This window comes from Canis lupus, chromosome 7 (genome assembly GCF_003254725.2).
Source record: "Canis lupus dingo isolate Sandy chromosome 7, ASM325472v2, whole genome shotgun sequence".
NCBI lineage: Eukaryota > Metazoa > Chordata > Mammalia > Carnivora > Canidae > Canis > Canis lupus.
Genome location: NC_064249.1, coordinates 28,740,320 through 29,317,035, shown reverse-complemented (window position 1 = coordinate 29,317,035; position 576,716 = coordinate 28,740,320). Strand labels below are relative to the sequence as shown.

Here is a 576,716-nt window from a genome sequence, read left to right as displayed (position 1 = left end):
ATAAATAAATAAATCTTTAAAAAAAGAAATCTTAGAATCATGTGGCATCAAGTCAAGTCATATGGAGAAGAATAAAACATAAAAACAACTCAAAGCAGAAATTCTCTGATTAAAGAAGATAGATGGCTTGGGACTCTGAGTGCATCTTCCCTCATCTTCCTTTATAGCCTCTGAGGCACCTCCAAAGCAACCCTGATGCTCCAGGAGGCACAAAATGAAAACCATGATTTTTTTTAAACCATGACTTATTATGGAAATTTTTTAGTCATGGAAATTTTTATAGTCATGGAAAGAACACAATTGAGAAGAAACCAAAGAAGATATAACTAAGTGGTAAAATACATAAAATATGTAAACTTCAAGGATATTTATTTTAGATTTGAGCTTGATATAATGGAAGCAATGAACATTAAATTGGTAAATTCTCTTACCATTATCTGATCCAGAGAGTGTGTTTTCTGTTATCCTGCCAGAGACTCCAAAGTCAACTGTAATAGTCACAGTGAGGCAGAAGATGAGATGTTCCATGAGGTTTCTCCCTTTTCAGGCCCATCAATCTAGGCTGACAAAAGCATTAGGATACTTATAATTTATTGAACACATCTGGAAGGAAGGGCTATTATGCATCGGGCACTATTTTAGGCACATGGACTGCATCATTAGACAAGACAGACAAGTTCATAGTCTCCTTTCTGAGGAAGACAGAAAAGCATGAACTAAACAAGTAAAAACCAATTTCAGAGGGATCTATACTATGAAAAAAATCAAATTGGGTAGCAGGATAGAGAGCAATGATTACATCATCCAGGTATATTATTTTAAGCCTCTTTTCTGTACTAGTACCCATACACTAATATCCTTCTCTAAATTGTTTTTCTCTTTCTGTACTAAATGTAAAATTGGCCTGGGGTCACCTCTCTTTCAGAACAGAATCGATCACATTCTCTGAGAAGGTCAAGAGGGGAGGTGTTAAGGTGGTTATCCTCCTTCCTGAATTTTCTGTCTTGCTTCTCTGCAACAAAGTGGTGAGATATCCAGGGTCAAGATTAGGAACTGGGTCTAGGAAAAGCTGATGAGTGAGGCCATCTGCTCTATCTCTAACATATTCTTCTGGAAAAGGATAAAATGTTTCCAATCTACCTCTCTGGAGTGAGTCATAATTTTGCAATTTTTCACTGATTGACTCTCTGTAAACCTCATATGTGAACATATAAAATCCACCAGCTCCCAGTGGAGACCTTTAGAGCTCTGAATCCCCAAACCTTTCTCTTTATATGGTGAAGATAAATGAATATTGTTGCTACTTTTGCTAGAGGGTTACCAGTGGCAGTATGAAACAAGTTTCAGGTGCCACGTTACATAGATCCTTCCCAAGCCTTGAGAAAGGTCCTCATGATGAGTTTACATAGTCAAAAATTATAAAAATTGCAAAAGATAGTATATTTTTCTATCATTTCCTCACATTTTGTTTCAGGCTCCAAGACTCATGTCTGCCCCTGAGCATTATTCTGCATAGAGCTTACCCATCTGTAAGGCCAAGTAGGCTACAAACGCTTTACTTGTTTTACTAAAAATAACACTTAACTTTTACTTTACTAAACTTAAATAGAAACTTTACTCAAAAGAATGTTTTGACTATTGAATTGTTACACAGATGTAAGTAAAGGTGTAGTGAGCGCTTGTGCTTGATATTCAAATGTTTGAACAATATTTATTAATAATGAGTTCCGTCCATTTCCTTCCCAAGTTGTCTTTTCTTTCAAGGGTAAGGGCCACCAAAACAATAGTGTGAAGAAGTAAACCACAAATCACAAAACATGAGGACTCTCCATGTCATGGACTTCATTATATGGTACATATCTTATAAATAAGATGTGGTCTATGTGCCATGAATGTGCTAGGAAACATAGATCAGACCAGCTTCTGGGGACTTCAGGATTTCAGAAGGCTTCTTAGAATTATAAGGAATACAAATGATTTTACTGTATTCCTAAGACAGTGATAAACTTTTTGTTCAAATTCATTCACAATACAATGACAATTTACCACTAGATGATCCCCCCAAAGTTGCCCTTTGAGGCTCTGTACTTAACTTCTGCAGTAATGAATGGAGTGACTGCAACAGTGTAAATCTAGATATGAGTAAGGAATTTCTATTTGTGTGGTGTGATTCAAAGAGCAACTAAAATATCATCAATCTCAGCATATTTGAAACTCCTCAAAGATTCAGATTCCTTACCTTCAGCCTAGGGTTGTTTTCTTATCCTTAAATGTTCCCTCATGGAAAAAAAAAATTCATCAACCACATTAAGCTGTTGTATATAATTGTCCTAGATGGGAGCAATTCAACAGTATCATAAATATAAATAAATAACTGGCTTATAAAGCAATAGAGTTACATGAATTCCCAGTGCAGTGACGGAAACCAAGAAGAGAAAGATCTAAAGACTGAGTCTGGGAAGATATGAAGAACCTTTATATTCAAGGTAATATAGTTTATTGGATATCTAATAATAAATTTATAATAAACCATCTCTGTACATATCATTTTGATAGAACTTTATTTTAAGGGAGGAGGAAAAGAATAACTTGTTTTTTAATGTGCTATTTGGATTTTTCAAAGTACATACCTATCTGGTAAAGAACTACAAATATGTATCATATTCACATATTCATGCATCTATAAATATGAAAATACATGTCATTATTAGTCTATTTTGTCTCTCTCCAAAAATCATACTTTTTCAGCTAAAAGTCAGATTTGAGTAAGTCCAATTCTCCTTTTAGATCATAAGCATCTCATCTGGTAAGAGAACCATGCTTTTTTTCTTGTGATATTCTCAGCATCTAGCACACAGACTGGCACAAAAATTACATGGAGTAAATGAGATCTGAAAAACATAAAAGTGTTGAATAAGTTGATAACCAAGCATATTTTAGTAGTCTAAAGGGACAAAAAGCAAAGAAAAATATTTTCAAGACTCACAGGCCCCATTTATGAAAATGACAATGTTCTATCAGATAAACTACCTAACATCAAATTATGAAAAGTAAATACACAGCAGTATCATAAAGAAGTATTTTATTCATGAAAATGGACTTTGAGAATTATATCAATTTCTAGAGTAAAATTTCTCTTTTTTAGGAAAAAATTTGGTAAGGCAGTGATGTATGATGACATCCAGTTATATATTATTGGTTAAGAGGATCAAATAATTCCTCTTTCAACATTCACCTATTTTGTACAACTATCTTCTAGTTTGCCCTTTCCTTATTAGCCATATTTCTTATCCCTAAATCAGAAGTTACAAATTGCTAGTCCCAGACTGGATTTAGACTTTTGCAATACCCTATTTGGTCTTCAAAGAGTTAGTTAGATTTCTTTTTTCATATTAAAAAATCCAAATGTCCTAATTTGTCTTTTCTTGAGAAAAAATAGTAGAAACATGAATATTTGACCTATGTGTTCATTGTTAGCAAGAGCCTAGAGGTGAAAAGAAGCTTCTCTTCAAATAGAGTACTATAGGGTCTGCGGGTAATCAATCACATCCTTACTCAATCCTTGTCACTCACTTAACCACATGGCCCTCCTATGATCTGTGTATAACCTCTAAACAGATTAATAGTTTTCACTTAAAATAAATTTTTAAATTTTAAGTCTCTATATAGTCCAATTGGCTATTCCCAACCAGGTATTTAATAACTAAAGTATGCTAGTACACAAAAGATCTGCATGCTATCCTTTTCAAGAAAATATTCTAATGCATGTTTGCTTACTGCAAGGGTTCCAAATGTAGCTTGAAGACTTGGGTAAGAAATTGAACTAAGTTTTTGTTGAGCTGAAATTCTATTCTTGCTCTCTCTTCCATCCTTTGTTGAAGGAGATTTTTCTGAAGTTAACATGATTTAATAGGTTAGCGTTAGGGTAAAGGAAATTGATTGAGCATGTTCAATAAAAAAGGTAGAACATTCCGAGATCACACAGGTGGAGGGATGCCATCAACATGTTGCTTTTTGCCCTGCAGTCTACAAGATCAGAATGTCCAATTTGTTAACTACTATGATCAACTGTAAGTACTCAGTATGGCACCATGCGCCATTTGGCTAACTGGTAGCAAGTTGATTACATTGGATATCATTTTTCATGGAGGGAGAAACAATTTAAACTCACTAGAATAGAGTTATTATTTATTTGGATTTGTTTTCCCTATCCACCACTCTTCTGCCAGGACCAGTAGAGACCTACTGACTGTTAATAGAAAATTACAATAATCAGGACACCTGGGTGCTCAGCAGTGAAGCATCTGTCTTCAGCTCAGGTCGTGATCCTGAGGTCCCGGGATCAGGTCCCACATCGGGCTCCCTGCATGGAGCCTACTTCTCCCTCTGCCTATGTCTCTACCTCTGTGTGTGTGTGTGTGTGTGTGTGTGTGTGTGTCATAAATAAATAAATAAGATCTAAAAAAAAAAGAAAGGAAAATTACAATAATCACATGTAGACAGTATGACAAGGGAATAAAAGTTAAATTCACCCTGCCTGTTGAATCCCTATCAGACCCACAGGTCTGCTCAAGGCAAAAGAAAGTGAAATGGGTAGTCTAGAACAGAAATCATAAATAAATAGTACTAATTTACTCTTGTCCATGAAAGTCACTAAAACATAAATGACATAGTCTTGTGTAAGTCTTGCCAACCAAAAGGATTTTATTGGGCTTTTCTCTTTAAGTTTTTGTTACAAAAATAATAGTGTTCCATATCAATTAAAAATGACATTTTAGGGATACCTGAGTGACTCAGTGGTTGAGTGTCTGCCTTCGGTTCAGCGCGTTCAAGTCCCACATCAGGCTCACCACAGGGAGCCTTCTTCTTCCTCTGCCTGTCTCCTCCTCTCTGTGTCTCTTATAAATAAATAAATAAAATCTTTCTAAAAAATTACATTTAAGTAGTGATTATACTTTTTCAAACTATATGTATTGCTCTGAAGAGTTTGTATGCTGCAGGTCAATGCATGGGACTTTACAGTCAAGATGAAATTAGTTCTCTGTGGACTATCAGAAGTAGAACACTTGTAGTAAAGAGACTACATTCAAATTAGTGAGTCCACTGTGTAGCACTCCATAGGCAAGAGTTTCCTGAGTGCTCTCAAAACCATTACTATACACTCTAAGCATTTGTTTCTATATTTAAGGACAGTTGCTTATGAAAAGAGATCTTCAAGATAGAACAGTCATGGTAAGAAAATATACAGATTCCCACAAGGCAAATTAATATCATTTTAAGAAACAAAACACTACTGTGCCATTTGATATCTAATTTAAGACTTTATTATGTTAACAATTACATGAGTGGAGTCTTTTCCAGTAATTTTTCCATTTGATAATCCTAACCATTTAGTTCAAAATGATCTTCATGCAAAGATGTATATCATGAGCTCATGAAGAGAGACAATTCTGAGTAGTAAGGGCAGGAATGAGTCATAGGCATCCTTCATAAAGTAATTATGCACCTGCTGGGAAGTGTTTTTCACCTCCAGTAAATATTGACATGCCCTTCTTCTCCATCATAAGAGGAGGATTTATTGGAGTGTGTGTTTTACCAGAGTTTTCACAAAAGTCTTGATCTGGGGCTATTTTATTTACTGGTATCAAACAAATACAAGCCACTGGGATTTATAGTCAAACCTGAGCTGCAAGTGGACAATAGAATTAAGTATAGCATCAGATTCAGGGAAAGGAAGAAGTCAGAAACCAAAATGTCATTGCTTTAAACACAAGAGCCAGAAAGGAACATATATCAATTTACTGACCAGAATCTAGGGCAAAGGGAAGCATCTATTCCCACAACAGAGGCCAGACACAGAGCGTCTGGCTCTAAGGCTCTAAGGCTCTAAGTCAATCAACATTAGCACAATCGTTTGCAGGGAGGGTGAGGTGAAGGGAGAGTGTCATTGAAAATATCCAGATTTTTTTCTCTAAACATCCAGTTGACTCTTGACCTGTGAATCCTTCTAGATTCATCTGCTACCCTCTCCTGTGGCCCTTGCACCCTATAGTAATGTTCTTTTAAGAGTTCTTAATTAGTTAACTCTCTTTTTATCATGCTGCAGTACTTCCATTCTTCAGAATGACTTTTGAGTCCACATAGTCAAGGACTTCAAATCATTTCTTGGCCTCCCCATCTCCAGGGCCTCTCCCTCCACCCACTTCAGCTGCCCCTCCCACAGCCATATCCTGGACTCATCACTCCACTCTTGAAATCTTTAGTTAAGGCACACAACTGTCCAAACACAGTCTCTGTCCTGGTTCTCTCATTAATTTCTCCCACTTCACCTGCTCTGGATCCTCAAAAGCCCTCCAATCCTTTCTCCTTTTCAAAGATTTCTCTTGTCTACACATCTTTCTTTCTACAGCCTGGATCCCACATCCAGACACTTGGATCACTATCTTGCCACAACTTTTACTACCTAACCTCATTATCTTTTCATTGTTTTCATAGGGTAAAAGCCCACTATTGAATTAACCCAAATCCATTGTTTTTTAACCTCTGGTAGTCTACATCAAAACATCCTCCTCCCCTCCATTCTTCTTCATTATTGCCTGATGACCTTACCTTTTTCTTAATGAAGGATATAAAAGCCATGAAGTGGAAATGCCCTCAACTCTTTGCCATGCCCCCTATATGTTTACCTACATCAATCACTACCCATTCTTGTTACCTCACTGCCTTTCTAATGCAGTCGTCTTTCTCTAGACATTTGAGTACTTCTTCACCCATGCTCTGGTTCTCATACCTTCCAGCTCCCATTTAAATCTGTTTTCATAATTTAGGCAAAAGAAACAAAAGCAAAAATGAACTCTTGGGACTTCATCAAGATAAGAAGCTTTTGCACAGCAAAGGATACAGTCAACAAAACTCAAAGACATCCTACAGAATGGGAGAAGATATTTGCAAATGACATATCAGATAAAGGGCTAGTTTCCAAGATCTATAAAGAACTTATTAAACTCAACACCAAAGAAACAAACAACCCAATCATGAAATGGGCAAAAGACATGAACAGAAATCTCACAGAGGAAGACATAGACATGGCCAACATGCATATGAGAAAATGCTCTGCATCACTGGCCATCAGGGAAATACAAATCAAAACCACAATGAGATACCACCTCACACCAGTGAGAATGGGGAAAATTAACAAGGCAGGAAACAACAAATGTTGGAGAGGATGCGGAGAAAAGGGAACCCTCTTACACTGTTGGTGGGAATGTGAACTGGTGCAGCCACTCTGGAAAACTGTGTGGAGGTTCCTCAAACAGTTAAAAATATACCTGCCCTACGACCCAGCAATTGCACTGTTGGGGATTTACCCCAAAGAGACAAATGCAATGAAACGCCGGGACACCTGCACCCCGATGTTTATAGCAGCAATGGCCACGATAGCCAAACTGTGGAAGGAGCCTCGGTGTCCAACGAAAGATGAATGGATAAAGAAGATGTGGTTTATGTATACAATGGAATATTATTCAGCCTTTAGAAATGACAAATACCCTCCATTTGCTTCGACTTGGATGGAACTGGAGGGTATTATGCTGAGTGAAGTAAGTCAGTCGGTGAAGGACAAACATTATATGTTCTCATTCATTTGGGGAATATAAATAATAGTGAAAGGGAATATAAGGGAAGGGAGAAGAAATGTGTGGGAAATATCAGAAAGGGAGACAGAACGTAAAGACTGCTAACTCTGGGAAACGAACTAGGGGTGGTGGAAGGGGAGAAGGGCGGGGGGTGGGAGTGAATGGGTGACAGGCACTGGGGGTTATTCTGTATGTTAGTAAATTGAACACCAATAAAAAATAAATTAAAAAAATAAAATAAAAAAATAAATCTGTTTTCATAATTTAAAAAATTTAATAATTTTTAAAATAAATTCATTTAATTATATATACCATATTGCTCTTCCGTGTGCTCACAATCAACATGGCCCCTTAAAAAATGTCCTTTCTTTTGGCCAATTTCTCCAAAGTACCCTTGAACAACAGTAAGTTTTTGAACACCTATACCAGGAATTTTACATTAATTAGTAACTACCACATGAGGAAGCTATTATTCCCATTCTACCAATTAGGAAACTGGGTCTCAGAGTCAAGTAAATATCTTAACATTCCACAGTGACTGTGGCAAAATTGGGATTGAAATCTAGGTCTGTCTGTGCTGATCCTTGTCTCTTTCCTTTTTGCTATTTTGCCTTGATCACCCTCCTGCTGACCTACAATGCATTGTTTTCCTGTTCCTATCTCTCTGCATCTGGAAAAAGTCAAATTAAGGCACTGCTAATAATAGTGGGAAGAACCACTTAGAGACAAAGAGCTTGTTCAGCACTCGAAACAGAAGGAAGCAGTAATAACCAAACTAACCTCATCCTGTTTTCTCCTTAAGGGATCCAAGGTAAGTGAATAGTGCCCTGTAGTGGAGATGTTACCTCTCACATCTCATGACACTCTTGTTACATGCTTTCAGAGGTGGAATAAAAGGGAGCAGGACTACAAGTGACCTGAAATCTCTCAGATTAGCTTCAGATCTTACAGCAAGTGGAACTCAAAGATCCCAAGACAAATACCAGCTGTCCTCAGAGCTACACTACTCACAATCAGGTGTCCTGGTGAGGATGCACACATTCAATGACTGCTTATTGAGGATCTTTTATGTGGAGAAAACTGTACTACAAAGGGATACCAGATATAAAGTATATCCTCAACCATTTTACAAAACAGTGGGACAGATATAGTGAACTATAATTCAAGATAGAAAAAGATAAGTTCCCAATGAGAGGTACAGATAAAGCATAAAATGTGTCCAAAGGAGTGTATGTATAATCTAAAGAGATACCTAAATGTGGGGTACTTATGGTAAAGAGTTGATAGTTTAAGCTGTCCATACATTGAGAAAAGGCTGGCTAGAAGCAGGACACATTGTTGGAAAAGCCTTCTGATTTCTCCCTTACTAAGACCACTTCTGTCTCCACATCTTGTATTCATCCTACATAGGGTCCAGCTCATGATGACTCTTGAATGTTAGCCTAAGAAATGTGATCCTGTTAATTAGGACATGGGATAAAAAACTCAAAGCTTTCCTTTAGAAGGGCTCATCTATAGCATTATTTGAAAAGATTGGAGGACTAGGGAGCCAGAGAATCAGGCTCAAAATTATGAACACTACTATGGTTTCCTCTCCTTAAAATTGTGAAGTTTTTCAATGAACCATAATATCAAAGAGAATTTGTTGAAAATCCATGTTAGCATACTACTCTCTGTACAGTTTGTACAGTGGTATTTCAAAGGTACATTATTCTTATCATCAGCTTTTGTAAATCTTATAAAATTAAGACGTAACCCTTACAAAATAAGATGTAAAAGGGCACATAAAGATAAAAGGCTGAAACGATATATGAATAATAAAATATAGATTACAGTAATATACAGATTCCCAGGCTCAGAAGAGCAAGAGTCAGTAAGCTTTTCATATAAAGTCATATAGTAAATGATTTAAGACTTGTGGCAGTATTTGATCTCTGTCACAAATACTCAACTCTTTGATTTTGTAGCAGAGGAGCAGCAACACAAATTACAGAAAAGAATAAGCCTGGTTGTGTTCCAATAAGTCTGTTTATAAAAACAGAAAAAAAAAAAAAAACAGTGGGCATTCAATAGAAGCTAAAACTAGTGGCTAAAATTTTGATGAGAAACAAGATATTTACATAATCTCAAAGTATACTCCCACAAAATCCATAATAGAACTTAAAATATATTTGTTAACTTCACAATGGAGAAGCTTGAAGATGCAATGTCAACCAAGTAGTTAAATTGGTATCACCAGCAATTGTGTGCCACCTGAAATGATGAATTGAGATAAACACAGCAGCATTTCTGAGATATTCCAGTCAAGGATGCAAAATCTGAATCTAATCATGAGAATGAGACAAACTCAAAATGAAAGATATTCTCCAGAGTATGTGTTTGGACACATCAAACATGTCAAGTTCATGAAAGAGAGGGAAAACCTGAAGAACCGGTCCAGGTCAGAAGACTAAAGAGACATGGCAAGTAAATACAATGTGCCATCCTCAATTGGATCCTAGACCTTAGAAAGGACATTCTAGGGACTATTAACAAAATTCGAATGGATTACATGGTAGCATTGTATAATTTCCTGGTTTTCATGGTTCCACAGTGCTTATATGGAGAGTGTTCTTGATTTTAGGAAATAAATAGTGAAGCATTGAGGTACAATAGGACATCATGTCTTTCATTTACTCTTGAATGGTTGAGAAAAATAATATGTCTAAATATAGGGGGATGGAGAAAGATAACTCAATGTGGTAAACATTGAGGTATCTGGGGAAGAGTTCTTCACACCATTTTTGCCACTTTTCTATAAGCTCAGAATTATTAAAAAAAAAAAGTTAAAGGATGGGCTATCATATATCAACTAAAGGCAGAAAATATGCCCAAATCTCTGGGAGTGCATGAAAAGGATTTTTAAGCAATGAGAGGTTAGTGTAATCAATTCATGCCCTGGGCAGAACAATTCATTAGAAATTTCCAGCTGACTTTGAAGAGAAGCTTTTTAACTTCCAATAACATTTTCAATTTAAGGAAGAAAACAAAACTGAGCATAGTCAAATAGAAAATGCTAATGAAATCATGGTATACTTCAACATGCCTCAAAATAATTACATCAATGCTAAAGATGCTACACGAATCAAAATTATAAGCACGGGTCATAAAAAGGATCATTATCACTGTGATGCTGTTGGTATAACAAATGGTCAAGAGCTGCCACCAGATTTAAGTTTAAACCAAAAACTTTTTAAAAAAATAAAAAATAGGGCAGCCTGGGTGGCTCCGCGGTTTAGTGCCGCCTTCAGCCCAAGGCGTGGTCCTGGAGACCTGGGATCAAGTCCCATGTCAGGCCTCATGCATGGAGCCTGGCTTCTCCCTCTGCCTGTGTCTCTGCCTCTTTCTCTCTCTCTGTGTTTCTCATTAATAAATAAATAAAATCTTTTTAAAAATAAAAATAAAAAAAATAAATAAACCAAAAAATTGTAACTAAGAATAAAGGCAAATACAGATATTATTGGTCCCTGCATTTATATAACTTGGAGACTCCTCTCTAGGAAAAACAATATAAATTTGTGAATACAATAGTGAATGGTTATTAAGAAAGACAAAATAAATCATAACAAATAAACTTTTAAGAACTGACGAATATAACAATCCAAAAAATAATGTAATGTTTGTATTAATTAGATGCCTGATTTTTTCAAATGTTTCCCTAGATTTTGTGGCTACTCCTCCTTTGATCACATTTTCATATGACAAAATTCTGTGATTTCATAGTCTATACAGAAAATAGAAGGGGATCTTATTAGTGAGGATCTGGGAATCCTAAGCTTCATTAGCTACAAATAAATCTACTCTGCCTGTAAATAGTAGTCAGAGATGTTGCCATGCATGCAGAGAACATCAAAAGGATGATGTCTGAGCTGATGCAGTCCTAGATAAAAGATGTCTGGAAGTTCTACCCAACCCACCAAGTGTGTTGACTCTTGTACCATTTTTGAGTATATAAGGTAAACAATTAAAGAATAAGCTTTTGAAACATGATGGAATTGGTTTTAATTTATTATGAGTGACATGGGATTGAATGTCTATTAATAAAAAGTCTAAAAGCGTTCCTTCAAAAAGCATAAATAAAAACTCTAAATGATACAAAATCATGGTGGCATGGTTTACGTGACTGCCCTTTGAGTGTGAGTGTGCACGCGATATGTAAAATATTGGTGCCTGTTATAATCCAGGGCATCTCACTTTCACCAACATAGGGACATTTCACTTGCTTCCGTGCCTGTTATGAAGATGTCTAGCTCAGGGACCAAGGAGTTTAGGGCAACTAAAACAAAGCATTTACAACAAAGGAAAACTTAACAGTGATTTAAAAACCACTAAGTTAAAAAAAAATAAAATAAAATAAAAAAAAATAAAAAAAATAAAAAAAATAAAAATAAATAAAAACCACTAAGTTGTGGGCTGGGTTGGGCCCAATTAGGTCAGTTAGGGTAAGTCTGAGTAGGGTGCTAGGGGCAGAATGGAAGAAAAGCAACCAGGAGCTGATGGAGCTAGAGAGTTGGCTTAAACTAAAGTCCTAGTAGAGCTATGAAGTGCAGAAGCTAATTCCACAGCAGGAGCAAGAAGGTCAAAAGTGAAGGCAGGTAGAGCTTGACAGACTTCCAGAAACAGGATGGGAGTCCCCAGCACTGTCTTGGTGAAAGTCCACCCGTGGCTCACTCCTTGCTGACGTGACTCCTGAAGGGGCTCCAGGAATGCAGCTGGCAATCATCTACCACATCAGGAGCAGCTGAAAGAGTTGCATCCGTTTAATCATAAAAGCCAAAACTAAGGCATTAGAACCATTTTCACATTAAAGGACTGCAGACACGCAGAAAAGGGAACAAATTTATTCCATACAGTTCATGTGACAAAACTAGAGCTGACATGGAGAATTTACAAGGGGACAGATTCTGAGCACTAAAAACATGGACTCTGCTAGAATTATTTCCTTTGTTCACCTGGAACAATACCTGGATCATCCTAAATTAACAATAATATTTATTAAATTAGTTAATAAAAATAAGAAAGAACTGCTCAGCAGTTAATGTAGTTCTATTGTGGATTGGAAGCTAACACATCCCTCTGGGTTTAGGGATTGTATCAGAGGCTTGACCATAATGGAATCTTATACATAAAACTGAGTATGTGCCAGACACTATCCAAATTATCTTCTGCATATTGTTACATTTAACTCTCACAACCACCCTAGAAAGTAAGTTATATTATTAATTCTATTTTTTGGTTTATTTGTTTTTATATTTTTTTATTGGAGTTTGATTTGCCAACATATAACACCCAGTGCTCATCCCGTCAAGTGCCCCCTCAGTACCTGTCACCCAGTCACCCCATCCCCCTGCCCACCTCCCCTTCTACTACCCCTTGTTCATTTCCCAGATCTAGGAGTCTCTCATGATCTGTCACCCTCTCTGATATTTGCCACTCATTTTCTCTCTTTCCCCTTTATTCCCTTTCACTAGTTTTTATATTCCCCAAATGAATGAGACCATATAATATTTGTCCTTCTCCGACTGACTTACTTCAGTCAGCATAATACCCTCCAGTTCTGTCCACGTTGAAGCAAATATTAATTCTATTTGACACATAAGGCAACTGAGACACAGAGACATTCCATTATTTACCCAAAGTCATAGAACAGATAAGTGGTCAAAATAGGATTTGAACTCAGTAAGGCTGGTAATAGAAACTCCGTCTTAACCACCACATTGAACCATTTGGCAGAGAGGAGTTAGACTCAAGTCCAACCACCAGGTATTACAGATCATGTCAGACATTTTAACTTTATTATTTAATTTAATCCTCCCAAAGCCAAAGATCACTAAAGAGTAAGCGGGAGTATTACAATTTGAACTCAGTTCCTCGTGATTCCAAATCATGGTTTTTCTACTATATTAAGCCACTTGATATATTGAGCAATACTTGTATGTGGACAAACTTGCCTTTAATAACACATTCTGAGTTTTCTTCCCAGATCCTAATGCTAGAAGTTACACAGCCAAACTGGTCTGTGGAACTGTTCAAGGGTAAGCATTTAAATGGGACTGGCAGCAATTGCCTGGTGGTGCTAGAGCTGTGAGTGTTATGAACTTTTCAAAATGAAAGCTGTGGGCAACTGACATTCTCAGTCTGGAAATGGTAGAGGCAGCCCTTGGAGCTCACAGATTCTAGTGCAGTGCCAACCTTGCAGACTGGCATGTGGGCCTTGCCTATGCCATCACAGGCTGAAACCTACATATGTACACACACACATACATGTCTTAAGTGATGAAGGAGCCAAGCAAGGAAATGCAACTGCAGCAGAGAACCTGGGACAGACATAAAGACAGAACTAAAGGACCTAGGACTGCTCTAGAAGGCCACTTTTGGGTAAATGTAACTTCTGGTGGTGAAGGATTTGGATATTAAACCATTAAGGGGGATGGAAATCGCGAATGAAGAAAAGAGATTACCACGTTGCATACCAGCTGTCCTCAAAGTCAGACACTCCAGGTTCTAGCTTCTATAGTCCTGGAAATAAAATAAGGATCAATGATTAGATGCTATAGATATCTGTATTTTAGCTCATAGAAGAAAATACTTTCTAAAAATCGGATCCAGGGGTGCCTGGGTGACTCAGTCTAAGCATCTGCCTTTGGCTCAGGTCATGATCTCAGGGTCCTGGGATTAGGCCTGGCATCAGGCTCCCTGCTCAGTGGGAAGTCTGCTTCTCCCTCTCCCTCTGCTCCTCCCCTCTGCTTGTGCTCTCTCTCTTTCAAATAAATAAACAAAATATTTTAAAAATAATAAAAATAAAAATTAGATTCAACTGAAAAGGAGTTGAATGTGGGGAGGTAGGAAGATCCTCATTAATGGAAATGTCATTCCACTCAGTAAACAGAAACACACACACTCACACACACACACACACACACACACACATGCTCACTTGCACTTACCAGTGAAATTGCCATTGCCAAGGGTTCTGTGAAGATAATCATGCAATTTTTGTGTTCTGTGATGCTCCCTTAGTGCATCCCATCTTTCTTTATAGGAAGAAATCTACAGTATTTGCTCCACATTCTAAAAATTATCCTTCGTAACCTTTCTCTGCTTAGTAGATGCCTCCTTACTATTTATGGTTGCTTCCCCAATTGGAATCTAATCATGCTTTTTTCCAATTATCCTAATGTAGATGTGCTATTGCTCATATTGTGGCATTTTACCCTTTACCAGTATGTCAGTGGCTTGCCTTCAAACATGAGATTTGTTGGTTTCCTTAACAGTGGAGGGAGAGTAAAGTACAGAGATCAAAAGCTGGAAGAAAAAAAAAAGCTGAAAGAGGTTAAGATGAAATATACACTTTACCAATTATATATTGTTCTATTCGAATCAGTATCTCCTCCATGCCTTGATTTACCCATTCTCAGCTTCCGGAGAACTGCCTTTGCTTTTCACATCCATTATAAGTTCACTGCATTAGTATTCTCAGGCTAGCTCCTCTGGCCTTCATTGTTGTTCCTGGCAGTTGATTTTTGTTGCATTACCACCTTTGTATTCAAGGAACCCTAGAATTTCAGAGCTGGAAAATATCCTAGAAGTCATTTACACCAAATGCTTCATTTTATAGACGGAAAACCAAAGCTTCTAGAAATGATATGATTTGCTCAAGGTCATAAAATTAGCAAAACTGGAACCACTCTTTCAATGGTATCAGCTGGATTTCCCTGTCTGTCATAGGGAAGTTGTCTGTTTTGAAGTAATGATCACTGATGACAGCTGACCTACACTGCCACCTGCCACCTAACCATCCTCTTACTGGGGGTCCAAGCAGTCAGGCTCTGGCTAGTTAATCCTCAAAATGTGGTAGAAAAAAATATACAGGTTTTTCTTCATCAAAGACTATCACTCCTTTTGGCTTAGAGATCATTGTATGGAGGCATCAGTTTAATAAGAAAGCTAGTCACTTTTGCTTCTGGTGATATGTGTGTGTGTGTGTGAGAGAGAGAGAGAGAGAGAGAGAGAGAGAGAGAGAATGAGAGAGAATGAGAAAGAGAATGAGAGCACACATGAGGGAAAGGAAGGAGAGATTTAAACAAAAGCTCCATATGAACCAAAAATCAAGTGAATTAAAGCAATACAAATTCTAAAAATAAGGCATTTTTCTTGTCCTATGCCACCACCTAAATTAAAGATTTGGGGATTTCATTCATTTAAAAAGTAGTATAGATTTAAACAAAACATTTTTTTTTTCTAAATCTGAAACAGAATGAAATTGGGATGTCAAAAATCCCAAACCAAATTTGTGCCATACATTTGTATCTTTCATTTTGTTTGAGTGCTTAATCAGTATTAAATTAGTACAAATGGCACAGATATTGCCATCCTATAAACATCAAGTCATCTAAAGACTAGCAGGCCCACAGCCCATCTGGTAGAAGAAAAGAAACCAATACTTACTGAGCACCAACTATGTGTTAAATTCTGATATTCATGACCTGTGTCGATGCTCACAACAATCCTGAGAGGTGTTATTATTCCATTTGGTTTTAATAGGTGAGGGAACTGGGATCATGTACCTACTTACCAATGGTAGAGCCAGAATTTAGCTGCAGATCTGGTTGATCTGTTTGTGTATACTGCGCCACCTGTTCTCAAAGAGACTCTGGCACACCACCAATAACCACAGGGCATTCACTGGGCGGGAGGGCTTCAACCACTAGAAAGTGAGACACAAGAAGGAAAGGACTCTGTGGAAACTGAGAAGAATGTCCCAGTGGTTCACCAGAGGAAGTATTTCCATGGCATGGAGGAGAGGAGCCAGGCAGTCTGCTCAGGCAAGTGGAGGCTGAGCCAGGGTCCACCTGTCAGTCCTCACCTTGTACCTTCTTTAGGAATTGTCCAGGAGCAATCCAGGCCAGAGGCAGTTTGAGAAAAGGGACAGTAGTATCCATCAAATCCCTGGATCCACTGCATCAGTGCAAGGGGCATAGCCAGGGCTTACAAAACTTACAAGCTAGAAATATTATCTATGACAGCACAAATCTTACACTATTCCAATCCAAATGTCCCTGTGCACCTGGTGTGCTACAGCATATGGGTCTCAGGAAATGTTATTTTTTTAATGCAAATTATTTTCTAGAGACTATAGCCTATAGAGTTGTAGAAACAATGAGAGCCAGCCTTCTTCTTCCCACCAAATCTACCCAGATCCATAAATACAGAATTGGAAGGGATTTTACATTTTTCGCTTATTTTTCCCCCCTTTACATTTTTAATTTCCTTATTACTTCTTTTCCTCAATTTTAAATAACTTCTTGAAATACTTACTCTGTGGTAGATCATGAATGAACTCAAAAGAAGATAGGGAATCCACCGGGAAGATGCCAGTGAAATGGGACATAATTATATAAATAACTAATATTTGTATGGTGACTCCTACTATGTACATGTTAGGTCTTTTTTTTTTTTTTGCCTCTCTTCAATATTTGTCACTTTCTCTCAAATCCAATTTATATCTCCATTTCTTTTTGGTTTTTAAATATGTCTACCTTTTTGCCTTCTAATTGTCTAATGACATTATACATGGTGTGTAGTCACTCTTGTGTTTCTTCTAGTTGGTCTTCATTTCTAAATGATGTTTCTTTTATTTCAAGTTGTTCCCTAATTCTGTAGCCACACTTCTGTGTATCTAATTCTGATTTAATCTATGAAAATATAAATCAGAATAGTGGTTGCCTTTGGTGAGTAGTATTCACTGAAAAGGGACACAAAGGAATTTTCTGGGATGGTAGGAATATTCTATATCTTGATCTTGGTGATATTACATGGTGTGGCCATTTGTCAAAATTTACTGAACTTTAATTATTTGAGAGTTGAGTGTTTTATTATATATATTTACCTCAATAAATATGTGTGTATAACCACCAATAGTCTAAGCTGCTTCTTATCTTGATAACAACCAATTCTAGAGAAGCTATTAGACATGCTTGGGTAGAGAGATAGGTAGTGACGTTAGGGTGACCATCTTATCCTGGTATACCCAGGACTTTCCCAGTTTTCACACTGAAAGTCTTGTGTCCCCCAAGTCCCCTCAGTCCCAGGCAAACCAAAATGATTAGTCACCATATGTGGCATACTTGGGGTTCCTGATGCCCTCAGAATTGGGGTTACCCTTGATAAGTTTAGTTCTCTCATTACCCATAGTACCTTAAAATGATTATTGATCTTTTTGTCTGACTATAAAAGTAATGCAAATTTACAGTAGAAAATTTATAAAGAAGAAAAATCACCCATAATATCTTCCATTATGCTGTATAAACAGCTCTGCACTATGCTTTTTCACTTAGCAATATATGATGAAAATTGCTCTTATTACTAAAAATACTTCAAAATATTGTCTTTAGTAACCACATGAATAATAAATGTACCATAATTTTAACCATTCCTCTGGCTGAATTTGGTTTCATCTTTTTCCCCCACCTTATTCCTACCTTAAGTACAATGATTGACATTCTTGTATAAAAATCTCTGTAATACATCGAGCATTGTCTTTTGACCTCCACCTTGGATCTGCCTTCTCCTCTTAGAGGCTGTCTTGCCTGGCTCTGGGGAGTTTCCTAAGATGCAGGACATTCAGTGCCCAAATGAGAAGAGCCCTAGGAGCACCAGGACAGTTGATCACTTATCTTTGAGGTCACTGGCATCTTTGTAGACATAGCATTAAGGCATATTACTGACTTCTCATTCTGAGTTTAATGTCAGGGACTGCATGTTATCTAGAGCAATGGCCCTTTCACTGCTCAGATAAGTAATGCGGTGTCAGAGCTCCAGGCAAGCCCAACCTGGAGTGCTGTTATGAAAGAGGAAAGTATATGAGGGCTAAACAGACAGAATTCTAGGATTGCAACTTTTGCTTCAGGTTTGGCAGCTCTACTTTTAATCATTTTACACATACATTATCTCTAGTCCTCCCAAGGGTTTTACAAAATGAATATTCTCAGTTTTAATTTAAAAAATTTAGGCTCAGAAAGGTCAAGTGACCACACAAACCCACAAAGGAAAGCTTCTAGGATTCAAGACTATGTTTCCTGGGTTCCAAAGCTAGAGGGTTTTCTGATATCTGGCGCTGCCTTGATGGAGCAACATGCAGCCCTTCTACATCCTGCATTGGAGATGGGGAGTTCCAGTGTTTCAGGACCTCTATGGTTCTCTAGCATATCTCTGGGCAGAAGAGCAAATGACAAAGCACAGCTCTTCAGGAGTCTGGATAACTTACTATGGCATCCTGCAGCTTGGGGCAGTAGAGGCTGGCCTCATGACAAGTGACTATGGGAAAAGCAATAGGAGGTCTGGGCACAGGGCACAAAGGAGACACAGTAACATCATTTATTGAATTCCAGAAACTAACCACACCCAACTCCTCCAGGTTGCAGGCAAGGTAGAGTTTCAGCAAGAGATCAGGCCAGACAGTAGCTCTCTTCTATGTAGGTATGTCCACACCTAGAGGCCAGCCTCAAGTTGGAGCTATGGTAGAGCCATCCAACTACAAATAATAGACTGGTATGAACAAGACTTAATGTACATCTCTAGAAATCAGGCTGGTTTTAAGAGACAAGGAAGGGGATATCCACAAAAACCCAGGTTTGTGGATGAGGCTAATGCACCAGACCATAGGCAATGGCTGTGTAAGGGACCACATTCCTGCCCTTACTCACCACACAAAGCCAGGGACTGGGTATCAAGGAAGTAGATTTGTGAAGACAAACAACAGCAGTGCCCAGAAATTTTGGCTGGGACACTTGATTATGAGCCTTGGAGTAAGACTTCATTTACTAGACAATGCATGAGGAGACAGGAAGCAAAGGAAAGGGGGTCTGGGGTTAAAAGTTTATTAAAAATAAGTACTCAACTCTGCAAGTATTGGCCCAGATGCCAAAGAGGGGAATGTGACAAGAAGAGCCTGTGCATGGTGGTCAACAAGGATACAGCTCCAGTTCTGGATATGGAGACACCTTTGTCCACTTAGGACCCATACCTCAGGCTAACTCCTTAACCTGTTAATATTTAGATTACAAAAGAAATATATGCTTATTGCAAAAACTTCCAATGAAACTTCCTAAAGTCAAAAAATAAAAGTTTGTCTTCACCTTTCCCCATCCCACTCCACATATGTAATCAATATAATCAATTTTGTGTGTATTCTTCTATTTTTTCACACATCTTAACAAAATATAATAATTCTATGTACATTGTGTTCTGCAATTTGATTTTCTCATTTAATGTACTAGAGACACCTTTTCTATATCAGTGCATATAAACTAGTTTATACACAGATTTAGCTGATGCACTAATTTGTATCGTATAGATATAATTTGCATAACCATTTCCCCAATTAATAAATATTTTTATTTTAAAAGTTTAAAAAAATTCTACCAACACCAGCATTATTTCTAGTTATCATTTTGCATCGGTTTGCATGGCCACTCTAAGACAGTAAGATATCTGATTGCCCAGCTACCTGAGTTTAAAAATGATGGTGGACTTGATTAGTTAACAATGTGGTCTAAGCAGAGAGAAAAGGCTGGAGGGAAGGAAGGAGGAAGAGACATAGTACAGGTGCTCTGAATATTTTCACAGACATATTTATTGCACTTGGAAGTGGTTTATTACAGTGGAAAGCACATGGGTCTAAGGGCAATCAGGAGACCCAGGGCTTGGGTTTCTTGCTATCACTAACTGGTATCTCTGTTGGCCACAAATCTCATTTCAATTGTTGTTGAAGGGAACTAACTGTGATTATTCTATGGCTTATTTAATGTAAGTACATTAAAATTCAGAAGTGTGTGCATGCATACACATCCATGCAGATATAAGCATATAAGTACCTGCCTGTGTCTATAAAAAGAAAGAGAGAAGAAGGAGAATATAAGAATATTAAAAAGAAAGAGATATTAACAGGGAAAAAGTACTAAAAAGTCCATCTTTCATATTCTGAACTTGAGACCCTGGTTCTGATATGATCCATGTCATTAATGCTGAGAGAAAATGTGTTGTAGCTATTTTCATATTATAATTCAAGCCAATAAAAAATAATTCAAGCCAATAAATATATCCATCTTTTTTTTAATGTTAGCTGGACTGTTGAGAAGCAGGTAACTTAACACTTTTATGTGAATATTGTCAGACTTGGAGATCTTGTCTCTCATTTTATGGGAACTAAGAGGATTTAAGAATTAGCAATGAGGAATCTACTTTTAACATCATGTTTAAAGTTCTCCAATAGAAGGATAAGATTAATGAAGACAGTCTAAATGAAAAAGATATTATCACTTGATCCTTCAGAGTATATGTTCTGAATGATGTTTCACTGGTGCAAAAAGTTGAGATGTCAGGAAAAAACACATTTCTTTCCAATCCATTGTCCACAAAACCATTGTTCTTAAGCACTGCTCCTCCACTCCCCTTTGACTATCATCCTCAGGATTGTGTTTCTATCTGGTTATTCTTTTCGGTGTAATAATATATGAGAAATAATGAGGTGAGAAATGCAGAGCCAGTGATGATACTGGTGAGAAACTTGCAAGGATTTTACTGTATATTGGGTTTCCAGAACAGGTTGCACAGTTCATTGAAGTGCTAGCCTTAGCATAAATGTATTCTAGAGCCTTCAGTCCAGCTGTTTGCTCACCCTGTACTTCTCTTATGGCACCACTCAGCTCTACACATGTTTATCTCATTTCCTCACTTTCTTCTTCCCTCTATTCATTTTCTTACTCTATCACTTCCTTCACCCCTTAATTCATTCTATTGACTCAACAATATTTGGAGGGAGTACCTGATGTATCCCAGAACCTTCTGTGACACTGGGGGTGCCAAGGTGGGTGAGTGTGATCCCCACCTTCCAGGAATTCCCATTCTCATCCTCTACCTCTGCTCTATCTCTTTTTTGGTCTTGGCTTTCCCCCCTTTCTTTCCACTTTGTTTTCTATATTCAGTGGGCTCCTGTTCTCTTCTGAAAATCCTCCAAACCTATTCTCAAATCACCCATAAATGTGTAACAGAAGCAGGTACTGATGTATTGCTTTATGTATTAGGTTCCTATTGCTGCTGTAACAAATCACCACAAATGAAATTGCTTAAAACAATACAAATGTATTATCTTATAGTTCTGTATTTCAGAAGTTTGATGCAGGTCTCACCAGGCTAAAATTAAGGTATCAGAAGGGATTTGTTCCTCTCTTGATGCTCTAGGAGAGCACCTTGTCCAGCTTCTAGAGGCTGCTCACATCCCTTGTCTTATGACCCTTTCCTCCATCTTCAATGCCAACAATGGCACATCCAGTTCTCACATAAGATCATTCATCTGACTCTCCTGCCTTCCTCTTTCCATCAATTAATGATCCTTGTGATTATATTGAGCACACCCAGATAATCCAGGGTAATCTCTTTCTTTCTTTTTTTTTTTTTTTAAGTGTGCTATTTGGCAGCTTTAATCCTATCTGGACCTTTAACTGCCCTAAACCATGTAACCTACCTAACATAGTCACACGTTCTGGGATTAAGATATGTCATTTTAGGAGTAGGGATCATTATTATTATTTAGGGGTGGGGGCCTACCACACTTCACCTTAGGAGTATTTTCAATTTAACAGGTATCAAAGTTTCAAGTTACCAGGATAAAATTGCCAGAATTTCTGATCTTGGCCAAAGGCAAATGGAAGATGTTGGGGACATTAACACTTCATCTCAAAAAAACATAAACTTTGGGATCAGACAAGTCTAAGAGTAAATCCCAGCTTCTGCTGCTTATGAGTTCTGTGGCCTTGAGAAACCTACTTTAATTTCCTTACCCTTAATTTAAGACTATCTATTGCAGTGTTTTTAAACAGTTATATTGAGATAATCTAATCTGATAAAAAGGGCTTGGGTTATTGGTACTCAATGTATGTTTCCTTTCTCTAAATCTTTGGATCCCACATCACTTTAGTGGTAGACCACCTTAGCTGACAGCCACTTGCATTAACACCTAATCAATCAACCAATCAACACTCACTGACAGCATTATGAGGGGCCTTAGGGTGGTATACAGCACCATGCCTTCTTCAAGGAGGTGACAATCTGGTTAGCAAATCTGTATGTGAGCACATGAAAAACTAAACAACAATAGAAGACACTGGTCATCAATACTAAAGTCCTAAGACTCACCGTGTGACTAATACTGCTGTTCAGGAGGTAGAGAGTTCTGCAGAGTGGAGTTAAATGGATGGTTTCACAAGAGGGAAAGGATTTGAGGAGGGTTTTTTTTTTAAAAAAAGGGGTGGATTTAGGTAGCCTGTGGGGATAGGGAGTGGTGGTTTATTCTGGGCAAGCCTTTGGATTCTACCCCCAACGACCTTCACAGATCTTGTTTTCTCTCAGCTCAAAACATAGTAAGCCAGGCACAAGAATACCACCAGTAAACACTGCCATTTCCCACCTCTTCCCCTCTGACAGCCAACCTCCTTGCCAGGCCCCTCCTTCCTCCTTCCCATATCCCAGCATTATACAAAACAGCCTTTCTTTTTTTCTGAAGATTATTTAGAAGCAGTCCCCCATAATTACAGTAATCTTATCCTTTGAATTCACCAAAATTACCCCCTTTTTTTATATTAGCACCGTTGCTACATGACAGGCATTATTGGTAAGCTTTGTGTAATGGTGCAATGTTGTTTTTTTTAAGTGACATCTGCTCAAATAGACTAATGTTCCTATCTGACTCACTCATTTGGTAGGAACATGTCCACATGCCAATGTGAACGGATGGGGGTGGAGGATTCAGGAAGAGGAAAGCATTTAGAAGGATATTTTTCAGTTTTTCATTTTTTATTTTTTAATTTAGACAATTTTTTAAGATTGTATTTTTAAGTAATCTCTACCACCCAATGTGGGGCTCAAACTCAAAACCCTGAGATCAAGGGTCTCATGTTATGCTCTACCAACTGAGCTAGCCAGGCACCCCGTTTTTCATTTTTTTAGATTAAGGATATGACAATTTCACTTCCTACAAAAGAGGAGTGAACATTAGTCGTAATAGTGTAAGCCCCAAAATGTACCATGTTTTAGGACAGGGGAAAATGATCATGCTTCAAACACATTTTAATTGCCTTGGTGATTATCATCCATCTTCCTCTGTTTCCCAGAGGTGCCTCAGTTCAGCTCCCTTCCAGCTCTGCTCCCCTCAAGTGAATCTCTGACTCAGCTCTGAGAGTCCATCTGTGTACCTTTCTGCATTCAAAATCTGTGATCTCATATGTCCAGTGGCCTTCCTATCCTTAGAATCCATTTTCAAATGGCACTGAGGAGTCAGGATCACATGGTGCTCTATCAGGGTCCATTTACTCATTACTCAGGCCATTTGCTGAGAACCTCCTGTGTGCTAGACTGAAGCAACAGGATTGGGTAATTCAGAACTCTGTCTTCAAAGAGCTCACAGTCTTGTAGGGCCTTGACTATTCAAGGGAAGCTCCAGGATACTATAAGGCTGACATTGAATGCTGAACATCAGGGGGAATTAGGTAAGGCTTTTCTGAAGAAGTGACTCAGTAGAATGCAAAATGTTCATCTCTGCTTACAAACTTCCAACATCTCTCAATGGCTGTTTCTTACTCTCCTAATTCCTCTGCCTGGATCTCAAGGCCCTCCATAATCTGATCCCACTAGACATACCCATCCTATCTTCCTCCCTATCATTATGAAGCATCTGCTCCTGGGGCTAGCCTAGTTCCTTGCTCCCCCTGTCCACCCTCTTATTCTTGACTCTGGGTTTCCTGTCTAAAATAAACCCTCTACTACCACCTCTAGCAGTAACTCCAACATCTCTCAGACCTTTGTCATCTTCAGGGACCAGCCCATTGCCTAATTTTGAAATTTCCTCCAGCCACACTAAAAATTCTATAGCTTCTCCCATAGTATGTAAGCTATAAGTACAATATAGATAATGTATGTAAAAAATAATAAGATTTGGAAATAAGATTTGGAAAATATAATGCAGACATAAGATATTACTATTATCTTTAATTGACAGGAGAACTTTTGATTCCTTCACCAACACTAGGTGCATTTCTGTAGGCAAGTTGATTCTTTAGCTATAAAACAGAAAAGACCATATAGGCATTGCAAGGTTGTTACAAAGATTAATAAAGTATATTGACATGCATATAAAATGTCTGTCTTGTAGTGGGAATGTTGGTAGTAATAGGGGTGTTGTTTTTTTTTTTCAGAGAGCATTTGTATTTTAATTTGTTCTTTCACTATTCAGTAGACCATGATAGGTGTGAGTTTTAGGATGGGAAAATACCATTTAGGAGGGCAGAAAATGTGCCTTATGGAGGAAATGTTGATCATGACAGATAAAATTAAACACTCTTCAGAGCTCTGCAACTTTCATCTCAAAAATCAGAGAAGAATTATAATATTGTAATGGGTTGATGACTCCCCATTTCCTGTGTCACCACTTCTTGGCAAGAAGACAATGGCTTGGCCCTGACACTCCCTTAGAGACTAAGGGATTATTGTTCTCTGGACAATATTTATTAGAAATAAAGGCACTCACTGGCTGAGGGAAATAGAGATGAAAGAGAAGGGTGGGAAGGCAGCTGCCCTTTCTGAAAGGTAGTGACTTTCTGACCTTTAGAATTTAAAGGTTCTCCAGTATAGTGCTTGCATACTGAACCATCAACACAGAATAGTGGTTGTAAAGTGGGGTGATTTTACCCACAACCCCCACTGTCACTCAATCAATGGCATTTGACAGTGTCTGGAGACATTTTGGGTTATCATCACTTCAGCAAGACTGAGGAGGGGTTCTAATCTTACAACTCACAACACAGGCCTAAGAATTATCTGGCACCATGTCAATAGTGTTGAGACTGAGAAACATGCATTAGAAGCAGTTGTAACTAATAGCCTTGAGCTCCACTATTCCTGTGCTGAGAAATCTGCAACCCAAACAACTTCTTCCTTTGTGTCTCCCCTAGACCCAGGATACAGGAAGATCAAATTGGAGTTAATTAATTGAAATTGGGAAACCCTGTCACTTCCTTTACGAATTCTTCTTTAGATAGAGTGGTACCCCCTCCTATACTGGCCAGGGTTTGACCACTTTACCTACAACTGGGGGGTTTTAACACAAGGATAATGGAGGGCTAAAAACCAAAAAGGGTGGTGAAGCAACCCAGAGATTAACAATAGCAAGAAGCTACTCCCACCTGAATATTGGAAAGATGAAGAAGGCAGCATTATTAAAGCCCAGGGATCAGTGGAGGCTACAGCCTCAGACAGACACAGTCATTCTTGGAGTCACTGCATGAAACAGAAGCAGGTGGGAAGAAATACTTCAGTTCTCCCTTTCTCCTGCCCACCAGTGTTTCCCATTGAGTGAATCCAGGTGAAAGCTGACAGAGGAACCTGGGAGATGCAGCCTGCAAGGATCACCCCTTTGACAAAAGAGACAAGGGCAGGAAAAAGAGGAGGAATGGACCTAAGGTCAAGGTCACTCAAGACCAGCACAGCACCTAGTCTCCTTTGGATCTGCATCTCCTGAGGCTCTGATGACAGTGTTGTATAGTTACTAATTTAAGTATTATCCCCTTCCCTTTTCTCTCTTTCTATGGGATGGAATGCAAATGTGATGGTAGGAGCTGGAGCACCTACATTCAATCATAAAATGAATGATACAGTATAAGGATGGCAAAGCAACCAGGGAGAAAAAGCCTAGATTCAAAAGGGCTATAGAAGTACGACGCTGCCCATCTCAACTTCTACATGAGAGAGAGATAAACTTTTACTATGATTAATCCATGTCCATTATTACTTTGAATCTCTATTATAGCAGCTGAAGCAAAATTCTAAATAATACAATCCCCTTTCCTACTGGGTCTAATGTCTAAAGCAGATCAGAGATTCTCTTTCATTCTTTCCTTCTCAATCTGGAAACTAACAAGAACAGAGGCAATGCCATGGCAACATGATGTTTCAGGGATATCTTTTGGGCATGTAAAATGTTGTGCCACCTCTCAAATCACCCTGCTTCAGCAGATATTTGATTTTTTATTCCTATATTTAAAAATAAAATTCCAATCAGTAATAAACAGTATCAGTAGAGGGGAAAAAGATGCGAAGTGACAAATGGAACCCCTTCAAGAAACAGAATACTGTTTCTTGAACTTTAGGATGGCAACAAAATTGCCTGGTGAACTTGTTAAAACACAGATTCCTGGACCCTAGACTCAGAGATTGTGATTCAGTATATTCCAGATGAGGCCTGAGGTTCTGCTTTTCTGACAAGCTCCCAAATGATGCTGCGGGTACCTACAAGTGACTCCACGTCTAGTAGCCTTAACTCTAGGACAAGATGCCTGAGGATGGAGCCAGTCCATGAAAACTGCCCATTGTCTTAGACACAGCATAACTGTGGGGCCTTTTAAACTCACCTAAGTGAAATGTGTAAAAAAGCTGAGGTTATCCATATTCCTACAGTGAAAAGATTGCTAAAAAAAAAAAAAAAAAAAAAACCCAGAGGAAACCAGAAATTAAGTGGGTAGCTTGAATCAAGGACCCTAGTGACTAGATGAAAGGGCAATGTTCAAACCTACAAAGATCCTGGGAGTGCCAGGGGATGGCTTCTAGTCTGTGGTCAGTTTATCCACTGTCTTGTCAGCCAGTTTGGCCAAGGACACAGAGAGCCACTCTCTCCACTTGGCAATGGCAGAGGTCCATTCTGAGAGGTGCCATGCATGGGGAGGGGAGATTTGAGAGACTTGGGGAGACTATAGATCTCTTTCCAACCCATCACAAATAAGCATACAGTACAAATTTAAAAAAAAAAAAAGTTTCCAGATTTAAGTGCAGCTTCAGTGCAAGCCTCCTAGCCTACCACCCCTTCCCGACTAAATTACTATGCCGAGTACTTCCTACACAGAGAGACTAGCGCGCCTTTGCCAGGGAGCGTGGGTTAGCCACCCCCTCCCTTCCAACCCCTCAGCAATCTAATCCGCTTCTCTGCAGTGTGTATGAGATTCACATAGACAGCAGGGCAAAATAAGTGATTTTGCCGGCCTGGAAATAAATTATTGGCTGTCTAAACAGACACCAAATTTAGATATTGACAGACCTTAACATAAAACTTCCTTCCTTCTTTTTCCCTTTCCTGTTTCTTCTTCCCCTTTTATTTCTCCTCCTCCTGCACATCTCCAGCTGTCACCCCCCACCCTCACCTCCTCCCCTTTGAACAATCAGTGAGCTTTATATGGTATTTTACTTCATCCTGAGTGGTTTCTTGCTCTTCTTTACTAAGATGTGTACATAACTGAATCTCTGCTAGGCTTTCCCATAATTAGCCTGATTGCCTGTGAGGATTGTGTCATCTGGGGCTCAGGGGCTGAATGACCCATTCTGACTAGGAACTGGCTTCCCTGCCTGTGTGCTAGTTGCTGGATCATTCTATAAGTTCAGAGATTGAGTCTGAACAGGGACAAAATATCACACATTAAGATCGATCATCTCTCCCCAGCTGCCCCAGAATAAGCCTTCGTAAACTGTTTATTTCAAGAGTTTACATGCCTTATCTTTACTCCTCTCAAAACCTAAACCCATCATGGAAAATATTATCATCCCTAACTTGGAATTTTGGAATTCTGAGGTCAGGTTTCTGAAATTTCTTTTTTTGTTTTACAATCTGCCAAACATGTCATGCTTCTGGGCTCAGAGCTCTGTCTCAATTATGTGTTTGGCCTTCGTCCTATCAACACCATCCTCCATGGGAGTGACACTGCTCCAGGAACACAAGGATGTCATGTCAGGAGCAGATACAATTCTTCCCTGAAAGCGGTATTTAAAATTGCCCACATGTAATAAGCAGGGACAAAAGCCAGTGTTTTCATGTCCTGCCACTTACCAGTCACATAATGAGTGTCTTGGATGAACTGGAGAGGAAAGTCCATGAGTGTGTTCTAGAATATACTCTGTCTCTCTGCATGGGGCAGAAGAAAGCCTTCTGGAGCCAATGTTAATATTTTAGAAACTTACCAATGAAGAGCAGGTCCTAAAGCTCCCATAGTGGGTTAAGGTAGCCAGCATGGACCTCCCAGCCAAGGTCACTTCGTTGGTCCTGATTCTTTAAACTCAGTTGAAGGGATGCTAAAGAGCTAGGAAATGTCTTATCAGGTATAGCTGCTTCTCAGATCTGAATGAAGAAGCTGCTCCTTCATTTCCCTGAATGAATTAGGTACCTCGTGAGACAGAAAACAGAAATAAAGGCATGGCATGCAAACTGGGGATTCTAAAATTTTATTTTAGCTTCAAGCTCCTGGTGTTTGAGGTCCTCAAAAATAACTGTCAAAATAATTTAGGTGTCTCTGAAAGTGGGGTTTTATGCACATGCACACACAAAAAGATAATTTGCAGTTACTCTGAGGTGTTAAATTACTATTTGATTTACTGAAAAACAAATTTTAAAACCTACTGTTCCTTAAGTGTGTTACTTCTATGTACAAATTTTATTATTCCAGTTATAAATCTAGAAAACTCTAGCATCACTTTTAAGGATACTTTTACAAGTTAGTTGATTAAATATCTGAAAACATATTTAAAATGCACCAATCAATTTCATATATTTTACTTGCTTTGTAAGTACCTTAAGTATCTGATTAACAGGCTTGCCAAATATTTAGATCGCTTTTATAAATATAATAAATACTACTGTGGTGAATTTTATGTTCTCGTAACACTTCAATACTGTTTATATATACAGTAAATTTTCCTTCTACCTTACATATTAAAACACACATACACACATACACATATCTATTATTCAATTACACAGTTTAAATTAGAATCATCAGTTTTACCTGCTAGGGGTTCAATGATATGGCTACGTGATAAACCACCCTAAAATGTAGCAGCTTACAACAATAGCCATTTGTTTCCTCTCACAGGTCCTTAGCCAACTGGGCTCATGGGGTAGTTTTCATCCAGTTGTAGTCCTAATAGCAGCAAGGTTAGTATCACCTGGAGCCTTGACTGGGATTGCTAGGACAGCTGGATCTCTCTCACTTTCCCTCAGATCCAAATCTCTTCTTTATGTGACCTCTCCAGAGGAAAGCCAGGATTCTTACATGATGCCACATGGCTTCCAAAAGTGAGGGTTCCAGCAGACAAGAAGCAGAAGCTACCAGTCTTCTTAAAGTTTAGGCTTAGAGCTAGAACAGAGTCAACTCTGCCTCCTTCTGTTAATTAACACAAGTCCAGGCCAGCCCAATATAACGTGGGGCATAAGTACTCCGAGGGGTGGTTCACTGGGGACCATTCTTAGAGACTAGCTATTAGAGTTCGATCCCCCAATATGCCAACATCTCCTAATTCTATAAATACCAGACATCTACAAAAACTGCTAGTGCTTATCAATGTCGTGTTCTCCCTGTTTTCCCCTCCCTGTTCTCTCTATTTCCCAGCAAAAATACATCTTCCAGCCTGCCTTGAAATCAGCGTAGCACGTTAATGAGTTTTGTCTAATGGAATATATGTGGAAGTGCCAGGCCCCACATCCAGGCCTGATGTATCCAAATATCCCACTAGATTTACTATCTATTGTTAATTCTTGCCTAAACCAGTTCTTATGAGGATGGGTCCAAAATGATGGATTTTCAACTCCAGCACTCTCTCCAGTCAGTGCTCAGCATTACTGTAGGCAAGAGCCCTCCCTTCTCACTATTAATCTATTTATTATCAATGTGAACACATTAGTGCCCTTAATTATTTTGGTGTGCAGTCGTCCCTGATTTGGTCAGTGAAAGCCACTTAAACGTGGATACTATATCTTTTTTTGTGTGTAACTTCCTTACTTTCTATTCTAACAAAATATTCCAAGCTTGTTTTCCACCTACCTATCCCAGCCCTGGGATTTACTGTTTCTCTAAGGAGCCCTGATTCCTTTTTTTTTTTAAAAGATTTATTTATTTATTTATTTATTTACTTATTTATTTATTTATTTATTTATGATAGACATAGAGAGAGACACAGGAGGAGGGAGAAGCAGGCTCCATGCCGGGATCCCGACGTGGGACTCGATCCAGGGATTCCAGGATCGCGCCCTGGGCCAAAGGCAGGCGCTAAACCACTGAGCCACCCAGGGATCCCCTGCCCCGATTCCTTTTGTTGGAAAATGGCAATTAGAAACCAACCAAGGTGAGTTCATTGCCATGAGTGTTATTGATGTGGCTTTGCTTCTAGATCCTTGCTGCAGCAAAAGCTAGAAAAGATATGAATATTTATATATACATATGTAAACAAACATATACATCAATGTGTGTGTATTTATACTTATATTTACATAGTTTAGAAATCATGAGTTTACAAAGATAACATTAAATATTAAATACAATCCATCTCCACATTTTTTTTTTTTGTTGCTTACTCCCATTTCATTCATTTCATTTACATCCTTTCTCCACAATGAGATATCTGGATCCCCAAAAAAATATATACATTTACTTTTTCACTCAATCCTATAATACATCTAAAGTAGTTTTGGTATTCTGTGTCCATAAATATAAAAGGAACTCTACTGAAAAAAAGTGCAAGGTGTGTTGGCTATTCTCTCCCACCCAAGACCGAGGATACTTAATCAAATACCATGTTCATAACATAATTAAATCAGTGTACTTGCTGGATCTTTTTCCCATTCTGTGCAGCTATGCAATTTACTTGAAATACCTGAAGGTTTATATGTTTCCATTTGCTTTCAGTGTTAGATTCTTTTCCCTTTCCCATCTTTGTTGATTTAATTACATACATTTTATACATTTTTTAAAAGTATGTGGCTGGGGCACCTTGAGTGACTCAGTCAGTTGAGTATCTGCCTTCAGGTCAGGCTGCAATCCTTGGGTCCTGGGATTGAGCCCCTGCATTGGCCTCTGCTCAGCGGGAAATCTGCTTCTTCCTCTCCCTCTCTCCATGCTTGTTCTCTCATGCTCTCACATACTCTCTCTCAAATAAATAAATAAAATGTAAAAAAATATATGGCACTTAGAAATAATTTTCCAAAAGGCAAAAATATACAGAAAGGTATTCTCTAAGAATAATTCTGTGTCCCTCTCTCTCATTTCCCTTCTAGCACCCCTACAGGTTGCCAGCTTTATTGTTTTCTACTTTATTCTTCCTGTGTTTCTTTTTATAAAGATAAACAACTATACACATATAGTTTTTAATTTCCTTTTCTTTCTTATACAAAGGGTAGCATACTATATTTGTATGCTTTTTGGCACTTTTCTTTTTTTCACTTAACATTATATCTTGGTAGTCACTCAATACCAGTTCATAGAGACCTTTTTTACTTTTTTTTTTTTTTTTACAGCTACACTGCATTCCAGGAAGATGAGTGTCCCGTGGTTTATCCAACCAATCTCCTATCCTTGGGCATTTAAGTAGTTTCAAAATTCTGCAGTATAAACAATGTTGTAATAAGTGACCACTTGCATATAAATGTTTTTTAATTGCTAGAGGTGTATCTTCAAGGTAAACCCTAGGGTCAAAAACTGAACGCTCAGGGATGCCTGAGAGGTGGCTCAGTGGTTGAGCATCTGCTTTCAGTTCAGGGTGTGATCTTGGGTCCGGGAATCGAATTCTGCATCAGGCTCACTGCGAGGAGCCTGATTCTCCCTCTGTGTCTCTGCCTCTCTCTGTGTCTCTCATGAGTCTCTCATGACTAAATAAATAAAGTCTTTTAAAAAAGTGAATGCTCACATTGACAAAGTCACCCTACAGAGTCTGTAACATTTTACATTTTCACTAGCAACATATCAAGGTGCCTACTTCCCCAGCTTCACTAATATATTGTCAAGCTTATGAATTTTTGCGAATCTCAATGGGCAGAAAATAGCATCTCACCTATACATATTGTATGATTTTTCTCAAAGTAAAAAGACACAACTCACAAAAGGAACATAAATGCTATACAAGTGAACTGGAGTTTATAAGCAAACTAGAAAATTTTCAGCTCAAAAGAGGTTGGTTATCAACCAATGATTCTGGCTGGGGTGTGAGTTCTGGAACTGCCCATAGCCAGAGCCATACTTCTCCAAAAGCCTCGCTGAGTCCTATTTGCAACGTGCTCTGCCAGCTGGAGACCCAATTCATTTGCCTCAAATTGGGTTGTTTTCACAATTGCACGGTCAAATTTCTAATTGTATTTAATTATTTAATAATATATTTTGACTTTGTTGCCTAATTAAGTTTGAAAAAATAACCCTATGCCAATCCAGGTTGATTTGCTATCAATTGGTTCAATTAATACATTGGCCACTTGACTCCACAGAATTCTTTGTGTGTTGCTTCTCTCTGGAAGGATCATATTTTGTATAGGTATTTAAGTCTCTGTATTGTGCATCTACTTTCCATATATACCTGGTTCTACAGTCAGTTTCTCAGACTGTTTTGTGATATATAAGACCTCAGCCTTCAAATCTTCTCCCACTTTTCTGACAGCTGATATACTAGATCAGGGATTTTCAAGTGCTTTTATCAATCAATTTTAGGAATCACCGGCAATATCTAACAATAATAGGAACTTCTTACTGTGACTATAAATGTCAAACAAGTCTAACATAAAATATGCAATGAAAGTATAAATTATAACATGTGATCACAAGGCGATATGTTGCCTATTGGCCTGTATTTGAACTGTTGGCTATGCTTCTTTGACAAGATCATGTGATAAATATGGCTGTGCCTGAGACTTGTCTGGCAGTTAACTGAGCAGAGCACTTAGAGACTGCAGTGGATGACTTCCACAGGCAGCAATAAACTAGTCTGAATTCCAAAATTTACTAATGATGTAGAGATATAACTAGCATTCCTAATTAACCAACACTTAGAATAAGTAAAACGTATGTACAAGGTGCTGAGAGAACAGTTTGTTCATAGATTTGCCCCAACAAGAGTTATAATTAGTGCATTCAAGTGTGCCAAATTTGCCACCCAACACAACTGGTTGAGCATGGGCTTTTTACATTCATTATTTAATAATTTAATAAATATATATTTAAAGATTCTAATTATTTATTTACTTATTAACTAATTAATTAATTTATAGAGCACACAAGTGGGGAGAGGGGAGGAGGAAGAATTAGAGAGACTCCCAAGCAGACTCTGAGCTGAGCACAGAGCCATACATGGGGCTCAGTTCCACAACCCTGAGATCACGACCTGAGTCAAAATCAAGAGTTGGACACTCAACAGACTGAGCCAACCAGAGTACCTTAATAAATATATTTTTAATGAAGATAGATAGAGGTTAGTTAGATAACTTTGTTTTTTTGGCTATCTCAACAGTGTTCCAGGCCAAAGGCTAAATGCTTTACATGTATTCTATTAATAAGTCTTATAACAATCCAATGAGATAAAGAACATTATTAGCCCCATGAAGCTTAAGGATGTTTAATAACACCGGAAGGCATTCAGTTCCTATAGATGGAACTCAAGCCCATGACTCCCACCCTTTATTGCTAAGTTACCCAGAATTTTCCATTCTCTGTGTCATGTCTAGCCCCTTCCTAATGCTCTGAGGAACCCTAAAAAGTTGGGGAATAGTGACAATTATATAGGAATGTTATTTATTAACAATTATTAAAAATACTGATTTAATAATAAATTTAGGGATATCCATTTTTCTGCAAAAAAAAATAATAAAGCTCAAAATAATGTTTCTATATATAGTAAACTCTTTGGATACATTTAAAATATCACTCAGTTGACCAGAAATCAAATCACACAATTCTTCGAGCTTTAAAAAAACCCCTCATCTTTATGATATAATTAACTGTATTTCAGTATGGGCCCATCTTATATCTGAGATATGAGTCCAAATAGTATAATTTTAGGGTCTAGGGCAGTCGGCTTCCAAGATGGCCCTCAATAACCCCAGATTCCTGGTGTTTACACTTTTGTGTAGTCCCCTCTCACATTGGTCTGTGTAACCAATAAAACTATGGCAAAAGTAACATGTTTCTTCTGAGACTAGATTATAACATACTTTTCAGCTTTTATGTTGGTTGCTCTTTCTTCTCTGAGCCAGTCATTTTGATGGAAACCAGCTTCTGTGTTCAACAATCCCATGGAGTGGTCCACTTGGTGAGGAATTGAGTTCTCCAGCCAGTAGGATGCTAAGAGGCCATCTTGGAAGTGAATCCCCCAGTCAAACCTTAGGATGACTGTAGCTCTAATTGACGAGTTGACCACCATCACTATGAGAGGCTCTGAACCAGGACCACACGGCTCAGCCACTTGCAGATTCCTAATCTGCTGAGTTTGGGAGTTGTTTCACAGAAATAGATAACTAGTACTAAACTTCTACATTTATACAATTCCCTCAAAGCCCCTGCAGATACACAGTTGATGCTTGAACAACACGGGGTTAGTGGCACTGATCCTATCAAAAATTCACATGTAACTTTTGAGTCCCTCAAATCTTTACTAATACCCACTATGGACTGGAAGCCTTATGGATAACATAAATAGTTGACACATATTTTGTATGTTGTATGTATTATATACTGTATTCTTGTAGCAAAGTAAGCTAGCAAAAATAAAATATTATTAAGAATATCATAAAAGAAAATACATTTATAGTACCATTCTATATTTATTTATTGATACCATGTATTTATTGAAAAAGTTTGCATATAAGTGGACCCATGCAGTTCAAACCCATGTTGTTTAAGGGTCAAATATACCTTTTCAACAATAATTTATTGTTGAATAATTCAACAATTATTTATTGTCTATTATGTATGTGCCAATTTGAAATGAGTTGTCAAGAACCCAAGAATATTGCCATGAATAAGATTAGTAAAGCTCCTGCTTTCATAAAGTTCTTATTATAATGAAGAGTTATGTATAGCTATTTGTATATTTGTCTTATCTTTCTGGCAAGATCACAAAATTCTTAGGGAAAGAAACACTTAATTTTATATCTATATAGAATTTTGCCTGGTAAATCCAGTTGTTTTGTATTATCCTGTGTTATCATATATCTGAGATTGTATCCACAGAAAATTTCAGGAGTCTCAAATGTAGAAATTCTGTGTTTGTGTGCATGTGTGTGCACGTGTGCATGTTATGTGCATGAGTGTGAGAGAAAGAGATGAAATAGTGACATAATTCCCAAACAGATATCTATCCTAGGCTGAGCCACATTGGCTCACCTTCTACTACCAGCATGCTGCAAACCTATAGGTTTATGGTGAGAATCCTACTGGAATATTCTTAGGATCACAGCTCTGTCCCTCTTCTTATTTTTCCCAACAAGATAAATAGCCCTAACCTTTCTAGGGTAGCTCTGCTTCCCTATCTGGTCAAGTGCTCAGCTAATCTCTGCTGAAAAGAGCAGGACTCCTGAGCTATACACTACAGATAGATAAGAAAAAGAAGTCAGGCAAATGACATTAGACATATTATTTAACCTCATTTGTCAAGCTGGGGTAACTCATTCCAGATGGTTGTTTTAATCACTAAATATGCTATTATATATAAAATGCTTGAGTAGTGCTTGGTGAATAGAAAGCTGAGAATATGCCAGCTATCATTAATATGTATAAAATGCCTACAACGTGCTCAGTGGTTTCCTAGGCACTTCCATATGTTATCTGATTGAACTAAAGTGTATCCCATGGTTACTTAGATTCTCCTAGGTGAGCAAAACTGAAACAGATGCTTAATTTAGATTTAATGAACAAATGAGTGAGTGAATGAAGAAGGAAGTTTTCTTTCTAGACCTTCTTCTTCCTCTTTAAGTCCTACACTTTATATCTGAGTGAAGTAAAGGACAGGCCAAGGTTTATTTCTGCTTCTCTAACTGAAAGGTCTTGGAAGTCTTGCCCGTGTGTTCTGTGTCACGGTCAAATTCAGCCAGTCCTGGTGATGTTTGTTTCTAATACAGCACCCATGCCCTGCATGTGATACTTACCCTCCTAAAGCAGCATCCTGAAACATGGAAACACATGTGCTGCATGTAGCCTTACCTAACTAATGGTATGGTTTCAGCTTCCAGATTCATAATGAAATAAAAGTATGCACAAGGTTGGTAGGTGGGAGTAAGGCAGAGAGGGGGAAGGAGAGAGAGGCAGGGAGAAAGAAGAATTCTAGCCTTGCTCTGAGGAGACAGGGGGCTTTACAAGAGCTCACCAACACAAAGAATTTAACAGAATGTTGCCCAAATGAGGCTGCCTGCAAATGCCAAATAATAAGACTCCTTTATCAGGCACACTAGGAACCCTTTCAGGAGAGAAGCATAAAGAATTCCAGGAAGCACATATTCAAAATCTGTTTCCTAGGCAGCTGAAAGCCACCCACCTTCCCTTGAACAAATGGAGCCAAATTCAGTTCTCAAATGTGCCATTCGCCTTGCCTTTCAAAACAATCCTGAGAGTTGGGCTGGTATCTTTTGCTTTCTGAAAGCAGCATGTAAGAGGAGGGTTTCATGCTCTCTCAACCTGGCCACTGGAAATCCTTTGATCCCAAACATACCCTGCCTCCCACCCACCCTGCCTCTGTTTCTGTCCCACCTCTGTAGTGGCCTAAGGCTGAGGTGTCTACTTCAGTGGCCATGGAAATAGAATATGACAGCTGCTCTCTTTTGCAGTCCTTGGGAAGGAGTGGAGTAAACCATCTATCACTGGCTTCTGCGGTCCTTGGGTAGCTTTGAAATTCTGGCTTTAGTCAGACAAGGAGGCAGATCTTGAGGAGTAAATGAGAGTTTGCTTAAATAAATTATAACACATCAATGTGACAAAATATTATATAGCCATTAAGAAGCATGTTATATGAGAGTACTTAATGCAGGGAAAAGTTCAAGGATAAAGCATTAAATGGAAAAAAAAAGCTAGTTTTGAAATAGAATTTTCCCAGTAAAGTAAAAATATGTATCTAGAAGGAAAAAAAATACCAAAATGCTAATTGTGGCTATATCTGGGTAGGAGGATTATGCATAGCTTTAAATTTTGTTTCAAATTTTCTATGATGAACAAAAATGAAATTTTAACCATGAAAAGGATATTAATGTAAAATAAAATGGAAATAAAAGAAGTATAATGTATAAAATGTGTGACAGCAGAGCTGGGCTACAACCATAGACCTTTCCCAATCTCATGTCCTTCTCTTACCTATCTTCTCTCCACCTCCAGCACTTACATATGGTCTCAGCTTTACAAGTTAACGTTCATTATAGTGGTCCTAGGTCTCTGATAGCTTTTTGAATGCATGTTCTTCCCGTTTCCCCCCGGACAGTGTCTCATTTTTCTCATGTATGCAAACCCTCACCTAGAACCACTCAGCATAGAGCAGGTAAAGGTTGAATGATCAGTCTAGCAGGGCCATGCTAAATGCTCATTGTGAGGACAGGATATGTGAAGAGGTGCTAGGAATTGGGTGAGTCAAATGACCCGTAATGAGGACAGATAGATACATAAGCAACTTTGATTTATTTCTGACTTTGTATTCCCTCCTAGAGAAGAGAGGGGATCTTCTGAATCAGATTTTAATCTGAAAGAAACTCTCTCTCTGTCACTGTCTGTCTCTCACACATACAGTGTCTGCTTCTCATTAGGATTCCTAGCAATTAGTGTGGAACTTGGTTGTGCTTCATAAATACTCCTTGAGTAAACAAAACACAAATCCCACTCTCATCATGTAGTGTCACCTCAGACCCTAGTCCAGACTAGAGAACACAGTAAGCAGAGCAAAGCACCCACGCAGTCATAAGTTCATGGCCCTCACAAGGGGGAGGAGTTCACCAGAAGTTGCTGAGGCCAGGGTAGAGAGGACAGACCACCCGGTAAAACTCACTCCAAGATCTCCTAGCTTCTAGGAAGCCCAGCAGGGAGCACTCCTCAGCAAGCATGCAGCCAAATGCAGTCCTTTCTTGCTGGGACTAGGGTGCATGGAGGATGGGGACTGTGAGGAAGATTCAGAACAAGTCATGAGAAACTGGCAATCCACCGGCCAGATGTGTTTTTTGTTTTGGTTTGGTTTGGTTTGACTTTAAGTGCACAGTGTTTTGTAAACACTTGATTTTGATGGCACAGGTGTGCCCAGTTGACTCATCCCACCTCTTCCTAGTCTTCTCCCCTTTCTTTCTCTAATCTACATTACCCAAAAGCATTTGGGCCCATAAGCTCTGCTTGGAAAACTGTGGGAATAGTTACTCTAATACTATGGAGAAGGTAATAAAAATATTAATTATAGTAGCAAACATCCAATACATGCTCACTCTGTGCAGATTTTATCCTAAGGGCTTTATATGCATGCATCTAACTTTCAAAGTGGATGAAAGCTGACACTCTGAGGGGTCTGCTCAAGCCCCCTTAAGCCCCTTTTACTAGTTCTTGGTTTTCCTTCCCAGCTTATATGTGCACTGGAGTCTAAATTAGGTGCTTACAGCTCTCTTTCAGGGGATGACAACAGGAGACTGGAGTCTGGTAATTTCCATTCTCACACCTCTTCCTGGCAATGTCAATGGGCTTAGGATTACTTGTCCCCTAGAGCTCCCCTCAGGATCAGTCTGGGGCTTCACTTGGAAACTCTCCTTGCTTGGCCCCTTCCCTTTCCTTGCACACTTGGGGATTCTCATCCTACATATGAAGAAATCATAGGCCAGGCTTACTTGCCCTAGTATGTCGGTACCTTGCACAACTTAGATCTGCCCAAACTTCAGAGAGCTTCCCAACATCATGTTAAAATATGACAGAAAAAAAAAAAAAAAAAACATTGGTAAAGGCCCAAATGCATCCTTTTAATAAATAATGTGCAGATCATTTGTAGGGTAGTAGTGATGTCTTATCCAGCTATGTCAGCCTCTCTTTTCTTCTCTTTCTTTCCCCTCCTCCCATCTAAAGACCCTTTACTTAGGAAAATTGTGGACACAGAAAAAAGTTAGTTGAGAAACAGGACATTTTCCTTTTGTAAAGAGGCTGGCCTTCATGTTGATGGAAGTCTATGACAGTGGATGTACCATTCTCTGCAACCAACTGAGCCGATCAGCCATGTCACCATATTGACAAAGCACTTTGTAGCTTAGCTAGCTGTTTTGCTACTATTTCCATATATTTGAACCAAATAATTACATAAAAGCTGAGTCATGTATAATGTATTCAACAAGTATTTATTGAGACCTCTCTATGCCAAGCACTGCAATAGAGTTCAGGGATATTGTTATGAACAAGACAGGTTTTTGCAAGGTTATGCCATGGGGAAATGATTCCTTGAGGCAGTGGTGATGAAGATAACAGTCACCACTTCCCCAAGTACATGTGAAGTAGGAGCTGTCACCTCTGCCATGCTCTATGATGATAGCAAGATGGGGTTCTCTGCAGGATCTATGGCACATTTGCCCTTTGAGTTCCATCAGTTTCCATGCTTTAATGTCATTCTCTAAATGGCATGCAAGAGCACAGGCACATCCACTGAGGTCAGAGTCCAGCCATCATCCCCTTCATCTCCCTTAAGTTAATTTTTTGTTTTCTACATTTACACCTAGACCCTGATCATCAGGATAGACACAAATATGAGGCAAATGGTTTGCCAAAATCCCCAAAGACAAAGATTCCATCAGAAAATCACAACAAAACTGAAAAAAAATAGCCTGGTTCCTTCTACCTGTACAATTTGCTGCAGGTACTTTGGGTGGCTATTGTTTTCTCTAAGAACAATAAAAAATCTTGGGTCCTGTACGGTTACCTTTTTTACTGATGTTTTAAACAAAAATGTAATACAGTGTTAACAATAGTACTACTTTAAAAATATACTACTGTTTTCAAGGTATTTTGCTATGACATATGAATTCTTATTTAAATAGTATTCACTTACAAATGCACACAATATAATTTAATTTTAAAAAATTTGTTCTTAAAAAAAAACAGTAAGGCCAATATTATTGTCATGATTTTACAGATAAGAAAATTGAAGCTCAGAATTTTTAAGTAGCTTGTCTAAAGTCATACAGTTCTGTTTGTTTTCATTATGCAAAGGTAGTGATTGATGATTTTATTTGAATGGATATTATCATTTACTGTCACTTTTCTTACTTTATTTTTTTTTAATTTTTATTTATTTATTTATTCATGATAGAGAGAGAGAGGCAGAGACACAGGAGGAGGGAGACGCAGGCTCCATGCCGGGACTCCAGGATCGCACCCTGGGCCAAAGGCAGGTGCCAAACCGCTGAGCCACCCAGGGATCCCCTCTTACTTTCATATATATCTCAGAGGGTATTTTCTACCATTGTTGATTTTCCATTTTATTCTGCCTCAATTAAAGGATAATTCAAAGAAAATCTACTTTGTTTTTATTCTCCTAGTATGTAATATTATCTCAAATTTGGTTATAAGGATCATAACGTTTTAATATTTTCTACCCTGCTTCCATAATTGAACAATTATAGAAAATGGCCCTCTATTTCTGTCTCATTGATCAGTAGATTATTTTAATAATTAATTCTTTATTTTCTTCAGCTGGATTGGTTAAAACATGATGTCGAATCAATATTATGGTTGGAATCTCTGGTTAGCAATTTAGATCAATCTCTTTATTATCAATAATAATAAAACAAATACTTGTATATTGTCAGTTTAATATTCAGTTTCAAATAACATTTTTTGAAACATTAGCTTATAAGCTCTATGAAGGCAGAAAATATGTCTATTTGGTTCCATGAATTTAAGTGCAGTGCTTTGCACAAAGTAGATATGACCTTGAGGGTATCAAAATCTGGGGTAGAGAAAGACAGGTAAACCATGGATGAAGTGCAAAAGGCTGGCACAGAAAACTAAAGAAACACCAGAGAAAATTAGCTAAAAAGGCCTGGTTGAGATGAAGTTAAAATTACTGACCCTTGAGAGGGAAATTTTACACTCTAATTTCACAGCTCTACAGCCTTCCCTTTTCTTATGCCTCCCTTCTTTGTCAAAGTATCTTCAGTGTTCCAGTGTTTATGAATACTTATGGATGACAATGATAGAGAAGCCCTAGGTGAGATGCTAATATCTAATCATTTTTCCAACAATCTTTAAATAACTCCTTCCCTATAGGATTACATTGCTGTCAATAAATGGAATTAGGATAGGAATTAAAAGTTGCCAATGGATTATAAGGAGAAGATCCGTGAAAGGGGTCTCCCAAGCCCAAGTCTACGCGTTAGATTTTCACAACTACAACCACTAGGTTGTTGGTAATGTTTAAAGAAATTCAATGAATGAAACATGGGATTGGTGCTTCTTAATACTTTTTGTGTAGGAGCCCACTGTGGTTCTTATGACAACAATGACTCCTGTCTCAAAACAAAACAAAAAACAAAAAAGGCATGCTTTTACATATGCCCATCCTTGTTTTGAATTTCTCTTGGCTCTCCCATTCACTGATGGACCTATGGACTCCAAACCAGTAGACCCAGGGTAAGAATTTCTGGTCTAGATCATTTTTCTTTTTCTTTTTTTCTTTTTAATGTCACTCAAACAATTCTATTTATTTCTATTTGTGTTCATTTTTTATTAAGTTTTTTTTATTTTAATTCCAGTATAGTTAACATATAGTGTTATACTAGTTTCAGGTGTATAATAGAGTGTTTCAACAATTCTATATATCATTACTCAGTACTCATCATAAGTGTATTCTTAATCCCCTTCACCTATTCCACCCATTCTCCAGTCCTCTCTTCTCTGGTACACTTTATTTGACTTTATTTTTAAATATTTTATTTTTAAGTGATCTCTACACCCAACATGGGGATTGAATTCACAATCTCCAGATCAAGAGTCTCATGCTTACCGACTGAGCCAGCCAGGTGCCCCTGGTATGCTTTATTTTAAATGAGTACTCTAAATCAAAGCTATTTTTTTTTCAACAAGAACATTTTTTTACTTGAAGTAAACTTCAGAATACATGGTTCTAAAACATATATATATATATATAATTTTCCATCAAAGAAAAATAGAATACACATTTTCTTCAAGTACACACAGAAGAATCCCCTGGTTAAATCATATAAAAAGAGACATAACAAATATACAAACTTAAGAAGACTTAAATCATATCAAGTATATTTTCCAACCATAATGGTACAAAACTAAAGACCAAAAGTAAAACAAAACTGGAAAATCTACAATGTAATTATTAAATATGTAGTATGTAAATATTAAACACATGCTACTGCACAAGCAATCAGCCAAACAAAAAATCAAATGGCAAATCAAAATATGTCCCAAAACAAAAGAAAACACAATATTCCAAAACCTTTGGGATGCAGCAAAAGTAGATGTTAGAGTGAAATTTATGTGATAAATGCTTGTATTAAGAAAAAAAGTTCAAATTAACAACTTAATGTCATACCACAAGGAACTAGAAAACGAAGAAACTTAGCTGAAATTTAGTGGAGGGAGGAAATAACAAAGAAAAATCAGAAATAGGAGCACCTGGATGGCTTAGTGCTTGAGCGTTTGCCTTTTGCTCAGGTCGTGATCCTCAGGGTCCTGGGATGGAGTTCCATATTGGGTTCCTCCCAGGGAGCCTGCTTCTCCCTCTGCCTCTCTCTGTATGTCTCTCACGATTAAATAAATAAAATCTTTTTTAAAAATTTTAGAAATAAATAAAATAAAGACCAGAACAAGCAACAAGATAACATCGAAAGTAATAACCAGTTTTTAAAAAATAAATAAATAAACAAAATTGGCACTGCCTCAACTACATTAACTAAGAAAAAATAAGTTAAGACTCAAAAACCAAAATGAGAAATGGAAGAGAAAACAATACAACAGATAACCACAGAAATACATAGTGTGAAACAGATTACTAAAAACAGTTATATACTAACAAATTAGATAATTCAGAGAAAAAAAGATAATTCCTAAAAATGCACAAGTTTCCACAATTAAATCATGAATCTTGAATTCAAGAACAAGGAGATCTTAGACCATAAACAAGAATAAGAGTCGGACTAGCAATCAAAAATCTCCCAGCAGAAAAACGAACAAGGAGGGGGGGTGGAAAGGGAGGTGGGCAAGGGAGTGGGGGTGACTGGGTGACAGGCACTGAGGGGGGCACTTGATGGGATGAGCACTGGGTGTTATGCTATATGTTGGCAATTTGAACTCCAATAAAATATAACTTAACAAAAAAAATCTCCCAGCACAGAAAAGCCCAAGACCACATGGTTTCATTGGCAAATTCTACCAAACATTAAAAAGATAATGACAATTTTTACCAAAATTTTAACAAATGATAAAATAAAGGGGAAACATTCAAAACCATTCCACAAGGCCATTACTACTGTGATAACAAAGTGGGATAAAAACAACACAAGAACAAAAATCTAATTTGTCCAGTGTGAGTATTGCTACTCTGACTTTCTTTTGACATTCATTTGCATGATAAATATTTCTCTACCCCCTTGCTTTCAATCTGCAGGCCTCTTTAGATCTAAAATTACTCTCTTACAGGCAGTATATTCTTGGATCTTGTTTTTGTTTTTTAATCCATTCTGATATCCTATGTCTTTTGATAGGAGCATTTAGTCCATTTACAAAGTAATTATTGATAGATATGTATTTATTGCCATTTTATTACTTGTTTTCTCATTGTTTCTAGAGATTTTCTCTGATCCTTTTTTGTCTTTGTCACATCTAGTCTCTCCTTTGCATTCAGAGTCCCCTTCAATATTTCTGGCAGGGCTGGTTTAGTGGTCATGAACTCCTTTTGTGTTTGTCTAGGAAACCATCTCTCCTTCTATTCCAAATGATAGCATTGCTGTATAGAGTATTTTATCTGCAGATCTTTCTCATTCAGCAATTTGAATATATCATGCCACCCTCTTCCGGCCTGCCAAATTTCTGTTGAGAAATCTGCAGCTAGGCTTATTGGTCTTTCCTTTTAAGTTACTGACTTCTTGTGTCTTGTCATTTTTAAGATTTTTCCCTTATCAGTATATTTGGCAAATATATAATTACAATATGTCTTTGTGTTGGCCTGATTTTGTTTATTTTGATAGGAGCTCTCTGTGCCTCCTGGATTTGGATGTCGGTTTCTTTCTCTAGATTAGGGAAGTTTTCTGCTATTATTTCTTGTAAAAAAAAATTTTTCTGCTCCCTTTTCTCTTTTTTCATCTTCTGGGATTCCTATAATAAGAATTTCTATAATATGAGTCATCTTCTGGGACTCCATCATATGAAGTCACTGAGTTACCTCTGTCTATTCTTGTGTTGCATAATTCTCTCTTTTGTTCAGCTTCACTACTTTTCATTACTTTGTCTTCCAGGTTACTAATTCATTCCTCTGCTTCTTCCAGTCTGCTGTTCATTGCATCAAGCCTGTTTTCAATATTGTTTATTGCATTATTCATCTCGATGGATTATTTTTTAACTCTTTTATCTCTGTGGTAAGGGTCTTTCTAATGCCTTCCATTCTTTTCTCAAGCCCAGTGAGTATCCTTATGATTGTTGCTTTAAATTCTCTATCAAACATATTACTTATATCTATTTTGCTTAGATCTCTGGCTATGGCCTTATCTTGTTCTTTCATTTGGGATAAATCCCACTGTCTTAGCATTTTATCTAAGTCCCTGCCTTCTTCTATATGTTAGAAAAGCCAATTATGTCTCCTGCTTCTGAAAATAAAGATCTTATGAAGAAGAGATCATGTAGTGCCCATGACCTGGGGCTTCAGGGAGTGTCTCTAGTGTGTGCTGCATGTGCTCTGCTGTTGTGTTTCAGCTGCTCTATCATTCAGGCCAGTCACCTATGGAGGTTCTCCTTGCTTGCATTGGGCAGTGTTTGTTCCCTGGACTGAATGTGGCAGGTTCTAACAGGTGTGCTCTTGTCTGCTTATGAAATGAGACCTGTCACCAACGCCACCAGAACTGAGGCCCTGCAAAGGTCTCTGGTCAGGAGATGTGGTGCGGGCAGGGTTTTGTGCTGGTCTTCTAGGGGAGGGGCCCACTGTGCTGGGACTAAGGTGAACTTGACCTAGAAGGGTAGTTCTGCCAGAGCCCAGGGGGTTGGAGCTTAGTGTAAGCAAGTTAGGCAGCCAGTGTCCAAGCTGAGCTGTTTCCCTCAAGTGACTCTGCTTATGCTGAGAGGCAAGGGAGGGAAATGGCACCAGCCAGCCCCTTTATCCTGGAGAGGTATCTTCCTGGATGCCACCTCTCAGGGAAGCACTCCTAGAATAGGGAATAATCTCTCCACTGTGTACTCCAGACATTTTTCAGATTGCTATTTCCATGTTGTCTGCCCCTGGATTGTCTATCTCCTCTCCAGGAGCAGCACAGTGATCTACCCCAGCCAAGCCTGCTGATCCTTGAAGTTCCAGGCTTTAGAGATATGGTGTGGGCAGGGACCTAGGCTGGTTTTCTTGAGGAAGGGACCCACGGTGCTGGTACTGAGGTAAGTTTAACCAAGAAAGGCAGTCCTGTCAGAGCACAGCAGGGTTGGGGGCAGAACTTGGTGTAAATAAGTGGGGCAGCTGGTATCGGCTCTGTGCTGCCTCACACCGTGGCCCTGTGTTTATGCTGAGGGGAAAGAAAGGAAATGGTGCCAGCCAGTTCCCCTCTTCCTGGAGAGGTGTTTCTGCGAACATTGCCTCTCAGCAATGCTCTCCCAGATGAGCAAATAATCTCCCCCACGTGTGCCCCAGGTGTTCTTCACTTTATTTCACACTGCATCCAGGTTGTTTACCTGCCTTCTCCGCAGGATCAGAGCAGTGCACTCAGGGGTCTATCCCAGCCAGGCCCACTGACCTTTAAAACTCCAGGCTTTAAGGCCCACTGGTTGTAAGAAAATCACAAAATTCAACCTCACTTATTTTCCAAGCCAATGGCTTTGGGGAAACATTCTTTGGGCAGTCCCCTGTGCACTCCTCTCTCTTGCTTTTCTCTGCAACCACTGCTCCCCACTCCATAGCACCCATGATCCATTTCTCCCCAAGCCACATCTCTGCATTTCCTCTCTTCCTCAGTGTGGCTTCTTCTCTCCCTTTAGTTGTGAAATTTGATCTATCAGCCTTCAAGTCAATTTCTAGGGTGTTTAGGATGATTTGATAGTTATCTAGATTTGTTTGTGGGAGGAGAGGAGCCTCAGGTTCTCCTATTCTGCCACCATCTTTGATTTCTCTGGTCTAGATCATTTCTAAGGCCCTTTAGGTCTAACATTCTACTTATCTATGAGTTGACATTGTTGTATTCATAATTCAGTGCTGCTGAGGTTTAGCCATATTACCTGAGTTAAATTTTTAACATCTCTGAGTTTCTAGTGCTTCTTTATAATTGCAAGGATTATATGAAAAAATACCTTTAAAACCTGTTATTTTGCCCTTCACCTCTATGGTAGACCAAATAATGGCTTCCTTCTCAACGATGCCCACACTCTACTCCCTGGGTCCTATAAATATTTGAAATCATAAGGCAAAAAGGCTTTGCAGATATAGGTAAGTTTACAGACTTTAAGACAAGGAAATCATCCTGATTTATGTGATGGGTTCAATTAAATCACTTGAGCCTAAAAACAGAAAAATTTCTGCAGCTGAAGTCAGAGAGATGTGGTAGACTAAGAAAGAGGAATGAGGCAGAGGAGAAGAAATAGAGATATGTATCATGAAAAGAACTCAACCAGCATTGTTGGCTCTGAAGATGGAGAAAGGCAGGTGATGCAGGCAGCTTCTTGAAGCTGCAAAAAAACCTTTGGCCAATAATCAATAAGGAAACTGGAACCTCCATCCTACAACTGAGAAAACTAGACTCTGCCAACAACCTGAGACATCTAGAGGTGGGTTCTCCCTTAGAGCTTCCAGTAGGGAATGCAGTTCTGCCAACACCTTGACCTTGACCTTGTGAAACTCTGAGCAGAGTATAGCCACACGACACAGACTTTTGATCTACAGAACTGTAAGACAATAAATGAGTGTTGTTTTAAGCCACTAAGTTTAGGGTAATTTATAGTAGCAAGAGAAAATGGATACTACTCACTCTCCTACTCCCATGACAGCCTCCTCTCGGAAGAATCAATTGCACCCTAAAGTGAATTTACACTGCACTGTAGCTGTTCCTAGATTTGGAGAGTTTTTGTTTTGTTTTGTTTTTTATTTTATCTCAAATTATATTGACTACTCTGCTTACAAGTAAATGTTAGGAGTTTTAGGCCACAACAATCAAGAGGGAGAAGGTGTTTTGAAAGCATGATTTTTTTTCTAGGCATTCCTGAAATTACACCAGTCAGGCTTTCATAGACAAGACTCCATGTATGTTGGTCAGCGTCTATCAAGACAGGTTCTTCAGCAGCACCCAGACTTCCCTACCAAAATGGCACTTCTCTTTTCCCTGGACATCCAACTCTTGTTTAGCTAATCTCATTAGCCTGGCATTGCCATCCACATTTGTGCTGGTTAGAGGATCCCAGGGACATGCTCTCAGAATTCCACTTGGTTTCTATATATGAAGGATGGCTATCAGGAAGCCAGATGGATGGATGGATGGATGGATGGATGGATGGATGGATGATAGCAGGGTGAGGACATACAGAACCTCCAGCAATAATCTGTTCTGATGTCATTCCTGAGCTACCTTGGAATTTCTTAAAGCACTATAATTGTTGAGAGCTAATGCTACAATAAGATTTTATTAAGTTGCTCCTTTGAAGGGAGTGAGAGTTGTCTTCTAAATATTCAATGTCCTGCAGGGGTCAATTAGCTACATACCATTCATTTGTTTTTATGTGACACCAGGTGAAATGGCTTGGATCTAGAGGGGGCCAAACTTAGGGTGCAGGTATCTGACATGAAGGATGCACCTGATGTGAATGGTACCACATAACACAGAAGTAAAAACATGAATGAGTAATTGCCAAGTGAAATGAGCTCCTGAGAGCATGTACCAGGACTCATCAGAAAATATGATTATAGGGACAGTGCTTTTTGTATGGCATGATATGACTGGCCAACCATATGTGCTAGAATTTTGAAGTAACATGAGAAAGAGAGTTTGAGTCTTTCAGATTCTGTAGCCATTGTAAAAGAGACTTGAACCAAAGCATAGGACAACATTTTCATTTTGTGCATTTCAGAAGATTTTCTAGATAACAGGTACAGAACATCGCTGTCCCATCCTAAGGGAATTGGCCTGGCTTTTCATGCTGGCTGCATTTCCACTGGCCTCTTTGATCTCCGGTTGTTCAATATGCCCTTGTGTTCCGCATTTCCAAGACTTGCAGCCACAGCTTCCTCTCTTCTGCCTTTCTTCCTCTGGTTAAAGACAAAGCATTAGATTGTCTAGATTACAAATCCCAACTCAATAAATGCAACATCTTATAATGTAATTTGCCTCTCATTACAATGCCCAATATGAATTTCTACTTAATGTTAACTTTCTAGAAATGTGCATCAAGATTTATAAACTAGCTATAAACTAGCTAGTTGTGAACTTAGCTATTTGTCTAAAACTTCTACTCAGGGCTGCAGGAACAGAAAGATCTCTGGATAGAGAGGAAAGAGTATAGAAAGCAAGGTTTGAAATCAGAAACTCTGGATTTAAGCCCCTGATCACCTAGGTAGTCTTGAATACATATGAAACTTCTCTGTGTGTGTCTTTTTAACTTTAAAAAACAAGTAATTAGGCTTACTTATAAAAATTCACTAGAAACCCATGTTAGACAATGGCCTCTAAGCCCTCTGGACCTCTCCCCCATGCTTCTTCCCTATCTTATCTTCTATCTTCTTCCCTTGCTCTTCCTGCTCCAGCCATGGGGTGCTACACGATGATCCTCACACCCAGCACTGTCTCTCAAGGACGTTCAAGCTCTGTTCTTTCTCCTTAAAAAGTTCCATCCTCAGATAACCATATGGTTTACTCCCCCATGTCCTTGAGTGAGCAGCTCAAGTCAGAGACCTTCCCAAACATACACCAACAGCAGTGTCACACGGTCACCCCTACATCAGCCTCCCTCCTGAGGACTTTATGTATATCCACAGCTCCTACCATCCCCTCACATATTTATTATTTATTTGTTTATTTTGTGTATTCTCTGTCCTCTACTCACCTCACGGAGGGTTGAAGTTGACTATTTTGTTCACTACTGTATCTACAGCAATTAGAAGGATGTCTGAAACATTTCAGGTACTTGAAAAACAAATACTTAAAGAGTGACTGAGGGAACCTATATTAAAGTGCTAGTGTCTAGCACAGGAAGGGACAATAAATCATAGCTAACTATGGTATATCTAAGAGTAGTTGTCTAAAGGAAACTTTTTCTAATGCTCTTCTTGGTGATTTAGAATTTAAAGTTATTTTACTTTGAAGCTTTGAGAGGAAGAACTATTTTGGATCTGGAGGACCAGACTTAAACCATCTTAGAAGTAACTGTCTACTGCACTGGTGAGTGACTGTAGGTTGGTTGTTTCTGTGATCCAAAGTGCTGATTCCTCACTGAAGAGATCAGGAGTCATTCTTTAATGAACTGTTCATAAAAAGACAGGAAGCTAGAGAGGAGAGGGCTTTTGGCTCTCCAAGGAAGTGGTCTCAGGTAGATGGCTTGGATTTTGGCACCACAAGATCTGGATTCAGTTGCTGATTCTACCCCTTAGCAGCTGAAGGAACTTGAGTAAAATTTATTCTCCATAAGTCTTAGGTTCTCTTTATTTTTTCCCTTTATTTTAAATGATGGTAAGAATAGATATTATCTTACAGCGTTTCTGTTTCATGTACATGTCTCATTTATGATAAATGAGATCATGTATATGACACTGCTTTGCAAACTATTAATCATTGCAGAGGGACCAGTTTTTCTTACTGTTGCTCTGGGGAACCTGTAGAGTCTACAGGTTTTCTTGACCTCAAAAAAATGCCACTTACTCATTTGTACAAGATTTTGACTTTGAGGTGTGAAGTTATATTTTGCAAGTTTTTTCCCCGTCTGGGACTTTCTTTGCTTTGAGCTTTGATAGCTGTCTAGCACATTCACTTTTATATTCGGATGGTACTTTTCTTCAAAAGTCAAGAGGTTTATAGACAATTATTCATTCTTTCTTGCATCCTAAGAGAGAAGGAAGTAGAAAACTCTTTTGAGGCTAGCAAAATGAAGAGAAGAAGGATCAGGAAAGCCAGGCTGATTGGCCCTGGCAGCTCATCCACATCACTGCAACACATTACCTCAAAGTAAGGCTATTGGCTTAGGCCCTTGGATAACATAAGGCCCACTCTAGGCTCCAAGAGACTTACAGTCAGACCTAAGATTATAAAAGTAGAAGAGATTCTTTGAGAAGCGCTTTATGAGACTGAATTCAATAAGCACTTCATTATTTCTTGTGTTGTGCAGATTTAGGTGGGTTCCTATTTGGATACTCAATAAATCGCCCAATCTTTCTTAAATTACAAAAGTATCCCACCTCCATTACGCTTTTGACTGTGCCCTTCCACTGGGCATGGAGGTGACTGGAAGACACTATAAAAATATGGACGCTTTGGCTCCAGCTTCAAGATTTCTGATTGGTGGTGAGGCCCAGAAACAGATTGGTGTTTCCTGAAAAAGGTTTAGCAAAATCTGGCCCGTGTCTTTGTGTGTGTGTGTTTTGCAAAAATAGAACAGTTTCCTTTAGGGAAACCCAAAATTCAGAAAGGGCAAGATACAGGAGGAAGCGAATACTTCCTATAAATGCTAGATTGTGTTTTTCCATAAACACTTACTTTTGTTCTTTGGTTCCTTTTTAATTTTCTTTGACCTTGGCTCTCATCCACCAAGTAACTAGAAGTACAAGCTTCCTCTAGGACCCCAGTGGCCAAAGGAACAACAGGGGTTCTATCCCTGCCAATGTGAGGGCCTTTGGATGTCATATATGCTCTTTTAGCTGCTCTTGCTGGTCTCTGAAATGAACACATTACTTGACTTTATGTAATTATAGATTAATGGTAAGACAGAGCAAGATGATTTGTAACCTACATGTAAGCAGAAGCCACACTGTCCTTAAACTGTTAAATGAAATTACCTTAAAATCCCTATTACTTGTGATAAGAAACTTGTTATCTAACCTGGCCTTCCTTAGGACTCTTATATTTCCTGAAGAAAGGTTCTCCTAATTGACCTGGCTTTGAATTTCTGCTTTCACCAAACCACCTAATTTTATAGATCATCTGACCACCCCGTCATGTAATGCTTTCCTGTACTATCTCATGCTTTGTAAGATAGCACCCCCATTACTTTCAGAAAAGCACCAACCAAAGTCTGTGTGCCTATATAAGACTTTCATTGAAGTTTTGGGGGGAAATGGAAGGTTTTAACGTGATAGCATTTCAAAAAATAAGATAAGAAAAAGTAGATATCAGAGTTCTTAAAAGTAGTCAGGCTAATCCTTTTCCAGAAATTCCTCACTGGTCTTCACAGTTATGTTTCTCTGCCTCTATCTTATCCTTCCCAAACATTCCTTCTGTCTCCCCAGTGGCATCAAGCACAGATTACTGCTAACTTCTTGTGAACAGATGTTCAGCTATCACTCCTGACCTCATTTTCCTCCCCAATATGGCTATCTACTTCAGAGAAATGTTATACCACTTGCCTGGAGGTAAAAGTGGCCACCACCAGTTACAGTTTCTAGCAACACTGTTCCATATTCTATTGCACCATATTTGAAAACTGTATTTTTAGCAAGAAAATATTCTTCAATGAATTCTTATTAGAATAACACCTGACATCTAACACTTGCTTCTTCAAAAATTTTTATCAGTTGCTACTCTACACATCTAAACCTCATTGATAACTAACTTTCAAAAGAATAATTGCAAAGCTTTGCAAGACCCTGAAATGCCTCTTCTTGGCTGGTTTATGGAGTCCATCATAGTACATGTTGACAGAAGGAAGGCAGGCATGGGAGAAACTTTTGGAGAAGGCCATTGTAATAACTTCCTAAACAGTCTCCCTTCCTCATTTTTTTCTTGTAATCTATTCTCCACAGAGCAGCTGGAATGGTCTTTAATAAAAACACAAATCAAACCATGTCAAAGTGGTTCCCATGTACTTATGTGTCTATCTCCAGTCTTACTACTCTCCAGCTATGCTGGCTCCCCCATTTCCAAACACACCAGGATCTCACGTGCAGCAGTCCCTTTGCCGTCACCCACCCCATCTCCACTGCCTGGAGCAGAGCTGCCCCTGCTCTTGGCATAGCTGGATCCTGCTCACTCTGTCCAGCTCAGCTTCATGTTGCTTCTACCTGAAGGCCTTCTCTGACCACCCTTTCCACGCTATGCTCTTCATTTTGAGCCTCCATTTGGCCTCATTTCCCCCTTCATATCACTTGCCACAAGTTATTATTTTACTTATTATTTGATTACTTGGTACCTTTCTATTGATCCCACTATTTCAAGAATCTGCAGACTTTTCCTGCAAACAGTCAGATAGCAAATATTTCAAATATTTCATCTTAGAAACTATTACAATTTCTGCTGCAATTTCTGCTCTTCAACTCTGCTGCTATGGCCCAGAAGCTGCCATAGGTAAAACACAAGTTAGCATTGTACATGCCAATGAAACTTTCTTAATGGACACCAACACTTGAGTTTTGTTTGATTTGCAAGTGTCATAAGATATTCTTTTGATTTCTATTGTATTTTAAAATATAAAAACTTTCTAGCTTGCAGGTTGAGCAAATATAGATGGCAGGCTGGATTTGGAACCATGAGCAGTAATTTGCTGACCCCTGCAAGAAAGAGACTGAAAGCTCTATGAGGGCAAGAATGAAGTCGACTTTGTTCCCCATCACTAACCCCAGCACAATTTCTGGCATATAACAGATGTTCGATAAATATGTATTAAATGAATGAGACAATGATGCCAAGATCAAGGCAAAAGACTTATGGACTGGCAGATAGGTCGAAGGAAAAATAGACAATAGTAAAAATATGAACAAAAAACCTCATCTGGGCAAAATTGAATATTGGCCACTAATATTGTACCAAAATCCTTATGCCAAATGTATTAACCAGGGTTCTTCCAGAGAAACAGAAGCAATATTTATATTATATATTAATATATGTATATATTTGTATATAATTTACATATAATTTATACAATATGCATATATTCATATATAATTTACATGTGATTATATAATTGCACACATATAATTAATATATAAATATATATATTCTAATAACATACAACATATACATAGATTTATTACAAGAATTGGCTCATGTGGTTTTGGAAGCTGAGAAGTCCCACAGTCTGCTCTCTGCTGGCTATAGAACCAGGAAAGCCAGTGGTATTACTCAATATGAGCCCAAAGGCCTGAGACTCGGGAAAATGATGTGTGGGTCCCCATCTGTCTAAAAGCCTGAGAACTAGGAGTACCAATGTCTGAGGGCGGAAAAGACTGATGTCTCAGCTCGAGCAGAGAAAGTGAATTTACCCTTCCTCTGCCTTTTTGTTCTAGTCAGGCCGTGAGTGTATCAAATGATGCCCACCCGCATTGGTGAAAACGATCTTCTTTTATTCATTCTACCAATGACTAATTCCAAAACTAATCTCTTCCAGAGCCACCCCCATAGATGCACCCAGAAATAATGTTTCGCCTGCTATCTGGGCATCTCTTAGCCCAGTCAAGGTGACACATAAAAGTAGCCACCACACCCAAATACCACTCTCCTAGGCAACTTGCCATTCCTCCAGCAATACTCAGAGTTTGGCAGATTTAAAGATTCACAGTAAGATCCTATGAAGATTAGGCATACATAATGGGATGCAGTGGGTTTTATTATGTTTATAACTTTGGGACTGGAAAATATTTGGTTGGCTAGCAGTGAAAAGAGCGGTTGGGATACGTGACCTGGGAGGTCCTTTAAAATTTGAGTAGTCTGAGTTATGTGAGAAAAATCTTAGTGCATAGCCATTAAAAGAAAATAATGTAAGTTTGTTTAATAAATTAAGTTGATTCCAAAACTGTGAATAATTTAGGATTTATTTTCCAAAACAACTGTACCAATCTTTAATTCAAACACTGTAATTCAAAATTACAGTGGTTATTAGATCACTAATATCACTAATATCACTAGATCATGATATTTAGTGGGCTAATTAAGAAGGATGTTTTTTATATACCACAAACATTTTTAAATATTTCTTATGACTGAATTTCAGCACAGTTGGTTTCCTTTGTCATTCTATGTATTTTATGGAATCCATTTTAAAACATTATTCTAAAAAGGGAATCCAAAGCCCTCATCAGACTGCCAATGTGGCCCATGGCACCAAAACTCCTGTCCTAGAGTAACGGTCATGGCTTCTTTGACCTCTTGATTCATGTGACTCAGGAGTTAGAAACTCAGAGGAGGAACAGAATATTTTCAACTCATCCTCTGCTCTGATCTCTCCTGATATGCCTCTTGGTCTCTCACTATTTCTCTCTCTCTGATCAGCCCACCCTCTGCCATAGAAGAAACTGACCGAGGGAAGCTCTGCCCCTCAAGGAAGTCTGCAGCCATCCTGTTCTGCCTGTGACAAGGCAGGTAGCTTTATTTCTGGGATAAAGTATTAGGAAACCTGTTATAGCCTCAAATCTTAACCACAGACTCTATTTTTTTATCACCAATAAGGTGACATTTTGAACTCCTGGTCTAATATCTTTGCTCCTAAAATAGTTCCAAACTTGAAAGGGAGAGAAAGACATTAGTTATGTGTCCCCTAAAGCCTCAACAATATTTTTTCAAATACTATTTCAAATTTACCTCTCATTCTTCTTTTTCATTTTTCTTTTTAATAGAGAAGTTTTAATTAGTTTAATTAATTAATCTTTTCTTCTGTAATTCCATCCACTGCCTTAAGCTTAGAAAATCCTTCTTCATGTCAAATAAACATATTCTATGGTGTTTTCTAACCTTTCTAAGATTTTTTTACTTTAAAATTTTAATTAACCTGCAATTAATTTTACTGAATACTATGAGGCCATGGCTCTATAAATGAATTCTCAAATTTTAGGTAGCTAAAATAAATTATCAAGTGAGTATTTGTTGAGTAACCCTTCATTCTTCCCTCCTTGCAGAATAAATATTTGTTGCACCTCTACTCTGTACAAGTACCAGTGCTTTGCATTAGCAACTCAATGGAGAAAAAGACCCAATTCCTACTGTCCTGATTTTCAGTACCTCCCTTTTTATATATGAAGCTCTTATGTAGTTCAGGGTCTCATGGTTGGGAGTGGGGAGCATTACCTTGCCAAGATGGTCCACAAACCCAAGGAGACTGAGACCAGAAGGCTTTGATGAAAGATAGTTCAATTATCTTCTGCTCTTCTCAACTGCAGTGACCAGGGCTGACCACTTTCCTAGGCAGGGATGCATAAGAAAGCAAGATGAATGGTCAGATGGCACTAGTTCAGGGTCAAAAAAAAATCACTGGTGGGCAAGAAAGAAAACTGATGCTGGAGAACCTGACATCCACCCTAGATGATTACTTGACTTGAGGTACAATCAGACTGATCTGGCATACAGAGGCTGCCGGGCTTGTTAGTTGGATACACACTGCACACACAAAAAAGTTTGTTCATGGTGTGATGGGTAGGAGAGACAAAGAGTGATCCACACAGAACTGGAGACAGAGAAGATGTAAAAACACCTGCTAAGGTCTTCGTGGCTCTGAGCACACCCCTTACCAGCAGGAGCCTGCTGTCGGCTCTGGTCCTTTGAGTAAGACACCCACAGAGCTCATGTTGAAGGCCAGTGGAGGCAGTCACTTAGTTGGCTGTGGTCCTTCTTGCAGCTTGGGCCCTTCTTGTGAGGAGCCCAGTGTAATGGTAACATCTGCATCATCTGTCAGGTGTCTGAGGAGAAACCAGAGCCTGCTGCTACCTGCTTAGCATCACAACCTCACCATCCTGATACTATGCTTTCCTGCAGATGCAGGCCTGCTCAGAGTCCACACGAGCCATCACATGGGCCTCTGCCTTCAAGTGTCACACACACTGAGAACAACCACAGTATCTGCCACCACAGCTTCTGTCAGAGTCCCCGCCTAGTCTTCTCCCTCTGCCTTCCTCTGCTAGTGTCCTCCAGCCCCCGGCCTATTCTTCTCTGGGCATCCAGCCAGCCCCAGGCATTGAAACTCATGACTCCTTTGTGCTCTGTATTAATCAAATGACCTCCATTCAGCATAGTCAGCTTCCTTTCATCTACTTCTTACTTCTTAGGTTTGCATTTTGTTTCTGTCACCCCATTTCACTTTCTAAGGTCCTCATCGGGCTTCAAGCTGAGAATTACCTGTAAGTCTGGGAAATATATTGCCAGCTACAGAACATTCTGGAAAATAAGTGCAGGGCAGCCACCTAGGATCTTATAGGAGGAAGCTCAGAGGAAGACATATGTGGTCCTCTCTCAGTTTGGCAGGTAGATCTCACCTGGAGGTTGGGAAGAAAGGAAGGCCTTTCTGAAAGAATTTCTTGATTGTGTCAGTATTTGTCCAGCATGTGCAACTCTTGGAGTGTTTGCACATCTACTATAGATATTAAGGAGTGGAGAAGGGCAGTGAAGCCCCCTCTTCTCTTCTCCCACACACTTCTCAATGCTTAATACCTAGCACCTACTCTGCACTGTTTGTGTGCCTCCCTACCTTTGCAAGTGGACACCTGCAGGTAACACCACAGACTATACAGCTAATGACACATACAACTGGAGTTATCTTTTTTCAAAGTGAAGAATACCCAACCTCAGCACTCAATAAATTCCAGAAATCAACACAATGCTGTGCCAAACTCTCCTATCCCCCAGAGATCCCCTGGCTTTGATACTCAGCCACAGCCCTTGACACACAGCTTCCTCAAACCCTGCCAGTGAAAGCTAGGCCTACATGTCATCATCCTTCGCCCACTCTGGGTAGTCTCATTCATTCCAGCTCACTCAGTTAAAAAAAAGACTGAAAAGAGAAAGATACTCCTTTATCCAAGCCAGGATTTTGAGAGAAGTACCTTGTCCCTGCCATGGAAATATGCATCAGACAGAGTCTCAGAGCAGAATTTCAGTGTGAAATATGTCTTCCCTTCCAGATGCCTTCTGAGGGCAATCCCTGCCATCTCTGTGTGCTCAGTCCCTAGCACCACCCTGGCATTCAGAAGACCCAAAAATGTGAACAGGGATCACACCTATGACTTTGACCTTCTTGGTACCATAGAACCTGTCTGAGTCCTAGGTTGTAGAAGTCACATTGACTAACTAGAAGTCAAAATAGAAGGACTAGGAAAAGGAATGGCCTAGAAACCATGTGATATGATGAGCTATTGAAGTCTGCTTTAGTATAGAATGGTCCAGTTTTGAAAAAGAAAATATTAAGTGGAACATGACAGTTGGTTTCAAATACTTGAGGATAGTCAAATTGAGGAAGACAAATCTTATTTTAGACAATTCTCAGTGTGGAATTGGGGGAGAAATAGGATCAATAGGTAAAATTTACAGAAAGGCAACTTTCAGTTCATATTTAAAAATAAAAACAACTTTGCTCACAATTTGATTGATCCAAAATGGGTCATACCATATTATGAAATAGTGAGCATCCCATCACATGAGATGTGCAAATAGACAATAAAACTCCTTCTATAGAAGATTTCTACATTGATTAGTAGAATTGAACAGAGCATCACTCAAGTTCCCACTAAATTTAATGTCTTAAGATCATCATCTCAGAAAGAAGAGATGAAAATGGAAGGTGAAGTTCATTATTGTTGCACATGTATTGGGCTTCCATGATATGATGCTATTGTATTTATTTATTGGGTCATATATTGTGCAGATTTCTGGAGCTACCAAAAGTATAAGATTTCTGGATTCTTTCATTCATTCAACCATCCATGCAATAATAAGTGGAATTGTATGCAAACAAAACAAAACAGAAACAAAAACATAGCCACGGAGGCAGTGCCAGCAATCCTATCTGAGTAGGTTGGCAACGTTCTTGATTGGGTCAGTTCTTGTCCAGAGAACTCAACCTCAGAGTTGAGAGGACACCACATAGCAGGACTTTTAGAAGGAGAAGCATTCACCAGCCATTCTGGAGAGAGAGGGGTTCCCCATGCAAGGCACCAAGAGAGAATGTAAAAGTCTGGTTCTATGTGCAGACATACCCTCCCACATATACAGAAAATGCCAGCCTGACAAAAACACACCAATTACTGGCAAGTTGGGTCAAGAAGCAAAATGAAAAAAAGAAAAAAAAAAGAAGAAGCAAAATGATTCAAGCAGCAAAAATATGCAATAGTGGCATGAAGAGATGTGACCCTAGAAATAATAAAGAAGAGGATTTTCCAAATGAGTCCCTGTCAAAGAGACCCCAGGACCTCTGGGAAAGCCTATATTTCTTCTTAACTTCAGCAGTCTTGCTGCAGGTTCTCTAATGACTGAGTCTTCATTCTCCTCTGGTATCACTCACTCTCCTTGGTAAGACTTGGAGAGAATAAAAATCTTTGGCTTTTCCACGTGAACCACCCTATAATGGGTGAGGGGAGGAGAGTGGGGTAGAGGCATCTGAAAGGAGATCCTATGCTGGAAGCAGAACTTAAAATGCTTCCATGAGGTGAAGCATATCTGGCTTTCACCATCTCTTTATTAACCTGTTCAAGGCTTTTTGTTGTTGTACTTGTTGTTGTTATTTTTACTCTATTCTGTGCCTTAGTGAGGCCTCTAAGTAAACTGTCTATTCCATTCAATCTCACGTATAATCATTGAGTACCCATTACACAGATTTTCCTTCATGCTTTACCTTTACTTCTCCATCACTCATTCATTCATTCACTCATTCATTCAACAAGTCTTCACTGAACACATGGAATGGGCCAATCAATGCTTAAGAAAAAGCAATAGAACACTTAACAAAACAAGACAAAACTCCCATCCCTCCAGAAATCTCTTCTGTGTCACCTCCCCACCTTTCCCAGCCCAAGCCCTGAGTACCATACAGGACAGCCAGAGAATGATGATCCTTCTTTGGAAACAGCATTCTCTAAGTGGATCTGCTTCTTGATTTGCCCACCCTGAATAAGACTTTGACTGTAATTCTCAGTCTGAGCCCAACAGACTCACAAAGCTATTTATAACTACATCTGAAGGGTATTTTAGCTGAAGACTTTATGGAAATAGCAATTGAGGATGGTTGAACATCTTGGTATCACATTACAATTTATAGAAAATTAAAGAAAACTCTTAGTCTCTGCTACCAAACTGCTCTAATTTCCTAGTTTAAGTGTCCTTATCAGTCGATTTCTAAAGATACTTCTCTTCCCTCCACTCTATTCAAGGCCAGCCTCTGCTTACTGGCTGGCAGAAAAGATTTTGACAACTTCCTGTTTCTTTCTGGGATGCTGGCAACTCTCTTAACCTCTCTGTGTCTCAGTTTCATATCTATAAAATGACCTAATAATAGTAACTCCTTCATAGGATTATAGTGATGCTCAAATGAATAGATTTGCAAAGTGCTTTAAAGAGGAAATAACTTTAATAAGTGTCTTAGCTAACATGTACTGCTGCTGCTGCCCCTTGCCCCCTCCTTGCTCCAAGGTTTTACTATTTCAAATCCAAAGGCTACAAGCATAGTGCCTTAACAATAGTAGACAGCCAATAAATAATACATAGAATTAATTAACAAATTGGTACAGGAAACATGAATCCTGTCCAAGAAATTCACAATCAGTAGAAGAAGCAGAGACAGACACAACCCAGGCAGTAAGAGTCAGTCTGTAGAAGATGACAGAACAACAGTACGAAGCACTAAGTCAAGTGATTAATTCTTCCTGGAAAGATTAAAGAAGGTGCCACCAGAAGAGCTGACAGTGAGATCAGACAATATGACTGAGATAGACTGAGTTCCAAGTGTTGAGGAATCATTTAGAGATAAAATTGCTCATGAGGAAAAAGGAGACACAGACTTGGAGCTCAGTGGAGTTAGTGAGAGCTACGACACAGATGCCAGAGCCATCACAGAAAGGTGATCAGTTAAGCCTGAGGGTCCTGAGACCGAGAATGGGAACAGACAATACTCATAAAACAATCTGGAGGGAAAGTACTTAAAAACTGTTAAAAGGCCTGAAATGGGAATTGGCGCCTGGTGATGATGACGGCTTTAACTGTAACACTAACAAGAAGTCATGGGGCTTGTTGTTCAAGAATACTTAGTGATCTCTGAAAGAATTATTTCCATACACAATCAGGACAGAGAACAGAGATGAGTTGGGGGAAAATGTATGTGAGTGGGTGGAGGAAACTGGTGAAGACTACTTGCTCTACAGTGGAGCAGTGCTGGGAGAGAGGCCAATAGAACATGGAGAACACAAGCAAGCACTCTGTAAGGAACAGTCATGACCCACTTAGGATGACATCAGTCATAAAACAGAAGTAAGAAGGTTGGGAAGAAGGAAGCTAATCAAGCCTAGGTCTGATTTCCAGGTTATAGAAAATACAAGATATTGAGCACCTTCATTAAACATCACCAAGAAGCAGCAATCAGAAAAATTCAGATTATGGGACATTTGACAGAACTGACCTGCTTTCATCAAGTCACTAGCATAACAGGAAATAAAAGGGGGCTGGGAAAATGTTCTTGATTAGATAAAAATGCAGTGACGTAGCAATCCAGTATAATATGTAAGCCCTACATGAATCCTAATTTAAACTAATTATAAAAAGACATTTTTGAGACAATGACGGAATTTGCATAAAGTGTGGCAAAATAATACAATCTTGAATCTGGGTGAAGGGTGCATAGAGGAATCACATTGTATTGTCTCCACTTCTATGTTTGAAAACAGTTATAATAAAAGTTTGAAAGAAAAAATATGAAAAGAGATAAATGACAGAGGGAACACAGTCCCAGGAAAGAAGCACAGAGAATGGCTTTGGGGCACAGGAAGGGATTTTGTCTGTTGGAACAGGAAAAAATCAACAAAGGACATGTGCCAAGACTGCTGCAGAGTAGAGGAAGGGCAGTAAGGGAAGATGAGGAAGGGCTTGTTTGGTGACCTCCGAATTCTTAGCAAAGGAAGGGACAAACTTGTCTCCCTATGATGGAAGAAACAGGGCATTGGGATTGGAGCTTGAGGAAGGAGAGAACATATGACGCAGTCATTCATCACGCCAGAGAGAACAAACCATGGAGGCAAATCACTATATAATCAGTACAGAGGGCCCAGGGGAAGCTCAGCTGCGTAGTATTATAGAAGACCTGGTCAGAAATCCCGAGATCTTGACAAAGAGGAGACAGTCATATTGTTTCTGGGGATTTCAGTGCCTTACACAAAGAAGTGAATTATTTGGGGACTTTGGAACTCTGTCTGGACCAGTTAGCGGTGGCTTTCTTATTGTTTGTTCATATATTTGTTTTTAGAATAAAGATATTTTTATTATCTCTTGGATGAGATCATAGAGGTGGTTTTCCCTTTTACCAGTGCCTAAGAGAGGTGCTGCCCTCCCCTGCCACAAGCCCCCAGAATTTAGAGAGACGATGCCCCCAATAGTAGATGTGAATTTCTTCAGAGCTTTGAGTGATTGCAGTTGTGTAAGAAGCACTTACTCTAGAGTGGCCTTTACTACTCAGATAAATTAGCAAGTCAGTCTCAGTTATGCTTAAGAATGACTTTGTGTAGGGGAGTGGAGAGAGACACATAGACTTTTCTCCTCAGGGAAGAAGACGCAGAACAGCAAATTAAAAAGCCCTGGCATACAGCCATCCAGAGAAATTGCCACTTCCCTGCTTCTGTTGATGGGCTCCAAAGCCTTTCCATCATGGAAATTTTCTGCACTTGTGGAAAATCTCCAGGCGCACAGAATGGCAAGAGTCCTACCTATGTTGGGTTGAAGGATCCTTTTCTGGCTCTCTGGGAAGGAAGGACTTGCTAATTAAATGACTGGTGTCAATTAGATTCCCAGAGAGTAATTTAACACACACACACAAGAGAGGAAAATAAAAGCTCTCCTCACGACGTTGGATGTGTAAAGACTTTACATTGAGCCTGGCACATAGGCAGTGCTCCAAAATACTGTCCCCTTGTAAGTGACTTTGGTGGGAAAAAGTGGGCATGAATGAAGCTTCTGGAGTTCTAATAACATTCTGTTTCTTGATTTAGGTTCGGGTTATGCAGGTATATTCAACTTATAAAAAAATTCATTGAGATACAAATAATCTCTATACTTTTCCCTACATTGGTTATACTTGAATTAAAAGCCACTGATTTTCTTTAACTTTTGTTTGTTACCAGTCAGTAATTATTCATTAAACTAGGGTCACCTCTACTTGAGTTAATTAAAGAACTTACTTGAAAGATTTAGATTGTATATCTTTTCAAATATTCAGTGATTTAAAACTCCCCTTCAATATTTTTCATGGGCATCTTTCAGAAGTAAATGTAGGAAGAAGGGCAAGAGAGAAGGAATCCTGTAACAATACTCTATATTCAATCTCTATAATACATAATTTTAATTATATAACTGTTTGTGAAGTTTGTGTGACTGTTTGCTTAACATTCATCTCTGCTGCTGGATAGCGTGAGGGCCAGGAGCATACTCTCCCTTTCATCATTATATTATCAGCGTCTAGCAAGATGCCTAGCACATAGTAGATGCTCAATAAACATTGGTTGAATGAGCGGATATATGAATTTGAAATCCAGCCTTAGTCTTAGTTGGGTAGAAAGCTAGGAAATTCTTTGAACAAACCCTAAGACATAAATCTGTGCCCTACTACTGTAAAAAATAAAAAAGAATACAGGCAAAAAGTTCTTTTAAGGAGGCTCTAGAGTTCAATATTTATTGTGAAAATTTTTGAAAATAAAATGTTAAATTGCTTTGTCCTTATTTTTATCACATCCAATTTTTCATCTTAGTAGCACTTGGTACACTGGCTTCCCTCATTTTAAGTGTACTAGTGAATCTTCACATTTATATGTAATAATGCTTTAAGATAAGGTCACAAAGAACCCAAGGGAAGAATAAATGAAATATAAAAGTCAAAGATGACTTTTTAATAACAAGAAGCAGCCTATGCCAAGGAGAAAGTACCTGGTAAGCACAAAAAAAAAAAAAAAAAGAGGAGAAAGACATTATGTGAAAAGATGCAGAAGCTAGGGAAGAAGACATGTTAACAAGAATTAAAAAGAACTGAGAAAAATTATGCCCTTAGCTGCCTGGATATGGGTATGGGGGTTGAGGGTTGAGGGCACTCATTTAGGAAAACATACCCAAGTACAAATCTGGCCAGAGGCAAAGCTTCTAATAGAGAAGCTCTGCTTTAGGATCTGCTCAGTGCTCTCAACCAGTTCTCCTTTTTCCATTGTGGGGCATCCCACCAGCATCCTCACCCACCACCAAATACCCACTCCCTTGTGCTGCTGGCTGGCTGCCCTGTCCTCCCCACAGAGTCATATTTCCATTCCCCCCTCCTCCCTAGGTACTATCTCTGACTCCTGGCTTTTTTCTCCTTTCAATTATCTGTCCTACGTCTATGCCAAGATCTAAGCTCTTTTCTTCACTTAAAATTCCTTTCATAACTTTAAAAAATAATAACTTTATTGAGATAACTTACATACCATGCAATATGCCTATCTAAACTGTACAATCCAATAGTTTTTAGTATATTCAGAGTTGTGCAATCATCGCCACAGTCAATTTTAGAATATTTTAGGAAAACCTGTACCCATTAGCAGTCATTCCATTTCTCCCAACTCCCAGGTGAGACAACCACTAATATCCTTCCTGTCACTATAAATTTGCCTCTTATGGACATTTCATAGGTATGCAATCATATGATATGTGGTCCTTTTTGTCTGGCTTCTTTCATTTTGTCTCATGTGTTCAGGATTCATCCATGTTGTGGCATATGTCAATACTCCATTCCTTTTTTGTTTTTTTTAATATTTTATTTATTTATTCATGAGAGACACACAGAGAGAGGCAGAGACATAGGCAGAGAGAGAAGCAGGCTCCCTGCAGGGAACCTGATGTGTGACTGGATCCAGGACCCTGGGATCACGACCTGAGCCAAAGGCAGATGCTCAACCACTGAGCCACCCAGGTGCCCTCCATTCCCTTTTTTTTTTTTAAGATTTTGTTTATTTATTCATGAGACACAAAGAGACAGAAAGGCACAGACACAGGCAGAGCGAGAAGCAGGCTCCATGCAGGGAGCCCAACACGGGACTTGATCCCAGGTCTCCAGGATCACACCCTTGGCTGAAGATGGTGCTAAACCACTGAGCCTCTCAGGCTGCCCCATTCCTTTTTTATTGCAAATAATATTCCATTGAAGAACTATGCTACCTGTATCCATCATCAGTTGATGGAAATTCCATCTATTTCTACTTTTTGGCTATCATGAACAATGCTGCCTCTGCAACAGTATCATCAAAAGCAACTCTTCTTTGATCACTTAGTGAACTCAGTCATGTGCCATCACTACTACTTCAGTTCTAAATGGCTTCTTGCTTCACCTTCTATAGAAGCCGTTGTCAAACCTCACTAAAACCAATGATTTTCTTCTGGTATTGCTAGTATCTCTAGAAGCAGACTACTTCTGCAAGCTTCCTCAGACTCCAATGCACTCATTCAAATCCAGCATATAAAAAAAAGAAAAATGCCTTTCTACCCTTAATTACAAGTGCTGCTGGTATTGCTCCTTTAATCAATCTGATGTTCTTCTCTGTCCCCCCCCCCCCTTTTTTTTTTGCATTTTTGTGCAGTTATGCATTGCCTTATGCTGCTAACATGAGAAACTATTTTTTCTCCACCTTGGGATATTCAAGACTTCATTGATGTCAGCTGGTCTTTGGATACTGTGTTAATCTGTACCAGTCCAAGTTTTCCCTGTTTTACACTACTCTGTTGGCTGGTATAATTCTGAGATTCTTTCTTACCTTTTCAGGTAAAAAATAAATAAAAAATTTAAAAAAAAGCTTATTCTTAAACCTAAACTTTCTCCAAGGTCCCTTACCCAGTGGATAGTTTGGGATCCCTGATTCTCTAAGATTTCAAATTGGAGTATGCATTCACATACATAAAATGTTTCTAGGAAGTATATATTAGTGTATAGTTTCAACAGAATCAATTTCCAGATCCTCAACTTCTGTCTGAACACTTTCCTAATTGTTATGGGTGAGAGCATGGCTGCTCATGCTGTTTTCCCTGACCACTAATCAGGCTTGTCCAATTTAATGAAAGAAAAACTTACCCTTGCCCATCCTAAACTTACTTCAATGTTTTACCCAAGGATGTAAAAAAAGAAAAGAAACCGAGGACATCAGACAATGTGACAATATTAAATTTGTACATGTGATACAAAAGTGAGTGTCTCTAATGATATAGGAAAAAGAATCTACAAATCAAGTGGTTTCCAATTCTTTGCTTTGTGCAGAACTGAAAACATTAGTTGATGGGTCATTAAGAATCATTCTTAGTAACAGTTATTGGCTGCTACCCCTATAATCCCTCTTTCAGTTCCATTTACTTATGTGAATGAAGTTTCTCAGTATTTATACCTATAAAAGTAGGAATATTAGCTAACATTGGCAGTAAGTAATGTCCATCCAAGAATAAATACATAAACAAATTGAAAAGGTATCATTTCATCTGTTTCAAGATATACATTTATAATAAAATTTTACTCTTGTCTGTTCTACTCATATGCAGTTCATAAGTGAATGAGAGATGTGGGTATGTAGCATTTGGGGGTCCCCTCTGGTTCTTTCCCTTCTAAAAAAGAGTGGTTCTCACCACTCTCTTTGGTATTTAGTTTCCTGATGTTTTTCTTATTCTCTAGGCCTAAAAAATTGCAAGTTTTGTCATATGTGCTGCTGCCACATGCAGACTGTTCTTAGCCTCAAGCAAAAAGCCCCAGACAGGAACTTGTTTGTATAATCTAGTCTTCCCTCTCCAGGCAAGTATGAACTTCCCACTGAGTCCATACACTTCTGTTTACTCTCTTGTACCTTCACATAGTGAATTTTTTAAAAACTAGATTCAGATTTTTCAGTTGTTTTCCATCTGAACGGAGAAAGTCTTAGTTCATCATATCATATTGGCATCCAATTTTGTTTTAAATGTCAATCAATATTTAGGATAATCTGGGAATGATATCCTTTGCCATTATTTAGACTAATGTTGAAAAAATTTAGATATCAACTTTACCATATAAAAGGATATTTTTTCTTTCAAAATTACATTAAGGGGGTGAGATAAGAAACTTCTGAGCCACTTCAGGCCTGCCAGTCTTACCTCATTCTTGCCAGAGCCAGTGTAGCCACCAGTGCTGCCTGGGTTCTGATTTTGTGCAGGTAAAATCTGACAGCGCCTTAATTCATGCCTGTACCAAGTGCCTCTTGCTTCCCACCCTGTTGACCGTGAGGCACAGGATACTGTAGGACCAAACATGGAGCCCATATTTCCATGACCCAGATTTGAAGATGTTAAGACTCTCTGGGTAGACCTCTAACAGATGGCAGATGGAAACCAGTGGTAAGTTCTTTTTCTCCCTCAAGAATAACTGTCCTATATCCCCAGCTTTGCAGGGTCAGTCCAGCAGAATCAAGAGAGTAGCTGTATTTAGTAGAAGCCAACTCAATAATGCATTGTTGGTTTGACTTTTCCACCACCTCTGGCTCACACCCCTTTTCCCTCACTCCTTCTTCCCCAAGATGGCACACAATGCAGTAATAGTATAGTAGCTTTGTTTTCTGGGGTAGCCAGTTTAAGAAAGGGGTACATGAACCCTGCCTGTAGGCCTATGGACACAGATTCAACAATTCATTCATCACATCTGATCTCTGGTCTTCTGAGCTCTCCTGCCACTCTGACCTATGCATCTCTAAGCCACCTAGTCCCATCATGTTCTGAAAGCTTGCTGAAGTTTCAGTGGTCCACTTTGCTTATGAGGAGGGATTTTATATCTGACCTGTGACTTTGGAGGAAACAGAATATCTCCAGGACCAGAGCTTCTAGAAAGACTACATCCTAAAGAAACAGTAGACGCTTGAACCCTGATTCCTCAGCCTTTCTTTTTTTCCCTTTTTCAAAAATGTTCCCTTTCTATCTTATTTGTGAGACAAAGAAGAAAGCATCTCTGGTAAATGCACAAAACAGGAAGCTGGCATTCAAACTACCCATGTTCCATCAGGGTTCCTTTTTAATACCTTAGGAATCTCCTGCTCTTGGTTGTGTGTGTTTCATCAGCTACATTCGGCTATCCTGTCAATGAGACAAACGGCAGGACCAAAACCAATGCGTAAACAATGAAGAGAAGCAAATTGTATTCCAATATAAGGAAGAGCTTTCCAATAATTGGTGGAGTTAAACAAGCAGAGCAGATAGAGTGAGTGCCCTGTGGGATTGTAGGAGCTCTGTCTGGAAGTTCCAACACAGAAGTTGTATAATCCCCATTTGGAATGCTTTGGAGAAGAAATACTCAGGCTTGATCCCTGAGGGTCTCTGACTCAATAGTTTGAGTTAGTTTGGAAAACTGCACTTTAGCACATATTGAGGTGATGTAAACAAGTCTGGCCCAAGGACCATACTTTGAGAACTACTGTAGTAAAATTCTGATAAGATAACCCCTAATTTGAGATGTAGGGGAGTGTAGTGATTAGGAGCACAAGCTTTGGAATCATATTAGATCTGGGTTTGAGTCTCAGTTCAGCTATATACTAGCTGTGGATTTAGGCAGCCTACTAAAGCTCACTAAGCCTGTTTCCTCATCTGCATGATTGGAATGCAATAGGACTTACCTTATTGGGTAATTCTGAGTAATAAATATATCAGAAGCAAAGTAGCCATTAACATTAACCTTCATTATTTGCAAGGAGCCATACATAATATGTCCTCCTTTGTGGCTATTATCACTATCTGGCTATCTTCACTATAGGAAGAAGATCCTTTTCCTTTCCAGAAGAACAGCTATTCCCGGAGCAGAAGCAGGGCTGCTCATCTATAGCAATAATCTGTATATACTACATGTCAGGAAACAAAGTGGGGCAACATCATATCAGCATGTAAACATCACATCAAGTAAACCAACTTCCTAAAAAAAGAAAAAAAGGCTTTCCCTGTGCCAACAAATAACCATAATTAAAATAATCACCTGCCTGCTCAGGAAAGTCAATATCGACCACTACAGGGGAAATCACTATAACCAAATGAGGTTTTCTAAAAATAAAGACAAAGTGCTGTTTAGAATACCACATACAATCCAGATTCTCCTTAAAGGAAAGAGTCTAGTGAAATCTTCTCTTTTTTTTACATCAGTAAGCATTCTAGGCCATTCTAGTAGCCTAAAAGCATCTCTGCTGAGTGGAGAGAAAAACCTCAACAAAAGGGATTGTTCAATCATATCCTTCAAATCTGTTTGCCCACTGAGTCTCCATGCCAGTCTTTCCAAGCAGGGGGAGTGAATTTGTGATTTCCTTCACACATAGGCTTCTCATCAACAGAGAGGGCAGTCCCCTGGGGAGCCAAAGTGGCCATCTGACTCACACTCTGGGCTTCGTTAACAAGAGCATTTGGATGGGTAAGGCCTCAAGGGACAAAGAAAACAAAAAATAGAATGTAAAAGCTGGCTCTGAAAGGCACAAGAGCACCAAGAGACTTCAGGCCAGCTGCCCCCAGTTTCTTGCTGGAGTATACACACTGGAATTCCCCTTTGCCATGGACCGCTCCCCAATCCCCTAGGGTTCTGGCAGCTGGGGGCAGCCCTCACCAAGACAATATCTCTATAGAGATGGATAACGTTCTGCAAACAATGAACAACTAAAAGATTCCCAGTACTTTTGGTTTTGTTGTTGTTGTTGTTTAAATTTTGTTTATTATTTTTTTAATTGGAGTTCAATTTACCAACGTATAACATAACACCCAGTGCTCATTCCGCCAAGTGCCCCCCTCAGTGCCTGTCACCCAGACACCCCAACCCCCTGCCCACCTCCCTTTCTACTACCCCTTGTTTGTTTCCCAGAGTTAGCTGTCTCTCATGTTCTGTCACCCTCACTGATATTTTCACTCATTTTCTCTCCTTTCCCCTTTATTCCCTTTCACTATTTTTTATATTCCCCAAATGAATGAGACCATATAATGTTTGTCCTTCTCCGATTGACTTACTTCACCCAGCATAATGCCCTCCAGTTCCATCCACGTCGAAGAAAATGGTGGGTATTGGTCATTTCTAATGGCTGAGTGATATTCCATTGTATACATAGACCACATCTTCTTTATCCATTCATCTTTCGATGGACACCGAGGCTCCTTCCACAGTTTGGCTATTGTGAACATTGCTGCTATAAACATCGGGGTGAAGGTGTCCCGACGTTTCATTGCATCTGTATCTTTGGGGTAAATCCCCAGAAGTGCAATTGCTGGGTACTTTTGAAGGCAGTTTAGTGAGGAACAGGGAAAACCCACCTCTATTTAGCAAACACGGAGCACTAACCATTTGTCAGACATGATGACAAGCACCTGTGATAGGAAGCCAACACCACATCTGGTTCTGCCTTCAGGAAGGCCTAGTCAGTCTGGGAGCTTACATAGCACATTGGGTTCCTAGGGAGTTGGGGTACTCTGTGTGTCTTTGTAAGACAAGAAACAGGAAGGCCTGAGAGGGGGCCTCTAAGGCTCTCACTGATTTCTGCACAATAGGAGTGAAAACCAGAAAAAACATCCACTCCAGTGTCTCCCACAGAGTTCTGGAGAACATCTACCTGGAGCTTCCTCTTTAGGCAGCACCTACAGAGCTGCAAGCCCAGCTCTTCACATCCTAGGGAGCCAGTCATCTAAGAAACAATATGAAAAAGATAAGCAAAACCAGTGGGCATTTCCACTTCACAAAGGGGAGGTCAGAAGTCAGGCTAGCAGGAGGACATAATATCCCATATTTGCTTAGCACTGTATACTTGATCAAAAGTCTCTACACACAATTAAAGAAATATTTATGACCTACCTAACCAAAGTCAAGTATTTTAGAGCCATTGCCTTTTTATAATTTTGATAATTACCCTGTTTGTGAGTTATTGTTGTCAGGAAGTGAATCTGAGAGATTATGAGTACAATATTTTTTATGTCGCTTCCAAGCTATTTGCCCACAGATAACCTCAGAGGGGAACATCTCTCTGGAGGAGATGTCACTAACAGTGTGAGTCTCATACCGTACCCTAGAGCAGTGGCAAGAAACTGACATTAATTGAACATCTGGGTGCTGCGCTCTTTCATACACATACTGTGATGGGCTGATCATGTCCCCCAGATTCATATATCAAAGGCTCAGCTCCCACTACCTCAGAATGTGTCCATATTTGCAGTCAGGATCTTTAAAGAAGTCATTCAGGTAAAACGAGGTCATCCGGGTAGACTGTTAACATGATACAACTGGTGTCCTCATGAGATAACCATCTGTAACTCAAGGAGAGAGGCCCTCAGAAGAAACCAACTCAGCTAACACCTTGATCTCAGACTTCCAGCCTCCAGAACTATGAGGAAAATAGATTTCTGTTGTATAAGCCACCCAGTCTGTGGCATTTTGTTACAGCAGCTCTAGCAAACTGATAATGCACTATCTCGCTTTATTTTTGTAATATCTCTGTAAAAGTAGGTGTAATATCCATTTTTGAGGTGATGAATCAGAAGCTAAGAAGGGTTAAAGTAACTTCATAGAGGTCACATAGCCAGCTAGTGGCAGAGCCAAAATCTGTCTGATTGTAAATCCTCTTCTCTTTACATCCCACCTGGTCTCTTAGGCACACTCAGTTCTGACTCCGAAACGCTTTTGTGCCCTGTTCCAAAACATCAAGCTTAGAAATTCCCATGAGGATGAAAACAGTAACAGAGAACGTCACACAGGAACCTGCACTGAGCATTTCAAAGACACAAGACTGAGTAGAGCTGTTGGAGCCAGAGGAGCTATAAATAATAACCGCAATATTTGTAGAAAAGTAAGGAGACCAGCTTTCCCCTGTGAACCACAAGGCTTTTAAGCTTAAGGAAATTCTCACACTTTTTTCAGCAGAGCAAGATTTACCACATTTTGGGGGTTCAGAAGACCAAAGACCGATAATGGATTTGTAGCTGGAAAATGTCCCAGAGAACTCTGCATATCTGTATGCTACCTCTTCAACAGGAGCAGAGTGGGGTAAATGCTTAGTTTGCAAACTACAGGCTTCCAGCGCATAAAAAATTATAACTTCTTTAACTCAACTTCTATTTCACGCACCATTCCTACCTGTGGACAGAAAATGTGACCTAGTTCCTTGAGATGAAAAGTATAGTCACTTCGAATCTAAACCTGGTCATTTCCATATTCCCCTCCCCCACCTTTATCACCTGGGTGGCAGCTGTCATTCCATCTACATTCATTCCGTTATTGAACACTTGCTGGAAGCCTCAGACTCTATGAGGTTTCCAGCCTTTGGTTCCTTGTGGTCTTTATGTTTCCCTTCATCCTTCAAGGTACATAGGCCATCACTCAGCTCATTCTGAGCCCCTCCTTAACCATGCCAGGGGACATCGGAGTCCTTCCTCCTGCCGAATCCTCCAGGCAGTGTCACATCAGGCCCATCTGTGGTAACCCAGAGTGGTCTTATCTTCCACTCAATGCCCCCTCTAGGGACATGGTAGCCACTCTTACACAAGAGGCCTTGACTCTCAGATTCCCAACTGCTAACACCATCTCAGCCAGAGTGGGAAAGCCAGCTTGAGCCCATTTCTAGGGACACTGACCTTGCCTCAAGGTCCCTTGCTCCCACCTGTTCTCCTCTGGCCTTAGCTCGTTCCAGTGCCAGGGACTGTGGGGGCACAGCTCTGCTCTTCACCGTCTGTTTTTTTTTTTTTTTTTTTTTTGAGCAGATAATGAAAAGTGACTCAACTCTTAGAAATCAAAAACTTAGCTTTTAAAACCATGGTTTCTACTTTCTGCTTTAAGAATTTCTAAGTCCCTGATTTCTCACCTCAAAAATGGACAAGATTATACCTACCTTTGCAGAGAATTATACGAATGAAGTGAGCTTATCTGAACAGAAAAGCCAGGAATTTGACTCTTTGCTGTCTGTATTTTGTGGAATTCCTGCCCAATACGATCATGCTAATAAATGAGAGAGAATAAACCCAAATATAGTATGGGATTACCAAGGGAGAAAATATTCAATTATATTCTAAGTCTTATCACCACATCATACATAAAGATATATTATATATAGCTATACATTAATATAGTATTTATAATATATTAATTTATAACATATAATACGCAATAAGGTAATATGTGATGTTATTAATAATTAATATTATTATAATGCTATCTTACTGTGTATTATATTTATATTAGACTTTTCTGTCACTTATAAAATGGGAGCTTGGTTTTGACTCTGCTCTCCCTGCTAGACCAGACACCTCCTTAGAGTACAACATCCTCCTTTAACAGAGGTCCAGGTTTGCCCTTCTGGAAGTCTCTATCTCTCTCTGGCTTCATTCAGCTTTCTGTTCAAATATCACCTCTTCAAGGAGGCTTCTCTGCCCCTCCGTCAAACGGCACACACCCCACACTCCTCGCACTCTTCCCTTGTCCTGCTTTATTTCTCTTCCTGCTCTCATTACTCCCTGACATTCATCATATGTCTGGTTGTTTCTTCTACATTGTCATCCCCCACACACACACACCTAGGATGTAAGCTTTTTGGGAGCATGACCTCACCGGCGCTGTGCCACACTCCCAGGGGCTGGAACAGTCCATGCACATAACAGATGGTAAGTCTTAGTGGAAGGGAGGGAAGGTGGTAAACAGGTTGGTTATCATACCCCTTGCCTCTCAAAGGCACTCCCAAGGGCTCTAGCCCAAAGTACCCAGAATTGTGAAAAGAAGCACCCTGAAACTTGTTGTCTGCCTTCTTTCAGGAACAAAAGTGTGTGTTCCTCCTCTGCATTTCTCCTGCTGCTGCTGCTGCTGCTGCTCCTGCTGGCTCCGCAGAGTTCTCAAACACTGCTTGGCCCTTCTGTGGGTGGGCTTCCTGGAAGAGGCACCCCATCAGGAGAGCCTGTGCTACCTCCACTGCCCGTCCCAGATGCTGGGAGGTAGGACCCCCACAGCCGCTTTTCTCTTCTCTGCCTCCCGGGAACAAGGGAACAACACAGAAGGGACCCTGTTGGGGAGGAGCAGGGGTCACCAGGGCATGCAGCACTTCACTTTCTTCAGAGGCCCTGCAGCGTCTTGAAGTCTGAGTGTTGGCCTGGAGCTGGAGGAAGTAAAGCCACCCCCGACAGGGACAGCCAGCCGCTCTGCCATGGGGTCAGCCCTTCCACGGGCTTTCCTTGCACACCAGGCTCCAGCTACTTCTGTGCTCCTTCCATCTCCCACTCTCTCCCCACCTTGCTTTGGCACCTGTGCTTCCCTAGAGGGTTATTCCCCAACATCCTTTGCCTGGCAAACTTTTGCTGGCTTTCAGGACTCAACGCAAGTGTTGAACTTCCCTGACCCCCACCTCCTTCCAGGCTGGGTGAGCTCTCTGTCTTCCTAAGAGACCCTATGTTCTACTAAGTCAGAATTTATCACTCTGCACCATGGTAGCATCTGTCTCCCCCACTATGAGCCAGCCTACTGAAAACAAAAGCTCTTTGCTTTGCACCTCCTGTCCCTCCCCCAGAGTCAGACACACAGAGATGGTGAAATGTACTGTGCTCCAGCACTAATTCATTCTATAAATACTAGAGCACTAGAGCAAAGATGGAAGACAAGAGCTCTGTGCTCAAGAAGTTTATATCCTAATCAAGGAGACAGACAATAAACACACAGATAACTAGGTCAGGATTAGGATCGTGAAGGAAATAAACAAGGTATTTTGACCAACATCAGCAGCAGAATCCTGCTTTAAGAGGAGGGGTCAGCGAGGCACAGGAGAATGAATGCATAAATGAATGAATGAATGAATGAATGAATGAATGAAATTGCAAACACAATGAAGCTGAGATCACAAAGCAACCTTGTCACTAAAGGTCCCTCTATCTTAGGACAGTCTCTATCACCTCAGAGTCCGGTGAGCAGTATATGCTTAAGCCTAGTGCTATATGTACCTGATAGGGGACATTAATTCATCCAAAGATCCCTTTCCATCTGCTTATCTTTGGGGTTGGTGAGGGGGATAGTAGCATTGAGATTATGGACCATGGATCGAGATGATGGATTATGGATTATCCCTGTCAGGATAAAAATGCAGCTATTCCCAAGAGACCACTATGCTGAAGTTCCAAGGCTGGCCGTAGGGACACGATTAAGACTGGTGGAGCCGACATTCAGGCCCCAGGGAGGCGCAGGTGTAAACATTTAATGATGACACATAGGGAGAACTATCACAACAGGGGCGTGTGCACAGGGAAGTGGAGGATAGGAGGGGCAGGTTATTTCTGCAGGGGTGCGGAGGGTGATTAGCAGGGGCAGGCAGGGAGTGTTCCTAAGATTTATTTGGAGTGGAACCTAGACGGAAGGTTAACAGAAGGTTGGAAGCAGCAGGAATGCTTTCAGTGGAGAAAAAAGCAAGAAAAAGGGCAGGCCAAGGTGAAGTGCAAAGGGAGCTCAGTGGTGGTGAGTGGTGCAGGGTGGTGGCAGAGGAGGGCAGATCAGTCAAAGGATGCTAAGGCCAAAGTGGATCCTGTAGGGTCATTGTGATTCTAGGAGGCAACTGGCCAAGAGTCTAGAAACTTGCATTAAAATTCAGATATAGCATTAAGGGGGGGGGGGTGTATGTCAACTGATGAGTACTGGGTGTTATACACAAATACACAACTGATGAATTATAGAAAACTACATCTGAAACTACTGATGTACTGTATATTGACTAATTGAATTTTTAAAAAATAAAAACTAATTAATGAATTCAGATACAGCTTCTGAAAAAAAAAACCAGCAAAATTGCCGTGGAAGGTGGAGCAGAGATGGCACTGCAGCCCATATCACCAGGGTTGGGCTAGCCTTGAGGAATACAACCCTCTGTGAAGCATACCTGGTGGGAAGCTAAAGAAAGGAAGGAAGTAGAGTCGATTTCTGGCTTGTCCGGATGGACAAGAGAGGAGAGCTGCCCCCTGAGTTCCTGTTTCAGGTGCAGCTGATGAACCCAGACAGCATTGTTGGGGGAGCTACATTCTGGAAGGTGGGATCCTGGGTAAGGACCTGTCTGTTCCTCCTCCCAAGGTACTGTCCTGCCCCACGGAGTCTCTATAAAACTCTACCTTCCAGCAACAGGTACAGGGAGCACCCCTATGTCAGCAACAGGGGTTCCTAGGGCTCTGAAGAACGCAGCCCACACCTAATGGGGACAGCATCTGTGCTCCCCAGGGGAGGGAGGAATTGCCTGTCACGGTCCCTCCAGGTGTTCTGATGCAAACACCTCCCTGTGAGAGGTCCCACAATGCCAGGCCTAGTGCCTGCCCAGAATGGAAAATAAATGCAGGCACATGGTAAACATAAGATTGTGTCCTAATAATAAGTAATAGCCAGCACGCACAAGTGCTTTACCAGCTTCTTAGGTTATATTGGACAAATAAGACCAACTTCAACTGGTTGTCAGTGCTGGCCGAGGCACAGCACATTAGACTCTGAGTGGGAGCCCCGCCTTATGTGCCTCTGAGAATGAGGGATGTCTCAGGACAGCCTCCTCTCCTGTATGCTTAAGATTCTTCATCTGTAAGGTCTGTTCCCTGATTCCTTTAAAGCCTCAGGTCTGACAGATGAGGACACAAAGCCCTCATGGCAGTAAACACTTGGGAACATGTCTGGTGAAGTGTCCATTCAGAAGCGCAAACCTGATTCACAATCTCTCTTAGCTCCCCCACCCTCTGCCCCCCGACACAGACTTCCAGGAAGACAGGGAACAGGTGTGCACAGGGCTCTCCACCCTGCACTCCTGCACCCTGCCTGCTGCCTGGGGCTCCATGATTTACTTCCTCATGGAATTTCCCGTGTCATAAACCTGCACCTTCACCCCCTGCCTCACCCCTCCCTTGCGGACATACATGTCATCCGAGTTCTGGTCTCCTCAGGTGCATCCTGGCCAGAAGTCGGCTCTCTGTATCTGGATCTTCACTCCCTTGCCATCCGGTCTCTGGCCCCGTCCCCACTGTGGAAAGGGCTGGCCTGGGTCGGGAACAGAGCGGGGTCAGAAGCGAGAGAAAGAGGGAGAGAAAGAGGGAGAGAGAGAGAGAGAAAGAGAGAATACAACAGAGGAAGAAAGAAACAAAATAAGAACCCAGACGAGCACTGGAGAAGGGGAGAGAAGAGGAAGAGGAAGATGCTTTGGCCATGGAAAGATGAAGGGGAGCACGGCATATAAAGAAGGTTGAGGGGGGAGGCCAGACAGCAGTAGGACAAGGAAGTCGGGGCTGTGGACCAGAGGAAAGGTGATTGCCAGTAAGAGGCAATTGCAGAAACCTGCACTTGCCCTGGCCTAGTTCTTTACAAATTTTAGTGTGAATAAAAATCATTTGGGTGGGGTGGCACACCTGGGTGGCTCAGTTGATTAAGTGTGTCTTGATTTTAGCTCAGTTGTGATCTCAGGGTCCTGAGACAAAGCCCCGTGTCAGGCTCTGCACTCAGGTAAAGCCTGCCTAAGATTCTCTCCCTCTGTTCTCTGCTTCCAGCTCTCTCTCTCTCTCTCTCTCTCTAAACAACACCGCCACCCCCATACTTGCATGATCTCGTTCTCTTAAATAGATAAATAAATAAATAATCACTTGGCATGCTTGTTAAAATACAGGTTCCTGGCCCCTATTCCAGACTTCTGATTCCTTATGTCTGAGAGGGTCCTCGAACCTTATTTTTTAGCAAGCGGCCAGGGAGCTTCTGATGAAGGCATTAGCAAACTGTCCTGAGAGCACCTTGTGGCACATCCAACTCTGAGGCAGTCACCCTCAGGATGTGACATTTTAAATGCTTAGTGGCTATACCATGAATGCAAATCTGGGCCCAGTGTTGGGCTGGTTCTGCTCTCCAGCCACCTGACTGAAATCTGGGAGGCTGGCAGGTGCTTCGTGAATACTGGATTCTCATCTGTGGTATGGAAGGTTAAGCTAGACCATCTCTAAGGACCCTTTCGTCTAGAAGGATCCTATTTTCCTGAAAGGTGATGCCTCTCTAGGTCTAGCTACCTGGATTCTGTATTCAGAGACCAAAAACTTGCTCCAAATTCCTTTCTCTTCTAGCAGTAGGTGAGAAACAATAGTTGCCCATTTGAAGACAGATTTTTTTATGATAATCTTTTTTTTTCTTTTAGAGATTTTATTTACTTATTCATGAGAGATACAGAGAGAGAGAGAGAAAGAAAGAAAGAAAGAGAGAGAGGCAGAGAGAGAAGCAGGCTCCATGCCGGGAGCCCCATGTGGGACTCGATCCCAGGTCTCAGGATCGTGCCCTGGGCCAAAGGCAGATGCTGAACCGCTGAGCCACCCGGGCTGCCCTGAAGACAGATTTTAAGAACCAATTTTGTGCTTTACAACCTGCTTTAAAGTTGATACCACTGTGTTAAATTATGTGTGTATTTTTTTTATTCACATCTTTCTATTTGAGTACTTCTATTCTTTGCAAGGGAGATTACTTCGCTTTAAGGAATTTTTGAAGCATAGACATCAAGATCAAGGTGTCAGCAGGTTTGATTTCTTCTAAGGACTCCATCCTCAGCTTGCAGCAGCTGCCTACTTGCTGTGCCCTCTCATGACCTTTCCTCTGTGCTGTATCCCTGGCATTTCCCACTGTGTGTGCAATTTCCCCTTATAAGGACTCTAGCCATATTGGCTATTTACACCTTTAAAGGCCCTACTTCCAAATAAAATCATTTTGAGGTCCTGGGGGGACAATGATAATTACCTAGAAAAAAATCCTATTCCTCCTTGAGAAGCTGAAGTAGAGCACAGAAAGAAAAATGGGCAGCTGGACACAAGAAGAAATGCTGACCTATTGTCATAGGCAGTCTCCTGTGTCCCTTGATGCATGACAATGTTCCATATAAACTCACGGAGTCTGTTTTGGAACAGGACTGACGCTTTTGGCATTGTTAAATTTCCAAGCACTTTTTTCCTTCAGACAATACCTGGCACCCTGCGTCATCTCTTGAACACTCAGTTTCTTGTTTCTGTTTACTAAAAATGAAAGATCTCCCACATCAACTTTTGAAAATGGCTTCTATTTGGAGGCAATGGGAATGACAAGAGTGAGAAACAGGCTAACATAGTCCGTGGTGGGGCGCAAACTCTATTCAATGTTTCTATTACTATTGCTGGGGTTCAAAACCACTCCAAACCTATGACAAAGCAAAACAAAAACATGTATGATGCCCACAGGTTCTGTGGGTCAGGAGTTCAGAGAGGGACAGCTTGTCTCTGTGCTACAATGTCTGGACTCTGCTGGGAAGACTCGAAGCTTCTAGGTTAGTTGACCTTAGGAAACTGGAATCTTCAAAGTCTCACTCCTCACGTGCCTGGTGGTCAATATTGGCTGCTGGCTGGATTCTCACCTGGGGCAGTTGGCTGGAACCCCCACCCATGGCCCTGCTCTGTGGCTGCTTGGCTGTCAGTGCGAGGTGCCTGGGTTTTAAGAGTGAGCCTCACAAGAGAACCAGACAGGATGCTGTACCGGCATTTATGATCTAGCCTCACTTCTGCTATGGGTTATGTATTAGCCCAAACTGAGATCTTCCCCTTCTAAGGGAGAGGTGTTGAGATCACGTTGTAGGAAAGTAGGAAATGTTTTTGTGGCCATCTTTGGAAAAATACAGTCATAGCAGTTCACCCTCAGACCACAATACTTCACGGTCTTCCCATTTACAAAATATCCTCATCCCCTCTCCCAAGACCACCGAGCCCCATCCCATCCTGACCCCAGTTCCAGGCAGTCAAGCCAGGTCTAGGTGTGTAGAGTTGTTCAGGGCAGCAGCTGAGTCCCACTCTCTGGTCTACACCCCAGTGAGCTAAGTGATCAGCCCCCACCCCAAAGGCAGTGGTGGGGCCTAATCCCTGTGGACCTACAGGGGAACAAGAGATACTCCATGTCATGGGGTCCAAAATGGTTCTGAAACCCAGGTGGCCTATGCTGCCAGTTCCTGATTAGGGCTCAGCTCTGCCACTCTGTCCTCTGTTTCTTTATTCTCCTCCCTCTGAGGTCTCATTCCGTGGCCTGAGTTTGGCCTACATCTGCAGCCGAGTGGTTTTCTCCAGTGAGGGGTTCAAAGGTCTTCTTTCATTTTGTGCTGTTTCTTTGCTTTTAGTCCAAGTGATACAACTCTTTCAAAAACTTTGGGAACATTTTGAGTATTGATTTGTAATGTACTCCATTAGACAAAAAGCTGTGGCCACAAATCTCTCACAGATAGGTCTTTCTCAGCCTTTGACACAACATGAGGCTCCTGTGGAACAACACAGATTGGAAACCCCAATAAGATTTTTGAAATTTTTGGAAACCCTAATAGTGCAGAGAGAGAGATTACATTCTAAGAGCCTCTTTGGCACAAGGGTAGCAGATCTTGGAAGGGCAGTGATGTGGGAAAGCAGAGCCCACATTTCCAATCAAAGTCAAAAGCCAGGAGGAGGGCGGGAAGTGGTACCTCTACGGGAGAGACAAAAGCAAATCCTCTCTGGAGGAAGGCTTGGCCGAGGTAGCCCACAGGACTTCTACCATTAAGCTCAGTTAATGAACTAATGAAGATGACCAAGCACACAAGAGGTCACAGCACTAGTGAGGGTGGACTTAGATACCCAAGAATTGCATATACTGGAGTTATCGGATGAAGAAAATAAGCTTATTATGAAAGAGATGGCTCATGAAGTATGGCTGCAATAACAAAGATTAGCAAGAAACCACCAGCAGTGAACGATTTTAAAAATAGCATGCCACAAATTGCTTCTTTACTAAACATGGCAGGGAACCTACCTCTAAATGGAAGAAATCGGGGAGGCTGTCAACACATGGAAATGACCAGCATCGATAATGAGACATTATCATCATCATCTTGTGCCTCCTGATGTGACTGATGCACTACAAAGGATACAGCATCTCACATGCATTATTCCTGCCAAAGAGAAGTTGAATCTAAACCCAGTCATGCGGAGACCATTTGAAAACTCCAAACTGAGGGACACTTTATAAAAAGACCTGGCTTGAACTCCTCAAAAAATGTCAGAATGAGATGAGAACTTTTTTTAAAGGCTTAGAAACTGTTCTAGATTTTAAGTTAATGAGATGAGTAATTCTTGATTCTTTCCTGGATTGGGAAAAAAATGATCAAAACATTTAAAAATATTATTGGACAAATGGGGACATTTGAGTTTGGTCTATATGTTAGGTAATATTATGTTTCAATGCTACATTTCCTGAATGTGATATTTCTACTCTTCTCTCTAGGACAATGCCCTTGTCCTTAGAAGACATGTATTAAGATTAAGGAAAATAATAATTGAATTCTCTATGACAAAGACTGTCAAATAATATTTGTGTGATTGTGCACATTTGTGGACAGAAAAGCATGAAGCAAATTGGCAAAATGGTAACAATTGACAAATGTAGATAAAGAGTAAATGGGTATCCATTGTGCTATTCTTGCAACTTTTCTGTAGCTTTGAGTTTTTTAAAAAGTAAAAGGAAAATATTACCAACTGTAAAGAGTAAGTAGCATGGACTGTGTTAATTATCCGTATTAACACTTGCACATGTGTGTTGGGGCATTCCTCTCTGTAGGCCAAGGCAAAGCTTCTTACTACCCACTTCAGGCCAGGCACAGTGAGATGAGATAACTTTTTCAAGGTCACAAAGAAAAGTGTTTAAGTGTCCAATAAGCAGAAACCAGAAAGCCAGAACCTTCCTGTGTACATAAAAATACCTCCTTTACCTTGACTTAATAGAAAAATTCAAATAGAGGATTATGCTTCTTTTTGTATCAGTGAATAATCTACTGCATAGATAAAAGATGAATTCAGGAAGAGAATATACCAAAACTAAAAATTCTAAAAAATTAGATTAGGTATGCTAGGGTGCTGGGATTCAAGTTGACATTCTTTGGCATTTTCCTTTCATTCCTTTGATGTTTGGCCAGGGGGAGAGCAAGAAAAGAGATTAGCGCTGCTATGAATAACTGCGCTCTACCAACAATTTAAGGAGTCACTGGAGCAGAACACTGCTCAGACTTCAGTATCTTTCAGCTACACATTCTCCTTCCCTTTATTTATCCCCCATGGGTCACCATCTCCTGCAAATGCCAGCCATCTGGCACCACTTGGCCACTGGCTAGCTCAGATCCTTTGGACCCAACCTCAGGCCCACAGCAAGTCAACGTGACATATATTCCACAAGTGTGGAGGAGAGGAGCCCAGGGAGGTGGCTCGGCCAGACCACTTGGAGCCAGAAGAGTGCTCTGTAATTCTGAAGGACCAAACACACTCCCCACTTGGAGTTCCCAGACTCAGGGCTCAAGTGTGAGCTTTTCTCTTGCTTCTTTTAGAGGTGATCGCCTTCAAGTTCTGTTTTTGTAACTAATGACATATGTGTGATTTCACGCATAATACATTAAACAGCAGTTTTAGAAATCTAGTAAATTTTCTGGTTGACCTAAAAAAACGCCTTGTTGTGGAAGAGATACTGACTATCCCAGGAAACGGAGTCTGATGTGTGCTGAGCTTCTGTGACTCCAAAGTCTTGTCAGACACAAGTCATGGACAGCAGAAAGTTGCCTAGGACATTCACAAGACTTCCCATCAATGAAAAGTACATCACAGGGAGGACAGTGGTCCAGTAAGTCCTAATAGAGGACATAAAAAGGTGGATTGATAGAGAAGTCTCTGACTGGAAAGAGGTCATGGGATTTTGTGTGGCCAACATAGAGATGTACACCATAGAGATGGTAGTTCTCTTTCTGCTCTGCCTCAAAGAGAAAAGTTAGGCACAAGAATGACAGAAGAGAAGGGTCTGGCCCACTCACCTCTCCAAACAGCCACCCCATTCCTCAAGCCCACTCACACACACAGACACACACAGATACATGTGCACACACACACACACACACACACACACACGGTCATTTCTCTAGTAGCAACAGGAGCTAAAACCCTGATGGGACTTGAACACTCTGTGACCTGCATAGCCAGGTTCTGCTTAAGGTTAGTTATTATTTCTTCATCAAATCATAATTAAGAAGAAAAATTAAAGGTCGTTGTCTTTATTGGTACATCTTAGCTCTAAAAATAATTTTATCTCCTACAGTGTACTGCTTAGATGTGGAGACATGGAAATAAGTGACATGCAGTCCCTTCTCTCCAAGTGTTTGTGGTGGTGTCAGTATGAAACCAGGGCAATGAACAACCCAGAAGAGAGGTGGACAATCCAGAATGGATAGAGGATGATTCATGAGGCAGCACCCCAGTGAGTATGGGAAGATAGAGGAGCCATACCTAAAAGCTAGATAAGGAATATCTCCTTCACAGAGACAGGAGGGAAGGAGGAGAGAGTAGATAATGATGCAGTGTGTATACAACCAACTCACCAACAGTGGGACTCTCAGTTGGTGATGGAACCACTTTAAACCTTGCTGGATTTGTCATTGGCATAGTCGCAGAAGTTTCCAAAGTGGGTGGCTTACATTAAGACAAAAGAGAGATACAGAGAGAGAGAGAGAGAAATAACTTAGAATCATTAGATTAATGATTTGTAAAGAATGTCCTTAATTATAGTTAGGGGTTATTTCTTCAAGGAAATCATCCTCTGTGGATACATTCTTAAGTGTGGTGATTAACGTCTTTGAAGTTAACATTTTTAATAAAAGTTCCACTGTTTTTTAAGAATATAACTCATTGTTTATATAACAGGATAAGGCAATGAATTACATAAGTGAGTCCTAAAATATAAGGTAGAGATAAATCCTGGAGAATGAACAAAGAAATACAAACATCTAGGTCAAATACTTTCTGTCAGTAATTTACTAGTTTAAGTACAATCCAGTCAGTTGGATCTTCTAAGCCTGAGTTGTGCATTGACTAAATCCAGGCCTGCAGAAGTCCTGCAATCCTGATAGGACACAGAAAGTAGAGGTGGCTTTGCCTTGAGTGTCACAAAGCCTTTGACTAGAGGGTGAAAGGTATATTCACTCTTGAGCTATTTGTTTTAATCAGAGTTAAAAGACTCTGGAACTGTCAGGATCAGGAAAAGTCCCTTGCTGTTCAAGCTTCAGAGGAAAGCAGAGAATGAGGGGTGAGGCAGCACCTGCACCTGGTCATCTCACCAATGAGAATGAGATTACTTATGGTCACAAATACGCATCTGATTGCTCCCTCCATTGGCTTCTTTCCAGTCCCAGACTGCCATCAGTTCAGTAACATCTAGTCCCTTCCAGGTATCTTCCAGGGTCTTTGCTCTTTTTAGTTTGTTAACATCTTAACTCAATTTGAACATCAGCTAGTTTTCAAAAAAGAAAAATTTAGATAGAGGAACAAAATAGATTCCCACACAGACCTAATTCTTTTCTTCCTCAGATTCTCTGAGTATCAGGAGATACTAAGGAATAGAATAATGAGTGCCCCATGGATGATTCTGGCAAAGCAAGTCCCAACTTTGGCATCCCAACAATCAGAGTTGGTAGTCAGCATCGAGCTAGGCAGGAGTTTCTCCACTACTGAGCAGATTAGATTTCAAAAAATGTGAATAAAGCCATTTGTTCATAAGTCTATAGTGAGGCTACATAGTAACCAATGTGCATGTACAATATAGAAGAAAGATATGCAGCTTCCTGGGTTCAAATCCCAGCTCTACCATTTACTACTTGTGACCGGCTGTATAATCCCTCTGTGCCTCAACTTTCTTATCTTTAAGATGCGGGGAAGGAATAGTATCTCCCTGATGTGAGAATTAAATTCATTCATACACTTAGAACAGGACCTGACAGATAAAAAGTGTTCAATAATTGTCAATGCTATCTCTAAAAACTTAAATTTCCCCCAAAAGAACCATAGATATTGCGGGCACCAGTTCCAACTCTTCTGTATTATTTCAAATCTTTTAAAAACATGATTTCTCTTATTTTCACTGCATATAAAGTTTATAAGGGACTAAGTCTTCAACAACTATGGACATTTTCATAAATCTAAGTTAGGATCCTGATATCTGAACAATGAAAGAGACTTTTCAATAAAACTGCATGCCTATAATATCAAAGTGGTATTACATGTTACAGCTTTTTTTTTTAACTCATTCTGATTTGCTTTGCCTTTCAAAAAAAAAAAAAAAAAAAAGCAAAACCCAGAAAACATACCATGAAGCCATGGTATGGCTTAAGCCATAAATGATGGCAAAACTAAAACAGCCACAGGTGAAGGCTAGCAACACCTGTTTGTGGATGGAGCTGATACGCCTTAGTGCTGGTACATAGCTTTGTATCCATGAAAACTAATAAGTTGAAACCCCCAGCTCTCCAGCTCTGAAGGCTTCCTTTCCCACAATGTCATGCAGGAGAGCAGACTAGAACTCATCTGAGATGTCATGTTGAGTACCAGAGATAGACCAAGGCCAGACAGCAAAGGGTACCCGGCTGGAACTCCATTTGAGTGTTAATTCCAGGACTCACCCCCATCAAGAATGAAGCAGAAGCACAGGATACCACATCAGAGCTGGAGTGAGAGAAGAACCCAGTGTGCTGGCGAATCTGACATGAATTGCAGGGACTGATGGGAGGAAAGAGCTACTTACAGAGGTACCAGGAAGACAGAGACTCTTTTGCTTTTCATTGGGTTTCTCTTTCTTAGTTAATGGCTCCCTTATTGTCCTGATGATAAAAGAAAAAGATTTTCATTAAAAATTTTCAGGCAATTAAGAACATGTTTATGTTTTATGTTTAAAAACATAAAAATTTCCTCTAATCCTGCTACATGGGGTTTATATTGGGCTGTATAACCTTCCAGATATGTTTTCTTTGTGTGATCATGTATACTTTTCCAATGCACAAAGCAAGACCCCTTTTGGAAGTCTGAGGCTGCAACCCACAGACCTGACCCCATCTGTCCTACCAAGACAACCAAAGTTCACACTTGCTTTCTGACTCTCCCAGCCTCAATGTCCATTTGTAACATGAGAATAAGATCATTATCACCTATCACTCCACCTTAATATGTTAAGGATTTTTTTAAGATTTTATTTATTTATTCATGAGAGACAAAGACAAAGGCAGAGACATAGGCAGGACTCGATCCCGGGACCCCAGGATCACGACCTGAGCCAAAGGCAGACACTCAACCACTGAGCCGCCCAGGTGCCCCATGTTAGGTATTTTTAAAATAAAATTACCTATGTACTTTGGACTTCGGGGGTTGTTCTCTATCTAAAAATTAAGGTGTATGATTCTTACTATAGTCCTTCCCGTTGATGCGATAGAGAAATGATAGAAAGTGAAGACAAACAATGAATATTTATACTTATTGTAAAATACCTATTTAAATCCTCACCTGAAAACACACAAGCCTGTGACTTGTTAATGGCACACTGCTACAGGCACAGTGTAAAATTTTGGTTGTTGGAGATCCATGTAGGGCTTATCTAGGTTTAGGGCTTTTATAGTATCCAGTACATGTCAAATCAGTCTTTGGATAAATAAAATTGTGGCTTTTGTTTTTCACTCAGCTGAAGTAAATATGCTTGTTGTTTTCCTCTGGCTGTCCTCTTTAATTACAGTGTGTTTGTTGAACCACAACAGGTGGCACTTATAAATGTGGTATCACGCCCAGAGGAGGAATGGTAAAGCCTACTCAAGAAGCTGACCAGGCTTAGCCAGAACGTGCCCTAGGAGCAGGATGTCAGCCCAAAATAAACAAGAGGTGGGCAACCTGCTGTATAGCATCTGATTTCCAAAAGGTAGGATATTTACAATCTCAAGTTCTAATTCAAAACTGCCTAGGTTTCAATCCCAGATTCACTCCTAAGTAGCTTATGCCTTTAAGTTGGTATAAAATAGAAATAGTAATAGCACAGTATGGAGGCAAACAGCAAATAAGTCAAGAACTTAACAGTGGTGGCCAGATGTGGTCAACATTCAGCAGATGATGGGTATGTGGATGATGCCCTGGTTTTCCTCACCTCGTTTTCATTGTCACATGTGCCCAGCATTATAGGGAACACAAAGAGAAAGTTCTGCCATTTATGGAGCATTGTCAGATAGTAGATCAAATCCTTTATTTACATAGTATTATTTAATCCTGACAATAGCTCTGTAAGTATTCTTTTTTTTTCATTTTTTAACCCTTTATTTTTTATTATTTTTTTAAATAATAAATTTATTTTTTATTGGTGTTCAATTTACCAACATACAGTATAACACCCAGTGCTCATCCCGTCAAGTGCCCCCCTCAGTGCCCGTCACCCATTCACCCCCACCCCCCGCCCTCCTCCCCTTCCACCACCCCCAGTTCGTTTCCCAGAGTTAGGAGTCTTTATGTTCTGTCTCCCTTTCTGATATTTCCCACACATTTCTTCTCCCTTCCCTTATATTCCCTTTCACTATTATTTATATTCCCCAAATGAATGAGAACATACAATGTTTGTCCTTCTCCGATTGACTTACTTCACTCAGCTCTGTAAGTATTCTTAAGGTATTCTTAATGCCCTTTTTCAGGTAAAACAAAAAACAAAACAAAACAAAAAAAAAACTCAGACTCAGAGAGATAAACTTGTTTAGCATCAAAATATCTATAAAGTTATTTCTCTAGAGAAAAGAGAAAGGGGACTCTTAAACATTTTTAAGTGCCTCTCATTCTCTATGTACTTACCTCACACATGGAAACCAAATAAATTCTATCGAAATATTTATGGCACCCAGTGTTGGTGAGGGTGTGCAGAAACAGTCACTCTTGTACCATTGCTAAGAGCTATCAAAAACAGGTGATGTCTATGCCCTTTAGTCTAACAGCTGTAATAGAGGGATTTACCACACATTTCCACTGAAACACACTCTCCCGAAATAAAGGTGCCACGATAATCGTGACAACATTGTTTGTAATACCAAAACAAAAGTCTTTCAACATGGAACTAAACAAAGAATGCTATACAAATAATGAGATACCATATAACTTTTAAAGGAATAGGGTAGATAGAAATGGTATCCGAGATAATATGTCATGAGTGTAATTGTAATCATGTATCAACTCTAAGTTCAAAGAACAAAAAATAATCTGTATGGGCAAAGGCCACCAAGGGTCACTTGATTTGATGTGAGTCTAGATTTAAAAAATGCAATTATTTTGGCCAGGATAAAGAAAAGAAGAAAGTCCTTTAGAGTGGAATACCCATTGAGCAGGGAATAATGTTGTGTAGCAAAGAGATCCCCGGTTTTAGAGTTCAAACTCCTGGCTTTGGAGTGGTCAGAGGCAAGGCTCCCCAGAGCCTGTACATGGAAGCACCCAGATTGGCAGGGAAAAAAACTGCATCCCCAAGACATGACAGAGTGACCAACTGGGAGGAGAGATTTCTTTTGAAGTCTCAAGTTACCTACCTCTGAAATTGGATAATGGACACCAAACTGTTTCACTGAGACTGACAAATCAGGAGTGTTGGAGTGAATTGAAGGGAGATGATATAAACAGATCAGGTTCGGTGTACAGATAATTTCTTTTTACTTTCTTATAGACATGGTTTTTCAACGACCTGGGCTCACATAATTATACGGACATAAATAGTGGGAAGTATTAAAAATGAAGAGCTATTTTAAAAGGTAGCTGTCATTGTCAAAACTAATGATTTTTATTAATTTTTACTTGTTTATATTTATTTTTAAAGATTTTATTTATTTATTTGAGAGAGAATGAGAGAGCATGAGCAGCGGGGGGAGAAAAGCATGTTCCCTGCTGAGCAGGGACAACCCCCACCCTCCCGACATGGGGCTTGATCCCAGGACCCTAGGATCTAGCCTGAGCCAAAGGCAGATGCTTAACTGACTAAGCCACCCATGTTCCCCAGATTGATGATATATAAACCTTCCCATTCAAACCACATAAAATTCTAGATCGTAAATAGCAAAGCTCTCAAATCTATAGCTGACTTTGCATGCAAATAAAGGAATTCCCCAGAGAGTGTTGAAAATAAGACTATTTAGGGAGGGTTAACTTTTATTCTCTATGCCCATGGAAAAACCACATGAGAACAGGAGACAATCCCATGAACTACACAAGGTGGAAGGATGAATCCAAGACCCCTGCATAAATCCAGGACACTGAACTTCTATCCTCCATGAAGAACAAGAAAAAAATCTGCCTACCAACAAAGGAGGCATAAAACAATACTTACACATATTCCAAGATTCTTTGGGGAAAAAAGTCTCCTCTGAGAATTCATAACCCCAACCTGCCCTCATATGGATTTGGAATTTACATTGACACTGTCTGTATATTCTCAGAAACTCCAAAAGAAAAAAATGAACAGAAAATGGCCCTACGTAGGTAACAAACTCTAGCTAGTAGCAGACGCCAAAATAAACCATATCTGGAGGGATATTCAACACAGACCTCACAGGAATCCTACAGATAAAGCTAAGCTGAGCATAAGCCCAAAAGTGAAAAAATATAAAGAGTGTGAGTAAATAAGCCAGCATGAGCAGGAGTCAGCAAAAATAAAAAGAGCTCTCAGATGCATTGGAATTGAGATAACACAATCGCTGGTTACAAAATGTACAAATTTATAAAAATAAGTATTTTTAAAATATTAGTAAGTTAAAGATAGAATTTTAACATAAAAAGATAAGATGACTATGAGAAAACAAGCAATTTTCAAAGAAATTTAACTTCTAGAATGGAAAAAGGTGCGATTGAATTTAAAGCTAAGTCAAAGAGTAGATTAAATACATCTGCAGGAAGAATTGAACCAAAGGAACCTAAGTAGATAGATCTGAATAAAGAAAACAGGCTTCAATGCAGAGAAAGAGATTTAAAATATGAATGAGAAGGGAAATAACATAAAACTAGAATGTGAAGTTTTGGCACTTGCCTAATAGGAGAACAGAGAGGATAAGGGAAGACAATGGCTAAGGAAGATAACAGCTAAGGAGTTTTCTAGAATTGGTGAAAAACATGAGTCCTCAGATTTTGGATACACAAAGTATACCAAAGAGGAGAAAAAATTGTTGTGTATGTTTTGCCCAGGTCTTATGTATGTTTTTGGCATGAGAGTACCAGAAGCAGAAGTCAGTTATTATTTAAAAATGGAACTTTAGGTATTTGAGCAGGAAGCAAAATGGAAAAATCTGGGAGGAAAGTCTTTCTTACCATCCTTCAAAGCACTCAGGCAGTTGTCTGTTCTTCCAACCCTGCACACGTGCATGCATTCATTCATTCATTCATTCATTCATTCATGTATTCATTTGTTTGCTCGTCCAATCATACATCTAGCCCACTGAGGTCCTAATAAGTGCCAAGCACAGTTTTAGGAACTAAAAGCCTAGCAGTGAACAAAGCAGACAAAATCCCTGCTCTCATAAAGCTTCTGATCTACTTTTTGAAACAGACAGCAAATACATATAGAAGACAAATTCAGAAAGCAGGAAGTGCTGTAAGGAAACAACACAGGATAAAACACAGAGCGACAGGGTTGAAGAGCTGCTTTAGTGCTGAGGGAAGCTTCTCAAGGGAGCTAACAACTTGTCAGAGGCCTGAAAATGAGGCAGCAGTCAGCATTTCATGAAGAGGGCCCACAAGAGCAAAGGCCTTACAGCAGGAATGAGCCTGGTTCTGTTTAAGGAAGACAACAAAGGCCAGAATGGCTGGAGCATAGTCTGGGATGCGCATCTGGGAGGGATGCGAGGCCAGGGAGAGGCAGGGACAGTTCAAGTGGGCCCCTCACATTTTAAGAGTATCTTAAATCTGTATGCTTTTAAGCAATGAATGATGGGACTGGGTTGAAATTTGTGGAAGATCCTTCAACTGCTATGGAAAGGCTAGATTCCAGATGGGTAAGGTAGGATCCCAGTTTCAACCCTCATCACGGTGATCCACCAGAGATTACCAAACCAGGGCAGATCACCAAACTAGCAGCCATGAAGATGGGAGAAGCAGAAGGACCTGGCACACATCTCACATGGGCCCAGCCCGATTTGCTGATGGACTACATATTGAGAGAGAGGCACCAGGAGGCAGCAAGGCTAATGCCTTTGTCTGCGGCTCATGCCCCTTAGCGTCCCATAGAGACAATGCCTGATGTGGAGGGAACACGGAAAAAGACTAGGTCAGGGAGGCAAAGTGAAGGTCCCTATGAAAAGTTTGGAATATTTATTAAACTGGGTAGATAGGTCAAGAAGGCAGCTGGGTAAACTGCTCTGGAGATCAGTGGTGTGGTCAGGGAGTTAAAAGATGTCATTTGAACTAGAGCTAGGTAAGATCTCCAAGCATGAAGTACTGATAGAGAAGAGGTGGGAGGGGAGAGAGGGGCATGGAGAGAGTGTTGGATCAAAGGATCAGTCCCAGAGTGGCTCCTATTTAGAGATGTAATGGAGGAGGCAGACGAATTCTGGAAAAGTGTTGAAAAGGAGTATTAGCCAATGTTTAGAGAAAGAATTCAGTGAGTAAATTTACAGGAAGCAAAGGAAGAAAGTTTTGTCAAAAAGAGAGATGGCTGTGTAGGAAGCTGTGAAAAGGTAAAATAAAATAAGGACAGATAGTGATCATTGTGCAGGGAGGGATGGAAGGTGCTGGGCAGTTTCAGTGCCCAATGGGGGACAGAAGCCTTAGTGGAACTGGCTAACGAGAGACAAGGAAATGGGGAGATGGACACAGGAATTAAAGTCCATTTTTGTTGGAGTTTTCCCCCAAATGTACAGGAATTTAATGGATGATAGTTCTCATTCTGATGGCCAGGACCCCAGTCAGAGGAGAAAAAGAGTGGTGGGAGAAGCGGGTGTGCAAGGAATCAGAGCAGCAGGGAGCAGGTCACCCTTGACCAGAGGGCAGCTGCACCTGCTGTGAGAAGCATCAGCAGAGGCCCCAGCAGCAGGGGACCGGACTGTGGGTTGTGGGCTGCAGTCAAGGGCAGGGATAGGATGCTCCTGTCTGACTGCTGTGTGGGCGGCCATGGTTCCTGTACCTCTGAGGCCAGCCTTGACAGCTGAACACCACTGGACCAGTTTCTCCTTTTCATTTCCCTGTCTGCCCCCCCACCTTCAACTCTTGGGTTCAGCTATCCACTTAAACCATGGGTGCCTTTTGTGATTGAATCAGATGAAAATTGCTAAAACTGCAAGTAAGATATCCACAAATCAGGTACTGTTCCAGGCGCTTGAGAACAAAACCTACAGACTTGTGACAGATTGGCTTTGGGAAGAGAGGGAATGGGAAGGGTCATGCCTGCATCAATGAAAAGGTCCTCGTCCTCATGAGCTCACATTCTAGTAGGAGGAGGGATGCACCGCAAGCAATAAATGCAATAGTGAGTAAATTATATTGCAAGTCCGACATGACAGATGCTGTGGAGCAAAAAAGCAGAGCTGGACAAGGAGAGCCAGGGCTCCAGTGGAGCGGGGAAGGGGCACGCTATACCATTAAGGATGGAGGTCGGGGGGGCCTCCCCTCCCGGGCCTGCAAGGGCAGTGTGCCCCAAGGGGGCAAGGGGAGCAACCTACCAGGCCAGCAGGGCAGAGCCACACAACACACAAGCAAAGGGAAGTGAGGGTGTGAAACCTCGAAGCCTCACAGAGGAAACTGGGGCGGGGGTGGGTGGGTGGGGGCAGTGCAGACTGCCTGTAGCCCTGCAGGACATTTTAAGGAAATGAAAGCTCTGTAAATGAAAATTATGGCAGTGTTTTAAGCAGAGGAATGATCAGATCTGTTCACTGAGTTGAGGCCCAGAGGGTGACAAGGGGCCCAAGGGGGTGACAGAGGATTTTGAAGTTTAGGAGTCAGTGTGGCACCCAAGTGCCAATGTTCAGGTGCTCTGCACTCCTGGCAGTGTTCCTCAGAGCTGCCAGGGTGACCTTTCTAAATGCAAGGCGACTTTGATCAAGTAACTTCCCTGCTTGAGAACTCTAGTGCTTCCCATTGTGGTCAGTCCCATAGTCCTTTAGTGAGAAGCACAGAGGCCTCCCAGTCTGGCCCGGGCCTGTCTGTGCACAGCCAGCCCCCTGTGCCCTCCCTCACTCTCTGTCCTGCTCCCTGGACCCCCGTCCCGAGTACTCACCGCTCCTGGCCTGCAGTCCGGGTCTAGTCCCTTCTGAGAGACCTCCATGCCTCCTCCCTTCCCGGGTCTCTTCCAGGCAGAACGGACCTCTTCCTCTGCACCAGTCTGCACACAGAAATATAATACAAACTGCAAGTCCGAGAGCTAGGCTCTGTAGTGGAATGACCACGGGCTTCAGAATTAGGATTATTAAAAGCCAAGCACTTATTTGCTGTGCATCACTTTAGGCATGTTAAGATCGGTTTCTTATAAAGGTAGTAACACCTTCTTGATAGAACTGATCAAGATCATTGGTCATGATCAAATGAGACGACATGAGCAAATGAAAATCTAGATCCTGGCACACAGTAGATCTTGAAAAAAATATTCCCCTCCGGACCTGAAGCCTCTGTGGGGCAGATAATATGTCTGTTGTATGTATGTTTTAGATGTCCCGTCCCAGGGATGCCTGGGTGGCTCAGCGGTTTGGCACCTGCATTCGACCCAGGGCGTGATCTCAGAGCCCCGGGATCGAGTCCCACGTCGGGCTCCCTGCATGGAACCTGCTTCTCCCTCTGCCTGTGTCTCTGCCTCTGTGTGTGTGTGTGTGTGTGTGTGTGTGTGTGTCTCATAAATAAATAAAATCTTAAAAAAAAAAAAAAAAAGATGTCCTGTCCCTAGTGGGTCTCTGGCACATTGTATGTGCTTGTTGGATGCTAACCTGGATGACCAGACCCTGTCTTCTCAGAAACATTTGTGCGGCAGCCTGGAAGCACAGCCATTCCCAGGTTAAGACAGTGATTCTAAAGTGGACCGTGGCCACGTGTCAATCCCCGTGCAGCTCACATCAAAGCCGTCACTTCCCCTCAGCAGCAGCAGGGAGCCCTTGCTGTTTGTCTCCTGGGAACATTCATCAGTCCCCCCCACGAATATTTTTCTCATTGCTCTTTAGAACTTCTGTCACTGCGTGCCACCCCTCATTTCCTGCTCAGCTGGTCTCCCACTGCTCAGCCTTGTTTGTTCTGTCTTCCTCCACCATTTTTCACCACACACCATATGGCTCTTCCTCACCCTGAGCTCGGGCTTCACAGCTGTCCACAGGCCTCACCAGGGCAACCCGGGCCCTCTGGGTGGCTCACGGCCCCTCCGCCTAGCAGCCCTGCTCTCAGCCCACTGCGAACCCCACATTGCTCCCCGGAGAACATGGCACCGAGAACCTTCCAGTACAGTCCCTCTGCCAGTTACCTACAGCCTGCCAAGCGTGTGTCGAGCAGGTGGTGATCTTCCAAGCACAATGTGATCATGTGTGTTTAGTCCTAGAATATTGACAGACTTGTAGCACAGACACAGAATAAAACATTTTTACCCATTTTTTCCAACCTCCTGCAGCATCAGATGCGGCGGCTCCCATGCGGAGGATCCAGCACAGACTCTGGAGTCACGGGGACCCACGTTTGTGGCTCAGCTCTGCATCTCCTCGTGGCAACTTACATGCTTCTTAAGTTCTCAAAACCTTAGTGTCACCATTTGTAAGCTGAGATGACAAGGGCCTATTACAGAGTTATTAGTTGATAACATTCGTCTCCAGTATCTCTCAAAGCATAACAAATCAGCCCAAAATTTAGTGGCTTAAGGCAGCAACGGTTATTCATTAGCGCTCATGGGTTTTGTGGGTCAGGAATTGGAGAGCGGGCGTGCTGACTTAGAGTCTCTCAAGAGACTGAGGTCAGTTGGCCTGAGCTAGGCTCATTCTGAAGTCTTCTGGATGCACATGTCTGGTACCTGGGCTGGGCAGACACACAGCAGGAGCTGGAGCAGCTGGGGTGCCCTCAGCCTCTCTCTCCATCCATCCCCAGCGGGGTTGTGGCATATGGCTCTCTGGCATGGCTCCTTCAGGGTCACCAAATTTCTTAGATCAGGGCTCCTGAGGCCCATGTCCTGAGAGAGAGAAACAGGTGCGACTGTGTCACCTTGACTAGCCTGACCCCAAAAATCACACAGCATCAGATCCAGTGCTTTCTATTCCTTATAAGCATGTCACTACTGTCAGCCCATAATGAAGGGGGATGATTAGACTCCTCCCTCTTTTGAAGGCATGTCAAGAATTTGTTGACACTCTTCCAAAACATGCAGCATACATGATGCCTTGTCTTCTATAAGCAGTGACAACTGCTTTTTTTTTTTAATCTGATGACTTAAAAAATAAAACAGAAGAATGTCTCTGCCCTACCATTCTTGTCTTCCCTCCCACAAACACATCCATCCTGTGAGGAAGTAAAGTACTTGTCAATTTCAGCAAGTGTTAAAAGGAAGAATGAAAAGGAGAAGCAGAAATACAAATTGTTGACATTTATTCATCCCTTGCTCCAATGCCAAGCCCCAGGTGAAGTGCTTTATGTACATTATCTATTTGAACCCTCAGGATAACTCCATTGCTTTCTATCATAAGCCTCTTTTATGGAGAAGTCTAAAATCTACAAATGCTGGCTGAATTGTCCAGGGCTAGGCAGCTGGTAAGGCATGAAGTAGTGGGGCCCAGTTGGACTGACCCCAGAACCTGTGCATCCAACACTGTGCTCTCGGCCAAGACAATTTCTGGGGTCATCAGTCAAGAGGTGGTTTTTTTATTTATTTATTTTTTTAATTCACAAGAGACACAGAGAGGCAGAGACATAGGCAGAGGGAGAAGCAGGTTTCCTGAGGGGAGTCTGATCCGGGACTCAATCCCAGGACCCCATGATCATGACCTGAGTCGAAGGCAGACACTCAACCACTGAGCCACCCAGGTGCCCCCCAGCTGAGAGTCTTCCTCCCATGGTTGCTGTACTTTGAGAAGTAAGATATCTGAAGGACCAGATGGAATAGAACCTGAGAATTCAAGGGGTTCCTGAACCCAGAAGGAGAGCGGCCAGATTGTTGCTGATGGAGAGAGGGTGGAGGACAGAGAGGCCCCCCACAGACAGCCAGGTAGCAGGGAGGGGGCTGGCCAGAGGGCCTGCAAACAGTCTCCAACACGATTACCTTCTGCCACCGATGTGCCAGCTTAGCTACCTCCCATTCATGCTGTTCAGCACTTCCTCCCAAACTGTCTCTCACAGAGAATAATTCAGGGACTTTCCTATCTTTCCTCCAGAATGTGGAATTTGCCTCTTTTGAGTTGACAGGTGTCCTGAAAATTAACTGGGTAGTTAAACAGGAAGAGGTCACTGAACAGAGATGGAGGGAAGTCCTGCCATCAGATTCAGTCCTCCTGGCCAGGCCATAGGGGAGGTGCAAAGGAGATGGAGCTCAGTTCCTCCCTGGGCCACAGGAGCGTCACCCAGCCTTGACCCTAGGCCCAGGCCTTCGAAGTTCTCACACAGTCAAGGTGAGCTGTGTTTTCGCTCTGCTCTTAAGGCCTGAGAAGCACCTCCTGCGGCAGGCTACCCTTACAGACACAGGGTGCCTCATCCAGCAGTTCCTCCCCCAACACTTCCTGAGCTCTGCTGCTGGGCTTCCAGGGCCCTGTCTCCACAGGCTCCTCTCCATTGTGTAAACTCCCTATGGTTCAGCTGCCCTCAGAGCACTTTTTGCTCCCTACTATGGTACAGCCCTTAAGGTATGCCCCATGAAGTCTCTCCAAAGTCAGTCATTCAGCAAATATTTGTGAAGCTCATCCTATGTGCCAGACACAGTTCTAGGTGGATCTGGCAAGTAACAGGACAGGCCAAGTCCCTGGCTGCTCTGAGCTGATATTCTAGAGGTTTTCACAAAAAGAGAGTTTAGAGATTACCACAAAGGAAGCTCTCTGGGTGTGGGGCATACAGAAGGATTCACCCAAAATAGCATCAGTAAATTGCCTTCTCACATGCAGTTGCAACTGCTGCCTGCCAGGGTGGATGACACACTCACTGGGAGTTAGGCCCTGTCCCCAGTGTTGAGCAACAGCGTGGGACAGGTCACTTGGGCTCTCGGCTACGATGACTTAACCCTTTCAGGACTCACCTCTGCAGTCTGGGAATTCACCTCCACAGACCTTATCTGAGGCAGGAATGTGGTCTGTGCTGGGTTTCTGTCACCACCACTTGCCTGGGGTTTCCAGGCTGAGGAATAAAGGAAGAGAAAGTTGCTACATCCACTCAAGGCACTTCCTCATGCTTTGACCTCCTCCATGTTTGCAACAATAAAAATAACAATAAACCAGCGAGGCTCTGCGAAGCTCTGCCCACACACCCCCTTCTGGAAGTAGATGTTCTATCCATTGGCATGACATGGACCACATCGTAAGTGGTCAGGGTGGTTATTACTTCACGTCAGAAATGTTCAGGGTGGGGGTAGTTAAATAATGTAACTGCTGAGTAGGTAAAATAGGAGTTTTATGCAAAGAAAAGGATATTTGAGGGAATAGAGTGAAAATTTCACATGAATTTCAAAGTTAAAGATACAGGAAATCAAGTAAATTTCTTCTATTTGGCTGCCAGCTTTAGGCTTTGCCTTGTAATCTGACAGGAGGTTTACTTTTCCTCATCTTGGCCCTGCTTTGGGGGCTAGTTGTAAAAGCTCTGATGTGATACAGACAACGCTCTGTCTTTGATACAGGAAGGGATATGTTGGTGCCAATGAGGCAGCTTCATTCAGCCATGAGCAGGCCAGCCGGAAGTGCCCAGGGACTAAGTATTCTTTCTTGCAGTAAGTGTTTCCAAAGCAGAGAAATTCCAAAGTTGCTTACGTGAGCAGCATAAAAATGTCATCAAGGACCCAGGTTCCTCTTACACTGTTGGTGGGAATGTGAACTGGTGCAGCCACTCTGGAAAACTGTGTGGAGGTTCCTCAAAGAGTTAAAAATAGACCTGCCCTACGACCCAGCAATTGCACTGTTGGGGATTTACCCCAAAGATACAGATGCAATGAAACGCCGGGACACCTGCACCCCGATGTTTATAGCAGCAATGGCCACGATAGCCAAACTGTGGAAGGAGCCTCGGTGTCCATCGAAAGATGAATGGATAAAGAAGATGTGGTTTATGTATACAATGGAATATTACTCAGCCATTAGAAATGACAAATACCCACCATTTGCTTCGACGTGGATGGAACTGGAGGGTATTATGCTGAGTGAAGTAAGTCAATCGGAGAAGGACAAACATTATATGTTCTCATTCATTTAGGGAATATAAATAATAGTGAAAGGGAATAGAAGGGAAGGGAGAAGAAATGTGTGGGAAATATCAGAAAGGGAGACAGAACATAAAGACTCCTAACTCTGGGAAACGAACTAGGGGTGGTGGAACTAGGGGAGGAGGGCGGGGAGTGGAGGTGAATGGGTGACGGGCACTGAGGGGGGCACTTGACGGGATGAGCACTGGGTGTTATTCTGTATGTTGGTAAATTGAACACCAATGAAAAATAAATTTATTTAAAAAAAAAAAGGAACCAGGTTCTTGGGACACCTGGGTGGCTCAGCGGTTGAGTGTCTGCCTTTGGCTCAGGGCGTGATCCTGGAGTCCCGGGATCGAGTCCCACATCGGGCTCCCTGCTTGGAGCCTGCTTCTCCCTCTGCCTGTGTCTCTGCCTCTCTCTCTCTGTGACTCTCATGAATAAACAAATAAAATCTTTAAAAAAAAAAAAAAGGACCCAGGTTCTTTCCATGTTCTCTCTCTACCATCCTCAGCGTGTAGTAGGCACTTGGTCTCAAGCTATCCGGATGGCTGCTATCGTTGCAAGCATTGTATACTTGCACAAGGTCATGGGGAGGCTGAAGACAATGCCTACCTTGTATCTCTTTTAAAGAAGACAAACTTTCCTGGTCAGTTCCCCTACTCTAGCAGATGTGCCCTCACATTGGACAGAAGTGCAGCGCAGAACTGCAGGCGAAAGGAGAAGATGCACTATGATTAGATTTTCCCACTCCCTGGGATGAGGTAGGGCCTGTCTCTCCTTGAGAGGATGGTGACCAATACCCTGATCTAGTCTGTTCTGTCTGCCAGGCAGAGAGTGTGGCTAATGGGAGGCAAGCAGCACAGTGAGTAACTCAGCACTTCCACCTTCCCTCATCCACCAGCATGGATAGCCCTGTGGGAAAAGTGAGATGATTAATTGGGGAAAAATAAATGTCAAGTGGCTTTCTGTTTCCCAGATGAGAGAGTTTCATTACATTCTGTTTTTAATCATGCAATTTATGCCACACTTCATCAGGCAAGTCCATCAGACAGATGGCTTTCCAAACTTGAAAAGTTTTGTCAACTTGGAAAAAAGGAACGAGCCAAGGTCAGCTGAAGCCTGACCTTTTCCACCAAGCAGGTTATGGATGTGTCTATCTATTGAGGGCCTATGTCACACATATGTCCCCCAGAGTGACTTGGAAGTGCAGGCAGAAGCACAGTGCATGAAAGCTGGATCTTATTGCTCATCCACTCTCCTGGATGGTATACAACTCATTGCACAGAGAAGCAAATGTAAGAGCAGACAGAGAAGGGGCTTTACCAAGGTCAGAGAGTGAGTGGCTGAGGCAAGATGGCAGCCTCCCTGGATGTTGTCCACCTGTTTGCACAAAGACTCTTAGCTGCAGCTCAGGCCCACCTGACCAAGGAGCTATCTCACAATTCAATAAATACCTACAAATAACTAGAGTCCCACAGATGCCACAGACCACAAGAATTGAAGAACAAGAAGGGGTGTTGAGAAGGATGAAATGGTAGTTACTTTCCTGAAGCACCAACATTCCTCAAAACATGCAGAAAGTGAGCATACTTCACCTTGGAGTTGAGTAAATCTGGAGCTACTTCATCTTCTGTAGCTTAGATGGATAAGTTGCAGGACGCTAAAGGAAGAAGTGAAAAGAGCATTTAGCAATTCAATTAAAAATAGATATGATGCTAGACTGTAACAGATGAATGTGGGTTTAAACTACATAAAGAGAAAAGGCCTTTGTTCCTGGTTCCCATTCTCCACTGATACAGATAGGGCTGCCTGAATAACTCACAGGCTCCAAGAACATGGCTTTGGAGGTTCTCTCCTTCATCGTGTCAAACATGTGCATCTAGGATCACAACTTCAACTCCATGTTGACAACCAAATCCTGAGTTTTCTACTTCATGACTAGAAGGGAGAGGTACTAGTTATCCCACTTCTCTTAGAAGCAAAGGGCCCTAGCTGCTGTGGGTGGAATAAAATAAATAAAATAGAACCCACCAGAAAGAATCTCAAGTGTCCCATTAACACATATTTCTCTTCAATCTGATTTTCACTAGAATGAGCACTGGAATGGTTGGCATTGTAGGTAACATAAGAACCTGGAAGTAAGTTCTGAGCCCTTTGACTGAGACTGCACCAGAGTGGGAAGCCTAAGGGATACATGTCACACTGCTTGGGATGGCCACAGATCTGCTATGAGATTAGAGAAGATCCCTAATGTAAACCAACAAAAGCACCCTGTTCTAGCTGGTGTTTTCAACATGCCACAATGTGAATGGTTGGAAACACAGCAACTCAACACTTTGACCGAAAACCTGAACTCCAGGAAGAATGAAGCAGTCCGAGAGTGCTGACTAAGAGAGCATTTGAGGTAATCAACCTGTCTTGTGTAATAGCTATGCTAACCCCTAAGAATTTAAGGCCTGTGTCAGAGACAATGCCCTGGCACATAACAACCCTACCAGCACATGCTGTGGAATGAAGCACTGAATCATAGGTGAGGAAAGCAGGGCCTTCTCCCCATCTATCAATCCTACTTCTAAATTTCAATATTACCCACTGATACCCACTGTATCCTGGAACAAACCACTGGATTTTTTTTTAACTAAAGGCAAGGCTAAAGCCTCAAGGGCCTCTAAGAGGACAGTTGGGATCTTTCTGATGGGCTCTGTTTTATTGGACAAAATGGCACTCCACCAGGAGGGGTTAAGGCCCCTTGCTCCCAGAAGTGGGATCAACCTGTCAGAGTGAGGCTGGAATTCATTAGGTCCAAGCTGCTCATTTGAACAGAATAAGATGGAATGTCTTTCTCAAGGTGACAGGCTCAGATTCTGAACTCTAATGTGCCAGCCTATGACCCCACAGACATGTAAGCCTGAGCACCTAAGTTTCATCTACATGAGCTTTGTGCCACCTTGTTCCTCTTCCATGTCTGGTGTTGGAAAAAGGGCAGTATGACATTGGGGAAGGGCCTCCACCCCTATAAGAAAACCGGAAGTTTGGGAAATGGCCATGGCAGCCAAGGTTCCCAATGCGTGCACAAGTGTAATAGTGATAAAAGCATAGAGTGGGCAAGGACAGGGCATCCCGGTTGGCTGCTCTACTCCAGGGGTCTGGAATAAGCCCATGAGAGGAATAACAGCATGCGAGGAGAATCTCCATATTCTTGCTCACCTGTTTCTTGGCCAAGTCTCACAATGATTCACAAACTATTCCTCCATGTCCTCCTCTCTGGGTCAGTTTGAACTCTGTGTGATATGAAAGCCAGTAGGGAGGTTATACGCACTGTGGCTGATTGTTCCAATGTGCCCTTTCTGCCATCTGTACTATCCTATTTCTTAGTCCTTGAGAACAGGGACCACTTAAGATGCTTTTGCAGCCACCACAGCATCTTTCATAGCACCAGGATAGAGTAAATGCTCAATAAATATGTATTTATTTTGACCCTGTGTCAGGCTGACTGATCCACTATAGGCAGTTCAGTGGAAGATGAATCATATCTGAAGATTTCACAATTACTCCAATCAGACCTTCCTTCTGAAACATTCTTTCTCCAAATTCTCCTTTGAAGGCCATTTGATTATATTAATAGTGCTATTTCTGAAATTGTAACTCCCACTCTTGACACAGCATAATTTGTAGCAGACACTGTTCTTTCAAAAGCTCAGAGGTTTCAGAGGAAACCAAATACTCCTCCCTTCTTGCTTTCCACTCACACATTCTTCCCTTCACTCGAGAAGTGATGGTACATAGTTTCTGAGACGAAGAGGAGGAGTTGTCATTACATGTTGCCTTCCTGTGACTTCTCACTGCACTTGGAATAAAATCCAAAATCCTTCCCACGCTCCTGCCCACTTCTCCGATCTCACTTCCTGATTCTCTCCTTCCCTCCCATATTCCACCACAGGACTTATCTTAATTAATTTCTCAAACACACAGGGTTCTTCTTAGAAGTCTTTCCTGCCTAGAAGGTTTTTCCAGGACTGATTCTGCAACCCTCAGGTCTTGCTTTCAATGTGACCTCCGTCCTTGATCACAAAAATACAGTAGGTTTGCCCCTCACCCTTTGTCTCTTTTGCACTTATGCTTTATCCTTGAAGCACTTATTTGGATTCGTAATTGAATTTTTTTTTGCCTCAGTAGCCTGGAAGCCCCTGAGAACACAGGCCACATTAATTTTGTTTCTTCCTGTAATGCCTGCACAGAGCTTAACTCAAGAGAGGGCTTTCATTAACACCTGTTGAACGAATGAATAAATGAATGAATGCTTTAAGAGAAATCTATCCCTTGCTCTCTGGCTCTCCTCCCTGTTTTCCCATCTCAGATCCCTCCTGGAGGCTAAGAAGCATTTTCTTCTAATCCAAGGACTCTAAAACCTCTAGGGTAGAGATAAATTAGGCTGGTGTGGGGAGGGAGTTCATTGGTTCCTATCAGCAGAATAAGGTATGAAATGTACCACAAATGAAGAAAAATGTACCGAATCAGGTCAGAAGTTATGGCGAATTCAAGAGCCCAGCTCCTGGGGCAGAAATATGTCCTTACAGTCTAAAGAAGGTATTCATTTTAGAGCTGCTGATGTCTTAGAATGTGGCAGATTGTAACCCCTATCAAATGTAGGTCATATGCCTCTGAAAGGAAAAACTGTTTCCTTCTGCTCTACTCACTTCTTTACTCCAAATGTATGGGATTTTTTCACCCACCAAGCAATTCTCCAATAGCACCCTGGTGTTCTGCAATTTAACTCAACTCTGACACCGTTTGCCTAGAGATAGCATCAGATCCCACAGGCAAAGGGCTCAGTCCCACAGGATCACTCCCACCTCAGATGCCAGTCCCAGGTCCCAGGTCATCACCTGTACTCTTACAGGCCAGCTATAAATAAGAGATTCCCATTATCTTCAACCCCAAGTTTGATCATTTGTTAGAAAGGCTGACAGAGCTAAAACAATAATAACGACAAAACACAGTTTACTATGACTTGTTACAAAGGATATTGAAAGATACAAATGACCAGCCGTATGAAGAGTACATAGGGCAAGGTCCAGAAGGGTCCCTAGCACAGGAGCTTCTGTCCTCTTGGAGTCTGGGCTATGCCACCCTCCTGGCCTATGGATGCATCCTTCTTCACCAGCCTGGAAGCTCTCTGAATCCTATACTTAGGGAGTTTTCTGGAGGCTTCATTACATAGACAAGATTGATTAAATCATTGGCCATGGTGATTGATTCAACCTCTAGCCACTTTCCTCTCTGCACAGGAGGGGGTGTTGAAAGTTCCATCTCTCTAATCACATGGTTGGTTCTCCAGACAACCAGCTCCCACTGTGTGGCTATCTAGGGGCTTACTAAAACTCACCTCATTAACAAACTCAGATGTGGTTAAAAGGGGTTGTCATGACCAACGGAAGGGTCTTTCCACCTTAATTTCTCCTACACTTAGGAAATTCCAAAGGTTTTAGGAGCTCTGTGCCAGAAAAAGGGACAAAGACCAAATATATATTTCTTATTTTAAATCACAATATCACAGAAACTCCAAGACCAATACAGGGTTGTGTCATTTTTAAAAGATGATTAGCATCTAGCAGAAGGGTTCTGAGCGCCTTAAGAGAGGATGATGTAGACCAGAAACTGCCTTCTCCACATTCCTTGGTCTACCTGCAGGTCTCTGGGAGGCTTAGCCCAAAATAAGAAGCTAGGCAACCCTCTTGGTGTTCATTGGCTATTGTTATGGCCTTAATTAGATTACATAAAAAGGGAGATTTACCTCTGCTTCCAATTTAATTTTCCATGGGATTCGAATTCCAGGTGTTCTGGACCCAAATGTCCTCAATAGACCTCAGGTCAGCTCAGCTCAGCTCAGTACATGTGGACAGAAGAAAGCTGGCTGCTCACCACAGTTTTGTTTTTATTTTTTCCCCTGAGTGCTCTGTATTCAATAGTGTCAGGCACGACTGTCTGCTGCAACATCACTGGGCCTCTGTGGTTCCCAGCAGTGCTGGCAGGATGTGCAGGCAACTTAACCTACTTGTTTGCCTCACAGTTGGCTAGCATTTCATTTGTTACTGTACTTACCTTCTCTGCCTCAAGAGTCTAGTTTTTCCATATGTAGATTTATTACAGTTAAGATTGGTAAATAGTTAGATTCTTCATTAATCTCTTACCTCTCATACTAACCCTATGATCTTGGAAAAGTCAGCCTTTGGATAGCTCAGTCTCCTCATCTGTAAAATGAGGAAATGAGGATCTAACTCATAGAGGTAACTAATAAGTGAGCTATTATATGAAGAGCACACAGAGATGTTTAACAATAATTGGTGCTCCATAGATGTTGATATGACTAATATTGCTGTATCGTTATTTTCAAGTTAGCTTCTGGAAGAGTGGGAATTAACCTCATTCCTTCGTCCCAGGGGCCTGATTCAGTTCAACTTCATTGTTGAACAATGAAGTGTTCAACAAACATATGATGAATTGAGCTCCCCTAGCACGTATTGTCTGCACTATTCAAATGCTGCTTGTCACCTAGTTGCTTGCTCTGATTCTCAGTGTGCAAATCATCCAGCCCCAACTGAGCTGCTGTTTCCTGCAAGTATAGGATATCTCATTTACCTTTGTATGCCTCACACCATCTGGTTCACATTAGGTGCTTGATAACTCTTCACAGACTTAAACTCCTATATTTCTTAATCCTGATAACAAGGAAATCATACGGGATATGTGTAGGAGCACCTGGCATGCAATGATGCCATAATTTAGAAGTGGGAGTATATCAAACCATCAGAGTAAGATTGGGGCTGACAGGCAAGAAGGGACTCAAGATATCTACCTAAAGGCAGGCCTATATATTAGGCTGTATGCTCCTCATGGGCAAGGACCATATTTCCCTCTTTCTCAAGCACCTCACATGGCGCCTGACATGTACCATGTTCTCAATGTCAATTAAATGGTGAATTTATTCACATTTGAAGCTCTAACATAGGAAGCTCCTATTGCTTCATAGTGTTCAGTATATGTTTATTAGCATGCCCTGTGCCTACATACAGAGCTCCTGCCCTACTCTATCCCTACTACCACATATTCTCCATCCTTGGCTAGATCCTCACCTCAGTTTTGACTTGGCAAGATGAGAGTCACACTTTGAAATTATGTTTGTGCAAAAATAGCCACAAACAGTTAACACTTTGCTGGAATCTCTTCTTGGTGTGTAGAAGAAAGGCATCAACAAAGATTTGTGCCTCCTGTTAGATGTGAGAAAACCTTTCTTTGCTACTCCTTGAAAGTATACTCTTTTTGAACCAAGTTAACCTCAGGAAAACCACTAGTTTTCCTACTAATACTAAGTCTTTGAAGAGTATTAGCAGAGAAGACTCCCTAAGAGGCAGGCCTGCCAGAACTACCAATCAAACATGGCTGCTTCCTTTCCCAACATATGTTAGAGAAGAAGGAGCTTTTTGTTTTGACTTCTCCAAACAACATCAACCTCCCCTTTCCAAACAAAGTCTATGTAAGATGCTCTGGATGCAATGGATAGAAGATCTAGCTACCAGGGGCCTAAACAATAAGGATGTTTATTACTTTGTATCATATAAAGCTTGGAGGTAGGACAGTTTCAGAGTGGGTTAATTCACTGACATAGAAATAACATGGAACTAGTTTAGCTATTCTTCAGCTTTCTCCCACAGTCCCAACACCTGCTGTAGGTCAGGCCTCATGTGCTGTAAACAATCTTCAGAAAGATAAAAAGAGAATATCCCCATCTTATGCCCCTCCATCAGATGTCCCCCATGTCTCATTGACCAGAATTAGCACAATCCACCCAGGCTTCAACAATCCCTAGGTAAGGCAAGGCCACCATTGTTGGCCTAGACCAATGAAGATTCACCCTCTGAGGCTGGTGAGTCCAAGTTCCCCTAAAGGACATAACCCCTATGAGAAGGGCAATCAAGTTAGGATTTTGATAGCAAGGTAGAAAGAGGGAAATAGCTCCCTGATAGGCAACCAACAGTGTCTGCAACAGAAAAATTGTCCCATTGATCTTCTAAGGAGAGAATGAGTAAAATTATTATCAGCTTTATTCTTGGGGAAATCCAACTATTTTAAGATAAAGATATTGCTTACTCAGAGCTACAATCTGATTAAAAAGAAAAGGCCTTTCAAAAGCATTAACTCAGAACCATCATTATCCATGAGGGCTGAAACAATAGCAAAACTCCGCCAAAATCTTCTAGTATGCAAAATATTAAAGTAGGCTCACCAGTGCAAAGAAAACAAAATCTTCTTGTAGCGCTGAGTCACCTGACTTGACAGCACACACTTCCTGATTCCAGATAAATGTCAAGACTGGCATGAGGATATGTGGCCCCAATTTCAGTCTGTTACAAAACTAACCAATGTCTCTCACTGGAGAATACAATACTCTTTTTATAAGCAAGAAATACAATTCGCAACTTTACTGGAGACCCTGTTGGGGGCTTTATAAAGGTTCTTTTGGAAAAGCTTGAAATCTTTTAATCCTTATTTTAAAAAATAGTACTTTTTCAAAAAGAGATAGGTTAAGCAACTATTTTATCCTAAAGACATGCCTAAGTTTTCATTCCTAAGATTTGTATTAAGCATAAAATGTGATGGTCAAATTTCTGCTTCATGGATCATTCATTATTCATTCACTTAACTTCAGGTTGGCCGGTCCCTCTCCTGTTCATACTCCCTTGAATCTGGCAGGATCCTGGTGCTGACAGCTCAGGTTTCCATCTTGGTATTCTCAGAAAGGCTAAAAGGGAGCAAAGGGCACAGCGTCTGGGAGCCTTTTCTGGGTTCTCTACCTCCTCCCTCTCTTGGAAGTCCTCCCCATTGAGTCTTGCCTGTCCCCACAGCAGGCCTTCCTCCAGCTGCTGGACCTTCCACCCATGACAAATGCCAACCAACGTTCGGATTCCTCAGCAATGAACAACCTGTACTATCCATTTATGAAATCTCTTCCTTCTCTGACGCTGTTCCTCTCCACAGAGCGCTTGGTGTATTTTGGGCTTAGGCCACAGAAGCAAATTTCCTCTGGAAGAGTTTGAAAAAGAAATGAGCCATGGAGCTGCAAAATTAAGTCACACAGAAAACTTCCCTGAGAAAGTGGGGTAGCCAGTTAACTAAAGGGTAGTCACCTCTGCTGTGCCTTGTGTAAGAGAATGAGTTGGTTAGAAGCAGAGTGACAAGGCAAGTAAAATTTCAGTAGGACTGAGTTTCAAACGTTCCTGCCAGACAGGATTATATGTCCTCAGGCAAGTGTCCCTCTCCTGTGGCCCATGGTATCAGCTGTGTGTGGCTTTTTTTTCAGGAAGAGAAGTGGAAATACCAACCCACAGTTAGGAATTGAGATTAGGATGAGAGAAAAGAGGATGTATCATACAGTGTCTAAAAACTAAGCAGACTACCAAGGTCAAAATTCTTGCTCCACTACTTACTAACTACATGGCTTGAATTCATTACTGTATCTAAGCCACCAGTCACTTAACTGCAGATTCGGAATAATAGTAGCTACCTCACCAAACTGGTTGGGTGAAATTAAACAAGATAAGGTAGTAAAACTAGCAGAATATCAGATATTTAATGACAGCAACACAACAACAACAATAATGTGGGTGGTTATTAATAAAATGGAGAGACCAGCTAAAGAATACAAAGTTGTGAGAGCTATAACACAAGATTTAGCCCTGGATTTCTATATGGTAGAGGGGGAAGTAGAGATAATGGTGAGGAAGCTGAGGGCCAGGTCAGAAGTCCCTCTTCACGGTGGAGGCATGTTGGGTGGAGCCAGCATTGGACAAGATCCAGAGACGGAGTGGATTGTGGTGGAGAAACAACTCCATAGTACTGGAGTTTCCCCTCTTATTTAGCTGAGCTAGGTTCATTAATAGAAGTGAGCTAATGTGTTTCCCCCTAGAAGTAGTCAAGTTACTTCATCTCAGAAGCAATGTTCCCCAGGAACTGTTACACTTGGAATTACAACAACAAAACCACCTCAGACACACCCAGGGCAGCAGCCCAAGGCACACAGCTCTGCTGCAGTGGAAGAGCTTCCCATCATGAAAATTAGGTTGAAAAGTAGGAGCCCCTCTGAGTTAGGTCAACAACCCAGAGTCACAGAGCTCTTCCAGCTAAGAGAGACCCTTCACAAAGATGCTTGCTGGCCAGCCCAGCATCAGTGGTGTGGTTGGTGCTCTTCACACTGAAAAGCTGGACTTCACAAGGGGGTTCTACTCTTATCTTAGGGAGAAGAGTGCTAGTGCTAGGAAAGTCAGGGGTATTTTTCCTCCATTAACAAAACATTCACATAGGCCTTAGTGTCTATAAAAGTTAGCCATTAGTGAAGAGATGGTTATTCCAGAAAAGGTTATAACGAAATCATTTTCTATTAGAAATATTCAAAAACAAATTTTTAAAGATTTATTTATTTTAGAGAGAGAGAGTAGGAGTGAGGGGAGGAGCAGAGGTAGAGAATCTCCAAGCAGGCTCCCTGCTGAGTGGAGCTGACACAGGGTTTGACCCCATAGCCCCAAGACCATGACCAGAGCTGAAACCAAGAGTCAGATGATGCCCAACTGACCTAGCTACCCAGGCACCACAAGAAATATTCAAATTTGAACCTAATTGTAAATTTTACATAAAAACATTTTCTAGGTGGATTAAGGATTTTATGTTTATAGAAAGAAAAAGGAGAAGCAGCAGCAGTAGCATGAACAAGCTAGAAGAAAAGGTAAGTGTGCTTTTAACTTATCTTGGGGTAGAGTGGCAATATTAAAATATGGCCACAGACAATACAATACCTCTCCCATGAAGCCCACTTGAATCTGAGCAGGCTTGAAACTACTTTGACTGCTAGAGCAGCTGACATCCAAGGCTGTCAAAAAAAAGGCCTCATTGCTTTTGCTTTCTTTGCTGGAACACTCACTTTTAGAGTCCTGGGGTGCCATGTACTCCACAGCTACATGTTTAGCAGGCCACATGGAAGCATTCAAGGGACAGTCTCTGCTCAGTCCAGCCTTCAAGCCATTCCACAAGGCCCTAGAAATGTGGGTGATGCCATCTTGGATTCTCTTAATCAGCCAGCAGATGAACACCAAATGACTTCTGTCAATATCAGGTGGAGCAGAAAAATCATCAGCTGATCCTGCCTAATTCCAGGTAACCTACAAAAACTATAAAATGGAAGATGGTTGTTGTTTTAAGCCAGTAAGTGTTGGAGTCATTTGTTATGCGGCAGTAGATAAGTAGAACCAAAAGAGAAGAACTTTCTTAAGCACAAAAAGCCTTGGTAGGAATCAAAATAAAAGAATAACAGACTTGAAATTGTAAACTGCTTTATGTCAATTATCATCAAATACAAATTAAAAGACAATGATGCACTAGAAAAATATCCTTGTAACACATGCAACAAACTATTTAGAAGAAAATTACAGTAGAATAAAATGGCAAATAACAAAAATCAATTATCAGAAAAAAATTTTAAAGGCAAAAAAGAGCTGTTTAACACTATTAGGAATAAAATAAATGCAAATTAAATGACAATAAGAGACTTTTTGCCTTCAAATTTTCAAATATTTTTGAAATGATATTACTCAGTGCCTATAAGACTGTAGTGAGGCAAGAATTTTCTAATCTTGGACATGGAAATATAAATTAGTAGTCTTTTGGTAGAACAAGTCAATGATATAAATCAAAACTCTTAAATACCCTCTGCTCAAGTATTGCCACTTCTAAGAATTAATAGGATGTGTGGCCAAGCATTATCACAGCATTATTTCTAATAGTAAGAAATTATAAACAATAAAACATTAGGCAATGAGAGAAATGTTGCTAAATTTTAAATAACTGAATAAAATTCAGTTATCAAAAGCATGGCTTCCAAATTATTCAGTGACAAGGAAAGACAAAAGGAGTGGCTAAAAGTATACAAAAGGAATATAGATGGATGGATAGACAGATTAAAAGACTAGATGGGAACATACCAAAATATTAAAAGTGGTTTCTGAATTAAGGGTTTGGCAGGGAAATTACTTCCTTCTTTCTCCTTGTCTGAGTTTTCCTGTTTTTTCAACATGAAACTGTATTAATTTTATAATCAGAAAAACATTCTTATTTTAAGTCAGTAATGAAAGGAAAAATTCCAAAGCAGTACCTGTAGCAAACTTAAAGACTGGGACTTTCAAGTACTGAGAGGTCTTCTCATAAGCCAGGAGTTCTCCTCCAGAGATCTGCTGTGGTCTGTTTTTTAGAGCCACTTGACCTCTCAGCCTTCTCTGCCTCCATGAACCTCAAGCTCCAAAGCTACCTTTTTCTCATCCTTCTCTTTGCCCACCACACCTCACCACCACAGGCGCGCACACACACACACACACACACACACACACACACACACACACAAGTAAACATTTCTATTCCTTCAGTTTCCTTCTAAAAATCACAAATGGACAGCTCCGAGCCAAATAGATTGTTTTTCTTTGACATCTCTTCCCCAAAAGTGTTACTTTTATTTTTAACTAGTTATCAACGTTTACAAACTAGGAGAGATTTTCACTTCCAGAAAGCTGGAATAGACTTACTTTGTTCTATTCCTCCCACTAAGTACAACTAAAACCTTGGACATTGTATTTAAAACAAACAGAAGGCTCTAAAAAGCAAAGAGGAGAATCCAGATTAGATAGGAGTCTCAGGACCTGAGAAACAACACAATAGTGAGTTCCATGAATTTTCTTTTTGGTTTATGTATCCCAGGCTGGAACTAAAGAAGCCTGCAATCTAGAAATGCTGATGCTGGTAACAGGTACAGATAACAAAAGCCCCAAGAAAAGTCTGCTTTGTGAAGCCCAAATGACAGAGTAACAGAAAAAGGACAGCCCAACAAAACAAAATGTTTAGACAATAATGGATCTACTACAGCCAAACACCCAGAAAAAGATCTGTGGCCTCACACCCATCTGCTAGTAGGAAGCTTTGATTTCCACTGTTGTGAAGCTAGAACAAGGTGTCCCAACCACCCCACTGGGATGGACAACTAGAGAGCCAGAATTTTCATCCACTATGACTGGTAGGCAGCCCTATCTCCTCCCTTATGGGGGAGGGTGTGGCTATCAAGTAGTAATGAGGCATATCTACTATTCCTTAAAGGGGTGCCTCCTTTCTTTCTACCACTTGAGTGTTATCCCCCACTCCAGGATCACCAAGGAATTTCCCTTCTCCCCACCACTTGTCAATAGAGGCCATGTGGTGAACCTGGCCAAACCTGGCCTTCTATTTTTGCCTGAAAGTAATAAGGTGACAGCCCCACTTCCCTTGCCAGGATGGTGTCAGCAGAGGTCAGGTAAAAGAGTAGGTTTAAATAAAATTCAGAGCCTCATGACATAACACAAAAATGTCCTGTTCCAATCAAAGTTCACTCATCATCTCCCAAACCAGGACGATATCAAAGGAATGAAATAAGACCTTCAACAGAGTCACCTTCAACACAGATGTGATAGAGATGTAAGATTTACTTGACAAAGATCTTAAAGCTGCCCATGATAAAAAATGCTTTAACAAGCAACTGTGAACATGTTTGAAGCAAATTAAAAAATAGAAAGCCTCAGCGAATAAATGGAAGATATAAAAAAGAACCAGATGAACATTTTAGAATCGAAAACTAGAGTACTCAAAATTAAAGCCTCCGTGTATGGTCTTGCAGTAGTTTCTTACTGCCACTGTGGCAAATTATCACAAACTTTAGCACCTTAAAACAAAACAAATTTATTATCTTATAGTTCTGGATGCTGGAAGTCCAGAACAGGTCTCCTTAGGCCAAAATCAAGGAGTGTCACACTGTGTTACTTCATAGAGGCTTCCCAGTGGGAAATCTGTGTCCCTACCTTTTCCAGCTTCTTGAGTCTTCCCTCATTCCTTGGCTTGTGGCCCCTGAGATTCAGCAATGTCTGTGCTGATTCTTCTCATATTACAACACCCTGGCACTGACTCTCCTGCCTCTGTTTCTCACATACAAGGATCCTTGTGGTTGTATTGGGCCCACCAAGGGAACCCAGGATAATATCCCCATCTTGAGATCTTTAATCACTCTGTAAGTCTCTTTTGCCATGTAAGGTAATATATTCATAAGATCTGGAGATTAGGATGTGAACTTTTTTTTAGGGGCCATTGTTATGCCTACTGAGTCTGCCCTCTTTGGCTCCCAAAGATTCATGCTCCTCCCATGTGCAAAATGTACTCACCCCATCCATCCTGAGGTTCTCAAAAGTCTCAATCCATTATAGCATAAACTCAAAGTTCAAATTTTCATCAGCTCAAATTTCCAAATATTACCATCTAAGTCATTTAAACACATATGGGAAGATTTTTATTATGATCCATCCTGGGGTACAATGGCTCTCCATCTATGGACCTGTAAAACTAGAAAACAAGTTATCTGCTTCCAAAGACAATTATAGGACAGGCATAAGACAGCAAATTATTGGCATTCCCACACAAAAAGAAAAATGGAAAGAAGAGAGGAGTTACTAGTCCCAACAGATTTTGAAATCCAGCCTGGCAAATTTCATTAGGTGTCAAGGCCTCTATGGCTTACAGCTCCATTATCTAAGTTCACAGCTCCACTTTGGAGTTGTCATTTCCTTCTCATGGAGTAACTGGGAAAAAATTAGCTCAAACTGGATCACAGACTTAAATGTGAAGCATAAATCTATTAAAAATAAGAAAGCTTTAGGATCTAAGACCTGGCAAAGAGTTCTAAGATTTAATAACAAAAGCATGATCCACTAAAGGAAAACTTGATAAATTGATTAAAATTTTTAAAAATTTCTTTGCTATAGACCCTGGTACGAGGATGAAAAGAGAAGCTACAGAGTGGGAGAAAATATTTTCAAATCACACATCTGACCAAGAACTAGTATCGAGAATAAATAAAGAACTCTCAAAACTCAGGAAAAAATCAAACTTGAAAATGGGCAAAAGACATGAACAGATTTTTCACCAAGGAGGATATACACTTGACAAATAAATGCATGCAAAGATGTTCAACATCATCAGTCAATAGGGAAATGAAATTTGAAACCACAAGGAGATATCACTACAAACCTATTAGAATGATTAAAGTAAAAAATAGTGACAACAACACTATATGTTGGTGAGGATGTGGAAACTGGGTCACTCATACATTGCTAGTGAAAATGTGAAATGCTAAAGCCATTCTAGAAAACAGTTCGGCAGTTCCTTAAAAAACTAAACATGCAATCACCATATGACCCAGCAATTGGATTCTTGGGCATTTATCCCAGAGAAATGAAAATTTATGTTCACACAAAAACCTGTACAAGAATGTTTAAAGTAGTTTTATTCATAAATGTCTCAAACTAGAAACAACCCAGATGTCCTCCAATGGATGAATTGATAAACCATGGTACAGTGACCACCTCTCAGCAATAAAACAGAACAAACTATGGATACATAAAACAATCTGGATAAGTCTCCAGATTATCATGCTGAATGCAAAAAAAAAAAAAAAAAGTGAATCCCCAAATACTATATGTTTCTATTTATATAACATTCTAGAAAAGTTCAAATTATAGAAATGGAGAACAGATTACTGGTTGTCAAGGGTTAAGGAGGTGGGTGGGGGTGGAAGGGAAGTGCATGTGGCTATTGAAGAGGAAACATGAGCAATCCTTATGAGGATGGAAATATTCTGTACCTTGATTGATTATATCAATGCCAATCCTTGTTATAATATTGGAAGATGTTACCATTGGAGGAAACTGGGTAAAGATCCAAGGGAATTCTCTGTAGTACTTCTTACAACTGCATGTGAATCTAAAATTATTTCAAAATAAAAAGTTTAATTTAAAAAATTAATGTAATTTCATACACAAATCTAAATGTTTATCTCCTCTGGAAAAATTGCAAGATCTGGCCACTTCCAATATGGCTGAAATGGGCTAGAGTGGAGTAGCCAGTTGTAACCCCAGTTTGGGCATTCATTTGCCACTTCATCCCAGTCCTCACCACTCCCTCTTGTCTGCCTGTCACCTGGGCTCAAGATTTTCTGCTATTCAATATCCAGCATACCCTGTTAGTTTTCTGACACCCAGCCAAAGACCCCTACCTAGCACCTGTAGATATTTGAATTTTCCACTTTTGTGGACTTAGAATCCTGACACTAGCAAGCAGGGAGGGTGGCAGCAGAACTCAGTTGTGATAAGGTGTTAATTCACAGAAATAGGGCAGTCTGGGATGCTCAGTGGTTTAGCGTCGCCTTTAGTCCAGAGTGTGATCCTGGAGACCCAGGATGGAGTCCCATGCCGGGCTCTCCGCATAGAGCCTGCTTCTCCCTCTGCCTGTGTCTCTGCATCTCTCTCTCTCTCTCTCTCTCTCTCTGTTCTGTCATGAATAAATAAATAATATATTTTTTAAAAATTCACAAAAATATCTTAACTCTTTATACCTCATGTCTGAAAAACGTGTGCCTGAGACCTAAAAATATCATATGGTGGAAACTCTTGAAAGTCAGATAGACTTCAGTTAAAATTATGGTTTTTCCCCTCTAACCTTGAGCAAATTACTTTCATTTTCACATTTCCACTTGTAACCTGGACACAATAATATACAATTCAATCTAATCCAAGCCCAAACCACAGCATAGGTACTCGGTAGTGTTTCCCCCATGACAACAGGTGCATCTCTTTTTGGAAGTCAACAGCTTATGCTAAAGGAGGTTGATTTCCACCCAAGTTTTACATGTATATTTACCATTGACTAGGAAGGCATGGGCCACTTTCCTCGGCATCTTTCCAGCAGAATCTCACCATCCTCACAATAATCCTCACAACAAGGCCTTGTATTAGGCCCATCTTGCAAATGAGGAATCTGAGGCATAGAGTTATTTGATTATTTAAACTTCAACCAGTAACTCCAATTCTAGAATCTGTGCATTTAACTACTTTCCCCACTGCCTTTTTTATGTTTCCAGCTTGGCAGTTTGGTAGAGGTTTTCTTTCCAGACTCTCCCCAGGGACTAGCCCACGGGGAGACTAGTGCATGTCTTCACTTATTACAAACATAAGGCTGACAATGACGACTTTGTGGTCAGCCTCGATTTATGGCCTTGGGGAGACTTTGAGAATCCTATCTCTGTTTCACCTTCTTCCGCTGACGCATTGGGACAAATGTGTGACTCAGGTACCTACAGGCTGCACGGCAAAGATTTTCAGATACTATGCACCAAGCACAGAGTGTTATTATTAAGGGCATTTTCCTATAGCAGCTTTATTGGTATGTCTTTCACAATCTGATGATCTTTCATTGGCACTGATTTATATTGGCAAAGAGAAGGGGACAGAAAACATACAGAACAGGCTGAGTGAAATACCAGCTCTCTCCTGGGGATTGGTTGCTGGCTGAGCTGCTCAGAGCTTGTCACTCACCAGAGAGGAAGGCACTCTAGAACAGAACGCTTCCTGGCTCTTTCCAGAGTGTCCAGGAGCTTCCCAGGATGTGAAACCAGAGAAATGTCTTCATTTTATTCCTCAATGGTTAAGACTCTCCAGTAGGACAAAGCTGGACTTGACTGCTGGTTCCCCCATTGCTTTGCTTTGTGAACTTGCTAAGGTTCTTTTTTTCCATCTTAGTGATATTTATTGTTTTCATTATATCATGAATGTATGTATAGATCTTATTTACTTAGATCTTTTTAAATCTAAATTCAATTAGCCAACATATAGTACATCATTAGTTTCAGATGTAGTTTTCAATAATTTCGCTTGCTAAGGTTCTTCACCTCTCTTACCATGCCTGAGTTTTCTCATTTTCTAAAAATGGAGATAATAATCACAATAATGCCTCCATTACAGGGTCTGTGAAAGAGATAAATGAGGTGAGACAGGAAATGTTTTCATCACAATGCCTCACACACAATGAGCCCTGAATGAATGTTAGTATTATTATATTAATGGTGGAATTTGTGATGAGCGAGAAAAAAATAATATCCATTAATATCATTATAAGCAGTGGGATTTGTAATATGCTCGGAAAAAAAGTGGTGGTGCTGCTCATGGTGATATTTTAGCCATTATCAGAAAAAAATATCATCAACAACAAAACAGCCAGAGGAAAAAAGATCAGACTTCAAAGAGTGTTCCAGGGAAACTCACTTCCTATAAAAGTTGCATTCATAAGAGAGTCTCTGCATTTAATATTTTAAAATTAAGTTGTGTTTCCTATTAGATTATAATTCCAGAAATGTTCTCTGTTTGGTTCTTATAAATTTAATTGTTCTCTTACAATAATGACCTGGCTTCACCTCCTCCTAACTCTATAACCATGGGCAACATTATTTACCTCTCAAAATATCAGTTTTCTCACTTATAAAATTATGTTCTGTAGTCACCTGAGATGATGGCCATTCAAGCGCTTTGTAAAAGTGTAAAACCCCTGCAGGAATGCTAAGTTACAATGGTTCCACACCTTCCCTTAACTGTGCTTTGCAAGACATTCACAAAGTATATGCTCAATTAGGAAACAACAACTTGATTGTCCTATTAGGTTTGAATTTTGTGTAACATATTATCTTAAAGGAAGACAAAACTTTGAAGAAAACCGTGCTAATGAGGTACAAGCATTTAATGTGAAGAATATTTGAACATCTTGATTTCAATCTTTGGAGAGTGATGAAATTCTCTCCATTTCACAGAAAGCATTTCTGAGAGGTTATCACAGAATCAATCTCCTTGACTTCAGTCTCTCCCATTTCCCAGACAGCCTGAATCACCAAACTAATTCCAACACAAAAGTTTTCATCTTATTGCTCTCCTCTCAAGAATCCCCAGAGGTCTCTACATGAAAAGCTCCAGCTCCATAGCCTGGCATTTACCTGTCTTACTTTATAATATGGCTCCCCCCACAATTTGTACCCATCTACTCCATCTCTGCTTCACTGTCTCATGGAAAATGCACACTTAGCTTCTACTGCAGACATTTGCTCATACAATACCCTCACCTGTGCTTGTCCCTTACTATTTCATCTATTTTAATCCTACCTACTCCTGTTGATTTTTTTTTCTTTTTGCCAATCTGTATTTCCTTAATCTTCTGCAATACTTTTTACTTAAGTCCTGAATTCTTCTAGGGCCCCACTTCCACACTTCATTCCACAAAAGTTCTAGCTGGCTCTAATGACCTTTTCTGTGAATACTATCTGGACCCTATTAGAGCTCTTAGCTGTCCTGTGAGTGGCTCTCTCTCCCTAGTCAGACTTTTGTGCTATAGAGCCAGGACCAGGCATTTTCTTTCTTGTGCATTGTGTTCTGTTTGTTTTAGGACTCTTTCCAAAAAGGCTTTGGACAACTTACAACAACAACAACACTACACACACACACACACACACACACACACACATCCATACACATTAATGGCAAAATATACATAGTAACAGGCAGAAGGGGAGGCCATTGAAGATAAATGAGCAGTGTAGACTCCAACTTCCTCCAACTTCTCTCAACCCCAGGTACACTATGTCCTAAGGCCATATTACTACCTCTTGCTGAAACCCTGTCAAGGAAATAACAGAAAGACAACCAAGCACAAGTAAAAACAAGAGAAGTTGTAACAGGAAGAATCCCAGATTCTGAATCCTTCATTTATTCATTTATTTCATCATTCAATAAAATATCTAAACATCATGTCCCATGTACTAGGTATATGACTCATCCCATAATACTTCATCTATTTAGTCTCATTTGTTAGAGAATAAAATAAAAATTGAAAAAAAATTTAAAGCATACTTAAACTTGTGTCCCTTCCTTATTAAACATGAAATGAATTTGAAAGAGGGCATTATTTACATAGATAATTCAACATTAAAAGCCAGGACTGGGCCATGTGTTTGAAGTCCAAAGATAATTTGCAAATTTGACATTGATCTTAAAAGAGAGTAGTGTTTTCTGACTTTTCTTAATATTTCATGTATGCTAGGCTTTCATGGAAATTTGCATTTATGAAGAGAATTGGGTAAATCTAATGGCCAACAAACATAAAAATTAGTCAACCTTACTAGTTATCAAGCCATTGAAAATTGATATAATTTTTTAAAGATTTACTTGTTTTAGAGAGTGCATAGGGTAGGGGGGGTACTGGAGAGGTGAGGGAGAGAGAGTCTTAAGCAGACTCTATGCTGAGCTCAGAGCCTGACATACAGCTTGACCTCAAGACCCTGAGATCATGATCTGAGCTGAAACCAAGAGTCAGATGCTTGGCCAACTGCCCCCACCAACGTGCACCAAATGTGATATCATTTTTAAAGATAATTTAAAACCACAATGATATCCCACCACACACCCAACAGAATGCCTAAAATCTAAAAGATTTAAAATAACAAGTACTGGAAAGGACTTAGAATAAGCAGGACTCTGATAAGTTTGTAAATTGTTAAACCATTTCGGAAAACAGTTTAGCAGTTTCATAGGTAGTTAAAAATGAACATCTACTCTATGCCCTAGCAATTTATCCAAGAAAAATAAATATATTTGACTACAAAAACCTTCTATAAAAATGTGCATAACAGCTTTACTCAAATGAGCAAAGATTGGAAACAAGCCAGATATTCATGAACACAAAAAATGAACTAACACACTGTGATGCATTACACATTGGAAAAATACTCAGCAAAAAAAAAGGTAACAAACTAAAGATACATGAAACAAACTGCATAAGTTTCAAAAATATTATACTTCATTTATATGAAATTCTAGAACCTAAAGTAATGGAAATCAAATCAGTGTTTGCTTTTGGTGGCCCAGCAAGTGGCACAGTGGTTGAGGAGAGTTGATTGGGAAAGCGTACAAGGAAACTTTCTGGGATGGCTGAAATGCTCTGTGTCTTGATATGCAAAGTTGATTGACAGTAGGTATATTTAAAGTGTGGCCACTTCACTGTATTCAATTACACCTCAATAAGGAAAGCGGGGGGAGGGGCAAGATGGGGGAAGAGTAGGGTCCCCAAATCACCTGTCCCCACCAAATTACCTAGAAAACCTTCAAATCATCCTGAAAATCTATGAATTCGGCCTGAGATTTAAAGAGAGACCACCTGGAATGCTACAGTGAGAAGAGTTCGCGCTTCTATCAAGGTAGGAAGTCAGGGAAAAAGAAATAAAGAAACAAAAGGCCTCCAAGGGGGAGGGGCCCCGCGAGGAGCCGGGCTGAGGCCGGGGCGAGTGTCCCCAGGACAGGAGAGCCCCGACCCGGAGGAGCAGGAGCTGCACCGACCTTCCCGGGCGGAAAGGGGCTCGCAGGGAGTTGGAGCAGGACCCAGGAGGGCGGGGATGCCCTCGGGCTCCCGGGGACACTAACAGACACCTGCACCCTGGAGAGTGCGCCGAGCTCCCTAAGGGCTGCAGCGCGCCCGGCGGGACCCGGAGCAGCTCGGAGGGGCTCGGGGGCGGCTCCGCGGAGGGGGCTGCGGGGCGGGAGCAGCTCGGGGGGCTCGGGCAGAGGAAGAGGCTCTGTGCGGAGGGGGCTGTGGGGCGGGAGCGCGAATCCAACAGCGCAGGCCCTGGAGCACAGGGCGCCGGGACACAGCCCAGGATCCGGCCTCCCCTGGGACAAGCAGAGGCCGGGAGGGCCCAGGACAGCGAGGACGCTCCTGCCCCGAGCTGAGCAGATCAGCGGCCCGCCCGGAGCCTCCAGGCCCTGCAGACGGAGAGCTCCGGAGTTCCTGCGGGGGCGGAATCCAGGGCTCCAGAGCTGCCGCAGCCACTGAGGCTGTTCCTCCTGCGACCTCACGGGGTAAACAACCCCCACTGAGCCCTGCACCAGGCGGGGGGGCAGAGAAGCTCCCACAAGTGCTAACACCTGAAAATCAGCACAACAGGGCCCTCCCCCAGAAGACCAGCCAGACGGACCAGTTCCAGGGGAAGTCAGGGGACTTACAGTATACAGAATCAGAAGATACTCCCCTGTGGTTTTTTGTTTTTTGTTTTTTGTTTTTTTGTTTTGTTTTGTTTTGCTTTTTGATTTGTTTGCTTCCCCCACCCTTTTTTTCCCTTTCTTTCTTTTTCTCTTTTTCTTCTTTTTTTTTCTTCCTTTTTTTTTCTCTTTCTCTTTTCTTTCCTTCTTTCTCTCCTCTCTTTTTCTCCTTTTCCCAATACAACTTGCTTCTTGGCCACTCTGCACTGAGCAAAATGACTAGAAGGAAAACCTCACCTCAAAAGAAAGAATCAGAAAGAGTCCTCTCTCCCACAGAGTTACAAAATCTGGATTACAATTCAATGTCAGAAAGCCAACTCAGAGGCACTATTATACAGCTATTGGTGGCTCTAGAAAAAACCATAAAGGACTCAAGAGACTTCATGACTGCAGAATTTAGAGCTAATCAGGCAGAAATTAAAAATCAATTGAATGAGATGCAATCCAAACTAGAAGTCCTAACGACGAGGGTTAACGAGGTGGAAGAACGAGTGAGTGACATAGAAAACAAGTTGATGGCAAAGAGGGAAACTGAGGAAAAAAGAGACAAACAATTAAAAGACCATGAAGATAGATTAAGGGAAATAAACGACAGCCTGAGGAAGAAAAACCTACGTTTAATTGGTGTTCCCGAGGGCGCCGAAAGGGACAGAGGGCAAGAATATGTATTTGAACAAATTCTAGCTGAAAACTTTCCTAATCTGAGAAGGGAAACAGGCATTCAGATCCAAGAAATAGAGAGATTCCCCCCCTAAAATCAATAAAAACCGTTCAACACCTCGACATTTAATAGTGAAGCTTGCAAATTCCAAAGATCAAGAGAAGATCCTTAAAGCAGCAAGAGACAAGAAATCCCTGACTTTTATGGGGAGGAGTATTAGGGTAACAGCAGACCTCTCCACAGAGACCTGGCAGGCCACAAAGGGCTGGCAGGATGTATTCAGGGTCCTAAATGAGAAGAACATGCAACCAAGAATACTTTATCCAGCAAGGCTCTCATTCAAAATGGAAGGAGAGATAAAGAGCTTCCAAGACAGGCAGCGACGGAAAGAATATGTGACCTCCAAACCAGCTCTGCAAGAAATTTGAAGGGGGACTCTTAAAATTCCCCTTTAAAAAGAAGTTCAGTGGAGCAATCCACAAAAACAAGGACTGAATAGATATCATGATGACACTAAACTCCTATCTTTCAATAGTAACTGTGAACATGAACGGGCTTAATGACCCCATCAAAAGGCGCAGGGTTTCAGAATGGATAAAAAAGCAGGACCCAGCTATTTGCTGTCTACAAGAGACTCACTTTAGACAGAAGGACACCTACAGCCTGAAAATAAAAAGCTGGAGAACCATTTACCATTCAAATGGTCCTCGAAAGAAAGCAGGGGTAGCCATCCTTATATCAGATAAACTAAAATTTACCCTGAAGACTGTAGTGAGAGATGAAGAGGGACACTATCTCATACTTAAAGGATCTATTCAACAAGAGGACTTAACAATCCTCAATATATATGCCCCGAATGTGGGAGCTGCCAAATATATCAATCAATTAATAACCAAAGTGAAGAAATACTTAGATAATAATACACTTATACTTGGTGGCTTCAATCTAGCTCTTTCTATACTCGATAGGTCTTCTAAGCACAACATCTCCAAAGAAACGAGACTTTTAAATGATACACTGGACCAGATGGATTTCACAGATATCTACAGAACTTTACATCCAAACTCAACTGAATACACATTCTTCTCAAGTGCACATGGAAGTTTCTCCAAAATAGACCACATACTGGGTCACAAATCGGGTCTGAACCGATACCAAAAGATTGGGATCATCCCCTGCATATTCTCAGACCATAATGCCTTGAAATTTGAACTAAATCACAACAAGAAGTTTGGAAGGACCTCAAACATGTGGAGGTTAAGGACCATCCTGCTAAAAGATGAAAGGGTCAACCAGGAAATTAAGGAAGAATTAAAAAGATTCATGGAAACTAATGAGAATGAAGATACAACCGTTCAAAATCTTTGGGATGCAGCAAAAGCAGTCCTAAGGGGGAAATACATCGCAATACAAGCATCCACTCAAAAACTGGAAAGAACTCAAATACAAAAGCTAACCTTACACCTAAAGGAGCTAGAGAAAAAACAGCAGATAGATCCTACACCCAGGAGAAGAGGAGAGTTAATAAAGATTCGAGCAGAACTCAACGAAATCGAGACCAGAAGAACTGTGGAACAGATCAACAGAACCAAGAGTTGGTTCTTTGAAAGAATTAACAAGATAGATAAACCATTAGCCAGCCTTATTAAAAAGAAGAGAGAGAAGACTCAAATTAATAAAATCATGAATGAGAAAGGAGAGATCACTACCAACACCAAGGAAATACAAATGATTTTAAAAACATATTATGAACAGCTATACGCCAATAAATTAGGCAATCTAGAAGAAATGGACGCATTCCTGGAAAGCCACAAACTACCAAAACTGGAACAGGAAGAAATAGAAAACCTTAACAGGCCAATAACCAGGGAGGAAATTGAAGCAGTCATCAAAAACCTCCCAAGACACAAGAGTCCAGGGCCAGATGGCTTCCCAGGGGAATTCTATCAAACGTTTAAAGAAGAAACCATACCTATTCTCCTAAAGCTGTTTGGAAAGATAGAAAGAGATGGAGTACTTCCAAATTCATTCTATGAGGCCAGCATCACCTTAATTCCAAAACCAGACAAAGACCCAACCAAAAAGGAGAACTACAGACCAATATCCCTGATGAACATGGATGCAAAAATTCTCAACAAGATACTGGCCAATAGGATCCAACAGTACATTAAGAAAATTATTCACCATGACCAAGTAGGATTTATCCCTGGGACACAAGGCTGGTTCAACACCCATAAAACAATCAATGTGATTCATCATATCAGCAAGAGAAAAATCAAGAACCATATGATCCTCTCATTAGATGCAGAGAAAGCATTTGACAAAATACAGCATCCATTTCTGATCAAAACTCTTCAGAGTGTAGGGATAGAGGGAACATTCCTCGACATCTTAAAAGCCATCTATGAAAAGCCCACAGCAAATATCATTCTCAATGGGGAAGCACCGGGAGCCTTTCCCCTAAGATCAGGAACAAGACAGGGATGTCCACTCTCACCACTACTATTCAACATAGTACTGGAAGTCCTAGCCTCAGCAATCAGACAACAAAAAGACATTAAAGGCATTCAAATTTGCAAAGAAGAAGTCAAACTCTCCCTCTTCGCTGATGACATGATACTCTACATAGAAAACCCAAAAGTCTCCACCCCAAGATTGCTAGAACTCATACAGCAATTTGGTAGCGTGGCAGGATACAAAATCAATGCCCAGAAATCAGTGGCATTTCTATACACTAACAATGAGACTGAAGAAAGAGAAATTAAGGAGTCCATCCCATTTACAATTGCACCCAAAAGCATAAGATACCTAGGAATAAACCTAACCAAAGAGGTAAAGGATCTATACCCTCAAAACTATAGAACACTTCTGAAAGAAATTGAGGAAGACACAAAGAGATGGAAAAATATTCCATGCTCATGGATTGGCAGAATTAATATTGTGAAAATGTCAATGTTACCCAGGGCAATTTACACATTTAATGCAATCCCTATCAAAATACCATGGACTTTCTTCAGAGAGTTAGAACAAATTATTTTAAGATTTGTGTGGAATCAGAAAAGACCCCGAATAGCTAGGGGAATTTTAAAAAAGAAAACCATATCTGGGGGCATCACAATGCCAGATTTCAGGTTGTACTACAAAGCTGTGGTCATCAAGACAGTGTGGTACTGGCACAAAAACAGACACATAGATCAATGGAACAGAATAGAGAATCCAGAAGTGGATCCTGAACTTTATGGTCAACTAATATTCGATAAAGGAGGAAAGACTATCCATTGGAAGAAAGACAGTCTCTTCAATAAATGGTGCTGGGAAAATTGGACATCCACATGCAGAAGAATGAAACTAGACCACTCTCTTTCACCATACACAAAGATAAACTCAAAATGGATGAAAGATCTAAACGTGAGACAAGATTCCATCAAAATCCTAGAGAAGAATACAGGCAACACCCTTTTTGAACTCGGCCATAGTAACTTCTTGCAAGATACATCCACGAAGGCAAAAGAAACAAAAGCAAAAATGAACTATTGGGACTTCATCAAGATAAGAAGCTTTTGCACAGCAAAGGATACAGTCAACAGAACTAAAAGACAACCTACAGAATGGGAGAAGATATTTGCAAATGACGTATCAGATAAAGGGCTAGTTTCCAAGATCTATTAAGAACTTATTAAACTCAACACCAAAGAAACAAACAATCCAATCATGAAAGGGGCAAAAGACATGAAGAAATATCTCACAGAGGAAGACATAGACATAGCCAACAAGCACATGAGAAAATGCTCTGCATCACTTGCCATCAGGGAAATACAAATCAAAACCACAATGAGATACCACCTCACACCAGTGAGAATGGGGAAAATTAACAAGGCAGGAAACCACAAATGTTGGAGAGGATGCAAAGAAAAGGGAACCCTCTTACACTGTTGGTGGGAATGTGAACTGGTGCAGCCACTCTGGAAAACTGTGTGGAGGTTCCTCAAAGAGTTAAAAATAGACCTGCCCTACGAACCAGCAATTGCACTGCTGGGGATTTACCCCAAAGATTCAGATGCAATGAAACGCAGGGACACCTGCACCCCGATGTTTATAGCAGCAATGGCCACAATAGCCAAGCTGTGGAAGGAGCCTCGGTGTCCATCGAAGGATGAAAGGATAAAGAAGATGTGGTTTATGTATACAATGGAATATTACTCAGCTATTAGAAATGACAAATACCCACCATTTGCTTCAACATGGATGGAACTGGAGGGTATTATGCTGAGTGAAATAAGTCAATCGGAGAAGGACAAACATTATATGTTCTCATTCATTTGGGGAATATAAATAATAGTGAAAGGGAATATAAGGGAAGGGAGAAGAAATGTGTGGGAAATATCAGAAAGGGAGACAGAAAGTAAAGACTGCTAACTCTGGGAAACGAACTAGGGGTGGTAGAAGGGGGGGAGGCTGAGGGGTGGGAGTGAATGGGTGACGGGCACTGGGGTTATTCTGTATGTTGGTAAATTGAACACCAATAAAAAATAAATTAAAAATAAAAAGAAAAAAAAGAAAAAAAAATAAAGAAAGCAAACTTCCAAAGATAATGCCAAGAGAAATGTGGGGAGATAGAAATGCTCTAAAACTGGGTTGTGGTGGTGGTTGTATAACTGTAGGGATTTACTAAAAAACAATTGAACCATTCACTTACAATGAGTAAATTTTATGTTAATTACATCTCAATAAACTGTTAGTAAAAAAAAATAATAATGCATTCGATATTGTACTGAAGGTACTACCCAATGTAAGAAGACAAAAATAGGAAATGCCTAGGGCACTTGGGTGGCTCAGTGGTTGAGTGTCTGTCTTTGGTCAGAGTCAGGTCAGGTCATGATCTTGAGGTCCTGGGATTGAGTCCTGCATCAGGCTCCCGGGAGGGAGCCTCTTCTCTCTCTGCCTATGTCTCTGCCTCTCTCTGTGTGTCCCCAGTGAATAAATAAATAAAATCTTTAAAAAAAAAAAAGGAAAGGAAATGCCAGGTATACAGATTTGGAAGGAAGAAATAACCCGTCTTTGTTTGCTGATGACACGGTCATCTATATATAGGTAGGTAGAAAATCCAAATGCATCAATGACAACAACCACAAAAACTGAAACCAATAACTGATTACAGCAAGGTCATAGGACACAAGATTAATATACAAAAGTCAATCACTTTCCTGTATGCCAGCAAAGGAAAACGTGAAATTTGAAATTAAAAACACAATACCATTTCCCCTAAGGTCAAGAATAAGACAAAGGTGTTCATTCTCATCACTTTTATTCAACATAGTACTGGAAGTCCTAGACACAGCAATTGGACTAAATAAATAAATAAATAAATAAAGCAATCCAAATTGGTAAGGAAGAAGTAAAACTCTTACCATTTGCAGATGGCATGATACCGTATATGTAAAACCCTAACGACTCCACCAAAAAAAATTTCTAGAACGGATAGATGAATTCAGTAAGGTTGCAGGATACAAAATCAATGTACAGAAATCTTTTGCTTTCGTATATACTAATAATGAAGCAGGAGAAAGAGAAATTACGAAAATGATCCCATTTACAACTGTATCAAAAAAAAAAAAATGTTCCTAAGAATAACCTAACCAAAGAGGTGAAAGATCTGTACTCCGAAAACTATAAAACACTGTTGAAAGGAATTCAAGACAACACAAAGAACTGGAGAGACATTCTGTGCTCATGGGTTAGAAAAACAAATATTATTAAAATATCTATACTACCCAAAGCAATCTATAGATGTAATGCAATCCCCACAAAAATACCAACAGAATTTTCCAAAGAACAAACAATACTAAAATTTGTATGGGACAACAGAAGGCCTCGAATAGTCAACTAATCTTGAAAAAGAAAAACAGAACTAGAGGTATTACAATTCCAGATTTCAAACTGTATTATAAAGTGGTAGTAATTAAAACAATATGATACTGACACAAAAACAGACACATAAATCAATACAACATATTAGGAAATCCACTATTATATGACAAATTAATTTTTGACAAAGGAGGAATGAATACACAATGGGAAAAAGACCCTGAAACAAACGGGAAAACTGGACAGCAACATGCAGCAAAATGAAGTTGGACCACTTTCTTTCACCATACACAAAAATAAACTCAAAATGCTTTAAAGACCTTAATGTGAGACCTAAAACCATAAAAATCCTTAAAGAGAGAACAGGCAGTCATTTCTCTGACATCGGCCATAGGAACTTTTTTCTAGATATGTCTCCTGTGCAAGGGAAACAAAAGAAAAACTATTGGGACCTCATCAAAATAAAAATCTTCTGCACAGTGAAACAACCAACTAAACTAAAAGGCAAACTACTGAATGGGAGAAGATGTTTGCAAATGACATATCTGATCAAGGGTTAGCATTCAAAATACACAAAGAACTGATACAACTCAATAACCCCCCCAAAAGTAATACAATTTAAAAAATGGACAAAAAACAAGAAAAGACATTTCTTCAAAGAAAGTATACAGATGACCAACAAACACATGAAAAGATGCTCAACATCACTTATCATCAGGGAAATGAAAATCAAAACCGCAATGACGTATCACCTCATGCCTGTCAGAATGACTAAAACCAAAAACACAAGAAACAAGCGTTGGCAACAATGTGGAGAAAAAGGAACCCCCGAGCACTATTGGTGGAAATGCAAACTGATGCAGCCACTCTGAAAAACAGAGTGGAGTTTCCTCAAAAAATTAAAAATAGAACTACTCTACATTCCAGGAATCACACTACTGGGTATTTATTCTCCCTCCCCCCCCAAAAAAAACCACCAATTCCAACATGCACCTCTATGTTTTTAGCAGCATTACTTACAATAGCCAAACTATGGAAGCAGCCCAAGTGTCCACAGATAGATGAATGGACAAAGAAGATGTGGTAGAGATAGAATGGACTGTTACTCAGCCATTAAAAAGAATGTAATCTTGCCATTTAAAACAACATGGAGAGAGCTAGAGTATAATTCTAAATGAAATAATTCAGTCAGAGAAAGAAAAATACCATATGATTTCACATATATGTGGAGTTTAATAAACAAAGCAAATGAGCAAAGGGGAAAAAACGAGTGCGAGTGACAAACCAAGAAACACTCTTAACTATGGAGAATAAACTGATGGTCACCAGAGGGGAAAGCAGTGAGGGGGATGGGTGAAGTAGGTTATGGGAATTAAAAAACACACTTATCATGATGAAAAAAATAATAATAAATAAATTTCTTAAGAACCAAAAACAAAATAGTTATTGTAATGGACGGGACTTCAAATGAAAAATAAATATTCTTTCATCCAATAAATACCTGAGTTCTAAACAGGGGGAAAAAACCCCACAATATTATTTATATTACCACAACCCTCTAAAATGAAATACTTAGGTATAAATCTAACAAAATATATACAAGATGTGTATGGAGAAAACCACAGAACTTTAATAAAAGAAGAATGAAACAATTGGAACCAATATCGTCAAAATGTCAATTCTTCCCAACTTTGTCTATAGATTCAATGTAATCAAAATCAAAATCCCAGCAAATTATTTTGTAGACATTGACACTGATTCTAAAGTTTATATAAAAAAGACCATACTAGCCAACACAATATTGAAGAGGAGAAGGAAGTCAGAGGACTGATGCTACCTGACTTCTAGACCTGCTATACTACAATAATCAAGATAATATGGTATTAATAAAAGAATAGAAAATAGATCAATTACTTGAACAAGATAGAAAAAAGATAGATATGATTATAATCAACTGATCTTTAATAAAGGAGTAAAGGCAATACAATGGAACAGAGTCTTTTTTACAAAGGGTACTAGAACTGGACATCCCGCTTGCAAAAAAAAAAAAAAAATCTAGACAGAGGCCTTACACCCTACACAAAAATTGAAAATAGATTGGAGACCTAAACGTAAAACACAAACTATAAATCTCTTAGAAGATCACATAAGAGAAAACCTAGGTGACCATGGCTATCGGCATGACTTTTTAGATACAAGCAAAATCCATGAAAGTAAAAGTTGACGAGCTGAAATGCATTAAAATTAAAAATGTCTGCTCTACAAAAGACACCGTCAAGGGAATGAGATGACAAGCCACAGACTAAAAGAAAATATTTGCAAAAGATACATATGACAAAGAGCTGTTATCCAAAATATACAAAGAACTTCTAAAACTCAACAATAAAAACCCCAAACAACCCAAATACAACAAAGGGCCAAGACCTTAACAGACAACTCACAAAAAAATAGGTATCTGAAAATATACTCCATGTAATCTGTCATCATGGAAATACAAATTAAAGTAACAGTAAGATGCCACTACGTACCTCTCAGAATGGTCAAATTCCAGAACATTGACAACACCAAATGCTGGTGAGGATGTGAAGCAACACAAACTCTCATTCATTGCTGGTGGGAATACAAAGTAGTACAGCTACTGTAGAAGACAGTTTGACAGTTTCTTACAAAAAGAAACATATTCTTACCTCATGATCTGGCAACAGAGCTCCTTGGTATTTACCCAAAGGAACTGAAAACTTATATCCACACAAAAACCTGCACACAGATTTTACAGCAGCTTTATTCATAATTGCCAAAACTTGGAAGCAAACCAAGATGCCCTTCAGTAGGTGAATGAATAAATAAACTGTAGAACATCCAGACAATGGGATACTATTCAAGGCTAAAAAGAAATGAACTATTAAGCCATGAAAAGACATAGAAAAACCTTAAATGCATATTATTAAAAGAAAGAAGCCAATCTGAAAAGGCCTCATACTGTGTGATTTCAATTATATGACATTCTGGAAAAGGGGAAACTGAAAACAGTAAAAAGATCCATGATTGCCAAGATTTGGTGGAGTAAAGGAGGTGAGACAAGGGATTAATAGGCACAGCACAGAGGATTTTTAGGGCAGTCAGAATACTCTGTACAATACTATAATGTTGGAGACAGGGACGCCTGGATGGCTCCGCGGTTAGGCTCTGCTTTCGGCTCAGGGCCTGATCCTGGAGTTCAGGGATCGAGTCCCACCTTGGGCTCCCTACTGGGAGCCCACTTCTCCCTCTGCCTATGTCTCTGCCTCTCTCTCTCTCTCTCTCTCTCTCTGTCCCTCCTCTCTCTCTTTCTCTCTCTGTCTCATGAATAAATAAATAAAATCTTTTAAAAATGTTGGAGACATGTCATTATGTATCTGTCCAAACCCACAGAATGTACAATACCTAATGTAAGCAATGGACTTTGAGTGGTTATGATATATGACTATAGTTTCAGCAGTTGTAACAAATGCAGCACTGGGGGTGGGGGGGTGGTCGTGATGAGAATGGTAGGGGCAGAGAGGATACAAGAAATCTCTGTAGATATATTTTGCTGTAAAACTAAAACTGCTAAACCTAAAACTGCTCTAAAATTAATGTCTTAAAAAATGATGAACATGGGGACATCTGGGTGGCTCGGTCAGTTAAGTACCCAACTCTTGATTTCAGTGTGGGTCCTGATCTCGGGGATCGAGCCCTGAGTGGGGCTCCGGGCTCAGCAGGGAGTCTGCTTGAGATTCTCTTTTTCCCTCTCCCTCGGCCCCCCAACACACATGCACACTGCACTCATATTCTTTTTCTCTCTCAAATAAATAAATTAATTTAAAAAGTAATGGGCTATTGGAGTGTAGGGAAAAAATAACTCACAGATTAGGGGTACCACTTTTCTTCAGGGCAGTTTGAAGATGTCTATCAAGAGCCTTAAAGTAAGAATACCCTCTGACCAAGCAATTCCACTTTAGACATTTACCACAAGTAAATAATGAAGGATATGCACAAAGATGTCATCTTAAAGTTGTATATTGAGCCACATTATCATTTATAAGAGATAAAAATCAGAAGCAACTTAACCCTTAGCGTATCAGTGAAATAAATGTGTATGAACTATAGCCATTATAATAATGTTGCAAATTAATATTTAGCAACATGGAAAGTTATTTGCAACACATTAGTAGAAAAAACCAGGTTGGAGAAAATGTGCAGAAAACAACATAATTAGTATTATTACATAGTACTTTTAGTATTATTAGTAGTAGTATTTAGAGAGTTCTGTGGGGAATACAGCAAGGTGATAAAGGCAGTTATCTCTGGGTGATAGAACTATGGACGTAACTTTCTATTCTTTCATAATAGTTATATGGGCTTTTTTTTACCGAAGATATAGATGTTATTTTTTATTTTCAAAATCTTTAAGATGAGTCAATAATGGGAGAAGACAGAGATTGTTCGGACTGTAGTAAATATGGTAAGTAAGAGGTTCTGAATGAACCTGCATGTTTAGTGTATGCTACTTTATGCAATAGATGTGTACAAATTGAGTTGCATTCTCCATTATGCTAATGGAAGAAAAAGCTGTAAGAAGCAATAACGATTCATTTAATAATGTGAATAACTATTGCTCCCTGTTTCCATTTTAGAAGTTCACATCTTTTTAACTTTTAGATTTGCTTAAAGCAGACAACACCCAAATAATTATTCTTTTGTTATATCCTGGCCAAGTGGTTCATCTCAATCGTGTGAAGAGAGCCCTAGGTGTGTGTTGTGTTTTTACTTTCTCAATTTGCAGGGCGTAATCCCTTTCTCCACCATTCTGCAGACAGCCTAGAAGAACAGAATTCACATGCTAGCAGAATTTGGTTGTCTTCTGGAATAACTGAGACTCACATGCATAAGCCGTCAGTGTGAGTCTGACTCTTACATACTCTGATCAGGAAAGGCAGCCATCTCCAGGTGGAGGAAAACAAAGCAGCCACGTGTGGGTAAAATCGACCACTCGGAACATCCCTTGAAACACATGAAGAAAAATATCTCGAATGCACCCGTCTCCAGAGTGCTGGAGCTGTAGGTGTGGGTCACCTTGGCCTGGCACTGTCCCTGTCTAAAGAAACAGTGAAGCTGAAGCTCAGACAGGGTTACTTGCCCAATGTCATGTCCATACTCACTAGTGAGGATCTGATTAGAATCCTTTGTCTCCCACAAGTGCCAGCGGCTCTTATAAATAAAGCAGACCGTGTGGTATAATGAAAACACTACCAGAGTAGGAGTCGGGAACCCTGGATTTCCAAGCTGGCTTTGTCACTTAAATAGCCAGGTGTCCTCTGGCAGGCACCTACCCCTTTGGGGACTGTGCCTCTTTGCTTACCACATAAGGAGCTTCTACTGGAAAACATTTAAAGACTCTGCAGATCAAATACCTATAGTTTCTAAGTAGCTCATACCTTCCGCTGCCCTGGTCCTTTGGGTTTAGTCCTTGCAGGCATTCTTGCCCTTCTAGACTCCTTCCATCCAGAGTTCCTTTGTACACACCTATCCCGTGATCTCCAAGCTGTGCAAGGTCAGAAGAAAGTCCCATGAGCTGCAAAGCAGGTGCTAAAACATTTCCCATGTTGCTGTGACTATTTTAGCTAAGAGTCATGTTATTTTTTTTCTGCCTAAGTAGATTAACTAGGCACACATATGTTGGTAGACAGAACACCACTGAATACACCCTGCAGAGCAAACAGAAGTTTAATTTCCCTTAAACAGACATCAAGTGCCTGCAGATGTATGAAGCCAGGAAGAGTGATTCCTTAGGTAGCCAGCCTCTCCCAGGAGAAGGGGCTACCCAGGTCCTGACCCAGAGAGGAGGAAGAACTTGGGGATGGGAAGAGTCCTGACACATTCAGCTAAACCAAATGGCAGCCCAAATGAAAGGAGAGACAGGGAGAACTGGGTTGTGTTAGAAATCAATTTTCAACTTCAGTTAACTTTATTGGCATGACAAGGTAGACACATTGCCAAAGTCAATACAGTAGATCTGTGTGCCTAAGGCAGGTTTTGGTGCTAATGGAGGTTTTAATGCCAGACATTATGTCCTCTGAATGTTTCCTAATGTCCTTCTTTGTCTCCAGCTGCCACATGTTGTGGCTATGATCTTGCTACTGAAGGTCACAGAATTAAGTTTTGGGCATTGAAATCAAACTTATGGTAAGGGTCTTCTTTCCTAAAACCCTTTTATACTCTTGGGAAACCTCGTGAACTTATATTTTATTTATTGTATAGTACACAATAATAAACATAAGCAAGTATTTTCAGATAGGATATTTTTAAAATACTTCATTTCCTAGGCAGGTTTTTAAAGTAAAAGATATCAGTAAGAAAACTACTTAAAATTTCCTTATCAAAAATTCTTGCTATAATGTTTACACTTTTGGTAGGCATATAATAAAACTGTTAATATCTAGAATCTTTTTTTAAAAAAAATATTATTTATTAAGAGAGAAGAAGAGTGCACATGGGCAGGGGGGAGGACAGAGGGAGAAGAAGCAGACTCCTTGCTTAACAGGGAGCCCGAATATCCAGGGTCCTTCTTTGAGCAAAGCACCTCCATTCAGAGGAGAAATGGGGAAATGACTTATTTCTGGCTGGGCAATTTTTTTTTTTCTTCATGATCTTAGTGGCATAGATACGCATTACATTATTTCTACCAGGAGCCCAGCCCAAGCTGCCAGGCCAAGAAGCACTTACAGGCAATAGATAAAATCAGATTATGAATAGATCATGATTCTGCCCAGCAAGTATGCAATAATGGATAAGTTTAATGTTTAAACAAATATTTGTTTTAAAGGAGGTAAAAGGTGACAGTACAACATATGTTTCAGATATAATACAGATATGGCATTTTCAGATACAGCACAGGTATTGCATAAACCTATAATTTGGAGCACATAACCTATAGACAAAACATTACCTTCCATTGGTGGCAACAGGCACTAATTATAGGGGTACAATTTCTCATAAGCTTTCTGTATTAAATAATTGAATGAATGAATACACTGCAAAATCTAAATTATTTAAGCTGTAAATAAAGTACACTATTAAATCAGTGTAATTCCTCTCATTTTGCAAAAACTGAGATCGAGATATTTTTGTTTTCATGTTTGCTCAGGTCAACATTTGACAACTGACATGATACTAGAATTCAGGTGTCTCAATTCAGAACAGTGAATGTTCCACTATAGAAGGATCCTATTGCATACTTGGTTTCTGTACTTTGCCCTTGACATATTCATAAAAGTTAAAACTTAAGTCCATAAAGAGGCCAATGTCCACCAACAATAAATAAACCAATACATTTTACCTATTTTCCACTACCAACAATTTAGTTGTTCGTCTGACAGTTCTAAGTAAAGGCGCTGATTGGCTGGTGGGTTGGTTGGGTTGGTTGATTAAAGATACCTTGCAATTTAATTTAGAAACCAAGGAGTAATTGAAGCCTTCTTCATTCTGTAGGTTTAATAAGCATTTGCAAAGGAAGGTCACCATTATCACTAATACAATCACAATATCAGTTATATGAGAAAAAAGATATACATATAGGTATGATAGATATGTATCATATATATGACCAAATAGGATGCATATGCTACATAGATTATATATGTTGTACTATGTGTGTGCATATATACATATACTAAATGTTTAAGTAGTTCTTCAAAAATTGCCTTTATCAAAGTGATTCTGCATGGCTTGTGAGAGTGGAATAGTGGGACAGACTCGTTAAAGAACAAATAACACAAACAACTCAGCTTGAACTTTTCTTTTCCCCCTAGTCAAAGGCCTTTGGGAATTAACAAGTTCCCTGAGTCGGGATCTTAAGTATTTCTATACACTCCAAGTGTTCTTATGTTGAGATCCTCACTAGTTTTAAATGTATCCAAATTAGGAGACTGGGATGATGTTAAGGACTGGGATGAATCAGTTAGAAGCTCTATCCCCAAAGCATTAGGAGCTATTATCCAGAAGTGTAGCACATCATACTTTGATCAGGGAAATTAAAATATTCTCCCAAGATATTCTATTTGTAAAACATTTTCCAAATTGAATTCTAGTTGCAGAAATATTTTTGGCAAGTAAACAGCAGGGGGCTGAGAGCCTGGTCTATGCCAACTTTGCTGACTCCAACAGCCAGGATGGAAAGTCTGGGCAGAGGAGGATATGCAAGCACTGGTGGGACTGAGCCCATGTGAGCAGTGGGCAGCTGGTCTTTCGTCACTGAGCACTTCCTGTCTGCACTCCAGACTCCAAGGATAGAGTGTTGCTCCACTGAGAGGTGCCGGTTAAAGACAGAGAAGGTGAGGGGAGGAGAAAGAGGAACCAGGAATTGATGTCCTGGATAAGCTACACCCTCAGGCCCAGCAAATGTGAAGGAGGAGAGTAGAAGTCAGACACTGGGCCACCTAGAGCTCTCTCAGAGTCCACGCTGGAACCAGCCTGGTACCATTGCTGTACCTTGGTGTTATTATGAGCTGACCCAGCACTCATGGCTAGGTCTTGGTGTTCTGTTGAACAGAAGCAATTTCACATGAGAGCAGAGCAGGCCTCTCTGTGACTATGATGCCGCAAGACCCAAACAAGAGGGTTCTGTGATCATGTCTGAACAGACAAGAACACAAGCATCGTCTCAGCCCCCAAACGAGCCAATATACCCTCTCCTGACTAATAGGAATGACTGCTGTTCCTGTCCTGATTGCATCTTTAGCCTCACTCCAGTGAGCCTCCCCATCATAGAATTATCTCTGCTTCCTGGAAGCATTTGATTCAGAGCAAAGTCTTCTTCTTTAAGAAGAAGACTGACAAATCAACTGACAAGAGCAAGCCCAAGTCCTTCCTAAGTCCTTTCCAACACCTTCTTGCCCAAGCACCCTGCAGTTGCTCATAGTGCACATTCTCTCTCTGTGCAACCAGCAAGAAACACAACTTGTTCAGCTATAGGTGTGCTCCTGCCAGCCTGCAGCTGGAGGACCAGTGACAACAGTGTCTGTTCTGTGCCAAGCAGTGTGCTGACTTCTGGCCTTATAGATCTGAACAAAACAGTCCTATCCTAAGGGACATGCTCACAACCTGGAGGATGCAAGGAGCAGAGGGCAGAATGACCTCAAGAGTCATGACAAATCAAACGAAATTCAACAGGATGTCAAATAAATAACCCTAAGGGTGGTATGATATGGAGACTATGAAAGGATGGAGAACCCCATCAAGATCAAATGTATGTGAGACACTGGGGTGGCTCAGCAGTTGAGCATCTGCCTGGAGTCCCAGAATCAAGTCCCACATGGGGCTCCCTGCGTGGAGCCTGCTTCTCCCTCTGCCTATGTCTCTGCCACTCTCTTTCTGTGTCTTTCATGAATAAATAAATAAAATCTTTTTAAAAAATCAAATGTACTTAATTTTACAAACCTTAAAATTGCATCAAGTTTGAATGACTTGCAAATATATTTACAAATTTTAAGGCACCAAGGAAAGGCAAAATCCAGTCAAGTGATCAAAAACAGGAGCTGCAGACTTCCTTGAGAGAACAAAGGATTAGACAAAGTAGCCTGGGACCTGGGAGAGCCACCTCTGTAGTGTGAAAGCCTACAACTTTATAATCATTCAGAAAGTCCCATCAGGGTCCCTAGCAAGTCCTGGCCAACACTCTGCTGATAAGTTATGTGATAAACATCTTCCTTTAGGTAGGATGTGTGTTTCTTAACACCAGGAAGATTGAGAATTAGGTATAGAAAGACATGAGAGAGCCAAACCATTATATTTATAATGTTAAGGACTTTACATTGTGTATATTTGCCGTTTTGCTTATTTGTAATTTTTAAGAGAACTGGGCCAATTAGAGTGGTAGGTAGCCCCGCCCCTTATAATGCCAATTTATTTTATTTTATTTTTTTTAATAAAATAATTTTTATTGGTGTTCAATTTACCAACATACAGAATAACACCCAGTGCTCATCCTGTCAAGTGTCCCCCTCAGTGCCCGTCACCCACTCACCCCCACCCCCCGCTCTCCTCCCCTTCCACCACCCCCAGTTCGTTTCCCAGAGTTAGGAGTCTTTATGTTCTGTCTCCCTTTCTGATAATGCCAATTTAAAACACAATTGAGTAATTAATGCAAAGTTTTATGATTTTAAGTTGAATTCTTACTAAATTTATTGGAATGTATAGGAAAATCCTGGAACCTTATATTTATAAACTTAAATGTATGTAAGCATTGAAATACTCCAGAAAGCTTTGTTTGTTAATTCAAATATACATGTGTGTGTTGTATGTATGTATATGCATAATGTATCTGTATATAAAACTTATAATTGCAGCTTAATATATTTCTTCTATGGAGATTTTAAGATGTTTGGATAGCCACCAGACCTTCCCACATGGTATTTGCAGGAACAAGAGGTTTAACTCACTTCATTGATAGAACCTTTACAAGTAATTGCTAAGCTCTACCTAAGAAATAATTGTCTGTAGGCTGAACTAAAACAAATGTTTTTCTAGTTTTAGCTTTAAGAAGTGGAATATTGGGCAGCCCGGGTGGTTCAGCAGTTTAGCGCTGACTTCGGCCCAGAGTGTGATCCTGGAGACCCAGGATCCAGTCCCACGTTGGGCTCCCTCCATGGAGCCTGCTTCTCCCTCTGCCTGTGTCTCTGCCTCTCTTTCTCTGTGCCTCTCATGAATAAATAAATAAAATCTTTTTTTAAGTGGAATATTGATTTTTTAATCCAAAAAGTAAAACTTCAAATAATGTTTTCTACATACAAAGGACACCTAGACAAAAGATAGGTATCTAGAAACTCACGTGAATATAAGCAAACACTGTTGTGTGTGGTAAGTGCTGTCATGGGGAAAGAGAAAATGCTACATGGGAACAAGCAGGAGAGGTCATATCTGGTGGAACAAGATCCTTTGGGAGGAGGGATAGGGAGGAGGGACAAGTAAACCAAGAAAAAGGTGTGAGGAGGGAGGGAGAGAGGGTAGAGCCACAGGATGTTCACTCATTTACATATATCATGTGCCTAACTGGCAAAGCTAGGGGCCAGGGAGATTAGCAAACAAAACAAGATCCCTCCCCTCCCGGAGAAACCAGGGAAGAGGGAGCTCAGGGGTCTTGGAATAGAAAGAAATTCAGTGTCTAGACACCTGTCCCTGATGAGTTAGAAGGTGATCCCCCTAAGTTGCAGGGAGAGATGAGACTGCACTGACAGGTGCACACAAAGTCCCTACTTATGGGGTACAGGAAACCAGGAGGTTCTTAGCAAACCACGCCTTCCTTCTTCATTTTTTAACTTCTTTTTGCTTTGGGGATCAGAAGCCTATTTGTAAATCAAACATTTTAAACTTTCCTGAGGCTCAACCCCTGGAGATACGGAAGGAACTACCAACTGCTTAACCCAAAGGCCCCTGAAACCTGATTGGCCTGGCGGCAAATAAGCAGCTCATCTCTGCAGAAGCCTGAGGTCCCAGGCTGCAGAAACTGGCATGATTGTTCACAAAGGACCCCAAAGACCTGCAGGGGATGGACCTTATCTCTCAGGGTTGCTGAGCTTTGGCTGAATCTTCTGCAGATCACAGATCTTTTTAAAAGTGAAAATAGATCCTATTTTCTAAAGACCAAATGGTGAGTGAGGAGGTTGGGGGGCAGGGGTTGGGGACAGAAGGTCTAGGACGGTAGAAAGCAGTTTGCAAACTGATGAAGGAAGAATGAAGACAGTAAAGGCTGAGGATGACAGAGTTGGAGACCCCTGCAACCCACCTTGGAGTTTACACCTCTACAGGGGCTGTGGCTTTACCCATACACAGTATTTTGTAAGAGAATAGTAGATCTGGAATTTACAAAACTCATTTTCAATTTCATAGGCTACAGCCTTCAAATAATTCCACCCCACCTCTCATGTCTAATGGAACAGGTGTGTGTATCGGGGGAAGGATTGAGAAGGATTCCCTCCAAAAGTCCTTGGGATGCTGCAAAATAGATTTAAAGAGCCATCAGCCATAATTTCCTTCAGCGTGTACAGACTCTCTATATGTGTGTGCAACTTTGTCTGAGGTTATCGGGATATCGAAACCTCTCGCTCCTGCAAATACCATGTGGGATGATCTGGTGGCTATCTGAATATTATTTTAAAATCTCCATAGAAGAATTGCCCCTGTGTTTCATGTCAACAATTGTTGTGCCAAACTGCCTTTGACGTCCCTGGAGTTATCTGATCACCCAGATGACACTGAGCAGAGCTAGATGACTGGGAGTCAGCAGCTTAGCCCTCACATCTGCCCAAGGCCAGCAGCAGGAGTTCCAGGAGTTATATGACCTACCAAGTACATCCAGCCTACCATCTGTCATTGGCTTACCATGCCACCTTGGGTTACTGACTTCCCCATTCTGTGCCATCTGTGAAATGTGTATAATAGCACATCATGTCCTTCTGTCCCTCCTCTGTCCTCTCCTGCTCCTCCTCTCCCTCTCTCCCTCCCTTTATTCCTTCCTCCTCCTCCTCTTCCTTCTCTCTCTTTCATTCTCCCTTCCTCCCTCTCTTTGCCCCTCTGCCCTTTTCTCTCTCTCTTACAGAAGAAGATAATATGTCTGTAAAGTGCTTTGAGCTCCTTGGAGATAGAGGGTCTATAAATATAAGCTGTTATCACTGTTACCATGGAAACACAGAGAACTGTGCTCCATTGCTGCGTTTGCTGGGCATAATTCTGGCCTTCTTGCCCTGCTGCCTTCTTGAGGCTGTTAGACAATCAATGATTTTACAAAGCACTACAGCCAGGTAGGGGGCAGGGACCCAGGGCAGCACTTCTTTGCAACTCAGCTCCTCCTCACGTCATTCTTGAAAAATTGTGCTTCTATTTGCTGAAGCAGAGGATTAAGCAAAACTGGCCAGAGTCAGCTACTAATCCATCATGCCAATGACGACAGGTATAGGTACACCACCCAACCAAGGACCCAAAACTCTAACAAGGTTTGAGTTAGTTCCAGGCAAGGTTCAGGCAAGGAAGAATTCCAATGAGCTTCAGAAATAATATTACATCCATTTCCTAAATTTGCTCTGACTCCTGACTCCTCAACTTCAGAACCATGGCTAGCAAAATGTTGTGGTTAATAAGAGGGTGTGCCTTTCTGCCAGTCCATGGGCTTCTGGAAAACAGGAGCTATGTCTTTTTCATTATAGCATTTGCAAGGCCTAGTACAGGACCTGGCACATAGCATATGTGAAAAGAGATGAGTAAGTGGCTACCATTTTCTATTACACAGCTGAAAGTGCTGTTGACTAAGGCATATGCCATCAAATGTTGGCTTGGGTTCAAGTTCCATGTTTGCTTTCTGCCTCCTCACCCCCATCAGTGAGGCAATGATGCACTTCAGTGCTGCTTTCATGATTGGTCCTGGGAAAGTTGCTCTGCAGCTCAAAGTCTGATATGGGAAAGTAATGATCCTAATTGTTAACCAAACAACGGTGAAAGGTCTCATGCCAAAGGTAAGGAGTGGAAGCCTTGGGAAAGGTCATTAATCTTTGGAGGCAATGCTATGATCTCACAGGCAGTTTTCCAGCCTCAGATGAGCAAAGGCAAGGAAATCAGAATGGGATTTTAAGTCCAATAAATCCAAGAATTCAGTGCAAGAGCCTTGCTACTTACCAACTTCCCTGAGCCTCAAGACTTCCACCTGTAAAATTAGAATAATAGCACTTACCACGGGGTTGAGGTGATGGTTAAAGGAACTAAATATGTAAACTCGTAGGTCAGTGGCTGGCACCAGTCAATGATTAACATATGTTCATTCCGTTCCATTAGTTTGTTAATACGCGTGAAGAAAGTGGAATATTTTGAATAATGCATTTACTAGTTGATTCCAAAGGCCAGGCACTGGCCTTTCAGAGCCCACCAAGATGGGGCATGTGACAATCCTGCCTTTGATAGCAGGGGTGCAGAATTTAAGGGAAGAAAGAAAATACCCTGGTGCACACAGGGAGCCCAACAGAACAGCTACATAATTTACAGGGTCCAGTGCAAATTGAAAATGCAGAGCCACTTGCGTAAAAAGTATTAAAAATTTCAAGGGGGCAATAGCAGACCATTAAACCCTGTGTGACTGCACAGGCCCCACCCCACAAAGCCAGCCCCGGAGCCAGGGGCAGATAGAAGCTTCATGATATTACCAAATGCTGCTTTTGTCGTCGCTGTGGGTCTCATGCAGTCCAGAGGGCTGAATGGTTTCCACAAACTCCTTGGATACACTGAATTCATCTTCTGAGCTAAACCTAAGCTGTAGTAAAGGTCATTCCAGAAGGGAAAAGCCCATAAAAACAACAAAACTCTTTGGGAGCCGTTAATGATTGCATACGATGTGTTCCAAGGTTCAGAATGTTCTCATATCCTTATTCACGGGAATATGGAGGGGAGGTCAAATTATAAAGCATATGAAAGACATTCACCATTTATTCAACTGCTATCTAATAAGCCCCTGCTGTATACGACACATGGTGCTTGGCCATGTTAGGGAAACAGGGAGTGATTATCTTTATGAGGTCTAAAGTCCCTTTCAGTTCTAACATTTGAGGATTCCTTGACAAAGACCTGGCACCTACCTTTAAGAAACTTAAGTCTAGTGCAAAAACAAAATGAACTTGAAATTACTCTGTATAGAATGCTTTCAAATGGAGTATTTAAAATCTATCATTTATATTTATATATATATATGTGCTCCTACCTGCTAGGATTTTTATACAGTCATTCACCTAGATTTTCACTGAGCCCTTCAAAGATTGGGAGCACTGTGTTTCCTTTTGTTTTTTAAATCTGGTCATAAAACCAAGTCACAGGGAAGACAATGGATTCTCCAAGAGTCAAATAATAAGATTGTAGCAGAACATACATCCTTGAGATGAATTACTGAGTCCGTTCTGAGTGGTTCCCGTTCTTCTCCACTCTGTCCACCGATAAAGAATGCGATTAAAATGGGCCGTACTCCTTTCCTTGTTGCTGACGTACAACCCTTCATGGAAGACTCTTCACATGAATGCGTTGAAGCCAATTCTGAACACAGGATTTAAAACCCCGACGAATCTTATTCAGATTCTACCTCCACCACTTGTTAGTTATCAGGGATCTTACTTAATCTTCCAACACCTCAGTTTTCTCATAGACTTCAATATTAATTCCTCTCCAGTTTCTTTGAGGACTAAAAGCATCTAGCAGGGCCTGGTACACAATGTCCATTCATCCACTGCTGAGCCCACTCCCAACCCTCCACTCTCCATTCCTTCTCCAGAGCCCACTGTGAACAGAAGGCCAGGGACTGTCATGGTTCCCTTACTTCCCTGAAAAATGTGGCCTCTGGAAGGGTGGAATGGCAAACCACCAGAGGCAGAGCCAAGGGACCCAGGGTGGATAAGACAAAAGACAGGTGTTGAGCTGCTTAAATCTAGCACTAACTGAGTATTCAACTTTACATGTGTGAAATGTCATTGCAAGCTTCCTGTAGTTATGCTGAGTTTATTATAACCCTGCACTGGACACACTGCTGTGCAATCTGTGCAATCACGGTGTTTATTTGCCCCAGGCATGCGAAGAGCAGGGTGGAACAGTCACCTTAAAAGCAGGAAAAGATGGAAACAAGGTGGAGAGAGGAGAGACCCAAAAGTTCTACCTCTTCTTTAGGAAATGGAAGCCCTTAGTTGGTAGACCCATCAGCCATTTTAAATGAGAGATTTACACCAAAGGAAGAGGGGCACCTGGGTAGCTCAGTCAGTTAAGCATCTGCCTACAGCTCAGGTCATGATTCCAGGGTCCTGGGATCGAGCCCATGTCAGGCTCCCAGCTCAGCATGGAACCTGCTTCTCCCTCTCCTCCTCCTTGTTCTCTCTCCTGCTATCTTTCTCAAATAAATACGTAAAATCTTTTCTAAAAATAAATAAAAAAATAAAACTAAAGGAAGAAAAAAAGGCATTTCTCTCCCCAGACTGCTACCCAGAAATTAGGATACAGAGACACTTCTATAAATGCCAGGACCCTGCTTGGGCGTTATGTGCAAAGAGTGACAAAAATCCCTAATAAACCAGGGCTAATAGCCAAATGGGCCTAAAACCTCCTCATTGCTAGAGATTCACAGGTAATGAGAAAGCACTGAGCCCCAAGAGACCCGAGTGCATGTGCACAGCAGAACAGAACTCAGAGGGGAATGGATGCAGGACATGGGAATTCTGATGGCCCAGGTCACACCGGCAAAGATGCGGAAAGAGACTGAATGCTGCCAAAGCCCACTTAGTACATTTCCCGGTTTTGCCTGGGCTCAAGGCTCTCAGTGGCGGCAAGAAAGGCTGTTCAGGACAGCACAGAACTGTCGCACGGGGGAGGAGCTTCCTCTCATCTCACCTTGACAGCCATCCTTGTGGTCACAACCGCTCAACCCTCCTCAATGTCTGTGTTTTGGGCTTCTTCTGAGCCCACCACCTGCAACATAACGTTTATTTCAACCTTCACTAAGGTCTGAGGGATTTTAGGTACACTGCTCCAATGCGGAGCATTTGGTACCAAAGAATATTTTCTCACTCAAGCTAATTCAAAAGAGGGGGCTTTTAATCTGAAGATCCAGAAATTTCCTGGGAATCCAAGGACGGGCTGCATGGGGCCGCTGGCCCCGTGAGAAGCAGAACTGAGAAGCTGTTGAGAGCTCTGGCTGGGGTTATTAACTGCCTCCCAGGGCTCACTCCTCCTTTCTTCTGCTTCTCAGCAATAGAGCCCTCTATGCCGTATGTGAGCACATGGCTGTGCCGCAGCCTGCCTCACAGCTGGGGATGACAACACGAGTAATCGGGTATAAATGGAAGTGAGATGTATAAATTTGGCATCATCTTCTTAAAGTCAAACCACTTGTCCTGGATTTTTCTCCTTGCAGTAAGATGGAATGCAGACATGGTATTGACTCAGCCTCCATCAGGCAAAGAAGGACAACACTGTAGAGAATGCCAAAATGACACAATGGAAGAACAAAGGTTCCCTAGATAACTTCACGCAGCAGAACCACCTTGCCAGCCTGGACCGTTCATCTGCAGGCTGTTACAGAAGCAAGAAATAACTGCTCCTTTTCTGAGCCACTTTATTTTTGGGTGGCTCTGACAGTGGTTTGGCTTGCATCTTTACTAACACAAGGATTGAGCGCTAGCCTATAGGCGGAGCTTCCCAGGGTCCATGCCACCCTGGTCTGCTCTGCCACAGCCAGGTGGGAGCGACACTGTCTTCATCGGTTCGGGCTGCTATCACAAAATACCATAGACTGGGTTACAGAACAGCCATTTATTTGCTTACAGTTCTGAAAGCAGGAAGTCTGAGATCAGGGCACCAGCATGATTGGGTAATTGGAGAGGGCCCTTTTCCTGGCATGCAGTCTTGCTGTGTCTCCAGGTGGCTGAGAGACAATGCTCATCTAATCCTAATCATCTCTCCTGGAGGCCCCATCTCCTAACACTATCACATGGCTGGGGGTGGGGGGGTAGGGGCAGGGCTTCAGCATATGAAGTGGAGGGGTGGTACCCAAACGTGCATCCATGGCGGGCACCATGATCAAAACAGAGCAGTGTAGGCAGTACTCATAGCACACATCTGCCAACCATGCAGTGGGTCCAGTTAGCTGAATAAGTATATGAACTCACAATGTGAAAGTTCTTTCTCTGAGGATTAGGGTCATAATCTAAAATCTCCAATGGATTATGTTTTCTAGGCACAAATCACCTGTTCCTAGACACCAGGTACTGAGGTCATCTGTAGTCACAGCACAGGAGAGTTGTACATGTCCCAGCAGCTCTGGTCCTCAGACTTCAGCACACATCACAATCAGCGAAGGAGCTGTTCACACGAATTACTGACTCGGCAGGTTTGCAGTGGGGCCTGAGTATCTACATGTCTAACGAGTTCCCAGGTGACACTGCTGCTGCTGGATGGGAGATCACACTTTGAGATCTGCTCAGGCACAGTATCTGCCTACTGTTCCACGTGTTGTATAGCAGACACACAACTCACTAGCATATGTCACAAAGTCCTACGGCCAGATGCCAATAGAAACACTAAGCACCCTACTATTTCAGTATATCAAAAGGCAAGGATGCATTTCCACACAGTGACTTGGTAAGTAAACAAATACATTCTTTATTCAACAAATTTTATTAAGTGTCGAAATTTTATTTTGTGTCAGGCCCTGGAGCCAGCAGTGACAAAGCAGACAAAAAAATCCCCAGCTCCTGTGGTGCTTACACACATGTTCTAAGCCCTTAACAATAATTATCTCAAATTCCCACAAAGACAGTAAAACATAGATGTCATTAGTCCCATTTTAAAGATGAGAAAGTGGAGCCACACAGAATTAAGTATGCACCAGCCAGCTGTGTCTCCACAACCCATGGACTTTCCATCACACCACAATGAATATATTTGGCTAATGCTACAAAGGGACTTTTAGCAGAAATACCCTATATTGTGTCAGCAAAGGATTTCTTTTTCATTTACCATGAGCTGGAAAGATCCCTGAAGGTATTAGGAACCTTCCAGGGTCACCAAGGGCTGAGACAGGAGGACTGCAGGCAGACAGTTTTCCTGACTCTTGACCATAGCCTGTGGTCTGCATCACATGGCCTGGTGTGGCCGCAGTACACTTCTCTGGGTTCAGAAGTTTACTTTAAACACCAACATTACACTAAGACTAGCAGGTGCCTGCTTAATACTGGAGACCCTTCTTTCTTCCAATCATTTATTATTTCTCAAAACATCTGTGAGCTGAACACTGTGCCGGGGACTGTGGAGAACTGAGGGAGGACATCCCTGCTCTCAAGGAGCCTGTAAAGCAGGATAGCAACTTCTGCCTAGCCATCCTCTGGCTACTGCATTGGGGTCCTCTTTGGGGACAGTAATTTTTGCCTTATGTTTTACAGTTTGAACTTTTTATCTTTATTCATAATTTCAATTCATACATCAGTTTGTGCTGGGTTTTCATTTGTTCCTTTGTTTTTGTTTCTGGTTAGTAGAGGTATTAATATAAAGGAGTTGAGGGTGTCTGGCTGGCTCAGTCAGTACCAGGTGCATGCAACTCTTGATCTCAGGGTTGGGAGTTCAAGCCCCACAGTGGGTGTAGAAATCACTTGAAAAAAATTTTTTTTAATTTTATTTACTTATTCATGAGAGACACAGAGAGAGAGAGAGAGAGAGAGAGAGAGAGAGAGAGGCAGAGACATAGACAGAGGAGAAGCAGGCTCCACATAGGCAGCCTGATGCGGGACTTGACTCCAGGATCATGCCCTGAGCCAAAGGCAGATGCTCATCCGTTGAACCCCCAGGTGCCCCGAAAATTTATTTAAAAATCTAGAAAATATAAATATAGGAGTTGGATATTTGGTGAGACAATATCATGATGTGTTTTTTAAGAGACAAGACAGTGATCATCCAATATCTTGGGGAAATATTAAAAAGAGGATGTGGGTCCTAAGGCAATGGAAGAAAAAAATCCGTGGAAGGTAAAGAATCTATGATCCTTAAAAAAGCTATAAGCCTACCCTCGAGTAGGGAGGGGAGAAAAGAGAATCTTAAAAGAGGAAGAGGAAATCTGTGAAGCAAAAAGAGCAGCTGAATGGGGAAGAAAGAGCAACAAAAACAGTGAGTAGAGCTCTTGCTGGAAGGGCTTTCCCATCATTAGTCAAACGGCATGTTTAGCCCTCACTGAGTGTGGCTGACCGGCTGCATTGTCAACTTCAGGGCATGGTATTATACTCCAGGGTTTCTTTTAAAGAAGACAAGGATTTAAACAGCTTGAAGGTTTGGACATGTTTAGTAGGTGAATACATGCTGTATTAAGTTTGGGGGCTTGAAATCAGACCCAGGTTGCATGGAGGACTCAGGTCCTGATTTAGAAGGCTTAACCAGAAAGTCAAGTCACCACCCACCTGGGGCTGGAGGGCCACAGGGAGGGAGGAATATAACAATCAAGTCTTTGTGCACTTCTTAAAAGCCCTCTGTGTAAAGGTGCTATTGTGAACACGCATTGTTTTATTTCCACATAACCTTGACTATGTAAGCTCAATGAACAGCTGTCTCCATAAATTTTCTGGGCTCTAGGTTTCTTCTCCAAATTTGAGCATACTGAGATAGTTCTTGAATACAACAGCCTTAACCTAGGGGCATATTCTTGTGGCCGGCATGTGGGTCTTAATAACACTGATGCCCTGCTGTCTCCCCAAACTTCTCACACACCCTATATTGGGGCTTCTCAAACGTTATGGTGCTTAGCAATTACCCAGGAAGCTCATTCACATGCAGATTCTTGGGCCCTACCCAGATCCTGATTCAGTAGGGCTGGGATAGAGCTCAGAAAGTTGTATTTAAAAGGACCTCACCTGATAAGTCTGATGCAGAGGGTTCATGGTCAACATATTGTGAAATTCTATGTAGTCATATTAGGGTTAGAAACAGATGTGCTGGGAGGGGGACACACATTTCACAACTCAGCTAAATTTATTGAGTGTGTACTATGTGCCTCTCACTGTGCTAGGTACAGGGGATACCATGGCAGACAAAGCCTGTTCTCATGAAATTATAATTTAAATAAATAATTGCACAAATCAGTGTAGAGCTACAACTATGAAAAATGACATAAAGAAGGGATATGGGCAGCCCTGGTGGCTCAGCGGTTCAGTGCCGCCTTCAGCCGGGGGCATGATCCTGGAGACCTGGGATTGAGTCCCACGTCAGGCTCCCTGCATGGAGCCTGCTTCTCCCTCTGCCTGTGTCTCTGCCTCTCTCTCTCTCTCTGTGTGTGTCTCTCATGAATAAATAAATAAAATTAAAAAAAAAAGGAGAAGAAGAAGAAGAGATACACAATACCATGAAAACTTGTGACTGAGACATTTTCCCTAACCCCACACATCAGGGAACTCTTCTTCTGAAGGCTCACTAGGTCATCTGGACAAGAGGAGAGAGATGAACATTCCAGACACAGAGGAAATAGCACGGGGTCAGAGAGGGGGCTTACAGAGTATGAGGAACTGCCAGAAGCTACCCAGTGGACTCAGTATGTAGTTGGCCAAGCCCAATCAGACTTCCACACTCTAATGTTGCATCTTTCTGGAAGTCTGATGAAATTGAAGAATTATTGATTTGCAAAAAGTAGCTCTTATTTACAACTAACTGTGAGCTGCTCTAAGATCCATGGTCAGTTAAAACTGGCAGGGCAGCTGGCATGTGGGTCTGGGTAAATCACACACCCTGTGCCACCAGAGCCCATAGGAAGATAAGGCAACAGCTGCCTAAATCCCACAAGCCCCCAGAGAGGCTGACAGAGATTGAGTCCATTGTTGCCACAGGAAGTAGAGAAAGGTGGTGGGCAGACATCAGCAGAACCAGCCCTTGCCGAAAGGGCAGACCAGACTGCTGCCGTGCCACTAGATGCATCTATTTTTTGCAGACTCTTTTCAAGACTTTTTCTAGCTCTGTTCCCTTGCTCCATCCAGAGCCATCTTCTCTGACCCTAGTGGCCTGGATTTTTCTAATGGTTCACTTGTACGGTGACTTCATCTTTGTTAGCACAAAAGAAAGACATTTGATGTTCTCATTGGACAATCAAATGTTAGTTGAGGGGACCCCTCTCAGGATTTGCATTTTGAAAAAGCCCTGGATGACAGTAACTCGAAAGAACAAATCAGTATGTGTCAAATTTCCCTGCATCATTATGGCAGACCGGGACAGACCCTCTAACTTTCAGCTGGGAACATGGTACCCAAAATAAAGGCTCTATTTCTCAGCTCCCCATATAGCTAAGTGTTGCCTTCAGGCCAAGTTCTAACCAATGAAATGGGAGCAGACAGTTCCTACGATGGATGTTTCCATAAAGGACAGTTGGTATTTAGGTGTTTCCTCTTTTTATTTTTCTTCCAGCCTGGCTGGGATGACTGATATTCTAGGCATTACCTTGGGCCATGAGAGCAAGAGCCACAGGGAACAGATGGCCAAATGAGCTGGAAGGGGCCTCAGGATGTGTGGGATAAAGCCATTGTCCCTATCCTAGACACCCTTCCTCCAGACTTGTAAGAGGGAAATAAATCCTATATTGTTGGAGCCATTGTTAATTTTGGGTTTCTGTTATAGCCAAAGCGAAGTTTAACTATAAAACCATCACAGTGATCTTTCTTTCTTGCCTGTTTTTCTTTTTCAATGGAGGATCACAGTGCGATTTCTTCTTGGGGTCCATCAAATATAGGCAACAATATCCTCCATCTTTATGTGAGGCTGCTTCTTCAGGTCAGCCCAGGATGGGTCACAAGATGGGAGATGAACATGGGCTGGAAGCCAGCCCTGCCACAAGTTTGCCAGCCAGTTTCCCTGGCTGGGCTTCTACCTCCTCATCTGGGAAACAGCCTCCAGGGTCTCCTACAACCCTGTAGTTTCTAAGACCAGGCATGTTCAGCTTCACCCGACATTGGGCCCATTCTGCAGGTCAAAATAAATTATTATTGGATGAAGAGTTCTCATCTTACCAACAGGTTGTGTCTTGAAAATCTACACAGTGCTTGTTTGGAACTTGGCAACACATTTCTCCACGGGCCGATAACATGAAGGTCAGGTTCCCCAGCAAATTCCAAAAAAAATAATCAACCTGCAGTTAAGCTATAGTGCTGAGGGACTCCTAGAACAAAACAATATATAAAAGATTGGGGTGTGGGTGGCGGGGAATGTGCTCGATTTCCAATGGGAGACGGGGTCAGAAACACCTTCCTCTCCACCCTTCGCAGAGAAGGGGACATCTCCCTTGGCCCTGCGTTCTGATGGGTAGAATAATCACTTCCACAAAGGGCACTTCCCTTTCATGTCTAAATGCATATGAAAGCTAAAAAAATGAGAGAGACTCAGTAGGTGTCAATTATCCTATGAGACTGTTACCTGGCTTTCTTCAGTTTAAAGCTGATATCATGCAAAAATTTGCCCTGTGGGCACAAGAGAGGCACTTTCTGAATTTGGTCAAATTCTCTTAGGCAAACATTACGCAGAAGGCCTGGGAGAGGTAAAGTGGAGAAGGATGCTCTTTAGGGCAGTGGTGCTTTACAGTTAAGTCTGACTTGTCTTTTTGCTGCAGTGTTGGAGGAGGTCATTAGGAAGATGTGACCATTGGTTGACCTGTGGGCTCAAAGGCTCCTTACCCCCACCCCTGTCCTTAGAATGTGGGTTCCACTTGCCTTTCGTGTTCCCAGAGGCTGCTCTAAAGATACAGCCTTGAGATACTGATGTGCTGTTGAGAAAACCTGCACAGTATATATGCCCGAACTCTACAGAAGTTAAGGCCTCTATAGAAACTTTTAAGATGTGTTGGGTGGGTGTGGGGATCCACCCATCTTGCTGCTGCCCAACATAAGCCTCATATATGAGTTCTCTTGCTTTTTAAAACTGCCACCTACCAACCGGAAGTGGCTGCCTTTTCCTTCCCTGTTCTATGCTTAAGAGGGATGGTCTCAGATTACACCTGGGAGGACCCCAAGGAGCTTGAAACCAACACAGGGCAGCTTAGAGTCTAGGCATCCTGTTCAACCTAGGGAGCCAGTGGTGGAGAAGCAGCTGGGTGCAGAGCAGGTTTTATCTGCTGGGTATGAACGTGGGGGTGTCGGGGATGATGTTATAGCTCTCTGAGGAACTCTGATCTGCTTTAGTCTAGTTCCTCCTTTGGAAGGAGCAGGTTAGAGCCTGTACCTTTCAGATGTATCTTTGCTCTATTAAAACGTCTTTATCACAATCAAAGGTGTTCCCTAAACTGACCCAGACTAATCAGAGCCCACCCTTCTCTGCCTTTGCACCAGCTGCCCCACCTGCCCTACCCCTCCCCTGGCTTTCTGCCCTTGGGCTAACTCCTTCTGTGCAGCTGTCACCACCTGCAGGAAGCCTTCCCCACTCACCACAGGGGTGTGGGGGGAGGGGAGGTCCTGCTCCAAGCACTCTCCTAGCACCCCTGGCAAATATCATGCTGTCCCCACAGGAGAGAAGAAGCTGCTTGGCCACATGGACTCTCTGGTGACCAGCAAAGTGACCCAGTATGCAGTTAGATCCCTCAGTGTTCAGCAAATGAGCAAACAAAGGCGCCTTCCACTTAGCTCCTTCACAAAGTGTTATTGAAATCCTGTTGAGGGCTCACCCCCTCCAGAAGGGCTATCTCTCTTCACTAAATTCTCACAGCATCTCTTGCTTGTGATACCACCTTGCATTGTTGTTCACGCATTCCTGTGGAGCTTGCCTTACCAATTGTCTGCTGCCAAAGGACCCTATGTTCTATGTTTGGAATTCCCTCAGTTCCTAAGGCAACGTTAGACACACAGTAGGCCATCAACGAATGATGGATGGATAAGTACATGGACCCAACAGGCTTCTTTAAATAGTGCCCCAATGAAGACTACTTGCATTATCTTGGGGGAACTTTTAACATATAAAACAAAGAGCCTTACATAATTGCACCTACTAGGTGCCAGGAGCTCTGCTAGGACTTTTTCTGTGTGTACATCTTTTTTTTTTTTTTTAAGATTTTATTTATTTATTCATGAGAGACACACACAGAGAGAGAGAGAGGCAGAGACACAGGCAGAGGGAGAAGCAGGCTCCATGCAGGGAGCCTGACATGGGACTCGATCCCGGGTCTTCAGGATCATACCTCTGGCTGAAGGCGGCGCTAAACCGCTGGGCCACCGGGGCTGCCCTTCTTCTTCTTCTTTTTTTTTTTTTTTTAAGATTTTTATTTATTTATTCATGAGAGACAGAGAGAGAGGCAGACACATAGACAGAGGGAGAAGCAGGCTCCTCATAGGGAGGCTGATGTGGGACTCAATCCCTGGACCCGGGATCATGCCTTGAGTCGAAGGCAGATGCTCAACCACTGAGCTACCCAGGCGTCCCATATACATCTCTCTAAAGAGGAAGTTAGGTCTTGTGGTTCTGAGCCTGGGCTCTGGAGCCAGGCTGCCAGATCTAAATGTGGCTTTCCTTCTTGATAGCCTTAGGGATTTAATCTCTATAATATGTACTTTCCTCACTTGTAAAATGAAGATAATATTAATAGGATTAGTATTAGGCAAGGTTCTTCAGAGAAACAGAACCAATAGGATTAGATAGATAGAAAGATAGAGATATACAGATACAAATGAGGAGATTTATTATAGAAATTATCATACATGGAGACCAAGAAGTCCCATGATCTGCCACCAGCAAGCTGGAGACCCAGGAAAGCCAGTAGTTATAATTTAGACCAAAGCCTGAAAGTTAGGCTTATGGTGTAAATTGTGGTCTAGTCTGAAAGCCTAAGAATCAGGAATGCCAGTGTCTGAGGGGAGAAGATGGATGTCCTAGCTTGGGGGAGGAGGGGGAAGAGGAGAAGGAGGAAGGGAGAGAGAATTTGCCCTTCCTCTGCCTTTTTGTTCTATTCAGTGGATTGTCCCTCAGTGGCCTGGGTGATACCTACACACATTGTTGAGACCTACTCTTTTTATTCAGTCTACAGATTCCAATGCTAATCCGTTGCTGAGATATCCTCACAGGCTTATCCAGAACTATGTTTTACCAAACATCTGGGCACCCTTTAGCCCAATCAAATTGACACATAAAATTAGCCATTACAAGGACTGTTGTTAAAAAGTAATCTAAAGTAGAAAACAAACAAACGAAAGGTAATCCATATTAAATACTTGGTCTGGTGTCTGCCTTGGAGTGTTTGATAAATGCAGTTATTGTGCGTCAGTCAGGGTAGCTTATACCATCATGATGGAAGGTCTCAAGGGAGCAAGAGCTCTTGGGGAAGCCAGGGCTCAGTGACCCTGGTCTCCTTGCCATTCTTCTCATTTGTGTCCTTGGTGACGTCACCGTGAGGAAAGGTACAACCAATGACCTTGAGAACCAGGAAGTTGAGGACCCCCAGTGGGTGGTGCCATTCCACATGACCATACAGGAGGCCACCTTGTACTCTGGATGCATTTCATACATTTCTGGAAAGGGGCCTGGAGGGCAAGCCTTGGCTGCAATGCCATGTAGCCTGTAGATATGAAAGGCTGCTGCCACTTATTAAAACAAGAAAAAATAAAACATACTGTTAGCTAGCTAGGAGACAGTTTGCTTAAAGGAATCGCTCCTTGACAGCATAAAATCTTCTCATTACTCTGTGTAGAGAGAGTATAAATTAAGTTGTGATCCAACTTATGTACTTTTTTCCCTCTTTTTCCTTCTTTCTTTCTTTGCATTTTCCTGCCTCCCAGTTCCTCTTCAAGGTAAAATAACTGCAAAGCAGTCTTTTTTCATTTTTTCCCTTTGGCTTGAATGCTACAAACTAGCCACATTAAAATGCAGTATTTCTAGACTGATGCGAAAAGGTACAGTGCCTCAGAAAAAAAAGTTGGCAATTTTTGTAGGGTGTATAAGGTTCTTTGTTCTATGTGTTTGTTTGCCTACCTGTCTGCCTGCCTGCGTGTGTCTGTCTCTTACCAGCCAACAGCTTGACAGCCATTTTAACTGACATGACACTGTCTTCCGTGTCCCAGCCACACTGAAGGGAGGAATCTGGACCAATATGGTTGATGCTGAGGCTTCCCAACAAACTCTGACCTGTGAACAAGAGACCTGTGCTAACCTGACTCTCTCAGCCTAGATCAAGATGAAAAGCGAAGCAAGCCATTGCCCATGGGCGATGGGATAGGAGCTGAGAGACCAAGACAAATGAGGGACCATGAAAGCCTGAGCCAGCTGACCTGCTCACGGGCCAAAGATGGGCATTAGGGGCAGCTGAGAAAGTCAGGGGTGGCGAGGAGGAAGAAGTGGAACACAGAGGCTGCTGAGTAAGTTGCTGCAACAGGCGAATGCTAGAAGAGAGATCTGCAGACCCAGGAGCCCAGCACCCCCCTTGGCCCCAAGCCCTTCGAGGAAAGTGTCCATGGCACTTTGCCCTGGAGCCCATGGACTGGTGTCCTCCTTCTCTGATTGCTGTATGTGTATCTCTATTCCTTCCTTGAGCTAGACTTTAGGGGGAGGAAGGTGTCCCTGGTTTTTGCAAATGCAGAAGCTTTTTCATTTATCTGGCTTCAGTGTTCAAGAGCCCTTGGTTCAAGAAAACCTTGAAGGCATAGTGTTAAGAGAACTGTAAGTGATAAAAATGATAGTGTCTGGACCACACGCACAAATGATCTCCACTGGACTCTCCTTAGAACCAGGTTCTCCTTAGAACCTTTATAAAAAGGACATTGACAAATGGAAAAATGTTCAGAGGATGGGAGCCACTGCAGTGAGGGGGTTAGAAAAAAAAAAACCACATACAGGGACTAAAGAAACTGGGGGTTTTATGCTTTGAAGGGTATAAATTAAGTAGGCAGTAGGATGTCTCAGTATTTGTAGAGTGGACACACGGAAGATGCACCAGATCTGTACTGTGCTCTCTTCAGGTGAGAACCAGGATTGCACAGATGTTACAAGGAGTTCAATTTTAGCTCAGGGCTTCCCAACAATGCATTGTTCCACTGCAAGAACTAGAGACTAGTCGACTTTGTCCTAGGAGATGGGACTTTAGACTGGAGGACCTCTGACATTATCGGCAGCACGATACACAATGAGTTTATCCACAATGATGACCCATTATCTCCAGACCCTCGACTAAGGCTGCAGAAAGATGTTGAAAATTAAGCAGATTATAAAACAGATACTCCTTTTCATCTCTGGAGGACTTCAAGTTGTCCAGCAAGAAAGGGATGATAAAATGCCCTAGATTCTCATCTCATCTAAATCTGTCCCAAGGCCTGACAGCAGAATGATGTCATGGGAGTTCCCCTCACTGAGCTTAGCCTCTCAGAGGAGTGTCCACTTGTCACCTTTAAAGCAGATGGAAAATTCTGGCACGATATTTTATTTTGTAAAGCCTAGAGCATGTGCTGGTTGGAACTAGACATTTTTCCAAGGATAAAGCAAATTCAACCTCTTACCAGGGAAGTACAAAGGAGCAGACTGGCTGGTTCCAAAGGCTCTGACAAGAGTTTGTGCACCTATTGGCCTTCACTCCTATAACCCCCAAGTTGTGAATACTCACAGAAATCATATACTTCTGTGGTCTTGCTAGAACAATCAAAACAAAAATCATCCTCTGTGCGTCCACTTCTGTCTACTGCAGTCACTTCCATATGCCTTATAACAATGTGGTAAAGGACAGGGGTAGTGGAGAGAAATCCCAGCATGTCTCGCCAAACCATGGATGCTTTCTGGACTCACCAGCTTCCTGACTTACAAGTTAGGAATGGTGTAAGAGATAGCAATTTCTGGAAATCTGCCAGTCAGGACCTGGTGGTCAAGATGACAAACAGGTAACCTGTGACTGTCCCTCTTGGCAGGTAGAGTTCATCTTACCAAGTAGGTCTTGCTTTAAAAAAAAATAAATAAATAAAAAGATCCTTTTTTCCTCATTGTCCTACTGTGTCCTTACGCAGGACAAGAACTCTGTCCCATACCCAGTGAAACAGAAAAGTGACAGAATGACTTTAAATGAAAAAGAGGGCTACTTCTATGTTTCCCCATAGAGGGTCTCTGGTTTCTTTAAGAAACCAGAACCATTCCAGAGAATGATTTTTTTTTTTAAATCACTCAGGGGCCATTGTGAAGCACAGAATGACACCCTGCGGAGCCCTTAGGCTTCTCTGATGGTTGGATGGTTAGGACTCTCAGTCAGCCCAGGCCGAGGTAGGTGCTCCCCTCATCCCCGCCCCCCAGCATCACGCATCCCGCCACCATGAATGGCCCAACGTGATCCCCGGCCCCCACTCCTCTCCCGCTGCCCTCCCTGCCCCCCTTGCAGAGCACTGCATTCCGACCGCTTTCCACCACAAACAGAGCCTGCCATTGAGCCATTTTCCCCAACACTGCACACAGTTTCTGCTGCCAAGATGAGTCACCATGCAACACGTACCCTCAGCCCCCTCCACTCCGTACTTAAAATACTCTGGGGCTGGCCGAACAGAACCCCGCTGGGCGTGAGCGCGTGTGTCAACGTGGGGACCGGCAGTGCAGCCTTCGGAGCCGCTGCAGAGCACAGGGCATTGTGCTTGGCCCCGGGGTTCTGAGAGCCAACTGCCTGGGAGGGGGTCAGTTTTTCAGATCTGCATCTTGCTCACGTAGCCTGCCAAACTGCACCCTCTCTTTCAGGCAGGTGAACCTCCATTTTAGCCTCTCTGATCTCGAGCAGAGGGAGCTGACCACCAGGGGTTGACTTGTCCTGCTTCTTCTCCCAGCCTGGCTTCTACCTGGTGGTCTCGCTACAAACAGGACTGGCCCTATCCTGCATTCACCCTTGGGCCCCTGTCTGGGCTCCAGGGAAGATTCTGCTTCAAACACGACGGCCTCTGGTTGTTTCCTGAGTTAGGACCTGTCATCCTCACTTGGGCAGAGGTCCCTAACCTCCTCTACTCTCTGTTGCCATGCTTCTCTCAGCTTCCTCTCCATCCACCCCAATGCCCAGCACCCACCTTGGGCAGAACCAACCACATTACTCTAGAACCATTCCTCCTCCCTAGAAAAAGAGATTAAAAAATCGTTGTCTTTCAGAGGTGAAGAATTCCCTCCTCCTTCTTTCTGCAGAGAAACGTCAGGCCTCCGTAGGCACGCACTTGAACAGCTTTCTTGGTTCTCTCTGCCCACACCTCCCTCCCCCACCCCCTGCCCAGCCACACGCTCCACCTGCCAGAAATACCCCTCCCTCCAGGGAACTGCATGCTTTCCACTTTCAACCTGCTGCCACAGCACCCTGCACCAAAGGGGCCTCAGAACAAAAGCCCAGCCCAGCACAGCCCAAAGGGACATCCTGTGCTCAAGTTACTCATTACTTGAGTTAGAGGAGGTCACCAAGCAGGAAGTGCATTGGAAAGCAAGGGAAAGGTGGCATAGACGGTAGGGAACTAGTCAAGGTGACCTTCTAAGAGAACTTGGGAGTCCTGGCAGGGGGTAGATATCAGAGGGGGAAGGCGGCAAAGTCATAGCAATAGCTCCAAGGTTAGACAAGGTCAAATGGAAAGAGCTAATTATAACTAAGCAACCTATTTAATAGCTTTTGCTATGCACCAGGCACTGTGCTTAGCATTTTCCCACATCTCCCATGTAATCCTTGCAACTATGTGTCACTCCAATTCTACAACCGAAGGGACAGCCCCAGAGAGGATAAGTGACTGGTCCAAGGTCACACAGCTAGCAAGTCCTGAAGCCCGGGAGGGTGAACGCAGGTCTGTCTTGCTCCTCACTGGGTTGCTCTTTGTGGTGATGTGGTCAGACGGTCTGAGTGGCCAGGCAGGTGGAGTCTCATTCTGGTTCTCACAGGGCTGAGATCGTGTTCTGTAGCCACACTAACAGGTTTGGGTGGAAATATAGAGGCTCCTCGGAAGTCTGGGAAAGGCCGCTTGAGAATGAGAGGCAGAGATGCTGCCTGGACCATGAAGGCACGACCCTCAGGACTTGTCAGAACCTGGGAAGAGTCTACATACAGGGGAGGGAGAAGGCGCAAAGCTGGTTTGAGGACAGAATATCCCCCAGAGGAGCACAATAGGTCAAGGACAACAGAGAAAGCTCATCCTTCCCAGAGACAGAACCAGTCTACTTGGCATTTACTACAGCCCTAGAAAGCTAAAGCAGGGCACTTCTTTTTAAAGGGAAAATTGGGCGGGGGGCTCTAATTAAAAATCTGTCACTGTGAGCCTCTCTCCACATACTTTGTTTTACCACATGCTTCTACTGGAGAAAGAGAGGAAGAGATGGGGCGAGGGGGGCGGGAGGTAAGCCTACGGGTGGGGGATGGGAAGGATGGGGTGGGGGGTATGCTTATTTTCCTTAACCCCCCCATCCCTTCCTGTGCCACCTTTCCCCTCACTCATCCCTTTTCACTGATTCTGCCCAAAGGCTTCCCTCCTTCTTTCTCGTAGTGAGCACTCCATAAACACATGCCCTTCCCAGTGATCTGTCCTGCTGGAAACTCCTCCATGAGGTACCTTCTACTGGGATGGGGACCAGGGGTATCATATCTGCAGGTACAGCCTGTTCCCGCAGATCTCCCACCAACTTGGGGATTTTCCAACACAAACACTGCAGGGGCAAGGCAGTGAGTGGCTTCCTTTCTCAACACACTGTTCTCAGGGTTGCCCTTGACAGAGCACTGCAGTCCCTCTGGGGGCTGGGAGGGATAGGCAGCTGCTTCTCCTACGAATTTCAGGGATTTTCAGGTTTTCACAGGTCTTGTAGGTGGGCCTTGAGAAGGGTTGGTGGGTAAGAGCTCATTCCATAGCAGCTGGAGCTTGTCCTTAGACCTCCAAGGTTGACCTTGGAGACAGAAAGGTGGTCCTGACAAGCATCCCGGTATTGGGTGACATGGGGCTGGAAGTCTCCTTTTCCAGGATGGGCTATGTTGCCCTCTGGGGATGGGGCTTCTCTGCAGTGACTGCAGAGGCACCCCTATGGATTTCTGCTGTGTCACCGATGCCCTGGCAGGGATGTGTGGAGCTGCTCATGGGTTCAGAGGAGACAGATGAAACCAAGGAGTCTGGCTTTTCAGCATCAGGGAATCAGGGATGGGAAGGGGGGACTGCCCCTCAGTGTCTTGCCCTTGGAGCCGGGTCTTCCTAAGTTCTTTTGGCCTCAGGGATTTCACAGCAGAACGAAGTGGCCGGTACTCCCAAGGGGGCAGGCATAAAAGCACGGCAGTGCGAATACTGGCCACCTACTGGGCACCGAGGAGAGTCTGCAGTGGTTGGGTCATGAGCAAATAGTGTCGTCCGGGTGCAGACTGGTGTGAACCCGCCATGAAGCGTGACTGGTTTCCGAGGGAAGACGCACCGGGGACAAGCAGTCGGCCTCCCGTCCCTTCGAACCCCGGGATCCGCCCTGGGTGGGTCTGGCGATTGTCCGGCTTGAGGCGGCTCAGGCCACCCACCAGAAGCGCAGCAGGCAGTCGGGAGCCAGGGCTGGCGGGCTGGGCTGGGCCGGGCCGGGCTGGAAGGAGAGGCACCGGCCGGAACTGCAACCGCAGCGGCGAGGAGCACGCGGGGGGCGGCAGGTGCAGGGGCGGAGAGGCGGGGCGGAGCTAGCCACAGTCCCCGACTCCCAGGCGTCCTCGAGTGACCTTCCCCCACCCTTCCAGGGCCTACGAGGGGTGGACCTGCGGCGGAGGGAGACCGGGAGCGTGCGGCGAGAGCGGGCGGGCAGGAGGGGCTGCATCAGGACAGCGGGACTGGGGTCCCCGGGCGTCTTGCGGGGCTCCCGGCGACGCAGGTGCGGCGCACCTCGCCGGGGAAGAGGAGGGCTTGCGTCCGCCCGCGAGCGAGGAGGGGGCTGCGCGGCGCCGCCTGCGCGCGCGGCGCCGTCCCCTCCTCCCCCGGCGCCCCCGCTCTCAGCCCGCCCCGCTCGCAGCCGCGGCTCCTTTGTGCCGGCCCCGCGCCCGCCCCTTCGGGCCCGAGGCCCCGCCCCCGCGCCCGCCCCTTCGGGCCCGAGGCCCCGCCCCGCGCCCGCGATTGGCCAGTCGGGCGGCTGGTGGGCGGGGCCCCGGGCCGCCCCGGCGCGGTATATAGTAAAGGTAGGGCGCGCGCTCCCAGCCAATTTCTCGGCTCGCGGCGGGCGCGCGAGGGCTGGTCCGCGGTCCGTTTGTCCGTCCTTCTCTGTGACTCTCTCCTCCTGCCCCCTGCCTGTCTTGCAGAGGTCACGGGAGGCGGGGGCCGAGCCCGCGGCCCCAGTGGCAGCCGGAGCGGCAGCTGCGGCTCCGCCGAGCCCCCGAGCCCCCAAGGGCAAGCGGAGCGCGTGGCGGACCGAAGAGAGCCCGCGAGCGGCCGTGCGCCCTCCCATAGGTGCGGGGCTCGGAGCCGCCCCGCCGCGCGGCCCCGCCCCGCCCTCCGCCCTCCGCCCCCCGCCCCCGCCCCCGCCCCCGCCGCCTCCCCTCCCTCCCCGCGCTGCTGCCTCTGCCCCTCCGGCGCGCGTCTGGCACTCGGAGAGCCGCAGCGGCCGCGGCGGGTGCAGCCTGCGGAGAGCGGGGCGCGGGCCGCCGACCAGCAGCCGGGGAGGACGCGAGGGCGCGCGCCGCACTCACCCACCCTCAGCCCCCGCGGCAGCCGCTGACCCGCCACCATGGCCCGCGGAAAAGCCAAGGAGGAGGGCAGCTGGAAGAAATTCATCTGGAACTCGGAGAAGAAGGAGTTTTTGGGCAGGACCGGTGGCAGTTGGTGTAAGTACGGGGGCCGCGGCTCTCCACCCCCCCCGCCCCCCAGCGCCTCGTCTGTCCCGGGAGACGCATCCCTGCGCAGGCTCTGCGGACCGCCCAGGGCGGAGCGGGGTCGGGAGCGGGCGCTGCTCGGGTCGCCCCGGCCTGGGCTTGTCCCCCGCTTCGGAACGCGGAGCCCCCGGGATGGGCGCGAGAGCACGCCGGGCAGGGGGTCCTGTAGATTGCCAAGGTGCCCCCCCCCCCCGCCCGTGTTGGTAATTTGCAGTCCGTCCGAGCATGGCTGGAGCCCTTCCCTCCCGGGAACGGTCAGGCTCTGGGAGACTAGATCTGTTCCTCCCTGTAGTCATGGCCCCAGTCCTAAAAAATGAGATTTGAGGCAGCGAGAGGACCTCACAAAATAATAGGATCGGTTGCACGCGAGACTAGACCTTCCTAGTCTAAGTATGTACCTCAAAAGGCGCAGGTGGGAGGAGGGAGCAGAGCCCATCCACACTGCAGTATTTCTTAGCTATGCCCAGCGTTTCCCCAGTGACCCCCCTTGGAGTCATTACAACCGAGAAGTGGCCCAGGAGGCCCCGGAACGTGGTAAAGTCTGGGTGTTTTTCAATGTCTACACACACAGTTGCAGACTCAGTAGCTTGGGTTGATTACAGTGAAGGGTTAGGCTAAGAAATAAACGGCATAAAGGTAGATGCAGCTCACCTTTACAGGATTTGGGGCAGCCTGTTGCTTGGCTGGCTGGATTTTTTTTTTTCCCCCTCATTGAAAATTAGATACCTTGTTTTCCCCCTCCCTTCACTGGAAGGGTGAGATTTTTTTTAAAGGTCATTTTGAAGGGCATAGTTGTAGGCAAATCTGTAAGAGTCGTGACTGCGGAAAGGAGAGAAGGGAACTCCCCCCTCCTGCATCACTGCCCCCTCCTTCTCCAATATCATCATCATCATCACCATCACCATCATCATCATCATCGTCAATACCACTAGCACCACCGTTGCCGCCATTGAGGGAGTCCTGGCTAGGGGCTGATGCAGTCAGTGCTCCTGATTGGGAGGATCTGTGGCCATCACAGGAGAATGAGTCAGGGAAATAGTGCTTGGCTGACATTTTGAATTGGAAGAAGCTAAAATATATGATTTTTGCAAAGAAAAAAAAATGCAGCCTGTAGTGGGTCTCTTTTGATTGAAAACTAAAGGGTTAATAATGCATCACACTTCAAGGTTAGTCAAGGTGAAACCGCCTTCCAAGGTATTACAGGCAAGGATAGGTATTCCTGAGCCATGTTAAATGTAAGTCTTTAAAGTGATGGCTTTTAGCTTGTGTTTTATATTTTATTTTATTCTGGGGAGACCGTGTTCTTCAGTGGGATTATTGCCATAGTTTCTCATGCATTAAGATAGCTCTCTGTCTCAACGTGGAAAGGAAAACCTGGAAGAACTCGGGGTGTGTGTAGGGTGGACAGCCCCTGGCCAGGGCGATTTAGCAACTCCTGGTAACTTGAGTGAGGCCTGGGGGGAGGGGGTGCGCTGCAGTATGGGCCCCCTTCTCCAGATACACTGGAGGCTCCAGCCCTGGTGGTCTGATCCCAGCCTTGCCATGGGCCAGGGGCTGCCTGGAAACCAGACATATTGTGAAATTTGCCCTCTAGTGTTTCCCCCCTCATAAAATAGATTTCTTTCCTCATTCCAATTCCGGAATAATATTTGCTTTAGAAGGTTAGGCAGTATAGGAAGACTTGTTTCTTAAGCTGGCGTTGAATGGGGGCAGCACTACCTCCTCCATATGTGAGAGAAAGCGGGTGCGTGTGAATTAATATTGGTGTCTCGATACCACATCCAGCAAGGTGCCAGGACCCTGATTTATGAATGCAGACATCAGGATTGGTGTGCTTGTCTCATCTTTGCTCCTCTTTTCCAAGGTACAGGTGCTGGTCTAAAAATTCAGTTTTTGCTTTGAGCTAATTTGTCTCCTCTTCTCTGGCAATATAAGGAATCGACAGACCCTCTCTTAGCAGAGGAAGTGATCGCAATTGCTATCTCCTATGGAGGAAATGCTACCTTTCCAGCACTGGGCCCAACATGGATGCCCTTGGGATGAGGGCAGGTTGCCCTTGGCTCAGTTTTGCTTATAGGTAGATTTTCACCAAGATGGACGCAGGAGCCTTGCCTGTCACCTGCTGGAGAAATGGCAGCATGCAAATCACCTGTGTTTCCACCTTTATATTAAGTTAAAACAGGCATTGGTAGGTTTTTATTATGTTTACTGCTGGGCTAGGATGCCAGTCTTTCCTTTTGCCTGTGACCCTTTGAAGGGTACTCTTCCCCCCCCCCCCCTTACTGGAAAACCTCTATATTATTTGTATTTTTTTTTAAAGGAAGAAAAATTGCCTAAGAGTTAAAAATAAAAAAATGCCTCTGAAATTTACCCTCTGTGCACCCTGCATGTAGTGTTTGTCTAGCTCTTCTTTTTGAGCAGCCCCCAGTAACTGTTGGTGAGTCTGCCGCATAGATCCTGCCAGATGTTCATGCTCTTCTTAACCAGTTGACCTCACAGCTGTAACTGGGGAGATTTTGCTAAGTAACATCTTGAAGTAAAAGAGAAAAATCCCTTACTTCTGTTAGGGTATGGTGTCAGGCAGAAGGGAAAGGCTGTATCTTCTTCAGCGTAATCAGTGTGCTTGCAAAAGGACTGATTTTTCCATTGCTCTATTTGTATTTTCAATTATCACCTCAATTACATACCTTCTTAAGTTGTTAGAATTAGGTATCTGGAGTCCAAGGAATGAATATAAAAATGCTCCAATTGTTGGAAGAGCCAAGTGTGGTTAAGCTGAGAACACCAAGACAAGGTGGGGGGGGGGACCGCAAAAAAAGAGGTTACAACAGTTCCTTCCTGACTGTGTGATACCAACTCTTGCACCCCTTAGGAGCATTCGCTGGAAAAATTTTCCAGATCTCTTGACGTCACAGCCTTACCATTTGCCCACTGCTACTTGGATACAGAATGCAGCAGTTAACCCTTGTCCTGCTGGGAGGCAGTGATTGAGCTGGGCAGCTGTGCTTCAAGATTCTGCAGCCTTTCATGTTTCCTTATCTTTGGCGTGTGTCCTGGCCTTTTTCCTTCTTTTTTGGATAGGGGAGAAAAAGGATTATGATTAAGCATTTTGGTCCTACGTGCCTCTGACTGGTTTTACTAGCACTACAGCATGATTTCCCTGATTTCCCTGAACCGGGTATTTGCTGATTGGAAAGCTGGGCTTTTAAATTGCCTGCCAGAGGCAACCGGGCTACTTCCTGCCACTGTGCGCCCGCTCTGTCCCTCCATCCCTTCACTGTGCACCAATCTGCTTCCTTTCAATGATCTTTTTGTTCTGTACTCCCCCCCACCCCCAGAACCCCAGCATTTTCTGCAGGAGATTTGGAGCTTCTTAAAGAAGTAACCTAAGGCTCCTTCGGGCAATCCTCTGTTTCAGACTTGCTAACCTTCCGGTTCACTTGCTCCTGTTCTTGCGTTCACAGGGAGTTGTTGGCTGGCACGGGGCCGCCAGCCGATGCCTAGTACAGCCTGTTACTATGCAGCTAATCAGGGAGATAATCCTCGTAAACCAGTAACTGATAGCCTCATTCCTGTCCGTGGGCTTCGTGGTGTTTAGCTTTTGGGGTTTTTGCTTTTGCAGCCAGCTCAACCTGCATCCTGCTACCCTTCTGGTGGTGGGAAAAAGAAAATGCAGCTCCTCAAGCCAATCAGTATTCCAGGTCCAGTCAGAAGATGAAGTAAAAATACACTTGTCATTTTTACTATAGGATTTCCGTTTGTTTGCTCCTTTGTTTGGCGCCCCTGATGGAAAACACAGCGTGCTTGGTCCATAATACATGTCAGAGGTAGGGTGACAGCAAGGAGCAGAAGAGCTTCCTGGGGTTTCTCGGCATTTATTGCTCTGGCCCAGTGTAAAAACTTGCAGGCATTCGTGCGGGCATTCGAACATTTGGAGGAGCACTGGGGCTTGGATTGTAGTATTGAAATATCAGGGGATAAACAAGGCAAGAAACCTTACGTCTGTCTCTAAGGGAGTATACTGTTATATTGGAAATGCGTTGCGTAAGCACACAAACATGGCCTTAGATTTTGTTGGTGATCTTCACGAAATTTTAGGCAATAAAATTATTTCCTGTAAATAATCTTAGTTCTAGCCAAATGTTCCTCTTATCCTTACGTACCTTCGACACACACACACACCATACTGGAGGGCCGTGGTCTCTGTTCTCACTCTGTTGTATAGGAGTGTGGTTCATGCTCTGGAGAGCATGTTGGAGAAGGAAGCTCTGAAGACAGGTCGGAGGGGAAGCAAGTGAGGAAGTCCCTTTGTCTCCGAGATTAGCCTTTCCTTCTGAGCATGTGACTCTCTCACAGCCTTCTGTTTCTGTCTGTGCTCCTTGTAGTTAAGATCCTTCTGTTCTACGTGATATTTTACGGCTGCTTGGCTGGGATCTTCATTGGGACCATTCAAGTGATGCTGCTCACCATCAGCGAATTCAAGCCCACATACCAGGACCGTGTGGCCCCACCAGGTAACTTGAATATGAATAAGTTCAGTTCTAACAGGGGTAAAATGGGTGTCACTTTTTCACCAAAATAAAAAATTTTCCTGAAAATTGTTTGTAATGCAGTATCAAACCAAGTGTTGTTTAATAGGAAAAAATGCAAACTGCTTACTGTTAGAGCCAAATCTCCTGCCCACATTGCAGACAGAGCTCCGAGGGTTGCAGATGTCTTAACATTACAGTTCTGCAGTGACGGTGAAGAGCCCTGGCCTCCCATACCCCCCAACCCCCAAGCCTACCAGCTGTGTGACTCCCCATGAGGCCATGGCTGCCTCAACCTCACTGCCTAGTGGGTTGATTAGTGGGGTCCTTACAAGTCTTTTCCAGCTCAGGCACATCTTTCACTTTCTCAAAGTGACTGTGACTCAGAAAAATCCTGTGAAAAACCACTTCAGCTCTCTTTTTTGAGAGATTAAGTTATTTTTAGGGCTGATGAGAAGCTCTGACATGGCCGATTACTCAAGGGAAAGGAGTGCCTTCTCCCACCTGCTGTTGACTTCGCCTGACTTAGTTTGACCTTGAACAACAGCATACTCTCTTCACTTCTCAATGTTTGTACCTGCTTATTTAGTAGGAGTCTTCTTTATCAGTTTTCTAGACCCATTTTGCAGTTTAAGTATCTCCTTTAGTTCTGAAAACTTGGATTAATGGGGAAGGGTCAGTATGGAAGGAAAAAAATGCCAGAAAAGTGCCCTGTTGTGATCCAGGGGCTATCACTGTTGAGTGACCTGTGCCTCGTGCACAGCTGTGCATGTCCATCCCAGTCACTAAACCCTAGGGAAAGCCCAGTGCCCTAAACACCCGATGCTGACGGAAGGACAAGACAGCGGGGCAACCACAGACCTGATCGTGCTCACTGACTCTTCTAAAAGTCATTGTCAAGAGGACCTAGAGACAGGAAAGTTTGCATAAGTTCCGGGTTCTTACATTATAAATGACCTTGAGGCTGCCGCTGGGGGTGGCGATGACGTGTCCCCTCTCCACTTTCCCTGGCGACAGTTTAGTAACAGCTGTATTTAGGTGACAATCTTGAGACAGTCTTCATGGCACTGAGCAGCTTTGATCATGGCACCGAGCAGCCTCAATCAAGTGTGGCTGCTTGTCTCAAACTTCTTGTGTCCTCCTCCTCACTCGGTGTGAAAGACTCGGAAGAAAATCTCCAGAACATGGAGGTGGCAAACATTGTTCACCAGCCTCAAGTCAAGACAGTCCTCCACTGTAAGAAAACCCTAGATATTGGCAGATAAGTTTAGATCTAGAGGATTTTTGGAAGTGGGAAAATAAACATGTAAGTATATAAAACAACTTTAACCTGCTTAATAATCCACAGTTTTCAGCACGTGTTTCCCAAAAGAGGTGGGTCTCTGAAAAGGTTGAAGCAGAAATTGTGGTGTGCAGAGAGCGACCTAGGATCTTAGGTACGCTGGCTTCTGTGACAGTGAAACACAAGGTGTCCTCTTTGTATCTTAATGTTAGTTGTCGTAGTTCATTTGTGTAGGTCTTTATTTTTCTCTTATTTATTTATTTTTTTTAGCCACTGAAAAGCTGTTCTTTAACCATGATGCTGCTTTAAAATAATTCTCAAAGCCGAAGGTGACCAAAGTGTCAAGCATTTGATTTCCTAGATTTAAAACAATGCTTCTTGTCTGTATAAACAGTGAGAAGTCAGCCTTTAATAAACGTAAAAATTGTCTTCGCGTTCTTTGCAGAAAGGGCAATTTCATTTTCAAAGAGAAAAGGCTAAAAAAAAACCAAGAAGACTGCAGAGCCACACCTTTTAAGCGGGGGCTTACCCGTGACCTTGCCCAGAAGATCTGGTGGAGGTGCTCAGCCTTCCCACCCCCTCTCCCGGCCTCCCTCCCCTTCGCTCCAGCCCCTTCCTAAAAGACACATTCTCAGTACCTATATTTAGTGTCCTCAGCAGTTGGACTGACCTGATAAACCGTCGCTTCTCCAGAGGAATGCTGGTGGCTCATTGTGGAAATATGCGTTCCTGTTCTTTGGCCTGAGTCACAGGAAAAGTGCCTCCTCAGCTCTCCCTCGTCCCCGTCCTGCTGCCTGGGTTCTTTGTCTTTGTGATATCTTTTTTCCCTCAGCCCCTTATCCACCACCTTGCAGAGCCCCCTCTGCTCTTGTCCTCCCAAGGGACAATGTGACTTTGATTGGATAACGATGGTGGCCTTGGAGCAGGGAGGGCAGGTGAGCAGAGCACTGGCTGCTAAGAAGTGCAGCCTGGAACTGTCCCTGGGTGCTCGGAGGGACCCTCGCTGCGCCCTCCTGGGTATCTGTCAGAGCAGAGCTCAAGAATTTGTGTTTGGGGTAGGCTGTTCCTTCGGCCTGCAGACTGAACATAGCGTGGAAGAATGTCTCAGTGATTCTTCGGCTTCAACTTTGTATCTCCAAGTTTCCATTTTTGTGAAAGTGAAGGAGGGAAATTTGCAAATTTAAGTCAAATGAAGCTACTGAGTGTGAAAGGCGAGGTACATCATTTCAAGATTGAAAGACTTATTAAAGCTGTTGTTAGCTGAATTTGAGGCATGACAGACCCGGCCTGGCTGGTATTTGCCTTTTGCACACTAGGCACACCTTGTAACTAGATATCTTTTTCTTTTTCTTTTCCTTTTTTCTTTTCTTTTCTTTTCTTTTCTTTTCTTTTCTTTTTTCTTTTCTTTTCCTTTTCTTCTTTCTTGATTTTATATATTTATTAGAGAGAGAGCATAAGCGTAGAGGGGAGCAGAGGGAGAGGGAGAAGCAGACTCCCTGGGGCTTGATCCCAGGACCCTGGCACCATGATCTGACCTGAAGGCAGACGTTTAACTGACTGAGACACTCAGGTGCCCCAAATCTCTCCTAATAACACGGGCAGAGGTACCCAAATTAAACAGTGGCAATTATACAGTACAGTTGGGTCTGTTTGCCTGTAATATTGGAGAAGCTGATAGGCTGAACATGAAAGTCTCAGAGAAAGGACTAGGTTACAGAATGGAAGTGAAATTTAAGAAAAAACAAAACAAAAAAAGGATAAGTGCAGTTCCTGGGCCTGAGTGATGGTGGCTGTCAGGGCCTGTGGTCCTTCTTAATGGAGTCGAATTACTCTGGGACAGTAGAACAGAGCCTCTCCCCGCTCCCCCCTCCGGCCCAGAGGGCACAGGGCCAGCACTTCAGCTATCATATAAGGTTGAAACATCAATTGTTATGTTTCTGGGTCAAGAGTGGTTGATGATAGGCCATTGGAGATTGCTTAACATAAATATGAAAGCAGCCCCGAGTTCACAAGCCGTTATATGTGTGTCTACTGTGAAGTTGACCTGAGAATGAAAAGCAGGAACTGTGCAGTTGGACACAGTCTTCACCATTCCATACATTACTTAACCTCACTCTGCCACCATCCTCTCATCTGTAAAACGGGAATATTCCCCTGTGAGGATTTAATGAGATAATAGACGTGTGTAAAGTGAATAGTACCTGATAGTGGCAAACCTAACAGCATTAAACAAAGGGTAGCTATTAGCAGCCACTTTGGTTCTTCCGACTGGTATTAGCCGTTTCTTTTCCTGTACTGAGTTCAGTATCTCTAGACTGTGAGCTGTGGATGATGGAACAGGGATGCTTTGTACACTTAACATTTTTCACGGAGTGAATAGCATCTTGGCTTTATCACAGAAAGTGGGAGAAATTGGATTAGGAAACACGATTTAAGATTTTTTTTTTAAGATTTATTTGAGAGAGGAGAGAGAGAGAGTGTGTGTGTGTGTGTGTGTGCACGCACGCCCACCTGCACACGTGAGTGGGGGAAGGAGTGGGGAGGGAGAAGCAGACTCCCTGCTAAGCTGGGAGCGTGACGTGGGGCTCGATCCCAGGACTCCAGATCACGACCTGAGCAAACACAGACATTTAACTGACTGAGCTACCCAGGCACCCCAAGATTTTTTGAACTAAATATAAGTGACGCTGTGTCTGTCCCATAGTCCCTTCCTTTAAAATACCCACACTGGCTGGCTTAGCCCTGCCACCCCTTTCTCCCTGGGAGATCTTCTTCAGGAAGTCCCCAGCGGTAGCTGGCAGCATCTGTCCTCATCCTGTCCACCGTTGGATATGGAGAAGGACACTGCCTCACTGGGAGAGGACTGGGGGCACGTGTGCCCACGCTCCCCAGCCCCAGTCCCCAGCGGGAGCCCGCACCCCTTGCTGCCTGCCCAGTGCTGTTGTGGGGGAGTGCCCTCTCCCAGGCTGCACCCCCCTGGCCCCCACTCCCTGAGCCACAGTGGAATGACACGAAGGTCACTGTCAGTCAGTGCAGCCAGTGGAGCTTCTCATCCCCCTTCATCCCCCTTCATCCTGGTGAGGAGGCATGAACGTGTGCTCTAGTTCTTCCTCTTTAGGTTTTGGATTGCTTTTAGTTTTGTTTTGCAGTAAAGATGGCACAGTGCTAGAAGAATTCCTATTAAAAGGTTCATGCTCTTGGGGTGCCTGGGTGCCTCAGTCAGTTGAGCGTCTGACTGTGGGTCTCAGCTCAGATCATGATGTCAGGGTCATTTCGTTGAATCCCCAGTTGGGCTCCATGCTCAGCGGGGAGTCTACTTGAAATTGTCTCTCTCCCTCTCTCTCTGCCCTGCCCTTCCCCTGCTCACTCACTTTCTATAAAATAAATAAATAAATCTTAAAAAAAAAAAGGGATTCATATTCTTGGTGCCATGGTAACCAGATTCAAGGAGGGAGGTTAGGGTGGGCGTAGACCAGCACCAGTAGCAGTTTCAATTTCATCTTGACTGTAAAAGGGAAATATCTTGTCTTGCATTAGGGCACAATGCCTTATAGTTAAAATCTCAGTGTAATTAAGCAAAATTCTTGAGAAATCATTACATCAGTCTTAGTTGCTTATTTTCCCAAACTACCACACAGTCTCACTTAAATTTCAAAGGGAGACTTGGAAACATTTGGCCTCCTTCTATTTTGGAGGAATTGTTACTTCAGAGTGACATAGGATGGTTTCTTTTTTTCTTTGCTGTTTCCATTAGATTCCATTAATTTGTACTGTGTGAGCTGACATGGTAAATACTCAGCACTCCCCAGGCCAGGCTGCCTCTCACATTCTCCCTCCTTCTCTCTTCCCATCCTCAGATGATCCTGCCAACTTATTCCTAGATTTTGTGGCTCTCCATGAGCTAGCATTGGTGGCTGTTGGGATTTCCAGAAGCTACTGACTTGTAGTTTGGTGAAGGGTTTAGGGTGGCAAGCTCCATGGGTTCTTGTTTTTCAGAGTGCCCCAGACTCACTGTTTGGCTCTAACAGCTCACCAACCCATGTTGCTGTTTCTTCATTTGTAAAGACCAAGATCAAACTAATAAGTTAGCTCTTGGGTACACAAGAAGCCTAATGATTAACTTAAAAATGTTCTTGGAGTCACAGAAAGATGAGTCTTACTCTGGGTGCTCATTTTAGGTAAGTGAGCAGAGCAGAGACCTGTGACAAATAGGACCCAGTAACAAATTCCATGAAGGGATAATGGGGAGAAAATGCTGAATCTGAAATTTGACGTCGAGCTTTTTTGCTGTGCATGCTCTGTTGTGGAAGATCTAGTGGAAAGAGTATCAGGCTCATGGCCTCCATTTGCTGTGGTGACATAGGATGGGGCTGGGCTGCCAGATGCCTGTAGCTGCAATTTTCTAGCAATCTCATGGCCAGAGGGCCCATCTGAGAGGGAAGTTGGGCAGATGGAGAATAGGGATGTATGTCTATTATCTAGTGGCTTCCAATCAGAAAAGTATATATTTTCCCACATATGTGTATGAATAGATATTATCAAATATATATGATATGGTGTCTTATTTCATTCAGGTTATATCGGTCACTTAGCAAACATTATGGTTTATGTCTAGACAAGTCAGATCTGTTATATATGTTTGTTCCTCAATTTGACCTTGAACAGAAAAGCTTAATTAATGTAAAAGAGTAGGGTTTGACTATGTGTTTATGTTTTTGTTGTTGTTTATATTTTTTCCCCATTATAAAAGTGGTATCTTTTATCAGGAACAAGCACAATTATGAGCCATACAAAGTATCAAAGATAGGACCCTATGAAATTACTTGTGCTTCCAACATAGATCCTCTGAACCGAATAATGCTGTCTCTGTTCACCTGAAAATGAATATAGAACTCTAGATCAAAGTCTGATGATGAAGCATAATTCCAAAAATGGAGCAAGGCCTTCAACCAAAATGTGGCATTTAGCACAGACAGGAGAAAAGATTTCCCTACTATACCAAGGATTGTTGAACATCCATATAGGCTGTAGAGAAAATCCAGCAATGCATCTTTCAAAGATCCTTCAAAGGGAGCACATTCTATGGTATCTGGAGGGTGGTGTTGTGATTTCACTGATCCCAGGTCACAGTCAAAAGCTGAGCCTCCAGCAGAAGGTGAGGCCAACTGCTATTTTCCAGAAAGCACAGAGGCACCTTTTTTCCTGTGCCCTCCCTATATTTTGTTAGATAAATAGATACTAATCTTGGAGAGGTAAAATAATTAAAAACAAAAACCCCGTTAAATATCTTAGTGGCACTTGAAGGGGGGGAAAACCCGTTAAATATCTTAGTGGCACTTGAAGGGGGGGGAAATGTGTATCTGTGTAACATAGATGTGTATGAGTATATAAAATCATGCCCCCAATTTTTTTAAATTGGAAATTACCTTTCAACATGGATGGTACAGGAGAAGGAGATCCATGGTATGTCTGTACTGTGTGCATGGCTCCATTTGTGTTTCTTTGCCTTGTGCCCTCAGTAGTCATCGTGGGTCCCCTCCTGGAGGTCTCTATGGAAAATGATACCTATTTAGAGTATTTGGTCTGGTGACGTAGAGGGTGTATTAAATGACCGTTGGGGCAGCTGTGCTTTGGGATTCACTGGAGTAACTGTTACAAGGTTACAGTGGCCACCTTCTGGTTTAAATACTTCAAACACACAAGTAGATTGAGGAGTTACACCCTTGTTTCCAATTATAAACCTACTAAGTGAAAATCAGCCTTTCTTTTTTTTCCTTCCCTTCCTCTTGCTAGCTCCCCCTCCAGCTATGAACACATACTAAAGCCAAAAACTCAGTGTTTTCCTCATTTGTTTCTCAGGAGATGGGAGACCAAGGAAAGGCAAATGCAAGTATAAAAAACAACTGCAAGGAGGTGTTTTTTGTTTCTGTTTAACTCCAAATCCTATGTAAAGATGACATATTCATTAAAAAACTAAATACTAAAATTTCGTATATCCAAGTTACTCTTTCAATCCATTTAGGTGACTTCATGAAATAATGAGTGAAATGTAATTTAAGCAAATGGCCCTCTCAAGGCAAAGCTGTACAGGACTCAGCATGGTGAATGTCAGTTCAAGTTCAGAACACTGGCCAGGCAAAAGGTTCTGTTTCCTGGAATATAATTTGAGACCACAAGCCAGTGATTGGGCCTTCTGCTATCTTTGGCCTCTGGGAGTTACCGCTGGAAACAAAGCTCATCCTTGTCTGAAGTTATGACTAATGGCTCCAAGGAGTGGGCAATGTAGAGAGGGACCAGCCGAAAGTATCCAGCCTAGTGTGAACACAGCTAATGAGGATGCCAGGCAGCAAGGTGGGGTGTGTATAGCCCTGGAGAGTGTCCTAGTTGCGGAACCCGTGCGGACGCAGAATAATAATGTTGCCAAATCTGATCCCATTCCTTTCTGTCTTTTCCCATTAGTCTGCTAATGTAAAGTAAATGATTTAGACACCAGGTCAAGGGTCTTTCATTTTCCTTTTGTGTGTATCTAATTGCTTTAGAGAAATTACTTTTGAAGAGAGGAATTTGCCTAATGGTTTGGAGAAGATCTCATCAGAGAACTCTCCTAATTGAGATGATCCAGAACAAAACAGGCAAGGGGTTTGATCTCTGAGAGTTTCCAGGAAGATAACTTCTCAGACCAGAAGGCTCTGGATGAAGAAAATCAGGGGCAGGGCTGGTGGGGGGTGGAGTGTGACCTCAGACCCGGGAAAGGAGAGCAGACATGTGCATGAAGGAGTCTGCCCAGTCTTGACGGTGGGTGGCTCCTGGGTCTGTATGTATATATGCACCTCCTCCACAGGTGAGGTCTTAGAGAGGAGCTGATTCCGAAACATGACCGAAACCCAAACCATGGATGCTGCTTCTCTGGAAGCAATCTTTAGATCAGAAGTTGGGTATCTTGAAGGTTGGTCACTAAGGCTTCTGGTAGTTACACCTTTAAGATCCTTCAGAGACTCCAGAGGGAAACTTCAGACAGTAAACCATGGCTGACCTATCTGGGCTCCCTTTCCCAAGGCTCTGTGTCACTTCAAATGGAAAGACAGGGCAGTGACTTTGGCTCAAAGTCTAATCCAGCTCGGCACGTCATAGGATTCTAAGACCTTGTGCTTAACTGTCTATTTTACCTCTTGGTTTCTCAGTCCTACAGTTTCTGATGCTTCTCTGGGAAGAACACCTCACAATTTTCAGGCATCTTCAAGCTCCTTTCTCCCATATGGTAGCACACAGATTCCATGGCCTTAGATTGTGAGCCATACTTACTGAAGGATTTGGGCTCCTGCGTGGAAATTAGTGTGATTCCATTACTTGGTTTTCATTATTTCTTCTTTGCCCTGTCTAGAGAGATGTGAAACCAATTGTGTACAACTTTCCTGAGCCAGTGGTACCATTGTGTGTGTGATAGGAATGTCTACTATTTCTATAAGTTAGATTCTTAACCACAGGGGTTCTTGCTAATGGGAGTCCCTGGAGGTTGTCTCTGGGTGGCCGTGAACCTAGTTTTGGCCATAGTTCTCAGGCTTCTGAAAGATGCACTCACTAGCAGTGCCCTTCTCCTAGTAAGAGCTCAGCGCACCGTGTCAGGGTTGCTGATGAGGTCTTCCCCGCGTCACCTGGTCTCCTTTAATAGTGGAGAACTTGGACTCGGTAGCTCAAGGGAGTGAAGAACACTCTTCATCATGCCACCTCCTCTCCCTGCTGTCCTTTTTCCTCTGGACGAGTCTGAGAAGTATGTTACCCAGTTCAAGGAGATGGGACCTTGGTCCTTGCCTTGCCCCTGGGGAAGAGATTTCAGAAGGGGCCTGGAAAAGGTGTGACCAGGACCGCTGATGCCTGCCACTCACCTTGAGATTGAGGTCCTACCATGTTTACTCTTAACGTGACCTTCTAGGGTCACCTTCTTCTTTTAAACTCACTGGGTGAGACTCTCCAAATCTCACTTGGGCTTACTGACACTTTGTTAGTATTTGGTTTTTTGCCATGTCACTTGCTCTGAGGAGGGACTGTGGCTGGTGTGCTTGTCACTTACCCTGCTGATGTCCCCTAGGGCAGCTTCTTCCCCAACAGGGGAAGGTGAGGCGAGAGCACTCCTCACTCTCTGACAGTGGATCTCCTCCTCCTCGGCACCCTTCTCTCCACCCCCCCACCCCCCCATCTGTCTCCTGCCTTCTCTGCCCATAGCCTGGAAACGCCCTTTGCCCTGCACAGGGAGATGTTACAAGTTTGTTTGTTTCTTCTCCTGCTCCCGTTGCATGAAGTACCTGAGAGGTGTCAACAAACCTGCATGACAGATTTTGAAGGCATTTGCTTCTGACTTCTCTGGTTGCCGTGTGCAGGCTCTCCCGGTGGGCCCCGGGGTGTGAATGCCCATCAGGCTCCGTTCTCTGCTGGCTCCAGGGTTATCCAAAGAAACCCCCCGCCCCCCCCCCCCCCATCCTGCTAACTTCTCTTAAAGCTCTGGCCCTGGGCCTGCCTCTGCGCTTCCGCAGGTCCAGGTGGGTTACCTTGACTTAAACGTCTAGTTTGTAAGTCAAACCAGGAATGTTCCTCCCTCTGGCCTTCTCTCATTTCAGTGGGCAGTCCCATTCTCCGTACTTTCTCAAGCATGAAATCCCAAATGGAAACTTCTACTCACCTTTGTTTTATTTTCTTTTGGCAGGTAGCTGTCATTTTTATTTTATTGTCTCTGTGCTGTAAATGATCACAATGCCAATTTTTTGACTTATGTAGAAAAAGATTGTTGAGGGTATACTTAAATGGCTTTAGTTGTACAAACAGTTTTCTAGGGTTTGTGAACAAATTAAAAAACATTTTTAATTAGAGTAACCCTTATTTATTTTTAACTGATGATTTTTATAAGAGCAAATCCCATTACTTCCCCTTTCTTTGATTCCTCTCCATCATCATTGACAACTTTTTTCCCTTGGATTCCTTAAGTCCCACATGATCCTTACTGAGGTCATTCTTCATATCACTTGTAAAGTCATTTGTCTAGGGAAGCCCCTCTGTCTGCTTCTAGACTGTCACGTTCCTTGTCTTCCTCCCTATTTTTTCCCTTCTTCTAGGGAACTGCAGGCATGGAAGAACTTGCCCATGAAGCTGCCTAAACTGGGCCTCCCTCATTATTTAGCCACTTTTGAAACTCCAAGCCATCCTTGGTCACTAGAAAAAATAACTGCCATTGGGCAGCCCCTACTGAAGTCTGTCCTCCAGCCTCACAGCTGCTGCCACCAAATAGTCACTTGTTCTCTTGTCATCACTCTAATTATGTCCTGGTCGTCATTGTATCTGCATCACTGTTGCCACTCTCAGCTTCTGACTCCCCAGAGCAGTGGTTTTCAAACCAAGAGTGCTTAAAAGGGATCCCTTTGAGCCTATTAGTTTTGAGATTCCCAAGTCCCATCAATAGAAGTTCTGCTTTTGTAGGTCTAGGTTGGAGCCCATGTGGCTGCAGGTTTAACTCGCCCCTTGGTGGAGGTGAAGGGGAGGGGGTGTTCTGAGGGGCCGTGGAGATGAGCCACCTGTGCCCAATGCAAAGAAGGTCTGGAGTGGGGACTAGAATAGGATTGTTAGATTTAGCAAGTAAAACACGGGACACCAAATTAAATTTGATCATCAGGTAAACCATGAATCAATTTTTATGGGGTATGTCCTAAATATTACACAGGACTTACCCTATAAAAACCTGATTCATGGTTTATCTGAAATTTAAATTTAACAGGCAACTTGCATCTTACCTGGCAATCCAGGACTAGAAAGCAGTTGATCTAGTCTCCACCCATCACCCCTATATAGTACCGTGTGGTGGTCAAGTATCTGTCGAAATCTTGTGATGGCAGAGGCTTTTGAAAATTTAAAGAATCTAAAATGTTGGTTAAACAGTGAAAATCCAGGCTGGTCATACTTTGAATTTTATACTGGCTGGCACCTGACTTGCTTTTGGAATGGAAGGCAGGAATGGTTAACTACATAAATCCCAATTCATCCAGTTTGGGTTAAAGATCCAAAAAAGTATCTCTGTTGAATCATCTTGAGTGTTGTAGAGTTTAGAATGGTCATCATTTCATTACAAAAAGGAGTATAAAAGGCCTCTGTGCCCAGAGGCTTACACATAGCTAGAGAAAGGAAAGCCACCTACATGAAATGCTCGCTAGCTATGCATGTGTGTTTGTTTTTTTAATATGAGCCTGTGGAAGTAGTGGAAAGATAACAGGCTTTGGAGTGAGGCATACATAGGTTGAAATTCTGGTTCCACTACTTCCTCTGTGACCTTGGGCCAAGCACTTAACCTTTCTGTGCAAGAACTGTTTTCATTCATAAAATGGAGATAATGCCTATGGTGAAGTGTTGCTGGGCAAATAAAATGATATATGATAGTAAGACAGCATCATTGACTTAGGTGCTTGATCTAAATGCCAGGGAAGTGATCTCACAAGAGAGACAGGAGTTTAACCCATTCTTTTTAGTAGGTGGGGTTAGTGAAGCGTGTTTGTACCGGGAGAGCCTGCTTTGAATGATCTTGGTTGACTACCCTCCCACTAATGATTTTCTGTGTTTTTCTTTCTATCTGGTTTAGGATTAACACAGATTCCTCAGATCCAAAAGACTGAAATTTCCTTTCGCCCTAACGATCCCAAGAGCTATGAGGAATATGTGCGCAACATAGTCAGGTTCCTGGAGAAGTACAAAGATTCAGCCCAGAAGGATGAAATGATTTTTGAAGATTGTGGCAGTAAGTAGACTCATTTTGAGTGTTCGTGGCTGGTTAATTCTTATTTCCCATTCCTATCTGTTATTTAATGATTGAAAAATGCTATTGTAATAATTAATTGAAGTCTGGCCATTTTGAGAGGACTGTTTTATTTTTTTAAAGCAAAAAGACTTTATGATTTAGGCTAGGATGTGGAAGAAACAAAGTAGCCTCAAGTATTATGAGTATCTGCATTTGAAAAGTGTCTTACTCTCAGTCATCCCTAGACACCTTTGCTTTTTCACCATTCACACTCAAAGACCATACCTATAGTTATGGTTCCCTTACATCCATTGATTTTTGAGAAGCACAGCTGTTTATATTTCCAGATTTCTGCCAACCCCCACCCCCGTGCCCCATTCTCCCCGTGGAAGAGGGTAGAAGGCCTTTTCTTGCATTAGGATGGCTCTTTGGCATTATTAGCTCTAACTATACTGATATGGATAAAGGGTGATCTCTGATCAAAATGGAAACCTTCTAGACACTGGTGGAGATGGATAGTAAATATGTCTCTGGCAGCTCAGCATTTGGATCAGGAATGGTGAAGGAAGGGTGGCTCTTGGATTCATTGAGCCACTGACGGGGGCGCACATCTTCCTCCTTGCTACCTTGCTTCCTCCTTGCGGGGACTGAGCTGTCCAGCCATGTTTGTAGATCTACTTAAATAAGATCTCTGAGTTCCTACCAGTCCCTTGGACTCTGTTCAAGCAGTAACCAATATTAGCTCTTCATGTGGCAGTTTGCTTGATCATAATACAGGGTGAGTTGCCATTTCAAGTCATTCTGAAAAGAGTAATTTGAAAGAAACATTATCACTAGATGTCTCTCATTAGGATGTCAGTGAGGTTTTCATCTTTGCAGTGATTAAAAAGGCCTGTATGGAAGATCATTAGGGTGAATCACTTCCCTGGAGATGGACTGAATGGAGGCCCTTTACCATTTGAAGGGAAAATAGTTATTTTGTGACCTTAGAAATATGTATAAATTATGGTATTTGCCTCAATCTCCTGCAGGGTGCTTTGTATTAATCTTTCTCTGGCTTTGTTAGGAGGTATGAATCAAAAATACTACAATACAATTTTTTTCAGTTGAACAAATGCTTATAAGAAGTCATAGCTTGAAAAGGCAAAAATTCAAACAATTTTTAAACCTTGAACAGTGTCTGAAAAGGAAGAAAGTAACTCTGTCTTTACTGTTGAGCATGCTAATTAGTGGCAGAGACAGTGGCCTAGCAATGGTCAGGCAATTGTTACCAAAAATTATTGTTCTGAAAATTATTGACGAATCTTTTAATTTGTGTTCTAATTGTAATGTCCTTGCTAATGAGCTCAGCTGTGACCTGTGTCAATGAGGCTGCTCATGACAGGCGATCAGGTTTCCTCTCAGCCTCCTAAATAGCTGAGTCATCCATTATTTAAGGGAAGAGAAATATTGCCACAGACTAAAACATCATGTGTCGATCATCAAGTATGATGAAGCCCCGGTGTGGGATCATAGACCAGCTCCTGCTTTGGGTAAAATACCTTTTTAATGTCAGTAAGGGGACCAAAGATGGTTTGCTGGAAATGTTTGCTTAATTCAGACTGTGCACTAAGTGCAGATCAGCACTGGCTTAGCATGGGGCACAGGGACGAGGGACGGGTCCCCCTCCTGTCCCGGTGGTGCTCAGGGAATCGCTGGTACAATGTGAAAATGGTGTCTGCATTTTCAGATATGCCCAGCGAAATCAAAGAACGAGGAGAATTTAACAATGAACGAGGAGAGCGGAAAGTCTGCAGGTTCAAGCTTGAGTGGTTGGGCAATTGCTCCGGAATCAACGATGAGACTTATGGCTACAGAGACGGCAAACCGTGTGTCCTAATAAAGCTCAACCGAGTTCTGGGCTTCAAACCTAAGGCAAGTCAAGGTTTTAAATCCTAGGATCAAAAAAGGCCATTCTCATTTGGGGGAAAGTAGCTAATCAGTGTGAGGAGAGCATGTGAAGAAGTTTTAAATTATACTCAGTGGCAACCTCGACATCGAAAACTTCTGTATCCACCTCGAGATCCTGGAAGTTAGGTCATTTATCTCTTTTTCTAAAGTTAGAGAAGTTCTGGGGGCAGAGCCACATTCTGGAGTAAATCCGGCGGCTCTGTTCTTACCACTTCTATAACATCATTCTATAACATAAACTCTGGAAATAAAAATAGAAAAAGACATTTTTTTCAGTTTAAAAACTGCATGTACAATGTCATTGTGGTTTTGGTACTCTTGGAGTACGAGTATTTTTCAAAAATTATCCAGTAATCTGAAAAAACAGGTATTTGTTTTGTACTGTATGACAGCTTCATTGCATAGCGAGAAGCTGAGCACCATTTAGGTTGAACTCTGATAACCGTGGGGTTGGCTTGAGGTAGCATTACAGCCAAGAGTGTGGGTAAACATCGCTCGAGGTCACTGAACGATGGCAGATTGCCGTCGCTCGCTGTCTACTGAGACGAGAGGAATTGTGCATTGGTGTTACCCCTGCTTTCATAAAACTGGCTATTCCATTTTCTCCTCCAGGTGGTGGGATATAGGGCTGTCGTTTTCCCTGAAGTAAGGCTTCTGCAGCACGGCTCCCTGGGTCGCCCTTGCAGACATAGCCGTTACGAGTGGAGTTTCCAATCCCGATAGGAATTGACTGCACAGTCAGCTGGGTTATATGAACTAACTCACTTTTGGAATCTGGCTCTTGTTCATCATTAATTTTCTGCTGACGCTATAAATTTGTTTCCAGAATGCTTGTTACCCAGGAGTCTATGTAAAACAGAAAATCGATGTAGGGATGAAAAGTTCTAACTTAACTGAAGGGGATACATCAGAACTCCTTTGCTGCCACCCGACGCAGAAGTGGATGGATGTGCAGGCTGGCTGGTGGCCTTGCTGGCCGACATCGTGACGGCCCGCCTACAGCCCCCACAACGTACCTCTCTCTCTGTAGGATTTTAATCTTTTTTCCTCAGAAGTTAGGATTTAAGGGAAGAGAGATGGTGAGAACCACCATGTCACACTTAGAGTTGATACTCATACTGTAGGGAGCTCTCCACCTAGATAAATCAGCTGTTTAGCCATGAAGGGGATTGGTGTGGGTGGTCCGAAGGAAGAGGAGTCCTAACCTCTGCTCTCTGAATCCCTCACTTTTGATGATACCTCTTCACAGATATTGATTGATATTCGTACCCCAGCCCCCGGTGGTCCGTACAGCCTGTTGGGATTCCCATCTCTTCCCACGGCTGTAGAGGTGCCTGCTGAGCGATGAGTTCATCTACTCTTTCTTTTCTTTTTCCTCTTTTGTCTTTCGTCTCCACTTGGTTATCCGGTGTCACTGTCTAATTCATTACTTTACCCTCAATTCCGCCCCCTAGTTGTGTTCTGTGAATGATTTTTGTCAGAGGTTGTGCTACTCTAGCATCTCATCGATGTGTCTGTTTCTTCACCCTCTGAAGATAGATTCTGGCAACTTCTTTATCGATAGGCATTTTCTCTCTGTATCTTTATGGAGATAAATCTGTTGCTGGCAGAAAGTTCCAAGAGAGTCAGATCTAGATGATCATTTTCTTGTATTCTAAAACAGCATCAAAAATATTAGTTCTTTACCAGTACCGAGAAATTTGATCTGACTTCGATTAGACTCTGTGTGAGTTACAGCTCATGTCAAGCCTAACATGCTTTGCTGATCTGAGTAAGCAAGTGAGTAGCTGTCCTTCCGGGGGAAAGAGGATCAAATCCTCTTCTGGGGAGGATTTGAGCCAGGGCTGCAGGACGGAACGCTCTAGATATTTCACCACAACAGTAATTTTCAGAGTGTACTCTGGGTCCCTTCAGTGGACTCACCCTTTCATTTAGGGCACTTGTTACCTTTACCTGTTTTACATATTGGACTTCCTTAGCAGAATTGGAAATGATCCTTACCTGGGAGAGCCTCTACTGGACATCCAGAGGGGGGATAAAGCCTACTTTAAAGAAGTCCTGCTTGAGGGAAAAGGATGGCATTATTTATTCATGGAGGAAAGCCCAGGTTTTGTAAAACAGCAATGTCGAACTAGCTTTTCCATCTAATTACTAGAATATTAGATGAGGACTATAAATACTGGGTCTGCTTTTATTTTTCAGTGTCCTAGAGGGAAGCTTATTATAAAGGGGTCACCACTATAAGTTCCCTGAAGTGTTGGGCTATATCACCATTTACATGTAGCCTCACAGAACTTGGCATTTATTTCTGTTTCACCAGAGTCATGGCGTGGATTGGTTAGGCGAGCCATTCATTCAGTTTTCCTCTAGTGTTTTGTTACTTCAGTTGATTTTCTGTGACCTATGTGCACTTATTTGTGCTATAAAACTAGCTTCATTTTTCAGCAATTTAGAAAATTATTTACAAACTTACTGACCACTGTGGGCTCTTATTTTTAGCCTCCCAAGAATGAGTCCCTGGAGGCTTACCCAGTGATGAAATACAGTCCTTACGTCCTGCCGGTTCAGTGCACTGGCAAGGTAAGGAGATGCTTCTTACTGAGGGGGTGGGGAAGACAGCCGGAGAAGGGGGGTGGGGGGGGAAGCAGGTACGGGTGTGGTTGTTTTCAGTTAGAGGTAAAAACTTTGATATGGGAAAAAAACGTGGCTTCCAGGCAGTAGTCTCCATTGAGCTGTAGCTTGTACAGGGTTTGAACATCTTAAGAGAAAGCTGTAACAAGGCTAAAACCATATGTCAGTTTCTCCACCAGAACAAGAAACTGAATTATTTGAATTTAATTAGCAGGAATATTGGTTTATAAGATGAGAGGTGAACTCTAGCCCACACAGTGTGCTAAAACATTGAAGGCCAGCTTTTTTTTTTTTTTTTTTTTTTACAATTTCACGTTAAAAACTGTTTTTGGCTTTTCTTTAAAAAGTGAAAATAAAAAAATAAGAAATGGTGAAAGATAAGGTAATAGTACATTTTCCCTTTAGATCTAAAAATGATTCCTAATGGATTATTATTCACAGAGAGGGCAAAATAAAGAAAGGTAATCTCTAAACAGTACTATTTTATGCAGGCACCAGGAAATGGATGCAAGAAAATGAGAGGCAAATAGACCTTTGGGAAGACTGTCACAGTATCACCCCCTGGGCCACCACCAGTGGATTTCTGACTTTCAGTGGCAGGTCCCTTTCTAGGTGTTGGCTTTGGAGGAATACTTGGTTGGCCTTTGCTGTGGTTCCTTTATTTGTATAATGAGAACAGTCTCTCTCTCTTTTTTTTTTTTTTTTTTTAAATGTTTATTTATGAGAGACACACAGAGAGAGGCACAGATAGATATATGTGGAAGAAGAAGCAGATTCCCTGTGGGGAGCCTGATGCAGGGCTCAATCCCAGGACCCTGGGATCATGACCTGAGCCAAAAGCAGATGCTCAACCACTGAGCCATCCAGCTGACCTGAGTAGCCTCCTTTTCTGACCACTGCTTGTGACTGCTGGGGATGACGACCGAGGGTGTACCCTTTGCTCTTGTGTCAGACACTACAGCGAGGTCCTCCAGCAGCTTCTGTGGGGACTCTGAGCAAGTCGGGGGTTGGCTGGCCTCCCTGCAGCAGCAGGTTCCAGACCGCTCTGTGGGCTTGAGGTCCTTGTTTGAGGCTATGAAGGGTGACTCAGGCTGTGAGCTGTTAAAAAATCTCCTTTTCCCTCTGATTTTTAGCGAGACGAAGACAAGGATAGAGTTGGGAACGTGGAGTATTTTGGCCTGGGCGGCTACCCGGGCTTTCCTCTGCAATATTACCCCTACTACGGCAAGTTGCTCCAGCCCAAGTATCTGCAGCCCCTGCTCGCCGTGCAGTTCACCAACCTCACCATGGACACTGAAATTCGCATCGAGTGTAAGGCTTACGGGGAGAACATTGGTTACAGTGAGAAAGACCGTTTTCAGGGACGCTTTGATGTAAAAATTGAAGTTAAGAGCTGATCACAAGCACAAATCTTTCCCACTAGCCATTTAAAAAAAGTTAAAAAAAAGATACAAAAAACAAAAACCTACTAGTCTTGAATAAACTGTCATACGTATGGGACCTACACTTAATCTATATGCTTTACACTAGCTTTCTGCATTTAATAGGTTAGAATGTAAATTTAAAGTGTAGCAATAGCAACAAAATATTTATTCTACTGTAAATGACAAAAGAAAATAAAAATTGAGCCTTGGGACGTGCCCATTTTTACTGTAAATTATGATTCCATAACTGACCCGTAGTAAGCAGTGTTTCTGGCCCCTAAGTATTGCTGCCTTGTGTATTTGATTTAGTGTACAGTACTATAGGTGCACAACTCTGGTCATTTTTCAAGCCATGTTTTATCGTATCTGTTTTCTACTTTATGTGAGCAAGGTTTGCTGTCCAAGGTGTAAATATTCAATGGGAATAAAACTGGCATGGTACTTTTTTTTTTTTTTTTTTTTTTGGTTTGGCTCTTTCAAGAATAATGGCCCATCAATGAGCGTTTTTAACACACTCCATAGTCTTTTCCTGTGGTGTTAGGTCTTTACTTTCTTTTTTTTTTTTTTTTTTTTTCCTGGGGCTGTGGGTGGGGGTGGGCTGTCATGGGGGAACTGCCCTTTAAATTTTAAGTGACACTACAGAAAAACACAAAAAGGTGATGGGTTGTGTTGTGCTTTGTATTGAATGCTGTCTTGACATCTCTTCCCTTGTCCTCTGGTACGTTCTGAAGCTGTGTATGAGATCTGGATCGCCTGTCACTTGGGCTGGTGACAGGCCTAATTCATTTGCTTTGTACATTTTCTTTTACTTTCCTTTTTTCCTTTCTCTGGAGGCATCACATGCTGGTGCTGTGTCTTTATGAATGTTTTAACCATTTTCATGGTGGAAGAATTTTATATTTATGCAGTTGTACAATTTTATTTTTTTCTGCAAGAAAAAGTGTAATGTATGAAATAAACCAAAGTCACTTGTTTGAAAATAAATCTTTATTTTGGACTTTATAAAAAGCAATGCAGTACCCCATAGACTGGTGTTAAATGTTGTCTACAGTGCAAAATCCATGTTCTAACATATATAATAATTGCCAGGAGTACAGTGCTCTTGTTGATCTTGTATTCAGTCAGGTTAAAACAATGGACAATAAAAGAATGAACACATCCTCATGTGCGTGATTCACTCTCGTCTGAATGCCGCAGCTTGTGACTTCTTTGCTTTCTGTACTGCTAGTTATCCAAGATCTTGAAGAAATACTGAACCTGAAAACAAACACAAGAATTGAGTTCATTAGTTCACATGGAAATTCAGTCTTTTCTACCCAACAGAGGCCAGTAGCTGAGACTGGACTCTAGACATGAGACATACCTCTCCCAATGAGACCACAGCTAGGCTCATTGGAGGCAGAGGCTCAATGAGGTTTTAGTTCAGAGTTGAAGGTTAAAAGTATTTTGTGGTGGTGACGTCTCTTAGTTCAGAAAACATTAATTTTTGGTTCCTGCTAGTGCTTCACTAGGTTTGTCTGTTTAAAAAAAAGTCTTTAGTTCAGTTAAAAAGTGAGGTTAGGTTTGAGGTTCATACAGGAAGGTTCTGCGTATTTAGCTGTATTTAAAAATCAGCCTTCGTGGGAAGTAAGACAAAAAATGAGCTTTCTGAAAAACATTCTCCAGGTATAACCAAGCCGAAAATTTAGTATCACATAACTTAGTGGGAAATACCCAAACTACAATCCTGGCTTCATATTTCTGGAAATGGAAGCCAGTCACAAACCTTGAGCAGGGCCTTCTGGCCTGCAGGCTGTCCCAAGAGATCCTTTGCTGTGAGACTGGGATTCATCCCTGGTAATGCCTCCCCGCTCACGGAGACATGGACCCAGAGGCCCAGGGTCACGTATGTGACAGCAGAGCTAATTCAGACAGAGCAGTAGCAGTTTATATCCCACCTTACTGCCTCACATTTATAATCCTGCAGATCTGCTTGTCTTGTTCATTCTTGAAAAATATGACCACAGACTTTGCTATTTCTAGACCAGTAAATTGTGTGACAGCAAATGAATACCTGTGGGGCAACAGTTCCATTTAAAAAAACAGCAAAGGGAAAAAAAAAGTACTACAGCTTAGCTGCAAAGGTTTCAGGTGTCCTCATTAACATGTGAGGAAATATAGCAACACCTATTGAACCAGTAACATACCTAAAGAATGCTGGGTTTCTCTAGAATGTCTAGAAATAGAAGTTCCTACAACGGAAGATGGTTTGTCTTGTTGAAACAACTCATTTTCCAAGATGTGCTATCAGTCTGAAAGGTGATGTTTATAGAGAAGCAGGGGGATGGCTTAGGGCTGGGGAAAGGAGTACACAAATAAGGATTGGAAGGTAGTTTGCACTTTTGAGGCGTTCTAAGGTCACAACCTTATTCAACCTTAATCCTCTGCTCTCCTAGGTAATATTCTGAGCCACTGTGTGTGTGTGTGTGTGTGTGTGTGTGTGTGTGCACGCACGCTCCCTGCCTATCATGTCAAGGTTCCCTCCCAATCTTGCATCCCAGTAACCTTTCCACGCTGCACCAGTCCAGTCCCCACCTGTGCGCTGTACAGTTATGCCACCACTGGGAGACTGGAATGGAGTTTGTGCTCTTTGACGCAGATGTTTGTTGACTGCCTCATCGGTGCCAAGCACTCTTCTAACAGCTGGGGAGAGATCCATGAGCAAACATAACACACAGACCTGTCTTTTCTCCTCCGCAGCTGCCTTCTAGTATTAAATACTGCATGTGTTTGGAACTCTTGCTTCTATATGTGTGTCAGTTCTGTCTCTCCCTGTGTTATCAGTTTATTCCATTTCTTCTTAGATGACACGGTTTTGGGTATAGGGACGGTGCCATCCACTGCCTCTGTGATGTTCTCAACACATCCTACAGAGAGGTTTTCCCAAGAGTCCAAAGACTTAATTCCTCACACTAAATACAAAGGAATGAGTTTTTCAAAGGCAGGCTGAGTACCACTTGGAATCAAAAGCATTAGAACAATCACTGAACAGAGGAAAAAGGATTCTCCAATTGTTGATTTTTTCCCCCCAATCTGTCAAAGTCCCTGAAGGCAAATTTTGGTGTGGTGCTAGCATGCCTTCAGCCCAGGTTAATCTGCCTTTCATTTGTTCAAGTATAACAGCAAATGGATTTCAAGCAAAATAGTAAACTTTCAGGTGGTACTCAGATATGGTAAAACTCGAGAAAGTGAAAAAGAGCCAACAAGAATTTAGGGACATTTGGCCAAAAGTACAGCATTAACAGAGGCCAAGTTTTCCCAGTTCTGCACCTCTTTGGGCAAAAATCTAATTTGAACTCTATTTTAGAACAATAACATGCCCTGCCTGCTCAAACTTCACTTATTACCAGAGGGAACAGCTCCAACTCCAAATTAAAAGCATTATCAGTAATCAGAGACGAAAACCCAGTCCTCAGAATCTTTCAAAGGCCAACGATTGCTCCAACTCCTGGCTTCTTAAAGGATCAGTGCCACTTGTATATCAGTGTATGTCTGGCCCATGAAGAACTGAGTGAGGTTACTGTGAAACTTCGGGACCTTATGAATACGGAGGGAAACTATCCAAGGAGCATTTGAGAGTAGTTTTAATGGAGTAAAGTGATCTGGGTTTCAGATTCAACGGGGAAAATACACCTCTCCCTTTTCTTCTTTAAGAGGGAGGCAGCATTAACCTGGCATGTTATCGCCCATCCCTGGGCTCGGCGCTGGGGAAGCCATTAGGAAAGAGTCTTACTCTTGCAGCGGCTGACGGCAATTAGCCCTCCTACCCTCCCACCCAAAGTAAAATGAAGGGGTTAGACCAAGGCAGAAACCTTGGCTCATGAGCCACTCTGCATTTTGTATTTTTCTCTCAGAGACTGTCAGCATCATTCCGTTCTGAGAAATTAAGTATTTCATTAAAAGGTACTGACTCTTACTGACTACAGCATCCAGCTATTTGATTTAGCCACAAATGAATTCCACACCTTAAGAAAAGGCGCATATTGTAATAAAACTGCGACATAGTATCTCCAGCTGACTTCACCACAAAGCCTTTAAGATGCTGGATTTTCATAAAATCAGGACTCCACTAAGCAGTCTGTAAAGGGCTGCCTTTTCCAAGGAAATGCATACCTTCCTCTAGCGTTAGCCCTTTCTAGACCAGGAAGGAGTTGGCACAGGGTGACTGGAAACCCATCTATGTAGCTGGCCACAGTGCCTGACAGCGTCACTGGGTCGGTCCTTTGGTTTAAGTGCTTTGGAATCTAATATTTCATTCCTGTGAAGGGTTGTCCTTTAGTGCCCATAACTTCTCACAGGGATTTGTGGTTATTAAATTAGGAAGTAATGGAGACACATGGAGCAGTCCAGGAATGGGAAGAGGAGCCACTCCTTTGATAGGGAGCAAGGGTCCTAAAATGACCAGTGGGTGAGGATCAGGCCTTGGGGCAGGTTCTGGTGATACTTCACTGGAGCCTCTGGGCAGCAAGGGAATTGATTTAAGGCTAACAGGCACGTCAGGGTTCTACCGAAGAAAAGGGAACATGACCTCAGAAGTCCATACCTACAAAACCTTTGCCTAGAGCTGGCCTCTTCTTTCATTCACAGATTTCCCCAGAGCCACTTCCCCTGTGCCCAGCGCTGACTGTGGCACTGACCGGGACCTCGGGGGAGGGGGGTTCGAGTAGGGGGCATCCACAAAGACAAGGTCCCTGTCCGGTAATTTTGGTCTTTACCTTTCCAAATATTTTGAAAGGTCTCCCCTATTCTCTTTATCTGTACATAATTTCCTTTCCCTCCTTCTGCCAATCAGCCCTGTCACTATCCATCTAGGATATTCTAGGAATGCGTGAGCCCTGGTCCTCAGAAATCTCATATCCTGGGAAGAAGAAAACCCACGCACTCAGATCAAATCGCTATCATGGGCTAAGGTGCAAGTGGAAATAATAAGCTGCCAGTGGGACACAGAATATTTCCTGCAGGGATTCACATTCAACTTGAGTTTTGAGGATGAGCTGCATCTGACGTAGATGAACACCGAACTCTGGCTGAATATAGGACTGCTGTGCCAATGGGTCAGGCTGCTTCCCTAACCTGAAGGTTGGCTCTTTATCTCTCCCGTTAGATTTAAGTAAGGACAACAGCTCACGCTCATCTATTCCTTCACAATGTACAGTCTATATAACCTCTTACAACAGCTCTGTGAAGTCATTCCCCTCACCTGCTTGCAGAGCAGGACCCTGACGCCCACGCTCCACGACTTCCCCGGGCAGTAAGTCAGGGCTCTTGCTAAGTCAGCAGGAGTGGAATTTGAACCTGTAGCTGCAACTCTTGCTCTTAATCTCCTATGGAGTGCATTCTGCATTTGCCCAGAACTGTCTCTACATTATCGACAATGAAATGCAAATAAATGTAAATTTTCTATCATGGCTTCAAGCGTAGACTCAGCAAAAGCATCCAGGGAACCTCTCATTTTTGCTCTGAGTATAGTGTGTAGCAAAAGCAGGTCTCAAGGCTAGTGATTCTAGTCTCGTCCAGCACTAGACTACCCCCCATCCCCGCCCCGCCATGGAACTTCTAGAACATGGAGCTAGCGTGAAACCTCTTTGCACACTTATTACCTCTAGCGTTGTATCAGGGTCCCTAGAGGAGCTCCCTGTTACAGCTGCTTAGGCTCTTCCACAGACACCTGAGTCAGGCACTTTGGAGGCAGAGTGCAGCCACCTATTTTCCAATGGTTCTTAAGGTTGGCTGGGCATCAAAAATACCTGTGAAGTTATTTTTTTTTAAGTATGAGCATAGATGTGTTTGAACATTTACAGAATTCATCTCTCCCACTGTCATGGAGTTTAGGCACCAAATCAGAACACTTGCACCTAGGCCACCCTACTAGATAGGTTTTCAGACAAAATCTAGTCAATCTGAATCTGACCGACGTACAAGTTCGCTAGTGCTCCAATAGTATGATATTGATTTTTAAATATTCCAGCCAATTTGGTAGAAAAGCAACTCTCAACTCATTTGGGCCCCTTCTTGCTTGGGATGGTTTCCTGGGCCACATGCTGGAAGGGCCCTGCCTGGTTTCTTGTTCTTTCCACTGCCTCCCTCTTGAGATTCTTCACAGTTTTTGAGCAAGGGGCCACTCCATTCTGAACCAGTTCTGTTTATAGCCATGGGCCTCTATGCTAGGGCTACTTTTGCGTGGTTTTCCTATTGGCTGGGTGAGACTGTGTTAGAAAGGGCTGCTTTTTTTTTTTTTTTTTTTTTAATTTATTTATGATAGTCACAGAGAGGGGGCGGGGCAGAGACACAGGCAGAGGGAGAAGCAGGCTCCATGCACCGGGAGCCCGACGTGGGACTCGATCCCGGGTCTCCAGGATCACGCCCTGGGCCAAAGGCAGGCACTAAACCGCTGCGCCACCCAGGGATCCCAGGGCTGCTTTTTAAAACCAGCAATCAACAGATCTCTGGTCAGAGCCAGTGGGTAGGGGAAGGTGCAGGGAAGGCAAGCCATGGAAGATGAGAGCTGGAAAGCTCGCCTGGACAGGAAGAGAGGCCAGGACTGCAGGCTGAAGTGTTGGGGCAAGGGTGAAGAGGAATAGGCAATGGAGAAGCCACACTCACTGAACCTGGGCTGGGCTTCATCTCTGTCTTTCCCTTCCAATCACCCCTGTTTTCTGCTCCCCAAATAGAGCCCAGGGAAGTGGGTCATTGTGAGGACAGAGGTGGTAGCTAAAGGAAGAGCTCAGAGAAAAGATCCAGCCTCTACAGAAGGGAGACAAGCTGTCTACCTTTGCCTCCTATGGCAGCCACAGAGCCCAGGAAATCTTTGGGCTCAGATGGACCATTCAACTCGATTTCTAGGCTACGAAAAATAACACAGAACTAACTTATCCATAAGGGTCTCTCCTTCCTTGTATCTTTACCTTCTCCAATGGTTCAGAGGCCATATTTGAAATATGTGAAGACAAAATGAAATTTTCACATTAAAATGACGACATATTTCAGGAATTTTGTAAACCCAGTGTGCTCAGAGTTCTCTTTTAAAGCCCTCTTGAGGGCAGCCTGGGTGGCTCAGCGGTTTAGCGCTGCCTTCAGCCCAGGGCATGATCCTGGAGACCTGGGATCGAGTCCTGTGTCAGGCTCCCTGCATAGAGCCTGCTTCTCCCTCTGCCTGTCTCTCTCTCTGTGTCTCTCATGAATAAATAAAATCTTAAAAAAAAATAATAAAGCCCTCTTGATTTTTATACTGCCTGCCATCCAGTAATGAGAACAATGCTCTTTTTAAAGATGAAAGGTAATTCTTCCTCAACCCAGAATAGAGTGGCACTGACCTTTCCCTTTCCTGGAAATATATATCTTTTTTCCTAATATAACTAAAGATGCAAGAGCCTTTTCTAGAAGTTCGTTCTAATATTGGGTTTCATGGCTCATTATCTGGCCGCTTCTGCCTTGAAGGTAGTTTTGGTTGTGGCTGGTTCCTCCTCAGCCCCTCAAAAACTCTAAAAATAGAGATGTTTGTCCCTCCTGTCCCCTTTTCCTCCCTACTGCTAAGAATTTAAAAAGGACACTTCTGAGAGCTACCATAAGTCAGTGTGAGCTATGGATAGCTGTTCAGTATTTACATTGTAAGTTGCACTTTTTCTTTAAAAATGGAGTCCTTGCGACCTGTGCTTTGATGGATTAACACATGTACTCCTTACAACTAACTTCACAAAGTAGAAGTTACTAGTCCCCTTTTCCAGTTGATGAGCTGGAGTGTCAGCATTTAGAGCTAACTCTTTGCCTGAGGGCACATGACTGTCTGGTGCCTCCAGCTCTGCCTAGGCTGGTTGTGGAGCCTCTGGATCGGACTGCTGACCTTGCCGGTTCCTGGCTGGATGACCTTGAGGAAGCCACATCACTTCTCTGCTCCTCAGATTCCAGATCTATCATATAATGATACTTGTTACATGGGGTTGTTTTGCAAATTAAAGTAAGGAAAGCATTACAGTGCTACCATGTAGTAAATACTCCATAACAAGTACCATTATTACTGTCTCTCCAATATGTCCACAATGCTGTGGTCCATCCTGCTGTATGTCGATGTAACCTTGGGTTTCTGAGCAACTTCACCATACTGTGAGAGCCAGAACTCCTCAGGCCACACATCCCTACTGGAGGAGAGCTGACATAATTAATCAGGTCATGAATAACAAAGGCATTTGCAAAAAAACAGTAAAGATGCATGAGGACCAAATGTAACATGTAGTCCTTAATTGGATCCAGACCAGAAGCATTTTTTTCCTTTGCTGCCCAAGACATTTATGGGTAGAACTGCTGATATTTTAATGTCTGTACGTAGATAGTAGTGCTGTCTTAATTTCCTGGTTTCTAATCATTGTTCTGTGGTGATGGAATCTAGATAATTATTCTGTATCTGTAGGAGATAGACACTGAAGGACTGAGGAGTAAAAGGGAATTATGTCTGTCTCCATCAAACATATATAGAATGATATTAGTAGGCTCACATGTGCACAAGGTGAGAGAGAGAAAAGGGAATGATTGGTACATTGTGACACAGAAAAACACTAACATTTGGGGAATGTGGGGGAAATGCTGAGAGTGCTGAATCTGGACTCAGTGAAAGAACCGAGTTTGATTCTAGTCACCATGTCCTGGTGGCAAGTATGTTAAACTCTCCAAGCTGGTTTCTTAATCTAAAAATTGGGGATAACAAAACCTACATCACTGGGACAAATGTGTATGTATGTTTATGGGTGGATTATTAAAATTGCAGCACATTGTACAAATCATAAATTTTCATGAAGCATCTCAGGCTGGGTTCTGCTGGAAGTCAGGGTAAAGCTAAAAGGTGGGCCATCTCAGCTGGAATATCAGGCAAGCAGGACTGAACACTCAGATGAACCTGACCCTTCACGGTAGACATTCATTTTTGCCAATTCCCCATGGAAGCAAGGAGGTTTTTGACAGAGAACATACCCTATTCTTAATTTTTCTTTAAAAGCCTTCAAATAAGAAATGTAAATATGATGATGCATTCTTGAGATCAGTGACTTTCAATCTGCCTGTACATCAGAATCACCCTTTGAAGCTTTAAAAATAAATACGTGCTTAGACCCTATCTTATAAGAGTCTGATTCATTTGGTCTTGGGAAGATCCTGAACATTCACATCTTCAAATCACTCCACTTCTGAAGAAGCACTTCTGATGTTCAGTAGGGTTGCAAACCACTGCCCTCGACAGAGTTAGTGAAAACCAGTGCCCTAGAAATCAGGGCTGGAACCAAACTCATCTGATGTTATCTAAGTGATCTGAAGGAAAGAATGAAACCTCCCAGTTACCTTGGCTTTTGCTGGTATTTGCAGTCACTGGAGGCCCTTGACATGAATGGTGTGCCATGGAGATGGATAACTGTCCTCCCACAATGAAACGAAGAATGTGTGTAAAATGGAGGCAGTGTTGGGTGTTCACAGGAAAGAAATTGGGCTTGGCTCATGGAATGAGTTCTACAGAAAATACACAGTGACTTAGGAAAGGGACTGTCAAGTGTGTTCTGTGGGTTCCCTAAGGACTTTGGTCTATGGGGCAATTGCTGCTTGGGATGTCATCACTGCTGACTGACCTCATAAAAGATCCTGGAAATGAAACCCAAGGAATCATGGTATCCTTTTAAAAAACCCCACAGGGCATTTGTTTCTTGGAAAGTTCTTGTTGCTATACTTCACACATATTTCTGTCAGAAAAACTCCAAGATGAAAATAACAGAATTAGAAACTAGTGACTAAAATTATTTAGAAGATAGGATATTGCTTGTATAAAGACATATAAGAAAAGTAAAAACGGCTCTCAGATTCTATAAAAGCTGACAGAATGTATAATGGGAATTCATTAGATAATGAGGGGAATAGTAGGAATGGACTTTTTCACTTAAATCTGGAAAGAAGTTGAGAGAGCAAATGTGGAGGTAATTTAAGGTTTAAGGAAAAAATGATTTCCTTATACCCAAAGATTTGAAGGTTCAAAACATTTAGAATCATATTTTGATAATCTCTTGGAAGGGCATGCTGGAGATGTTGAAGAAGTATTCTTAAACTTTGATAGCAATGTTATAAAAGGTAACTGCCATATTTTTCTATAAACATTCTTGACTGTTACTAGCAAAAAAGTATTGGGCTAAATACACTTGCACAAAATTTTAAGCTTCTTATTATGTAAAGAGTCTGTTGCATAGACCCCAGGGAAAGTGAGTTGGGACAGCGGCCCTGAGTGTAGGCAGCCAGTGCTCCTAGTGGGGAGACATGGAGCAGAAGGAGGAAGAGAGGAGTCACCAGCAAACTCTAGGAAGACAGGGAGGCTCTCAGCCTGTCCTGGCCTCCATCCACCACCACTGTCACGTGGCTTTCCTGAGTACTGACTGTTCTCCCATCATAATCTTGGTAGGCTCCCTATTTCCCATAGTATGACATCTAGTACTGGCTTGGCTTTCATAAAGCCCAAGAATACATTCAATAAAAGCAAGTTTCTGGCTGCAGTCACTCTTCCTTTCCTACCACTCAAAAGCAGAGAAGGGACTTGACCACTTGAAATAGCCTTTCTTTGATACCCATAACTCCTACAGGGCAAGGGATATCCCTCTTACTTCTTCCTACACCCCCAAGTTGTTCACATACAGCAGGCCATAAAAACTCACTAAGTGCCAACATCATGTGATTTGTTTCTCTTCTTTTTCACACCCTTCTCACCCACTCTTTATCCACATTGGTCATAGAATACCAAGAGGCTTCTCACATAATCTCCATCATTGTCCTTTGCCAATCGTGCTGATGTAACAATTACAAATGCTGACATTCAGGAACAGAATGGAAAGGGCTCTGCTCCTCGGCTAGCCAAGACCATGGCTGATTTGCAGGGGACAATCTAGGGCAGTAAAGACCTGGAGAAGATTTCAGGAGGTAAAAAGTGAATGGCTGCATTCCTATTAATAAGGGAAAGTGAACAGGGCTTCCAGAAAGAGGCACATATGACAGAGACATGGTTTGGACAAATGCTTTTTCTATCAAAACTTAATCTTCACCTATTTTCAAATAAGAGTACCACTGCCCCATAAATACTACAAAAGTTTTTTGAATTTTTGGAATAACATAAAACAATGAGTTACCTAAAGCCTTATCAGTTTAAAGATTTCGTTTAAAATAGTTTGGCTTTTAGTTTCTAGCCTTATTTTGAGTGGTGTAACTCTGCCGTGGCCCCATCAAAACTCAAGATCATTTAATTCACATTTCATATTCTCTTAAACTACTCAGAACAGAAGAGTAATATCAAAGGCTAAACCAGAGCTCAGTCGATTAAAATATTGGTGCTTCTACTAATTGGCATACTCCTATGGTGCTATTCTCAAGATTCATGCAGACATATTCCAGAAGTGTGGATTCTGTCTTTGGCAACTTCACAGGAGAGAAAGATGGCATTGTTTCAAGGTAATAACCATGATAACAGACATGACAACACTGAAAATACTGTGATAGAGATTGATGCTCATTCTTTCCTTCCCCTTCATAAAGACAATTTTAATCTCACTGGGGAAGCAAAGTGCATAGCCTTCATTACACATGGGTGGAGGGGAGGTCTGTGACTAAGTTCAGACCAACATATGTAAGCAAAGTTGTTGGGTAGGGCTTTCTGGAAAGCTCACTAGAGCAAGCACACTCAGCCTGAATGTCTTTTTGTCCTTTGCCCTTTAGTTCTTTCTTCCCAGAATGAGCCCCAGATACTAGAGCAAAGTAGCTACCATGGACCTAGGAAGCAATCACAGGGAAGGGCCAAGATTACTGCAGGGATCTCAGGCCTGAGTTCTTGAGCTGCTAAACCAAAGCCAGTCATGACCCACCTCCTCACTTCCTGTTTCTCCATAAGAAAACTTTAAATTCGTGCTATTATTTGACATTTCTGTTCCTGGCAGCCAAATTCTTAACAGGTATAAACAACACTAGTAACCATGACGGTAATGGCCACAACAGCAGCACTGTTCTAAATGCTTTGCATACATCATCACATTTCATACTCATGATTCTCACTGAGCTGTGGTTGTTATCTGCACAGGACAGTCAGGACACTGAAGTGTAGGCCCCACAGCTAGCCAGGAAGCAGAATCACATGTGTCGTGCCTTCTCCCGCCCTGCTAAGTAATGGAAGTCAGCAAGGCACTCAGCTGAGGTTCTGGGGTCATGTGTGCTGTTCTCCTTTATGCTAAACACACACTTCCAGTGTAGGCATCTCCAAGAAAGATTCCTAAAACATACAAACCTAATATTTAAAAAGAGAGAAGTCTGATCTAGTAATGGCACAAAGAAAATCTTCCCTCTGTGAGGATTCAGAGCCACCTGTCCTATTCCCATCACACGCCTTACACTTCTTCAGCCAAAGCATCAGGGGGGAAGACTCATCTTCACTGCTTTACTCAGTCCTTACCATTTTAGATGGAATCACTGCCTAGGGAGCCAATTAGTGGTGGCCTCCTTGGTGTTTTCTCAGTGCAGGCACTCCCTGCCTCCTCACCGCCTGGGACCTCTGACTCCCCTAACATGGGTGGAAATGATCTACCTTCACTAGGAGACACTTGGGTTGATTTTGAAAAAACAAAACAAAACAAATTACTCTGAAGCTGCCTGTGATTTTTTAGAGGCCCTTTCCAAGCATGGACTGACCTTTCTGATCAAAGCTGCCTTTTAAATCTATCATACATAATATAACACTAAATTTGAGGGAGATTTCAAAATGCTGGCTTTATAGTTAGGTCAACTGAAAAATAATTGGAATAGTTTGGAAAATCAGAATCACAGTAATTAAGAACTTAAAAAAGACTGAGAAAATTCTGTGCAATCCCCTCATTGATATCACTTCCTCCTTATTACTTGCTGTTTTGAACAACAGCAGAAAACACTAATGTTAACACTTGTGGCACAGAGCTCCAGTTTAGACCTGAGAAATCAGACATGCATATGACAAATCCAGCCAGAAGCAGGCAGTGCCGGTTATCTACTGAGTCTACTCTCCATTCCCCTCTGACCTACTCTCTAGCCTGCTACTGGCATTTTCTTACATTGCTCCAGACTCAGAAAACAACACATAAGCCTTCACAACCTGGGCCCAATCAACTACTCCAAGTTCTAGCATAACCCCTCAGTCCCTCCAGATTTAAAACTAGCGATTCAAATTTCAAGTCATTAACTGTTTCTGGGTCTTTAGACATTCAATTCCTTCTGCCCACAATGTTCTTCCTGGGCCCTCTTCCTCCTGTCCCCATGTTTGTACTCTGTGACCTTAGAATCTCTACTTTAGAACATCAACCAACAGAAGAACTCTTGTGGAACTTAAAAAGCTGGTAGGTAGTCAGACTAATCATCTAAGTCAGGGATCTGAACTTAGTAGACAAAAGATTTACCTAAGGACATATATCATCAAAAAGGAAAGATCACTTCTACACGCAAGGCAGAAAGATAAAGTCCTGTCACTTGGGACTCTCTTTCTTTTGAAAAGTTTTAAAACATCTTATAGCATAAAAGGGAAAATGCTTTGCTATTTCGAGCTTCTTCTTTCACTCTTATAAATGACATCTGTGATGTCAACATTCAATGATAGCCATTCGGGATTTGGTGTTTTTAATTCATGTGAGAATGCCAATTCCGCTGAGTAAAGGAGATATTAGAGTTATATTTAACATAAAATGCAAATATTGCATTGGAGTGGGTTCAGAATAAAAATGTCAATTATATGCAAAAATTAAATACCACCTTCTTGAATCACTTGCCTTGGCATCATGGAAAATTTTTCAGCCTTCTCCAACAAGAGTGTCAGATCTTGGGAACAGTAATTCATAAATGGCCTGATTCCACAATGAGTCAGAGTGACTAAAATACTCTAGATAAATGTTTCACTTATTTATATTGTTGGGTCAAAACTCCAGTTTATTTAATTATCTGTGTTGGTGACATTTTTGAAAGAGTCACATTTACTGCTTTGCACTCTTTCATGTCCCTATGTTGTTGACACACACAACAGACTATATAGACAGGGTTTATGGAGGGTACTGAATGGGGACCTCAAGTCCTTAAAACCTACTAAGGAAGCTTAATAAAATAGGCAGCCACAGTGATTTTATTAAAAATAGAGCTTTTCTCTTGAACAAATGGTCTCTGCACTAAGGCAAGATCTTACTGAATCTTTGACCCTGGGAATTCTAACATATTCTCTTGCAGTGAAAGGGGACATTATATTGAAACCTTAAATTATGGGAGATTATGAAAATGAAGCTTTTTAATTAAAAAAACCAAGCCATAAAATCTCAGGCTTTAATGTAACCTCTTTTACTTCCTTTTAAAATGCAAGTCCTTCAGGTCATATAGAAATGTAATCTCTGGTTTAAAATTTAGTGCTAGATATGAGCCAAAGGATTAAGGACTCTGAAGCTAAGATTAAATACATACTTTTTAAAATATGCACTTTTCCAAATTAGCCTTGATGGCTCTTCCATTCATAAAATATTGGAAGAGGAGCTAGTGATCCATGTCATCTTATACTTTTGACTCAACTGGTGTTTCTCTTATTTGTGGGTTTATAGTGAGCAGTGGAGGGAATCTACTGAGGCTTTCAGTGGACACAGTAGGACTCTACCATGCTTCTATTTTGGAAATTAATACTCAATAGACAAAACATACTGATCTCTATTTGTGCAGTTACTCCCTATTATTTTTGCTTAGATTTATTGATTTCAATGTGAAGCAATGTTTTTAAGTTGGGGCAATGTGAATCTACTCTTTGAATATGTTAGGGGGAAAATGCCTCAGAGGCCAGCATGACAGTTCCTGAATGGCTAACATGTCTTCTACTTGAATGAGGAAAACTAATATATATTCACCTCAGTACGATGTACAAAAAATCATAAAATCTCTAGCTATAAAATGCTTATCATTTGATTTGCTATCATTCCCAAAGGACTAGTGAAAATCCCTATATGTTACTTTGAAATGAAAAAAAATCTTTGCTTCATTTCTTTTTGACTTATAAATCTATTACCTATATCTGTCTTTTAAAAATTGCATCCATAAGAAAGGTTTAAAAAATAAAAATTGTATCCTTGTTTGACTGACAGTGGAAAGGTGTGGGCTAAAAATGAAAATTTCTTAACCTAAGGTTTCATTTTAAATATTATTGACCTGGAATTATAATGCTGGTATTGACACCCAGTGACATTTTGTGGTATAGCCATTAAGTAATGAAGCTAATTTCGATAATCTATTACCCGGTTCCCATTATTATGCCATTAAATACCTCTAGGGTTTTAGTACTGAGACATTCCAGGAACTTATTCGGATGTGGTATGTAGAGAAGTTTGGCTTATAAAGAAAATCTTTGTTTTCATTTAATTCCCAATCAGTAGATATGCTTCATTAGTCCAGCAATTGGCTCACAGAATTCTTGGTGGTGCTTCTAAGATTAAATCACAACAGACAGAATTACTAGCGGAATAAAGGCAGTTCTGCTGAAAGTGGCCAGGTTATAGAGGGCTTGACTTACTATCAGGAAAATGCTAAACAAATCCAGTCTGTGAAAACTTTCACTTTTCTTGTTAAAAGTATATTCATAATTTCTACTGTGTTTCCCATAGTTGTCAGCAACCAGACGGTGCTTTTCTTTTGATGAATGAGATACTGGTTGAGGAATGTTCCTTCCACAAAGGTTCCAAATTTCTCATAATCTTCTGCCATTTAGAGAGGCCAGTTTTGTACTTACCATGCCACTGAACAGAGAAAACTATCTGCCTTAAAAGACTTTGGAGCAGATTATATAAACCTGCATTGAGGTATGCTATATGAAACAAACATTCTCTTTGTGAAATCCCAAACCTTAAGCCCCAAACTAAAGGTTCTCTCTCTTCTAGTGCTTTCTTACTTAAACTCACCACACCTGTTCCCTATTACATGAGCCCTTTCACTCCAGTCCAAAGGGTATCCATGTTTCTTTCAATATGTACATTTCTTTTTCTGTGTTTTTATTCACAATACTCCTCCTGGGCAGCCTGGGTGGCTCAGCGGTTTAGTGCCACCTTTGGCCCAGGGCGTGGTCCTGGAGACCCAGGATCGAGTCCCATGTTGGGCTTCCTGCATGGAGCCTGCTTCTCTCTCTGCCTGTGTCTCTGCCTCTCTGTCTCTCATGAATAAATAGACAAAATCTTAAAAAAAAAAAATACTCCTGCTTTGTAGAATGCTCACTTTTTCTTAATTTCTTTAATGTCTAGCCAAGATTCACCTCCATATAAGACTTGTCCTAAATGTTGTAGCCTCTCAACTCCTTTTCTATCCTGATCTCCTTTTATATTTATACAGAAATATATGGGAAATATATTTTTAAATTGAGAACTTGATATAACTAGTATTATAAAATACTGTTTCATGTATATCTGTGTGTCTCTTATATTGTTGGACCCCTAGCTCAATTGTGTATTTGTGGGTTATAATAACAACAGAAGGAATTTCAGGATGTGAATATTCAGGCCTACATTTGTAAGGAGGCTTAAACTGAACATGTTAATCTGAACTTCTACCTTAGGAAACCAGAAAAAGAAGAGCAAATTAAATCCTAACTAAATGGAAGTAAAATAATAAAAATTAGAGCAGAAATTAATTTAAAACAAGAAATCAATAGAAAAAAAATAAGCAAACCCAGAAGCTGGTTCTTCTTTGAAAAGATCAGTAAATTCAGTAAGCCTCTAGCCAGGCAAGGTAAGAAAAAGAGAACAAAAATTACTAATATCACGAATTACAGAGGGAACATCACTGGAGATCCCATGTGAATTAAAAGCATAAGAGAAATATCATGAAAAACTCTATGCCCACAGATCTGACAACCTAGAGGGCATGGACCAATTCCTTAAAAGACAATCTTCCAAGACTCACATAAGAAAAAATAGGTGATCTAAATAGGCCTATATTAACAATTTTTAAACAATTTTGAATCAATAATGAATAACCTAAAACAGAAAGCATTAGGCTCAGATCTGAGAATTCTACTAAACACTGATAAATTTTACCAAACATTTGAGAAATTATACCAAATTTTTGTAGTCTTTTTCAGAAGATAAAAACAGAGGAAGTACTTCTCAATTCACCATTTTATCAAGCCACATTACTCTTATACCAATACCAGAGAGAATGACAAGAAGCCTACATAGTAATATCTCTCGTGACCATAGACGCAAACATCCTCAACATATGAACAAAGAAATCCAACAATAAATAAAAAGATGGATAAAGAACAAATAGGTGGGATTTATTTCAGGTATGTAAAGCTGGTTCAACATCTGCAAATTATTTAATGAAATCTATTACATCAAAAGGCTAAAAAATATCATGTTTATATCAATAGATACAAAAAAAAGCATTTAATAAAATCCCACACACATTCATGATAAAAAAAAAAAAACCTCTCAGCAAACTAGAAACTAGAGGAGAACTTCTTCAACTTAGTAAAGAATATTTAGGGACACCTTGATGGCTCAGTCAGTAGAGCATGCAGCTCTTGATCTCAGGGGTCATGAGTTTAAGCTCCACACTGGGTGTAGGGTTTACTTAAAAAAAAAAAAAAAAAAAGGAATATCCACCAAGAAACTCTACAGTAAATTAACATCATAGTTAATGGTGACAAACTCAAAGCATTTCCACTAAGATCAGGAAAAAGGCAAGAATATCTTCTCTCACTACTGTTTTGCAACATCATACTGGAATTCCCAGCTAATGCAACAGACAAGAAAAGGAAATAAAGATATATGGATTAGGAAGGAAAAGTAAAAATGGCTTTGTTTGCAAGTGACATAATCCTCTATGTAGAAAACCTGAAAAAATTGGACCGAAAAACTTCTGGAGCTAGTAATAGATTACAGCAAGGTTGCAGGTTATAATTAAGCTACAAAAGTCACTACCCATCTTCACATACCAGCAATAAATAAGTTGAATTTGAAATTAAAAACACAGTACAAGTATACTATACCTAGAAATAGGTATAAATCTAACAAAATATGTTAAACATCTATTTGAGGGCATCTATAAAACTCTGACAAAAGAAATCAAAGGGGAACTAATTCCTTGAAAGAAGGATATACAGAAGCTATACACCAACTATAAAGCTACAGTAACCAAGAGAGTGTGAGATTAATAAAGGAATAGACAGATCAATGGAACACAGCAGAGCCCAGAAACAGACACACATAAATATAGTCCACTGATCTTTGACAAAGGAGCAAAGGAAACACAATGAAGCAGTTAGTCTTGTTAACTGGTGGTGTATATCATGAAAGAAGGTATGTTAGAGAAGGCATCTAAGCATGTGAAGAGGTGCACCACATCATATTTTTGTGGATATCAATAATCTCAAAACTGATTCTAAAGTTTATACTGAGAGGCAAAAGACCCAGAATAGCCAACATGACATTGAAAGAGAAGAACAAAGTTGGAGAACTGACAGTATCTGACTTCAAGGTCTACTATGAAGCTACCGTAACCAAGACAGTGTGCATCGATGAGAGAATAGACAAACAGATAAATGGAACAAAACATGAGCCCAGACACAGGCCTACATAAATACAGCCAACTGTTCTTTGACAAAGAAGCAGAGCCAATACAATGGAGCAAAGACAGTCTTTTCAATAAATGATGCTGGAACTGGACATCCAAATGCAAAAAAAAAAAAAAAAAAAAAAAAAAAAAAAAGAATCTTACATCCTTCACAAAAATTACCTCAAAATGGAGCACAGACCTAAACGCAAAAACACATAACTTAAAAACCCTAGAAGATAATATAGGAGAAAACCTACATGACCTTAGGTGTGGTGATGACTTTTTAGATATACCACCAAAGGCACAATCCATGAAAGAAATAATTGTTAAGATGGACTTCTTTTGCTCTGTGATGACATTGCCGAAAGAATGAGAAAACAGGGCACAGGCTGGGAGAAAATATTTGTGAAAGATACATGACAAAGTACTGTTATCCAAAATATACAAAGAACTTCTAAAACTCAATGATAACAACCCAGTTAAAAAGATAGACCACATCTTCTTTATCCATTCATCTTTCAATGGACACTGAGGCTCCTTCCACAGTTTGGCTATTGTGGACATTGCTGCTATAAACGTTGGGGTGCAGATGTCTCGGTTTTTCATTGCATCTGTATCTTTGAGGTAAAACCCCAGTAGTGCAATTGCTGGGTCGTAGGGTAGCTCTATTTTTAACTCTTTGAGGAACCTCCACACTGTTTTCCAGAGTGGCTGTGGTGTGTGTGTGTGTGTGTGTGTGTGTGTGTGTGTATGTATGTATACAGGTTACACACACAATGGAGTATTACTCAGCCATTAGAAATGATGAATACTCATCATTTGCTTTGATGTGGATGGAACTGGAGGGTATTATGCTGAGTGAAGTAAGTCAGCCGGAGCAGGACAAACCTTATATGGTCTCATTCATTCGGGGAATATAAAAAATAGTGAAAGAGATTATAGGGGAAAGGAGAGAAAATGAGTGGGAAATATCAGTGAGGGTGACAGAACATGAGAGACTCCTAACTCTGGGAAATGAATAAGGGGTAATGGAAGGGGAGTTGGGTGGGGGGTTGGGGTGACTGGGTGACGGGCACTGAGGGGGGCACTCATCCGGGCATGGGATGAGCCCTGGGTGTTATACTATATGTTGGCAAATCAAACTCCAATAAAAAAATACACACACAAAAAAATAGGCCAAAGACCTTAGACGCCTCATCAAAGAAGATACACAGATGGCAAAAAAGCATATGAAAAGATGCCTTATGTTATGTGTCATCAGGGAAGTGCAAATTAAACCAATAGTTAGATGCTACTACCTATTTGGAGGGTCAAAATCCAGAACACTGACAACACTAAATGCTGGTGAGGCTGTAGTGCATACATGCCCTCATTCAGTGCTCATGGGAATGCAAGATGATACAGCCACCTTAGAAGACAGTTGGACAGTGTCTTACCAAAGTAAACATACTCTTAACACATGATCCAGCAATCATACTCCTTTGTTTCTGAAGGAGTTGAAAAATTATGTCCTTATAAAAGCTGGTATGTAGATATTTGTAGCATTTTACTCATTACTTGCCAAACTTTGAAGAAACCAAGATGACCTTGACTAGATAAATGGATAAATAAACTGTGCTACAACCAGATGATGGAATATTATTCAGCACTAAAAAGAAGTGGTCTATCAAGCCATGAAAAGACATGAAGGAAACTTAAATGCATATTCCCTAAGTGAAAGACGCCAATCTGAAAAGGCTGTAGGATTCCAAACTTGTAACATTCTGGAAAAGGCAAAACTATGGAGACAGTAAAAAAAAAAAAAAAAAAAAGAATCAGTGGTTGTCAGAGGTTGTGGAGAAGGAGGGATGAATAGACAGAACCTAGCGAATTTTTAAGACAGTGAAACTGCTCTGTATGATATCATAATTGTGGCTACATGTCATTATATGTTTGTTCAAACCCACAGAATGCACATCAAAGGTGAACTCCAATGTGAATTAGGTTCATTAACTGTAACAAAGGTACTACCTCTGATAAGGAATGTTGGTAATGGGGAGGCTATGCATGTGTAGGCGTGGAGGGTCCTAAGAAATCGATATACCTTCCACTCAATTTTGCTGTGAATCTAAAACCGCTCTAAGAAACAATTACGACAGCACCACCAACACAAAAAGCATAATGTCCATAATGCCAGATCATGAACTCATTATTTAGTACCATGTGATCTATTAAATTATATACAGTCCAATTTTGCCCGTTGTCATTTTATGTGTAATTGTTTCACCTTCTTAGGCTGTTAGCTCCATGAAGTCAGAAACTGAACCTTCTTTCCCCAGGGACAGATCTCAAGCTTTTGGCAAAGAATTTTAGGTCCTTAAAAAAAAATGTGATGCAAAGAAATAATACAATGACGAAAGTTTTCTTTTAAATGTAGTTAAGTAGGTATCCAAGAAATATTTTTTAAATTTTTTTTTTTTTTTTTTTTTTTTATTTATGATAGTCAGAGAGAGAGGCAGAGACACAGGCAGAGGGAGAAGCAGGCTCCATGCACTGGGAGCCTGATGTGGGATTCGATCCCAGGTCTCCAGGATCGCGCCCTGGGCCAAAGGCAGGCGCCAAACCGCTGCGCCACCCAGGGATCCCCCAAGAAATATTTTTAAATAAATACATGAATAAAAGATGTTTTCAATTTTGTTGACCCTAAAGATATAAATTTCAGTTTCTCATACTGACTCTGAAGATACGCATCCTTCTTTTTTATATTTGATTGGTTGGAAAACAAAAAGAGAAAGAAAGAAAAGTCATTTAAGAGGGAAATTTATGCCACCAACTACATGCAAGGGAAAAGCACATTACATGCCGTCTGCTTGACCTTCAAAAGACAAGTCAAACGCCTCAACTAATTACTCTCCTAGGTATGTTCAGTCCATTGCAAAAGTGCTGATATATTCTTATGAGACACCTTGATTAGATCTCCCATACTGTGAGCAAAATTAGAGTACAATCTAAGAACTGTTAGGTGAAAAAGGGCATTTGGAAAACAGGTGTTGTTGAGTCAAAAAAAAAAAAAAAACCCAGGGAACTCTTTAATTGACCTACTATTCTATGGTTTTATTTTCATTCTAAAATGGTAATAGGAAAAAATACACAGACATTATGTTATTGGGGTTTCTGGGTGCCAAAGCCATGTCAGAATACAAGGAAATGAGTGGGGAAAAAAATAAGTGAGAGGAAAAAAATGAAATTAATGGTGGTGAGAGCATGGCACTATTGATACAAATTATTTAATAATTTGGGTTATTTTAGAAAATAATTTCAAAATGATTGGAACATTTACAGTTTATTATAGAAAAGAAGATTTAGTCTGTGTCTAGACACCTAGTAAAATCAGCTAGCTGTTGGTACCCGTGGGTGGCTCAGCAGTTGAGTGTTTGCCTTTGGCTCAGGTCGTGACTCCATGGTCCTGGGATTGAGTCTCAGCATTGGGCTCTCTGCAGGGAGCCTGTTTTTCCCTCTGTCTATGTCTCTGCCTCTCCCTCTGTGTCTCTCATGCGTAAATTAAAAAAAAAGATCAGCTAGCTGTTTACATTTGAATTCTGCAAGTCCTACCATATCCTATCCTATTATTTTAAGTGGATTATTGTGTTAACTGAATTGACAATACCCAGAAATTTGTTTCATTATTTACTACCATCTTCATGGGAAGAAAAAGGGATCTTATAAATAACATCATAGATCTTCACAATATGGATGAAGATCTATATTTAAATGCATCCTTAGTACATACCCTAGGAATAGAATAGAAGCAAATCAACTTTAAGGTTAATAGAAGTTTACATAGTAAATTATGTGATACCTGAATCAAATATATGTACATGATACCTGTACCATGTATACAGGTACCCCTGCTATTAATACACTAACAGTAGCAAAACCAATAATAACTATCATTTACTGGGTGTTTGTTGTATGCCATACCATGGGCTATATACTCGTGGCTGATACTAGACTGGGTCTCTAAAGTTCCATTTCATCCTCCTTCTGCTTGGCAGCTGGAAAGGTACAAAATACATTTCCCAAACTCCCTTGCAGCTAAGGCTCTTTTTACAAACTGGGCTCCACCAATTTAGCTGTGTTTACATGGAATTAGGAGAGGCAAGACAAAGGCCATCCTCATATTGGTGCAAATGCTGGTAGACAGGCAGAGAGGGATGTGGGTGCAGTGTCTGGACTCAGTCTGCCGGTGTCTTGTTATCAGGGTCATGGCTGTGAGAGGCAGTCATGTCAGCAGCTATAGCTGCCTGACCTCTGGATCACAATTATGGTAATGTGGTATAAAGGCACTGGCCTTGTGGCATCCTCTTCCTCCATCCCTCACTGATTTTCCCTGTATTTAACCTCTTTCTTCTTAAAACACCTAGAGTGGTTTCTGTTTTCTATACTGAACTTTAATGATACGGTTCTTCATATATATCATCTCATTTAATGCCTCCTGTGAAATGTCACTATTTCTATTCTGCAAGCAGAGAAAATAAGTCTGAAAAAGGTAATTTTTCCTAAGTTACAAGGTTGGTAGGTGAAGAATTTGGGGATTTGAACTCTGATCACTAGACTCCAAAGCCTGTGCTCAGAACTACGGTATTACCTATGGGCCTGCCTCATACTTAATATTTTAATTAAGGCTAAGGGAAGCCAATTTGGCATGGTAAAGTTCATATTCAACTTTAAACTTTTATTTACCTTTGAACTCAAGTTCAAGTCAAGTGGAAGTTATTGAGAGCTCAGCTAATTTCTCTTTCCACTCATCACTTCTATATGCTTACAGACTTTGAACTGACTTAAGAAACAGAAATGCTGGACTTGCAATATTTTCAGCTTAGAACAAAACAAGAAGTCTTGTTCTCCTGGGAAGTCACTTCTCAGAAGTCTTCAAGCTTCAAGTTTTAGTAAAAAGATATTTAAAATTTTAGAGCAATACATTTCTACTGGTCATTGAAAAAGGATAAAATGCACTTCTGGTCATCAGTAAAGGAAAAGGAAAAGCACCTGCAATTCTGGTAATTATAAAAACCCACCATCTGACTCCTGAGGAGATAAAGATAGTTAGTATGGCATAATTAGAAACCCTAACATTATTGGCTAGGAGACCAACGATCTGAAGACAAAGCCATGCAATCAATCTTAGATGAGCTGCCTTCCTAACTGGCAAAAACAAGGGGCTTAGATATGAATCTGATTTCCTCAAAATGTAGAGCCATGAAATGTTAGGGCAGAAAAAAGGGAGTTCAAGCAGAATATCTCAAGTGTTGTCATCTCATGGCACACACAGAAATGCAAGATATGTGTGGTGTGTCGAGGTCACTCAGGGAGCAGTTAGGACTGGAGGGACAGCCCCTGGATCTCAAAGGACCATTTCTCAGTACCTTGGTGGAAAGTCTACGCTCAGAGAATGCTGAGCACATCAGTTTGCACATGGAGAACTAAAGCAGATTTATAACAACCCATCAACTAAAGTACATAGTATCGATAAGTGTAAAGTTGTTACACTTACATATCATTCTATATCTTTGCCAATTTGTCCTTCTTCAGTCAATTTCTTACACCGCAGCCAGAGAGATCTCTTAAAAAGGACAGACCTGATCATATCATATCATATCAGTCCTGTCTATTAAAAAGGACAGACCATATCATATCATATCTCTTAAAAAGGACAGCCTGTTCCCCCTATCCAATGCCTCTCATCATTGTTCTTAGGACAAAGACCCATACTCTGAAAATGGCGCAACTTCCATTTCTCCAGGGCCACTCTTGCTAGTCTCTCCACTATATTTCATGTCAGAGCTTGGGAGTTTGGAGTCTCTTTTATCTTATTCCCCAGTTGATACTGATTACTTCAGGTTTCAGTTCACATGTCATTTGTTCAAGAAAATCTTCCCTAATCCCTCTTTATGTCAGGTTTCCCTGTTATATCTCATCCTATCTTTTACTCCCGGAATTGATGAGTTTGAACTTGCTTATTTCTTTTTGTGATGATCTGATTAATGTCTGCTTTCCTCATTAGACTCTAAGCTCTGAAGAGGGACGGTATCTTTTTTGGTCACCACTGTCTCCTCAGTATTTACCACAGTGGCACTGGCCATTTATGAATAACTGGTATCAAGATCTGACACTCTTGTTGGAGAGGCTGGAAAAACTTCTATGATTTCAAGGACAAATGATCTAAGAAGATTTGGGTTCAGTTAAACATTTGTTCAATGAATGAATTTATGGTTTTCTTTTGGCTATGTACAGGAATTTCCTGGCAACTATAATCTTTGGACTAACATAGTTCTGTATACCAAATTCTTATGATATGAAATGTGAATGTAGTAATGCTTTTATTCCTCTAATTAATGAGTAATATGGTCATTTACTTAAAATCTTTTGGTGCAAATATTCTGAAGAATTTTTGGATCATGGAACACTTTGAATCTAATATAAGCTCTGAATGCTTTTTTTCTAAGAAAATGAATATATTCACAACATTTTACAAACAATCTCAGGCAATTAGTCCATGGACTAACTCTAAATAAATAAATTTCAAGCTCCTGAATATGGCATAAAACAATCAACTGACTTGATCCTTCGCTACCTTTCCAAGTTCATCTACCATTTTCTAATATTTTAAGCTCTAATAGATGAACCTCCATGTGGCTTCCCAGCACACATACCATTTCCTCTTCATGAAATGTCATTTCTACCTTTTTAAAAAAAATCTATCCTCCAATACTCAGAGCAGAGCTCATATCTTCTAAGATCCTTACCTGACTCTGGTCCTGGGCAATGAGTACCTAATAGGGGCTCCCATGACACCTAGTGAAAATCAGCTTCCTCGCATTATTTCATGATGTGAAAATTATCTAGTCTTTCCTAGAGAATATTAAATTCTTTGAGTGTAAGGCTCACTTCTTAGATACCCCTATTCCTACTGTGTGGAACAGTGAATGGCAGAAACAGGCCTTTAATAAATGTAAATTAACCTAAACTGTCTGCTAAAGGACCAAACTTAATGGTAGAAGAGCTAAGAGAATTCATAGATAATATCCTTCAAATGGGAAGACAGATTGGAATACCTGTAAATAAACTGAATATCTGCAATGTACAATCATCAACAAAGGCTGTTAACACAGAAAACATATAGTTATTTTACCCTAAAAAAAATCCATCCTAAGATATCAATGTCATTATGGGTATCTGTTACAGAAAATCATCATGTAGTCAATAGAACAATGGATTCTTTATTAAAATGGTTTGAAGGAAATAGTCAGAAAATGTGCCATTATGATGTCCTTATATAAAGGTTCAATACCCTGCTGTGTGCTATTGCTGTGCACTATTTTACAATTCTCATTGCATCAGGAATAGTAAGCAGCAGATTTAGTTCTCAGATGGTGACTGTACAGTAACCAAAAAGTTAATGTGTAACAAATGGAGAGAACTTTGCACAGAGAGTTCCGTACACTGATATTTCAAGCAAATAAATTATTTTTGCTGTTTCTAACCTGCAGTTGTCATTTACCCAGCAGATTAAGCTATTTGTAATTCTACAGTTAATGCCAACAGGGACCAGTAATTATCATTGGAAGGATTACCATTCATTACACAACAGACTATAAGCATGATGCATACTGGACTCTTAAAATGGTTGGGAATGATCCAATGAGATAGCCAAGACATATTTCTGTTTTACAAACTCTGGAACTCCTCTCTTATGACAGATTTATTTGCTGTCATATGGCCAGTTATTGCAGCACAGTGTGGGTGGGGTGAGGGTAAGGTGGAGGCAAGGGACAGAAGCTTCCATGGAAGAACCATTTTTAACCCCTCCCCACCCCCTGTGGAGAATCGATATGCTGACATCCTCTCCCGGCCTCATTCCAGTGAACAGTGGAAACAGTTCAGTGAAAACACTGTTGTAAGAGTGTGCTTACAACAAACATGGAAGCCATCATTTTTGTTGTTTGGAATTTAAAAATAAAAAGACTAAATTCTGCAGCACAATTGTTGGCATAGAGTGTATAAGTGATATGAGCTACCATGTGAAATGTGAGGGTATGATCAAGACTGGGAGGAAAGGGGGAGTGGAGAGACAAAGTACTTAATATTATTGGGAGAAAAAAAGTCCAAGACTGTCCATTTGTCTCAAATAACAAAAGAATCTATCATTTTTCAAAGAATCAACCATGATTTCCAGGGAAGTCTTCCTAGCCTCTATCTACACTATGAGACAGAAACTTGGATGCTGTAATGATTTGGGACTACCTGGGTATTCTGTAAAATTTAAACAAAAATGAATGTGATTATCAAGAATTACATGGACTCACCAAGAATACAGCCAAAGCTCTGCAGGCAATATAGTAACCTGCTAGTTGAGAGATTTTTTTTTTTTTTAGAAATAAATAATTTTATATTTTTCATCTAAAACTGAAGGGTAAAAGTTCATGATTAAAAACAGAAGTTCATGGAGATAAAATATTATTTTATCTAGTACTAATTATTTTTGAGAGAGGCTAAATACTCCTCTCAATACTCTGGTGTATATTCCCTCAAGTTTAGTTTTCTGCTCTCACTTACCACTCTATCATCAACTCTCAAGAAGTAATGCTCATTATGTTTAAGATGATAACAAAAAGGTGACAAGGCTAGAATATGTAAATTCTGGATCTAGACTGCCTTGGTTTGATCCCCATTTTGCTATGTTCCATCTGTATGACCGTGGGAAAGTGGCTTAACCTTTCTATTCTTTAGTTACCTATCTGTAAGTGGGGTGGCAGTATTTACTTCATTGAGAGTTATATAAATTCATGCATGGAACACACACTTAGAACAAAGCATGGCAGAGAGCAAGTACCTTCTAAAACTAGTTAATATGGCTACCATACAAATACATGAAAATACAAAATTAATAATCAGATGACACGAAGAAGTTAATGCAAATAAATTTCATAGCATACCTATCTTTTAAACTTAGCCACAAACATGACTAGTACTGGCATAAAAATAGACCTATAGATCAAGAGAACAGAACAGAGAGCCCAGAAATAAACCCATGTTTATATGGTCCATTAGTCTATGACAAGACAAGAATATGCAATAAGGAAGACAGTCTCTTCAATAAATGGAGTTTAGAAAACTGGATAGCATGCAAAAGAACATGCAAAAGAATGATACTGGACCACTTTCTTACATCTTACACAAAAATAATTCAACCTGGATTAAAGACCTACATGTGAAACCCGAAACCATAAAAATCCTAGAATAGAACACAGGCAGTAATTTCTCTGACATCAACTGAGCAACAGTTTTTCTAGATATGTCTCCTCAGGCAAGGAAACAAAAGCAAAAATAAACTATTGGGATTACATTAAAATAAAAAGCTTTTACACAGCAAAGGAAACCAACAGAACAAAAGGTAATCTACTGAATGGAAGATATTTGCAATTATATATTATATATAAAGGGGTTCATACCCAAAATATATAAGCAATTCTACAACTTAACAGCAAAAATCCCCAAATAATCTGATTAAAACAGGCAGAAGACCTGAATAGACATTTTCCCAAAGAAGACATCCAGATGGCCAACAGACACATGAAAAGGTGCTTGATTTCACTAATCATCAGGGAAATATAAGCCAAAACCACAGTGAGCTACCACCTCATACCTGGCAGAATGACTAGTATCAAAAAGACAAGAAATAACAGGTATTGGTGAGGATGTAAGGAAAAGGGAACCCTCCCACATTGTTGATGGGAATGCAAATTGGTGCAGCCACTGTGGAAAACAGTATGGAGGTCCCTCAAAAAATTAAAAATAAAAATACTATATGATCCAATAATGACACTACTGGGCATTTACCCAAAGGAAACAAAAACACTAATTCAAAAAGATAGTACCCCCTATGTTTATTGCAGCATTATTCACAATAGTTCAGATATGGATGCAACCCAAGTGTCCATCAACAGATGAATGTATATATATATTTAAATACTTATTTATATATACTTATATATAAAAATAAATAAAACACAGTAATGGAATATTACAAAGTGATAAAAAAGATAAGATCATGCCATTTACAACAACATGGATGGACCTAGAAGGTATGATGCTAAATGAAGTAAGTCAGACTGAGAAAGACAAATACCACATGATCTTACTCACATGTGGAATCTGAAAAAAAACAAATGAATAAACAAACAAACAGAAAGCAGAATCAGACCTATGAATAGAGGGAACTGATGGCTGTCAGAGGAGAATACCATGGGGGGATGGGCACAATGGGTGAAGAGGAGTGAGAGGCATAAACGTCCAGCTATGGAATGAAGAAATCATGGGAATAAAAGGCACAGCACAGGGAATATAGTCAATGGTACTGTAATAGTGTTGTATGGTGACAGGTGGTAGCTACACTTGTGGTGAGCATAGCATAATGTTTAGAGAAATTGTATCACTATGTTGTACACCTAAATCTAATGTAACACTGTGTGTCAATTATACTCAAATAAAAAGTTTTAAAGGAAGGTACCACACAGAAGGGAGGGTATGAGTGCAGTCAATAAGTTGAAGTTAGTAATATTAGCACACAATAAGGCTAAAAATATTTAAATACAAGAAATATGAATCTCCAGATGGGAGATTTGGAGGATGAGGCAGGAATAAAATTATATCTTGCAAAACCCACCCAAACCCAAACTCCCTATGCACCTCCCCCACCACCACCACCACCCTGGCAATGTCTATAACTGTCTAATGGGCAAAAAATATCTGGTTTAGCAACTTTTACTCTGAAATAAAAATGAGAGTAGCCATCATATTTTATGAATGAAAGAGGATGAATTTAATGTTTTAGATTCTTTTCTATGTTCTAAGGGCTTTTAAATAGTCACTTGAAAGTTACTTATTAATCCAGATCATGCTTAGCCACTGGTTAAAAAAATGAAGCAGTGTGCAGAGCAAAGACAAGAGTTCAGGGCCAAACTGCAGAGAGCAAAGGACAATGAGTGGGTGGTTATACTTTCCTCCTCACTCTTTCAGCATCAGGAAATGAAGTGAGCAAGCAGCCTCTTAAGATAGTAAGGTGAGTGTATTATCAGGTACACCAGGTGAAGGGACCCTGATCTCTCAGATTCAACAGGGCAGTTTGTCTCTCTTGAAATCAGGGTCAAAGCTATGTGCCTCCATGTGTGCTGGTACTTTTTTCCTGTAAAGGATGGCTGTATGTAGAGTAGATACTACACCAATGATACACTGGAAGTTCTTTTAACTCTAGGATTATCAGAAATAAGTGTGCTGGTGAGCATATTTATGAGTTTTAAATAACATTTAACTCAGGTTACTGTTTAAGTTACATATTTCTGCCTGTTGCTAGAAGATTAGACTTGGGTTAAAATTTAATCTTATCGGATCTAGATTATATAGTTCTGGGATGAATCATGTCTTTTAATTTCTTTCTAGTCTGTGACTTTGCGTCCCTCCTTCATGGTTCTGAATCAGCTTCATTCAATCATAAAATATTTATTTTAAGCCCACAACAAATATTTTGAGGTCTGTAAGGAGATGGCTAAGAAAAAAAAAAATTAAGAGCAAAAGAGCAAATCAGTCCACTTAGATACTTATCACCAAAAACGTAACATGTCACTTGGTGAAGAGGTTGCAATTTAATGGAGAAATGGTTGCTGGTCTCTCTCTCTCTGCGTATCAAGGGCACTTGTTAACCTCTTCATTTCTCTGTTATGGTAAACAGTCAAGAACTGACCATATTCACTTAAATTAATATGCCAGCATTATTGAAGATCATCATAGTGAAAGGTTACAAAATAGACCCAAGCATAATTCAGTGCAGATAGAAGAAGTTTTGGCTTTATTTGTTCTTAAGGGAAGTCTTGCTTATCTAAACAAGACATGTGTCACCCTCTTCCTATGGGCTCAATTGAGCTCTTGCCTCTCAAACCTCAGCTGAAAAAGGAATCACCCATGAGTTTCATATTACTGCCAGTGACAGACAATAGAGTTTAATATAATGAATGAGGGTGGGCAAATGAAAGCACAGGTTCAACTACTACAGCATTGAGATTAGCAACTGCATCTCTGGATTTCTTGCCAGGGAATATAAATTGATGTTCAGTCATAAACAGCTACATGAAAAGAAGAAAAGCTCCCTTTATTTTTAAAATCATATTATTTGAAGCCTGGTCTTTGTAATTGGTAAACTCTTTGTATTTGGTAAAAATAGAATTATGTGTTTTCTGACAGTGAAATCATACTTAAGAGTTTTACCTGAACTGGGATATGGTTTGTGAAAGAGTGTGACAGGCCTGACACATAATGGGTATACCATAAAGAACAGCCCTCCCTCTGGCTCTGATGTATTTATTTTCCCACAGGTGAAGTAATGGTAAATATTACTATAATAAAGATAAATATATAGAAATCAATGATATTTGTTGAACATCTCTTATTCTTATTGATTTGCATGTACAGGCATAACTCACTTTATTGTGCTTCACAGATACGTGCAGTTTTACAATTGCAGCCTCCCTGTATCAAACAAGCCTATTGAAGCATTTTTACAACAGCATTTGCTCACTTCATGTCTCTCTGTCAACATCTCAATAAATTCTCACAACATATCAAACTTTTTCATTGTTAGAATATTTGTTATGGTGAGCTGCCATAAGTGATCTTTGATGTTACTATTACAATTGTTTTGGGGTGCAATGAATCATGCCCATATATAAGACAGGGAACTTCATAAATATTTTATGTTCTGCTTGCTCCACCCATTTGGCTGTTCCCCTTCTCTCTCCCCCTTCCTTGGATCTTCCTATTCCATGAGACACAACAATATCAAATTTAGGCCAATTAATACCCTACAGTGGTCTCTAGGTGTTCAAGTAAATAGAAGAGTCATACCTCTCAGTGTAAATCAAAAGGCAGAAATGATTAAGAAAATGGTGGGTATTCGTCCTTTCTGATGGTGGAGTAATATTCCATTGTATATATAGACCACATCTTCTGTATTCATTCGTCCATCAGTGGACATTGAGGCTCCTTCCACAGTTTGGCTATTGTGGACATTGCTACTATGAACATTGGGGTGCAGGTCATATGGGGAATATAAGAAATAATGAAAGGGATTACAGGGGAAAGGAGGGGAAATGAGTGGGAAAAATCAGAGAGGGTGACAGAACATGAGAGACTCCTAACTCTGGGAAATGAACAGGGGTAGTGGAAGGGGAGGTGGGCGGGGGTTTGGGGTGACTGGGTGATGAGCACTGAGTGGGGCACTTGACGGGATGAGCACTGGGTGTTATACTATATGTCGGCAAATCAAACTTCAATAAAAAATTATATTTAAAAAATGATTAAGCTCAGTGAGGAAGACATGTCAAAAGCTGAGACAGGCCAAAAACTAAGCCTCTTGTGCCAAACAGCCACGTTGTGAATGCAAATGAGTTCTTGAGAGAAATCAAAAGTGCTACTCCAGTTCACACATGAATGATAAGAAACTGAAACAGCCTTGTTGCTGATATGGAGGAAGTTTTAGTGATCTGCATAGAAGATCAAACCACCTATAACATTCCCTTAAGACAGAGCCTACTCCAGAGCAAGACTCTAACTCCCTGCAATTCTCTAAAGGCTCAGAGAGGTGAGGAAACTGTTAAAAAAAAAAAAAGTCTGAAGCCAGCAGAGGTTGGTTCACGTGTTTCAAGGAAAAGCCATCTTTATAACATACAAGTGCAAAGTGAAGCAGCAAGTGGTGATTTAGAAACTGTAGCAAGTCATCCAAAAGATCTACCTAAGATAATTAATGAAGGTGGTTATATATATATTTTTAAAGATTTTATTTATTCATGAGAGACACAGAGGGAGAAGCAGGCTCTCTGTGAGGAGCCTGATGCAGGACTCAATTCCAGGATCCCGACCCAAGCCAAAGGCAGATGCTCAACCACTGAGCCACCCAGGTGACCTAGGTGGTTATATTAAACAACAGATTCTCAATGTAGATGAAATAGACATTTTTGGGAGATGCCTTCCAGGACTTTCATAGTTAGAGAAGAGAGGTCAATAATCTGGGCTCTTCAAACTTCAGAGGACACCCGGACTCTCTTGTTAAGGGTTAATGATACTGGTGATGAAGTTGAAGCCAATGCTCAATTACTATTCTAAAAATCCTAGGGCCTTAAGAATTATGCTAAATCTACTCTTTCTGTGCTCTCTGAATGGAACAACAAAGCCTGTATAGCAGCATATCCGTTTACAGCATGGTTTACTAAATATTTTAAGCCCATTGTTAAGACCTACTGTTCAGAAAAAAAAAAAAAAGATTCCTTTCAAAATGTTATTGCTCATTGACAATGCACCTGGTCAGTCAAGAGCTCTGATGGAGATGTACTGCAAGATTAGCGTGGCTTTCAGGGCTAATACAACACCCATTCTGGAGTCCATGGATAAAGGAGTCATTTCAAGTCTTTTTAATTAAGAAATACATTGCACAAGGCTACAGCTGCCACAGATAGGGATGATCTGGACAAATAAAACTGAAAAACTTCTGGAAAGGATTCCTCATGCCATCAAAACATTTGTGATTCATGGGAAGAGGTCAAAATATCAACGTTAACAGGATTTTGGAAGAAGTTGATTTCAATCATCAAGGATGACTTTGAGGGATTTAAGATTTCAGTGGAGGAAGTAACTGCAAATGTGGTGGAAAGAGCAAGAAAACTAGCAGGAGCCTGAAGATGGAACTGAATTGCTGCAATCTCAGGGTCAAACTTGAACAGATGAGGAATTGCTTCTTATGGAGGAGCAAAGAAAATGTTTCCTGAGGTAGAATCTACTCCTGGTGAAGATGCTGTGAAGGTTGTTGAAATGACAACAAAGGATTTAGAATATTATCTAAATTGAACTTATAAGCAGTGGCAGGGTTTGAGAGGACTGAGTGCAATTTTGAAAGAATTTCTACTGTGGGTAAAATGCTATCAAATAGCATCACATGCTAGAGAGAAGTCATTCACAAAAAGAAGAATCTATCCATGTGGCAAACTTCATTGTTGTCTTATTTTAAGAAATTACCATATCCACCTCAAACCTTCAGCAACCATCATGCTGATCTGTCAGCAGCCATCAACATAAAGGGAACATCCTCCACCAGCAAAAGGATTATGACTTGTAGCAAGCTCACATGATGGTTAACAATTATGTATTTTAAAATTCAGGTATGTACATTTTTTAGACAATGCTATTGCACACTAAATAGATATAATGTAGTGTAAAAATAACTTTTATACACACTGGAAAACCAAAATTATTCATTTGACTTGCTTGATTGTGGTGGTCAAGAACCAAAGGTATGCTTGCATCAACTAATTTATTTCTTGGAACTATCCTCTGAAATAAGTACTATTATTATCCTCATCTCATCTTAAAGATGAGAGAATTGAGGCATAAGAGTTTAAGTTACTTGCTTAAATAGCTAATACATAGCAAAATTGGAATTTGAACCCAGATAGTCTGGCTCCAGATGTACTTGCCCTACTGAAAACACTTAGCCCAGTGTCTGGCACAAATTAAGTTCTTATTATTGTTTTAATCATTACTTTTAATATTACTAGATTTATTTAAGGAAAATGTATTGAGCACCTAGGCACCAGGAAATTAAGCAATGAACAAAATATGCAAGGTCACAGTTCTCGCTGAGAATAGATTAGAGGAGGAGATGGATCTCATTTCAAGAATTGTACCTTTTCTAGCAGAAATGGATTTTTTTCCTTTTTTTTAAAGATTTTCTTTCTTTATTCACGAGAGACACACACACACAGAGGCAGAGACTTAGGCAAGGGGAAGCAGGCTCCCTGTGGGAAGCCCAATGTGGGACTTGATCCCAGGACCCCGGAATACAGACCTGTGACAAAGGCAGACACTCAACTACTGAGCCACACAGGTGCCCCAGAAATGGATTTCTTGAAGTAGAAGAATATTTCTAAATATTTTAGGCCACTAGATCCTTGAGATTTCTCATTGGATGACTGGACTATGTGCTTCCATTACTCCTATTGTCTGTTCACTTTAACTCTGCTGCCTGATTCAAGTCTTGGAAACTCCACTTGATCAGATCATTGCCCTACTGAGAAATCTTTAATGACTCTGAGAGCTTATGTAGCCACTGTGTGTCACACTCCTCTCCTCATTTATGGCAGACATCAGTATCCCATCACAGCATACTTTTGTCAGTTTAGTTGTGGTCTTGGAATTTTATCAGTAAGTCAAGAATTGCCACTTGAAACCTTTTTGCCATCCCTAACTTACTTTGCTTGATAGAAGTACGATTTGGGACTTAGACTTAGGTTTGAATTTTAACTTTTCTCACTTATTTGCAGTGTGGTGCTGTACAAGTCATTTCAGAAAACTATGGCAGCCTTACTCTCCTTAAGTGTAAAATGGAGATAATAGGAGCTGCCCTGAAGGATTTGTGGATAGAGCAGGAAAACCATTTAGCACAGTGGCTGGTATATACTACTCAATAAATTGCAGTTACTATTTTTATCATCATTATCCCAATGTTCAATATTGTCATTGGAAAGGCTTTGGATGCCTTCATAATCTAGGCTTAATTTACATTAATTTACATTTCCAAATTTATCTCCCATAGAGTACCAAAAGAACTCTCCACTTTAACTAGATTTGGGCAACTCAATGATTTAGGCAAAACTAGCCTGCCATTTTCTGTTCCTCTCTGTATATAAAAATCTACCTTATTCTTTCAGGCCCTTTTCAAGAAATTCTATTTCATTAATGAGATTCATCTCTTCAGCTAGTCATACTGTTCTTCACTAAACTCTCCTTCACTTGTCATGTTTCTGACATTTCATCATATACTCATTGTCCAGCAACATTCTCTTATGCTAGTGTTTGATTGCATATTACAATTTGACTTTATACGTGCATTTATCTCATTTTCTAGCTAACCTTTCAATTCCTCAATGACTGGGACTATCTAATATTTGTGTCCTGAAAACAACACCTACTGAAATGAGTGCATATTCTTATACTGACTTAATAAAACTGAAATAAAATGTATACACACACATTTCAGTAACTTAAAAATCAGTCATAGATTAAAGAGACAAAATCACTTTTTAATTCTTCATATTATATTGAATTCAGTGTTACAGAAAAATCTCTGGCTTTCTACTTGGAATTAGAATATTCTACCTTTTTAAAAAAATATGTTATTTATTTATTCATGAGAGACACAGAAGAGAGGCAGAGGCAGAAGCAGGCTCCCTGTGGTGAGCCTGATGTGGGACTTGATCCCAGGACCCTGGGATCATGACCTGACCCAAAGGCAGACACTCAACCACTGAGCCACCCAAGTGTCTCTAGAATATTCTACCTTTGTCAGTTAGTCATAGTTAAATAGAGTCATTTACATTCATACCTATGTATCATATCTGAGCCTAGGTGGTACAAGTAATAGAAGATTTTCCTCTCCAGAGAATTGAAAAAAGAATTTTTGACCTCTATATTATTAATGTGTTTTTTTAATTTGTACAATTTTCTTTAACATGGACAAAATCACTTCTCAAGATTAAAGAAATCTCAAATAATTTATACTTTTTTTTGACCTAAGAAACATGATTGTTTTCCATATCAAGTTTCAGTATAATTAAGAATCCAAAGACTCCATAATCACATATAACTTAGCCCAGTGGCTTCTGTCCACCATTCCCCAGGTGATGCTGGTCCAGGATGACATTTTACTATCCTCTGGCAAAATGGGAAAAACTAGGGCAATAAAGCAGTGGTGAACCACAAGCTAGGCAGTAGTGGTCGATCTCAGATAGAGGGCAATATATTCTCACTGTTGTTTGGAACTACCTGGGCATGGTGAAAATATAAAGCAGACAAATTTTTAGTAGATTCTATTATTGATTTAAAATTACCTACAAAATGCAGAAGCCTGGGTAGTTTAGTCAGTTAAGTGTCTTCCTTTGGCTCAGGTCATGATATCAGAGTCCTGGGATCGAGGCCTGTGTCAGGCTCCCTGCTAAGTGGAGAGTCTGCTTCTCCCTCTGCCTCTCCCCACTGCTCATGCTCTCTCTCCCCATCTCTCTCTCTCAAATAAATAAATAAAAATAAATAACCTTAAAAAAATTACCTACAAAGTGCAACCATGTTTTTGCCTGTACCTGCAGCAAATTGCTTTCACTATCATGTCCTTGGCATGGCATAGCAACAAAGTTGAGCTTTGAGTAAAGATGAATTTACCCAGTTGAAGAGACAGTCCATTGTTCTATATTAAAAGACTGGCAAATAAATGTCTTTTCAAAATAAAATGACGGTGATGATGAGAAACAATTGTTTTTAATGTCCTTATTTGGTAGATTTTTAAAAGTTGATTTTTATATATCTCTTCAATGTGGAGTTTGTTACTGTTTTTCATTGCTTGGTTTATTTTTGGAAATGTTCCTAGTCTACGAAATCCAAATCTGAGAACAATTAACCAAGGGAACAAACAATTCAACTTAATAGTATAAGGGTGTACAGTGGCTTTTGGCTTTGGGCAGTAGTTCTCAAAAGTGTGGTACTCTAGACCAATGGAATCAGTGTTAACTGAGACCTTGTTAGAAATGCAGATTAGATCTACTCAATCAAAAACTTTAGGGTTCAGTAATCTGTGGGCTTCAAAAGCCCTCTAGCAGATTCTGCCTCAGCTGAAGTCTGAGAATCACTACTAGGGAATAGGCAGGGAGGATGAGAAAGTGCTAAAACAAAATGCCTAGAGATTCTTAAATGTTCCTTTAAGGTTATTTTTAGTCCAATGATTTTGTATCTATTTATTCTATGTGGATTTTCCATAGTTATTAATTAACCAATCTTTCCAAAATAAAATTTTGATTTATTTCCTAGGTCTACAGTGAATGACTTTATACCCGCCTGTATAAGGTGGGATCAATCAGGGAAAGGAGGATTCTGAGCTCACCTCATCCCACCTACACACCAAGATAATAGCTACATCTATGCAAGTAACTCTAAAAATGACCTGAAGGTCAGCATAATGGACTTTCCACAGTTAATTGTAAAGAGGAAGCCATATTTAAAAGGGTAGGAGGGTTGGGCACACAGTTGGGAACCAAATCCCTGACAAGACTAACCACAAATAGGAAGGATATCACAAGTATGGAGAAGCAGGGGATCAGACCCCTCAGCAGGCTCCACAGACACTAGGTACAGGCATTGGGAGGATGAGTTTCTGTAACATCTGGCTTTCAAAACCACTGGGGCTTAATTTTAGGAGGTTTGAAAATTATCAGGGCTTAACTCAGAATTTTAAAAATCAGTGGACTTAATCCTGGGAGAGTTGAAGGGCAATGAGAAACTGAGTCCTTGTTCTTAGAGAGACAGAATGGAAAACAATCAAGCCCAAAACACAGTACAGAAGCAGTCATTTGAAAAGCACCTGGAGTATGTATGAAGTTACTGACTAATCTTAGAACATGTGCCAGAGGGGCAGGGACCTTCAAGAGAGTTATCCAGGGATGAAAGTGCTGGCAGGCATCATTACCCTTCCTCTCTCCAGTCTACATAGCTGGACACTTGTAGCAGCCAGCACCAACACTTCATTTGCCCTGTTAGCACAATGTACCTATTCCAATGTTCCCCTGTTGACCCACCCCGTCCAATCTTCCCACCTCAACAGGCATCCCTCCAAAGCAGCTCCTGCCCCACCATATCCTTAAGGCAGCCCTGGGATCAGAGCCACTCCAAAGTAACTCCTGCCCTGGGGAGGGAGAGAGAGGTAACTCCATTCACTAGTGTGCCCACAGTTCCAGCAGCCTGGCCTCTTAGCTGGCTGCATAGGGAGCAAGGCTTGCCCTTTGGCATCCTGCAAATGTGTTAGAGAGGCTATCTGCAGATAGCTAGGCTGACTACTGGCCCCATCCACCAACTAGAGACTCAGTTGTCCATACAAGGAGCAAGACCTGCCCTTTGGTATACCCACAATTGCAGCAGAGAGGATAACTGGAGACAGTTTGATTACCAGCTTTGTCCACCAATGAGACCACAGGCCTGCATCAGGCGTCTCAACAGGGCAGAAACCAAATCCTGCCCAAGATGCCTACAGTAGACAAAGTAGATCATTGCAGCTGTCTGGGCTGAAGGCAGTCACAGCTCGGCCCCAACACTAAGGTGCATGCAGCCACACAGAAGACACACCTGGAACACCTGATTCTTGTGACCAGGATGCAGTGTGCTAGAGGGCATCACAGGACCCATTTTACACTAGGATACTAGTTTAAAGACCAAGAGATGCACCTGACCTACCTAATGTAGAAACAAACACAGACAAAATGAGAAGACAGAGGAATGTGTCCCAAAGGAAAGAACATGACAAATCACAGTAAAAGAGATAAATGAAATAGAGATAAGCAACATGTCTCATATAGAATTCAAAGTGATGGTCATAAAGATACTCACTGGACTTGAGAAAACATTGCATGAACTCAGTGAGAACTTCAACAAAGACATAAAAAGTATAAAAAAGAACCAGTTAGAGCTGAAAACTGAATAACTGAAAGTAAAAATAAACTAGAAGGAATCAACAGCAGGTTAAAGAATTCAGAACAGATCAGTGATCTGGAAGACAGAAAAATGGAAAGCAACTGAGTTGAATAGCAAAAAGAAAAAAGATAATAATAAAAAATGAGAATAGGTTAAAGGGAACTCAGTGACATCATTAAGTTTAATCAAATTCACATTAGAGGGATCTCAGAAATGAGAGAGAGAGAGAAGCAGAAAACTGATTTGAAGAAGAGCTGAAAACTTCTCTCACCCGGGGGGAGAAAACAGACATCCAAGTGCAAGAGGCACAAAGAGTCCTAACAAGATGAACCCAAGATGTCCATACCATGACACATAATAATTAAAATGCCAAAAAGTAATGATAAAGAGAGAATTTCTTTTTAATTTTCTTAAATATTTATTTATTTATTTATTTATTTATTTATTTATTTATTTATGATAGTCACACAGAGAGAGAGAGAGAGGCAGAGACACAGGCAGAGGGAGAAGCAGGCTCCATGCACCGGGAGCCCGACGTGGGACTCGATCCCGGGTCTCCAGGATCGTGCCCTGGGCCAAAGGCAGGCACCAAACCACTGCGCCACCCAGGGATCCCCTAAAGAGAGAAGTTTTAAAACAGCAAGAGAAAAATAAAGTTACATACAAGGGAAACCTCATAAGGCTGTCCGCTGATTTTTAAGCAGAAACTTTGCAAGTCAGCAAAGAGCGCTGAAAGGACAAAACCTGCAACCAAGAATACTCTACCCAGCCATATTATCATTAAGAATAGAAGAAAAGAGGGGTGCCTGAGTCACTTGGTTAAGAGTCCAACTCTTGATTTTGGCTCAGGTCATGATCTTGGGGTCATAAGACTGAGCCCTACTCCATGCTCAGTGGAGAGTCTGCTTGAGGTTCTCCCTCTCCTTCCCCTTTGCCCCTCCCCATCACATGTGCTTGCTCTTTTTTCTCTAAAATAATAAATAAATAAATCTTTTAAAAATTTTTAAGAAAGAACAGAAGGAGAGATAATTTCCCAGATGAACAAAAGTTTTAAAAGTTCACCTTCACTAAAGAAGCCTTACAAAAATGTTAAAGGGAATTCTTTAAGTGGAAAGAAAAGCCCATAACTAGAAGTAAAAAAATTATGAAAAAAATTTTTGCAGGTAAAAGCAAACATATAATACAGGTATAGATTAGCCATTATAGAGCCAATGTGAAGATTAAAATGCAAAATTGGTAAAAGCAATTATATCTAAAAAATTAGTCGCAGAAAGATGTAAGATATAACATTATATACATAAAATGGGGACAGGAGACTAACAATTTAGTGTTTTTATAATTTTTTTTATTTTTATTTATTTATGATAGTCACACAGGGGGAGAGAGAGAGAGAGAGAGAGAGAGAGAGAGAGAGAGAGGCAGAGGGAGAAGCAGGCTCCATGCACCGGGAGCCCAACGTGGGATTTGATCCGGGGTCTCCAGGATCGCGCCCTGGGTCAAAGGCAGGCGCCAAACCACTGCGCCACCCAGGGATCCCTATAATGTTTTGAACTTAATATAAAAAGAAAGGAATCCAAGCATAACACTAAAGAAAGCCATCAACACTAAAAAAAGCCATCAAACCACAAGAGAAGAGAGCAAAAGAAGGTAAAATGAAAAGGGCAGAACCACACACACACAAAACCAAAACAACAACAACAAAAACAAAAACCCAGGATGCAACATAATGGCAGTAAGTACATAACTATTAATAATTATTTTCAATAGAAATGGACTAAATGCTCCAATCCCAAAACAGAATTACTAAAGGGATTAAAAACAATAAGACTCATCTATGTGCTGTGTACAAGAAACTCACTTCAGACCTAAGGACACATATAGATTAAAAGTAAAAGGATGTAAAAACATACCATGTAAATGGAAACAAAAAAAGCCAGGTTAGTAATACTTGTATTAGACTAAATAGACTTTAAAACAAAAACTGTAGCAGGAGACAAAGAACTGCAACACATAATTATAAAGGGATCAATCCAACAACAGGATATAATAGTTGTAAATATGTTCCCAACACAGGAGCACCTAAATACATGAAGCAAATTTAACAGATAAAGGAGAGGTGGACAGTAATCCAATAATAGTAGAGAACTTTAACATCCCACTTACATCAATGGATAGATTATCCAGACAGAAAATCAACAAGGAAATTGAGCTTTTGAGCAACACATTAGACCACATGGACCTAATAGATATATAAGAACATTCCATACAAAAACAGAAAACACATTTTTTTCCCCAAGGGCACATGGCACATTTTTCAAGATAGATCACATGTTAGGCCACAGAAAAAGTCTCAACAAATATAAGAAGACTGAAATAGTATCAAGCATCTTTTCCAATCACAACAGTATGACACTAGAAAGCAATTACAAGAAAAAATATGGAAAAAACAGACACGTGGAGGCTAAACAGCATGTTATTAAACAATTAATGGGTCAACCAAGAAATCAAAGAGGAAATAAAAAAATACATGGAAACAAATGAAAACATAAACACAATGATTCAAAAACTTTTGACGAAGGAAAGGTAGTTCTAAGAGGGAAATTTATAGTGACCCAGGCCTATCTCAAGAAAAAAGAAAAATCTCAAATAAACAACCTACCTATACACCAAAGGAGCTAGAGGAAACAAGCCTAAAGCTCATTGAAATAAGGAAATAAAAGGATTAGAGCAGAAACAAATGAAATAGAGACTATAAGATGATAGAAATGATCAATGAAACCAAGAGCTGCTCTTTAAAAAGATAAATAAAACTGATAAACCTTTACCCAGACTATCAACAAAAAAAAAAAAAGAAATGCAAATAAAATCAGAAATGGAGGAGAAATAACAACTGACACCACAAAAATAAAAAAGATTGTAAGAGAATAGTATTAAAAATTATATGCCAACAAATTAGACAACCTAGAAGAAATGGATAAATTCTTAGAAACACATAACCTTTCAAAACTGCATCAGGAAGAAATAGAAAATTTGAACAGACCAATTAATAGCAATTAAATTAAAATCAGTAATCAAAAAACTCCCAACAAAATCCAGGACTACAGGGCCTTACAGATGAATTCTACCAAATATTTATTTATTTTTTATTTTTATTTTTATTTTTATTTTTTTTAAAGATTTATTTATTTATGATAGACATAGAGAGAGAGAGAGGCAGAGACACAGGAGGAGGGAGAAGCAGGCTCCATGCCGGGAGCCTGACGCGGGACTTGATCCTGGGACTCCAGGATCACACCCTGGGCCAAAGGCAGGCGCTAAACCGCTGAGCCACCCAGGGATCCCCAATTCTACCAAATATTTAAAGCAGAGTTAATACCTGTTCTCCAACTATTCTAAAAAAATAGAAGGAAAGACCAAATTTATTCTATGAGGCTAGCATTAATTACCCTGACACTAAAATCTGATAAAGACATCACACACAAAAAATTACAGGCCAATATCTTTGATTAATATAATTGTAAGAATCTTCAACAAAATATGAGCAAACTGAATCCAGCAATACATTAAAAAAAATCATTTACTGCAAACAAGAGGGACTTATTCCCACTTGCAAGGATGGATCAATATTCATAAATCAATCAATGTAGTATATCACATTAAAAGAAATGATAATAAGCACATATTCATCTTAATAGGTGCAGAAAAAACTTTTCACAAAATACAACATCCATTCATGATAAAAACTCAACAAAGTGGGTTTAAAGGGAACATACTTCAACATAATAAAGGTCATATATGACAAACCCACAGTTAATATCATATTCAATGTTGAAAAATTGAAAGCTTTTCCTTTCAAGGTCTACTTTCACCACTTTTATTCAACATAGTACTGGAAGTCCTAGCTGCAGCAATCAGACAATAAAAAGAAATAAAAAATATCCAAATTGGTAAGGAAGAAGTAAAATTCACTGTTTGCAGAACATCAAAAATCCTAAAGACTCCACCACAACACTATTACGACTGATAAATGAATTCAGTAAAGTTATATAATACAAGGTTAATAACTAGAAATCTGTTGTTTCTATCCACTAATAACAAAGTAGCAGTAAGAAAATTAAGAATACAATGTTATTTAAATTGCACCAAAAATAATAAAATACCTAGTAATAAATTTAATCAAAGAGGAGAAAGACCAGTACCCTAAAAACTATAAAATATTGATGAAAGAAACTGAAGATGACACAAATGGAAGGATATACCATGCTCATAGACTGGAAGAGTTAATATCATTAAAATATCCATACTACCAAAAGCAATCGACAGATTCAATACAATCCCTATCAAAATACTCAACATTCTTCATAGAATTAGAACAAATAATCCTAAAAATCTGTATGGAAACACAAAACACTTTGTGTTATGTGTCCTCAGACAAGGGAAACAAACAAAAATAAACCACTGGAATTACATAAAATTAAAAAGTTTTTGCACAGCAAAGGGAACCATCAACAAAACAAAAAGGTAATCTACTGAATGGGAGAAGTTTTTTGCAATAATATATCCAATAAAGGGATTCATACACAAAATATATAAACAACTTCTACATCTCAATACCAAAAGCCACAAACAATCTGATTAAAACAGGCAGAAAACAAAAACAAAAACAAAAACAGGCAGAAGACCTGAATAAACATTTTTCCAAAGAAGACATTCAGATGGCCAATAGACACATGAAAAAAGTGTTCAATATCACTGATCATCAGAGAAATGCAAATCAAAACCACAATGACATATCACCTCATACCTGTCAGAATGGCCAGTATAAAAAAGGCAAGAAATAACAGGTGTTGATGAGCATGTGGATAAAAAAGAGAACCCTCCCACACTGTTGGTGGGAATGCAAATTGGTGGGAATGCAAATGCAAATGCACTGTGGAAAACAGTATGGAGGTCCCTCAAAAAATTAAAAATACAAATATCAATAATCCAATAATCCAATAATCATGCTATTAGGCATTTACCCAAAGGAAACAGAAACACTAAATCAAAAAGATAGATGCACCCCTATGTTTATTGCAGCATTATTTATCATGGATGCATAAATGGATAAAGAGGTGGTATCTTTAAACAGTGAAATACTACTATGTTGTAAGAAAGAATGAGATCTTGTCATTTGTGACAACATGGATGGATCTAGAAGGCATAATACCAAGTGAAATAAGTCAGAGAAAGACAAATACCATATGATTTCACTTATATGTGGAATCTGAAAAACAAAATAAACAAAAAACAAACACAGTCTTAAATCAGAGAATAGGGATCCATGGGTGGTTCAGTGGTTGAGAATCTGCCTTCAGCTCAGGTCATGATCCCGGGGTCCTGGGATCAAGTCTTGCATGGGGCTCCCTGCAGAAAGTCTGCTTCTCCCTCTGCCTATGTCTCTCCCTCTCTCTCTGTTTCTCATGAATAAATAAATAAAATCTTTATAAACAAACAAGTAAACAAATCAGAGAATAGACTGGTGGTTGCCAGAGGGTTGTGGGCTTGAGGAAGGACAAAAAAAGAGTGGGGGGAAGTAAAAAGTATAAGTTTCCAGTTATAAAATAAGTCATGGAGATGAAATGTATAGTGGAGGGAATATAGTCAATAATATTGTAATAAGGTCAAATGGTGAACAGATGGTAACTGATCTTAGTGTGGGGAGCACTGAGCAATATATAGATTGTTAAATCCATATGTGTACATTGAATCTAATATGACATATGGTAATTATACTTCAATAAAAAATAAAATGGGATCAATCATATTAAATATAATCTTTTAATCCTTATCCATAAGGCTTATTACTTTTCAGATTGAAAAGATAACCAAGGCAAAGGAAGCTGGAGCTGAGGCTGTATTTGAGAAAGGGAGGGACCTATAAACCTGAAAATCCCCTGCGTGGAATGTGATTTCAGTCATCATAATGATGGCCTGGATATTATAATATTAATGGATATAAAAATTTCCATGAAGTAAACAGTTATTATGACTGTTGGGAATAAGTTATTCTAGCATTTTATAAATAGAGATCCATTATCACCATGAAAAAAAAAACTAAATTCCTACCTATGCTAAATGAGGGAAATATTAGGATTCCTTTCTTACTGAGATAATGTGCAGACTATCTGGGGTAAAAGTAATCAAAGTAATCTAGCAAGGAACATGATCTCTACACATTATAGGACATAAGAGGGAACATGAAATTTTAGTCCAAGATTCCTTTATCTGAGAAAATACCAATTTTTTACTGGGCCATAAAGAATTAGAATTTTATAGCCTAATGCCTATTATATTTTCAAGATACTTTTAAGGTTAATGTAGAGACCTCTGAAACACTATGTTTGAGAGGATGAAAACTCTCTGCAAACCATCAGCTTTCTGCATACACATAGCTCAGGTTTTAGCAGCATACAGTCGGCAGTGAAAGAAGCAGTAGACTTTTTTGACAACTGGTAAATGGAGGGAGTAGTGGGATGTGACACTTGAAAGTGGGGCTCACCTCATCAGGGTGTGACATTTCAGCCATATGGAAAGAGAAGGGGGATGGAGGTACACTGTCCTCATTCATGATATGCTCCCCCACATGTTTACTTAATAGACATTGACTAAAAGCCCACAGTATACTAGGCAGGGGCTAGAGATTCAAAAGTCCAAGAGGTCCAGACCATCAAGGGAGACTAGAAGGAAAAAAAGATATGGCTTGGACCCCTGCACACCTGTGCATCACAGGCCCATGTTAAGGGGTGAGTGTAAATTTGAAGAATTTGTCTTCAGCTGTAAGAGACCCAAGGCCTCTGTCCTTGTCAGCCCTGGAATGCATTACTTCATTAAAGAGTGTGTGTGCACACACACACATAGACACATACACCCAGGCCTCTAGTCATTCCCTGAAAGGGCATATGGTAGCCTCAACACTGAGACATCCACCAAGAAATCCAGGTAATCAACCAGGTCATGACTGGCTCCTTCCCAAGAGGCCACAGACTTCCCCATTCGGAAGCTTGCTCTCCCTGGAAGTATAATAACACTTGGCTGCAGCTGGACCCATTGAGAGAGGCTTCCAATTCCAAGATCCCTTCCAATTTCAGAGGCTGCTGCTGTTTCCAGTTCTAGGTCCTGGATGCAAATAACCTCTTTGCTGGCCTCCTGACAGGGTCTGTTTTCCTCAAAAGCAGAACCATGGCCAACTTTTCCACAAAAGGTACAAAGGTCAGTAATTTCCAAATGCTAGTTTAATTATTATCTGTATCAGAATCACCTGCAACATAAACTGTCCCCTGCCCCCGCTCCAGAAACAAAAACAAAAACTCCACAGATACAAGAAGCTCATCCCAAACCTACTTAACCAGAATCTTTTGTGATACAACTCCAGGCTTATGTAGTTTTAAAAACTCCGTATTATATACCTAAAACTAATATAACACTGTCAATTTACTGGAATAAAAAACAAAACACAAAACCTCCGTTGGTGATGTTGATGCTTGCTACTGGCTGGGAACCACTGCCTTAGGGGTATCAGATTCACCTGGAGGGCTTTGTAAAGCAGATTCCTGGGGCCAAAGTTTCATTTCCATCGATTTCTCAGGTGATGCAGCTGATGTAGGTGATGGTCAGGGGAGGACTCTTGAGAACTACCATAATGGGGAACAGCAGGGGCCAGTTCTAGTGGAAACCTGGTCCCTAGCTCAATACCTGTTATTCTTGTTGACCATTTGTGGCAGATGCTGCTCTTCCCCGGTGCGCACTCTCCTTCTTTCTTCCAACAGAAGCTTGACTTTGTTGGAGGTAGCCATGTTCTCACTGCTCTCTATATTTACCAGCTCCCATTGAAGAAAGGAGTGGCCACTGGACTAAGTTCTAGCAAATAAATCAGAAGCAGAATTTTCTGGGTAGGGCTCCTGGAATATTTCCTTAAGGTGTGCAGAAAAGAGGATGCTGACTGAGCTGGTGTTTTCCACCTTCTGGCCCTTGCTCTTCCCCATCTTCATGCCTGGATCACAGAAGTGATAAATGTGGCTCCAACAACCACGTGGGAGACCACACAGCAAAAGGCATAGGCTAAGAACATCTGTGAGGAACAAGAAGGTAGAGCCTGGTTTCTAGGTTGTGGAGTTGCTCTACCAGGTTCAGACCACCTACATTCCAGCCTCTAACTACAGAAAAACAACTACTAACTTATAACACCCCATCCACCAAGATGGAGGCCATCTGGTCACCTATTTCCCCCATTTCCGGGGTTCCCCTTTCCTTTCTCTCACTATTCTTGCCCCCTCCAGCCCCTCAGTCTCAAAGTAAACACCCCTCACACTTGAACTTATCTGGACCTCCCAGCCTGAAGTGAAACCTGGATACTCCTGAAGGCATCACTTCTTTGGAGTCTTGGGTGAAGTTTCTCTGACCAGGATTGGAGAAGCAGTGCTTTCCTTTTTCCCTCATGTAGGACCTGGACTCTGAGCCTCTGCCACCTGGCCAGATCCTCTCTTCTCCTCCTTTTGCTGTCATACCTCAGGTTCACCATCTCTACTTTGCTGAAAACTTCAGGCTTTGGATCACCATTTTCTTCTCCACTCTGCCTCCCAGCCAGGATCCCCAGTGACTTTAGCTTCACTCAGTGCTGAAGGCTCCACATCTCTGGTGGCTTCTGCTCCATGCTGGTCTCCTCTTCCATGGCCACACTTTGAACCTCATCATCACTATGAAAAGCTCCTCCTCTGAAATTTTAAATTAAGGCGAGTCTATTCTGACTGCAGCTCCTGCCCTCAAGTGTTCCAGAACCTCTGTCCCTGAAGAATATCTGCCCCTTCTCTGAGGCTCTAGGTCCCTTTTGATCTAGGTCTCCTTTGATTCTAGCACCTCCTCCCATCACATCTTCCCTTATTTATAACTGCAAGCACTTTTGCTAACATCCCCAATGATCCTGCCTCATGCACCTACTGGCAAAAGCCTCATCCCTGTTCATTTCAACTGTACCTAAGAAAAACAATAAATTCATGATACAAATAGTATCTCAAATCAATTGAATCCTAAATATCACCCAGAAATCTATAGGTTGTGATCAGCTCATTCTCCATGGCTGTTTCAAAACTTCTCCACTATCCCTTATTCAAACTCCTGGTGACAGATGTTTTGAAACTTAGAATAGTAATATGTTATATGTGCTACACATTATATAGAAGCCACTGAATATAGATGGTCTACATATTTTATATTATACCAGGAGTCTGGGGAGTTTTCCATATGTAATCTGATACATTAATACTTCTACAGCAGTGTGGACAGTCACACTAAGTGGGTTGTGGAAAAAATATATGTAAGATCCGGTTAGGCTTTGCTACCAAATTTATGAAAGAACTTTGGTTTTCAGAAATTTTGGTATCATAGATAATTATGGTAGTCTCCATTATCTTCACTTTGGAGATAGGAGTTATTCTTGTTTCATTGCCATAGGTTACCCTTTACATCCAATTAATCTCTGAGGCTGTCAGTTCTACCCTCCTAAACATCTTTTGAAGCTTACCGCTTCTGGCTCTTCCTACTGCCACATCCCCTCAGGCTACCTGAATCTTCCCCTAAATTACCTTAACCGCCTTCTACCTGGTCTCCCTCCCTCCAGACGGACCTCCTCCCCCTACCATCCCATGTTTGATCTGTTCTCCATCCTGCAGCCAGAGTGATCCCTGTAACACAAACATGATTGTGCTAATCCCCTCTGTATGATACTTTTATGGATCCCTGTTGCTGTCTGGATGAAGTTCAGATGTTTTAACATAACTTTACAAGGCCCTTGATGACTTTCCTAGCCTTATCTGTTGTCATTTTCCACCTCAAGGTCAAAGTCTCAGCCTTACTAAACTATTTTTAAATCCCTTAGAGAAAGCTACTTGCTCTTGTCTTTGGACAAGCTGTTCCCTCTTTGACAATGTACTAGTAAAAATCACAACTCCTCTTTTGAGATACAAACTAAAACTAAAGATAAATTATGAAAGTCAGTGTGTGCAGAGACCCATTCTAACCACAGCCAAGAAATCCAGGCCTGTCCAATCATCTAACTCCTACACCTATGTTTATTTCTGGTTAATGGTTGATTTTTTTTTCCAGAGTATGCTAGAACAAAAAAAAAAAAAAAAAAACAATCCAGAAATAATTATGTATCTAGTTTCAGATTTGTTTTGACTGGCTATTTATACATACAATGAAATATTTTTAAAAACTTTTAAAAAGATTATTTATTTTAGAGAGAAATAGCATGCACGCTATGCAGAGGGAGAGGGTGAGAGAATCTCAAGGAGCTGAGTGTGAAACCTGATGTGAGGCTTGATCTCATGGTCCTGAGATTCATGACTGGAGCTGAAATCAAAAGTCTAACACTCAGCCAACTGAGCCACACTGGCACCCCTATTTTATAAGCTTTAAAAATTTTTATTTTATAACCACAAATTGATATAACCAATTTGCAGAATATTCGGAAAACAAAAACAGAGGCAAGATCCTTATTTTCATGATTCTAAAAAACAATTACTATCTTCTAAAAGGTAAACTCCACGAGCGAGGGCTGCATGTATCCTGTTTACTGCTGTGTCCACAGTGCTGTTTTTAATTTTTTTAAATAAATATCTGAATGAATGACTGATATATCATTTTGGTGTACAGAATTCAAAATTCAAACACATTTATATTTTCTACTGTATACCTATTTGTCAACTTTGAGAACTTCAATTTCAGCACATGTAAACTGTGGTTGTTCCTGCGAAGATAATCAGAAAACAACAGTTCTGGAAACTGACTACAGAAGTAACATGAGCAGCACAGATGCTTCGGGAAAGATAAAGGATAAAGTAAAACTGAAGAAGAATCATCAGGGATGCTCCTGAGTGGAGTGCCTCAGGCTAAGTGAGCAGAGGGGAGGCATACACAAGGTTGGGTCATAAAATCAAACAGGCATCACACAGCTTCATGGACAATGGGAAGCCAACAAATGACTCCTTGTGTAAGCAACATATGCCGTTTAGCAAAATCGGTGTGTCAGTATCTTGTTAGAAATGTACGCAGAAACCATCAGGAAAGTTTCTGATGAGCAGAGATGAATCTCTGCTGGTTATTGTCAAAAGTGTCAAGGTCTCGAAAGTCCAGGAAAATCTGAAGAAAGCTCTCCGTTGAAAGAAACTAAGCAGAGAACTAAATGCAATGAGTGATTCTGACCTGAATTCTTTTGCTACTAAAACATATTATTGAGACAATGGGACAGATTTGAATGGGGTTTAAAGATTAAATGGTAGCAATGTATCAATGTTAATTTCCTAACTTGGATGCTTTTAATGTAGTTATGTAGGAAAATGCCCTTTTATGTTAAAAAAATGCACACTAAAGTATTCAGAGATATGGGCATTATGTTGGCAGCTTAAACCTAAATGTTCATGAAAAAAATTTTTTTGTACTGCACTTGAACTTTTCTGTAAGTTTGAAATTATTTCAAAAGAAAAATAATTAGAATCTCTAAGGGTAGATCTGGGCATCAGTATTTTAAAAATGGTCTAGGTGATTCTGATGTGCAAGGAAGGTTGGAATCGACTGCTGTAGGTCTCCACCATCATTATTTAGAAAAAAAGTTACATACTTCTGCACAGAGTACATGAACCATAATTTATTTCACCAAACGCTTTTCCCTCTTTTTCTTCAAAATGATTTATGGAAGAGCTTTTATATGCTAGGCAAGACAGATTCTCTTCCCTGTGAGTACTCAGTCTTATGGGGACATATATATAAGCAAACAGACAATGGGCTATAATAATAATAATATAATTGCATCATTTGTCAAGCAATTACTCTGTGCTAGGCACTATGCTATCTGATATGGCAGGTACTGCTATTATCTTCATTTTATGGAATGAGGAAACCTAGCTTGATGAAATGAGTAACTTGCCCCAGGCACAGAGCTATGTCAGCTCCTGACTACACTACTATGTTAGAGGGAAGCAAAATGCTATGAAAACACACATATGAAAGGACCTCTGATGTAGACAACAGGTATTAAGAAAGCCTTCTCAGAGGAGGGACCATCAGATATAGTTTTGGACATGCATGTTATTTCTGATTTTAATTACCACAAATGTTCCTTCAGTGAACATCTGTGCAGATAACTTTCCATTTCATAGTCCTGCTGCCACCTCCTCCTTTGGCCAGCATCAAAGAATTCTGGACAAATGGGAAAAACCTCATGGCTTTCAGTATCTGTTACCATGTAGCTGTCACCAGAATATGAGGGTATGTGTTTAATAGCAGCCTTACCAGCAATGAACAGCAACACTTTAAAAATTCTTTTCACCTAATAAAAAACTAGCATTTCTTTGATTACTAGTTTAGCTATACACTTTGCCATTAATGCTTTCTTTGAAGCTCAAATTTAAGATCTTTAGAGTTACTTCCAATGAAGTGTCAGGAACATTATCAGTGAAATGATATCATAGAATATCTCACACCACAGATGCTGTCATTTATTTCTACAACCACAAAAATGCCTTTGTCACAATTAGAAGAATCCAAATAAATCAGATTCTATATTCATGCTAAGATCCATGACCTCTGAAACTTATTGTGAGTTCAATGAGGACAGGAGAAATGTCTCATTTTATTCTGAAATCCTATCACAATGTCAGCAAGTAATACATACTACAATCGTTTGCTACAAGAATAGTAAGTGCATAAAATAAATGGGGACAAAATATGAATTGAAACCATACCTTCTAAGGTCTACACTTATGACACAAATAAACTTAGCTCAGTAAACATCACATGGGGAAAAGATTAAGCAGAAGTAACATTTTCCCATTTCCCTGGCTCCTATAGGGAGCCTATTATTCCAGTGTGTTAACGACATTTCTGGTTTGTGCCTTTTGTCCTAGATTCTTGCCTGGTGGGATCTGCCTTTCAAAAAGGTCCTGGATTAGACAATACATTCTATGGTCACCCTACATCTAAAGGATGTTCTCTTGATGAATAGCAGCATAAAGTGCTTTCCTGATCACAGAGCTTGTCCATTTCACCCTGAATTTCACTCTGAAGACTTATGAACAGATAATTACTCTGGCTTCTAGGTGTTTTTATAATACTTTACCATTTAAAGCCAAGTAACAATCCACAAACAGTTAATCCCTAACTGGGAGAACATCTCTTGGTTATATTAGCATTCTTTATCCTGTTTTGCTGATAAAAGTGAGGCATGGAAAGAAAAAATGACTTATCCAAGGTCACATCAAGTATGAATCACCAGCCACATGACAGGAGGCTGCTAGAGCTCCAACTTCTGGCTTTTGATTAATTTTCTAAACCACACAGTCATTAACTTACAGTTAAATCTCCTATGCAGTTAGGCTAGAAAATGGGTTTGTAAACTGCAGGCAGTATTAATCCATTTCAAACTGTACAAGCAGCATCATGGGCATACCTTGATAATATTTTTTAAATTTTAAATGGGCATAAATTTCATGATTAATATTTCAGTTTCACTGAACAACAATCTGTATTCAAAGCTAGTCTACAGATCCTAAAATATCAAAAGATAAAGAGAATATTTATAAAACAGATGAAAATTTCCAATAAACATGTAATGCTTTGGGCAATTAATTAAAAAGGAAGTTACATTTTTCCATTTCATAAGTATGTCAAAATTTCATACCAGGGTGCATTGTTCAGATAAGATTACATTAACATGTAATTGCATGTTTATCACATTAACATCCTGTATTATAGCAGAAAATCTTAATGGAGTTAACAAAGTCATTGTCTATAGCAACAAAATCAAACTCTGATGGGAATAAATTTAATATAGTATGTTCAAGACCTCTATGAATAAAGACTCTACTACTTGCATAAAAGAAGAGGCATACTATAAATACAGTTGAAAATTCACAATTATAGATAAGTCAATATGAGATATTAACTTATAAACATATTATAACGTTAGTCAACGTCCCATTTGCATCTTGAGGATAAAGAACTTGGTAAACTCATGCAAAGTTCATGTGGAGGAATAAATTTAAAAGAATAACCAGGAAAATTTTTCAAAGTATAAATAAAGTACAACATTAAAAAAAGTATTTTGCTGGCATAGACCAATGGAATAAAATCAAAAGCTCAGAAACAGGCATAGATGTAGACAAGTATTTAATAAATGAGAAGTAACAATGAAAATACAGAAGGATTTAATGATGTTATGACAGCTGACTGGTCCAGACCTCACACTATATGTCAAATTCTAGGTGGATTGAATGTTTCAATGTAAGAAAATGAAAGTAAAATGTGAGGGAAGGCCTTTCTATGTATAACTTCAAAGGCAGAAAAAAATGACTGATAAATTTGACATAAAACATAGGTAATATTCTCTAAAAACATAGGCAATATTCTCTAAAATAAATAGTACTGAGGATATCAATCATCTTTCTATCATTATGCTACAATCACTTTATCGTGTGTCTTTTCAGTTCAATTCCTTTTGACATACAAAAATTAAAAAACTGTAAAAAGTTAAAAAAAAAAACCACCTCTATTTTTCTTTAAAATCTCACTGCTTTTGGCCTAGAAAGGACTTTTTAAAAACCACACCAGACTGGGGCACCTGGGTGGTTCAGTTGGTTAAGCGTCTGACTCTTGATTTTAGCTCAGGTCTTGATCTCAAGGATGTGCGTTCAAGCCCTACATTGGGCTACAATGATGGGTGTAGAGTCTACTTAAAGATAAAAAGCAGAAAAAATAAAAATAAAAAAATAAAAAAAAAATAAAAAGCAGGGGTAACCCGGGTGGCTCAGCGGTTTAGAACTGCCTTCGGCCCAAGGCAAGGTCCTGGAGACCCGGGATCAAGTCCCACGTCGGGCTCCCTGGATGGGGCCTGCTTCTCCCTCTGCCTGTGTCTCTCATGAATAAATAAAATAAAATCTTTAAAAAATAATAATAATAATAAAGCAAAAAACCAAACAAGAATAATTTTCACTAATATTTTCTTTTTTAAAGATTTTATTTATTTATTCATGAGAGACACACAGAGAGAGAGAGAGAGAGAGAGAGAGAGAAGCAGAGACACAGGCAGAGGGAGAAGCAGGCCCCATGCAGGAAGCCCGACGTGGGACTCGATCACGGGTCTCCAGGATCAGGCCCTGGGCTGAAGGTAGATGCTCAACCGCTGAGACACCCAGGCGTCCCATCACTAATATTTCCTTATAATTTTTTCATTGTTTCCTATAATGTTAATAACACAGATGAGGGTCAAAATATGGCTCTGTCCCATATGAGTGGTTTGAGGAAATTACTTAACCTGAGTTTGAATTTATTTTCCTGAAAAAATGGACATCATAATACCAACCTATCAGAGTTGCTTTGGAGAGTAAAAGAATTACTTTATACAAAGCATTTATCTATCATGCTAGAAACCAGCATACAAAGAGTCAATAAATAGTAACTATTTCTTTTAATGTTATCACACATCATATTGGACTTCTTGATTTCACGGACATATTTTTATGACTAAAAACTTATGGCAATAGTATTTCTACCTGTTTTTTAAAACAAATTTCATATTATTTAATTAATGCTGTAGCTTTTCATTTTCTAAATTATTTTTAAATGTATGCATTAAAATATTTGAATATATATATGCCAATCACAGAAATACCTTAATTCTTTGAAGACTAGTTATATGCAGCATCCTACAATGTGGTCATTTAAAGCTGCAGTCTGAAGTCTTCAGATGGCCAAATAATAGTATAATCCAAGAATATTAAAAGGTTTCTTATACACAGGAACAGCTGAGACTATGAATTTGAAATACAAATAGGATATTGAGCCTTCTTTATCTTACCTCTAAGAGGCCATCATCCGGTAGATCAGTACAGTGAACGGCATTCTGGATCTTAGTTTTACCAAAGATTGCTCTGAGGGTTCCAGGGCGTAAATGCCGGGCAATTTCCTAGAAAATACACATTTACATATAAGGTTGGTCACTCAGTATTAACAAGAAAAACACCAGTTATCTGAAACACTTGAATTACCTGTTTATGAAATCATGTATACATTGATGGCACTGACTTTTTTCTGGAAATATTGTGTATGTATGAAAACTTTGAAGAATGAAACATTTCAGTTCACTCATAAAGCTTTTTCTGTGGCCTGATATAAAGTCCAGAGGGCAACAATAATTATATCTCTTTTTAACAACAGTTTATGGAAATCACATAAAATACGAACCTAGTTCATTACTGTGAAAAACCTGAATCCAAACAACTTAATTTAAAATGAGCTAGTTTGGGATCCCTGGGTGGCGCAGCGGTTTGGCGCCTGCCTTTGGCCCAGGGCACGATCCTGGAGACCCGGGATCGAATCCCACGTCAGGCTCCCAGTGCATGGAGCCTGCTTCTCCCTCTGCCTGTGTCTCTGCCTCTCTCTCTCTCTCTGCGTGACTATCATAAATAAATAAAAAATTAAAAAAAAATTAAAAATAAATTAAAAATAAAAAATAAAATGAGCTAGTTTAATAGCACTGCTTTCAAAAGATTTTTCAAAATGTTCCAGTTGTATCAGCTTAGCACTAGCTCACATTAGGGGAAAGAATGGTTACAAATAACTCAAAACTGAGAGTAAAAGTAACAAGAGGTTAAAAAAATTAAAGATGGGGGAGTATTAATGACTTACTTATTAGTCTTTTTTTTACATTCTTTTTTTTTTAAGATTTTATTTATTTATTTATTCATGAGAGACACAGAGAGAGGCAGAGACACAGGCAGAGGGAAAAGCTGGCTCCATGCAGGGAGCCCAATGTGGGACTCGATCCCAGGACCACAGGATCACACCCTGAGCCAAAGGCAGATGCTAAACTACTGAGCCACCCAGGCATCCCGTTGAGCCACCCAGGAGTCCCCTTTTTTTAAAATTTTAAGTGAAACATTTCCAAAACTTCAAATTTTGACATATACACACAAAAAGGGTATCTAATTTTTATGATTTTTTTTAAAAGGAACAAATAACCTGTGTGCCCACTATTTAGCTGAAAAGTGCCCTGTATAGGACTTCAGCCTGACTTCATGCTATCCCACTCCAACCTCTACCCAGTGGTACCCGTTACTCTCAATTTTATTTAAAAATTCCTTTGTTTCGTTTGGTTTTCAAAACACTGTTTTTCAGATTTGTTCATGTTGTTGTGTAGTTCATTTGTTTTTATTACTATAAAATTCATATTTTATCCATTTTCCTGTTAATGGACATTCAACTAATTTTTTCTCTCCCCTCCTTGCTTTTGACATGCACACACACAATCACACACAACTCTGTGTGTAGTATGGCACTCTTATATGTAGTATGGTGCATGTATGCAAGAGTTTTGTTTGGGTTAGGGCCCAGACATACTCAGTACTGCCAAACCATTTTCTTAAGTGGCTGTAACAATTCGCCTCAATCATTAGTGCACCAAGAATTCCCACCACACACATTAAAAATCAACATTTGATATTGGCTGACTTTTTAATTCTGCTATCGTGGTGGGTGTGGAATGGTGTCTCACTCTGTTCATACTTCCCTGATTACTAAAGATGGCTAGTGTCCTTTCATACACATCCACTTTTGTGAAATGCTTATTCTTATCTTTTCTCCATGTTCCTACTGGCTTTTATTTTCATTCCTTTTGATTATTATTCTTGTATCCTGAATTCTATTTTTTGTCACTTTTTTGTGAGGCAAATATCTTTTCCCTGTCTGAAGCTTGTCTTTGGGTTTTCTTTAGTAGGATTTTTATGAACAAAATTACTAAATTTTAATGAAATTAAATTTATCAATATTCTCATTTATGATTTGTTGTTTCTGAAGGAATCATTCCCTACTCCAATACCATAAGGATACTCTTCTCTATTGTCTTCTAAAATCTTTAAGTTTTGCCTTCCACTTGAAGTTCTTGATCCATCTACAATTGACTCTTGGCTATGATGTGAGGGGGATAACCATTTTCATTTTTTCCACATGGATATTTAATTGCCCAAGCACCATTTATTGAATAGTTTCTCTCCTTCCCCACCAGTCTCCAGTGATTAGCTCTGTTATATTTAATATTTCTGTGTAGGTATGAGTCTGTTTATTGGTTTGCTGTTTGGTTCCACTGGATGTTTTGTCCATTTGTACATTTACCTTATCCTGTCTTAATTATTATAATTTTATAATTAGACTTCATCTGGTAGGGCATCTTCAACTCTAGATTTTGGTTTTGAATGCATGAAGTCTGAGTTGCCTATCAGATATTCAAGGGAAAATTTCAAATACACGGATGGGTGTGAGCCCCAAGTTCAGAGGAGTCTTCCATATTGCAAATTACAATTTGGGGACCCAAAGCATTTTTAAGGTATTTAAAGGTTTCAGTTGGATGAGACTGTGAAGGCAGTGACAGGAGATATGGGGGGTGCCATATCATTGGAAAGTCAAGGAGACAACGAGAGATGAGCAAAGGAGATGAAGAAGGAATGACTAGCTAGGTAAGAAGAAATCCAGGCAAGTGCATTCCTAGAAGACAGTGAAGAAAAATGTCAAGGACAGAGGGTCATCAGCAGTGTCCAATGCTGCTGAAAAGTCAAGTAGGGTAAAGACCAAGAACTGCAAACCTGATGTATCAATATGGTGTCAAGAATATCCTGGACAAGAGTGGTTTCAGAGGCCTGGAGATGAGCAAAACACAGATTAATGTGATTTCAGGAGAGAAAGGGAGTAGAGGAACTGGGAAAAGTGAATACAGTCAACTATTTGAAGAGTTTTGCTGCTAACATTGAGCAGTAAATGGAGAGAAGAGGAATGGGAGAGAGGTTTCTCTGGAGGAGAGTGTTATTTTTAAAATGAGAGAAATAATAGCATGTTTACATGCTGAGAGGAATGATCCAATGAAGACAAACACTGACAAAGCAGGAATAAGAGGGAATTGCTAGAGTGGAGTCACATGTAAGAGTAGGGGAGTTGGCCTTATCCAGGAGCATGGAACATCCATCTTTAGCATCAAGAATACACACGGAGTCTGCTGCAGGGAGTGGATATATACAGAGGTGGGAACTTATGGAAGCTCTCTATTTTTAATTTTTATTGAGATATAACTTACATAGGTAACATGCATTGGTTTTAAGTGCCCCATGAATTTTGTCAAATGTATAAACTCAGTAATCACCATCCTGAACAAAATATGGAACATTTCCAAAGTTCTCTCCAGAAGTTTTCTTATGATTGATTCTATTATGCAGTGAAAGGGGCAGCAGGATTGTCATCAGCTGGAGAGGAAGGCTGGGGAGGAAGTTTTTGGGATGTCAGGAGAGAAAAGAAGGTACAGAACACATTTTAAGAGAGCAAGAGAATGAATTAGAAACTGAAATGTGACTGCTGACAGCACTAAGGGCCCTCCTGTGAGGTCTTTCATTAGTGAAGGTAGTGATCACGAATGCAAAGGGAGATCATACAGGATAGCTGTGTGTTCTCCAGCCACATACAGCTGCATGGGTGCAGGCAGAGATTTGATAGAAAGTTGAATGTAATGAGGGTTAGGGCTTTACCAAAAGAAAACCACAAAACAAGAGAGGGGTAAGGGAGTTGAGAGTGTAAGCAAGGGAATGATAGTAAGGACAGGCAACAAAAATTAAACTGAGTAAGAAACTGAGGGCCTAGGGTAGGGGTGCAGGGGTGAGAGATGCTGAAAAGGTAGATCAATGGATTGGAGCTCCTAGTGGGACAGAATGAGTATTAAAATTGCCATTTGAAGAAGTGAGCTGGAAAGTTAAGGGAAAAGATACCTAAAATTGAAATTACTGGAAGTGAGTGGTGAGGGGGTGTTGGTTAACAACCCTTTTGGGGTTTGCCAGGTGTAATCTGAAACTGGCCCCTGTACTCAGAGGGCGGGAAGAAACTGAAGAAAGTTTAGTAGTGGCAGTTTTCATAAGCAAAAGGAACTTGAGTGGCAGTAAGGTGAGTGGATTCCTGCACTCACTAGCAACATCTTAAGTTCACACAGAGGCCTTAACTGGGTTCCGTCATGCATACTGTGCAGGTGTTCTCAATACCATATCATTATCTCAAGGCTGGGCCCTTGGAGCAGCCACTAGGGGCCAGAAAGGCAAGCAGAACCCACATTCCAAGGACAGGCGAGGGGACAAGGAACCTCTGATCCACTAGGTCAACTGGTGGTCATATCTTTTCAATGACCTTCTCCAACAGAGGGTTACAGTGATTTATAATGATAAATTTTAAGACGTAACCATTGCCCAGGTCACATGGAGGGCAAGCACAGTGAGGAAAGGAGGATCGCAGACTAAAGCCAAAATGCTGAGTGGATCAGCTCTGTAGATATGGCAATCACCAAGAGCTATGGCGGCTGTAGCTTGTGGTGCAAAAACGCTGAGAGGTATTCACACGTGTGATTCAATGACTTTGGCACATTTTAAAGGTGTGCATCTATTTAATTAAGTCTTCCTTTCAAGGTTGTATCAAATGTCAGTTACAAATATATTACTTAAGAAAAACATTTTGATAAATTAGAAAATAAGGGTGGCTGAATATTTTATTTCAAATTCATGACTTTTATTCTGTTCCCCCTAATTTTCCTGAGAATCAAGCACCCAATCTTACACACCTACTCTTCTCACGTGGTGGTAAGCTGCCATTCGGTGAAGATGTACTTTGTAAAATCATGAAGGTGAGTACTTATTTTCCTTTTCCTGTAATTTCAGTTAGGAGGAACATACTTGAAAAGGACTCCATTTGAGAGAACTGTTTCATAAGAACTTATCCTGTACCTACTTTATTTGGCACTCACCATTTTCATTAAAATATTGCTTTCATGTAGGTGACTTTATATGTACAACACTCGAATTCTGAAGAAGGGTGTGTGTGTGTGTATGTGTGTGGTGATGGTGGTGGTGGTAATTGGGGAGGTTGTTGTTAAGGTCTAATCATAATGTGCCATGGTGAAAGAATGTGGTCTCTTTGGTCATCCTTTGAAGGGATTTGTTGGTATTTTCTTTGCATAGTCAATTTTAGTCAGAGTCTCAAGGGTAGCTGTGAATAATGTTGTTACAAGTTGCATTTTCTGGGAAACCAACTCTGAGGCAGATTTGCATGCAGGAAGTTTACTGGGAAGTGGCCTCAGGATCTACACTTGTGGGGAAGTAAGTTACATGGGATTGGGCAGAGGGAGTAGCTGAACTGCAATGAGTAACAACAGCAGCCTCAGATAATCCTACAGCGAACTCTAGAGCTACTATGACCCCTCAAAATCATCCTGAATTGAAGCAAACAGGTACAGCCTTGATTTCTCCAAAATGACTAGTCACTGGATATGGGCCACTCCAGGGAAGGGGCCATGACCTCAGGGGCAAGGTGACTTTCTTTAACAGGGGGCAATATCTGGAGGACTTACTGAATTACTGTCAGTTGCCAACATACAGGAGAATGGGCACTTTAGTCCTGAAGGTGAAAGGGGGATCTGAGTGGCCCTCCACAGCCTCTACTACTTATAGACATACAAACACACACAACGTATGTTGCATACACAGCATATATGACAAATATGTTGTTGCAGACTATCACAATCTGATTACCATTCTTTTTAGGTAATTAATTTTTTCTCTTTTCTGGAAAGTTTTGCATTATCTCTTTATCTAGGTATTGGTTATTTGCCAGTCATTCTGTTCCACTGGTCTATTGACTGTTGTCCAATTGAATGTGAAGAGCCACATCTTTAGTCAGCTTCTATGTCTTCCATTGTTTTCTCTCCTCCATGTCATGTCTTCTTTCCTTTGGTTATTTCTATGCAATAAATGTTGCGACTTCTGATTCTATCTTCCCTCTTTTTTTAAACTGGATCCAGGTAAGGAGTCCAAGATGGCAGAGGAGTAGGAGACCTTAGTTTTGTGTGGTCCCAGGAATTCTGCTAGATAGCTATCAAATCTGTCTAAGCACCTGCAAACTCAACCTGAGATCTAAGAAAAGAATTGCTGCAACTTTACAAATAGAAAATTGATCACTTTCAGCAGGGAACCATAGTGATGTCCCCTGTCTGATTTCTTTTTTTTTTTTTTTTAAGATTTTATTTATTTATTCATATGAGAGAGAGAGAGGCAGAGACACAGGCAGAGGGAGAAGCAGGCTCCATGCAGGAAGCCCGATGTGGGACTCGATCTCAGGTCTCCAGGATCATGCCCTGGGCTGAAGGCAGCGCTAAACTGCCGAGCCATCCGGGCTGCCCTCCCTGTCTGATTTCTAATATTGGTTTATATTTCCTCACTTTTTTCTTGGATGTTTATCAAATTTGCTTATCTTCTCAAAATATATACTCTATTATTATTTTTCATCGATCTGACATTCCTTAAATCTCTCTGAGGATACTGACTCTCTTATTTTAAAGGTTATTTGTTAGCTCTATTAATTTGCTTTCCTTAGGTATTGGTTCTGTGACAGTTCTGAGCCCATGGTGCTATCTGCCATGTTAATGCACTCATTTTACTGACATTCTCTATTTCCCCAAACCCTCTGAGCCACCTTCAATTCATTGTTCATGCTGCTATCATTTTGCACCAACAAACAGATATTATTATGCTACTCACTTGCTATGGCCTAAGGCCTAAATTCCTTAATGTGGCTCCTTCAAGATCCTCCGCATTTTGCCTAAACCTATCTTGTAGGCTTCACTCAAACTTTCCCTGAAAGCTTAAATCCCACTAACATCATTTCCTCTATGGGACTTATTTGAATTCTGCCCAGGGGAATTTTACTTTTTCCATTGTTTCAAGAGGAATTTATGCTCCTATTAAAGACCTCTGATTTGTATCTTATATGGGTTTTTTTTGTGTGTGTCTATTTTTGTAAGTTCTCATTAGACTCTCAACCTTTAACACAATATAAAACTTCCTTGGTATTTTATGTCTTATTTCTAAACACAGAGTAAATGTTTGCCAAACACTTGTTGACCGACATAAAATGACAACGTTTCTACTCAGGGAGCTAGGTTGGAGAAGTAAGGAAGAGCAAGGGCTATGGTGGAAGGCTCTGTGGATTTGAATTTTGCCTTTGTCACTGACTAGTTGTTTGACCACATGTGTTCCTTAACCTCTCTGCTTTAATGTCCTCATTTGTACAATAGGGATAAAAACAAGACTTAATGATGGTGTTGTTGTGAGAACTGAAGGAATAACTCACATTATTTAGAGATGTGTCTGTCACATTCAATAGACAATGCCTATTAGTTTTATTAATATAACCTTAGGATTTATTGAAAATTAAGATGAGACTTCCTAGAAAAAGAGTATACTTTGTTTATGCATTAAAGGTAGCCCAACCAAATATTCAAGTATTTTTTTTAAAGAAAGGTTTATTTATTTTAGAGAGTGAGAAAGAGTGAGAGAGAGAGCTCAGGGGGGAGGGGCAGAAGGAGAAGGAGAGAGAGAATCTCCAACAGATTCCCTGCTGGGTGCAGAGCCCCACATGGGGCTCGATCCCAGGACCCTGAGGTTATGACCTGAGCCAAAATCAAGAGTCAGACGCCTAACTGACTGACCTACCCAGGCATCCACATATTTTAATAAATATGTGACATCTCTCAAGATTTTTAATGATAGTTTTAGAATAAAGGTAAATGTTTAAATAATCAAGTAATAAGACACTTAGATTAAATGATAATCTATAAGTAAACAAATCACAAAAAGTATAAAGTCTTTACTGCTATATTTTGTTTAGGTAAATGATAATGATGAAGCATAAAGCTATATAACAAGTATTTTCTTCATAGCTTCTTTCATTTTTCATTAAAACTTAGGCTTTCATCTCATCTTTTTTTTGAAAAAGTAGATACATTGATTTTACTTTTGATTATTGTAAAATTTCATATACACCTATAAAAATAAAAATTACTGAAACACTGAAAGTGAAAGTCCAGAAGAACCTTCCACAGATCATTCTCCCCCTCTGTTTCCTGGCAGTTTTTCCCTAATTGTTACTAATAGACTCATGCTCATGCTCTCCTGTTCCTTGTACTATGGTGAAAACCATCCCACCAAGCACATCCCTTAATGAAGCAGAAATGAATATCAGATACGTAAAAGCAATGTAAAATACCAACATGCAATTTTCATATCAGAAATGATTTAACTTACTGTAGTTTTAATAAGTAATAGGTTATCCTGAGAAACTGAGACTCTTTAAAGCCTCACATTTATTTGCATTTAGAAGGTCAGCAGTCTTTCAAACTCTACTAAATTCCTGTCATATCCATCTGCCACTACAACCTGGCCTGCTGAGCACCCTCAAGTCAAATGCTTAGTTATTATACAGCTCATCAGAAGTACTAAAAATTCTGCTCTGGTAATCCTGCCGTAGGAGGAAGAATTCTGGCTTAAAGAATGACCTCTAAATCTAAGACATGGGAAAAATGCAGTAAGTAGGATGATGATTAGCTAAATACTGAAAACACATTGGAGAAACTTTATATAATTATCTTACTATTGTGTCCATTATAAATATTTTTGTTTATTGAATTTTAAGTCTGCCAGACTCATAAAATACATCTGGACAAAGAAAACAAATTGCTTACACAGAAAGCCATATTGTTTCAGTTATTTATAATACGAGAGAGATAATGCAAGATTGAAAGTGACCTTCCACTAACGAAATGTATTGGGAAGAGATCTGTGACATTTATTGATTACACAACTTTTATGAGAGACGACTTGTTGATCAACTATAGAATATATTCATACAATGAGTGGTACATGGTGGATAATCACAATTGGTTATTAATCTAATTTCAAAAAGATTCTAAGCAAAAGGAAAACATCTACTCTAAACTATAGGGTAACCGTGTTAGCTATGATAGAGACAAGTGGATAAATATTAAAAGAACTATAGGGATCCCTGGGTGGCTCAGCAGTTTAGCGCTTGCCTTCGGCCCAGGTCGTGGTCCTGGAGTCTCAGGATCGAGTCCTGCATTGGGCTCCCTGCAGGGAGCCTGCTTCTCCCTCTGCCTGTGTCTCTGCCACTCTCTCTCTGTGTCTCTCATGAATAAATAAATAAATCTTAAAAAAAAAAAAAAAGACAAAGAACTAGCATAGCTTCAGTCTTGGCAACCCTACAAAAGCTGTGAAGCAAAACAGAAAATCATGCTAGAACTATTGCCCTCATTTCACAGACAACAAGGGTAATAAAACTTAATATTAAAGACCAAATAAGCAACTGATATAATTAAAGCAGCAAATATTCATTCTTTTAGCCAATGAGTCCTGTAATATTAAAAAGTACATGCTGAGTTCTTGCCTCGATTCCTCTGGTACTTCAGAAACATCCCACCAAAGTTGACCTTCAAAGCAACTTCTCCACTTGCATGAAACTTTATATTAACTAATGCAGTGATAGTTTTATATTCCTGGGAGATGAGCAGTATCGGATAAATTCTCAACTAAAACATGATAATGGAACACTGGAGGAACTGGAAATAGGAAAGGGGACCACAAGAGAGATCCAAAGGCTACTTTCTATAAGTCTAAGGATCCTTTTAAAACCTATGCACAGGACTCAGAAAGAATAACTGCAAAATTAAACTCAACTACTTATGTATTAATCTCATTGAGTGAGCTGTCGGAGAATTCACAGTAAATACACTTATCTTACTAGCTCCGGAGGCCACATGATTTGCTTAAATATGAGGAATCATTAAAACACCTGGCTTGTGAACTCTTGACAGGCTTCACATCTCACTTTTCATTAAGTAGAAATTAGATGTAATGTAAATTTATAGAACCTGAAGAGGGTGATAATTAAATGGGATTTCAGGCAAAACATTTAGACAATTCAATCCTGTCTTTTGCACTAGGCTTCAATAGACCACATGCCATAGTAATCACTTCCCCTTACTTAGCTGTTTGCTACTTTAGCCAACAATAGGCACTAGCTGACACAGGTGTTATTTTAAAGTAAAAATGATGATCCCTGCATTTTCTTTTTAAATAGCTGGGCAAATCTCTTTGCTCACTTTTACGTAAATTACATTTTAGCAAAACCCACAAGGACTCATTTATATTAAGTCTGTGAGCATAAATGTTAGTATAGAGGAAGAAAATGATACAATTTTTTGGTAAATATTTTCCTATTTTGTTTTTCCCAAATGCTACATTTAGGAGACTTAACCTTTGAAGTATAGTCATATTACTACTGAGAAACTTGAAAGACTACTCAATCTCTCCTCTAAAAAGAAGTGCTCCCCACAGCCTACCCTGCCCTGATAAAATGAAGAACTGCTACGCAATCTTTCTGGACTTAAAGGTCAATACTCGGGAACTCCTCTAAAGGAACAAAACAATGAAACAGATGGGACCCATACTTGGCACCTTTAACACTCAATTTATTATAAAGTCCTGTCAATAAAATGCTGAAATACAGTCCACAGCAGCCTATTTCTCTTTTCCTCCACTCTGCTATCATATTCTCTTGCCTAGACTATTGATTTCTTAGATTTCACTCTTCCTGGTTTATGTAGTCTCCTAGTTCTTACTGCTCCTGATAAATACATTCACCACAAAACAGTCAGGATATTCAACAAAGCTGAATCATACCATTTCTCTCCTTAAGATGCTTTCCTTCTAAACAGGAAATCTAAAAATTTTAACATGCTCTAGAAAGGCCTATGTGATCTGAATCCTGCTTACTTCTCTACCTGCACCTGAAATAATCTAGTCCCTTCCACCTCTTCCCATTTTCAAAGCCACCAAGCTCTTTCCTAGCTCAAGCATGAAAACACATACAATTCCCTCTGAATATTCTGGCTCAGAAGTTTTTCTCCCTCTTCTCAAGAAGTTCATAGTCCTTACAAATGGTTCAGAATAAGCAACACAAGTAAGACCAAGTCCGTTCTATAGAGTGGCTTTCCTAACCCTTCATTTTACCCTCCTTCCAGATGGAGGTTAGGAATCTAAAAAATTACATTCTCTAGACACCCTTTAGGCTAGAATTCTTTTTTTTTTTTTGGCTAGAATTCTTGATGTAAATTTTGTCCCAATAAGATCTGGAAGGCAGAAATGAACACAGGCCAGCTGCCTGATGTTGCCCCTGGCAGACAAAGTGGGACGCACGAGTGTTCGGAGGCAGTTTTGGCTAGACTCAAGGCCTAAGTTACCAGATTCTGTGACAGTCAGTGCCGGTGGCAGCAGTGGAGGTAGCAGTAGCAACTTTTGCCTTAGATGCTGGTATGGTGAGGTGGCCTTGACATCAATAGCTCCAGTGGTCTAAAAACTCAATATATATAGGGATACTTCAAATTATAAAATAGGACAAGAGAGTTTATAAAACTTAAAAGATTTATCCTATAGTAGCAACATAAATCTCAGCAGTGTGTGGAAATATCTTGGGTGTCTTAAAGGCCTAGGTCCAGCATACAGGACTGAATTAAATAAGATAATGTCCACAAAATGCCTAATAGTGTCTGGCCAAATCAGAGGCATTCAACAATAGATACAGTTATCATCTTCATAATATTATAAATAAATTCCCAAGATTATAGCTAATAATGAAGCATTTAGATAGTACTTTTCATTTTAAAAAATGAAATATTTCATATGTACCTTGCAACCCCCTATTGTGTTGGCAATGCAGACAGTTATCACCTTTTATATGGATTACCTGGTTTTACACTCTTAGATTTCCTATCCAGCACTGAAGAAAGAGTGTATCCAAAGATCAACCACTTTGGGCAAACTCTTTTAATTTCCTAACCTGCTCCAGGCCTGCTACAATTCCCTTTAAAGTTGCCAGAAGTCTACCCCTTCTGGCGCAGTCCACCCTCTCACCTTGTTTAGACCACAGTGGTCTCCGAACAGGTCAGCCTGAGTCCACCATCAAAAATTTATTCCTCTTGTTTCACTCTTGTCATTTGTAAATGCCTCAAGGGCTATGACTTTTGTATATCCACCACACAGAGAATGCTCATGAAAGATTCACTGAGTAACACCAGTAATGGTTTAGTGCAGGAATGAATACATGAGTGAAATGACTACACGATCAAATATATACACTTCATTAACCTGGTTAACAACAGGGTAGAGAAACTAGATCTCTTGGTTACTAATAATCCAGCAGGCCCTTTTGGGTATGTTACATTCTACAGACATGCCTATTTTAAGGAACCCTGAAACATATCCTTTTGAAATGAAAGTAATCACTACTTAATTTATCTATTTTGTGAGTTGATGGTTTTGTATATCAGACTTTCTCAAATTAGGGCACATCTGTTTGAAAATGGAATTAAGAACTCTAAGCACTAATCCCAAAGCTCTGAAAGTGACTTGCTCTGTGACCTTGATTAAAGATAATACTACTGTTTCATCACAGATACAGAACCCTATGTGGTGAATATGAAATGAGATGGGAGCAGTCCACCAGAGTGGCATTAGGTATAAGCGCATGCTCATAAATGACTTTTCCAATTGGGATAGTAAGACACACCCAAATTCCCTGAAGGACTACTGAATCTTCTGGTGAATACCCATAATGTAGAAAGGACCAACTCATTCTCTAAACATTAGTGGTCACATTATAGTTAATCATCTTTAATCTTATTTGAACTGCTCTATTACATGTGCTTTCTTTTGAAAACATATGCTCCTCTATTGCTCTATAATGTAATAAATCACATTCTTATATAGGATCTTGAGGCAAGATCCTCATTTAAAGAGGAAATACTAAACTCTGTTTACCACAGTTACAATGTCATTATTTTCTTGATTATATATCTTTTACCAGTACACATTTGTGCACAAAATACACTGAATTTTTCTATGAATGAGAATACTTGATAAATCAGAATACCCCTTTACCTATATAAATCAGATTACAGTTCTTGCCCTCAGAAGTATCTTGTTTTTCTTCCCCAAATCTTTATTGTAAAAAAAAAAAAAAAATCTTTATTTTTTATTTTTTCCTCTCATCTTTAGTCTTTAACTGTTACAGCCTTTTTAAAAAGAAAAACTTGGGACACCTAGGTGGCTCAGCAGTTGAGCATCTGCCTTTGGCTCAGGGTGTGATCCTGGGGTCCAGGATTGAGTCCCGCATCAGGCTCCTTGCTGGGAATCTGCTTCTTCCTCTGCCTATGTCTCTGTGTCTCTCTCCCAGTGTCTCTAATGAATAAATAAAATCTTAAAAAGAAAAAAACGAAAAACTTTTATTTCAGATTTATATTCCAAAAGGTAACTTTAATGCCTGAAATTCACTTTCTCTTCCTAAAAGAATTATAAACTATCATCTTGAAACACAATATTTACTTTGGAGAAAAAATGTTCCATTTCCTCAACCTTTTCTAGGCTCTGATCTCTGCTCTTCTCTGCCAAAGCAATGTTCAGAGCACCTTACATAAATCTGATTTTCTTTTATACTGCTGGAATGAGACAATTTTCCTTCTTAACAAATGGTAACTTTGAACTTATTGTGTAGTTGAGTATTTTAGGAAACCACAGAAAAAGTAATTTCAAAACTATCATTCAACAGTTATTAGAATGAATGCTGGCATCTCCAACCCTGGTTTTCTAGTACCTCAAACACATGTCCCCAAATAATTATCTTCCACTACCCTCCTGCAATCTCCAGGTGCCAGTTGAATATCTCTTCTTTTGTTCCAAGTGGCATCACTATCCTTCCAAATGTCCAGGGAAGATAATTTAAAACTTTCTCTAACAATTTCAGTCATTATGCACAACCAGTTGGTCACTACCTAACTTATTAATTTTATTTGTTAATATCCCCCTCCATTTATTCAATGAGTATTTATTGATACCTTTAACATGTGAGATGCTGGTGCTGTAGGTAAGGAAATAAGTTTAATTACACATGACATTTTTTATTTTAAGAAGTCACAGTCTTACGAGATGTCAGGTAAATAAACAGATAGTGATGTTCTAGGAATCAATAAACAGCTGTCAAAAAATAAACAATAACAAACTGATCTGTACCATTTTCCCATTTCCATAGTGTAGATACTCCCACCATGACAGCATATGGACTTGAGAAGTGACGCTAATGACTGGATCTTGCAAGCTGGTGCAAGCTGACCCAACACGCAATGTGACAAAAGCTCTCCTGGAGATATGATGCAAAGTGCCCTGGGAATGAAAGGAAGGGTACCCAGGGCAGGTTTCACAGGATTTTCTAGGTTCTGTGAACTTTCTTCCATTTTTCACAGCTACTCTTTAGCTTAGCAAGGTGCAGGGGAAGTTGGCATGATAGCTTTTTCCGTAACTCAATCACCCCATTTTATAAACAATAATTAAGACATATAAGGTATGATAATTCAAGGAGCTCCTTAATTTTGCCCTGAAATATTATTTTAGCCTCATCACTTTTGTAAATGGACCCAGTACACAAAAAAGGACATACATACTTGCTTTAATAGTGAACCTTTTTAAACAACTTGCAACGAGTCCTGTTATTTTCTGTGATACTCACCTCAACATGCCTATCAAACACAGTGGAGTGATGTTTATCAACACATTTATTTACTTTTCCATAAACTTGAAATATATTTTTATATAACCATAATTTGTTCACACTATTCCTTCAGGAAAAATCTAAGCCCCTACAAGAAAAGTCCCTCCATGAAGCATTTCCCAATCTCCAGCTAGAGTTAAGACCCTCTGTGCTACAAAGGGTACTTAGCATAGTGTAACTTGTGTCGTAACTGAAATTATGTTGGCTATCTCTCTGTAAGAGCACTGATCAGCACTATTTGCAGATGGCATGATATTGTATGCATAAAATCCTAAAGATTCCACCAAAAATACTATAAGTAATATATGAATCCAGTGAAGTTATAGGATACAAAATTAATACCCAGATATTGGTAGCATTTATATACACTAATAATGAAGTAGCAGAAAGAGAGATTAAGAAAACAATTCCATTTACAATTGCACCAGAAAGAATATCTAGGAATAAACTTAACCATGAAGGTCAAAGACCTATACTCTGAAAACTATAAAACACTGATCGAAGAAGTTGAAGATGACATAAACAAATGGAAAGATATTCTACATTCTACAGATTAGAAGAATTAATATTGTTAAAATGTCCGCATTATCCAAAGCAATCTACAATTCAATGCAATCCCCATCAAAATACCAATAGCATTTTTCACAAAACTGGAACAAATAATACTAAACTTTGTAGGGTACCACAGAAGATCCCAAATAGCTAAAGCAATCTGAGAAAGAAGAACAAAGCTGAAGGCATCAGAATCCCAGATTTTGAGATACACTAGAATGCTGCAGTAATCAAAACAGCGTGGTACTGGCACAAAATAGACATAGATCAACAGAAAAGAACAGAGAGCCTAGAAACAAACCCCATGCTTATATGGTCAATTATTCTATGACAAATGAGGCAAATACATATAATGAGAAAAAATAGTCTCTCCAATAGACGGTTTTTAGAAAACTCGACAGCTACATGTAAAAGAATAAAACTGGACCACTTTCTAACACCATACTCAAAAATAAACTCCAAATATATTAAAGACCTACAAGTGAGACCTGAAACCATAAAACTCCTAGAAGAGAACACTGGAAGTAATTTCTCTGATATTGGTCATAACAACATTTTTCTAGATATATCTCCTAAGGTAAGAGAAACAAAAGCAAAAATAAACTATTGACACTACATCAAAATAAACAGCTTTTGCACAGCAAAGGAAACCAAAAAATGAAAAGGCTACCTCCCAGGGGCCTGAGCGGCCTGGGAGCGCAATTCCAGCAGCACAAGCCCTGGATCCCAGGGCGCTGGGGACACAGCCTAGGATCCTGCACTCCCCTGGGACAGGTGGAGGCTGGGAGGGCACAGGACAGCGAGGATGCTCCTGCACCAGGCATCCCCCAGCTGTGGTCAGTGCCTCCCACCCCTGGGAGCCTCTAGGTCAATGCAGACTGGGAGCTGCGGTAGTTACTGGGGGAGCTGACTCCAGGGCTGGAGAGCTGGCCACCGCCAGTGTGGTCGTTCCTCCTTGTGTCACACTGTGTCTGGGATGGAGTGGGGCCACCTGAGAACAGAGGCCTCACAAGGATAAACAGCTCCCACTGAGCCGTGCACCTGGCAGGGCGTGGGGCAGCTCCCCCAGGTGCACACACCTGAGAATCAGCACAGCAGGCCCCTCCCCCAGAAGACCAGCTGGAAGGACAAGGGAAGAGCAAGTTCTTGACCAAGAAGTGCAGGAAAGCTCCAGGGGAAGTCGAGTGATTTACAGTATATAGATCCAGAGGATACCCCTCCTTGTTTTGTTCTGTTTTTTGTTTGTTTTTTATTTTTTTTCTCTTTCTTTTCTTCCTTTTTCTAGTACAACTCACTTTTAGCCACTCTGCACTGAGCAAAATGACTAGAAAGAAGAACTCACCACAAAAGAATCAGAAACAGTACTCTCTTCCACAGAGCTACAGAATTTGGATTACAATTCAACGTCAGAAAGCCAATTGAGGAGCACAATTATAAAGCTACTGGTGGCTCTGGAAAAAAGCATAAAGGATTCAAGAGACTTCATGACTGCAAAATTTAGATCTAATCAGGCTGAAATTAAAAATCAATTAAATGAGATGCAATCCAAACTAGAGGTCCTAATGACAAGGGTTAATGAGGTAAAAGAACAAGTGAGTGACATAGAAGTCAAGCGGATGGCAAGGAAGGAAGCTTGGGAAAAAAGATAAAAACAATTAAAATACCATGAGGAAAGGTTAAGGGAAATAAATGATAGCCTCAGAAGGAAAAATCTACGTTTAATTGGGGTTCCAAAGAGTGCCAAAAGGGACAGAGGACTAGAAAGTGTATTGGAACAAATCATAGCTGAGAACTTCCCTAACTTGGGGAGGAAAACACGCATTCAGATCCAGGAGATAGAGAGATCCCCCCTAAAATCAATAAAAACCGTTTAACACCTTGACACTTAATAGTGAAACTTGCAAACTCCAAACATAAAGAGAAAATCCTTAAAGTAGCAAGAGACAAGAGATCCCTAACATATATGGGGAGAAATATTACATTAACAGCAGACCTCTCCACAGAGACCTGGCAGGCCAGAAAGGGCTGGCAGGATATATTCAGGGTCTTAAATGAGAAGAAAATGCAGCCAAGAATACTTTATCCAGCAAGGCTCTCATTCAGAATAGAAGGAGAGATAAAGAGCCTCAAAGGTAGGCAGAAACGGAAAGAATATGTGACCACCAAACCGGCTCTGCAAGAACTATTAAGGGGGACTCTGTAAAAGAAAGAGGAAGTCCAAATAAATAATCCACAAAAACAGGGACTAAATAGGTATTATGATGACACTAAATTCAGATCTTTCAATAGTAATTCTGAACCTGAATGGGCTTAATGATCCCATCAAAATATGCAGGGTTTCGGACTGGATAAAAAGGCAAGACCCATCTATTTGGTGTCTACAAGAGACTCATTTTAGACCTAAGGGCACCCACAGCCTGAAAATAAAAGGTTCTAGAACTATTTTACCATTCAAATGGTCCTCAAAAGAAAGCAGGACTCACGTTAGGACTCATATCTTATCCTCATATCAGATAAATTAAAGTTTATCCCAAAGACTGTAGTAAGAGATGAAGAAGGACACTTTATTATACTTAAAGGATCTATCCAAAAAAAGGACCTAAAAGTCATGAATATTTATGCCCCTAATGTGGGAGCTGTGAAGTATATCAATCAATTAAAAACCAAAGTCAAGACATACTTAGATAATAATACACTTATACTGGGAGACTTCAACACAGCGCTTTCCACAAATGACAGATATTCTAAGCACAACATCTCCAAAGAAACAAGAGCTTTAAATGATACACTGGACTAGATGGATTTCAGAGATATTTACAGAACTTTACATCCAAATGCAACTGAATACACATTCTTCTCAAGTGCACATGGAACTTTCTCCAGAATAGGTCACATACTGGGTCACAAATCAGGTCTTGACTGATACAAAAGATTGGGATTGTCCTCTGCATATTTTCAGACCATAATACTTTGAAACTAGAACTCAATCACAAGAAGAAATTTGGAAGAAATTCAAACATGTGAAGGTTAAAGACCATCCTGCTAAAAGATGAAAGGGTCAACCAGGAAATTAGACAGAATTAAAGAGATTCATGGAAACTAATGGCAACGAAGATACAACCACTCAAAATCTTTGGGATACAGCAAAAGCAGTCCTGAGAGGGAAACACATCGCAATGCAAGCATCCCTCAAAAAATTGGAAAAAACTCAAATACACAAGCTAACCTCATGCCTAAAGTAACTGGAGAAAGAACAGCAAATAAAACCTACACCAAGCAAAAGAAGAGAGGTAATAAAGATTCGAGCAGAACTCAATGAAATAGAGCCCAGAAGAACTGTAGAACAGATCAACAAAACCAAGGGTTGGTTCTTTGAAAGAATTAATAAGATAAACCATTAGCCAGCCTTCTTAAAAACAAAAGAGAAAAGACTCAAATTAATAAAATCATGAATGAAAAAGGAGAGATCACAATCAATACCAAGGAAATACAAACGATTTAAAAAACATGTTATGAGCAGCTATACACCAAAAAATTAGGCAATCTAGAAGAAATGGATGCATTTCTGGAAAACCAAAAACTACCAAAACTGGAACAGGAAGAAATAGAAAACCTGAACAGGCCAATAACCAGGGAGGAAATTGAAGCAGTCATCAAAAACCTTCCAAGACACAAAAGTCCAGGGCAGGTGGCTTCCCAGGGGAATTCTATCAAACATTTAAAGAAGAAACCATACCTATTCTCCTAAAGCTGTTCCAAAAGATAGAAAGGGACAGAATACTTCCAAACCTGTTTTATGAGGCCAGCATCACCTTAATTCCAAAACCAGATGAAGACCCCACCAAAAAAAAGGAGAATTATAGACCAATATCCCTGATGAACACAGATGCAAAAATTCTCAACAAGATACTAGCCAATAGGATCCAACAGTACATTAAGAAGATTATTCACCATGACCAAGTGGGATTTATCCCTGGGATGCAAGGCTGGTTCAATACTGGTAAAGCAATCAATGTGATAGAACATATCAACAAGAGAAAAAAACAAGAACCATAGGATCCTCTCAATAGATGCAGAGAAAGCATTTGACAAAATACAGCATCCATTCCTGATCAAAACTCTTCAGAGTGTAAGGATAGAGGGAACATTCCTCAGCATCTTAAAAGCCGTCTACAAAAAGCCCACAGCAAATACCATTCTCAATGGGGAAACACTGGGAGCTTTCCCCTAAGATCAGGAACACGACAGGGATGTCCACTCTCACCACCGCTATTCAACATAGTACTAGAAGTCCTAGCCTCAGCAATCAGACAACAAAAACAAATAAAAGGCATTCAAAAAGGCAAAGAAGTCAAACTCTTCCTCTTTGTAGATGACATGATACTGTATATAGAAAACTCAAAAGACTCCACCCCAAGATTGCTAGAACTTATACAGCAATTTGGCAATGTGGTGAAATACAAAATCAGTGCCCAGAAATCAGTGGCATTTCTATACACTAATAATGAGACTGAAGAAAGAGAAATTAAGGAATCAATCCCATTTACAATTGCACCCAAAAGCATAAGATACCTAGGGATAAATCTAACCAAAGAGATAAAGGATCTATACCCTAAAAACTAAAGAACACTTCTAAAAGAAAGTGAGGAAGACACAAAGAGATGGAAAAATATTCCATGCTCATGGATTGGCAGAATTAATATTGTGAAAATGTCAATGCTAACAAGGGCAATTTACACATTCAATGCAATCCCTATCAAAATACCATGGACTTTTTTCTGAGAGTTGGAACAAATAATCTTAAGATTTGGGTGGAATCAGAAAAGACCCTGAATAGCCAGGGGAATAATGAAAAAGAAAACCAGAGCCGGGGGCATCACAATGCCCGATTTCAAGTTGTGCTACAAATTTGTGATCATCAAGACAGTGCAGTACTGGCACAAAAACAGACACATAGATCAATGAAACAGAATAAAGAATCCAGAGATGGGCCCTCAACTCTATGGTCAGCTAATATTCAACAAAGAGGAAAGACTATCCACTAGAAAAAGGATAGTCTCTTCAATAAATGGTGCTGGGAAAATTGGACATCCACATGCAGAAGAATGACACTAGACCATTCTCTTACACCATACACAAATGTATGGTAAACTCAAAATGGATGAAAGATCTAATGGCAGACAAGATTCCATAAAAATCCTAGAGCAGAACACAGGCAACACCCTTTTTGAACTTTGCCACAGCAACTTCTTGCAAGATCCATCTATGAAGGCAAGAGAAACAAAAGTAAAAATGAACCATTGGGACTTCATCAAGATAAAAAGCGTCTGCACAGCCAAAGAAACAGTCAATAAAACTAAAAGACAACCTACAGAATGGTTGTCATTTGCAAATGACCTATCAGATAAAGGGCTAGTAACTAAGATCTATAAAAAACTTATTAAACTCAACAGCAAAGAAACAAACAATCCAATCATGAAATGGATAAAAGACATGAACAGAAATTTCACAGAGGAAGACATAGACATGGCCAACAAACACATGAGAAAATGTTCCGCATCACTTACCATCAGGGAAATACAAATCAAAACCACAATGAGATACCACCTCACACCAGTGAGAATGGGGAAAATTAACAAGACAGGAAACAACAAATGCTGGAGAGGATGTGGAGAAAGGGATCCCTCTTGCACTGTTGGTGGGAATGTGAACGGTATAGCCACTCTGGAAAACTGTGTGGAGGTTCCTCAAAGAGTTAAAAATAGAACTACTGTATGACCCAGCAACTGCGCTGCTGGGGATTTACCCCAAAGATACAGATGCAATGAAACGCCGGGACACTTGCACCCTGATGTTTATAGCAGCAATGTCCACAATAGCCAAACTGTGGAAGGAGCCTCGGTGTCCATCGAAAGATGAATGGATAAAGAAGTTGTGGTTTATGTATACAATGGAATATTACTCAGCCATTAGAAATGACAAATACCCACCATTTGCTTCGACGTGGATGGAACTGGAGGGTATTATGCTGAGTGAAGTAAGTCAATCGGAGAAGGACAAACATTATATGGTCTCATTCATTTGGGGAATATAAAAAATAGTGAAAGAGAATAAAGGGGAAAGGAGAGAAAATGAGTGAAAATATCAGTGAGGGTGACAGAACATGAGAGACACCTAACTCTGGGAAACAAACAAGGGGTAGTAGAAAGGGAGGTGGGCAGGGGGTTGGGGTGACTGGGTGACAGGCACTGAGGGGGGCACTTGGCGGAATGAGCACTGGGTGTTACGCTATATGTTGGCAAATTGAACTCATACACACACACACACACACACACACAAGTCTACCTCCCAAATGGAAGAAGATATTTGCAAATGATACATCTGATAAAGGGTTAGTACCCCAAATCTATAATGTATACGATTTAACACCAACCCCCCCGCCCCAAACAATCCAATAAAAAACTGGGCAAAGGACCTGAAGAGACATTTTTCCAAAGAAGGCATATAGATGTCCAACAGACATATGAAAAATTTCAACATCACTAATCATTAAGGAAATGCAAATCAAAACCACAATGAGATATCATGCCCGTCAGAACGAGTAGAATAAAAAAGACAGGAAATAACAAGTGTTGGCAAGGATCTGGAGAGAAAGGAACCCTTGTACATTGTAGGTGGGAATGTAAACTGGTGCAGCCACTGTGGAAAACAGTACAAAGGTTCCCCAAGAAATTAAAAATAGAAATGCCACATGACCCAATAATTCCACTACTGGATATTTACCCAAAGAAACAAAAATACTATTTGAGAAGATATATGCATCCCTGGGTTTACTGTACATTAAATACAATAGCCAAGACATGGAAAACAACCTAAGTTTCCATTGATAGATGAATGGACAAGGAAGATGTGATGTATTTATACAAGGGATATTATACAGCCATAAAAAGGAGTGAAATCTTGCCATTTGAGATAACATGGATGGACTGACCTAAAGGGTATAATGCTAAGTGATGTACATCAGTCAGAGAAAGACAAATACCATATGATTTCAGTCATATGTGGAATTTAAGAAACAAATCAAGTGAATAAACAAAGAGAGAGAGAGAGAGACTCTTCAATATAGAATACAAACCAGCAGTTATCAGAGAGAGAAGGTGGATGGAGGGGATGGGAAAATAGATAAGGAGAATTAAGAGTACACTTGTCTTGTATAGAATTGTTGAATCATTATACTGTACATCTGAAACTAATATAGCAGTGTCTGTTAACTGTAGTTGAATTAACAAAAAGAAAAAGGAGGAAAACAGAGAATTGATCAGATCTGTCCTGTTCCCTGTTGAATCTGGGACTTGTACAAATAACAAAATGGCAGCACAAACAGAATGCCATGTTCTAGGTACCATTTTGTAGCTCTTGGGGGAGGCTTCCTGGGAACCCACAAACTGAAGATCTGAATACTTTATTGCTCTGTAAGTCTGGATAAGTGCAATATACTTCCCACTCATTTCAGAGGTTTTAATGATTCCCTACATAATGAGTTAATTCATACTAATACCTGAAGGTTACATTTTGTACCTTGGAGAGTGCATCTGAAAAACAAAAACAAACCCCACAAGAGTAAAGGACATATGTTCTCTAGGTAATTAACTAAGAGTTTTTGTTTTGCTTCGTTTGGACCTGTGTGTTCTATTTTAGGCAGGGATAAGGACCTGATCACATTTTTTTTTAATTAAAAAAACAGCATTTCAGGCTTAAACTACCCAGTGATGGGTAGCCTGGGTGGCTCAGCAGTTTAGTGCTGCCTTCAGCCCAATGCATGATCCTGGAGACCCGGGATCGAGTCCCACGTCAGGCTCCCTGCATGGAGCCTGCTTCTCCCTCTGCCTGTCTCTACCTCTCTGTTTCTCATGAATAAATAAAATCTTAAAAAAAAAAAACAAACTACCCAGTGATTATCTATGCTATAGACCTTTCGTAACTTGATTGTTCAAATAATTTCTATGTAGCAAATATGTGGAAATGAATCTAGGTCCTGTTTGTGTGTATATCGTGGGCCCACCTCATTGAGAGTTTCCAACCATTCAGTTGAATATCTGTGTTATTCTCCTCAATCTTCACAAGTACACATGGCTTAGCTAAGAAAGCACACTACTCTGTACTTGCATAGGGACACAGAATAAACACATCCTAGTTATTTTCCAGCAAGTTTAACCTTGTAATAACTGCCACTCAATATTGCCAAAGCATGGATTTAAAGAACAATATATATAAAGGATTGCTTTAAGAAAATACAAACAACACATTCTTTTAGAACTCCAGTCCTACACTGCGACAAGATGTGGGATCGAATCACTCTGATTTCTCATAAAACTGTCACCTACCGGGATGGTATCATCAGCTTCTTACAAAGAACAGCCTATGAAACTTGCAGCTACTGAGAATAGCTAGATCACTTAGTGCCTTCTTTGGAGATCCATGAAGGACTTTTCCTCTTAGGTATTAGGAAAAGTTACGATTTTTGTGAGCAATTAGTTTGTTTATCTCATGGACACTGTCAGTCATATAATCTGATTCCATGGATGTCTAAAAACTAAGAGCCACACTGTGTCCTCCCTGTAATAAAAATATAGGACTTCATGGTACATCTTCATTTCTAGTCTCATTTGCCCCCTGTCCAGATTTCCTCATTCACTTGATTTATCTTGTTATATTGCATAAATGTCTCTAAATTGCTTTAAATTCTTTTTTTTTTAAAGATTGTATTTATTTATTCATGAGCAACACAGAAAGAGAGGCAGAGACATAGGAAGAAAGAGAAGCAGTCTCCCCATGGAGAGCTCAATGCAGGACTCCATCCAAGGACCCTGGGATTACAACCTGAGCCAAAAGCAGATGCTCAACCACTGAAATTCCTAAATTCTTTTAAATTCTAACTAAAATAGAAATTTCATATAAATAAATGAACATATTAATGGCAATGTTGTAAGCTTTTAAAAATATATACATAGTTAACTTATAATACAATTATAAATATTAACATATTTTAACTGTTATAGTGATAAGTAACTGTAGGGTTTTTGTTGCATGCGCTGTTAACAATAAATGTTTAAAAATCATAAATGTGCCATTTCATGTGCTAAATATTTTACCTTGTGAAAGATTTCTCTTTTTTTGGTAAATATTTCATTTATTATTTAGAAAGAGAAAGAATGTAAGCGATCAGGGGGAGGAGCAAAGGGAGAGAAACAGAGAATCTCAAACAGACTCCCCAGTGAGTGGAGAGCCTGACATGGGGCTCTATCTCATGACCCCGAGATTAGGACCTGATTTGAAGTCAAGAGTCAAAGGATTAACCAATTGAGCCACCCAGGCACCTCCAGATTTATTTGCTTTTATAAAACTATTTAAGCTCATAAAATACTTGTATAGCCATTTGGTTTATTTAATAAGCTATACCAAAAGGAGTCCTATATTTAAATTGGTGCTATTACACATGGGATCATCTAATTCAGTCACTTTTAAAATAAAATCATCTATATATTTAAGTCTGCTTTTAAAACATGATTAAAAAGCTAGTTTTGCAATATAACAAGTTAACAGACTGCCAAGATTTGCTCATCCATGTACTCCTTAGACTCATAGAAATAGTTAACCAAGCTCTCTTTTTCTTAAATTCTTGCTGTCTTGACTCAGAGTATACATAGTATGTTTACCAAATAAAAATCTCTGTAGGAGGTAAAAAAAATTAAAAGACAAATTACTGTTTTGGGAAACAGCCACTTATTCTCAGTTAAAATTCATGTGTGACTTGTTTTATGTATTGTGTATACAAACCAATATCTCTAATGTGATAAGACCATAGCAGAACTAGCCGTGTATGGTAGTAAATCAAGTTGATAAATGCTGCTCATTGTAATGCCTACTGTTACTATCTCCTCAGGTTAATTAGTTTCCAGATATTACACAACCCTTTTGTATATTCATGCACTTCAGAAACCAACATAAGTCGCCCTATTCAGAGAAAATATTTTACAAAGGAAACTGTGTAATCAGTAAAGTCGAAGTCTGTTAAACTACTATTGTGCTGAGAAAGCACAAGACAAAACAAATTACAAATGAATAAATACCTTTTATCTTCTGACCTAGCAATTTCACCTGTAAGAATTTATTCTAAAGTAATAACAAAAAGCTTGTGCAAACATTTATTTTTTTCAAACACTTATTTATAAATCTGGTCTCGGCAATGTGTTTGACATAACTTTTTTTAATATGAACAGTAGCAGAATAGTTCATTAATCATATGCTGGAATATTGTGCAGCTCTTACTAACTATGTTATGGAAGGACATTTACAGGGTAGAGACAACAGAAAACAATTGTAGGTCAGGTAGACTCATACCAAATGACACTTGTACTCAATATTTCATAGGAAGGAAGCAAGCAAACGGTTTCTACCAAAATAACCAGAAATATGAGTCCCATTTACATACTTTAATATTGGCAATCAGCCTGAAGTGCATGTGATCTTCTGGATTATCTTTAATGAGTTTTCAATTTAGGGAAACAAGGGGGATCAACAATGAATCCTGCAATAGGCACATGGGGTTCTGGGTTGCCAGTAAAGCCTCGGGGCTCAGTTTCATTGCCTGATGGTAATTCTTAATGTACCAGTTTTGAATTCCACCAAAAAAAGGAAAGATTTGAAGGGTTTATAGCAAGTATATGCATAATCCTTGACCCTAACCTGTGATACTGCAGAATTTGAGTTTATTGGGAAAACTGCACCTGTGCTCCTCAAAGCTAGATGTTTTAAGTAAGAGCAAAAGTTAGAAAAAGAATGGATAACTCTGATGATTGGAAATCTGTTATTAAGCCTTTTTCTTTCGAGCCCAAATCTAGTGAGCCAGCATAGAAGCTATTCAGTATGATATCATTAAAATGGAAAAGTTAAAAATAAATAAATAATAAATAAATAAATAAATAAATATTAAAAATTTAAAAAAATAAAATGGATAAGTTAATAAAATGGATCCATTACTATAGATCAGAGAGACAAATCAGGGGGAAAAAAGACAACCCTTATCTTCAGTTATTCATAGAAATTGATGTAAATCTATGTTCAATTCTTACTGCTGTTTTCATATTGCAGACAAATGAGGCATTTAACCAAATTTAAATCTTTTGTCCTTTTTGAAACAAACAGCATCGCCATCCGGCATCTGCTGAAAGTCTGCCAGAGACATGGTGCCGGAGGTGTGGCCTGTAGACCAGCTGTATGTATGCCTTCACCTGAGAGTTTGTCAGGAAGGTAGACTTTCAGGCACCACCTCAGACTGGCTGAATCACAATCGTCAATTCAACAAAATTCCAGAGGTTTCCTAAGGAGGCTGAAGCAGCACTGTCTTAGAGCATTTTTCTGGTTTTGAGACACCAACAAGATATAACCCAGGTCCTCAAATGAGTATCTAGACTGGGAGATGAGGAACATTCATCAAAGATAAACTATACAAGGAGCATATGCCTAATGACAAGTGGTAAGTATAGACAATCAATGGTGTAATTGTTTAAATGAAGGCAAAAGTCACTCAAAGTTGGGACAGTTAGTAGTCTTACAGGAAGGACTGTGCTTGGAAAGAGCAAAGAGGGGCGTGTGGTATCCTCAACCTTCCTTTGCATAAATTTACTCTGTAGCAGTTTTGTAAATTCCACATCCCTGGAGCTCTGAGGAATGGGTAGGGTCAGGAGGAACTACTGAATCCAAACAACCTAGTTACAGTGCTTGAAAATAATATCCCAATCAGGTAGCAAAGCTTCAGAAGATAATGGAGGAAGACATCGTAAGAGATCACATGCTTTCTTCCAAAATGTACAGCCTTCTGGGAGGGAGGGCTAGTTGTTTTACCCATTTATATATACTTCACTTTTCACATTAGATGTATTAAATTAGGTTTAACTTAAAATGTAGGGAAGCCTCTTTTTTGAAGTGCTACTAAGGGGAATCCTATTGAAAAATACAGAACTCTAAAAAATAGTCAATTCCTAAATTATATGTATTGGATTAAATTTTTCATTCTGTTTTAATTAAGTGCTTTCAAAAGAATCATTCCTGTACTTACTACAGAGGAGCAATGATTACTGTTTTGCTATCTAATGTCACCAATCAAAAAACAATATACAAAGGTAAAAGAGTGGCACTTGTTCACATGGTTATGTTTAAGGGCTCCCAAAGTCCCTCTCTTTGGCCTTGCAAGTAGTCGGACTGTCTCACTGAGATATAAATAAAATGCCTTACTCACAACATCCTGAGAACACTGTGGCTCAGGACTATTCATGCCAACTGTAACTGATCCTGGGCTCAAACCTGGCTCTGGTGTGGGGGCTTTTACCTCTTGATAGACTGTTAAGGTGGCAGGATCTTGTCCAAAAATGGTAATTTCCCAGGGTCTCAAGAAGGTCTAGGAATATTTTCTTTATCTCAACACAAAGCCTACTGTCTTTAAGTAATACCACTAGGGGCTGACATTTGGAACTGACAAGCAGCACAGGTGCATTAGGGAGATGAGGCCTGGCACCCGTTGCTGCCTCTTGGGGTTTTAAATGCTGGCAGCTCCAGCTGGTGGCTGTGCCCCATCCGTGGTGTGCCCTGTTTTGGGGAGACTCTAGCCCCTCCTTCTGACTGTGATGAGGACATGTTTGATTGGAATATGATTATTTTTGAAGATATTCAGAACAAGTGAATTCCCTTATGAATAAAAGGAAAATGGGAAAGTAAAAAAAAAAAAAAGAGGTACAGTATTAAGCCAAGAGATCTTAAAGTGTCATTTGGTAGAAAACAGTTAATGTGGTTAAGGAGAAGAAGAAAAAAATCACAAGGGAGGATTTTTTTTTTAATAAAAAGGAAAATAAATGAAAGTGAAAGAAGGTATCGAAAGGAAAAACTTGTGAGACTCATTCAGATAAACCTACTGGAAGAGGGTGAAGCAAACACTGCTGATAGAAGGAATGGAAAAGTGAAAACCAATCAAATGTCAAAATTACACATAGACATCTCCCTAAAAAAACAAAAGCAAAAGAAAAAAGGAAAAGGTCCCCTGTGGAAGAAAGAAGATAGTTATCAAAAAGTTTCTAATCCCTGTAGGGACCAAGTTGGCACCTATGGAATAAAAGGCAAATGACAAGACCTGGGGGTTATAGTAGAGGCGAACAGCAGAGTGGGGAAACCCAGACAACGCCCAACAGGAGAATTATACTCTTAGGTGCTTTGTGGGCATTCAAGGTATATTTCTTGTAATATATGCAATTATAATTTGGAGAAATAATACTACTGAGATTTTTAATCATTAGAAAAGTACAAAATGGAACCAAGCAGAACCTGGTTTAAATCTTAGCTTCAATTTTTAAAAAGAATATATCTCCTACAAAAAAAAAAAAAAAGACACTTAAGATTTTTAAAAACCTCTTGGAGCCTTGACTTCCTCTATAAAATAGACACCAGATAACCTACCTTGAAAGGCATCAAGAGTTAGAGAGAAGGAACACAAAGCTTCTGGGTCATTGACTGGATATGACAGCCACAATAATAGCACAGGAACTGTGTATTTAAGCAATTCAAAATGGAAATTAAGTTAAATTAGAGATTTTTCTGACTATACCAGTAAAAAAATAAAAAAATCCTTTCTTTCCTGGAGTTTATATGCTAGTGGGAGGAAAAATAAATAAATGTGTTCAACAGGTCAATGATGCAGCATGTAGAAGCTAATGCTTATCACAGAAACAAGTAAAACAAAATAGGGTGGTATATGTGGTTAAGAAGATCATGATGTTGCCCCTGTAAATGACAGGGGGCAGGGCAGGTTAGGCCTCCTTTAGATGAGACATGCAAGCACCAGAGCTACCAAGAACATAGTATTGATATGACTAAGTGCCAATTTGGATTTCTGCAAGAAAATCATGTATGATATGTGGATGGCATAATGTTATTGTTGCTGTCATCCAAATAAGCTAAGTTTGCTGTAAGAATCTTACCTTGAAATATTCTAACAACTATATTCATATTACTCTTAATTTCTCTTTTGCCAGTTATACTGCAGTGCTCAGTTAAAGCACATTTATTTCTTTTGATTGACCTTGTAGCAGCAGCATTTGTAAAGGCCATGTTCACTATGGGTCTTCAGAGGTTGTCCCTGAAAGTACTCACCATCTCTTTGTTGCCTTATTTTACTTATTTGCGTATTTTTGTTTCCCCGTTAGAACAAAAACTCTGTGAGGCAGGGAGTTTTGTCCTTTTTTTCTCCCCATTGTAGTATCCCCTGGCCTAGCACTGTCTGACACATAAAAAAATACTTGGTGTTTTGGTTGAATAAATAAAAGCAGTAACTAAGAATTGTTTTTAGAAAGAAATCACAGTTTGGAAAATCATTAGGACACTTCCACAATTAATAAAAGCCTCAGAATTTAGAGATTTGACATTTGTGGATTCAACTACTTAAGAATAACCAAAGGTGTGTGTGTCATGCAATAATTTATAATGTGGAAGATGCTGAATGTGAGCATATTACTTAGTGAATGAATGCATCCTACCAGGCTGCTCAGCCTCCGACATAACATGTGGCTTTGTCATTTCCTACTGGTGACTAACACATCTGCACAAAGCAAGTTATTTGTAGTGTGGTGCAAGAATTGGAGATTCAAGATCTCAGGATTCAGCCTTCTTGCTTCATAGAGTCCTTGAGATAATAAAATTTGTGTTACTAATCTAACAGTACAGACCACTCCAGGTGGAGTGGTCAGAGAACAGAAAGGGGTGAAGAGATCTATGCAGACTCAGCGTAAGCTGAGTGAGTGACCCTGGGCAAATCACTGCATATTTCCATAGTTTCCTTACAGATAACATGAGAAACACAGACACAGCAATATCAGTAGATAACATTACCTATATCTCACCAATGCATTGTTAGAAACAAGTGAGGGGCTGTATATTTAATTGCTTTACAAATAGGGGGGGAAAAACCTTTGGAAAAATATGTAACTCCTTGAAGTAAAAAATATGACTAATATTTAGAAAACTCCAGGCTTATGTAATACCTGGAATTCACATTCATATTCATACTCACATTAAAGCATATAATTCTGGATGAATCATTATTTCTCATGTCTTGCTAAACTTTAGCATCATGACTATAAAATTATACATTACTCAAAAGCTGTGAAAAAAAACCACATCATATAAAGAATGTCAACATTCTTTAAAAGAAAAACAAGACAAAAGTAATAAAATGCTTCAAAATCAAATGTATACGTGGCAGAAGGATAGACCTATAGATCAAGGGAATGGAATTGAGAGCCCAGAAGTGAATCCATACACATACTGTCAATGGATTCGCAACAACGGCGTAAAAAACATCTAATGAGGAAAAAATAGTCTCATCAACAAATGATGTAGGGACAACTGAAAAACCACAAGCAAAAGAATGAAGTTGGTTCCTTATATCTGTAAAAACATTGCACACCATATGCAAAAATTAACTAAAAACAGATGAACACCTAAAAGTAAAAACTAAAACTATGAAACTTTTAGAAGATGGCATCAGGTAAAATCTTCATGATCCTGGATTTGGCACAGGGTTCTTAAATATGACATTAAAAGCACAAATGACAAAAGAAAAAATAGATAAATCAGACTTTGCCAAAATTAGAAGCTTTCATCCTTCAAAGGATGCCTGCCATCAAGAAAGTGAGGAGAACCCACAGAATGGGAGAAAATATTTGTGAATCATGTATCTGATACAGGGACTTAAATCTAGAATATATAAAGAACGGTTACAACTTGTAATGAAAAGACAAATGACCAAATAAAAAGCAGGCAAAAGAACTGAATAGATGATTTTCCAAAGGAAGAAATAAAATGGCCAATAAGCCCATAAAAAGATGTTTGGCATCAAGAGTCAACAGCGAAATGCAAATTAGACATAGAAACACTGAGATGGCGAAAATCAAAAAGTCGGTTAAAAACAAGTCTTGGTGAGGATGTAGAGAAACTGAAGCCCCTCATACAGCGTTAGTGGTAATGTAATATAGTGCAGTTGCTTTGGAAAAACAGTTCAAATGGCATCTGTTAAGACGGTTAAACAGAGAGTTACTACCTGACCCAGCAATAGTATTCCTAGCCATATACAGGGACTCCCACAAAAACCTGTACACAATGTTTATGGCTGCATTACTCATAAGATGAAAACCACCCAAAAGTTTAGATAAACAAATTGATAAACAAAATGTGGTATATCCATACAACAGAATATTACTGGGCCAGAAAAAGGAACTACTGAATACATAGTACAATATGAATGAACCTTGAAAAATTATATTACAGGAAAGCAGCCAGTCACAAAAGATCACATTTTATATGATTTTATTCATATTAACTGTCTAAAACAGGGAAATCATTAGAAACAGAGAGCCAATCAGCAGTTGCCTAGGCTGAAGGGTCAGAGGGTAATAGCAAAGGGTATGAGATTTATTTTTGAGGTGATATTCTAAATGTTCTAAAATAGACTGTGGTAATGATTGTATGTGTGTATGAATACACTAAAGACCAATGAATTGTACCTTTGTAAATGGGTGCATTGTATTGGGATATGCAGTTATACCTCAGCAGTGCTGTTTAAAAAAAAATCAAAGGTAAAGAACTTACTCAGTTTTTACAAATTGCATAAAATGACTGTCTTCCATTCCCCTCCCCCCATTTTTTAACTTCTGTGAAAGAATTAATTTACCAGACAGCCTAGCTAGGTTATTATAAAACAAAAAAGATGTTCTTCCACTTACTTTACTTATTGCATAAAACGTGACTAATAATAATAGCACTTAAAAATGGTTAAAGCTAAATATGTAAAGCTAGATGTGTATTATTTCTGTTCTTTATTTCTCAAAAGTTAGTGCCACTGCACCCTTTACACCTTGGCAATATCATACTGTAAGAATGCAGAATATCATTAAATCATTACAATCATAATAATCTATCTCTATTACACTAATGACAATAATCATGCTAGCTAGTATCAAGTGCTAGGGTGTTCACATGAATAATCTCACAAAGTAGATGTCATTATTATCCCAATTTCATGAAACTTAAAGTTTTGAGAGGTTGCATACGAACGCCAAGAGCAAAGATACTAATGTTGTAGGTGCGATGTGAACTCAGATAACAGAACCCAAGATCTTAACCACCTCAATATACTTCATGGGACATACTGTATACACAAAACAAAATAACATACATTTTCCGGAGTTGCAACTTTTAAAACTGTAAATCATTCCTCAAAGCCATATAAAGGTAAAAGGGAAGGTATAATTCACCAAAGGTTCAGCAAAAAAATAAGAATTATACAGTTGGAAGGAACAGCATAAATCATTTAATTTTATGGCAACTTCATAGAAATGATAAAGTTGAGGATTTGGGAACTTTGCCTAACTCTCATAAAATAAGTTTCAAGAACGATGACTTTCCCAAAGTTATGACTGATGTAGAACTCATTTGTTCATTCACTTGTTCATTTAGTTATTTTTCATTTCAGCCAACAAATAGGCAGTAACTGTCAATTATATGCCAAAGACTGTGCTAGGCTATCGACTCTAGAAAATCAAAGAGGAACAGAGCAGTCCCAGTCCTCAAGGGGCTTAAAGTCTGATAAGGAGTGTGGTAAGTAATACATGTAAAAAAAATAACTACAATATAATGTCCTAAGCAACACTGAATAAACATGGCAGGGACCTAAAAGTCTGTTGCAAAGCTCAAGGAAGTTTTACCAAGGAAATCATTAGGTTAAGAGATAAATTATTCTTCTCCAGGAAGAGGGTAAGGGAATATACATTGGAGTGGTAAGAAATTGCAAGTCATTTAGGACTGCTTGGAGCATAGCCAGTGAGAGTAGGAGACAGAATTAAGCAAGTCTTTCTTTGTAGGCTGATGTTCTGCCATCTCAGGCCCTTACTGATCCTGGGAGACCAACCATCAGTCCACAGCCCACTACAGACCATCACCTCTTTTATCAGGCATTTATACTCCAAGCCAATATTCCCCTGCCCTAAAAACCCAGACAACTTACTACAGCCCCCTACACCCTAGAGCCCACTAAAATTATTTAAGTTAGTCAATCCTAAGCCTGTTTACCCTGTCTCACTTGTCCTTCCTACAGAAATCACAACAAAGGCTCTTGCCCATGCTCCCCCCTCAACACCCTCCAAGTCCTTCTGCCTCCAAATCAAAGCCAGTACTTCCCCACATGGCCGTGTGTGGTATGGCATGCCCCTTCTTCTTGAGCACTGTAACTGTTTTTTTAATAGCAATCATCTCCTAATCTGTGGGCCTCACCATATCTGAATATTAATAAAACCTACATTTTAAAACAGATGCAGAAAGTGCTGTACATAGTGAGAAAGGGTCAAGATCATATATGGGTTTATCTGTCTTGCTGAGGAGTTTTAAGCACTCAGTAAACATTGAAAGCAAAAGAATGGTTTTAAGGAGGGCATAACATGATCAGATTCACATTTAAAAAAAAATTAGTTGAGGAAGATGCCAAACTAGGAGGATCCCTAAGCTTGCCTTATCCCACAGACACAAGTAGATAACACATCAGTCTAAATAAACCAGAAAATCATTTGAAGACTGGCAGAAGAAACTCTACTACTAAAGGTAGAGAAGAGACCACGTCAAAGAAGGTAGGAAGGGTGAAGACAGTGGTCTGGGAGTGAAAGGGACTGGGGCTGTTTGGTGGGGAGGGAGCCCGTGGTGCAGAAAAGGGCGAAAAACAGACTTTCACATCTGGGAGCCTGCTACCAGGCAGGATGAATCCCCAGATTATTTGAATTTCTTGAGTTCTTCCAATCAGGGGGACTTCCAATCAGTGAGTTCAGCTTTAGGAAAGCCCAGAGGGCTTTAGGGAGCAGAATCCCTGTCCTTAAAGAGATAGCATGACAAACAACCCCTGTAGATACAGCACAGAGCTAGCAGTTTGAAAAATGCCATGGGCAGACAGAAGGGAAAATAATTTACTCATCTCTAAAGTGTGAGCCAAAGAGTTAGGGATTATGGAAAGACCCCTCCAGGAACAAAAGAACTGGCAGGCACAATTTCCCTCCGCTGTCCCCCAGCATAAACAATGGCCACTTGCAGGAAACAGGCACCAACACTCCTTACTTACTTAATTTGCTTGCACCAATGCCCCACCTAACTCCTGCCAATGCACATCCACAGATCCACCCTTCCCAGTCATGCTTCCCTGAGTCCGAGTGCCACAGAACTCTCCCCTAGAATATCAGCACAAATCCTGCCAACACAGCTCTTGATATGTGAGTTTTGTAGGACCTCAGTTCTGGGAGCAGCTGGGCAGGTCTCATTTCACAAGCTTTTGGTAAAACATACCCCATCCCTGCTGGGTACCAAACACTGCTCACAATGGCACAGAGAGCCCCTGCAGACAACTGGACTGAAGGAAAAGAGGTCAAGACTCAACAGTACAGCACACAAGACACACAAGGGACGACAGTCCCTGAAGTGCCAGGTCCTGGGTAACAGGGGACACTGCACTTCGGGGCAGTATAGGAACTCTTCCTCATAAGGCTATTGTCCTTAAGAGCAAGAGAAGTAGCTAACTTTCCTAAAACAGAGAAACAGGCACAAAGAAACAAAATAGAGAAATATATCCCAAATGAAAGAACAGGACCAAATCACAGCAAGAGACCTAACTGAAATGGATATAAGTAGCATGCCTGATTAGAGAATTTAAAGTAATATCATAAAGATACTCTGGACTTGGGAAAAGAGTGGAGGACATCAGTGAGACCCTTAATACAAAGGTAAAAAAGAACCAGTCAGAGGTAAAGAACATAATAAATGAAATTAAAAATATATTTGATGCACTAAATAGCAGGCTAGATGAATCAGAGGAATGAATGAACAACCTGGAAGACAGTAATGGAAAGTATCCAAGCTGAGCAAAGGAGAGGTAATAAAATTATGAAAACTGAGAATAGTCTTAAGGAACTCAGTGATTCAGTCAAGCATAATATCATTTACATTTTAGGAATCTTAAAAGAGAGAGAAAACAAGGCATAAAATTCATTTGAAGAAACAATAACTAAAAACTTCCCTAATCTGGGCAAAGAAACAGATATCCAAATCTAGGAGGCACAGAGATTCGCCAAAAATTTCAACTCAAGAAGTTCCACACAAAGACACATAATAAGTAAAATGGCAAAAAAGTAGCTATAAAGACAAAAAAAAATTTAAAGAAGAAAAAGAAGACGGTTCAAACAAGGGAAACCCCATGAAATTATCAATGGATTTTTTTTTAGCAGAAACTTTGCAGGTCAGAAGAGAGTGGCATGATATATTCAGTGCTGAAAGGAAAAAAATCTGCAGCCAAGAATACTCTATCCAGGAAGGCTATCATTCCAAATAGAAGGAGAAATAAAGAATTTCTCAGACAAACAAAAGCTACAGGAGTTCATGACCACTAAACCAGCCCTACAAATATTACTAAAGGGGACTCCTTGAGCAGAAAGGAAAGACCATGACTGAAAGTGTGAAAAGTAAAAAATACAGAAGTAAAAAAAAAAAAAAAAAAAAGTATTTCTGTAAAAGTTAGTCAAAGGATTAGTAAAATGAAAGGATGTAAAATATGGCACTATACTCAAAATGAGGGGGAAAGGGATAAAGAATGATTTCAAACTTAAGTGACAATCAACTTCACATAGACTGTTATATGCAGAAGATGTTATACACAAACTGAATGGTAACCATAAGTCAAAACCACTAATAGATATGCAAAGAATAAAGACAAAGGAATCCAAGTATATTATTAAAGAAAGCAAACCAACTATGAAAGAGAGCAAGAGAAGGATCAGAGAAAATCTAAAGAAACAACCACAAAGTAACAACCACAAGTAACAAAATGACAATGAATACATACCTATCAATAATTACTCTGAATGTGAATGGACTTAACACTCTAATCAAAAGACATAGATAGTGTGACAATAAGACCCACATGCTGCCATCTGCAGACTGAAAGGGAATGGAGAAATATTTATCATGCAAATGACCATCAAAGGAAAGCTGAGGTAGCAACACTTATCTAAGACAAAATAGACTTTAAAACAAAGACTAACAAAAGACAAAGAAGAACACTATGGAATAATAAAGAGAACAATCCAACAAGAGGATATAACAATGATACATATTTATGTACCCAACATGGGAGCACCCAAATACATAAGACAGGTAATAAACATAAAGGATATAACTAACAGTAAGTAATACAATAATAGAGAATTTAACACCCCAATTACATCAATGGATAGATCCTCCAAACAGAAGATCAACACGGAAACAATGGCTTTGAATGACACACTGGACCGGGTAGACTTCACAGACATATTTAGGACAGTCCCACCTAAAACAGTAGAATACACATTCTTTCCAAGTGCACAGGAATATTCTCTAGAATGGATCACATAGTAGGCCACAAAACAAGTCTCAACAAATCCAGAAAAATCAAAGTCAATATCATGCATGTTTTCTGACCACAACACTATGAAACTAAAAATCAACCACAAGAAAAAATCTGGAAAGAGCACAAATACATGGAAGTTAAATAACATGCCACTAACCAAAGACTGGGGAGGAAATCAAAATAGAAATTTAAAATTATACGGAAACAAATGCAAATGAAAACAACAATGGTCCAAAATCCTTGGGATGCAGCAAAAGTGGTTCTAAACGGGAAGTTGATAGCAGTACAGGCCTATCTCAAGAAGTAAGAAAAATCTCAAATAAGCACTCTAAACTTACACCCAAAGGAGATAGAAAAAGAAGAACTAAACCCCCAAACCTGCAGAAGGAAGGAAATAATAAAGATTAGAGCAGAAATAAATTATATAGAAACTAAAACAAACAATAGAACAGATCAATGAAAACAGGAGCTGGTTCTTTGAAAAGATCAACAAAATCGATAAACTTCTAGGCTAGACTCCTCAAAGAGAGAGAGAACAAAATAAACAAGATTACTAATGAAAGAGGAGAAATAACAACCAACACCACAGAAATACAAAGGATTGCTATAAAAAGCTACCTGTCAACAAATTGGACAACTTAAAGAAATGGATAAATTCCCCACCAAAACTAAAGCAGGTAGAAATAGATCATTTGAACAGACCAATTACCAGCAATGAAATTGAATCAGAGAAAAAAAAAAAAAAAAAGCAAAATCAAAAACAACTCCCCCAAAACAAAAGCTCAGGACCGGATGGCTTCACAGGCGAATTCTACCAAACATTTAAAGAAGAATTAATACCTATTCTTCTCAAACTATTCCAAAAAATTGATTAGGAAGGAAAACTTCCAAGTTTATTCTATGAAACCAGTATCACCCTGATACCAAAATCAGATAAAGACATCCCCCCCCCCCAAAGAAAAAGTACAGGCCAATATCTCTCATGAATATAGATGCAAAAATCCTCAACAAAATATTACCAAATCTGGGATGCCTGGGTGGCTCAGCGGTTGAGCATCTGCCTTCGGCTCAGGGCATGATCCAAGGATCCGGGATCGAGTCCTACATCAGGCTCCTGGCAGGGAGTCTGCTTCTCCCTCTGCCTGTGTCTCTGCCTCTCTCTCTCTCTCTGTGTCTCTCATGAATAAATAAATAAAATCTTTTAAAAAATATTAGCAAACCAAATCTAACAATATACTTAAAAAATCATACACCATGATCAAGTGGAATTTATTCCCAGGATGCCAGAGTGGTTCAATATTTGCAAATCAATCAACATAAGACAAAGGATAAAAACCATATGATCATTCCAATAGATGCAGAAAAAGCAATTGACAAAGTACACCATTCATTCATGATAAAAACCCTCTGCAAAGTAGGTCTAGAAACATATCTCAACATAATAACGGCCATTTATGAAAAACTCATCACATTCAATGATGTAAAACAGAGCCTTTTCTCTAAGGTTAGGAACAAGACAAGGATGTCCACACTTGTCTCACCACTTTTATTCAACATAGTACCGAAAGTCCTAGCCTCAGTAATTAGGCAACAAAAACAAGTAAAAGGCATCCAAACATCCAAAGTGGTAAGGAAGAAGTAAAACTCTATTTGTGGATGACGTGATACTACATATAGAAAACCTGAAAGACCCCACTGAACAATTACTAGAACTGATGAATAAATTCAGTAAATTCACAGGATACAAAATCAATGTGTAGAAATCTGTTGCATTCCTGTGCACTAATAATAAAGCAGCAGAAAGTGAAATTAAGAAGACAATCCTGGGGCACCTGGTGCACCCAGTCTGTTAAGCATCTGACTCTTGATTTCAGCCCTGGTCAAGATATCAGGTTTGTGAGATAGAGCCCATGTCAGGTTCTGTACTCAGTGCAGAGTCAGCTTGAGATTCTCTCTTCTCCCTCTGCCCCTCCCCCACTTGTGTGCACACTCTTTTAATAAATAAAATCTTTTTTTTTAAGAATAAAACAATCCCATTTATACTTGCACCAAAACCAATAACATACATAGCAATAAACTTAACCAAAAAGGTGAAAGACTTATATTCTGTAAAGTATAAAACATGGATGAAAGAAATTCAGGACAACACAAAGAAATGGAAAGACATTCCAGCTCCTGGGTTGGAAGAACAAATATTGTTAAAATGTCTATAATAACCAAAGCAATCCATATATTTAATGCAATTCCTATCAAAATATCAACAGTATATTACACATAACTAGAACAAACAATACTAAAATTTGTATGGAACTAGAGAAGACCTCCCATAGCCAAACCAATCTTGAAAAAGAAAAACAAAACTAGAGGTATCACAAGTCCAGATTTCAATTTATATTACGAAGTAGCAGTAATTAAAACAGTATGGTACTGGCATCAATAGAACAGAATAGAAAACCCAGAAATAAATCCACAATTATATGGCCAGTTAATTTTTGACAAAGGAGGAATGAATATACAATGGGAAAAAGATAGTCTCTTCAACAAATGGTGTTGTGAAAATTGGACAATGAAATTGGACCACTTTCTTTCACCATACACAAAAATAAACTCAAAATGGATTAAAGACCTACATGTGAGACCTGAAACTGTAAAAATCCTTGAAGAGAGTGCATAGGCAGTAATTTCTCTGACAATGGCCATAGCAGCATTTTTCTAGATATGTCTCCTGAGGCAAGGGAAATAAGAGCAAAAATAAAATATTGGGACTACAGCAAAATAACCAGAAAGGGAAAGAGAAAACAGCAAAGAAAAACAAAAACTATTTTTCCCAATTCCTTTAAAGGCAGATCATCCTTTGCACTCTAATTAGAAAACAAGTCTAAAAATGCAATTATTTATGAGTATTAGAATATCAGGATGAATAAGTTTCAGTTACAGGACAAATGGTTACTTTCCAACACTGATGAGAAATTCAAAAGCACCAAGTACAGAAGCCTCAAAATCAGCACAAAGATCCATGTCAGCAGTGGGAGTGCTGAAATGACTAGAAATAAAGAAGATAAATTTTGAAATTCAGATTTATGTAGCCCTGTTTATCTTTCTCTCTTCCCTAAAAAAGTAAAAGCTAGTTTCAAAGTTCTCTTCATGGTCCCGGCAGGCAGCTGAGCAAGAATTATGGTTTGGAATTCTTCTTATCCTGACTGTCATCTCAAACTTTTGGCAACAAAGTTAGAAAATACTTGATACTAGATGGTCTCTTTGGAGATTCACAATGCATGTTAGCACTTGAAATGTTCTAGAGTCCTGCAGTGGAGAAATTTAGTAAACTTCATTTAACCTAGTATTTCCCAATCTTATTTGGCCATAGACTTTTCTTCCATTTGATACAGATATATGTCACAATAATAGTGAGACTTCATTGCAATTGTTGATTAGATTTTTTATTTATTTACTCATGAGAGACACAGAGAGAGAGAGAGAGACAGAGACACAGGCAGAGGGGGAAGCAGGCTCCTTGCAAGGAGCCCAATGTGGGACTCGATCCCAGATCCCCGAATCATGCCCTGGGCCAAAGGCATACGCTCAACCACTGAGCCACCCAGGCGTCCCTGCAACTGTTGATTATAAAGTGATTTCCTTGCACAGGGACATAAGTTCCTCTGGATCAGGGAAAATGTGTTGTTTGTCTTTTAATTGCCAATGTCTAAGGATACCAGGTACCTAGAAGGTCTGCAAATGTTTGGTTGATTGTCTGATGATTGGTGGGTTGACTGGTTGAATGAATGAATAGATCATGAATGAAAAGAAATGCTTTTGAGCCAAGTTTACTGTGTCTATCACTTCTGCAACGTGTAAGGAACCTTCAGAAACCTGATGAAGTGAGGTTAACAACGGGAAAGGATAACAAAGGAAAAAATGGTTATCAGCAAACTTTTCAGAAATCTACCTACATAGCTATATTAAAACTAAAGTAATAGCAAAATCTCACTGAAGAAAAGAAAGGCACATTTCTAGTCAAATCATTTCTGTAGCTTTGGAACTGGAGAGACTAGGTCATTAATGATTCAATCAGAATTTCATTTGCATTCTGTGCAAGATTAAACGTGACATCTCAATAAGTGGCACAACTGCTAGCAGTGAATTACAGTAATTAATAGGAAAGCGAAAGTTCAAAACTGGGAACAATCTCAGCTTCCAAATGTAAACCTTCAATAGCTTGGATCGCATTCATAGGAGATAATAAAACAGTAAAAATATATCTGTAAAGTCACAGGTTTAGGAAAAAAAATACTATTAGTTGGATTTCAACTCTCTAAGGTTTTCAAGAATGTGTTTCCATTGTCCATCTGTTTTTAGATACTAATCAACTAATTCCACCCAAAGCAGATACACTCAAAAACTCTTCCATCAAAGTCCAAAGGGTTCTACATTTACTAAAAACTTTAGGTAACTCAGTAACATAGTTAAGTTCAAGACTGAATGCTTTTTTCTTCTATTCTTGTCTCCTACTTTTGAGAATAAAACCTGTTTATATGTACCTAAAATTTATACCTATACCTCAGGAAGAACATTTAAATAGTGAATACAGTTAAACAGACTTTGGTGTTTTGATCACGGTTTCTGGGTCTCTTCCAAAATATGACAGTCCTTTCTATCACAAATTTGTTTATCCATAGTTACCTGCCTACGCTTACATTCGAATCACCAAGTTCTGCAAGCTCTCCTTCCAAAATATATTTCAAACCCTTCCCCTGTCTCCCTCAATAATGGTTATAAACCCAGGGTCTCGGGCAGCCCAGTGGCTCAGTGGTTTAGCGCCGCCTTCAGCCCAGAGCCTGAACCTGGAGACCCGGGATCAAGTCCCACGTCAGGCTCCCTGCATGGAGCCTGTTTCTCCCTCTGCCTGTGTCTCTGCCTCTCTCTCTCTCTCTGAGTCTCATGAATAAATAAATAAATAATATAAAAAAATAAACCCAGGGTCTTATCATCTCTAGTCAGAATTTCTTTATTCTGTTCCAACCAACTTTCCAAATAGTAGTCACAGTGATCTTTTAAAATACAAATGCAATCACATCAATCCCACATTTAAATTTTTCTGTAGAATTTCCCACTTCTTGAATGAACACAAACTAGTTAACGTGGCCTTCATAATCTGGCCTTAACTATCTCTTCAGTCACCTTGTAGGCTACCCTCCTCTTTGCAATTAAGATAGAGCCGAACTGGACTTCTCTGCATTCTAGAATATGCTAGTTTTCCCCAGATTTAGGGCCTTCACACAGGCTGTTCTCTATACCCCAGATTTTTTTAAAGATTTTATTTATTTATTTATTAGAGACAGAGAGGGGGCTGGGCAGAGACAAAGGCAGAGGGAGAAGCAGGCTCCATGCAGGGAGCCTGGCGTGGGACTTGATCCTGGGACATCAGGATCACACCTTGGGCTGAAGGCAGCATTAAACCACTGAGCCACCTGGGCTGCCCTATACTCCAGATTTTAGAATAAATGAGAGTCTTTCAGGAATCCTCCACTTTAGATGGGCTAACATCACCCGTTACCAGATCTTGCTCAAAGATCACACTCTGTTATGGCACTAAACGTAGTTGTAATATATATTCATAGAATTGTTTGCTTAATGACCATACTCCTCATTTAGACTATCAATTTCATGTGGACCAAGCTAATATCTATCATCTCACTGCTAATACCCATGGTGTATTCAAGAATTTTAGTTAAATGAAAGAAAGTAAATCTGAATCCAATAAAAATGGAGGTAAAATGGCAAAAATCTCTTAGAGTGTAATTTATTTTCTAGTATACCCTAAATCTATACCGTGATTAATTTCTGGAAGTTTTATTCACAAAGAAGACTTTTCTATATTCTCCATGAGACTCAAAGATGTGTGCATGTGTGTGTGTAGCTATGTCAACAACTACAACTCCACCACCACCACCACCATCACACACACACACACACACACACACACACACACAGAACCCATAGTACTATAACCTGGAGTGCCTTTTCCACCAAATGATTGCCAACACTGAATTTCACCTATCTTTCAAAGTTTTGCCAATCTCAGTCTCTTAACAGAATTATATGATTAGCTTTGCTATGTATTTCCTTGATCAATAAGGCTAAGCATGTTACGTGAAATAAGCACTTTTCTGTAAATTGTTCCCCATTGCTTTTTTCATTTTGCTCTTTTTTTCTCTTCTTCAAGTAAGAAATTATAACCAGCTCATCTTTAAATATGTCATATGTTAAATAAATGAAGGACAAGAATGATACTGAAGAAACGTCCCTGCTTTTTAGCTGCTTGATGGTCAGAGAGAGGTCTGGTTGAAAATTATTTCAGTTGTTTACTAAAAGAGTTGTCTTATAAAGGTGGCTAAATCTTTTTGAAAGAATATATATACATATACAGGAAGTTCTGTTAACTAGTCCCAAGTTAACAGCTTCTCCAGATTACCCAGTGCTACACATTCATTCCCTTTGTAACACATACTGATTGATGGTATGAGTGCTCAGGCATTCATAGCAGTAAGCTACTTTCTGGTATGCACAAGAATATCTCTTGATGATCTGTACAAGCAGTTCTACTTATCTACTGAGAATTTCAAAAGTGAATTACAAGATAAGAGAACCTTAGTCCTCATTGGGTTTTAAAAGCTGTGAGACAAACCAAGCATGGTGAAGAAAGTATTCTTCAAGATGAAACTCAGAAGGATATGCTGAAAGCAAATGGTCTAAAGAGGGAGTTTATATGTGAGAATAGAATTAAATTGGGCAGATGCCCTAGAAAAAAATTGCGACACTGTTCCCCATCATTAGTCCTTTTAAAAAGATGAGAGAAGCTCCTTTTCTATGGTGTTCTCTGAGCCTGGTAAACAAGAGGGCAGACTGGGTTGAAAACATGGCTGCAGAACCTGTGGTGATTCCTCTAGGTTCCCTAACAGGTCCTTTTATTCCCTGGAAAATCCCCAAGCTTTTATTTGATTTTTTTTTTTTTGCCATTTCAAAAATGATAATAGGTCCAAGTTAAATTATCTTAAGGGCATCAAAGATCCTTTGACTAGGAAAGAAAACACTAGGTATTAGATATGGCTTGTTTCTTAGGATTGTTTTATTTGAAAAGCAAGTAAAAAGTCTTTGTAACTTTCCCCAGGACCATGTCAACATACAGCAGTGTTATTTATTTTCTTCTGTACAGAAAAAGTGATAGGATTCATGTAAAACTAGAAGAAATAAAGACATGATGCATTTTATTCTTAGGACCTTATTTTGAGCTTTGGAAAACAGGAGCACATCAGGGAAGAAAGAAGTTTGTTCTAAAGATAGGCGAAGTAATTAGCCTGAAGAAATAATGATATTGACCAGTACCCTGAGATATCCAGATAAAAAATATTAGTGCTTATTGCCCCTATTAATAATAACCTCACAAATCAATTCCTGGAAGTGGAATGGGAAGTTAGTAAATTAAGAGGTGGAGTCATGTTGTAGTTTCAAGTAGGATGACCAGGTAAATTTCACTGATGAGGTTACAACTGAACAAAGACTTAAGGAAGGTGAGAGAGTTAGCTATGTGGCTCCCTGGAGGAAGAGCATTCTACATCGAAAGGACAGCCCGTGTATAGGCCTTAGGGCAGGAGCCTCCTGATTCAAGGGTCACATGGTTGGCCTAGAAACTTCTCTCACATCATGTCGATCATATCACAGAAGAGCCAGCCAGCCATTTGCCACAGATAATAATTTTGTTTAAAAATCAGTATAAAATAACAAAATAATGAAAACTCAAAATCCATTGTGATTTGATACCATCAGGATTAATTGACAGACAGGCCAAATTGATTTACAGAAATTTCTAAAACCTGGCCATGGATCCTCTAATAAACTATGTTCATGAAAACATATGACAAGATTCAACACTATAGTTTCTTGGCATCACAATCAGAGATACATTTGTGTGTCCTTCCCTTTATCCACAAGTGGTTACTGGGTACTTGGAATGTGGTAGTGGGACTAAGAAATTCATATTTTAGTTTTATTTAATTGTAATGAATTTAAATTTAACCTCCTTATCCAATATCATAGGCTTTGGAATTAGAATTTAAATGTTACTTAACTGTGTGACATCACCTTATGAGGACCCCAGGTTCCTCATCTGTAATTTGGAATAAACCATGGAAATCTCATGAGACTGTTGGGAAGGTCAAATGACATTAAAGTGCAGTGCTTGGAAAATATGAATGCTTAAGAAATATTGGATATTATGGATCACCACCCATCTCCTTTCAAATGTTACATCTGTTTAAATAGCTTGCTCATATAAAGATTTTAAATATAGTAAAACTGACCAATTTCAATCTTCTTACAAAAGGACTTGACTGATATATGGTATGAGGAAAAACTACTTGTAATATCTGAGGAAGCCTGCTAGCACATATAATATTCCTATTCCTAAGAAGGAATTTTATTCTGTGAGTCTTTTCATTTACTTTGGTGAGTCAGCAAAGAAGGAAATGGAAGATCAAAAGCAACTTATGAGAACTTCAAGGGTCAATTATAGGAGATGGAAAGGAAAACGGTATTTTAAAAAAATAACGAGAAAAGGGGTTAAAAGCTTTAAATATAAAAGTTAAATTATAAAATAATAAAAATAGCAGGCCAAACTAAGGTGAAAACAATACATAATTAACTGGCTAAAAATAATTATATAATTTATAAAACTATACAATCTAGCATAAAATTGTAGAGGGCTAAAAAGATAAATGAGGTAAACAGCATAAATGCCTTGAGTTTTAAAAATTCCTTAGACTTGGAAGAACAATGCAAGTCGTCTAGACCAGGAACAATGCAAGCTGTCTAATGGAACTTCCCGTGAAGATAGAAATGTTCTGTAGTCTATGCTATCCAATATGGCAGCCTTTATCCACATGTGGTAACTGGGTACTTGGAATGTGGTAGTGGGACTAAGAAATTAGTGGGACTAAGAAATTCAAGTTTTAGTTTTATTTAATTGTAATGAATTTAAATTTAACTAGCCACATGTGGCTATTGTACTGGGCAACCCCCCTACAGACAGAAATGGCACTCCCAGCCCAATTCCAAGACAACCTTCTTCAGGATTAAGAGGAGGTCTCTCCCTGGGCTACTGCCCTTTGTCTACTGTGACCCCCTTGGTGGTCTTTGAAGAATCGCAACTTGCAAGCAAGAAGCCTAATGGCACTACAAACATGTGGTTGAAATTATTTTCCCTCATTCAGTCTTTTGACTCAGCTAGAGAAGGGAAAAGTTTTCCCCATATATTCCACCTGATATAAAATGGACTCCAAATAATCTTTTAACAGAAGGAAACCATGTTACAATGACTCAATCTTACATCTACCACTTCATCACTCTTTCTGCCCTTTCAACATAAGCTCACTGAAATAGTCTTAACCCCTTGGGAGTCAAGAGCACTTCTGCATGCTCTCACCATGCTTACGGTGACTATCTTAGTCCATCACACTTTCTAACTGTCTGGTTTATTTGTTACTTCCCCCACCTCCCACAGAAAACTGCTTGAGAGCAGACACTGAATTATTCATGAGTGTATTTGCAATGTACATTCCAGTGCATTTTAAAAACAACCACGATTTGTTACATGAATGAAATGAATATACCAAGCTTAACAAAATCTTTTATTCATTCCTTAACACACTTACAGCCTGGCTTCTGTCCTTACCATTACACTGAAATAACTCTTATCATTTTCATCAGAGCTTCTAAATCTGCTAAATTGGATACTTTTTAAAGACTACTCACTCCATTCCAAAGTCAATATTGTCCCAAAATGAAATTCAACATTTTCCTCTCAAATTGGTTTCTTCTGTACTCTCTAGTTCAATTAATGGCATTTACTTCCTATTATCCAAGTTGCCTAAGACCAAGAAAAAAAAAAAAAAGGCTAAAAGTCATCTTTGAATCTTTGATACTTCTTATACCACACTCAGTTGATCACCAATGGTTGGTTTCTATGCCCTCCTTAAAGTCTTTTAACTGGTCCTCTCTTCTCTACTTAATCCTGTCTCTATCTTAATTTAGTCCTTCATCACTGCTTATCTACATTTTTATAGGACCTTCTCTTTGCTTCTCATCAAGCTGCCCTACAATGGGTCATCCACACTATCATAATATTAATTTTTTTAACAATGCAAATGTAATCACATAATTGTCCCACTTAAAACTCACTGACTACTCTTCATCCCCACCGCCTTTAGAATTAAATCCCACCTCTTTAATATAATTTATAAGGCCTTTTCTAATCTGACCCATGCCTACCCCTCAATGAATGTTTCAGTGGGACTCTGGGAAGATACATTGATTGTTTTCTGACCAAAGGATCTGACATCTACCCCAAACTGGCTAATTCTCTCTAAATTACCTTGCACAAAGGAATTAAAACTAAGCAATATGAATATTTTATTTTTTGAGCACATACTCCAGTGCAGCACTCCAATAATCTCAGCTAGATTATGGAAGAAGGCTCTATATTTCTAAGCAACATCTACTGAAATGGGAGGGCTGCATTATCTAATATGGTAGCCACTAGCCTATCTGATAGTGGCTAATTCGAATTCAGAAGTGCTCTAAGTGTAAAATGAATGCCAGATTTCAAAAACTTAGTAAAAATGAACAAGAATATAAGATCTCCCATTAGTAGCTTTTATATTAATTATATCTTTATAATATTTTGGATATCCTGGATTAAATAAAATATATAGTTAAAATTACTGTAACTCTTTTCTCTTTAGTTATTTTAATGTGGCTACTAGAATATTTTATTTGAAAATTTTAAATTATAAGCATAATGTATTATATTTCTGACTGTTTGCCTAAAGTCATCCAAACTGTAAGGCCTGTTCCATGTATTCTATTCCCCTCTCTTCCATCTCCTTCCCAACATTTTGGAACTTAGCACAACAGTGGGATGCAAAGTAATACATCATAAGAAGAGAAGTCAAAGAAAGTAAAGTACATTTACCAGAGGGCCTTCTCATCTTTGATGTATTTAAGAACAAAAGACTGCTGTGTGCACTTGAATAAATTCCCTGGTGTGACATCTTGCTGTTAGTGGTGCTTCAAAGATCACCTCTCACCTGCCCAGCAGCCCTGCCCACTGCCTCCAGGCACTGCAGGGTCAATGTGCTACAGGTTTAGGCTTTTCTTTTCTACCCACACCACCACTCCCAGAAAACTTTAAGACATATTTGATTTTACCAAAGCTTTAAGAGTAGGATGACTTATACCCCAGAAACACAAATACCCTAGATTTAAATTTTATTTTTATTTTTTAAAAGATTTTATTTATTTGAAATTGAGAGAGCACAAGCTGTGTGGGGGGGAGGAGGGAGAGGAGGCAGTGAAGGGAGGGAAGGGCAGAGGGAGAGGGAGAAGCCACTGAGCAGGGAGTCCAAGGCCAAGCTAGATCCCAGGACCCTGAGATCATGACCTGAGCCCAAGGCAAATGCTGAACCTACCGAGGTACCCAGGCACCCTAGACTTAAATTTTAGAAATTCTATTCTAAAAATCCCTTCACCTACCCAGTCTCTAGAGTTGGTCTCTACCCAATTCCAGCCTCTGCTGATGGCTTGAGCTCTCTCTCTTCATATTACTTCCTACTCTCAAATTGCTAAGCATATATATATTTTTTTTCTTGGAGTTCGATTTGCCAACATATAGTATGGCACCCAGTGCTCATCCCGTCTAAGTGCCCTCCTCAGTGCCCATCACCAGTCACCCCATCCTCCCACCCGCCTCCCTTTCCACTACCCCTTGTTCATTTCGCAGAGTTAAGAGTCTCTCGTGGTTTAGTTACACCTTTAGTTTCTTATCATAGTCCAACTTATTCCCCTGTAAACTCACCTATTTACCTCAATGGAAAACCATACAACCCATTTCCTACCTAAAGAGAAATACTAGCATTGGCAGTTTTTAAAATTTTAAATTATTTTTAATTTTTAATTTTAATTAAATTAATTTTAATTAAATTAATTAAATTAATTTTAATTTTTTAATTTTTTAATTTTGGCTTTGTTTGAATTTCTATTATACCCAATGCCAGAGCAGCCTGCCTCAAGGCTTCTCAAGGTTAGGCAAGTAAAAAAAAAAAAAAGAAAGAAAAGAAAAGAAAAGAAATAAAAAAGGTTAGGCAAGTAACCCCAAGAAAGGAGAAAAACCTTCTGCAGAGAGTTCTGCTGGACCTTTTCTCAATCAAAATGAATGGCCCTAATCCTTATCACCAATACCAAAGGAAAGGGGATGGGGGAAATGGGAGACCAAGATGGTGTGAGAGATAACCACTTTGGAAAGGAACTGCTTCCTTAAGATAAGTGTCCTTAATCTTGAATATAACTCCTTCTCCCTATAAGAGTAAAGTTTCTTGACCAATACCCAGACTTTCCTGTGGGAAGTAACAGTGAAGGCAGATGGGAAGAGCGCTCCCATTAGAAGCAAGCTCAAATAGTATTCTCTCACCCTACAGAAAAAAATAGCATTTCTTCATTCCTCTGGAACCTTCCTTTTTGGCCTAGCCAAATTTTACTTAGTCTTTAAGTTATATAGTTCCAGGCATCATTTCCTCAGGGCAGTTTTTTCTAAATAGCCTCTTCCCTGGGCTCTCATCCCATATCCTCTCTTTATATCACATCTGATTTAAATCTATTTGCTTGATTCTCCCATTAAACAAATGAAAGCTCCATGAGGGTCCCAATTGTGTACAACTCATCTTTGACTCCCTAAAGGACAAGCATGACATCAGATTCATGGCAACTCTTTGGTATGTGCTTGAATTTATGAATGAAGAATAACAGCTGAAATGAACGAGTTAGTATTTACTCTAAACTTCCCATTCTGAAATGTGTTTTAATATGATGGAATGTGTTCCAAAATGAAGAAGCTATAAATACTTGATAGAAGGAAACTTAGGAAGACCTTCTGAGACAGTTTTTCCTTATTTTCCTATCATTTTCATCCTCATCCTTCAAGAAAGATTTGTGTAAGTCATAATTTTAAGTTCTCCCTTTATTTCAGTTCTGCATGTTTTCCTAACCTCTACACTTGAGCTTTTAATCACATTTATTGTTCTGGCAAATGGGCCTCTATGCCTCTACTTAATATTCCTACCTGTAAACTAATTCCAGTGAAAGAGTAACTTAAAAGCAAATAAAGTTGATTTTAAACATTGACTAATTTTTAGCTTTAAAATTGAAGCTACTAACCCTCTTTGGTGGAAGCAGGTTAACTGCATTTCTTCTGAACTTTTCTAACTCAATACATCAACCATTTAAAAATTCTTTAAATGGATATGAACACTTAGACCCTTAGTTACAGTTTGTTTTTTAAGAGCTATCATGCAATAATGGGGCAAATTTTTTGGAGTTATCGACCTAACCTCAGTCTTCCCAGGAATGAGGGATTTCTCAGTTTGGTGCTATTCCTGGAAGAGTTCTGGGCAAACTAGGACACTGTGGTCACTCACTGCATACGACATTAAGATGAGTGGGCTTGTTTCGTTGTTCTGTTAGAGAAATGATCCTTCATTTAAAGCATGATGATTTACAAAAAATTATTTTCCATTGCTAAATCATTAATCATTAAATGATTAAAAGTCATCACATATAAATCATTTCAAATTAAGTAAATTACTATCACACAGCATTCTTACATACTACTGTAAATTCTTATTCTACTTTGAATACTTTTTTATTTTAAAAATGCATTTAAGACATCTAATACTCATCTGAAAATATATTTATTATTTTTTAGATTTTCTAAGATCAATGAAATGCTTACTAAATAATTAAGTTGATTACCCTAAGAAAACTGTTTCTTGAATTTTACTCTAAACTAGCAATAGAAATTCTCTGTCTGTTTTAATCTGTGGATATGCCTGTGATTTCCAGTCCAGCATAAATGCCTTCCCTAACTGTTGTCATACACTAAACTGACAGAGGACAAATGTGGTCATCTTTCACTTGATCATAAGTAGACGGAGATGAAACCCCAACAGAATGTTCCATTCTATTTCCATCTCCTATAACTAAGAATTCTGTCATACTCCTTCCATAGGATTTCATCATCATTGGCTATTTAGAAAAAAAGTTTTAATCTTCATCCAGTCATCCACTCAAGATGAAAAGACAAGCAAAGGGTAAGCAACCTGGTAAATAACACCTGGCTATTTCTCAGCATGCCCACCACTACCCTCTTGGTCTAAGTCACCACCATCTGGGGTCCAGATTACAACTTCCACCTTTGTCTCTCTCACACTTTTTTTTTTTTTTTAAGATTTTATTTATTTATTCAGGAGAGATACAGAGAGAGAGGCAGAGACACAGGCAGAGAGAGAAGCAGGCTCCACATAGGGAGCCGGACATGGGACTGGATCCCAAGTCTCCAGGACCACAACCTGGGCCTAAGGCAGGCACCAAACCACTGAGCCACCCAAGCATCCTTCTCATACTATTCTTAACACAACAGTCACAATGATCCTTTTAAAAGTTTAATCACGTCACCACTCTGCTCAAACTCTTCAAAAACTTAACGGCCTCAGGGCCCCTGGGTGGTGCAGTTGGTTAAGTGTCTGCCTTCAGCTTAGGTCTTGATCTCAGGATGCTGGGATCAAACCAACACTTCTTCCTCTCCCTCTCCCCCTGTTCATGCTCACACTCTCTCTCTCAAATAAATAAAATAAAATAAAATAATAATAAAAAGTGAAACAACTTATGGTCTCACACAGAGCAAAAGCTTAACGTCATTATAAGGGTCTATAAGATCTGTCCCAGCCCTTATCTCTCTGATCTTATCCCCATCTTGCTCATTCCTCTGGGTTCCTAGATTACTTCAAGCAAGTTCCTCTCCCAGAGCTTTTCCTATGATGCTCTTCACCTGGAAATTCATATGGCTTACCTTCTTATTCCTTTTTATTTATTTCTTAAATATCACCTTCTCAGCGAGACCTCCTTTGCTGATGACTCCAATTTAAAACAGAATCCTATCTACACACCCTTAACTCCAGGCCCCTTTCCTTCCTTTGTATTTCTCCATACTATAGGAAATACTATGTATTCTATTTTTTTGTTTATTATCTGTCTCCAAGTAGAATGTAAGCTCGATGCTCTGTGAGGAAATTCTAACACACACACACACACACACACCCCACTTGTTTGGTTCACTGGTGTATCCCCAGTACCTAGAATAGCATCTGGCACACAGTAGGTACTCAAGTATTTTTGGGTGAATGAATGATTGGAGGTAACTAAGAAGCCCCTTCTTCCATCAGTTTATCTTTCCTCAGTCACCTTCCTGGGACCTAAAAGTCCAAAATAGGAATTACTTTTAACATAAAAGTAATACATTTTGTTAAAAGAGAAAAAGGAAATGAAAAACCCTAGGAAATGATAACATTAATTTTGAGTAGTAACTTCCATCTCAGTGTCACTGAATTTATCAGATCTTATTATATATGACTTTCCTCAGTAAAAAAGTACAGGAAGCCAAGGGCTGAGATCCTGGGGCTGTAGAGAGGGACGGAAGGACACAAGGAATATATAATCTACTTCTTTCACATTTTTCAGTGAGGCTAGACTTGATTTTAGAGACAATGATATCTTGTTAACTTATTTTTTAAGTTTTAAGGACTACACATTAATTTCTAAGTTTTATTTTGAAATAATTATAAACTTAGAGAACAGTGCAGAGTACAGACAATTGTTTTTGCTGTCAATCGTTTGAAAACAAACTGCCAACATGTTTACCCCAATATTTTAGCATTTCCTAAAAATAAGTATAGTCTCTTATATAACCACAATATAATCATCATGCTTAAATATCATAAGGCCTCACTACCAATCATCCCAATAATACCCAAACATACTCATCTTTTCACTAGTTCTGCCATCAACTATCTGTCAAAGGCTTTCAAACATTACAAGTACTCTTCTAGGTGCTTAGAATACCAAGATGAGTAAAATATGATTTGGGGATGCCTGGGTGGCTCAGTGGTTGAGTATCTGTCTTTGGCTCAGGACATGATTCTGGGGTCCTGGGATCGAGTCCCACACTGGGCTTCCAGCAGGGAGCCTGCTTCTTCTGCCTCTCTCTGTGTGTCCTGAATGAATGAATGAATAAAAAATATTTTAAAAATATATATATTCTTTGTTTCAGAAGTTTGATTTCTGGGGATCTCTTCCAAGAAAGTAGCAGTAAAAAAAGGTATACATAAGAATGTCCAGAAAGGAGACAGGTCAACAACATGGCTAAGACTTCTGTAATCATGTCCCTTCCTCCAAAACAATCTGACATCCAACTATGAGAAAAGCTTTGGGATCTAGTACCATAGACCAAAGGGTGTGAGAGCAGTCCTCTCCACCTGTGCATCAGGTAAAAACCCAGTGGTGGACCCCATAGTGGCTCCTGCATCAGCTCCAGCCCCTCCTGGCCACTGTCCAGAAGTCTCAGTAAAAACTATCTTAGATAATCACCCATGGACAGGAGTACCCTTGTGGAAGTCTAGGTCTCCAGCAGAGAAATCCTAGCACATAGCTGGAGCAAAACCATAAGGAGCTAGATCCACTGAAGTTAAGTAGATGAACAGTCTGATTTTACCTTTATCACCCATCTCTGAAAGTGGCACACCTCAGGGCCATGAGAGTTATTCTCACCCTGTGACTCCTCTCAAGAGGGGAAAGTTAAAAGTGTGTGAGTGAACACCTGGGCTTCCCCAGCTGTCCAGGATGATGCCAAAGAAGCCCAATTCTCTCTCACTCCATTCAAAGTCGCAAATTGTGAGCTACATGACTGAAGAGTGGCAACAGCAGGAAAGGTAGAAGACTCCTGAAAACCATTAAAAGGACATAGATTCTAAAAACTTTGTCACAAATTCCATCAAAAAGCTGACCTGTGAGCTGCTAGAGATGCAGATCCCAGCAACTAGCCCATGGGCACCAGCGTTGGAAAATAAAGAACATAAGTAGGGTATGAAAAGTAGAAAACCCAAAAGCATTAAAATAAATATATTTGTAAAAATCACACAAGGGATTCAGAAAATAAAAGGACATAATATATGATACCAAATACCTAAGATGTGGGGGAAAGAGGAGTAAAGAATAGGATCGAACTTAAGCAACCAAGGACTTAAAATATATAGATGCAGAAGATGTTATATACAAGCTAAATGGTAATCACAAATCAAAACTCAGTACTAGATATAAAAAGGATGAAGAGAAAAGAATCAAAGTATATGACTAAAGAAGGTCAACAAGCCATGAAAGAGAGCAAGAGAAAGATCAGAGAAAAACTACAAAAAGAATTACAAGACAAATAACAAAATAGCAATAAATATATATCTATCAATAATTACTTTGAATATAAGTGGACTAAATGCTCCAATCAAAAGATATAAGGTATGGAGCCTGGGTGGCTCAGTTGGTTCAGCATTCAACTCTTGGTTTCAGCTCAGGTCATGATCTCAGGGTCCTGGGATGGAGCCCTGCATGAGGCTTTACACTCAGTGCAGAGTTGGTTTGTCCCTCTCCCTTACCCTACTCATGTGCTCTCTTTCCCTTTCTCTCTCTCTCTCTCTCTCTCTCTCTCATAAATAAATAAATAAACAAACAAACAAACTTTTGTTGTTGTTGTTGAAGACATAAGGTGACAGAATGAATTTTTTTTTTTTTAAAAAAAGACCCACCTATAGGTACCTATAAGAGACTCATTTCAGACTGGAAGACACCTGAAGATTGAAGGTGATGAGATGGAGAAACATCTATCATGCAAATGGATATCAGAAGAAAGCCAGAGTAGCAATACTTATATTGGACAAAATAGACTTTAAAATAAGACTGTAACAAAAGATAAGGGCACTATAGAATAATAAAGGTGACAAGATATAACAATTATAAATATTATGTACCCAACATGGGAGCACCCCAATATATAAAACAGTTAATAACAACATAAAGGATATAATCAATAGTAATACAAAAGTAGTAGGGGGGATCCCTGAGTGGCTCAGTGGTTTGGAGCCTGCCTTTGGCCCAAGGTGTAATTCTGGAGTCCCGGGATCAAGTCCCACATCAGGTCCCTGCATGGAGCCTGCTTCTCTCTGTGCCTATGTCTCTCTCTCTCTCTCTCTCTCTCTCTCTATCATGAATAAATAAATAAATCTGAAAAAAATACAAAAATAGTAGGAAACTTTAACACCCCAATTACATCAATGGACAGATCCTCCAAGCAGAAAATCAACAAGGAAACAATGGCTTTAAGGAAACACTGGATACGATGGATTCACAGACATATTCAGAAAATAAAACAGTAGAATGCATATTCTTTTCAAGTACACATGGAATATTCTCCAGAACAGATTGCCTACTAAGCCACAAAACAAGTGTCAACAAATTTAAAAAGACTAAAATCAATACCATCCATGTTTTCTGACCACAATGTTATCTAGGAAACTAGAAATCAACCACATGAAAAATATCTGGAAAGCACACCAATATATGCTACTAAACAATGACTGGAAAAAAAATCAAAGAAGAAATTTTAAGAAAATACATGGAAACAAATGCAAATGAAAACAGAATGGTCCAAAATCTTTGGGATACAGCAAAAGCAGTTCTTTTTTTTTTTTTTTTAAGATTTTATTTTATTTATTCATGAGATACACAGAGAGAGGGAGAGAGAGACAGAGACACAGACAGAGGGAGAAGCAGGCTCCACGCAGGGAGCCCGACGGGGAACTTGATCCCGGGTCTCCAGGATCACACTCTGGGCTGAAGGTAGGCACTAAAACGCTGAGCCACCCAGGGATCCCCGCAAAAGCAGTTCTAAGAGGGAAGTTTATACCAACACGGGCCTACTTGTTCACAAAACAAGAAAAATCTCAAATAAACAATCTTTAAACTTACACCCAAAGGAGATGGGAAAAAAAATAACAAACAGAATCCAAAACGAGCAGAAAGAATGAAATAATAAACTTTAGAGCAGATATAAATGATATAGAAACTGAAAAACCAATAGAACAGATCCATGAAACCAGGAGCTGGTTCTTTGGAAAGATCAACAACAAAATCGATAAACCTTGGGCAGCCCAGGTGGCTCAGCGGTTTAGTGCCGCCTTCAGCCCAGGGTGTGATCCTGAAGTCCAGGAATGGAGTCCCGCATCCGGCTCCCTGCGTGGAGCCTGCTTCTCCCTCTGCCTATGTCTCTGCCCCTCTGCCTCTCTCTCTTTCTCTTTCTCTAAAAATAAATAAATAAATATTAAAAAAAAAAAAGTCATTCACATGATCAAGTGGGATTTGTTTCTGGGATTCAAGGGTATTTCAATATCCGTAAGTTAATCAATATGATACATCACATCAATAAGAGAAAAAATAAAACAAAAATATAATCATTTCAATAGATACAGAAAAATCATTTGACGAAGTACAATACCCATTCACAATAAAAATTCTCAACAAGTTTGGTCTAGAGGGAACATACTTTAACATAATAAAGGCCCTATGTGAAAAACCCACACCCAACATCAAATTCAATGGGGGAAAACTGAGAGAGCTTTTTCCCTAAGGTTAGGAACAAGATAAGGATGTCCACTCTGACCACTTTTATTCAACATAGTACTGGAAGTCCTAGCCACAGCAATTAGATAACAAAAGCAAATAAAAGGTATCCAAATTGGTAAGAAAGAAGTAAAACTCACTACTGCAGATAACATGATACTATATAAAGAAAGCCTGAAAGACTCCACCAATTACTTGAACTGATAAATTCAGTAAATTTGTATGATATAAAATCAGTGTGTAGAAATGTGCTGCATTCCTATGCACTAATAATGAAGCAGTAGAAAGTGAAATTAAGAAGACAATCCCATTTACAATTACACTAAAATCAATAAAATGCCAACAAATAAACTTAACCAAAGAGGTGAAAGAACTATACTCTGAAAACTATAAAACAGAGAGACAACTGGGTGGCTCAGTGGTTGAGTGGCTGCCTTTGACTCAGGTCCTGATGCTGGGGTCCTAGAATCGAGTCCTGCATCAGGCTCCCTGCAGGGAGCCTGCTTATCCCTCTATGTCTCTCTGCCTCTCTCTATGTCTCTCATGAATAAATAAAATCTTTTTGTAAAAAAAAAACTATAAAACAGTGATGAAAGAAAGATAACACAAAGATAACACAAAGAAATCTATGCTCATGCATTGGAAGAACAATATAAATATTGTCAAGATGTCCGTATATTACCCAAAGCAAGCCACACATATAATGCAATCCTCATAAAAATACCAATAGCATTTTCCACAGAACTAGAACAAACAATCCTATAATTTGTATGGAATCACAAAAGACCTTGAATAGAAAAAGCAATCTTGAAAAAGAAAACCAAAACTGGAGGCGTCACAATTCCAGACTTCAAGTTATATTACAAACCTATAGTAATCAAAACAGTATGGTACTGGCATAAAAATAGACCCACTGATCAATGGAACAAAAGAGAAAATACAAAAACACACCTACAGTTATACAGCCAATTAATCTTCAACAAAGCAGAAAAGACTATCCAATGGGAAAAAAAGGTAGTATCTTCAACATATGATGTTGGGGAAGCTGGACAGCAACATGCAAAACAATGAAATTGAACCACTTTCTTTCAGCATACAAAAAACAATCCCAAAAGGGATTAAAGACCTAAATATGAGACCTGAAACCATAAAAATCCTTGAAGAGAGCACAGGCAGTAATAGCTTTGACAATGGCCATAACAGCATTTTTCCTAGATATGTCTCCTGAGGCAAAGGAAATAAAAACAATAATAAAAAGTTTCTGTATAGTGTAGGAAACAATCAACAAAACTAAAAGACAACCTACTGAATAGAAGAAGATATTTGCAAATGACATCATTGTTAAAGGGTCAGTTTCCAAAGTATATAAAGAACTGATACTACTTGACACCTAACAGATAAATAACCTTTTTAAAAATGGGCAGAACACATGAACGGATATGTCTCCAAAGAAGACACCCAGATAAGCCAACAGATACATGAAAAGTTACTCAACATCTCTCATCATCAGAGAACTACAAATCAAAATGACAATGAGATACCACTTCACACTTGTCACAATGGCAGAAATAAAAAAAACACAAGAAACGTGTTGGCGAGGATGTGGAGAAGAAAACCTTCTGCACTGCTGGTAGGACTATGATCTGGTGCAGCCATTGTGGAAGATAGTATGGAAATTCCTCAGAAAAATTAAAAATAGAACTACCCTACAGTCCTGTAATCATACTACTGTGTATTTACCCAAAGAATACAAAAACAACCCCACTAATTCAAAGGGAAACATGCAACCCTATATTTAGAGCAGCGTTATTTAAAATATTCAAACTATGGAAGCAGCCCAAGTGTTCATTGATAGATGAATGGATAAAGAAGATGTGGTGTGTGTGTGTGTGTGTGTGTGTGTGTGAGTATATACGCATATATAATGAAATGTTATTCAGTCATGAAAAAGAACAAAATCTTGCCATTTGTCACAACATGAATGGAGTTAGGGAATATAATACTAACCAAAATAAAGAAAAACAAATACCACATGGTTTCACTCATGTGTGCAATTTAAGAAACAAAACAAATTTAAAAAAAGAGAGAGAGAGAGACAAACCACAACAAAGAGTCCTAATTATAGAAAACAAACTGATGGTCACCAGAGGGGAGGTGGATGGGGGATGGGTGAAATAGGTAATGGGGATGAAAGATACACTTATCATGATGAGCACTGAGTAATGTACAAAATTGTTCAATCACTATATTGTACACTAAGGTGTACAATTCTGTATAATTTCTGTACACCTGAAAGTAATATAACACTGTGTGTCAACTATACTGGAATTAAAATTTAAAAATTAATTTAAAAGTCATTATACAATGATGAAATGGTTAATTCGTCAAGGAAATAAAACGGTTTTAAGTATATATGCCCCTAACTTTAGAACACCTACATATATCAAGCAAATACTAACAGAGAATACACATTCTTGTCAAGTGCCCATGAAACACTCTCCAGGATACGCCATAGGATAGGTTACAAAACAAGCCTCAACAATTTTAATAAGTTTAAAATCATACCGAGTATCTTTTCAGAACACAATAGTATGCTATTAGAAATCAGTAACAGGAAGAAAGCTGGAAAATTTATAAATATGTGGAAATTAAACATGCTACTGAACAACTAAAAGGTCAAAGAAGAAATCAAAAGAGAAATTCAAAAATATTTTATTTTTATTTATTTTTTTATCAAAAATATTTTAAAACAAACGAATACAGAAACACATATACCAAAAGTTATGCGTTGCAGCAAAAGCAGATCTAAGAAAAAGTTCATAGCAATAAGCACCTACATTAAAAGACAAGAAAGATCTCAAATAAACAACCTAACTTTATACCTCAAGCAACCAGAAAAATAAAAGAACTAAGCCCAAATTTAGCAAAAGGAAGAAATAACAAAGAGCAGAGCAGAAAAACATGAAATAGAGACCATAAAAACAATAGAAAAGATCAATGAAACCAAAATCTGCTTTTTTTTAACTAATAAACAAACCTGATAAACCTTTAGCTAGATCACTAAAAGAGAAATGACTTAAATAAATAAAATCAGACATGAAAGAGGAGATATTACAACTGATACTAAAGAAATATAAAGAATCAAATAAACTATTACAATCACATGCCATTGAAATGTACAGTCTAGAAGAAGTGGATTAATTCCTGGAAATATTAAATCTATTGAAACTGAATCATAAAGAAATAGAAAATATGAAGAGACCAATAATGAGATTGAATGAGAAATCAAAAATCTCCCAACAAAGAAAAGCCCAGGACCAGATAATTTCCCTGGTAAAATCTACCAAACATTTAAGAATTAATGCTAACCCTTCTCAAACTCTTCCAAAAAACTGAAAAGGAAGGAGTACTCCCAAATTCATTATATGAAAACAGCATTACCCTAATCCCAAAGCCAGATAATGATACTACTAAAGAAGAAAACTACAGGCCAATAATCCTGATAAATATGGAGGCAAACATTTTCAACAAAATATTAGCAAACAGAATTCAACACCACATTCAAACAATCACACACCATGATCAAGTGGGATTTATACCTGGGATGCCAGGATAGTTCATTCATACACACCAATAAATGTGATATATCACATTAACAGAATGAAAGAAAAAAATCACATGATCATCCCAATAGATAGAGAAAAAATAGTTGAGAAAATACAACTTCCTTTCATGATTAAAAACTCTCAAAAAATCTGGTAGTAAATTAGTAAACATAGTAAAGTCCATATATGGCAAGCCCACAGCTAACATTATATCAGTGGTGAAAGGCTAAAAGCTTTTTCTATTACATAAGGAACAAAACAATGGTGCCCAATCTCACCACTTCCATACAACATAGTAATTGACTCCTAGGCAGAGCAATTAGATAAGAAAAAGAAAAAGGCAGCCAAATCAGAAAGGAAGTAACACTATCATTGTTTTTTGATGATAAGATTTTATGTATAGAAAATCCTAGTCTCCACCAAAAAGTGTTAGAAATAATGAATAAATTTAACAAAGTTGAAGGACACAAAAATCAACATAGAAAAATCAATTGTATATATAGAGAGTAACAATAAAATATGAAAATAATACTCTTTCACAATAGCATCAAAAACAATAAAATACTTAGGTATAAATTTAACCAAAGAGGTAAAAGATCTGCCTACTGAGAACTGTAAGGCTTTGATGAAAGAAACAGAAAATGACACAAATGTAAAGATATCCCATGTTCATGGACTGAAAGAATGAATATTGTTAAAATGTCCATGCTGCCCAAAGCCATCTATAATTTAAATGCAATTTCTATGAAAATTCCAAGGACACTTTTCATAGACATAGGAGAAAAATCCTAAAATTTGTATAGAACCACAAAAGGTTCCAAATAGCCAAAACAATTTTGAGAAAGAAAAATGAAGTTGGAGTCATCAAACTCACTAATTTCAAACTCCACTACAAAAAGCTATAGTAATCAAACCAGTATGATATTGGCATAAAAACAGATACCAGACCCATGGAAAGAATCTACAGCACAGAAATAAACCCTCACATATACAATCAACTAATATTTGACAAAGAAGCTAAGAATACTCAATAAGGAAAGTATCATCTCCTCATTAAATATGTTAAGCAAACAGGAAAGTCACATTCAGAAAAATGAAACTGGACTCTTTTGTTTGTTTTAAAGATTTTATCTATTTACTCATGAGAAACACAGAGAGAGAGAGAGAGAGAGAGAGAGAGAGGCAGAGACACAAGCAGAGGGAGAAGCAGGCTCCACACAGGGAGCCTGATGTGGGACTCGATCCTGGGACTCCAGGATCACACCCTGGGCCGAAGGCAGGTGCTAAACTGCTGAGTCACCCAGGGATCCCCTGCAGCTGGACTCTTTTGTAAAAATTAATTTACACCATAAAATTACATATAGCCAATCTAGTAAAAATCATATCATTGAAGAACATCTAATGATTTGAGAAAAAGCTTAGTATTATTTAGGGTATCATGACCTACAAAACAGTATACACACTTTGATCCAAATTTTATTTATGAAATTGATAACTCTTAGTGATAAGGTTATGGGCCACATTTCCTTTATTAAATTCTATTTCACTTCTAATTTTTCTATAATGGCCATATATTACTTTTATAACTACAAGAAAATATATTTTTTAAAAAATACAAATTCAGAAGAATAGAGCAATCCTTCAAGGAGGAAAAGGATTAAGAATAGGTAAAGAGGGGACACCTGAGTGGCTCAACGGTTGAGTGTCTGCCTTTGGCTCAGGGCATGGTCCTGGTTCGGGGATAGAGTCCAGCATTGGGCTCCCTGTGGGGAGTCTGCTCCTCCCTCTGCCTGTGTCTCTGCCTCTGTTTCTCTCATGAATAAATAAATAAAATCTTTAAAAAAAAAAAAAAGGAATAGGTAGAGGGTTTTAAAAGAGAAGAAAAGCACACTTCCTTTGGACTAGTATGAAGAGATGAGCACAAGTTCAGAAATAGTGTGAAGGCAGAAATTTAAGAGATCATAATAACCATACTTATGTCTATGAAATAGAAGATAATGCTATCTTTTTATGGAAAAGAGGATGAACTGTAAAAGGGCTGAAGAAAATAATGGAGGCTTAAAATTGCTATTGTGAGAATTAGCAGAAAGATAAGAAGAGCAATGAGAAAAGATTTCAAGGGGTCAGTAATTCCAGCTTTGTTTGGAGATCATCACTTGCATAAATATGAATCTATACAGCAGTATAGCATTTATCTACTAGAACCTTTCAGTACATGTATAAGCATGAGGTAGACACATGGTTAAATTGATCTAAGTTTGGAGTTCAGACTGCGGACAAAGGACAAGAGAGTAAAGACACTGAGAATGGTATCAAAAGGTCAGTCAAGGATATGAACAGTGGAGTCTAGGTTACTCAGAGAGGGAAGTCAGAAAATGGCACTAGAGTGTCAGAAAACGGAACGGTCCAATGCCTAAGGTTTCAGTCAAGTCAAAGATGCAGCAAGAGACCCAGGGGACCAGAAAGCTATGGCAGGCATGACTATATCAGAGATTAAGTTCAGAGAGGTGTCGCTGCTCCAGATGTCAACATGGAATAGAAGATGGCTGTGGAAGAAAACGAGGAAGCAGACTGAATAAAGGTAACTGACAGAAGTGATCTGTTCAGCTCTGATGCCAAGCCCTGGGTGAAACTTTCACATGGATATTATTGTGCCCACATTGATAGTAAGAACTAGATGAAGAGAAAGACTATCATGGGGGTTCACAGCCTTCAGGGAATAAAGGAATGTAACCAGGAAGTCCATAGATGACAGAGGCAAACAGATAATCAGCAACCAAGTACTTCTCTTCCAAGTTTACCACAATTTTATACACATTCATGAAAAAAGAGTTGCATTTCAAAATATCATGATACTTCCACTTTAATCCTAAAATCAGTGAAGGCTACTCAATAACAGGTGAAATACTACTCTGACAATCAAATACATGGGAAACCACTAAAATGTAAAGAGCCACTTTTTTTTTTTGCAGTAACATTTTTTTATTTTTATAAATTTATTTTTTATTGGTGTTCAATTTGCCAACATATAGAATAACACCTAGTGCTCAAGTGCCCACCTCAGTGCCCGTGACCCAGTCACCCCCACCCCCGACCACCACCCCTTCCACCACGCCTAGTTCATTTCCCAGAGTTAAGAGTCTTTCATGTTTTGTCTCCCTTTCTGATATTTCCCACTCATTTTTTCTCCTTTCCCCTTTATTCCCTTTCACTATTTTTTATATTCCCCAAATGAATGAGACCATATAATGTTTGTCCTTCTCCGATTGACTTATTTCACTCAGCATAATACCCTCTAGTTCCATCCACGTCGAAGCAAATGGTGGGTATTTGTCGTTTCTAATGGCTGAGTAATACTCCATTGTATACATAAACCACATCTTCTTTATCCATTAATCTTTCGATGGACACTGAGGCTCCTTCCACAGTTTGGCTATCGTGGACATTGCTGCTATAAACATCGGGGTGCAGGTGTCCTGGCAGTTTCACTGCATCTGTATCTTTGGGGTAAATCCCCAACAGTGCAATTGCTGGGTCGTAGGGCAGGTCTATTTTTAACTCTTTGAGGAACCTCCACACAGTTTTCCAGAGTGGCTGCACCAGTTCACATTCCCACCAACAGTGCAAGAGGGTTCCCCTTTCTCCACATCCTCTCCAACATTTGTGGTAAGAGCCACTTTTTGTGTATGAGAATATTTGACTCTTAATTCAATCTGGCTATGGGGTAAAGGTTTTTAAGGTATAAAAGCATATAAGGATAACTAATCAGTTGACCAAACTTCAAATTCCCTTAAATAATATCCTTTACATAAAATATTTTACAAACACATTTTTCATAAAATAAGGCATACTGATGTGAGGTTATTTGGCTTGTCGTACCACTAGTCCAAGAACAAATATATTCAGCACAATTTTCCCAGATAATTTACCACTTCTTTGGTGACTCTTTCAGTTTCCTAATGGCTCAGCAGGAAAACTACCAAGCTACTCAACAGTAAAATTCTGGAGCAGGTGCAATCAAAACCTCTTCCAGAGGCAAATCAGGTTTTCTGCAGGTGATGGTGTGGTAAGTGAATGTTTCTCTAATTGTAAAGAAACCTGCTCTGATATTTTTTTCTCTTAATGTCCTTAATGTAGACCAACATTTTTCAAGCACTCTTGTGAGTAAAATATGTAAATACATCAAAACATATTTGTGTGTGTGTACATATATATTTTAAAAGATTTTATTTATTTGACAGAGAGACAGACAGACAGTGCACAAGCAGGGGGAGCGGCTGGCAGAGGGAGAGGGAGAAGTAGGCTCCCCATTGAGCAGAGAGCTCCAATGTATGGTTTGATTCCAGGTCCCTGGGATCATGACCTAAGCTGAAGGCAGACACTTAACCAGCTGAGCCACCCAGGTGCACAAAAACATGTATATATTTTTAACAGATTGTGTAAATGTACTCTTATCAGTTCATGCATTAAATTTTACTAAAACTTCATTTCTTTCTTATTTTTATATGGTAAATAAATAAAAATAGAAAGTTTAATATACCCTTCGTCACACAGTGACTTGTGTTGTGAACCACCCCTTCTTTAAGACCACTTCTAGGAAGACTGGAAGAAATTCTTACTCATCTACAATGTATGTTTCCTTCCAGCTATAAGAGAAAGAATCTGCCAATAGTGCAGCCATCAATGATGAAGGTGCTATCGATCCACAACATATATGTCTAATGGTCACTGAACCTTCTTTAGAATCAACTTAAAAAGTAGTTCTATATCTTAGAAAGGAATAAAGGAAAAAAAACTCATTTTGGTAGATGAAATATTTTTAAATAATGGGTTAATATCAGATGTTAGATATGTATAAAAATATATCCAGTCTATTTATTAATTTATCAAATATCAATCGTATGGCCATGACATACCTTGCATTTTTCCCCACACACTTTATTATATTTACATGTATTATAACCCACAGTCTCTCTTCAGATATGGAAATGCAAGGATAAAATGAATTTCTAGATTATTTTATTATTTTAATGCAATAATTATTTTAATACAATAATTACTTTAATACAAGAATTAGAGTGAGGTGGCTATTAATCAATTCTACCTCCTCAAGCTAGACCATAAGTTCCTCAAAGATAAGGACTGTATTTATTTGATCATTACTATAAACCTAGTAGCACCCAGCACATGACTGGCATGCAGTAAGCATTCAGTGCTTACTATTTTGCTGGAAGAGTGGAAGAAAAGAGACAAAGATAGGTAGTGGAAGAATAAAATAAACCAAAGTCAGAACAAGCTGTAAGAACTATTTTATTGTCTCCAATGCATAGTTTGACTACAACTACTAATGGTATTTCTTCTAATATATATACACATATTATCCATCCAGATATATATATACATATATGTGTGTGTGTGTGTGTGTGTGTGTATATATATATATATCTCCATCAGAGACATATGATCCATCCATCAAAGACATATGATCCTGTTTAACATCCTGCACCTAGTATATAATTCAAGACTCTGAGACTCAAGAAGAGAAACCATCCCAAATCAGGACCAAGTCCTCAATTATAAGTTCATTCATTCACTTTGAAGTTTCATTATAAAATAAAAGGTATTATTATTGTCAAAGTAATAGAAGTACTTTGAAGAAAATTTGTAAAATATAGGATAGTAGAATTTAACATTATCATAATTCTACCATCCAAAGACAACCACTATTGACATTTTATATGTTAAATGCATACCAACTTTTAAAATCCTTATTAGTACAATTTTCTATAATGCTATAAGGAGCTCATGAATAAGCAAAATGAAAAAAATAGTACAGTAATTTAAACTATGCTTAATGAGCCAAGACTTAGGATCTTGGAAGTTTGCAAACTAAGCTTTCATGAGATTATGAGCTCTTTAAGGAAAGATACCTTGTTGTAGTCTTCTTTTTTATGGCCCAGACATGGGATCCAGCAGTAATCTCTGTACACACTATTTACTCTGTAAATATGCACTAAATCTACATCTAGAAAGAGAGGTAATCGGTAAACGTTTATTCTTAGGACTCTTCTTTGTTTTTTTTTTTTTTTTAAGATTTTATTTATTTATTCATGATAGTCACAGAGAGAGAGAGAGAGAGAGAGAGAGAGAGGCAGAGACACAGGCAGAGAGAGAAGCGGGCTCCATGCAGGGAGCCCGATGTGGGATTCGATCCCGGGTCTCCAGGATCGCGCCCTGGGCCAAAGGCAGGCGCCAAACCGCTGCGCCACCCAGGGATCCCAGGACTCTTCTTTGATTACTTACCTGCTCATTCTCCAACTCCTCCCTGATGAACTCATCCTCTGTCACTTACTGCCCAGTACTTTTACTACAATAATGATAAAGATCTTGCTGTATCCAAATGTGAATGGTTTATTCTTCCCTAACGTTAATCATATCATTTCCCACTTTCTACACTTTAAGTTCTACTCATTCCTTGCAATTCAGCTCAGAAGATATATTCTTAACAAAGTTGCCCCTGATGGTAGTGCCCCTCCCAGGCTGAGCTAAGTGCTAATATTCTGGGCTCCACTCATACCCAGTGCAAGCATCTAGCACTGCAATTGCCATGGAACATGGAAATTAGCCAGTTACATATACTGTCCACTTGTAGATTGTAAATTCTTTGAGACTTCTATCTTCAAATTCACAAATACTAGTACAGATTCAGTAAATACTTATTGAATGAAAGAATTAACATACTCATTCTATTTTTGTTCTAGTTTTTATCTCTTTCATTTGCCCATTTGTTTAGTCAGCTGCTCACTCACAATTTTAATTATCTTTAAAACATCAATAAATAAAACCCTGTCCTGGCCAACAGAAATCAGATATAAAAATGGCAAACATCAGATCTGCTTATTCATATAAACAAAAAGTATCCTTTTCTAATTTGTGATTAATAACCAATGAACACTCAATATCATCACCATTTTCTCTTAATGTCCTCCACATCAGACTCACATTTTATTAATCACTCTTTCACAACCACATTTAATAGTTATTTCTATTCTTCTTCCTTCCTGAAAAGATAGAAAGTAGGTCCTGTCAACTCTTTCTCTAATGGTGTCATCAGGGCTTTTAACTGTTTCTAGAGCCCCTGTCTTTAATCCCCCCCAATTTAGTTTGCTCTTCTTGCATCAAGGGAATAATTCCAACTACTTAAAATTAAGCTAAATACAAGGAATTGCTATTTCCTATCCCATGGGATTCCACTTATACACAATCCACAATTGTACCGTGGCTTTTAAGGCTACCCATCCCACACTCATCTCTACCAGCATTCACTGCATTATTTCCTCTATCTAAAAAAAAAAAAATGTATTTCCTTGTGCTTCTAGGTATGCATTTCCTTTTGAAGTCATGCAAATATTCTTGCTGTATAACATAGTAAATTTGCAGAATCCTTTACTGTTGCCTTTGTACATGTTTTAAAGCTTTCCCATTCTCTCTGTGCCTTGATTCTCCTTTAAATCCCTATTCACAACTCTCTTCCTCTAAGTAAGTTTCTCAATTATCTTCAGGTCATATCATTTGCTCCTTTACTAAACAATCCTTCAACATTTGCATTTTACTTGAACTAACAATTTTTAGTCCTTATTGTATGTTTCTTTGAAAATGTTCTAAAAGATCATTGTGTGTGTGCTCTTCAATCTTTGAGAACAGGTGTACTATTCTCTACAGAGCTTAAGCAGCAAGCACTCTTAGACAAATTGATTTCTTAATAGGTGCTGTTAGCTTACTATTCTACATCTAAGGGAACTCAATAAATGTTGTCTGTATTAAACTGAATTGAATGCTCATCTTCAATAAACTATAAGTGATAAAGAGAATAAATTTAAATTATAGTTAGGGGCGCCTGGGTGGCTCAGTTCATTAAATGTCTGATTCTTGGTTTCAACTCAGGTCATGATCTCAGGGTCGTGACATGGAGCCCCGAGCCAGTTCCACGCACAGTATGGAGTCTGACTGTCCCTCTCTCTCCCCCTCCATCCCCTCCCCCAGCTCACGAGCTCACTCGCTCTCTTTAAAATAAATAAATACAATCTTTAAAAATAATATAGTGTTTAAAATCAGTAATGCTTCCCATAATCCTACTCAGCTTTTAACATTTCCATGGAGATTTTTCATGTGTATTCTAATGCTATTTCTGCTTTTTAGGTCCACTCCCTTCCTCTTCACTCCTTTTTCCACCCAATGGCCATATGATGAAAACACAAACCAAAATGAAAAGTATACTAGAGACTATCAAGTTTCACCTAAGTCCCATTGCTCATATTTATGTATCTGGTATCAGGCTACCATATCAATATCTTTCACACTGAGAGCTTTATTTATAGCTTCCCTAAGTCAAAGGATAATTAGTATCTTAGATAATTTCTATCAGAGAGCTCAATAAATTTATCTAGACAATTTATCAAGAAGAAACAATAAAAGAAAATACCACAGTTAAGGTTTCTGCCCATTCTATTCTGTCACTTGGCTAATAAAAATTCACTTTTTCTTGGAATATATTAAAAAATTATTCAAAATGGTATTTTGAATAAAAATGTATCTGATTTAGTCACTTTGGTATTATTTCTTTTAAAGAACAAACTAAAACCATCAAACCTATGAAGATACTTAACTAGTGAATAAAACAAACTTGATTAACAATTTAAATACTAACTTACAGGATCAGCAGGTCCACAGAATTCTCGAAATGTCTTTGTAGGATTATTTTGTTGAATCTCCATTGCTACACAAGGGCCAGAATACATTTCTGTCACCATCTCCTATGACATGTAATACAAAAGAATATTTAAAAATTAATAATCTTTTACTCATCCTCTTTTAATTGCACCATTATTCCAAATCTTAAAATCTTAGTTATCTTTGAATCCTCAATGTACTCCACATGCCAAGCAGCTCCTCATTTCTGTCTAGTTCTTCTACAAAATTGTGTTTTAGATATGTTCCCTCATCTCCATTTCTACCACTAGTGACACTTTAATGTAATGCTTTACCACTTGATACTTTCATTAATTGAAATGATCTTCTTGTATAGCTTCCTTTTAAAGGGTCTCTCCCATTGAATACAGTCCTATTGAATGAACATTTCTAAAGATATAAATTTCTAAGTGTTTCTTCCAAAGATACTTTAAAAAATCATAATCATTTTCAGAAATGAAGAAATCAAGGACCAGATTCTTTCACATTAAACATCTAGACATGAAACAATATGTATGAAACAACAATTTTCAAACACTAGATGAGAGGCGGTGCAGTATTATGATCCCTGATAGAAGGGAATCAAATGAAGTAAGCTATATGACTATGTCATTTTACTGCCATGGGACAATGGGATGGGGAGAGGAAACACAACAGAGCCCAACACTCTAATTTATTAGAAGAGACAAAGAATGGAGTTCAGGGAGGCCAATGTAGATAGAATTTGCAGGACAGATTACTAGATGAGGTGGGAGAACTATGGGAGAGTAAACTACAGGGAACTGTAGAGAAGGTCACCTAAATCTTCAGCTAAGAGCCTGTATATGTGTAGAGGAAACTATCCAAAACTAAGAAAAGAATTACCAGAAGCAGTTAAGTGAAACCATTTACAGAGAGAGCACAAGGCTGAGAAGACTTTGCATTTCCACCAGCTGGAGTGGAAAGCCTTCATATGATACACAGGGCATCAAGTAGAGTTCCCAGAAGGGTACTGCACCATAATAGTTGCCTTATATATGGAATGCTCTGTATCCATGCTATAAAGTTCAAAAGTAAGCCCTGAAATGGTCAAACTAATCCTAAATAAGTTTGGCAGATGCCAAAGGTATGTCAAACACTCTTCAAAGAAATATGACATATATACCATATAACAATATAAACTGCACATTATCCAGCATCTAATAAAAATTACCAGGCATGCAAAGAAGAAAATATGAACAGTAGAACAAAGATAAAGATGTAAATGACAACAACAAAAATTGGTCAATCTACAATTCTATACCCAGGTAGGAAGGTTTCTTCCTTCCTTCCTTCCTTCCTTCCTTCCTTCCTTCCTTCCTTCCTTCCTTCCTTCCTTCCTTTTAAAGAAGGAATGGGGCAAGGCAGGGAAGAGGGAGAGAGAAAATCTTAAGCAGGCTCCACACTATGTGTGGAGCCCAGTGCAGGGCTCGATCTCACAACCCTGAGATCATGACATGAGTTGAAATCAAGAGTCAGACACTTAACCAACTGAGCTGCCCAGGCTCCCTGGAAGAAATTTTTTTACAAATGAAGGAAAAATAACTTTTCCAGACAGACAAAATGTGAAAGAATTCACTACCAGCAGCCATATACCATAAGAAATGTTAAAGTAAGTTCTTCAGACAGAAGGAAAATAGTACCAGACAAAAATAGAGATCTATACAAAATATAGTAAACACATATATAAATACACATTTTTAGTTGATGTGAAAGATAACTGATGATTTAAAGCAAAAATACTAAAAATGCATTATAGGGTTTACAATATAAATAGAAATAAAAATGTATGATAACCACAGCACATCAGGAGGGGGAAATGGAAGTATACTGTTTTAAGGCTCTTAGCTATATGTGAAATGATATAATGAAAAACATGATCAAAGAAAAGTACCTCTCACAGTGTCTGGAACACTCAATGAACTTTTCTTCTTTACATGGGGAAAAATACTTCAGGAAGAAGTGAAAATAAAGACAAAGACTTTGAGGCAGCAGTAGAGTTGGTGCATATGAAGATCAGTAAAGGAGACAGAATATCAGGAGCTAACATGAGACCATAGGAAAGCAGTAAGAGATGAGATCAGATCACACAGGGACATGCAAGCCATTTTAATGACTTTGGAGAGTTTTTGATACATGCTGACAAAATAAAATAAAGGTAATTTATTACTGAACAATATTTAAATATTAATTGGAACTCAGTCATCACACCTAATAAAAATGCCAGGGGTTAAAAGAGGAGGGAAAGTGTTTCACAATTAATATGATACACAGACCCCTACTCAGTAGAATCCCTAAAGGTATCCACCTGAAGTCATTTTGCTACTTCACAAAGGTCATATGTAATTGATTTTTTATGGATAATTATGTTGAGTCTGATTTTCTGTCTCATGATATTGAAGTACTGCCTACACATAAATGTCAAGAGCCAAGTTCTCAGTAGGGGCAGAAAGCAATAGGAACATGCCATCCAAAAACAGAGGAGTGAATTTTGTCTGCTTTTCTTTCGTTTGTCTTTATCTTTGTCTTTCAGTGTTAATCACAAATACCATTAAAAATACAGACATAAAGGGCTATGCAAATGTATAAAATGGAAAGAAAAAAAAACATGTTGGAAAAAGGACTACATCAAAAGCATAATGTACTCCTTAAAAAAAATTAACAAAATCCTCAAGTCACCTAGGTTTTTAATTAAGTAAAAAATTACGCAAACCAAAAAGAACCTGTTTGTTTCCTTTGCAGCCCTTTGACTCCTGTCTTTTACAATGAGATCGTTTGATTTAACGTTTATCCTCACCAGAACGTAAGCTCCATGAATGCAGGTAGTGAACTTTTGTTGTTGTTGTTCACCTCTGTATCCTTGGACTCTAACACATTGTTTGGCACATAGTAGACACTCGGTATATATATATGCAGTAAATAAGTGGATCATGATAACACAATGAGATAGGAATTACCACCTTTTTACAATTGCAAATGTAAGTATAAATGATCAACACAGAATCTACTTCAAAGAATTATGTCAGATACGATAACAGTGTTAAAAGTAATAACAAAACAGCTAATAACTCCCTTAGTACTCTCAATAGGGAAACTCCTTTACATGATTTATTTCATTTAATTATCACAGCAATCTCATAAAGTAAGTAGTAGCATTATTTCTATTTTATAGCTGAATAAACTACAGCTTAAAGAAGGTAAATAACTTCTCCATGATCACACAACGGGTAGGTTGGGATCTGAACCTAGCATCTGACTCCACAAGCATTTTGCGAGAAGGGAATTGAGTTCATAAAGCTGCAAGTTGGTTGCAATGAATTTTGAGATAGGAAGTCTGTAGTTTGAAGCAAGTAATGTAGGAACACTCAGAATTCATGGTGAGTACCGAATAGTATCCGTTAAGACACTACAATGATGCCGTCCCTATTTCACACCATACATCCTACATTTAAGAGCATTATTTCACCAACATATCTTCACATTTAGAATAATAAAATGAATGGAACCACTGCTATTAGCTTATGTGTCTTATTTATTTTATAAATAAGAATTTAGAGACAAGGAGGATAAATTGTATGAAAAGTCAGAGTAAGAATCAAATCACCTGCTTCTGTCCCTTGAGACTATGTTGCCTCTTAAGATTATTTTTACAGGGTCTTCTTTTTGAATGAGACAAACTTCCTAAAATTAAAAGACATCCAATAGTATACAACATTTTAAAATTTACTTCTTCCTTGAACTTACACTCAAGTCCTGAATATTAACTGTCATGAGAAGTAAGAGGATTTTCGGGAAATATAATAGTCACAATAGCAAGTGAGACTCAGGATTTGTTATCTGATTTTTGGTGTCCCAAATTAACCAGTGAAAGATACTGTAATCACACACATTAGCAGTGTATGGATATAGCTCTTCACACAACGTCCTTTGAACAAATCTGAGTTATAAATGGGAAAAGCACTTTAAAAGCATTAGAGGTTATATTTCATAAGAATATTACTTGCTTCAACAAAATATTACCAGGATAAAAACATTCTTATGTCCCTTTGGAGAAAATTTTCAAAGAAACAGCTTTCCTTGGTTACAAGAGAATTTTATTTCATAGAAGTACAAAACATCTCATAAAGATACCTGGATAGTATTCTGGTTCATGTATACACTCCATTTTCCCATTAGCAAACCACTACAAACGAATTCTGATTTGAAATATTTGCTTTACATTTCAATCTGAATAAAAAATGATAAGCATTACTAAAAGTGGCTCACAAGGCTAATTACTCTGAAATAATGTAGTTTTTTCTTCCCAAAAGCCCATATGTTCTTTATCTTAAGTAGACTGTTATTAATATCACAAGATTTAAATAGTAGTTAGAGAATATCTTACTAAGAAGAAAGCACATCAACCCAATTATTCTGAGATATTCTGACATTAAAGTATGATATTGCTACTGTCATTCAAATTTCTGACTTCTTAGGGGAAATGACACATCTATCCAGTGATGTTTTTATTTTTACCTCCAAAATCCTCAAATAAAAAATATCCTAATAGTAAATATATATTACATAAAAATGAATTACATATATTATTATTTTAAAGCACAATATAGGAGGCATTCAAGTCAGAGATGAGGGCTTTTTAAAAATTATTTTCCAAAGGGAAATACGGCCCACCTCAGATATGTGCACAATACTAGTGCCCTCAACTAGTTGTAACCGAATTCAATACTACATGATATTGTATGAGAATATAACTGATGGTCAAAGGGTAAGTCTCCATGGGTTTATCTTATATACAGTAGGGCTATAATATAACATGAATTAAGGAAGGTAGCAGTTTTCAACCAGATTTTCAAACATTAAATTGAACAAATAAAAGGAAAATATATAAAAGAAAGATTTAAGAAATGAAAAACAGCTGTCACTAAGTGTTAAGAATGTTTTTAAATTCTTCCATTTAAAAAAAAATTCTTCCATTTAAGAAAAGGCATAACTCTAAGATGAAGAAGCTCATAAGATTAAGGTTCAGTATGCAGTAATAGAAGGAAAATCACTTTGGTTTCTCTAAATAAAGGTGGAAACCACTGGTACGCTGAACATGAAATATATTTCACAATTAGTCTTGACTTGTAGGACTAAATAAGACAAAAGGCTCAGGCAGTTCTCAGACCAGTGCATTTGTCCTTTTTAAGGAAGGTTGAAAGGAAAAGCCATGGAGAAATGAGAAGAGGGGAATCTAGTTTCATTGTCAAAAACAGTAAACTTCATGCAAAAAAAAAAAAAAAGTCAAAACTCAGTAAAACACTGTAGGTGAGGAAGCAGTCCACCAGCACAAACGTATCTAAGATAATTTGATAAGGAAAGGAGGGTAACTAATTTTGATCAAATATCTACTATGTTTTATTTTAAGGAAGAATATTGGCTTATTTGAATATAGTCATATGTTTTAAAGAACATAATTTAATTGCCCTCTGACCAACTTCTTTAAAATCTTGTTTCTTCAGCTTCAGTCATACTTTCAGATAATTCTACATGCATTTATGTCATTAAAGTAGATGTTAAATACTGAAACGAAATTATACTGTAACATTAAGAACTATTTGCTTTTAACTTTCTAAAGCATTGTGAAGTCTTCCACTCTGAGAATATTATAAGCTTCATAGAGAATGCCCAAATGTGTCAAATCCCCAGAATTTTTTTTTGTACTCTGGTATATTTTTGTTTCATAAATGAAACAATAAGATATTTTAAAAACTGATCCAGTAGCTCTCAGAGATAAGAATGCCTCAGTCACTGGGTATGATCAGCTGGAAACTGGCAGCTTGAATACTTTCGTGATTATGATTTATACTGAGATCCCCAAGATTTAAGACACATAAACTGTCTTCAGTACCAATGCTTTACATTTATTTTGATACTTACGTTATACTCAGATACTACTCCTTTATAAACTTCATAAAACTCCTCAACATTAACTCGATCCATGTTGAACTATTTTAAAACAAAACAAAACATATGCCAATTAACAAAAGAACACAAAATGAACCATACTCAGCACTCAACATTTATGATCCCTTGGATATATTTTCTTTACTTTAATATAGAAACCCTGCACAAATTAAGTACCCTGAAAAAGTGTTGTTAAAGATCAGCTGATCAATAATAAAAATGGTTAACATTTATTGAGTACTTAGTGTTTTAAGCATTGTTCTAGGATCGTATATTCATCATCTCATTTAGTCCTCACAATGCCCCCATGACATATGTTATATTACATATGGGTTATGCAACCTTCAGATCTGTGTTCCATTTCAAGCAGTCTAACTCCATTGGTCAGGCTCTTAATCACTACACTAACCTTCTCTTTGAATAAAACTTCATTCTCCACACTCAAAATTTATAGGCAATGTCATGCTGTTTACTGGCCCAAGAAATATTACTAATGAAAAGTACTTCAGATTTTGTAGCTGCCAAAAATAACAAATTTTTCCTCCCAAGCATTCAGAAAAATACCTAGTCTGGTTCATAATAAAGCATTTACTCAAGTTGTCTGGAAATCTAAATTCAAAAAGAATTGTAAGCTTATGCTTATAAGATGAACCTATAAAGACTCTTTCTTGTCCAGGCTGGATTCAAATTTAATTAAAAATAAAATTGCATTAAGTTCTTGGTCTCAAGAACTAAAACCTTAAATTTTTAAAAAATTGCCTCAGAATTGACAATTGTATTTTCTCCCCTACTTTGTTCCTTTACTGTTGCCAGAACTGAAGATCAATGAGAAATTTCTGCCTACCTGGGCAATAATTCAAACTGGGAGGATTGATTTCATGGCAACATAACTATTCCAGGCAGTCAGTTTTGTTTGATATCTGTGTTTTATCCTACAGTTCCACAACTTGTTGTATTTTTAATATAACAAAATAATAGAACATACAACTTATTAAGTATTTATAATTTACCCTGGAAATTCTACAAGGCATTGTGTAAGACTATTTCATTTAATTCTTAAAATAATCCATTGAGGCAAATAATGTCCTTACTGGCCGGCAGACCCATGAGTGTAGAGGGAAGCTGACCACGATTTAGAAATAGAGCTTCCTGACTCCAAAACTCAATGACTATGATTGCCACTAAACTATCATATCTCCCCCATAGGTTCAATCAATCCTTTTCCTAATTATTATTGTTTTCACTGAGCACCTACTCTAGCCAACTATGCTAGCTAGGTGGCAGGCCAAGAATTCAATGAATGTTTAAATCTAAAATTTCTACAAAACACACATTTTTAAAGCAGTCTTAGGTCCTACAATCCTATGAATATATCACCAAACCAATATTTTCAGAGTGTTTTGGCTAACAATTTCTTTATAACCCTAAGTAAGATTCTTCAAATGTCAAGTTTTTCATTAGTCTCCAAGTTTTGTCTGATGACTCTGCAAACTAGTTGATATTTCTGACCTTTTTTTTTGGTTTCTGGGCATTCCTACCAAGTAGGGACATAAAATTGTCAGAATCCCAGTTATTGCCCTAATCTCTGATTTTGGATGATCCTAAAACTTAGCAGAAATCAAAAGCAGTTCCTTTTCATGAAAAGAATACATAAATTATACTGGTAAGAAAAATCTCATCTCCAAAGTCAGTAGTATTTCACTATCAAAATAGCATAAACTTTCTGGTCTTTGCACATTGTAAAGCCTAAATTGTTATCTGATTCCTGTAATAATTTGTACCCAATTTTTTGTCAAGTGCACTGGTAAGTACAGCACAAAGGTATCAGCTCTGTGTTTTCTCAGTGATGGGTTTCCTATAAGTGTGTCTACTGGGCAATTTTGAACGGTTGTGGGCTTTGCAGGGCAAGTGATGCGACTGCCAACAGAGGGCTGAAAGGTGCTAACTCTAATTAGAAGGTTCTGAGGGAGAGTCCAGAAACCAGCGAAAGGTCCTGGTTAGTGGAAAAATCTCAAGTGATTCTCCTTTGCCATTCTCTTCTTAGTCACCAAACGATAGAAAGCTCATGATTAACTACGTAACTGAATTCTACTTTTTTTTTTTTTTTGAATTCTACTTTTTGTTTGTAAGTACGTTGTTTGTCTATACATATTTTACAATTAAAGTCCCAGGTATTGTATAAATCTATTTTATAAAGTTAAATTAGGTATATTATTTGAACTTCAGTTCTCTCAGTGAAAAATTACATGTATAAAATAATTTCAAAAACATTTTTTTGATTATAAGGTTATCAAGTTCAGTAACTATATCTTTTTATTTTTAATTTTTATTTTTAATGGTGAAGTTCACAAGTGTCCTTCAATGTAAAACATTTAAAAAAGAAATCTCTCAATAGATTATGAGTTATTGCAAACTACCTACCATCTGCATAGCTGAGATTTCAAAACCTGCATCCCGGATAGCCATGAGGATCTTTCCTAGCAGTCCTGAAAATACAGAATAAATGGGGGCAAAAATACAAAATTTCCAAGGCATTTTAGTTTCTTAGAAATGCAATTTTTTTACACCAAAGTACTTTGCTTATAACTATATGAAGGAATCACGTAGTTTTCTAAGGGAAACCAAATCTCTAATATCGAGCATCACAAGTAATCATTTAATTCATTTAGTAAGTGCTTTAGGAATATCAACAATGATCCTGAAGATTATGTAAAAAGCCTTTAAGATACTATTTTGCCTTTAAAGCCTCTGAAGGCTAGTAATGTAGAAAACATGCAAATCAAATAATTGAAGCTACCATTACAATAAAAATAAAATGCCAAGGTACTGGATATGGGAGTTCCTAGGATGACATCAAAGGAGAAAAATCAAATTATAACTTAAGGGGTGGCAGAAACTTTAGGGGGGAATGAGAACATGAATTGGTACTTAAAACCTATAGATACATGGTATTATATGGGAACACAGGTATAAAAGGACGGAAGGCACAGGTCTGAGAAAAGGTGAGCATGTTCACATGACAGTAAGAAGTCAGAAAAGAAAAAAAAAAAAAACAGCTGAAAAGGAAAAGACACTTAATCCAAACTGATGAAGGCCTTGGATATCAACACGAGGAATTTAGTCTTTATCTCACAGATCAGTGCTTTTTATAATAGGGTCTGTAGATACTGGGAATCTGGTCCTGATCTTGAGATTCCATTAGTTTAGTATAAAAGACTTATTTTTTTCAAGTCAATTCTTTCTCACTCTCTCTCGCACACACACACATAAGTGCATACATGCACACACATACACACACCCCTACTCCCCGTATAGTTTGAATGATCTGGATGCTAATCTTGTAACCCCAAATCACCAAGGAGTATCAGTGCCTGAAAGTGCACTTTTATTATTTTACTGCAGCCAGGTAGTGCTGTTATAATTGTAGCAGGTTGAGGGATGGGAAAGATAAAAGACAATGATAGACCTATTTCTCAAATGATATATTTGTACCAAGTGAAGGCCAAATGATACCAGAGCATGCTGTAGAAACAAAGGCTTCTCAGAAAGTCTAAAGAGTAGAACAGGCCCATGCCATCTCAGAGCAATCTGCACCATATCGATACAGTACTTGGTGATTGAGTTTTGTCAAACATCCTTTATCCTATCCATGTTAACTTAAATTTTATTCACTTTATGGTTTTTTCTGTAATGAATTTGTAAATTGCTTTAGTTATATGGTTAAATGTGCAAAGGTTTATATTGAGTTTTATATTTGGACACATTTAAGTTGCATTATAATTGCAATAATTCCCGTCAACACTAGGGGTCCATCAGAATATTTTTCCTCCAAAGGAAACCCTGCCAAAAAAAATGGAGAGCCTCTGAAAACACTGAGCAGGAGAACACATGACAAAATAGTGTTTTAGGAAGATAGGAAGATTATTGGTATAATAATGACAGGCAAGCTGGTCTGAACAAAAAGAATAAAAGAATCACAAAGGCTTTTGAAATCTTGTAGTAGACTCATTGGACTTGGATGACAGCATGAGAGAAAGTAATGAACATTAGACGTTTCAAACAAGAACCAACAAGATTAAACTGAACACAGAGTGTGAAGGTGAAGGGACCAGGTTTTTAGTCCAAGTGACTGAAAGAGAGCATCTTTAAGAAGAAAACAAGCAATAAAAGCAAACGGATTAATGTCTTGGGGAAGGTCACCAAGATGGCATGCATGACTGCCAGTGGACTGGTGAGCCAAACCCAGACATTTGAGGGCTCCCCCCCACCTTCCCTGTCCTTGGAATGTGGGTTCTGTTTGCCTTTCTCGTTCTCAGATGCTGCTCCAAGGATGTGGTCTTGAGATACTGATGAGTGGTACTGCACAGTATGTGTGACTGAACCCAGTTAAGACCTCTATGGAAACTTTTAATATTTGGCAGGTGGGTGTGGGGATCCACTTGCCTTGCTGCCCAAGACAAGCCTTGTATGCAAGTTACCTTGCTTGTTAAAACTGTTACCTACCAACCTGGAATGGCTTTCCTGTTTCTTCCATCTCTCCCTGCCCTTTGGGTTCAGGGGCCAGTTTCAGATTACACTCAGAAAGCTTCCAAGGAGATTATGAACCAACAATTAAGGAAAAAGACACTGAATTATTTTGAACATGAAACAGAACTTTAGAACAGAATATGGACCAGTATTTGAGAAGAGAGTATTACTCTGTTCTCAAAAAATGATATATTTCTCAAAAAATACTTCTCAAAAAATACTTTGAGAAAAAATGTTCTCAAAAACTTAAGTACTTCTCTCTTCTAAAAAATGAATGAGTGAATAAACTCCCTAACACGAAATAGGTGATAAGCAATTGCATTCCAATAGCTAGACAGGTAGAAGGCTATAATGAGGCATGTAGACAGGTTACAGCTGAAATAAGAACAGATTTGACAAAAAGGAAAGGAAAAGCAAAACAAAACAAAAACCAAACCAAGCCAAACAAAAACAAAACAAAACAACCCAAAATAAAACAAAACCTGGAAGGAAAGAGTTTTGAGAAAATATCTAAGGTTTGGAAATTTAAAAATGAAAATGACTAAAGAATGATATGTAAAGAGAGATATGCAGGAAAATAAAGAAGAAAAATATTATAGTAGTTATCGACATATCAAACAGGAAAATTCTTAGAACAGAGGGATAGTCAAGAATTAAAGGAGATTAAGGACCCTAGGAGTGCAGATAAAGCCTTCAGCATAAGCAGGATGGTATGTTGACATTAAACACAATTGAGAAAGTTGTAGCAACAGAGTGTTAGGAAAAAGAAGTTAGATAACCCACTAAAAATCTGTACCAAAGATTCATATGATAATGGATATGAGAATGTTAATCAAAATTCCAAGTCTTTAGTCAACAGGAAAAGTATTAGTTAGGAAAGAAAAAAGTAAATTAACAATTACTGAGGACTGAACTCTTTTTAATATGAATTTATACCATTTAATCCTTAAAGCAATATTCTTAAGCAGAAGCTATAATTCCACTATAAAGATGAAAACATTAAATTTTGGATGATAGATAACTAGCCTGAAATCATAAAGTAGTATATCTTCAAATCTCACTCTCTTTCTACAAGTTTAATAAGAAAAAGAAATGCATATGTGAAGCCAGATATGTAAAAGTCACTGGACAATATAACTCCCTAAGCCAAGGACCATGATCATTTTAGTTCTCATTCTATCTCCAGTACCTAGCATAGTTCTGGCATGTAGTAGGTGTTTAACAAATATTGTTTACTGAATTAAGAAACAACCAAAGAGACATGCAATCAGAGCTCTCCTTGATGCAAACCCAAGGAACTCTAAGGCTCTTTAGAGCACAATTTGAAAATACTGGTAAATTTCATAAGGGTAATTAAAGTTAGAGAGAAAAGGATTATTTAAAAATGTTGGCTTAATGATTTGTGAAAAAAAAGTTCATACTTCAGGCCATATACAAACAGTAATCCAAAATGAATTTAAGTTAAATGTAAAAGAAAAACCCAATTAATTAGAAAAACACATTGGTGCTATTTTCTTCTCATGATCAAGGTAGCCTTTTTAAATATAAAAAGGGGAAAAAAGGAGAGTTGTATTTCTGCTATGGCTGAGTAGCTCCTATTGGAATAATCTTCCCTCAGATAATAACTATAAACTCCAGAAGAAAACATAAAAACACAACCACCTGAAGGCACTGAGTGGGTTCCCTGTTTCTGCAGTGGTCAGCTTGAGGGAAAGCCACAGTCAACACTAAAACTCTAACTGAAAACCTACAGAATTAGCAAACTTAAAGAACTAGAAGACAAGGCTTGGGCAACCATTGCCACTGGAAAGTGAGTAAACAAATAGTCTCAGGGAAAAAAAGCCAGAGAGGAACGCCTGTCTTCTATGTATAAACATTGCTCACATCTTTGGAAACCTGAAGCATTCATGCATGGAGTAGACTCCAAGAAGCCCAGCTAAAATTAAAAGAACTGAATGGAGTTTGAGTTACCACCTACCAAAGTGGAAACAGAAATTACCTGATCCATTCAGCAAGTATACTGGTTGCATTTAAAATATCAATACATCTTTGAAGAAAATGGCAACATCTAGAATTTTATATATCATTCACAATATTCAGGAGACAATACAAAATTCTTTGACATAGGAGGACACAGAAAAACATGACCTATTGCCAAGACTAAAGAGAATCAATGAAGACTAATCTGGCATCCCAGATGTTATAATAAGAAAACAAAGATTTTAAAGTAATCATTGTAACTGCTTAATGAATAAAGGAAAATGCACTCAAAATACATGAAAAGATAGGAAATCTCAACAGGGATTAAGAATACAAAAGAATCAAAAACTAAAAATGAAAAATACATCTGAACTACAAAACTCACAGGTAGAGACTTAAGAGCAGAATAAATTTTAATGTAGACTGAGTCAATTTGGAGAGAGATCAACAGAAATTATCCCATTTGAGAAAGGACAGACAATTTTTGGAAAATAATAAACAGAGTAGCAGGATGAAACAAAAAGCTTTTTTATACAAAAAAGCCTAATATATATGTAATTGGAGCCTAAAATAAAACAGAAAATATTTAAAGATAAAAAGCCTGAATTTTTCTAAATTTGTTGACCTACTGAATTTAAATTTATACTTTTTACCAATCTCAGGCAGATTTTTTTAAATAAAGAAAACAACCAGGCATATCATTGTCCAGCTGCTGATAATTAAAAATAAACTCTTGAGAGAGCTAGAGAAAATGATTCATTGTATAGAGGAAATAAGAATTTTAATGACTGCTTACTTCTCATAAGAAAAAGGGAGGCCAGAGGACAGTTGAACATTTTTAATGTGCTAAAAGGAAAACAAACTGTCAACTTGAAATTCTATGCCCAGTACTTCAATCATGATAAAATAAAGACAGAGAAAAACTTGTTTTCACCAAACTCCTACTTCAAGAAACATTAATGGAAGTTATTTTAGTTGAAGGCAAATGAAACAAGATTAAAAATAGGATCTTCAGGAGCACCTGGGGGTGCTCAGTCAGTTAAGCATCTGCCTTTGGCTCAGGTCATGATCCCAGGGTCCTGGTATTAAGCCTCACATTGGTCTCCCTGCTCAGCGGAGAGCCTGCTTCTTCCTCCCCCTCTACGTGCCACTCCCTCTGCTCATGCTCTTGTTCTCTCTCTGTCAAATAAATAAAATGTTTAAAAAAATAGAATCTTCAGGACAAATGATGAACATAATTAGAGGCAAATATGTGAGTAAATACAAGAGACTATTTTTCCTCTTGATTTCTCTAAAATACATATGCAAACATTTTAACATTGTACTGTGGGGCTTAAAAAGTATGTGAATGCAATATATACCAGAAATATAACAAAAAAACAGACAGAGGGAGAAAATGGACTTTTGCAACTGAAAAATTTCCACATTTTATGTGAAGCAGTACAATACCAATACATTTTAAATAGACTGAAAATTAAGGATGTATACTTTAATCCTTACAAGAGTGACTTTCTAAAAATAGTCCTCAAATAAGCAGCATCAACATTACCCAGGAACTTGTTAGAAATACAAATTCTCAGGACCAACACTAGACCCAATGAATTAGAATCTCAATGGGTAAAAAACAGAAATAATCGTTTTAATAGACCCTCTGTGATTGTTAGACACGGAAATTTGAGAACCAAAGTCCTTCCATAATCAAAGAAAGAGAAAGAAAGAAGAAAGAAAGAAAGAAAGAAAGAAAGAAAGAAAGAAAGAAAGAAAGAAAGAAAAGAAAGAAGATATATACCTAAAAGGTCAATGAATAAATAAATATAGAATTCTTAGAAATATCAATCCAAAGGAAGAATGGATAAAGATCAAAAAGAGGGGGAGAATTGAAAACAAATGATAAAATAGGAAACCTAAAACCAATCATACCATAATTACAATAAATGTTAGTGAACTAAAAATTCCCACATAAAGCAGAGATTTTAGATGAATTAACAAAATAAGATCCAATTCTATGTTCTCAACATAAAACCAACTTTAAATGCACAGACATAGGTAAGTTGAAAATAAGTGATGGAAAGAGAGACCATGCAAACAATAGGCATAAGAAAGCTGAAGTGGTTACATTAATTTCAGATAAAGGAGAATTTATAAAGTCCTAAGAACATAAATGTCCTAAGAGGCATTTGGAAAACAGTACTTTAGACAGAGAGCTGAAGGAAGATGGATGTCCATGCAAAAAGAGAACTGAGCAAAGGTATGGATATGTAAAGCAGGCACGGTTCTGGTGGAGGGGAAATCAGACAGGAGAGAAGGCAGCGGAGTGGTGGAAGCCATGTGACAGAAGGACTTATAGACATATTTAGAGGTTTGGGTTTCATTCAATAGGCCAGAAGTTCTCACAATTTTTGGTCTCATGGACCCTTTAGCTTTTGGAAATTATTAAAGACTCTAAAAAGCTTGTATTTATATAGGTTATATCTATTAATATTTATTATATTATAAATTAACAAATTTAAGGACAAAATTAAGAAAATTCTTAAATATTTATTAAATATAACAAAAATCCTTTACATAGTGATATAAAAAACATTTTGTGAGAAAAATGACTATGTTTTCCAAAAAAATTAATGAGTGGCACTGTTTGATATTTTCAAAAATATCCTTAATGTCTAGCTTAATAGAAAGCAGCTGCATTCTTACATCTGTCAGTTTTCAATCTGCTGCTATATGTTGTTTTGGTTAAAGTATATTTAGTTATAAAACAGTGAAGTGTTTTAATAGTTTTTAATATAAATGTATACATTCTTCTTTATTTGACAAATGATATTTTCTTAAAAGCCACTGCAACATATAATTTCAAAGTTGTACCGATGAACTTTTTTTTTACCCTGTTACATTAAAATCCACTGGTCTATTGTATACTTTCAAAGAATCTTTTACCCATGCATGATTTTGTAATATCATACATTGATCATCTGGAAACTATTAGTTCATGAGTTATGCAGATCTTCCAAATGCTGACTCATTTCATTACAGTACATCAGGAAAAAAAAATCACATTTGTTAACATCACCAATTTCATCAGAATAATCTGTAAGTTATTAGGAAACTGTCAGGCTTAAGGTGGTAAATACAATTTGCAAGATCCTAACTATGATTTTCATTTGTCATTTTATCTTCTTTGGGATTTTTATCTTTGGCAACAACTTTTGTCAGTTGTCATTTCAAATAACAGACCTACTTAATTTTAAGAAAAATTCATACCAAATACCCAAGTCTGAATAACTATAGTTTGTCTGTTATTCTTCCAAGTAAAAATGATATTCCATGAAAAACCATCTAGTTAAGCTCACAATTCAAACTATACAAGTGCTTTTCCTAAGGATTGCATTATATTTCAGTATGGAGCAAAAGTATTTTATATATACTTCCCATTTCTTCACACAGAATATTAAAAAGACATATACTTGCAGGTGAAGAATAAAAGTAATAATTTTTCACTGTTTCATCAATGATATTGTTAAGTGAAAGTGGCTTTTTTTTCCCCTTCAAGCACATGATAGTTAAAAATGCAGTGACTACTAGTACATAGTACAGTTTGCTACCACCATCTTCATTTTGTTAAGCACTAGTAGCTTTAATTTCCATTGGTTTTACACCATTATTGCAAACATCACCACATTTTAAAAGCTAAGTAAACTGATTATTTTTGTGAAAATAGATCTGTTCTCATGGGTACCTCAAAAGGTCTTATTTGTTATAATAAAGAAAATGCTTTACATGATTACATAAGAATCTTGATCTAAATACAGCAGTATTAAGCCCCATCTATTAACCAATATGAAGAGAAATTGACAATCTATATCTATTGTAAATCTATAATTACATTAAACCATGTCTCATGAAAAATACCACTTGAACAGAATAATTCTATTTACAGATAAACCAATAAAAAGTATGGTTCAAGTAACATTGCCATTCTGCCAAGAACAGTCAGACATGAGTCAAAGATATTGCTTTTTTTATATTCAGTTGGTTATGTGTGGAGGCAGGAAAGAGAGGCATTTAAGAAACTTGTTCTGTGTTTAACAGCTTGAAACAACAAACTGTCAATAACCATATGTCCTTTACTTTGTTCTAGATAGAAAATGTTCAGATGGCTGAACAAATAACAATAACTATGTAAATGAAGTAGCAAAAAAAAAAGTAAAATTACATGATATGAAGCAAACAAGTTCAAAAGGGTCAAACAAAGCAGACTGCTTTTTTTATTTGGCTGGTGTTTGCATAGCTAATTTGTTTTTTAATGGTTTGCTTATAACACCATGAATGCCTGGTAAATTTTTTGAATGTCAAATCACCTCTCCATCTCTACTCCCAATGCCTTCGTTCATATTGCTATACCTTCCACTTGGACTGTTCAAAAGCCTCTATATAAATGGCCATACTGTATCCGATCATCAATATTAGACATCTCTTGCTTTGTCTTTCTAAAAATTCTTCTCCTGGAATTAGGAGCCCCCCCCCCCGACCTCTTTTAGAGAAAAACTAATAGCACCAGTCATTTGATTGAAAAGGGAGCTGCCTGCCATCTTCCTATACTAGTCTATGACCATGGTCTCAGTAAGTAGTCAAGAAGAGGCAGCAGACCTATTAGCACTCTGCTAAGGCCAGAGTATTTCACCTAGGGATGGGCCTATCATTAGCAAAAGCCAATCAGAGTTCTTCCTTGGGACTTTTTTTTTTTTTTTAAGCTAGAACTGGGGAAAAAAGCACTCTTCACTATGTTCATAAATAAGCAAGCCCTGCACTGCTGGCAAGGGTCCCTCTCTCCCAAGGTACTAGGCAAAGCTTATCTAAGAATTTGAAGCTGACAGTAAAGAGAAACAAAAATAAAATACAGAAAGAGATGCTGACCAAGTCTCTGTTTAGAGTTCTCCCTAAGCTCAGTGTGGTTTCTGCCCTTCTTCCAGCAGAACAGTTAAATGAGATAGAATTAGGGGATTCGAGCTGGGTTTCTACCAGCTGTGATAACCTAAGTGTCCTTATCAGACCACCTTACTTACATAAGAGAGGATATATTGCAGCCTGAGAAAGAAAGGTTGTAATAGGAGGTGGAAAAAGAAGAAACAGTAAAAAAAAAAAAAAAAAAAAAAAAGGGGGGTGTGATATTCCAATGTGTGATAAAGGAGGATTTATAGGTTGCAACAAATATCCTGACAAAAATCCTAGGCATGGCCAAATGATCATAAGTGGGATTAGAAAATGATCCTAATCCCTCTGTCCAAAAAGCTCATAAAATGATCATGGTCAAAGAGTATAAGAGAAGAAACTGATAAAATAGTATTTTAAAAAATAGTAGACTTAATCATTTAAATTAAAATTGGTTTGTACCTACCTAAGTAAACACAGTAGGAATAAATGACAATTAACTTAAATAAATAAATAAATAAATAAATCTGGCTTGTACCGAGTAGGGAAATAAAAATGCAAGGCAATCGAACAGAACAGGCACTTTTTTTAATTAATAATAAAATAAAATAAAATAAATAAATAAAATAAAATAAAATAAATAAAATAAATAATAAATAAATAAATAATAAATAATAAAATAAAATAAAATAAAATAAATAAAATAAAATAAAATAAAATAAAAAGACACTTTTAACACCAATTGGCATCAATAAGCGAAAAGGCACAGCTAAAATTTTCACACTAAATTTTTCCATTGAATCATATGACATAGTGGGTACCACTTGGAAGAAAACAAACTGGAAGCAGGCTTATATGATTCAGGATGGATGTACAGGTGCCAGATAATGTATCCCAGGTTATCAAAGCAGGTATAATGAGGTACAGATATAATGAGGTGCTAACACAATGACCAAGACCTATTTGGGTATGGAAGCAGTAATATTATGACAGTCTTGGGAACTGTGACAAGTTTCTCCCAAGAATTACTATGAAAACCCATCTTGAATCTAAAGTATAAACAAAGATGGAATTTTTATTCAGTTTTAAATAAATGCATAGGTTGTATTTATTTTGGGGACTCTACTGTTTCTCTGTCTGACTTGGTATCTGATCAGGGTCAACTAATCAATGTTAGCAGATTTGTCTTGATTTAGTTCTGTTAACCTATTATCATCTCTATAAGGAAGAGCACTTAAAAAGGCAGCCCTTAAGAGCTGAATTAGGATAATACTGCTCAAAACAGCCCAGAGTTAAAAATGAGTTATTCTCTTTCTCCTTACAGTTGCCAAGGAGGGATAAAACCTCCCACAATATGGCACAGAAGAGAAAGATTATCAACAATTACACATGAGATATTTGGCCAGAGGCTAAGTATCAATTTACTCTCCAGGCCATAAATGTTTATGTCTTGGCAACTAATCCAGTTTGAAAAGCTCTCTCCTTGGCCTATCTCAATTTAACCTCTATATGGTCTCAGTTTCTTTCCTCACTTGTATAAAATGTAGTTCCTCCCTCATAGGATTGTTTCGAGGTTTAAACATGTCTTAGAATAGCCAGTGGCACACAATAGTACCATTAGGTAATGCAAGCAGTCATAGATAATAATAGTCACAACTGAATTAATGTAAATTCAGCTGAATACATTGCTTGGCTTATAGAATTAGCATGAATCTAATTTTACCAATTCTGTTAAAATGCAAGCATTTTATACCTCCCACTTCACAAGAGAACATTGTGCTGCCAAGACATCTCCAGGAGGCTGATGCTAGTGTCCAGGTCACTACGCCTAATGGTATGTCTGCACTGATGGATGAGATATAGGGAACCAGAGTTACAGCAACACCAGCTGCAGGTGCAACAGAGACCGGAAGACCCACTAATCCTCAAGAGAAGAAAAGCCACTACTGTTGAAACTAGCAGTACCTGGCAAACACAGTGATTCAAACTAGGAGTAGATCAGAGCAAGAAAAGAAAGAAGAAGGAGGCCACACATAGCAGCTGACAAAGCAAGGCCTATCTCTCTCTTCCACTGGGAACTCCTAAAAATATTTGCAGTGAACTTTGTAGAGAGCTAGAGTCCTGTATCAGTATATGGGTACATGCTTCAGTAAAACAATTTCTATAGGCTCATAAAGAATATTTAAAACTTTAAGCAGAATTTGAAACAGAAAGTTTGCCTACCAAAAATCCTATTTTTAATCCATATTAAAAATCCCAGGTGGCTCAGTGGTTTAGTGCCGCCTTCAGCCCTGGGCGTGATCCTGGAGACCTGGGATCGAGTCCCACGTGGGCTCTAGTCCTACATTGGGGTCTTTGCATGGAGCCTGCTTCTCCCTCTGGCTATGTCTTCCTCTCTCTGTCTCTCATGAATAAATAAATAAAATGCTTTTTAAAATAAATAAATAAAAATCCAAACAAGGGGAACAGCAGCAAGATAAAAACTGATTTAACAGATATAGTATTACAAATAAATCAAAATCATAAAACAAGATGGCAAATGTAAGATAAACCAGCTTATCAATTCCCATTTAAAGACAGTCTCAGGGAGACCTGGATGGCTCAGCAGTTGAGCATCTGCCTTCAGCCCAGGGCGTGATACCGGAGACCCATAATCAAATCCGCATAGGCTCCCTGCAGGGAGCCTGCTTCTCTCTCTGCCTATGTCTCTGTCTCTGTGTCTCTCATGAATGAATAAATAAAATCTTAAAAAAAAAGAATTTAAAAAAGGACTAATAAGTAAGTCTCAGTTTGAGTGAAATGCTAAAGTCCAACTATGTTCCATTGATATGACACAGAAAGTCAAATGAATTAAAGGTGAAATTTTAAAGAACGATGATACAGTGAACAAAATCAAAATTGCCAAAGGGGTAGCAATATTAACAATGAACAAAACAGAAGTCAGGGGAAAAATATCTTAGTATATTTTAAAAAGTAAAACAAGAATATCACAAATCTATATACACAGAATATATGACATGTCATTTATAAAGAAAAATAATATTAGGAGTAAAGGAGAGGTAATTAGAAACCATATATCATCCTCAAACTTTTGTAGACTCAATAAAAATTATTACAAATACAAGCAGATTTTTATAAAAATTAAGCATATTCTGAACATTCCACCAATATAACTATAATAAATAAAAATTATATGGGCCATTTTATTTCACTAACATATAATAAAATGAGAAAATTCCCAGAAAAGTTAACAACCAAAAAATTCAAAATCTTGGGAATTTACACAAACTCTCCTAAAGAATAACTGGAATAGTGTTGACTGACACAAGAATAAATGTCCAAGAAAAAAAATCAGAAGAAATCATACCAAATCAAATAATAATTACATTTAAAAGTTAGAATATAATGAAGCAGGTACTCTCATATATACACCAATATGGAACTACTTGATATCCTCTTCCTAGAAAATAAATTGGGGTTTATCAAAAACTTCAAAATTTTACCATTTGATATAAGAATTGCATCTCTTGAAATTATTTTAAGGATAAATAAGAGATCCACAAGGATTTACACAGGAAAAAACTAATCAGAGAAGTATTAATAATAATATTTTTAAATTTCTAAATAATAAAGCAAGGAAAAGGTAAAGAGGAATACATTCCTACAACTATCATTCAGACTTTAAAATTATATTTTCAAAGATTATTTAATTGCACAGAAAAAAATCAAACTACAATAGTAGGTTGAAAAAGTACAATATAAACCTACATAAATAGGATAATTCCTACTCATTTTATGAAAATAGTATTACCCTAATACCAAGAGCAGAGTATAAAAAAATGTTACTAATACCAAAACCCTCATGAATATAGTTGCAAAAACTCCTTAACAAAATCGAATTCAGAATATACATAAAGGACCATATACATCATTATTTCAGGAATGCAAACCTGGTTCATTGTTCAAAAAAATTAATCAATGCAATCTGCTATATTATCAGCCTTAAAGAAGAAAAATCACACGACCATACCAACTGATGCAGAAAAAGTTTTTTTTTAAAAAAACTCAACACCCATTCATGATCCAAATCTCAGAAAAAAATAGGAATAGAAGGGAAAAATAGGAATAGAACTTGCTGAATTTCATAAAGAGCATCTATAAAAACACTAAAGCTAACATTATGCCTAATGATAAAGGACAAGAATGCCTATTCCCATTGTTCTTATTCAATTTAGTGTCAGAATTGCAAGCCAGTAGAAAGAGACATAACTGTCCCTATTTATATATAACATTATCTATGAGGATAATCCAAAATACTACAAAAAATACTCTAAAACTAATATTAAGGGGCAGCCCAGGTGGATCAGCAGTTTAGCACTGCCTTCAGCTCAGGGTGTGATCCTGGAGACCTGGGATTGAGTCCCACATCAGGCTCTCTGAATGGAGCCTGCTTCTTCCTCTGCCTGTGTCTCTGCCTGCCTCTCTCTCTCTCTCTCTCTCTCTCTCTCATGAATAAATAAATAATCTTTAAAAAAAACTAATATTGATTTCACCAAGATTGTAGGATACAAGATAAACACACAAAAATCAACTGTGTATCTACATACTAGCAACAAATATGTGGACATCGAAATTGAAACTACAGTTTCATTTATAATCACTCAAGAAAAAATAGACATAAATCTAACAAAATATGCATAGGACTTGTTATGAAAACTACAAGATGCTGGATTAAGACCTAAATAAATGAAGTCATATAGTACCCATGATTTAGAAGACTTAACATAGTAATGATGTCAATTCTCCCCAATTGATTGATTTAGTGCAATTCCTATAAAAATTCCACTAAGGTATTTTTTTAGATACAGATAAGATTATAAAATTATATGAAAAAGTAAAGGAATTAAAATCACTAAAACAATTCCAAGAAAAAGGTCAAAGAAATCAATCCATTCAATTTTATAACTACTGTATAGCTATAGTAATCAAGACTATGTAGGACTGGCAAAGCAACAGACATATAGATCAATGAAAGAGAACTGAAAACCCAGAAGTGGATCCACTCAAAAATGATTTTGGACAAAGATGTAAAAGCAATTCAATAGTCAACAAACCAAGCGACATGACTAGACAAGGAAAGTTAAGACAATATAGTCTGACAGGACAGTCACTTATCAGAAACAAGTCTCTACTGTGGAAGGATAACACAAATTTGGGAGAGGACAGTTAATCTTTCTTCTATGTATTTATGTGGTATTCAAATTATTTCATGTAATTTTCAGAACAGTCCTATGAGTCAAATACTATTTTCTTCATTTTATAGATTTTTACATCTATAAAATGTATAGATTTTTACATCTTCATTTTCATCTATACTCAAGGGAAAAACATGCCCTAGAACAATAGCTAGTAGGAGACAGAAATGAATGTAACATTTTTTTAATTTAAATTCAATTCGCCAACATATAGTATAATACTCAGTGCTCATCAAATCATGTGCCCTCCTTAAAGCCTCTGGTCTCTGAGGTAACCCAGTTACCCTATTCCCCCCCTCCCCTTCTGTAACCCTTTGTTTCCCAGAGTTAGGAGTCTCTCATGGTTTGTCTTCCTCTCTAGTTTTTCCCCCACTCAGTTTCCCCCCCTTCCCTTATGGTCCTTTTCATTATTTATTATATTACACATATGAGTGAAACCATATGATAACTGTATTTTCTCTGATTGGGTTTTTCAGTCAGCATAATACCCTCCAGTTACATCCTGTCGATGTAAATTGCAGGTATTCATCCTTTCTGATGTCAAAGGACATCACGGCTCCTTCCACAGTTTGGCTATTGAGGACATCGCTGCTATGAATATTGGGGTGCAAGTGTCCCGTCATTTCACTACATCTATATCTTTGGGGTACATACCCAGTAGCTCAATTGCTCAGTCATAGGGTAGCTCTATTTTGAACTTCTTGAGGAACCTCCACACAGTTTTCCAAAGTGGCTGTACCAGCTTGCATTCCCACCAACAGTGCAAGAGGGTTCTCCTTTCTCCACATCCTCTCCATTTGCTGTTTCCTGTCTTCTTAAGTTTAGCCATTCTCACTGGTGAAGTGGTATCTCATTGTGGTTTTGATTTGTATTTCCCTGATGACAAGTGATGTGGAGTATTTTTTCATGTGCTGGTTGGTCATGAGTAGGTCTTTTTCAGAGAAATGTCTGTTCATGTCTTCTGCCCATTTTTTGACTGGATTGTTTAGTTTTTGAGTGTTGAGTTGGATAAGTTTTTTATAGATCTTGGAATCTAGCCCTTTATTTGATATTCATTTGCAAATATTTTCTCCCATTCTGTAGGTTGGCTTTGAGTTTTTTTGACTGTTTCCTTTGCTGTGCAAAAGCTTTTTATCTTGATGAAATCCCAACAATTCATTATTGCTTTTGTTTCCTTTGTCTTTATAGACATGTCTAGCAAGAAATTGCTATGGCCAAGTTCAAAAACGTTGTCGCCTGTGTTCTCCTCTAGGATTTTGATGGATTCCTGTCTCACATTTAGATTTTTCATCCATTTTGAGTTTATTTTTCTGTACGGTAAAATAGAATGGTCCAGTTTCATTCTTCTGCATGTAGCAGTCTAATTTTCCCATCACTATTTATTGAAGAGACTTTTTTCCATTGGATATTCTTTCCTGTTCTCTCGAAGATTAGTTCTCCATAGAGTTGAGGGCCCATTTCTGGGTTCTCTATTCTGTTCCATTGATCTATGTGTCTGTTTTGTGCCAGTATCATACTGTCTTGATGATCACAATTTTGTAGTATAACTTGAAATCAGGCATTCTGATGCCTCCAGCTTTGTTTTTCTTTTTCACCATTCCTCTGGGTATTCAGGGTCTTTCCTGGTTCTGTACAAATCTTGAGATGATTTGTTTCAACTCTGAAAAATGTCGATGGAATTTTGATAGTGATTTCATTGAGTGTATAGATTGCTCTGGGTAACATAGACATTTTAACAACATTTATTCTTCCAATCCATGAGCATCGACTGTTTTTCCATTTCTTTGCATCTTCCTCAATTTCTTTCATAAGTGTTCATAGTTATAAGAGTACAAATCCCCAGGTATCTTACAGCTTTTAGTGTAATTGTAAATGGGATAAATTCCTTAATTTCTCTTTCTTCAGTTTCACTGTTAGTGTATAAAAATGAAACTGATTTCTGTGCATTGATTTTTGTATCCTATCACATTGCTGAATTGCTGTATGAATTCTAACAATTTTGGGGTGGAGTCTCTTGGGTTCTCCATATACAGTATCATGTCATCTGCAAAGAGCGTGTTTGACTTCTTCTTTGCTAATTTGAATGCCTTTTATTTCATCTTGTTGTCTGATCGCTGAGGTTGGGACTACTAGTATTATGTTGAACAACAGTAGGGATAGTGGACATCCCTGCCATGTTTCCGACCTTAGGGGAAAAGCTCTCAGTTTTTCCCTATTGAGAATGATATTCGCTGTGGGCTTTTCATATATGGCTTTTATGATACTGAGGTATGTTCCCTCTATTCCTACAGTTTGAAGAGTTTTAATCAATAAAGGATATTGTATTTTGTCAAATGCTTTCCCTGCATTGAGAGGATCATATGGTTCTTGTCTTTTATTAATGTGATTTATCATATTGATTGATTTGTGGATGTTGAACCACCCTTGCATCCCAAGGATAAATCCCACTTGGTCATGGTGAATAATCCTTTTAATGTACTCTTGGATCCTATTGGCTAGTATCTTGGTGAGTATTTTGACATCCATGTTCATCAGGGATATTGGTCTGTAATTCTCATTTTTTTATGAGATCTCTATCTGGAGATCAAGGTCATGCTGGCCTCATAGAACGAGTTTGGAAGTTTTCTTTCCATTTCTATCTTTTGGAACAGCTTCAGTAGAATAGGTATTACTTCTTCTTTAAATGTTTAGTAGAATTCTCCTGAGAAACCATCTGGCCCTGGACTCTTGATTTTGGGGAAGTTTTTGATGACTGTTTCAATTTCCTTGCTGGTTATTGGTCTGTTCAGGTTTACTGCTTCCTCCTGTATCAGTTTTGGTAGTTTATAAGTTTCTAAGAATGCATGCATTTCTTCCAGATTGCCTAACATGTTGGCATCTAGTTGCTCATAATATATTCTTCCAATTGTTTGTGTTTTTTTCAGTGTTGGTTGTGATCTCTCCTCTTTCATGCATAATTTTATTACTTTGACTCTTTTTTCTTTTTAATAAGTCTGGCTAGGGGGTTTATCTACCTTATTAATTATTCTAAAGAACCAGCTCCTAGTTTCATTGATCTGTTCTCCTGTTCTTCTGGTTTCTATTTCATTGATTTCTGCTCTAAATTTTACTATTTCTCTTCTATTGTTTGGTTTAGACTATTTGCTGAGACAGAACTGAATTTAAATCCAGTTCTGCTAACCCTAGAGGAGTCTGATTATGCTATACCACAATGAAATAATTAAAATATTTAATTGGCTTGCACATATCAATCAGTTAAATAATTAATGTATATTGAAGGAGCTCAGAACACACCACCCAAAATACATTCCTCTGGTATATTGACTATTTTTAGTTAAAGACATTCAAGTGTCTCAGCAAATACAAGAAAAGCACCCTGACGAAATTCCCATGTGAAAAATATCCTCCCCATACCAGTAGGAAAACAACATACTAATCATTAAGGATGAGAAGTTGAAGCTGAGAATTCTGTACAAACAGATCTTGTAGAAATCATACTTCTCGTCCTTCTGCCATCCCACATAGCTCAGTCACTTCCACAATTGGCATAACTGCCTCTCTTTATTCAATCTAATATAAAAGCAAGCAAATTTTCTCTATTTCTTTGGGTCATCATTCCTCATGAATGCTCCTGTGTCATGTATAACTTGTATTAAATAAATTTGTATGCCTGTCTCCAATTTAAAACTCACGCACACCCACAAAAAAACTCTAGAAGGGTACAGGTAAAAGTCTGCATCCTGCCTGGGTGGCTCAGCAGTTTAGCGCCACCTTCAGCACAGGGCCTGATCCTGGAGACCCTGGATCGAGTCCCATATCAGGCTCCCTGTATGGAGCCTGTTTCTCCCTCTGCCTGTGTCTCTGCTTCTCTCTCTCTCTCACTCTCCCTCTCTGTGTCTCTCATGAATAAATAAATAAAATATTTTTTAAAAATAACAATTTTTAAAAAGTCTGCATCCCCTACGATAAAGCAAAATTATACATTATTCATATATTCATATACACATAACATCTTTTTTGATCTTCTGAATATATACTACAAAATTAATAACAGAAGAATATAAAATATATATCTAGTAAATTTTGAAATGTTTGTAGGATCATCACCCAGTTTGTTGATTATTCAGAGTTTAAGGTTTCCTTCCTTCTAACCATTTATATGCTTATCAAAATTTGAAATAAAAAGAGAGAGGAAATAGATCACTGTACAACTTATTAGTAGGGCTAGAAAACTTTTATAGAGAGAAAATCATTAAGAGAAAAGTTGTTAACAAGGTAGAGATGGACAATATTCTTCAAAACTATTACAAAATTGATTTTCATAGTTAATAATCTAGTAGTTTCAATTTACTACAATTCTCTGCATCAAAAAACATTCCCTGTGAAATAACTTTTTCTGATATCAAGAATCTTCATATTTTCCTTTAGTATCATAATATTTATACTCTACAGTAACTTATACACCTGAAAGCAACCCTGCAGCCAAGAAACACACCACTATACTGTGGGAAAGCTTGAAAATCACCTCTACCATGAATGTTAAGCTTACTCCATGCAATAATAAGGTGTAAATAGATGAAAATAAAATGTTACACATAGAAACAAGAACCCATGATAAAGGACGCTCTGATGATCAAAACTACATACAAAACTAAACTAAATTTTAAAGTAGCAGCCAGGCTTGTTGTACAAGACAATTCACCATAGTATGGATGCTATACTCCATGATACAGATACCAAATACAAGTGGTGAGAAATGAAACTGAAGGAGAGAAAAATGTCAATGAAGAAGTCTTGCATTTTATTTGGGTAAGAATTTGTGATAGAAAAGTTTTAATTCTGACATAGGCACAAGTACATAAACTAACAAAACTGATATATAAATAGATGATATTGAATATTAATAACCAGTTTAAGTCAAATTGGAGGAATTTGATTTCTTTTACAGTTTAAATCAAGTGAAATAAAGTTAAAGTATTTTAACTAAAAAATAGGGCTAGTTTGCCTTTAAAATGTGATTAGTGGGTGCCTGGGTGGCTCAGTCAGCTAAGCATCTGCTTTTGGCTCAAGTCATGATCCCACGGACCTGAGATTGAGTCCTGCATTGGGCTCCCTGCTCATTGGGAAGCCTACTTCTCCTTCTCCTTCTCCCCTCCTCCCCTTCTTGCTCTCTCTCAAGCTCTCACTCTCAAATAAATACTTTTTAAAAATAAAAATAAAATAAAATGTGATTAGTGTAAAAGCTAAATCAGAACTAGAGATTATAAGAGTTTAGATTTTCAATGCTGAAATACAAAAGAAATCACAAGCATTACTAATTCAACAGAAGAAACTTAATATTAACCCTAACAAGCATACATAACAAATAACCTCAGGCATAAAAACCAGGTGGAAAAGCTTTCTGTTTCCTAGACAGCAATATGTTTCTGCGCAATACCACTTCACTAATAATCTTCCAGCAATTTTTTATTAGAAGAAAAGATATACCTGCAAATTAGTTTGACCGTACATGTGTTATGATTTTCTGCCTTCTAGTAAGGAATATATTGTAGAAGCTCTTTAAATAACTGCAGATGACAGTGTGTTTAGCAGAACTGGTAAAGCAAGAACTAGTGAGATTCTGAAGTCTTAAAAGATCTCAAATTATTCCATTAGCTGATCATAAAATCTATTCTAGTAGCAAGTAGGCTTACTAAAAAAATAGATCTAATTCATCCAATAGCATTTCTGATTCTCCATTTACACCACATATCCAGATCTAAAATACACATTTATCCTTACTCATGTCCCAAGAACCACAATCTGTAAATTCCTTATAAGGCAATAAAAATAACCATTGTAGCTTTACAGATGTACCTGCAATATGGTAACTCAGTGTATTTAAAATTCATAATGTAATTAAGTGAGTAGAAAATAGTAAAAGCAGGCTCTATACCAACTTAGGAACAACAGCGAAGATGCACAGATCTAAGATCTCAGGAAAAGGCAGTCAGGAACCCTCCTTTGCTGGGAAGACAAGGATAGGCCAGCACAGCAAAAGAAGCCAAGAACAGCTATCATGGCTATAATGAGATCACAATTTTAAAACAAGGATAGTCCAAGAAAAACAAAAAGAGAGAATCAGGCACACGGACCAGAAACTGATAATTTTGTGTTTTGGCAAATAGGTCATCAGGAGTCCAAGTCAATGTAGGCTACTACAGAAAACAAGTCAATCACACTCATAAAGCAATACTAAGCTTCTACACCCACAGGATAGCGCCAGCTTCAATATAAGGTGAAAGTCTAATTTTGAAAGACGCAGTCCTCTTGAGACGGTGGAATAAGCACAATCCCATTAGAAACAGACTTCAAATTTCTAGGAGAGTTTCATGAATTATACAAGTGCTATACATGTTCTAACTCACTGATGGAAATCCGTTAATCTTATAAGCAAACACAATGAAAAAGATTGAAAAAATAATTCAAACCATGGTTGCATTAGCTCCAACAGGAACAAAACAAAGTAAATAAATCTTTTCCCTTTCTTTATTTTTTAAATATTTTATTTATTCATTAGAGAGAGAGCATGAGTCAGGAGAGGGACAGAGGAAGAAGCAGACTCCCCAAAGGGTAGGAAGTCTGACGCAGAACTCGATTCCAGGACCCTGAGATCATGACCTGAGCCAAAGGCAGACCCTTAACTGACTGAGCCACCCAGGTGCCTCTCAGTTCTTTGTCTTTTTAAAAGAAATAAAAGAAAAAGATTCTTGGGGTGCCTGGGTGGCTCAGCTGGTTAAGCATCTGAATCTTGATCTCAGCTCAGGTCTTGATCTCAGGGTCATGAGTTTAAGCCCTGCCCTGGGCTCCACATTGGGTATAGAGCCTTCTTTAAAAATAAAATCCTGAAGCTAGTCTTCTGTACAGTGTTTTTAAATAAGTATGTTGATCTGTGTTTATTCCAGCTATCTAAAGTCACAGTGAAGGGAATCCACAAATTTAGATATATACTTTTTTTTAAAGATTTTATTTATTCATGAAAGACAGAGAGAAAAAGAGAGAAGGAGAGGCAGAGACACAGGCAGAGGGAGAAGCAGGCTCCATGCAGGGAGCCTGACATGTGACTCGATCCCAGGACCCCAGGATCACGTTCTGGGCTGAAGGTGGCGCTAAACTGCTGAGCCACCCAGGCTGCTCTAGATATATACTTTAAGAACATTGTTTCTTCTGATGATTTTAAGTGGCTGTGATTTCCTCAGCTGACAACACCTATATTGTCATTCATAAATAGGCTTAAAAATAGACATACTGACAACAATATGGACCACAAATTGTATGACTTCTGCTCCTTGTCTGTTTGAAGCACATATTATCTGCTCTGGGTACAAGCCTCCATTTTTGTTCCATTTCCCAGTATAGTCATTTTGTAGGGGCAAGTCTCCTGTCTAGTGACTCTCAAAATGTGGTCCCTGTAAAAGCAGTAATAGCATGACCATGACTTGAGAACCTGACAGAAATACAGACCTATTTAATTGGACACTCTGGAGGTAGAGTACAAGAATCTTTATTTAACAAGCCTCCCAGGTGACCCAGATGCATACAACATTTCAGAACCAGGACTGTGAGCAGACTTCTGAGGACAGCAGGGAATCAGAAAAAACATTCTCCTGACCATGAAAAAGGGTACTGTGACCTGAAAAGCCTATGACTTTAATTTTCAGTCATATTTTTCCTTAATCACACTACTCCAAATCTACATAGTCTTAACAAAGAAGTCAGAAAGATATTAGATTCTTAAATTTTGTAATTTTGTCCCAGTTTTCTTTACTTTCTATCACTTAATTTTTAGATCATTCTTCATCAGAAAACATGCAAAATGGAAATAAAAGGGTGTACAAAGTATCTCCTTCTGATCACAGCATCTCAGTACTTCTTCTCAAAGGCAATCACTGTAAGAAACTTATATATTCTTCTAGAAATATTCTCTCTCTTCTCTCTCTCTCTCTATATATATATATGTTATATAGACACGATCTTTGTTGTACTAAAATACATACTATATCATCTATTCTATGCCTCAATTTCTTTTTTTAAATTTTATTTATTTACTCATGAGAGACAAAGGTGGGGGGCAGAGACACAGACAGAGGGAGAATCAGGCTCCATGCAGGGAGCCCGACATGGGACTCAATCCCAGGTCTCCAGGATCAGGTCCTGGAATGAAGGCAGGCACTAAACCGCTGAGCCACCCAGGCTGCCCTATGCCTCAATTTCTATGTATTTACTGTAAAATGCAAAAAGTATGTATTTTGTAGTAAATTATGTAACAGATAAGCTCAATTTCATTTATATTCATATATAATTTTAAGTGAGTATCAGTGGTAACCACTACTAAGGTAAGAAAACCAGAGTACTGCCAACACCGCAAAAGCCCTCCATATTATGTGCCTCCCCAATCACTGCTCTTTCTCTTCTCAGTGAATATCTGACTGGAATAACCTTTTCCATGCACTTTATTCTGTACTACATACATATGCATTCTTGGAAAACACAATTGACTTCTGCCTATATTTGAACTTATTATGAATAGATTCATATGGCATATAACTTCAAGTCTTGCTTATTTTGCTCAGTTTCATGATTATGAAATGCATACATGTTGCTCTGTTTGGCTCTGTTTCACAAAGAAGGAAGAACATGCCATATTGCAAACAGAATCTCTAAATGGTTGGATTAAGTGACTTTTAAGACAAACATTTGTCTGTATTTCTAAGTTTTCTATAATGTAGATTATTAATTATTAATATAAGAAAATTTTCAATAAAAGCTACTAAGATAAATTAGTAGCTAAAATAGCATTGCCCACCTCTATATCTCTTTGGTATCTATTCCTTAGAAGGAACATTTTGGTAGTTCCAACACTAGGGAACATATGTGTCAATGTAGGATGATTTTCTTAGAGTGATGACTTTTCTTCAAGAACTCAATTTGGAGAGAGATATATAGGGCTTAATTTATCCCTATACCATACTTGTGAAGAATGTGAGGTATGTGTTTTGACTCACATTAACAGTGATCAGATTAAGTGAAAATTATCATTATACAAAGCCAAACACTGTACAGCTTGCATTGGAAATTTCATCTTCTGATCCATTCTAATGTTTATTAAGTAATATTTGGCTTCTGCAGCAACTTCTTACAAGATACATCCCCTGAGGCAAGGGAAACAAAAGGAAAAACCAACTTTTGGGATTTCATCAAAATAAAATGATTTGGCACAGCAAAGAAAATGATCAACAAAACTAAAAGGCAACCTACAGAATGGGAGAAGATATGTGAAAATGACAGAAAAAGGGCTAGTATTCAAAATAAAATAAAGAACTTATCAAACTCAATATCCCAAAATAAAATAATCCAGTTTAAAAATGGGCAGAAGACACAAACATTTCTCCAAAGAAGACACAAACAGCTAACAGACACATGAAAAGATGCTCCATATCGCTCTTCATCAGAAAAATACAAATCAAAACTACAATGAGATACTACCTCACACCTGTAAGAATGGCTAAGCTTAACAACATAGGAAACAATAGGTGTTGGCAAGGATGTGGAGAAAGGGGAACCCTCTCAAATTGTTGGTGAGAATGCAAACTGCTACAGCCACTGTGAAAACAGTATGGAGATTCCTCAAAAAGCTAAAAATAGAGATACCCTATGATCTAGCAATTGCACTACTAGGTATTTACCCAAAAGATAAAAAATACTGATTCAAAGGGATATATGCACCCCAATGTTTTTAGCAACATTATCAACAATAGCCAATTATGGAAAGGTCTCAAAAGTCTACTGACTAATGATGGATAAAGATGTGGTACATACGGGGCAGCCCAGGTAGCTCAGTGGTTTAGCGCCGCCTTCAGCTCAGAGCATGATCCTAGAGACCTGGGATTGAGTCCCACATCAGGATCTCCGCATGGAGCCTGCTTCTCCCTCTGCCTGTGTCTCTGTCTCTCTTTCTCTCTGTGTCTCTCATGAATAAATAAATAAAATATTTAAAAAAAAAAGATGTGGTACATACACAGACACACACAGACACGCACTGGAATATTACTCAGCCATCAAAAAGAAAGAAATCTTGCCATTTGCAATGACATGAACGGAGCTAGAGAGTATTATGCTAAGTAAAATATGTCAGTCAGAGAAAGACAAATACCATATGATTTTATTCATATGTGGAATTTAAGAAACAACTGAATGGGGGCAGAGGAGAGGCAAACCAAGACATAGACTCTTACCTATAGAGAACAAACTGATGGTTACTGGAGGGAGGTAGACAGAGGCATGGCTAATTAGGTGATGAGTATTAAGGAGTACACTTTTGATGAGCACTGAGTGTTGTATGTAAGTGATGAATCACTAAATTATATACCTGTAACATGTAAAACATGTTACATTGCATGTTGAATAACTGGAATTTAAATAAAAACTTTTAAAAAAAATATTTGGCTTCAAGTTTTCCTAACCTCAAATCCAAGATATTCTAAAGAATGAGAAACAGAATAGTCTGCAGCATAAATCTACCCAGAATTCCAAGATTGATTCCAAACACACCAGCGACAATGTAGGCTCTTTCCAATTTGCTGAAATACAAATTATTATTATCCTTTAGTGCAACCATTCCTTTAGTAACTAGGCTACTCAGTAATAATTACCATGAAAATAGCTCTAGAGAAGTAACTAGGATGAGTAACCCACTCCCCATTTTGCAGACACACAAGCCACCATCTATAACACAGAGATGCAGTAGATCCAAGTTGGTGATAGGTTATCAATGAACTAAATGCCAAAATAAATTGACAGCCTTGAACCATGGGTTTTCTAGAGTAAGAAGGTGTGTGAATATGTAGAAAGGCAGAGTATTGTTTATTAAGAATCCCATCAAAAATCAATTACAGCAATCATGTCCCTTCAGCACTTTTCATAAGTGTCAAGGACTCCCATCTCCTAACATGTCATTTGGAAACTCAAGCTGTTTGAAGACCTTTCTGTAAGTTTCCATCTTTTCCTTAGGTGTGTGCCTTTTTTTTCTTCATAAGAATCAATGATAATTATATTCTCAGAAGCTCAGCATTTACAATCTGCCATAACTTGAATCATCTTTTAAAGTCTTACAACAGGGATCCCTGGGTGGCGCAGCGGTTTGGCGCCTGCCTTTGGCCCAGGGCGCAATCCTGGTAGACCTGGGATTGAATCCCACATCGGGCTCCCGGTGCATGGAGCCTGCTTCTCCCTCTGCCTGTGTCTCTGCGCCCCCCTCTCTCTCTCTCTCTCTCTGTGACTATCATAAATAAATTAAAAAATTTTTTAAAAATTTAAAGTCTTACAACATGAGATCATGCTACCTTGGCTTTTCATTTTTAAAACACTTCCTGATAAAGTAACATCATGTTCCCTGAATCCCTGGACCCTACCTCCACAGGGATAGGTCTAGCTCCCAGGTTAGAAGAAGGAAGCAGTCCAAAGAGCACAATCATAATCTGAACAGAAGACATTCCTGTCTTCCTTTTGTCACTGTGCAATTACACATTTCTGCAGAGGATGAGGTTCGCAAGAGACATAAGAAACCAGTACCAGGGGTTCCTACAAGGTAGAGGAATGGGAACACACTATGTTTGCTACAGACTCTTTAATATATGCTCTCCTCAAGTCAAGATCATATCTAGCTATGCTTATTATTAGTTATCATGAGTTCTTAAATTACACAGTCCTCTAACAGACATGTGCATGAAAAATAAGCAAAGGGAGTGGTACTTTATCATCAGCATTCAATATAAGAGCTTGACTTGATCCTGTTCCTCCGGAAAGTCTCTGGATATACCTAGAACCCAGTAGGTCAACAGATTAATATTTCTAAGGCATATGTGTCAAACTGCTTCACTACCGTCATTCCCTGTATAATGACTGCTGAATGCCAAGGTATAAAAAAGTGTAAAAAAAGAAATGAGAAAATGAAGTTTCCGACTTATTTCCAAATGAAATAATCCTCCTTTCAACAAACATCGTCCCTTAAGTCATACACATGCAGGATGTCCCAAAGGTCTTAGCAATGATCCTAGTTAGCTCCCAAGTACAAATATCCCAAATGTGTAATAAAATATGATTTGAAAGTTGACTTATATAATTTTCTTTTAAAAATATTTATCAAAACATAAACCTAAAGTTAGATATTATTCAAAATGCAAAAAAAAATAGAATACAAAAGAAATTTAAATAATTATTCTTACAAATGATGTTAATTGGGTATGTAGAATTTATACTTCTGAAGTTATGGAAGCTTAAAAACACACTGTGACTTTCAAGACACCTATTTTAGAAGTCATTTACTTTATCATTAGACTTGCTCTAATGCTATATTTTATTCTAATCTCATTAGCGAAGAATGTCAGTCTAAGGATTGCTGAGTCATCCATTGATCAGTTCATCAAGACAAACTTGGTAAGATTTTAAAAATGCATATTTCTGATCCAAACCTACTGAAGTTAGGGCCCAGGAAGGTGCATTTCAACAGTCTGCCCAAGTGACTGTAACACATACTAAATTTTGAGAAGCATTGTGTCCCACAATACCACTGATTCAGGTTTGAGTTTCACATCCCAATATAAGCGTTAGGTCTTATATCACTTGAAGAAGACTATCACACTGGTGGTTCCCAGTAAGCCATAATTTCTGGTATTCATGCCCTAATAATCCCCTCCCATACTGGACTCTGGACTTGGCTATGTGACTTGCTTTAGTCATTAAGACATTAAGACATGATGCAAGCAGATGGTGGATGAGCACTTACACATTGAGAACTGTCTTAAAATGTTCTTGGAAGCCAGGAATCATGCCAAAAAAGAAGCCCAGGATGGACTACTGAGTGATGAGATGCCACATGGAAAGTCTCTGGAGGATGAGAAGAAATCTTGTATTTTCTAGCTCCATCCAGCACGGTTTTCTTTCAGCTGAAGAAACCACTCAAGTGACCCTAGATATATCATGGAATAATCACCAGCTGAGCCCAAGTAATCCAGAGAATTACGAGAAATAATAAATCATTTTTAAGGAACTAAGTTTTGGGATGGTTTGTTTTAAAGCAATAGATAACTGAAACTGTTAACTACTGATTGAGGTTTTTAAAAAATGTATCATGTGATATAATCTCCAAAACTGCTTTTATTAGTACCTAATTTTTTTGAACATTTACTATGGAAACTGCTCTAAGTGCATCACATGTATTAGCATATTTATGCAGTAGATACTGTCCTCTCCACTTTGCAGATTAAAAGAAATAAGGTTTTGGGTGTTCAATAAATGTTTCCAAGATCACACAACTAGTAAATGGCAAGCCACAGGACTATAAGAGGCATTCACTGTACATTAAACTAACCTTGCCATGTACAGAATTTTCAGAGCTCTTTGCCATTCCTTTACCTAGATTCTTGTGCCCTCTAATTTGTACAAAGTAGTATAGATTTTATTTGGCTTATACTACACCTAACCAGGCTCTAAAGACACCTAAGGTTCCTCATATACACACCACAGTTGCTAGGCATTAGTGCTTTGGCTGCCTAGCAACAGATGTTTCTTTATTCCAATCAGATGTGAAGAGCAAGCCCTGACTTTCAAAGATAAGAGACACCATGACTTGTCATTGCTTTGTCATTGATAGAGAGCCTATAATCATAAAGGCACACAGGCCGGCCTGGGATAAACCTATTCACTTCTTCTTTCTCATAATAACATATTCAAAAAATCAGAACTAGCTATTCATCCTCCAAATGTCTCCAAGGAGACAGCAGATATGACCAAGTTCATACATTAAGAAAGACTTCTTAGCTCTGAGAGGTTTTTTTTTTTTTTAAGATTTATTTATTCATGAGACAGAGAGAGAGAGAAAGAGGGAGAGAGAGAGAGGCAGAGACACAGGCAGAGGGAGAAGCAGGCTCTACACAGGGAGTCCGACATGGGACTCGATCCTGGGACTCCAGGATCACACCCTGGGCTGAAGGCAGGTGCTCAACTGCTAAGCCACCCAGGCATCCCAACCCTGAGAGTTTAAAACACTAGTACTGGTACCATACAGTTAGTTAGGATGCACATACACTGTGCATTAAGTTATATAAAATTATACATCAATACAGTTGATTAAAAAATAAAAGTTAATAAAAGGAGAAATAACATTCTCACAGCAACAACTTAGAAGATAAAAGAAGATTTTGTAGTGTCTATTTAAAGCATTCTTTTTTCTTTTCTTTTTTTCGTTATTTCCTAACGCCTTTTCCTTTTCTGTTAAGCTTTTACTTTATTGCCAGTTAACACAGTGTTATATTAGCTTCAGGTATACAACCTAGTGATTCAACAATTCCATATATCACTCAGAGCTCATCACAAGTGCATTCTTTAATCCTCATCACCTACTTTACCCATCCCCTACCCCCCTTATGGTAACCTTCTGTTTGTTCTCTGTAGTTAAGAGTCTGTTTCTTAGTTTGGCTCTTTCCCTTTTCTCCCTTTATTCATTTGTATTGTTCCTTAAATTCCATACAAGTGAAATCATGTGGTATTTGATGTTTTTTACTTATTATACTATAGTTCTATCCATGTTGTTCCAAATAGCAAGACTTCATTCTTTTTTATGGTTGAATAATATACCATTGTGTATATATACCACTTCTTTATCCATTCATCACTTGATGGACATTTGGGCTACTTCCAATGTCTTAGCTATTGTAAATAATGCTGCTATAAATAAAGGAATGCATATATCCCTTTAAATTGATGTTTTTATATTCTTTGGGTAGATATTCAGTGGTGCGATTGCTGGACTGTAGGGTAGGTAGTTCTACTTTAAGTTTTTAAGAAATCCCCATACTGTTTTCCATAGTGGCTGCACCAGTTTGCATTCCCAGTGCACAAGTGTTCCTTTCTCTCCACATCCTTGCCAACACCTGTTGTTTCTTGTGCTGTTGATTTTAGCCATTCTGACAGGTGTGAGGTGACATCTCATTGTAGTTTTGATTTGCATTTCCTTGATGGCAAGTGATGATGAGCATCTTTTCATTTGTCTGTTGGTCATCTGGATGTCTTCTTTGGATAAGTATCTGTTCATGTCTTCTCCCATTATAATTGGATTATTTGTTTTGGGGTAACTAAGTTTCCTAAGTTCTTTATATACTTTGCATACTAACCCTTTATCAGATATGTCATTTGCAAATATCTTCTCCCATTCAGTAGGTTGCTTTTAATTTTGTTGATTGTTTTTCACTGTGCAGAAGCTTTGTATTATGTTGTAGTCCCACCAGTTTTTGTTTTTGTTTCCCTTGCCTCAGGAGACATACCTAGAAAAAAGTTGCTACAGCTGATGTCAAAGAGGTTATTGCCTATGTTGTCTTCTAGGATTTTTATGTGTTCAGGACTCACGTTTAGGTCTTTTTTTTTTTTTTGTCATTTAGGTCTTTAATACATTTTGAATTTATTTTTGCATAAGAAAGTGCTCCAGTTTCTTTCTTTTTCTTGTTGCTGTCCAGTTTCCCCAACACTATTTGTTGAAGAGACTGTCTTATTCCCATTGGATATTCTTTCTTGCTTTGTTGAAGGTTAGCTGGCCATATAACTATGGGCTTATTTCTGGTTTTCTATTCTGTTCCATTGATCTACGTGTCTATTTTTGTGCCTCTACCATACTGTTTTGATGACTACAGCTTTGTAATATAACTTGAAGTCCAGAATTGTGATGCCTCCAGCTTTGCTTTTCTTTTTCAAGGCTTTTTGGCTATTCAGCGTCTTTTTTGTTTCTATACAAATTTTAGGTCTGTTTGTTCTAGTTCTGTGAAAAATGTTGGTATTTTTTTTAAAGATTTTATTTATTTATTTATTCATGAGAGACACAGAAAGAAACACACAGAGAGAGAGAGAGAGAGAGGCAGAGGCACAGGCAGAGGGAGAAGCAGGCTCCATGCAGGGAGCCCGACATGGGACTTGATCCCGGAACTCCAGGATCACGCCCTGGGCTGAAGGCAGATGCTTAACTGCTGAGCCACCCAGGGATCCCCTGTTGTTGGTATTTTGATAGGGATTACGTTAAATGTGTAGATTGCTTCAAGCATAGTATGGACATTTTAACACTGTTTTAACATTGTTCTTCCGATCCATAAGCATAGAATGTCTTTCCAGTTCTTTGCGTCTTCTTCAATTTTTCCTCAGTGTTTTATGGTTTTCAGAGTACAGGTCTTTCACCAATTTTGTTAGGTTTATTCCTGGGTATCTTATTATTTTTGGTTCAGTTGTAAATGGGATTCTTTTCTAAATTTCTCTTTCGACTGCTTCATTATTGGAATATAGAAATGCAACAAGTTTCTTTTCCTTGATTTTGTATCCTCTGACTTTACTGAATTTGTGTAGCAGCTCTAGCAGGTTTTTGGTGAAGTCTTTCAGCTTTTCTAGATATAGTATCATGTCATCTGCCAATAATGAAAGTTTAACTTCTTCCTTACTGATTTGGATGCCTTTTATTACTTTTTGTTATCTGATTGCTGTGGCTAGGACTTCCAGTACTATACTGAATTAAATTGATGAGAGTGGACATCCTTGTCTCATTCCTGACTTTAGGGAAAAGATTTTTCCTCATTAAGGATGATATTAACTGTGGATTTTTCATATATGGCCTCTATTCTGTTGAGGGATGTTCCCTCTAAACCTACTTTGTTGATGGTTTTTATCATGAAAAGATGCTATTATTTTGTCAAATGCTTTTTCTGCATCTATTGAAATGATCATATGGTTCTTATCCTTTCTCTTATTGATGATGTATCATGTTAATTGATTTGTGAATACTGAACCACCCTTACATCCCAGGAATAAGTCCCACTTGATCATGGTGAATGGTTTTTTTAAATGTATTGTATTCAGTTGCTAGTAATATTTAAGATTTTTATATTTGTGTTCAGCAGGAATACTGGCCTGTAATTCTCTTTTTTAGTGGTGTCTTTATCTGGTTTTGGTATCAGGATAATGCTGGCCTCATAGAATGAATTTGGAATTTTTCCTTTCCTTTCTATTTTTTTGGAAAAATTTGAGAAGAATAAAGAAGGTTTCAACTCTTCTTTAAATCTTTAGTAGAATATGCCTGTGAGGGCATCCGGTTTTGAACTTTCATGTCTTAGGATTATTTTGATTACTGAGTCAATTTCTTTGCTGGTTATGAGTCTGTTCAAATTTTCTATTTCTGCCTGTTTCAATTTTGGTAGTTTATACATTCCTAGGAATCTATTTCTTCTTGGTTGTTCAATTTGTTGACACGTACTTTTTAAAAATAATATGCTATTACAAATCTACAATACTGGTTGTTATGGCTCCTCTTTAATTAGTAATTTTGTTTATTGGGGGTCCTCTCTCTTTATTCTTAGTAAATCTGACTAGAGGTTTAACAATTTTATTGATTTTTTTCAAAATCAGCTTTTCATTTTACTAATCTATTCTACAGTTTCTATCATGCGTTTTTGCTCTAATCTGTTTTATTTCCTTCTTTCTGGTGGTTGTAGGTTTTGTTTGCTCTTTTTCTAGCTTCTTTAGGTGTAAAGTTAGGTGTTTATTAGGCATTTTTCTTGCTTCTAGATTGCTATAAAATCTTCTCTTAGAACCATTTTTGCTGGTTGTGTTTTCATTTTCATTTGTTTCTAGGTACTTTTTAAATTTCTTCTTTAATTTTCCGGTTGACCCATTCATTATTTCATAGCATGTTACTTAACCTCCACGTAACACAAATACATGGAGGTTATGTGTGTTAAAAAACTTCCAGATTTTTCTTGTGGTTGACTTCCAGTTTCATAGTGTTGTAGTCAGAAAAGATGCATAGTATGATTTCAAATTTCTTGAATTTATTGAAGCTGGTTTTGTGGACTAATGTGTGATGTATTCTGGAGAATGTTCCATGTACCCTTGAAAAGAATCCATATGGAATGTTATGAATATATCTGTTAAGTCCATTTGATCCAATGTGTCATTCAAAGTCATTATTTCCTTGTTGATGTTCTATTTAGACGATCTATCCACTGCTGTAAGTGGAATGTTAAATTCCCCTACTATTATAGTATTACTGTTGATTAGTTAACTGCCTCATGTATTTGCGTGTATATGCGTGCTGGGTGCATAAATATTTACAATTGTCGTATCTTCTTTTGGATTATCCCCTTTATTATTTTATAGTGTCCTTGTTTGTCTCTTGTTACAGTCTTTGTTTTAAAGTCTGTTTTGTCTGGTATAAGTATTGCTACTCCAGCTTTCTTTTGACATCCATTTGCATGACAGATGTTTCTCCATCCCTTCACTTTTAATCTATAGGTGTCTAGGTCTAAAATGAATCTCTTATAAGCAGCATATAGATGAGACTCGTTGTCACCTTATGTCTTTTGATTGGAGCATTTAGTCCATTTTACATTCAAAGTAATTATTGATATGTATTAATTGCCATTTTATTATTTGTTTTGCAGTTGTTTCTATAGATTTCCTCTGATCCCTTGTCTTTCTTTCCTATTTGCTGATTTTCTTTAGTGATACATTTGGATTCATTCTCTTTATTCTTTGCATGTTTATTAGCAGTTTTTAATATACAGTTGCCATCAAGCTATAACCTCTTCTGCATAAAGCAGTCTATATAAGGTTGATGGTCGTTTATGTTTGAACCCATTCTTTTCTCCTCTCCTCACCATGTTTTAGGCATATGTTATTATATCTTATTATCCTTTCCTGGGGGGGAGTTCCTTGACTTACTTTTTTACAGATATATTCATTTTTAATGCTTTTGTGTTTCCTGCCTTTATACTATCAATTTTGGTATCTCCATTCCAATCAAAGAGACCTCTTTAATATTTCTTATAGGGATGGTTTAATGGTTATGAACTCCTTTAGTTTTTGTTTGTCTGGGAAATTTTTCTTTCTCCTCCTATTCTGAATGATAGCCTTGCAGGACAGAGCATTCTTAGCTGCAGATTTTTCCCATTCAGTTCTTTGAATATGTCCCATCCCATTCCCTTTTGGCTTGCAAAGTTTCTGTTGAAAAGAATCTACTAGCTTTATAGGATTTCCCTTATAAGTTACTGACTGCTTTTTTCTTATTGCCTTTAAGATTTTTTGTCACTATATTTTGCAAATTTAATTACAATATGTATTGGATGTGTGTCCTCTTGTTCATTTTGATGGGAATGCTCTGTGCCTCCTGGATCTGGATATCTGTTTCCTTCCCCAAGATTAGGGAAGTTTTCAGCTATTATTTCTTCAAATAAATTTTCTGCCTCTTTCTCTCTCTTCTTCTTCTGGGACTCCTATAATATGAATGTTATTGCATTTGATTGAATCACTGAGTTCCCTAAGTCTATTCTCATTTTGCATAATTCTCTCTTTTGTTCAGCTTCATTACTTTCCATTACTCTGTCTTCTAGATCTCTAATTGGTTCCTCTGCTTCTTCTATCCTGCTCTTTATTCCATGAAGCGTGTTTCTCATTTCATTTATTGAGCCCTTTATCTCTGCTATGTTATTCCTTATCTCTGTGTTAAGGGTCTCTCTCATGTCTTCCATTCCTCAAGTCCAGTGAGTATCTTATGATCATCACTTTAAATTCTCTATCAGGCATATTACTTATATTTGTTTCACTTAGATCTCTGCCTATGGCCTTGTCCTGTTCTTTCATTTGTGATAAATTTCTCTGACTCCTCCTTTTGTCTGCCTCTCTGTGTTTCTGTAGTGTTAAGAAAGTCATCTGTGTCTTCTGATCTTGAAAATAGTGATGTTATATGAAGTGCAGTGTTCCCTGTTCATGAGAACCTGTCACTTCAAATGCATTGGTAACCATGATAAATGGCAATAGGTTAAATTCAACTATTATTCTAAGATAAGACTGCTAGATTGCATTGAAAAAATTAAAAATTTAGGGACACCTGGGTGGCTCAGCAGTTGAGCATCTGCCTTTGGCTCAGGGCGTGATCCTGGAATCCGGGATCAGGTCCCGCATCGGGCTCCCTGCGAGAAGCCTGCTTCTCCCTCTGCCTGTGTCTCTGCTTTTTCTCTGTGTCTCTCATGAATAAATAAACTCTTAAAAAATTAAAAAAAAGAAAAAAAGAAAAAAATTTTAAATGGAAATAAAAAATTTAGCCACAGTGGCTATAACATATACATTGAAGCAAAAGGATAAAAAACTTGAAGGAAACATATGCCACCCTTAAAGGTAAACAACACAAAACAATGAATGGAAATGAAGTAAGACAGTATATAATAAACAAAAAGATATAATAATCACAGGTAACAATGCAGCTTCAGGATATACAAGGTAAAAACAGGCTAAAGTAAAAGGAGAAACTGACAAATTCGTAAATAATGAGTAATTTTAACATGGAAGAATTTTTTAAAACTTTTTTTTCAGAAGCTGATATACCAAGCATACCAAAAAGAAAAAGGGGTGGGGGGAGGACGACTGTAGATCTGAACAACAGATTCGAATCAACAATTATTTATAAATAGAGAACAATGTAACAAATATCCTTCTTTACAAGCACCTTTTGCAAATATTTTAAATTTAATATATCAACAAATTTCAGTGATCAAATTATCATAGAGACCACATTCCTTAACAATGTGCAGACACTAAAAGAGACTCCTAAATAACACACGAGCAAAAAAATAAAATAAAATAAAATAAATTAAAATTGCAACGAAGAGAGCAAAATATTTAGAGAAAAATAACTATTTCTGCAATTGTAGTTTGCATTATTGTGGAGGAAAGGAACAAAATCATTAGTCATAAATCAATATATAATATAAAGCATATGGATTAATATATAACAGCAAACTGTGCTTAGGGCTCTGAAGGAAAAGCAGAGTGTCAAAAGAACATGTCATTTGGGTAGCTAGTATCTTCTGGGAGAGTTAGGTTTCCCTGAGGAAATAACATTTGGAGGTTGGGAAGGAGGGCATGCACAGTTCAGACAAAGGGAAAAGTAAGGAAGAAGATCCTGAGAAGAGTAGGAACTAGGAGTATTCGGGGATCTGAACAGTAGCCAGTGGCACTGGAATGCAGAAGCAAGGGAGAGTAACTCAAACAGGTGTAAATAAGTGATACCTAAAAAAAGTAGGTCCTTGAAATACATAAGGAAAAAAATAAGGACAGCTTTTAGTCAAACATCTTTAGGAGTATAAAAAATAGTAGCACCTGGGTAGCTCATTAGTTAAATGTCTTAGGCTCTTTTTTTTTTTTTAAAGATTTTATTTATTTATTCATGAGAGACACAGAGAGAAAGGCAGAGACATAGGCAGAGGGAGAAGTAGGCTCCCTGCAAGGAGCCTGATGCAGAACTTAATCCCAGGGTCCTGGGATCACAACTTGAGCCAAAGGTAGACGCTCAACCACTGAGCCACTCAGGTGACCCAATATCTCAGGACTCTTGATTTCCACTCAGCGTTGTGATCTAGGGTCAAGAGATTAAACCCCATAACAGTCTGGGGCTCAACATGGAATCCTGAGATTTTTTTTTTTCCCTCTCCTTCCCTCCCCTTCTCTGTTCCTCCCCCTATCTCTCTCTTCCTCTCTAAAAAATAAATAATAAATAAAGCAGTAATTAAAGTGTGTGTGTGTGTGTGTGCGTGTGTGTGTGTAAAACATTCCCATTTAACTGGAAAAGTTTTAAGGAAATATCCTAAGTTTATAATTCTCAAGAACTTGTTCATTATTTGTCTCTTAACTGCCACTAATGACCAGAATGGCAGTAATTTTTCTAAGTCCTATCTTAAAATGTATGTTTCACCCTCTTGCGATGTAAGGTATTTAAATCACCCTTCATACCACTTATTATATAACCTATCCAGAATGGCTTTCCACAAGCAATCAATTGACCTGAGTATTCATGGAATAGTACAAATAATCCCAGCTGTGAAATCAAATAGCTCTAGAATTCAGCATGTTAACTCTCCCTTCTAATTTTTCAATTCCACACCTGTAAAAGGTGGTTAATAATCAAACTTGATGATGAGAATTTATAGAGTTTATGTGATAATCTACATGGAGGCAAAATGGTACAATGTGATACAATGATGGCAAATGGTACAAATACCAACCCCACCACCTAAGAGCTGTGTGACTTTGGGCCAGTTACTTAACCTCATTGCTTAGGTTTTCTCAATGTGACATGGGCTTCAAATACTACCTATGCTAGAGTTTTGAGGATAAAATAATTCATGTAAAGTACTTAACACTCCATAAATGTCAACTGGTAGTATTGAAACTGGTTTTGTTGTTTGTTGTAGTTAAGAGAATCCCTAAGTGTCTCACTAACAAGATTTGATTTTTCCCCTCTGCCTTTAGTCAAGTTATCAGTAACTGACAATCCTAGGGACTCACATTTTACTTTAAAGCTTATTAGATGTTGAAACATATTAGCAAACAAAATTTCACTGTTTCTAAATAAAAATTTCTCAATAGCCTAATACATACCTATTTCTGCAGGACCATGAAACCAGAAAAAGTTTTGAAACTCCTTTTAAATCACTAATTTCATTTAAAGCTCTCATAACTTACAAATTCATTAGGGATTTTCATGGCCTATAATTTTGTGCTTCAAGATCACTCAATTCATTCACTGCACTCAATGCATTCAAAGGCAGTGAACTATGTGTAGTTCACTGCACTTGGTACATGTTATAAATTCCCTCCAACTGTTTTGTTTATTCTTTCAGATAGAACATAAAACATTCACAAAACTCCAAAATTGTGACATTCTAAGCAAAACGGCACACTCCAGGAATTTTCATGGAAGGAGTTAGATTTACAATGTTTACATACAAAGTCTTTGCACTAAAAAATTTCGTGCAGCCTTAGTTTCCCAGTTTCCAAGAAGCTAAATTACTTAAAGGAAATCTAACAAAAAAGCTGAGAACTTAACCAATTCTATCGGCCCCCTCAAATTCAGGGGGCTGCCATTAGGTGGCATGTGTCTTACAGGGTTCTGGGCCTACCTAGCAACAAAACTACCATTCTGGGTGGATATTAAAACTGCAAGATGCTCTGAGTAAGAATAACTCAATTTTAAAAGTGAAAAACTTGATAAATATGATCTTGCTGTTATTCATCCTGTTCCAACTAACATATCAGAGCCAATTCTGGGGTGAATTTACAAACTGGCCAATATTCTCATAAATTTGCTTCCATAAATAAATAAATAAATTAATTAATTAATTAATTAATTTGCTTTCTAATTAATTAAATGCAAACAGACTCCAAGTCTGTCTATATATGTCTTTTTAAAAATAAAATCTTTGAAACAGTCTCCATGAAAATAGCATTAATTTTGCAGCTAATACACAACACTGGAATACAGAATACTGGGTTTAGAGGCTGAGAGGAAACTTATAAACTATCTTGACTCATTTTACTGAGGAATAAACTAAATTTCAGAAAGACCAATTTATAAATGATGCAGTAAACTCTTTAATGTATAAATCTGTTCTAAGGACAATTTCCAACAAAACTTCAGGACTTTAATATTTCAAAAAGGCTAAATTTGGGGGCACTACAGTGGCTCCTCCTGCCCCCTCCTGCCCAGGGCAAACCACAATAGACCACAGACGATCAGTATAGATAATCGCTGATAGCTGCTGAATCAACTAGATGTAAACAATGATAGGGATTTTCCTTCTTTTTTTTTTTTTTCCTGTGGATGATTGATGTGGAAGTTGCAATTTGTTAGCATTTTAATCTATTGCTTTGTTACTAAGGAGTCATTAACTTTAGTTAAAAATGAAAAGGTAATGACATTAGTAGTAGTGGTGATGGCACTAGTAATAGAGTAGTAATCATAATAGTCATACCGTCTAACACACATAGCACTTTAAATGTTTAAGCACTGTATTTAACACATTAATCCTTACATTTAATCAGTTAATTAATCATTTAGTCATTTAATCATTACATTCAATGCTTTTAATCCTTACAGTTACCTATTAAAGAGGGTATTCTATATTATTCTTATTTACAGATAAGGAAATAAGGTACAAAGAGGTTAAGTAATTTATCTGATATCCCATGACTAGTAAGTAGCAGAGCCAAAATTCAAGCCTACAGAGCCTGATTTCAGAGAAAAAATGATTCATTTCATTGATGGAATTAAACTAACTACATGGAAGTAAAACTGAGGACATCAAAACAAATGCATTGCAGTTTTTAAGTTAAAAAAAGAAAAAAGAATATAAGAACATTCGCCTTGGTTTTCTTCCCTTTTAAAACCGGAGTCCCCAAACGACAAAATGTACTTCAATCTACAAACATAAAAAGACTTGCAAAGCACACCTTGTTATTTTTTCCCACCTATCTCTTCTGCAAACTAAGGTGCCTCTTTTCTAGATCTCTCCACATCCACATAGATCAACTATAGAACTAAGAACTAAGGCTGCCTACATCCACATGACTTTATTATTTGTGCCAAGAAATTCTTACCCAAAGATAAGGCTGTAAATCAGTAAATAGCTTCATTGTTCACTTCAGGAACTTCCCCAAAGTCCATTTACCCCAACAATAGACTACTCAAACAGTCCCCTTTTCGCAATATTCCCTCAACTGGACAAACAACTCGCTTATCCAACAACTGTACGCTTACAAGTCTTGGTTAAGATCTTTGTCTCACTGTTTCCACTAATCCTAAACTATTATATCAGGAACTTTATGCAGTTTCAATCACATCACTGTAGTGAAAGACCCACCTTAAATCTCTTAAGGTCACGCCCAAGACTCTACAATATCTGCTTTATTAGCTCTCCCTGATAGCTAAGACTGTCAAGATGTGCTCTCCTTGCAATAAGCAGAAGTTGTGGCTTCATTATAGCTATTCTGGCCTTCTTTGGGGGAGTGATAGTCAACAGAAGGAAATGAACCAATTTGATTTCAATTGTTCTCTTATCAACAACTCCTTTAAAAAAAAAAAAATCTCTTCTCCCCTCACACCTACACTAGACCATAGGTGAAATTAAATATACCAGGAAGTGAGATCATTATAGAAAAAGATAAACAAAAACCAGCAATGAAAGGGCCTGCATAGGATGTGAGGGCGATCTGGCTGCGACATCTGTCAACCCATTGACCGCCAGGGTTGATTCCGCTGATCTGGCTGGCTAGGCGGGTGTCCCCTTCCTCCCTCACCGCTCCATGTGCCTCCCTCCCGAAGCTGCGTGCTCGTGCTAAGCTGCGTGCTCGTGCTCGGTGGAAGAGGACGACCATCCCCGATAGAGGAGGACCATTCTTCCGTCAAGGGTATAGGAGTAGCTGCGCTCCCCTGCTAGAACCTCCAAACAAGCTCTCAAGGGTCTGCATAAATCTAACAATAAGCTCAATGCAAGACTCCAAACTGTATTTCATTGTGGCCACAATTTAAACTCTGAGCTAGATTAACTGCACATTTAAAACTGGTGTATAAAGATTCCTAAAAATTGATATTTAGAAAGAAAAGGGGAAAAAAAGCCTTGAAATGCCAAAGTTTAAAGTATTCTGCCATCTGATTAGTTTTTACAAAAATGTCCTTTAATCAACTCATATGTTTCTAATGTTACATGTGAAATATAAACACATGAAATATAGCTAATCTTTAAAGAATAGCTGACTAAAAATTACTTAAACCTGTATAAATATAAAATTAGTTATTTTGATATCTTTTTGATCATTGTTACTAGATTTGTTATGTTTATCTATGCAATTATTAAAGTATATAACAGTGTTGACTATGATTCTATTTTATTCCTGTCTCTTCAAGCACTACATTTTACTGAAAAAAATTAAATCAGTTAAAAATCCAATTGAGGAAAAAAGGGGGAGGGAGAAAAATAACAATTGAAAAGTATTAAGATGCCAAACATAAGCTTTTTAATGAAGTCTAGGCCTTTAAACAAGAATTTGTCTCATCACATTAAAACATGTATATGTTATGTATGTATATGAATGTGGGTGTAAGTGTGTGATATTCATCCCAAGGTTAAGAAAAAATGAATGCAACATAAAATCCCAATTTTGTTTTCTATAGCTTATAGTTTATCAACACCAGCTGTTTCAAATATTATTATTACTTTCTGTGGAAGTGTTGCTAACTATGTTATTATAACCATCTTGCTATGGAGTCATACACATTGAGGAAAGAACATGGAGGTTAAGAAACCAGGTCTGTATCTTGGATTCCTTACTCTAAATTGGCAGAAATACCTTATTCTCAGATAGCCTCAGCTCACTTATCTGGAAAAGAATGATACACCCACCTACTTGGCAATATTGCTGTGAATATTAAAGGAGAAAGGAAGAATACCCACTATTTGCTTCAACGTGGACGGAACTGAAGGGTATTATGCTGAGTGAAGTAAGTCAATTGGAGAAGGACAATCATTACACGGTTTTGCTCATACGGGGAATATAAGGAATAGTGAAAGAGATTATAGGGGAAAGGAGGGAAAATAAGTGGGAAAAATGAGAGGGTGACAAAACATGAGAGACTCCTAACTCTGGGAAACAAACAAGGAATAGTGGAAGGGGAAGCAGGCAGGGGGATGGGGTGACTGGGTGACGGGCACTGAGGAGGGCAGTTGATGGGATGAGCACTGGGTGCTATACAATATGTTGGCAAATTTAACTTCAAAAAAAAATATATATATATAAAATAAAAATAAAGGAGATAATGTATAAGGTACTCAGTTTACAACCCAGCAAGTGTTAAGGCCTCTGTAAATGTTCGTTAGCCATCATCCATAGTAGTTCCCCGTAATTGTGGTCCTAAGGATCTACAAGATATTAAAGTACTTCCTCAATAATTAAAGAACCATTCGTTATGCAACAAGATCTTTAAAGCTCAGATCTTTCAACCAATAATTCTATTTTCAGGAAACTAGCCAGAGGAAATGATTAGAGATATTGTCAAATATTAATGCTCAAAAATATTCTTCAAAGCTTTATTTTTAACATCAAAAACCTGGAAACAACCTAAGTATCTCAATATTATACATCTATATGATTACATAGTGTACAACTGTTAAGAACATCCAAAATGAAGAATTAAGAACATCCAAAAATGCCCCCTAAAATTAAATTAAAACAATAAGCCTATGGCCATACATCTCAACCATGTTAGCAATGACATGTCAGTGTATATATACACACACACACACACATTCAGAAGAAAATGATGTAGAGGAAATATAAAAATATAAACAATGACTATATCAAGATAATGGGAAAACAGGTAACTTTTACTGTTTCCTTTTTTACTTTTTCCCCCAAATTTCCTAGTGTATACCTAAATTACTTTGATATTTAGAAAAAGTGAAACTAAAAAACCCATTCAATTATGTTTACTATTTAGAATATTCTAGGGTTTTTTAAAGGATAATCTTTTAAATTATACCCATCTCATTTCCAAAAAGATTTGGAATAGTTGACAAAACTACATACAACACAATAAAATAAAGAGAAGAAAAATAAAGATAAAAAAGTTTGCAAACTCTACAGCCATATACACATATCTACCTATCTATGCATGTGCATACATGTGTATATACATGTGTGCATAAGTATATGTTCAAAGAACTTGATTTCAGATACTAAGAACTATAGGAAGTTTCTCCAGCTTCCTCAAAAAGGGCATACAATAGATATGGTAGACATTGTTTTAAATTGTACCTTAGGAGAATTATTTCAGTGAATTAAGTGAATTGGTTATGTGATTGGAAGGAAAGGAGGTAGATTAAAAGTCAAAGAATCAAGACCTAAAACAGGATAATCATGACCATGATCAGCAACTCAACAAACACCTTTTTAAAAATGTAGATACAAAGATAAATATAGATGTACACAGATTTTTTTCCCTCATGGCCTTTATTCATGTGACTTCAAAGAAAAAACTTAAAATATTAAAGTTATATTTTAATTTCTACATATAAAATACGTCAAGAAAATAAACTAAAAAAAAAAAAAGCTCCTACAACATGTATTTGGATATATTCTTTCAACATAGCACTTACCTTCACTGATGGCATGGGGTTTAATAATGCAACAGGTACAATTGGTAAATTTAGCGGTGTTTGCTGGTCCACAAACTCCACTTGAAGGAAAAAATAACTCCATTTCCTAAAGACAAAGAGAAATAACTTTGCCATATGTAATCTCTTATCTTGAACTCCTAGTATATTTCTGGGAAAAACTATGCAATTGCTTTTAAGGTTTCATGATATAAATTCTTTGCTTCAAGTTTTCTAAAAATGATTTTTACAAAGACTAACTGATTAACCAAACCCTGTTTTAAGTCTTCTAATTAAAAGGTCATATAAAAAAGTATTAATTAAAGTAATGAGAATATGTATCATTCTTCCCCAGGATGAGAACTAAAAATATCTTAACATATTTTAAATATTGCCAATAATGAATACAAAGTTCTTATTTTCCCCAAAGCAATAGTTCATAGACACAGGTCCAATTTTAAACTTTTTATTAAAATATGTAACATTAAAAACTAGGAATTCTTTATAGAAACAGATTAGTATTTAAGAACCAGAATAGCAAAATTAGTTTTAACTAATTAAAACTAATGAACTGGGGGCACCTGGCTGGTTCAATCGGTAGAACATGCAACTCTTGACTTTGGGGTTGTAAATTTAAGCTTCATGTTAGGTATAGAGATTACTTAAAAATACAATCTTTAAAAAAAAACTAATCAACTTAGTATCATTCTAAGCATACAATTAAGTCACATAAACTTAATTTTATAACCAGATTCAGGCTATGTTATTTGCTTTGCACATAGTTCATGTAGATGACAACTCAGCAATTTGAACTAGCCACAAACACAATCACACTAATTAATTCTTTTAATTATTTAGACAGATGCTTTCTTGCTTCTCAGCTTTTATTACTGTTATACTTCTATTCCCTATAAAACCCTCTGTCCCGAGCTCCAAAGAACTCTACCACTTCAATTATCACCTCCTCCAGGAGGCCTTTTGTGATTCCCCTAATCAGTACCTGTATTACTATAAAACTGTGGTTATTTGGGTAATTGCCCTTCACAATTTTCAAATGTGAAGCAAGTAACTAAACTGTATAGTTTTGTAAGTCCTTTAGCACCTAAAACAAATGACTCAAAGTAAATACTCATTTCTCGTTGAATTTAAAAATGGAAAGATCATAGGATTTGTTAGTGTGCCACACTGATGTACAATTTTAAAAACCATAGAGGAACTATGCAAATAGCAGTGTATATACACCTGTGCAACTCTGGCATTAAGACATTTTAGAATAAAAATGTTCTATTCCTTAGACATCAAGTACTTTTCTATCACATTGCTGCCTTTGTTTATTACTCTTCTTGATCAATAAGAACAGCAACTTCCACTGGTAGTCCTACACAAGATGATTTGATTACATATTCGCAGACAACCTATATCAGACAGATGAGAGCTCAAACACCTGCAAGGTCCTGGCAGTAATAACGAATGAATGAAGTAAACCTGGCATGACAAGAGGGTTGCAGACTGGAAAGGAAATGCCCCCTCTAGGGTTCCTGGTTCTCTGCTTCCTTTGCCACAAAACTCTTCTAAAGAGGTGTCTTTATTCTGTCTTTACTTCACCTCCATTCTCTCTTAAATATGACCTCCACATTGCCAAATCCCCTGGTTCTGTCTCAGCCCCCATCTCACTTGACCAAACAGGATTTGACACAGGTGATCTCTACATTTTGTAATGTTTTCATCCCTTGACTCTCTTCCTACCCCTCTGGTTGCTCCTCCTACGTCTCCTCTGATGGTTTTCTCCCACGTGTCCTCATCCCTCAATGTTGGAGAGTTCCAGGGCCCGTCTTTCATCTACAATCACTCTTTTGGTGAACTCAAGCCCCATGTCTTTATTTGTCTTTATTTGATTTTTTAAAGAGTTTTATTTATTTAGTCATGAGAGACACAGAAAGAGAGAGCCAGAGACATAGGCAGAGGGAGAAGCAGGCTCCATGCCGGGAGCCCAACACAATCCAGGAACTCCAGGATCACACCCTGAGCCGAAGGCAGACGCGCTCAACCACTGAACCACCCAGGTGTCCCAAGCCCCATGTCTTTAAATGTCATCTGTATTCTCATGGCTCCCACATTTCTGCCTCCAGTCCAGTCCAACCTCCTCCCTAAACTCCATACCCATATCTATGCCACTACCACTTAGAGATAATTCATATTTAAAACATCTTGATTTCCACTGTTTCCCATAAATCTGTTCATTTCCACCCTGTTTCTCCTGCCCCTCCACCATCACAGGCCTAAGAAAAAACCTTAGAATGATCCTTGATTTCTCTTCTCCTTTTCTTTGCCATCCATTCAATCTAACAGGAAATCCTCTGTAATGCATCCAGGATCTGACCACTTCCACATCTGTCACCCTGGGCCATGCCCACCACCAATTCTTCCTTTGACATCTGCTCTAACCTCCTCACTGATCTCCCATTCCAACTTTTCCCCCAACACACCTACGCCCACCTGGCCTGATCTATTCTTAATACAGCAGGCAGCATGAAACCTATAAAACACATGGCGCCGCTCCTCTGCGCAGAACTCTCCAATGGTCTTTTATCTCATTCAGAATGAATGTTAAAGTTCTAGATGTCTGCAAAGCCTTATGTGATCTGACTCCTACCTATAACTTGAGCTAAACTCCTATTCACATGAAAACACTTAGATTTCCAACCCGGCATCACTGACCCCATCCACTCACAATTTACTTAAACAAAGCAAACATGTTCTCACCTCAAAACTTTGCATGTTTTATTCCCTGTCTCCCGGAATACTCTTTCTCCCTAATACTTGCATGGTTTTCTCCCTCACTTCCTTCTGATCTCTGCTTAAAATGAAGACTTCCTGACCCCATACTTAATAGCACTCCTTGCCTCTACTCAACACACAATCCTTCCTCCATCTTGGTCTTTTTCTATCCCTTCCCCTTCTTTATTGTCTTCAGAGCACTTACCACATGACATGCTTTATACCTATTTATTTATTATCTGGTATCCCCCCAAATATCAGAATAGATGTAGGCTCCAAGTGAGTCAGGACCTTGTTTTGTTCACTAACAGCTCAATTAATATTTTGAAATTCAGAGGAAAAAAAAACCCTCTGCATGTGCTAAATAAAATATGTCTGTCCAAATTGCATAAATGAGAGAAATGACACCCCGAAAGCTTGAATAACAAGCCCTTACAAGTTAGCAAGTGACAAAGTCAGTATTCAAAACCAGGTCATACTGGTTCCAAAGTCGCAAACTTTTTCCGTCCTCTGGCTTTCAAAAGTAGAGAAGCTGTGCTCAGTTGTTCTGCCTCTAGTTTTAACCAATTATTGGGGCCAATTATTTTGGTCTCAACTTCCATTTCTTTTCTTCCTCAACTTTTAAATATGAAAATGCCAGCTTTCCAAGTACTCATTTACATATGCTGAATAAATGTATATTTAAGGCAAGGAATATAAAAGTTTTACTTAAATATACCTTCTCCGTGAAAGTGAGTAATTCTATTTTATGCCTTTCTCTTTCTCCCTGCGTAGGTTATCCTATCCCAATTATCAATCTAAACTAACATTTGCAAGAGCACTTCTACTAGGTCATTGTTATGGCAACTACTTTAAAGACTTCACACAATAAATGTAAAGTTGCATAAAAAAATGTTCATATCCCTTTGTGATTTGAGCTGCTTAAACATACTGCACAAAGCTCCTCTCCTTCCAAGAGTCCTTGCTATTACTCTTAGCCTTTTTTTTTTATGTTCCTAAACTACCTACCAGGGAAAGATAGAGATATGGAACTTTCCCTGAAAATAAAGGCTCATGGAATCTTCAACTTTTTTTTACTATATTTTATTTAACAAATTGTAAAGTATACAGTTGCACTGTTTCACAAACCTCACCTAAGATCCATGGTACTCACAAAAACATCTGACTACTCTACATTCCTATCTTCAATTACCATAATAAAAGTATCACTAGGGATCCCTGGGTGGTGCAGCGGTTTGGCACCTGCCTTTGGCCCAGGGCACGATCCTGGAGACCTGGGATCGAATCCCACGTCAGGCTCCCAGTGCATGGAGCCTGCTTCTCCCTCTGCCTGTGTCTCTGCCTCTCTCTCTCTGTGTGTGTGTGTGACTACCATAAATAAATAAAAATTTTTAAAAAATTAAAAAAAAACAGTATCACTAAATGGTTGCCAGTTAAAAGTTTCTCCAAAGCTTTTACATAGTAATTTTTTAAGACTATTTATTTATTCATGAGAGACACAGAGAGAAGGCAGAGACATAGACAGAGGGAGAAGCAGGCTCCCCACAAGGAGCCCAGTGCGGGACTAGATCCCCAAATCCCCATCCCTGAACTCCCAGACCATGCCCTGAGCCAAAGGCAGATGCTCAACTGCTGAGCCACCCAGCATCCCCATAGTAACTTAAAATAAATGTTATTTTTGTAAATGCCCCAGACTAAAACATGAAAATATTGAACTTTCTACATATTCCAACATCAAGTAAGAAATCTGTTCTCAGAAAATCTAAAAGATTAAGAAATAAAGGATGCCTGGGTGGCTCAGTGGTTGAGCATCTACCTTTGGCTTAGAGTGTGATCCTGGGGTCCTGGGATCGACTCCTGCATCGGGCTCCCTACATGGAGCCTGCTTCTCCCTCTGCCTGTGTCTCTGCGCCTCTATTTCTCACGAATAAATAAAATCTTTTTTTAAAAATTAAGAAGTAAAATACGAAGCCACAAGACTTAGTTTCAGTTTTATACTTAGCTTCATGATGCACCCTTATTTACAAATAAAAACAACTGAGAACCTAACAAAATGTCCATAAGTAAAAGGATGTTTAAATAAATCATGTTATAATCATACAGTAAAACAGTCTGCACCCACTGAAGTTTACTCTTATGACAGTAATCTGGTAACATGTAAAATGTTATATTCAGTGAAAAAAGGAATCCAATTAAATAAAATTCATGTATATGGCATTTAGTTTGTAAATTATATAAATGATCAAGGGAATGAGCTGGACAGAATATGCCATAAACTATAATCATCAATGGCAGGATTAGTAATGCCAAACTTTCTTTTCTCTATTTCCAAATTCTCTGAAAGCGTTTCCATTACTTCCGTATTCTAAAAGACTGTAATGTTTAAAACAAGATAGGCTGCCACTTTCAGCATACACAGTGGTGGCTGATGGTTGAGCACGGGGCTGTGGAGCCAAAAGTGCCTCAGCTCAGGTCATCATGAGGCCAAGGTCCTTAAATTCATTGAGTCTCAGTTCCGGGCAAATTGGGATGATATAGCAACTGTACAGGAGATTGTGAGAATTAAATGAGATACTAAAGTGTCTGGAACAGTGCCTGCCACAGAGCGAGCACTCAATAAACATAAGGTTTGTTGTTGTTTTGAATTCCAAAACTTATCTGAATACCAGTGACCTAGATTCTGGAGGTATGATAATGAATTGGATGGATATCCTCAAGGAATTCAGTCTACTAGGAGAGTAAACATAACCACAAATACTTTTAAAATACGGTGAATAATAGAGGTATGCAGTAGGTATGAAGCAAGCATCAAGGAAGGATACCTCACACAGAACCAAGAAATTGGTAATAGTTGAGCAGAGTTGTTGTTACTGCTTCTTAGGTTTTGTTGAAGTACAATTAACATACTTTAAACTGAATATATTTAAAGGATATAATTTGATGAGTTTTGAGATTGGTTTATTCTTGTGAAAACATCACCACAATCAAGATACTAAACATATCAGTCACCCCTCCTTCTTTTGGGTAATCCCTTTCTTCTGCCTCTCCCTGCCTCCCCCACTTTTAACCATCACCATTACCTTCATTACCATTAATAAGTTGGCCCTGTAACCAATGATCTGTTTTCCATCATGATGAATTAACAATTTTACTTAAGTTATACAGTATGTGCTCTTTTGTCCAGCTTCTTTCACTTAGCAAGATTAGAGATTCATCCACTATAGTGCATATCAATATTTCATTCCTTTTTATTGCCAAATACTATTACATGTGTTAATATGATTTGTTTATTCACTCTTCTCTTGGACATTTGGGTTATCTCCAGTTTTTGGATATCACAAATAAGGTTGCTATGAAAAAAACTGTTCTGTATAAGTCTTTGTGTTGATATTTGCTTTCATTTCTCCTAGGAAAATACTTAAGAATGGTTGGATCATAGGGTAGGTAATATGTTTAGTTTTTTAGTTAACTGCCAACTTGTTCTCCAAAGTGACTCTACCATTTGAAATTCTCATCAACAGTGTATGGCATAGGTTCTAGTTTCTCCTCACACTTGCCACTTGATATGCTCAGTCATTTCTTGAGCACTTGGGCTATTACAATGACATAGTTGTCTACTCCCATGCCAATATCATACTGCTTTTCCTACTAAAGCTTTATAAAAGGCTTCCTATTGCATAAATTAGCCATCTTATCACCAATACTCTCCTTCAAAATTTCCGTGGCTCTTTTGGCTCTTCTATGCAAGAATTTCATTAGGTTTCATGAAAAACTCTACTAGGGTTCTGACTGGAAAGATACAAAAGAAATGAACAATTTTCCTTAGCCAAAATGATGTCAGTGGAATGAAAGGATGAAGCCAAATTGTAGTGACTGCTCTCAATGAGTAGTCAAAGGCAAATGAAGAAGAGAAAATGGTGAATATAGTCTGGATAAGACAGAAAAGAGGATTAAATAGTAACTAATAGGAATTTAAGATCAAGGAGAGACTATTTGGGGATGCTTGTATGATGTTTTTCAATTTTTTATTTACATGCACTGTCCCCACTTCCTCATGTATGCTGTGTGTTCCAGCAAGAGAATTTCTCTTTGATAGCTAGTCAGATAATGTGATGTCCACAATACTCCTCCCAAGACAAGAGCTAAGAAAAGGTATATCCTAAAAGGTTCATAACAATGGGATATTTCAGGGATGAATGTCAGAAAGAGCTAAAAAATTTAAGTGTACAAAATCGAAAAAATTATGTTTAAGACATTTCTTTAGGATAAAGGATCAAACAAATCACACACTAAAATAATAGGACCTAAACAGAAGCAGGGCAGATCATGCCCTGCTAACTCTGCAGAAGCTTCTCCACTACAAAAAGAAGAAAAAAATCATTATGTAAACTGTATTTGCAGATATGCATTTTTCTAAACCTTAGCACATTATATATGTGCAAACATAGAAACATACAAACATATATACTTAAGACAAGACTAGCTTTATCTTTATTAAAGTATAAACCCTCCCTTACATTTCTGAACCCACTTATTTTCAGCATCAACAGTATTAAATATATACAACCTATATTAATATCCAATAAAAATATGTCTTTTAGGTGTTCCAGACACAATTCCAATGTGGGGAGGGGTTACTCACACAGAACACCAAAGCAATTCTCAGACACCAGCAAGGTATCTAAGAAATCAACTCAACTCTGGCACTATCTATCCAGAGACAGTATCAGATTCCACAGATTAAAGGTTCCTAGTCTTTTTGATCATTATTTTACATCTTTTCTCTCTTCAAACCAATAAACACCTTGTCCCTTATCCTCACTTCTGCTGTTTTTGACCTTGCTCTCTCCTGTCTTATTAAAAGTGAATCAATCAGAATAAGCATCTACATAGACATAATCTGCCTTCCCATTTGTTGTGCCAGATGACTATCCCTGCACCAATGTGCAGTCTGTGCTCTAATTTCCATTCCTTCTCACCTAATCAATGACATTGTACCACTAAGTCTCCCTCTTTTTCCTACATCTTCAATTTTTCACATCTGTAATTCTTCTCTTCTTAAAAAAAAAAAAAAGACCCTGCTTTTCCTCATATCTACCACCTTATTTCTTTTCTCAACTTGCATCAAAACTCCTCAAAAAAGCTTCTATATCTGCTGTCTCCAATTTTCTTTTAAATCCACTCCAGCAGGACTTTGCCTCGATTCTTCCATCTTTTACCAACTTCTACAATGATTCTGTAGTGTAAAGTCCAATAGTCAATTCTCGGCCTCCCCTCTTTCCTGATAGATCTGCCTCATTTGACCCCACTGATCATTCTCTCTCTTTAAAATACTTTCTTCACTTGGCCTCCAGAACATAATTAGGTCTGAGTTTTTTCCTTCTACTTCACTGATGGCTCCTTCTCTACCTCCTTTGCTGCTCTTCAGCCTTTTACTAGAACAGAAAGGCTCCATCTTTGTTCTCTTTTCTTCTTTATAAGTAGTCTCTCCCAGGTAATCTCAACCAGTCTCATGACTCTGATACCATCCAGGTGCCAGTGACCCCATATTATGACACTAGTTCAGACTTCCCTCCCCAACTCCAAACTCGCATAACCAGATTTTTTACTTACCATTTCTCTACTTTGATAACTAACATGCATGTTAAGTCTGCAATGTCCAAAATGTAACTCCTGAGCTTCCATCTACACTGACTCTAGCCATAGTTTTCCTTATTTCAGGTTAGGCAAATTATAGCCTTTTAGTTGTTCAGGCCAAGAACTTTGTGGAGTAATCCTTGCTCTCTCTTTTTCTCATATTCTACATTCAATCTGGAAGGAGATCTTGCTCATTTGACCTTCAACCATTAAAAGCATTTTAAAATGTATCTCTATACTCCTCTCACTGCTTCCATCCTGGTGCAGGCTATCATCTCCCTGGATTATCCTAAGAGCCTCTTAACTGGGTTCCCTGTTGCTACTCTAATCCTCTACAGTCTATTCTCATTGCAGTAGCTAGGGTGGCCCTTTTATATACCAAGTGAAATATATCAGTCCTCCACTTAAAACCCTGCAATACCTCCCAGTTTTCCTCAGAGAAAAAGCCAAAAATACTACCATGGCCTACAAAACCATGTGCTATCTCCCCTATTTCTGTGACCTCATCAGCCCCTCTTTCCCTCACTCTCACTCAATTATTCTGCCTCCTTTCCTGTTAACTGAATGACCAGGCAAAAATACACTCTTCAAGGAATAGTAAGATGGTCAGTGAACCTGGGATACAGTGAATAAGGGAGACACTACTTGGAGATAAATTTGGAGAAACAGATGGGAATCAGATCAGGTGAAGCTCTGGAAGCTTGTGATTCTATTATAAAAGAAATAAAAATTCACTGAGGAGTCTTTAATAATTGAATTTTTAATCTTATTTGTTTTTAAAAGATCACTCTTGGCCTAGTTAATTTTATGTGGGCAAGGTAAAATTTTTATAAATTGAGTATAAGAGGAAAAGGAAGAGGAAAAGAGAATTAGAAGAATTACTACTATTTTGCAGTAGTTCAAATAAAATATAACAGTGACCTAGACCACAACAATCAGATTCAAAGTCTAATTTGAAGGAATTGCTGAAAGGATCTTTTGATGGAACTGTAAGGAAAATTCAATTATTAAAAAACTGTCTAATATTATTTTAACGAAAGCATGACCAGACTAAAAACCATCTTACATCAGATGAGAAACTTGTTGTGATGCTAAGAATAAACTTGCAACTTCATCAAATCAACATCAGCATAAACCCAGTATTACACCTTATTTATATGGACTTAAAAATAAGAAATAATTGTAGGAAGCATAAAGACTTTTTCATGAACACTAGCTCTGTACAGGAAAAGGATGTTAAACTTGAAGATAGTGTTAGATCTGAGTCAAAAATAAAATATATTAAATGATGTTTCCTTTCTGAATATTTACTATCCATAAGCTGGTCTCACATTAAGTCAGTAATTCAAACATTGATGAGCCTGAATAATTTAAATGACTTTGGAATGTAAACTGAGATGACAAGTATTTTAACTGGAGAACACTTATCTTGACCATGACCAGGTTACCAGTTCACAAAAGAAACATATTATTGAAACACTTTAATCCTAGGCAAAGGGTCAAAGGTTTTCTCTACTCCTTGATCATCTGTATAACCTACCCGAAGTCAGCCATGACAGATATGCTTTACTCTGACATAAAACATCTAACAAAAACAAAAACAGAATTAAAATATTTTAAAACACCTTACTCTGGCAGCAGAAGCAAAAGAATCAGGGCCATGAGCTGCATTTCTTATGCCGTCTGTTCCAAAGAGGGCTCTCAGGCTTCCAGGAGCATCTGTACGTGCCATACCAGAGTTCGCGGGTCCAAGTAGCCTTTTCCACTCACATATAGCATCATCTCTTAAAATCTCCATGGCAATAGTAGGACCACTTGTAATAAACTGGATAAGCTCACTACAAAATAGATAAAAGCTTGATTTGCTTCATTTTTCTGTCAACCTCGTATCTCTGTTAATAAGGATATATTACAATTAGAGTATTTCAACACACACATTAATATTATGATCTCAGAACTACCAGATATAGTGAGATATGCGTTGGCAAAATAAAATTTTCATAAGTTGAGTGTCTTGTGGTAGTCTGAGTCACTACAGATCACTAGCATTGCCAAATCATTTACCATTACCAAAAAAAAAAAAAAAGAAAGAAAGAAAGAAAGAAAGAAAGAAAGAAAGAAAGAAAGAAAGATATCAGTGTTTCATTGAATTTAAGGCTACTTCAGTGACTTAAAATGCATATTACTGATTAATGCTTTTCCCATTGCTCTGAAAGGTACAGAAGGAAATTCCTTTTTATTTTCATGTGGTTTACCACTGAAGTTACATAAAATTGCATAATAGAGAAAATGATGAGAGTGGTCTTATATTTACAGTTAGAATTTATTTTTGTGTAGATTAGAATTCAAAGAATGTCAGAAATGTTCAGTCAATAAACACTGAGTTGGTCTTAGTGATAAAGAAAAAACAGACATTAATAGGTCTTGGGAAAATATCCTTTTATTTTTGATATTTATATTTGATATTTATGAAAAAATATCCTATAAAAGCTACTCTGGGATATTCTTATCTCAAGTTATTAAAGAATACATACAGGTTCTTGATTAAAAATCCAGCATTGGGGATCTCTGGGTGGCTCAGCGGTTTAGCGCCTGCCTTCGGCTCAGGGACTGATCCTGGAGCCCCAGGATTAAGTCCCGCATCAGGCTCCCTGCATGGAGCCTGCTTCTCCCTCTGCCTGCGTCTCTGCCTCTGTCTCTGTATCTCTCATAAATAAATAAATGAAAATTTTTTTAAAAATCCAGCACTGAGTCACAGTAACCCAAGCCATGAAAAGCAACAGTTCATTTCCCTCTGCCACTTCTGTACATGCACAAGGCAACAGTGACAAATTTAACCGTGAAATAAGTAACACCATTCCTCCCACAGTGTTAGGCAGGGACAGAATACTTTTTAAAGTAAGCCTATGCTTCTCTCTCATCCAAGCTATAAGAGAGGACAGGATTCTCCTGGAGAAAATCACACAGTATGACCCTTTTATACCTATTAATTCTTGATTATTTTATATCAATCATTGACTCCCTTCCATACTTCTCTTTAAATAATTTCAATTCATTTTGAAGAGGATTTCTAAAAAACAGGATGTACAAAGAAGTATTCATAACCTCCATTCTAAAAGGCCCACATGACCTCTTCATACATATTCTGCTAGGCCTTAGCAGAAAAAAAAAAAAGGAAAAAAATAGATTTAAGGAATCAAAATCAAGAGAACAAATCCATGTTTATCCATTCAATAAGCACTTAACAATTACCTACTACAAATCAGAATATTCAGCGATATCCTTGCCTCAAGAAACTTATAACCTAATGTCCTGTTAATACAGATTTCTCAAACACATAGTAGACTAAGCCTATGACCTGAGTGTGGCATGTAATAATGCAGAGAATGTAGTGCCTCATCATAAAAAATACTGCTTTATGAGACTACCTCCAACAACTGTAGCTACATCTTTTGTTGTGTCTTTCATTAATACCAGAAAACTAGTTAATTCATTCATTTAATAAAATTTACTGCATGCGGGCAGCCTGGGTGCCTCAATGGTTTAGCGCCGCCTATGGCCCAGGGCGTGATCCTAGAGACCAGGGCATGATCCTGGAGACCAGGGATTGAGTCCCACATCAGGTTCCCTGCATGGAGCCTGCTTCTCCCTCTGCCTGTGTCTCTGCCTCTCTCTCTCTCTCTCTGTCTCTCATGAATAAATAAATAAAATCTTAAAAATATTTACTGCATGCTAATTACATATAAGACATTCAATTAGGTACTGTTATATAAACATAAAGCAAGACTACAATAAAGAATAATTTCCAAGAAAATTATATATTCTAACAAGGCTTGGGAATATTTTATACTACTTGATTTAAACTAATCTCTAACATAATAATTTTCTCATATACAATTTTAAAAAACTCTATCATATGCAGGATACCAAATAGCATGTTTATTATAGCAGCTTAATATCCTTCTTTATTAGAAATGTAAGCATTTCTTTGTCAATAGTAATATAATTTTCACAATATTCACTTAAATTTAAATACATCCCAAATATTTAGAACATCAGTTTCTAACATATATTAGTTGCTCTATTTCAAGGAACAAAAGTATTAGTGAAAAAATAAGGGTTCCATTAACATCGTTTTATGTACACAGGAATGCCAAGAGCACAACAAAAGCACTCAACCCAGGGGCACGTGGCTGGCTCAGTCATAAGAGCTGTGAGTTTAAACCCCATGTTGGGTATAGAGATTACTCAAAAATCTTAAAAACCATTAAAAAAATACTTAACATAAAATATAATTATCACTCTATTTTAATCTACTGAAATCTAAAAAGAAACCTATGACATTTATAATTTTTTTTGACATTTATAATTTAAATAAATTATCCTATTTGCTTCTGATGATAGTTTAAGATATTTAATTATGAAATAAAAATCCTAATCTAATAAAAGGACAGAAAAAAACAATTCTTAGAAAACAGTTCTCTACAGCTGCAAGATGTTGCTATGGTCCTTTTGACAGATGATTTCCAGGTCAAAACTTTCTGAATTGTAAAACTACGATTCTTTAGTTTTCTGGGATATCCTCCATTGAAAACCCACTTGCCCCAAAGTCAGCACCTACTTTAAAAAGGGCCTTGACTGATGATCTATATGAAAATCTGTTGCTTCTTTCCTGAAAAATAATCAAAATGACAACAGGTAAGAATTATATCTTAAAAATTATTTTACTAAAATATTTTTGCTTGCATTAATAAAATAAAGATGAAATCCTCTATTTATTTGATCCGTATGTAAACTGATTAATGACTTTTCACCAAATATTCTACTCAAATCCTCCCACCTTTCAAATTTTTTGCTACTTGAATATCTATTAAGATGTAAAATTACAATGAATGTAAGAGGCACGATTTCATTTTCTGCTCACGTTCATATCTACAATCTTCCTTTGCACCAGCATCTTTAACATTCTTGAAACAAAGTTTAACATTTGACCAATAAGAGTTATTTGTTCTTTAGATATCAAATAAGTTACATTAAAAAAATGCAAAGCTATCTTCAAATTCAAAATTAGTCACTTTCTTCTTCAGGTTTTTAACTTGAAAGGGTAGACTAGAATTTAAACTTAATAGTTATAGTTTTCTCTCTTAGATCTTGTGTGTTTAAGATATGCTTGACAAGTTAAGCATATCAATGTATTCTTATTGGTTATTAATGTATTAAAAAACAAATGTTTTAACTGATATCACCAGAAAAGGGAGGGTAACATGGAGATATTCAGAATTTAATAAGGGCAATAGGGATTTATCTTTTGCATCTATACTCCCACAAAGAATATCTACAGAGACACTGAAAGGATAATGGCCTTTAAATTGATTAGCTGAAAAGCCTAAACAACTTTTTAATCAAATCAGGTATCTCTCAAACTTGGGACTGTTTTATAGACTTTAAGCTGAGCTCACAGTATGTGACAAATGTGTCTACTTTTTAAAACATCAGAGAAGTTCAAGTGTCCTCTAGCAAAGGATTATCTTTCATGCGTAATAAAATTTAGTATGTAATATTTCAAGATCTTACAGGCCTACTACAAAATGGATCCACATAATAAACTCTATCAGGGCATTCTTTTATTCAAACCAAATATACTGAAATATTTTCTTTGGCTATGAAGAAATTATGAAAGTATACTATGCAAACATGATAAATAAAATTCATCCCAAGAAATGAGAGGGGAAGAAAACTCAGGTTTCTAGGCCTATTATGCCAACATTAAATTATTTTATTTCTCACTATAATATATTGAAATAGGTATGACCTCCTACATTTTACATATGAAAATAATGAAATTCAGCATGATTACATAACTTGGATGAGGGGGTTTGAACCCAAATCTCTGGCTGCAAATCTCTGTTTATTCCCTTCCTGTTACATAAAAGCTGAGCTACTTTAAAGAGAAAAAAAATCATGTTTTTCAACATTTTCTTTAATGTTGATGAAAAGAAAAATTTTAATTATTGAAAGTGTTTCATTGAGGGACACCTGGGTGGCTCAGTGGCTGAGCATCTGCCTTCAGCAAAGGGTGTGATACTGGAGTCCTGTAATCAAGTTCCACATGGGGCTCCCAGCAGGAAGCCTGCTTCTCTCTGCCTATGTCTCTGCCTCTCTCTGTGTGTCTCTCATAAATAAATAAATAAAATCTTTTTTTTTAAAGGCATTTCATTGTTTTCCTCTAACGTGTCACTGATCCTATAGTTACCTCTATTCAACATACAAAATTGAAATCTAGATGAGAGTTCATGAATTTTTCCTATCATCCTTATGCAATTTCTCCCTTAAAAAGTCGAGGCGGAGAGAAATACTAACATGTGCATCACCACCAAAGGGAGTTTTTTGCTATTGTTTTGTTACATCTTGTGTTTTTATAAAGAAACTATTCTCCCACAAAGATTTATCTCTTAATGCCTTCATGAAATATTTACTTGGTGCCTACCTTGAATCAGGCACTAATCCAAGAACTAGGAAGTACAAATTCAGATGGAACTCAGCTGGTGCCTTTCAGATACTGTCATGAGGGAGGAACTGACATTTGAGAAAATGAGTTTAGCAAAGATTTAAGCCCTGGGAGACACTCCTCCACAGGTGTCCAGACTCCTAGCATGTCTTACTGGGTATCAAGAACACAAAGCCCCAACTGCCCTTTATCCTAGCCTGTTCTCAGAGTTTTGTTTACAGTGAGCAACTTTTGAGGGATGAGGTCACGTTTCTCTTCAGTACAGAGAGCAGTCTTGTGTATGGTTGCTAATGAAACAGTGGATAACCCAAGTTCAAAGCTCCTCAGCTTTGATGCAAACTATGTATACAACATACATGTGGATCCATATCATAGTATTCCCACAGGACATGGAGGCAAGAAGAACCATCATAAGCATGATGCTCATGCTGCCTGCCTGCAGTACCATAATAAAGTCTTTTATCTCTGATCCAGATGTCCCACATCTTCTGCCTAGCATACATGAGAGTAAAAGACTAGCTTTTAAGTTGGGCAAAATCTAAGACTTGATAGTAATATTAGTAATATTAATAGAGATGTATGAGGTACTATAAAAATTAAGGAATTTAAGGAAGCAGTTAAGTTTTCTTGGGCATCTTTATCATGGGGAGTTTGATGCCAAATTTATCAAGCAGTAGCAGCATAGAGACATCAACAATTTTTAATGTCACTAAAACTATTCAAAGTCATTTCTCCAGAATTCAGCCTGCTATGAGAGCATTCTTGATATACACAGAAATAAGACAATTAACTACTTACAAAGGGTCAAGACCTCAGTTCCACTAAATAATAGTATCACTAGTATTACTGCTACTAACAATAATAGCTAACATAGTCTGTGTCATATGGGGCAGTTGCATTTTTGGCTCTGGGAGAAAAGCAACAGTGAATGGATAGCGGTAGATAGTCAATACAGCTTTTATAAGTCTAATCTCTAGGAACCTTAACAAAATACCTTCACTTTTACCACAATAATGACATATATTTAATTTGAATATTCCCCCATGTAAGGTCTTTCAGTTTACATATATTCTAGAAAGCCAGGAGGCTTATGTTTCAAAGCGCAGAATCTAGAGCCAGACTGCATGTAACTGCACTACTTACTAGGTGTATGACTCTGGACAATTTTCTCTGCACTTCATTTTCTTCATCTGTGAAATGGAGATTTTAACCATCTATATCATAAAGTTGCTATGAAGGTTCTGTGAGTTTAATATATGTAAAGTGTTTTTTAAAAACCCTAGCACATAGTGAGTTTATATAAATAAATAATGGGGCAGGTCCAATCTCACAATTCCTATTTGCTTAATTAGACTTCAATCATTATTGATTAATCTAATAACCTGGTATCATACTGTATTCTCATTCTAATAAGATTACTATTCTATTCTTTGCCACTCAGTGAGATGTTTTTATTATAAACAATGACATGAAACATAAAAGATGATTTAAGAAAGAAGAAGGAAAAAAAAAAAAGAAAGAAGAAGGACTAGACTTTATGTAACTGAAAATGATCAACAAATTACCTTGAAAGCATCATCATTTTGAGTTTGGTTATAGTAAATCCGGCTTTGTTTATCATTTCAATTATTTCTCCAGCTTTTGATACTGCGTCTGGTTTAATCAGAGCTAATGTTCTGTAAGAATATAAAGAATAAGTTTGAAAATAAAATAGTTCAGTTTTTACTTATAATTCCCAAGCAGTGGCAATTCCCTTAATAATCATCCTAGATCATCAAACATCAAAATGAATCATAAAAATAAGTATATTAAAGGTCTCTGAAATATTTATACAAAGTAAGCTTACTATTTTTCCCAGGAAAATAAAAATTATATACCCAATCTAAAAATAATAATAAAAGCTGAAAGTGAAAAAAAAAGTTAAAATTGTCATGTTTAATATGCCCAAATTAATGTAGGGAAGGAAAAATACTTCCTTTACCTCTTAAGTGGTTCCAGCTGCACTAAGAATTAAACATATAGGAGACAGATTAACAGGAGAAAAATCCAAAGTTTTATTACGTGTGCATGGAGTCCCAAAAATGAAATTGAGACCCCAATAAATGACCAAAACTGGCAGTTTTTATACTTCTTAGACAGGGAGACAATAAATTTGTGAGGGATTGACAGGATTAAAAAAAACAGATGTAGAGAGCCTGGCTGGCTCAGTCGGTAGAGCCTGTGACTCTTTGTCTCAAAACTGTGAGGTAAACCCCACATTAGGTATAGAGATTTCTTAAAAATAAAATATTTTTCGGGATCCCTGGGTGGCGCAGCAGTTTAGCGCCTGCCTTTGGCCCAGGGCGCGATCCTGGAGACCCGGGATCGAATCCCACGTCGGGCTCCCGGTGCATGGAGCCTGCTTCTCCCTCTGCCTGTGTCTCTGCCTCTCTCTCTCTCTCTGTGACTATCATAAATAAATAAAAATTAAAAAAAAATAAAATAAAATATTTTTCTAAAAAACAGATGTTTAGGAGCTTTAATTAGTAAAGAATTCTAAACAGAATTTGGACAGAAGTAGCAGATTAGAAAGTAACAAGGTTTGCTTCTAAAGCTAGGTAGGCTTTAAGGTTCCTCTCTCTTATGATGTCTTTTTACTTCTTACTACAGAGAGAGTACCTTTTACATGGGAGATTTATTTCCTATGTTCAGGAGGACAGAAGAGAGTCTGAGTGTCCTCCCGCTGGCAGGTTTCTTTAGTAACTCTTATTTTAAATAATCAATACATCAAAGTGGCACATTTTTTTTGTATATGTTTTTATTGGAGTTCGATTTGCCAACATATAGCATAACACCCAGTGCTCATCCCGTCAAGTGCCCCCCTCAGTGCCCGTCACCCAGTCATTTCATCCCCACTCCCACCTCCCCTTCCACTACCCCTTGTCGTTTCCCAGAGTTAGAAGTCTCTCATGTCCTGTCACCCTGATATTTCCCACTCATTTTCTCTCATTCCCCTTTATTCCCTTTCACTATTTTTTATATTCCCCAAATGAATGAGACCATATAATGTTTGTCCTTCTCCGACGGACTTATTACTTCACTCAGCATAATACCCTCCAGTTCCATCTAAGTGGCACATTTTGAAGGCACCCTGCTCTTGGTCCCCATATTAAAAAACAGCAGTCTTTAATATTTCTGTTTCTTAGAACACATTTTAAAAAAGAGGACAAATCTTTAAAAAGTTGCATTTAATATATTATGAATTTGATTCTTGGTCTCTTTGACTTTTAACAAATGTATGCTATGCAGTGCATCACTGATTTGGAAATAATTATAAATTCTTCTTTAAACACTCAAGCATAGCACAAGGGATGCACATAGAACCAAATGTCTTCTTACCTGGCAACATATACAGATGGCGAGTATCATGCTAACTTTTAAAATCACACTTTCCTCTAAGAGGATACACGGGAGCAAAGCACTATCCCCACCATGAAGCCCCAGAATTAGTAGATTTTTGGTGATGGAGATCACCTGAACGCCCTCATTCTACTGATGTAGTAACTAGGCCCAAAGAGCTAACATGCCAAAAGTCACACAGTGGGTCAGTCACGCCTTCAGGATAGAACACTCCCCTCACAAGACATCCAGGTCTGCACTCTTTCCACACCATGAATAATGTCACACTGAGTATTATCAAAAGGGAGCATAATCACAAAACCCTCAAGGGTAATATTTGCAAATGCAAGATAAAAATCAGATCAGTTGGAGAAATTCAGTTTATAGAACATGTAAAATTATGATAAAGAACTCCTGTCATTTTCCCTTCTTTATTCCCAGGTGTTCTGACACACTAGCATTAATTCGAGGACTCCATCTAAGAAGCATAGCTGGCTTTTTTCCCCTATGAGAACAGGCATGACTGAAGATATAACAAAAATATAATTCAAATACCTTTACTTACCACTGGATGTGACTCCTGACTGGCTTTTAAAACTTTTAAATAACAAAAATTGTTCATCTCAGTTTGTTTATTACAAGCTATGCCAGACAATCCTTTCCTTTATTTTGAAGCAAATGAGTCACTGACAGTATTTTATATTGTATAGCTTCATTGAAGATGGAATTAAAACTCTTCACCTTTTAACTCTCATTATAACACATTATACTCATATTATAAACCAAATTAATCCTTAAATTGTTTATGCTAAACTCTGGAAGAAACTCTGTGAACCACAGCTCTTAAAGAAAATATAAAACACAGCAGCAGTCATCAATTTCTATGAACAAGAACCAACGTGGAAAACACAAAACTGACGAAACAATTTAAAATACAATTTCATTTTCTCTTGAAATGCTGACAGGAGGCAAAGGGCTGATTACTCTAAATAAATTTGCCTATCATGTCCTCACTGCTTAATTGTTCAATAGATAATAATTAAAATTTATTCTATACACAAAATAAGACAGGCATGAAGAATCATGTGTGTCATTTAAAAGTGAAGACAGCACACAAAGAAACAATAGGACCACAGAAATACATTCATAGCGCCACTGTTCTCTATTGCTGTATAACAAATTAGAACAGCACACCAACCTGCCAACAGGTTTAACGTGGGCCAAGTTTCTGCGCTCCTTGTTTGCTGACCTAAGTCCCTTGGCTGTAGCAGGTCTAACCTACTTTCCCAGAGATTTGCAGATCGCTGGCCTTGAAAAGTGGAGGACCAGACTTTCCCAGAAGATAAGGCCTTACCACATTTGAAAACAGCTGCCACTAATGCCAGCAAGTCTGTTCATGTTGACACAGCTAACCACTTGGACAACCTGCAGGTTCTCCATGTCACCTCTACCATTTCCTGTGCCTTCCCCTTTAAGACCCGGTGGCTTCACCGGGACAGAGAAGATGGGCTTTGAGAATTAGTCCACCATCTTTTCAGGTTGTCAGCTTCCTAAATAAAGCAACCTTTTCTTTCCCACCATCCCTTGCCTCTGAAGCATTGATTTTTGAGTGGTGAGTGGCCAAACTTGATTTGGGAACCTGTTCTCTATCCAGGAACAAAACCACCCTAAAATGTAGTGGCTCAAAACAACAATTTCTCAAGATTCTGTAGGTGACTGGGCAGTGGTTTCACTAGGGATCATTCACACAGCTGTATGTGGCTAGCAGGTCAGGTGGGACAGCAAGGCTTCTTTTTCCTCATGGGCTTTCATTCTTAGGAGGCCACAACAGGTTTCTTCATATATAGCCACATAAAGTCCAATGTGCAACCATTTATCAAGCATCCTCTTGAGACATATTTGCTGGTGTCCCTTTGGCCAATGCAAGTCACATGGTCAAGTCCAGAGTCAAAATGAGAAAGGACTAGACAAGGACATGGATACCAGGAGGTGTGATTCACTGGGGCCCCTGCTGTGAGGATCTGCCTTTTAGTGATCCTCTCACCAGGCATAGAGCATGTACTGTAGGATCAGCAGGAGATGCTCTCAAAAGAAAAGAAAAAATATAAAAATGTTATTTTACATTAGAGCTTCTTAGCAATGGAGAGTTGAGAAAACAGTTTGGCCAGCCTTTGCCAAACTCAGATAGAACACAGAATTATGAAAAATAACAGTTTTCACAGAGCCATGCAAAAAATATGTTCTCCATACACCAACAGTCTCTGGGCAAAAATTGCAGCAAATATGTCCAGGATAAAGATGCTGTATAACAAACATCCTAGACAGCCCAGTGCTATAGACTTTTTGAATGCTATCCACCTAAAGGAATAGATTTGTAAACTTTATATTAATTTATGTAAATATTTCAAAAGTTATGCATATCAGCCTTAAGCATATGAAAACCCATTCTAAAACATCAACCCAAAGCCAAATTTGTGGTTTCTTTTATGTTTTCTTTGCAAGTGTAAAGCATGTGTTTGCCCCATGGATAAAGGAAAATAGTCTCAGATAAGGCACCTGTAGTTCAGAGGAAACCGCTCTGAGCCAGAGCTTTGGATTGGTAACAATGGCAAAATTATTCAGAGCAGTTCTTCCACTGAAAACTACAAAGAGTGGATAAGATATTTTTAAAATACTTTTTAAAGCAAAAATAAATTGACTAGACACTAAACAATTATGAGTACAAAAGTGAAGGAAAAATGGAGTCTCAGAAAAATGAGAATGATAGTTGCATCTTAACCTTGCCAGCGTTGCCTTTGTCTGGCTAATCTGAACTTTAATCTGTACCACATATGGGGGAAAGGGGAACAAAACCCAACAGAGGATTCTCCCTATAATAACTTGGGACCAAAAGCGACACCCTCACGGTGAATCAGAAAGAACCACGCCTTGCATAGTCTGGCAGCATAAGGTCACATCACTTACGTAGTCTGGGAACTTCCAATTTTGCCCTTGGGTAACTATCATCCAGATTGCTAATGCCTCCAGACAAGACTCAGAAGCAAACACAATTCCACCCTAGAAGGGAACTTCATCCTATACCTCAAATAATTCATATATAAACATACAACGCACAAATATCACACACATATATACATCCACATACATCCAGTCATGCGACAATCATCACCATACAAAGATAACCACACACACATAACACACACAGTGAAAAGGACCAACATAAGGGAGAACCAGAAGACACAGAACAGAGAGAACCACAAATAGTTCAGCTATTGGAATTGTCAGATGTAGACTGTAAAATGACCATGCAAACTATGGTTAAAGGGAGGAATGGAAGGCAAGCTGCAAACATCATCAGGCAACAGAAAGTAGAAGCTATCAACAATGGATACTTAGATTTGAAAAAGAATCTATTACAATAGCTAGTGATAAAAATACAAAAATGAAAATAAGAACCAAATGGTTTGACAGAAGACTAGATGAAAATGATGAAAAAAATTTAAATAAATTCAGAATGAAGCACAGTGAACAAAATAACAAGACATAGATAACAAAGTAGTTTCAAGAATGTAAGCAAAATAAGGACACTTTCAGCTGAAAGAGTTCTCTATCAGTGGCCACACTCTAAGGGAAATTCTAATTTAAGCAAAAGTAAAATAATACCAAACAGAATGTCTAGATAAAAAATAATAATACTAAAAGCCCAAGAGTAGTGAAGTCTAATTGTTAATTGATTATATAGAACAATAATAATGAGTCATTAGGTTCAAAAAAAAAAAAAAAACAGAAAAAATATACCACAAAATTGGCATGTAATTCAACAAGGCAGAAAATTGAGCTAAACTGTTCTGGGATTCATATACTTTCAAGAAGGAAGATACTAATATTGGTAAACTCTAGGCTTTGATAAGTTAAATACACAGCTGTAGTTTCTAGGCTAAGAACTAAAAATATATAAAAAAAGAATATACACCTTTCAAACAAATATAAAATTGATTGAAACATCCTCAATTAATCCAAAATAAGTCATAAAAGGACCAAAAATAATAAGAACAAAACACACAGGAGAAAAAGCACAAAATCAGAGGGCAGAGTTAAACCCAACTATATTAGTATGTGCATTAGTGTAAGTGCTCTATAATAAAAAGACAAAGATTATAAAACTGGATCTTTTTTTTAACCATTCAAGAAGTATATCACACTGAATTAAAAAAAAATAAATATGTTATTTAGAAAAGGCACATTTAGAATAGGACACTGAAAGTTTGAAGGTAAAAAGAATGGAAAAAGGCACACCATGTAAACATTAACTAAAAGAAAGCCAGTGTAGCTATATTGCTATCAGACAAAGCAGACTTTAAGGCAAAATGCATTGCTAGAGATAAGAATGATATGATTCTTATAAGAATAATAAATGATTCAACCCACCAAGAAGATAATAACAATTTTAAATCACCTAGTAACATACCCTCAAAATTATAACATAAAAATTAACATAACTACAAGGAGAAACAGACAAATGACAAATGTAGCAGGACATTTTAATCAAAACTTGGTAACTGATAGAATAAGCTGACATATTAGCAAATATGTGAAAGATCTGAACAACATAATTCACAAACTTGACCTAATGGACACATATAAAATGACAAAAAACAACTATGGATTAAACATTCCTTCCAAACACACTAAGTTAACTGACTATGTACTAGGCTAGAAGCAAATTTCAACCAATTTGAAAGACACAAAAATCATGCGATGTGTATTTTCTAGACACAATTCAGCTAAAGTTCAATACAAAAAGGGAATAAAAAAACTTCATATGTTTAGAAATTAATAAACATATTTCTAAATAACTACTGAATTAAAGACAACTCATGAAAATTAGGAAATATTTCAAAGCAAAATTTTCAAATTTCACATTAAAAAAGTAGAATGTGGTTTTAAGCAGTATTTAGAGGGAAGTTTATACTCTTATTTGCATATATTTAAAATACTGAAAATCAATAGAACATATAATACTCAAACCAGTAACAGCAGAAAAGAGGAACAAAGAAAACTTGAAAGCAAAAAAAAAAAAAAAAAAAAAAAAAAAAAAAAAAAAAAAAAAAAAAAACTTGAAAGCAACTATCAACTTCAAATTGTATACAAAGCAAAAGTATCATTAAGGAAAGAAGGTGGAGTGCCTGGGTGGCTCTCCGCGGTTGAGCATCTGCCTTTGGTTCGGGTCATGATCCTGGGGTCCTAGGATCAAGTCCTGCATCGGGCTCCCTGCAGAGAGCCTGCTTCTCCCTCTGCCTATGTCTCTGCCTCTCTCTCTCCTTCTGCCTTCTCTCCTAGAGAAGGGGAAGGGAGGGAGGGAGGGAGGGAGGGAGGGAGGAAGGGAGAAAGGGAGGAAGGGAGGAAGAAAGAAAGAAAGAAGAAAAGAAAGAAATGAAAGGAAAGGAAAGGAAAGGAAAGGGAAGGGAAGGGAAGGGAAGGGACGGGAAGGGAAGGGAAGGGAAGGGAAGGGAGGGAAGGGAAGGAAGGAAGGAAGGAGGAAGGAGGAAGGACGGAAGGAAGGAGGAAGGAATAGGAAGAGGACGGACGAAGGAAGAAGAAGAAGAAAGGAAGAAGAAGAAAGCACGACAGACCAGAAAGAAAAGAAAGAAAAGAAAGACCGAAAGAAAGAAAGAAAGAAAGAGAAGAGAAGAACAAGAGGAGAGGAGGGAGGGAGGGAGGGAGGGAGGAGGGAGGAGGAGGAGGAAGGAAGGAAGGAAGGAAGGAAGGAAGGAAGGAAGGAAGGAAGGAAGGAAGGAAGATGGATGAAAGGGGCACCTGGGTTAGCTCAGTCAGTGAAGCATCTGCCTTCAGCTCAGGTGATGATCTCAGGGTTCCACAGGGAGCTCCCTGCTCAGTGGGGAGTCTGCTTCTCCCTCTCCTTCTGCCCCTCTTTCCCCCTCCCCACTTGTGTTCTCTGCTATCTCTCAAATAAATATTTTTTTAAAAAAAGAAAGAAGGTGAAATAAAAAAAAAAAACATACTTTAAAAAAAGGGATGGTTTACTACCAAGAAATGAAGGATAAATTCCAGAAGAAAAATGATTTCAAAAAGACAGTTTGATATTCAAGAATTGGTAACAAATGTGTAGGTAAATCCAAGCATACATCACTGGTACAAAAAAAAAAAAAAAAAGACTACTATGCAGGCAAAAACCAAATGCCCAAAAAACAATGAAACTATATAAATTGGAAGAAGGAAGATTAGAGCTAAAGTGTTTTAAAACTCTTTTAAGACTACAAAACGGTCAAGATATTACAAAATCCTGTGAAATGTAAGTTAAATACTGTATGAAAAAGCTACACAGCTAACCACTAAAGAAATAGTATAGAATTATGTAAACTCAAAACCAATAGAGAATACAGTAGTTAGAACAGCCATCCAAAAATGTTCATGTCCTAATCCGTAGAACCTATGAACATATTACCTTACATGGCAAAGAGACTTTGCAGATTTTATTAAAATTATAGGCCTTGAGATATGGAAATTACTCTGGATCATTCCTGTGGGCCCAGTCTACTCACATAAGTCCTTAAAATCAGAGACTCTTTCCTGGCTACAGAGAACCAGAGAGATGTCAGTGTGAGGTCTCAGCCTACCATGGCTAGCTTTAAGAGGAAAGAGACCACAGCCAGGGAATGTGGCTGACCTCCAGAGTCTCCCATAGAGCCCCTACAAAGGAATGCAACCTTCCCAACACCTAGATCTTAGCCTAATGAGACCTGTGTTAAACCTCTGATCTACAGCACTATAAGATAATAAGTTTCTATTGTTTAAGCAACTGTAATTTGTTATGGCTTCGACAGAAAGCTATAGAGGGAAAAAAAAACTGAACAGAGGAAAAACACCTCAACTAATAAAAAAGAAAAGCAAGAAGAAAGAAAAAATAGGAAAGCACAAAAGTAAAAATATGTACAAAAATACCAAAAACATAACATACGTAAATGTACTTGCACTAATCTTACTGATGAAAGTAAGGAGGTTTTCGACTGAATTTTTCTTTAAAAAAATGCTATATACCTACCCACATAACATAACATGACTGCAAGAAAAAAGGTGGCAAAAAAGACATTAATTAACCCAACAATTTATCAACTATTCCAAGATACCCAAGGCTGGAGGAAGCCTTGGAAAGATAGCCAAGGCTGGGGCTGAAAAGAAAATTCAACTCTAATCTATTAACTAAGAGCCCTCTGACTGAGAATTATAAATAAGAAGGCAAAATTTGACTTCATTTTAACAGAAAAAGAAATCTTAACTTCCCCCTGGGAATTTAATAATGAGAAGGCAATTTTCATGGCATTATTTGGGGTACAGTTATGCTGTTGTTGCAGCTATCATATAATCAATAGTAAGTAGTAAGTCATCTTAACCAATGAGACCATAGTTATGTGAAGATGAGCAGATTAGGGGGTGAATTTTTAGCAAGGCCTTGGTAACTGAACTATATTATTTAATGCAATTCAGTGCCTTTTAGCAGTCAAAACTCAGCTGTTCACTAGAATGATGTGTAAAATAATGGGAATTTGTACCAAGGGAGTAGTTTTCCAAGGTGAGAGCAGACTTGAACTGATATTCTGCTGGTCCTCTCCTCTGAGAAGTAGCCTTGGTCTGCTCAAAACTGTTAGGCCAACTGGCTTTAAGGAATAAAACTCCATGAAGGGGAATATGTGTGTGTATCCTTGCTCCTCATAAGTAATAAGTGACTTCTACTCCATTCCCAAGAGATGCTCCCTCTCTCCACTCTCTTCAGTTGCTCTACCCTATCTTCATCTCCATGATGTAGGCTAATTTAAGGGTTTCTGATCATATGTGGCCCTGCCCCTTTTCTCTCAGACCTGCAGGCCCTCAGGCAGGACATAATCTACAGTTGTCTTCCAGCTTCCACATGGTTAGCACAATCACCTATAGAGAAGCTTCTTTCTGGCGCTTTGTCTCTGATGCTCCATGGGCTGTGAGGCAGGCACAGACCCTGGGCATCTCTGAAGGTTTGCTCTGCAGACCCATCTCTCCCTCAGCCAGGCCCCGTGGTCAGGACTGGAGAAGGAGTAAGTTCAGGGATGGATGGGAGAAGTAGGAAGATGAAGAAAACCTCAACTACTTTCAGATGTCGGTCATCATGGACAGCCTAGATAAAACCTATACTTTATTTTGATCTTCATCTGGCTCCAATGTCAGAGCTCCATCTGTTAATGCTCTGGAGACTAATCGATCTCAAGAGATCACAAGAAATTTGTACTATGTGTATTCACATTTAAACAAAAGAACCATAAAGTAGCAATTCATTACTATCTAAAATCGTATCAACTATACTTCAATTAAAATTAATTCAATTAAAATCAATTATGCTGATACACTGACAACTAACAACCTTTATCTATTTGATGGGAGGAACTTTAAAAAGGGAATGATTTTAAATTAGCTAAAAGAGTAAATTGTATGTTAAATGCTCTTACCACAAAAAAAGTCAAATTATAAGATAATAAAGGGAGCAGGAGAAAACTTTTGGAGGTGATAGACAGACCTATATTCCTTCATTGTGATAATGGCTTGGTGGGTATATATCTATCTCCAAAGACATTAGGTTGTATGCATTAAATAGCTACAGCTTTTTAATGTCAATTATATCTCAAAAAAAGAGATTTAAAGAAAGAAGCAGATAGAAATGTGAATCAAATGTCATATGTCTATAGTCTAAGGGAACTGGAAAGCCAAGGCTGGAGCCCCTGGGTGGCTCAGTGGTTGAGCATCTGCCTTTGGCTCAGGTCATGATCCCCGGGTCCTGAGATCGAGTTCTGCATCAGGTTCCCTGCAGGGAGTCTGCTTCTCTAGTCTATGAGAGACTAGACTTCTCTAGTCTATGAGAGTCTATGTCTCTGACTCTTTCTGTGTTTCTCATGAATAAATAAATAAAATCTTTTTTTAAAAAGCAAGCAAACAAGCCAGCCAGCCAGCCAGCCAGCCAGCCAGCCTGCCGAGGCTGGTTTGAGAGCTGAATTGAATTATACTGAATTATCTGCATAGCTGCCTCAAAATTAGCTGATGGGCACGAAAGAGATCAATTTTACGTTTCCCTCCTACTATTTCTTTTTGGTGTAAAGAAAGGAGTTGAGTATGAGGAATATAACAGGGATATAATGAGCACATAAATTATCCTTGATACCATACACACTGAGAAGGAGGATGAGTTATAATTATTACATAAAGGTTATTTCTACAGGATCATGATAGACATACATGTATTTCCTCATAGGCTTGCTTACTTTTTTGGTCATTTAAATGAAACAGTACATTTTTTTAAACTCTTGAATTCTGAAGAAGTTTATTTAAATCAGCCAAATGTTTGCTGGATTTACTAGCCCACATGCAGTTAAGGAAGACTCACAAGAGAAAATGGTGAAAAAACAAACAAGAGAAAATGGTGGAACAGTTTAAGTCAATAAAAATATAACACTGCATATGTTTTCATTAATTATACTTATAAAACTCAAATATTTAAAATCTGTCTTCACATCCTTCAGTTCCTCCTCTTTTGAAATCAGTCCCATTCAATAGTATTTACCAACATATTGATTAGAAGCTTAATAGAAAGAGAATGACTTTGAGTCAAATGAAACAAGGTTTACTGGTTCCCTTGACTTTCTAGCTCTGTGACGGTGGCCAAGTTACTTAACTGTTCTATAACATAGAATTAATGATATTCACTTTAGACAAATAAAATTAATATATTGGGGTGCCTGGATGAATCAGTCAGTTAAGCATTCGACTCCTGATTTCGGCTTAGATTGTGATCTCAGGGTCATGAGGTTGGGCTCCACACTCAGCAAGGAGTCTGCTTGAGAGTCTCTCTGCCTCTGCTTCAACTCGTCTCCCCCTCCCTCCTCACTGCTTGCTTATTCACACACACTCTCTCTCTCAAAATAAAAAAATAAATAGAATTAATATACATACAAATTATAATTGCTACAGGCATTATTGTCTTATTTTGATTGGGTCATACTATCAACTTTGTCTCCCTAATTCATTTACTTTTTCTAGTTTAAATGAAAACTTAAAGTAGTCTTGAACTGAGACTCATAAAAGTGCCTATCACACGCTTGGCATACAGCATGAGCTCAAAAAAATCAAAGCTATAAAGATTGATTACTTGCAAGTAAAGGAATTATGGTAGATGTTTCCTTAATCCTATAAACTTTCACCAGCTCTCATAACAATGAGACTTCTATTTATCTAACATTCAAATTTGTTTTTCCCATTTCAGAGTTATTCTAGGAATGGCCTTTTTTTTTTTTAAGATTTTATTTTATTTATTCATGAGAGGCACAGAGAGAGAGAGAGCAGAGACACAGGCAGAGGGAGAAGCAGGTTCCATGCAGGGAGCCCAACATGGGACTCAATCCAGGGTCTCCAGGATCACACTCTGGGCTGAAGGCGGCACTAAACCACTGGGCCACTGGGGCTGCCCTGGCCTTTTTTTTTTTTAATGAGGCATTCACCACCCCTCTGATCCATCAGAGAGGTGTACTAATATCCACAATGAGCACCAAACCACCTTGAGAATTATAAAGGGCTTGTGAAAGGGCCACAAGGGGCTTGAAAGAAGTCACAGAAAGAAGATTACTATTGGAGTTACACAGATGTTATATAATCAGCTAGTTATTCTGGTGGTAGATCTCAAAAGATAGTTAAACAGATTTTTTTTTCCTATCAAATTAAATGGTATATGGAGCTTTTTATATAGATAGGCTTACCTTCCACTGTGTTCCCTACTTTTAATTTTACAATAATTACTCCACAATGTAAAGAATCTCCTAAAACAATACAATATGTATGGCAAAGAAACTGAAGCCAACAAAGATGACAAAAGAACTGAAATTTCAATTTAAATGCAGTCATTCTAGCCTCAAAAGGTTGCAAACTCATAAATGTAGAGATTGAAAATTAAAAAGCCACCTTAGTAATACTGAAAATTGACATTCAGAAGAAAAACATTAGTAAAAAGCAATTGTTTTCAGTATAGCCTGATTTTCAGCAGCATCTCCAACATTTTTGGTCTCTCTTCTAAATCAGAACTGAGGAAAAGTCAGGATGACAAATGCAGCTCTGACAAACAATATAGAGAGAAGACTAAGGAGATACCTCTGAAAGGCACCATGCTGCAGTTTCTCTGCATCATAGGGGAGTCCACATGCACATACAGCAGAAGGGAAGAGAGGAGCTGGGGAGGCCAGCCAAAGCTCCTCCTCCATACTATTTTCAATGAAGTAAACTCATTCATTCATTCAACAAGTCTTTGTGGGGCATTCTTTGTGAATAATTTACTGTTTGGGGCATCACAATGATGGTCTTTAGAGAAACAGTTGTGAACAAGACAGACAAGTTTCTATGTCTCACAATTATGTTACTTTTTTGTTGTTTTTGTAACACTCTTCACTTGATCAGTCACTATCAGATATATATTACATCTGTGTATAAAGCTCAAGAATAGACAACATTCATTACAATCTATACAAAAATATTTTTTATATAAAAATATCTTTGTCATCTAGATCAAAGCTCATCATTTGTAAACAGGGAGGAAAGGTTTTTAAAAGGCAAGACTAGATATTAAGTTTTAAATTGTTACTCATCGATTCACTCAGGTAACACAGGTAAGGTCCTTGTAACGTGTAAGGAGATGTGCCAGGTGCCAGAAGACATGCTAACGAATTGAGGCCAAAAGAATGCAAGCATTTTCCAGGTCCTCTCATTCTCCTATGATTAAATCCTCCCATTCTTAATTCACACTGAACTGTGGGCTTCATCCTGCCTTTCCTCTTGCCCATCAGCAAGCTACTTAACATCTCCTCCAACCCTCAATCCTCCCACCTGCAAAGTGGAGCTAATTATAATAGCTCCTTTTTTATTAGGTTGTCACAGGACTCAAATAACTCATACAGATAATTTTAACATTATGCCTGATAGAATGATAGCTAGCCATCACTGAGTGCTTACCATTATTACTATTACTCTACTTCTATTTATCTCGCATATTTCTTCCTCTTCATACTTACTGTTACCATCCTAATTCAGGCTATTTTACTAAATCAAAGTTAAAAAAAAATTTTAACCACCAAACCAGTCAAGCAGAACAATGGGCTCTTCCCACAACATGACATACAACTTTCTGCCTTTGAACCTCTGCTTACACTTATCCCTCTGACCAGCATTTCCTACTCTTGATCTAAGTGGGCAAAATCCAATTCATCTTTCAGGATCCAGCTCAAATACCTTCAGAGCCTTCCTTGCTCTTCCACAAGAAATTACTTTTTTTCTGTTTCCACTGAGATTATGGACTATTTTTCCCCCATAAGCCAGGTTTATCCAATACACCAATACTTCTTATATTCAAACATTCTCAGTTCCCAGTTAAATGCACGTATGAAGAAAGATGCAGGCTTTGGGGCACCTGGGTGGCTCAGTGGTTGAGTATCTGCCTTTGGCTCAGGTTGTGATCCCAAAGTCCTGGGATCAAGTCCCGCATCAGGCTCCTGTGGGGATCCTACTTCTCCCTCTGCCTGTGTCTCTGCCTTTATCTGTGTGTTTCTAATAGATAAATAAGTAAAATCTTAAAAAAAAAAAAAAAGATGTGGGTATATAAATTTTTTTCCTTCAGAAAAATAATCATTGCTGAAGACTATGGCATCACTTTGTTATCTGAGTGAATAGCAACTACTGAATCTACTCTTCAAAATCCTAAAAATGTTTTAACACTGAACTGGGTCACTGACTTAGAAAAGTATCTATGCTGTAAAAACACAAGATAGAAACAAGAAATTAGAATTTTGTACCTAGACATATATAACATTTTAAGGATGAAGAAAAGATTTTCTTACTTTTCTTTCCTACTGCCCAGTTGGCGAGCGGTATATTGATCCCCATAATCAATTAGCACCAGTTGTCGAGAAAAGACATTCACTTTGTTGCCTATAAATAAATCTTCCAAGTGAAGATCATCATATTTAGTTCGCTTTAAAAAGGTGCGGTGATTCTTTACATCATGCTAGAACCAAAAACAATAGCACAATAAGACAAATAATTGTCAATAGAGAATGTTAATCTTAGTATAAATTAGAAATGATTCTTAATTTTGCTTTATTAAACATAGCTTACATTGTTTTGTTTTTGCTACAAATACAAATCATAATTTCTTTTATAACCTCCGTATTTCCTAGTTGAATCCAGTAATAACATAAAAACTTATTACAAATTTAATACTTTAAAAATGAATAGAAAATCTGTTTATTGCTAAATTATTTCAGCAAATTAGTGCTTGTGAAATCCCAGAAAAATTCCAAATTTCTGCTTTCTTGCTTACACAAAATCCCAATACCAAAGAGAGCTACCTGCAAAGTGTTTGCTAATAAAGAGACACAAAGAAATAAGTGGGACTCTCTTAACCTGATCTTCTTCAATTAGACTTGTAGAGATAACAGCTTTCAATAATGGTGACATATTTAGGACCATGATCATCTTTATCTATAACCAGTTATTGACTATTGCTTAATCTAAACATGAATAATCTCACTTCAGTTTTTCAATCGAGAAATATTAATTACTACTTGACATGAAAAATAAAGGTACAACGTTATCTTCCTGTATTGTAATTATAATACCAAAAAAAGAATTCCTATTAAAAAAAAAGAAAAAATACATTTTTTTTTCAAAAGCAGCTATATAGAAGGCAATCCTATTCCTCTCCCTATCCCACCTTTACTCCCTTTGCTAACTTTTAAGGAAAAAAAGGTTATTTACCATTTCAACAGATCCATCCCCTGGGTAAAATAAAAGCTCGTAACGTCGAAAAAGTGAAGCATTTGGATCATACCACTCTGCAATGAAAACGAACCTTTCACCATGATTCTGCAAAGAAAGAAGAATTTTAACATTAACATTTAAAATATAAGCACTCTAGTATAAATCATATAAGTTGAAAGCAAGACCTAACCAAATATTTCTAACAAATAAATCTGTTGCTACTTATTATTCTTTCAACAATACATTACTTATCAACATACCCTCAGAAATATTTTCTTCTCATTTCTCATTAAATATCCTTAGATATCTCAGAGATGACTTATGAACTGCTTAATACTTCACAACATCCAATCACCCGGAGTAAATCAACAGTTTTTAGAACATGGCTGCCTGATTTGTCTACTACAATAATTCAGCCTTCTGAAAGCAAATTTACATACATACAGACAATAAACTGTATGAGAAAAGAATTCTGAAAAGCTAGTCCTCAATTCTATGAAGTTTTAACTTTCCTAAATTTAAGAATCCAGCAGTATTAGAATACTGTCATCATTAAAGTTGATATAAATATTATAGTAAACATCCTTTCTCTCCTTAGTAATTTCACATGATAGTATCTTTTTATAGAAATTGTAGGAGAATGTTAGTCTAAGTCCACCAAGAAGCAGACACCATGACAGGATTAAACTTGCAAGAATTCTATTCCTATAGAAGAAAAGGGGGAGGGATCCAGACAGTAAGACAAATCTGACCCGAAGGAAGGAGAGAAAGGAGCCTTCATCCTGGATTGCTGCACAATCTAAGGAAGGTTCAGCAAGACCAGCAGGCAGCTCTAGAGCCAGCGAGCCCTCAAGAGTTCCCTGACTTCCAGGAACCAGACTGCTTTAGCCTCCCCCTGCTCCTTTCAGGCACTGGCTAGGAGCAGTCATTGGGAAGCTTGCCTTAAGTGCAAAAGCAGCAGAGGATTTCAGAACACAATAGCTGGAGCCCTTGGTTATTGAAGCTCCCTCTACCTGGAGGTCTGTGAGGTGCATTCCTTATGCCTATCACCCAGGATAAAATGAAAAAAATAAGTCAGAATGGCCATCTTTCCTTGATTATTCAGCAGGACTTCTAATCATATATGTTGTCAAAAATATCTTAGCCCCTAAGGTCCTTCATTACAATGAGCAAATGACATGTAGAACAAACATATAAGGAAGAAAGGAATTTAGGAATTTTGTTGCTAATTCTAAATTTAGCACCCGATTCTCTAGTTAGGGTATATGGATAGGTTCCTTTTATGTCAATAATTCACTTATAAATTCTAATGGTAGGATTTGTATGCCTAGTTATCTTTATTATTATACTCATAAACTGTACTGTGGATAGTTTCAACATACTATTTTATTTTTCTCACAGTCATCCAAAAGGACACATTTAAATAATGCTTATTATTCAAGAGAAAATTAAGGTGAAATAAGAGACATACTATGACATTTGTGAAGGCTTTTCTTCACACATTTTTTTTCACATTCTTACAAATACAGTTTTTGAAGGTTTAGGCTTCACCATGCATTCTAGTATTATAGCCTGTTTTTAATAAAAAATTGAAATATTAGTAGCTTATCAAATTTTTTGCTATCTATATTAAAATATTCATTCAAAGACAGCATTGAAATATTTCCTTCACTAAAATAAATAAAAGTATAAAATGGAGGAAAGGTTGATACATCTAATTGAAGGTAAAAGAGTTTGATAGTGAAGCAAATGAAAAACCAATGAAATTTGGCACTTCCATTTATCCAGGTAACCTAACCATGAGACTAACTAATCATGCTCCTTAACTCTGAGGCAGTTAGTAGAATTCACACAATACACAACCCAGAAAAGAAAATAAATGGAGGAACCACAGTTTCTGATTGACCAAGTAACTTAGAGCAAACTAAGGCAAGAATAATTAAAAAATTGGGATATGAAAAAACAGTCTGAGACTGTAGCCCAACATTCTTTGTGCTGCCTTTAGCTGAGTACACGTGTTGAGTCTTAAGTCAACCTGGACAAGAGACTGAAGAGCTTAAGAAGCTGGCAGGGAAAAACTGCCAAGAGGCAGAGAAGCTAGTAGAGCTTGTGACAATGTCACAAGGATATGGAGACAAAAACTGGACCAAGGGGCTGCCAAAGCAGCCAAGGTTTGTGAGATAAAGATCCTGGAGAGAAGGACATTATAGAGAAGTGAGCTCAAACCTGTGCTTGTTCTGTGGAGCCTCACAGCATGTGGAGAAAAAAATGAGCATCCAAACCCAGTAAAGAGGAGATCTCTGATACATGCTCTAACCTTTTTGTTGTGATTCCTGGAGCATTACACTCTAGAAACATGGATACACAAAAGGGTAAGCTGACCCTTATAAAGTTTACAAGTTTTGTGTTCACTCAACACTTAGTCTTTGACCATACTGAGATGCTATTTTCCCATTCCAGCTCCCAGCATCTCCAGAAACTCAACTTCAGTAATAGACTACCCAATAAACCAAGAAAGACAACCAAGAGAAAAAAAGACAATAGAAAGAGATTCGTGAATAGCCTGCTTATTATTTGAAAAAGGCCTGAAAATAAAGGCATAAAAAATATATCAAGGTGAAGAATTTCACCAGAGAGCCAGTTCTATTTTTTTAAGTGAAGTGTAAATTCAAGAACTAAAATTAACTGTAACATAGCATCCTCTAGCAAAAAAAAAAAAAAAAAAAAAAAAAGCCTCCAAAAGGTAAAGGTGAAATAAAGACATTTCCAGATAAGCAAAAAAAGAGCAAATTTATTACAGGGTACCTGCATTAAAAGAAATGCTAAAGGCAGTTCCAAAGAAAAAAGGAAAATGACAACAGATAGTTCAAGGAGTTAAAGGAAGGCTGAAAAACAGTGGATATATGGGTTAAATCTAAACAAATAATATGCATGCAAAATAATAATAATGTCTTGTGGGATATAAAATACATAGAATTTGGATGCATGTCAAAAATATATAAAGGGTACAAAAGTTTGACCGTATTCTTCAAATTATGTGAAGCAAAGAAAATATCTCCTACATCAGTTGCTCAACCTGTTCTCAAATTCCAATGAATATTAGTGAACAAGAATCTCTCTTAAAATAGTAGATAAACAAAGCAAGGATGTTCTGTTCAGCTTTTCACCCTCTATTCTGTTAGAACGAATCTTCTCCCTCTCCTACTCTGCAGACAATGGGAAAACATTTCTCAGAATGTTTAATAAATCGGTAACATTCAAACTTTAAGAAATGAATGACAACCATTAATCATGACAATAACAACAATAATTTTTAGAATACCGACTAAGTAGCAAGCTCTTGACATGATCTCATTTCATTCTCACAACAGACAGTGTAGGTAGTATCCCTATTTCATGGACAAGGATAATAAAATTTGGAAAATTTGAACATGTCCAAGGCTACATAGCAAAGAAATAAATCAGAACTGCAACCTCAGTCCTTCAGACTCTGAGGTACATGCTTTGTCCCATTAAATAGCACTGCCTATAGAAAAACGGCACAAAAGTCACTATTAAAGATAAAAGTATCTATAAAAGTATCTGTTCAATGGGTCTAATCCAATGATGAAATGATGAATGGAGTCATTTAACTACTTCTCCATGTAAAACTAAATAATTCTAGACAGGGTCAAGGTTTGTGGCCTTTAACAATCAACTAGGAAAAGGGAAATGGATTCTTACAAAATGCAATAAGAGAATCTCTCACTCCCTGTGATATCAAATACATTTAACAAATATTGCTTTTCAATTTACATCCCAATTCCACAATCCTAAAAAAAAAAAAAAAAATCAAGTCAATGAGGTGTATCCTTCTAAGATACCATCAGTGTGTGAAATACCAAAACAAATAAAGCAGATGTTATCTAGGAAAATACAGAAATTATATTGTGTTGCCCATAAATTGTTGCTTTAAAATCATTTTTCACTGTGAGCACTAGTTATTCTAACACACTCATGAGCTCTAAAGAAAAGTAATAAAAGCAATTCCTTTTTTATGGTAAAGGAGCGGGGGGGAATTCAACAGATACCAAAGGTTACATTTTATTGGGAAAGAAATAAGAGTTGTGCTATCTTTAAAAATTCCCTCAGAACAATCACCTAATGAGATATTGAAGGGAGAGTTTATAACACTACATGGCACTCAAATAAATCTCTGACAAATAGGCATCACACACAAAAAGAGAAACTATGTCCACAAGATTTCAAAATGCCTAAGCTCTTCAATCAGACCTCTTAGATTCTAACCTAGAGTTTAACAACAGCATCTACATATAAAGAAGAAAAATCCTTCATATTCTCTTGAAAAATTAATCCATTCCTTCATTTATAACGGATTTACCTCAACAAGACTGTTTAAAACTATATAAAAATAGTAACAGAATTTCTATTTATGATGAGGAAACTAACTCTAAAACGAGGAAACTAACTCTAAAACAAGTACTGTTTCTTCTATGAGAAAAGGCCAACTATACCAAGTACAAATTGTATTCAAATGTGATTTAAATTTAACTTTCTGATTCATCTTTGCAGTAGAAACTTTTGGTCACTTCCTAGAGTCAAAGATGTCCAGAGATATAGTGGTGGTACTTCTGGTCTTGACATCAAGAGTGGTGCTTAAAATGTCCCATTCAGGCTAGCCTTCCACCTCACCACCAGATATATATATACACACCCACATCCATACACCTCCTAAAACAAAATCATCATTGAAATTACAAAAAAAAAAATTTACTTTTCAGCTAAATTGAGCAAAGTCTAGCAAAGAATATGGTTCATTAAATTAATGTGATTCATTAAAATACTGTCAAAACTGAAAACCATTTTGTTTGAACCCTTCATTTTATGGATGGAAAAACTGAGGCCTGGTATATATATATGATTTCCATAAAGTGAGGAAGCTACACTTGCTGTGACCCAGCTATCTCCACAATACCATACTTCCAGGGCCAATCCAAGAGGAGGAAGCTAACACTGAAGCAGCACAAAACAACATCTCCATTTTCTGGCCACAGATCTGACGAGAATGTCACTGACATGGTCACAGGGACAGTGAAGTTCTTAGCTTCCATTCAGACACAGGCTTATGTACAGTATTCCAAAGATCACATAAAGAGGGGCACCTGGGTGGCTCAATGGTTGAGTGTCTGCCTTTGGCTCAGGTTGTGATCCCTGGGTCCTGGGATCGAGTCCTGCAGGGAGCCTGCTTTTCCTTCTGTCTTTGTCTCTGCCTCTCTCTGTGTCTCTCATGAAAAAATAAAATCTTAAAAAAAAAAAAAATCACACAAAGAGACTTTCTTAAAGTAGCCAAATCATTTTCCTTCTGAACATTTTAAATATAATTTATACATAATAAAAGGATCCTTCACATTCAAGCATACTTTGTTCAATTTTTTTAACTAATCACTAATGCACCATCTACTTCTTTTTTTTTTTTTTGCCATGTACTTTTTTTAATATTGCAAGCAGATATCTACATGATGAGGTTCAGGGCACACTACCCTTAAAATTTGGCACCTATGTATACTGAATATTTTAAGCTGAAGGAGTTTGAGAAAACAGCAGAAGCAGGAAGGTCACTTTGACCTTCTCCCAAGCCTCTTCTCTGAAACAGGTTATAAACCCCTCATGTGGGAGGTACCTTCCCAGAAGAATGAAGCATCCTTATCTCTTAGGACATAGGAACGAGGGGGGGCGGGGGAGTCCCAACAACCAGGTCTTGCTACCTGTCCTCCAGTTCACCACATTTGGCTCGTACTTGTCAGGCTGTCCCATTCCTCCGTGACTGTCCGCTCTTCATTAAGCCTAGCTAAAAATACTCAGGTCTGTTTCTTAAGGTCCGTATTTCTTTCCTAAGGCTCCCATGTCACATAAAATTTAAATAAACCCAAACAAAAAGTGGTTCTGTTCCTACTGCAAAAGATCAGTGCTAAAACAACTTAATGAGCATGTTCGTTGCTAAGGAACTTGAGTGATGATGACCCAAATCTTTAATATTCAATTTAAAATCCTACTATAGGTAAGAAATAATTTTCCAGGACACTCAAGAATATGTCAGAAGTAGCTGCTGCTGGGGAGTACGCAGTATGTTGGAGTTGGGAGGAGCTGGAAAGGCTACTTTTTTTTTTTTTTAAAGATTTTATTTATTTATTCATGAGAGATACAGCGAGAAAGAGGCAGAGACACAGGCAGAGGGAGAAGCAGGCTCCATGCAGAAAGCCCGACTAGGACTCGATCCCAGGTCTCCAGGATCATGCCCTGGGTTGAAGGCGGCGCTAAACTGCTAAGCCACCGGGGCTGCCCGAGGCTACTCTTCAATTTACACTTTTCTTAACTATTTTACCCTGTTTGATGCTTGTATTTTTTGTTATTGTTTAATGACAAGAGGGGCAAAATTGTTTTCGAATTTTTAGTTTTCTTTATAGTTTAATTTTAAAATACACTGAAAAACAAGCTGTTTTGTTTTGTTTTTTTTTTCTCTCTTTATCTACGTAAGAGTTTTAACTATCTAAACACCCAATAAAGATATTACTGTGTCAGGAGACCTTTCTTCCTATCATATATCATCTATAATGTTTGGAATTCTTCATACTATAAAACCAAAATATGAAGACAAAGAAATAAAAAACAAAACCAACAAGCAAAGGGTACAATGTGAATGTGAAAGAAATATCCCAAGCTTCAGTATAGGCCTATTTGCACACTGAAAAGCATAAGGCAAGGCCATCACACTTTGTACATTATCAGATTACCATCCATCAATTCATTTATTCAATAAACTGAACACTTGCCATGTCCTATGTACTGCGCCAGGTACTCAGATATTTTAAATTAAAAACAAACATCACCTTGTCTTCATGGTCTTTATAATCTAGCAGCCAATGGAGAAATTTCTAGGAACTTAGAACTCCTGGCTCTGAATTTATTGTTCTACTACGTCACATTTGGCTCAGTTAAGATAAGTCATTTCATTTTTTACTTAAAATCCATCTTACATTGTTTATCTGACTACTCATCAGAATGTGCTGTACAGCACAATTTTTATTTTTATTTTCCCTTTGATGGTATGCTTTTTCAAATAAGAAAAACCTCACATTGTTTTTCCAAACTTATTTTGTTACACCTAAAAAAGGAAAATGTCATTTTAAAATGTAGCATATGAAAATTGCATCTATTCAAATGCATTCCTGTATGAGTCATTTCTCAGTTAAGTCATTTTTTAAAAATAGTTAGATTATACCATGTACATGCTAATTACGTAGATAAGTTTCTTCCATTCAATTCATTTTTAAAACATTTTCCCTTCTTTCAATTCCTCTAAAAAAAATTTTTTTTTTTTAAAGGCGAGGGGCACCTGGGTGGCTCAGTCAGTAAAGCATCTGCCTTGGGATTAGGTCATGATCCCAGGGTCCTGAGCATGGGCTCTAGAGTCCAAAAGACCTGGGCTTTGTGACTGTGGATAAGATACTCAACCTCTCTCAGGTTTCTGCATCTGTAAAACGGGAAGAAACATTCCTCCTAGGGCAGCTACAGGGATTAAATGTCTTAATGTACAAAAAGCACTTGGGATTTCTGTTGCCTAAGTCTTCACAGCACTGGCTTGTAGGGCCATCTGTGACTAACGCTGCCCTGCACACACTCATCTCCTGATTCAGGATGCCACAGCCTCAGCTGCAGCTAATCCTAGTAAACTGTTTTTTTTTTTTCAAAGACCCTGGCAGAAAAATCAATATGAAAGAAAGAAGAATTTATGAAGGACAGAAAAATAGAAACGGGACTGAAATTATGCGTTATGAAAAGAAAAGCTACCAAATGTATATAGTTATTTCTGCAATAACAAGCAACTTTTTTAGAAAGGACATACTAATAAGTCAGAGTAGGAGTACAAAATCTTGCCTTTTAGAGAGCTCAAAGTTTTCACCAATAAAAAACTGAGCAACTATTTTCTTTCTAAATTTTATAACATCATCTGTTACCCATTAATGATTAGTATTATAATTCAAACTTCTCAAAGGAGGAGTACTGAAAAAAATCATTAATTACACTAATCAACAGGAAAACACTGTTGTTGTGAATTGTAGATGTGAAAAATAAACCCTGTGTTTTGGCTTAGCACAGAAACCAAAGATATGAAAATAACAACAAAGTATTCACATTCTATAATTAATATTTAAAGTCATACTAGATATTATACGTATTGGCAACCAGTATATTCAAAAGAGCAGGTATCATACTTTAACATTTAACTACTCAAATGTGTAAAATTACCTATGTGACTAGGTTTCCAGGACCAAGCAGGAATTCAAGGAGCTTCATTTATGAACTACATTTATGGCATAGGAATAAAATCTGAGGAGCCTGCCTCCAATTCTACAAAATTTCCCAAGCAGAAATGTTCTGTATTTTATTTGAGACACAGAAATATTATAGATTAGAAAATATATACCCAAGGCTTCTCTGGTATCAAAAGTAAAGCAAAGAAAAATTTTTCAAATGAATTATCAAAATCTCTATTTAATGGCTCAATAGTGAATGAAGGCATATTTTCAAGTTTTTATTCCTGAAAGTGCTAAACCTAAGGGAAAGGCAGAAAAAAATTGAAAATCATACTTCTCTAATCATACATTAATTATAAATTCAGAAGAAACAAAATATTAACATGGATGGAAAAGTTTTCCACCTAATTCACAGGCACTGGGGTGAAAGATGAGTCCGTGCTATATACGTGCATTTGTGTGCATGGTAAGAGAAGATGAATATTTCTAAATACTACATGATAATAGTATCAAAGTATCTTTATTGCACTTGAGATGTAACTGAGTCACTTAACAGGGAAAAGTCCCTTATTCTTCCAGGGACCTTGTATTCTGGTTAGGCCTCAAGAGAGTATGGGAAAGTTAAGGTAAACTGAGCATATATTGACACAAATGCCATCACCTTTAAGTACTAAGCACATAGAATTTTAAAAAGACAAAAAAAAAAAAAGGAAAAGGAAGGAAGAAAGGAAAGAAAAGAGGAGGAAAGAAAGCAGAAGAAAGCAGGCAGTGCCTTTTTTTTTTTTTTTTTTAGGGTACCAACTAACATTAGCTTGCATGAATCAATAGGATCCACTGTTTGCATTTAATTGCTTGTACTTATGACTGGTTCAGTGTTCTCTAAACTGCTATTATTTTAATTAACCTTTACAAATATTATTTACCTCTTAGAACAGTTAGAACCAAATACTGAATTAAGCAGGTACAGAGGGAAAGTGAGATAAGCTAACAATATGTCAGCCATATTTAGAACTCGTCTCAGTTAACTCTCACCACATATCTGTTGTGGTATTTCCTCCTCCCATTTTCACCAATGAGAAAAAGGTTCAGAGTGACTAAGGTTAATTATCCAGGGATTACACAGATCAAACACCTAGTCCAGGCCAGAGTGAGGATTTAAACAAAAGTCTAATGCTAAAAATCAATACTCATTTCCAGACATCAAAAGCACTGAATCAAGAAAAACATCAAGAGTTCTGGATCAACCAAAAGAGCAACATAGATGGAAAACAATGAGAAAAGTAGTCTACAAGGTCTATCCAAGCACAGAAGCAGACAGTGCTAAGAAATTAGAGACTACTAACAATGGAAAATTAGTTGGGACTCAATCCTAGAAAGAATAGGAAATCATTCTAGAGTTGTAGAGGGGCTCTGACAGATTACTAAAGAACTTTTTACATGTTTCTGGCAGTTGCACTTAAGATTTATCATAAGAGCCAAAGTAATCTTGAGAAAGAAGAACAAAGCTAGAGGTGTCACAATCCCAGATTTCAAGCTATACTATAAAGCGATAGTAACAGTTATAGTACTGGCACAAAAATGGACATATATTAAGAGAACAGAATTAGAGCCCAGAAATGAACCCATGTATATGGTCAATTAATCTATGGAGGCAGGAACATACAATATTCTCTTCAATAAATGATTGGAAAAACTGGACAGCTACATGCAAAAGAATGAAACCCGACCACTTTCTGACACTGTACACTAAAGTAAACCCCAAACAGATTCAAGACCTAAATATGAGTCATGAAACCAAAAAATTCCTAATAGAAAATATAGGTAGTGGGACGCCTGGCTGGCTCAGTGGTTGAGCGTCCGCCTTCAGCTCAGGGTGTGATCCTGGTTCAGGAATCAAGTCCTGTGTTGGGTCCCTGTGGGGTGCCTGCTTCTCTCTTTGCTTATGTCTCTGCCTCTCTCTCTGTGTCTCTCCATGAATGAATAAATAAAATCTTTAAAAAAGAAAACATAAGTAGTAATACCCTTGATATCAGCCTTAGTAACATTTCTTTTTTCTTAGTAACATTTTTCTAGTTATGTCTCCTCAGGCAAAAGCAAAAATGATTAGGGCTACATGAAAATAAAAAAGGTTTTGCGCAGCAAAAGAAAACCATCAACAAAATGAAAAAGCAACCTGCTGAATGGGAGAAGATATATGCAAATTATTTATTTGATAAGAAGTTAATACCCAAGATACAAGAAGAATTTATTCAGCTCAACACCAAAGAACCCCAAATAGTCCATTATATAGAGGACCCGAACAGACATTTCTCCAAGGAAGACATACAGATGGCCAACAGACACATGAAAAAATGGTCAACATCACTAATCACAGAGAAATGTAAATCAAAACCATAATGAGGTACCACCACCTTTTACCTGTTAGAATGGCTAGAATCAAAAAGACAAGAAATAACAAGTGTTGGCAAGGATGCAGAGAAAAGGGGACCCTCCTACACTGTTGGTTAGAATGCAAACTGGTACAGCCACTGTGGAAAACGTATGGAGGTTCCTCAAAAAATTCAAAATATAGGGAGGAGGGGCAAGATGGCGGAAGAGCAGGGTCCCCAAATCACCTGTCTCCACCAAATTACCTAGAAAACCTTCAAATTATCCTGAAAATCTATGAATTCGGCCTGAGATTTAAAGAGAGACCAGCTGGAATGCTACAGTGAGAAGAGTTCGCGCTTCTATCAAGGTAGGAAACGGGGAAAAAGAAATAAAGAAACAAAAGGCCTCCAAGGGGGACGGGCCCGCGAGGAGCCGGGCTGAGGCCGGGGCGAGTGTCCCCAGGACAGGAGAGCCCCGTCCCGGAGACGCAGGAGCTGCACCGACCTTCCCGGGCGGAAAGGGGCTCGCAGGGAGTTGGAGCAGGACCCAGGAGGGCGGGGATGCCCTCGGGCTCCCTGGGACACTAACAGACACCTGCGCCCGGGAGAGTGCGCCGAGCTCCCTAAGGGCTGCAGCGCGCACGGCGGGACCCGGAGCAGCTCGTAGGGGCTCGGGGGCGGCTCCGCGGAGGGGGCTGCGGGGCGGGAGCAGCTCGGAGGGGCTCGGGGGCGGCTCCGCGGAGGGGGCTGCGGGGCGGGAGCGCGAATCCAACAGCGCAGGCTCCGGAGCACAGGGCGCCGGGACACAGCCCAGGATCCGGCCTCCCCCGGGACAGGCAGAGGCCGGGAGGGCCCAGGACAGCGAGGACGCTCATGCCCCAGCTGAGCAGATCAGCGGCCCCGCCCGGAGCCTCCAGGCCCTGCGGACAGAGAGCTCCGGAGTTACTGCGGGGGCTGACTCCAGGGCTCCAGAGCTGGCCCCGCCACTGCGGTTGTTCCTCCTGCGGCCTCACGGGGTAAACAACCCCCACTGAGCCCTGCACCAGGCAGGGGCACAGCAGCTCCCCCAACTGCTAACACCTGAAAATCAGCACAGCAGGCCCCTCCCGCAGAAGACCAGCTAGACGGACCAGTTCCAGGGGAAGCCAAGGGACTTAAAGTACACAGAATCAGAAGATACTCCCCCGTGGTTCTTTTTTTCTTTCTTTCTTTTTTGTTGTTGTTGTTTGTTTTGTTTTGTTTTGCTTTTTGATTTGTTTCCTTCCCCCACCCCCTTTTTTTCCTTTCTTTCTTTTTCTTTCTCTTTTTCTTCTTTTTTTTCGTTTTTTTCTTACTTTTTTTTCCCTCTTTCTCTTTTCTTTCCTTTTTTCTCTCCTCTCTTTTTCTCCTTTTCCCAATACAACTTGCTTTTGGCCACTCTGCACTGAGCAAAATGACTAGAAGGAAAACCTCACCTCAAAAGAAAGAATCAGAAACAGTCCTCTCTCCCACAGAGTTACAAAATCTGGATTACAATTCAATGTCAGAAAGCCAATTCAGAAGCACTATTATACAGCTATTGGTGGCTCTAGAAAAAAGCATAAAGGACTCAAGAGACTTCATGACTGCAGAATTTAGAGCTAGTCAGGCAGAAATTAAAAATCAATTGAATGAGATGCAATCCAAACTAGAAGTCCTAACGACGAGGGTTAACGAGGTGGAAGAACGAGTGAGTGACATAGAAGACAAGTTGATGGCAAAGAAGGAAACTGAGGAAAAAAGAGACAAACAATTAAAAGACCATGAAGATAGATTAAGGGAAATAAACGACAGCCTGAGGAAGAAAAACTGATGTTTAATTGGGGTTCCTGAGGGCGCCGAAAGGGACAGAGGGCCAGAATATGTATTTGAACAAATTCTAGCTGAAAACTTTCCTAATCTGGGAAGAGAAACAGGCATTCAGATCCAGGAAATAGAGAGATCCCCCCCTAAAATCAATAAAAACCGTTCAACACCTCGACATTTAATAGTGAAGCTTGCAAATTCCAAAGATCAAGAGAAGATCCTTAAAGCAGCAAGAGACAAGAAATCCCTGACTTTTATGGGGAGGAGTATTAGGGTAACAGCAGACCTCTCCACAGAGACCTGGCAGGCCAGAAAGGGCTGGCAGGATATATTCAGGGTCCTAAATGAGAACATGCAACCAAGAATACTTTATCCAGCAAGGCTCTCATTCAAAATGGAAGGAGAGATAAAGAGCTTCCGAGACAGGCAGCAACTGAAAGAATATGTGACCTCCAAACCAGCTCTGCAAGAAATTTTAAGGGGGATTCTTAAAATTCCCCTTTAAGAAGAAGTTCAGTGGAACAATCCACAAAAACAAGGACTGAATAGACATCATGATGACACTAAACTCGTATCTCTCAATAGTAACTCTGAACGTGAACGGGCTTAATGACCCCATCAAAAGGCGCAGGGTTTCAGACTGGATAAAAAAGCAGGACCCATCTATTTGCTGTCTACAAGAGACTCATTTTAGACAGAAGGACACCTACAGCCTGAAAATAAAAGGTTGGAGAACCATTTACCATTCGAATGGTCCTCAAAAGAAAGCAGGGGTAGCCATCCTTATATCAGATAAACTAAAATTTACCCCGAAGACTGTAGTGAGAGATGAAGAGGGACACTATCTTATACTTAAAGGATCTATCCAACAAGAGGACGTAACAATCCTCAATATATATGCCCTGAATGTGGGAGCTGCCAAATATATAAATCAATTATTAACCAAAGTGAAGAAATACTTAGATAATAATACACTTATACTTGGTGACTTCAATCTAGCTCTTTCTATACTCGATAGGTCTTCTAAGCACAACATCTCCAAAGAAACGAGAGCTTTAAATGATACACTGGACCAGATGGATTTCACAGATATCTACAGAACTTTACATCCAAACTCAACTGAATACACATTCTTCTCAAGTGCACATGGAACTTTCTCCAGAATAGACCACATACTGGGTCACAAATCGGGTCTGAACCGATACCAAAAGATTGGGATCGTCCCCTGCATATTTTCAGACCATAATGCCTTGAAATTAGAACTAAATCACAACGAGAAGTTTGGAAGGACCTCAAACACGTGGAGGTTAAGGACCATCCTGCTAAAAGATGAAAGGGTCAACCAGCAAATTAAGGAAGAATTAAAAAGATTCATGGAAACTAATGAGAATGAAGATACAACCTTCCAAAATCTTTGGGATGCAGCAAAAGCAGTCCTAAGGGGGAAATACATCGCAATACAAGCATCCATTCAAAAACTGGAAAGAACTCAAATACAAAAGCTAACCTTACACATAAAGGAGCTAGAGAAAAAACAGCAAATAGATCCTACACCCAGGAGAAGAAGAGAGTTAATAAAGATTCGAGCAGAACTCAATGAAATCGAGACCAGAAGAACTGTGGAACAGATCAACAGAACCAGGAGTTGGTTCTTTGAAAGAATTAATAAGATAGATAAACCATTAGCCAGCCTTATTAAAAAGAAGAGAGAGAAGACTCAAATTAATAAAATCATGAATGAGAAAGGAGAGATCACTACCAACACCAAGGAAATACAAACGATTTTAAAAACATATTATGAACAGCTATACGCCAATAAATTAGGCAATCTAGAAGAAATGGACGCATTCCTGAAAAGCCACAAACTACCAAAACTGGAACAGGAAGAAATAGGAAACTTTAACAGGCCAATAACCAGGGAGGAAATTGAAGCAGTCATCAAAAACCTTCCAAGACACAAGAGTCCAGGGCCAGATGGCTTCCCAGGGGAATTCTATCAAACATTTAAAGAAGAAACCATACCTATTCTCCTAAAGCTGTTTGGAAAGATAGAAAGAGATGGAGTACTTCCAAATTCGTTCTATGAGGCCAGCATCACCTTAATTCCAAAACCAGACAAAGACAGCACCAAAAAGGAGAATTACAGACCAATATCCCTGATGAACATGGATGCAAAAATTCTCAACAAGATACTGGCCAATAGGATCCAACAGTACATTAAGAAAATTATTCACCATGACCAAGTAGGATTTATCCCCAGGACACAAGGCTGGTTCAACACCCGTAAAACAATCAATGTGGAAAAAAAAAAAAAAACAATCAATGTGATTCATCATATCAGCAAGAGAAAAACCAAGAACCATATGATCCTCTAATTAGATGCAGAGAAAGCATTTGACAAAATACAGCATCCATTTCTGATCAAAACTCTTCAGAGTGTAGGGATAGAGGGAACATTCCTCAACATCTTAAAAGCCATCTACGAAAAGCCCACAGCAAATATCATTCTCAATGGGGAAGCACTGGGAGCCTTTCCCCTAAGATCAGGAACAAGACAGGGATGTCCACTCTCACCACTGCTATTCAACATAGTACTGGAAGTCCTAGCCTCAGCAATCAGACAACAAAAAGACATTAAAGGCATTCAAATTGGCAAAGAAGTCAAACTCTCCCTCTTCGCCAATGACATGATACTCTACATAGAAAACCCAAAAGTCTCCACCCCAAGATTGCTAGAACTCATACAGCAATTCGGTAGTGTGGCAGGATACAAAATCAATGCCCAGAAATCAGTGGCATTTCTATACACTAACAATGAGACTGAAGAAAGAGAAATGAAGGAGTCAATCCCATTTACAATTGCACCCAAAAGCATAAGATACCTAGGAATAAACCTAACCAAAGATGTAAAGGATCTATACCCTCAAAACTATAGAACACTTCTGAAAGAAATTGAGGAAGATACAAAGAGATGGAAAAATATTCCATGCTCATGGATTGGCAGAATTAATATTGTGAAAATGTCAATGTTACCCAGGGCAATATACATGTTTAATGCAATCCCTATCAAAATACCATGAACTTTCTTCAGAGAGTTAGAACAGATTATTTTAAGATTTGTGTGGAATCAGAAAAGACCCCGAATAGCCAGGGGAATTTTAAAAAAGAAAACCATATCTGGGGGCATCACAATGCCAGATTTCAGGTTGTACTACAAAGCTGTGGTCATCAAGACAGTGTGGTACTGGCACAAAAACAGACACATAGATCAATGGAACAGAATAGAGAACCCAGTAGTGGACCCTGAACTTTATGGTCACCTAATATTCGACAAAGGAGGAAAGACTATCTATTGGAAGAAAGACAGTCTCTTCAATAAATGGTGCTGGGAAAACTGGACATCCACATGCAGAAGAATGAAACTAGACCACTCTCTTTCACCATACACAAAGATAAACTCAAAATGGATGAAAGATCTAAATGTGAGACAAGATTCCATCGAAATCCTAGAGAAGAACACAGGCAACACCCTTTTTGAACTCAGCCACAGTAACTTCTTGCAAGATACATCCACGAAGGCAAAAGAAACAAAAGCAAAAATGAACTATTGGGACTTCATCAAGATAAGAAGCTTTTGCACAGCAAAGGATACAGTCAACAAAACTAAAAGACAACCTACAGAATGAGAGAAGATATTTGCAAATGACATATCAGATAAAGGGCTAGTTTCCAAGATCTATAAAGAACTTATTAAACTCAACACCAAAGAAACAAACAATCCAATCATGAAAGGGGCAAAAGATGTGAACAGAAATCTCACAGAGGAAGACATAGACATGGCCAACATGCATATGAGAAAATGCTCTGCATCACTTGCCATCAGGGAAATACAAATCAAAACCACAATGAGATACCACCTCACACCAGTGAGAATGGGGAAAATTAACAAGGCAGGAAACCACAAATGTTGGAGAGGATGCAAAGAAAAGGGAACCCTCTTACACTGTTGGTGGGAATGTGAACTGGTGCAGCCACTCTGGAAAACTGTGTGGAGGTTCCTCAAAGAGTTAAAAATAGACCTGCCCTACGACCCAGCAATTGCACTGTTGGGGATTTACCCCAAAGATTCAGATGCAATGAAACGCTGGGACACCTGCACCCTGATGTTTATAGCAGCAATGGCCACAATAGCCAAGCTGTGGAAGGAGCCTCAGTGTCCATCAAAAGATGAGTGGATAAAGAAGATGTGGTTTATGTATACAATGAAATATTACTCAGCTATTAGAAATGACAAATACCCACCATTTGCTTCAACATGGATGGAACTGGAGGGTATTATGCTGAGTGAAGTAAGTCAGTCGGAGAAGGACAAACATTATATGTTCTTATTCATGTGGGGAATATAAATAATAGTGAAAGGGAATATAAGGGAAGGGAGAAGAAATGTGTGGGAAATATCAGAAAGGGAGACATAACGTAAAGACTGCTAACTCTGGGAAACGAACTAGGGGTGGTAGAAGGGGAGGAGGGTGTGGGGTGGGAGTGATTGGGTGACGGGCACTGGGGGTTATTCTGTATGTTGGTAAATTGAACACCAATAAAAAAATAAAATAAAATAAATAAAAATAATAAAAATACTTTTAAGTGTAAAAAAAAAATTCAAAATATAAATACCATTTGGGGTGCCTGGACGGCTCAGTTGGTTAAAGCATCTGACTTTAGCTCAGGTCATGATCCAAGGGGTCCTGGGATCAAGCCCCATCTTGAGATCCCTGCTCAGCCAGGAGGGATCTGCTTCTCCCTCTCCCTCTGTCCTTCCCCTGCTTGTGCTCTCTCTCATGTGCGTGCTCTCTCTCTCTCTCTCAAATAAATAAAATATTTTTTAAAAAGAAGAAGAAATACCATAAAATTCCACTAATGGGTATTTACCCAAAGAAAATGAAAACACTAATTAGAAAAGATATGTGCACCATTATGTTGACTGCAGTGCTATTTACAATAGCCAAGATATGGAAGTAACTCAAGTGTCCATCAATAGATGAATGGATAAAGAAGATGTGAGATATAACACACACACACAATGGATTACCCAATCACACACACACACACACACACACACAAAATGAGATCTTGCCATTTGTGACAACATAGATGGACCCAGACAGTATAATGCTAAGTGAAATAAATCAGAGAAAGACAAATACCACATAACTTCACTTTTATTAGAATCTAAGAGATTATATAGAATCTAAAAGACAAATGAATAAACAAACAAAAAAGCAGAAATCAACCCATAAATACTGAGAACAAACTGATGGTTGCCTGAACGGAAAGGGTGGGAAGGAGGATGGGCAAAATGGGGAAGAAGAGTGGGAGATATGGGCTTCCAGTTACAAAATACAAAAAGTCACAAGGATGAAAGGTACAGCGGAGGGAATATAGCCAATGGTATTATAATAGCACTGTATGGTAACAGATGGTAGCTACAGGTATGGTGAGTACAGCATAACATATAGACTTTATGAATCACTATGTTGTACACCAGAAGCTAATGTAACATTGTGTGTCAACTATACTTCAATTTTTTAAAAATGTGTTGTAAGAGATCAAGGAAAAGGAGTTACTCAGAGTTAATACCAGATTTCTAGAGAATAAAAATCAGTTCATGGAATATAAAAACATACCTAAAAGAGGAAAGATTGCAGTGCTAATAGTGATATGATGTGTTGTTATGTATTCAAAGACCTAGCAGATGTTAGACATCTCTCTGGAAATGTCTTATTTCACCTCCATTATTCTGAAGGGTATTTTTATTGGTTATAGAATTCTGTTATATAGATTTTCAGGAATGCATCTTGAAAAACAGTATTCTGGATTCCTCTGCCCCAAAACAGTAACTCAAAAGATGATACCAAGAAGCTGTAGTTTTTCAAAGAAATATATTTTTAAAAACCTAAGGACATTATATACCAATCACATAATATACATTTGAAACAGTACTGTACTAGCTTCTGAAATTGTAAACTGCTTACATATTTTACAATTATAGAATTCCAAAGGGTCATTGTTAAGATATAAATATGATAACTTTTGTCATCAAAGTGCCAAATTGTATATGTGACTCTTGAACAACTTAGGGGCTAGGGCACCCAACCATACTCAATCCAAAATCTGACTATAACTTTAGACTCCTGTAAAAGCCAAGGGTAGGCTGCCCCAAATGTGCCACAAGGGCATACTGATGATTTTGAATTGAAAGATACCCAAAAGCCCCTCCCCAAAGAAGAAAATAAATCTCCCTTATGAAACATACTCTCCCTGGACTAAGAAGCTAAAAGACATCCTTATCACCAGATAGAAATTTGAACACTGACAAAGCTATAGAAACAAACCTTGTTACCTTTTTTCTAATTTACTCCCTCAACCTAAATTCCCCTTGGAGTTCCTTACTAATTAAAGCTCCCAAACATCTGTTTTCCTTATCCTGACAACTCCTCACAAATTTTTTTTTTGTTTTTTTGTTTTTTTGTTTTTTTTTTAACTCCTCACAAATTTATTGTCCTTTGTCTAAAGAACATAAAAACTACCTGTCTTGGGGATCCCTGGGTGGCGCAGCGGTTTGGCGCCTGCCTTTGGCCCAGGGCGCGATCCTGGAGACCTGGGATCGAATCCCACATCAGGCTCCCGGTGCATGGAGCCTGCTTCTCCCTCTGCCTATGTCTCTGCCTCTCTCTCTTTCTCTCTCTGTGACTATCATAAATAAATAAAAATTAAAAAAAAAAAATTAAAAAACTACCTGTCTTGGTCATTTATTTGGGTCTCAATTTCATTATTGAGTCTCCATGCACAAAACTTTGACTTTTTCTCCTGTTACTGTCTCATTTAAATTTAATTCACAGTCGAGTTAGAAGATCTCAGAGCATGGTGGAAGAATTTTTTTCCTTCCTGTAAAACTTAACTACTAATATACTGTTGCCTGAAAGCTTTACTGATAACATAGCAGTCAATTAATACATATTTTGTATGTTATATGTGTTAAGTACTATATTCCTATAAAAGAGTAAGCCAGAGAAAAGTTATTTTAAAAATCATACAGAAGAGAAAGTACAATTATAGTACCGTACCTATGTTTATTGAGAAAGAGCTGCTTAAAGGCTGTAGGAGTGCTGACAACGCTGACTCCATCTTTGGCCTTCTTTCCATCTTGTACTTCTCTCTGGCACACAGATGGTACCGCTTTGAGATAACCACCCTGTGACCTCACCACCATGTCCCTTGCTCCACAGAACCTGGGGATTAAGGTCCGGATAGGGGTAGAGAATAGGGGTAGCAAACAGCTCTACCTGGTGTCCTGGATTATCCCTCTGTCCAACTGCCCAATTGCCCCTGTCACTAAATTGCCCTGAATAAAGTTCTATCCCTAATGGTATGGAGTGGCTTTCTTTCTTTTTTTTTTTTTTTTCTTCAGTTTAAAGGGCCCACTCAGTCTGGAAGATACATTACTGACTCTCACCTTTAGACATAGGTGGACTGGGCTAGACAGGAGCAGTAGTGATAACTCTGGCTCACAGTGGTGGCAACATGGCAGCCTGGTGGCCTCTGCTCATTAGGGGCAGCACTGGGGGCCATGCACATTAAGAGGGGCCTGGAGGTATAGTACAGCTGGTCCATCTGCCTGGAAGTGTATCACTGGCCCACTGCTACTGGCAGCTGTCGGATACCACAGGACCCAGGTGTCACCAAGGGGAATAGTTTGCGCCTACTGGTAGGGGGCCAGGGCCTCAGGCGGTCCCTGCACAGCCCTGGACCTGTCACCAGAGAACTTGGTAGGGGATGAAGGAGACTCAAGAGCCAGGAGTATGGGGTTCCATGCACAGGGCCCTCCTTGCCTTCTGGACATGCTCTTCCACCTTCAGTACGGGTTCCTCCCACTTGGCCCCAGCACTGGACCCCACCCCACCTGCCCTGTAGCCCTCCTGGTCCTGGAGCCCCCAGGGACTGCTGACAGCCAGCAGGCTTTCCTGGGTACTCAGAGGACAGCAGGCATGACCTCTGCAATAGTCACCTTCGATTTAGTCCTGGGGAGCCTGGGGCAGACAGCTGTAAATAAATGCCTTGTTGCTTTTTCTGCCAACTCTTAAAAACGAACAAAAAATGCATAAGTGGTTGCAAGCAGTTCAAATTCAAGCTGTTCAAGGGTCAACTCTATATTGATAGAAGCGGAAAATGTTTACAAAGTTGAATGAGTAAGACTGTTGAAGCAGTAGAAAAGACTCATAGTTATTAAACTTATTTTTTTAATCACAGAAAGTACATACAATTTAGGAATAGCTACTTTTTATTATATCATTTCTTTTCCTTATGTTTAAAACTCTGCTATAACTGTAGCTTTCAAACTTTGAATTTTACTCACAGTTATAACTTCACATCATGACCCAATACATTCTTACCTGTAAATATATTACTGACAAATTTCACACAGCAATATTTCTTCTTTAACTGAATGCTGTGGACTAAGACTATTTTCAATTCTACTTTTTTTTAAAACACACTAACTGACTTCATGGCCTACAAATAAGGCCAAATACCTTTGAAAACCACTGTATAACTACCCTCCCTCTCCCTCCACATCCTTTCCTTCACTCAGACCAAGCACCCTTAAAAAAAGCTTTCCCCTATTAGAACCAAGCAACATACCAGTCACTAAAATAAATGTGCTAAATTAAAAACCGACTACAAAGGGGAACAACTGTATATTCAAAGAACTGGAGGAGATCATCTTTAAGGGATATTTTCATTTGCCTTGGCTACTGAGCGATCCTTGCATTGAATAGAGTAGTGGCTCCAAGGGAAGAGGAAAGTATGAGTCTGCAGCTCATCAAGGTTGTCAGGAAACAGCATGTGCTGCTGTTGGGCCAGAACTGTGTAGAAGAAGGAGTGACACTGCTTAAAAGTCTCATAGAAAGATGAATCAAGAAGGAAGCACTGTTTCTAAATCACTGATCTCAAACAGAGTCCAGTGGAAAAGCCACGCGTCACTTCACCGGGATTAAGCAGTTCTATTCTAGCCAACGAGAACAATCACTTTCACAGAACCAGTACCGTAGCTAAATATCAAGTTTCATATGTGTTCAAGGCTTTTGAATATTTATCTGTGTACACTGAGTCTATGAGATCATAACTCAATGCCACATAGTTTTTCTCTCTTCCATCAAGCAGTGAAATACTAGGTGAACTAAAAAAAAAAAAAAATTAGATTAGCTGCAAGCTTTGTCAGAGTACTTCTCGTTACATTTTCTAACTTGCCAAAGTTAGCACACCTTTGCAGCCTCCCTCATTTTCTACAGCATCTCACAAGTCAGTCATCTCCTACAAATTGATACAAGCTTAACAAAAGATTCTCATTACTATTTAAAAAGATAATTTAGTGGACTACAAAGAAGTAGATTTTGGCCAAAGTTGTAAAATACTAGTTCTACTCCTGACTGGACAGCAATGAACAACCTCCACTGTACTTTGGTTTATCATTTAAGACAAGGAAATGTTTAAGATTAAAGCAGTGTAAAACCATTTACACACATCAGTTTATTGTAGTCCCTCTATCTTCATCCACTTTTCTACTCTTCCAAACTTTAAAGTGTGTAACATCAATACAAACTAAAATGTCTTCAATTGAATCCTCTGCTTATTGAGCAAAAGCTATAAAAGAGAGAGAGAGAGAGAGAGAGAGAGAGAGAGAGAGAGAAGAAAATCTATCACACACAGAATTACCAAAATAAAAGCCCATTCACTCAAGAAAATGGTGGGCCCTCTAACTAGCTACACTCCTTGCCACTGAACCACAGAGCTGTAACTTCCTTTTTCTTTTGAGGTACCTAGCTAATGTCTCTGCATGGGCAGGTCAATAGCCAAGTACAAACTGATATTTGTAGAGGTGGAGGGAAGGAGTGTGGGAATCAGGTAACCAGTTCCTACCCACCATCACATCCTAGGATAAATCAGCTGGCTCCTTTTGGATAATGAGTCAAGATGAGTGCAGGTAGATTCTATAATGATAATAATAAATAACTAGCCTATTTAGTTTTTCCAGGTACAAACCAAAATAGGATCATACTTCAATTCTGAATGTTGCTCAAACACTGAAATATCATATATCTTGTTATTTATGATACTTTTTGCGAACCTTTGAACACCCGCTCTCAGTTCCTTCAAAATCTTCACATATTTTCTTGTCAAGACACCAGCAAATTCCACCTGCTTAAAAAACATTCTCCATGAGCCTCCCAAGTGAAAAATACTTTTCAGTATTTTAAAATCTCCTTGTACTTTATCTAACCTAGGAAGCATAGCTATAGTTGTTTGCATATACAACTTATCTTTAAAATAGAAAGTTTCTGAGGACAAAAATGAAGGCATCATTCATCCTTCTATCCCCCAAAATGCCTACCCCAATGCCTTTGACAAGTTGGCACTAAGCCAATACCTAGTCAATGTTTCAATATTAGACTCACAGAATAACCATTCTTATTGAAAACTGTTATGATATCAAGCACAGCCCACTTGAGCCAGGTATTTACATGGCTCTTTTATCTGTCATTTATTCCAAGATTATAAAAATTTCCCTTATATATGTATTTTTAGATCTTACTACTTCTTCTTAAAAACTTTGCCTATCTATTAATTTAGGTGATTATTCATTGCTTGCCACTAACAAGGTTTTTTTTTAACATGCATCAGCCAAGTCACAGATAGTTTTTACATTCCAGCAAGCATAAGTTTAATTAATCAATGAACAAACAAAATAATACTTTCTAAGCTCCTACGAGGCCCATGCCTTTTGGAGGACAACTGAGGTAACCACCCTCAACTCCTCCAAACACCCCTGGTAGGGAGGGGATGAAGAGATACGGCACCAGGCACTACACCTGACTCTTCCTGTCTGGTTATTCCTAAAAGCTCAAAGTTGGATTTTTCTATCAAAAGCATATAAAATATGCTGACAGTGTGGGTTCCTTTCACATGGGATGATCTTCAGCAGGCTCCATACAGATAGAATTAACACATGGATAGAATAAGGACTCTTTTAGACTCTGCCCTAGGTCTTGGGTAGGAGAAAGAGGCATATACAAAATTATGATCCAGATCATCAGATGTTTTGCAATCATTCTAAATTGACAAATAAAGGTCGATATGCATGAAATTGCAGCAAAAATATGATTTAAAAAATTCACAGATAGGCTGTGTGATACAAAACTATAGGCATCTGGGATCCCTGGGTGGTGCAGCGGTTTAGCGCCTGCCTTTGGCCCAGGGCGCGATCCTGGAGACCCGGGATCGAATCCCACATCGGGCTCCCGGTGCATGGAGCCTGCTTCTCCCTCTGCCTATGCCTCTGCCTGTGTGTGTGTGTGTGTGTGTGTGTGTGTGTGTGTGTGTGTGTGTGTGTGTGAGACTATATAAATAAATAAAAATTTAAAAAAAAAAAAAACTATAGGCATCTGAAGAAGAGCAGTCCATGCAAACATCATGACGACAGCCACAGGAGCACAGACCTGGTAAGGAGGACGAGTATTCCTGGAAACCCAGGAGGATGGAGCATGCAAGAGGACAGAGGAAGAGGACACATAAACATAAGCAATATGTTTAAATTCTAAAAACAAAATGAATATAGTGAATCACCATGCCCATGAGCAATGTGAGTAGAGAAATATGATCATGAGGTTAATGTTTAAATAATACTCATCTTAACACGGATATGAGCTCTTAATGGAGAGGCTGTATTGCTGGGACCTAAAAAGTTAACTGGTAAAAGTAGATGTTCAATAAATGTTTTCCAACATAATGGTTGGATGAATGAATGGTTAGATGAGGCAGAAAGAGTCCAAATGAGGAAAACTAAATAGGAGACCAACCCCATGTTTTAATTCAGGCCTAAAAAGGGAAACAGTAAGAATGAAGAGGAGGTGATGGATATAAGACATTTCTAAATAAGCAGTACTAAGTCAGTGAAGGAAAGGAAAAGATATGGTAATAAGAGAGAGAGATCAATCAAAGATGTTTTCTAAGTTTCAAGCCAAAGTGAATGGGAGAACAGAGTATCTTTCCAAGGTTAAAAATGATGAGATTAGGGATCCCTGGGTGGTGCAGCGGTTTGGCGCCTGCCTTTGGCCCAGGGCGCGATCCTGGAGACCGGGGATCGAATCCCACGTCGGGCTCCCGGTGCATGGAGCCTGCTTCTCCCTCTGCCTGTGTCTCTGCCTCTCTCTCTCTCTCTCTCTCTGTGACTATCATAAATAGATAAAAAAATTTAAAAAAAAATGATGAGATTACATTTAGGCCTGTAGACTTTGAAGTGGAGGCAGAACTTGTAATTATTATAGTAATCATTTATGGCTGTGGGACTAGAATTCGGGCAAGAAAAGAGAATTGATTATTTAAGGATCCAAAAATAAATAAATAAAAAGAATTAGTATAGATAAAGCTAGCAATTTCATGAAAATTTTCCGAAGGAAAAATATATTCCAAAAAACACCATGCATCATCATTATCATAGCAATAACATAACTTCAATTTGTGATCAGTATTATTATTATTATAGCAGCTAACATTTACCAGGTCCTTACTACATACCAAGCACTATAAGTTATTCACATATATTGTTGTATTTAATCCTTACAGCAGGAGGTTGTAACTAAGGTGGAGGGTGGTTAAGTAACCACATTCATTAAGGGCCAAAACCAGGACTTAAGTTCAAGTCTGATAAAAATACCTTTCTCGACTCCTAACTCTGGGAAACGAACTAAGGGTGGTGGAAGGGGAGGTGAGTGGGGGGTGGGGGTGACTGGGTGATGGGCACTGAGGTGGGCACTTGACGGGATGAGCACTGGGTGCTATCCTATATGTTGACAAATTGAACACCAATAAAAAATAAATTTATAAAAAAATAAAATAAAATTGATAGCTTAATAAAAAAAAAATACCTTTCTCTATCCCAATACTCTCTGTATTTCTGTATCAAATAGTCTCTAGGACCCCACTGGCAGATGGAAAGAAAATGTCAACATTTCCATTTCTATTTTTTTATGTCTTTATCATTGTGTATTATTCACAATACATGTAACATATTAGCAGTGCATAAATTATAACTAACCCACTTAAGAGGCAGGAAGGGCTATTGTCTTTTCTAATAACAATGTGAGATCAAAACAGCTTAGAAGTTAAATATTCTGACTCCTCCCCACCTTTGTTTGTTTCCAAGAATTCAATGCTACAGTTTTATCTTTTTTCTTCAAAAACAGACCAAAAGAATTAAAAACAGGATCTTAAAAAAATATTTATAGACCCATGTTCATAGCATTATTCACAATACATAAATGTGGAAGCAACCCAAGTGTTCTTTAATAAATGAATGGGTTAAAAAAAATGTAGTCTATACATACAATGGAATATGATTCAGCCTTAAAAAGTTAGGAAATTCTGACATATGCCACAATGTGGATGAGCCTCAAGGACATAATGTTAAGTAAAATAATCCAGTCACAAAAGAAGAAATACTTTATTATTCCATTTTTATGAGGTACCCAACATCATACAAAGGGAAAGTAGAAGGGAATTGCCAGGGGCTGGAAGAGAGAGAAGCTTGCATCACTGTCTGTTGGTTACAGTTTCAGTATTGCAAGATGAAAGTTTCTGGAGATACGCAGTGGTGATGGTTGCACATGAATGTATGAATGTATGAATGCATTTAATAGATGGTAGTGATGGTTGTACAACATTATGAATGTATTTAATACCACTGACTTATACAATTAAAAATGGTAAAGATGGCAAATTTAAGGTTATGTGTATTATACCACAATTTTTAAATAATGGGGAAAAACCAGACCACAGATGATCAGATACTCCCCTCATGCACTTACTCATTCCAAAAATATGTATCAACTGCTTATTTTCTGCCAAGCTCTGAGTTACACTGTAAATCCTAAGAAATAGTCCCTGGCTTTAAGGAAATTAGTAACATAAAACCTAAATATCTAAACACATCATTACAAGTCAACATAATAAGAACAGTAATAGTGATAGTCAACAGATAACACTTTCTACAGGCACTTGCTATGTGGTAAGTACCTAGTTCTAGGCACTTATATATTTTACCCAAACAACATTATGAGAGGGATGGTACTATTATCTCCATTCTACAGATGACGAAACTAAGGCTAGGGTAAGTTAAGAAACATGCCCAAGATTACACAGCTTATAAACAGGTGATTCCAGATCCCATGTTCCTAACCTTTTTCCTCAGAGTGGTGAAAAGGGCCTCTGAGGGAAACAGGACCAAGCAGCTTACTTATGCTCCTCTGTTTGCTAGGTCTCCAGAATCTGCAACTAAATTTTTAATTGAATTGCCTATTAAAACAAATCAGATCTTAAAAAGCAACATGACAATAAAAACTGAGCCACACTTACCAGACTTGTAATTCCAACAGTACATTGAAAACATATTCTATACTCTACAATGCTATATTCCAGGAAAAATACTTCATAATACACAACAAAATGTTTTTGTTCATACAAAAGTGCTCCCTTGCTTAAATCACATGAAAATAGACTAATATAATACATCATGGAGAAAAGTATTAAACTAAGTAGAAATCAGACTTGAAGAATTTGCATATCTGAATGTCAGTCATTGATCTCAATTTATTTTAAGTCAATTTTCTGCTTCTGTGTGACTTCCAGACGTTCTAGAATAAACTACATTGATGATAAAGTTTAGAGTTCAACAGACTTCTAAAGTTTAATCCAGGTCTCCATTTACCTACATCCACCCTTAATGGAATTATAATAGACATCAACAGTATATGAGAAGCTGACACCTTAAGCCAGCTGCTTCCAGTAGAGTTAGTGAAAATTAGTTTCCAATGAACAAACTTCACTTTGCCTTGAAAATTCTGAGAACACAGATCATTAAAGATTACCTGACATAGCAAATAAACATAGTGATTCCTATTGCAATACAGATGCCACAGTGATAAGTACAACAGAAATGAGAAGACAACAACCAAAAGGTTTAAATTTTCCCATTACCACAAAGTTAGTCTTAAAGCACTAACTTGTTTGGTACTAAACTTTTACCGAATACTCTTCCTCCAGGGCTTCTTTCAAGGAGCAAGTATTCCCTTATACTGTATTGGGTCAAACATTAACCTTGCTTTAATATGGGCAGAACCAGTTTTGAGCCTATCCAGATTTTGCCCAGAGGGTTATTGCCTGCTCCCTCATAAACCCACCTTGAAAGGCAAACAGAAGGTGAGCTCAAGTGAAAAAGGTCTTCATGTAAAGAATCTAATTTACTAACTCCAGCTTAGTATTTCTAATTAATAGAGTCAAACAAATTACACTAGTTAGAAAAGGTAAGCAAATTACTAAATTTAGTTTATTATCCTATTCCACTTAAATTCTTTAAAGAACTAAATGAAAGCATTACAATTATTTTTATCTTTTTTTAAAGATTTTATTTATTTATTCATGAGAGACAGAGAGAGAGAGAGAGAGAGAAACACAGGCAGAGGGAGAAGCAGGCTCCATGCAGGGAGCCTGACGTGAGACCCCGGTCTCCAGGATCAGGCCCTGGACTGAAGGCCACGCTAAACTGCTGAGCCACCTGGGCTGCTCATATTTTTATCTTTTAAAAAAATTCAGTTTAAGGCCAAATGCTTTCTCCTGTGGTGAGAAATAGGATGTTTGACATGAGAATTCCACAATTCTACGATTTTATCTTCTTTAAAAAAAAAAAATCATTTTGAGACAGCATCTCAAAAGTCAAATGCATCATTTGCCTTCACAGAAAAAAAAGTCAATGCTTGCTATAAACAGAGCACAAACTCATGTTTCCCCAACTGTGATGCTTAGGGGTGTACTTTCAACTTAATTCCTGCTTAATTTTATTTAACCATGAAAAATGTCAGAAAGAACCATTTCTTCAGTGTGACTGTAAATCACGAAATTGATCAAACAAGATGGAATCATTTTAAAAGGTTCACATACAGTTTCAAGAAAAAAAAAAAAAAAGGCTTTTTAAGACTTCCTTAGCTTGGCCTATAGATCCTTGGGAATCTCCCCTCTTGGACTTCTAGAGATCACTACTGTAAATTTGGGTCCACACATTGTCATGGAAAAACACAATGCCACAGGCTAAGTGGGGAAACCTTCTCTTTGGAATGCAAGAATCACTGTGGAGTCCTTCAAGACCAATGCCAGACAACTAATATTCCTGTACTTGGAATTTTATTTTCACTGAATTTCTGAGATCAAAGGAATATTAATGGTAAGGAAGCAGAAGCTCAAATAAGTTAAGTGACTTGGCAAGAGTTTTGTGACTGTTAAGTAGCAGACAAGGTCCTTGTTTCTTGATTGGGTAGTTTGATGTTCCCACAGTAGAACATGGGGTTGTCATCTGGCAGATTCCTGTAATACAAATTCCCTCTCTAATTAAATTATGAGCTTTTGGAAAATAGAAACTACATCATTTATTTCTTTTAAAATTCCAGAGTGACTTTCCTAATCTCGGACCTTAAAAATAAACAAATACTACCAAAATAAAAATCTAAAGGATTAACTAAACATGTTCAGCACTAGATCTTGGTAAAATGGCAAAAAATCTTCTCCAAATTCAAAAGACCCCCAATGCTCTACTATTTATTTGCATGTACATTTATTTGTGTTTCCAGAAAGATTTTGAAAGAGGGCACCTTTTCTTACTTTTTTGGATAAATATGGCTTCTCTGATTAACATCTTAATAATTACACCTGATAAACTATTAACTCTCAGACAAGAGATCCATCAAGGACCACTTTAACAATTTGCCTGAACCACAACACTCCAAAAAGAGAAACAGATCAAACCAAATAATACATTACAATAGAACAGAAAATCCAGAAATAAACCAACAGTTACATGGTCAATTAATCTTCCACAAAACAGGAAAGAATATCTAGTGGGAAAAAGTCTCATCAACAACCAGTGCTAGGAAAACTGAACAGTAACACGCAAAAGAAGGAAACTGGACCACTTTCTCACATCATATACAAAAGTAAATTCAAAATGGTTTAAAGACCCAAATGTGAGTCCTGAAACCATAAAAATCCTAGAAGAGAGCACAAGCAGTAAGTTCTTTGACATTGGCCATAGCAATTTATTTCTAAATATGTCTCCTGAAGCAAGGGAAACAAAAGCAAAAATTAACTATTGGGACTAGATCAAAATAAAAACTTCTGCACACTGAAAGAAACAATCAACAAATCTAAAAGGCAACCTACAGAATGGGAGAAGATATTTGCAAATACATATCCAATAAAGGGTGTTTACAAAATATATAAAGAAAGAACTTATACAACTCAACACCCAAAAAACAAATAATCCAATTAAAAATGGGCAAAAGAGGCACCTGGGTGGCTCAGATGGTTAAGCATCTGCCTTCAGAGCAGGTCATGATCCCAGAGTCCTGGACTGAGCCCCGCATTGGGTTTCCTGGGTTAAATGGGTAAGGGGGATTAAGGAGTGCACTTGTAATGAGCGCATGGTGAAATATGGAAGTGTTGGATCACTTGAACTAATACTATTACACTGTATGTTAACTAACTGTAATTTAAATAAAAACTTTAAAAAAATTAAAATTAATTATATAATTATACACTCAGATACACGCACATGGGTCTAGCTATGGTAGCAAGAAAATGTTTAAGCAATTTTATACTATTCGATTAGTATTCAATTACAAATTGAGGGAACCTTCGTTCACTTGTGTCATATCTAAGAAGACTGCTTAACCCAAGATCACAAAAATTTATTGATTTATTTCTATATTTTCTTCTAAGAGCCTTATAGTTTTAGCTCTTACACTGAGATTTATAATCCATTTAGAGTTACTTTTCATTTTAGGACCGAAATTTATCTTTTTGCATGTGGCTATCCAACTGTCTCTGCAACATTTGTTGAAAATACTACTCTTTCCTCATTGAATGATATTACAATTTTTCTTGAAAATCAACTAACCATAAAAGATTTATGTCTCCAATTACTTAGATCTTCAATTTCACTTAGGAATGTTTTATGGTTTTCAATGTATACCTCACACTTCCACTAAAAATTCCTATTTTAACCTTTGGATGGGTGAATGGAACTGATTTCTTAATTTCCTTTTCAGATTGTCCACTGAAATATAGAGAAAAAAGTATACAGAAACACAACTGACTTTTGTATATTGATCTTGTATTCTGCAACCTTGCTACATATTAGCTATAATAGTTTTTTCAGATTCCTTAAGATTTTCTATATATAGAGTCATGTATATGAATAAAGATAATTTTACTTCTTCTTATTGTAACTGAGTGCCTTTTATTTCTTGTTTCCTTGCCTGACTGCACTGCATAGAACCTTAATAACAATGTTGTATAAAACTGGTATATAACGCTGCCTTGTTCCCTGGTTACCTTAGGAGGAAAGCACTCACATTTTCATCATTAAAATCATCATTGTGAATCCCCTTAAAGAAGTTCTCTTCTCCTTAAAGAAGTTCTCTTCTGTTCCTAATCTGTTGAGTTTTTTTTTTATTATGAATAGTATTGGATATTGTAAAATGTTTTTGTGTGTCTATCAATCACCATAGGAGTTTTATCCTTTATTAATATGATATCAATTTTCAGATGTTAAATCAACTTTGCATTCCTGGTATAAATCACACAGGTCATGTTACATAATACTTTCTATATGTTACTGGATTCAGTTTGCTGATATTTCGTTAAGGATTTGTGCATCTATATTCATAAAGGGTGTCAATCTGTAGTTTCCTTGTGATATCTTCTCTGATTTTGGTATAGGGTAATACTGGCTTCACTGAACTAATAGGGAAGTATTCCCTCCTCCTTTCTTTTCCAGAAGAATACATGAAAGACAGGTATTATTTATTATTTAAATGTGATAGAATTCACCAGAGAAGTCACCTGAGTCTGAGTTTTTTTGTGTAGAAAGATTTTTAATTGCTAATTTGATTGCTTTGCTTGGTATAGATCTACTCAGTTTTTCTATTTCTCCATGCGTCAATTTTTATAAATTTGTGAATTTCAAGGACTTCCCTCTTTTCATCTAAGTTGTTTATTTTGATGGCATAATGTTGTTCATAGTATTCTCTCATAATCCTTTTCATTTCTGTAGGGTCAGTAAAGATATTCTCTCTTTCATACCGAACATTGGTAATTTATATCTTTCGTCTTCTTTTCTCAGCTAGTTTAACTCAAGTTTTGAGTTAACCATTCAAAGAACCAATTTTTTGTTTCATTGACTTTATTGTTTCTGTTTTCTATTTTATTGGTTCCCACTCTAATCTTTACTTTGATCCTTCTACTTGTTTTAGGTTTAGTCTATTCTTATTTTTCCCTTTTCTAGTTTCTTAAGCCAGAAGCTTAGATTACTAATTTGCAATCTTTCTTCTTTTGCAAAACAGACATTACTCCTTGATTTCTTAAAACAGCTAGGATTTGGGTCTTTGGATCTCTTGCTTTATCTATACACACTCTCCTAATGGTATTGTCTGGTCTCAATGGCTTTCAATACATTCTATATACTGACCACTCTCAGGCTAGACCTCTTTCTCTAGATTACAGGGTCATATATCCAACTACACCTTACCTTAGATATCAAAGATCTCTAATTTAACAGGTCCAAACTGAACTCCTGCTCCTGGCCCCCTTACTAAACTTGCTCCTTCACCAGTCTCTCACATCTCTGTTAGTTGCAACTCCACCCTTACTACAGCTGCTCCAGCCATAATTCAAGGGTCATCTTTTAACTCTATCCTTGACTCACTCTTCCAGATCTCAAATCCAATCCATCAGAAAATCCTGTTATCTCTACCTGCAAAATACATTCTAATCACTTCACTAGCTCCACTGCAACCACACTTCAAGCCATCATCCTCTCTCACTTAAGTTGTATCTTACGACTGGTCTTTTCCACCCTTGACCCGGCTATCATACATCTGTTCTCAAAAAAAGCAGCAAGTGGGATCCTGTGAAAACTGAAGTTGAACCACCTAGCTCCTATGCTTAAAACCTGTAGATTCAGACTTCCTATTTCCATCCAAGTAAAGTCAATCATTTTCAATGGCCTACAAACCTCTACAAGATCTGGCCTCCAATCACCTGTCTGAGCTCATCCCCCACAACTGTCACTGTTACTTACTTTGCCATAACCACACTGTTCCCTGGCATCCTCCCACCTAAGAACCTCTCCGTTGGCTGTCATTCTCCTTGGAATACTTTTCCTCCAACATCCATGGGGCTCCCCTTTCTTCTTCTCAAGTCTTTGATCAACTATCACTTTATGAGACTGACCCTGGCTATATATTTTAAATTGCAGTCACCACCACTACCAATACAACTAATGTTTAATACTCTGCTCATTTTATCTCGAGCATTTAACAAATACTCTGTTCCTTTTTAACTCGAGCATTTAACACCTTCAAATATCCTGTATATTACACTTAATAGTGTATTATTTATTGTATATCACCCCCAGGAGAAGTAAACCCTTTTAGGGGAGAGATTTGTGTCTGTTCTGTTCATAGATGCATCCCCAGAGACTAAGTATATGCATGGCATATGGCAGATCTTATTAAATATTTGTTGAATGAATACATATCTTTAAAAGGCAGAATTTACCTACTAGCCACTATAAAATGAAAAAGTATAAAATGCCTAAAAGATTCAATTTATTCATTCCTCATTCAATCAATAAAAAGTGAGCTCTTTCTCTTTGCCAGGTACTATAGCAGATATGGGATATTCAAGACAGACAAGGCCCTGTTGACATGGAGCTTGCTTTCTAATTTTGTCTCTCCTCAGAGGATGAAAAGAAGAAAGAATGAAAGAAGAAAGAATGAAAGAAAGAATAATCCCTGTAATAATAAGTGTTACAAAAACAGTAGAGTACAAAAGTAAATGTGTTCGTGACTAGAGACAGAAAGATAGGTATTCCCCCTTCAAATAGAGTGGACAAGACAATCTCCTCTATGAGGAGACGTCATCTGAAGCAAAACCAGGATGAGGAGAAGCCATCCATGCAGAAACCTGGGGAGTAAATATTGCAGACAGACAAAAAGCATAAAGTTGGGAGTGGGAAATACAATTTGGAAAATTCAAGAAACAAAAACACCAGTATGACCTAAAGGTGGTGGTAGGAGGGCAGATGGAGTGGGGAGGCATCTTGCCTCCATCATGGAAACTCTAAACCCACACTGATGTTTTTAGCAATTGAGATGCATCGGGAATGTATTTTTACATCACCTTCTTTCTCCTGTGCTTCCTCTCTTACCCTTTTATCCCTCTCAGAAAAGTGCCAATAGCACAGATAACCAGTGTCACCAAGCTAAAATTCAAGAAGCCTGTTCTCTAGCTGACCTAATATTTCTGTGCAAATCTGAAAAAGCTGTGCCTTCCTCAGAACATTTTACTATTAGAAAAAATATTTAATAAACAAGCATATCTCCAACTCACCACCATGCAGTGCAAACATGCACAGCAGTATGTAGTGGCCCTGTTGCAGAGATAGAGGAGGAAAGCTTTATGCAAACCAAACCAGTTCCATTTTTCCTGTTTCAAATACCAAATGCTGTAGATGCTAAACATACACACAGATTTGCATGCATTGCAAATTATTACTATTCAGCATAAGTTATGGTTGGCAATTGATTCTGTTTGCATTACCCTCGTGAGCAAAGGAATGACTCTGAATATTGTATCAATCATGGGAGAAAATACTGTGTGTGTATGGTCAAGTCCTGCAGATTCAAGCAGCTGTAGCATGAATGTGCCTCTATAAAAGTGGTGAAAGGCTCAACTCTTTTAGCAAGTCTTAAAACTACTAATCATCTATCTAAGTCTATCTTAGAGCTTCATGGGGTAATCTTTTCTACCCTTTGGAATGCTTTTGCCTATATTATATTATGGGTGAATATAATATGGGTTAATAATCATATAATGATGCACGGACTATTTTAACTTAGTAGTTTACTATTTTAGTATTTTTATAAGATAAAGCATATTTTAAAGGAGTAATAGATTCTTAAAAATCCCAGTTTAATTGCAAAGGAGGCCATTTTTTCCCCATAATTAAAGCTTTGGCTTTCTAATTTATGAACGGAAAAATTATGCCTTTGACTTCACGAGAAATAACTTGTGACTGTGTACTCTGTGCTTTCTAGATGAATGGCATTAATATGTCACATCGATATGGACTGAAATTAATAAGCAACTAATAAAATCCATAAAGGTTATCTTTTCCTGAAAGAATGTTTCCCATGGTGAGAGAGTGCCACCTGCTGTTCAATGTGGATTTCAACACAGCCAGGCCACGTAGCCATGCCGCGTTAAATCAGAGTTAATTTTTCGGTGGCCCTTAATTATCGAAATATGTATTATGAATTTTTGAAGAAATGGTTATCACTATATGCTCCAGTAATTGCTTTTTCAATAATTAAGATAGAAGTCTTCACTTCTCTCAATAGCTACAAAAAAATTATTACTAGAAGAATTTTTAAAGATTTTAGAGGGGGGTCAGGGCATGGGGACAGAGAGCAAAAGAATCCTCAAGGAGACTTCTCCCTGAGTAGGGAGCCAGATGCAGGGCTCCATCCCAGGACCCTGAGATCATGACCTGAGTGGAAATCAAGACCCGGCCACTTAACTGAACCACCCAGGCGCCTCAGTAAAACCATTTTAAATCTTAAACATCTTGGTTCAAATTGTGGTAGACTACAAAGAGCAGAGGCTTCCAGGCCAAACCAGTTCAACTCTGGCATCAGGTGTTTTTAACCTGAAACTGTTTCCTCAGAGAAAAGAACTTAATACACAGTAGACATTCGATAAATCAGATATTAACTACTAAGAAAAATAGGTTTCCCACCTAGATTTATAAGTTAACAAGTGTCTTTTGGCTTTTCATACACCCTCCAGTGATCACAGTTTTAATAAAGGCATCCCGGGGCACCTTGGTGGCTCAGTCAGTTAAGCGTCTACCTTCGACTCAGGTCATGATCCCAAGGTCCTGGGATCAAGTACTGCGTCAGGCTCCTTGCTCAGTGGGGAGCTTGCTTCTCCCTCTCTCTCTGCCTACCACTCCACCTGCTTGTGCTCTCTTTAAAATAAATACATCTTATTTAAATAATAAATAAAAATTTTTAAAAAGTCATCCTGTTGCAAGTCAACAATTTTGTTTCTAATTACTTGCATAAAAAATGACCTAATCTGAGTTCTTTTTTGATAATTCTCCTAGCCCGCCCCAAGTAAGTTTAAACCTTTGTTTTTTCAGCCACTGAAGAAATCAGCAGGTTCTAACAGCCACTCTTATGGAAGATGAATAACATTCAGTAAATTGTCTTCACTTGCTTTCTCACATTTAATAAATTATGTAATAGAATTTTAAGCGATTAAAATGTTTTTTAATGTTTTTTTTTAAATCCTGTAAAACTATTTCAAGAATATCTTCCTCATGACATTTAAAAAAAAAAAAAAAGGTTTAATCTGGGGCCTGTGTGTGTATGAAAAATTTTTTTTTTTTTTTTTTTTTTTAGTATAGCTGACAAATGTTACATTAGTTTTAGGAGTACAACTCAGTGATTTGACAAGTTTATATATTACTCTATGTTCACCACAAGTATAGCTACCATCTGTCCTATTACATCACTAATATAGTATCACTGACTGTTCCCTATGCTTTGCTCTTTAGTCCGAATGACTTAGTCATTCCATAACTGGAGGCCTGTATCTCCCTCGCCCCTTCACCCATTTTGCCCAACCTCCCATTCCCCTCCTTTCTGGCAACCAGTTTGTTCTCTATATTTATAGTTCTGATTCGGCTTTTTGGGATCTTCTTTTTTTGTTTTGTTTTTATTCCATTTATGGGTGGAATCATGTGGTATTTGGCTTTCTCAATTTCACTTAGCATTATACTCTCTAGGTCCATCCATATTGCCCCAAATGGCACAATCCCATCCTTTTTCATGGTTATGCAATAGTCTATTGTGTGTGTGTGTGTGTGTGTGTGTGTGTGTATATATATATATATATATATATATATATATATATATCCATTTGTCTATTGATGGACACTTAGGTTGTTTCCATGTCCTGGCTATTGTTTTTAACCCTTGGACTAATTTTATCAAATTTCACAAATTTACCCTTGCAAGTTCTCCAAAATTAAATCTCTTTTGAGCCTAAACCTGTCTTTAAGATTATAGATTTAGGTGCACCTGGGTGGCTCAGATGGTTAAGTATCTGCCTTCAGACCAGGTCATGATCCTGGGGTCCTGGGATTGACCCCCCACAGAGGGCTCTCTGCTCAGAGGAGAGTCTGCTTCTCCCTCCTCCTCTGCTTGTGCTCTCTCTTTCTCAAATGAATAAATAAAATCTTTAAAAAAAAGCCAACAGTTAAAAAGAGATTATAGATTTGTTTGTATAAGTAAGAGTTCAGCTGTAACACTGAGGAACCATCTCCTGACAGCTCAGTGTATGAATCAAGATGATCTTTGAAGAAAATCATTTCTCAAGGCTTCCATGTGCCAGGCCTAGGTATAGTAAGGAGCATAAGAAAGAAACCCTGTCTCCAGGAGCTCACTCTCTTCAGCACATGACTGAGTCCTCACTCTGAGAGCCAGAAGGTAGGTTACAGAAGTGGATTCCCAGGGTGTGTCTTTGAAACTGGTAGACTCCATTCTCCACCAGCACTGCCTCCCCCGGAGACTAAGGCCTTCAGGAAGGGGCAGAGGGGATGGCGAGGATGGAGGCAGGAGGGAAAGGCAGGGATAGAGATATCACTACTTATTTCTTGCTCTTGGCCTTGTTTCTCTTTTCTCTCCTGGAGTTTGGATGTCTGTCTGCTGTTTGTCTTTGTCTCTGTCTCTCTCTCATTCCTGGCTTTCTTTCTTTCCCTCTCTATCTCTTCCCTTTCTTCCCTGGAGAAATAAGAGGTTATTTAAGAAAACAGAGAAAGTAAAGGAAAATAGGACCATGTAAAGAGGATCATAAGAGAGAACTAAAGTGGGTACTTACTGACGATAAGAACTAAATAAAGCTGTTAATTCCTTCCCTGCACTCAGAAATTAGACCTATGGAGTCAGTCACACCGAGATACAGAAAGGCACATTGCATCGATAAGGGAGCACAGTATGGTAGGAAGAGCACCACATTGACAACACATGTGAGCCTTTCCCAACTCAGTTTCCTCACTGATACAATTCGAGGATGAGCCTAGGTCAGTGACTCACAGCACTTCTTCTATTTATTTGCTTCTACCAGAACCTGTAGTAAGAACTACATTTTCCATGAGAACCAATACATGTATTCCCCACAAATGAAAAAAAAAAGTTCTATGTGACAATTCTTATCCTCAGTATGTGCAATTGTATTAATATTTTATACTGCTTTTTTTAAAGGCCAGTTGCTAGTCACAATTTATAAAGTTCACAATCTCCCAATGAGTCACAACCTCAGTTTCAGAAATACCAGCTTTTCAAAACTCCAGTATTCCAGCTCTGAGACTCGATGAAGCCACATCACATAGGACCTGTGTAATCTGGCCTCGAGCTATCGGTCAGCAGCATTCCTGCCACTTTGCTCCAGTCACACTGGACCAACAAGCCGGCTCCCACCACAGAATCTTCGCACCTGCTGCTCCCTCTGCTGGACAGCTCGGCTCCCTATAGCACCCCTTTGACTGAGCCTCTGCACAGACGTCAGTTCTGAGAGGTCTTCCCAACCATCCAACTAAATACCAACCCCCTCTTCAGCCTCCTTCATGCTCTGTCCCTGTAACCGATTTCCCTTTTTCATAGCACTTATCAATACCTAACATTTCATTATACGTTTGTTTTTCTTGTGACTCCCTACCCCCAGATGTCGTAGCTCCATAAGGACAAGGCTTTCTCATTCACTGCTATCTTGTTGGTGCATAGGACAGGATCCAGCACCATGATAGGGTTTTAAAACTAACAGTTGAAAAAAAAAAAAAAAAAACTAACAGTTGAACGGATGAATGAGTCTAGAGTTCTCTCTCAGAAGAAGAGAGTCCACTGTTTTTGACTTCTAAATTATTTCTGGTGGTGAAAAGCCCTTGTTCAAACATGGTTCCCCAGTCCCATACATGACTAGCAGGGAAATTCAGTGGAAAGTTAATTTCCCTTCTTTTCAACTATCTTTTCAGAACACTATTCTTCCCTGGACATTTGTACCTCTCTGCTCTCTACTAATATTTGTGTCTCTCCTCCATACATGCAATAGCTATCTCTAAAGGATGCTATGAATTACTTAAGAATCTTAAATGCCTGTAAAAAATGGGGAAATGTTATATAAATGTCAGGCACTATCATTAGTAAAACTGCAGCCATGCAGTGCTTTGGTCATGCGCTAAAGTGAAACAAGAGAAAGGTGAAGAGGAAGGAGAATGAGAATAACTGGAGGTGCTAATGTAGATAGGGTGGACAACGAAATCTTTTCTAGTAAGGTGGCCCATAAGCACAGAAAGACATGGAGAAGTATTCTGGGCAAATGGAATAGCACGTGCAACTAAAGTGCATGTAAATGTGAAAAAAAAAAAAGATTTAAACTTTTTAAAAACATGTACCTCAAAGGGGTAAATTAAAAAGAATTTGCTTAAAAATTATACTACTACTAAGAACACTTCAAGTACTTCCGGATAGTCACAAATGTGTATGTCTCCGGCCCAGTCACAACTCACCCCAAACAGACTTCTGGGGCAATAAGCAAAATGTTTAAAAGAAAGGAAAAGGGAACCTGGGTAGCTCAGCAGTTGAGCATCTGCCTTTGGCTCAGGTCATGATCCCAGGGTCCTGGGATCAAGTCCTACATTGGGCTCCCCACAGGGAGCCTGCTTCTCCCTCCGCCTATGTCTCTGCCTCTCTCTCTCTGTATCTCATGAATAAAGAAATAAAAGTTTTAAAAATTAAAAAATAAAAGGAAAAAAGTATTTATTAAGCACATAATTGTACAGGGCACTAGGCTGAACATTGAACAATAAACTACAGTGACATAGTTTCCTACTCTGTTTCAAAATGTTTTCTTGTGAATTTAAGGAATCACTGTTGATATGAGTAAGTATAAGTTTAAACGTATATATATATTCACAAGAAAACCTGAAACTCAGTGAATAAAAAATAACACAGAGCATGCTGAAAAGTTAGCTCATCTTGTTTTTCATTAACACTCCTTTACATTGACAAGTCTCTCCTCTCTGTTCTCCTATTCAGTAAGTCTCCATTTGACACCTGTCAGTAACAATAGTAGCAGCAGTAATAATAGCTAACATTCGGGGTGCTTACAACATATAAAGCATTAGGCTAAGCACTTTATCTCATTCAATGATAACAATATCTACTTGTTACTACTAATTGTTAACATTGCTAGTGTTAATATCGCATTGCTCAACCTGCATGTATATTGGGAAACAAGATAAAATCTTAAGGACATTATTAGATTGTAAATGAAAATGCTGGCAGGGGGGAAGTGGTCATATTTTAGGAGCCATTCTCCCATTGGATATAAATTTTAAAGCTGTTTAATTATGATAAATATTCAGATAGCTATAACATACAAATATTCACCTTTCAGAGATTTGGGCACATACAATAAAAGCTAAAGAGCAAGATGATTTCACGTAATGAAAGATTTATACTTGCCACTAGATGGAGGGGTTTTCAGTTTTTCCAAAGCCTATGTGTGTATTTTCTAGGCCTATGTGTTAGAAAACAGATAAGGCCTGAATGGGCTCATTGTACTTTCACAATCAAATTATGGAATAATAAAATTTCAACTACCACAAATAAAAGCAAATGTTCCCACCTAATCTATTTAAGCTGAGTAGAAATTCATGGATCTCAGATCTAATACTCACTAAATACATATCAGACATGTCTAGCTATGCCCTTCCCAAAAAATGTATGAGAGTTACTGAAACCAGTCTCAAGTACTATTCCTGCCATCTCCCATCTTTTCCTCCCTTTTCCTTGACCCTTTATTGTTTCCATCAGGAAAATAACTCTACAACAGATATTGACAAGGAATTTAATACATAAAAGTTAATTTTTAAATAGTCACTAAATTGGACAACTCCACTATTTATTTCTAAAACTTGTTTTAGATTTTAGTTTCCTTCCATTTTCCCAACTATTGTCCCATTAGACAGCATTCTGGTTAATACGAAAGTAGGGTATTTCATATGCACAGTACATTACAGTTTATAAATTACTTTCATATACATTTGATCCTCCCAACACTGCTTTAGCTTTTCTGAACAGAAATTATCATTCTGATTTTATGAAAGGGAAGACAATTGCCCCGAAGGATGACAAGTCACATAGTAAATACATGCTGAAGCCAAGACTGCAATAGGATTGAAAATTTTAGGGTTCTAGCTCTACATCAGTTCCTTTGTACTACAACAGGTTGCTTCTTAAAACAGGTGATCAGAGAGGACTAGATAACCCATCTGTAAATAATAGTTTAGAAAAGGTTACCTCCATCTTCCTCAGTATATACTGCTAATAAATTTAGAATTCTAACAACTTATGGAAAATGGCAAGCAATAATTATAGAAAAATACATTAGGCAAGTATTGACAGTGTTTCTCATCTATAGAACATATCATAATTTATAATTTAATATACTATTGGGTAAGAAAGGTGAAATTTTTATTAAAAGTTCAAATCAATTGTTAGATATACCTAAGAAACATGTAGCAATACTAGCTTAGAATTTAGAAGAAACAAGAACCATGGCACACTGCTAGTAGAATACAAATGGTAAAACTCTCTGGAGGTAATTTGGCAATGCATATCATGAAAAACCTCAGAAATGCACATAGCTTCTAGCCCAGTTATTCCATTTCCAATGTATTCTAAGGAAATAATTACTGATTTATGTAAAGCTATGCCTGTAAAAATATATTAATTATAGTGTTAGGGGCATGTGGGTGGCTCAGTCAGCTAAGCATCTGCCTTCGGCTCTGGTCATAACCCCTGAGTCCTAGGGTTGAATCCCACATCGGGCTCCTTGCCCAGTGAGGAGTCTGCTTCTCTCTCTCCCTCTGCCCCTACACCTTGCTTGCGCTCGATCTTTTTCTCTCTCTCAAATAAATGAATAAAATCCTTTTTTAAAATGGTAGTATTGGGGATCCCTGGGTGGCTCAGCGGTTTGGCACCTGCCTTCGGCATAGGGCATGATCGTGGAGCCCCGGGATCGAGTTCCACATCGGGCTCCTGCATGGGGCCTGCTTCTCCCTCTGCCTGTGTTTCTGCCTCTCTCTCTCTCTCTCTGTGTCTCTCACGAATAAATGAATAAAATCTTTATAAATAAATAAATAATAAAATAAAATAAAATAAAATAAAATAAAAGTGTTTAAGACCAAATAAATAAATGGATTGGTTTTATCAAAGTAAATGAAAGAATAAAATGTAGCTCCTAAAATTGATCTGAAAAATTGTGTAAGATATATTAAGTAAAAAAGACAGATTTGTAAACAATATCTACAGTAAAATTACATTTTAAAAGATATATACATGTATGTGTATGTATATGTATACATGTATGTATATGTGACTGGGATATTACACAAAAATATTAATGGTGATTATATATAGGCAATGATATTACAGATGAGTATTTTTCTACATATTTGCAATTCTCCAAAAACAATTATATTTCTACAGTATAGTAAGTTTAATATTTGATATATAAACAAGTTACATATACATATGCTATATGTATTTCATATGTTATATATTATATATATAATGCAAATGTATCATATAATGGTATATTTTAGACAGCATATAAAATGCATGTAGCATATGCATATGTAACTCGTATCAGAACTTCAGAAAACAGAGGATGAAATTTAAATTTACATATGTCAGAGAACTCTGGAGCCATTACCCATGCATATGGAAATATATTTTAAAGAATAAAGTACTATGAAGGCACACTACATCGGAGGACTCAGGAGAGGTAACAATAGCAACTTAATTAGACAAAGTGCCTAGTAACAGAAAATAAACTTGAATTGAGCAGTACATTTTAATAGCTACAATTTCTCACATCTAATAAATAGAAAGTCTTAAAATATCAACAGCTTTCAGAAGTGAAGTAGTTTAAACAGATTTTGCAGGAAAGTGGATATAAGGTTAACTGAAGTATTGGAGAGATTTCTGGAGAATGAGCTACTTCAATCTTATGCTCTAGCACCATCAAGAAAGACATTAAGGGAAATCACAGCAGAAAACATAGTATCTGTGAAGACACTGTGATGCCACCACCTGGAATGTGCAACTTTGTCTACCACACCTTTAAGAACATATTATGGAAACAAAGGGTCCAGAAAAGGGCAATTAAATTATTTTTTTAAGATTATTGATTTAAGAGAGCACATGTGCACAAGCAGGGGAGGAGCAGAGAGAAGAAGAGAAAATCAAGCAGACTCCCTGCTGAGCACAGAACCCAACATGGAGCTCAGTCCCATGACCCTGAGATCATGACCTAAGCAGAAACAAAAAGTCTGACACTTAACCAACTGAGCCATGCAGGCGAAGAACAATCAAATTATTAAAAGGCGATTATAAAAGGAGAAATCAAGAGTGTTTTGATCTTCAAACATAAGATCTGGACAGATAAATATTTTCCAAAGTTTATAAGATCATAAATGTTACAGATAGCATGAAAACCGTCACTGAAAGTCCAAACTCATATAGTTAAAGTTTAAATAAGGCAGATCCAAGGAAAATAAAATATTTTGATGGAATAGGAAAAATGTATGAGATGTATTATCCCACCCATTACATTTTGAAAGAAATCTAAAACCCTTCCCAAGATGCATAACCCTCAGTTTTCCCGGGTTTCTGCCTGCCTCTACATCTCTTGTCCTCGGGCAGCCCAGGTGGCTCTCCCTCTGCCTATGTCTCTGCCTTTCTCTGTCTCTCATGAATAAATAAATAAAATCTTAAAAAATAATAATAAAAATAAATGTTAAAACATCAAGGAGGTTTTCCCTTACCACCCTGGCTAGGTCAGGCCTTTCTTTTTATTACACATTTTGACCTCACCTTGTAATTTTTCTTTTGTAACCCAACTTACCTTTGTAATTTATCTTCTAATATCTTTTTTTTTAAGATTTTATTTATTTATCCATGAGAGAGACAGACAGAGAGAGAGAGAGAGAGAGAGGTGCAGAGACACAGGCAGAGGGAGAAGCAGGCTCCATGCAGGGAACCTGATGTGGGACTCGATCCCAGGTCTCCAGGACCACGCCCTGGGCCAAAGGCAGGCACCAACCACTGAGCCACTCAGGGATCCCCTATCTTCTAATATCTCCATAAGTTCCACAGGGTGCACAAGGTAAGCTGGGACCAGAGAAGGTCTCAACTGCCAATTAACAAATTTGGGCTCTACTCTATGGGCACTGAGGGAGAGCTATCTTATTAATCAATGTATAGCCAGTGCCTGGCAAACAAAAAGCACTCAGTAAATACCTGTTAGAACTGATGAATAATTGGTGAATAAGAAAGAATCTATGAGGGATGAAATTGGACTTCTATCTTATACAACTCACAAAAATTAACTTGAAATGTATTAAAGATTTAAACATAAGACTTGAAACCATAAAACTCCTAGAAGAAAGCATAGGGCAAAAGGTCCTTGACCTTGGTCTGGGCAAGAGGTCTTTGGATGTGACCCCAAAAGCATACACAAAAATGTAAAAATTAGTAAGTGGGGCTACATCAAACTAAAAATCTTCTGCACAGCTAAAGAAACAATAAACAAAATGGTAAGGCAAACTTCAGAACAGGAAAAAATATTCACAAACTATCTAATGAGGGATTAACATCTAAATTACATATACATTCACAGATATACAATAGGACTAAAAATATGGGCAGAAGAACTGAATAGTCTTTTTCCAAAGAAAACATACACATGGCCAACACGTACATGAGAAGGTGCTCAGCATCACTAATCAATAGGGAAAATTAAAAAAAAAAACACCATAGATATCACCTCATACCAGTTAGAATGGCTAGTATAACAAGACAAGAGGCAGCCAGTGTTGGGGAGGAAGTAGAGAAAAGGGAACCCTTGCACACTGTTGACATGAATGTAAAATGGTGCAGCCACTATGGAAAGCAGCATTGAAGATTCCTCAAAATTTTATTTTATTTTTTAAGATTTTATTTATTTATTCATGAGAGAGAGAGAGAGAGAGAGAGAGAGAAAGGCAGAGACACAGGCAGAGGGAGAAGCAGGCTCCATGCAGGGAGCCCAATGCGGGACTTGATTCCAGGTCTCCAGGATCACGCCCGAAGACGGTGCAAAACCGCTGAGCCACCCAGGCTGCCCGATTCCTCAAAAATTTTTAAATAATACTACCATATGATCCACAATTCCACGTTTGTGTATTTATCTGAAAAAAAAATGAAAACATTAACTCCAAAAGATATGTTCACTTCCATTCGCAATGCCACATTATAAAATATAAAGCCAAATATAAAATATATTTTATATAGTGCAACAGCCAAAATATAAAACAAGCTAAATGTCCATCAGTGGATGAATGCATAAAGAAAATGTGGCATATATACAGTGGAATATCGAGAAAGCAATGAAAAAGAAGGAAATCCTGCCATTTGTGACAACAGTGATGGATTCTGAGGTCATTATGCTAACTGAAGTCAGACAAAGACAAATACTGTATAAATTCAGTTTCTTGTGGAATCTAAAAAGATTCAAAGAAACAATAGAATAGAGGTTACCAGGGGTTAGGGGTGAGGAAAATGAGATGTCAAAGGATAAAAACTTCCAGTTAGAAGTGAATACCTTCTGGTGAATCAAATAGAGTTAACAATGCGGTATTATCTACACTTGGAAATTGTTAAGAGAGTAAACTTTAAATGTGCTCATCACAAAAAAAAAAGTAATGGTAATTAGGTGATGTAATGTATGGGCTTAATGCTAAGGTGGTTTGCAATACATGTGTATCAAATCAACACATTATATGCCTTAAATTACACAATGTTATATGTCAATTATATCCCAATACAGCTGGGGAAAAAAAGGAAAAAAAGATGAATTAAAACGCAGAAAAAGGACAGAAAAAGACAAAAGGAGCTACATGTAAGGAAAATTAGGGCATTATATTAACCCATTGCTATTCAGTTTTGCAAATACTACCAGTTCCTATGAAAGAAGAATGTAACAGCTCCAATCTGCATTTGTAATAAAATCGTTTAGTGGGAAAAATCCTTTGTTTGGTTTCAGGTTTCTAAATTAGGCACTATACTTTCTGATTCAGTTCTAGCAAATGAAACCCTGCCTGGGGCTTTAAAGTTGCAGTCCTTCCAAGTTAGCACTTCAGGTAATAAAAGGAATCCTGGATGGTTAAGAAGTACATGCCAAAAATAAAAACAGCAAGCGTATTTAGAAGAAATGTTCTAGAGCTAGAAACTGAAAAACATTTCGTGGAATAAAATCTTGTTTATATTTAGCCATCATGAAACTCTTTGAAGTCTCGTTTAAACTAACAACTTTGAGACATTTGTTTAGTGTAATTCTTGCAGAACATAGTGGATAATCTTTAAAGGCCTTATGTTATACTAGCAGATCATCTTTGTTAACAGCATTCAAATCAATGTTCTACTTTAGAACATAGATATATAGAGAGCATATATATAGATTTATAACATTCATATCTCTTTGTAGTCAAGAGTCTTAGAATCTCCTTTATTCTCTTTATGCATAACAGTAAATAAATTGATGACTCTAGCATAGTCTTTATCTTAAACAACATGTATGGGAGATATACTAAAAACTACATTTGCCTATCTCTGCTTCATAAAATGGAGGCTAGTCTTGAATTTGTAGTCAGAACCTAATTATGGTGCTGGAAGCTTAGCTTTTAACATCCAGATGCAGACAGAAACTGATCAGATTATGAAATTGCAGCAGGTCAGGAAGGCAAATAAGCAAACAAATTCTACCTTCAGCTGCTTGGAGAAAGACCATCAGCCTCTGATACAATACACATGCCAGAGGTGAGACTGAACATAGGAAAAGGAAAACACCGATTTCTCTCTGGTTCTCTAAAGGCCTATTCTTCCTCATGAAGGGCTGACAGCAACCGACACAGGAGAGAGATCTGGATGCAGAAAGAAACGAAAGAATTCTGCTCCAGTCAATTTTAGGCTCTCATTAAATTCAGAGCTTCTCCTGCCAATGAGATTGACACAAGGACAAAGAAGGAATAAGAAATCAGTGCACCTGCCAATGAGATTGATGCTAGGACAAAGAAGGAATAAGAAATCAGTGCACCTGCCAATGAGATTGATGCTAGGACAAAGAAGGAATAAGAAATCTGTGCATCTTGAGATCAACTATTTTGCCTCTTAAAGTATTTATTGTTCAAAGCACACTATATTTTGAACTTTGTGGACCATGACTGCCAGGAAGGAATGCATTTTATATCATAACCCAGTACACACAACACATATGCATTTTCAAATAAAAGTTTTGCAGAAGTTATCCTTTGTACATACAACGAATATAGTGTCTGCTTTACGCCACCTTATTTTTTTAATGCTGGCTACATTCAACAAATTGGTTTCACAACCCAGTAATGGGTTAGAACCCAATCTGAGAAACCATGCTATAGTGCATACATGTGGTCTATCCTCTGCCTTCTTCTCTAACTGTATTTCATGTTATTCTCTGCCTTACTTCCCCCACTGCTGCTGCCCCCACACTGCCCCACCTCTGAATTTCTATTATTTTTTACATTTAACCACAAGATCGATTCCTGAAATATGCCAACCGCTTTCTGCCTCAGGGCCTTTGACCTTGTTGCTAGTGTTGTCTGGTCACCCAGATCACTGCAATTCGTCATGCAGGTCTCAAGACAGAAGTCAATTCTTTAAAGGAGCCTTCACTGACTACCCAGTTTGACAGAGCCACCACATAACTCCAGCAGGTGCAGAGGGGAGGGGGAGGAGTTCACCACTCTTAGAGTGGTTGGGAAGTCTGAATGACAATGTAAGACAAACATGAAGAAAACCAGTATTCCACAAATGTACTTTCCAGCTCTCATGCTACTGTTCAGGCCATTGATTTCTAGTTATGGAAATTCTATTCCATTTGTTTAATGATGGCCTTTCTGACTCTGAAAATTGAAGACACCATCCTTCAATACCTGCCAAGTACTCTGTAACCTCTCAGGGCATGTATCACATTCTTTCTTGTTTTTTTTTTTTTTCTTTTTTTCATTTAGTAAATATCCGAGTACCTAATATGGTCTAAGCAATAGCAGTGAACAAAATAAAGATCAATCCATCTCCCACTTCAGTTTAGTAAGAGTGACAAATTCACAAATAATTTCAACTGAATGTAGCAAGTACCATAAGAGAGAAGCGTATTAGGTAAAGTTGTGACAAAAAAGAATAAAAAGTCAACTACCTTTGAGTAGAGAAGTAAGGCATCACAGAAGAAAGGACACCTAACCATGGTATGGAAGGATCAAAGGGAATTTGGCCAACACACAATGGGATGGGGTATCCCATGTAAAAGGAACAGAACGTACAAAGTAAATGGAACATTCATGAGTTTGAAGTTGCTTAAAATGTTCAGCAAATGTCAAGTAGCTAAAAGGAGTGTCTAGGGAATGGAGATGCATGAAAGAAGCTGGACAGGTGAGTCTTAGATGATGGAGGGCCTTGTATGCCATTCCAGGTACTTTGAATTTTACACTGTAGGGTATGGAGAGTCCAGAGTTTTAAAGAGGTGAGTAACCTCAAAGATTTGGATCTTTAAAAATTCCTTCTGGAGCTCCTGGGTGGCTTAGTCGGTTAAGCATCTACCTTTGGCTCAGTTCATGATCCCAGAGTCCTGGGATCAAGCCCCAAGGCAGGCTCCCTGCTCAGTAGGGAAAGTCTGCTTCTTCCTCTCCCTCTGCTCCTCGCTGCACCCCCCCCCCCCCCCACCAGCTCGTGCTTGCTTGCTCGCTTGCTCACTCTCCCTCAAATAAGTAAAATATTTTTTAAAAAATTCCTTCTGGTAAAAAAAAAAAAATTCCTTCTTGTGGCAGAGAAAAGAATAGATTGAAGAACTGCCATACCATACTGTTAAAGTCCAGGCAAGAAAGAAGGAGAGCTTGAACTAAAATAGGACCTAGTGACCACTGGAATATGGGAGGCAAGGAGAGAAAAAAATGGAGGACAACTCTCGTTTCTGGTTTAGGTTACATATATTGTAATACAGAGTAACTATAATACTAGGGATACATAATATTAAAGCTATACTATAGGTTACAATATAGTGATGTCATCAATTAACTTGACGGAATTAGAAAAACCAAGTGGAATGATAGCGAGTTCAGTTTTGGTCATGGCCGACTTGAGAGGCCTTTCTGGTAACGTAGAGCTGTCCAGAAAGCAACTAGGTTAGCGCTAGCAGGTGTGAGATGAAAACTGAAATTTAGACACGAATCCTTCAGCATTACTAAAACTCACATGTGTGGATGAAATCACCCCAGGGAAATGCATAGAATAAGAACTGAAAATTTTAAGACTGAGTCCTAGCAAAAGGCATTTAAAAGGCAGACGAAGCCAGTGAGAAGAAAAAAAAAGGGGGGGGGGGGGGAGGAACGCTCATGAACTCAGCTGTCACAGAAAAGCTAAATAAAATAAACTTAAATTTTTTTTTACTTATTTATTCATGAGAGACACAGAGAGAAAAGCAGAGACATGGGTAGAGGGAGAAGCAGGCTTCCTGTGGGGGAGCTTGATGCGCAAATCGTTCCCAGGACCTCATCTCAGGATCATGACCTGAGCCAAAGGAAGACACTCAACCACTGAGTTCAGGTACCTCAGTAAAACTAACTTTGACAAGAAATTACTGGATTGGCACCGCAAAAGCCATTAGAAACTTAAGACAAGCAACTTCATTGAAGATATTCAAGAGGACGTCAGACCACAGAATACTGCAGATGAGAAAGGGGCAGTTGAAGTAGGTGAAAATACTGTGCTTTCAAGCAGTTTACTGATAGATGGAAGGACTGGACAATCATTGGATAAACACAGCATGGGGGATGTGCTTTTGTTTCATTTCATTTTCTCCAGATGTATGACCAAAACACTGGGAAGCAGGAAAAGGAGCAAATGCCTGAAAGCATAGGAAAGGAAAAAGATAAGTGGAAGCAAACGGTCTTGTAATGGATAGGAGGAAATGAGATCTAGAGGAGAGGTGAATGTATTTACCTTCAACAACATTTTATCTAAACTAGAAATACAAAACTGAACAATGGGTAAAAATATATGCCAATGTGTAGGTTAGGGGCCTGAGGTTGAAGAAAATGACTGTTAGACTCTGACACCTGCTTAGAAGGGAGGAAAAAGGAAGGAACAGGGATTGGAAAGTGAACGTGTAAGAGCAGGAAGAGCACAGGGGCAGATAGAGGCAAGGAAAGGATTGTTTTGGAGCAATGGAGAAAGAAGGGGTGGTGGGAGGGGCTCTGTTGCTAAATCCACAGCCATACCCATCTGAGACAATAGTCATTTTTCTATTCTCCAGTCCGTTACTCATAAGTGTTTAAAAGATTTGCTAATTAAGTGAATTAAGTAGAACCCCGTGTTCTCAAACCAGTGAGTGAATTAAAATCACCTACAGGCTTTTTAAAAAATGCAAATTGCAGATGCAATGAAACGCCGGGAACACCTGCACCCCGATGTTTATAGCAGCAATGAAGACTCCTAACTCTGGGAAACGAACTAGGGGTGGTGGAAGGGGAGGAGGGTGGAGGGCGGGGGGTGGGGGTGAATGGGTGACGGGCACTGAGGGGGGCACTTGACGGGATAAGCACTGGGTGTTATTCTGTACGTTGGCAAATTGAACACAAATAAAAAATAAATTTATTATTTATTTATTTATTACATAAATAATTAAATGATATTAAATAAATTTATTATTTATTATTTAAATAAAATTTAAATTTATTATTTTAAAAATGCAAATGCCAAGAATTTGGCATTGGTGGTGGGGGAAGCTCAAGGAAGTGAATATTCCAGAAGCTCTCCCAAGAGATCCTCAGGGGGCATTTCCGTTAAAAGGCACCTGCCTAGAAGGGAATCAACTGGCTAAAAGAGAACTGAGGCAAATACAGCCCTTCCTGCAAGGCTCTTAGCCCGGGGGTGGAGCAGTGCTCTGCCGCTCAGGAGAGCACACACTACAAGACCTCCCGGTCAGTGTTGAGACAGTCGCATGCACAACACAATACTCTTAAATGAAGCCTCGTTTAAGGGAAGCTAAGAACTTGAAAAATGCGATGATGAAAAACACGAACATTTAAAATGTTTGTTCTAAATGACGTCTCACATCAGGGTATCAGACCAAGTGTTTACCCCTACACTTTTCTGTTACGTTACTCTAGAGGCTCAGCAGCACCAAAGTGGAAGTCAGGGTGCTACGAGAAATGGGGAGAGGAAGGAAACTGCAGAAACAGCACCCGGAAAGGGAAAAACATAATGGGGAGGAGGTGGAAGAAACCAGGATGCCTCTGGGTGTCCCTCCGCCCCAGGACCTGAGAAGCTACGTAAACAAGATGCCAAAGCCGTTCTTCTGGCCTCGCCTGGCACTCACCATAGTCTCAGGATCTCAGCGCGGGGAAATAGGCAGCTTTGCCACAAGGAGACACCACCTCTACACCGACGCCCGGTTACTCCGGCAACAGGGCCCCGCCTACTACCGGACGTGCGGGAACGTCACAGCCCCGCCCCTTCGTTCCTAGTGGCTGAGAGGACTCGGAGCTCCGCCCACCCACAGGCAGACCCGCCCTTCGATTGCGTCGTTTGGGACGACCGAACCCTGCTTGCCTCTTTCCAGCGTCATCACTTGATTTGGTTGATAGGTGACCCGGAAGTTAAGTGCAGAGACGGCTAGAGCTCCAAATAGTCTATATCTTATTTTTAAGTAGGAACCCATCCATTCTTCACTTACCGAAGCCTTACACCGTACGTGCTGGGTTACTCGAGTTTTAGGACACCGCAGCGTATTTACCTTTTTCTTTTGGAAAACGATTCCGGAAACGAACCCCTTGAGAACAGGATGTGATTAATAGTGAGCGAGCAGCTGGATGTCAGGCAGGCCTGGGCGGGTCAGCTTCGGAATGGAAAGGAGTGTGCGAAGTTAAGAGACGCGGAGCCCCACAGTCTGTAAAGAGAAGCCCGCTGGAATCAGAGGAGTGGGGAACCTGGGCGGTGAGTCCAGGAACTGGTCTGTGTTTGTGTGACCGAGGGGCGTGTTGGAAAGGGACGGCGGTGTGGGTGGGAGTCAGGTGCTCAGACGCTGTGGATTTAAGGTAAGGTTGCCTTGGTTCTGGGAAAGCTTATGCAGACAGGGACGGAACTTCGGAGTGGGCTCACCGGGGCTGCAGAGGTTGACAGGCTTGTCGTTTCCACGACGGTCACCCACTCCGCGCGCTCCCTTCCCCTCGGGTGGGGGGACCTGCCGGGAGCCCCTCGCGGTGTGGGTGCTGTGTGCTGCGCGGCGGCCCAGCGCGGTGGCAGGGCTACTTGCCCCTGCGAACGGGTCTCTGGAGACCTGTTTTCAGGGCAGTGGAGGAAGATTTGGGACTCTTAAGGGAGGTAGTTACGGAAGACTCTGTGCCGCGTTAAATCGAATACTGTTTGTCGTGAACCAGATGTCATCTAATGTACAGTTCATCATGTTCCCGTCACTGCTCTAGCGCCATGTTCCTGCTGGTGTTCTCCAGCGAACCTTAGGCTTTACTGTAAGGCCATACGGACGTTTCTGAAAACATAGGTTATGCCATTTTAATTTTTATTCCCAAGAAAATGCAAGTTATGAGTATTTTTGTCGTCTGTTTAAATTGATAAACGGAAGCTCCTCTCTGATGTATATAGTGAGCAAATTAGTATCAAACGTTAGTATCACTAATGTCCCCTGAGAAAGCAATTACTTTAATCCTTTTAAAATTACTATTGTCGGGCGCCTGGGTGGCTCAGGCGGTTAAGCGTCTGCCTTTAGCTCAGGTCATGATCCCAAGGGTCCTGGCATCTAGTCCCGAATCAGGCGCCTGGCTCAATCGGGGCGGGGGGGGGGGGGGTCTCCTTCTCCCCCTCTCCTGCTTTCTCTCTCTCTCTCTCTTAAAATCTTTTTTAAAATATCCCGTTGTCTTATCAGTGATACAAAAGCCCCTATGGTAACTTCACTGCAGTTTCTTAACTAAAATTCAGGACAGATACGTGGTAGAGTATCCTTGGTGAAAACCATGAAACAAATTTGAAAGTAAATTTTTTTTGTTACATAACAATATCAATATCATAACAGTATCACTTGTGAAATTGCATTTTGAAATGCATGGCTACTAAATGCAGAAACAAGTAGAATATTCTAACATCTAAGTTACAGGGACTTAGTGACTGTCTTTATATGATATGGTTTTAATTCTTTCACTTTATACATTTTTAGGTTTTTCGGTAGAAGTTTTGAGGTGCATTTTCATTGGTTAAAAAAATGACTACTCTTGAAAGTTTAGATACAAAAGGTAAGTGTTCTTCTTTTGATGAGAATTGTTTTTAAAACATACAATTTATGACCATAGGATGAAGGCATGTTTGAGCCAGGTTACTAAATCTCATAGAGCTCTTGGGAGCCATTTGTATTTCAGATTTCTTCATGCTTGTTTTGTAATGCAGTGTTTACATTTCAGTACTCAGAAATCCACCTGAATATTAACATACTTGGTTAGTATTCATTACAAATGTTAAACTACTGTTAAACATTTTAGTGTAAAAGCAAAGTTTTGCAGCTATGCTTTCTATACACTAGAAGATTAAGATTTCAATAAACAAGAAGATATATATTTTTAAAGATTTAAGTAGGTGGTCGAGCAACTAGGAAGTATAAAAGACCTCTCTTTTGCTAGGTTATTTTGCTTGGGCTGCTATAACAAACCACCACAAACTGAGTAGCTTAAACAACTGAAATGTATTGCCTCACAGTTCTAGAGGCTAGAAGTCCAAATCAAGGTGCTGGCAGGACCATGTTCCCTCTGAAAGCACTAGGGAAGGATCTGTTCCAGGCTTCTTTCCTAGTTTCTGTTGGTTTGCTGGGAGTTTTTGGTATTCCTTAGCTTAGAGATGCATCACCCTGGTCTCTGCCTTTATGTAGACATGGCATTCTCCCTGTGTTTGTGTCTCTGTGTCCAAATTCTTCTTTTCTTAAAAGGACATCATTCATATTGGTTTAGATACTCCTGTATCTTCTCATCTTAACTAACTGTATCTGTAATGACACTATTTCCAAATAAAGTCACATTCTGAGGTATGGAGGGTTACATATGAATATTTGCAGACAGGGACACAATTCAACCCATCACACTTGCTAAATACAGTAGTTAACTTGTTAGTCCTGCTTTGCTTGTCCTCTCTATAACATTTCATACTGTTGCTCATTCCCACTTTTTGAAATATTTTCTTTCCTTGATTTCCATGATACCACTCTTGTTTTCAGCCCTTCACTCTGCAATGCAGTAGCCACATGTGGCTATTTGACTTTAAATGAATATTTTTAAAACTTAAAAATTCAGTTCCTCAGGCACCCTAGCCACTTTCAAGTGCTCATTAGCCACATGTAGCTAGTAGCTATTGCATTTGAAAATGCAGATACAGAACATTTCCATCACTGCAGGAAGTTCTACTGGACACCAGTGCTCTAGCAACATTTTCTCTGTTTCTTTCTTCATCCTCTTCTTCCTCTGGTTTATCTTTTCAATATTAATATGTTTCAGCCCTCTTTCTCTTCTGCTCTCAGGGCATCAGTAATTATCTGTAAGAATAACTTCCAAATCGGTCTATAGCCCAGATTTCTTCCCTTGTGATTCAGGCCCTTCTCACCTACTGACCATGTTCACAGAGGTGTTAGTAACAGTGTTAGCATGTCCCAAGGGGAGGGCCTCCTGACTCAGGTTATTCTTGGGTGGGGTGAGTTCCAGAGATTGGGGCTGTCAGTGAGAGATGGGAAACTACTTTCCAGAAGCCAATTTGTAGCAAATAGACCTTCAACAATGAACTCCTTAAAAGGGACTGAAATCAGAGCACCTGGGTGGCTCAGTTGGTTAAACGTCTACCTTCAGCTCAGGTCATGATCCCAGGGCCCTAGGATCGAGCCCTGCATGGGGCTCCTGGCTCCTTGGGGAGTCTGCTTCTCTCTCTCCCTCTCTTTCCCCAGTGCTTGTGCCTGCTTGCTTTCTCTCTCTCTCTCTCTCAAATAAATAAATAAAATTTTTAAAAGGAGGTGAGGGGATTTAAATCTGTTTAGGAAGGAAGAAAGAGAAGATTGTGCTGTGTTAATAGCATTTCAGAGTTACCATAAAGCTTTTATAGTATTAAAGTAAGCAAAACAAAGAATGTCATGAAAATAATAAACTGGTGATTAATAAGAAATAGAGCAATTAAATGGTAACTAAGGTGAAAGTCATTAACATGGTCCTTGGCAAAAAGCAAAACCTAAATATATTATCATTAGTGATTAAAAGTTAGTTATTGCGAAGCCTCTGGGAATGCAAATTATTTTTTGTTCCCTGTTTGTAATGAGGATTAGAGTTATAAAGCACTTTCACATACATTATTTCATTTGATCTTAATTTTACAGTAAGATACATAATTCAGCTGCTAATCCTCTTCCTACTTAATATAATGTTAACTGTGGTTAGCGAACAAAAAAGTTCCTTCTATTGCATGACCTAAAAAAAGGTTCACTTATCATGGTTGACGTTTGCTAGTCTCCTGTACTTCCTATAACTGCCTTACAAGCAAAGCAGCATTGATTGTTAGCAACAGAACTTCCTCTCAGTGGACATCTGAGCAAAACTGTCATCATGAGAAGGAGGCACAGTTGCTGCTAGGGCTTCATGTGGATGGGAAACAGGGAGAGAGAAACAATTCAAAAATTAGAATTTGAATCCAAAACCTTCTTGAGAGCAAAATTAAAATTAAAGGTATTCACTAAAAAAAAAAAAAAAAAAAAATTAAAGGTATTCAAGTTAGACTGTTTAGTGAAAGTAAACCAAATAGGAAAGTCTGAGACTTTTAAATATTTAGAATTCCATAAAGCAGCCTAACTTTAACACTCATTCTGTGGAATAACATGTATTAGATGAAAAAGGAATCCACAAGTAGATAAATTTGGGAAATTCTGGATAAAAGGAGGGATTATACTATAGGACCTCTCAGAGCCATTAGCATACTGATACACTGTGAAGCTGCAGAGATGTAGTGCACAGCCTCACCCCCACGTATGTTACCAGGGAACTCTTTATTCATGGAGCCTGTGACAAAAAGAATGTTTAGATTCCATGTCAGTGAATGTGGGCCTAATTTTTAAGTCCACTGTCTATAACATTTTTCTAGTTTAATAGTAACTAAACCTTATTAAATGATATTGGTGACATTTAAAGGAATATTGATTTTAAATTACTGAGTGACAATCCCTAAATTGTTAACTGTTTGATAGCTGAATCTGCATATATTCTGAAAAGTTGGTCAGACCATAACTGAGTTAGGAATTAATGCTTTGGTGTGAAGGGGGAAAACTAAGCAGTTTTTAAATGAGTTAGTTTTGGGGTGTTAAAATGAAATCTTTTCAGTAGCATATTAATATTGACAAGCTTTAGTAAGCACTTACTCACCTTTTCTGTACCAAGCACCATTTTCTTAGGCTGACAATGCAAAGATTAGGAGCCACACCCTGTCTTGTGGAGCTCCCAATAATCAGGTCTGTGAGAAAAACAAATTATTTTAAACTACTCTCAATACTTGCATTATTCTGAAAGCACTGAGGGATGAAAGGAGAATAAGGTTAAATGATCTGCCCAAAGTCACACAATGTGTGGCAATAGAGACTTAAGGCACTTTGACCTAGAGTCTAGTGTTCTCTCTATTGCACCATCCTACAGACATAGAGAAGTTTTATGAAAAAAGGAGAAATATTTCTTTAATGACAGACTATAAAATCCTATTCTTTTTTGCCTCAGTATTCTACAGCAAGCATTGGCAAGTTATGGCACTCAGCCTCCTGAGAATATTTACAAATCAGTTTGATGATGGGGAACACTAACTTTGAATCCCACTTAAATCAAGAGTTATCCCAAATAAAAAAGAATTCTGTGCTTCTCATTATTAGACCTATGTTACAAAAACAAACAAACAAACCAAACTTTACTCAATTTCTTATAGTTTGAGTTTCATCTTTGAAAATGAGGGATTTTTTTTTATCTTCTTTATATAAGTACCTATATAATATCCTTAGCTTTGCTAAATTAGCAAAATGGTCCACAGAGCCACAGATATTTCTTATCTGGCCCTTTATGGAAAAAAACTTGCCAACTCCTTTTAGAGAATATTATTTGTACTTTCCCTCCACTTCAATTATCTTTGGGGAAGGCAATAAGTATGAGCCATAAACTTGAGATACATTTTCATTCTTTGATAACTGATCACAAGTAGAAGTAATATTGGCAAATAATTGAAGAATCGTTTTGTTTCCCTTCAAAGAGGGGGAAGAGCAGATAATGTTTTGCTTCACTTAAACATCATTCATAACTATGGAGCTGGTAACATGAATCATTCATTGCCTTCCCACCTGAGAGATGATAACTGCTCAGGAACGTGTCCTAGATTGTGCTTAGTACCTATGTAATAAAGACTTCTATGTGTGTCATAAGGAAAAATAGAATTATGAAAAGCAAGTTGCCAGGTGAGAAAATGGAAAGCCCTGACCCACTCGCCTCCTTGCCTGTGCACATTAGCTAGAAGCATAGTTATCACAAGAGTTGTTACAGCTGCCATGTCATGTTGTACAACTCCTGCACTCATAAATGTTTGAGTAAGTAAAACAGTTTAAATAAAGTTAAGAGTACATTGAGGCTGAACCAAGGTGATAGAATTTCTTCACTGGAATTTTTTTATGTGTTTCATTTGAAAGGAGATTTATTTTAAATACTCATTAATGTTACTTTGTCTTTTAAGTTTAGCAGTAACTATTATTTGATTTGTTCTTGAATCTCCATTACCTAAAATTGCAACTCAAAAATGTTAGGACTTGCCTAAAAATCGTATCATGGCATGGTTTAATCATGGCAGAGTGTTACACCTGCTTATTTCTTCAGCTTAAGTGGACCTGAATGGTATAATTCTAGTTTGTCTTTTTGTTGTTTTTAAAATTAATCTGTAGTTAATTCATGATTCAGCATAACTTCTTAAATGACAGAATGCCTTAGTGACAAATTTATTTTAGATAGAGGTAGACAAAACTTTTTAAAAGATTTTAAGAACATGGGAGCAGGCCTTTATTTTTGAAACAGTTCAGTGGAAGTTCTCCTCCTAAGTGCTAACGTCCTACAGCATATCTGAAATACCAAACTATTTCACTTTCTGAAGTAATTCCTTTGTTCTTCTTTTTGAAAGTGGAGTTCACCCAAAGGCCCAAGTTAACATTCAATATGGAAATGACAAAATATTTTATTCTAATGGAAAATGTTTTGTAAAATAGAACACATTATACATCAGCTATCTTTGCACCTCCTCTCGAACATAATTCAAGATTCCCAGTACACTGCTACATATTTAGGGAAAATTTCCCCCAAAAAATCTAAAGTGTAAAAACAGTTCTAAAGTCTAATGATATACTTTTGTAAGACTTGAGCATAAGAAAATAAAAGTTAGAATTATATTTGATGGCATAACTGAAGCTTGCTTTTTCCCCTTAATCAAGATCCAAAGTTTATTAGGGTTTTTAAAAGAATAATAACAAAAGCAGTAGAAACTAACATTTAGTGAGAGCTTACTGTGCCAAACACCATTCTAAACACTTTACATGTATTCTGATTCACTTTTTTAAGTATTGTGTTAAATCATTGATGTTGAGCATACAAAAAATAAAACTACGTAAGAGGGACCCCTGGGTGGCTCAGCGGTTTAGCACCTGACTTTGGCCCAAGGTGTGATCCTGGAGTCCTGGGATTGAGTCCCTCATTGGGTTCCCTGCATCGAGCCTGCTTCTTCCTCTGCCTATGTCTCTGTCTCTCGTGAATAAATAAAATCTTTAAAAAAAAACACATAAAACAAATAAGAACATAAGACAGATCTACTGACACATTAGAGAATGATTTCGTGAGGCAGTTTGACAATACAGATCTTCACCTGGCATATTAATTCCATTCTTGGGAATGTGTTCAAAAGAAGTTGACAAAAATCTGTAGGCATAAAAGCATTATTCACTAAAGCATTATTATAGTAAAAAGTTGGGAAAAGTCTAAATATCCAACAATGGAATAAGTAAATAATATTATATTAACTTGAAAAAATAATGTAGTCATGAAATGAAAAATATGAAGACTGCAGCAAAATAGAAAATAGACTGAGCTTCTCAAGTTAATTATGATTACAAACAAAAATAATGAAGTAATGTAAAGGAATGAAAAGTTTAGAGTGATTTAGGTAATTTTTTCTTCTTCATATCTTTTAATGTAATGTTAAAAACTAGAGAATACATGTGTGACTGTGTGAAGATAATCTGTTCTGCTCTGCAGTTTCTGTATCTATATAACAAAGTTTGTGAAAAAGAAAAAAAGTAAGCTCATTAAAAAATAGAAAGCTAATAAATAAACCTCAGAAAGGTTTTCTTGTTAGGTATTTCCCTTGCTAGAAAACATCTTTATAGGTAATTTTTTCATAGTTGTTTTGTTTTTTTAAAACATCATCCTGGGCAAGCTTACCATTTCCTGTGGTTCTTTGCTGGCAGATTCCGTTTCTAGGATGAGAATCAGGAATCAAGGTGACAGCAGTCTTTGCTTGATAGACTGTTACATAGATCCCTTTTTTTAATATGGCTTTGTATGTTGGAAGTTCTTAAGAAAGCTTTAGTTTTATTTAATAAGACATTATTGCTCTTACCAAATTGTTCTCCTGACTTCATGGGTTACAGTGAAACATGATTAATTAGTGATTAGATATTAATATTTAATTGATCAGGACATGGTACTGATATCTAATAGAAATTGAGGTGAAGGACATACTTTGGCTTTTTTTTCTTTATAAGTAGGAATTCTGTTTCTTGTCTTTGCCTTAGAAGGTATAAATATAAAAATATAATAGTAATGAATTCACTAAAGATTGGTCCATGATTGTTCTTATTAATATTTCTCTAAAAATAAAATTTTGGTAGAAATTTTACACCACATATTGCACTCTTATTATATATTACCCTGTAATACATGGCTTGCATGTTTTCTTTTTATATGTATGTCCTGTCCCCTAAATTAGGTAGTGCAGACTTCTATGTTCAGGAAATTACTATCTCATACAATGTCTGGTCAGTATTAGGTACCAAGCAGCATGGTTGCTGTCCATGACCGCTCAAAGATAATCATTATAATCATTGTTATAAGTGCTCGTACTTTGTCCCTCCCCTTGTTATCATTCATTTATTGTCTATTAGCTAAGCAGTACTGGGTGTAAGGCACATTGCTACAAATATGGTAGTAAACAAGAGACTCATAGTCCCTACCCTCATAGGACCTACATCTTAGAGGAGGGCACAGATACTTGTATAATTACATTGAGCGGGAAAATGTCAATTTACCATTCTGATAGATAGGGGAAAGGAGAAATGCAGTCTTGCAGCAGGTGCACACAAACAGGGCACCCAGCCTAATCTGGGAAGGTGAGAGAAAGGCTTTTCTTAGGAAAGAATTGAATTGAGATTACAAGGAGGAAAAGGAATTAATGGCAGGAAAGAGGGAGTTGGGAAGAACATTCTAAGCAGAGAAATGTCGGCAGAAGGAGTTTTTAAGACATTAAAAAAAAAAAAAACAAAACAACCAGACAGGAACATAGTGTCTGAAGTTGAACCAGCTGAAGTTGAGAGAGTCAGGAGATAGGCAGATGATGGGAGGGCCTTGCAGACCAGAGTAGGGATCTTGGTTTTTCTTCTGAGTGATAGGAAGCCACTCGGGTTTGATGTAGATGAGAGCCGCTTTTTATTTTAAAGTTCACTATAACCGTTATGTAAATTCTTTGGTCTTTTGTAGCTGACAAATGTGGTTTTAGCAGGGGCAATACCTTCAGATTGATGAGGCAATAATTCTGGTTTGTGGAAAGCCTCTCAGACTAATTAACAGCTTAGCTCTGGAGTCAGATAGGGACTTCAATCCCAGTTTGACACTGATGATTTGGACAAGCTATTTAACCTTTCAAAGCCTCTGCAGTTCTTAAAAAAATAGGTACAATTATGCTTACCTCATGTAAAGCTTAAATGATATAATGCATCAGAAGGACTTAAAAGAATCCTTGGCATATAGTAAATTGAATAAAAATTTGTAATTACTATGCTTACGCTTTGGCTTCCACTTTCTTAAGCGTAGGCTGGACTTGTAAAATGGAACAAAATCTAACATGTAGCTCAAAGGGATGTTACTGGAACTACTAATTCGAGAACTCTTATGTAGGTTAAGTATCATCTCAACTACCTCCATCTGTCTCTTCTACTTATTTACCAGGGCAAATCTTGAACCACTTTGTGCCTCATTTTCTTCATCTATAAAATAGAACTAATCATACATACTTGAAAAGCACATTGTAAGGATTAAATGAGTTATATGTAAGTATTTAGAATAGTGTTTGGCACATGGTAAGTCTTTTACAAGCGTTGGTTATTCATTACTTAACATTTTCTAATTTAGACACAAGGTATGATATATCTATATCTATGGATATAGATATCATTAAATTTGTTTCATGAAGGTTAAAACTAAGGCTCAGATAACTGTAGGATTTTGTCCGTGATTGCACAGTAATGATGGAAATGAGATTCAAAACCAAATCTGATTTATCCCAAAGTTAATGTCATTTCTATAATACCATGCTCCTTCCACTTGTTTAGGGCAGGATGCCCGCTCTTATGTGTTTATCAGAATTATTGGAAAGATGCGATTAAGTTTCAAACTATTTGAAATAGTAAGTGCCTTAGGCATTCAGAGAGTATCCTGGAACAGTTGGGAGGATCGAACGCAAAGAGTAGTGTTAAAGCTAACTTCTTAGGGGTAAGTTTGAATCACAAATCACAGTGAATGGCAAAAAACACCATTTAAGAGATAAGAAGTAGCAGAAATAAAAGCCTGATTAGGGCCTAGAGAAGAGAGTGTTATCTGGTTGGGTAGCTTGTGCGAAGCATTCTTTGCCAAGAGTTCATAAAACAGGTGAATAGATTTTGAGGTAGATGGCTTTAAAAATGCACTTACATTTAACTTACATTTATTTTTATATTTAACTAATGTTATGAAGTATCTCCAGCGTGCCAAGTGCTTGATCTTATTGCATCTTTCCTTACGGCAATCCCAGAGTGTTCTTACTATCTCCATTTCACAGAATATGAAATAGAGATTCAGGAGGGTTCAATTGTTTACCCTGGAGCATACTAGAAAGTTGAAGTTGGAACCAAATACCCTGATTCCAAATCTCTTACATTTTCTATCAAGAGCAAAACCATTTACCTAAGGAAAGTTCAAACCTATAACTCTTTTTTCATCTTTTACTGACACCTGATTGTTTTGAAAATTAATTTTTATTCTGAATTGTTTGTATTATTTTTAGTGCCAATAATCTTGAATGTAGGATAAAGCATGTCTTGGCATTTTCCTTGGTATTCCTTTTTAGCAAGTAGCTTATGTTTTCTTTTTCCTTTGATAGTCACCCTTACTCCAACCCCAGTCCGAGGAGCAGGAGATGGAATGGAAACTGAGGAGTCACCTAAATCTGTTGAAGTTACCTCTGGAGTCCAACCCATAAAGCATCACATCCTTCAGAATCCATGGAAGAAAGCAGTTGCAGGGGAAAGCCCAGGAGTTCTTCAGCTAGGAAAAATTCTCACTGAAAAAGCAGTGGAAGTCGAAGCTGTAAGAATATTAGTTCCTAAAGCTGCTATAACCCACAACATCCCCAACAAGAATGCAAAGGTTAAGTCTCTGGGACATCATAGAGGAGAATTCCTTGGCCAGTCAGAAGGAATCGTAGAACCCAGAAAGGAACTATCAGAGGTAAAGAATATATTGGAAAAGCTCAAGAACTCTGAAAGGAGGTTACTACAGGACAAAGAAGGTCTTTCAAACCAGCTCAGAGTACAGACAGAGGTAAGAATAAATAGCTTTAATGAGCACTCTCTTTACACCTGGCCCTTTTAAGCCTACGTGTTAGAAAACTATATTTCCTCTTGGAATGTCATTTATTTTGACTTGTCATTGCTCTAAAGATTTTCTCTTAAATTTCTCTTTCTCAGCACCTCTTATAGAACTAGTAATATATTGGGAACTTATACTTTAAATGTAGTTAAAGATGGAAGGATACTGGTGCTTTGATCAAGACCACTTATATGGTAGAAAGGAAGTCATGGTTATAAAATTCCAGACCAAAGATGGGCCAAATTACACTTTGAAATTCACTAGTTAACAATTCCTGTTTTAAGGATCCGTAAGTTCCAAGTATTTTTGTTTTATGCATATATAATATTTGGGATAAAGAGAATGGTGAGGTAAGGGTTAGTATCTTCATTGTAAATGGAAAATGATCTATAGTGTTTTGTTGTGTTTCTTTAATCTTTAGATGTTAGTAAACATTTCCTTATCCTCATCCTTTTTTTTGTTTCTCTATTAGACTCTTCATCTTTTTGCCAGATGTTAGCCTTTATAAGTGGCACTATATTTAGTGGTTCTTATCTAAATATATCTTTAATATTTTTTAAATAACTAATTTCTAATTATAAAAGTAGTACATATCTACTTGTAAATATTTTAGAAAATACAAAAAATGAAAATAGTACCAACTATAATTATACCATCTAGCTAAAATGCGTAATTATACATATTGAGTTCATTTTTGCCTTTTTTAGTTATTAACATTTTCCTATGTCACAGAATATTCTTTTTCAATATCATTTTTTAATACCAGCAGTGGTCTTTCATTGCTGTACCATATATCAGTACCTACTACTATTGAACATTTGTTTTAATTTTTCACTTTTTAGATAAAGAACATGCTTATAGATATCCTGAGTTGCTTCCTTTGCTTAAATTCTTAAAAAAGTATGGTGTAGGGAATGCATGAGTAGCTCAGTCAGTTAAGCATAGGACTCTTGATTTTGGCTCAGATCAAGATCGTAGGGCCGTGGTATCGAGCCCCACATTGGGCTCCACCCAGGGCATGAAACCTGCTTAAGATTCTCTTTCTCCCTCAAAAAAAACAAAAACAAACAAACAAAAAACTATGACACAAAGAAATTAATTTCTAAATCCTGATAAAGATTTAAAAAGCACTAAAAAAATTCTCTGTCATGTATTTTGGCAAAATTTTTTGGTTTAGTTTCTAATTTTTGCCTTCAATTGTTGACTGGAAGCAGTTCATAACTTTTGTGGTAATGGTACTCTTATTAGAAGAGATTCAGTTTATAATCACATAGAGTATAAATATAAATATTTAGAGATAGAAACAGATGGTTTATATAGATTATGAAACTTTAATATTGCTATTTGATATGCACTTTAAGGAATGGAGGTCCATATACATGGAACGTGGTTTCTCTTTTTTCATTTTGATACATTGAAGTCACTGACATTACTTTCAGCTGGTTGTAATGGTCATGTTTTCTTCTAGGTCAATCGTGAGTTAAAAAAGTTGCTAGTGGCTTCTGTTGGGGATGACCTTCAGTATCATTTTGAACGTCTATCTCGTGAGAAAAATCAGCTTATTTTAGAAAATGAAGCCTTAGGTCAAAACACAGCTCAACTTTCTGAACAGCTAGAACGTATGTCAATACAGTGTGATGTGTGGCGGAGTAAATTCCTCGCAAGCAGGTATTTTCTGTTTTAAATAGTGTTTCATTTCCTAGCTTTTGCTCTGTCGGATTTTTTACCGATAGCCCAAGAAAATAGACAGTAGTGTGAGAATTTCTGACTTAGATTGTCAAAGTACTTCATATATTTATAAGTATGTATGGACTGTCCTTCCTCTAGATAGTCATACAGTAGGCTCCCTAAATAGAAAAGTGATATCATAAGATTCTCCCACATTCCAGAATTCTAGATTATTCCTCTATAGTTGAAATTACTCCTCCTACAATGTTTAAGAAACAAAACTAAACTCAGACCTCTTATAAATAAAATAAATAAAATCACAAAAAAACAAAGTATTTTTCCCCATCTTCTATCTGGAAAACTCAAACATTATTTCTCTTCTGTGCTCTGTTCTCGTAGCTCTTTTAACTGTATTAAGTATACAAGAGAGCTTCCCAACCTTTTTCTGTCCACATACAAACAGAAAACAAAATTATTTGTATGGCATACTAGATGAGGCTACTCTCGATCAGAGTTGAAACCCCCAGGGCCCTCACCTAGGTCCATGGATACACTGGTAGTTAGGAAACTCTGTTATATACTGTGAATTTTGGTCTCTTTATCCCGCTCCTTCCAGCACTGACTGGGGGATAGGGTCTGGATGGTATCCATCTGTATATTTCCACTGTTTAGCCATATGCTTTACACATGGTTTAGTAACTGTTAATTTGAAATTCCATTATCTGGAGATTTCTTACATAACATTAGACGTTTCCAGGCTGTATTTCAAGAATCATTGATTGTGATGAATAAATTTGTAGGAAAATATTTCTTCATGTCTTAATGTCTATGATACTTTCCAGTAATTGACTACTCTCTTAAAGTCCTTAATTTGTTTTCTAATTGTGTTTGTATAGGATGGTATGTGGAGAAATGAATGTACTGTTTATTGGGTTAGAATGAAAGTTCATGCTCACTGAACATATTAAGAGGCAAATCATGCATGTGTCATACAGATTATTGCAATATTAACTTTCTTAACATCCTTATCAATGCTGATGGTAACATTCTAAGGGCAATAAAGCTTAAACTCAACTTTATTGATATTTTAACTGATTTAATCTTTGGTCAGTAACACTGTGGTCCTAGACTTTAGTTTTAAAATTTTCAGCTAAATAAGCATACTTTAAAATTTTACTTCAACTCTGTTAATAGAGAACTGGTTAAATAAATTTTGGTACATCCAATCAGAAGAAAACATGAAGCTGTTGTTTTTTTAAAAAGAGAGCTCTATATTTGCCTATATGAAAGAAAAGATAAATTATTAGATAAAAAAAAACAGCATAGAAAATTTTGTATTAAGTAATCCCTGTTTTGTAAATAAAATGGATATATTTTTTTTTTAACATATACTTTTATGTTGACATATGTATTTTTTTTTCCTAGAGAAATATATAAGAAACTGTATTGGTTACATTATTGTTTTTAAGAGAAGGATAGGAATGCTGGACAGGAGATAAGACTTAATTTCCCTTTTATATCAGCCTTTCTGTATTATTTAATTTTTTTTTTTAAGGACAAGAAGGTAACTGAGTGATAGGAAAGCAGTGCTTTTTGTTTTCCTCTAAAATTTCCTGTATTTAAAAACATTTAGTTAATGTTATTTTCTTCAAAATTTGGTCAATCTAGAGTAAGGTGGAGGTACATTCCAAAAATCACTCTGTAGGAAAGTTAAATAACTTTTCCTTTGTCGTTCTGTAAACAAATATTTTGAAATCCCTTTAATGAGTTCTAAGATCATAAACATTTTAAATGCTTTTTAGTGAAAATTTAAAAACTGAGAACTTGACTAGGTTCAGTTCTTCTTTGTAAGCTTTTGAAAATAAAAGTAGTATATTAACTTCTTTACAGTGTGTTATTGTCAGAGAATGTATATAAGTGACATTTTAATCTTTTCCAGGGTTATGGCAGATGAGTTAACCAATTCCAGAGCAGGTTTACAGCGTCAAAACCGTGATGCACAGAGTGCTATTCAAGATCTCCTGAGTGAACGGGAACAGTTTCGTCAGGAAATGATAGCTACCCAGAAGTATGGCACTCATTACATTCTGAACTCTTCTTTCTCTTGCAATTTTTGTTATTGTGATAATTGTTTACTGTCTCTACATTTAATAACTTATGAAACATACTTCAAGTAAGCATTTTAAAATAGATGCCCAGGGAGGGAAGAAGACTAAAGAAATAAGATCACACACTTCTTAGATTCTTAATTAGAAGAAAATTAATTATAGCCATAATAGAAGAAATCTCTGGATTTAAAAGTAGTTTTTGGTTATAGTTATAGCAGTTTTGTATAATTTCTTCCTCTTTTTCTTTTTTTAATTTAAATTCAAGTATCCAACATACAGAACATCATTAAGTTTTGCATAATTTTTGGTAGAAGCCAAAAAGTATACTTGTCTTTTTTTGGAAGGAGATCTTTCTAAGGACTATTCTACAGTATTAGAGTTTACTTTTATGTCCACAGGCTCCAGAACTATCAAAATAATGTTCTTTCCTAAAAATAGTTTGTACTGCTATACACAGATCTTCCTTGACTTTTAATGGGGTTGCATCCCGATAAACTCATTGTAAGTTGAAGATATAAGTCAAAAATTAATTTAATGCACCTAATCTACTGAACATCATGGCTTAGCCTAACCTACCTTAAACATGCTCAGAACACTTACATTAGCCTATGCTTGGGCAAAATCATCTAACACAAAGCCTGTTTTAAAAGAGAGTGTTGAATATCTCAGTAATTGAACACCGCACTGAAACTGAAAAACAGAATGGTTATACAGGTACAAAATTGTGAGTATATCAGTTGTTTACTCTCCTGATCATTTAGCTCACTAGGAGCTGTGGCTCACTCCCACTGCCCAGCAACATGAGAAGATACGGTACTGCAAATTGCTAGACCAGAAATAGGTGAAAATTCAAAATTCAACATATAGTTTTTATTTATTAAATGTTAACCACTTTCACACCATCGTTAGTCAAAATATCATTCATCGAACCATCTTAAGTCAAGGACTATAATTTATTACAAATCAAATCAGTAAGAGTCAAAGAAGAAATCACAGGGGAAATTATAAGAATGAAAAAATAATGTAGATGACCCTTGAACAACACAGAGGTTGGGGAGGCTTACCCCCCATGCAATCCATGTATAACTTGTGACTCCCCCTAAAATGTAACTACCTATAGCCTACTTCTGACCAGAAGCCTTACTAATAATACAAATAGTTAATTAACATATATTTTATATGTTCTATGTATTAAATGCTACATTCTTACAATAAAGTAGGCCTGAGAAAATACTTACTAAATCATAAGGAAAAAAAATCCTCAGGAAGAGAAAATACATCTACAGTACTTTTTTCCAGCCCTGATTTTTTATTCTGATTACCCCTATTCCTTGATCACATAATCTTTATATATATTTATCAAAAAAAAAAAATCAGCCTTTCAGTGGACCCACCAGTTCAAACCCATGTTGTTCAAGGGAAAACTGTATATTAAAATACCAGATTTCATGGGAGGCAACTAAAGAAGTGCTTAAAGGGAAATTTAATACTTTAAATACTCATAATAGAAAAGAAGAAAGGTCCTGTCCGTAATATAAGTTTCCTCTTTAAGAAATGCAAAGAGCAAATAAAGCAGAAGAAAGAAAACAAGAATGAAAGCAGAAATAAATGAAATAGCCAGATGCTGGTTCTTTGAAGAGATAAATTTAAGAAACCTCTAGTCAGTATAATGAGGGGGGAAAAAAGAAAGAAACACATTACCATTATTAGGAATGAGGAAGGGAATGTATTACTTAGATTCTGTAGACATAAAATGATAAGGGGACATTATGTACAATTCTGTGCCAGAATATTCAACAACTTATATGAAATGGACAAAGTTCTTAAAAGACACAAAACTACCAAAGAATGCTCAAGACAAATACCCTGAACAACCCTAACCTATTAAAGCATTTGAAACTTTAGTTAAAAACCTTCCAATAAAGGAAACTCCAGGCAGATTCACTGCAGAATAGTAGCAAGCAACTAAGGAAGAAATAAAGCCAAATTTACACAAACTTTTCTAGAAAACAGAAGAAGGGAACAGTTTCCAACTGACTTTTGGAGCAAGCATTATCTTGATACAAAACTAGACAGAGATATTACAAGAAAGCTACAGACTGATATTTCCAATGAATATAGATGCAAAAGTCCTAATCCAACAATATATAAAAAGATTTATACATCATGGCCAAGTACACTTTATCCTAGGACTTGTAAGTTAGTTTATCATTCAAAAATCCATTCATGTAGCTCATAAAAAAAGAAATACTCAATAGATACACAAATCAGATCAATAGTCCTATACCACTAGATGAGTATACTAGTATATTTTACCTGTACTAAAAACTGAGAACTAAAAAAAGTACTGTGTTGAATGACTTCCAGATAACTACCTGATAAATATATAAATGCTTTCTATAGTCTTATTTTACCAGAATTCCCAATTTATTGAACTCTGAGAAAAAGATTTGGGAGAAATATATTATGTGATTTCAGAAGAATGTTTCTCATTTATTTAGTATTCTTGATTTTCATATTTTATCCGCTTATTAATACTCAGTATTCCTGTGTCTTTATGCAGATTGTTGGAGGAGCTGCTAGTGTCCTTGCAATGGGGAAGAGAACAAACTTACTACCCTAGTACACAACCTCACACCACAGCAGAACTAGCGTTAACAAATCACAAGTTGGCAAAAGCAGTAAATGCTCATTTGCTGGGAAATGTTGGCACTAACAGTCAAAAAAAGATTCCATCAGTGGTTGAATTCTGCAGCACCCCAGCAGAAAAAATGGCTGAAACGGTAAAATATTTCTCTTTTGTGGACTGTGGAGTTTCTAAGACTGTCCTCTTACTGAAAGGTGGTATGTTTAATGCAAGGTGCTTGGCATTAGGAGTTAGGAATTATGGGATCTAAACCTGATTCTCATGCTAATGTGCTTGTGATCTTGGAGAAAATTATTTCCTTCTCTGTGCTTTAATTCCTGAAACATTATTACTCTGTCCTTAAGAAGAAAAATGTAGTTGCTTTGAAACAGCATGTCTTTTAGCTGTCATTGATAATCATTGATAATCTTGTACCTGAGTTCATTGTGATATGAAAACTAGTGTAGAATTTTTAATTCAGTAATCATGAGTAGATAGATAATAGATTGCTTCTGACATCACAAATTATTTGTTAATGCTCATATATAGATGTGGATGTGCCAAATCCTGCAGAATCAAATAGTGTACACCTATTGACACTGACAATCCTGGATTAATTCAGGGTTCATGCTAATGAGCTGTCAGATGCTGTGGTCTCATAGTCCTACTGGCACGGCCAAAATCACCTCTGTTATGTTTCATTGTGCGACTCCTGTGTCCCTGTCTTAGGCCTCATCATTAACCAGAACTGTTCCACTTGTAAAATCAGCCCAACACCTCTCTCCGTGACCTATGATCTCAACCTTTTTTCCAGCCCTGATTCTTTATTCTGATTACCCCTGTTCCTTGATCACATAATCTTTATTCCCTTGATCCCTACATTTTTTTTCTTCATCACATCAGCTCACTCTCCAGGCTTCTTTTCCCACCATAACTTGCCTGGATGTCATTTGTAAGTGTCTGTTTCCCTCATCATCCTTCTCTCAGGTATCCAGAAAACGTCAGTCCTTCAGCTACTTGCCTTCTTTGTTTCTGTACCTGTCAAACTATTACCTCACATTCAGCAGATGGCTTCAGTTCCTAGTTCACAAAAAAAAGAAGGAAGAGGCAGAAAATTTCCTTAAGGTCTCACTTGATATCTAGATGCCTACCTGTAGGGCAACCAGCCTTGTGTACATTTCTCTCACTGGAAGAGGTGTCCCTTCTCCCTCCTCCCCAAAGCATGGTTCCCCTCCAGGCTTGGTAGGCCTCCCCAAATTATCCCTTCTCTCTATCGGCTCTTTCTTCTTTGGCTTATAACACACCCACATGTCTTCCATCTAAAAAAGAAAAAACTTCCCTCTAGCCTAAGTTCTTTGATAAGGCCCTATCAACTTTATAGGCAAGAACAAGTATCTTGTACAAACTGTGCATACTTGTATGTACCTGTGTACCATCCATTCCTCAGTTCCTGCCATCACTTATCCCAGTAGTCTTCCAGTGCTGCTATTCTGAAAATCTGCTTGTAGAAAGGTCATGAATGCTTACTTTACTACCATATATTTTGTATATCAGCACTCCTTCCTTGATATTCCCTTGACTTCTGTGACCGTACTCTTTCTTGGCCCTCTTATATTCCCTCCCAGAACTCCTCTTCGTCACATTTTTTCTATTTTAAGTTGGTATTCCATACGAATCTGTTCCCCATGCTTTTCAAACTCCCTTAGTTTCTGCAACACTATCCACTGCCAGATCCTCACTACTTCTGTGACCATTCCTTTGCAGTATTTGGCAGGGGGTGAGCCATCCTCCTATGGGGCCCACTCTTGAGCCTTTCCTCTCATAACAGACTTCTGTATTTTCTAGGGAGGATCCTAGTCCCATAGTTTTATGCTTGAGACTTCTGAGACATTTTTCCTGGGTTCAAGAGAGATATCCAGTGTAACATCTCTATATGTGCATCTCACAGACAGCTGAAAATAGGACAATCTCTTTTCTCCTTGCTTTGACATCTGTATTTCTTGCTCCCCTTAAAAAGAAGACAACCTGCTTCTTGTCCTGTACTGCTTATCTTAGTGAACTATATCACTATATAGATGTCTTGAGGATTTCATAAAATAATGCATATGAAGCTCATCACAGATAGATTCCAGTATATGGTAATTTCTCAATAAATGGTAGATATCATTTTTATTATTATTTTCTTCATCCCCATAATCCTGTTGGTTTTACAGATCCTGTCAGTTCCTTCTAATTTATCTCCTCTTCCAAGTTCACACCTCTATCCTCCAGCCTTAATTATTGCAGTAGCCTCCTCACCAATACCCCTTGCTTTTTACCTGCCTCCAGACTATCCTCTACTGCCAGTTATTTTTAAAATACCAGACCAAAAAAAAAGGAAAAAGCCAATCCACTTGTGTTGGTATCCTATTCAAACAGATCCCAGTCTGCTTCATTATGGAATCTCAATCCTTCCATATTGTATAAAAGGCTTTTCAAAATCTTTATTCCATCTCCTCTTCTCAAGGCTATTAGCCAGGTGTCCCCAACCCCCTACTCTTCAAGTCCCAGCCGCATTAACCACTTTTCATTGCACAGACATGCCATTGTATCACAAGCCTCTGTACATACTTCCTTCTGCCCAGACCACCCTCCCAGCAACTCTGTACGTTTAAGAATCAGCCCTCCCTGAATCTCACTGGCAAATTTAGGTGGTCCTTTCCTCAGGCTTCCGCTGTATTTTGTGTATTTATCCCTTGTGGCTCTTTACCATGTTAAATTGCAGTTGTTTGATTCTCCCTCTCTCTGCCAAACTCTAAGCTCCTTAAGGGTGAAGGCTGTATCTTATGTCTCCTCAAGATCTGGCATAGTAATCCTGTACATATACTAGATGCTCAGCTATTCACATAATGAATCAGTACCCAAACTAAACTCATCATTTTTATCCTTTCTCTTCTCCTTGTTGGGAAACTGTCACTGCCTGTGCGATTGCTGCCAGTGGCATGTGTTATAACTGACTACCCCACCTTTCTGGAAACACTTGCATTGACTTACATAACTGCACACCCTCCTTGTTTTACTCTTCTCTCTGACCATTCTATTTTACTGTGCAATGGTGGGTATCCCCAGGGCTTTGTCTAGATCCTTTATTCACCATATTCTATTAGTTAACATAACTGACAGTCCTTCTTTCTTAGGGTCTCGTGAGGCTTTCAGCCCCATTGCTTCAAGGTCATCATTTCTTAGCTGGATTACTGCAGTAAACTCCCTTTCTTTGTTCTTCCCTTGTCTCTTTTAATGCCCACCCTTTCCCCTATCTTCCAACTGTGTGTAGCATGATTTCTCTGAAAGGTACCCTGCTTAAAATCCTTCCACATCACCTACAGAAATCTATCTGTACTGGGATCTCAGTCTCCTTCTACTGAAGTCATTTGGTATTTTGTTTCTCTCTCTCCAGAATAGAATAGAATAACATAGAGAGTATTTCCATACTTTTCTTATTTTCCCTTCCAAATTTATAAGCAACTTTAAGCCCTTCATCTTGCTTGTCCTCTAGCACCCAACCAAATTTTACAAAAATAGAAGGATCTCAAAAACTAAATGGAAAAAACAGCAACCTAGTTGAAAAACAGAGGTCCTAAAATAGAATGCTGGCTCTTAAATAGTGCCAGGCCATTCTTAAATTAGCTATAGCTCTTTGGGTATGGTGGTAACTTGGAAGAAACATGGCTGGACAATATGGGAGTGAAAGAAACAGGCATATCCAACCATAACTGAAAGCTCCTTACATAAGGCATAGGCTTACCTTAAAAAAGAGAGAGAGAGAAAGGGACACCTGGGTGGCTCACCAGTTGAGCCTCTGCCTTTGGCTCAGAGTATGATCCCAGGGTCCGGGGATCAGGTCCTACATCGGGCTCCCTGCATGGAGCCTGCTTCTCCCTCTGTCTGTGTCTCTTCTTTATCTCTCATGAATAAATAAATAAAATCTTTAAAAAAAAAAAAAAAAAGAGAGAGAGAAAGCTCTTTCCCCCACTGCTTTTTCCAACTGTAGTACCTACCTCGTTTGCATCATAACCCATCCTCCTCACATCATGATCGTCAAGAGAATATAAACATGAGAAACAGGAGCTTTAAACAAGCATGTTATATTTGTCCTTAATTAGAAATTCTTTTCAATCCAACAGTTCCCCCTGTTGTGGGTCTCAGTAAAGGAAATGGCAGGACAAGTCAGAGCAGAAAAATTAGGAGAACATGGTATCCATGAAACCCAAGAAACAAGAACACAGTTGTTAGCATAAAATATGGCATATACATTAGAAATAGAGAAATGAAAAGCCATTGATTTTACAAGAAAATTATTAAAATCTTTGAAATATGATTTCATTAGAAGAATGCAGAATCTTGATTCCAGGCAGTTGAATGAAAGATCATAGAAGGAAAGTGTTGGGTATTTTTTGGTTAAGGATAAAAATCAACATCACTTATGGTAGAATTGATATAACCATATTTTCTTCTGTGTTTTCATGCTTTTTCACCAATATCTATAAAAACATTAATTTCATTTTTGAAAAATAGGTAACCTAGGTAATGTAATAACTAGACATCATTGTTAAATTTAGAGCTTTTTGGAAAAAGGATAAGTTCTCTAACCAATCAAATTCATCATTCAGATGTTATTTTTTATGATCGTTACATATTAATGAAATGGGGCTTTAAAGGTAGTGATACATCACAAGGCATATATCTGACATTACTTCTTATTTTCCTTAGGTTCTACGCATTTTGGATCCAGTTACCTGTACAGAAAGCTCACCTGATAATCCATTTTCTGAGTCTTCACCAACTGCCTTACTTACGACAAAGAAAAATATTGGGCGATTTCATCCCTATACTAGATATGAAAATATAACTTTCAATTGCTGCAATCACTGCCAGGGAGAACTTATTGTCCTTTAACATTCAGTATGTTGGAGGCATGCTACAGGCACTTGCTTCTTACCCAAGAGTCATTATTATTTAGGAGCTGGAGTTCTTATAATGATAGAATGTCCCTTTCTATTTAAGTAATATATATCCCCAAAGATGTTTCATGTCCTGGACCATAGATTACCCTTTCTTAATAAATATCTCAGGGTAAGAAAAGAATGAAACTGTGTAGATATATTTAAAGCAGATGATACTTTCCAGGCTTACATGATGCTTTTCCTAAAGGACTCTGAAAGAAAAAGATCCTACCTTTATTTTAGGCCCTAAGTTATATCTTGCTATGTATTTAATATAAGCAAATTAAATATTGGTACTCTAATGCAGGGTGAGTCATATGCAACTATACCCATTCACTTACTATTGCCTATGGTTGTTGGGTGTTTTGTTTTGTTTTGTTTTTGTTTTTTTGACAACTACAGAATTGAATAGATCCAACAGGGCTTGTATGGCCTGTAAAACTTAAAATATCATATCTGGCGCTTTATAGGAAAATTTTTCTGGTGCCCACTCTAAAGGAATAATAGCTGGTAGGGGGATAGGTAGAGGGAGTGTCCATTTTTTTTGGACTACAAAGGCGGTTTATGGAAATACTATGGGTGAAAGGACTTATATTTTAAAACTAAATGCTATATGTTAAGGAAATTAAAAGCATTTTATAGCTACATTAGCAAGTCTTTCAGCAAAACTTATTCTCATGTTGGTTTTGTGTGGGGAATTCCATAGTTTGAATGGATGCAACATGACATATATAAGAGAAATAGATTTTACTGAGCTCATTTTGACAAATGCAATACAATAGGAATATCTGATTTGATATAAAATATAATGGAAATAGTAGGATCTTTCTAGAACATTGTACAAATTCAAGATGCAATCCATTAATAATTTATATTAATATATATTATTGTATATTTATGACAGACCATCATGAAACACCCCTTTATAGACCTTTAAAAATATCCATAATATGTTTATACCAAATTACACTATATTAGGTGCAGAATTGCTTATCAAAAGAGAAATCTTCTGAAGACAAATCTGGTAAAATAATATTTTAATGTCAACTTAGTGATTTTTTTTGTCTGATTCATCTGAGTTATACTTTGAAATGGCAATAAATTTCTCTACATTCTTTATTTTGAATATTGATTTAATGTGCTTTTCAAGTCCATCTAATTTACTATTTATAATTGATTCCTCAGCCTCTCCTTTAGGTTTACTTAGAAGAAAACAGAGGAAAAGCTTCATGACATTGGATTTGGCAATGATTTCTTGGATATGGCACCAGGAGCACAGACAACAAAATTAAAAATAGATAAACTGAACTTCATCAAAATTAAAAACATTTGTACATCAAAAGATACTACAGAATGAAAAGGCAACCTACGGAATGGGAGTAAATATTTGCAAATCATGGCTTATAAGGGTCCAGGGTCCAGAATAAATTTCTACAACTCAGCAACCAAGAATCAAACAACCTAATTTAAAAAATGGGGAAAGAACAAGAAGATACATTTCTCTAAAAAAAGTTACACAAAATGCCAATAAACATATCAAAAGATTCTCCACATCACTAATTATTAAGGAAATACAAATTGATATTTGCCCATTCAATGGCTATTATCAAAGATAGAATATAGTGTTGACAAAGATGTAGAGAAATTGGAATGCTGTGCATTACTGGTGGGAATTAAAAATGGTGTGACCACTGTTGAAGACAGTATGGTAGTTCCTCAAAATATTAAACATGCAATTACCATATGATGCAGCAATTCCACTTCTAGGCAGATACCCAAAAAATTGAAAGCAAAGACCCAAATAGATATTTGTATACCAGGGTTCACAGCAGCAGCATTCACAATAGCCAAAAGGTGGAAGTAACACAGGTATCCTTTGATGGATGAATGGATAAACTAAATGTGTATACATGCAATGGAATACTAGCCTTAAAGAGGAATGAAAATCTGATAAATGCTACAGCATAAATGAACCTTTAAACATTACACTACGTTAAATAAGTCAGAAACAAAAGGACAAATGGTGTAGATATGTGAAATAATTCATAGTGACAAAACAAATAACAGTTATAGTGGGCCATGGGAAGGCAAGATGAGGAGTTTTTAGTAGATACAGATTTCCCATTGGGATGATGAAAAATTCTGAAGATGGAAAGTGGTGGTGATTGTAAGTATGAATACTTAATGCCAGTTAATTATGCATTTAAAAGTGGCCAAAATGTTTTGTTATGTATATTTTATCAGAAAAACAAATTATATGTACATTCATAACCACAAACTAATGGCACACCTCTGCAATGGTTGATTTATGATTGTCAATAATAAATAGCTAAACAAAAGAAAAAAAGAAGATCTCAAATCAACAACCTAACATTACACTGTAAGGAACTAGAAAAAGAGGAAACTAAGGCCAAAGCTAGCAAAAGGGAGGAAATCAGAGTAGAGGTAATAAAATAGAGAACAGAAAAACACTATCAAGGAAATCAAAAATTGGTTCTTTGAAAAAATACACAAAATTGACAAATCTACAGCCAGACTAAGAAAAAAGGAAGATGCAAATAACTAAAATCAGAAATAAAATGGAGAAATTATTATCAACATCAAATAAAAGAAAAAGGAATAATTGGGGGCACCTGAGTGGCTCAGTGGTTGAACATCTGCCTTTGCCTCAGGTAGAGTCCCACATCAGGCTCCCAGGCAGGAGCCTGCTTCTCCCTCTGCCTATGTCTCTGCTTCTACGTGTCTCATGAATAAATTATCTTAAAAGAAAAAAGGAATGATTGTACTTCAACAAATTAAATAAACTAGATGAAATGGACAAATCTTTAGAAATACACAGCAAAACTAAAGGATTACACACCATGGCCAAGTGGTATTTATCTCAGGAATGCAAGGGTAGTTCAACATAAGAAAACCAAGGCAATACACACACTAGAACAAAAGAGAAAAACCACGTGATCATTTCACTTGATCCAGAAAGAGCATTTGTTAAAATCAAACACCCTTTTATGATAAAAAACACTCAGAAAAATAGGGATCAAAGAATAGGAATAAGTAGAATAGAGGAATAAGAATAGCATTTCCTCAACTTCATTAAGGGCAATTCTGTGAAACCTACAACTAACATCATAATAGTGAAAGACTAAAAGCTATTGTCCTAAGATCAAGAACAAGATAAGAAGACCCACTATCACCACTACTATTCTACATTATACTGGAAGTCTTAGCCAAAGTAATCAAGAAAGAAAGAAAAGGAATCCAAGTTGGAAAGGAAGAAGTAAAAATATCTCAATCCACAAGTAATATTCTATATGGAGAAAATTCCAAGGAATCTACCAAAAAAAAAAAAAAAAAAACCAAAACCAAAAAAACAACAAAAAACCTAGTGCTGATAAATTCAGCAAAGATGAATACACAAGATTAATTTGTGTTTGATTTTGAATATACAACCCTTAAGCAATTAAGAAAACAATCCCACTTGTAGTAGAATCCAAAAGAATAAAATATCTGTGAATAAATTTAACTGTAGTGAAAGACTTGTACAGTGAAAACTGCAAAATTCTGTGGCACTAAATGAAAAGAAATCCCGTGTTATGGATTGGAAGACAATTTTATTAAAATGGCAGTACTGCCCAAAACAACCTATAGATTCACTGCAATCTCTATCAAAATTACAATAGCCTTTTTGTGATAATGTTGTGGAATATTTAAATGTCAAATTGGTTTTCATCATTAAAGATAACTAAAAAATGCAAGACTAGTTATAATGAAATGTTAAATTATCTGGTGTATGCTGAAAGTGCTATTAGAAATTGAGACAGGATTGAATTCTCTGTTTTCTCATTTAGGGTCAAGTGGTTAAGGTGCAAATAATCAGTTGATAAGAATCTTGTCTTTTAAAGCTTTAGCAGAAGCTTCTACAGTTTCCATCACACTTGTAATGTTTACCTTTGTCTTCCACTCCTTAAATGCTCTTGAATATCAAGAGTACTGTTCCTCCATACATCAGGTTCCTATATAGTCTCAAATATTTCACAATATCTACCAAGGTATGTAAAATTTATAATATCCCTAAAAGAAAGGATTTTGCAATTATACAGATAAGAGTCTGTGAAAAACTTCTGTACTTTAGTTTCCTCATCTGTAAAAGATTAATAGGGTTGTTATAAGGATTATACCAAATTATTTTTGTAGAGCATTCACAATACCATGCACATTATAAACTCTCAAAAAGAACTAGCTAATTTTGTAACATACCAAAATTGGATGCATAATTGTTATATTCTTTTTTTAAATTCAATTTGCCAACATATAGTACATCATTAGTTTCAGATGTAGTTTTTAATAATTCATGAGTTGCGTATAACACCCAGTGCTCATCACATCTTGTGCCCTCCATAATGCCTCTCATCCAGTTACCCATCCCCACCTCTCCTTCAGCAACTCTCCATTTGTTTCCCAGAGTCAAGATTCTCTCATGGTTTGTCTTTCTCTCTGATATGATTTTTCCCCCAGTTTCTGCTCCTTTTTTTTTTTTATGGTCCCTTGCACTATTTCTTATATTCTGCATGAGTGAAACCATCTAATTGTCTTTCTCTGACTGATTTATTTCAATTAGCATATTACCCCCCAGTTCCATCCACATCCTTGTAAATGGTAGGTATTCATCCTTTCTGATGGCTGAGTAATATTCCTTGTATATATATACCATGTCATCTTTATCCATTCATCTGTCAAAGGACATCTTGGCTCCTTCCACAGCTTGTCTACTGTGGACATTGCTGCTATGAACATTGGAGTGTGGGTGCCCTTTCAGATCACTACATTTGTATTTGGGGGGTAAATACCCAGTAGTGCAATTGCTGGGTTGTAGAGTAGCTCTATTTTTAACTTTTTGAGGAAACTCCATACCTTTTTCCAGAGTGGCAGTACCAGCTTGCATTCCCACCAACAGCAGGAATTTGTTATTTCCTGTTTTGTTAACTGTAGCCATTCTAACTGATATAAAGTGGTATCTCATTGTGGTTTTGATTTGTATTCCCTGATGACAAGTGATGTGGAACATTTGTTCATGTGTCTGTTGGCCATTTTTAGTCTTCTTTAAAGAAGTGTCTGCTCATGTCTAATGCCCATTTCTTGACTATATTGTATGTTTTTTGGGTGTTGAGTTTGAGAAGTTCTTTATAGATCTTGAATACTAGCCCTTTATCTGCTAAGACATTTGCAAATATCTTCTCTCATTCTATTGGTTGCCTTTTAGTTTTGTTGACTGTTTCCTTTGCTGTGCGAAGGACTTCTTGATGAAGTCCTAACAGTTCGTTATTGCTTTTGTTTCCCTTGTCTTTATAGAAATGTTTAGCAAGAAGTTGCTGTGGCAAAAGCCAAAAAGGTTGCCACTGTGTTCTCTAGGATTTTGATGGATTCCTATCTCACATTTAGGTCTTTCATTCATTTTGAATTTATCTTTCTGTATGTTGTAAGAGAGTGGTCTAGTTTCATTCCTCTACATGTTGCTGTCCAATTTTCCCAACACCCATTTCTTGAAGAGACTCTTTTATTTCCATTGGATATTCTTTCCTTTGTTAAAGATTAGTTGACCATAGAGTTGACTCTCCATTTGAAGAGACTTCCAGTTGAAGTCCATTTCTGGGTTCTCTATACTGTTCCATTGATCTATGTGTCTGTTTTTGTGCCAATACCATGCTGTCTTGATGATCACAGCTTTGTAATATAACTTGAAGTCAGTCATTGTGATGCTCCCAGCTTTTTTTTTTTTTCCAACATTACTCTGGAGATTCAGGGTCTTTTCTGGTTCCATACAGATTTTAGGATTATTTGTTCCAACTCTATGAAAAATGTTGACTGTATTTTGATAGGGATCGCATTAAGTGTATACATTACTTGGGGTAGCATAGACATTTTCACAATATTTATTCCTCCAATCCATGAGTATGGACTGTTTTTACATTTCTTTACATCTTATTCATTTTCCTTTATTATTGTTCTGTACAGATCCTTTAACTCTTTGTTTAGGTATTTACTTATTCCTAGGTATCTTATGGGTTTTGATGCAGTTGTAAATGTGATCGATTCCTTAATTTCTCTTTCTTCAGTCTCATTGTTAGTGAGAAAGGCCACTAATTTCTGTGCATTGATTTTGTATCCTATCACAGTGCTGAATTATTGTATGAGTTCTAGCAATTTTGGGGTGGAGTCTTTTGTGTTCTCCATATACAGTATCATGTCATCTGCAAAGAGTGAGTTTGACTTCTTCTTTGCCAATATGAATGTCTTTTATTTCTTTTTGCTGTCTGATTGCTGAGGCTAGGATTTCTAGTAGTATGTTGAACAGCAGTGGTGATAGAAGCCATCCTTGCCGTGTTTCCAACTTTAGGGGAAAAGCTCTCAGTTTTTCCCCATTGAGAATGATATTCGCTGTGGGCTTTTCATATATGGCTTTTATGATACTGATGTATGTTCCCTCTATTCCTACAGTTTAAAGAGTTTTTTTAATCAAGAAAGGACACTGTATCTTGTCAAATGCTTTCTCTGCATTGCGAGGATCATATGGTTCTTGTAATGTGATTTATCATATTGATTGATTTGCGGATGTTGAACCACCCTTGCATCCCAAGGATAAATCCCACTTGGTCATGGTGAATAATCTTTTTAATGTACTCTTCGATCCTATTGGCTAGTATCTTGGTGAGTATTTTGACATCCATGTTCATCAGGGATATTGGTCTGTAATTCTTTTTTTGATGGGGTCTCTGTTTTGGGGATCAAGGTAATGCTGGCCTCATAGAATGAGTTTGGAAGTTTTCTTTCCATTTCTATCTTTTGAAACAGCTTCAGGAGAATAGGTATTACTTCTTTAAATGTTTGGTAGAATTCTCCTGGGAAGCCATCTGGCCCTGGACTCTTGGTTTTAGGGAAGTTTTTGATGGCTGCTTCAATTTCCTTGCTGTTTATTGGTCTGTTCAGGTTTAGTGTTTCTTCCTCTATCAGTTTTGGTAGTTTATAAATTTCTAAGAATGCATGCATTTCTTCCAGATTGCCTAACATGTTGGCATCTAGTTGCTCATATTCTTCCAATTGTTTGTATTTTTTCAGTGTTGGTTGTGATTTCTCCTCTTTCATTCATGATACTATTATTCTGTGTCCTTTCTCTTTTCTTTTGGATACATATGGTTAGGGGTTTATCTATATTATTAATTATTTCAAAGAACCAGCTTCTAGTTTTGTTGATCTGTTCTCCTGTTCTTCTGTTTTCTATTTCACTGATTTCTGCTCTAATCTTTACTATTTCTCTTCTACTGCTTGGTTTAGTCTTTATTTGCTATTCTTTCTCCAGCTCCTTTAGGTGTAAAGTTAGCTTGTGTATTTGATATTTTTCTAATTTTTTGAGAGAGGCTTATATTCAAATATACTTCCCTCTTACAACTGCCTTTGTTGTATCCCAAAGGTTTTTAACAGTTATGCTTTCATTTTCATTAGTTTGTATGAATCTTAATTCTCTTTAATTTTCTGGTTGACCCATTCTTTAGTAAGATGCTTTTTGACCTCCAAGTGTTTAAGTTCTTCTCAAATTTCCTCTTGAGATTGAGTTCAAGTTTCAAAGCATTGTGGTCTGAAAATATGCAGGGAATAATACCAATCTTTTTGTATTGGTTGAGAACTGATTTGTGATCTATTCTGAAGAAAGTTCCATGTGCACTCGAGAAGAATGTGTATTCTGTTGCATTATTAGGACAGAATGTTCTGTATATATCCATGAAGTCCATCTGGTCCAGTGTGTCATTCAAAGGCCTTGTTTCTTTGTTGATCTTCACTTAGATGACCTGTCCATTGCTGTGAGTGGGGTGTTTAAGTCCCCTAATATTAATGTATTATTATCTATGTGTTTCTTTACTTTGGATTATAAATTGTTTAAGATAATTGGCTGCTCCCAAATTAGGAGCATTAATATTCATGATTATTAGATCTTAGTGGATAGACCCTTTAAGTATGAAATAGTGTCCCTCTTCATCTTTTACTACAGCCTTTGGTTTAAAATCTAATTTATCTGATATGAGGATTGCTACCCCAGCTTTCTTTTGAAGTCCATTTGCACAAGAAATTGTTCTCCACCTCCTCAATTTCAGTCTGTAGGTGTCATTAGGTCTAAAATGAGTCTCTTGTGGAGAGCATATGGATGGGTCTTGCTTTTTTTCCAATCTGATAGCCTGTGTCTTTTGATTGGAGCATTTAGCCCCATTTACATTCAGAGTCACTACTGAAAGATATGAATGTAGTGCCATTGTATTACCTGTACAGTCCCTGCTTCTGCAAATTGTTTCTTTCTCGTTTGTTACTCTTGGGCAACCTCTTTGCTTACAGGATGCCCCTTAATATTTCTTGCAAGGCTGGCTTGGTGGTCACATATTTTTTTAGTTTCTGTTTGTCCTAGAAGCTCTTTATCTCTCCTTCCATTCTGAATGACAGCCTTGCTGAATAAAGGATTCTTGGCTGCATGTTTTTCTCATTTAGTACTCTGAATATATCATGCCAGCTCTTTTTGGCCTGCCAGGTCTTTGTGGAGAGGTCTGATGTCAATCTAATATTTCTCCCTCTGTATGTTAGGAATCTCTTGTCTCAAGCTGCATTCAGGATTTTCTCTTTATCTCTGAAATTTGCAAGCTTCACTATTATATGTTGTGGTGTTGATCTATTTTTATTGATTTTGGGAGATGTCCTCTCTACCTCTTGGATACAAATTCCTGTTTCCTTCCCCAGATTAAGGAAGTGCTCAGCTATGATTTGTTCAAATATACCTTCTGGTTCTCTCTCTCTCTCTCTCTGCCCCCTCAGGAATTCAAATAATTCTGATTTTTTTTTAAATGGCATCACATCTCTCACAGCCTTTCTTCACTGGCTATTAGTTGTTTTTCTCTTTTCCTAAGCTTCCTTACTTTCCATCAACTTGTCTTTATGTCACTTATTCTCCCTTCTGCCTCATTTCCCATAGCTGTTACAGCATCCAGTTATACTGCATCTCTGTAAGGTATTTTTTATTTCAGCCTGATTAGATCTCATTTCTGCACAAAGAGACTCTCTAGAGTCTTTTTTCAAGCCCAGCTAGTAATTTTATCATTGTTACCCTGAATACCATCTCTGCCATCTTGCCACGAACTCCTTTTTTTTTTTTAAAGGAACACAAGAAAGTGAGCCTATCCTATTTCTTACCTTGCCACAGCTATTCAAATTCAAAATTATCATAGATTGGATTTCATATGAGGCCTCAAACCAGTCTTGTTTAAAAGGTCACTCCTTCAGCTTTGTGAAATGTTCTATTGTGATCTTTTTAAAATAATAGAAACCTGTTGCTTTCTTGTGTTCTTTCCAGCTAGAAATGCTAAAATAATTTAGAAGTAAAGCAATCTAGAGTTCATTTATTGTTCAGTTTGTCGCATGGACTATGAGATGGCATATAGCACAACACTGAGAGAAAAGAAATTTATTTTGTTTAGTGTTAAAAAAAAAGACAAATTCACTGTCAGTATCACCAAAAGATAAATAGCATTTCCATAATTTAGAGTATGACCAAAGTACACAGACCATAAGAAATAATATCCAAAATTTTGAGGATAGCAGCTTCCAACTGAAGTATTTAATAGATACTTTCAGTTGTAATGATCAGTAAAACGAAAAGATTTGGCTTCTGACATGTATAGGTGGCTCTGCAGTTGTTTAGAATGCTTTGCTTCTAGTCTGAGCTGTCTAGTTCTTTCTCTGACAGCTTGTTGTTCTGCTAGTTTTTCGATCCGTTTCCTTCGTAGCCATCTGTGGAAAGAGATACAATCAGATCTGGTGAGTATCAACGTGAGTACTCTTCTTACTAAAAAGTTATTGCTATTGACTATTAAAGGAAATTGAATTTCTTTACATTGAAATACTATAGTCACAACAAAAATTACTAAAGTACTAATGAAAACTTCAGGCTTATCCCCTAGGTTCCCACAAGAAAACACAGTCACATTTGCAATCAAATACTTAAGATTAAGTATGTCTTACAATGAGACTGCTAACTAAAAAAACTGAGTTTTGAGTAACAATATTTTAGATGTGATATAGGTCCTATTATTTTTTAAATATGATTTTCTAAGCAAACAAATATTTGATAGATTTCAAATAACTTATTTTTTTTGCAACTAACTGCATTCCAGAACATAACTCAATTAGGTTAAGAATCCCAGCATGCAGAAATGTTGCCTTGCTCTTCTTGGTAAAGACACTAATGAGCTCTTGACTTCTTAGTGCATTAAAATAGTCCTTCTTTAAAATGGAAGAATAAGCCTAAGCATAAAAACATCCAAAAAAGGTAAAGGAAGAGTCCACATTCAAACAAATCTAAATCTATAAACCTTGCTTGCTTAGGTAAAGTAACTTAAAAAAAAAAAAACTGTACACATATATGACAGTGTACATGGTTCACATGTGCATATACATTTGTTTTCATAAATAACTCTATACAACTAAATGCTGTGTCAGAATAGAAGAGATTTAAGCCAATGTTGTGTGGTCCCAAATTGGACACTGGTTTGAGCAAATTAACTGTAGTCATTTAGGGGTCCATTGGGAAAATATAATTATGGGCTGGAAATTAGATGAAATCATTAATAAAAATAAGCAGATTACAGAACAGTATACACATATAATCTCAAATTTGTATTTTAAAATTCTAAATATAATGTATACAGAAATATTTAAAAGATATGCAGTAAGGTACTGATTTCTAGATGATGAAAATGTGACTTTTCTCCCTCCATTTCTAGATGATGAAAATGTGACTTTTCTCTCTCCATTTCTACGATGTTCATTTACTGCTTCTGTTATAATAAAGAATTATACATATATGTGTTTTTAAAAAAGGAAGAAAGCAAAGAAACAAAAGATTGGAAGGAAGGAATGAAGAAAGGAAGGAAGGGAGGGAAGGAAGGAAGTAACTTCAAGCAACTGGATTCAATATTCACTACCTCTCCCTAGGCTTGCTGACAAAATTATGAAACCAGGTCTGTTTCCTCACAATTAGCAATGTAATATAAAGTCTTAATCAGATAACTGAAAAGTTCAGGTTTGCCTTAAATTACCATAGTGTGTGCCCAAATCCCCTTTTCAGTTTGGCCTATACAAAACTTCCTTCTCAGCCTGACTGTCTTTCTATACAGAAAAATATTTTTTGGAAAATGCAACTAACTATTCAGTTGTTCTGAGGAGTGTGTTGGAGTAGCTATACACCATCTTTCCCATTTCCCTTGAGAAATGAACAGAATTACTAACTAAGGAATGGTAGGCTATCAAAGGTTATCAGACTGGTTAAATATAAAATAATTTTGGTACTGAAAATATCTTGAAGAAAGAAAGAATGATATATAGATATTATGTAAAATATGGAGTTAAAGAATTTTCTCACACAGTTTTAAAAGTGTGGATCTAAAATTGAATAGATATGTAATATAAGAGATAAAGTATTTTGTGGGTTTTATTTTTTTAATATTTATTTATTTATTTATTTATTTATTTTAAATTGTGGGTTTTATTTTAAACTTTATTTACTATACAGCTCTCTGAAATGACTGTGAAGAGAGGGAACCATGCCCGGCCTGTGACTTACTGTTTGAAGGCCCGCTCACGGCCCTCTGTTCCTTTAAGGAAGAATAAGCATTCCTCTTGCTTTCGTAGTTCTTCTGTCTTTCTTTCTTTCAACTGCTCTTCATGCTTTTTTTTAAGCCATAATCGAAAAGCTTGTTGTGGATCTCTGTTTTCCTGCTGATGACAAAAACAATATTTGTTTAAATAAACCAAAACTACTTTTTGAGCCCTGCCTATAAGACCCTACTAGAATACATGTTCCATTCATCAATTTTTCATAATAATGCCAACCTCACTACCTGCATTCCTAGTATCCAAACAAAATATATTCAAATATATTCAGCTTTGAATCTGCAACACTGACCTCTGTCAGAAAATTCAACACTGAATTCCCTGCCATCTGGCATCCTTCAAAAGTCAATTTATTGAGGTAATCAATAAGTGAAGAAGGTTAAATGCAGTGATTTGCAAACATGACTGATGCAAAATGATGCAAGCATTGACAAATAATTTTTCACAATGGCATAAAAAAATAAAACAGGGTTGAAGAAAGATTGGGATAGACCATATGAACAGAGCTGAGGTCTTTGTAGCAATTCCTGAAGGCACTCCCTGGAATGCAGTTTGAAAACTAAATCCAAAACTTCTGTTATTCATCCTTTCTTTTAAATTCTACCTCTGTTTTTACTTTTAAGAGCATCTAACTGAAAAGTCCATTTCCAAATTGTAATTACTCTTATGGAAGATGGCTATAAGGATTTGCAGCCATAAAAATTTTCTTATAAGGATATCAGCCATGATGATTTTGTCATAAGTAAAAGCTAGTGGAAGTAGCTTATTTTATGGTTCCTTAAACTTCATGGTAGATATCATCTTCTGGGAATTTTTAAAAGCTGAAAGAGCTCTCATTTGTCAGAATAAAGAGCAATGGGACAGATTTGGGGCATGTCTCATTATTTGGATGCCTGGCTTAAACACAAAGGGAAGAATGCATTCATTTCATACTTTCCCCAAATATGAGCTCAATGATAGAGAGGTCCACTTCCTATACCATGCATTTTCCTTTATCTATCACTCACATTGCCAAGTATGTTCCAGTTTAATTTATATAATTTATGTAACCTAGCATCATTGATGTACAATGCTGAAGTTTGTGAAGATGTTCCATGGATGACTTAAAGGATCATTGCTGAACACTCAGCAGTCTGGGAATGCCTAGAGATGATCAGAAAGTGTTCATTCTGGAATTATAGATCAAAAGAGTCAAGGATTCAGAGGTGAACAGGACTGATTAGTAGCACTGTTCATTTATTCATTCAGCAGATATTTATAGAGTATCTACAGGCACAAAAGTACCGGGTTGCATCAATGAAAAAAAAAAAAAACAGAGATCCCTTTCTCATATATTCTATGATTGCACTGTATAAAACCGTGTCCACTAGTCACAGGTAGCTATACTTAAATAAAGTCTAAAATTCAGTACCTCAGTCACATTAGCTACTTTTCAAGTGCTTAATAGCCGCATTGTTGCAGTGACTACTTCACTGGAGAGTGCAGATATAAAGCATTTCCTTCATCACAGAAAGTTGTATTGAGCAGTGTTATTCTGAGGAGAAAGGTTGTATGTAGACAGAAAGTGAATGAGTAAGTTATGGGATGTCAGGAGATAGAGTATTTCAAGCAGTGGTCACAGTAATACATAAATAAGGAGTTCTTAACTGGCTATCATCCTAGCATTCAGCACAGAAAGAATAGGCAAAAAAAGCCCATCTCCCATTCCTTCCCTGCATACTTGAAAAACTGCTGCTTGAGGGTCAGACTTCTAATTTAGAATGCATCTAAAGACTAGCTTTCACCATCCCCAAGGACCACAAAAGCTGTTGACACCTCTGCTGTTGTCTCCTTATAGCCTGCTCCAAGTAGCCAATATCTCCCATGAAAGAGATCTACAAATGTCGGTTGTACCCAAATTTTTATGGCTGAAACCCAAAGAACAGGTTCCTAGGTCACCTGCAACTAATAGCCACAGAAACTTCCATTCATGAGTCCCACAAGATGGTAGCAATAAATAAGGAGATCCTAATGGTCACAGGAACATCCCCCCTGCAGATATACACCTGGGCCCAGTGCCAATGGAATAGGAAAAAACACCCATCTCCCAGTTTCTCCATAGATGGGGCTTGACCACATACCTTCCCAGCTACACCAGAGAGCCTGGCTTCCACTTAGCTTGCACTTAGGTGTTGAATATGATGTATCTTGGTATACCCTCAAAAACTGGGGGCCAGTAAAGACAAACAAAGCAGTTTCTGCCATTACAAAGTTTTGAGTAACAATTAGGACATCAGAAGGAGGTGACTGATGAGAGTGATCTCCTATATGAGACTACTCTGTGAAGACTGGAAGAGGTGGCTGTTTTATCTAATGTGTAGAGAAGAATGCAAAGAGTCATGGAAAATGAAGACATAGAGGAATATGTTCCAAACAAAAGAACAAGATAAATCTCCAGAAATGGATCTTAATGACACAAATAAATGACTTACCTGATAAGGAGTTCAAAATAACAATCATAAAGATGCTCACCAAGATCAAGAAAGCAATGCAGAAACAATGAGAATTACAAAAGAAAGACAGAAAACATTTTAAAATGACCAAAGAGAAATTACAGGGCTGAAGAATATAATAACTGAACTGAAAAACTGAGAGGTTCAAAAGCAGATTAGATCAATTGGAAAAAAGGATCAGTGAACTTGAAAGCAAGAATTCATCTAATCAGAAGAACAAAAAGGATATTTTTAAGAGTGATGAAAGCTTAAAAAACTTATGGGATACCACTAAATGGAAGAACATACACATCATTGGGCTCCCACAAGTGAAGAGAGAGAGAAAACGAAAAAATAGCTTATTCAAAAACACAAATGAAACAGACATCAGATCCAGGAAGCCTAGAGAGTTCTGAATAAGAATCTAAAAAGAACTCCTGGGAACTACAATTTATAAATAAATTGCCAAATGTTAAAGACAAAGAGAGAATCTCAAAAGCAGCAAGAGAAAATCCATTTGTGACATAAAGGTAATCTCCATGAGGAGAATTTCCAGCAGAAACCTTGCAGTCCTCAAGAAGATATGATGAGGGATGCCTGGGTGGTTCAGCGGTTAGGCGTCTACCTTCAGCTCAGGGCGTGATCCTGGAGTCCCAGGATCGAGTCCCACATCAGGCTCCCTGCATGAAGCCTGCTTCTCCCTCTGCCTATGTCTCTGCCTCTGTGTGTGTGTGTGTCTCTCATGAATAAATAAATAAAATATTTTAAAAATGTGATGATACATTCAATGTACTCAAAGAAAAAACTGTCAAGTAAAAATACTCTACCTGGCAGAGATGTCCAGCAAAACTGAAGAGAAATAAAAGCTTCTTAGACAAACAAAAGCCAGAGATGTTCATCTCAACTAGCCTTATAAGAAATGTTGTAATGAAAGGATGCCAATTAGTAGCAAAACATACATGAAAGTATAAAATTTACTGGCAAAAATAGAGTTAAGATCAGAACACTCTAATATAATGGTGGTGGGTAAATCACTTATCACTCTAGTATGAAGGTTAAAAGATAAAAGTATTAAAAAATAACTGTAACCACAACAGACTCTTATAAATACACGATGTTTTTATGAAAGTCTCATGGTAATCACAAAGCAAAAACTTGTAGTAGATATACAGAAGATAAAGAGCAAGAATCAAAGCCTACCACTACAAAAAATCATCAAATCACAAAGGAAAAGAATAAGAGTAGAACAATGGAACAAAGTAATTACAAAACAACCAGAAAACATTTAATGAAATGGCAGTAGTAGTTCCATGCCTATCAATAATTACTTTAATGCAAAGGGATATAAAAAGAAGTCCTAACTATATACTGCCTAAAGAGACTAAATTCAGCTTTAGCACACACATAAACTGAAATTGAAGCAATGGAAAAAGATATTCCATGTAACAGAAACCAAACGGAGAAGGGATAATTATACTTATATCAGACAAAATAAACATTAAGCCAAAACAAAAACTTGTCTCTGCAAAAAGAGACAAATAAGATCATTATCTAATGATAAAGGGGCCAACTCATCAAAAGGATAAAAATTATAAGTATCTATTCACCAACACTGAAATACCGAAACATATAAAGCAACAATTAACAGATCAAAAAAGAAAAATATACAGAATAAAATAATAGAGGATTTCAATACCCCACTTTCAACAATGGATAGATCATCCAGAAAAAAAATCAATAAGAAAACACTGGAATTAAACTTCATGTTAGATCAGATAGACCTAAAAGACATTTACAGAACATTTTATCCAATAGAACATTCTATCCAATGTCTTCCGGGACATTCTCCAGGAGTCATATGTTACGCCACAAAACAAGTGTTACAAATTTAAAAAGACTGAAATCATACAAATCATCTTTTCCAACCACAGTGATTTGAAGCTAGAAATCAACTGCAAAAAGAAAACTAGAAAATTCACAAATATGTGATTAAACAACATGCACCTAAACAATAATGTGTCAAAGAAGAAATCAAATGGGAAATAAAAAAATATTTTGAGATAAATGCAATGGAAACACAATGTATAAAAACTTATGGGCAGGCTGGCGGGGGTGACTAGTGGGGGAGATGCAGCAAAAACAGTTCTAAGAAGGGAGTACAGGGATAAATGCCTACATTTTTCTCTTAAAAAGTAAGGTCTCAAAAAACACCTAACTTTACACCTCAAAGAGCTAGGAAAAAAGGAAAATAAGCTAAGCCAAAAGTTAGCAAAAGTAAGGAAATAACAAAAATCAGATGAGAAATAAATAAAATAGAGACTAAAAGAACAATAAAAAAGATTAATGAAACTGAGAGCTGACCTTTTAAAAGAGAAACAAATTGAGAAAACTTTAGCTAAACAACCCAATAAAGAGAACTTAATAAAATTATAAATCAAAGAAGATACATTAAAACTGATGTTACAGAAATACAAATGATCAGAAGAGATCACTATGAACAATTATTATAAACAAATTAGACAACTTATAAGAAATGGATAAATTCCTAGAAACATGCAACCTACCAAGCCTGAATCAGGAAGGAATAGAAAATGTGAACAGATCAATTGGTATTAAGGAGATTGAATCAGTAATCAAAACCCTCTCATTAAACAAAAGTCCAGGAGCAGATGGCTCCACTGGCAAATTCTATGAAACATAAAGAAGAATTAATACCAATCCTTCTCTAACTCTTCCAAAAAATATAAGAGAATACCCAAATTCATTTTACAAGGCCAGAATGACTGTGATATGAAAGCCAGACAAGAATACTGCAAGAAAATAAAATTACAGGCCATTATCTTCGATGACCATAGATGTAAAAGTACTAAACAAAATATTAGAGATTCTAATTCAGCAGTACATTAAAGGAACATACACTATAATCAACTGGGATTCATTCCAGGGATGCGAGGATGTTTAACATATACAGATCAATTAATATGACATAAAACAGAAACAAAATGAAGGGGAAAAATCATACAATCACCTTAATATATGCAGAAAAAGCATTTGACAAAATTCAATATGTTTTCATGATAATAACTCTCAAGAAACTGGGTGCAGAAGGAGCATACCCTAACATAACAAGAGCCACATATGACAAGTCCACAGCTAATATCATACTCAGCAAAAAGATGAAAGCTTTTCTGCTAAGATCAGGAACAAAACATGGATGCCTGCTCTAATCACTTTTATTCAACAGAGTACTGGAAGTCCTAGCAGAGAAATCAGGCAAGAAAAAAAAAAAAAACACATCCAAATCAGAAAGGAAGAAGTAAAATTGTTTTGATCTGCAGATGACATGATATTATATAGAGAGACCCTAAAGACGTCACAAAAAAACCTGTTAGAATAACAAATGCAGTGAAGTTGCAGGACACAAAATCAATATACAAAAACCAATTGCACTGAGATTAATATAACACTGTATGTTAACTATACTGGAATTAAAAAACTCTAAAAAATCAATTGTGTTTCTATACACTAACAACAAACTATCAGAAAAAGAATTTAATAAACCCTTTAAAATAGCATCAAAAAGAAAATATATACTTATGAATAAATTTAACCAAGGAGGAGACAGATCTACACATTGAAAAGTAGAAGACATTGGCAAAAGAAATTGAAGAAGATACAAATAAATGTGAAGATAATCCATAATCAAGATATGGAAAAATTAATATTGTTAAAATGTCTTTACTATCCAAAACAATCTACAGATCCATTGCAATCTCTATAAAAATTCCAATGGCACTTTTTTACAGAAATAGAAAAAACTATCCAAAAATCCAAACCACAAAAGACTCCAAATGGTAAATGCAATCTTGAAAAATCTGCAGCATCACACTTCGTGATTTCAAACTGTATCACAAACCTGTAAGAGTCAAACAGTATGGTATTGCCATAAAAAACAGAGGCAAAGATTCATGGAACAGAACAGAAGCCCAGAAACAACCTCATGTGTACATGGTAAATTAATTTTTAACAAAGTTACCAAGAATAAACAATGGGGAAAGGACAGTCTCTTCAAATAATGGATCTAAAGGAAGGAAAAAAGGAAGGAAGAAAGGAAAGGTGGGAGAGAGAGGGAAGAAAGAAAGGAAGTTGATCATAGAAAGAGAGAGTAAGAGTAGTGGTTACCAGGGGCTGAAACTTGGAAGAAATAGCAAGATATTGGTAAAAGTGTACAAACTTGTAGTTGTAAGACGGAAAATGTCTGAAGATCTATAGTTTAACATCATGACTGTAGTTGGTAACACTATCATATAACTGAAATCTGCCAAGAGAATAGAACTTAATCTTTTTACCAAAAGAAAAAAAAGGAGTAAATATCTGTGGTGATGGACATGTTAATCAATTTAATGGGGAGAGTCTTTTCATAGTATATATGTGTATCAAATTATCATGTTGTACACTTTAAATATCTGACATTTTTTTCAATTATACCTTGGTAAAGCTAAAAAAAGAAAAAGACTTGTATCACACACACACACAAAAATCTAAACTTAAATGAAAAGACAACCCAAATTATATGAATGGGCTTAACAGTAAATTGGATGCTGGAGAAGAAAGTGTCAACGCCTGAAGACAGATCAACAGAAATTATGCAAACTGAACAGAAATTATGTAACTGAACTTATCACCAAGAAAAATATTTTTAACATTTTAATTTTAATCTTTTTAAAAATATTTCTTTTAATTTTTTATTTATTTATGATAGTCACACAGAGAGAGAAAGAAAGGCAGAAACACAGGCAGAGGGAGAAGCAGGCTCCACGCACCGGGAGCCCGACGTGGGACTCGATCCTGGGTTTCCAGGATCGCGCCCTGGGCCAAAGGCAGGCACCAAACCGCTGCGCCACCCAGGGATCCCAATTTTAATCTTTTTTTAAAGATTTTATTTATTTATTCGTTAGATAGAGAGAGAGAGGCAGAGACACAGGCAGAGAGAGAAACAGGCTCCTCGCAGGGAGCCTGATGTGGGACTTGATCCCAGGACCCCTGGATCACACCCTGAGCCAAAGGCAACCTCAATGCTCAACCTTCTGAGCCACCCAGGTGTCCCTTTAATTTTAATCTTAACAGAACCTTGGTAACATGTGTGATAACAGCAAGTATTCTAATGTATGTGAAACTGGACTTCCAGAATAAAAAGAACAAGAAAATGGAGCAAAAAACAGTTGCAAAAGTAATGGCAAAAATTTCCCAAATTCTGTACAAACATCAACCATCCAAGAAGTTCTGTACAAACATCAACCATCCAAGAAGTTCAGCAAAGCCCAAGTTAGGCAAATTCAAAGAAAAACATAATATATTATTCATATAATAAACTGCTAAAATCCAAAGCAAGAAAAAGTTTAAAGCAACCACATAAAAAAAGAACATTAAGTAAATGAAAGCAATGATAAGAATTACAGCTGACTTGCTGATCAGAAACAATGGGTGTCAGAAAATCACTGAACTCCATCTTTAAACTGCTGAAAGAAAAAAAAAAAGCCTGTCAGCCTCAAATTTCATATCTAATAAAAAATAAATCCTTCGAAAATATATTTCTGATATATTTAGGAGATAAATATTGCAATCCCTAAAGCAATGATGGTAAAAATAATTCAAAGCAGTATAGTTAAAAAAAATAAAATAAAAAGGAATATTTTTTAAACACTTGGTTAAACCATAAGAAGGCAGAAAAAGTTGACTAATGGAACTAAAAATAAATGGAATGAATCAAAACAAATATCAAGACAATAAACTTAAAACTTACGATATCAACGATTACAATTAAATACAAATAAACTCCAATGGAAAGGAGCAGATTTCTGGATTGGGAAGATCCAAATATATGCTGTTTGCACAAGTAACTCTTTAAAGATACATAAATTGAAAGCATAAAACATGATATAATAATGCAAATGCTACATATAAGAAAGCTGGTATGGATTCATTAATATCAAACAAAGTAGACTTCAAGAGGCATATTTCATGATGTGAAAATGTCATTCATCAAAAGACACAGAACCATAAATGAATATGCATAATACTTTAAAATAGATGAAGCAAAACCCAAAAGAACTAAAAAGAAAATAAACCCATACACAGTGATAGTTGGAAGGTTTAACTCCAATTTCCCAGTTATTCCCACTAGAGGTAAGGATACAGAAGATTTAAACCCCACACTATCAAGCAACTTATAACACTGACATTAATATAACACTAAATCCAAATGCAGAATACATAATATATATAAGCATCCACATAGAGTTCACCCTAGATAAGTGGACCACATGCATACACGTTGCATATGTATATCTATATATTTAACAAACACATATCATTTATATATATCATTGACCAAGAGAAGCAAAGTTCATCACAAAAATGGAAAGATATTTAATTATCTCCTAAATGGCAGTAAAAATTCAATCACCTAAAAGCTTGTCTAATCCAATATAAAATAGGTCATTCCATAATATATATATATATAGCATATATATATACTATATATATATATATATAGTGAAGATATTATCTAGAAACTATAACTCACATGATACACAATGTCCTGCAGAAATAACTAGCAAAGTACACTTGTTATCACCATGCATTAATAAGCCAGTTCAATCAATTGCCAAATTATACTATTGCTTAGCTTCGGTAGTAGACAAAATTCACAGAAGTTCTTCAGAATACTAGTCATTTTTTATATAATTTCTATGAAAGTTCATTTCTGAGACAGAATTCAAATAAAGCAAAAAATAAAAAATAAAAATTCCAAAGGAAAATCTATAACCATGATGCTTTCTAACATGAAAATGTTTTGAAATAAACTCTGTTCAGCATGGTTCATGTTTTTAAGAATACAATTGAAAGTTTCTGCTTAAAAAAAAAAAAAGAAAAAGAAAGTTTCTGCTTATTATCTCTAAATGGAACACAATAGAACGCTGGAGTGTACATTTATTTTTACGAATACTTGATAAAAATATTACATTAGGCTGAATGCCATGAAGCCTGAGGGCCCACCAGCTCGCTGGAAACTATTAGTAGTGCACTCACAGCTTTGTTTTTCTTGGTCACTGAAACACAGGATCCTCTCGTCTCCAATACTTTTCAGTATATTATAGCAATGTGCTGTGCTTCTTCCCTCTCACGCCTAAATTCTCTGCCTCCCTCAAAAACTTTTCTAATTTATTCCCTAATAATTCCTATTCAATGATATAAAAACTCCCAAATATCCCCATTTTCCCAGGCTACCTGGCCTTAAACCTCTTATTTTACCCAAATCCTCATTCTCCCTCCAAGACATTTTTCCTCTCCAGAACAGACTCTGCCTTTCCTGCCACATTTCAAGTACCTCACAAGTCAGGTGAAGAAGTTACTTTCCCTCCTTCATACTCTTCAGAACTGTCTTCCTCTACTCTTCTAAGTGAAGCAACACTCAGTTACACTATTTGGCGCCATTAGTTTAACAATCTTTGGTCTCACCGGCTGGACCAGAGAGAGTCTGGAAAGATGGAGAGTCTTCCTCTCCATCCTCATCCTGAGAAATAGAACTATATGAATCAGCAATTCAATATCTAGCCTCCCAGAGTTTTTATTTTCTCATCTTAGGGCTTTCTCCATCACACTTGCCACCCAGTCCTTAGCACCACATCCACATTCCCACAAACTTTGTCTTTGAAGTCACTCATCTTCTAATTCTCAACACTAACCATCAAACACATTTCTCCAGTCTTCACCTGGGTGTTTCATTGGTACCTCATACTCAACAAGTGAGAAACTGAAATAAGAATTTCCCCTGCTCAGTGTATTCTTTGCTGCTCCAGTGAATAGCACCACCACCCACCAAGTTGCTCAGAAAAGAAACCTGGCATATTCTCTTTACATCTCATTCTCTCTCACACACACATCTAATTAATTACAAAACTCTTTCAATTGATACTTCAAAACATGACTTAAATTACTCACATCCCCGTCCCTCCATCTCCCCCTCTCTCTCCCACTCCTATTATAATTCTAGCCAAGTCACTATCATTTCTCACCTCATATACAACTCTATCTGCTTTTTCATTGAGCACCCACCTCCACTCTTGCCCTTTCATAGTAATGTGTATCTAATGTATCACTCCTCTGTTTGGACATTTTCAGTGGCTTCCCATAACAGAACTAAATACAAAATTATAGACTCCAACATGCCACAGGATGGGATTTCTGCTCCCTCTCCAGATCCTCTCACACTTACCAAGTTATTTCCTGTCTCAGGGTGTTCTCACATGTTCTCCTGGCCTGAAACAAATTCCTCTCAGTCTTCGCCCAATTTTTACTCCTACTATCACCGACTGAGAAAAATCTTTCCTGAAATACTCATACACATTTATTTCCCTAATTATGATCTCTCATAGTTCTTTCATTTTCATTGCATCCATCACTATTTATAATTACAAACTTATTTTATATATATAGTTTTTCAATCCCTACTAGCTGAACTCTATAAAACAAAGACTAAACCTAGTTTGCTTAAGACTACATTCTCATGATTGAACAGCATCTGTCATATAGGAAGCTATTAAAAAAATGTTTACTGAATATATAAAAATTTTTCATTGGCATTTCTTTAATTCTAACAAATTTGTTATTTTTTCATATACTACAGTCAGAAGTTTTGCTTTAATAATATAAATATTAACAATAACAATTATGACACCAACTTAAAAAATTCTAACCAGCTTTTAAATGGCAATTACATTAACTATAAACTTGGACGAACTAAAATCTTTATAGCATTTAGTCAGTCCACGCAGGAGTATCATGTTACTATTTGCCAAAGAACTCATATATTTATAATATTTGTCCCACCCATCCAGGAATATTATATTTTTTTTCATTTACCAAAGTCATCTTTTTTGTCCCTTGCAAAGCTGTACTGTATTCCCCACAAGAGATCAGACACATTCCTGTTTGGCTCAAAGTATTTTATATATTCCTATATTCCTTCTCCTTTTTAATTTTTCTACGAAGTTTTTGCTACAGGAGGACTATATACTTCTTATATTTATCATGTAAATGTCCATTCTGTTAATACTTATACCTCATTTCCTTTTCTGCTTAATAAATTGACTAGAACTTCCAGAATTAAGTTATTTAATAGAAAGGGGAGACTTACTTGTTTCTAACTTTAATGGGTATACCTATAGAATTTCTTAAGATAGTATTTATACTGTTTTGATATTTTATTCAGACTTTTAAAACTAAATTATATTAATATTAAAAAAATTCCTTCTCTATCTTTCGAGATAACCATATATTCTCTTTTTATCTACCTCTTGATGTGATGAATTATATTAATGGGTTTGTTATTATTTATCTGTAATTTCCTTCCTAAAATAAGCCCTTCTTGGTTATAGTAAACTGTTATTTGACTACACAGTTGCATTCAAATTTCTCAATATTTTCTCTTAGTTTGTGGCTTTTATGTCTTGCCTAAAAAAGTATCACCCATCTCAAGATTTTAAAAGCTAACTAAATGGCGTAGTAAACAACATAAAAAATATATCATATTGTCAGTCTAGGAAAATGTATTTATGACGGATAAAATAACAAAGAATTATAATCATCAGTATACAATGCAAGACAAAAAATAAAACTAAAAAAAAGACTACAAACAGGAAATTCACAGAATATACATGTGGTCATATATATGTACTCATGTACATAATTAAGCTGAAGAAAAATTAAGAAAATAAACCACATACAGTTTTAGTCAGGATGTGGTAAATATTCACTCTTACATACTGTTGGAAGGACTATAACTGACACACCTTTGGGAATGTTAGTTTTTGCACATTTAACCAAAACTTTCACTCTGGACATTTAGTAAGTCATAAATTCCACTCTTAAGAAACTCCTACAGAATGAACATGTTCACTACCGCACTGTTAATGAACAGAATATTGGAACTGAACTAAATATCTACAATTGAGGACTTAATAAATTATCTCTGCTATCTTTGTCCTGTTTGAATATCAAAGTTATACTGTCCTGAAAAAGCATATTGATAGTTTCCTATTTTCTGTGCTATAAAAGTGTGAGTAATATAGTAATCATTTGATTTTTCACAAGGCTTCTTAGAATTTAATTGTAAAGTCATCTCTGTGTTGCATCTTTTGCAAGGGTCATTCTTGGACCACTTTTCCTAATTTTTCTCTAGGTTCTTATTCTGATATTCACATCCCCTTCTGTAAATAAATTCAGCTTTCATATCTGTCTACTTATTTTTCTTTTTTTTTTTTCTTTTTTTATTTATTTATGATAGTCACAGAGAGAGAGAGAGAGAGAGGCAGAGACACAGGCAGAGGGAGAAGCAGGCTCCATGCACCGGGAGCCTGATGTGGGATTCGATCCCGGGTCTCCAGGATCGTGCCCTGGGCCAAAGGCAGGCGCCAAACTGCTGCGCCACCCAGGGATCCCCTGTCTACTTATTTTTCATTGAGAAGTTTTACTTACTCTACTATTCATATCTTCAATTTGCTTTGCTCGCTGAATTCTCCTCATTTCTAGGACCTGCTCTCTTTTCTTTTGCAACCATGCTTTAAATACCATGTCATTCTCTTTTTTCTTTTCTTTCTCTTCTTCTATTTTTCGTTGTTCTTCCTGGTGGAAAGAATAGCAAAAGACATTCATGAAAGGTTAATAAAACTGTATATGAGTCATCAGAGAAAAATATATCTTGAGGTCTGAAATTAGCATTCTCTGCTTCTAAAACTTTCCACCTGAAAATTGGGCTTCTGTAAAAAAAGCTAGGGACTCTAGTTTACTTAGGAATAAAAGGAAAATGTATCAGATAAACTGTAGATAAATTCTACAATTATATATATGTATAATACACGCACGCTGTTCAGGGATTCCTTGAATCTTTCCTTCATTTCCTAATTTACTTTTGGAATTAAACCCCTTAAATTGCAGCTATGCAAAAAAAAAAAAAAAAAAAAAAAAAAAAGCCACCACATTCTAGAAGCACTATATGCTTCCATAAATGTCTGAAATATTTTTATCTTGTTGTTAAATTTGTTAATTGTGAAAAATGACATAGCCATGAAAGAAAATACTATAATCATTTAGAAATATATATTAAAATGTACAAGTGAGCAAATAATGTGCTGCCTAGGACTTGCTTTAAAAATACATCAGCTAAGAAACAGAGGAAATGCAGAAAATATGCCAAAATCTCAACGACTTTCAAATCTGACTGACAGGGCCATAGGGATTAACTGTACCTTTATATGTGTTTGAATTTTTTATTTTAATGTTTAAAAATATTTTTCAACTAGTGTATATTCACAAAATAACATTTTTTGCTATCAGAAAAATATTTAGTTAGTTAACCATAAGAACAAAATGAATTTTTTACATGAATTACCCAACTAACGTATTAAAAGGCAGTTTCTTGAAGAGAGGTGCTTAAACCAGTTTTATAGAGCTATAAAATATTTAGTAGGAGCAAAGCAGCATATCATAATGGAAATAATACTAAGCTAAAAGTTAGGAGATCTGAGTAACAATCCTACTGCCATCCTACTACATCAATTTGGGCAAACCACTTAACTCAATATTCTCAGCTACAAAATGGAATAATAATGCTCTTATTTCAGTTCTGCCTCTTTTCTCAGTTGACAATATCTTGCATAAATACAGATAGTCATACTATTGAGTTCTCAAGTCTCTTCCAAAATTAAAATTTTATCACTTAAATGAACTGAATTATACAATCCAAGCTTTAACTTTCTTCCAATGATGGAATTCAGAGTTCTTTCCTTATATTTTGACAACATAGCAAGTCTTTCTAATTCCTTATAATTGAACAAAATATAACAAGGAATGGAAAAATTCTATCCAGTTAACAGCACAGAGTATCTTTTAAAATACCAGTACACTGGAAAAGTATATTAATTTTGTGACAGAATCCTGGTTATAATCTCCTTTTAAAAACATATACACATATGTGAATAAAAAAGATTTCTATTAAAAATATCTATATATCTTGATGAAGTCCCAATAGTTCATTTTTGCTTTTGTTTCTTTTGCCTTCGTGGATGTATCTTGCAAGAAGTTACTATGGCCGAGTTCAAAAAGGGTGTTGCCTGTGTTCTTCTCTAGGATTTTGATGGAATCTTGTCTCACATTTAGATCTTTCATCCATTTTGAGTTTATCTTTGTGTATGGTGAAAGAGAGTGGTCTAGTTTCATTCTTCTGCATGTGGATGTCCAATTTTCCCAGCACCATTTATTGAAGAGACTGTCTTTCTTCCAATGGATAGTCTTTCCTCCTTTATCGAATATTAGTTGCCCATAAAGTTCAGGGTCCACTTCTGGATTCTCTATTCTGTTCCACTGATCTATGTGTCTGTTTTTGTGCCAGTACCACACTGTCTTGATGACCACAGCTTTGTAGTACAACCTGAAATCTGGCATTGTGATGCCCCCAGCTATGGTTTTCTTTTTTAAAATTCCCCTGGCTATTCGGGGTCTTTTCTGATTCCACACAAATCTTAAAATAATTTGTTCTAACTCTCTGAAGAAAGTCCATGGTATTTTGATAGGGATTGCATTAAACGTGTATATTGCCCTGGGTAACATTGACATTTTCACAATATTAATTCTGCCAATCCATGAGCATGGAATATTTTTCCATCTCTTTGTGTCTTCCTCAATTTCTTTCAGAAGTGTTCTATAGTTTTGAGGGTATAGATCCTTTACATCTTTGGTTAGGTCTATTCCTAGGTATCTTATGCTTTTGGGTGCAATTGTAAATGGGATTGACTCCTTAATTTCTCTTTCTTCAGTCTCAAGATAAGAAGCTTTTGCACAGCAAAGGATACAGTCAACAAAACTAAAAGACAACCTACAGAATGGGAGAAGATATTTGCAAATGACATATCAGATAAAGGGCTAGTTTCCAAGATCTATAAAGAACTTATTAAACTCAACACCAAAGAAACAAACAATCCAATCATGAAATGGGCAAAAGACATGAACAGAAATCTCACAGAGGAAGACATAGACATGGCCAACATGCATATGAGAAAATGCTCTGCATCACTTGCCATCAGGGAAATACAAATCAAAACCACAATGAGATACCACCTCACACCAGTGAGAATGGGGAAAATTAACAAGGCAGGAAACAACAAATGTTGGAGAGGATGCGGAGAAAAGGGAACCCTATTACACTGTTGGTGGGAATGTGAACTGGTGCAGCCACTCTGGAAAACTGTGTGGAGGTTCCTCAAACAGTTAAAAATATACCTGCCCTACGACCCAGCAATTGCACTGTTGGGGATTTACCCCAAAGATACAAATGCAATGAAACGCCGGGACACCTGCACCCCGATGTTTATAGCAGCAATGGCCACGATAGCCAAACTGTGGAAGGAGCCTCAGTGTCCAACGAAAGATGAATGGATAAAGAAGATGTGGTTTATGTATACAATGGAATATTACTCAGCTATTAGAAATGACAAATACCCACCATTTGCTTCAACGTGGATGGAACTGGAGGGTATTATGCTGAGTGAAGTAAGTCAGTCGGAGAAAGACAAACATTATATGTTCTCATTCATTTGGGGAATATAAATAACAGTGAAAGGGAATATAAGGGAAGGGAGAAGAAATGTGTGGGAAATATCAGAAAGGGAGACAGAACATAAAGACTGCTAACTCTGGGAAACGAACTAGGGGTGGTAGAAGGGGAGGAGGGCGGGGGGTAGGAGTGAATGGGTGATGGGCACTGGGGGTTATTCTGTATGTTAGTAAATTGAACACCAATAAAAAATAAATTAAAAAAAAGATCAATAGCAAAGTTATCTGATAATTGTTTTCAACATTGTACTGGAAACTTTGTGTAATAGGAAAAGATAATAATAGGAATAGTGTAATAGGAATAATAATAGGAATAGTGTAATAGGATAATAATAGGAATAGTGTAATAGGAAAAGATAAATAAATAAAAATAACAAATATTGGAAAAAAATATCTATATACTATTTTCTAAGCCCTAAGAAAGCTTACATAAAATGTGAATTTATTGAAGGTTAAATTTTACATTTATTTGTAAATATCTTTTTACAAAAAGGATACAGTAAAAGGTGAAATAAAATGGATTCACTTATGTCAAAGTATTTTTAAATGGAGCCAGTGGCCTTTAGGATGTGGGCCTCATGCAAGTCCTCACTCGGTGTAATTGCGAACCTTTGAACTGGGTCAAACTACCAACATAGCAAGAATTCTACTAGTACCTTCAATCTGCTACAGTAACAGATGTTTCTTAGTGACAGCCTTAGCAACCAATTATGTGCAGCCAAGATTAGTTTTCTGCTGTCAACACCAAACAAAATTCATTGTAAATAATGTATACAAGTACTACTCTTTTTTGCCTTTAAATACTCCACACTTGTGACACACTGGACACAATTTGAATTGCTGTACTCCCCAAAAAGCACCAAATCCATCCTCCCCAAAGGGCATTTCTGAGAACTCAAATAAATGCTCTTCTTTTATTTCAGCTCTGCCTCTTTTCTCAGGTGACAATACCTTGCATAAATACAGACAGTATGATATGATGATTATCTTTTGGAGGAACATTTAGACATATTAGACAGAAGACATCAGCCAAAGTACAGATAACACAGACATATCGTTGGTGGCTTCAAGTCACAGTGATAGACCCTCTCCGTCCTGAACCTCCACCTTGATCAAGGTTCAGGCCTTTATTTGGGTATCCTCTGTTGCTGGCTTCTGTCCTCACTCATTTTTGAGGGGAGGAGTCCACCTTCATTCATTTTGAATGGAATATTTGGGTTTCAGGTTCTTGGTAAGTACTCAATTATGGGAAATAATTCCTCTAAGGAGCTTCTAACAATCATCCCCCTACTGGAACTCCTGTAGTATTTATATTAAGGAATAGGGCCCTTCTTGCTGTGAATTTTTGCCCCATTGGATCAAATTACACAAGATGACTTAAAACATCATTGACCAAAATGGGCACTTCTGATATCCTAAAATTATTTCTTGCATGCACAACTGGAAAAGGGTTACAAAGACAATCAAATGAGATGTCTATTTCAGTTAGTACCTGAGAACTTTCAAACATATTCAGGATTCTAAAAATCTCCCCATTACAAAATAGCATTTCTAAATAAACTGAAGCAAACAAAAGATTTTAAAAAGACCCATCCTCCCTGTCTAAGGCACCATCTTGTTCCCTTCTTCCTCCTCTGTCTCTGGGCATGCAATAGCCATCCTGCACCAATGTCTTGCCTCTTTCCCTCTGCACCGTCTCCACTGCCTCAGTACCCTCCTCCACTTCCTCATTCCAATCTTCCCACCAGAATTCTGGAGACAGAAAAGGATCTTCACAGCACACAAATAAAAATCCTTAGTATAAGACTTTAGTCATCTTAGCAGTTAACCTAAACTTAGTCCATCTACTGGAACACAATTTAGATCCAGCTATTTTTTAGAGTTTTGTACCTGAACCGTAGCATGAATTTTAAAATGACACTATAGGGGCACCTGGGTGGCTCAGTGGTTGAGCATCTGCCTTTGGCTCAGGTCATGATCCCAGGGTCCTGGGATCAAGCCCTGCATCAGGCTCCCTGTGGGGAGCCTGCTTCTCCCTCTGCCTGTGTGTCTCTGCCTCTCTGTCTGTGTCTCTCATGAATAAATAAAATCTTTAAGAAAAAATAAAAAAAATGACACTATAAAGTTTCTGTCTATATCTATCTATATGTTACATGTGTCTACATATGTATATTACAGTGATGTGACATTTTCTATCTCTGAGGGCATTCCCAAAGTTAATTTAGAAAAGAGCTCAATTTAATTGGCTCAAAGACAATTAAGTGCTTAGATAAATGAAGTATTCCAAAAATTCCCAGAAATAGGGGATCTCTGGGTGGCTCAGTGGTTTGGCGCCTGCCTTTGGCCCAGGGCACGATCCTGGAGTCCCGGGATCGAGTCCCGCGTCCGGCTCCCTGCATGAAGCCTGCTTCTCCCTCTGCCTGTGTCTCTGCCTCTCTCTCTCTGTCTATCATGAATAAATAAATAAAATCTTTAAAAAAATTCCCAGAAATACAATAAACACTAACCTAAATGTTTTTCAAGTTCACATAATCTGAGATAATCTTTTTAAAAAAGATTTTATTTACTGGACAGAGAGAGACCACAAGCAGGGGGAGTGGCAGGCAGAGGGAGATGGAAAAGTAGGCTCCCCACTGAGCAAGGAGCCCTTTGCAGGGCTCTATTCCAGGACCCTGGGATCATGACCTAAGCCATGAAGGCTTAACTGACTGAGCCATCCAGGCACCCCTGAGATAATCTTTGATAAATAATTGCTAGTTTTAATAGAGAACAAACTGATGGTTACCAGAGAGGAGGTGGGTGCAGGGATGTGTTAAATAGGTGATAGGAATGCACTTGTGATGAGCATTAGGTGTTGTATGGAAATGTTGAGTCACTCTATTGTACACCTGAAATTAATATTAATAATACACTATATGTTAACTAACTGGAATTTGAAAAAAAAACCTTCATAGGGATGGCTGAGTGGTGCAGTCAGTTCAGCATTGGGCTCTTGGTTTTGGCTCAGGTCATGATCTCTGTCAGGGTCCTGAGATGAAGCCCCACACTGGGCTCTGAGCTCTAGATTCGAGGATTCTGATCAAGGATTCTCTCTATTCTTCTCCCACTGCTACTCCCTCTGTTCTCTATCTCTCAAATAAATAAATCTTTAAAAAAAAAAAAAAAAAAGGAAACTTTAGTAAAAAGGAGAACCTGGGTAGTCAGTCAGTTGAGTGTCTGACTCTTAATTTTGACTCATGTCATGCATGATCTCAGGGTCATTATATTGAGCCCCGGGGGGTGGAGCTTGTTTATCATTCTCTCTCCCTCTCCTTTTGCCCTACCCCTACTCTCTTTCTCTCTCTCAAAAAAAGAATTTTAATTAAAAAATTGCTAGTTTGGGATCCCTGGGTGGCTCAGCAGGTTTAGCACCTGCCTTTGACCCAGGGCGTGATCCTAGAGTCCTGGGATGGAGTCCCACATCAGGCTCCCTGCATGGAGCCTGCTTCTCCCTCTGCCTATGTCTCTGCCTCTGTGTGTGTGTGTCTCTAATGAATAAATAAATAAAATCTTTAAAAAATAAAATTAAGTAATTAATTAATTAATTAAAAAATGCTAGTTTACGTTTGGTAGTTTAATAAAAACAGAAATGTCTTCAGAATTATCAGCATTAGACATAATGGAGATACGCGATTTTTCTACCTGAATTTACTTAATCATAAAAGCTCAAGCCATCTCTTTCAAAATTTGTCAATAAAAGAAATAATTTAAGATGATGATTAGCTGCTTAATGTTCTAACTCAAGGGGCCGCCTGGGTGGCTCAGTGGTTTAGCGCCACCTTTGGTCCAGGGCCTGACCCTGGAGACCTGGGATTGAGTCCCAAGTCGCGCTCCCTGCATGGAGCCTGCTTCTCCCTCTGCCTGTGTCTCTGCCTCTCTCTCTCTCTCTCTGTGTCTCTCATGAATAAATAAATAAAATCTTTTAAAAAATGTTCTAACTCAAGTATAATTACTAAAAGCAAGCAATTTAAATAACATCAACGTTTATGCTAAATTAAATTAGGTAACAGATGTTCACTGCCTATCTAGAGCACTTCCAAGTAATATAACATATTGAGATAGTGATTGCTAAACATGTTTATTTAGTTTTGGCTGTTACATTTTTTTACAGAGAGACCAAAATATATAATATTTAGGTCTATTTAATAAACAAACTTATGCCAAAAAATTAAAATTACTCTGAGGGGGAATATACTTCTAAAAATTATGAACTGATGAAACATTTTTATAAATTTGCCAGTCCACAATTGTTTATTTCTTAATTTTTAATATGAATTAAGAATTCTAAGGGTTAAAAATTCCAATTAGTATTTGTTAAAAATAAAACTACTAAAATTCAACAAGGATGAATGAAAATGACTGTATATGAAAAGCAGGCAAGGAAAGAAGGATGTGTGTTTTTGGTAAAAGAAGGTATGGGGAATGGGGAATGGAAATGAATTTTGTTGAAGGAAATGAAGTGATTTTGTTCTAAAGTGAAGCTGGCTATTTCAGAAAGAGAAAGAACAAGAGACAAACTAAAATAGACACAGAAAGTTGCAAAAGATTTATAGGAAAGAAATCTTGGAAAAGGAATTTTATGTGTATTCAAGTGTAATCAATGTATAATCAAGCTGGCCAAGATTACAAAGAATTTATATAAAGTTCAAGTTTGATATCAAAATACACCAGTGCAAAATTTTGGTTTTCCTCTTCTAAAAGGACAAAATTTTCTTAGATTGTTGACCTGCTCTTAATAAGAGATTGTACACAAAAATCTCCTTACTTTCAGTGTGATCTGTTTTGTCATTATTAAGTCTCTGATTACTCAGGAAAGCTGGGTCTTCTCTGAAGAACAACGAAGGCTTTTGCAGCTATGTGTGCAAACTTCTATATTTGTCCCTGAAAGTTATATCAGTTAAATAGATAATTAAGTATTGTTTTATAATTTTCTGCGATCCTATTGGGGTCAAGTGTCCAAACCTTTTGATATCTTTTACAAACTCCCCATAGTCAACTTCTAAATGAGGTCTTTTTGATCTGCAAAATTCCATAGGGCCTATAAGGCTTATTCAACATGTTAAATCACATGGGGAAGCACTGTCAAGTAATAAATAATACTAAACTTTCTTCTATGTAATATCTGTAGAAGTATATGGTGTTCCAAAACTTGTGTAAAATCCCTAGAAATCCAATTATTTCCTGATATAATGTTATCAGTCACTGTTTTAAAATATATGTCACAAAAATAAGCAATCCCTGTTGCAAACTTCACCATCATACTCATCATAATCAGCATTCTCTTCCAGCATATTAACCTTTTATGAAACCCTCTTGCGGTCTCCTCAAATGTCATTCTCTAAACCCTGCTACTCTGTTACCCTTACCTTCTGATGACCTCTCTGGGCCCTTTGGAATATGGCAGTTGGATTTTGTCCAGCTGCCACCATTTTAAGGATACAAATATGTTTTAGTAATGGTTTGTATGTTTTCTCACTGTGTAGAAACTTTTCCTAGTCATAGAGCTATGGCCTCTATGGTAAATATTATTGGAGAAAATAATTCTATACTGGGGAAAACCCTCAGAACTTCATAATGACTGAGGGATCCATTTCACAGGTCAAATATTATAGGTCATTTGCCACATCTGGCCAATATTATAACAGTTTCATTGCACATATCATCCCCAATCCTCCACCATTATAGAACAAACAAAGGGAGTAAAGACCCAATTCACAAAACTGACTGAATCTTTCAGTCAGCTTTGGTCTAAAGCCCTTCCCTTGATATTATTTAACCTAGGATCCACTCCATTTGGTGAACACTAATGGTCTCCCTTTGAAATCATTACCAGAACACTTATGAGGAAGGACCAAGGAATGTATAAGCCTGCCCTACTGAAAGGAAATTTCCTAACCTATTTCAAAGATCTTCTCAAGGTCCTTAGAAACAATACCAGTCTCACAGAGCTGTCTTTTCCCAGCACATTTGTAGGAGACAAAGATCTTCAACATCATAATCTCCCACCTGGAGATTTACTAGAAATGTCACCTTCATAAGAATGCCTTCCAAACTCACTGGAAAGGGCCATATCAGGTATCATTAACCCCTGTGCTGCTAAACTTAGAGGCATTGACCCATGGATTAACATTGAGTTCTCATTGAGGGAAAAAAAAGACATCTTCACCTGACTGGATATCCTTACCCACTGGAGCTCTCAAACTAAAAATATCCAGACCCACTTAAAATCAACACTCTGGACAAGAAGCACATGGTACCCGAAGTAGAAGTAGACAGCTTCCCCAAGAGTCATGACCAGGCTTGTATAACCTCACAATAGATTCCTACTAATGCTTAATGTTCCTGAAGTATTTGGAATAATTCTTCTTGTAGTAGGCATCTCAGCACTCTTGATAATCCTCCTGTACCCAGCTTTATCTGGTAACCTTTCTGACTATTGAGTATATCATTGTCAGCCTACTAAGGAAGATCAGGAGACTCCTGGTCACTTTATTTACAGTTTCACTACAAACTAATTGCCCTCTATGACTTTATCTATCAAGTTAAAATAGTTTTGCCTCCCAGGAAAGGAAAAAATCCCCTTTAACCACCTCAAAATACTGGGGAAAAACATTTCTAATGGTCCAACAACTTATCAAGAGCTATAAGCCTCCTATATTTGACTCCTGCAGACAAATAAGTATTCTCCAATAGGCACTTCTAGATGCAGGACCCCCTTGCAAAAGATTCTTTCAGCTAACATCTGAAACACACAGCCACCCTCCTATCTGCTCAAATAAAATAGATTGCTGGTTTTCTCCATAATGCCCTCTATACCAAAAAATGAGTTCATAAATAAGCAGATCTAAGTAGAGACACTTTGCACTCCTACTAAAGAATACATTTTTGTCTGCACTTACAAGGGAGAATTTTGGGCATCTGACTGCCTGAACATCTGGAGAAAGGCAGAGTAATCCTTTTGGGATATCCAACTTCCCCTTTTTCTATCCTTAACCTCTCTGAATATAAAGATAATAGTTGTGGATGTTCTCAAGGCTGTGGTCTCCCAGGAGAGAGAAACCTTAGTGAAGGAACCCAATTTGGGAGGATCTTCAGTTGCTGATTTGGAATAAGTACTGCTTGGAATGAGTACATGATCAGAAATCTTCCTTGGGCCATGAGTAGAACTGCCAGGTCCACTCCCTGAGCCATTAGAGCCAGGGCAAGTCTTTGGATACTTTATCTCATATTGTCCACAATAATAGCATAGCATTAGGTTATTTACTCGTGACCCACAGTGGAGTCTGTGCCATCACTTATACTTCTTGCTCTACATGCAGAAGTACTTCCCATCAGGCGGAATTTGGAAACTGCTAAGATTTTTAAGCTTGCTAAATCTCTAATCCTGTTATCTAAAACCTTTGGCTAGATTTCAGATTCTCAGATATTTTTAGTTGGCTCCTGAGCAGAATTGGGACCATTTTAAGATCTGGACTACAAATTATCTTACTCATCATTGTTTTAATTTGTTCTATATTCATTATTATCACACTATTAACACTTTCCATGGCCAATATTTCAAATTCTGTCAGAACTTAGATAATGTTCTTTCGAAGACTTGAAACCATTCATCAGATCTACTCTTTGAGTGAAAAGAAAGAAAACCTAATTGAATTCTAGTTCTTATTTCCTCAAACCTCCTTGTTACTCAAATGCATCTGTAGGCTTTCACCTAGCATCCTTATTGAACATATCAAATATGTTCAATCACTATGAGACTCCTCTCTCCAGGAGACATGATAGGGTGAGAGCAAGTTGCAGGTTGCCAACCACTCTGACAATGAAATGAATTTCATGATCATAAAAATTTGTCATTGATGCTTTCTTACCAGAAATATCTTGATGAGAAGGGGAAAATGTGAAAGAAGATTCAAAACAAAGTAAGAATTGGTAAGAGTCACTCAAAATAGAAAGAATTGAAAGAAAAAGTTGAAAGAATATTGAGGAAGTGGGGCCTATGTAGGTCTCCTATTTCAAATCTCCTGTTTCAATAATTAGCCCATCATGAATTTTTTATTTTTGTCAGTTGCAACTTGTCAATTGCAATATCCCACCACCACCACCACTACCACCACCTAGTACTTTGGACTGAAATAATGTAACACCTGTTGGCTACATATCCAATGTGTATGAGATGGTCAGTTTAAACTCTGCCATCAGCAATGGTAATTCTTTCAAAACAAGTTGTGTGACTTTGTGGGTTTTGCCTTTATAGGTCTGTACTCCCTGCTCGTTAATTACAGCACACTTTTGATTTAGGTTGACAATGTGTCTCCTGGACTGCAATCTGTAAGACCCCAAATAAATGCTTTGGTTGCTTCACAGCCTCTTCTTGATCGACAGAATAAAACCATCATTATCATCATCTGGGATTCCATATGGCATTTTATAAATACTTTAAGGTTATTAGGCTCTATTCTTTTATTTATTTATTTATTCATTCATGAGAGACAAATTACTTATTTATTTATTCATTCATTCATTCATTCACTCATTCATTCATTCGGCAGACAGAGAGAGAGGCAGAGATGCAAGCAGAGGGAAAACCAGGCTCCCCACAGGGAACCTGATGTGGGATTTGATCCCGGGACTCTGGGATCGTGCCCTGAGCCCAAGGCAGATGCTAAACCACAGAGCCACCCAAGCATCCCTAGGCTCTATTCTTAATCTAAAACTAAAATCCCTGAAATCAAGGAATTGTAGGCATAGAACATATAGGAAAACATATATGCACATAAATCAGAGAATTATAATCCAAATCTACCTGTCACCTCTCAAATCCCAATGAATTTGTGCCTTCATTTTTCTACCTGACATGTGATTTTCACCTTCTGACATCGAGATTACTTTCAGGGGCATCTGGGTGGTCTAGTCAGTTAAGTGTTTGCCTTGGGTTTAGGTCATGATCCCAGGTTCTGGGATCGAGCCCCACATTGGGCTGGCTGCCTGCTCAGTGGGAAGCCTGTTTTTCCTCTTGCCTCTCCCCCTGGTTCATGTTCTCTTTCTCACATGCTTTCTCTCTTTCAAATAGATGAATAAAATCGTAAAAAAAAAATTACTTTCAGCAGTCACTTCTCTCAGCCTCATGTTTAAAATGAAAATATTAAATGATGTCCTCGCTGAGATTTCTACCTCTAACACAAGTCATTCATTACTATGCTTAGTGATCCTTATAAAAAAGGATGAAGAGGGCAGCCCAGGTGGCTCAGTGGTTTAGTGCTGCCTTCAGCCCAGGGCATGATCCTAGACACCGGAGATCAAGTCCTGCATCGGGCTCTCTGCATGGAGCCTGCTTCTCCCTCTGCCTGTGTCCCTGCCTCTCTCTGTGTGTGTGTCTCTCATGAATAAATAAATAAAATCTTAAAAAAAAAAAAGGATAAAGATAATCATGGTGTTTATCCCATAAATACATTTTTAATAATTTACCATTTAATCTAAAACAAGCAAGCAAATATGTCTAACAGTTTGAGGAACATTCCAATTCCTACTGTATTTATAAAACATGAAAATATATTTTGCTTTTAATATGATGAATGCTTATGTTTTTTTTTGTTTTTTTTTTGTTTTTTTTTTGAATGCTTATGTTCTTACCTCTCTCTTTAGCTTTTCTCTTTTTTGTTCTAGCCGTTTTTGCAGTTCTTTCTGTCGAGGGGAAAGACAGTATGTTGAGGTCACTGGAGATATATTTGCAGACTGTATCCTGTGATTAGATTTCCCATTCCCCTTACTTCGATCTGAGTTGGCAGCAGAGCTTGGACGAGTCTTGGGGTTGGGTGGTGGCTGAGGGATAAAAGCCAGTGGTTCTTCTATTGATGAGTGAGCAATAGCATGAATCTTTGCTACAGGCTCTTCTTTCTTGACACTATTAACATTTGAGTTAGAAGATCTGGGTGACAACTGGTGAGGTTCATTTTCTGTGCTATTCGCATTAATGGGAGGCAAAAACCCCTGACTCTCAATGTCTTGTAAATTCAGAAGTTCAAACTTTCCATCTCTTTCTACTAGTATTTTCCTATCCCTGTTTTCTTCATAATTTCCATCAGTCAGTGACAGGAGTACATTTTCTTGTCCAAATTCATTGGAAATACATAATTGTGACAGTTTTCCTGACATACTACTTTCATTTTCAAGATAATTTTTGTGAGTATCAGTGTCTTCCAGTGGAGGAACTTCCAGATCAACTAGTTTGTCTTTGAACTTAAGTTTTCGCTCCCTTTTATCATTCACAGGTTCTTGATTTTGTAGAATCTTATTGGCTTGAATAATTTTCTCCATAATATATCTCCTTACTTCCTCATCCTCTTCCTCTTCCAGGTCTCTCTGGTTTTCCACTTTGGATTCCTGGAAAGAGTTTTCACTATCTGAATCTGATATGGGATCCAAAGGTTGAATACTTGGTACAGAAATGAAGTCATTTCTTCTTGGTGAAAGCTCATCCTTCAAAGATTTGTCAGGATCAGAATGTTGTTCGGTGTCTTCTATTTCTGTTTCATTGTCTTTTAATTCTTGGTTAATATTCTCTTCATTCTCACAAGCCATCTAAAAAACAGATACAAAGTTCTCTTTTTCAGTAAAAATTGAGACTTTTTGTCCATTTATATGTAGATAATACAAAATGAATTTGATATTCATGCAATATATTTTATGAATGGGAAAATGTACATTGCCTCTTATTTATATTTTGGTTCTAATATTCCAATTCATATTTGTGAACACTCCAAGGGAAATACATGTGACAACAGCATTTGGGAAAAATTTAACCCTGAATCTGAATTTGATGCTAAGTACTATATTAATATTTTTAAAATTTTCTTGCTAATGAATGAAAGAATAACTACAGATAGAACATCATTATTTTAATATTCCTCCTCTATAAAATTTTCCTCCCTTTAAATTTTCAGAAGAAAATTTTTTTAATGTTTTTTCCCTATAATATTTGTATTTTTCAAAAATACAGAGAGATCTTTCTCTCCAGGATCAACATTAGTCTTTGGTCAAGTTCTAATTGTTCTGAGGTTGTTATAATCTTTTCAGATTATTTTTTTTATCTTTTCAGATTATTATTGCTGCTATTTTCTACAGGATCTATATCCAAATTCCAGGTCAATTTTTAATCTCTTGATTACATTTTCCTTCCTCAACTATCCTCAGAGGCCCCAATAATGTATGCCAAACACCATCATATAACTTGGTTTTATATTTAAAAAGCACAATTGCACATGAGCCATAGAGCAGTATTATCACATCACAAAACACTGCTCAATGTCTGCTGTTTCTAATTAAAGACTTCCTACCTAATGTCTCTCCCAAATACATATATACTCACCAACAAAGCAAACGCTTTTCTCCTGCAATATTTTTTTGTCTCAGAATCTCACTCCTTCCTAAAACAATTCTATGGGAGCTACTACTTGCTGCTCTCTTCAGCCCCTTAAAATTCTCTTCCTCTTTAACTTGCTCTAAGGTCATCTTTTCCAATAGCCACCTCTTCCTGACCTACACAGCATTGCTATATGTCTGCTAAGCAAATAAACTTGGCCCATTAAAATGTCTAACAAATAATTAAGATCTAATAAACTAAGATCTCTGCTTTGTAATTGTTTTTTTAAACCATATTTGATTCTGTGGCTCATTCCAACATTATCTGTTTCCTAATTATTCTTTGATTTTCACTTCTTTTTAAAATCCACTGCAAAAAAAGCCAAAAGAATAAAAATTTAAAAACCCACTACAATGAAATTATGACTTTTTACAATGAAATTTTTCCCAGCATTCATCTCTGTCTCTATCTTTGTCATCTGTTTTCCTGCTAGCCTCGAAGGAAGATGTTCTTATAATCATCCACTGGAATGAATAAGATTAATAGATTGATAAGAGCACTCTGTTTTGACCAATGCTTTATCCCTAGCACTGAGAACAGCCTCTGATACGTGGCAGGTGATTATAATATTTTCTGAATTAATTAAGAAATGAGACAATGAATCCTGATTTTCACCTGTCTAATTCTAGCATTCTGTGCTCTAGATCTCACACCCCTCCAGTCATGAGACTTTGGTTGAACTCTGGGTATCTCTGCCTGTCTTTCTGATTATTTTTTTGTTAAAGATGCATAAAATTTCTATTTAAAGTCCATCTTAGAAAAATCTTGACTTTTTACTCTGTTGCCTTTTTCAAATATAATCCCATTTGTCCTCTCCATTGCATAAGAAAGCAAAATGGAACAAAGAGAAGTTTGTGATGTAAGACTTGCTGCCTTCGGGGATCCCTGGGTGGCTTGGCAGTTTAGCGCCTGCCTTCGGCCCAGGGCATGATCCTGGAGTCCTGGGATCGAGTCCCACATCAGGCTCCCTGCACAGAGCCTGCTTCTGCCTGTGCCTATGTCTCTGCCTCTCTTTCTCTCTCTGTGTCTCTCATGAATAAATAAATAAAATCTTAAAAAAAATTTGCTGCCTTCTTTCTCTTATATTCTTTTCCTTAACATTCTTCAGTCTGACTTCTATTGTAATTACTGAGCTCTTGGTCCTTCCAAAGTCACCTATTCTTATACAAGTCTTAACATCTTTTCTTCATTACTTCCTTGTTTATTGACTCTAATTTCATACATACGTACATATGCATATACATACATATGAATATATATACATACATATATATACGCACACATGAATTATATATAGATACACATTATCTATCTATCTATCTATCTATCTATCTATCTATCTATAGAGAGAGAGAGGAAGAACTGTCTGTGATCCAGGAATGGATTTCCATTCTAAGGGTTTGATAGATAGTATATGATCATATTTAATGGATCTACTTTTTCCTACAGGCATTCCTATGGCTCACTTTTGACTGTATATTTTTCTCTATATTAATTCCTCTGAAGAGTTAAATCAGTCTTAAGGTTTCAAATATTAGCTGAAAGACCATGTCTTTTGAGAATCTGCTTTATTTTTATTTATATTAAAAGTATAACCTCATTATATTAAAAGTATAACCACTTTTCATTTATATTAAAGGTATAAGCCCATTTCACCCAAGTTTATATAAAGTAGAAATTAACTGCACTTATTCATATTTTAGTGCAATAAATCATACTTATTTATATTATATAAATTTTAACTCTTAATTATAATTTAAACTTTATTAAGGCTAAATCAATCCCTGTTCTCTAACTAATTAGCCCTCACCTTAGGACACAACATATATATTCTTTATGCTTCAATTTTTTCATCTCTAAGGTGGAAATAATGGTACTTGTTCTATGTATATCAAAAAAATTTTCTGAGGTTTCAGTAGCATATGCAAAACTCTTCAAGATTTACAAAGCACTTTGTTAATGTAATTACTATAAATGCTGTTGCCAATTTACATATACCTCTATTATACTGGCACCACTTTTTTCTTTTTCATTAATTAGCCATTCTAAGTCCTTTTCAAAGTCGTCTTCATATTCTCCACTTTCTTTTGAGTCCATATCTTTATTTTCATCCATTTTCCGTTTGTTAAAGAATAACACTATAAGATATAAAAAGATAAGGTATATGTTATGTCAACCTCAGGGAGAGTGAGGAGAATGGAAAATAAGCTAATCAACACAAGAAACACAAAGCATGTAATATTTCAAAAAAAAACATACATCTGTATACCCTAAAAAAGAGACCTAAATAGCCAGACACTTTCTAGATGTACTGCCCTTAAACACCATCCCCACACCCCCACCACCCAATTCCTGAAACTCTCATTTCCAAGGAGACTAAAAAAGGTAGATAAGAAGACTATCCGAGGCTTAGAGCAGGATTTTCCATATCCCCTGCCTGTTGCTGAAACGCCTTGCCCAGGTCAGAGCAGATGACTCAACTTTTAAGTCATACTCATTCACATTTTCTTATGCTCAGATAAAAACAAATACAGGTTCCTCTGCTCTCTGAAAGTAGAGCATTCCTATGACACCTTGTAAAAGCTAACATGCCATAAAACAAAGAAGCAATTACTGTTTCATAAAAGCAAGAGTCCTCTTCAGATTTCCTTCAGTAAGCAAAAACAGGTACCAATGCAGGTCTTTTTTAAAAAGAGAAGTGGTGTGAAGCAAACTTTCAAATAGTGGAGGAAACCTGAATATCATTTCCCATCCTATTTTTCAATCCTTCTAGTAGTTTACATGGCATGATTACAATTTGTGATCTGAGAGCTTTTCAACTAAGTAAAGTTGATTCTCAAATATGCTAGATGCTAATTTCCACAAAAGTCAAACTTTTCAACTCTAAATGAGATATTTTTCACTAAAAAACCCAAATGTGATGCCTAATACTATCTGGAAACAGTGACAAATAAATACGGATGTCAGATGAAAGTTAATACATGCTTATGAAAATGGTGTATAAATTCAGTCATTTTTAAGAGAACAATGCTAAAGTTATTTATAAATTGAGGTCAGCTCCTAGCCCTGCTAATTGTTTTGTATATAATTTTTCAAACAAAAGAAGCAAATAAATCTCTACCTTTAATGTGTTTGTATGCCTATATGAGCATTAAGTGTGTGTATGTGTGTATTACAATTTTGACAAACATTTGTTAAACCCCTACAGTATTCCTATATACATTCTCATACATATTATAAAGTAGTCCCATGCTCTTGAGGTATTTCCGGTATGGTACAGAATAAACAAAACCCATAAGTTTAAAATATAGATATGAACAAATTTAAAATGTATGTAAATGGAATAAAGATATATATAAAGAACTATAGAGGAAGAATAAAAAAAGCAATCAACTCAGTCTAAAGTTGGAAATACCAAGGAAAGCTGAGACGGGCTTTGAATATTGAGTATAAGAGTTTATTAATTATTTCAGACAAAGAGAAGAACATGAGAAAGAGTAAACAATCATGAAAGTGCATGGAATTGTCCAGAATGGTCTGAACAAAATATGTTCCTGAAGAAGAATCTGGAAGAAGTGATAAGGGGTCAATCTGATGTCAGATTATTTGTTCACAAAAAAAGGTTGAGGGAAAATTATTTATGTAGATCTAATTGTCATAAAGCAGCCAAAGGTAGAAATACATAGCAATAATCTGCACATTTTCCACTATTAAACAAAAACAAAAAGATAAATGATTTCTAAATGTACATAGAATCTTATATTCAGTCTCAAAGGAACTATAGAAATCTCATCTTCAGGGTCCCTATTTGTATACCTGTTTCTATGCCTAGGAGCCTTCTCTTGCTCCCACAACAGAAATAAGTTGCCTAAAACCCTTTTTAGAGGCAGAAAGTACTAATGTCAAGAATACATTTTTTTTAAGATATAAAATGAGAGATATTTGTCTGAATTAATAAATTATCCACAAACTCTATTTTAACCTTTGGCTTCACTGTACTATCGGCAAACCTCTAATTACACTACCTAACCTGGTGCCAATTTTACTGTAGGGAGATATACATTATTTTCCTTGTACTGTTTGCCATCAAATAGTAGTGAAAGCAGGCAGCCTGGGTGGCTCAGCGGTTTAGCACCGCCTTCAGCCCAGGGCGTGATCCTGGAGACCTGGGATCGAGTCCCATGTCGGGCTCCCTGCATGGAGCCTGCTTCTCCCTCTGCCTGTGTCTCTGCCTCTCTCTCTCTCCTCTCTGTGTTTCTCATGAATAAATAAATAAAATCTTAAAAAAAATAATAGTCAAAGAATGTGGGGAAATATCTTTCCACTAGCTACACAAACATTAGCAAAGGGAAGAGATGAGGTTTTTCAATACTGCATATGAAAACCATTTTAATAGGTTTTAGTGAACTGTAAGTTCAAATGAATTAAAAGAATGACTGGGACACCCAAAGTGTAAATAAACTCCAAGCTACGACTATGGGTGAGACATCTAGAAAGTGGGAAGCACCATATCAAGTTTAAATCACTACAGTTTAAAGATAAAAGCCAAGCTAGAACACAGTCAGAGGCTAGCAAACCAGGAGAAAGAGGGATAAAAGAGAAAGGAGGGAAGAAGGGAGGCAATGACAGTAAAATGCCTGGGAACCAAACTCTGAGGAATACCTGAAAATCCTGGGGCTATTATCTGAAAGAAGAGAAAACACAAGTCATGACAACTGCTTTATATTATTTAAATGGCTGCTCAGTAAAGGAGGACTGGACTTAAATACCTTCAAATAGTAAAACTAGTGTTAAGGGCTGGAAACTCAGGGACAAATTTTGGCAATTTATTTATTTTTTTAAAGATTTTATTTACTTATTCATGATAGAGAGGCGGGGGGGGGGGGGGGGGCAGAGACAGGCAGAGGGAGAGAAGCAGACTCCATGCAGGGAGCCTGACACAGGACTTGATCCCAGGACTCCAGGATCACACCCTGGGCCAAAGGCAGGTGCTGAACCGCTGAGCCACCCAGGGATCCCAGATTTTGGCAAATTAAAACAGAATTTACAGAGGTGCCTTGGTGGCTCAGTCAGTTAGGCATCTGCCTTAAGCTCTTAGGTCTTGATCTCAAGGTCCTGGGATAAATCCCAGAGTCAGGCTCCTTGAGTCGGCTCCTCCCTTTCCCTCTGCCTCTCCCCATGTTCATGCTTGCTTTCTCTCTCTCTCTCTCTCAAATAAATGAATAAAGTCTTTTTTAAAAATAAAAAATAAAACAGAATTTACATTTCAAACTTGTCATGAAATAAAGTGAGTTTTCTGTTTGAAGTGTTGCATTCTTTGCCAACGACAAAGAGCCTTAGAGCAAAACTGTTGAGCTAGATGACTCTTAATATTTTAAACTTTTTATGAGATGCAAATGAGCAAATAACTCATAAAAAGCAAGAGAATTTAAAAGGAAATGCATAGTAGTATGATAAGCTTAATCTAAAATAAATGTCAGTGACTTAATAATTAAATCCAAGACTTAAAAAATTCTTGTTTGGTTCACTTAAATGTCATCTTTTTTCAGAATAATGCTTGGTATTGGTTCCCTTCCCCCTCACAAGATAAAATTAGTTTTATGTACATGAATGTTAATCTTTCAACCTAATCATCCAACCAAATAATTATAACTATTTCCAATGTATTAGTTGGACTATAATTCCTTCTAGATATTTATTTCTTTTTAAACTAAGAATAAAAAATGGACTTTCTTAAAGAACTCAAAATAGGGTTTCAATAATTTGCAAAGGTTGAGAGCAATAATACTTTGAGGTAACCTAGAGAAACCAATCAATACTTCAAAGTGAGTTTATTTACGCCTGCCTAGCTGCAAAATAGGCTAAGTCACATCAATAATTATGTCTAACTATCTACTAACTAAAAGTAAGGGCACCATGGATAATGTAGAACAAACTAAAACTTGTCATCCAAAATACTTACATAAATAATACTGTTTTTCAAAGTCACAAGTGTCTTAGGATAATTGGCTTTCTTTTCAGACCAGGGATCTTGGAATTTATAATTTTAAGATGTTTGGATTACATAATGAATTGTTAGAGTAAGATTTCTATGGAACTCTTCAGTGCTCTCTTTTAATTTTATAATAAACATACTTTTGAATTCTTAAATAAATACTTGCCGAGGGCTTTTGTTAGTTACGCCTTATTACTTACAAAGGATCTCACCCATGTGAAAACTCAAATTTAAAACTAAAAAGGCAGAATCAGCATAATAAATACAAACAAAATGATTACGAATTAAACATATTAGGTGTCATTAAATCGTGCTATTATACCATAATTAAAAAGATAAAAAGTCACAGTTGAAGTGACTTTGAGAGTAAATGAAGATCCATTAAATTTGTATTGCCTTCTTCTCCTGTACCTTCAAAAACCTCATGGTTGGTTGCCAAGTACACAAAGAACATAAATCATAAACTCTTGTTACCAAGTCCCTTAAGCCTTTTTCAAATGCGTCACAGGATATCCAATCCCCTTCAGTTCTTTTAATCATTATCCCCAGGGTACTTGCCATATGGTACACAGTCATCACGCTAGAACAAAAATATATCCTACAGAAAACGAATCACCTAACACTTATTCCGTGTGAATTCAACGTATTTAAATTTCAATGTTTATCATCAGTAAAAATCTATGTAAGTGGCCTAGCTCAGAACCACCCTCTTAATAGGTTAACTGTTTTACGAAATTAATTTCTTCCTCCTGGGTGTCTGCTAAATCCCATGCGGGTTTCTAACTGCAGATCTTTGAGGGAGTCTAAGCCAAGTGCCAAGTCTGTGTCTGTATACACTTTTGACAACTTTCTTTCAGATTCAGACATTTGAAAATAGTTTAATCTAATTCACTGACTCCAGTCTCACCTCATAGCCTTTTAAACATAGGCTTGTTTAAATCTAAGAGAGTTGGGAAAAAAAAAAAAAAAAAAAGTCAAGGAGAATCTGTTTTAATGCAAAGTATTTAAGCAAAAGCGAACCCCTAACAGCATCATGAGACCCATCTTGCCCATTCTTCTTGCTGCATCCTTCCAAACAGAAGTCCCGAGAGGAAAAACGTTTTAAAAACCATACTCCATCACCAAGTATGACAATAAATCATACGTTACGCACATTAGGGGATGAATTTGTATCCAGGCTCCCCAGGTACCACCAACTAAAAGAAGCCTCTTCATGGAAGCTACCATTTCGGGGGGGGGGGGGGCTTTTTTCCACCAGGAATGAGAACTTTGAGAGGGTACAGAAAAGGGTATAAAAATGAGAGACGAAGCTCCACTTGGAGGGGTTTTCCCTCGTACAGAGCCAACCAAGGTATTGGCAGACCCCCCCCCACGCCCGCCCCCGGGCTCCGGGGAACGCGGACGTGGCACGATCAGACGCCAGCAGGAAGGCTCTTCCCTCTCTTCTAACCATCGATCCTCCCAGCTGTCCCAGACGCTGTACCCCGGTACCCTCTCCCACCATAAATATCTCCGCACCAGCCTTCCCTTCTCCCCCTCTGTAGCCCCTCCTGCCTGTGTAAGATGCAGCGGCTGGGGTCACAGAGACGGCCGGGGGAGTTCTCCTCTCCTCTTTCTAAGCTCTGACAGCGAGGCGGGGGAGACCCCAGCACCTGCTCCCACGGCGGCGAGGACCCGCTGCCATAGCAACGGCGCGCCCCGCCTCCTCCATCCGGGCCTCTCTAGCTGCGGGGGCGCGGCGGCCCAGCGCAGGCGCAGACGGCGCCCTGAGAACGCCTGCCCCCCAGGCGCGCTCGCCGCGGCCCGCCCGGGACGTGTCGACGCTGCGGTTTCCAAGGTGACGACCACGGAAGCCACGCGGCGCCCACAAGTTTCGCTAGCGTGAGTCCCAACTGGCGAACGATCCCTTGCTTGGTTTTCAGTTTCTGGGTTGTAAACTGAGCTGTCTCTCGCCAAATACGGGATTTTTTTTTTTTTTTTAAGAACGATTTCTGGATTTATGTATTTGTGTCTGTTATTTTCTTCGCCGTTAGCACCAGAGTCATTTCAATTTTTTTCGCCAGCAGGTAAGCCAATTGCAAATTAGTTACCAGATTGTTTACTCGAAGCTCCCTCCCCCCCCCGCCCCCCACACCACCGTGAATGGAACAAAAAAAGGAATCCTGTTTTCACCCAAAAGAGTGGTCAGAGGATGTTTGCATCAGCTTTCAAGCATGGTAAAATGGTCATCTAAGATTTTCTTTTTTTTTTTTTTTTTTTTTTTTTTTTTTTTAATTTTATTTTATTTATGATAGTCACACAAAGAGAGAGAGAGAGAGGCAGAGACACAGGCAGAGGGAGAAGCAGGCTCCATGCACCGGGAGCCCGATGTGGGATTCGATCCTGGGTCTCCAGGATCACGCCCTGGGCCAAAGGCAGGCGCCAAACCGCTGCGCCACTCAGGGATCCCTAAGATTTTCTTAAATCCCCTTTTAAGATCGCCTTTATCATAAAGGGGAAGCAAGATTCATTTTATAGTGCATTAACCAACGATAGGGCTTTAGAAACTGTCCATTTCCTGCCAGAAATAGAAAAAATATATATATATATGTAGAAATGAAAGTATTTCCTCAGTACACTCCAGAAGTTTCAGATTATTTTCGTTTGTTCTTAGAATTTTTATCACGTGGTCCATTGGAAAGCATCTTCAAAGAGGGATCATGTAAAATTGAGGGAACCCTGGGTGGTTCAGTGGTTGAGCGTCTGCCTTGGGCTCAGGTCCTGGGATCCAGTCCCACATCGGGCTCCCTGCGTGGAGCCCGCTCCTCCCCCTGCCTGTGTCTCTGCCTCTCTCTCTCTGTGTCTCTCATGAATAAATAAATAAAATCTTAAAAAAAAAAAAAGTGTTCTCCAAACTGCAGAGTAAGCGAAGTTAAAAAATAAAAAGATACAAGGTTAAAATGGATTACAATTTCCAGTGCACTTTCTACCTGCAACGTATGACTTACAGTTCTGATGGTTTAATGTTTCTTCTGCTACAGGATTTAGATCTTAGGCTAAATACTTGAAAAATGTAAAATATAAAATTATTGAGTGTTCAAGATCCAAGGAATTTTAGTTAAATCTTCTTTAATGAGTATGGAATTACTACTAAAGCTACTGTAACACGTAGGTTTCAGCACCCTTACAAATTTTTTACTACTGATCCTCCCAAATATTTGTAAATGTTTTTACAAATGTAATGGGCTGTAGCACCATTGTTCGTAGTAACCAAAAAGTGGAAACAATCCAAATGTCCATCGAATGGTAAAAGCATAAATAAAATATGGTATAGCCATACAATGGAATATTTTCAGCATAAAAAGGAATGAAGTACTGATAAATACTACAACAAAGATGAACTTTGAAAACCTAAACATATTAAGGGAAAGAAGCTAGAAACAAAATACCATGTATTATATGATTCCATTTATATGAAATATCGAGAAGAAGCAAATTTATAGATACAGAAAGTAGATTAGTGGTTGCCTGGGGACGAGGTTGGCCTGTTGTTGGGAAAGTGGGTTAGTGACTGCTTAAGGGTGAATGGTAGGTATGTGAATAATATACTAACAATAAAGGTACCCTACCAAATATTACTGGAATAATGGGCAAACCATAACTAGAGAGTTGAAAATATTTTTAAAAAATGAGTTTCCAAGATTGATTAATATATAGATTCTGTCTCCTGTGCTTAACTAGCTGATAGAAGATTTCAATTTCTTTTTTTTTTAGATTTCAATTTCTTAGTTGTCCCTTCTATAACATAGATATAGTAACATTTGCCTTGATTATAAAGATTAAATGAGGTAATCTGTGTGCTTAGCACAGTGCTTGATTTTTATAAAGTGTCCAAGCAATGGTGCCTATTATCCTTATATGTTATTTATTATCATTGCAATATTACATCCAAAAGGATGAAAGTAGGTTCTAAAATATCCTTAAATGTCCAAAACACAAATAAGAGAAACTTTAAGTTATATGTGAAATTCTATTTGAAAAATCTCCCTACATCATTTTTTTATTTTATAAAAGAACCAGATGTTAATATATAAATTTCAAAGAAATGTATGTTAAATATGACACTTAGAGAACACTTGTGTTATGTACCAGAATGAGATTTAAAAGTGTGATGGAGGGGCGCCTGGGTAGCTTTTGGATTCAGCTCAAGTCATGATCTCAGGATTGTACGAGTAAGTCCCTCATCAGGCTCTGTGCTCAGTACAGAGTCTGCTAGAGATGTTCTCTCAGTCCTTCTGCCTCTCCCTCCACTCATTCTATCTCTAAATAAATAAATAAAAACTTTAATTTAAAAAAGTGGGATTGGGACACCTGGGTACCTGGGTGGCTCAGCGGTTTAAGCCCCTGCCTTCAGCTCAGGGCGTGATCCTGGAGTTCCTGGATCAAGTCTCACATCAGGCCCCCTGCATGGAGCCTGCTTCTCCCTCTGCCTGTGTCTCTGACTCTCTCTCTCTGTCTCTCATAAATAAATAAATAAAATCTTAAAAAAAAAAAGTGGGATGGAAGGAGGCACCTAGCTAACTTGTCAGAAGGGCGTACAAATCTTGATTTTGGGGTCATGAGTTTTAGCCCCACATTAGATATAGGGATTATTAAAATAAATAAATAAATTTTAAGAAATAAAAGTGGCCTCCTGGGTGGCTCAGTAGGTTAGGTGTCTGACTCTTGATCTCTGTTCAGGTCTTAAGCTCAGATCTTGATCTCAGGGTCGTGGGTTTAAGCCCCACGTTGGGATCCACACTGCATGTAGAGCCTATTAAATAAATGAATAAATAAGATAAAAGTGGGTGGATAGCTATAAAAATTCAGAAACATATCACACTTAAATGGAAGTTAGAGTTCCAAGTACCCCAACCACTTAGGATCCAGTTGCACATAAAGCAAGCATAAAAAGCTCAAAAACAATAATAACAAGTTATTACAAAGTTTGTGAGCTAAGCCTGAGCCATTTGTAGGAGAGTCTATCACAGTCCCTTCCTTTCCTTTATTCTAATAAGCTTAGGTTTCTGAGTTCCCAGCCTGGAAATTACAATGTGATCATTTGAAAGGAAGGGAAAGAAAAGAGGTGGGCTATTGAAAGCAGGTACACCTGGCGCCAGAAAGAACTAGAGAGGTGGCTGACTGGCATGCAGGGAGGAAAATAAAAATAATTGAGAGCAGACTGTCTAGAATAAAACCAAAATCTTTGATCATCTTTTCTTAAGGGTGAGCAAAGATAAACACTAAATGACAACATTGTACAATAATTATTCATTATCTGTGGTGATAAATCTGAGCTACTAAAAAAGATTTATTCTCTGTCATCTATTTAAGAAAGCAGAGAAATATTGGGTTTTCAGTAATTTTTCCTGTTGAGTTCCTTACTTATGGGTCTGCCTGAGAGCTGAATAATTCCCAATCAATGCATGAAGGTGCTCACAGATTTAAAAAGGAGATAGACTTAATGAGAACATAGTGAGACACACAAGGTGCAGGTTTATCTAAAAAATGGAGCTCAATTAGAAGGGTAACAATAACAAGTCCTTTGCAAAGTGTTGATATTAGAGTTGACTTTTGAAGAATGAAAAGAATTGCACAAGGGCGGGACATTATACAGAGACATTAGCATTTGCGAGGGCATATTGCGAGGGCATAGGGGCATCAACTAGTTTATTCTGGGATCTTTATGTAATTCAGAGTTGCTGGTTTGACTCAAGATGAGGCATGGCATAAGATGAAATCTGTCCTTCATGGCCTATGGCAGCCTCTGAGATATTTTAAGCATATTGTGAAAACAACTGCAGGGTGATCTAGTGAACAAGTGTCTCCATTAAAATTGATAGCATCCTTGGGAAAGTTAAGTGTATCATCATTTCTTCTAAACTATGAGTTCCTTAAAACAGACTGAATTTTAGATATTCCTGTATCCTAACAGAACCGGCATTTAAGTGTCTGGTAAATACTGATTTGATACAACCAAATAAATGAACTAATTTTATTGTAAATAACCTTAATCATGTAGTTTATGTAATCAAATTTATAACTTCCTCCTAGTACTTTATCTGCTCAGAAGTTATTAAAGAAATTTGTGTTTTGATGATCAGGGTGGAGAGAAGAATGAATTTCTAAAAAGGGAAATTTTATTTTTTATTTTTTAAAAGATTTTACTTATTTGAGAGAGATTGAGAGACACAGATAGAGAGAGAGCACACAGGAGCAGAGGGAGAGAGAGAATCCTTGAGCAGACTCCCACTGAGCAAGAAGCCCAACATAGGGCTCAATCCCAGAGTCCCGAGATCATGACCTGAGCAGAAGGCAGACACACTTAACCGACTGAGCCACCCAGGTGCCCCTAAAATGGGTCATCTTAGAAGTGCAGAACCTTAGTAAATCAGGACAATGAGAGGTATCATAAGACCATGAGAGCACAGAACTGACATGTAAGTGATGAAGAAATGATGGGAGAATGCTAATGACGCATTTAACAATTTTATAGAGTTCAGCAGGTCACTATACTCTCTTTCTCTCCATACACATATCACTTAACACCCCATTTACTATAGCACCAAAAAGAATAAAATATTTAAGAATAAAGTTACCGAGGCAGTGAGAGATCTGTATACTGAAAACTATGAGATACTGTTGGCAGAAATTGAAGAAAACACAAATGATGGAAATATCTCCCATATTCATGGATTGGAAGAATATTGCTAGCATGTTCATACTACCCAAAAACAATCTACAGATTCAACATAATCCCTATCAAAATTCCAATAGGATTTTTCACAGAAAAAGAAAAAAAAATCCTAAAATATACATAAAACCACAAAAGACCCCAAATAACCAAAACAGCCTTGAGAAAAAACAAAGCTAAGGGCATCACACTTCTGATCTCAAACTATATTGCAAAGCTATAGTAATTGAAACAGTATGGTACTGGCACAAAAATAGACACATACATTGATGGAACAGAATAGAGAGCTCAGATATAAATCCACGCTACATGGTCAACCTATCTTTGACCATGATGCCAAAAATAAACAATTGGGAAAGGATTGTCTCTTCAATAAAAGGCTTTGGGCAAACTGGATATCCACATGCAAAAGAATAAAATTGTATCATCATCTTACATCATATATAAAAATTAATTTGGTATGGATTGAAAACTTAAGTGTGAGAACTAAAACTATAAAATTCCTGTAAGAAAACATAGTGGATGAGCTCTTTGAGATTGATCTTGACAATGACTTTTTGGATATAACACCAAAAGCATAGGCCATGCAAGCAGAAATTAGAAATTTGGGACCACATTAAACTAAAAACTTCTGCACAGCAAAGGAAACCATCAACAAAGTGAAAAGGCAACCTGTGGAATAGTTGAAAATATCTGCAAGCCACGTATCTGATAAGATGTTAATACCCAAAATATAAAAGGAAGTCATACAACTCAATAGCAAAACCAATAATCAATAATCCAATTTAAAAATGGGCAAAGGGCCGGGATCCCTGGGTGGCACAGCGGTTTAGCGCCTGCCTTTGGCCCAGGGCGTGATCCTGGAGACCCAGGATGGAATCCCACGTCGGGCTCCCAGTGCATGGAGCCTGCTTCTCCCTCAGCCTATGTCTCTGCCTCCTTTCTCTCTCTCTCTCTCTCTCTCTCTCACTGTGTGCCTATCATAAATAAATAAAATAAAATAAAAAATTAAAAAAAAACAAGAGAAAAGTGGGCAAAGGGCCTAAATAGACGTTATTCCAAAGAAGACATACAGTGGCCAATAGGTATATGAAAAGATACTCAACATTAGTTATCATCAATGCCGATCAAAACCACAATAATATATCCCCTCACATCTGTCATAATGGTTATTATCAAAAATACAAGAGATAATAAGTGTTGTTTGAAGATGTGGAGAAAAAGAAATCCTTGTACACTGTTGGTGGAAATGTAAACTGGTGCAGCCACTAGGAAAACAGTAGGAAGGCTCCTCAAAAAATTAAAAATAGTACCACCATATAATCCAGTAAAACCATATATAGGAATATATCCAAAGGAAATGAAATCAGTATCTCAAAAGGTATCTGCACTCCTATGTTCACTGAAGTATTATTCATAATAGCCAAGACATGGAAACAATCTAAGAGTTCATCAGTGGATGAATGAAGTGAGGAAAATGTGATACATTTGTGACAACATGAATGAATCTGGAGGCTATTTTACTGAGTGAAATAAGCCAGACACAGAAAGATAAATTCTGTATGATCTCACTTATATGTGGAATCTAACAAAGTTGAACTCATGGAACCAGAAAGTAGAACAGTGGCTGCCTGGGGCTAGAGGGTGAGGGGGAAATGGGGAAATACTGGTCAAAGGGCAGAAACTTTCAGTTATAAGATAAATAAGTTTTTGGGATCTGTGTGACATGATAACTGTAGTTAATAACACCGTTTTTGCTAAGAGAGTACATTTTAGGTCTTATCACCAAAATAACTATCTATATGAGGTTATGGATGTGTATATATATATATATATATATATATATATATATATATATATATATAGAGAGAGAGAGAGAGAGAGAGGTGTTTATATATAGAGAGAGATTAATCATATATATTCATCATAGATATATATCTATATATATTCATCATATATATATATTCATCACATTATACACCAAAAAAATCATGTCATGCAACAATTTTTATCAGTTATAACTCTACACAGCTAGAAAAAGAAGTAAAATTCTTCCTGCTCCCCTCTGATGTAAGTGTTCTCACGCTGTAGATGACAGCACAAGAGAAGAAAATTAAGGAAATGTAAGAACAGGATGATTTAGGAAGAGCCAGGTAAATAAAGAAAAGAAGTTGCTTGCTATCCAGGGCCCTTCACTTAAATGTGCTTTATGCTTCTTAAAGTCTGAAAATGTTAAATATCAATTTTAGTGATGGCCAGCAGATATGTGTTAGGAATTTATGACTCATTAAAGACTATGGGATTCTACAGGAGCACCTGGGTGACTCAGATGGTTAAGTGTCTGCCTTTGGCTCTGGTCACGATCTCCAGGTCCTGGGATAGAGACCCATGTCAGGCTCCAGGCTCAGGGAGGAGTCTGCTTCTCACTTTCCCTCTGCGTTTTCTCCCTGCTCAGGCTGTCTCTCTCTGTCTCAAAGGAATAAATAAAATCTTTTTTAAAAAAGACTATAGGATTCTTTAAGTATAGGATCACTGCATTATGTGACTAGTGCCACATGTTTTCCCTCTTCATTTTTAATTTAATATAGTTATAAGTTTACATTTTAAATGTACATTCTGAAAAAGTTCCCAGAAATGGATAACACTTCTCCAGTTTTCTGTGCTTGGTCTTTATATGATGCATAGATGTAAGTAAGTGCACACTGTAGGCAAGAGAGTAGCATCAACTCAAGTAACTGTCTTTAAATAAATGAACATTTTGAAGGAAGGCTTTGACTTTGACAAGCCAATATTGAACTTAAGTAGACAAAGAGAAGAGATTAAATAAGTGTGAAGAATTATGAAGACATGACCATACATGTCTCTTATAAAACTGTTCCAAGTAATATACTTTACAGACAATATTCAGATTCTGTGTAGTCATAATATTTTAAATCATTCAACACATAATTTTTGAGCACCTATGTGCCAGGCCTTGTTCTAGATACTTGGAATATATCAATGAACTATTACATTCCTTCTTTCATTGTTGATATTGGTCATTTGTATCTTTTCTCTTTTTTCTTAGTTAGCCTGGCTAGAGATTTATTGATTTTACTGATTTCTTTAAAGAAATACTTTTTGATTTCATTACTTTTCTCTATTCCTTTCCTGTTTTCAATTTTATTTATTTCTGTTCTAATTTTTATTATTTATTTTCTTCTGATTGCTTGAGGTTTAAAATTACCCTTTGGTTTCCTAAAGTGGAAGCTTAGATTATTGATTCTAGATCTTCTTTTCTAATGCATGTATTTAATGTTATGAACTTCCCTCTAAATAACTTTTGCTCATCCCATGAATTTTGATAAGCTGTATTTTCATTTATTTCAAAATATTTTCACATTTCTCTTGAGATTTCTTTTTTGACACATGTTATTTGGAAGTGTGGTGTTCAATGTCCAAATTTCTAGAGGTTTTATAGTTATCTTTCAGTTATTTATTTTTAGCTTCATTGTATTGTAGTCTGAAAATATAATTTGTATGATTTCTATACTTTCAAATTTGTAAAGATGTGTTTTATAGTCCATAATGTGACCTATTTTGGTGTCTGTTTATTCAAGTTTGAAAAGAATGTGTATTCTGCTGTTACTGGATGGAACAGTTTATAAATGTCAACTAGATTAAGTTAATTGACAATTTTTTTCAGGTTGATTGTACCCTTACTGAGTTTCTGCTGTACTACTGACTAAAAGAGTATACTAAGGTCTTTAACTATAATAGTGGATTTCTCTGTTTCTCCTTTTAGTTCTCAGTTTTTGTCTCATGTATTTTAATACTCTATGTTAAGTGCATACATATTAAGAATTGTTATGTCTTCTTGGAAAATGGACTCCTTTATCATTGTAATGCCTTCTTCATCTCTGATAATCGTCCTTTTTCTGATTCTTCTTTAAAATCATATTTCTACTTCAGCTTTCTTTTAATGAGTTTCAGCGTATCTTTCTCTAACTTTTGTTTTTAACCTATATGTGGGTTTTTAAAATTATTTATTTATTTTAGAGAGAAAGTATTAACGGGAGGAAGGCAGAGGGAGAGGAAGAGAGAAAAAAAGAGAGAGAGAAGCAGACTCCCTGCCAAGCACAGAGCCCAATGCGGGGCTGGATCTCATGACTCTGAGATCATGACATAAACCAAAATCAAGTGTCCAATGCTCAACCTCTTGAGCCATGCAGGCATCCCTAATCTGTATGTGTTTTTATATTTAAAGTGGTTTCTTATAAATGACATATGGTTGGGTCTTGTTTTTTATTCACTCTGATAATCTCTGTACTTTGTTATATTTAGACCACTCCTATTTAAAGTGGCTATTGGGATGCCTGGGTGGCTCAGCAGTTGAGCATCTGCCTTGGCTCAGGGTGTGATCCCAGGTTCAGGGATTGTGTCCCACATCGGGCTCCCTGCGAGGAGCCTGCTTCTCCCTCTCCCTATGTCTCAGTCTCTCTTTCATGTGTCTTTCATGAATAAATAAAATCTTTAAAAAAATAAATAAGTGACTATTGATATAATTAGATTAATATCTACCATGTTTTTAGCTATTTTCAATCCATTGCATTTATTCTTTACTTTTTTCTCCTTTGTCTGCCTTTTCTGATTTTAATTAATAATTTTATATTACCTATTTTATCTCCTCTCAGGATAGCAGTCATATTTCTTTAATAAAAAATGTTAGTGGTTTCCCTAGAGTTTACAATGTACATTTTTAACTAATCTAAAGCTGATTTCATGTAGTATAGGTACCTTATAATACAGTATTCCTGGTTCTTTCCTCCTGACCTTTCTGACATTACTTTCATTCATTTCACTTATCCATATGTGTAATCACCCAATATATTGTTACTATTATTATCTCATACAGTCTAAAGTTTAGTTTTTAATAAATTAAGAATAAGAACAAAAGATTATGTTTTAATTTCATTTATTCCTTCTCTGACATTCTTCCCTTATGTAAATCTGAGTTTCTGAACTGTATCATTTTCCTTCTCCCTGAAGAATTTCTTTTAACATTTCTTGCAGGGCAGAACATTAAAACATTTCTTGTTTGCAGTGAAATCCCTCAGGTTTTCTTTTTCTTTTTTTTTTTCTTTTGTTTTCTTTTCTTTCTTTCTTTCTTTCTTTTTTTTTTTTTTTTTTTTTTAGGTTTTCTTTTTCTGAGAAAATCTTTATCCTTCACTTGTGATGGATAATTTTGCTGAATATAGAATTCTAGGTAGGTTTTTTCTGTCAATATTTTAAACATTTCACTCCACCCTCCTCTTGTTTGCATGGTTTCTGACAAGAGTCTGATGTAATTCTTCTTCTTGTTCCTCTATAGGTCACTTCTTCCCAACTGGCTTCTTTCAAGATTTTAAAATTTGTTTTTGGTTTTCTGGAGCTTTTAATATGACATGACTAGATAGAGATTTTTTTTTTAAAGATTTTATTCAGGAGAGACATAGAGAGAGCAAGGCAGAGACATAGGCAGAGGGAGAAGCAGGCTCCCTGCAGGGACCCCAATGCGGACTCCATCCCAGGATCCTGGGATCACGACTGGAGCCAAAGGCAGATACTCAGTTGCTGAGCCACCCAAGTACCCAAGAGAATTTTTTGATATTTATCCTCTTTGATATTCTCTAAATTTTCTGGATCTGTGGTTTGCTGTCAGTCATTAATTTTAGAAAGTTCTTGGGACATTGTTACTTTAAATATTTCTTCTGTCCCATCGTTTCCCTCTTTTCCTTTTGGTATTCCAGTTACATGTGTGTTATACCTTTTGTTGCACAGTTCTTGGATGTTCTGTTCTTCTTTTAATTCTTTTTTCTTTTTGCATTTCATTTTTGGTGGTTTCCATTGACTGATATTCAAGATTACTGGTTCTTTCTTCTGCCACGTCAAGTGTCCTGATGATCCCGTCAAAGGCAGTCTTCATTTCTGTTATAGTAATTTGACTTCTGGCATTTCCCTTTGATTATTTCGTAGAGTTTCCATATTTCATAGACTGTTCAGGTATGTTGTCCTAAACTTTCTACAAGAGCCCTTAAACATATTGATTGTAGTTAAATTCCCATCCTGATAATTCTAATATTTGTGTTTATCTGGCTTTGGTTGTGCTGCTTTGTCTCTTTAGACCATGTTTTTTCTTGTCTTTTAGGATGACTTGTATATTTCTGTTGTTGTTGAAAGCTGGATATGGTGTATTATGAGGTAAATAGGACTTTAGTGTGAGACTTTATATTAATCTGGTTAGGAGATGGGCTGGTTTAGTATTTTCTGTAGCTGCAGGTGCCATAGGGTTCAAATTCCTCCAGTGTTCCTCCTTTTCTCTCTCCAGACTTCGGGCTTCCATAAGAACTCATTTTCAGAGAGACTGTCATACCACTTCTTTAGCTGTAATTCAGCGTTATATTATACTAGAGACCTATTGGTAATTGGTATGGTGGTAAGGTATGGAAGAAGAGAATCATTGTATAATCTTATGATTAAACTCAATCTTTTAGTAGGCCTGTGTTTGTTAGCCTCCTACTCCATTGTATTTAGGTGAGAAAGAAAGCCTAGAGGGAACTGGAGTTGAGGAAATTCACTGCCCGCACACAAGATAAGGCTCTGTTACTGTGTTTCCCTCAAGACTAGGCCTTTGTTTTGGAAAAGGCTTTAGGCATATTTCACAGTGGGTACTTTCCTTCTCTATCTACAGAACTTTTCCATCTTCCCACACTGAAATTTAGTAATTCATTAAACATTAACTCCCTACTTTTCCCTTCTCTTCAGCCCCTGGCCAATCACCATTCTACTTTCTGACAATAAGTAGTCTTTTGTATCTGGTCCCTATCACTTAGCATAATGTTTTTGAAGTTCATCTATTGTGTAGTATGCATAAGTATTTCATTCCTTTTGTTGTTGTTGTTAGAGAGAGTGATTGATCTCACCACTCTGAGATCTTGACCTGAGTTGGACGCTTAACCAACTGAGCCACCCAGGTGCCCCTATTTATGCACCCAGTTGATGAAACATTTGTGTTGTTTCTGCTTTTGACTGTCATAGTTAATGTTGCTATGTAAATCTTTGTTCAAGTCTTTGTGTGGACATGTTTTCATTTTTCTTGGTTAGATTTCTAAGTGGAATTTTTGAGTTTTATGTAATTTTTAAGAAACTGCCTATCTGTTTTCGAAAGTGGCTGTGCTGTGTTGCATTTCTACCAGTAACGTGAGAATTCCAATCCATTTACATCCTTACCAGTACTTGGTATTTTCTGCTTTTTTAAATTATAACTTCCTCAAGGGTGTATAGTGGTATCTCATTTGGTATTAATTTTCATTTTCCTAATGACTAATGATGTTAGGCAGTTTTCGTATATCTATTAACCATTAGTATGTCCTTTTTGGTGAAATGTCTATTCAAGTATTTGGCCCATTTTTAAATCGGGTTATTTGTTTTATTATTGAGTTGTAAGGATTTCTTATGTATTCTAGGTACAAGTCTTTTATCAAGTATGTGATTTATAAATATTTTTTCCCACTCTGTGGCTTATGTAATCTCACTTTTGGTTCTAGGCTTTTCCTCTGTTTTTCTTCATTAATCCACCCACAAGCTTAGCCTTCAGATGGTTTGTAAATTATCATTACCTTTGACCTAATAAGGAAATTTTCTTTAAAAAAAAAAAAGATTTATTAATTTATTTATTTATGAGAGAGAGAGAGAGAGAGAGAGGCAGAGACACAGGAGGAGGGAGAAGCAGGCTCCATGCCGGGAGCCTGATGTGGGACTCGATCCCGGGACCCCAGGATCGCGCCCTGGGCGAAAGGCAGGCGCCAAACCGCTGAGCCACCCAGGGATCCCCTAATAAGGAAATTTTCAAGGGAGAATTTAACTCCAGCAACTCCTACCTCTGGAGGCAATCTCTGTAGCCCTTCTTACAGGGGGTACCTGTTACAACCTGATGCAGGGTTCTTTTATAAAATGATGATATTTGTACATAGAAGACAATTAAGCAGACTATGAAACCAAACCAGCAGTGATGGGTTGGCATATATTAAGAGGCACTTAAACTAATCTTGATGAGTAAGTTGAATATCAGAGGCAGAAATGGGGGTGAAAGCATTCTAGGCATAGGGACTAGTATGTACAAATTTATGGAAGCTGAGGCTGTTAGAGAATGTCAACAGCGCAAGATGTGTTCTAGAATAGTGTGGGATGTATAGTGAAACAAACCTGGAAAATCAGGTAGAGCGGAGATGTAAAGATCCTTCAATACCATCCTTTAGAGGTCTGTTGATCATCTCAGTGGTCCCAACATTGCTAGGTCACCTGAGGGAATGGTTCTCAAACTTTTGTATCATCCAACAATCACTACTTTATGAAAATATTTCAATGTTCCTCTTAATAGTAATCAAATTCTAATGTTTAGGAAGATATTAATGAGTTCATAGGTACTATATTTGTTATTTATGATTAATTTGAAAGGCATTACATATGCAACATAGTGTGGCTGATAGTACATTTGTAACTGTATTTTTAAGATAGTCTTAAAAATATAGTAATGGAAATTTTTGAATGGAATTTTTGAGTGGAATTTTTGTATGATAGATAATTTGTCAGATTGTCTATGAAGTGGGCTCACTTTTTAAGACATTGATGGTCTTCTCTTCCCATATTTTGTTCAAGAGCATTTCAGATGTATCATTACATCTCTATTAGATTTACATTAGCTAGTTACATCTTATATTCATGATGTCTTATAAATCATTGTTTTAAAAGGTGGCCTACTTTGAGACTTTGTATAGGTATATTTCTGGTTTTTTGTTTGTTTGTTTGTTTGTTTGTTTTGAGGAAAGAGGGAACTCCTGCTAGTGATAGAAGTAGTAGTATGATCCTCCTCTCTTATGATGCTGGGCAGTGGTATTGATGCAGCTCCCCATCAGCCATGCAGTCACCAGGGTAAACAACCAATACACTTACTCATTCTGTACCCACACAACCACTCTATTTCTTGCTTTCAGTTTGGTATTCAATAAATCACATGAAATAGATGACACTTTATTATAAAACAGGCTTTGTGTTAGATTATTTTGCCCAACTGCAGACTAATGTAAGTGTTCTGAGCATGTTTAAGGTAGGTTACTTTCAGCTATAATGTTTAGTGGGTTAGGTGTATTAAATGTATTTTCGACTTAAAATATTTTCAACTTATGATGGGTTTATTGGGATGTAACCCAATCAATTGTTGAATAATATAAATTTGAGAATGCTTAGTGTGTACATGGTTTGTAAAGCCATGGGACTTGGTGAAGGAACGTTCAGTGAAGCAGGAAAAAGAAGATCAGAGAAGTAAGCCTCAGGGTGTTCCAACATGTAGCTGTCAGGAAGAAGAGGATGGACCACAAACAAGACCCAGGGGTGACTAGTGAGATACAGAGAAGCCAGAGGGAGTTGGAGTCCACTGTGTCACATGCAGCTGACAGGTACGATACAATGAGGTTCGAGAGCCACTGTTTTAACAGCAGTTAGGAGGAATGCTGGGATCCAAAACAAAATGAGGAGAGTGAGAAGAGACGGAAGTTGTGATAGCAAGGAGCTTTGCTCTACAGGAAAGGGAGAAATGGGATGTAGAGGTTCAAGCAGAAGAGGATTTGTCATGAATCTAAATGAAGCTCACATTTCAGGGATTCTTATCTGCACAGACTCCTTCTTTCGCCCACGGAGGGGCCCCAATAATGTGTTTATGTGGAAAGATGGTTTTATAAAATTTCCAAAATAGAATGTTTTAATGACAATAACCCAGTGTCTCCTTCTATTCCAACTTCCCTCCACTGTTCTCTGCCTTTAGTTAGCTGTAGACACTACTGGAATTTGACTAAAGGAGAGTTAAAAATACATTTAATTTGGGTTAATATTTCATTTTAATTCTGAACAACAAAGAATATTTTCAAGTATAATAAAAATAATTACACTGAATTGAGAATCATTTTCGTTTTTCTCTGGCACTTAAATCTGGAAGACCTTGAGGGAAAGAAAATAAAATTACCTGTCCAAGTCTAGAGTACTATGAAAACAGAAGTGCCAAGAATTGTGGCAAATTTCTAGTCCCTAAGTTATAAACCAATGCGGTTATTCTTGGCTATAGTTTAGATGTGTTTATATTTTAATATTTTGAAGACTATGTAGTCATGTGAAGCAAAATACATTTGAGAAAGAATGGAGGAGTTTTAAAAAATGAAATGCAATGAGATACTAAGGAACATGACTTAGCAAAATACTTATCCTTTACAGTAGATGCCTACTCTATCCCACAACCAAACCTCTTTAGTAAACATAGCAAAATAAAATTAGCAAAGAGGTTTTATTTCCATTAGAATTTTTAAGACTTTTCTGAAATAACTAGACAGCCATAATCTTGCTAATATTGAATAGAACCAGTCAGTGGCCAACCAGTATCTCTGTAAATATGGTACTGTATGAACACTGCAATTTAACTATGACATGATGCATGTTAAATAGTAATAATCATGACACTTCTGTTTATTTCCTGAGATCTCTAAATGACTTTTTATAAACTGCTGGATTTTTAAACAACCCTTTCCTAGTATAATACACAGATATGTGGTCATTTGGCCTCTCCAAGGAGAACACGGAGGACACAGAATCTGTCACTTTCACAGGAAGCCCATATTTTTGTTGCTTACTCAGTATCAACATTATAGCGAAGAGCTCGGTGATTACAAACATGGAGTAGAACCTCTAACTTTAGAAGCACTGTTCCCAAACTCACTCTCCTCATTTTTACTCTCCTCTCATTTCCCCTGGTTCTCACCTTTTGTTCTTGGCAGATAATCCCTGCACCTTTTGGGGCACTCATTTAAAAGAGCAACATAAAGTGAACACCCCTTCTTCCAAGTGAGCATCGGTGAGAAAATGCATTCATGGAATCATGATTGCCACGATAGGAGCAAGAAATTAAAACACCTGCATTGCTGATGAATCCCATTTAAATTAATTTTGAAATTAACCTCCATCTGGCAGTGGTGGGCTGCTTTTCCAAAGTGGTACCAGACTTCTTCATCTGTAGGACACACATGGATTCTCCATAGCCTTACCTAGGTTATTACTTTTGACATCTCTTTTTTTAGGATCCCATGCACGCATTATTGAAAACACTTTCAAACCCACAGCTTTTTCCATTGTCAGAATGTCTTTCATTATTTTCATTATAAAACAGCCATTTTTGCAGTAGTCAGACAAAAGCATAACCTCTTTCTTTTAGATTTTTTTTACTTTATTATGTTTTTCATCAGGAAAAAATGAAATCTACATTTCAAATCTATATTGGAGTAGATTATAGGTAACACAGGAGGAATGGATTTTTTTGTCTCCATTACTCCAAAGAATGAAAATTCTGTCACTCATTTACCCTCTTTAGGTAATGTGAAGGTTCTTTGACTGTAATAATTTTGAAGTAATCATACCTCTCTTCCATTTCTTAGAAGTAAATACTTGACTTTTATAGTGGTCATTTTTGTTTTATACTTTTACTACTTATTTTTTTAAAGATTTTATTTATTTACTCATGAGAGACACAGAGATAGAGAGGCAGAGACACAGGCAGAGGGAGAAGCAGGCTCCTTGCAGGGAGCCCAATATGGGACTTGATCCTGGGACTTCAGGATCACGCCCTGGGCCAAAGGCAGATGCTTAACTGCCAAGCCACCCAGGCATCCCTTTTACTACTTATGTATATAGAATTAAATGGTATAGTTTGCTTTTGAACAAACAGGATTGTATTGATATATTTTTGTGTGTCGTAGTTCTTTTACTGAAAATTACATTCATAAGATTCATTGAAATTGTTGCTTGTGGTTCTGGTTTATTAATTTTCATTCCTATATTATCACAAGTATCTAGCAGTTGCCATATTGGAAAATGCAGCTCTACAGAATTGCTGGGTCATAGTGTGTGCATATCTTTGACTTTAAAGGACAATCTCAAAACAAGCAAAGGGGTTGTACCAATTCAAACTCTCACCAGCAATTTATGAGCCATTATCTATTGAATTTTAACTTAAACCTTTCTATTTTTAATTTCTAAAATATATCTTTATGTTTTTTCAAGTCATAAAATTTAAAATTTTATGCAAATTCATTTTATTCTCTATATCTGATAATTCCAATATCTGAAATCATTAGGACTCTTAATCTGATGTTTCTTGTTGCTGCTCTCACTCGTGGTTGTTTTATGTCTTTGGTGATTTTTAAAATAACGTGTTTAATTTGTAATAACGTTAATTTCCAACAGTAAATATTTTATATATTTTATCTGAGAGTGATCTGTCACTAAGTGTTCCATTAACTGCTTATGCCCTACTGTGTTTCTTGGGGTTACTACAGGATAAAAATTATGTGTTTGGCATTAGAGTCGACAAATATTAAGAATAATTCTTATGCTATATTCTTATGCTTTTTTTGTTGAGGGAGGTCATTGAAAGGACAGGACTACTGGTTGAATGGTGAGCTGGGCCCTGGCAGCTGGAGGCTGCCACCCTTCCCTGTCCTTGGAATGTGTGTTCTACTTGCCTTTCCTGCTCCCAGCAGCTGCCCAAGGACACAGCCTTGAAAGAGTGATGTGGTATTGAGATGATCTGGATGGTAAACACCACTGAACCCAGCTGAGGCCTCCATGTAAGCTTACAAGATTTCATGGGTGGATGCAGGTATCCACTAATCATGCAGCAGCCCAAGATAAGCCTTGTATGAAAGTTCCCTTTGTTTATTAAACCTGCCACCTACCAATCTGGAGTGGCCTCTTCAGTCTCTCCCTGCTTTCAAAATGAGGAGGCCATTACACCTGGGAAGCTCCTGAGGAGCCTACGAACCACCGTATTTATATTTCTCAAATTTCCTACAATCAACACACAATGCTTTTAAAACCATGAAATAGGGGCAGCCTGGGTGGCTCAGTGGTTTGGTGCCGCCTTCAGCCTAGGGTGTGATCCTGGAGACCCAGGATGGAGTCCCACGTCGGGCTCCCTGCATGGAGCCTGCTTCTCCCTCTGCCTGTGCCTCTGTCTCTCTCTGTGTCTCTCATGAATAAATAAGTAAAAATCTTTAAAAAAAATAAAGCCATGAAATAATGTTAAAATAACCATGGAACCAAAACATTCGCCAGCCACAGGAAAACTCAATTAGTAAAATCTCATTGTACATTGTGAGGTGGGATTTCAGGCCACTTCTCAGAAGGCTACTTACTGAAGATTAAGTATCCTTTTCTCTGTGGTTTTCTATTCCACACTGTGTATAACTCTGTCAGTGCAAGGCCTTAACAGGGAAGGCTTTTGTTTAGAGTTAATTTTTAAAATACTGCTTCTACCATAGGCCAGGGATTCCTACTTATCTGGGACCACTTTAGCTTCCACTTAGGATCCCTGGTTTAAGGGACGCCTGGGTGTCTCAGGGGTTGAGCATCTGCCTTTGGCTCAGGGCGTGATCCTTGGATTGAGTCCCAGGGTCCAATCCTGCATTGGGCTCTCTGCAGGGAGCCTGCTTCTCTCTCTGCATATGTCTCTGCCTCTTGCTGTGGGTCTCTCATGAATAAATAAATAAAATCTTAAAAAAGATTCTCTGGCTTAGGCTAGAGTCCTTTCTACCATGAGGCATATCCAGATCTTTTAAAGTAGATTGGAAGGAATGACTTTGGGTATGAAATAGTTTATACCTAACGAAAGGAGACCATTGTGAAAAGAAAATTTTAGGGTGGGGAAGAGTTACAAGAGTTAGTTACAAGAGTTGGAGATAAGAACAGATCTTTAGGCTTGCATAATTTCTCACTATGGGCACAGTCTTTGGCCCACAGCCTCTTAGTCAAGCACAGGACAGGGGCAAGAACTTCTAGCTGTTTCTGTGCAAGCGCTATGTCTTTAAGTGCTGACCTAGAGTTCAAGGTCTACTCTTTTCAGCACTCCCCTAACACCACAGGTAGGTCCTCTAGGAGTTTTGGCATCCTGCAGGGAGTAATGCAGTTTGATATTTTTTTAAAAAGGGGAGGGCTCTGAGTAGGAGAAAATGGAACTGTTATCAAACCGATGAATATGCTCAGGGGTTTTAAGTATTTCAGTATTAAATCTTTTTTTTTTTTAATTTTTAAAGATGTTATTTATTCATGAGAGAGAGAGAAAGGGAGAGAGAGAGAGAGAGGAGGCAGAGACACAGGCAGAGGGAAGGGCAGGCTCCATGCAGGGAACCTGATGTGGGACTCCATCCTGGGACCCCAGGATCACGCCCTGGGCCGAAGGCAGGCGCACAACCGCTGAGCCACCCAGGGGTCCCAGTATTAAACAGTTTTTGCTAACATTTCAGCATTTGCCCCCTTCAATTCACTTATTTTAAAAAAAGGTCTTTAAAATTCAGTAATGAGAAATGATTTCGGAGTGCTTTCCAGCAGTCCACACGGATGGCCCAAGACGTTTTAAACGTCCTCGACAGCAGGGGCGCCCTTCACAGCACAGGACCTTCACCGAGGGTTCCCCTCACGCTCTGGTTTTCGAAGCAGCAGTTTCAAAACACCGTCCCGTGCAGCACGCTGCCCTTTCTCCCGAAGTCCCTGAGCCTGAGCCTACGCCTGCGCCTGCGCCTGCACTGGGGCGGCGGGAACCCGGAGCCAGGCACATCCCTTCCCCCCAGTGCCCGAGGGCCGGCCGAGCTGCGGGGGCGCCTGCCGTGCACCCACGCCCCGTCCCCGGCCGCCCCGCTCGCCTGCACCCCGCCATTCTAGGACTGCCCCGCCGTGCATCCATCTGGCAGCTGCCGTGCCCTGCCTGGCAGGCTCCCTCTCCAGAGCTCCGTTTTCTGAGCGAAGTCTCTTAGCTCAGGCTCCTCTATCACTGCGGTCTCACTCCTGCAGACCCGATGGGGGTACTGGGGCGAAGTGACCATTAATTTGCAATGTTGGATGGGATTCAGAATCCCAAAGCAGCTTCTCCACTTTACAGATGCATGATCTTGGGTGGTTATGCTTTTTAAAGCCACCTTTGTAATACGGACACACATTCTGTTAATAGTGACCTCAGATGGACCTCAGCCAGTTAACCGACTGAGCCACCCAGGTGCCCCAAGGCTTTCTAATTCTTAATGGAAAAAAGGTTAATGGCACCTGACACATCTATGAGCATCTAGGTTATCCTTTTAACTTACTACCCATTTTTAAATTCCTTGGGAGCAGGAATCATGACTTTTTCATCCTTGCATCCCCAGAAGAGCTTTCCAAAATATAAATTAAAAATAAAGGGAGGTGTTTAAAAGCTTAGGATTGTTTTCATTTTGATTATTTAAAAAATGTTAAGTGCCATTTTGAGATTCATAGCTACATGTTAACTGTAAATAGAAGGACTAAGGAACTATTTTCTCAGTCTCCTACTGTCTCCCGTGTGACAGGTGCTTTTCATATATGTTCTTTCATTTCTTCACAACAATCCTGTCAGGTCGGTGTCACCCCACTTTACCGATGAGAAGGCGGAATCACAACAGAATGACTTCCCCACCGTGGCAGAGCTTTGAGTGGCAAACACTGCATTTTGAACTCCCTTCCATCATATCAGCATCACTTACTGAAGAAGTAATTAGTACTACTACAAGACCCTTTCCCAGAATCAAAGGAGATGTTGTTCACTAATGCTTTTTCCAAACTAGAACATGTTACTCAAGGGAAGGGTAAGTATTAAATTACAAGCAGCATGCTGTAATAAGTAAAACAAATAGGTATCTAGTCCCTATCATTTAGAGCCCAATGCCTTGAATAAATTGTCCTGTGGAATGGAGGTCATCAATAGGCATTTTAATCTTAACATTTCATGTGGATGTACTTTTGTTTTTTTTTAATTAATTTTTTTAAAGATTTTATTTATTCATTCAATAAATAGAGAGAGGCAAAGACACAGGCAGAGGGAGAAGCAGGCTCCATGCTGGGAGCCCGACGCAGGAGTCAATCCAGGGACTCCAGGATCACGCCCTGGACCAAAGGCAGGTGCCAAACAGCTGAGCCACCCAGGGATCCCCTGGATGTACTTTTTAAAAAAGTAATGGCAGGGGCGCCTGGGTGGCGCAGTTGGCTGAGCATTATACTTGGTTTTGGCTCAGGTCACAATCTCAGGGTCCTGGGATCAAGCCCCGTATCAGGCTGCCTGCTCAGCTGCCTATCTCTCTGCTCCACCCACAAATTGCACTCTCTCTCTCAAATAAATAAATAAATCTTTAAAAAGGTAATGACATCTGGCTATTATACTGGCAGGTACTGGGTCTGTTGTGTATCACTTATAATAATTTAGTATTCATACTAGGCTACTTTACAAAAGACAAAAATAAGACATGGTCACTGCTCGGAAGCCTTATAATCTGAAAGGCATTAAGATACAGTGGATACACAACCATAGGGACAGAAAACTTTATCTTTAAAAAAATTTTTTTGGCACGAAAAATGAGTCTTTGGTGATTATCAATGAAATGTCTTAATGAAGTAGGTTTTGGAATGAGATATTTAAAGGGAAGGTACTACTTTGCATACGAAAGAGAAATGAATGATTTGGTTTCTGGGACTTCATGAACAAGTGATTTTCAGCTGATGGCAAAAAGATGCTTCCTTGGATATCAGAATATTTGGAGTTAGAACGAAGTGGCTATGAAGTTTTAAAAACAAGATGGTACCTTGAGCCCTTGATTTGTTTGAGTTTTCTTTATTTGTAAAATTCAGTTAACATTGAAGGGAATGTGGGTCTTTTTGGTTTCTTAAAGGAAGAATGCTCTAAAAAGAGAGATGAGAGGTACCAAGATGAAGACCAAGAATAATAAACCATGCAGTGTGGTGCTAAAAATAATGGAAAATGAAAGAAGTAAGGGGGAGGAATCAAAGGCAGGGATCACAAAGCAATGGGAAGAATTCACAGGATGACAAGGTTAATAGGAGGGTCAGGTAAGGGAAGACTTAATATGAAATTTGTCCTAGGAGAAATTATTAAAAGGTTTAAATATGTAACCCAAAGCTCCTACTGAAGCAAAAAACAAATTTTAAAAAATTGCGATTATAAAGGAAAAATATAATGTAAAATATTTATTTAATAAAAATAATTTCATAATGTATACAGAATTGAATAAAAAGTACAACAAATTATTTTCACTTCTTTGCAAAATTGCATACAGTACAACTTGCAAATTGGGCTCAGCCTTCTAGAAATATGGCCACACACCAGGATAAACTTATTATTGTCTTAAATAAGTAAAGGCTCCAGTTGTGTACCACAAACTTTGAATTAAATTCCATGGAAATGTTGCTTTGGTAACATAAATGATTTGATTGTACTGCAGTCCATTTTGTTAAAATACATTAAATAAAATCCCTCGAACACCACTTTTCAACCTGTTTCTGAATAAACAATTCCCTACATAGCAAAATAGGATACAATATAAAATTGGAGGCTGTCCTTTTATGACATCACTTCTCCTTCGCTTAGTGCTCTGCTCTTGCTCTTGATCAGAAAGGAAGGTGAATGGAAAATGGCCTATATTTATGTTCATTTATTTCTAGAATTCCCACTTACACTAAATGAGTATGTCAACTTTGGAACCTTGATATTATTATTCACACTGTTTACCTGTGTTATTCTAAATAAATTAACCTAGATTTTTTTCAAAATAAGGCAACAAAGTCGGCTTTAAAATGGTTTTCGTGTCTCACATACACTAGCAGCCACGTGGTAGATTAATTACAGAATTAGATACGTACCTAATAACATTTTCCAAGTACCCTGGAAGTGAAATCACCAGCAATTATTATTTTAAGCAGATAATCCGAGATGATCCACCCTTAGAAACAAAGGCAGATTTAATGTACAAAATGCAGGAATCAAGTCTATGCTAGTTCCTGTCCTATTGAAATAATTAAAAAGAGGCTCAGTTTGTGAAAAGGCCTTATAATAATCCAACAAATTCAGCTCCTAATGACATCTGTATCTTAGATAAGAAGGAAAAATAATATAAAAGGTATAAATAGGGATGAAGATATTTAAAAAAAAGAAAGGACTTTTCATTTTATTTTGGAAATAAAAGGGAATCCAAATACAAAATGGAGTAGTTGTATCTTTAGCCCATATATTAACTTCTCATTATAGAATTAATAATTCTTCAGATTGAAGACTAAAAGACAGGCAAACATACCTTAAGTTTTCTGATTAGGTCTCTTTAGATTATTAGCAGGCCTCAAAACTTGCCTTATTTTCTAACTAAATGAGCTTCTCTGGGAAGCATATGAATAATGCAAAAGTATATTCCTAAAGACAATCTACACAAATACAAAATTGTCAAGATGGAAACAGAACATTAATATAATGAATTTTTTTAAAATAACATAAAATTAGAAATGACACACATTCCTAATATGTGAGAACACCAAACCAGAGCAAGTATTGCCAGTGATAAGAACAGCTTTCCTCTGCAGAAACACAACACAAATGCACATGAGTATTACAGAAATAAGGATTAAGGTGAACACAGGTGCTGTGAGAACATACTTCTACTCTGACCTGTGAAGTCCCATGGCCCCTGTGAAGCCCTGGTCCCACTGGGCCACGCCTCTGGCTGACCAGATACAGAGAAGTAAACTGACTGATGAAACACCAAACTCACTTGCTATCAAATCTAAATGCCATGTGTTTCATTAGTGCTTTTCAAAATCAAGTTCACTTTTGAGTCAGAAGAAAATAATGTTTAAATTAGCTTTTATAAATAATCCACAAGATAAACCTCACCTCTGGCTCCTCTAAACAGTATTGTTACTCTGGGAACACAAGGTATAATCAGTTGGCTGCTTTGAAGCCTTAAAAAGCACATTAATATACATCTACATATTAAAAATTTAAATACATCCGGGCACAGTTGCTGTGCAGAGTTTTTGCTTTAAGCAGCAATTTCTCAGCAGTGTATCATGAAGTGGTTACATGAGAACTTGATTCTGCATCTTCTTGCTTTCTATATTTCTTCATAATACTGGCTGTACCATTAGCCAGGAAAACCACAGCGATGAGTGCAAAATAACTGGCGTAGATCAGGAACTAAAGGGGATGGGGAAAGAAGTGATGTAGATAATTATCAGTTAGGAGATGAGATGTTTTATTTTATTTATGTGAACATATCCTATGATTAAAGGTATATTCAGTTTTTCAGTAAGCCTTCACAAAACATTGTGTGCCCACACAATCTGCCAGGCACTGACAATCAGAAGAGGTAGCACAGCTTGGTGGTAGTAAAGCCTCACTGCCTCAGGGCAAATCCTGACTCTGTCCCTTAGTAGCTGTGGGGCCCTGAGTGAAATACTTCACCTCTGAGCCTTGACTTCATTTACAAAATGGAATTCACAATATTCCCTATTTTACAGGGTTGTTGGGAAGGGATGAGATCACATATGTAAGTGTCTATTAGCCCACAATGCTAAGGCTGTTTATACTACTGGTTTTATTTTTGTTGCTGTTGTTACAATTGAATCATGGTTTCTCCCCTCAAGCTGGCAGGTAACTGTGACTAGCAGGCCAAATTCTGAAGATGAAGAACTTCTCCTCCTCCCCAGAAGAGGGCAGTAGGCAGTCAACTATATTCCATTATGGGCTTACTTTTTACTTTTCCTCAGGATCTTCTCTAGGCTAATATTTTAACGTGACTATATAGGTTGTCATCATCTTCATCATCACCTTCCTAAAAGAACTTATGAAATACTTATAAGCTGGCTCATGAATGCGATTTGGGTGCTACTCTAAGTCTTTGAGCCAGGTTTCTTAAAATTTGGATACATTTCCCTATAGGAAACCTGTTAGTCATGGCAATTAGAGTTTCAGCACAGCCTACACAATTCAATAATTCCTTATTTTTAAATCACTACTTCACTAGCAAGATGACAAGCACTTAGTTTCTCTCCTACCCTCCATTCCAAATCTAAGCACCTAACCCTTGAGAGGTGTTCTCAAGGTTTTCACTGCTGGTAGTAATTAGGAAACACAGAAACCTCCCACTCCTCTGCTCTCTCTGCCCACCTTTTTGAGGCAGCATGATCCAGTGAGAGATGATTAGGCTTTAGAGTTAGAAGCTGGTTTAAATCCCAGCGTTGCCACATTATAGTTGACCATGCGACCTTAAACAACACTTAACATTATGTGACATCTCTCAGACTCATTCTCTCGATGTCCAATCCTGACAATAATCCCGCAAAATTCTATACAGGATACGTGGCACATAGAAAACACTCTGTGCACATTACCTACTACTGTTATTATATCTCTTAGATCTCTGGTAAAAAACAAAGTTAGTTACTGCTAACATGCTGGACCTTTGTATTGTAAGAAAACTAATGCCTAAGTATGGAGGGGATCATCTGGGCCGGGATGGAGGTGGGGTAGGCACTTTTTGATTCAATAGCCCCATTTTGCCAAAGTACAGAGCAAGCCTTACCTACAAACTCACAAAGCATGAAGGCATATATGACTATACAGTTCCTGAATGAATGCAAGTATTTCCATTGTCTCCAGGTGTTTGTGTGGGTGTTTTCTCGATGAGTCACATGTTAAGAACCTTCATGCTATTAATCAACAGCAAGTCATTACCTTGGTAGTTGGGTATTTTAGAGAAGGGAGAACAGAACCATGAGGTGAACCAGGCATCTCAAAACACAGGATTCAGAATTCCATGCACAGAATTAAAATGAAGGGAAATACTGAAGGAGGAAGCACAAAAACTCAGCCTGGAAGGAACATTACTTCTGTTCTCCCAGAGTGTATAATTACACTCAGAAATGTTCTAGGTCCTCATCAAAAAGATGGTGGTCCTAACACCTTCCAGGGAGAAAAGAATTAAGGATGGGGGTTGACAAAAGGAAGGTGAGGACACTTCTACTTTCTTTCTTATATTTGTCTATACTGTCTGAATTTGCTTTCATTAAGCTCCACGTTGTTACCCAGCTCAAGTCATAACATTTTGAGTGTCAAAACAGAAATCTTACCTGAGTGGTAATTTCTAAGCCAAGGCCACTGGCATCCACCACAATAAGGGTGAGCAGAGTCTGAAGGGCCAGAGCAATGAAGGTATTCACACCAAACACTAGGGCGTAGCGCTCCATGCTGAGGTTAGCAGCAATCTGAAAACTTAAAAAATGAATACACAAAAGAATGAAAAGTAAAAATAATATCCTAGTTTCGGTTTTTACCTCAATTTTCAATAGTAGCCCCTTCTTTCTACCATTAATTCCCTTCCCAAACAGGTGAAAAGCATTCTGTTGCCAAGTGGTAGAAATCTCATGAAAATATTTGAATAGAGCAGGAATATAGGAACAAGGAAATAAATGAACCTTCCTTAAGTGCTTTCTCAGGAGAAAAACATAATACAATGCTTCCTCCTGTTTGCCTCTTTTAACTAGAAATTTTCATTCGTTTGTAAAGAAACCAAAAAGTTTATCTTGTCACTTTTCCAAATGTTTCTTTGAATCAAAATACATACGTTGCTATAGTGATGAGTAACATGTAGATGATTCTGAAGATGATATAGGATGTGTAGCACACCCAGATGTTCCTCACAGTATCCATAATATACACTGAGGAAGCAATCAGCAGAGAGAACAGAGACAGGGTCATCTCCCCCCATGTTGACCAGGATATTTTTACATAACCAACTGCAAACACAGCAACAGCACCTGCCAAATAAAACAAAGAAAATTGATCCAGTTATTTTGCTAAACAAATGCTCTTCTAATGAATTAAAAATTCAACTTAGATTATTAAAGTTTAAAATTTTGCAACTTATAAATAGGGTAAGCTCAAGATTATGGAGGGTGGGGATGCCTGGATGGCTCAGTGGTTGGGCGTCTGCCTTTGGCTCAGGGCATGATCCTGGAGTCCTGGATTGAGTCCCACATCAGGCTCCCTGCAGGGAGCCTGCTTCTCCTTCTGCCCATGTCTCTGCCTCTCTTTTTCTTTGTCTCTTATGAATAAATTAATAAAACCTTTAAAAAAAGGATTATGGAGGGCCTGGAAGTCACACAGAATTTTGGACTTGATGGAATAAATGACATGGAGCCAGAGAGACTATGAGATACAACAAACTGAATTAGCACAGCCTGGCAATGAGATGAAAAAGGAGGACACAGACCCAGGGATGCTGTGACAGAAAAGGTACTGGGGCTGGCTCAGAGGCAGGAGTCCGAAAGAGCCACTGTTTCCAGCTCGACAACCTGGCAGGAGGAATCATTTCCTTCCTAACCAAAGAGCAGTGCGGAACATGGCAAAAGGGCATCCCTGCTCGTCAGTAAAATGATGATGCTGACAATGATAGCTAAAATGTACAGAGCACTAAGTACCAGACACAGTTTTAAGTGTTTACAGAAATCACAGGATGGCTTCTAAAAACCTTAAGAGGTAGGTTGATAAATTAGAAAGGAACGATAGAATATATTGGTCAAGGACACAGGCTCTGAGTTCAAATCCTGTCTTTACTACTTAATATCCATCTGATCTTGGGCAAGTTATTAACCTACTGGTCTGTAAAATGGGGATTACTGCACCTGTCTCAGGCATATTGTGAGGACTGAGTTAATACACATGAAATCCTTAGAATAACATTTCCTGCATATTAACATTCAACATCTATTAGTTATTGTTATAAACTATTGTATATTCCCATTCTAAATTTCACATCATGTGACAAAAGCACTCAATAAATACAGAGATAATGGAAACCTGAATAGGAAGATAATTTTGAAAATCATTACGTTAGGTTTCCCTAAAGGACATAAAGAACTTAAATTTGTTAATCAGGGTCATCCACGACTTGTGCACTGCTAAATTTCTTCCTAGATTACAAAATCAGAGCTCAAACTTTGTAATCAAATTTAGGAGGGGAGGGGAAATCTGATTATGGTTGACTTAACCACTGGAGGAATCTTCCACCCGCCCTGCTTACCCAGGAGGGTGGACACGGCCTCCACACCGCCATTGTAGATAGTGGCGTTGCGAGAGGGCATCACCTTCTCCCACAGGCCCTGTGTGTAGTTCACCACTTGGAAGTAGCCACAGGTGGAGAGGGCCCACCACACAGACCAGCAGAGCAGAGGGCGAGACGAGTAGCACATCAGAAAGTCACTCCACAGTATCTTCAGGACAAGGAGACGGTCTGGCTTGGGTTCCTACTCAAGAAGGGGAGAAAGCTCAAATCCTAGGAAGATGACTCCAGAAAGCAATCGTATAGACTTTCCTATCTTACAGACATTTTTCTTTTTCCTTGTGAAAAACCCACTGGCTTACTGCTTTTTATGCCTATAAATGGCATAGAGGCATACCTCGTTTTATTGTGCTTCCCTTGACTGCAAGTACGTGTTTTTAACACGTAGGTTTGCGGCAACCCTGTCGAGCAAGTCTGCCAGAGCCAGGTTTGCCACAGTATTTGCCGCTTCATGTCTTTGGGTCACATTTTGGTTATTCTACAATATTTCAAACTTTTTCATTATTATTATATTTTTTATGGTGACCTGTGATGGTTACCACAATTGTATGGTACATCATTGATGTTAACAATTGTCACTGCTTTGGGGTGCCATGAATCATAACCATAGAAGATGGCCAACCTAATCAGTAAATGTTGTATGCGTTCTGACTGCCCCACAAACTGGCCATTCTTCCTCTATTTCCCTCCTTTTAGGCTTCCCTATTCCCCGAGGCACAGCAACATTGAGACTGGGCCAATTAATAACCCCACAACAGCCGCTACCAGCGCCATCTGCCATGCTTTTCTTACTGCCTTTGCCTAGATGTTCTTATTTCTCTATTCAAATCTTATCTGTCTCCCAAAGTCTATCTCAAACACCAGGTCTTACATGGCAAGAGAACCTCCAGATGTAAACAGAACCTTTTAGTTGGTATAGTTAGGTGTTTGCAAGGCCAAGTTATAATACCACTCATTTCTCAGCCCTTTTGGGCACAGAAGTAGATTAGTCTGTAGCCAAAACAATGGCTAGGATGGAAATTTCCAAGCCTAAGCTTGCTTCTTTTACTAAGTGCTTCTGAAGGACACAATCCCAATACTAACTCTTGTCCTGAACAACAAACATTTTCTTGATGACCAGAAGACTATCGTTATTTCTGCAGCCATTGATACTCTATTATCTGAAACAGTAAAAACTTGCGGACTGAGCCTTAACTGATGGGAACAGATAATGTACATCTGGTTTCAAGAAAAACACAACAGAACGAAATATGGATCAAGGAGACTTGGTGCTGTTGAGGCAGGTTTACAATTTAGCAACAGTAAAGTTCTCGCCAAACATAAAAAGCTTCTAGGACACTCTCCTGCTCCCACCTGTTGTGCATTTATTTTGCTCCAAGAATGGTGACTCTGGCCTCAGCCTGGTATCTCACCCAGCCCTAGTTCCTAAACCTGAATGTAGGGCATTAACAACCTGTTAACAGAGTTGACCTGTCTTTGGCTACTGCTTCAGGGGAGATGACACTTTTCTGAAGTTCCAGGGCATCAAGCTGTAACAGGGAAGGATGCAACCATGTATGGCTACACATCCAACCCCCTCTATCCCAACTCTGACATATCCATTGGCCTGAGGCTAACTGGAGATATCCAGAGGGAATGATTTGTGACCACGAGGAGAAAAGGAGGGTTGAAAGGCAGACTATGGGTCTTTCACTTAAGTCTCCATACAATTCTGGTTTTGTGCTTGGTGCCAGCCTGGAGGGAAAGGGGGACTACTGTCCCAACACAAACCTCTCACCAGTCACTGTCACCATTATGATTTTATTTCTTTAGATTCTGAAAGCTATTTTGACACAAAAAGACATAGGAAGCTAAGTTATCACATAACACAGAGCAAAAAAACCCATGCCATTACAAAACTACACGTAGACTATAATATTATTTACTATCAAATGTATATCTATAAATATAAATAAATAAATAAATAAATAAATAAATAAATAAATAAGAAAAGAGATTTTATCAAGGCCATTAAACTATTAATAGTGGTAATCTGGGTGGTAGCAGATCAGATCATTCTCACTTCCCTTTATGTCATTTACTCTTTAATTAAAAAATGATATATGAATATTTTTATAAAATCAGAATTTTTCTTATGAAGATGATACATTTGTTAGCTATATATTACATATATAGCTACTCTTGAAATTAAATAAATAAAAGCCATTTTCTCCATACAATGTGAAGATAATCTCAGTGGAATGAGAACCAAACAATGTTCCACAGTTATGCCCACTCACACAATCCTAAACTCAACTCCTACTCATTTATCACAATGGGCATCTAGTTTCAGATTTCACTTAGAGGATTCTGACACCATCTTAAACAAACAAAACAAAAACAAAACATTGAGAAATTATTTCTCTCCACCAAAGAATAGGAGTCTCTAATACAATGCTTTTAAAATCAACTAGACCTGGGTTTGAATTTTGACTGTGCCACTTTCTATGTGCCTTTGGTTAAGTTATCTGACATGAGCTTCTGTTCCCTCAACTGTACAAGGATTGTGATACCTACATCACAGAGTTTTCATAAGAATCAAATGAGCTAATGAATCTAAGATTCTTAGCAGAGTATTCAGTTCCCAGGTCCAAATAAATGGAAGCTGAAGTGATAATGATGATAGATGATAAAGAAAGCACAGCAGGAGCACACCTGCCTCTATGCAGATGGAAAAAAATTCTAAATCTTAGGCTTTCTACTATAAAATGGAAATTAATGTTTCCTTCAGTAGGCTTTTGGAAGAACTAAGGTATTACTCAATATGTAACAAGTGCTCAATAAATGTTCATTTCCTTTGTACTCTATCATGACTCGTGGATGCAATCAACAGATATTTATGAGTGCCCACGTGTCGTGTTTGGCGATGTTCTAGATTCTGGGAATACAGCAGAAAAGTCCCTGCCCTCATTAAACTGACATTCTGGTAAGGGAGACAGATGATAAATACACATATGAGAGAGTTTACAGTAGAAATGGTATTTTGAAGAAAAGAACAGCTGGCAAGTGTCTGTGGCAGAGAAAAGGAAGGATGATAAGAGTGTTGAAAGGCTGTCTGAAAAGCTGATGTCTGAGTTGATACCTGAGTGACATAAAGGAAGCAGCTGTGAAATCAGAACAAAGGGCAGTCCTGACGGAGAACCTCTGAACTGAACTTCTGAAGTGGGAATAGGCTCTATGTGTTTGGACCAGAGCCATGTGGAGCATCGTCGTGAGATAAGGCCAGATTGTATAGGGGCTTATAGGCCACAGTGTGAACTGCGGATTTTCTTCTACATGCAACAGGAAAACATATGGGAGTGAGGGGTAAGATGATTAGGGTTTAATGCCTAAACTGTGAAGACTACAGTTACATCACTTCTATATTATGTGTTCCTAACTATATGGGGGACTGGACAGGAAAGGAAAATGTGGTCATGTCATGCCTGGTCATCTAAAGATAAAGGCACCTTCAGATCAATCAGCTCATAAAACTCAGTATTCTAGAGCTAAGGTAAGTTTAGTGATCATCTGGTTTACAGTCTACATTTAAGGGTAGCCTCAGTTAAAGAATTAATGGTGGAATTAGTACCAGATTCTACGAAAACCTTTCCTAAGGCTCAGAAGACCAGGGTAAACCAATTCAAAGTGAAAGATTATTTACAGCCTCAAGGGTAAATAACTATCTACAGTGAAGGTACAATGCTATTCTTGATTGCTCATGTCTAATGATAAAGATAACAGAAATGAACATATATTGATGATCTACTACAAATTACTCACTTGAGAGCTCTACATTGCCTCAGTTAACACTAGAAATAACTGTGAGGTAGGTAGAAGAATGAGGGAAGAAACTAAGCCTCAAAGAATTAAACAACTTGCCCAAGATCACCCTGCTGGTTAAGAACTAGAACCCGGGTTTGACCTTTTCCTTCAAAATCCACTATGTGCTGCTAGAAATTATATTAAGTACAAAGTGGAAACATTAATGTTGTTACTGTCAGTGTTTCATAGAGCTCAAACACACATATAGGCAAAGAATGCTTACTCATAATAAGGGGTATTAGTCTACAAATAAAAGTATAGGTGTGTTAACAGGTATTGTTTAAGTATTAATTACATGTCAGGCCCTGTGCTAAAGAAGTGGCTTAATTTACATCATTTCTAATGGATGAGCAATTTAAAATAAATCAGGTCCAACTATCGGCTAAGCATAGAAGGAATCCCATTTCCTATTTAGGAAAGAAAATCACTGGCTATGCTGGAATGTCAACATGCTCTGCCCCATAGCAAGAGGGCCATTCTGAAAAGAACTCACAAGTACTGTAAGGTAACTTGTGAATGGGGCTATCACTTAGACTCTTACTTCATTATCCCTTTCCATAGTCAAGATCAAACCACCTACTTTTCTTTACTATATTTACCACAATTACTGATTTACAGTTCAGTTATGGGCTTTGTCAACTTAAAATGGTACTGCAATCCCCAATATTCCTCTTCTGACCTTCTTTCAAGCTTGTCAAGAGAAACAGCACTATTTTAGCCCTGTACAGCGGCAAGCAGCCCTGACTGCCTGTAAAGGTGCCAGCAGAGGGGCACCTGGGTGGCTCAGTGGTTGAGTATCTGCCTTCCTGGGGTCCTGGGATCTAGTCCCGTATTGGGCTCCCCTCAGGGAGCCTGCTTCCTTCTCTGCCTCTCTCTGTGTCTCTCATAAGTGAATCAATAAAATCTTAAAAAAAAAAAAAAAGCAGAGCCAAGGATATGATAGAACTGACTTGAATCTAACTTTTACCACACTGTAGCCAACAGTGATGGTTCTGACCATTTTGTCACCCCAGTGAAAGACTTTAATGGAGCAAAGTACAGATCAAACTGAGTCTCATATACGCTCTTTAATTATGTGACATATATCAGCACAATTCTGCAAAAGTCACTAATCTCTGTTCCCACTCCTTATCTCTTTAAAATGAGAGGGTGGTTGACATCTCATGTCTCTTATAACTTTAAGATACTCTGATGGTCCGATAGCCTGTGGTTAGAATCATTTCAGCATGTCAAGTACTGACATTTTGCATGTATATAAACAACAAATGTCAAGTTGGTCTAGGACAGTTTTTTAAATGGTAGGTTACAACTCATTTGTTAACAGGTAATGGGCAGTGATCTGCATTGTAAAAATGGAACTGAATGAAACAAATAATATACTGTATGTTAATTAAATTGAATTAAAAAAATAAAACTGCAAAGTTTTTATCAAAAAAATGAATGTAATGGAATATACCAGAATAAAAGTACTGAGTTATGAAACCTCTGCTTCAGTTATATATAAAATATATACATACCTATGAATGGTACTTGTTCCTATGTAAAATGTGTTTCTTACTATTTCTTACTCATGTTCTAAATAGTTTAAAACTTATGTTTTATACAAATCTTTAGAACTATGGCCAATGTCAACTATGGCCAATGTTAATACTTGATATATGTCAATATATATTATTATTAATTTATATATATTTGATATATTTATATATATTAATTTTTAGCTAAGGCCATTTTAAGATATTTGAAACAGAATTTAAAAAGGGTTATTTTTTTCTACTACATGATATCAGATGATTATACTTTTTTTTTTTTTTACTCCAGATGATTATAACTCCTTCCTCCATCAACCCTTTGTTGAATTGTCAACATCATTTAACAAACTATGAAGGAATCAGCATTTCCTTCCTAACTTAATCCCTGGTATCCTGATTGATGCTACCCATCGGTGCCCTAGTAATCAAAGTGCATTCCATGACCAGTGTCACCTAGTCTCAATCTCTTTGAGATGATAACCTAAATTTCAACTAGCAATCACAAGTAAAGAGTGGGAGTGGGCTTAAGAGAGTAATTAGATGCCACATTGAAACAATTTGAGTTAACCCCAGATGAGGAGCCAAAGACTTCACTCTCAGTGGGTTCTTTACTCTCAGACTACAAGGCTTATGGAGCTCGATTTTATAACTGACAGAGTCCACCTGCAAAGTGAGAATGTTAACAGGTTATTTCCAAACATGTCCCACGAAAGCTAAGACTAATTCAGTATGGTTGGAATGAACCTTGCCCCTCACAGCTTATAACCTGTTAGAAAGATAAAAAGCTCTTATAAAGAAATTAATCTTCCTGGCTAGCCAGAACATATGGATGGATTATTCTGATCCATACCTAAGAGATAATTTCATAGTCACACTTTTAATATGTATTCTATCATCATCTTAATTTTTTCTCTTGTGATTATCTTCCTATGTGTTATTCATTACTACTCCACTCTGGGCAACTGTCATTTGAAAATACAGATACACTTCCAGCACAGAAGAGGAAGTAAAGTTCTTAACCTTATATACTTTGGGCTTCAATTCAGAACCTGGAAGTAGATATTCATCACTTATTAGAATCATTTCCTCTATTCATTTAGCAAAATTCTCTGAGTGCTTTCCTTATACACCAAGTACCAGATAGAAAGGTGAAGAAGATACAGTTCCTGTTATGGCTTCTTAGGACATCTCTGACACAAGCAATATAACACTGTACAGTCTGACTTTGGAGGTCATTCACTCCAGGATAAAATATATTTGTCATCTCTAATATAAATCAACCTTATCTGTAATCAATGAATGAATGAACCAAGGGAGCAACTCAGGGTAAAACCTAAATCTGGCTGCCCAGGTGGCTCAGCGGTTTAGCGCCGCCTTCAGCCCAGGGCCAGATCCTGGGGACCCGGGATCGAGTCCCACGTCAGGCTCCCTGCATGGAGCGTGCTTCTCCCACTGCCTGTGTCTCTGCCCCCCACCCGCTCTCTGTGTCTCTCATGAATAAATAAAATCTTAAAAACAAACAAACAAACAAACAAACAAAAAACCTGAATCCAGATAAATACAATGTCTAGCTAGATGGGGTTTCCTGTCTGGTTTGTCACCATTGCTCCAATTACCAGAGCAGCAACCACAAGGTGTTTAAGGCTATACTTACCGGCTCCTCCATATTTAGAGGGATTTTTGACTCAACATCCTCCCACCCAGGAAGGTGGTTAGAAGCTGAGGTGTTGGTTATAATCCCGCCATTTTGTGCCTTGATGCCATTCATTCTCTGGCAAGTGGAAGGAACATGGTGAAAGAAAAGGCTCTTCTGTGGCATAGGAAGAAACCAGGCCACAGCAAAAGCCACGGAAACACACGTAAGAGAGATGACATTCAGACTAAACAGGGACCAGCCTGCCACTGAGAAGAGGATTTGCCCCAGGACAGAGCCCACAGTAAAGCCCACCAAGGTGGCACTCCGACAGTAACTTGTGACTTTCTGGTACATGTTCAGGTCTACCACACTGTAGATATAAGAATAATAGGCAATTTCAGTGGCTGTGGCAATGCCATAAAAGAATTCCAAGAACTGAATGGCCAGGAGTCCCTGGGCGTAAAGCAGCATGAACCATGTAACAATAAGGCTGAGTCCCTGCAGCAGAACAACAGGCTTATAACGGAGGTAGTCTGTGGCTAGGAACACAGGAAACAGCAGCACCAAGTAAGAGTAAGTCCATACTGGATAAATTTCGTTGAAGACCTGATAGAAAAAGAAAATTAAAAACCCGTTAGTGATATCAATGGATCTGGAATATTCATAACAGTTTATTCTTATGCCATTTATGCAACAAACTGCTGCTACCTCTAATAAATCATCCTTATCAACCAAAGAAATCTCAACAATTCTGATAATTGTTTGGAATATACTTCCCCATGTCCACCCCATTGTCTTTTTCTTAAAATCCTTCCCCTTCATCAAGGCCTAGTTCAAAGCCTTCCTCATCCTGGCAGATTTTGCTGGAGCTGACAGCATTCTTAGGGCAATACTCAGGGCTCTCTTGATACTGCTTTGTATGTGCCAATCTCCCCAGTTACCTCACAACGTTGGTTGCTAACCATGGTTGCACATCTCCCATGGAGCTTTAAAAAATGTAGATGCCTAGCCAAGGCAGTTCTTTATAGCCTCCTAGGAGACTTTAATCTGAGCCAGCATTGAGGACTACTGCCTTAGAGGGCAGACCATTAGGGCTGACTTGATGTTCCATGCTGACCCGCACAGCCTTGTAGTCAGCATGCTGTGTGCAAGGGACTTGGCTCAAGGACTGTTTTGGAAATGGATAAGTGTTTAGGAATCATCATCAATTCTTCCTTCTAGCCACAGAATAGGGAGCCTTGATCCTACTGTTTGATTAGGTTTCTCTGATTTTAAGTTTTATTGTTTTGGGGAAACAGGTGAAGAGGATAGTTCTGTCCTAGTGTCCTGATGGAATAATTATCTGTAGATGATAGGATTATAGGCCAACTTTGATGTCCTTTTTGCTTGTCTGTAATATGTAAAGGATAGAAGTTTTTGCTTTCTCTTTAATGGATTATTAAAATTGGAATAAGTAGAAATAAGCTCTCTGCCATACAGACACAGCTGGAATTTCAACCCATCATTCACTGTGTGACTATAGGCAAGTTTGTTTTTTTAGTTCCCATTAGCCTTTGTCTCCATTAACAGTAAAAGAAGCATAAACCCTACACCACAGGGTTGCTTATTGCAAGGATTAAATGAGAAAATACATGCAAATCAGTCATTCACTCTATTTAGATGTCAAGACTTAAGGACTGAAGCTGAAACAGGCCCTTTGGAACAATATGAATGAAATAAATCAACAGAACTGCCATCCCCAGTCTTCCAATATCAATCACTGTAAGTGACCTTCCCTCTTTTACACCTACCCCAGTGTCTAGCAAGGTCCTGGGATGAATATAAGTTGGTTTTTTTTAAAATGATCATTTCAAAGTCTGGATCAATGGCCCCGATTTTTAAGTGCTTTCTGAAAGGCCACCTTGGTAACAGGCTAACTACTTCGCCATGGAGCAATATGACTATCTAAGGCCAAGGGCAACCTTCTTTTTAACTCTCACATATGCTTCAGTTCACCCAAATGTAAAATGGGCTGTTTTCAGGGTTAGAGGAATAATAAACAGTTACTGTAAAAAATATTTTGCTGGTACAGAACACAATTACAAAAGACAGACATAATCGGAAATATATTCCTGTCCTGATTTCTATTTTTGACTGGTCAGATATCAAAAGTAATTTGTCTGATAGTCTCACCTTCATGAATTTTAGCCTAATTTGTATTTGTATCAATCATTTAGCAACATCTATTAGATTAGGAAATTTCTTACACCTGAAGATGGGTATGAAAAGTATAATTGTGAACTGTAGAAATGACTGTTATTCAAAAGTGTGTACATTTTAGCAACCAAGAAACAAAATGCCTTTGGCTGGTGCCTGCACAGCCCCAAGATACCTCAGCAGAAAACCAAAGTGGACAGGGTAACTTTGAGTTAAAAGTGGTGAAGGATGAAAGCATCCCTACAGACTCTTCACAGTGGTATCCCATTAACCGCCCCCCCCCCATTCTTTTTTTGCCTCTAGTTTTACCAGTAATCTCCTATAGTTTTCTTAAGTGTTAAACTGCCTCTTCTGACTCCACTTTCACATTTTCCCCAACATGTTTTTCCCAGCACGACACCACAACCCATTGGCCATCATGCCTTTCCTTTAAAAACCCTCTTCCTCACTTCCTCACCACACCCTTCAGGGCTTTGACTTCTTTGCTCCAGTAAAATTGTCTATACCTATGTATGTTCCATACCTTTCAGTAACAATTGTTCCAAAGTGATTAACTGCTGGGTTTTCATTATATAAATCTCATCCTTTTAATTATCAACTTAAGTGCTTATATTTATGAGACTAATTCTGCTCCTAACACAAAGCCACAAGATAATGAAGATGAGAAAAAGTAACATGGCCAGACCTGCAAAGCCAAGTAGGAAAAAATTAAAGGCAAGTGGGGGTGGGGTGGAAGAAGAGATGGGTTCTCTTTAAATCATTCTAAATAAAAAACCTGACTTTTCTCCTGTGAAAGAGATCAACCCAAATAAATGTCCCTCTCACAGTGTTATCAACATTGTAACAGCAAACGTCTACTGAGCCACACACTATGCTAACTGCCTTACCTACTTTATTTAATCCAAACAACAATTCTAAGAAGTAAAAGCTTTTATTACCTCTATTTTACAACTGAGGATACTTGGCTTTACAGAAAGGTTAAATAAATTATCCAAAGTTATCAAAGCTAGCTTTGGCAGACGGTAGATCAGAATCTTGATAGTCTGAATCCACAACACTAAAATGCCTCATTTCTTCCATCAGAAAACTGTTACTGATCATCTGGTATGTTCCAGGGCTACTTCGAATATCTGCAGCAGCTTTTTCAACTTGTATTAAGGTACTTCTATAGGGCATTCACGAAGAGATAAAGACCACACCAATCTCCAGATTTGAGCTACTGGGTCTCTAAAAGAAGATCCTTTCCCTTTCAATGCATGGACAAACTGTTACACCAAAAAAAGTTTCTTCCATAGATAGTTTTAATCCTGAAAGGAAACTCCCCACATGCAAAAAATGTACATATTACAGACTCTTACTGTACATACCCTGGACAATACCTTCTTATCTTAGGTAAAATCTGCCACGTGAACAAAGGGAGCAGATTTTATCATAAGATGCTTTTCACCACTCTTTGGATCAGAGCTTGTTTGTGCTTTCTTTTGAGACACAGAAAGCCAAGAGAAAAACAGATGTTCCTTTTAAGCTCTAATTCGGATTTAGATTTTAGAATTCAGTTTCAATTAAACAACTAGTTAATAAGCTCTTATTTGTGAAACACTTGAAGCTGTGTGGATTACAAAAAATAAAAGCCTCAGTTCTTCAGGAGTTCTGAACCTAATGAGTAATATATATTCATACTCTATTGGTAAGGGGGGAGATAGTAAATAGGAGGTTACTTCTTTGAGGCGGCTTTGAAGGAAGAGAAAGTTAGAGGCTAACAGATATCAACTGATAGGTATGGGAAGCTTATTCCAGGCAGAGATTACAACTTTGAGTACAGACTGGGAGATGAGAGACTGTGGGTATGCTGGATTTATGAGTAGAAGATCGATGTGATAGAGCATGGGCACATGGAAGAAGGCAAGGAGAGGAAATATATAGCAGGAAATAAGGCTGTTACGGAGGTAAGAGCCAAATTCTGTAGGACTCCGAATATCAGAATAAGTAGAAAGTTTTTTTTTTTTTAAATCAAAGAAAGGTAGTGAATTTCTGTCAAATCACATGCAAAAAGGATGAAAGAATAAAAAAGTGTTGGAGATATAGAGCTCTATTTTATTAAAAGTTTGGCTTTCAACTATTAGAACACAGTCCATTTTTAACCTGTTTAAAAGTTAGAAAGTGTGTGTTGGGGGGTGTGCCTGGGTGGCTCTATCGGTTAAGCATCTACTTTCAGCTCAGGTCATGATCTGGAGTACAGTGATACAGCCCTACATGGGGCTCATGGCTTGGTGGGGAGTCTCCCACCCTTCTCCCTCTGCCCCACCCCCCACCCCTCACCCACTTGTATTAAAAAAAAAAAAAAACTTAGGAAGTGGTGTACCTGAAACAGATTAACATTTTTCCTAAAATCTAAGAAAAAAATCCTTTGATACTGTAAAGATAAATTCTGTCCTTTTCCATCTTTGGACTTAGTTAACAATAGTTCCATTTAAGATGACCTAAGTTGGCCCTTCTAAAGTCTTACAAGTAAATACAAATTTCAATACAATATCACTGACCATGAACTGACATTCGCTTTGCCTAAAAATCATTTAATATTTCTTATTAACTGTCTACTGGCAAAAGCAAGCATGAGGTCAGGAAGGAGAACAAGTTGTTCTATTTATTTCTGTTATTAGATGTTTTAAGAAACCAGGGTTCTGGAGAGGCTGAACAGAGCCATTCTGTGCATGATCAACAGTATCAGCTAAGGTCCAAGGTCCTCACCGAAAAATGACATCCTTTCTAGACCACTAGATTTCTCTTCAAACTCTGCCCTCATCCTCCTCCAATGTGCAATAACAGAAATTGTGCTAGGTTTGTTACATAATCCACAAATATTTACTGGGCCTGGCACCCTTGTTTTACTCCAATGCCACTGAATATGTTTCACTCAGCCTAGAAAGCTCTGATTAGACAGGGCACAGGATGACACATGACATAACAACTCCTCTGCCCGGGGCAATTGACAAAACAGATCAGCTTTCAAATATCAACGCTGGGAACATGTTTCTCTCCTTGTGCCCCTGTGTCAGGCAAGGTACACACACTGTGCAGATCACGTGGCAGTTCACATGAAACTTTCATTGTAAGCTGCTAAAGAAGTATCATTTCTGCTTCAGTGGCTATACCTCAGAGTCAGTAATTGTCTCCAGAATCGCTATTTACTGCAGTAATTTTTTTGTCAAATCATTCTGTTCACAATGTTAAAATGTAACCAATGTTAAAATTCAAACAGGTAATGAATAACTGTTAGAGTCCTTTGCAGGGTGGTCCTTAAGACTGAGATATAGGGACGCCTGGGTGGCTCAGTGGTTGAGCTTCGGCCTTCGGCTCAGGGCGTGATCCTGGCGTCCTGGGATCCGGTCCTGCATTGGGCTCCCTGCAGGAAGCCAGTTTCTCCTTCTGCCTATGTCTCTGCCCCTCTCTCTGTGTCTCTCATGAATAAATTAAAAAAGAAAAAAGACTGAGAAATAAAAGATCTTAAGTTGGATAAAAGTTAATGATATTGGCTGGAAGTAGACAACATAAGAAAGTCAAACGAAACCCTCAATCTAGGATTTAACACTGACTTTCAATTCCCTGCCAAGTGTCCTTGAAAGTGGAGGGCAAAACAAACTAGACTGTGAGTTAAGTATATCCTGCTCTGACCTGTTATGCAGGGATACTGAGCTGCTACTCAAAAGAGGTGATTACTAACCACAGGAAGAAAAGTAGAGTGTAAATGGCAGGGAAGGGAAGGGAGGAAAAGCAGGAAGAGGAAAAAAACAGCTAAATGCCCACTCAGCTTTCACCCTTTGTGTAGCGTTCTAGAAAGGAATACCAGACGTGAGCTTTCAGGCCTGTGAAAAGAGGCTAAGGAGCCTCCTCAGCTGAGAACCAAAACTAACATCTGTGAACCCACAATTCACCATGCAAGAAAAATTATAATCAAGTGCCAATTATATGATACCGTCGCCGTATCTGCTTTTACCCCAGGAGGCAGGGCATGAGAGGGGACAGCATGTCCTTGAACAAAGCCTCACCTAATTAAAAACCAAAACGAATTCCGATGATGGATTTTTGTTCGTTGTTCTGTTCTGTCCTCGTTTAAGCACACTCATCCCGTCAAAGGTAAACAACGCAAAGTATGGGAAGGAAGAGGGAGCAGCAGGGAGAGGGAAGAGTCTTTCAAAGAAGCAGGGGTTACTTCGCACCTGGTTCCCTATTTCAATCAGCAAACACGTACTGACCCTCTCCCCGCTGCCCAAAGCACAGCTCGCAGTTGGGCTTTTTTTAATCCACACACCCCGCGGCGCCCCCTCCCGGCCCCCGGCGGGAACTGCAGGGCGAGTCGGCGCGCGCCGGGCTGACCCCCACGAGCCGGGCAGCGCCGCCCGCAGCCCGCAGCGCACGGGAGCGGGGGCTCCCGACTGGCCTTCCCAGCCCTTCCTGGAAGCCGGGCCCCGTGCACCGAGGGGGCGCCCGAAGACCGGCACGGGGCAGCGCACCGCCAGCCCCGAGCCGACTTCGGACCGCGTGAAGGCTAAGAGCCCGCGCCCTCCTCTCCCCGCCCCCTCCCCAGCGCCCGCCGCCGCGCCAACCTGCCGCTCCGTCAGGTTCTTGTCCGGCCCCAGCAGGTAGGGCGTCAGGAAGGGCTCGGACGGCCGGAGGCTGGCGAAGAAGCCGTAGGCGCACAGCAGCGCGGTGGGCAAGAACCAGCACTCGCGGGGCACGCGGGCCGTGCGCAGGAGCATCGTGGCCGCCGCCGCCGCCGCCCGCCGGGACGCCGGGCCGGGCACATCCATTCGCGGGAGGGAGGGCGGGGACCCGGCCCGGCCCCTCGCCCGCTCCGCCCGACGCGGCGAGGCTCGAGCGCTGCCCTGGCGCGGAGACCCCGGGCCGCCACGGCGCCCTTCGCGGCGGAGCCAGGTCGCGCGGGGCGAGCGGCCGCCTCCACGCGCAGTCCTCCAGGCTTCCCCGGCGGCGGCCGCCCCGCGTGTCACCGCCGGGGCCGGCGGGCGGGACCCGCCCCCGCCCCCGGGACCGCCCCCCGCCGCCGCCCCCGGACGCACGGCCAATCACGGAGGGCGCCCGGAACTTGGCTTCTCTCCCATTGGCCGCCGCCTTAGAAGCTGCGAATGGGCGCGGGCTGAGCGCGAGTGCGCCGACGTGCGCCGACCTGCGGGGCCTGGGCGCGAAGGCGGAGGAGTCCGGCGGGGGGGCCGGGGGCGGGGGCGGGGCGGCGCGCGCTGGCGGCCCGGGGCCGGGGGTCTGCCGCTCGGGGGCCTCGGCCCGCGGGGACGATCGCGCTGGTCCCCGCGCTCGCTCTCTCCCGCTCTGGACGGTTATTCAGACTCCGCTCACGGAGAGACGGGGCTGCCGAGGCCCGGGCAGGAGTTCACCTTGGCGTGGGGGAGACGGCCAGGGCCAGCCCCCGCCCCCGCAGCCCCCTGGTGCTCAGCCGCTCCCCTCTGCGGGCGCGAGGACACTGGAAGCCCCGCATCTAAGCACCCGGGGCTCTACCCAGGGACTGAGCAGGAGGAAGCGGAGAAAGCATTTGGAGAGTGAACGAGCTCCCTCCTCACTTAGCAGAAGGGCCCGTAATGGAGGCCCTAGTGAAAGGGCTTTAGCTCTATCTCGTTACTTTTTGCAAGCAGGAGATATCAAGAAAGCAAACATAGTAGCTATCGCCTGGGTTTACAAGGAAAGTGGTAAATCCTGAGTCACTAAAGCAATTAAGAAATATCGATCTCTTTATTTAAAAAAAAAAAAAAAAAAAGAGGGAAAAGAGATCTTGGCATAGTTTTCAAGGGCAAAGCATGACAAGAATACCCAGTGCTTTCTCTCATCTCTCTAATAAGCCTCTTTCTGCCTGACGCAGCCTGACTCGATCGCAGTCCTTCTTCCACTGCAGACCGAGCTGCACCATTTTAAGCAATTTTTCCCTGTGTAGTGTTTGCAAAGTGACAGATGCTGCCAGGAGCTCACAGAACACATGTTTGAACTTTCTATTTTGCTTTAATACATGTTGCCACACATATTGCTGTTTTTTCCTGTGATAGCAAATAACTTTTTTTTTTTTGTTTTTGTTTTTTTTTGAGAGCAGATGCACCGGCCATAAAAATGAGTCCCCAGGATGAAACACCCTGCTAGTAAAGAGAAAGACTGGTTTTTAGGTCTGCACAAGGGAATGCACCAAAATGTGAGTTGGTTAATCTAAAGAAGCGCAGTTGGTGGTATTTACATCTACCAGTGGGCCTCCAAGAGTGATCTAGAAAACCCTAGGGGTCGTTGGGACCTTTGCAGAGTTCCAGGAAGTCAAACTATTTTCATGATAATACTAAGACTTTGTTTCCTTTATTTAATAATAAGCCTTTATTTCCTTTTCCACTGGAGAGGCTATCTGATATGTGATAACATCACTCTAAAGACTAAAAATATGCGCTTGTATGTTTTCGTGTTTAATCGACTTTCTAGATTTAATTTCTGAGATGGTAACGATCAATAGGAATAAGCCACAAAAACAAACAAAAAAAGTCTTTAGGATCCTGATAACAGGAATCTTGAGACTAAAAAGTGAGAACATCTGATGTACATAATACAAGTCCCTCCATAGAATTTCTCTCTTATCATGACTCTAGAGAGAACACTGGTGGTCCTCTTGGCAATTGCTTTGTACACTCAGTGCTTTCGCAGAAGAGAAGGGAAAAGAAATGCAGGAAAGGGCTCAGAAAGAGAAGTCTCCCTGTTAAAGAACAGCTTTCTGTCCTTTCCCTGAGGCTTAGAGACCTGAACTGTGTTAATCTGTAAATCACTGGTTCTGAAATTTTTCCTTGGTACAAATCACTTAGGCACCTCAAATCCTTTTTGCAATGTTGGGCATTAACAAATAACAATTGTTCTTGAATTGGGCAGAAAATGTTTTTAGTATTTTTCTCTAAGGGGTTATGCTAGGATCCCCAGTGATCCTTGCCCTTGTATAATCCCCACCCCTTTGAGTGTGGGGTGCCTGTGAACTTGATGAGATAATGCACCTGTGGTACATTATGTTGCCTTATAAGGCAACATGAGATTATCCAGGTGGACCCAATCTAATCATGAAGAGCCCTTTAAAAGCAGAGGATTTTCTTTTTCTGGTAGAAGAAGAGAAAATCAGAGTTGTTTGAAGAGTGAGAAAGATTTGAAAATACCCAAGCTCCTGGAGGGGGCTATGTGCCCAGGATGTGGGCTTCTAGCAGTTAAGACGGACTCTGGGTTGACAGCCAGCAAGAAGTGGGAATTTTAGTCCTTCAATCACAAGTAACTGAATTCTGCTAACAACCTAAAAGAGCTTGGAAGTAGATTCTTCTTCAGAGCCTCCAGCCTGTCCAGCACCTTAATTTCCGCCTGTGAAACTCCAAATAGGGAACATACCCAAGCTCACCTGGACTTCAACCATGAGCTAAATTGTTGTAACTTAAGAATAATAAATATGTAATTTTAGGACAGCCCAGGTGGCTCAGCGGTTTAGTGCCACCTGCAGCCAGGGCCTGATCCTGGAGACCTGGGATTGAGTCCCACATCGGGCTCCCTGCATGGAGCCTGCTTCTCCCTCTGCCTGTGTCTCTGCCATTCTCTCTCTCTCTCTCTCCGTCTCATGAATAAATAAATAAAATCTTTTAAAAAAATAAATAATTTCAAATTGTAATTTTTTAAGCTGCTAAGTCTGTAGTAATTTGTTATGCAGCAATAGGAAAGGAATACAGAGGCCTATAGAATATATTTTTAAATTAGGGTAATAGTCACATAATATAAGATCATCCATTAACAGTATTTGCACTACAACTCAGTGGCATTAGTACATTCACATTATTGTGTAACCAGCACCCTGGTTCTAAGACATTTCGCCACTTCAGAAAGGAAACTTGTAGCCGTTAAGCAATTGCTCCCTCTTCTTCCATTCCCCCCAACTCCCCCACCCCTGGCAAAGACTAATGTGGTTTCTGTTTCTATGGACTTGTCTATTCTGGATATTTCATACAAAAAGAAATCATACAATATGTGATCTTTTGTATCTGGTTTCTTTCATTTAGCATAATTTTAAGGTTTATCAACATTGTAGCATGCATCAGTACTTCATTTCTTTTCATGGCTGAAACATATCCCATTTTATGTGTATAACACATTTTGTTTATCCATTCTTCAAGTGATGAACATTTTGGGTTGGTTCCACTTTTTGGTTATTGTGAAGTGTTTGTTTGAATACCTGTTTTTAATTATTTGGGGTACATAGGGGTGGAATTGCCAGATCATTTTATAATTCTGTTTAACTACATGAGGAACTGTGTAACTCTCGCCCACAGTGCTGGCACCAGTTACCATTCCTGCCAGCAATGTGTGAGGGCTCTAGAGCCTCCACATCCTTGCCAACAACAAGTTGTTTTCTTTCTTTCTTTCTTTCTTTCTTTCTTTCTTTCTTTCTTTCTTTCTTTCTTTCTTTCTTTCTTTCTTTCTTTCTTTCTTCTTTTCTTTTTCTTTCTTTCTCTATCCCAAGGGGTGTGAAGTGGTATCCCATTGTGGTTTTCATTTGCATTTCCCTAATGACTAATGCTGTTGAGTACCTTTTCATGTACTTGTTAGCCATTAGTGTATCTTTTGTGGAGAAATATCCTTTCAAATCTTTTGCCCAATTTGGAGTGGATTGTTTGTCTTTTTGTTGTTGAGTTGTAAGAATTCTTTATATAATCTGGGTATTAGAACCTTGTCAGAGAGGTGACATGCAGATATTTTTGCCTCTTCTGTAAGAGTAAATAAACTATTAAAGGACACTTTTTTTTCCCTCTATTAATATATAAAAGCATGTGGGGATGTGTGTTTTTAAAAAAAGAATTATATTATGTACTTTTGAATCTTATTTTCCTCAGGAATAATTTATAGAAAATGCTCCATTGTGATAAGGTTGAGCTCTAATTCTTTCTAATGTCCCACCATTGTGTGGGTGAACTTTAATTGATTTATGGCCATTAACTCTGGTTCTAGGATTTTGTTCACTGCCCACAATGCTGCAATTAACATCCTTGTGCAATATATATCTGTGTATTGTTTGCTTCATTTTTATGAAATTTATTTCCAGAAGTGGGACAGCTGGGTCAAAGAATATATGGATTTTTTATTTTAATAGGCATTGTTCAGTTGTTTTCCAAAAACCAACATCAGAGTATTTGTTTTGCATTGCATCCTTGGCAATAATAAGTGTAATCAAGGTTTTTAATTTTTTTTTTACTAGTCCTATAGGTGGAAAATCAGTGGTTCTCAACTTGTGATGATTTTGTCCCCTCCAGGAGACATTTGGCAAAGTCTGAAGATATTTTTGATTGTTATAATTATTAGTAGTGGTTGGGAGTAGGAGCTACTAGTTTCTCTTGGGCAGAGCCAGGGATTCTGCTAAATATCCTATTATACTTAAGGCAGCCCCCATGACAAAGAGTTACCCAGCCTAAAATGCCAATAGTGCCAAGGTTGAGAAACCCTGGTATAAAGAGATACCTCCTGTTATCTTCAGTTTGAAAGTCCTTATGGGTGAGTTTGAACACCTTTCCATACGTTTGTAAGCTGTTTGGGTTTACTTTTTTGTATATTACCTATTCTTAGATTTTACTTATTTTTCTTTTGGTTGTGTATCCCTCTTACCAACTAGTAAGAAGCTTTTATACTTTATAAACCCTTTATTTGTCCCCTTTATTGAAATTATTATTTTTTAAAATATACTTTTCATTGACTTGTTTACAGTATCTTTTGCCAAATAGTCAAATCTTATTGAAGAACATAAAGCAAAGTTCGAACAAGTGGTCTGACATACTATGTCCTTACATAGGAAAACATCATAAAAATGTTCCTTTCCCCAAAGTTAATTTATAACTTTAATGCAGTTCCAGTTGGAATCCAAATACTATCCAATTAAGGCTCCAAAATTATCTTTAAGTTTATATAGAATATTAAATGTATAAAATGGCCAATAAAATTTTGCGAAGAAAGGCTAGCAAGGGTATACTTATGTCACCAGATATCAGAACATACTTTAAAGGTGTTGAAATAAAAAAAAAATGGGTAATGTTATTGGAATAGTCCACTATGTAAGTGAAACAGACCAGAGAATCCAGAAATAGGGCTTACTATATGAACATTTAGTAAATGACAACTATTTTGTTCAAGTAAATGAGAAAAAGATGGATGATTTAATAAATGTTACTGGTAAAACTGTTGATCCATGTAAAGGAGATTAAATTTGGAAAAATATTATGCCATATATAAAAACAAATTCTAGATTTAGAAATGACTTAAGTTTGAGTAATAATAATATTCCAAAAACAATCTAGGAGACTACATGTATACTCCAGAAGACTATGAAACCCTTTAAGAATGAAAACATGGGGATCCCTGGGTGGCTCAGCGGTTTGACACCTGCCTTTAGCCCAGGGTGTGATCCTGGAGTCCCAGGATTGAGTCCCACATCAGGCTTCCTGAATGGAGCCTGCTTCTCTTCTATCTGTGTCTCAGCCTCTCTCTCTCTCTCTCTCTCTCTGTGTCTCATGAATAAATAAATAAAATCTTTTTAAGAAAAAGAATGAAAACATACTAATATAAATAAAACAGAAGTAATATAAAGTGAATGATAAAATGATCGTATTTATTTACTTGATCTATCTTACTGAGAACAGAGATCTTGTCTGAATCTCTAGTTTTTCTGGTACAGTACCTAGCAAGTTGAAGGAACTTAATGAATCCTGGTGAATGAATGGCCCTGTATAGATCACTGATTCAAATTCCTTAAATGGCCCATTACAAATCTCAAGGACAGTTGCACTAGCAAGCAGTGATCTCTAGAGCATGAAGGAGTCCAACATTTTTAACTTATGGTATAGTATAGTACAGTTAGGAAAGTTGCAGTGATTGTTACCCATTGTGTGGCATACAGGATTTTAGAGCAAAGGTAAGTATTAAGATCAGCTTGTCTATTGCATCATTTTACAGAAGAAGACTCTAAGTTACAGAGACTTTAAGGGACATGTGGCATGATATGATGAAATTGGAAACATGCCTGTTGGCCCAGTTTAAGCTCTGTTCTACAGTAAAAATAATGATGGAATTCAGTAAAACATAATTATAATCATACACTATTAATTTTGAAAATAATATTGAAGCTGAGGCCAAGAAAGGTAAATCATCTTACCAAGATCACCAAGAGAGTTAGAAGCAGACTCAAAATATTCTTTTGTGGTACAGACTCAGAGTCCAATACTAAACCTCCATACTATGCAGCCTTTTATGATTTCTTCTAGTTATTACATTTTCTTTTTACTTTTCAGTATAATGTACCACAAACTAGTTATCCTGGAAAGCAGAGTATTGAAATGCCTTTCAAATATATTTACTAGAACTTATATTCTTACTTCATTCTCAGAAGTATGATAGATACAAATAGATGGGTACAAAAGGATATTTTTCTTAGTTTATGGATGGAGACTGAGGGACAGGAAACCTCAGTCCATCAGTCAGTCACATTTGTTCCCTCAATAAGAGTTTATTGAGAGCCTGCTGTCTAAGGCATTGTACTTGGTGCCATAGAGAAACAATGACAAGGCAGTCCCCAACTTTGGGGGGCTCATATGATGAATTGGTGGTGAATCAGTCATGCAAGTCCTACACTAGCCTGTACCCCTGAAATGCCCCCAAACTGGTGACCTCTGCCACACACAGAAGCAAATTGTGTCCTGACAATAATCATGGACTAAATGACTGTGCTGTGCTATCCAGTAAAAGGCCAACTCAATTCACCAGTAACGCTCCTCCCTCTTTCTTAAATACTTGGTGCAGAATTTTGTATGTAGTCATCAAGGCATCACCCCACAGCTAAACCAAGTCATGGAGCAGCCCACCAGAAGGACCTGCTCAGCCTGTGTGGGCTGGGAATGTGGTACCAGACAGGCAAGGCATTGCCACATCAATAGAGCCCTTTGGGAAAGTGCCTCAGGGTTTGCTCAGTATATACTTTGTAGAAGCATTCCTCCCTGCTGCCTCTGCCAGCCTGCTGCCATTCTCTGACATCTAAATTGGAACACCACCATCACTCACCAATCTTAAAACATTCCATTGTGCGTGACAAGGTGGCACCCCCTATGAAAACAAACCTGCTAACCATAATTCAGATAATCAATGAATCATTACCTTCATTATCTGACTTGCATTTATTTGATTGTAGGGTTGTTGTTGTTTTGTTGTTTTGTTTGCCTCTTGTCTTTTCCTCCACCACAGTCTGAATAATCTTTCTAACATGGAATATTACCCTTGTCCTTACTTCTGGTTGTTTAAGAATTTTGGGTACTTCCTGAATAAAGCTGGAACTTGTTATTTCTGACTTTGGCTAACCCCTCTAGTCTCATTCTCTACTATTCACCTGTATACTCACTATGTTTAGCTACAAGTTGATCACCAATTTCTCAAGATGCTGTTCAGAAGTCTTATCTCTCCCACCACTACCGCCTTAGTCAGTTCTCCTCTGAGCTGCCACACTAGAACTAGAATTCACATAGTCCAGGGTTCAAGGTGTACCCTTGGGAAGGTCCTGGGAGTTTCTGGAGTTTGCCAGTGGTGTACTGGGAGTGCACAGTCACTTGGGAAGTTGCAGCCCTTGAAATCCTGTCTGTGACTCAGCTATTGAGCCTCCTCATGACACATGGAATGAATTCCATCTGAGGCCAGAACACACTAGATTATTCAGACAAGCCAAGTAACAAAATAATTTATTTTCTAAGATACAGATCTTAGCTTACATAAGACATGGTTATATCCCATGGGTTATAAACCCATCGTACGTTGAAAATATTCAATACACCTAACCTATCAGACATCATAGCTTAGCCTAGCTTGTTAAGCATGCTTGGAACACTTATATTAGCTTACAGTTGGGCAAAATAATCTACCACAAAGCCTGTTTGATAATAAAATGTTGAATATCTCATGTAATTTATTGAATACTGTACTGAAAGTGAGGAACAGAATGGTCATGTGTGTATGGAACGGTTGCGTGTCGATTGTTTATTCTCATGATCATAGGGCTGACTGGGAGCTGTGTCTCACTTCCTCTGCCCAGCATCATGAAAGAGGATCATCCCACATATGGATAGCTGGGGAGAAGATCCAAATTCAAATTCCAAGGTACAGTTTCTATTGAATGTGTGTGGCTTTTGTGCCATCATAAAGTAAAAAAGTCCTAACCCCAACTATCATAAATTGGGGACTGTCTATACTTTTTGTCTATACTTTATCTTCTTTAAAGAATGCATATTACTTTTTAGAAAAATGTTTGAAGTCCTGTTTTATAAACATGTGTAACATTTTAAGGCAATTTCCAAAAACAGCATTTGCAGTCACAGGCGAATGAATCATAAATTAAGAAATCTTGAATGAACTCAAATAGTGCATGTTGATTCGTGTCATCTTATATTCATTTGTGGCAACATAATTGACACAAGGAATAGATCAAGCACTTTCTGGATTCTTACAGCCACAGAGTCAGGCTCTATTAAAATGTTTCTGATGTGTTTCTCTCTCCCCTTCTTCTCAACAATGTACAAACACATGTGAATGCATAATCACATTACTCATTTCCTGTCCTCTCATTTAGTTATGTGTTCTTCATGTGATTCAGTGAGGTATTTTAAAATACTCTCCAAAATTGAAGGTTCAAAACATTTTATGTGAAGTCCACCCACATAGAAGAGATTATGAAGGACATGCTCTTCTCGGCTCTTAATCTGAATACTAATCTAGGCCCTCCTCTCTAGGCTTTCATAATCTAAAAACTCCCATAAGATGTTCGACTTTTCTCTTCTCCTGGTTCTGAGGGTGAGGGCTCTTGGCTGGAATTCATCCTAACAGAGAGGATATTTTCAGTTTTTGGTGAGATATTCAAATATTGGGAGATGTGACTCCTCAAGTCACATTTATTTGTGCTAAGTTCTTGTAGCATCCTGCCTGGTAAAATGATTTCTGAGGGTTGTACACATAACCTCTCTCCCACTAACTGTGGGGTTTTTGTGATCAGAAACAGAGTATGGTCTTTACTTTTGTATTCCCTCTGTCTATTCTGGCATTTTGAGCATGAGTGTGGTATAATAAATGTTTAATGGTAGACACATTTCCCACACCTCATAAATTACACTTCCAAACTTCATTAATCTTTTTCACTGCTTATTTACAAGTATTATGACATCATACTTAGCTGTAATGAAGTATTCTATGCTCATAGCCCTGTTATTCCACTTTTTTCTTGTTTCCCTGACTTTACCCAGTGGTACATTCATAGTGGAGATGACAGTAGACATAAAGTGGGGTGTGATCTGTCCAGGAGCCCTGGGGGCACAACACATTATAGATGGTAGGGGGACACAGAGGTATTTGGTGGCCCCAGCAGAAGCCTGCATACCCGGGAAGAGGTGGTATGTGCCTGGGTCCCCCTAGCTTAGGCTCACAATGGGAGAGGCTGATATTGGGCTAAGGGTGTAGTGGAGAGCACAGTGTCTGCTTTAAGTGGCCAAGCCCTTACCCAGGGCATAAGCCCACAGGGAAGGTTGGGGAACCCCCTGGCCATAGAGCTGTGCCACTCTCCCTTTTCCCCTTTGGTGAGGGAAAAGGAGTTTCTGAGCTTCAGTATGGTGAACTTGCTGATTTCCTGAGGATCATCTGTGCTCAAAGTCCAGCACTAAAAAGTAGTGATACTTCTGGGGATGGGAGGGCACCATTGTCACCATGGATGTGCCAAAGCTGTGGGCCGCTACTTTTAGGGGGATATCCAGCAGAACTCTGGAACACCACAGGGAGAAAATAAGTGGGAGTCTGGCACTTTTATTGCTCTTGAAAGTAAATACGAAGAAACTTGAGCTTCTCCAGTCTGTAAAGGCGCTAGCATTGAACACCCAGAAGCATCTGAAAATCCATATACTCTGACCCCAGACAATGCAACTCCGTTCTATTTTGATGTAAAGATCTTCAGATGAAACCAACTTTAGAGCTCATTAAGAACCACAGGGTGAGGGGCACTGGGTGGCTCAGTCGATTAAGCATCTGCCTTTAGCTCAGGTCATGAACCTGGAGTCCTGGGATTGAGCACCCACCCACCCTCCCCCCCCATCCCAGTCTGGGCATCTGGCTCTCTGCCCTGCCCCTCATCCTCTTAATGCTTTCTCTTGCATGCACACATACTCTCTCTCTCCAATAAATAAATAAAATCTTAAAAAGAAAAAGAAAGAACCACAGAGTGAGAAAAGGCTGATCTCTATATTAGAGAATGAAGAGCCTTTAAGGAGAGCAACTCATTCATACTTTTGCCTATGACTCATACAAATTTATTTCTAATCTCACCTTCTCTCCACCCATGTTCCAGGGTTGATGCTCCTCCTGCTTTGAAATATAAAAAAGGACCCACAGGTTCAGGATCCGGTGTCTGATGGTTCCCCCCAAAATCTGGGTATCAATTGCTTATTCTGGCAAGGATAATTTAATGGGTAGCAGTTAGATGTACCCCTAGCAATAATCACAGGGAGCTCACACAAGATAGAGAAATGCATGAAACTTGTGAGCAACCAACTATTCAGACATCACCATTCTGCTCCTAGCCAACCTAAAAACTCATCACGAAGTTTAATATGTGAAAGGCTTAGTGGTGAGGTACATTGGACAGATCCAGGTTTGGGGTCCAATCCCCATTCCATCCCCCTGGGTGAACTTGAACCATCTACCAACCCCTTCGAAGGTTCAGTTTTCTTATGTAAAGTGGAGATCATAATATCTACTTCTTAAGATAGTTGAGAGGATTAAATATGGTTAGATATATTAAGTGTTTTGCACAGACACAAAACTGATCTAAAAGAAGAGCTCTCATTATTAGCTAAGCACCATGGTGAGTCAGCTTCTAAGTACTTAGGGGAGACCATGGCACACAGTTGGCGTTCTTTAAATGCTTGTGCAGCCAGCAAAAGCAGATTGCAATTTTGAATTTAGCTTTTGTTTGTTTTGTCAGAGGCTAGAGTATCTTTATGAGGAGAGGAGAAAAGGGCAGAAGAGATCCAGGTTTTTTTTTTTTTAATTTTAATTTTGTTGAGATATGATTTTTATCCAAAAAATCATCCATTTAAAAATGTGTAGTTCAATAAGCTATGACAAATATTGATAATCATCTAACTACCAGTCTGAGATTCAGGAGATTTTGAAGACCTCTGAGGTAGGGGAGCTGCTGGTATGCAAGCTTTGGCCTTGACTAAAAAAGAAGGGGTTTTCTTTCCCCTCAGGGGAGGAGGTAAGGTGGGTGAAAATGTAGAAGAAATAGTCATTGAGTAAAGGTAGGAGAGACCTTGAAAGCATTTCCTAATGTTTATTTCCCCTGTGTGGTAGGAAGCTAGGTGTGTGCTGAGAAAAAGGTAAACAGGAATGGGACAGTCTCTCTCAGGTTACACAGAAAGTTGACCGTAGCTTTATGTGGGAGGAGACTACAGTGGAGGTGTGGACTGGTTGCCCAGTTAAGCATGCTCCACCAGGCCATTCAGACTGGCTGTGGACTGACAGTTGTGGGGGCTAGACCAGTCCAAGGCTGGGGACTTCTGGGTCATGAGGATGAAGGACAGAAGGACACACACCTCCAAGAAGTGTTGGAGAAGGAAGTGAAGCCAGGAGGGAGCCCACCAGGGAGGACATAGGGTCTGAGAGAACTGGAGGGAAATCTAAGAGTGAGTGGGCTCAGAGTCTACAAGATCCACAAGAAGTTTCAGCCTGGCTGCATTTAATGTTGCCCACATGGACTTGTTAGGAAAGAGCAGGAGGTTCAGGCCATGTTCTCAGGAATTGGCTGGTGAAGTAGAGTGGAAGGCGAAGTGATCTGTTAACAATTGATAGAAAACACAAAGAAAGGATCATTTAGACAACTGCTAGGCTTTTAAAAAGCACTGCTAATGTTTCACTGTGGTGGATGTTTACCCATCATCTGTGGGAGTACAGGTGTTATATGGTACACTGTCCAGTCCATCAGCAAACCCCGTCGGCTTAAAATCTGTCCAGAGTCACACCACTTTTCCCACCTTTATTGCTACTTCTCACTTACGGGGGACATCTGCAAATGCAGCTAAATTGCAGTCTTCCTGTGACTATCCTTGCTCCTCTATAGTATAGCTGTCAGAAAGATTCATTTAAAGCATAACTCAGGCCATATATTTTCTATTCAAAACTCTGGGTAAACTTCCCATTCTCATTCAGCGAAAAACCACAGGGCTTTCTAGAGCCCTCTGCCACCTCTGACCCCCCAAACCACCACCTCTTCCCACCTACTTTACTGTTCCATCCACCTTCCACTGATCTCACCTTCTCCCCTTTGTCCCCCCTCACTCAGTCAGCTTCAGCCTCCTGGGTCTCCTTGCTGTTCCTGAATCACCCCCGGGCAGCCTGAGTTTATTGCAGGATGTTTGCACTCACTGTGCTTTCAGCTGGCCAGTTTTTTCTCCCAGATATCTGTGTTGCTTACTTCCTCACCTCACCTCCTTCTGGTCTTTACTTAAATGTTACCTTTCTGGGGCCTTCCCTGACCATCCTCTTTAATATTGACCATCTTCCTTCCACAAACACTTTGTTCCCTCCTCTGGTTTATTTTTGCTTTGGGACCTAATGTCTGGCATCTTGAATGCTTTTCTTATTGTTTATTGTCTTTCTTTTCCAACTTGAGGATAAATGCCATCAGATGGCGGATCTTGTCTGCTTTGCTCCTTTCCATATTAATAAAGGTGCCTGGCACTTACAAAATAATCAATCAGTGAAATGACTGAAGAGAAACCTGCTCAAGACTGTGAGGTGAAGTTTTAATGGAATATAAGCTTCAGGACAGAGGAAAAGGAGAAAGAGATACTATAAAAAGTTCATTTTCTCCAGAAAGAGGAAAGAGAAAATGAAAAAAGAAGAAAGAAAAGATTAACAAACTATTAATGTTTTCAAACTGATCCTTAATAGTCCAAAGACTGGGACTGATCAAAGGTCTGAGACAGAAAACAAACAGATGGGATAAGGATGAAGAAATCAGTGGGAAGCCCGGTGCTCCAAGTCCATACCCTAGTGAAGCTTGCAATTGAACCTAACCTCCCTCCACGTCCATGCAGATTTAGGTTGTAAGATAATGCAGCATGGTGTGAGAAGGGGTGTTTTATGAAATGTGGAGTTAGGTTTAGGTGGGCCAGTACTTTAAAGGGGGCTACACACAGAATGACAAGAGATGTCTTCGTAAAATAGGTAATAAAAGCGGTTACTTTGAAAGAAGTTAGCTTAGCATGAAAACAGGACAAACTTGCATCTTGTGAGTATTGAAAGTACAGCAAGTAAAGTGTTAGGGAAATAGCTGACTGTGGGGGCGGGGAAGAATGGGGGAAGGTGGTTAAATATAAACCTGTTTTATTTACAAAGCTTTCATCTTGATAAATGGCACCTTCTTAAAGCAAATATCTTGTCTAGGGAGCTCATTGACATTGATATGTCAGTCTAGGCCATAGTCCAGAAGATTCCAAATTCTGGAGGAAACAAATTCGTCATGCTATGTATAAATATGACAACACACAGTAACACCATTAAGAAGATGACTATTAAGAAAAATATTAATATATGGTTACTCAAACCAGGTTTTAACAAATAGAAATTTATAAGTAAGTCTGTTAGTTCTCTGAAGGCTGTTCATCTACCAGGCATTTCTCTGCAGTAATGAAAACTTCATTTTCTGTAAATGATTAACAACAAATATTTGTTTGGTGGAATTGAATGATGCCAAAAATGTTATGTTCGTTTTCAACAAAGGTGATTATTAGAAACGATTATCTGTACTAATGAAATAAATTATAAATATGAGTCAGATTATGTCTATACACATAATGTTTGAATGTTGATATGTTTACCATTGGTATTCTTCTGTGAGCTGGATTAAGGTATTTTACTACCAAAACAGAATGGGGCTCTATTCCAACATTACAGGCAAAAATTAGATCAATAGAAATACTTTTCTCAATTTACATTTTCTTTCCCATTAATTGTTCCAAAACATTTGTCTTCTACTACCATTTGCTTATAATAGAATCTGGTGCAAGGACATATGCAATGTTCTGGAAAATGTTAATGTACTATCTTGAGCTCTTTGCTACCAAATGACCATCAGAATCATGACTTAGAGAAAACAGTGTTTATGATATGAGCTGTTATCTAAAGGCAAATCATTTTCCTTTAGAGACTGTGAAATCTACCTTTGGCTAAAGCTGGGTCATCAGAGAGCCATGCACTTGGACTACAAAGCATTGACGTGTTACTGAGCTGTGCTTTGGTGGGAATGCATCAGCCATTCCTGAGGGATGTGCAGGAAATAGTCCTATAAAATCCGCTCTTGTGGGAGATGCTCTGCACCTTACATAATGGCCTTTTTCTGGGGTCCTTTGGGAGAAATTTAGTTTTAATTTCAGTATCAAAAAAGTGCTTCCTTTGAACATTTTTGGGTGACACTCTATGGTACAACTGATAAGGTTTTACTTTTAAAACTTCCTGCTAAACCCAAGCCCACTCAAAGCAAGGTGTGAGGGTTCAGGGTTCACATTTCCATGTCCTTCTCTTTCTTGCTTCCCGTTTATGTTCCCACCTCTGTCTTTGCTATCTCTCCTACTTCAAATATGTTATCTAGTAGTAGTTTATGTTTTTTTGATGAACAACCTTAAATATTTTAGGGGGACAAGATGAGAGCTAAATATAGCCATTCATATATACATAAAATGATGTGTTTAGTCATTTGAGTTTTTTTTTTTTTTTCTGAGAGCATGGTACTCTCGATTACTTTGCCTCAGAAGAAGTAGGAGACTTTGATTTAGGAGATTAGCTTCTAGGAAGCAGAGAAGAGCCTTTTTATTTATTTATTAAAGAGAGAGAGGGAGAGCATGGAGGGAGAGGGAACACAGACTCTCTGCTGAGCAGGGAGCCCAATGCCAGGCTCGATCCCAGGACCCTAAGATCATGGTCTGAGCTGAAGGCAGATACTTAACCAACTGAGCCACCCAGGTGCCCTGAGAAGATTCTTTTTAATGCCTGGCCAATATCAAACCACACTATCATCACCAGCCAATAGTTTGTAAAGACCCTTATGGCACACTGCAGACAAGTATAGTCTTCACAATACTTACTACCACCCAGCATGGTGACCATTCTTCCTAGTTTAGTCTGGCACAGCTGATTTACATCTCCCTGTCTCATGCTTCCTTCATTGGCAACCAGTGAAAAAATTTTTTCTTACTTCCATTTAAAATTATCCAATTTGTCTACGGATAATTTACAATAATTTCTGAATCCCATACTAGCCCTGTGGACTCCGGACATAAACAAATGTTAAATAGTCTCTAACCCTGAGGAAAACATAATTAGGCCAGGGAAATCTACTGAAGAAAGTCCAGGCAAGCTATTCAATTCTTTGTTTAGCCCTGATAATTAAGGCTCTACCTCTGTGTAAGACTTGCAGAACTCTGGCAGTTGAACCAGATGCCACCTACTGGGAAAACATGGGCTTACAGAAAAAACTAGAGCAGCAATGCAAAGTAATGATGGTGGCTCAGCAGTGCCATCGTACTTAACGCCACTGAACTGTACACTTCTAAAATGCACATGTCAATAATTTTTTGTTATGTGTATTTTACCAAGATTTTTTAAAAAGCGTAATGAGTGGTATAAAACAAGGTGTTTGACACAACAGAAATTAGTAACAATTATTCATAATAATACCATTCCATTGATATGATAGTTTATCATATTTACATTATCAATATTTCTAGTAACAATCATTACCTATTTAGTGCTTAATACATGCCAAGTACCATCCTAAGCACTTTAAATAGAAATACAATCTTTGTCATTATTTTCCTAAGACTACTAAGAAAATAAAAGTTTTGTATTTACCCATCACATCTGGAAACAGGATTACCACATTCCAGATTTTCAGAAAGCTTCTTCAGTCTCCAAGAAGGAATTTCAGTCGAAGGCAGTTGGGATAAACAGAACCGTTTACCAAATTTCATGCCCCCCAAAGCAGGTGGATATATGAAACATTGAGAAGTTGGCCCTGAATGTCAAACATGAAAGCACAGATGTACTGAAGGTGGCTCTGGTGTGGGTTAGTGGTAAAACACAGTGAAGCAGAGCAATCACGTGAGCACTGAAAACTTGTCTTTATACAAATATTCCTATGTGATTGTGTCATCTCTCAGGTGGTCAGTGTCTCACACATGACACCTTTTTGCCTGGCTCGTGCCCTCCTCGAGCACCATTCCTTCTGATCAGTACACCCTGTCCTCTGAGCAAGCAAAATCCTCTCCAACGTTGGCATCCTCTGTCCCATCTCCAAAGGTAACCTACTTTTAATCTGGTTACCACCATCCATTATTCACAGTTTGCAGATTAGGGATATATTTTGTATGTTTATGCATTTTTTATCCCAGCCTCAGATAGTCCAGTAACTGCTGTTTTTATTTTTTATTTTTTGATCTTGCAAACACACTAGATTTATGGGCTTGGAGCAGGGGAGAGGGGAGGTATGTGGGTAAGCCATTATTAGACCATGTACAGAAGGAGTAGGGGATGGGTGGACAGGCTGAGGAGTTTACAGGACCCTGCATTTAAGCATACACTCTTATACTACCCTGGTTTTCACTGACCTCTATCCCAATCCCCTACTTTGGCATTCTGCATAGATTGCATTGTTATGCATCCAATGTCATCAAGATCTGGGTCAAATGATCTTCAAAAGCTTTCACAGTGTGACCGCATCTTACATGGGTACTCCTTTGATTGGCACTTTACTCCTAAGCATGTGATCTGCTCATAGTCTCTGTTTGCCTCTTTTTTTTTTTTTTTTAAATTCAAGTACAGTTGACACACAGAGTGACAGTTTCAGGTGTACAACATAGTGATTTAACAACTGTACACACCACAAGCATAGCTGCCATCTGTCACAATACCATTGATACTATATTCCCTCTGCTGTACCTTTCATTCCTGTGACTTATTCATTCCATAACCATAAGCTTGTATCGCCTACTTTTTTTCACCCTTTTTGCTCATCCCCCCCACCAACCCTCACCCCTTCGGCAACCACCAGTTTGTTCTCTTTATTTATGGGTCTAATTCTGCTTTGCTTTTTGTTTTGTTTTTTAGATTTCAAATGCAAGTAAAATCATAGGGTATTTATTTTCCTCTGTGTAACTTATTTCACTTAGCAAAACACTCTTTAGGTCTTTCCATATTGTCACAAATGGCAAGATCTTTTTCCTTTTTAAGGATGAGTAATATTACATTATATATTATAAAATGTACATTATACACATATATACACATTATATATGTAATATACATTATACATATAAATACATTATATATACCACATCTTCTCAATATTCATTATATATATACACATTATATATACACATCTCATATGCAATATATACACACATATATGTGTATATGTATATACATATGTAATATATTATATATACATTATATATAAGAATTACATTATATATAATATACATTATACATATATACATTATATATACCACATCTCTCAATATACATTATATGTATACATTATATATATATACACATCTCAATATACATTTTATATATATGTGGTATATATACCATATCTTCTTTATCCATTCATGTATGGATGGACACTTGGTTTTCTTCCATATCTTGGCAATTGTAAATGATACTGCAACAAACACATGGGTGCATGTATCTTTTCAAATGAATGTTTTCATTTTCTTTGGGTAAATACCCAATAAGGAAATCAGTGGATCATATGGTAGTTCTATTTTTAATTTTTTAAGGAATCTCCATACTGTTTTCCACAGTAGCTGCACCAATTTACACTCCCACTAATAGCTGCATAAGTGTTCCCTTTTTTCCATATCCTTGTCAATATTGTTATTAGTTGTCTTTTTTGTTCTAGGCATTCTAACAGGTGGGAGGTGATAACTCATTGTGGTTTTGATTTGCATTCCCCTGATGATTAGTGATGTTGAGCATCTTTTCATGTGTCTGTTGGCCATCTCTATGTCTCCTCTGAGAAAATGTCTATTCAGGTCCTCTGACCATTTTTTAATTTTTTCTTTTTTGGTGTTGAGTTGGGTAAGTTATTTATATTTTTTGGGTATTAACTCCTTTTCAAATATCTTCTCCAATTTAGTAGGTTGCCATTTTGATTCATTGTTGGTTTTCTTTACTGTGCAAAAGCTTTTACTTTTGGTGTTTTATTTTCTTCTTATGCTTGTCTTTACAACTAGATAATAAATACTAAAAGAGCCAGAGCAGTGTCTTTCATTTTTTAATATATTCTCCCCTACAAGTCTTATCATTGTGATTTGTTATATAGATAGGATGAGCTTAATAGATATTTTTAAAAAACAGATTAATATGGTGGTACAACTAAGGATGTTAATATTATTTTTCTTCTCATATTCCAATACAAAACACATAAATATCTTTGGTGAGGGTATTTCATACAACCAAGAGATAGCAAATCTTAAAACGTACAGCACAGTAACTAGATATGAAAAACTTTCTTATTATCTGGGCATTGACAATGTAAATGTCACTGCACACAAACTGATTTTATCTGTCTGTGTCTTACTACTTGCCCCATATCTAGTCTCTGAAAACATAAGAACTCAGGAGAATTAGGCATTCAGAATTTTCCATAAAATCACTTTTTATTAGGAAAAAATGCCAAGAAAAATGGTAGCATGGGAATCTCAGATATTTTTAAGTGTGTGTGTGTTAGGCTCACTATCTTAGGGCATGTGCCAGTAATAGAACCTAAATCCATTGACTCAGGAATTGCTCTTTCTTGGACTATCTGGAGAAGTAAATGGTAAAGCATTTATGGGTCTTTAGAAGATTCAAGCTATTTGGTTAATACTTTTTCTCTGTGTTTGCCAAAGTGGTTCTGAACTCAAATAATTGTGATTATTCAAAGTTATTCCTAAACACAATGAAGTCTGTAATTTCTTTTAGCAACTTGAAAAAGTCCTGAAACAGTAATTCTGTTTCTTCTGACCTTTTCATATTTGCAGTATATTTGCAATATACTCACAGACCCTGTTTTCTAATTCTGAATTAGAATTATTAGTAATGTTGAGGATTTTGTCTGTTTATTTATGTCCTGATTCTACTCTGAGTCATTTAGCTCTGTTGCATAGCAACCAATTATGATATAACAAACAGTGGACAATGATAGATCAGTGGAGGATATACTATGCAACAAAAGTAATTTCATCTAAATGACTTCAAAGAGAGCAATAGAAGTGTAGAAATGCTTTTTGTTTTAAAAAGAAGGGTTTTAATATTTTCACATAGCATCAAATATAACCAAACATCTCATTGATCCCCAAACAGGTATTTTTATGTCAATTAATAGGCATTCTTAATAAATATTTATATGTTAATAATTAATAATTCATGTCTACCTGTTTGGGGGGGAATGAATTATAAATGTTACAATATCCATGCTGTGAAAGAGAAACCAGACTAAAAAAGAGGCTGGGAGTCTGATCATCTGGTTTCTAGTTTCACTCTGACACAAACAAGCAATAGTTTCAGGCAATTTGTTTAACCTTTGGGGACTTATTCTTTTCATATACAGGATAACAAAGTTGGAGCTCATGCTCCATCCTCATCTCATCCTCTACTTATTACTCCATATCATTTTCTTGTCCCTGTTATATCTTGGTAGATTCTAGATAAGGAGAGATCCTGTCCCCTTCTTCAGTAGAGGGACCCATGACATAATTTGTGGGGCCCATTGCAAAATAAAAATGTCAGGCTTCTTGTTAAAAAATTATTAAAAATTTCAATGACAACAGAGCATTAAACTAAGCATGGGGCCTCTGTGAGTGTGGGAATTCTTTGTGACTGAACAGATCACATACACCATGAAGCTGGCCCTAGAGAGACCAAAGGAGTTTTTTTTTTTTTTTTTTTTACATTCAGACACTCTCTTCTGCTCTTAACGGAATGAAAATCAGAGAAATCTTGGTAGAACAGTGACATGAATCATTTAAAGAAAGAAATAACAGGAATACAGTATTGGAAAGCAAATGTCTTAGATTGACCAAGATGATAAAATAGTGGCTTATGACTTTCCATCCTCCCACAGATTTGCCAAATATACAGCTACACATGGATCATTACCCTCCGAAAGAAACCTAAAAACCAACTGAGTAACTCCTCCACATCAGCCTACTGAGAAAACACTCACATCAAAATGAGTAGGAAATACTGAGACACAGACTATAAGCCTCACCCCTGGCACAGTGCCTGACAATTGGGAGGGAACTCCCAACTCCCAGAGTTTCCCTGCGAGTGAAGGGTTTGGACCACACATATAGTGCTCCACTTTTAAGGCTACTATTTGAAGGATGGGTCCCCAAATATCCTAGCTCAGAGAGCCAACAGGGTTTGGCATTCATAAGTCCCATAGGACCATAACAAACAAAGAAGCAGCTGTTAAACAGGCACATGAACACTCCTCCCACCTATTCCCCATGGCTCAGTGCAGATGGAGCAGGCAAAGGTGCCCATCTCCCAGTTTTTCCCTGGAAGAGAGTTTGAGTGCAGAATTTCCCAGCTGCTGCCTGAGGGTCTGGCTTCTAATCAGTTTGCATCTGGGTATTGACTGGGATCCTCCAAGGAGACCTAAAGAGCTGGTGGGCACTTGTCCCATATTCCCCCTCTAACTCACTTCAATAATAAAAAACAAACCAAGTTGCAACCTTTTCCCTGGAAAGAAACTGTCCACACATAAGGTGCTCCAAATTTTGTAGTTGCCACTCAAGGAACAGGTTCTCAAGTCACCTAACTAATAGTTACCAGGGCTTGGCATTTACAAATCTCATAGGGTCATATTAAACAACAACAACACAACAACAACAACAACAACAAAAAAGTACTTTTTAAATGGGCACACAAGCACTTTTGCAGCTCTCACTTCCCCAGCTCAGCACAGAAGGAAGAGGCAAACATTCACCTCCCAGTTTCTCCCTAGAAGGCACTTGATTGTGTACCTTCCTAGCTACTGTCTGAGGTTCTGGCTTCTAGTTAGACTGCACATGGGAGCAGGCTGGGATCCTCTCAGGACCTGAAAGAGCTGGTGGGCATGTCTCCTACCATCTCCCCCCAACTTGTGCAGCAGTAAAACCAAGTCTCCAGTTTCTCCCTGGAAGGAGCATGTCCACACATCTAGCACCCCAAATGTTACAGCTGTCACATAAGGGACTGGCTCCCAAATCATCCAGCTCTGGGTGCTGACAGGGCTCAGCATTCACAGGTCATCTAGGATTACACAATACCAAGAGATGGCTCTATATGGGTGTGCAAGCATCTGTAGCAACTATTCTCTCTGGTTCAGGAAAAAGCAAACAAAAACACTCAGTTCCCAGTTTCTCCCTGATGGGGACAAGACTGTACATCTAATATCCTGACTTTCCCAGACATTGTCTGAAGGTCAGCCTTCCAGTTAGCCTGCATTGGTGAGATGATGGGGCAGACAATTAGTTTTCATGAAACTGTGAACAGGCATGTGGGCACTTCTCACATCTTTGGGACAATAATGGGTCTTGGGAGATCTCAATCTACCGTGACCCATAAGAACAAAGACAGCAGAATGGACAATCACAAAGATTTGAGAAGTAACTAGGACCTCAGGCAAGTCTGATTGATGCGGCTCAAGTCTAGTCAGTCAAGACTGGGAGAGATGGCTGTTTCATCTAATGCATAGAAAACAATGCAAAGAGCCGAAGAAAATGAAGAAACAGGGAAATGTGTTCCAAACAAAAAGCAAGATAAATTTTTAGAGACCAACCTTGATGAGGTAGAGATAAGTGATTAATCTGACTGAGAGTTCAAGATAATGGTTATAAAGATGCTCACCCAAATAGGAGAGCAATAAGGGAACAAAGTGAGAATTTCAACAGTGAGATGGAAAATATTAAAAAGTACCAAATGGAAATCATAGAGCTAAAGAATACAATAACTTAAGTAAAGAATTCAGTAGAGGGTTTCAACAACAGACTAGATCAAGTGGAAGAAATGATCAGTGAACTCAAAGTTAGAACAGTGAAAATCATCCAATGAGAGAAGAAAAAAAAAGAAAAGAAAAGAAAGAAAGAATGAAGATAGCTAAGGTACTCATAGCACACTATCAAGTGGACCAATATATGCATTATAGGTATCTGAGAAGCAGAAGAGAGAGAGAAAGGGACAGGAAACTGACTCAAAGAGACAATGGCTGAAGACTTCCTAAACCTGAGGAGAGAAAGAGGCACCCAGATGAAGGAAGCTGAAGTATTACCAAAGAAGATGAATCCAAAAGATACCCACAACAAGACATACTATAATTGTATTGTCAAGTGTTAAAGAAAATGAGAAATCTTAAAATCAGCAACATAGAAGTGACTTGTTATGTATGAGGGAACCCCCATAAGACTATCACCAGATTGTTCAGCAGAACCTTGTAGGCCAGAACAGGGTGGGATGATATATTCAGAGTGCTAAAAAACAAAAAAACAAAACAGCTACCCAGCATAGATATGCTTCAAAATTGAAGGAGAGAGGGATACCTGGGTGGCTCAGCGGTTGAGTGTCTGCCTTTAACTCAGGGCATGATCCCGGGGTCTGGGATTGAGTACCATGTCAGGCTCCTACAGAAAGCCTGCTTCTCCCTCTGTCCATGTCTCTGACTTTCTCTCTCTGTCTCTCATGAATAAATAAACAAAATTGTTAAAAATATTGATGGAGAGAGAAAGATTTTGATGGACTTAAATAAGATCCAACTACATACTACCTGAAAGAGAGTAACTTCAGTGTTAAGGACACATACACACTAGAAGGGAAGAGATTAAATTTTTTTTCCCATGCAAATAAAAAGGGAGCAGTTGTAGTTATAACAGACTAATTAAACATTAAGTCTAAAATGATAGGAAAAATAAGATCAGGATATAAAGGAGTGAGTGGTGGTTGCCAGGGGAAGAAATGGGGAGAAGCTGGTAAAAGGGTACAAATTTTCAGTTATAGGGTGAATAAGTCCTAAGGATTTAATATACTGTATGGGGACTATAATTGGTGATACTGTACTGTGTATTTGAAATTTGCTAAGATAGTAGGTCTTAAGCATTCTGACCAAAATAAAACAAAAAGGTAACTGTGAGGTGATGATGTGTTAATTAACTTGATAATGGGAATCAGCAAGTTGTACACTTAAATATATTATAATTCTATTTGTCAAATGTATTTCAAAAAAAGTGGGAAAAATAATAGAAAGTTAATGTTTTGTGGTGCTGGGCCCAGCCCACTCACAGATGCAATAGGTAACTCTGATAGTCTCTAAAGACGCTTCCAAAGAATTATACTCCTTGGGCTGCACCTGTGACTTGTGTTAACCAATAAGATATCACAGAGTGAGGTTGTGCCAGTTCTGGGCCTCCCTTTTGAAAGCAGCCTCTGCTTCCTAATTCATGACCACTTGCTTTGAGGAGCCTGAGCCACCTTACATGAAGCTCAGTTCCCCTGTTGGAGACATCAAGCAATAGACCACTTGAAAGCCAGCCATGTAATGAGGAGAGGACTGGAAGCCACATGGAGAGTGAGAACCAGCTGTTTCAACATCCAGTTGAGCCTTCTGATGACTCTGGCTATAGTCATATCTGACTATAATCTCACTAGGGACCCCAAATGAAGTCAGCCTTCAAACCACCCAGCAGAGCCCAGTCATCCCACAGAATCCTGAGAGAAAATAAAGTTGTTGCTTTGAACATTAAGATTGGAAGTGGTTTGCTCCACAGGAAGATAGCCTCACCAGTGACCATCTATCCCATGTGACTTCAAGGAGGTCAGAAAGCTCCCCAGTCTCACACTGTCTATAGGACCATTGTATGCCAAGTTCCCAGGGGAGGGAGTGAGGAAAGGGGAAGTTGAAAAGGAAGGGAGAGAAGGCAGAGGTTGGAGCCATGCAGAGAAGAGAACCTCGGCTGCTTGCCAGTCCCAGCACCAACACTTGCCTTTGGGCCAATGGTTCCAATGCTGTT

The 576,716-nt window shown here is 38.6% G+C and overlaps 5 protein-coding genes and 6 long non-coding RNA genes across 41 annotated transcripts; 6 read left to right on the top strand and 5 right to left on the bottom strand.

Moving 5' to 3' along the window:
* Positions 1-78,204: 78,204 nt before the first annotated feature.
* Positions 78,205-109,183, bottom strand: LOC112648673 (uncharacterized). Its single transcript, XR_004817634.2, has 7 exons — positions 108,942-109,183; positions 99,565-99,629; positions 94,197-94,768; positions 85,397-85,472; positions 83,202-83,292; positions 80,600-80,738; positions 78,205-80,075 (listed from the first exon to the last, which is right to left on the bottom strand). It is a non-coding gene; the product is annotated as an uncharacterized LOC112648673 (long non-coding RNA).
* Positions 109,184-131,970: 22,787 nt separating this feature from the next.
* LOC125755378 (uncharacterized) lies at positions 131,971-140,836 on the bottom strand. Its single transcript, XR_007411722.1, has 3 exons — positions 140,719-140,836; positions 140,198-140,225; positions 131,971-132,077 (listed from the first exon to the last, which is right to left on the bottom strand). It is a non-coding gene; the product is annotated as an uncharacterized LOC125755378 (long non-coding RNA).
* Positions 140,837-159,517: 18,681 nt separating this feature from the next.
* On the top strand, positions 159,518-183,578 carry ATP1B1 (ATPase Na+/K+ transporting subunit beta 1). Its single transcript, XM_025430436.3, has 6 exons — positions 159,518-159,785; positions 164,219-164,347; positions 176,260-176,415; positions 178,145-178,329; positions 180,865-180,945; positions 182,130-183,578. Exons 1-6 carry the CDS (start codon positions 159,689-159,691, stop codon positions 182,391-182,393), a joined length of 912 nt encoding a protein of 303 aa, XP_025286221.1. The 5' UTR covers positions 159,518-159,688; the 3' UTR covers positions 182,394-183,578.
* NME7 (NME/NM23 family member 7) lies at positions 182,965-445,474 on the bottom strand. Of its 8 annotated transcripts, none has more exons than XR_004817624.2 (13): positions 445,381-445,474; positions 389,060-389,167; positions 388,141-388,307; positions 373,414-373,524; positions 369,962-370,012; positions 366,971-367,178; positions 356,929-357,034; positions 314,610-314,674; positions 312,162-312,230; positions 306,188-306,289; positions 237,529-237,636; positions 197,770-197,928; positions 182,965-183,677 (listed from the first exon to the last, which is right to left on the bottom strand). XR_004817624.2 is itself a non-coding variant. In XM_035719366.2 (12 exons), exons 1-12 carry the CDS (start codon positions 445,399-445,401, stop codon positions 183,645-183,647), a joined length of 1,149 nt encoding a protein of 382 aa, XP_035575259.1. In that variant the 5' UTR covers positions 445,402-445,458; the 3' UTR covers positions 182,965-183,644. The 8 variants fall into 8 exon arrangements, 3 of the variants coding, with proteins under 3 accessions (XP_035575259.1, XP_035575260.1, XP_048968299.1); XR_004817626.2 differs by lacking the exon at positions 445,381-445,474 and adding an exon at positions 440,727-440,867; XR_004817625.2 differs by lacking the exon at positions 445,381-445,474 and adding an exon at positions 440,310-440,463.
* LOC112648672 (uncharacterized) lies at positions 193,264-248,194 on the top strand. 16 transcript variants are annotated; one of them, XR_004817628.2, is made up of 8 exons: positions 193,264-193,394; positions 193,746-193,919; positions 198,107-198,301; positions 203,739-203,947; positions 205,858-206,089; positions 242,287-242,373; positions 245,901-246,107; positions 247,844-248,194. It is a non-coding gene; the product is annotated as an uncharacterized LOC112648672 (long non-coding RNA). The 16 variants fall into 16 exon arrangements; XR_003129200.3 differs by lacking the exon at positions 205,858-206,089 and having other exon boundaries at positions 203,819-203,947; positions 247,844-248,191; XR_004817630.2 differs by lacking the exon at positions 245,901-246,107 and having other exon boundaries at positions 247,844-248,191.
* BLZF1 (basic leucine zipper nuclear factor 1) lies at positions 440,786-467,065 on the top strand. 3 transcript variants are annotated; one of them, XM_025430435.3, is made up of 8 exons: positions 440,786-440,926; positions 442,161-442,236; positions 451,439-451,878; positions 453,395-453,594; positions 455,534-455,662; positions 458,266-458,485; positions 463,078-463,269; positions 464,496-467,065. In XM_025430435.3, exons 2-7 carry the CDS (start codon positions 442,206-442,208, stop codon positions 463,261-463,263), a joined length of 1,206 nt encoding a protein of 401 aa, XP_025286220.1. In that variant the 5' UTR covers positions 440,786-440,926; positions 442,161-442,205; the 3' UTR covers positions 463,264-463,269; positions 464,496-467,065. The 3 variants fall into 3 exon arrangements, with proteins under 3 accessions (XP_025286220.1, XP_048968298.1, XP_025286218.1); XM_049112341.1 differs by lacking the exons at positions 440,786-440,926; positions 442,161-442,236 and adding an exon at positions 446,426-446,576; XM_025430433.2 differs by lacking the exons at positions 440,786-440,926; positions 442,161-442,236; positions 464,496-467,065 and adding an exon at positions 446,427-446,576 and having other exon boundaries at positions 463,078-464,436.
* Positions 467,066-472,791: 5,726 nt separating this feature from the next.
* On the bottom strand, positions 472,792-510,343 carry CCDC181 (coiled-coil domain containing 181). Of its 3 annotated transcripts, none has more exons than XM_025430431.3 (6): positions 510,163-510,343; positions 504,612-504,751; positions 500,825-501,772; positions 488,024-488,170; positions 474,964-475,115; positions 472,792-473,132 (listed from the first exon to the last, which is right to left on the bottom strand). In XM_025430431.3, the coding sequence occupies exons 2-6, from the start codon at positions 504,726-504,728 to the stop codon at positions 472,973-472,975; spliced, it is 1,524 nt and encodes a 507-aa protein (XP_025286216.1). In that variant the 5' UTR covers positions 504,729-504,751; positions 510,163-510,343; the 3' UTR covers positions 472,792-472,972. The 3 variants fall into 3 exon arrangements, with proteins under 3 accessions (XP_025286216.1, XP_025286214.1, XP_025286215.1); XM_025430429.3 differs by having other exon boundaries at positions 474,964-475,118; positions 510,163-510,342; XM_025430430.3 differs by lacking the exon at positions 510,163-510,343 and adding an exon at positions 509,762-509,893 and having other exon boundaries at positions 474,964-475,118.
* Positions 473,126-492,077, top strand: LOC125755416 (uncharacterized). The gene is made up of 2 exons (XR_007411928.1): positions 473,126-474,361; positions 490,360-492,077. It is a non-coding gene; the product is annotated as an uncharacterized LOC125755416 (long non-coding RNA).
* Positions 510,344-510,365: 22 nt separating the features above from the next.
* LOC112648667 (uncharacterized) lies at positions 510,366-549,888 on the top strand. 5 transcript variants are annotated; one of them, XR_003129191.3, is made up of 5 exons: positions 510,366-510,674; positions 527,796-528,003; positions 530,799-531,027; positions 547,012-547,113; positions 548,632-549,888. It is a non-coding gene; the product is annotated as an uncharacterized LOC112648667 (long non-coding RNA). The 5 variants fall into 5 exon arrangements; XR_003129192.3 differs by lacking the exons at positions 547,012-547,113; positions 548,632-549,888 and adding an exon at positions 532,105-532,717 and having other exon boundaries at positions 510,367-510,674; XR_004817622.2 differs by lacking the exons at positions 547,012-547,113; positions 548,632-549,888 and adding an exon at positions 531,237-532,477 and having other exon boundaries at positions 510,367-510,674.
* SLC19A2 (solute carrier family 19 member 2) lies at positions 532,406-552,469 on the bottom strand. Its single transcript, XM_025430432.3, has 6 exons — positions 552,153-552,469; positions 545,371-545,958; positions 538,303-538,525; positions 536,845-537,037; positions 536,351-536,492; positions 532,406-534,416 (listed from the first exon to the last, which is right to left on the bottom strand). The coding sequence occupies exons 1-6, from the start codon at positions 552,354-552,356 to the stop codon at positions 534,288-534,290; spliced, it is 1,479 nt and encodes a 492-aa protein (XP_025286217.1). The 5' UTR covers positions 552,357-552,469; the 3' UTR covers positions 532,406-534,287.
* A 386-nt stretch (positions 552,470-552,855) lies between these two features.
* LOC112648223 (uncharacterized) lies at positions 552,856-555,177 on the top strand. The gene is made up of 3 exons (XR_003128827.3): positions 552,856-553,262; positions 553,658-553,753; positions 554,692-555,177. It is a non-coding gene; the product is annotated as an uncharacterized LOC112648223 (long non-coding RNA).
* Positions 555,178-576,716: the final 21,539 nt, after the last annotated feature.

Bases quoted from the DNA above. Each gene is read 5' to 3' on its own strand.
- ATP1B1 (XM_025430436.3), top strand. From the start codon at position 159,689: ATGGCCCGCGGAAAAGCCAAGGAGGAGGGCAGCTGGAAGAAATTCATC. The intron at 159,786-164,218 runs GTAAGTACGGGG...TGCTCCTTGTAG, and splicing joins CAGGACCGGTGGCAGTTGGT to TTAAGATCCTTCTGTTCTAC. The intron at 180,946-182,129 runs GTAAGGAGATGC...TCTGATTTTTAG, and splicing joins CGGTTCAGTGCACTGGCAAG to CGAGACGAAGACAAGGATAG.
- SLC19A2 (XM_025430432.3), bottom strand. From the start codon at position 552,356: ATGGATGTGCCCGGCCCGGCGTCCCGGCGGGCGGCGGCGGCGGCGGCC. The intron at 537,038-538,302 runs GTAAGCAGGGCG...TTTATTTGGCAG, and splicing joins GGCCGTGTCCACCCTCCTGG to GTGCTGTTGCTGTGTTTGCA. The intron at 536,493-536,844 runs GTATGTATTTTG...TCATTTTTTAAG, and splicing joins TTACTCATCACTATAGCAAC to TTTTCAGATTGCTGCTAACC.
- CCDC181 (XM_025430429.3), bottom strand. From the start codon at position 504,728: ATGGATGAAAATAAAGATATGGACTCAAAAGAAAGTGGAGAATATGAA. The intron at 501,773-504,611 runs GTATATGTAAAT...TCTGTTTTTTAG, and splicing joins GTGGTGCCAGTATAATAGAG to ATGGCTTGTGAGAATGAAGA. The intron at 473,133-474,963 runs GTAAGTCACAGG...CTCTTTCCACAG, and splicing joins CGTGAGCGGGCCTTCAAACA to ATGGCTACGAAGGAAACGGA.
- BLZF1 (XM_049112341.1), top strand. From the start codon at position 446,543: ATGTTGTACAACTCCTGCACTCATAAATGTTTGA. The intron at 455,663-458,265 runs GTATGGCACTCA...GTCTTTATGCAG, and splicing joins GAAATGATAGCTACCCAGAA to ATTGTTGGAGGAGCTGCTAG. The intron at 458,486-463,077 runs GTAAAATATTTC...TATTTTCCTTAG, and splicing joins CAGAAAAAATGGCTGAAACG to GTTCTACGCATTTTGGATCC.
- NME7 (XM_035719366.2), bottom strand. From the start codon at position 445,401: ATGGTGCTTGGTACAGAAAAG. The intron at 306,290-312,161 runs GTAAGTATCAAA...TACATGTCATAG, and splicing joins GAGTAGTATCTGAGTATAAC to GAGATGGTGACAGAAATGTA. The intron at 237,637-306,187 runs GTAAGTTAGTAT...TGTATTTTCTAG, and splicing joins TCTGTGGACCTGCTGATCCT to GAAATTGCCCGGCATTTACG.